At 46.8% G+C, this 574,924-nt stretch overlaps 11 protein-coding genes, 3 long non-coding RNA genes, 1 other non-coding gene and 1 pseudogene across 58 annotated transcripts in view; 9 read left to right on the plus strand and 7 right to left on the minus strand.

Moving 5' to 3' along the window:
- LOC143436757 (uncharacterized) overlaps positions 1–2,575 on the plus strand; it is a 3,737-nt gene extending 1,162 nt beyond the window's left edge. Inside the window, exons 1-3 of one of the 2 annotated variants that reach the window (XM_076921114.1) lie at positions 1–688; positions 770–902; positions 1,489–2,575. The exon at positions 1–688 is cut by the window's left edge and continues 1,162 nt beyond it. In XM_076921114.1, the coding sequence (XP_076777229.1) occupies positions 627–688; positions 770–902; positions 1,489–1,608 (315 nt within the window). In that variant the 5' untranslated portion in view covers positions 1–626 and the 3' untranslated portion in view covers positions 1,609–2,575. Of the gene's footprint in view, positions 689–769; positions 903–1,441 lie in introns of both variants that reach the window. The other variant, XR_013106563.1, reaches the window with a different exon arrangement.
- Positions 2,576–16,715: 14,140 nt separating this feature from the next.
- Positions 16,716–22,119, minus strand: LOC143436758 (uncharacterized). The gene is made up of 3 exons (XR_013106564.1): positions 21,853–22,119; positions 19,195–19,307; positions 16,716–16,792 (listed from the first exon to the last, which is right to left on the minus strand). It is a non-coding gene; the product is annotated as an uncharacterized LOC143436758 (long non-coding RNA).
- A 5,714-nt stretch (positions 22,120–27,833) lies between these two features.
- Ankrd9 (ankyrin repeat domain 9) lies at positions 27,834–30,478 on the plus strand. Of its 6 annotated transcripts, none has more exons than XM_076921130.1 (4): positions 27,834–28,056; positions 28,772–29,013; positions 29,124–29,248; positions 29,346–30,478. In XM_076921130.1, the coding sequence occupies exon 4, from the start codon at positions 29,403–29,405 to the stop codon at positions 30,387–30,389; it is 987 nt and encodes a 328-aa protein (XP_076777245.1). In that variant the 5' UTR covers positions 27,834–28,056; positions 28,772–29,013; positions 29,124–29,248; positions 29,346–29,402; the 3' UTR covers positions 30,390–30,478. The 6 variants fall into 6 exon arrangements, with proteins under 6 accessions (XP_076777245.1, XP_076777244.1, XP_076777242.1 ...); XM_076921128.1 differs by having other exon boundaries at positions 27,873–28,056; positions 28,772–28,954; XM_076921132.1 differs by lacking the exon at positions 27,834–28,056 and adding an exon at positions 28,088–28,470.
- Positions 30,479–34,374: 3,896 nt separating this feature from the next.
- On the minus strand, positions 34,375–138,278 carry Tecpr2 (tectonin beta-propeller repeat containing 2). Of its 4 annotated transcripts, none has more exons than XM_076921115.1 (20): positions 138,144–138,278; positions 128,017–128,304; positions 94,228–94,356; positions 93,251–93,382; positions 87,594–87,751; positions 82,483–82,795; positions 79,771–79,903; positions 77,413–77,745; positions 75,395–76,326; positions 72,530–72,713; positions 70,645–70,818; positions 68,892–69,072; positions 66,952–67,093; positions 63,279–63,519; positions 61,730–61,819; positions 60,172–60,405; positions 51,588–51,736; positions 39,099–39,240; positions 38,513–38,662; positions 34,375–37,998 (listed from the first exon to the last, which is right to left on the minus strand). In XM_076921115.1, the coding sequence occupies exons 2-20, from the start codon at positions 128,233–128,235 to the stop codon at positions 37,847–37,849; spliced, it is 4,188 nt and encodes a 1,395-aa protein (XP_076777230.1). In that variant the 5' UTR covers positions 128,236–128,304; positions 138,144–138,278; the 3' UTR covers positions 34,375–37,846. The 4 variants fall into 4 exon arrangements, with proteins under 4 accessions (XP_076777230.1, XP_076777232.1, XP_076777231.1 ...); XM_076921117.1 differs by lacking the exon at positions 138,144–138,278 and adding an exon at positions 137,734–138,053; XM_076921116.1 differs by lacking the exon at positions 138,144–138,278 and adding an exon at positions 137,475–137,706.
- On the plus strand, positions 138,269–151,504 carry Cinp (cyclin dependent kinase 2 interacting protein). The gene is made up of 5 exons (XM_076921134.1): positions 138,269–138,401; positions 140,316–140,484; positions 145,452–145,578; positions 148,036–148,165; positions 150,463–151,504. The coding sequence occupies exons 1-5, from the start codon at positions 138,395–138,397 to the stop codon at positions 150,663–150,665; spliced, it is 636 nt and encodes a 211-aa protein (XP_076777249.1). The 5' UTR covers positions 138,269–138,394; the 3' UTR covers positions 150,666–151,504.
- Positions 151,505–154,529: 3,025 nt separating this feature from the next.
- On the minus strand, positions 154,530–173,181 carry Znf839 (zinc finger protein 839). 8 transcript variants are annotated; one of them, XM_076921119.1, is made up of 8 exons: positions 172,613–173,177; positions 167,589–168,437; positions 162,878–163,105; positions 159,867–159,959; positions 159,226–159,375; positions 157,894–158,022; positions 157,643–157,760; positions 154,530–156,165 (listed from the first exon to the last, which is right to left on the minus strand). In XM_076921119.1, exons 1-8 carry the CDS (start codon positions 172,862–172,864, stop codon positions 155,237–155,239), a joined length of 2,748 nt encoding a protein of 915 aa, XP_076777234.1. In that variant the 5' UTR covers positions 172,865–173,177; the 3' UTR covers positions 154,530–155,236. The 8 variants fall into 8 exon arrangements, with proteins under 8 accessions (XP_076777234.1, XP_076777235.1, XP_076777237.1 ...); XM_076921120.1 differs by lacking the exon at positions 157,894–158,022 and having other exon boundaries at positions 172,613–173,180; XM_076921122.1 differs by lacking the exon at positions 162,878–163,105 and having other exon boundaries at positions 172,613–173,179.
- A 4,284-nt stretch (positions 173,182–177,465) lies between these two features.
- Positions 177,466–179,269, plus strand: LOC143436763 (uncharacterized). The gene is made up of 2 exons (XR_013106565.1): positions 177,466–178,856; positions 179,004–179,269. It is a non-coding gene; the product is annotated as an uncharacterized LOC143436763 (long non-coding RNA).
- Positions 177,657–177,730, minus strand: Trnai-aau (transfer RNA isoleucine (anticodon AAU)). The gene has a single exon. It is a non-coding gene; the product is annotated as a tRNA-Ile (tRNA).
- Positions 179,270–182,554: 3,285 nt separating the features above from the next.
- Positions 182,555–215,845, plus strand: Mok (MOK protein kinase). 13 transcript variants are annotated; one of them, XM_076921146.1, is made up of 12 exons: positions 182,601–182,782; positions 189,357–189,471; positions 194,848–194,982; positions 196,653–196,723; positions 208,646–208,724; positions 208,839–208,887; positions 209,914–210,092; positions 211,644–211,745; positions 212,866–213,039; positions 213,611–213,725; positions 215,232–215,432; positions 215,515–215,845. In XM_076921146.1, exons 4-12 carry the CDS (start codon positions 196,693–196,695, stop codon positions 215,593–215,595), a joined length of 1,011 nt encoding a protein of 336 aa, XP_076777261.1. In that variant the 5' UTR covers positions 182,601–182,782; positions 189,357–189,471; positions 194,848–194,982; positions 196,653–196,692; the 3' UTR covers positions 215,596–215,845. The 13 variants fall into 13 exon arrangements, with proteins under 13 accessions (XP_076777256.1, XP_076777255.1, XP_076777263.1 ...); XM_076921138.1 differs by having other exon boundaries at positions 194,893–194,982; XM_076921139.1 differs by having other exon boundaries at positions 182,646–182,782; positions 194,893–194,982; positions 215,235–215,432.
- Positions 215,846–219,283: 3,438 nt separating this feature from the next.
- Wdr20 (WD repeat domain 20) lies at positions 219,284–285,456 on the minus strand. Of its 3 annotated transcripts, XM_076921135.1 has the most exons (5): positions 284,994–285,456; positions 245,129–245,311; positions 230,293–231,552; positions 227,668–227,732; positions 219,284–220,098 (listed from the first exon to the last, which is right to left on the minus strand). In XM_076921135.1, exons 1-4 carry the CDS (start codon positions 285,240–285,242, stop codon positions 227,670–227,672), a joined length of 1,755 nt encoding a protein of 584 aa, XP_076777250.1. In that variant the 5' UTR covers positions 285,243–285,456; the 3' UTR covers positions 219,284–220,098; positions 227,668–227,669. The 3 variants fall into 3 exon arrangements, with proteins under 3 accessions (XP_076777250.1, XP_076777251.1, XP_076777252.1); XM_076921136.1 differs by lacking the exon at positions 227,668–227,732; XM_076921137.1 differs by lacking the exons at positions 227,668–227,732; positions 230,293–231,552 and having other exon boundaries at positions 284,994–285,325.
- A 49,188-nt stretch (positions 285,457–334,644) lies between these two features.
- Hsp90aa1 (heat shock protein 90 alpha family class A member 1) lies at positions 334,645–340,166 on the plus strand. Its single transcript, XM_076921151.1, has 11 exons — positions 334,645–334,836; positions 335,470–335,631; positions 335,739–336,105; positions 336,303–336,436; positions 336,682–337,002; positions 337,142–337,307; positions 337,523–337,713; positions 337,945–338,092; positions 338,233–338,501; positions 338,690–339,023; positions 339,545–340,166. The coding sequence occupies exons 2-11, from the start codon at positions 335,470–335,472 to the stop codon at positions 339,652–339,654; spliced, it is 2,202 nt and encodes a 733-aa protein (XP_076777266.1). The 5' UTR covers positions 334,645–334,836; the 3' UTR covers positions 339,655–340,166.
- A 5,791-nt stretch (positions 340,167–345,957) lies between these two features.
- LOC143436768 (uncharacterized) lies at positions 345,958–363,311 on the plus strand. 7 transcript variants are annotated; one of them, XM_076921159.1, is made up of 7 exons: positions 347,497–348,058; positions 350,733–350,831; positions 359,009–359,066; positions 360,122–360,253; positions 360,724–360,774; positions 362,013–362,533; positions 363,141–363,311. In XM_076921159.1, exons 4-7 carry the CDS (start codon positions 360,155–360,157, stop codon positions 363,142–363,144), a joined length of 675 nt encoding a protein of 224 aa, XP_076777274.1. In that variant the 5' UTR covers positions 347,497–348,058; positions 350,733–350,831; positions 359,009–359,066; positions 360,122–360,154; the 3' UTR covers positions 363,145–363,311. The 7 variants fall into 7 exon arrangements, with proteins under 7 accessions (XP_076777272.1, XP_076777275.1, XP_076777274.1 ...); XM_076921153.1 differs by having other exon boundaries at positions 347,498–348,058; positions 350,733–350,805; XM_076921154.1 differs by lacking the exon at positions 347,497–348,058 and adding an exon at positions 349,885–350,000 and having other exon boundaries at positions 350,733–350,805.
- A 796-nt stretch (positions 363,312–364,107) lies between these two features.
- On the minus strand, positions 364,108–429,845 carry Dync1h1 (dynein cytoplasmic 1 heavy chain 1). The gene is made up of 78 exons (XM_076921152.1): positions 429,323–429,845; positions 420,094–420,181; positions 418,453–418,626; positions 418,067–418,322; positions 417,606–417,792; positions 415,307–415,578; positions 414,995–415,222; positions 413,162–414,238; positions 412,500–412,679; positions 411,239–411,388; positions 410,034–410,180; positions 406,994–407,134; positions 406,110–406,286; positions 405,875–405,985; positions 405,650–405,769; positions 404,618–404,857; positions 403,536–403,691; positions 403,256–403,369; positions 402,799–402,909; positions 402,512–402,721; positions 402,201–402,347; positions 401,907–402,073; positions 401,649–401,822; positions 400,966–401,131; positions 400,697–400,885; positions 399,840–400,034; positions 398,590–398,872; positions 398,264–398,364; positions 397,045–397,204; positions 395,664–395,907; positions 395,339–395,522; positions 394,846–395,058; positions 393,988–394,226; positions 393,672–393,828; positions 392,545–392,772; positions 391,633–391,863; positions 391,267–391,407; positions 390,797–391,030; positions 390,501–390,707; positions 390,297–390,418; positions 389,275–389,440; positions 387,965–388,128; positions 385,288–385,417; positions 383,459–383,592; positions 382,890–383,004; positions 382,630–382,791; positions 382,325–382,539; positions 382,019–382,223; positions 380,298–380,471; positions 380,099–380,218; positions 379,773–379,893; positions 377,910–378,105; positions 377,308–377,425; positions 376,080–376,295; positions 375,257–375,469; positions 375,022–375,149; positions 374,548–374,701; positions 373,685–373,831; positions 373,446–373,596; positions 373,080–373,333; positions 372,867–373,001; positions 372,687–372,781; positions 372,375–372,549; positions 372,092–372,167; positions 370,340–370,500; positions 370,044–370,155; positions 369,894–369,954; positions 369,685–369,808; positions 369,351–369,464; positions 368,559–368,729; positions 368,133–368,350; positions 367,931–368,034; positions 366,244–366,455; positions 365,932–366,085; positions 365,356–365,498; positions 364,905–365,073; positions 364,611–364,738; positions 364,108–364,470 (listed from the first exon to the last, which is right to left on the minus strand). The coding sequence occupies exons 1-78, from the start codon at positions 429,570–429,572 to the stop codon at positions 364,342–364,344; spliced, it is 13,935 nt and encodes a 4,644-aa protein (XP_076777267.1). The 5' UTR covers positions 429,573–429,845; the 3' UTR covers positions 364,108–364,341.
- On the plus strand, positions 385,856–386,302 carry LOC143436609 (ATP synthase F(0) complex subunit g, mitochondrial pseudogene; annotated as a pseudogene).
- A 16,246-nt stretch (positions 429,846–446,091) lies between the features above and the next one.
- The window catches only part of Ppp2r5c (protein phosphatase 2 regulatory subunit B'gamma), a 131,378-nt gene continuing 2,545 nt past the window's right edge, over positions 446,092–574,924 (minus strand). Inside the window, exons 3-17 of one of the 8 annotated variants that reach the window (XM_076921162.1) lie at positions 558,490–558,664; positions 495,330–495,529; positions 478,012–478,122; positions 476,589–476,681; positions 476,375–476,505; positions 471,245–471,304; positions 469,519–469,627; positions 467,411–467,464; positions 464,599–464,769; positions 462,009–462,136; positions 460,698–460,799; positions 459,021–459,093; positions 454,792–454,908; positions 451,301–451,368; positions 446,092–448,784 (exon numbers count right to left, since the gene is read on the minus strand). In XM_076921162.1, the coding sequence (XP_076777277.1) occupies positions 451,321–451,368; positions 454,792–454,908; positions 459,021–459,093; positions 460,698–460,799; positions 462,009–462,136; positions 464,599–464,769; positions 467,411–467,464; positions 469,519–469,627; positions 471,245–471,304; positions 476,375–476,505; positions 476,589–476,681; positions 478,012–478,122; positions 495,330–495,529; positions 558,490–558,664 (1,572 nt within the window). In that variant the 3' untranslated portion in view covers positions 446,092–448,784; positions 451,301–451,320. Of the gene's footprint in view, positions 448,785–451,300; positions 451,369–454,784; positions 454,909–459,020; positions 459,094–460,697; positions 460,800–462,008; positions 462,137–464,598; positions 464,770–467,410; positions 467,465–469,518; positions 469,628–471,244; positions 471,305–476,374; positions 476,506–476,588; positions 476,682–478,011; positions 478,123–495,329; positions 495,530–536,507; positions 536,653–537,079; positions 537,309–558,489; positions 558,665–574,924 lie in introns of those variants that run through there. The other 7 variants (XM_076921168.1, XM_076921165.1, XM_076921161.1 and 4 more) reach the window with 7 other exon arrangements.
- On the plus strand, positions 536,815–542,427 carry LOC143436770 (uncharacterized). The gene is made up of 2 exons (XR_013106566.1): positions 536,815–536,898; positions 538,874–542,427. It is a non-coding gene; the product is annotated as an uncharacterized LOC143436770 (long non-coding RNA).

The raw sequence follows: 574,924 nt of genomic DNA on the forward strand, positions 1-574,924 counted from the left end.
GGCAGACCATCTGGCTGGGTCTGGATTCAAATCTCAGGAATCCTGCCTAGCTCTCAGCATCCAGGGTACCTGTGGGACTGCAGTCCCCTTGGGATTCGCCCCCCCAGCCCCCACTGCCCACCTGTCTCTTCCTGGTGCCTCAGCAGAGCAGGGGGGGGTCCCTTTGCTTCAAGTTAATGGTCAAGGAAATGAGGCCAGAGAGCGTTCACTTTCTCAAGCTCAGCAGGTCAGCAGGTTTTGAGCCTGAGAGGACTTGAAGGACAGGAAAGATCTAGTCATGTGGAGAAGGGAGAGGAAGGCAGGTTAGGCGAGGGAACAATCTGGATACAGTATACTGGGCCCTTCAGCACTGGCCTTGCCCATGTTCAGCCTCCCCTCCAGCTCTCCCAGTGAACACGTTCAGTGGTTAGCTTCTTGGGATCTGCACAGAGGCAATCAAGGGAACAAGGAGGAGGTGTCCTGTGTTTGCTGGAGAGAATCTCTTCTTTGATTGTGGTGCCGGGTACTGGACAATAGACTGTGTTCTCAGCAAGAGTCCTACCATCTAGCCCCAGCCCAGCCCTGGCCCAGCCCAGCCTCAGTCCCAGCCCAGCCCTGGCCCAGCCCAGCCAGTGGAGCTACTGAAGATGATCCACCCTGTGTCAGAGAGGCGTGAGGAGGACAGGACTTTCCAGACCTGTGGTACCAGGTGAGTGTTGGAAGTTAACTCTGTAGAGAAACCAAATGTCTACCCTTGGGGAGCTGCTGGTTTCTTACATCCCTCTCACAGCTTCACACCTATCTTCAAGAAATCTGGGAAGAATGCAGAGGCCTGTGGGCTTCCTGGAGGAGGAAACAGCGTGCCAGCCAGGCCCGAGAGCGCTGTGAAGGATGTTCTCGGGCAGGAACGACTGTGGGCAGTGGTATGGTGATGCTGTAGGGCAAACAGGTTGAACCCGCTGGGGCAGGAGTTCCACTTCTGGTTGGGACACGTGACTCCACCTGGGAGGGAACATCTGGGTATGTTCAACTTGGTGAACCTGGGCCCTTAGGGACCCACTGAGCCTGGGCCAGGCAGCCCACCCTTTATCTACCCATCCCAAACAGAAACTTTTACCTACTTTAACCCTTGACCCCATTCTGCCTCAACAGCCAGCTCACCTTGTGCTGGCCTACAGGGAGTCCACACGTCTGCAGGGCTTCCTTCTCCTCTTGTCCTGTCCCTGTGACCCTCTGCTCTGTCACCTTCTCAGCTGTCTGCTGCTCTGAAGCTGCAGCGCTCCAGGGCCCTGGCCCCAGCTGTCTGCTGTACTCTACAAGGCTCGGTGGTCTGGGATGACTTTTGCCTTCCCATTTCTCCCCTTCTACCTCTAACCCCAACTTAAAGCACCCCAAATCTTCTCAGCTTCAGACCCAACCTGGCCAGTTCCTGTGTCATACATGGCCTGTGTCTGTCCTGCAGGCTCCTCAGGCACAGCCTGTTCACTCAGCTTCCTCCTCTGGTTCCAGACCTGCCTGAACTGTGACACAGTGAGTGGGAGACACGTGTACACATACCCCCTACACACACCCATCAGGAGACAAGAAAGCAGGAGGATGAAGAATGCAAGGACATCCTTGGCTAACTAGTGAGTTACTGGACTACAGAGGACCCTGTCTCAAAACCACAACAACAACAACAATAACAAATCAAAATGTCACTAGAACCATGGTGGCTTGCATCAGCAATCCCAGCACTCAGGAGGCAAGTGAATTTGAAGCCAGCCTGGGATACAATTTTGTCTCAGAGCAAAACAAAGAAAAAAGATCCACTTAGGGACTAGCAAGTAACGGCTCACCTCATGATCGAAAGGCTGGCTCATCGTGCTTTTTTTTTTAACATGTGTGTTCCCTGGTAACCTCTGCATGTGCAGGAGCCACGTGTCCCACATGCCAGGGGGCCATTGCCACTTCCGTTGTCAACATAGAACTCAGCAACACAAAGGCAGCAACCTACCCTGAGGAGCCTTCATTCCCCACCCCCTCTTCACAATGGTCTCACTACCCCCCAATCCACGGCCATCTGAAGGTTAAATTGCTCAAAGCATCATTGCAAAACATCAACCTTGGGTGACTGTTACTGTTTGGGGCATTATCTCCACATCCTGTGTAGCTGAGGATGACCTTGAACTACCGAACCTCAAATGACTGATCCTCCTGGTCCCCTGCTTCACAGCACCATGATCACAGGCATGCCAGGCCCAGCTTCGAGAATAGTGTTCCTAAGCCCTGCAGCTACTAGCTGTCTGCATTCACCTCTGCCGCTGGGCTGCTAACAGGCATCCAGAGGTTGGGAACAGAGCATGTGGTTCTCAAGTGGTGAGTGAGCACAGGTCGAGGCAGACTTGATACAGTGCAGCCCTAGTTGGAAATTGTTGGGACTGGAGAGTTGGCTCAGCAGTTAAGAGCGCTGGTTGCTGCTGTAGCAGAGAATACTGCTTCAGTTCCCAGCACCCGTGTGGTGGCTGACAACCACCCGTAACTCTGGTTCCAGAGGATCTAATATCTCCTTCTGACCTCTTTGGCCACCAGGCATGCAAGCCAAACACTCATACACATAAAAATTAAATAAAGCCTTTTTTAAAGGTTTTTTTTTTTTTTGTTCTTGAGACAGAGTCTTACTAAGTAGCCCTGGCTGGTTTGGAATTTGCTGCTTTCCCTAGGCTGACCTTGAACTCAAGAGTTCTACCTGCCTTTGCTTTTCGAGGGCTGGGATTAAAAGTGTGTGCCATCATGTCGGGTGGAGGGATGGGCCTTAGAGATCCCAGAAGCCCCTGGAAAGAGAGCCTATCTTCTAAATCTGAGGAGCACAGTGCCTCTCGGATTAAACCTGTGTGCTTTGTGGATGCTGTGGAGCACTCAGTGAGATGAGCAGGTAAGAAGCAGCAGCGTGTTTAATTACCTGCTGGTGTGATGGACCAGCCAGCTCCTGGGACCTTGGGAAGCTTTACGCTCCTTGTTAAGCCCCTCTCCACTTGTCACTGTATGCCCTTCATCACCCAAGCATGGCCTGGAACTCAGGATCTCAGCATGGCCCTGAGTGCCCAGAGAACATCCCGACTCTATCTCCTGAGCGCTAGCTTGCATCGGAAGGCGGGTGCCACACACGGCCCACTGTCGATTTTCTGGGCATCTTTGTCTCTTTCTCTAGGTCCTTTTATATCTTCTTCTCCAGCTCAGAACATAAGCCACTGAAATCATTCAATTATGTGTCAAGTCAGAAGAAAAAGATGAATTTGGGGGAGAAGTAAATGTTGTATAAATGCCTGGGAAGTGGTGGCGCATGCCTATAATCCCAGCACTTGGGAGGCAGAGGCAGGCGGATTTCTGAGTTCGAGGCCAGCCTGGTCTACAGAGTGAGTTCCAGGACAGCCAGGACTACACAAAGTAGTCTTGAAAAACCAAAAAAAAAAAAAAAAAAAAAAAAAAAAAAAAAAAAAAATTGTTGTATAAACATCAGTGTGCTCACCTTCACACCACTGAAGCTACATGTGATGCAAATACTTTTTAGAAGGGGAGAAGGGTTAGGGTCTCATGAGAGGAAGCTTGGCTGAGCCTCAGCTTCTCCTTCTAGCAATGCGTGTGGATACCTGGCCCATCCTGGCTTGGTTAAGTGACACGGTTGGCTGTTGGCTGTGGTTCTTCATCCTCCCAGTGAGCAGAGATCTCAGAATCTTGAGTTAGCTGGATAGAGGAGCTTTGGGGGTCCTTTTTCACTGGCCCCTGCTGGAGAGGGCACCCTAGTAACAGGTGCCTCTAGCCAAGAGCAAAGGAGGACAGGCCTCTCCCTCTAGAAGCTGTGTGTTATCCTGGTTTACCCAAGGGTGGCTGAGGCTTTGCTAAACAACTGTGTATGAGACACACAACTCAACAGGGTACACTTGACATCCAGGTGTGAGAGGTCAGGGACAGTCAGGACCATCCTTTGTCCAGGTCCTCACCTTTGATTGACACTGTGCTTTAGCCTCCAGCCCATGTTTGGCTGCAGCCTCACAATCTTAGGAACATGTCGTTGAGGGGTCAAAACATCAAACAAGCCTGTATATGTGTATGTGTGTGTGTCCAAGTATTTGTGTGTGCATGACGGAGATTTATAATTTCAAGGCACATCCCTAGTCCATCCCCTGATGCCTTGGCACCAAGTATGACTAGTCACTCAATGCACTTGTCCAAGGCACAGGTATTCATTGAGACATTGTAATGGTCACATGCACAACCAGTCTGTAAGTCTACAGCAGGAAGAACAAGAAATGCTTGTGCCTTGTGGCCACTTTTCTTTGGACTCAGGCACAGGGAACCCTCCCTCCCTTCTAAGGAGGTAGAATGGTAGAGCAGAGCTTACCTGTCTCAGGAGACCAGCCTACTCCTGCTGTGGCCTGAGGATATTTGCTGTGATACACACACAGTCCTGACAAACATCTGGGGCCTCAGCAAGGAACATCCTGCTGAGAGAACCAAAGCGTGGACAAGAGACAGAGGCGAGCCTGAGGAGACTACACAGGTAGGGCTCTCCTGTCAGGACTTTGCCCCACCTATGGCTCCAGGCCTAGCAACCTCCTTTCTCAGTTGAACGTGATCCCAAATCTCACAGAAGCATACCTCTATGGATGTGAACCTGGGAGCCTGCATCCCTCTGGGCCTCAGTTTCTCCCAGGAAGCATCCTCAGAATCTCAAACAATCTGAGAGGAAGAAAATGAAGTCCTAGCTGCCAGAAACTCACTCTATAGACCAGGATGGCCTCAAATTCAGAGATCCCCCTGCCTCTGCTTCTTAGAGCGGAGATGATGTGCCACAATGCCAGGCTTACTTTTACTGTTTTGAGATAGGGTCTCACTCTGTAGCTCAAGTTTACCTGGAACTCTATAGCTCAGAACAACTCTCCTGGAAGTCTTTTTTTTTTTTTTTTTCCCCTCGAGACAGGGTTTCTCTGTGTAGCCCTGGCTGGTCTGTAGACCGTAGACCAGGCTGGCCTTGAACTCAAGAGATTCACCCACCTCTGTGTCCAGAGTAATGGGATTAAAGGTGTATGTCACCAGCACCCGGCACTGCCAAATGGCTGCCCTTGAACCTTTGATCCCTCTGGGAAAACACTCATGTTCAGCTGTGAACAGCCGATTTCACTGGGCCTGCTCGAAGGTTCACCCTTGTCAAAGCATATGGTGGAACTGCCCTCCCTTCTAAGACTGAACAGTGTTCAATGTTTATCCAAGTATCCTCCGTGGATGAGTGAGTGTCCTCTGCCTTCTGGACTCGGTGAATAGTGGGGCTGTGGATGTGTGTTCACCAATGGAGGGACGGGCCTTAGACGATGGTGAATTCGGTTCAACAAATAGTGACGCTTGAATGGTTAGGGTATGTCTGAAGTGAGACAGATGGCTTAAACCAGCATTTAACACTGATGGTGGTTGGGTTAAAGTCACCCAGGCTGTGGGCAGCCCTGGCTCCAGTCCTCTCTTCATGTCCAAGGTGTGTGACTTCATCTCTCCATGCAGCTGACCCAGACTAAAGTCTGCAAGAGACCAGGTCCTCCTCACTCATCTGCTAAGATCCAGGAGAGCATCTGATTGGCTATGCTATCACCAGGCCACCTCCAATAGGTTGTGGTCAGTCTATGAATGGGCTCCCCTCTATGACTGGTTCAGCTCTGATGGGGCCCCAGGTAGCCCGAACTGTGAGAGTCAAGGTCTGAAGATAGCTTGACTCCTGCCCCTTGAACTGCAAGCTTGAGGAAAACCAAAGATGAGAACCCCAACACTTTCTAACACAACACCTGGGGCTTGGTGTTGGGAGGGGGAGCCCCCACTGCTCTGTACCCCTAAGCACAGAGTCCCCTCACCAGGCCATCTCTTACCACTTGATTTGATCCCTAACCTTGCCTTGTCCTAGGTGGCCTGCTGCAAGCCCCCCCCCCCCCGCCCATCTTTGGTTGCTGGATGGAGGGAGAGGACTGCTCGTAGCTGTTTGTGGGTAGCCCCTTGTGCTCTTCCCGCCAGATCTGCCCCGATGGGGTCCCACCAAATGAGGATCGTCCCTAATTGCCTTGTGCTAATTGCTTACCTCACCTGTGCAGCTGGGCTGAACTCCCAGGAGGCAGAGTTTGTTGTTGGAAGTTAAGTGAATTCCCCGGGTTAGAAGGATTCAGCTTAGGGAACGGATGCACTTGTCCCTTGGAAGATTTCCTCAGAATGGGTCTCAATTCCTTAGCAACTCACCAGGTCTTTCCCAGCTCAGCTGGGGGTGCTGACCTATCAGAAATGGCTGACACCAAACTCTGACACTGGGAAGGCACAGGGCTGTCCAAGCCCGGACTTTTTTCCTTTTAAGAATCGTATCGATGTGTATTTAGATACTACATTTTACACTTACGTTTGTAATACATCTAGAGTTGCACAAACTAATGTTCTCATCCATCCTTACATCATCCCTTGTCACCTCACCAAGGCCCTGTAAGCCTGCTGGTAGCTAGTCCTGCAGGCACGTCTCCGCTGGCTTTCTGTCTCTCTGTCTCTGTCTCTGTCTCTCTCTGTCTCTGTCTCTGTCTCTCTGTCTCTGTCTCTCTCTGTCTCTCTCTCTCTCTCTGTCTCTCTGTCTCTCTGTCTCTGTCTCTCTGTCTCTCTGTAGATCATCCCTGTTCATTATATTACTTACATCTGTGTGGTCTCACTGTGTAGCTCATCAAGCTGCCACCAACTGACAATCCTCCTGCCTCAGCTTTCTGTATGGTGGGTCTACAGGAATGAGCCTGGCTTACTCTTTTTATATTCTCCCCTTTAGAATACTTTTAATTTTTAGTTTTAATTTGTGTGTGTGTGTTTAAGGGTTTGATTTACGTGTGTGTATGTGTGTGCACATGCTTATGGGTGTGTGTCAAAGGAGACCAGAAGACAGCACTGGATTCTCTGGAGTTGGAGTTACAGATAATCAGTGCTGGGAACCAACCTGAGTTTGGGACGCCCCAACAGCAAGTGTTCTTAACCACTGGACCATCTCCTACAACGGTGAACTTTTCCACCCACACTCTAGTTCCTGAAATAACGACTCTGAGACTTATTATTTGTGATTAAATGACTAGGCCACAAACTTTAGCTTAATTAATTAATCTGTTTATTTTATTCTAAGAGTGCCACATGGCTGGTTACCTCTCCTCAGTTTCATGTGTCTTCTCAGAGTTTGGTGCCAGTCTGTTCCTGCACTTGACTCTATCCCAGAGTTCCTCTCTCCCTACTGGAACTCCCACCTCCTATTTCCTGCCTCAGCTAATAGGCCATAAGCCTTTTATTGACAGGTAATACTTCCATACAGTTCATGAGAGATTTCTCTACAATCTCCAGCTTTCATTTTTGGTGGTTGTTCCTGCCTGTGAAAGCTGGAAAGCCTGCCAAAACTGGCTGCCACTGGCTCTAATCCCCTTAGCCCTGTAAAATGTTTTCCTTTTACAACTCCAGAGGCTTGTAATCTACCAGCTAGATTTATAACAGTAAAATGGCCACACAAAGAACTCAAAACTCAAATGATATAAATACAAGCTGCACACCTAGATTGGACAGATGTGCCATACATTATTCAATCATCTATCTAAGAAATACCAGCTACTTATGACTCCTAGGACCACGTGGTTCTGGCTCATCCTTTTCTCCCTCAGGGACCATCTTGTCTCTTCTCTCTCTCTCTGTGTCCCTCTCTCTGTGTCCCCTCTCTAAAACTTTCAGCTCCACCTTCTTCTTTCACTGCCCATCACAGGCTCTAGCCTTATCTGAGATTTCACCTGACCTCACTTGAATACAGGCACTCTTGAGGGAGCAGAACAGACAGACAGCAATCCACAACATGTTCTGTTAAAGCAAGTATGTGAATGGACACGCGATGAAGGACTTTTCGACAAAGACATGCATGTATTGGTCTGCCTTACATTGCATCGTTGAGCTGCTTCTGGTGCTGTGCTGCAGTTTCTTGCTGCTTCCTTAGACTCTGGCTGATTGGCAGAGTGATGTCAGCTGAGACGGACACCCGTGATGAGGCAAGACCCGTGGAGGGCACATGATGTTTGGAGAGAGTATAAAAGACACAGACAGTAACAGGGCCTGAACTTGGCTTGCTTATGGAGCCAGCTGTGCAGCGCTTGTGGGTCTTGTGTCTCTGCCGATCTTCGCTTCCCTGAGAGAGGCACAGTGGAGAACTTTTCTTGTCATTCTTCTTGGTGTCTCTTGCTGACTTGTATCAAGGCTGGGGCCTGGCTGTCTCTGCTAGGTTGTGCCACCACTGCTGCTGATTTGTGTTTGTTATCCAGACTCTACCGAACTGGACTGCTGATTTTTCTGTGAAGTGTTTGCGAGTGGATTGAGCTGCTGCTGCTGACCTGTGAACTGAACTGCCGATTTCCAGACAACATAGACAGGGGTTACTCCAAAGAACCTTTCTAAACAGATCCATTTCTTCTGTGTCCTTTCTTTCCTACTATCTCTGGTAGATGATGGGCTAGCAGGTAGGTTAACGCATTTAAGAATCATCATTAAAAAATAGGTTTTGAAAAAATCAAACATATTCTTGTTTGTAGTTTTTTGAGAAAGGGTTTCATTATATAGCCTGGGCTACACTTTAACTCACAATCTTCCTAACTTAGCCCCTCAAAGTGCTGAGATTAAAGAGTGTACAACTGACCTGGGTGGTGGTGGCGCATGCCTTTAATGCCAGCACTTGAGTGACAGAGGCAGGTGGATCCCTCTTAGTTCAAGGCCAGCCTGGCCTACATAGTGTGCTCCAGGACAGCCAGGGCTACACAGAGAAAACCAGGTCTAGCATAGTTTTGAAGTTCATCTTTGTGCTACAGCGTGCTCTTTCCATTGTAGGGGTATATTGCAATTTCTATTAATTTATTAATTATTTCTATCAATCTATTAATCAGTTAATGGACACGAGGCTAGGCATGCACTGTAGTGTTCACCGTATCATGAATACAAATATTCGTGCCTTGTTTCTTCTTGAGAAAATGTTTTTGTTTCTCTTGAGCAGTAATAGTGAGGGGTAGAATTCCTGGGTCGCACGGCTGGTGTAAAGCAAAGTCAAATATTTTTCTGAAGTCCTTCAGTTATATTCCAACCAGCAATGAATGAGAGTTTCCCTTGTTTTGTGTCCTTGTCAGAAGTGGTTCAATGTTCAATGCATTTTAGATGTTCTTTTTTGTTGGTTTGTTTGAGACAGGGTCTTGTCTCTCTATGTAGCCCTGGGTGTCCTGGAACTTGCTTTGTAGACCAGGCTGGCCTTGTATTCACAGAGATCCTCCTGTCTCTGCCTCCCAACGCTTGGATGAAAGGCGTGCGCATCACTGCCCAGACTTAGTTTTAGATAATCTGATACCTGTCTATGAGTACCTCACTGTGACTTTAGTTTCTGTCTGATGATTGATGACATGTTGAATATGCTTTTTTTTTGACCCTTTAAAAATTGACACATTGGGCCTGCAGAGGTAGCTCTTCCAGTGGACCCAGGTTCAGTTCCCAGTACCCACATGGAGGCTCACAACTGTCTGTACTCAAGTTCCAGGGGATCTGACGCCCTCTTCTGGCCTTTATAGTCATTGTGTGTGCGCAGACATATGGTATAGGCAAAATAACCATAAACATACAATAAAAATAAAAGCATCTTTAAAAAAATGACACATTAAGGCTGGGTGTGGTAGCATATACACACACAGATGATATATATCATATATATATGATATGTATATGGGGAGAGAGAGAGAGAGAGAGAGAGAGAGAGAGAGAGAGAGAGAGAGAGTCAGTCTGTAATGTAATTCTTAAGGCTTGCCCAGTGGTGGTTGCACACACTTTTAACCACAGCACTTGGGAAGCAGAGGCAGGCAGATCTCTGAGTTGGAGGCCAGCCTGGTCTACAGAGTGAGTTCCTAGGTCAGCTGGGGCTACACAAAGAAACCCTGTCTCAAAAAAAAAAAATTCTTCAGGCTGGAGAAAGGGCTCAGCAGAAGACCAGGGTTCAAGTCCCCATACCCATCAGAGGGCTCATAGCCACCTGTAGCTCAGTTCAGGAGGTCCAATGTCCCCTACTGACATCTCTGAGTGCCAGACATGCACTTGGTGTAGTGCTGTACATATATACACACAGGCTAAGCATTCATACACAAAAATAAAAATAGATACAATCTAAGAATTCTTGCTATAGGGCATGTAGCCCAGTGGGAGAGTGCCTGCTTCCTAGTATGCTCAAGGCCCTGAATTCAATCCAGTAAAACACACACACACACACACACACACACACACACACACATTCTTGACATATATATTTTTTTAATTAAAAAAATTTTTTGAGCCAGGCGGTGGTGGCGCATGCCTTTAATCCCAGCACTTGGGAGGCAGAAGCAGGCGGATTTCTGAGTTCGAGGCCAGCCTGGTCTACAGAGTGAGTTCCAGGACAGCCAGGACTACACAGAGAAACCCTGTCTCGAAAAACAAAACAAAAAAATTTTTGAGACAGTGGTCTCACCCACTAAGATATCCTGAAATTTGCTATGTAGATCAGGCTGGCCTCGAACTCATAGAAAACCACCTGCTTGTGTCTCCTGAGTGCTGGGATTCATAGTGTACCACAACGCCTAGCCTTGCTGTGTTTTTAATATATGATTTGCAAAGATATTTCCTCAATCTGTATCTTATTTTTTACTCTGTTGATGGCATTTTGGTTTCCATTATTATTATTATTATTTTGGTTTTTCAAGACATTAGCCCTGACTGTCCTGGAACTCACTCTGTAGACCAGGCTGGCTTTAAACTCATAGGATCCACCGGCCTCTGCCTCCCAAGTGCTGGAATCAAAGGCATGAGCCACTACTGCCCGGCTGTTTCTTCTATTTGACTTTTTAAAAAAAAGATGTAATTTACTTTTATTGTATGTCCATTGGTATTTTGTATGCATGTGTCTGTGTGAGGGTGTTAGAAGCCCTGGCACTGGAGTTACAGACAGTTATGAACTGCTGTGTGGGTGCTGGGAATTGAACTCGGGACCTCTGGAAGAATAAATAGCCAGTGCTCTTAACCACTGAGCCATCTCTCCAGCCTTCTATTTCTTTTATTTTTAAAAATTATTTTGTTTTTGTGATAGAGTCTGACTTAGAGGTCTAATCTGCCTTCAACCCAAGGTAATCCTCCTGCCTCAGCTTCCTTATTTCTGGGCTACTGTGTCTGCGTCCTGCCTGGCTATTCACCGTCATTCTTGACTTGCTTGGCCTTCTCGATTGTCCATCTTCTCCCTCCGCCCTAGCAATTCTGCCTTATCAAGTCTTTTCTTCCTTGTACTTAGAAAGTCTTTCTCTCACTTTGTATCTTTTTTTAAGAATTTATTTTAAAGTGTGTGTGTGTGTGTGTGTGTGTGTGTGTGTGTGTCTCAGAGCAGGTGCATCTGAGGCCACAGGCATAGGAATCTCGAGGCTGGAGTTAAAGTAGGTAGGAAGCCACTTGATGTGGGTGCTGAGATTACGGGCATGTGCCACAGAGCTTGGCTCTTAGGGATGTATTTTTTGAAGGTTTATTTTTATTTTCAGTGATTTCTCTTTCTTTTTAAAATTTCTTTTTGAACTTATTTATTATAAACTATATTTATATGTATTCTATGCTTTCATGCATGTGCTGTGCTGTATTGTGCATGCCTGGTGCCTGCCCACAGGGGCCGAAGGGTGTTAGATTCCCTGGAACTGAGTTACACATAGTTCACAAATAATTGTAAGCCATCATGTAGGTTCTAGGAATTGAACTGGGGTCCTCTGCAAGAGCAACAGTGCTCTAACCACTGAGCTATCTCTCTAGTCTGCACCCCCACCCCCTTTTGTGTGTGTGTGAGACAGGGTCTCACTGTATAGCTCTGGAGACCTAGAACTTTCTATATAGACCAAGCTGGCCTTGAACTCACGGAGATCCACTTGCTTCTGTCTCCCAAGTGTGCTGCTAGAAGTAAAATCTGTGTCGCCAGCCCAGCATCGTGATGTTTTCCTTCATTTTCCCAAGTCACGTGACAGTCCAGGCGGGCAGAATGTTTGTCTCTGCCTATCATCTAAGGACGTGGCGTCTTGGCACCTAGCTGGCACACCCACCACATACAATGTTGTATCACATTACACCTGGCAAAAGTTCATCTTTAATGTTCAGGCCACAAGGCCCACAGACCGGGCACTGCCCACCGACCCCACTTGCTTGCCCCGCCCCCTGTCTCGCTGCCCCGCCCCTTCCCACACCGCCCCGCCCTATTCTCCACTGCCCGGCCCCTTTCTCTCACTCCTGCTTTTCTGTCAGGTCTTCTCAATTGAGACTGTTTGCAGTAGCTGCTTCCTCTCTCTTGGATTCACTCTGCACATTTCCTCCAGCTCAGCCTGAACATCACCACAGTCATTGCTGAGAGGCCCTTCATCCATCACCCACAGACGTGATCAATGAAACCGGACTGCCATGCTGTAAGGAAGCCCAGGTTAGCATGCTAAGAAGCCTTGCAGAGGGGAGCCAAAGGCCCTGCTTAGGGCAAGGGCCCCAGCAGAATTTGGAACAGCCAGCTGAGCCCAGAATCATTATCTGGAATCAGCCAAACAGGTGAAGCCTCTCGGGACATTTTACCCATTGTGCCTCTGGATGACTGCAGCTGTGTAAGCGCAGGAAGCAGGCCCGGGCAATCCAGGAACAATCAGAAGCGACAGAGACTGGTGTTCTAAGCCACCCTGCAGGACTGGTTCTTACCCAGCAGTGACAGGTACCCTGCTGCCTCCTTGGGGTCACCAGCTTAGTGACATGCGAACCTTTCTCCCATAACCTCCTTCCCCTCCCAGACCAGTACTTTTGTTGTGTTTTTTTAAAAAGCTTTATTTATTTTATGTATATGAGCACACTATAGCTGTGTTCAGACCCACCAGAAGAGGGCATTGTATTCCCATTACAGATGGTTGTGAGCTACCATGTGGTTGCTGGGAATTGAACTCAGGACCTCTGTGTCTTAGTTAGGGTTTTACTGTTGTGAACAGATACCATGACCAGGATAACTCTTCTAAGGACAACATTTAATTAGGGCTGGCTTACAGGTGCAGAGTTAAGTCCATTATCATCAAGGCAGGAGCAGGGCAGAGTCCAGGCAGGAGCTGAGAGTTCCACATCTTGTTCTGAAAGCAAACATAGGAAGACTGACTTCCGGGCAGCTAGGATGAGGGTCTTAAAGCCCACATCCACAGTGACACGCCTACTCCAACAAGACCACACCTACTATAACAGGGCCACACCTTCTAATAGTACCACTCCCTGGGTCAAACATATGCAAACCATCACACTCTGGGAGAGCAGTGAGTTCTCTTAACCCCTGAGTTATCTCTTCAGCCCTGTTTTTGTTTTTTGAGAACTGTAGAAGGTTGACCTTGAACTCATGGCAATTCCCCTGCTTCAGCTTCCTGAGTTTGGGAATTATAGGTGTGAGCCACCAGACCTGGTTCGGCCCATTGGTTTGTTTGCTTTTGAGACATGGTGTTACTATGTTCTAGAACTCTCTATGTAAACCAGGTCTGTCTCTGGCTCCCCAGTGTTGCAATTAAAGGCCAGAAAGGATGACAGTTTGCCCAAATACCCTTTTCCAGCTGGGGAGCCACTCCCAGACTGTTTCTTCCTGATCTGCCTGGGAGGTAGCTTTCTGAAGAACCTAGACATTTTATCTAGACCTTCTGGACTGCATTGGTGTGTCATGGGGTTCCTTGCTGCCTCCCAAGTGCCAGGCGGATGTTAGGAAGGCCCTCTTCTTAGGTCTTTCCGTGTTCAGTTCCTCTTCCTGTGTTCCGCCCTCAGCCCTGCAGGCATCCAGGAGCCTCATAAATGTGCACCTGGGGAAGGCCAGGCCAGAGCCTGAGGGGACCAGGGAAGCTCCCTGGAGGCATAGTTATAACGCTTGGTGAGCAAGCAAGGCTGGGAGGACAGCATTCCATATGGAGAACTTGGCTGGCTCTGACTGGAGCTGGAGGTACAGAGGGCTGGACTTGGGCCACGTCTGCCTGCAGGCAGAGGGCACTGTGCAGACACAAGCCAGTATGTTTCTAGGTCGGTAGGGTGAAATGGTGTGTCGCCATGTTGACACAGCCGTCGCCTGCACCTTGAAACATTGTAATCTTGGGTGTCGCACAACTCAAAGCCTGGGACCCTGTAGGAACCCAAAGAGATCGGCAGGACGCACCTCGTTACGAGAGGAGAGGGTCATGGAGGAAAGGAAGGGCAGCGTCTAAAGGAAGGCCAGCGTCCAGCAGGATGTGGAGGGGCCCCCGGAGAGGTCACAAGGTGAGGTGGCCAAGACAGAGGCTGGTCGAGTGCAGGCTGCAAATTTCCTTAGGAAGGGACCTTCAGAGGGCACATAGCTGGAATAGGGAGCAGTGTCAGCGGTGGGTCCTGAACTCGCAGACCCAGTGGAGTCCTGGAGCCCGGGCAGCCCAGGGCCTGGCCCCCTCCCAGGAGACGCGTCCTGGAGGCTTCGCGGTTCCTTTCTTTACCGCTAGGGGGCAGTGCTGGCCGTCGCTCGCTGCACAGACAGGGCTACCATGCCTTGTCCTCTCTTAGCCAGAGCTACGGGACAATACGACAATACGGCCCCCTGCACGCTCTCCAGGCCCCGCGGGTCGGGTGGGCGGGCTGGACGCCCCTCCCTGCCCTGCGCCCTTGCCGCACATCTTCTTGGATCACGCGAGAGAGCGAGGACGCAAGGATGCCGGCCGCTTAGTTTTTGGGCGACTGCAGAACAGTGCTGCTCTCGACTCCAGCCTGACATGCAGGGGCCGCTGTATCCTTAGGACTAGTCTGAATTGTGTGACCCGGGTTAGGCCTGACCCCACCCCGGCTCAGCTTATCCTGCTTTACTTCACTCCTCGAGGTGGCAGCTGGAATAGCACTATGTAAGTAAGATAGGTCGCACCAAAGACGCGGAGGCCATACGTGCAAAGCCGGCTCTGAGCATTGGCTGCCGGTCACAGGTCACAGTTCGGAGGGGTGGGGCTGACTCCTGGGGAAAGCTGAGCTCTTAAGCCAGCAATACTGTCAAAGTCCCGGAGCCCCCGCAGGAATCTAGGGCCAGGTGCAGAGAAGAAGGTCAAGGGGTGAACTGGCTTTCTCCTCCCAGCCTTCCTGGTCCTACCAACTTCCCGGCCCTTAGGGCGGTTAGTCTCTTCTGGAAGGAGCCTGGTAGGTCCAGACTGGGCCACTGCTGTTTCTGTTCCCAGAAGCCAGACTGCGCCCTCTGTCGGCCTTTCTAACACAGCCTATGAGGGAGGAACATCACAACCGGCTTCCAGCTCTGCTCTCGCACCCCCTATCCATTTCCTGTTCTCTCTCCACCTGGTCCTAGCACCTCAAAGTCAGCCCCACCCACCTCCATGATTGACTCTCTACTTAGTCATCCTCGGTTATGGTGCAATTTCTACCCTCTTGGCTGGACAGGGAGGCCCCACCTTCTGGGTTGACCTCCTAGGCAGGGTGCTTGGGATTAAGGGCAGTGGTGTGCCAGGGTGGGGGGTAGGGTGGGGGTTGGGAGGGTGTAATGTACTCCTTTTGCCAAGCCTCTTCAGAAGTGAAGCCTTGCTCACTTCTGAGGAAGAGAACCGCAGGCAGAGGGAATAGCCTTTTCAGGTCTTTTCAGGACTTGAAGCCGGAAGGCTAAGGTTCCAGGGAGATGGGGTGGAGGTTTTTGTTTGAAAAGTGGGGTGGGGACAGCTTGGAGCAAAAGAGGGGTGACATCTGACATTGGTTGTGGCAGATATATTGGGGTCTCTAGAAGAACAGGACCAGTAGAACGTGTTATATTTAGTATTTAATATATTATATCCAATTGTATTTCTATCCAATTGTATATTACATGCATAATTACAAGAGGGGACTCAGTACATTGACAGGATTGAAGGTAGTCTGAGCACCATCTCCACCTGCGTGCTGGAGAGCCAGAGAACGCAGTCTCTGAGGGGCTCAGTCTAAGCAGCAGGGACCTCCCATTGCGTTCGCACAGCCCGGGATGAAGGCCTGCTCACTTCCTGGGTCACCTGTTGAATGGACACTGACCTAATGAAGTGACTGGTGCTATGTTCCTGTCTGTCATCCCAGTGTTCAGAGAGGCTGAGACAGGAGGATAATCAGATTACGAGGTTAAGACCAGTTGGACTATAATGTGAGACCTTCTCAAAACCAAACAACAAACCAATCAAACAAGCTTGCTGAAGAAACCGGGCGGGGTGGGGTGGGGGTTGGGAATCAGAAGAGCAGAACTTGCACATGCTGGCTGGCTTTCTCCCATGTTTTTTGTTTTTTGTTTTTTTCTCTCTCTCTCCCTCACCCCCAATACAGGGTCTCTCTATGTAATTCTAGCTGGCCTAGAACTCCTTGTGTAGATCAAGATGGTCTGGAACTCACTGAGATCTGCCTGGCGCTGTCTCCAAAGTGCTGAGATTAAAGACACGTGCCACCACACCTGTCATCTCCCATTTTATTCCACCTAGGCCCCCAGCCTATCACATACTGTTGCACACATTCAGTTGTTGACCCACAAGTCAGTTGGCATTGGGAATGGCCTCACTGACAGACCCCGACGTTTGCCTTACCAGCTCTTAGCATTTTCGGGCTGCTGGAGCTGTGGGCTGGCCCTGGAAGGGTACAGGCAGAGCATTCAGCATTGGTACCTTTGGCTTTATAAAAAGGCTCCTTCGGAGGGTCCTCATCCTCCAGGAAGTCTCCATGCTCACACAGCTAGAGTCCTCAGTACAGATCCAAGGGCCTGTTTCAGGGAAAACCAGTGACGTTACTGGGTGTTTTGCCTGACAACCCAACTCCCTGGCCAGGGATGGAAGAGTCTTTCTGCCTACCTTGTGTCTCATGGTGGACGTTTGTGAAGGGAGGAGCTACATCTTTGACAGTGTCCAGACCCCAGTGGGGTTATTCAGAACTTACATAGGTAAAGCCATTCCTTTCTGGGAGGGAGTGAAGCTTCCAGCCTGCTTGTGTGATACCATCCCTGGGGAGATGTGAACACGGATCTACTCACTCCAGAAAGGGAAGTGATGACAGACCAAAGCAATGATGCCACCCACTTGGTGAGCCAGTGAGGTTATTGGGACACTTACAGGATTGTGAGGGACCCAAAGGCAGCTGCACCGTCAAGGCCCACCCCAACGCTGGTGACGGCTCACCAGAGCTGGAAACCTGGAGCTCTCTGAGCAAGATGCAGGCAGCTCCACAGGTCTGAGAGTCTCTCCTCCTTGGCAGTCCTCACTACTTATATAATAACAGGGAGAGGGAGCTTTGTGAATCTGGTATGTTTCAGGACAACCTAAAGCTTCTGAGTTGTTTGCTTCTTGAACCTATTGTTTTGTTTTTTCAAGATGGTTTCTCTGTATAGTCCTGGCTGTCCTGGGACTCACTCTGTAGACCAGGCTAGCCTCAAACTCAGAGATCTGCTCACCTCTGCCTCCCAAGTGCTGGGATTAAAGGTATGCGCCACCACTGCCTGGCCGACTTGTTGACTCTTAAGGGGCCCCCTCCTGGATGGAATGTTTCTGCTCACCGGAAATTGCAGACCAACAATGTTGCCCTGTCCTTCCTCTCAGTCTTGGTCTCTCCTTGTAAAGTGACCTGACTATCATGACCTAGCACACAGGTAGTCATGAGATAAGGTTAATGAGACAGCGTTTTGTCAGCAGGCCCTGCCTCTTAATCATAGCAATAACTGCTGACTCCTGGTTCTTTCAAAGGACTTCGATGCCATTAGGTATATACCCAGAAGTGACACAGCCGTGTCAGATGGTACTGTATTTAGTCCCCCAAGGAACCTCCTTACTGATACTGAAGTAGCCACACCAGTTTATAGTCCCATTAGCTGTGACTTAAGAGGTTCTCCTGGCTCCAGTCCTTGCTGGCATCTACTGTACTTGTTTCCTTGAGGGTGGCGATTCTGACAGGGTGAGATGATCTCAAAGCAGTTTTAATTTTCATGTTCCTGATGGGTAAAGATGTTGAATACTTTTCAAATATTTGTTAAAACGTGTTTATATTTCCTTTTTTTTTTTTAGAATTGAACATTTCATTCTCAAATATTTATTGGAATGGATTTATATTTAATGTTGAGAATTAGCTATTTGAGTCTATCAATTGGGTGATTTTTTTGTTTGTTTGTTTTTTGGTTTTTTTTGGTTTTTTGAGACAGTGTTTCTCTGTGTAGTCCTGGCTGTCCTGGAACTCACTCTGTATCTGTAGACCAGGCTGGCCTCGAACTCAGAAATCCACCTGCCTCTGCCTCCCAAGTGCTGGGATTAAAGGCGTGCGCCACCACTGCCTGGCTTTGTTTAGTTTTTATAGTTCTTTATAGATTCTTGATATTAATCCATTATTGGAAGTATTGGCTATATAGCATTTGGTTGCCAAAGACATCATTCCCTGACTGTAGGCTTGATTGATTGATTGACTTTTATCTTGTAGATAGAATGTGGCCATATGTATGTTACTAAAGCACTCTTCCATTGAGGGGTGTGACAGCCCAGCCATGTAGGCTGACTCTGGGCTTGTTTTTCTTTCAACAGTGTCTTGTTTGTTTATGGAAATATAAAGGCGCCCTGGGGCTGGAGCAACGGCCCAGAGCATTGGCTGCTCTTACAGAGGATCTGGGTTCATTTCCCTGCACACACATGGTGACTCCCAAACATCTGTACTCCAGCTTCAGAAGAACTTGGTGCCCTATTCTGGCCTTTACAGTCTGGCACACATATGGTGCACATACATACATGCAGGCAAATACTCATGCACATAGAGATAAATGTTAAAATAAGAATGAGGTCGGGCTGGAGAGATGGCTCAGTGGTTAAGAGCACTGACTGCGCTTCCAGAGGTCCTGAGTTCAATTCCCAGCAACGTGGTGGCTCACAACCATCTATAATGGGATCCGATGCCCTCTTCTGGTGTGTCTGAAGACAGCAGCAGTGCACTTACATATATATTAATTAATTAATTAATTAATTAATTAATTAAAAAAGAATGATAGTGACTCAGTTACTGGGATAGTCTCTGTGCCCAGCATGGCTGTGCCCACAGGGACCCAGTAGACTCTCACAATGTCCTCTGGATGTCTCTATTGGGCAGATGAGGGGATTCGTGCAGGTTCTGTTCTTGCCTGTGGCTGTGCCATACCTGGATGTAATGAGCCACCTGTTGAGAACACAGGACACCGTCATCATTATGCTGGGAGAGCAGGGATGCCACAGCCATTCCCCTTGTGACCAAAGAGTGCTTCTCCAACTGGTCTAAGCAAAAGAGATAAGTAACCAGTTCATTAAATGGAAAAGGCAGGGTGATCAGGCACAGCTGAACCCGTGATCAAGCACAGCTGGATCCTGGAGTCCTACAAAGACACAAAAGAGAGAGGCCACAGGGCCTGGCTCACACTAAGGTAGGAATACAGGCTAAACAGAAAAAAAAAAAAATCCATCTCCTGGGAACTTGCATTCCTGACACCTGCATTCTATTTAACTATGTAATAGAAGTGAAACATGAAATTCCAGCTCAAGTGGTTTTTTGAGGATTTATTTTTGACTATGTGTCTGTGTGGTTGTGTGCATATGTGCGTGTGTAGATGTGTGCACATGTGAGTGCAAATGTCTGCAGAATTCAGCAGAGGCCGTCAGATCCCCTGAACTTACAGTTTCCAGCATGGGTGCTGGGAACCAAATTTGGGTTCTCAGCAAAAGCATCAAGTGACCTTAACTGATAAGTCATCTCTCTACTCTAGGACTCAATTCTTTTAGGAAACATTAGTGAATACCACATATGTAACTTGGCATGAGAGCCAGCATTTAACTGGGATAGGATGCCTACCTACAAAAGGAATGGTGACATGTGAGACTCTGGGATCAGTCCCCAGCACTATAAAGAAATATCAGCCTTTCTGGACACTGTCAGGGCCTTCCAAGGAGCCCCCCCTCCCCTTTAGCTTCCTCGATGATGACACAAGACTTCCCACTTGGCCTGTCTATAGTCCCCACCTGGCTGGTACAAGCTGGCCAAACTCTGCTCAGTTTTGGCCTGGCCACCAGGCAAAACAAGAGGTTGCCCATTTATAGACTCCTGGCACCACTGCATATCTTTATTGGCTAGTATGTGAACTGCCTGCTCATACTGGAGCACTGTCCTGGGTTGGTCCTCCCAGCTGGGTTATGGCAGCTTTTTCTATACCTTTGCTATGTGTATCAGATGTTTCTCGTTCTAGTAAGTTACATTCCTTGTGTTGAGCCTTGAGAGAGCAGTAGGATACCTCCAGAGGAGGCTGGGAGAGCTGGAGACCTCTGAGCAGAGGAAGGCCAGAGGAGAACAGAGCTCATCCTTAAAGACCAGGTAAGTTTTGGTTCAGCCAGGTAACAGAAAGATAGGACCTGGGTGGGGTGGGGACAACCATGGGAGGGCCCACACATACTGACTCACAGGCTCCTGGCCACTTTAAACCCTGGTTCTGCCATTGGGAACACTTCCTTCTTGATCTCGGAGAATCTCTCTGACTCATTACAGATACGTGGTCAGCATTCAGACATGTCACCTAGGCCAGGTCACTAGCTGATGAGTGGCTGGCCATGTAGAACCCAGAAAGTGCGGCAGCAGCTGCTCCATGGGGCTGCCATTGCCTGAACCTCTGAGCCTACACTTAGCTCTCATAGGCTGTCCTCCTATCCCAGTGTCAGCCTCCGTGGGCCCGACTGGTGTTCAGGTAACACTTCTAGGTGGTCAGTGAATGAAGTCTTCCAGCCCCATCCCTTCTCACTGAGAAGATGGCCATGAAAACTGAAACCATGGCTGCAGATGTAGCCAGTGGTGAAGTGCTTTCCTAGATGCTGGAGGCCCTAGCTCAGTCCTCAGTGTTATATAAACAGCCATGTCTGCTGTAATCACAGCACTTGGGAAGTGAAGGCAGTGGGACAACCATAAGTTCCAGGTCATACTACTCAATACACAGAAAGAGACCAGCCTAGGATATGTAAGACCATGTCTCATAACTAAGAGAGTGAGTGGCCCATAGCACACCCCCCTCCCAGAGGGTTTGTGTGCAATTAGCTCTTGATAGGGAAGGGAGAGCAGCCAGCCACTGGTAAGGGTGCTCATGGTCCTGGAAACAATGTGGTAAAACTCAGTCACACACACACACACACACTCACACACACACACACACACACTCACGGTGCGGAGGCTGGGGAGATGGCTCTGCCATTAAGAGCACTGTCTACTTTTCCAGAGGACTCAGGTTTGATTTCCAGCATCCACATCGTGGCTCACAAACATCTGGAACTCCTGTTCCAGAGGGTATAATACTCTCTCCCTGGCTTCCTCAGACACTGCACACATGTGCACACACACACACACACACACCACACACACACCACACACACACCACACACACATGCATGCACGCACGCACACACAGAGGCAAACACCCACATATAAGTAAAAATCAAAGGAAAAAATAGACAGGAAAGTCGAAGAGCGTGAGGTGGGAAGGGGAGGCCAAGGGCGGGCTTGGGTGGATGTGATTGAAATCCATTATGTACGTCTATGAAGATGTCACAATGCCCCTATTGTGATGTGCAAAGTATACTAATAAAATATTAAAAAATAAACTATCAGAGTAGATGCACACACCATCACCTGTACCTGTGCCCTCCTGAGCATCCATGCCCAACCCCCACAAGAAGAAGTGCCTGTGTCCCTGGCTGAGCCTCCTTCTCTCCAGGCAAGCACCATCCCTGCTAGTCATCCCAAGGTGTCATTCTGAAAGGTTTCCACACCAGGACCGGCTACACTCACCCTCCAGTGATGGTAGCTTCACAGCCGTCCTTCAAGGCTGCCTGGGGATGGCTGTGAAGGGGGTTTCTCAGAGGGAAGGACAGACATTGTGTGCAGGGCAGAGAGGATAATCTTTCAGTGCAGTGCACGTGACGCTCACACCGGGGCATGGTTGGGTTGGCTCGTGTGCCTGTGTGCATGGCCACCTACACTCTGGGGCACATTCACACACCTACTCAAGCCCTCCCTCCGTACCCTCTGACTTTTTCTCTACTTCCTCAGAAATGTCTCCAGTCCTCTACTTGGCTGGTGCCTGAACCCTGTTCAAATAAAGTTCTTACTTCACCTAACCTTGGGGAAGGACATTGTGACCTGTGTGGCAATGATCCTGTCTTGGTTGCCTGGCACCACTGGTCCCCACTGACCACACTTCCTCCTTAGGCCACGTTAGCATCCGCCCAGGCCCCCTGCACCTGTTTTGGCTTCTGAGGTCTCCTTTCCCCTTTGCTAGAAGCACTAGGTTCCAACCTTGGACTTTCTCACTTCTCTCTGATGTCCCCTTTGTGTGGTATGTGTGCATGTGCATACCACAGCATGATCGGAGGTCAGAGGATATCCCCAGGGAGTCAGTTCTCTTCCTTCACCATGTCCTGGGGTCCTGGGGATGACTGGGATTGGCACCAAGCATGTTTCCTGACTGAACTAGCCGTCTTCCTAGTCTTTGAGCAGGAAGTACTCATAATCCCAGCTGCCCCTCAGCCAGATCTCCCCAACTTCCTGTTGCTCTGGACATACCTCTTCCAGTTCCATACTGACTCCTCTCCAGCCTCCAGATACCCCGAGACTCTGGAACCTTGGGCTCTCCCCTCACACACCGAGTAAGATCTAGGCAATGTGTGACCCCTCAGCTGTCACCCGCAGCAGCTGCAGCAGCTGCTCCTGCTCTTTATCCTCTGCAGCCACAGGGAGCTGAGAGGGTAGGCCACATGGCTCCTCTGTTGGGAGCTCTCCTAGCTTCTGAGTCCTGATTCCTGCTTGCCTGCAGTGGCCCTCAGTTTCTAGTCCCTTCTCCACACACCCCCCAACCCCCAACCCCCGCCCTCACTGAGCAGCTCAGCTGCCTAGGTATACACAGAAGCTTTGACCCAGGCAGTGGACAAGGTCTCCATGAGAGAGGAAAATGTGCCTGGGGTCAGGTCTCAGCAAACACATAGCAAGGTCAAAGGTTATGCCCAGTTAGTAAGATTTCCCGCTTCATCACCCCCAACCCCTCCAACCTTGGGGTCTCCTCAGCCTCTCTGGGAATCATGGTGTCCTGTCTGTCTTCCATGTCTCACATCCATTTGACCTTCCAAAGAAGAAGATGCCCCTTCATGACTGTCTACATGGTAACCTGGGCACCCTTGAAGGACAACAATGACATGCCTGAGGCAGGTTGGGGCATGGGTTACGGTTGATCTTGGCACAATCATAGGCCTGTCTGTGGTGCCTGCAGTTTGGGCAGGGTTGTTCACAGCACTGGAATCCTTCATGCCAGGCCATGGGGCACAGCTTATCCAGCAAGCCTGTGACCCAGCGCAGCAGGCAGGCAGGATGAGTCGTTTCTGCCATCTCTGCCTGCTCAGCACAGCAATGAGGCCGGACAACCTTGAAGGAATATCGGTATACTCTGGACTGGGAGGAGAGGAGGAGAGAGGGAGGGAGGCAGAGTAGTGGGATTTTATCACATCCTCTCCAGAGAAAGCATTAACCCATTGCTGAGGTCAGGAGTCCTGACTCTCAATACAATCGCACTGGGGACTTGGTTTCCAACACGAAAGCCTCAAGGGACATATTCAAGCCGCAGCAGTGACCTTGGGGACATGGCAAACTGCCGAGGGTAGGGCTGTTTGGTGCCATAATGGAGAGAGCCGCCTGCCACCAGAGAGCCACAGGACAGGGAACAAGGTTCAGAACAGCTGGAGCTTTTAAATCTATCAGCCTGCTGTCTTGTCTCTCTCCTCCCCAGGGGCTCAGGATGGCCTTGAACTCATAGCAACCTACCTACCTCAGCTGGTTGAATGGTGGTCGTTTGTCACCACATTGCTACCTGCTGTTTCTCTCAGGGAGCCAGTATTATTTTGTGTATATATGTCTGACTAACTCACAAGTAAATTAACTTCCTCCCCTCCACCTGCACCTCAGGTCTGCAGCACACATCCACGCTCCTGCCTCAGCAGGTATGGCCCAGTGGACTCGCTGTGGCCCGCTGACCTCTGAGCCTCTCCCACGGCTCGCTCGCACAGGTTCCCCCTGAGCGCTCTCCAGCAACTTGTCTGGGCTTTTTGGCTAAGTGCCTGAGCGCACACTGCTTCTGAGCAGGTGAGGGATGGGATCAGGTGGCTGTAGAGCCCTCTGAGAAGCACAGCTAGGAGACGAAGCCAGAGACTTGGCTTCAGAGACTCCAAGTGCCTTCCTGGCCTTGTGACCTGTGCCCTTTCACCCTCATGACACAATGGACTGTAGAAAGAGCTACGTCTCACCTAAGCTGTGCAAAAGTAGAATTGTGTAAGGAGCCACAAGACGAGCTGCAGGAAGCCTTCTCTCCACATCTCCCTAGGGTGGAGGAGGAGCTCCTGGAGGCACACTTACCACCATAATAGACATCCAGAAGACAACAGTTGAAGAACCCAGAGAAGGCTTGTTGAAAGCTGAGGCCCAGGAAGGTGGGGCTTGGAGCCCTAGCTAGCACAGTGCTCTTTAGCCCCCTTACTCGTGACCATGACAGGCAGTTGCTCGCCATGGATCTCCCAGGAGCTGGTTACGTTTACAAGGTAACGCTGCCTCGAGCTGGTATAGGCGTGTTGGGGTCTCGGCTGACAGACTGATGTAAACACATTTTGTATAGGTAGGTTACAAATACGCCTGCATGCCCTGGGTGTTTGTCCCCTCTCTCTGGACTTGAGAGCCTTATGTATCTCTTGGGACTTCTTAGCTGGCCTAGGGTACTGTGGTGGTCATTCCTGACTGTCAACTTGATTGCGTCTAGGATGAACTACAATCCAGAAATGGAGGGCACACCTGTAATACAGATCTTGAGGCTGGAAGACACAGGCTTCTGACCTAGGTCTTGATAAGTAGATATTGAGGCATAGTGGCCATGAAAAAGCTTAGGCCCGGGCAAGGTAGTACACGCCTTTAATCCTAAGAAACTGAGGAAAGCAGATCTCTGAGTTCAAGGTCAGCCTGGGACAAAGCAAATTCCAGATCCAGGTGTGGTGCTACAACCTTCTGCTGGAGGCCAACATAAGGACATTGGAAGAAGGAAAGCTCACTCTGTTTCGCCTGCTTGCACTTACTTGCAGGCACATCTGTTGGAAACCACTTCTTCAGGATTCCAGCTCATACAGAAGCCCAGTTGTAACTTTAATTTTTTCAAACCTTATTTATTTATTTATTTATTTGGTTTTTTCGAGACAGGGTTTCTCTGTATAGCACTGGCTGTCCTGGAACTCACTCTAGACCAGGCTGGCCTCGAACTCAGAAATCCACCTGCCTCTGCCTCCCAAGTGCTGGGATTAAAGGAGTGCGCCACCACTGCCCGGCACTCAAACCTTATTTTTAATAATGGTTCGTAAATGCTTTAACCTCCCTTGTAGCCCACCACCCGCTAGAGGTAGAGAAAAAGAAAGAATATGGGGGAAGTGGACATGTTTAGAAAGGTTCTTTGGAGCAAAGAGCCTCTGGTTCCATCTGTGTTGTCTGGACATGGGCAGTTCAGTTCATAGGTCAGCAGCAGCAGACCAGATCCACTCGAAAAGACTTTGAGGATACGCCAGCAGTCCAGTTCGGCAGAGTTGGGGTATCAAACAAGAATCAGCAGCAGTGGTACTACCTAGCAGAGACAGCCAGGCCTCAGCCTCAGCTCAAGTCAGCAGGAGGGACCAGGAAGAATTCTAGGAGAAGTTCTCTGCTGTGTCTCTCTCAGGGAATCAAAGATCAGAGAAGACTCGAGACCCACAAGCGTTGCACAGCGAGCTCTATAGGCAAACCTAGCTCAGACTTCATCGCTGTTCTTATACTCTCTCCAAACATCACGTGTCCGCCATGGGTCTTGCCTCAGCACGTGTGTCTGTCTCAGTTGACATCACTCTGCCAATCAGCCCAGGTTCACAGAAGAGGCAACAAACTGCAGCACACCACCAGAAATTCTGTGTGTGTGTGTGTATGTGTGTGTGTTTCTCTATGGAGTCCTGACAAATGCTGCTCAACAACACAGTACAATACATGCATGTCGTTAGTAAAGAATCCTTTATCACATGTCCTTTCATGCGCTGGCTTTAGCAGAACATCCACTCTCTGTGTCTGCTTCGGTGAAACGTTCCTTCACGAGACTGCCTTAGTCTTTCACCTGTGTCTGCTTCAGGAAAACACTCCTTCACCTGTTTGCCACAGCAAAACACCATCCAACACAACTGACTTTCCAAAGAACCCTTAAGTTTCCATTTCAACTAGCCCAGTGAGGCTGAGTGACTACTAGATCCTTGGACTTCCCGTTCACAGCTGCCCATTGCTGGGTTAGTTGAACTACAGACTAAGTCATTACAATAAATTCCCTTAATATACAGAGACATTCCATAAATTCTGTGACTCTGGAGAACCCTGATTAGAGTAACAGGAAGTCTCCATGTGTGTATGTGTGTGTGTGTGGGGGGGGGGGGGTTGTATACCTGCTTGAGTCTGCTCAAAGGACCTAGGGAGAGTCCAGCCTAAAGTCCCTTAGCCCCTGCTGGCACAAAGGAGCCAAGAGGGTTGAAGGCTGTGTACACATTTGCTCTGAGGTAGGGTAGGAGAGGGTGGTTTGAAGGCGCTGGCTGTCTGCTGGACAGAGGCAGGAGGAAGGGCCTGGATGGAGGCTTCATGAACCTTTGGCCCTAACTGAGCTTCTAAGGGCATTCTGGGAAAAGAAGCTAGCTGGGCCTGTGAATGGAGTTTGGAACTATTTCACCAGGGGGATCCTTGCCTCTGATAAGGTGGAGTGAGAGTTCCAAGGCCCAGGCGTGGCCCCGTTAAGTAGTGCATTTGGAATGGACTTAGCTCTCCCATACCCTCAAAGTCAGGACCTCAAGCTCCCTTAAGCTCTAGGATTTTCTGTGGGAAGGCTAGATGGAGTTCCCAGTTCCTCCTGAGAAACAGCGGAAATGCCAGCTTCCCGAAGAGTGTACCTTTCTTGGGATAACTTACTCTGTGTGTGTGTGTTTTGAGACAGGGTTTCTCTGAAGTCCCAGCTGTCCTGGAACTCACTTTGTAGACCAGACTGGCCTTCAGTTCAGAGATCCACCTGCCTCTGCCTCCTGAGTGCTGGGATTAAAGGCGTGCTGGCGCCATATCATAACCGACTTAAATAACTATATATGTCTTAGCAGGGCTCATAATTCTGCCCCTCTACTTTTTCTCCTGTGTTGGTGAAGTCAAAGTGAAAGAAAGTGTTTAGCCCAGGAGAAGACACAATAAGGCGCCATAAACAGCTCTTACCCACGCACCCATCCATGTCTCCCTTTTGAGGTTGGAACTGAGGCTAGCCATGCCAGAGCGCTGGCAGGGCAGAGTAAGGTGCAAACCTTTAAGGACTCAGTCCTATTCTAGGCCTTCCCACATGCAGATGGCATAACAGCTGGATGTTTCCCCAAGGTCACTGAGGGTCAGAGTAACGGAGGCCCAGAACAGGACTCTTGCTCCATTCGCAAGCCAGGGAACCTATTCTTGTGTGTAATCCTTGGAGCGCACCGACCCAGCTCCAGGAGGCGGCCCGGACTCGCCCCGCCTCTGTCATGCCCCGCCCTCCAAGCTCCGCCCCGTCCCCGGCTTCTCTCACTCCCCCCATCCCGGGCCCTCAAGTTTCTCCGAAGTTTTCCGCGGGTCTCGCTGAGAGTCCCGCCCCCTGGCCCATGACGCAACAATGGTGCAGCGCGGCGACCAATGGGTAGCGGCGGGGGCCGGCGGCCTGAGCCAATGGCGACGGCGGCCCGTCCCGCGGTCCTGCCCGGCCCCGGCCGCACTGCGCCGCCCGCCGCCCGCCCCTTGGCGGCACCGGCACCGGGAGACCGGGTCGCGGCGGCTCAGATTGCGGCGGGCGCAGGCGACGGCGGTCGCTTCCGCTCCCGGCGCCGTGGGATCTCTGTCTGCTTGCCCGTGCATGGACGGCGCGCTCTCCGGCCCGCCGCAGGGACAGGGTCGCGCGGCTTGGTGAGTCGCCTGCCCGGAGCGCCCCCGTGCGCAGGTGCAGCCCCTGATCCTGGCCACCGGCCCGCAGACACTTGGGCGCGCCCCGGGAGGGGTCAGGGAGGATCTGGCCGGCGGCCCAAGCTCCAGTCACAGAGCTGCGGCCGTGACTCTGCCCAGTGACGTGGGGCGACCGAACTTTACGTAACCCGCCCGGCACCCCACGCGTGCCCACACAGTGCACCTGGGGCGCAGGGGGCCCAGGCTCGGGAAGGAGCTGCAGTCTTGCTAATCCCTCCAGAGGGGCGGCTGCCGCAGCCCACTCCATAGTGCCCACCTTTGTAACCCAGTTACCGCTAATGGTCATGACACTGTGGACGAGGCCCTCTAGTTGTCCCAGGTCCCTTGTAACCTAGAGCTTACCCTTGCTGGAGGCAGGTAGGGCTCTTGGGCAGGGAGGCCAAGGGTGAACGGCCAGGGCTCAGTTGAGGCTTGGAGCCCAAGGTTGAGGTAGGGTTTAAACTGGGGTCTGTAATGTCAGGACCGGGCCTCAGAATGTAGGAGACCTAGGCTCTTGTCCTGGCTCAGCCTGACTTGATGATTGACCTTGGACTAGCTTGTCCCCCGTTGAAAAATGGGATGGCCGAGCACATCGGCCTCATGTGGATGGACTTGGAGTGGGCTGCAGGTGGTGTACACTCCAATCCCTCCGTTGACTTTACCTTTTCCCTCCTCCCAGGAGCTCATTCCCGATGGGCAGCAAAATTGTTTGCAGATAAAAGAGCCAGAGCCACTCCCCAACTCGGGCTGCCGGCCCTGGGCCACCACTTTCTTATTGATGAGGAGCTGGGGTTTGGTGTGTTTGAGTGAATTTCCGCATCTATAGAACCCAGGGCAGCCTGCAGGAACCGGCTAAGTCTAAGTGAGTTATGTCCATGACCCTCCTGGAGAGATGCCTGAGTACTCTCTGTCGGGGTCAAGGTAGAAGTGGAGTTGGGGCTGGATTTGGGGCTGCGAGGATGATTTGGGCTCAATTTGTGCTGTGAGCCTGAGTCTTCTGGAGTGTCCGACGGGTTCCTCTTTATTTGCAGTTGGAAGGACCTGGCTCAGGTGTGAAAGGAGCTTTCTTTGAAGGTTCCAGGGCTGCAAAGGGTTGGCAGACGGAAGGCCCCAGCAGATCCAGCCTTCTCTAGCACAAGCGAGAGAGGGAGTGCAGGTGCAGAAATTCAAGCATGGTTCTGGGCCTAAGAGAGAATAGAGCAGGGGTCAGTGACTAGCAGAGTCAATTCACTTGACCCCACTTCGTCTCGCAGGTTGGTCTGGGTGGTGTGAACCCATGCTTTGAGGCCAAGACACTCCCGGAGGCCAGCATGCCGTGGGACGCCAGGCCTGGACGAAGCGCCAACGGAGGGCCCGAGGGTCCGGGCGCAGCTCGCTTGCGCGTGCAGAAGCAGTGCCGGAAGTCATCCTTCGCCTTCTACCTAGCAGTACGAGATCTGCTACCAGTGTGGCTACTCGAGGACATGCGCGCCAGCGAAGCCTTCCACTGGGACGAGCGCGGGCGCGCTGCTGCATATTCGCCGTCCGAGGCCCTGCTCTACGCACTCGTGCACGACCACCAAGCCTATGCTCACTACCTGCTGGCTACCTTCCCACGGCGAGCACTCGCCCCTCCTAGCGCGGGCTTCCGCTGCTGCACCGCGCCAGGACCGCACGTGGCGCTGGCGGTGCGCTACAACCGCGTGGGCATCCTGCGCCGCATCCTGCGAACCGTGCAGGACTTCCCAGTGGAAGAGCGTGTGCGCCTCCTGGACCGGCGTGGCTGCAGCCGGGTAGAAGGCGGTGGCACATCTCTGCACGTGGCCTGTGAGCTCGCACGCCCTGAGTGCCTCTTTCTGCTGCTTGGCCACGGAGCTTCTCCGGGCCTTCGAGACGGCAGTGGCTTTACACCGTTGGAGCTGCTGCTGCGCCAACTGAACCAGGACGCCAGCTCAGCCCCTACTGCTGCAGAGGCCGCCTCTGCCACCGTCAACGCTGCGGCTGCCGCCAACACCACTTCGTCTGTGGAGGTGTGTCAGCGTCGCCTGCTGCTGCTTGACCTGCTAGCACTCTACACCCCGGGGGGCGGGGTCGTAGGTTCAGCTCGATGTGAACTGCTAGGAGACCGGCTACGCTGGCAGAGGTTGCTGGGTGAGGACAAGTTCCAGTGGCTAGCAGGGCTGGCGCCACCCTCCCTCTTTGTCCGTGCCATGCAGGTGTTGGTCACCACTATCTCACCTGGCCGCTTCCCGGAGGCCTTGGATGAACTGCCTCTGCCACCCTTTTTGCAGCCCTTGGACCTCACGGGCAAGGGCTAGATTCAGGGGACCCTGACACAGTATTTGGGGACAGAAGTATTTTTGAGAGCATTGTACTGGCACTTCACATATATGGATCTCTGACTGTACAGAGGAATCTGCCTGGTCTGTCGCATGTACTTGGGGTAGGGCTGCCAGGTTGCTCAAGTGTAAGAGCTGCCTGCTCAGCCAAGGATGAGGGTGAGGACCTAGAGTCCCGGGGGAGGTGACAGCTGAGCCAAGCAGGAGAGGAACAGAGGGTGGGGACTCTAATGACCAAGCAACAGGACAGAATGTGCTGAGGCCAAGGGGACAAGCTTGTGTGGCTCCCTCCTGTGCTGTCAGCCTCAGAAATGGCCCATGAATTGGACTTGATCCTATGTCCAGGAGGACAAGCAGAGCTGAGCAGGCAGCTATAGCAGGGGTTGAGTGGGAGCCAGGCTGGCTGTTTGTATTCTCATCTCACACTGAGTCATTGCTTCTCCACCCAGGCCTGGAATTGGCCATTTTGCCCTCAGTCAGGACTGGCAGGTACTAGCCCTGGTCTTCCACACCTGCTTCACCACAGGCTTTGGGCCCCCTGTATCATGTGTCCTCATCAGAACCAGGTGTGCCTTCCAGGTTCCCAACCTAGGGATGGGCTTCCCTACTCACAATGGATGTTAGGTGGTGCTTATGGGGCTGTTATCACCCTGGGTAGGCTTCTTCCCCATCCTGGAGAGCTGCTTTCTGCTGGACACTTCAGAAGGTTGGAGGCTTGTTAATGAATGCACAATCATCCTTCAGGATAAAGGGACCTTGGCTGCAAAACTGGGTTCGCACCCCGAGGAACTTCGAGACTGGGTAGGGCCCTTCCCTATCCAGGGATTTTGCTAGGCAGTGAAATTCAACCTTTGTGGCACAGGCTTGTGGGCCATGATGTGCTGCCAGGAGCCGAGGCTAGCAGTCTGCTGAAGTGGCCAGCCTGACTGGGGGCACCTGCTGCTGAGTGCAGCATGCCTGGGGGTGGGAATGTCCCACAGGAGGGAAAGCCTGGAGAATAGGAAGGGCCCTAGACTTTGCTGCCTCTGTCCTGGGCCCGTGTTACCGTCAAGGGACTTTAGGCCATTTCCCAGGCCTGAAAATGAGAGGTTTCTTGCTGCTATAGATCCTACATCTAGACTGGAGGCTCTGCTTCCCTCTGACTGAGTACCTTCTCTGAGTCCTGGCAGTTGTGGGTGATGGGTGTTAGTGTCTTCCTATGCCCTAAGTTTGGCTCATTCACAATCAGTCCCCTTGGGCTTCTAGGAGGTCCCAGGTCCAGATGCCATTGGAGGTGGCATTTCCTTATTTGTAGGACATGATCGATGGTTTGCTGTAGCTCCTGGGGAGCCTGTTGGGAATCTTGGCTTCCCCTCTCCTGTCTCTAGATCAGTGCCCTTTGGGCTCTGCTGGTGCAGAGCTGGGTGCTTTTCTGGTGCCTTTTAGGTAGACAGACTGCTGCCTTCCTAACCTCCCCAGAGCTGCTTGGTCTGGAGGAGCGTCAGTGTGCTATGTAGGCCCTGTGGTCATCAGGGAGACCTTGTGGGAGGAAATGGCACCACAGAGGAAGGACCTAGCCCGGGAAAGGTACAGGGGAACATCAAGCCCAAGAGGAGTGGCTTGGCTCATGGTGACAAGCACTTAAGTGTCGTGGTTAGTCACCATGGATGCGGATTGTTTTACTACTGAGTGGCCCCCAGGCCTCTGTGCAAAGGCAGACTCACCAAGGGCACAGATGTGGGAGGTGAAAGAAGGCAGCCCCAGAGGGGTGGAGAATCCTTGCCAACTACCTCAGAGGAAGGCCTGATTTCTGCCACAGCTGTTTATTGTCATGGGATGCCTAGTGCTGGCCTGCGCTTCAGGAAGCAAGAGGGCCTGGAAAGGTGGTTCAGGCTGATAAACAAGGCCTCATTTATCGTTGGGATGGCTGTTTCTGAGAGGAAAGTGGGTGGCCTCAGTGTGTGTCTTATCTGTCCCCTCTGCCCTCCAGCCCCAGGAAGGGCTGTGGTACCACCTGACACATTACCACCCTGGCCATGAGCTTGCAGGACTGACTAGAGCTTGCCAAGCTCTGTGCCGGCATGGCATCCACTATCAGCTAGTGGTAGGTGACCTTGTTGTCTCCAAAACAGACAAGCAAGCTGTGTTCTCTTGGTGAATTCTTCACTTGCCCCCATCAAATGTATGTGTCCCTAGGAGATCTGTACTGTAGTCCAGTTAGAGTTCAGGAGCCAGAACTCTGGACCCTGATGTCTATCAGGGAAGACAGCGAACTGAGCCACTGAGACTTGTTACTGAGGGACTCACCTGCCTTCGAAGGTCAGTCTGCACTGGTGGTGTAGCCTGCTGCTGCTCCCATCCTCTGCTTATGTCTGCTGTCTACACGGACTCCATCTGCTCCAGCCTCGGCTCCATTTCTCTACTAGCCTCAGTGGACAGCAGTTCTGTACATTACCTCATATCCTATGCAGACAAGGTGGTTCCCTAGGAGGCAGGAAGAACAGCAGCTCTTCAAGGCTTGTTTCCAGTAACTGCAGACTATCAGAGTGGTACTGTGATCCTAACACACAGTGGGGGATCAAGAGATCATGGTTAGGGGCTGGAGAGGTGTCTCACTGCTTAAGAGCACTGGCTGCTCTTCCAGACTTAGACTTAGCTCCCAGCGTCCTCACCATAGCTTAAAACTCCATTTTCAGGGGAGCGGATGCCCTCTTCTGACCACATTGGCCACCAAGCATGTACATGGTACACAGACTAACATGTAGGCAAAACACTCATGAAATAAATCGTAGGAAAAGAGCTAATGCAGAGCTCAGAATATAGTTCACAGGGTTGAGTGCCTAGCAGCTAAGAAGCCATGGTTTTGATCAGCAGCACCAAATAGAATTGGGCGTGGTAGTGTCTTCTAATCCCAGCACTCATGGTAGAGCCAAACAATGATCTTGGCCATGTAGTCAGCTTTAAGTCAGCTTGGGCTATGTAAGACTGTCTTAAAAAAATTTATCGAGGTTAGCCTAGGCTACATGAGTTCTAGGCTACTCCTGTCCCTGTCTCAAAAAAACCAAACATCAGTACTTCATACTGGTGTCTCCCCACACCCTCCTTGATGACTGGCTGACTATAAAAGCCTGATCTACATGCTAAAATACAAAGGCAGCAATTTGTGGCTCAATGAGTTATGACTAATGTCTATATGGGTGTGGCTGTTGTCCCAGCACAAGGAGAAGTATAAAGCTCTACTGCCACTGCTATCTAGACATTTATTTATTTATTTATTTATTTTCATTTCTAAAGCATAGGGCTGGCAAGATGGCTCAGTGGGTAAAGGTGCTTGCCACCCAAGCCTGGAGTCCTGAGTTCAATCCCTGGAACCCATGTAAAGGGGAAAGAAAAGGACAAAGCTGTTCTCTTACCTCCACACTTGTGCTATGGCATACACACCCACACACGTGCATATAAACATACAAATGAATAAATAGTGTCCAGCATGGCACACTGGGACTGTGGGGAGAAGTCCAGTCCTCCAGGGGAGGCTAGGGCCATACTGCTCACCAGTGAGCTGCTGGCTGCCTGCATGGTCATGTCATCTTGGTGTATTCTTACAGATTTTTCTCTTGGCAGTGCTGGGCGATGGAACCACACTGAGTGAGTGTGCTACTCTAACCCCACCCCCACCCCACCCCAGCGCCAAGATAAAGATCACAGAGATAGGGACTAGAGAAATGGTTTAGTGATTAAGAGTACGGGCTGCTCTTCCAGAGGACCCGGGTTCAATTCCCAGCATCCACATGCCAGCTCACCACTGTTTAACTCCAGTTCCAAAGGACTTAACACTCTCACACAGATACACGTGTAGGCAAAACACCAATGCACATGGTATAAACACTTACAACTGTTTTATGAAAAGGATTTTTAAAATGCTTTTGGTGTTGATTTTGTGATTTGACTCAAATACTGTTAATACTGCAAAATTAAGAGAATTGAGTTTCTACATGTACATTTTATTTAGTTTTGAAATAAATAATACATTTACATGGCTCAACATTCAAAGGGTAAAAAAGACACAGGCTTGGAAACAATCACTGGCCAGCTGTTTGTCCCAAGTGAGAACTAGTCTCTCTCTGCCCCTCCTAAAGAGTGAAGCGCACACAGTGCCCCAGCCATGCAGTGTTCTCTCTGTAAACCGTGCTGTACTGACAGGTCAGAAGAATTTCACACCACCCTAAGACCACCTGTGGGACCCCACAGCACGCTCTGCTGACACGTCCTGTGGCATTACAGGCATGTGTTCAAGCTCACAGACACTGGCACCCTCCCTCTGCTTAGTTGTATTTGTTGCCATTCTGGGAATTGAAGCCAGGGACTGCACGCTAGGCAAGGGCTAGATACGCAGCTCTTGTTTCGTTCTTGACCAGTTTTTAGAGATGGCATTTTTAGTGTTAGGCTTTGGACTGAGCGCTCATCAGAGGCTTTCTCAGAGACTGTGCCTTTAGAGTCTCCCACTGGAGGATGTTTCTGTGAGCTGCCTCTTTACCTCCTTTGTCCATCTTTGTGTTGTGTTTGTTCCTACTGGTTTGGAGAAGTTCAACATGGATGCCAACGTCTTGGCAATCATGACTCCTTTTCAGTTTGTTTACTTTTGTTTGTTTGTTTGTTTGTTTTGTTTTTCGAGACAGGGTCTCTCTGTAGCCCTGGCTGTCCTGGAACTCACTCTGTAGACCAGGCTGGCCTCGAACTCAGAAATCCGCCTGCCTCTGCCTCCCAAGTGCTGGGATTAAAGGTGTGCGCCACCACTGCCTGGCCAGTTTGTTTACTCTTAAATTCAGGTTTTTTTTGAGACAGAATCTTGTGGTCCAGACTGGTCTGGAACTCGTGACAATTCTGCCTCAGCTTCTTGAGTGCTGGGATTGCAGGCCTACTGAGTTCATGGAGGTCGGGATTTTGATCTGTCTTCTGTTGCTAAGCCATATCCCAGCCCCACACAGGATTTCTAATTTACAGGCCCTACATTTTGAATAAGTAAAACCTCCATATAGGTTTTCTGTGGCTGTCCCATTATCTCAATATAGAAAGCAAAGACAGGTTTTCTGTGCTAAGTGGAGACTGGGCACAGCAGCTGTTGGCTCCTCCTCCTGTGATGCCTATGGAATGGTGTGAGACTGACTACTGGGTGCTGCCTGGCTGCTGTGGGTGAAGTCCCTGCCATGGTCTGGGCCGTACCTGGCATGCTGGCCCTTGCTGGAGCAACTGCAGGAGTTTATGGCATCAGCACAGGGCAGCAGATTTGCCAAGCTGGGTCCTGGTGCATGTTCACTGTGACTGTGCCCAACCTCTCTGAGACTCACAGATTAACCACATTCTCCTTCCTGGGCTCTAGAGAAGAGCATGAAGCTAAGAGACCTGAGCAGTAACATGGGATTTCTGTGGGTACTGTCATGATTTTAAGAATTCCCCTGTCTCTCCAAGAGAAATATTCCAATAGGGATTCTGAAAGAGCTATACTCATAGACTTCTTTGCATGGAATCTGATGTCTTTAGCAGGACACGGTGGTGCACACCCATAATCCCAGAAATTAAAAGGTGGAGGCAGGAAGATCAGCAAAGGCCATCCTTGGCTAAGTACATGGTGAACTGGAGGCCAACCTGGGCTATATAAGACTGACTCAAAATAACAAAAGAGAATGTCTTGGGACTGCCCTTCATTCTGCCTTCTTTGGGGCGTTCTTCCTAGGCCTGCCGGAATGGCAGTGCCCACTGTACCGGCTGCACAAGCTGCTTCAAACTACCCAGGCAGTGGTGCTTTGCTGCAGCATGCTGGGCTTCCTGCAGGCCTCCCAGCTCACTCATCTGACTCAACAGTTGAAAAAAGTAATATTTTGCATGATCTCAAAGCACAACTAAAATTTAAAACCAAAGAGAAAACCGTCCAAAGCACTGAAGCTAAAACTAGTCTACAAGTGTCCACTTAACTCGGGTTTAATTGCACTGCTGTCCCATGGGCTTAGGGAGTGCTGCCATTAGGAGGAGCCAGGCAAGGCACACCATTCACAGAAGAGGATCAGCCCACTCAGGGCTGCCTCTGCTGTCACTGAACTCTTACAAAGGAGTCTATAAAATGAAGTAAGTCAAGGCTCCCAGCAGCTCATCACTGCTGAGACCTGGAAGCCTCTGTCTGCATCATCACTGCTGGGGCCCTGACACATGCTGGGTAGAAAACAGACACCAAGTAACTGCTTGGACCAGGTGGACAAAAAAAAAAAAAAAAAAAAAGCAGCCAGTCTGGAGCAGTGACAGGGACCTGGTTGGCAGGGTGGACAGCAGGCTCAGGGAAGGAGGCGCGGTGGGTGGTCTGCCCTTGAAGCTCAGATGCTTTGTCCCAACCACTGTGATGGGACACAGCACTGTAAGCAGAGGCACCGTGTCCCCCGGCTCCTGGGGAGTCAGTGCTGTACCCACTGCAGACACTGGCTGCTCGTGCTGAGGACATGGTAGGGAGCGACCACCTCTACAAAGCTATAGCCAAGACAAGGCGGCTTAGGGTAAACCTCATGAAGGAACAAAAGACCTTCACTGTTTTCAGAAGATAAATTTATCTTCTAAATTGGTGAGACTTGATTTTAAGTGAGGTATCTTATTCAGGTTTGTAACATAACAAACAAAAAGGCAACTACTAGATCCATCTTCTGAGGAAGAGCCTGGCTTTAGGATGCCTACCAGCATACTAGTCAAATGTCATTCCAAAGATGTTTCTAGGTTAGCTCAGCACCCCTGTGCTGGGCAACGTGGGCATCTGTGTTCTGTCTGCACCCATTGGCTGTTGTGTTGGCTGAGGTGGGCAGCTACCCTGAGTGTGGGCAACATGACGAGGCTGGGGTGTGTGCATGTTTACCCTGCACAGCCCCGCCCCCATCCTGCATGGGTACTTTCCCACCTGGAATGTCCGGTGTGGGATGTGCACTGTGGCCTGTATCTCTAGGAGAAAAATGTGGGACCCCTGTGGTAAAGTCGACACTATCACCAAACACACCCAGTGACTGCAGGCTCTGACCTGCAGGCCATCTGGTCTGGGGTTCTGGAATGGACATGTGCACAACTCTTCCTGGCTTTGAGTCACCTGCCTCTGGCGGTGACCCCCTTGGCTCACACACCAGGACCCATAGTTGCTGATAAGAATTTACTGTGGTGCACAGGGAACTAGTGCATGCAACTGAGCAGCAGCCTCTGTTCCCACTTGGAGGTGACCTTGGCAAGATGTCAAAGGTGCTGCGCCTACAGCGACAGCTCCCAGCACATGGCTAAGGCTGTGAGTTCTGTAATGAGACCAAAACAAATACAGATGAAAGCAAGTGTGAGCTGTCCAGCCTCATGGATGAGGCATGTCCGTACAGGAGCCACCGGGAGATGGCGGCCTCCATCACAGAACCCGGCTTCCTCCATCTCTGGCTGCCTGGGCTGCTTCAGATGACCTCCCACTCATCCTCCAGCTCCTCGGGGTGTGAGGTGGCTGCCTGGCTGTTCTGAGTGTTGTGTGAATGGCTGAACGTCTTTGTCAGTCGCCGAAGGAGACAGCCAGAGGAGCCCACTGCCCACAGCTCGTCTGATGAGGTCACTGTAAAGATGACAGCCAGTCAGTCTTATAAACCGCATAGACAAGGGGCATGGGAGGTGATCAGCCCTGGGTCTGGTCAGGATGCAATAACATTATGGCTCAGGAATGAGGAAGAGCCTGCTCTTCATCTCTCCAACCTATGCTGTGTTCACTCAATGTAATTTCTTAGGATTTTTTTTTTTTTTTTTTTTTTTGGAGACAAGAGTCTCACACTATAGCCCAGATTGGCTTGGAACTCACTATGTAACTCAGGATAGAACTCACAAACTACCTCCTCAGCCTTTCAAGGGTTTGGATTACAAGTGTGTGTAGCTGTGCAAGCAGTTTGTTCCAAGCTGTGGAACAAAGCTCCTGTCCTGCAGAATCTGTGTCTGGATCCCTCCCACAGGTGGGCCTTGTCCTTGGCTCTGGCTGTGGGGATGTGGAGCAGAGTTGGAGCAGCCTCTTCATAACCCCTCACCCACCCTCCACCTTCCCCCAGGAGATACCAAGTCTACCATGCCCAAGCACCTACCTGTGAAACAGGATACACTTCCCGGAATTTTCTTCCAGTAGTCCCCAGCAGGATTTTTGTCTGTGATGCCATAGCGGCGGGCAAGGTCACCATTTGGACAGCGGGCCCACACAGTTCTGGTGCTCAGTGCCAGCTGGCAGGCCTGCAATCCTGTGGGCAAACTTGGCATCAGCTCACCTCTGGAACACACATCTAGAGCACCATTCCCAGTGCTGCTCTCTCCAGACACTGTTGGCCACCAGGGCTTGTGGTGACACTGTACAGTGCTGGGCACCAAGGCAGAGAGTGCCCAGGAGGCTGGCCCAGCCACACAGGCGTTGGGGCACTGAGAAAGCTGTATTCCCCGAATTCCCACGGGAGGCTGGCCTGGGTTCTCCCAGCAAGGAATGCCCTTCAGCTCTTTACCTGGCTCCTGCTTCAGAACATCTCAGACCCAACCGAGTACCCAGGACCTCTATATGGCCACTGTGTGGGCGACAGTCTGTTTTACAGACAGTGGAGCTGGGAGACCTCAAGTTAAACTGACTTCAGTTCTTGTCTTATGTGCTGGCGGGGGACACTAGGGTAGCCGTTAGAGTGTTCCTACCTGGCACATGCTCCCAGTCTGTCCCCACGGGCATCTCCTCGGTGATTCCAGTTCGAACGTGCACATTCCATCTGCTATCCAGGGCCCACAGCATCTGGTCATTGGGGCTAGAATGGACGCTGACCAAAGTGACCCCAGCAAGCTGGAAATAGGAAGGGGCAGTCCTCAGAGAAGACAAGAGGTTTAGGGAGCTGGGTGGAATAGCAGTCATGAGCAGAAGGGGCAAGGCTGGCATGTGCTCCTTGCTGGTTCTGCACCTGGCAGCAGTCTCACAGGAAAGAAAGACATTTACAAGGCCACCATCACAATGTCACACTATAAGGCATCCCAGCAGACAACCAGACAACTTCATCTGGCAAGGTAGAGAAGCAGAAGAGGTCTGGATAAGGGAGTGAGACAATGTGAGAAGAAATGGACTGCAGCCACAGGGCAGACAAGGCCCCACAGCTTGCTTGCATGCAGCCTGCCCTGGCCTCCCTCACACTCACTAAGCACGGGGCAGCCTCCAGCATGGCCAGCTTACCAGGCCCTGACATCTACTTGAAGACTTCCTCTTAGCTCTATTACTACTCCTGTCTGTGCCGTTGTGTCAGGAGACATTTCCTGCAGTGTGGACCATGGGAGATGGAGACAGAGAAAGCTAGCAGGAGCTAGCACTTGGCTGGCACCAGGCTGGTTGCTCCTGTGTCCAGGTCAACATGCTATGGAGTGTTGTCAACATTTTATAGGCAAGAACAAATCCCTCCAAAGCTGCTTGCTGTCCTAGAGCAGGCACTTCACAGAGTAACAAAGTCCTCATGTTTTTGTAGGGCAGAGTGATCTAGAGACCTTGTTAGAGGAAGTGTCACTGTGGGTGTAGACTTTGAGGACCCTCTTCAGACCCCAGCAAAAACAGCACTTGTAGTTGTAGGGTAGATACTGCAGAAAGAATGTTCAGGAATAGGTCTCCTCGACAACTCTGACATCTTTTTTCCTGATCAGGTAGGTAATGACAACTGGGACCACTATCTGTCCACTAGATAGTGAGTTCATGGCTAGCCTGGTCTACAGAGTTGATTCTAGGATAGCCAATGCCACACAAAGAAACCCTGTCTCAAAAAAACAAAACAAAAAATTCTAACAACAACTCCCACCCAAACAACAAAGAACAAAGAGAAACATTAAAGCTGTGCCTGAAGGCACACACAAGTCAGTAATCCCAGCAACTCGGAGGTTAGAAGGTTGAGGCAGGAGATCACAAACCCTGGCAATTTACTAAGATCCTGTCTCAAAGTGACAAAAACATGAAATTAGTGATGGTGAACACCTTTAATCCCTCCCAGTTCTCCTAGGCAGAGGTAGGTGTATCTCTGCATTCAAGGGTAGCCTGATCTAGGGTGAGTTCCAGGACAGCTAGGGCTATACAGAGAGACCCTGTTTAAACAACACCACCACCATAAAATGAGACCTGGAGATATAGTTCAGCGGCCAGCACTCGCCTGCCACGTGTGAGCTCCTAGCACTATCGAATCATCCCCAACACTACCAAAACCACCAACAGAAATAAAGATGGAGGCAGGGAAGTGTGAGTCCAAAGCATCCCCGACCCCAGGGCAGTGGTGTTGGCATTGTCCTAAACAGAAGGGTTGTTATGGAGAAACTGAGGCCTAAAAGGGCTCTCTGTATACCAAGCACCTCCCTTAAACCATCAGGAACCTACCACATCTGAAGGAACTCACTTAAGCTGCCCCAAAGATCAGCTATGTCAGGCAAGGGCATCTTGTTAACTGGGACAGCCTGTATCAGCTCAGAGACTGAACTCTGCTCATTGCCATATACAACTTGCTTTTCTGACATTTTTCTCCCCACCACAAGATGTTGGCAGTTTGATCCCCAGCAAACCTTTCTGTATACCCATGAGTTGGTACAGGAAGGAGGAAAAGAAAAGTTAGCATATAAACAGGCAAGCTGGGGCACAAAAAACACACACAGGGACCATGAAGACAGAAGACACTTCAGAAAGACCCGTTGGGCCCTACAAAGACAGCGCATGGGTAAGAATGCTTGTGTGTATGCATGTGGACCTGAGCCTGGAACCCCAGTACCCAGGTAAGAAGCATGGCTGTGCATTCTATAAACGCAGTGTTAAGGGGGTAGACACAGGAGATTGCTGGGGCTTTCTGGTTGGTAGGATAGCTGAAAAATGATGAGCTCCAGGTCTAGTGAGAGACCCTGTAGCTACTGTCTTCTGGTCCCTATATGTGTGCACAAGGTTGTGTGTGTGCGCACACACACACATGCATGCATGCGGGGTGGGGTCAAAAAGAGGTTAGGTTTGGAACTACCAAAGTAAGAATTTCAGCAAGTGAAGAAGAGAGAGGAAGATATTGACATCTAGGGAATCACCATGTGGCAACAGGACACCTCGTAGACCAAGGATAAGATGGTAGAGTGTCCTCTATACTACACTGAGCAGAAGCAGACATTCACAAAGTATGCCTCTCTGGTCTGCCCTCAGCACACCAGGGAAAGAGATCCAACAAGCGTCTAGAGAGAAATCAGTGCAAACATGTAGGATCCGGTGTCACCACCTGAGCATCCAGACTTGTTCTGAGCTAGATTCTAGCAGCACACATAAAGGTGGAAGGAAAGAATTGACTCCAATACTGACTCTAAGGTCCTCTGACCTTCACAAATGCACCTTGGCACATATGTATGCACATACAAACATCACACACACACACACACACACACACACACACACAACTATAGTAAAATAGAAATCTTTGAAAATCAATGAAACAAAGAGTTGTTTCTTTGAAAAGTTAATTAAGTACAATCCATAGACACTTAGCTAATTAGAAGAAAAAGAGAAGACAAATTAATAAAGTTAGAGATGAAAAAGGGAAAGTTGCAAAAGATACCAATGAAATCCAGAGGGTCATTAGGGAATGCTTCCAAAAATCTGTATTCAAAAACTCTACAGGAATTCTTAGACACAAGGATGAATCTTTAGACATATATGACCCACAAACCTACCTCAAGAACACACAGAAAGCAAATGCTTTGATAAGAAATGAGATAGAAACAGCAACCGCCTCCCCAGACAGAAAAGCCCAGAGCAGAGAGCTTCACAGTTTCTTTGAAAGACCTTAAAAAAGGAACAAACTGCAAGTTCTTGAAGCCAATCCACAGGGCAGAGAGGACCTGAATGTTATCAAACACATTCTATGGAGCTAGCGAGCATCAGACTCCTGCCAAAACCAGAAAAGGACAAAGTAAAAAGAGAAACTACAGACTGATCTCCCTGATGAACGCAGATACGAAAATCCTCAGTAAAATACTTGCAAAGTGAATTCAACAACATAAAAAAAAATCACGTATTATAATCAAATGTATTTCAATCTAAAGATTCGAGAGTGGGTCATCATATGCAAACCAATATGTTATAGCACTTAGATAGGACAGAAGTCACATCTCTGAAGGTGTAGATAAGGCCTCTAGCAAAGCTCAACATCACTTCATAATAAAAGCTCCAAAGAAACTGGAAATAGAAGGAATACACCTCAACATAATAAAAGCCATATTCAACAAACCTGTAGCCAATATTGTATAAATAGAGAAAAACTGAAAGCACTTCCTCTGAAATTATGAATGAGACAGGATGTGGATTCTTCAATCTTGTTCAATACAGTGCTTGAACTCGTAGCTAGACTGCAGTAGGGTAAGATAAGCAGGTAAGGTGGGTATGGATAGGAAAGGAAGATGCTGAGTTACCCCAGTTTGCAAATGGTAAAGCTCAACCAAAAACCTGAACCCCAATATACTCTATATACAGAGCAGTAGGATGGATAGAAAACTGACATCACAAAAATGAGGAGCTGGAGAGATGACGCAGCCATTAAGAGCACTGAGAGCGGAAGACCTGAGCTCAGTTCCCAGCACCAATATGGGGGAGCTCATGCTGACTGTAACCCAGTTCCAGGGGGTCTGATGCTGTCTGGCCTCTGCAGGCACCGGAAGGAAAGTGGTGAATATAAACTCAGGCAGGCATGAACACACACAAAATCTTTAAAAAAAAAAACTAGGAGCTTTTCTATAAGCTAATAACCAACTTGCTGAGAAAGAAATCACAGAAGCTGAGCACGGTGACACGCACCCATAATCCCAGCCTTTGAGAGATGGAGGCAGGAGGATCATCACTTCAAGGTCACCCTGGGTACACGAAACCTCGTCTCCAAACTATTAAAGGAGCTAGAGCGATGGCTTGTCAGTCATGAGCTCTTGCCTGGTTCAGTTCCCCTAGCACCCATGTGCTGGCTCATACTGGCTATAGTTCAGGGATCCAATGCCTTTTTCTGAATTCCACTGGTACTGCATGAATGTAATGCACATACATACATGCAGGCAAACACTTTCATGAATAAACAACAACAAACCTCTAAAAACTATCAGGAGGAATGGGTAGACGGCTCAGTTAGTGAAGCACTTTCCATGTAGTGTGAAGACCTGAGTTCAGATCCCTAGCACCAGGTGAAAGCTGGCCAAGGCAGCACACATCCATAACCATAGAGACAAGCACATCAATCCTGAGGCTTCACTTGTTAGCCAGTCTAGCTTCCGTGTCGGCACCAGGTCAGAGATGCTGTCTCGAGCAAGCAAGCAAGCAAACAAAGTGATAACAACAACAACAAAGCCGAGGGTTATGGAGAGGCACATGATGCTGACCTCTGGTTTCCACATGTGCATGCACAGGCAATTGCACCCACATGTACACATACATATGCATACACCATATACACAACAGCATCAACAAACCAACCAGTGGGAGCTGGAGAGATGGCTCCGAGGTTGAGAGACCATACTGTACTTCCAGAGGACTCAGGTTCAAACCCCAGCACCCACACACACACACCATACACACAGCTTACAACTGTCTGTAACTCCAAGAACTGACACCTTCATATAGACATACACAGAGACAAAACACCAATGTACATAAAAATAAATAAATAAATTAAAAAATCAAACAAACAAGCAAAAAGCAACAACAGAAGATATAAAAACCATAATGATTTAAACTAACCAGGGAGGTGGGAAAGCACTAGAATGAACAGTTTACAACACTAAAGAAACAGTGGAAGACCCTTAGAAGATGGAGAGACCTCTCACACTCATGGACCAGCACAGCACAATAAAACTTCATAGGACCATAGTACATTGATGGCAGTGGAATTTAAATGACACTTTACATGCTTTGGCTACTTGCCAGCTGTCAGCCTTGGTGATATAATGTGTGCTTTGCCAGGCCAAGTCTTCAGTGTGGGCAGAGCATACAACTCAGGATGGCCAATAATGCCACCGCGCAGAGGAGATGGCTGGGGAAGGTGGCTCCCACACAGCTGAGCAGAGACGACGGATCAGGAAGAAGCTGAGCCTGCCCAGGGTGGGGTCAAGCGAGGGTAGGTCCCCGAGGACTCCTTTAGTTCAGCCACTGAGCTAGTCACTTGCTCTAGCTTTAGAGGCACCCCAAATACAGACATAAATCTCTGCAAACTCCAACTCTAAACCTGCTAAATACAACTAAAAATATCTCTCCCAAGTCCTCCCAAGCACTAGCAAGTCTGAAAACTGAGTCATTTGTTTTGAGTACTTTGTTGAAACTTCACCCCAAAACTACTATCAGAGGGAGGTTTTAACAGAGACCAGGAAACAAAAATAGAGGCTTCTGCTCCCTTCATGTGCCCATGGTATCCTCTGTGCTCCACCTCTGCTCAGCTTGGAGAGTGTCCCAAATGAGACACGAAGCCTGAGCAGAGGTGCAGAGGACCCAGGGCACATAGGTCACTCACAGTCTGCTATGGAGCCACCGCACACTTCCTAAACCTCAGACTCAGAAAATCCTCCTGACTGTTGGATCTTTTAATGGACTCCTCACCATTCCTCATTCCTGAACTTACTTTTTCATTTGCAGGAAAGTCCCTGTTGGTCTAGTCCTTTACCTGTGAGTGGTGTCAGTGAGCTCAGGATGGACCTGTTGGTCTCATCCTTCACCTGTGGGTGGTGTCAGTGAGCTCAGGATGGACATGTTGGTCTCATCCTTCACCTGTGAGTGGTGTCAGTGAGCTCAGGATGGACATGTTGGTCTCATCCTTCACCTGTGGGTGGTGTCAGTGAGCTCAGGATGGACGTGAGCCCCCTCATGGCTGCTGGAGTCAGTGTCCCCGCAGAGGCCTGGGACTGTAGCGCCAGCGGAGGGAGGCAGATCAGGTTATCTCACAGCCATGTCTGCATTTGGCTTTGCCGCCTATGTGGCAGGTCACCAGAGCTTTGCCGCCTATGTGGCAGGTCACCAGAGCTTGCTGGGGCCAAAAGGCAAAGCTTTACTCAGGGTCAGAACTGCCAGGCTGTCCCCAAGACAAGAAAAAGCAGTACCACCAAGGAGTGAGTTTTATAGGGTGTTAAGTTGAGCAGGAGTGTGATGGGAGAGCAGTGTGTGTATGTGTGTGTGTGTGTGTGTGTGTGTGTGTGTTGTGGGGGGTCTGGCTGAATAGCAGGAGACTGTGGTTAAGCTGTTCTGCCGAGACAAGGGGTCGGCAGACTTCTGAGAAATGCTGAACATTCAGTTTTCATTTTCCCAAAGGGGCTGGATGGGTCATCCCTCTTGGTGTTTTAGGTAACTATCTTGGGCCAAAGCTCTGGGTCAACTCTATACCACCTACTAGACATAAGGCCTCAGGCAACTTCCTGAAACACTCTGATCTGAAGTCTTCTCTGTCACCTGGAGACAGAAATCTGGGTATTATGGCGATGCCTAGAGTCTTAGCACTTGGGAGGCTGGTGCAGGAGGATCACTACAAATTCAAGGTCAACCTTGGCTTCACATAGAGACTGTGTGTCAACAAAACAAAGAGCCAGGCATGGTGGCACAGGCACTCACTCAACACTCAGGGCAAAGAGGCTGGAGGATCAGGAGTTCAAACTTATCTTTGGCTACATAGTAAATTTGAGATCAGCCTATAGACAGGAGACCCCCATCTTTGAAAAAAACCAACAATGAACCAAACATAAAGGAAGATGGGCAGGGCTGGAGGGATGGCTCAATGGTTAAGAGCACTGACTGCTCTTCCAGAGGTCCTGAGTTCAATTCCCAGCAACCACAGCATGGCTCACAACCATCTGTAATGGGATCTTATGCCCTCTTCTGGTGTGTCTGAAGTGACAGTGTACTCACATACATAAAATAAATAAATCTGTAGGAAAAGGGGAAAGGAGTGGCTGCTTTCTGTGTTGCCACAAAGGCAGATGTGCTTAGAGCACTCAGGCTGCCTCAGTGGATCATCTGTGATAGCTCAGTGTCACCCCTAACCTTAGAAATGACAGTCAGGCTGGAGATATGGCTAGGCAGGTAAGAGCACTGATTTCTCTTCCAGAAGACAAGGGTTCAATTCTCAGCACCCACAATAGCAGCTCACAATGTCTGTAACTCCAAGATCTGACACTCTCACATAGACATACATGCAGTCACAAAACAATCAATGAACATAAGAAAGGAAGGAAGGAAGGAAGGAAGGAAGGAAGGAAGGAAGGAAGCAATGACACTCAGTCCTACACTGTTAAGGACTCTACTAGGAGCCTTAGCAGGGGTGGCTAGGAGAAGCAGTTGTGGGTCTCAGTAAGGCTCTGCCTCATAGTAGGGTTGTGTGCTGAACAGGCCGCTTAAACTGTTCTAAATGAAGCAGCAAAGCCACTTGCTGGTGAAGTAGGGAGAATGTCCTCTGGCTTCTACTTTTTGGGTGCAAAAACTAGAATGAAGGAAAGGGTACTTCCTGGAAAAGTGCTCTTCCCCCAGGATCCAATGTGAACAGCATCTGGATTTATACACGCCAGGCAAAGCGAATTCCTTCTGTAACACGCTGTAGTATACAAAGTGCGTAAACAGCTCTGTTCAGCAGCACTGCTGAAGGAGTCCATGTTTAGCAGCCACTTGGAGCCACTGCCTCACTCATAGCACAGCTTTGAGGTCCTTTCACAGGACATAATAAGTAAAGAGACTGGGTCAGTAACAACAGGACTGGGGAGAGGGCTCGGCGGGTAACAGTGTTCTGCAAAAGCCTGATGACCTGTGCTCTGCAGCTGGAGCCCACAGTGGCAGGAGAGTCCAACAGCTGAAGGCTGTCTCTGATCTGCATACGTCCACTGAGCTCACCCTAGCATGCAATGTCCACTTACAATAGTAATAATAAAAAATAGATGAAGAAAATAAAAATTGAACAACTACAACAACTCTCATAAAGACATGCTCAGAACTTGAGTTTGGACTTCAACACCATCTGTAACTGAAGCACTGAGAGATCTAACACCTCCTTCTGACCTCTTTGGGCACATACATGGTACATACCCACACAGAAACATAAACAAAAAAAAACTTGTCTTAAAGAGACAAGTTGAATTCCAAAGGCAGAGGCAGGCAGATCTTTGAGTTTGAGGCTAGTTTGGTCTGCATCCTATGCCAGTCAGGGCTACATAGTCTGACTCTTTCCCAAACTTCCAAACAAACAAACAAACACAAAAACATACAAAAGACAAGCCCCAGCTAATATTACTACCTGATAAATTCTGACAAATGCTTAAAAACTCTGTAACACCAATCCTCCATAAGTCCTTTCAAAACAGAAGAGAAGTATTTCAACAATGTCGTTCTTTAAAGCAGTGACGGGACAGTGCAGGGCCTGCTGCATGCCTGGCAGAAGCTCTACTACTAAGCTACGCCTCCAGTTACCTATACCACATGCATCAGAGGTCAGCATTATCCTGCACCAAACTACAGACACTCATGCCGAGAACAGGAAGTCCAAGATCACTGTTCCTCAAGAATGTGAAGATGAAATCCTCAACAGTAGCAGCAAAGCAAACCCGACAGTGTACACAACACAAAGGGTTACATAGCACCATGGCATAGGATCTACCACAGGAATCAAAGTGCAGAAGTTGTGTTCAGTGGACTTGTTTTGGTGCTGTGACAAAATATCCCAGGAACCAAAAGAGGGAAGGGGCAGGTGTGGTGGCACATGCCTGTTCTCCTGGTGGTGCAAGTTCAGTGCAAGTCTGGTTTACATAGAGAGTGCCAGACCAGCCAGTGAGACCCATCACAAGCAAACAAACCCCATTTGACATGCACTAAAAATAGAAAAGTTTAGGAAAAAATTTTAGAAGCCAGTATGTAGTGAAACTGAAACCCTCACATTCTGCTGGCAGAATGCAAAATAAAAGATTCACTGCAGAAAACAGGAAGTTCCTGTTCCTCAAAGAAGAAGGAAGTGTCTCCCTAAGATTTGTATGCAAATACTGGTAGGAGCTTTCACAGCAGCTAGGAAGCAGAAACAAACCAAATACCCATCAACTGAGGTATGAATGTGTTGGGAGCCGACTTTAAGCAGAAAGCGGCTAGAAAGCAGCTATCAACTTTGCAGCCATCTGGAACCATATACCCTGATAGAGACTTGTTTTTCAATAGCCTACAACAGCTGAAGCACACTCTGATAAATATCTTGTTTATCCCACATATCTTGTTTTACTGTTTAGTGACCCCAGCTGCATGGTGCACGTGGTAAAATGTCTTCACCTGTGTTCTCCTGCTTGTGCTTATAAATACCCAGGATTTCCTTGTAATAGAAGTCAATAGGGGAAATAAAGGAGTAACCAGACTTGACTACACACTCTGGTTTGTCTCCATTCTTCGAATCTCTTGCCCCTCCAGCCCCACTCTCTCTCTTGACCAGAGCACTTAGCCCCAAAGCGTGGGGCAGTGTGGACAGCAACATAGTAGCCCCAAAGCGTGGGGCAGTGTGGACAGCAACATAGTAGCCCCAAAGCGTGGGGCAGTGTGGACAGCAACATAGTAGCCCTAAAGTGTGGGGCAGTGTGGTCATCAACATGAATGAACAGTGGTCTCCATTGATGGAGTTATTACGTCAATGAAGTGAATGAAGAACTTAGGGGTGTTAAGACATGGAAGACCTCTGAGCACATAACACCCAGAGAAAGATGTCTGATGAGAAGGCAGGTTCGTAGCAGGATTCCATTTGTTATATGCAATGTACAGACTATGAAAATAAGTGATCAGTGGCAGCAACAGGCTTTGGGCTTGAGGTTTCTGAGAGCAACGGAGTCTAATTGGTAGGATCTGCTCTTGGGAGGATGATGAGAATGTTCCAGGACTGTACAGTGGGGAGTACAACTTGTGAACACACTAAAAACAACTTGCAGTATCACATACAGTATACTATAGAAGGGTAAGTTTATGCTATGTGGATTGTCATTCCTTTTTTTCCTTTATGTTTTATTGAGACAGGTTTATGTAGGCCTGGCCATCCTTCAGCTATGTAGACCAGGGTAGCCCGGTCATTGGAGGCCAGCCTGCCTCTGTAAAGCGTGCACTAGTGCACCAAGCATTTCTTTATTCCTTTTTGATTTCTTGATACAGGGTCCCATTTATCCCAGGCTGGCCTTGAACTCACTACATACTAGCTGAGGATGACTACTCACTCTGTACCATGGCAATCCTTGAATTTGAGATCCTTCTGCCTCAGTCTCCTAAGCAGCTAAGCAGAGAGAGTTACAAACAGATACTATCAGGCCTGTCTGAATAATAACTCTGAAATAATATAAAGTCATCAGTAAAAGAAAGACGAGAAGGACTGTGTTGACAAGATGTGGAGGAAGACTCCTGCATGCAGGTGTTGGGGACTTCACCAACAGTGAAGCTGAAGCCTGTACTCAGGGCCGAGTACTCGAGGTGATGAGTGTTCCTCTGTCAGGATGGCTCCAACTGATATGCTGTCCTGTGTTCAGTGTGCTACTGCATGCGGAGGCAATGCAGAGCACCTGTTAGAATTCATTCTGTTTAACTTTGTGGCTGCAGGACATGCAGAATGTAGACAATCATAATTTCTGTGGGCTCCTTCCTGCCCCCTGCCCTGCCCCTTCTATATAAGACAGCCTCACATCTTTCCCGACAAAACTACAGAGCAGATGAGCAGGAGCCTGAGCAAATTACTCTGGAGGTGTCACAGCCTCCACGTAAGTTCTGTTTGTTTGTTTTGTTCTTCCAGACAGGGTTTCTCTGTGTAGCCATTGTTCTCCTGGAACTTGCTCTGTAGACCAGGCTGGCCTCGAACTCACAGAGATCTGCCACCTGTCTCTGACTCCCAAGTGCTGAGATTAAAGGCATAGGTCATCATGTCCCAGCCTAAGGTTTTTTGTTTTCTTTTATATGTTCTGTAAACTGCCTGTGTGCCTGTTGCCCAAGGAGACCAGAAGAGGACACTGGATCCCATTAAACTAGAGCTAAGGATGGGTAATGAGTCACCATGAGGATGCTGGGAATTGAGCCCTGGTCTTCTAGCAAAGCAGCTAGTGGGTTTTTTTTTTTTTTGTTTGTTTGTTTGTTTGGTTTGGTTTTTTTTGGGTTTTTGTTGTTGTTGTTTTTTTTTTTTTTTTTTTGGAGACAGGGTTTCTCTGTGTAGCCCTGGCTGTCCTGGAACTCACTCTGTAAACCAGGCTGGTCTCGAACTCAGAAATCCGCCTGCCTCTGCCTCCCAAGTGCTGGGATTAAAGGCGTGCGCCACCACCGCCCGGCCACAGCTAGTGGTCTTAACCATTGCATTCTCTCCTCACGTAAGGTATATACTTAGTACATGAACCACACCTATTTCTATCTTCCAGAGGAACTAGCCAAAATAAAACAAAATGAAAAAGACAAAACAAACAAATAGCCCAAAAACATGTCAGAGACCTTATAAACTGAAAGCCAGGAAGTAGATTTCAGGATAGGGCAGTGCTGGAACTGAATCCCACACAAAAGAGACAAACATTTCAGTAATCTCTTAAGTCTAGGAAAGGCACTCACAGAACACTAGTACCAGGGCAGCGCCCTCAGCTCAGTGGTGCAGTGTTTGCTTGGCATTTGTGAGGTTCAATCTTCAGCATTGCCATGGGAAACAGCAAACTCACTAATAACAGACACCTCCATGGCAACACTTTATGCAAATTTTAGGTTCTTTGTAATTTTGAAGTGTTTAAAATTTTTTTTTAGGGCTGGAGAGGTGGCTCAGCGATTAGGAGCACTGACTGCTCTTCCAGAGGTCCTGAGTGCAATTCCCAGCAACCACATGGTGGCTCACAACCATCTGTAATGGGATCTGATGCCCTCTGCTGGTATGTCTCAAGAAAGCTACAGTGTATTCATATATATTAAGTAAGTAAATAATTTCAAAAAAAATTTTTTAAAGATAATGTTCATTTGGTGACAAGTCAAAATGTTTTTAAGAGGGGAAAAGCTTGTGTTGGCTCAGATAATCTCAAATAACCTGTTCAGCTCTAACCTTCCCAAATACCAAATTCCAAGCTTTGAGTGTCAAGTGAGGGTGCCCCTCCATGCACCCCGGGAGTTGTCCTAAGAGCTTCCTCTTACTACCAGGCAAGTTCTTTCAGGCTGGATTTGCTTACTTGGACAGGTGGCTCAATCATGATCCAGGCTGGAAGCATCAGGCTGGGATTCAGAGGCTGGGTCCCAACACGGAAGTAAACCCCACCCCTCGAGTCACAGGCCCAGATATGCTGATTTCCACATGCCAAGCTGGTCAGTCTCACAGTTCCTGCAGAGACAGGAAACACACACTGTAATTAGTTTGACAAATGACAGATCTTTCGGTTAGTGTATAAACTCTACTTCAAAGAAAGACAGGAGGCTATGTCTGCAGTTGGATGCAGGTGTGTGTCATCTGGCTGTCCCTCCACACCAGGTGCCTCAGAGCATCCTGTGTAGGCTGCTGGCTAAGTTGCTATGATGCCATCGAGCACAGTACATCTCTCAATAACTTCATCCACCATGTGACCACTGGTAGTAAATTCTCGGTATGGAAAGGGGGCTGATATTTACTAGAATGACGAGTAAAGAATCTCTGCTTTTATTTCTGCCCTTTCTCTGTGCTAGTTAAGCTGCCACCATAAGAGGGTCCGGAATGGAGGGAGTCAAAAAGACAAGAAGCTGGGCCGGAAGGGTGTGGCCTAGACCAGAGCACCCAATAAAGCACCTCAAGGGAAAAAAAAATGAAGAGATTACATTTGATAATAGTTGAGCAACTAAAAACTGCAACAGCCAAGTTACTAAACATCTACTGTAAGATAGGCTCCAGCCAGGCCTCTTACCGCTTCACTTCAAACCTTACAGCAACAGTAAATGATTCACAGGGGAGAATGACAGGATGGTGGCCAACCCAGGAAGCAAGGAGGGATAGCAGGTTTGAACCCAGGCCAGCTACCTCTGACCTCTAAGTCTTTATAAACAACAAATGTACAGGTAAATATTCAGGTTCAAGTCCAGATTTGACAATTAATCTATAAAAGCAACCCACACCTTATCAAGATACAGAACATCTTGTCTGCCTAGGAATTTCCTCAGGTCCCTCCTTGCCTGCCATGGCTTCTGCTTGAGGTCAGGGTCTCATGCATCCCAGGCTGCCCTAACTGACTCTACCACCAGAGCTTAGTTCAGTCCTTTCTAGGGGTTCACACAGGCAGAATCAAAGTCCACAGTGCTACAGCATGAGGCAGTGGTCACTCCCTTTGTGGCTAAGTATCATTCCATTGCATACAAACGCCCCAGATCGTTTCTGTATTTACCTACGGATGGACATTTGGATCATTTTCATGTTTTGCTGTTAGACCTGTTATGACCATTCTTGCATACATTTTGTGTGTGTGGCAAGCCTCACAGTGCACATCTGAAATCCCAGTCCTTGAAGGCTGAAGGGGTAGGATTATTTTTAAAGCTACCCTGGACTTCATAATGAGACCATGTCTCAAAGGGAGAATGGGGGGAGCAGAAACATGTATTATTTTTATTTCAAAGATTTTTTTAATTTTTATTTTATGTGTATGAATGTTTTGCCTGCATGTATGTAAGCACACCATGTGTGTGCAGTGCCTGAAGAGGGTAGAGGAAGCAGATCCTTGTAACTAGAGTGACAGATGGTTGTGAGTCACCATGTGGGTGTAGGAAGCTAAACCCAGGTCCTCTGGAAATGTAGCCAGTGCTTTTGGACACTAAGCCATATCTCCAGCCCCTATTTTTTCCAATAATAATAATAATAATAATAATAATAAAAATAAAGCACATAGTAGAATTGTCAGGTCATAGGTTATATGTCTCACTTTAATTTTTTTCTCAAATTTACTTATTGTCATTGTATGAGAGAGAGAGAGAAAAAGAGAGAGAGAAAGAGAGAGAGAGAGAGAGAGACAGAGAGACAGAGAGCGAGAGAACGCAAGTTGTATGAGTGCTGGCAGAAGCTAGAGGCATCAGATTCCCGGAGCTGGAGTTACAAGTGTTTATGAGACGCCTGACAAAGATGCTAGAAACTGAAGTTGGGCCCTCCCCAAGAGCAACACACTCTTAGACACTGAACCATCTCTCCAGCCCCTACATTCACATGTATGTAAGTCAGAGGACAACTTATAAGAGTTGATTCTTTCCTTTTACCACATGGTTCCAGGGATAGGATCAGGCCATGGGGATTGACAGTACCACTTTTAAAGAGAATGCTAGTCTCTCCAAGTTGTACCATTTTACATGCCTACTAGCATACATGCTTATGCCCTTATTAACATAGAGAGGTTTTTGTTTGTTTGTCTGTTTTTTTCAAGACAAGGTTTCTCTATGTAGCCCTGGCTGTCCTGGAACTTACTCTGTAGGCTAGCCTGGAACTCACAGAGGTCTATCTGCTTCTGCCTCCCGAGTAGTGGGATTAAAGAAGTGTGCTACCATGGCCCAGTGTCTGTTGTTTGTTTATTTACTTTATTTGTATGAGTACACTGTAGTTGTCTTTAGACACACCAGAAGAGGGCATCGGATCCCATTACAGATGGTTGTGGTTGCTGGGAATTGAACTCATGACCTTTGGAAGCGCAGTCAGGGCTCTTAACTGCTTAGCCATCTCTCCAGCCCGCCTTTATTTATTTATTTATTTAAGACGGTGTCTCATGTATCCTGTATCTCAGGCTGGTCTCAATTGCTATGTAGCCAAGAATGACCCCGAACTTCTAATGTCCCTGCTTCTATCCTCAGTGCTCCCAGTCTGTGCAGTGCTGGGGACTGAATGCAGGGCTACTAGACAGACACTTACTGAGCTTCCCTACCAGATGTTTAAGACTGGGAAAAGCTTGTTTTATTCTACTGACTTATCTGTACAACTACTATAGCCATATATGGAAAGGAAAGGGCTGTCTTTTTTCTTATTCTTCCCTAAACAAAGCCTTTCCCTTTGTTTTGAGACAGGGTCTTGTGTAACCAAAGCTGGTCTCCAGTTTACTGTGTAGCCAAGAGACAGCTTCAGCCTTCTGATCCTGCTTCCACCTCTCCACAGGGCTGGGATCACAGGTGTGACCTCTGCTCTTAGACAGACAGCCCTGATCTCCTTCCTAGTCCTAAGGCACTCCTCATGTGTGCTGCATTATCTGAGTATGGCCAAGAGCTTCTGGCAGGCTTTGTCTAGCTTCAGTGGTGGGTCTAATTTGGAACCTGTTTTGAGGTATGGGCTGGGATACCTGTGGCAATCAACTTTCACAGATTCACAGCAGTATCTCCCGAGCAGCCTGAGCATGGTCCACCTCCTCTTTACCCAGTGGACCCTGGACATCAAGCACTGACTGTACTCCTTCACATACCTATCCCAGACACCTACCTAACTAGCAAACCATGGTGGTTTGTAGCATCGGTCATGGAATGAAGTCATAGGCCATGTCTGATCAGGCTGTGGATCTGCTGACATCAACAGTATGGTCCTATTGGACCTTAGCCGACCTTTTTGGTACAGTGGAGGATACTGGGGGCCGCCCACTTGTGGTTGGAGCATCCTCATGACAACAGTAAAAGAAAAAACTCTCGGGGCTGGAGAGATGGCTCAGAGGTTAAGAGCACTGACTGCTATTCCAGAGGTCCTGAGTTCAATTCCCAGCAACCACATGGTGGCTCACAACCATCTGTAATGGGGTCTGATGTCCTCTTCTGGTGTGTGTGTGAAGACAGCTGCAGTGTACTCATACAAATAAAAATAAATACTCTCTCTGGCCAGGCTTTTCCCATCGCTGGGCGCTTTTTAATGCCAGTCATTTAAACCATAGCTTGTCATGGCTTTAATTTACAATTAAAGCTAAGGAATGACATTGAGAAGCTTGTACTGTGCTTATGGGCCATCTGTATGCCTTCTTTGAACAAGCATTCACAAATGAACGCATGCATGTCAGGTGTGGTGATGTCTTACTAAGGACTTAAGATGGATTTCCTAGAATTCTGACATTACATGAGAAGTCCATGATAAAGCAACTTCTGCAATAATATACAGCAAAAAAGGCTGGGACTCAAATTCTAACTACAAAACAATTTTATTAGGAATCTATAGCCTGCCAGTTGAGAACTTGAGACAGTAGCTGAACATGATAAAGTCACATAGGGACAAAACCACACTGGGCTGGCATCTCAGAGTTGACAAATAGTGATAACATTGGTGACAGGACAGGATCTCATGTAAGACAAGTGGATCTGGGTTCAGAGTAAGTAGAGCCTACGGAATGCATACCCCAGAGGGCATTCTGGATTCAAGAATTAGGTCAAAGACAAAAACACTTAGTTGGGGCTTACTTTTTTGAAGTTTTACTTCAGATGTTGTATGTATGTCTACAGGGAGGGGTGGCAGAACCTCCTCCTTCCGTGAGCTTGCTGTGCTCCTCACATTCCTTCAGGGTTAGCAGACATGAAAGGTTCTTGTGATTGAAAGTGCTGTGCCACCTCTGAACTAAAGTCTAAGTTAGTAGACTTTCTCCTCAGTTCTTCCCTCCGGTAGCAGTAAGGTATGCAGCTCCAGAGCAAAGCACCTAGAGCAATGCAGCCTCACTAGTGCACCGTGGGGACAGCGAGCTGCTGGGGCTGGGGCTGGGGCTGGGGCTGGGGCTGGGGCTGGGGCTAAGGGGGAGCCCAGCCTGACAGCTTCCATTTTATTTGCTTCATCAAGGAGAAAAACTTTTTCTTTACTCCCCACAACAGACACTTTCCTCTTAAAACTGCTTTTTTTTTTTTTTAAAAAAAAAAAAGGTGTGTGTGTGATTAATAGCCCAACCTATCCTCAACCTTGTGCAACCTTGGGATTACAGTTGGGATTACAGGAGTGCACCACTATACCCTACTGTAGAATCTTTTAACTGTGTGGTATAGAACAACAATAATAGCATTTGCTTGTTGTTTCCTATAATATAGAATTCTTCTCCACATAAATCATTGCATGATATAATCTAGTTTGTTACCTAAAGGCACAAACTGACAATGATACGTCCTCATCACATGCTGTGACTAGGTGAATTAAACCACAAATTGCATTAGTTTGCTAAATGGTCTAGTGCCTGACATGCATCTTAAATATTTGCTAAATGATGCACATTTTCCTCCAAAAGCAAGGATTATAATAGATCACCGTAAAATTCTTCTATCTCTTCAGCTGGGTTTAGCTAACAGCCATTTAATAAATGTCTTAATTTAATCCTTTTCCTGACTGCTATAGTTGTTTTGACATCTGTGTAGCCTAGGCTGGCCTTGAACTGGTGACCCTAGGGCCTCAGCTTCCTTAATCACAGGTGCAGCCACTATTCTGGCAATCAGAGCAGCATTTGCTTGGTAAGGGTAAAAAGGGGAAGGATGTGATGGATGGTTGTAGGCTGACAATACTCAGCTAAGCTCAAAGTCAGAAATCCCTTTTGTAGCAAAAAGGAGAAGGGGGCATGGGATAGGGGTTTTCTAGGGAGGGGAAATGGGGAAAGGGGATGGCATCTGAAATGCAAATAAAATATCCAATAAAAAAAAAAAAAGAAATCCCTTTTTTGTGGTAGTTCATGTGTAGAGGTCAAAGGACAGTTAGAGGACTTGGCTTTCTCCTTCCACACGTGGATTCCAGGGATCAAACTCAGGTCACTGGGTTTGCTGTCAAGAACCTTCACCTTCTGAGCCATCTTGCTGGCCTTAATCATCAATTTAAAAATATTATTTTTTTGTGCCTGGAGAGGTAGCTCAGTGATTAAAAGCACTGGTTGCTTTTCCAGAGGTTCAATTCCCAGTACCCATACCCATCTGTAACTCTTGCTGAGCCCATGCGTGCATGTGGTATACAGACATACATGCATGTGGTATACAGACATACATGACATACATGCATGTGGTATACAGACATACATGCAGGCAAAACATCCACACACAAAAATAATCATCTTTACAAAGAAATAAAATCCCAATCTCTCTCTCCTCTCTCTTCTCTCCCTCTCCTTCCCTCTCTCTGACTCCGATTTGAGAGGTGTGTGTTGGGATTAATGGCACAAGCCACAATGCCAAGCTAAAGTCCTGAGCCACCTGCTTTCCTCACTGGATACAGACCAGACCTGGAGAGATGCTTGGTGTTCCTGGCCGCAGTTCAGTGCCCTGGATGGCACAAGTGGAGGCTTCTGGCACAGCAAGGCCAACCTCCTTTCCACCGAGCCCTGTCCAGTTCCCTTACACCGACACCAAGCCTGCTGGCTGGACCGTAGGCATTGTTCAGTATGCTGAGAAAACTGGTGCCGAGAGTCTATTTTACCATCAGTCACGTAAAGCAACAAGTGAGAACACAGAGCAGGACACAGATGTGAGAGAGGCGGGGGTTCAGTATACAACATGGTGGTGGAAATCAGGTGGTCCTAGTGCATACTCAACTGGCCCAAAGTCCAGTGCTATAAACAAAGGTCCAGGGGTCTTCCACAACAGGATGAAAGACATTTGCTGAGGTCATTGGGATGGGGTGACAGCTGATGGGGTAACCGTATGGAGGGACCAGTTTGGGGAAAAACAGCTTCACTTCCAGCTGAATGAGCATAGACTTCTCTAGTTTTTCAAGGTTTGGTCGTAAGAATAAACACTAGCTCTGGCTTTTCTCAGAGATACCAGCAGCCTTCCTTCCTTCATGGTCTGGTGGAGACTGCTGGAGAAAGGCTCAGGGCCATTGAGTCTCTGGACAGAGGAAGGAACTCTTTAGGCCAGGTAGCAGGCTCAACTGGCACCCCTGTCCAGGCCATACCCAGCTGCAGCCTTGTCTGGCTGGCATGGCCCTTGGGAAGCCAGATGACCAGCAGATCTGAAAGACCAGTGTGAAGCCCAAGGCAGACATAATCACAGTTTCTCTGGGAGCCTCTAGCTGTGGCACAGCTTGTTTCCACGGCAGACTGGGTTATGGTCAGGCCTTATCTCTTCTAGCAGCTTGCAGAAACCCCATTGCCAAGAGTCACTGGCCTGGCCCAGGCCCATCAGGGCAAAGCATGCTTTACAGGGGTGGTGGTCAGTGTAGGAGGCAGCTCTTCCTGCTCTCTCCCCCCACCCCTTCTCTCACATGGTTGAGTTATTATACATTAAACACTTAGTTAGGTCTACAAAATAGTGGTTGTCAGTGCACAACTGTGGTACCCTGAAAGGATAGCTTGGTTCCTGGTCGAGCACAGGCCTCGAACCAGGACCCTAATGGGACAAGGGTCGGTGTTTGGCCACACCCCCAGACTCCAGGCTCCTGACATTCGACCAAGACCTCCAATTGATCTGGGCCTTTCAGTCTCATAGGGCAACGCCCCTACCAGCCCCTCCACAGGTAGAGGGCATGACTACAGGCCTCAGGGCCTCAAGAGATCTACATACTAATGAGATACCTAAAAGCCAGAAGGCATAGCCAATTAAGTATTCTTCTCCAGACCCTTCTCTCTCCCTATTTAACTCAGGTCTGCCCTGAGAATGGGGTGTGTGTGTGTGTGGGGGGGGGGGTGCAGCCAGTTTCATCCGCTTTCCTTTCCACCATGACAATAAACCTTTTAAGCCATGGACTTCCTGTCTTTGGCGCCTGCCATGGAGAACCCTGGAGGGGGCCTTAGGCTATCAAGCCGCTATTTAATCTCCAGCTAAGTTCCATTGCTGTGGAGGCTGCCCATCCAAGCAAGCCAGTCTTGATCCAGCCAAGCAAGTGCTGAAACCAAAAGTCTCAACCAGCAGGGCGCTGCCAGAGTTTCCCTCCCCCTTGTTCCTCTCTGTTGCAGGCGGGTCCAGCCAGCAGCTCTGGGGGCCCAAAGATAGAGACCACCGGCCTCCAGGTCAGCTGTCTGCCCAGAGACCCTCTCTCAGAAGTCCTGCCCCCGCAGAACCTCAGACTGAGATCTCTCACACTTGGGCAGTGTCTGCCCAGCACTGCGAGGCTTAACTCAGTTAACTGATTCCCGTGCTTCTGCTCCCGGGATCCACAACTCCGCCCAACAGGGCCCATGCCTGCTCCCACATGTGAGCTAACCGTCCCCCAACAGCAGCGTCTACTTCCTAGACTGTACTGTTGAAGCTCAAGCTTACTCTGACCCCAGGAGCTCCTGCTATCGTCTCTGCCTCCACCATCAGACATATCACACTTGAGTTGCTGAGTCAACTAAGAATATAATACTCTGAGCTCACTTGATCACTTCTTAGAGTATGAAACATTTCCATGTCACCACACGCTGTGTCACTCTCACTCTTGGGACGGTCCATAGCAAGTGGCTAGCAGCACAGTCCCTCTTTCAGTGGCTGCAAGAGAAACTAGAGCTCACAACTGTGTGTGCAGCACCCACGGTGTGCACTCTTCCAGAGGCCAAGACACAGCTCAGCATACACTGATCCAGTCACACGACACAGCCGCCACTTTAGATTTAAAGGTCAGAAGAGGACCGTGCAGCTGTTCTAGTGCTGTCATTTTAAGCAGATCCTGGTGGCACCTTCTGCCACCACATAGCTCCTTTGGTTCTGAACAGTGTAAACTGCACACAGGGAGAGAGGTGAAGCTCCCTACAAAATTAAGAGGCTCATTTATTCTGGGGAAGTGGCCAGTTAAGTTCAACAGCTGACAAACATAATTACCAAAGAACCCACCTTCCCCATACACAGAGTGAATGTGGAGACGACGTGTTTTAGTCAGTTACATTCTGAGTGAAGCACTCACACTCTGCACCATACCTAGCTGGGAAAGGTCCAGTTTCGTCCAATGCATGCCTGTGGGGCAGCTCTTGGAAAGTGTCCTGATGAACACCTGTCCAAGGCTGTCCAAGGCCCATAGCGCATCCTGGCAGGCACCATAAGTCCTCATTTCTGCATCGGGGGGCAGCTGCACTGTGGAGGGGCGGCACTGTACATTCTGGGCACTGATGATACACAGGTCCTTGCTGCTCTGGCATAGCCATAAGGAGCTTCCTGCAGAAAAGGTTCACATTTGTCACCAAACACCGTCTCACAGAGCCACCCACCCTAAGAGCACCACATAGCCTTTATCCTCGGGCAGAACCCTGACACCTGGCCACAGATTGCCTGGTCACTCACCATAACCTTACAGGTATGCTTGTTATACCTCTGAAGTTAGAAAGAAACACTACCATCAGACATTAAAATGGTCAAGCCTGAGACATTTCAAAAACTGGAAAGAAAGCAGGGCCTATGAAATACCACTATAAAAGAAGTTTCCCTGCCCATAGCAGCCGGCAGTAGCATGAATCATGGACCTCTTGCTGTCCGGCAGCAGCACAGATCAGGGACATCAGCATGCCCTCTGGTGTCAGCAGTCTATATTTTTAACATAGATTATTAGGGCTGTCTACTCTTCAGTCCCCAGGAAGGAGAGGGCAGGCAGTATCTCGGGAGGTGTTTCTCTTGTTCTGCTAATGGGTGGGCAGCAGGCAGTTGAAGGAGGAGGAACTCCTTTTCCTCTGACCCTGGTCTTCGGGTTTTGCTTGCAGTCCTCTGATGTCCTGAGACTTTCAGGGTTAACAGTTTCTATTTAGAATGCCAGTCATCCTTGGGAATTAAAACCCCGCCATGCTGTATAATGTAGAGTATTAGCTAAAACTTGTGGTCATATGTTTTAGAATACTTTTATTTCTATTTTAATTGACTAATTAATTAAACCAATTGGTTTGTTTGAGGCTGAGTTTCTCTGTAACAGCCCTGGCTGTCCTAGAACTCCCTCTGTAAACCAGGCTGGCTTCGAACTCACAGACATCCTCAGTGCTGGGAATAAAGGTATGCACCACCACACCCAGCTATTTTTATTTTTTAGAGGTTTTTTTTTTTAGATTTTTTTATTTTATGTGTATGAATGTTTTCTCTGCATGTGTGTCTGCACTGTGTGTGTGTTTGGTACCCATGTCATGGCAGGCAGAAGGTACTGTATGGATCTCTTGGAGCTGGAATTTCAGATGGTTGCAAGCAGCCGTATGAGTACTAGGAATCCAACTAGGTCCTCCGGAAGAAGTGGGAAGAACCTCAGCGAGTCATCTGCTGCCAGCTCCTACCACACTGCATGGTGACCTTCCATGCTCTGTCACCCTTACCCACACTTAGTAGCTCTCTCGAGTAACGCCTAACCAGCACTGCTGGTTCACAGCACTGCCATGTCCCCTCTCTCAGGGTCTGTAAGCCACACCTCCACACCCACAGGGCCACAGGCAGATGGAGGTCTGAACTTTTTATCCACTGACTAAACTTGCAACCACGTTTCTCAGCTGGGCTAAGACTGACTCACCATCCTGGGTGGGAGCAGGAGAAGCCAACACAAAGGCCCATTTTGTGGCAGAAGCTGTTCCCCGGGGAACAACGTTATTCCAGTAAGTTCCTGGAGACAATAAGTATAAAAATGGGTTAAGGAAAGAAAACAAAAAAACAACAAGCAAAAATCTCTAACACTTCAGTTCTTGTTTTAGTCTATAGTTGTCCTTCAGAGCTCTTACGGTGATTTCTAGTGTCCTTAAACACAGTGGCATGAGCTACTTATCTCTCTAAGCACCATCAAGAAGAGCCATACCTTGTTCACTTAAGCCAAAGAGGCTACACAGCGGACAGAGCTGAAGGAGACTCATCGAGGGGAGTCATTCAGAAGTGAATACCAGCTCATCTACGGATGTGGGCAGCATGCTGCATGTCCCACAGTGGCCATAATTCCCCCTGTAAATGGACTATTTTCTCTCAGTAGACTGTAGATTTCCTTAATTGTCCATGAGTCTGTGTGGGAGTGTGTGTGTGCCTCAGCATGCTCGTCCAGTCCAGGGGGTCCTGAGTGCTCTCTCCTACCATGCCCCACACAGGACAGGCGACAGTTCTCCCTGATCCTGAGGACTGTGGTCTCTTTGCCAGCTTAGAAGCCAAAAGATTCCAAAAGTTGCCCTAAAGATTCTCCTGCCTCTGCCCACCCTGTTGCTAGTCACAGGCATGCATAGGATATCTGGCTTGTTATGTGAGTACTGGGATCTGAACTCCTACCCTCATATTCTTAACTGCTGAGCCATCTCTACCCAACCACATACCCCACTTTAAACAAGATTCTTTGTGTGAGTGTGTCCACAAGTGTGTCATGGCATGTGTGTGGTGATCAGAGGGACAACTTTTGGAGTAATGTTTTCTCTTTTCCTCTTGTTTTGGGGGCAAGGTCTCCTGTTCTGCCAGTGGGCCGTGTATGTGACCATCTGCCTACTTCTGTCACTGCCTCCCCATTTCCTCAGAGGCATGCTCTCCTGAGCCTCTACTGTATCTGGCTATTTGTTTGTTTTGAGACAGGATTTCTCTACATAGCCCTGGCTGTCCTTGAACTCAGCTCTGCCTGCCTACCTTTGCTTCCCGTATGCTGGAATTAAAGGCATGTGCCACCATGCCTGGCTGTATCTGGATTCTCACATGACTTCTAGGGATTGAACAGAGGCCTGCAGGTTGGTGTGGCATATGCTTTTATTTGCAGAGCCAATTCCCTGCCAGCCCTGAGTGGACTGTGAAACTGAGCTAGTCTTCCTATGTCTTTATTATAGCATACTAGGTTTTCATAGGAAAGGGATGCCACACTGTCCAGACGCCATGATTTAGGAATGACAGAATGAAAAAGAAAACAGGAAGGAAAGAGACCAGGAAGCCTGGGTGCCTCTGTCACAGGGCGCTTTCCCACTGGCACTGTATTATCTCAAGAGGAGACCTCACAGCCACTCATTAAATGTTCTGTGAGTCCCTAGGTTAGATTCCCAATACCACAAAAAAAAAAAAAGATAAACAAAGTAAAAATAATGTGAAAACTAGAGTAATTGACTCACCTATGAGACTTCCTTTAGCAACATGGAATTCATTCTTCCCTGAGGAGATCCACACACCAGTTTTGTTAACCCCTAGTAGGCTGGGCTGGCACTGAAGCTGCTGAGACCAAAACGCCATGCGCAGTTTATCTGCGACCTTTTCCACAGGGGCTTGGGCTGCTGTCGCTACTGAATGTGTGGCATGCATAATGGTCTGGAACAAGCTGCACTGGTCAAACACCACATAGTCTGTGATGCTCACCTGCAGGAAGGGAACCAGAAGAGCCTTGCTGTCGATGCAGGTCCCGAAGTCCACCTGCCTCCAAAGGCAACACCCACATACAAGTACCCACAGCAAGACCACCATGTGCCTGAGACCATACACACACCTCTGCATAGGACTGGAGCTAAGTGCCCGAGACCATACACACACCTCTGCACAGGACTGGAGCTAAGTGCCCGAGACCATACACACACCTCTGCACAGGACTGGAGCTAATAAACAGCTGTATTATGTCCTCGGCGGGCTCATAGGCAAGGAAGAAAATGTTCTCACCTTATTTTACTTTTATATCACTTGGCTCTGTCTTAAGTATTATCATTTTTGTGATTAAACAGCACCCGCCTCACCTAAGAAACCTTTTACTCTAGTTAAAATAATAAAAGAATAATTTTAGTTTTAAATTCAGGTGTTTCCAATGACAATAATGTTTAATACTTAGAATCATAACATGAGCACTAAAAAAACTCTACCAAGTGTGTGAAGCAATTACTTCAGCTATAAGCATGAATACTGCAACTTATATCAGATATCAGCCTAAGCAAGAAGACTCCAAGATTCTAGAAGCCATCTGATGTGCGACTCACCTCAACACATTCCTGAAAAGCTTCTGTACAGACACTGCTAGAGACACTTTGGGACAACTATCTCCCAGAGGGAAGCTTCTTGATTGCTGGGCAGCCAATTCTGACAGAGTTCTTTTTAAAAATATTTATTGATATTTATATTTTGTGTGTGAGTATTTTGCCTGCATGTACGTATGTACAACAGGAGCTTACAGAGGCTAGAAGAGGATATCAGAACACCTAGAACTGGAATTACAGAAGTTTGTGAGCTCCCAGTTGGGAACCGAACCAGGTCCTCTGCAAGAGCAGAAAGTGCTCTTAACCTCTGAGCCATCTCTCTAGCTCTGTGCCAAAGCAAAGTAGGTGGAAGCCTGGCTCAGCAGAACTCTCTTTAGTATTTAAAATTACATTCCATTTATTTCTATCTGTGTATTATATATGTGTGCAGGCATGCAAGCTCCAGCACACACACAGAGGACAACTTTTGGGAGTCACTCCCTCCTCTACCATGCTGGTCCGAGGGCTCAGCCGCAGGCTGTCAGGCTTAGCAGGCACTCTGACATGCTGAGCAATCTCACCATCCTCTCTAGGATTTTTGCCCATTAGGTTTATTACAGAGATTGGCACAAAACCCTATTCCTAGGATCCATTCCCAGGTCACACAATGAAATAATAAGTGAAAGTATTACAGGGAACTTAAATATATAAAAACAAAACAAACACGAAAGAAATGATTGCAAGTTAGTATATCACACATGAATGCTGCCCTTCTATCTGTGAAGGAGCACAGCCCCACTCACTACAGAGCTGCGGCCACAGTCAGCATCCTGAGCTCTGTGTCCAGACTGCCTGTGGGACTCCTGGGTGCTGTGCAACTCAGGATCAGTGCTGCTCACTGGAGACCTGGCAGTCACTACGCCAAAGCCACACACTAAGTCTGTGATACCCAAGAGTGACAGGAAGCAGGTCTCCCACTGAAAGAGAAAGGAAAGACCTAGTAGCCAAATATAATTGCTTCTGGAGCCATAAAGAAAGTAAAGAATGGAGCTAGAGAGATGGCTCGGTGGTTAAAAGCACCGGTTGCTCTTCCAGAGGTCCTGGGCTCAGTTCCCAGCAACCACATGGCAGCTCACATTGGTCTGTAACTCTAGTTCCAGGGCTTCTGACAGCCTCACAGACACACATGCTGGCAAAACATTAAATAAACATTAGAAGAAGAAGGAGGAAGAGGAGGAAGAGGAAGAAGAAGAGGAGGAAAAGGAGGAAGAAGAGGAGGAAGAGGAAGAAGAAGAGGAAGAGGAGAAGGAAAAGGAGGAAGAAGAAGAGGAAGAGGAGAAGGAAAAGGAGGAAGAAGAAGAGGAAGAAGAGGAGGAAAAGGAGGAAGAGGAAGAAAAAGAGGAAGAGGAGAAGGAAAAGGAGGAAGAGGAAGAAAAAGAGGAAGAGGAAGAAAAAGAGGAAGAGGAAGAAAAAGAGGAAGAGGAAGAAAAAGAGGAAGAGGAGGAGGAGAAGAAGAAGGTAAGCACAGAACTATTTCACTCTGCCTCTGTGCCTGTCTGTGAAAGTGTGTGTATTATGAAAAAAAAACAACAGCTTTCTTTGTGTTGACTCTAACGACTGGAGGATGCAGCACCCAGCACCCCAACAGGCAAAACCCAACCAAACAAGGGCTCAGTGGATGAAGTGCTGAGCACACAGTGTGAGGACTGGAGTCTGGATCCCCAGCAGCCATCTAAGTATTGGAAGGCAGAGTGGCTTGCTTGTAAACTCAGGGCTTGAAAATTGGTTCAAGCTGGCTAGCTAAGGAATGTGAGCTTCAGGTTCAGCCAGAGACCCTTCCTCAGCAGATAAAGTGGAAAGTAATCAAGTAGGATTCCCAACATCAACTCTGGCTGCTATAAGAATAGACACATACACACCCATGCCCTCACATACACATATATGCATGCTTATTATACATATACAAAACATGCATGCTTATTATACATATACAAAAAATTCCACCAGAATTTAACACATACAGATATGTATATATACTTATATGCTGTTTACATGTGCATGTTCATATATGACAGTTACTTCTGAATCATGTAAACCTCAAATATTAGAATATAAAATTTTATATACGTGTGTGTGTGTAATATACATGTTCATTTTCATGGGAAAGACTAAGGAGAGCAGCACGCTCAAGACAAGCCTCACTAGGCAGACCAAGGAGACACAGAGGTGAGGAATCACACTGCACATCTGTCAGAACCACCTTGGGCACAATGTGTGTATGAGACAGCTAAAAGCTTAGCTCTGGATGGTGCCAAGACAGGAAAGTGGATGCTCCTTGCAAAATCCACCCAAGGCTGGGCTAGGACCACCCCCTACTCCTCACAGTACTCTCTTCACCGGCAGCATGTGGGGAAATGCTCAGTTCTTTGTTGAAATATCATTTACTTAAAGGCCTTTCAAGCAAGTAGAGATAGATGAGTTTTAATTGTGGGTTGGGTTTCCAAACCTATTGTTTGGTCTCTTTTCTTAGCATGTTAGTTCAGAATTAAACATCATTATTACCCGGATCTTCAAATGGATGTCACTGGATTTATTTAGCCTATAATGGTGAATGCCTAAATAACATTTAAATAAATAAATAAATTCCAGCCTGTATTAAAGTGAAGAAAGCTTTTACAAGTCATTTCCTATGAGGGAAAGTTTCTGTGCATTTTTAAATATACCCAACCATAGGAAAGTCGCATCTACTACATGGAAAAAGTAAACACTACTAATTTAATCCAGTCTCTTAAGGAAAAGAGATACGGCAGAAAGTGTGGGTCTGTAAGTCAGAGAAAGTCCCATCAGTTACCTGCCACCAATGATCATCATCTCCTTGGGGCTTCTTGGGAATCACGCCAGTTCTGAACCACAGCTTCCCATGAATGTCCAGGGCCCAGAGTGTGTGCTGATCTCCAAGAGTTATGCAGACAGGCTCCAGAGTTTGCCTTTCACTGGTAGTGAGAGAACACAGCGTCAGCCCCACCTAGGAGGCACAGTATGCAGAAGGCTGCGTCACTGAGTGTCTCTGAACAGGCTAAACAGGAGTGGATGACCGAGCCACAAGGAAGGAGCTGGGCCTAAGGTACACTGCTGGGCAGTACTTACTGTCCAGACACGGCTGCTTTGGAAAGACGCGGTAGTAGAAGAAAGCTACAGGTCACAAGTGAGCAGGCACTTAGGCCAAGAGCACCTGCACTTCTTCCCACCTTCCCCCATGTCAGCTGTGGTGTATCGCTGTCTCTGGCAGATACTATCATCTCTGATGAGTCTGCCGTTCCATTCTTCCTCTGGGGATACCCTTGGCAGCTTTGGGGCTCAGTTGAGGCTAGCCTTGGCATGCTGCCTACCCAACCACTAAGGGCAATCAACAGCTCCCCACTGCTTTGTGCTCTCTGTCTTGACATCAACTGTCACCCAGCTGGCTGAGGCACAGCTCCCCTCTAAGTTGAAGGGGTTGAGTTTTGGCTATCTTGTACACCTAGGCCCCAGAGCATCCTGCTTCCCAGCAGGAAGATTTGCTGGCTAGCTGAACCTAAATCAACATCATTCTGACCTGGAATGTATAAGCAAATTTTTTTCCCCTCTAGACAGCTATGTATCCCTGGCTATCCTGTAACTTGCTCTGTAGAACAAGCTGTCCTCGGACTCAGAAATTAGTCTGCCTCTGCTTCCCAAGTGTTGAGACTAAAGGTGTGTGCCACCACCACCAGTCCCAAATCTTATATGTTAAAAAGATATAGTCCAGAACAAATTTCAACTAACTAGGATAAAAATACCAATAAGCATTTTTATCTAACCATCACAGACTCACAACAGAACCGTGACAGCAAGAAACTCCACACAGAGAACATGTGACCTAGTGACTCTCTGATACTCCAGAACATTTTTTTATTGGACTTTCTTTCTTCCTTCCTTCCTTTCTTTCTTTCTTTTTCTTTCCTTCTTTCCTTTCTGTCTTTCCTTCCTTCCTTCTCTCTCTCTCTTTCATTTTTATTAGACTTTCTTCTTTCCTTCCTGCCTTCCTTCCTTCCTTTCTTTCTTTCTTTTTTTTTTTTTTTTTTTTTTTTTTTTTTGGTTTTTTGAGACAGGGTCTCTCTGTGTAGTCCTGGCTGTCCTGGAACTCACTCTGTAGACCAGGCTGGCCTCGAACTCAGAAATCCGCCTGCCTCTGCCTCCTGAGTCTGGGATTAAGCTGCCTTCCTTTCTTTCTCTCTATTATTATACATATGTAATGTTCTGCCTGAATGCCAGAAGAGGACACCAGATCCCATTACAGATGGTTGTGAGCCACCATGTGGTTGCTGGGAACTGAACTCAGGACCTCTGGAAGAGCAGCCAATGTTCTTAACTTCTTAGCCATCTCTCTATCCTACACTTTTTTTGGAGACAAGTATCCAAGGCTGAGGATGACTCTAAGCTGATGCAATCACTGGTTGCCTCTATCTCCTAAGTGATCACGTAATAGTCATGTGTTACTCCGCTGAGTGTATGTACTGCTGAGGATGGAGCTCAGGGTCTTGTGCACGCTAGGCAAACACTACCAGCTGAGCCCTATACCGAAATCCCAACACAAACTGTAATGTGCCCTTTGCAGTCTGCCAGCAGAGGAGCACAGGCCAGTCTGCTGAGGCCAACTCTGACAAATAGCAAAAACTCCACCACCATGAAACCTGTAGTTGTTGGTTTTGCCAGAAAAGGCTCACCTAGGTGGCTGGTCAGGAATAAATGTAACAGTGCTGGGGCCCATACCTGACAATATCACACTTCCACTGTTCCCCTTCAGGACAGAAACTGCTCACGCCCTCCCGATACAGGAGGGCCCTCTGCTCTGTCAGTGCCCACACCACACTGTTCCGGGCTGCAATCTGGGACAGGGGGTAGGGACAATCGACCTTCACGGCTCGGGCGCAGGGCCGATCCACGCTGAGACCTGTAGTGAGAGAGGAGGAGCCCCGCAGACTCAGTAGCAGCATGGCATACTCTATTTTAATCTGTGGTTTTCTTTTTTGGTACTTTTGCTATCTGTGGTCTTTCATAATAGATACCTTTTCAAGTACAACTTCTCAGGTAAAACCCCAGACTTATACTGCAAGGCTTGTGCACAGACAGAGTTCCCAGGAGCTTCCCTCACCTCTTGGTGGCTGTCAGTGATGTGTGTCATGTATCTAAATGATATCAAAGGTAACTACTAAGGGAGCAGGCTGGACAGATAATATGTACATCTCATGTTCTATAGCTTTGGTCTGAAGTAGGTCCTAGTAGTATAATCACAAGGGTACCAGCAGAGTTTGCAACAACGAGGACTTGCCCACAGGACATCTTTGTGCAAATGGTGTCAACTGCAGATTCTAATTCAGTAGGACAGGAAGGCACAGGGTGCTATGAAAACTACTCTGGGGCTAGAGAGATGGCTCAGTGGTTAAGAGCACTGACTGCTCTTCCAGAGGTCCTGAGTTCAGTTCCCAGCAACCACATGGTGGTTCACAACCATCTGTAATGGGATCTGATGCCCTCTTCTAGTGTGTCTGAAGACAGTGACAGTGTACTCACATATGTAAAATAAATATTAAAAAAGTGTTAAAAACAACTGCTCTGACACCATGGTTGGAGGTCACCTGCTCCTTCCTTACATGTAGGTCCAAAGCATCCCCTTTCCTGCCATGACCAGAGTCAAATACCTTGAAAGCTAGATGTGCACGTGTGTATCAGAGTGGCCTGTTCCCACTGAAATACATAAGAATTAACTAAGCTGAAGGCTAGAGCCCCACACATGTCCATGAAGTTGGCAGTGCTGATGACCAGGTGATGACTTCCACACCAGAGACATTCCACACCTGGAGAACCATTCCTGGCTGATAACTCACTCCAAAGATGAAGCCATGTTCACAGAATCAGTATTAAATGACTAGATCAATCTTCATGTAACTCCAACATGGCCTCATGACAGCCCCTGCTCCCAAGGACATTTCCCCCTGACAGTACACAGTCCCCCTGCTGACAGTACGCAGACACTGACTCATTACAGTGTATTTTAAAGAAATGAGTCCCACTGTGCCAGGTCTAGCAGCTAAAGGTTTCCCTGAGGGCAGTTTCCTAGGGCGAGTCAACCTGCTATTTACAGTGAATTACTTCTAGTTATTTCCCCCCAATCCACATGTAAGTATGTGTCCAGGCTTTGACCCAGCTGAGAAAAGAGGGAGATGTCAAGTCATGGCTATTTCTGCTTTCCTCTCGTCCTGGATACTCCAGGATACGCACAGGGCATGGGCAGAAGGAGCATCGGGCTTGGCCCACACAGCATCCTGGCCTGCACTCAGTCATTTATTCATTCCTGTCCAGACTAGTCTGTGTCAGGGGAATTGCTCTTCCATGGCAAACAGTGCTTCTAGAAATGTTCTCACTTAACTTGGTTTTTGGTCTCTGCATCCTGTGACTGCTCTCAGGATGTGACTAGCTGCAGAATCAGCAAATGACAAGGACAAGGTATATGGCCTTCGACTACCTGTCTGAAGGTACAGATCTCCGTTGGTCCTGATGATCCAGGCTGTGTCATCACTCAGGGCCACAAACACAGCCTGGGGCAGAGCCTCGTACCAGTGCCGCTTCCCTTTGATGGTGACTTTGCCACAAGCAAACGCACGGTTAGATTTCTGTTCAATCTTCCAGAGAAGAGCCCCTAGGAGAAAAAAATTCTACTCACTGATCAACACACATGAGATTCACCTGTACAAATGCTCCATTCTTGGCACTGCAAGGGATAGCTTTCTAAAATACATCTTGTTGCTTCCAACTCAGGAAAAGCCCACCATGCCAGAGTTTAAACCCACCAGCTCTATGTTGTCCGACAACATATGAATGTGTCCAAGTCTCACTTTTCTCAACTGAAAAGTGGGTCATTTCCACCTTCTGGGACTGATCTAAAGGCTGGATGAAAGGAGAAATCCACCACATAGCATGGGGGTGGGCAAGACTCATGTCGGGGGAGAGAAGTGACATTTCATTAGGTACCTGTCCACTGACACATGAGGCACAATTAGTGCCCAACACTAACCTTGAGAAAGGGCCTTTTCTAGATCACTTATGTGTATGTGAGTTGGGTCAGCATGTTTTCATTCAAAAGAATTCTAGGGAACAGATAAATGAGGCACTATGGGAGAAGGCTACGGCATTAGGCCAGGTAAGGAATACCAAGGAATGCATGAACTGACCTGCCAAGGTCTCTCCCCGAGCCCAGCCCTGCATCACTACAGAGCCTGAAGCATCCAAAGAGGATGGGCTCAGCTGAGAAAAATGATCTCACAGAGACAGACAGCTCCAACCACTGCAATCAAGGAATGGTTGGGAAAATAAAAAATAATTAATACAATTAGCAGAGAACCAACACTTCTAAATGGCTAGGAGGAGGAGCTTAAAGGTATAGGAAAAAAATGAAGATATACAATTATACAACACCAGCTAATGGAGTGGGCTATTATCTCACTCAGTCTCCAGGGAAAATCGGTGCCAAGCAAACAGTGAGTGAAAGTGAACAAACAACTAATAAACTAACACTTTAACAAGAATGCCCCTTCTTTTGCTTCTCCTCCATGGCACCCACTGCTTCAGAAGCACAAATGAAGCATAGTGGGGTCATGCCTATAACCCCAGCTCTTGGGAGGCTGAGGGAGGAGGACCCAGCCTGAGGCCAGCCAGAACTCCACAGTGAATTCAAGGTCAGCCTTGCTGTATAGCATGGCCATGTCTAAAAACAAAACAAAGAAAGAAAACCACTAATGAGTAGATGAGTCTCCATAGCTAAGGGAGTTATCTCAGCCTCAGAACTGTACTCAAAAAGTCTGCATGTGCTCACGCAACACTGAAATGCTAACCAATGCACACAGTGTGAGGACTCCTGCTACTGCAGTCAGGGAAACATTTCCTAGCACATCCAGCACACAGTCAGCCTGTCTTCACAAGTTCAGTTGCTTTAGAGCAACCCTGACAAACCGAAATACATGGTATTTTTATGAGGATTTAGTGTTTCAACATGAGGAGAGAAAAAAAAAAGAACCTCAAAACTCAAATTATTAGTATAACTTACAAAAATATGTCCTTGTGTTATCACTGCAATTACTAAGTAAAAAACAAAAAACAAAACAAAACAAAAAAACCAAAAACCAAAAACCAAAAAAAACAAAAACAAAAACAAAAAACCCAAAAAACCCAAGCAAGTATGCTGAACACCTATCACCCTAACCGGTGTCAAAGGAAGCATTCATGATCTTTACAGTACCCAGCTAAGCTGGCAGGAAGGTCAATCTGTTGACACTTTGCTGTTGCCAGAGGAGAGCTGCCTTGTGAGCTGGGAGCTGTGTTGGGGGTTGGGAAGTGGGAGCTGGGAGGCGAACCTGAGGGAGAGACTGCCATCTGCTGGACAGCATCTTCAAACCTCTGCCAGCGCAGCCCTGCACCAGGCAGGGCACTGCAGAACAGGCCACCTTTGTAGTCCAGGCACCAGATAAACTTTTCCGAGACCGCCAAGCTGAGGATGCCATAGCCAGGACCCGAGTAGCCCATCCAGCTCTCTGCAAACTAATAAGGACAGAGGCCAGTGAGTTCTGTGGCAGGGGACACTGCTGCCTTCATAATACTGTCACCAAGAAGACAAGTGGGCAGGATACTGAAGTCAAAGAATCATTGAGAAGCCTTGCCTACCCCTGCTCTCCTTGGATCCAGTCTCAGGAACATTCTGGAATAGGAGTTGTGGTCCTTATGGAAGGCCCCATAACATCCTTGGATAATACTTTCTCATGGCACAGTACCCTTCCTAAGTAATGCTTGAAGGTATATACAACCACTTGTCAAAACAAGACATTGTCACGTTGCAAGTCCACACTCAAGAACCACACAACTGAGTCACACACCTCCCACAAAAAAGTTTGCATAAGAAAACATAACACTTAAAGTAAGTTTACAATTTGACATTGGGCTATGCTTATAGCTATCCTGATACATATGCCTTGTACAGGATACAGGCCACGCATGCTGGTAGAGTGTGACATCATATCAAAAGAGACCAGGCTTTATTCTATACAAACCTTACTTTATACAAGGAGGTATGTTCATCAATACATATATGTAAATCAACTTTCTGTACACTTAACTTATGACAGATACATCATGGGAACAGCATTACCACTGTTTGCATTACAGTTTTTCAAACCCTGTTCTAGCCTTTGGACTCTTGGCCTTCTGTATGGGAACAGCTGGGGGAAGTGTGGATGAAATACCATCTGAATTTTGCATACTAAAGCTTTGTTGCTGTTTTTATCATTTGTATTACTTATTTAATGTAACATGTGTATGCACACACATGAGTGTGCTATATACATAGCACATGTGGTAGTCAGAGACAATTGTGAGAGCTGGTTCTCTCTTTCCACCATATGGGTCCTAGAGATGGCACTCAAGTCCTCAGTCTTAGTGTCAGCCCTAACCCACTGACTTGTCATGCTGGTCCCATGGTGCTAGGATTTGTTCAAAAGTCAAAGCTAAATAAAGGTTTACTTTAGACATACTTGTACAGATACCTGATATGAAAGCTAGTGTTATGAAAGAGAATGGTTTTTACCTTTTTCCACCTGGCTTTGTTCACCACAGCAAAATATTCTCTTAGCCCTTGCCTTAACAAACAAACAAACAAACAAACAAACAACCCAAACATTTCTCAACTTTTCTGCTATTTGGAGCAAGACCAGGTATGACAAAGCTTAGTAGAGAAACTTAAGAGCTCCGGGGTCCTTTTCCATGGGTGAGGGCTTTCTTAAGCTGGAGTCCTAAGATCCACTGACAGATGTGCTCTGCCAGCTAACGCTCTGTCAGCTGATCACACTGCTGTGGCTTCCCGTAGCTCTGCACTTGACTCAACACCCTTATCCCCGTCCCACTTAACTGATGCTCTGAGCATGCACCTGGCTTCCCAGAGACATGGAGTCCACAGCTAGCTGCCACTTGCTCTGAGCTCCCAGCATGAACACAGGCACTGTCAGAGCACTCAGGAAGCAGTGCACTGAAAAGATGAAGGCAGGATGCTGAACAAGCCACCCAGGTTCTGAGATAGAAGACAAAGAACAGGGCAGAGTCCTGAGCCGTTCTGATCTTCACTTGTAACGTGACCTGGTGCAGACACTACTTTACTCTTCTGAGGCTCAACTTCCTCCTCCATATAATGGGAATGACTGCACCCACATCCTAGTTTGTTTGTTTGTTGTTCTAAAGATTTATTTATTTAATTTATGAGTACACTGTAGCTGTCTTCAGACACATCAGTAGAGGGCATCAGATCCAATTACAGATGGTTGTGAGCCATGAGTGCTGGGAATTGAACTCAGGAAGGACCTCTAGTCAGAACTGCTGAGCCATGTCTCCAGTCCCCCTAGTTTGTTTTTTAAAAATGACTTAAGTGTGTGAAGTGCTCAGCCCAGAGCTGCACATGGTGTGAGCTGGTAAGCATCACATGCTCTCAGCATGGATGATGCAGTGGTGGGCCTCACATCAGCTCCTAGGGGATATGCTGGTATGGCTAGCTAGCTCTGAAGCCAAACATATTTGTGAAGACTTACACACCAAAGAAAGTAAATACTTAAACATAATTTTTAGGGCTGGGGTGGTGGCACGAGACTTTGATGCCAGCACTCAGAAGGCAGAGGCAGGTGGTCCACAAATGAGTTAAGAGACCCTGTTTTTAAAAGTAATTTTAAACATAAAACTCCCAAGAACAATAAATTGTACTGGCTGAGAGGCCTCACAGCAGATTGGAGCTTTACTCTGCAGTGTGTCCTGGGGCACTATAAAGATACTGCAGCAACAGCATTTGTGGAGAGGCCTCTAATTCAGACTGATGTTCCTAAGAGTGAATGGACTGAGGGGAAGGCAGGAACTACCCACCTCATCTGTGCTCAGAGCAAACAGTCCTCTGCACAGTGGTGCTCCAATGGCCCCAGGCTACCTTAAGGGCCTACATTGGTGTGGCCTTGAAAGATTCCACTTATGTTGGTAGGAGGTTAATTGAGTGGGATCAGAAATAATATAGTTCAAATGATTCAGAATCCCTGCATTGGAAATTCCCCCAAACCTAGACTTCAAGGCTACAGGTTTTGCAGTACTACGATTTCCATAAGAAGGAAAATGATTGAGTCTGCCATGATGCTCTTTGAAGGAAAAGCAGCAGCTCCCACACACACTAGTTATGTTTCCTGCATCAGCACACAGACCTGATCTGCCTTGAGCAGTGTGGTTTCCTCAGCACCTGGCTGGCTCAGCTCCTGCAGAGAGCGACCAGCTCCAAGCTCTGTGACACTTGTCTCCGAGGATGAAGATGGGAGTCCATGGGCATAAATGTCTTCCTCATCACTGGATGTCACTGCCTGATCCTGGCAAGGTTGGTCCAGCCAATGGGCATGGGTGTTGGCCACCGAGGCAGAGGTAAGAGGAGCCACCTGTCCTTCCACATTTCCCATGTGACATTCAGAAGTGGGTGCTTCCTTTTGACCTGTGTCACTATCAGTTAGTAAATGCCAAGGATTTGAGCTCAGGTGGCTAGGGACCTCCACCTGGGTCAGGATGTCTGCTTCAGGGCTGGCCTCCCCAGTGCTGACCTCATAACCTTCAATCCCAGGTAGCCACTGCTCAGCACCTGGGGGCCAGCTGAGGCTGGAAGGCAGCATGCTTGAGTCCAGAAGAGGGGCTTCAGAAAAAGTGCTCTGGGCATCACTCAACTCCATGGTGTCCACCTCCTGCTCCTCAGTAGAGCTGTTCTGTTCCCGCAGGCATACCTCTGTATGCACTGCTGCATCATCAGCAGGACCAAGCTCCTCTTCAAGCCCTGAGATGATGTCAGCACCTCCCACATCCTCCTCTGGCTGCAAGGATAAAGTCAACACTCCACTGAGCAGGTCTATGTCCACTGGGTGAGGGGCAGGTCCAGGTACCTCCAGGACATGGAATGCTTCCGAGCCATTGTTCTCCTGTAGGATCCCATTCACCTCAGCACTGGGGTTGCCCTCCTGGTCTGGAGACTCTGTGCTCAACTGATCCACACTGCTGCCCAGAACACTTGAGGTCAAGGACTGGGGGCTGTCGGCAGGGAGCTCAGAGCAGGGAGTAGACTCCAGGGAACTGTGGCAGGTACTCTTGCTTCCTCCTTCTGATTTAAAATGAGAACATCCAAAGTAAGGCATGAATCTACATAAACAACCAGAGCACTGAAAAAGCACTTGGCTCAAGAAAAAATATTTCAAATGAAGGATATTTCATTGGGTATAAATTAATCTTTATAGTCCCAGAATTTGGGAAGCAGAAACAGGAGGCTCATGAGTTTAGAGCTGGTCTGAGCTACATAGCAAGTTCCAGGCTGGCCTTAGCTATTTGGTGAGACTCTGCTCTAACACCCCCCATAAAAAGAAGAGGAGGAAAAAGAAGAAACCTGCTAAGTAGAAATGATCTTGGCACAGCAGTGTCCGGTGAAATGGACATCCAAAGTAAGGCATGGATCTATATAAACAACCAGAGCACTGAAAAAGCACTGAATTTCATTAGTGAAAGGCTGAGAAAGTGGAACAGGAATGAAGCATATGGATTACAGGCCAACTGTTAAACTTGTCAAAATGCAGAAGTGCTCACTAACGCTCCTTTCAACACTGCAGCAGCCTTTAGCTGCAAGCCTCAATAAGCACCCAGGAGCGAAGCGCATAAAAAGTTTTATGTGGCCTGGGTGGTGGCAAACGCCCTCTATCCCAGCACTCGGGAGCCAGAGGCAGGAAAGATTACATAGATCTCTACCTCAGAAGAAGAAAAAACAGTTCTATGTTAAGACCCATATCTGGTAACATGTCAAGACAAAATGTAAGATGTCCAACAAATCCCTGTTTCAATGACTGTCCCACATGTTTGTAATGCCTCTGGTCTGATGAATGGTACACATGGTAAGCCAACATCTTATATTAAGTATTATCTTAAATATTAAAGAGCAAAATCCAGATCCTTCAATCAGAGCCTGAGCACATGGATTAATGTCTGACTCACATAGGCCCTGCAGAGATGCATATGTGTATATGTACACACTGTTAACGTGTAGGGAGGTTCAGTGTGAAGTTCTCTGTCTGCCAGGAGCAGCAAGAGCCTTCAGTAAAAAGCATCATCCCTTCCCAGTTGATGTGCACATCCCCAAAGGTTCTGGCCAGGCTACCCTAGATGCCACTCGAGTAAGTGTACACTTGCCCAAGGACAGTACCTGTCTTTCTCTTCCTCCTCTTCTTCTTCACTTTGATAGGTTTCACAATAAGCTCCTGGTCAAAGTCTTCAGAGCTGATGACACTGAATCTCTGTGAGGATGGCTGACCACTCTGGCCCAGCTCAGGGGCAGCCTGAGATCCAGGCACCAGCAGTGCAGAGCCACTGTCTGTGGAGTTGAGTGAACTGCTCCTGCTCCTCTGCTCACTGGCTGCAGAACTGGCCACAGAAGAGCCTCGAAGCCTTGTCTCACAAACAGTGGCCCCCAGTGACTTCTCCAGATGCTGTCCATGGACCTGCTCAGAACATCTTGTCATCTCTGGACCGTCTCTCACTGAGAAAGAAGAAATTGGTTTACTGCTGGCTCTTTGGAAGATGGTAAGGTGCAGCACTCAGCCTGCCAGCCTGGGCACCAGCAGCCACGAAACACCCAACTTCATCCTGCTAAAAAAAATCAAGCAATTCCAAATTCTCCAAACCCAGAGAAACTCAAAGGATTCTACAGGAAATTCCAGGGGACTTTGTGTTCAAGGAAGCTCATATAGTAAGATCAGTAAGACAATTCACTATAGTTGTCTTTTGCAAACACTACCAGTAACAGAATACCACTAAATACAAAACACTTCTCATTTCCATTTTATAAACTTTTTAAAACGTTTCTATGTCAGGAAGGGTATAGTTAAATTCCCTACTTATAAGATGATTTCATTATACCTTGATAGTATCAGAGACATTCTTGAAATTTTCATTCCTTGAAATTCAAAGAAGAGAAGTAATTTCCCACTAGAGTGGGTTCCCAGCAGAGGACATATGGAGGTCAGTGTCAGTGCAAGCATGGAGCAGGGTGAAGGCCCTGTGTGGGACATGAGTTCTGTGTTAAAGAGCAGTAAATGTCCCACTGTAGTGGAACTCCCTCCATTCAACAAAGCACTGAGTTCTCCAGGGCTAGAGCTTCCAGTTTCAACACCTCACCACGAAAGTGCTGTGCACTTTGACAGATCATCTACTGGGTGCTATGCACTGTACAAGGTGCCAGGTAACAGTCATCAAGAAAATTTATGGACTCTTATGCTTGAGGTACAAACCTTCTCCTGAGGGTTGTCACTGGGCTGACTGTGGGTGCCTGAGTACACACTGGCAAGGAGAGAGACTCAACTCTGTTCTGCAGTGACTTGCCAAAGATCACACAAAGTAATGGGAGTGCTAGGTCTAGAACTGTATGTGTTATGTGGAACCACTAGCAAAACGTGACTTCCAAAATTCAAATTAATTGAAATTAAGCAACATTTAAAATTCGAATTATTAGTAGCACTCGCCACCTGAAGCGCTCACCACAGATGGCCAGTGATGTGCTACCAGACAGAGCACATCTGAAGCAGTCAGCTCCACAGATAAAGTTCTCCTGTGCAGCACTGTGGGCCACACTGGACCTTCTTATACAGCTCATAAATCTTACATGCACTTCTTATAGGGATCCTGGGTTTAGAATATTCACCCCAAACCACTCTCTACTTTGGGAAAGATAAATGGCGATAGTAAGGCAAGGCTAGCATGCTGGCATCACCCCCAAAAGCAAGTTCAGCATCGAGCCCCAGCTACATCAAGCTACCTGAAAACACTGTTACGCTTCTTTGCTCATTAGCAGTTATAGAGCGCGTACTTAACATGTGCAAGGGCTGGAGCTGAATCCCAGCCCTGCAAAACCAACCAAACAAGACAAGAGCCTGCTTCTGTGGCAGAAACCTGTGATCCTAGTATTTGAGAGGCTAAGGCAGAAGGAATGCAACTTTGGGTCAACCTGGGCTATAAGATCCAGTCTAAATCAAAACAAATAAACAAAAACCATTATGGTTTGCATAAACCGTAAAATAAGATCCAAAGCACAGGAGAAAATAACAATCCCAAAGGACAGTCTGTGTCTAGGGCAAGAGATGTACAGGAAATTACAAATGTCATTGTTTTAAAATTACACAACCCTGTGCCTTGGAGACATTAATCACACACAGAGTCTCAGATAGGGCACCTGGATGAGGTAAGTGGTTTCTGATTTTCTCTTCACACCTGGAGGAAGCTCTACCGCCATCAAACTGCCTAACACACCTTAAAGTAGGTTCACCTCCATGACAAGCCTCTAAATACCTCCTTGCTTAAGCAAACCCCAATGACGGAACTTTTTTTGGTTCTTCAGGACAGGGCCTCTCTGGGTAGCCTTGGCTGTCCTGGAGCTGCCTCCCTGAGTGCTGGGGTTAAAGGTGTACACCTGACTTTAAGCGCACTCTTCCTACCCTAAGCAGGACAGACACTCTAGATCAGAGGACTGACAGCACACACAGCAGCACACTTGGCAGTTAATACAAACCTATGGATGCGCGTCCTTCAGGTCTGCTTGAAATCCTTATAATGTTCCTATCTCCCTTTAGGAAAAATATTTCATTTTCTGTGCAGGAAACAGACACAATATCACCCAGTCCTTCCAAACCAGCAACTGTGGCCTGTCAAAACAAACAAACATGCAACCAGGCAATAAACAAGCAGGTGTGATAATTCAAATAATTGTGAGTAATTATTGGATTTTGTCATGGCAGTTCCTGGAAAACTCATAGAAGCAATCCAAGCCTCAGCTGGATAGTATTTGATATGTGGAACCTACAGTTGCACACATAACTCAGCAGTGAGACACCATGATGGCTAGTGCAGCCTCTCTCACCTCTTAGCCACTGTCTCCTGATCCCTCTAACTCTCTCCCTTCTTATGACGGGAAGCTCATATTCTGTTAGGGCAGAGGCTCTGGACAATCTGAGCCACCTGTCATCCTGCCTGTTCTATGCCTCACTGAAATGGAGTGTGTCAGGCCAAAGCCCCGCCCAGCTCCTCAGCCTTTGCATATAATGCAGGCTTTTCTCTATGCTGTGCTCCCTTCCTACCCTAATCCCTCGCCTTAGGAAGCGCTGCTTGAACACTGCCATCCTGAGTGGTTAACAGTGTATGCTACAAACCTGTGTCCCATGTCTCCTGTGCTACAAACCTGGAGGGACTAGGAATGATACTCTACCCAACAAGTGCCCCTACTGTGTGCTTTCCTACAAACTAGGAAAGTCTTGAAACCCAAGGCTCTTGAATTGAAAGAAGGGAGGGAAATGGACCCTGGCTAAAAGTAGATGGTACTACATAGGACTATCCTGGGTCCACAGTAGTCTAAAACAGTTCTTGCTTTGTAGTTGACAGTGTGCACAAGAGATTAGTTAACTGCAGAAGACACGGAGCTTAGGTTCTCTGCTAATTTTCAGGTAGCCCTGACAGAAAGCTGGAAACATGACATTAGGTTCCAAAAGCTGCCAATCATGGTCCTCGGCAGAGGTGCAGACAGCGTCTGTTCACAGACACACTGTCTCCATTTTCCTGCCGAGGAGGTTAATCACACCTGCACTGAGAGGCACAGGGGAAACGCTCAGATGAAAAGCTGATGCAGTTACAACACGTCTTAAAGCCAATAATTAACAAGTTCCACGGAAACCCAGGAGAAAAGTAAAGTCATCCACAATGGGAGAAACCAAAGAAACAAATGCAGGGCTAGAAGGTGACCCCCTGATCCAGAGGCCCTGGGCCCCACTCAGAGACTTCCAGGGCCAAGTATCTCTGCACCAAAAGCGTCACCAAGCATGGCCGGTAACTAGAGAGGTGTCAGTGGGTGCAGATGCGTGTGATTCTCTGGGGACACTCTCTAGAGATGTGTGCCACAGGCCCACAGAGCTCCTGTGGAGGAAAGAGAGCCTGGCCTGGATTCTGGAGGAGAGCTGGGAGTAGGGTAGGCCAGCAGCTCGGACCTTAGGATAAGCAGTAACTGAAACCAAACAGCTTGTTTAAAGTTCTAAATCAGCTTCTGAGAGTGATCTGTTATCACCTGATTTAGGCAGAAACGGTTTCTACCATGAGTTAATGGTACTGGAAAGTTGCCATGATATGCCAGTTAGTTTCTAAAAAGAAAGGGGCAGGGGAGGCAAAATAACATGCTTGTCTTTGGATAAAACACAAAGGGGAAAAAACAAAACAAACCAAACCAAAAAACAGGGGAGAGCACACTGGACAGGGAACCCGCTCCTGGGCAGCAGCACCACCAACTTGGACTGGGCGACAGTCCTCAGAGTTACTGTGTCTGCTGTCAAGTCTGTCTTCACTGGATGGGATTAGATAGTAGTTTGGTAGTCAGCAAACACATGATCTATAAAGACTTCGTAGCACAGTATGATCCCAGGTACTCAATAGGTTGAGGCAAGGCAATCAAAAGTTCAAGGCCTACCTGGGTTACAGAAAGGGTTCAAGACCAGCCTGGGTAGCTGAGTGAGTCCCTGCCTCAAAAATAAAATGTAAAAACAACAAAAACAGAGCTCCATAGCTCTGTAGCAGAGCATTTGCTCAGCATTCACAAGTAAAACACAAGACTGAACCAGAACACACAAACTACAAGTGAGGGGTATCGCTCAGAGGAGGCAGAGCATGTGCGTAACATGCTCAGACACCCTGAATCCAACACAAGAAAAATACATGCATGCATGCATGCATACATACATACATACATTCGGACATGGAAAGAAGAGAAAAGGAAGAGAAGGCTGACCAGTACGAGGCTTGGCAGACAGAGGTAAAGGTACTTCAGATCAAATCAGACACCTGAGTTCAATCTCTGGGACTCAAGGTAGATGGAGAGAAACAACTCCCACAAGTCGTCCTCTGACAATATAGGTGCCAGGACATGTAGGCATGATCACAAGTAGGCACATGTGAGTTTGCATACACACACAAATAAGTGGAATTTTTAAAAAATGAATCAAATATTATAATGAACAAGTTTAATTGGAGCTTTAAAAAAAACCCAAAATATCACATTCCTTAGCAGAGTAGGACCATGAATATCAAAAACAAGTTTTTTTTTTTAAACTAAAAATTACAGAATTCCACTTGATTTCCTTGGTTGTCTCAAAGGGAAGAGTAAACACCAGAGTTAACACTGCTCCTTCCATCTTCCCAGGAGCCCAGTGGCTGAACACAAAGACAGGTGCAGTTCTCCACATACCTGATTGACGGTGTCCAGAAGATAGATACTGTACTCATTCCAGCTCAACACCCAGCCTTCTCGGAAGAAGCAGGAAACAAGCCCCAGGTGTTTCTCAGGCGAGCTACAGCTTCCCCCATCAGAGGGCTCCAGACGAGGGTAGAGCTCAAAAGGTGTGACTCCTCCAGCAAAGACATCCTTGAGGATAAATGTGGCTTGAACAGTCCCATGGACGTCAGCCTTCCACAGCCGGAGCCCAGGCCGGGCTGCATACAGAGTTAGATCGCTTTGCTTACACAGTCCTGGTATAAAACAAGCACCAAATTTCCCAGTACTAAAGTCGGAAGAAAAAAATGAAAAGAAAGGAAAAAAATACAGGCATGGACTAACTGGAAGTGATTCCTTGTCAATTCCTCATATCAACTCTAAGAATCTGCTGAATAACAAATGATTGCTTTTCCTATCCTCTCTACTGCTTGTTGGTCACTAAGTCACACTGGCATCCGTGTACCCAGGCTCCACCATGCCTTCACAAGTACACACCACCTGTATCAACAGTTCCCACCACAGCTCACACAGGTCACTCGTGTCTCATACTTTATACTTTATGTCCATTCTCCCTTTAACCCTGACGGCCACCCCACGAGGCCGCTATTACAACTTCTGTTACAGAACAAAAGCTGACACGTCCAGGGCTGCCCCTCTGTCCCTGCTTTCCATGCTGCTCCTTCTAGAGTCTGACGGCTACCATCACACCCTAGCTCCTTGAATGACAAGCTTTACTCACATCTGGAGTAGCTCATCTATGTCTCAGAAATTCTCCAAACCCACCAAGGGTACCAGTTTCCCTTCCCATCCTCAAGCTTGGTATTATTTTCTTATAAAACTATAAAATACCCAACACACACACACACGAGCATGTGTGGGAGCTGGAGAGACTGCTCAGTGTGGTTAAGAGCACTGTTGCTCTTGTAGACAACCCAGGCTTGGTCCCCAGCGCCCCACATGGCGGTTCACAACCAGCTGTATCCCGTGCCCAAGGGGTCTGATACCCGTTTCTGACCTACTTTGGCTTTAGGCACTCATGTGCTGTATATATTTCCTTTTCCTGCTCAAGCTGAAGATGTGTGTGTGTATCCAGACACAACACTCATACACATAAAATAAATAAATCCTTAAAAAATAAAGATGGGCCGGGCGGTGGTGGCGCACGCCTTTAATCCCAGCACTCAGGAGGCAGAGGCAGGTGGATTTCTGAGTTTGAGACCAGCCTGGTCTACAGAGTGAGTTCCAGCACAGCCAGGGCTACAGAGAGAAACCCTGTCTCCAAAAAAAAAAAAAAAAAAAAAAAAAAAAAAGATGGTTTAGTTGTTAAGAGCATCTGTTGCCCTTGCAGAGATCCAGGTTTGATTCCTGGCAACCCTGTGGTGTTCACAACCATCTACTAACTGCAGGGATCCAACACCCTCTTCTGCCCTCCATGGGCACCAAGCACACACATACAAAAATGCAAGCAAAACACACAGAAAATTAATAAATCTAGGCAGTCATGGTGGTGCACACCTTTAATCCCAGCATTTAGGAGGCAGAGGCAGGAGAATTTCTGAGTTTAAGGCCCAGCTGGTCTACAAAACAAGTTCTAGGACCAACTTACGACCTATAACCAGGGAAACAATGCTCCCTACTGCCCTCGGATACCTGCACTCACTTTGACAGACATGCACACACTTAAAATTAAAAGTAAGTACACAAAATATTTTTCTTTTCTTTTTCTTTCCTAAACAAAGCTTCTCTGTGAAATAGCTCTAGCTAGCCTGGAACTCACAGAGATACACCTGCCTCAGTCGCTTGAGTGCTGAGATTAAAGGAGTGCATTATTAAGCCCAGCTCTAAATAAAATCTTAAAAACAACTAATTTATTCAATCTTATTACTGGATTGTTACTGTTATTGATTTGTTTGCAGACAGGATTTTATGAAGCCAAGGCTATCTGGAATCTGCTATACAGGATAAATATCAGGATGGCATTGAACTTCTGACCTTCCTGTCCCTACCTCCCAAGAGCTGGGATTACAGGTGTGTACCACTGAGTCCATCTAAGACATTTTGTTCCTTTTCTTTTTCTTTCCCTTGAGGCTGGAGATTGAACTCAGGGTCTCATCCATGTTAGGCAAGCACTCTGCCACTGGGCTGGTAATTGAATTATTATTTTGTTTGGTACAGAACTAGAAGTGGAACCCAAGCTTCACCCATTAGGTAAAATCCTTGACCTGGGCTGGAGAGATGGCTCAGAGGTTCTTCCAGAGGTCCTGAGTTCAATTCCTAGCAACCACATGGTGGCTCACCACCATCTGTAATGGGATCCGATGCCCTCTTCTCGTGTGTCTGAAGACAGCTACAGTGTACTCACATACATTAAATAAATAATAATTAAAAGAAAAAACCTTGACCTGTGCTACATCCCAGCCTTTTCCTTAAACTATTTTTTGTTTGTTTGGTTGGTTTTCTGAGACAGGATCTCAATATGCGACCCTGAATGGCCTGTAACTCACTGGGTAGAGCAGGCCTGCCTCTGTGGGATTACAGACCTGTACAGTCACGCCTGGCCTTCTTACACTATTTTGAAAGATGGTGCCATGTGCCACGAGCTTTTTTTTGCACACTCTTCCTAGCATACAGGCCTGAGAGTTTGTCCAAGTTGTTTCCAGAGTAGGACTGCTGAGTTGCCACACTCAGGTTTACAGCCAATGTGCTTACCCCAATCTACCCACCTGGCTCCCGCCCCTGCCCCAAACTGAATTCTCAGAGCTCCCACTGTTTGACATCAATGGTCCGATTTCTACCAGAGTTCAAATGAAGAGGTTTAGCTCAACTGTGCCTTGCTGATTCTTTCTTTAAACAGACTTTAGCCAATCTGGACAGTAGAATGGCACTGGCGTGACATTATTAGCCTTTGGAGATCTTCGTGTGCTAATCTTTAGGAAGCGTACCTTTCATACCCCAGGTGGAGTGAGACTGAACGAGAAAACCAAGTGTGTGGCATTCCCAGTCTCCTGCCTGAGGGGCTGCCATGTGCCATCCCCTCACAGTCCATAGCTTCTCGCTCCCCATTACCCCTAGGGTGATACATGTCTGTGGGTGGAGCACTCCTCTGCATAAGGGGATCCCACTAGGCCCCGCTGGCACCTTAGTAAATTAAATCCCTCTGGATAGGACCCAGGGAGGAGATCATATGTCAGATTCGGCTTTAGAACAAAGATCATTAAACTAATCAAGTGTTTTGAGCCACAGAGTTTTCATAGACAACTATGTAATAGGACCGTTTCTGAGTCTTGCCTTTGGGGGGTTTGTGCTGGAAAGGTCCCCTAAAGAGAAAAGCCCAAAGGAATCCTAGTTAAGCAACCAGTGCCTCTCCCTCCTGCCTTTCCTGTCAAATAATCTGTTTGGGGACCCAATTTTAAGTTTGCTTTCTTTCTACTTCTGGGACCTCTTTCTTCTTGTTGCTTCTGTTTTGTTCACTGTATGTACCAGAGCATGTGATTTATCCTGCACTCAGTGACCTGAAACCTATCAAACCGGGTTGTGTATTTGTGAAAGTTCAACACCAGGAGCCACCCGCCACAGGCATTTGTACATAAGGATGGGTCCTAGACAGAGCTGGTTTGGAGGACATTTGTGTGTTCTGGAGATTCTGTGAGGGAGCAGACAGAAGGCAGCTAGCTGGAAAGAACCAGCCCATGAAGCAGCCTTTCCTGAACACTTGCTTGATGAAGCACATGGACTGGCATGGCCTCATCCTTGTAATCAACACCTATGGCAGCACATGACAAAAAGATACTAAGACACAAGGTAAAAATAAAATCATTGTCCCCCGAGAAAGAGGACTCATTCCTTTGTTTCTCAAGGTGGGACCAGTCCCTGGCATAGAGTATACTTTATATGGAGACTAGGAGGCAGACCCACAGGTTTTAGCTCACTGAGTGCATGCCAGACTACTGATAGCATTAAGAAAGGAGCCAAAGAGGGGTATGAAAGAACTTCCAATATGAAGGCTGCCGGGCAGAGAAGAGAACAAATCTAGTGTTGTTGCAGAGCACAGAGCACGGGACAGACCATGAATACATCAGAAACTGGCCGTATCTTGTCTGACCTCATCCTCCTCTCCCTTGACACTTGTCACCAATGGCACCACCAGCCCCAGGGAGACCCTCCCATGCCTCTTAATCTCATTCTCCAATCTGCCTCAAATCCTTTCAACATCCATTAACTCCCTGTCATCCTGTCCCAAACCTGTGCAGGCAATGTCCCTTTACTGAAAGGAGGACACAAGGTAGGGGCCCACAGCTTCTCAAAAGCAAGTTCCCATCACCCACTTGGCTCCTGGCCTCCTCAGCTAAAGTCCTCCACTGTTCTGCCTCCCTGTTCTCTCCACACAAAGTGGTTATGAAAGTTCATTTTCTTGCTGGAGAACAGTAAAGTGCAGGATGTGTATGTTTCTTCTGTCACATGTCTAGTTTGTGGGGAACCCTAAGTTCTCACCCTTCTCTTCATTGCCCTTCTTCCAGCAGGTGATTAAAGGAGAGATTCTCTTTTAGCCCAGAACCCTTCTCATTTTAGCCTCTCCTAGTCAGCACGTAGTCTTCACACTGAAAAAAAACTCTTCTCTGACCCTAGGCTGAGTGGAAGCCTGCTTACATTTCTATAGCACCCTGTAGCCATTTCCATGTCTGTCAGTAAGACCTGAGTCTGCCTTTTGATCTCTATGACAGGAGAGGCCCACATATGCTAGGCTACCCAGTCTCATTTGGCCACAACCTACCAGTGTGGAGCACAGCAGCATCCTGGGGCACAAAGGTGTTGAATTCTCAGGGTTCTAGAGATAAACCATGTCTAGAATAGACACACACTACTACCCTCTACATTCCTCAGACCAAGCCCTGGGGTGCACTGGCTATGCTCTCAGTGCACTACTGCATTTCCTCAAACTAGAGGACTTCTTCATCCCATCAGACTCCATAAAGTGTCTTTGGCAGGCACAGGCTACCAGGAACCCCAGGCTGGTGTGGCTAACAGGAAACCTCAGTGAACTTAAGGGTCAATTCTGAGAGCCATGTGACATGCCTAAAGCTTACCTTTTCCTTGGTTGGGATCCAATCTGCTTGACAGCCTTCTCCTCTGTGTAAAAGAGCAGGCTTCTCTGCAAAGTGGACACAAGCAGCACTTTCTGGCTGTAGTCCAGCTGCACAATGGAGGACGGCTCTTCCAACACAAGGTGTGAGTTGCAGATACCCTGTGAGAGAGCCAGGTCAACAATGGCACAAGATTGTTCAGCTCCCTCACAGTGATTAAACATACCTCTTACTAGCTGTAATGAATTAAAAACGATTCTGTGGTACCAGGCACAGTGGTGCATACCTATAATCTCAGCACTGGGAGACGGAGGCAAGTAGATCAAGAGTTCAAGGTCATTCTTGTCATATAGTGAGTTTGAGGTCAGCCTGAGCTATGTGAGACCTTGTCTCAACAAAACAAAACAAAACAAAAAGTATGTTTTAATTTTCTTCAGATTCATTGTTAACCTACTGCAAATGAGATTTGAAAATTTTCTTACTAATAAGACAGTAAAATTGACATTAATCTCATATACACCAAGCTTGAAAAGAAACATCAAAAACCTACCTATTTCTCTAATAATATTCTAAGTAAATAGTTCAAAGAAGGATGCATAAAAACATCCCACAGCACATGTATTATGTGTCTTATATAATATCACAGAGCATGGCTGCCTATGACATCTTGTGACAATGATATACTCTCACGGTTTCTCTACAAGGAATGGCTTGTGGGATGGCTCCACAGATCAAAAAGGGCTTGCCACATAAGCCTGATGACTTGAGTTCAATCCCAGGAACCCATTACTAAAGTAGAGAACTGACTCCTGAAAGTTGTTCTCTGACATTGGCAAGTGCACTCTGGCATATAAGCTTGCATTCTCCACACGCCTCACAAATAAAAAAGGGTTTCTGTTAAAACAAAACATATTCATGTATCAAAACTCTGATTTTACCCAGATATGGTGGTATGATTGCTGTGAGTTCAAAGACAGCTGGAGCTATATTATGTGTCAAGACCCAGTTTCAAACCGGTTTCTACAGCCACTGCCGCCTGAGTGTCCTTCTATTCGGTCAGCAGCCTGCTCACAGAGGAGAGAGGGAGCAGCAACTGCAGCAGCGTTGTTTAAGTCTGATCAACTATTCAGGAAGAATGCTGCAAAATCGGCATGGGGCACACCGCTTTAATTCCAGCACACAGGACGCAGAGGCAAGCAGATCTCTAAATTTGAAACCAGCCTGGTCAAATATCAAGTTCCAGGACAACCAGGGATACATACAGAGACTGCCTTTTCAGGATGTTTCTGAATTTTTTTCCCCCAAATTTTATTTCCCTTCAATTTGCTGAATAGTGAGATCCGAGTGGGCTTCTCTCGGTTTCCTTAGCAACCTGCTCACAGGGGTAAGAGTAGATGACAAGGAGCAACAACTCCTGAGCAGCACCAGAGAAAAGCAGATCTAAGCCCCTTGGTAAGCTTGACAAGCAATGTTCCCACATAGCAGCAGTTCTAAGTGGGTTCCACTCACCCTAGCATCCCTAAGACTAAGACTCTTTTATAGCATATACCAGGCCAAATTCATTTTCATAGAATACCGAGATGTTAAATGTCCTCTTATCTTAAGCTTTTTCAATTTTCCTTTATGTGTATAGGTGTTTAACCTCTGAACTATTGATAAACCTGCCTCCATTTTAGGCTTAAAAGCCATCTTGTAGTACAGATAAACTAGGTTCACTCCTGTTTATGATTGAATCTCTTGTTAGTCAAGGACTTAGCTATGCCCTACCTGTGACCTTAACTACAAGTGGTGCTGTACTGCCTATTCCAGAAAATGGCAACCATGCCTTTGTTTCAAAGTTGCCATAACCATCTTCCAACCCTACCTTTGTTTCAAAGGCTTATTATGCCCACAGTGTTATGCTGCTCCTGTAACCCTGATATTCGCTTGCCAAATCCCCCATTTGGACACCCCCTAACCCTGAGCTCTAATCAATCTTATTTTGCCCATGTCCAATGCTGATCTCTTGAACCCTTCCTTTAGGGGAGACACCTCATGTTCAGGAATAAAGAAGCTTTAATTAATCTGGCCATGATGATTGGGGTTGCTGGTCTTTCTCCTCAAATCTTTGGGATCAATACCATCTTCCCATCTGCATGCCTTTTTTCATTAAAACTATTGTTTTGCTAAATATATGTGTCATGCCCAACAAGACACCGTCTAAATGCTTCCACTGAGAGCATAGGAAGCAGTGTGTACAGACCACTTGGAATTTCATCATGAGCCATGACCACAGCACCAAACTTTACAAAAGTCATTGTCCCTCCACCACACATTCACACTGAAAGTATAAATTCCACTGGAGAATATCTTGATGCAGAAAAATGGTAATTTCAGCTCTAAGGAATAGAGGTTTTGCTTTTGATGTGATCAAATGGAATGTGTGCACACAGACCTGCAGGATGAAACCCTGGGTCCCGAGGGAAGACGCCATGCCTGCCATGGTAGAAGCGGAACCAAACCACACGCCGTTTTCACTCGCCGTTTAACCTGGGAGTTAACTGTAGGGAGTGAGGCTCTGGAAGGGATTTTCTTTGTAAAAAGGAAAAAAAGAGCCTGTTCTTTCAGTATTTGTTACCTTCAAATGAATATGAGAATCTTGAAAACTTGTGTTTGTATAAATTAGACAAGATTCCAAAAGCTGAAGAACTTTGTGCTCAACATGATGGAGTTATAATAACAAAGGTACTTTTCTTTCTTTTCAAAAAATTTTTATTTACTTATCTTATACAATATGGGTGGGTTTTTAAAAAAAGATTTAGTTATTGTTTATTTTATGTATGTGAGTACACTGTAGCTATCTTTAGACATACCAGAAGAAGGCATCGGATCCCATTACAGATGGTTGTGAGCTACTGTGTAGTTGCTAGGAATTGAACTCTGGACCTCTGGAAGAGCAGCCAGTGCTCTTAACCAATGAGCTATCCTTCCAGCCCCAATATTGGTGTTTTACCTGCAGAAATGTCTACAAACTAAGCACATTCTTGAAGCCCCAGAGGCCAGAGAAGGTCTTAGATGACATAGAACTAAGTTAGACAGTTGTGAGCTTCCATGTCCTCTCTCCAGCCCCAGCCTTCTAATATCATATAATATACGTGTCAGCATCTGAAGATCTGTACCTTCTGAGATGCCTATTCTACTAAGCGGCCAACACATGATACTGAAACCATTCAAAAGTTAAAAATCCACTCAAAAGCATAAGATAAACTGACAGGTTTTCATGTAACAAGGTAAGAAAACCCATCAAGGGTTTTAGATGTCACATGACTATCAGTTTTTGAGAAAAACCACGTGCTAAAGCAGCTCACAGAAGCCACAGGGTAGGCCACCTCTTTATGAGTTGTTTTCCAAGCAGTCCTCAGAAGCCTTAGGAACAATATAGGCTGCTGCCATTGCTTCTAAAAGACTTGTTTATTTTATATATATGAGTGTTTTGCCTGCATGAGTTACTATGCACCACTTGGGTGCCTAGTTCCCACAGAGATCATAGAGTGGGGCTTGATACCCTAGGACTGAGTTACACACAGTTGTCAACTGCCATGTTCTGAGGATCAAATCCAGCTCCTTCAATAGAGCAGCCAGTACTCTTAGTCTCTAAGACATCTACAGTGGTTTGAATAAGAATGGCTTCCTTAGGCTCATATAGATGTGGCCTTGTTGGAGGAAGTATGTCACCATGGTGGGGGGTGGGCTCTGAGGTTTCAAAAGCCTCTCCCTCTCTCCCTTCTCTCTCCCCTCTCTCTCTCTCTCTCTCTCTCTCTCTCTCTCTCTCTCTCTCTCTCTCTCTTTCTCTCTCTTTCCCTCCCTCCCTCCCTCCCTCCCTCCCTCCCTCCCTCCCTCTCCCCCTCTCTCCCTCCCCTCCCACCCCTGCTTCCTGCAGATCAGAACATAAAGCTCTCAGCTACTGTTGCAGAGCGGTGGCTGTCTGCTTCCCAGCACAATGATAATGGACTAACCTCTGAAACTGTAAGCAAGCCCTCAGACAAATGTTTCCTCTTATAAGAGTTCCCTTGGTAAGGGCTGGAGAGATGGCTCAGTGGTTAAGGGTACTGGCTGTTCCAGAGGTCCTGAGTTCCACCACATGGTGGCTCACATCATCTCTGATGCGATCTGATGCCATCTTCTGGCAAGCAGGTGTCCATGCAGCTAGAGCATTCATGCACATAAAAATAAGTAAATAAATCTTAAAAAAAAAAAAAAAAAAAAAAAAAAAAGGTCCCTTGGTCATGGTGTGGTCATGGTGTCTCTCACACGTGGATGCAGGGCACAGAGAAATCAAACAAGAACTGAGCTGGACACTTACTTGTGCCACTTAGTTTTCAGAGTGCCAGGAGGCGGTGCTATGCAGGGTGTTAGAGGGGAACACCATCAGTCTTCCCCGCTGTGGACCCTGTGCTATACTACTCACTTGTCAGTGTAACAGTGCTGTGTCTGTTTCTGCTGAGGTATGAGGCCCGTGCCCCTGGAGGGAATTCATGTCTGTTATTATAAATCTGATTAAAAGCCCAAAGCTGGAGAGGTTGCAGGCACTAGTGGAGAAACTACTACTGTTTTGCTAAATGGGTATATCAGGCTGCCTTCTAAATACTTAGGTTTATGCCCTTAAATTGGTGCTTCTTTCGTTGTTAGTCAGAGAAGCTTCTTTTTGCAGTGGGAAGAACTTAACTGCAAAGCCTCAAAACTGGTCCAAGTGCTGAGAATGTGTAACGATTGAATGCTAAGCCCTAAAAAGGACATCTGCATCATCCCTTCCAAGGCCCAGGGAACAGCTCTGAGGAGAGGGCAGAAAGGATAGAAGAGCCCAAGACAGGAAAAAGTACTGTAGAATATTACCTGGTCATGAAGTCAGCAGCTATGACTACACACAGAAGACCACTGTAAGACTGGGCCCATTGACATTCCAAAATGAATAGGGGAGGGCTGCCAAGACCCTGTCTCCCTGTAAGGAACTACTGACAGTCAATGGTCGCTTGGGGAGAAGGAGAGACCTTCTTCAGCTGTGAGGCTCCTGGTCATCGCCATCCTCTTGTACATAACGAGCCACAGTCATGCTCAGGACAGCAACCCTAAGTAAGCTCATTGGGTCACACACATACTGATTCGGTCACAGACATGACTAGAGAATTGTTTGCATCCTTCCTGACAGTATTTCAAGGAATCAGGAAGGGTCACCAGCTCTTTGCTTAACAGCAGCCAGGAGAACAGCAAACATGTTTGAGGAGCTGAATTGAACACTGCACACAGCACATACATATCAAAATACCATGAGACATCCTGAAAACTTGCCCAACTTGTTCCTTTGTTTTGACATAGACTTTTACTATGTAGTTGGCTTGGCACTTTCTATGTAGCTGGCCTCAAACTCATAAAGATTTTCAGTCTCCAAGTGCTGGAATTATAGGGCACCACCATGCCTGCCTCAAACATGTATAGTTTTTACTGTTGATTCTGCAGGACAATTATTTAGTCACAGAAGTAGGAGCTTATAGAACACTGAAAAACTTCATGAAAGAAAATGTTGGCAGCTTAAGGGCATGGTGCTGGAGATCACATGGAGCCAAGACTGCTGCCTACTACAGATAAAAGCTGGTGATGGCCAACATCTCTGAAAATCACCTTACCTGGTCTAGATCTAGAGAGGAGTAGACGATCTTCCCTTTGTCATCTCCAGAGAACAGCTTCATCCCATTGGGGCTCCAAGCCAGAGCTGTAATGCTGGTTTTGTGGACACCACTAACATCAAATCTCCGAAGCTACAGGTGACAAGAGATCCCAGGAAAGGAGAGCTGTGTGACTGTGCACCTACTTTGGGGGTGGGGGGAGCTGTTTTCCAAACAGAACTGTACAGATTCCATGTCTGTCCACATTCGAAACTCACAGGTAGGCCAACAAGGTGGATAACAGCACTCTGCCAAACCTGAGGGTGTCAGTTCAATCCCTGGACCTATATGGTGGAAGGAGAGAGCAAGCACACGCACGTGTACACACTCTCTCTCAATCTCTCTCTCTCTCTCTCTCTGCATTCTTTTTTATTGATTGATTGTATTTTTTTATTGGATATCTTCTTTATTTACATTTCCATTGTTTTCCCCTTTCCAGATCTCCCCTTCAGAAACCTCCTAACCCATCCTCCCTGCCCCTGCCTCTATGAGGGTACTTCCCCACCCATCCACCTACTCCTGTCTTCCCGAATATCTCTTCTCTCTCTCTCTCTCTCTCTCTCTCTCTCTCTCTCTCTCTCTCTCTCTCTCTCTCTAAAAAAAAAAAAAAAAAAAAAAAAACTTAGAAAAAACAGAAAAGGGGAAAAGGGCATTAAGTAAAAAGAAGAGCTCTGATTTGTGCTTTATGCCAAATGTTCCAAGCAGGGACAAAGATGTCACCCAATCATAAAAAGCACAATGTCAGACTGACTATAAACTTTCTAGGCAAATGAAGACTCCCTGCCACCCACACACTTTACAGAGATCCTCCAACCTCTGCCTCTGGAGTGCTGGATCACAGGCTGGCGCCACCACACCCAGCTCTGAGGATTTCTCATCTTAAACATGCCTGAGGAACTGGCCAGGAGGAGAGACAGGGACAGAGCCTGGGCACTCACCTGCTTGTTCCTCCCTGGCAGTGAAGACACGAGCTGGAAGACTGCAACCCTCCCGGAGGCAGTGCCTGCTGCAACAAGGTCATCAAAGCAGCTCAGCAGCTTCACCACAGTGATGGACTCTGTCTTCCCCTAAATGAAGACACATCAGAAACAAAGACTATGACCAGAGAGATACTTAAAATGAAGAAAATAAAAAGCAGCTGTAAAGCTGGAACCATGAAAGAAGGTTCTTGAGCTACAGCATATAAATTTCTGATTTAAAATGTGTACAAAGTCAGAGAGACAAATCATTCTAAGATTTCTGCACTTTAAAAATTATTATTCCAGTAGAGATGGCTCTGCAGTTAAGAGCATTGACTGCTCTTCCAGCGTTCCCAAGTTTAATTCCCAGCAACCATATGGTTGCTCACAACCATCTGTAATGGGATCCAATGCCCTCTTCTGGTGTGTCTGAAGAGAGCAACAGTGTACTCTCATATATAAAATAAATAAAACAATTCTTTAAAAAGTTATTATTATAATAAAATCTGGAGAACCCCAAATTACCATTTGTGTACATTTCAGTATCCAGTGTATCTATAATGTACGCCATCACCCTCCACTTCCAGAATTATTCTCATCTTGCAAAACGGGAGCTTTACACCCATCAAACAATAAGCCCCATTCTCTCACTGAACCCCTCCCCACCCGGCTCCTGGCTACATCTTTCTACTTAGCCCTTTATGATGGTCAAGGCCTCATGCTTGTCTTTTTCTGACTGCCATATGTTACCTAACACAATGTCTGTAAGGTCCATGAAGCATCAGACTCTCCTTCATGTCATCCCTTTATATAGACACACAGTTTACTCATTAACCTACTCTGTGCCATGCATGGTTTTGAGACAGTCTCTCTATGACCTAGGATGACCTTGAACAAACTGCCTACCCTCCTGCTTCAGCTTCCCACATGCTGGGATTATTGTACATTTGCCACCATGCCTGACTTTACCCACTCCTGGGGTTGTTTGTTTGTTTAATTATTAAAGTAAGCACATAAAGCCAAGGGTTTGCTTACAGCATTCTGACATCTACATATCATTGTACTGTGTTCTTGTTGGAGTTTTAATTTGTGCTTACATGGGAATTTGCATGGCTGCTGTAGGTCCCTGCCAACAGTTGGTTTCTTGACTGATCAATAAAGAGCCAACAGCCAATGGCTGAGCAGAGGGATAGAAGTAGGACTTTGAGGATTCCTGAGAGGAAACACAGGACAGGGTAAGGGCAGAATCGCCATGACTGCTTCAGGGAAGCAGAGAGATCAGACTTAAAGGCCTGCCGACATGTAAGAATCAGGGAGATTGGGTCTGAGGTAGCAGAGAAGAAATATAGATTTAGCAAATATTAACTCAGGAATATCGGAGGACAGTGTGTTAGCCACGTGAGTAGCCCAACCATCAAGCTAGAAAGGATCTTAAAAATTAGGCTGCATACTTGTGTCTTTTCATTCCTGAATCCAGAGCTGCTGGGTGGGTGTAGAGCCATGTGCACCCACTGGGAGCAGAGAGCAATGATAAAAAATTCACTATGTGGACCATGCTGGCTTGAAACTCACAGAGATCCACCTGCCTCCACATCTAGCTATCATGATGATCTCCATATCCACTCATCTTTTATAAAGACTTCTCACTTTAGTTATCATAAATAATGCTATGAAGAAGGTACAACTATCTCTTGAACCCTGCTTTCCAGACAGGTGTTGACAGGGGATGTCTATAATTCCAGGACATGAAGTACCTTACTTACATATTTGTAATGTTTTCTTTGAGACAGTTATATGTAGCCTAGGGTAGCTTCAAACTTGAGGATCACTTTGAACTTCTTGATCCTCTTACATCTACTTCCAAGAACTGGGATTACATTACTGGGATGCCACTGTGTAGGGTTTTTTTACAGGGCTGGGGATCAAACCTAAAGTTCCACATATGTTAGGCAAGCACTGTACCAACTATCTCCCACACTGAACATCCTTACTTTCCAGGATCAATTTGACTTTGATCGTAATATATAATTCCTTGAACCTGCTGCTAAAACCAGTTTACTACTATTTTTTGTACTGATGTTAATAGTGAATACTGCTATATACTTTTTATCTGGTATCTATCTCTCAGACTTTGTTATCAAAGTAAAATTAGTGTCATTGTTTTGAGGTTTATTTTTATTATTTTTAATTACGTGTGTGTTTGCTCACCCATGTCTATATACACATGAATACAGTATCCACGGAGGACAGAGGTATCAGATCCCCCTGAAGCTGGAGTTGCAGGTGCTTGTGAACAGACCAACATGGGTTCTGAGAACAGAACTCAGGTCTTCTGCAACAAAAGTACGTGGTAGTAACCACTGAGCAATCTCTCCTGACCAATTTATTCATTCTTTACAGTGATTTTTGTTGTTAGTTGTACTAAAAATTCACTTGTGTTTTGTATTTTCTGTACTGAACCCATGATCTTGTGTGTGCTAGGTAAAGGCTCTACCACTAAGCTACAATCCAGTCCCTTACTTGTTAATTAAATATTACTTTTTACATGTGTGTATTCTGTATGTGAGGGAGGTGTGCCACAGCATGAGTGGAGATCAGAGGACAACTTATGGAGTTGTGTCTCTTGGTCCACCACATGGGCTCCAGAGACTGAACCTATGTCAGCAGGCTTAGACGACCGCTTCCTCATGGAGCCGTCTGCTGATCTTATTTGTTGATTTCACTGGTCAGGCTCTCGTGTCATATTAGCTTTACCAGCTTTTACTATAATCATTGTTATCATTTGAGATTCTTACTAAGAGGTTTACTAAGAGTTTTTTTGGTTTTGTTTGTTTGTTTTGTTTTTTCCCTGAGACAAGGTTTCTCTGTGTAGCCCTGGCTGACCTGGAACTCAGAGATCTTCCTGCCTCTGCCTCCCAAGTGCTGGGACTAACAGTGTGTCCCACCACCATCCCACAGGATTTTTTGTGGGTTTCCCATTAGGCACCCTAGTCCTGCTCCGATCCCCTTCCTTTCATATCTTCCCTTTACCCTTGCAGCCTGCCCCCACGCTATCCCCAAACACCCAAACACCCCCCCAGACCCACCCCCCCACCCCTCCAAACACACCCACCCCCACCACCAAAGCATAGCAACCATCTCATCATGGAAGCTGTAGTGTGTCAGTGTGCCGCACAGTATATCCCTTTGTTCATACATCATCATTTGCAAAGTGTTCATTACAATGAGTCACTGGTCTGGTTTGAGATCTCTGGCTTCTGCAATACCATCCATATTGGATCCTTATTGAGATTCCTAGGCATCCCCCTGCTGCCCTGTCATGGAGATCCTGCAGCTTTAAAACAGTAGGACTGGCCCTTTCACACCTCTCAACCATTTGCAGATGATAGATTCTGGGGTAGGACAACTTAGAGCCCTGGATTTGGGCTCTTTCCCTTATCCTAATTCCCAGGGTGAGCTCTCTCCATCACAGCTTCAGCTAGGCCACCTAATACTGCCATTAGCAGCTCTTACTCTACTGCCTTTGGAGCCAGCTCATCTGCACCCAGGCTTCCAGAGCCAGCTCCACTATACTGCCCAGTAAGATGCCCACTCTTCCAAATACTGCAGCCTGTGAAGGGCTGGGTCAGCTCTCCTGCTCTCACACCCTAAGGTCTGGCTCAAACTGCCCCCTCAACCAGGGCCAGCCCTGACTTGTATAAATGTTGCAGCCAAGGAGAGTCAAAGCCAGCTCACCCACTCTCACGACCCCAGGGTCAGCTCTCCCAACCCTCTCAGGTGGTCAGGGAAGAGGAGGTGGAGGACATCGACCCCCAGGCCAGCTCTCCTTCATTCACCCCTTCAGGGCCGGTTCATCTGTGTCCCCACTACCAGGACAAGCTCTGCTGTGTTGCTCAGACAAGAAGCAGGGCCCACTGTCCTGAGTGCTGCGGCCTATGAGGGGCAGGGCCAGCTCATCTGCTATTGCAGGTGGTGAGGGACAAGGAAGGACAGCATCTCATCTGTACTCATACCGCCTCTTGGCAGACAAGTGGTGGAGTCAAATCTCCAGTACTCTTGCTCTTCGGGGTGGCTCACCTGAGGCCCTGCCATCTGGGTCAGCTCTGCTGTGCTGTCGAGGTAAGAAGTAGGGCCCACTCCCCCAACTGTTCTCCTGAGCTTATGACATTGTGGGGCAGGTTTCCTGGCTGCCAGAGGTAGGGAGTTGTGGAAACAGGGGGCAGGGAGAGGTATCACCTCTGCAACCATGCCACCCCACAGCAGATGAATGGCAGGGTGAGTCGAAGACATCAACCCTACACCCTGCTGTCAGATAGCCACTGACTCAGACATGGCCCTCAGTGGCAGTTCCGGCTGGGACCTCACCATGCCCCCAGGTAGCAGGGCTGGCTACTCACAACAGGTTCCTCCTCCGCCCCTCCAGTCTCCAGTCCCTCTGTCTTCATAATGCTCAAACTGCTCCACTTCTTTCTCTCCCAGCTGAACACCGCAGACTCACACATTATGGTGGCTCCAGCTGTAGGGATGCTGGGTGACATCCTCCATCTGTGCCCTGTGGTATGGCAGCAAGCAGGTATCTATGGCCAACCTGTGTCATGAGCTGGAGGGAAAGTCTGTGGGTGACAAGCCAGTCTGATGGTCTCTGCCTGTCTTCCTCTTCCCATGATATGCTACATGGGTTTGGTTTGATTTGATTTGATTTGATTTGATTTGATTTGATTTGATTTTCATGAGTCCTAGGCATAAGACAGCTTTGGCCACCAAGCCAGGCATCAAGCTAGGATGAACAAAGGACATAAGAACACTAACACAAACAAGGTGCCTTTGTCCATTGCTGGGGGGGGGGGGGAGACACTTATTTTACTTTACTTTTAGATTGTGTGTGTGTGTGGGGGGGGTGTAAGGCTCTATTGCTGAAGACAAAACTTCCCATCTCATTGAACAGAGAGAAGCTGCGCTGGTTCCTAACTAGAGCCTTCGCCAATACCGACTAACTTTCATTGTACCGAGAGGTCCCCTGCACACCACCAAACGAGCACAGTAAAGACCAACCTAGCCGTCTTAGTTAGGTTTACTATTGCCTAAATAGTCACAAGGAGCATGCCTAAGTTTATTTTAATCTTCTTAGATAGGTAGAAGAATGCTTTCCCAGCATTCAGGGGACTGTAACAAGAATATTGCTGTAAGTTCAGACTTAGCCTGGGCTACACAGTTCCAGGTCAGCCTGGGCTACAGCGAAAACACTCTCAAAACAAAAGAAAACAATCTCAAGCTTTTCCTAATACATTCTAGCTCTGCTTCAAAACCATTGACCACCACCCCTCCCCCAACCAGAAGAAGGGCTAGAAGAGAGTCTACCAAAAGCATCCAGTGATATAGTTGACCTATCTGACTAAGACACAGGAAAAAGCCTATATTAGAACAATAAGCCCACCTGGTGGGAGCCATTCAGGAAAATGCTATGGCAAGCAAGTGAGCTTTCTGGAGACAGCCCACCATTCTGTATGGCTGCAATGGGTGTGCCCTGAAGAGGCAAGGACCCCAGGGACTTTGTCTCAAGAATGCTTCTTGCTGCTATGCCTGTCAGTGGTGTACTCCTCACCTGTCTGACACGGCCTACTGTTCGCTGGTTTAACCCACTCTGTTGGGCAGCTTTCCTGCAGAATCAATATGAAGATGGACTTTCAGCCGGGCGGTGGTGGTGCACGCCTTTAATCCCAGCACTTGGGAGGCAGAGGCAGGTGGATTTCTGAGTTCGAGGCCAGCCTGGTCTACAGAGTGAGTTCCAGGACAGCCAGGGCTACACAGAGAAACCCTGTCTCGAAAAACCAAAAAAAAAAAAGAAGATGGACTTTCATGTAATGATGCTGTTTAGATGAATTGATGATTTTATAATTCCTGATAATGATTTTATAAAACTCTGAATTGATTCAAGTAATTTTAAGCCCCCCTCTCCACCCCCGCAGAATAAGAAAATTACAAAAAGAGTTCTGTGAATCTCCACGTGTCACAAAGCATGTACTTTGTACTAGGAAAAGAAATAGGCTTGGAATAGATTTATGATCAAGGGGAAACACTCACTGTAGGCTAGGAATGAGGCCACTAATCTCAGCAACTAAGGTCATAAACTAGAGCAGGTGATTTATTATAGGCGTAGGAACAGAAAATAAATGATTAACTAGTTTATCTATCTAAGACTTCAGAATAATAAGACACAAGACAAATGACCTGTCTCTTCATAAAAACCTTGCTAACTTATGCCATAAAAATTATTGCTTTAAACTTAAGGAATTATTAGTCAGGTATGAGTCTTAATAGAAAGACATGTAAACAATTCTGCTGTAACTCCTTAAGCCATACAAACCTATAATATGAACTATTGCTTTGAACTTACTATGAACTTATGGAATGAAAATGTTTTAAAAATCATGTAATCAGTAACACTGCTATAACTCCCTTTTCTGTGATATCTTATTTGTTTTTGAATGAGGTAATCTTTCTTCTTATGTAGAATGCTATGTCCTAGAAGATATAAAAAGGCAAAGAGAAAAAAATAAATGTGTGAGTAATTAGAATCAGCTCCTTGGAGTTTGTTTCATCCATCAAATATGTGTGTGTATGTATGCATGCATGCATGCATGTATGTATGTATGCATGCATGCATGCATGTATGTGTGCATGCATGTATGCATGTATGTATGTGTGTGTATATGTGAAATTGTTGGAGCTTGCTTGCTGAAATGTGCTTCATCTACTGAATGTGTGTTTGAGTGTGTGAATTTTTCTTTTGCTCTTTCTTTCTCATCAACCCAAGTAATTAAGTTTCTTTTTCTAATCCCCTGCAGCTTTCAGCGGGAGTCAACCACGAGAGGCCATCACATCAGCTTTGGCACAGAAGAGCAAAGAGAGCCCAATTGTCAGGAGCACCCAGCTTCTGAACCACCACCAACTCTATGGGCCACCTCAGTTTAACCCTGGTCTCAAAGCCGGGCTTTGACACCCACTCTAAGAAATAAGCTTCCCTGTTAATGTCTGGTGAAAAAGCAGGTCCCCATAGCCACCTCAGTGTTTGGGACCCTGTCACCCGCAGCTCCCACCTGCCTCTCCATGAATTAAATCAAGATACCCTACCCTCACCAGCACCTCATGCTTAACAAAGTTCACTCACTCATTAAGCCTTACTCTGCCCTAGCACGTGGGTGGCCTCTTCCCCAACTTTCAGAAGAAAGCACTGAAGTGAGACATAGTGGGACCACAGAGCTGAGCTTTGAACATAGCTCTGATACAACCAACAGGTACATGTTGACAGTCTGTCTGACTCAACCTGGAGGCATAGTTTACACCTTCAGGTGCTGTATTGGCTGATTTTATGTGTCAACTAGACATAAGCTAGAGTCATCAGAGAGGAAGGAGACTCAGTTGAGAAAATGCCTCCTTGAGATCCAGCTGTAAGGCATTGTCTCAATTAGTGATCAGTGAGAGAGAGACCAGTCCATGGTGGGTGGTACCGCCCCTGGGCTGGTGGTCTTGGGTTATATGAACAAGCCATAATGAGCACTCCAGTAAGTAGCACCCCTCCATGGCCTGCCTCTGCATCAGCTCCTGCCTCCAGGATCCTACCTGCTTGGGTTCCTGTCATGACTTCCTCAAACAATGAATAGTATAAGCTGAATAAACCTTTCCTCTCCAACCTGTCCTAATTAGGGTTTCTCTTGCTGCAGTGAAACACCATGACCAGAGACTTGGGGAGGAAAGAGCACTATTTAAAACAATTAGGAGGTGTGGCATTGTTGAGGAGGTGTGGCCTTGGAGGAAGTGTGTCACTGAGGGTGGACTTTGGGGCTTCAGAAATCTAAATCAAGTCCAGTCTCTTCCTGTTGCTGCTGATACAGAGGCAGAGCTCTGGGCTACTTCTCCAGCACATGAGCTCCCTGTGCTCCCTGCCATCATAATAAAGGACTAAACCTCTGAACCTGTAAGTGTTCAGAGCCAGCTAAGTGTTTTCCTGTATAAGGGCTGCTGTCATCATGGGGTCTCTTCAGAGCAATAGAAAGCCTAAGACACTTGCTATACCCATAGAACAGTCGCACACAGCCATCACCAAAGATGCTTCCTCCTGAAGAAGGGAACAAATGCACAGAGAGCTTGAAACATTCAGCCCTATCAAACCCCTTCCCTCAGGACTCAGAACTCTACAGAAGAGGAAGTGGAAGGATGATAAAAGCCAGAAGGGATGGAAGATACCAAGGAAACAATGCCTTGTAGATACAATAGGACTGACACATACAAACTCACAAAAACTGTGGTAGCGTATACAGGCCTTCAGAGGTCCAAGGCAGACGAAGTGTCAACCCTGAGAAGAAGAAATAAACACAAGCATCCAACCCTAACCAAGAAGCTACCTCCAACTGAAAATGCTTGTAAACAAAAAATTCATTTTCTCCAACTGAGTGTCACTGGAGATACAAGTCACATTTTTTAAAAGATTTATTCATTTATTTTTATGTATGTGAGTACATTGTCACTGTCTTCAGACACACCAGAATAGGGCATTGGATCGTATTAGAGATGGTCAGGAACCACCATGTGGTTGCTGGGAATTGAACTCAAGACCTCTGGAAGAGCAGTCAGTGCTCTTAACCACTGAGCCATCTTTCCAGCCCCTACAAATCACATTTGAAGGTAGACCCCATGCACAGCAGCACATGGCCAACAGAAAACTAACTTAATGCTACATTTGGAGGTTTTGGGGGCTGGGGAGGTGAGGCAGGATGTCTTTGTGTAACAGCCCCATCTGTCCTGGAAACCACTCTGTGGGCCAGAGTGCCTTGAACTCAGACATCCGACTTCCTCTGTGCCCCAAATGCTGGGATTAAAGATATGTTCCACCACTGCCTGGCTTGTTTGGGCACATTTACCTTATATACAAACATACTGTGTTTGTATTTTATAGTTTCCAATTTTGTGTTTTTATGGTATGTGGGTATATGTATCTGTTCATGTATTGTTTTCTGTGCTTTTTCTTTGTTTTATTCTATTTTTTAAATTCTATTTTATTTGTTTTCTAAAGAGAGAGAGGAGGAAAGTGTGGAGTTGGATGGGTAGGAGAGTGAGTGGGATTTGGGAGATGAAGGAGAAATCACGATCAGAATACATCATATGAAAAGAAATATATTTTCAAAAACTAAAAAAAAAATAGTTTACTTTAAAATTATTCGTGTATGTTTGTGTGGGCATGTGTATGTGAGTGCAGGTGACTTTGAAGACCAGAAGAAGGTCTGGATGCCCTGAAGCTGGAGTGACAGGTGGTTGCGTGCAGCCTGATGCACTGCTGAGAACCAGACACGGGCCATCTGCAACAGCAGTACACGATCTTAAACACTGAGTTCAACCCTAAATTAAATAATGGTTCTTAAATGCTTTAACCCCCCTTCTAGCCTATTGCCACTAGAGGTAGTGGAAAAGAAAGGTTATTAGGACACGAGGGAAGTCGACCTGTTTAGAAATTGTTCTTTGGAGAAAATCCCATCTGCTTTGATAGGAAATCAGCAGTTCAGCTCACAGGAATCATTAGTGAGAGCCTGATCCACCGACAAACACTTCACAAATATACCAGCAATCCAGTTAGGTAGTGTTGGGATAGCAAATTAGCAGTGGTGGCATGGCCTAGCAGAGACAACTAAACCTCTGCCAAATCGGCACGCATCAGCAGGAGGAACCAGGACCACCAGGGACACCAGGAGAAGTTCTTTGCTGTGCCTCTCTCAACTAAGCAGAGATCAGCTAAGACCAAGAAGTGTTGCAAAGCTAGCTGTACAAGTAAGCCAAGCCCCGTCACTGTCCACTGAGTCCTATTTATACTCTCTCCAAACATCATGTGTCTTGTCTCAGCACGTGAGTCTGTATCACCATCACTCTGCCAATTGGCCCAAATGTACAGAAGCAGCAAGAAGCTGTAGAAACCTCTTAAGAAGTTTTTAGTGTATTTTTCGAATGGAGTTCAACTATGCATGTAAGGTGAACCAATACATATGTGTGAAGAATCCTTCATTATTCATGGTCCTTTCCCGTGCTTGCTTTAGCAAAACATCCTTTCACCTGTGTCTGCTTCAGGAAAACACCATCCAACACAATTGACTTTCCAAAGAAACCAGAAGTTTCCACTTCACTGAGACAATTCTTAAATACCCTGGAAGTCATTTCAAGTGGAGAGGGAGGACCAATAACAATGAGGGAAAGTTCAAAATGCCCACCTACTTTACTGACATCTGGGATCAGAAGCAAGTATCAGCTGTAAGAACCTACCTCCCAGTATTTAGAGGACAGAGTACTTTTTACTATCCTGGATCCTGAAACATGAGGTGCCAGGTACATAACTGCTTTTCACAGGCAAGGGGTGAGACATAGGTATCTGCTAATGTGCTAAGGACTACAACTGACCAAAATCTACCACATTTAACCATCAATCTGCCTCTAGAGGTCACAAGCTAATAGACCTGAGTTCCAAATAGATTTCGTTAGACAAATTCTGTACAACTAACTTCTATAGCAAAGAGAGGAAGCAGATGTCTAGTGGGTTCCCACTCCATCATCTTCCCAGAAACCCCACTTTCCATTCTAAATTCCTAATCTTCAAAATAACAAAAATTTAAAGAACTCTTTTCTAATGAAAGAAATGCTGGTTAATCATGAGTAGACTAAACTATTATTAACAGAGAACTAAAGGCCAGAAGTAGTGGTGTATGACTTTAATCCCAGCACTTAGAGGCAAACTGTAAGTTTGAGGCCAGCCTGGTCTCCATAGTGAGTTCTAGGAACAGTCAGAACTATAGAGAGAGATCATGTCTTAAAAACCTAAGAGAGTGAGAATAAATATAATGAAGGAGCTTTGACAAGAGGATATTTCTCAAGCAATTAAAAAAAAAAAAGTCTGAAGTCAAAGACTCCAACCCAGAACCAAGGCCAACTTGATTCTCAGCGTGGACAAGTACAGAGCCACTGAGAGGTGACGCTTGTCCTGTCTTTCCCAGGTTTGCCCAGTTGATTAAACAATATACCCAAAAAGGATTTATAAACTGATTCCCAGCATCTTTGGTTCTTAAATCAATAATACTACTAACACTGACTCAAGCTTCATGTAAGTTTATTAAAACCATGGCATAGCATACAAATATTCAAGCTTGAAGTTTTCCCTTCTGGTAAACCCCTTTAATTTCTGATGCAGTAATTTCTACAGCAATCAGACTGCCAGATATGTAAGAACAAGCTCTATATCCTAGGTACCAAGTGAAGCCTCAGTTTATCAAAATAGGTCATAGTCCTGGCCCTCTTGTAGATTAGCTATGAGACATGCACATAAAAAAAAGGTGCCTACAGCAACTGGGGGTGGTATCGTCAGCTCACTTTCATATGGTACTTTACAGCTTTCGGAATATTTTCATGGGCTATAAATAAATCCAATGCCAGATGGAGATACAGGTTAACAAATCTGGATCTTAAGTAATAAGGAACAGAGTGATCCTTTGAAGATTCTTACTGTAGCTAGTATTACTAGTCAGGTCTTTCTTGACTATGGGTAGATGTAGATGGAAGGAACAAGGGAGTGGGGCTAGGAAGGAAGACCAGCTCTGGCCTGCTGCATTAGTTCAGGCCAAAGTTAGTAACAGCCAAGTCTAGCAAACCATTAATGAAATGGGTCCCTAAGGCAGTAAATCCACAATGAAGACAAACTCCATCAAGATCTTGTTGGGCTGGTGAGGGCAATATAACAACAGTGCAATAGCTTTTTTGTTTGCTTCTTTGTTTTTCTAGACAGGGTTTCTCTGCATAGCCTTGACTCTCCTTGAACTCACTGTGTAGCCTAGGCTGGCCTTAAAGTCAAAGATTGGCTGGCTTGTATATCCCGAGTGCAGAGAGGCATGTGTCATTGCCACTGCTGCTGCCACCACCACCCAGCTTGTTTCTTTTTTCCTTTCTTTTCTTTTTTTCTTTTTCTTTTTTTTTTTCTTTTAAGGCAGCATCTCTGTATGTGGTCCTGACAGCCTGGTACTCATGCTCACTATGTAGGCCAGGTCAGTCCAAACTCAAAGAGCTCTGCCTGCCTGCCTCCTGAGCGCCGGGTTTAAAGGAATGCACCACCATGCCCAACTACCGCCACCTTCTTTATTGTTCTATTGTGTTAGGCAACTTGTTAGGCACTGTATCTGCATTGCTGAAGCTACAAGCTACCTGTGAGGAGAGAAGCTATATCTATCTTCATGTTATAAAAGAAGGGCTAAACTCCAAGAAGCTCAATGATGTACCTCAGGGAGTTATAATCAAGTCAGGGTCCACAAGTCAGGGTCCATAAGCAGGTAGGACTGTCTCTAGGCCTGCTTTGACTTGGATCTAGGCTTTCTCTGAGAGAATTCAAACATCTTGCTGACAGATAGTTTGCTAGGGGTGTGAAAAGGAAGGAGGATACAAGGGATTTTATTCTCTGGAGATATGTTACATCAGAATAATGATGGTGACAGAAGAGTTCACTGACATGGGTCTAAGGGAGAAGGTGGCAGAATAGGTTCTGGACACACAAAGCTGTAACGTGGTTACAAGACACTGAAAGAGCATTTCCCCTAAGGATATGTAACTACAAAACCACATTACAGAAGGAAGCAAAATAGCTTACTAGAGAGCTTGCCATGCCACAGCACAAATTTAAAACTGTGTAATTTTCCTGCATAATCTCAAAATAATCATTCAGTATCCACTGCAGTGTATGTACATATGTATGTATGTATGTGTGAATGTATATATGTAAGTATGTATGTATATGTTTTCTAATAAGCCTATGTGCTAACCTTGAGTTAGTATTATTTACAGTTTATAAGAACCAAATTACCCCAGGAAACAGACTACCAGCACTTAAACACAATTCAGATAGAAACAGACTATAAGATATACAGAGAATCTCTTGTGTTCTATATGGAAACATCACCTGTCAATGAAAAAACTGTTAGCCTATTAGCATAGGCAGGAAATAGGAGGTGGGAGTTCTGGCAGGGAGAGAGGATTCTGGGATAGTCAGGCGTGGGAGAGATTTGCCCTGAAAGCTGATGGAGACAGTTACACGAACCATGTGGCGGGATTTAGAATAGAATAAACAGGTTAAATTATGAGCTAGTCTGGGAACAAGCCCAAGCTTATAGCCTAGGCAATTATTCATAAAATCTCAGAGTCATTATTTTGGTAACTTGGGCTCTAGTGGAAAAGTCTACAGTTACAATGAGGCTTCAACCTCAGACAGTACAAACACCTGGAAATGCTAAGACAGGGAAAAAAAAGGCTTTGAAATGTATTGTTGAGTTTTCACAAAAGTGTAGGTTATTGCCTACACTCAGTCAGGCTGTTTGGGTCTGGAAAGAACTTAGGGGGACCTTTAGCCAATGTCAGGGAGTTGCCCGGACTGAGAGGCTTTAGTTGTAAAGACAATGCAGCCCAAACAGCGCAGAAAGTGGTGTTGAAGCCACAAACTACCCTGTAACTTCCTTTCCTGCTCTTATCTGCCAACCACACAAAGCCTTGGCTCCCCAGCCCAAGGAGAGCTGAGGAGAATGAACTCCAAGTGTTGGAAGACCCTGCTACTTTAGTAACAGTCTACAGTGTCCGCATAAGACCTCCAAGCTTGGTGCACAATGGAGGAGTCCACTTCTCAGTGGGACTCCCACTCTCCACTGACTGACCTTATCTGGAGGATGACCCTGTGTGAGCTTCCTGCAAGTGCTGCATGATTTGCACATTAGCCCTACTCAGTCATATGATAATTAGGTATTATCTTATGACCAATCAGCTCTTTCTGCCTGTAACCCCTAAAGCCCTAATATACCCTAGCCCTGAAACAATAAAGCTGTCTCATTGAAGGGTAGCTGGAAGTCTTTCCATTATTCTCATGGTCATCTGAACCCTGCTCCTGCTCCTGCTCCCTCCACCTCATGGGCCAGTGGCCAACAACCTCTATGAGAAGGGAGATCCATAGCTGGTGCTGTGAGTCCTGCTCCCCAAGACGGTTATGGCATTTTCCCTGACCATCCAGCTTGAGGATCAGTCATCTCTGTTCTGTCCTTTGCTTTACTTTTGTTTGCACCTTAGTTTGAGGAACAACTAAAGCCTCTCAGTCTGGGCGACTCCCTGACATTGGCTAAAAGTCCCCCTAAGTTCTTTCCAGACCCAAACAGCCTGACTGAGTGTAGGCAATAACCTTTACATCCCTCATAAAAACCTGGTCACACAACAATCAGTTTTAAAAAGTCACTAGAATGGTTGCTAGTCTCTTAATCTGCTTGTGCTTATTGGGGCATTTTCAATCTTCTTCCCCCACCCCACCCCCACCCCACTCCCCACCTCCCAGCAGAATTGCCTCAGGAATATTGAGCAACACCCAGTGGCACTTCCTGTCTTTTCTATAATGACAAACTCAACATCACATCAGAGGGAATTCTTAATTAATTCCCTAGGGCTTCACTTAAATGGAGAGGACTTAAACACTCCAAACAGAAGAGCCTGAACTTCTGGACGGAGATGCTCACACCATGGGTCATGTCAACAGCTATTTCTGACCCTGACTTCTGGATGTGTGTTGCCTAGATGGTTCAGAAAACGGAAGCCCAGGAAGGCTATGTTTTGCCCCATGATAGCACATCAGGCCATGCATAGGGAAAACACAAAACCTAAGGATGACCTGTTAGAAGACAAAACACAGGAGGATACAGGGGAAGACTCAAATGAGGAAGAAGACCCTGAGAATTGTCTAGTGGCTGATTTAGACACTTTAGAAAAGGCAACTGATTTAAACAGAAGTTATTCCCTAGTCAACAACACCCCTTCCCCTTTACCCTCCTTTTCCATTCTATGAGCCCTCATTGGCTACAGAGGACAAAGACCTAGAAATTAAGACTAAGGCTCCATAAGACACCCAGGTAAACTCTCTTCTATCCTTGCCATTCTCCACATGGCCATTGAGCAGCTCAGTAATCTCAAGAGACACTGGGAACAATTATCCTCAGACCCCTCAGCCACAATAGCCCAAGGATACTGAACCTTCACCCACAGAGACTTTTCTGGTCAACCTGTATGTATCCAGACAATTCATGCCCCATAAACCAAATCTATTTTACAAAGGTTCACTAACAACCTTTTAACCACCCAGGACTAGAGAGATAAATACTGATCCACTCTCCCTAGTCCTCCGTACAGTGGGAAGCTCTTAGAGAGGATGCCAAATTCAGGTTAGAAAAAATAAAATACATAATCAACAAATAGGACCACAACAAGGACAACCCCCCTCAATTAATAAATTGTTACTTACTATGACCAATTGTTTGGCCAAGGTAATTTCTCCACAGGGATTTAGCCCTGCTAGCTGCTTTGTGCAAGTCCCCTTATGTCTACACCATGCCTGGGACCATTTAATCCCCTGTGCATGGGGCCTGGAGAGGCCTTTTCACTGGCTTTCCTAAAACAAAAACCAACTGAGACCTCCCTGATTTCATATTAAGAGTACAAGCTAGTTTAGACAGAAAAACAATAGACCCTGCAGCCAAAGCAATGCTTGTAAACAATCTTGTTTAGGAAAGAATGACCTCAGAATATAGGCAGGAATGCCAGGGACTAAGAAACAAACGTGACAATAAATGGATTGTAGCTACCTATGGCACCGGGACTGGCTCATACCCTCTCCTCTCTTTCCCAAGTCTTTGCAGCCGCAACATCATCTAATGCAAGATGCTTTAATTGTGTAGAGACTGGACATTGGAAAAGAGATTGCCCAAAAAATGGCTCAGCTGCCCCCAAACTTCCCAAATCCGTCTGTCCCTGCTGCAGGAAAGGCATTCATTGGGAAAAGGTTGACAAATCCAAACATTACAAAGATGGCAAGCCCTCCATCACCTTTAAACTCCTCGTGGGGCAACCCTCAGCCCCACCAGTAAGAGGGAAGAACCTACAAGCCCACTGGTCACTAACATACTGGAAAACATCATTCTAAACTTTCAATAAAATTGACAATGAAAGTTTGAAATGCCTAGTAGACACAGGGGCAGAAAAGACCATCCTAAGATGAGCCAAGGTTCCCCCACATTGGACTCTCCTAGCAGGGTCTCAACTAATGAGAGTAGGTGGTCTCTCCCAAGCATTTATTAGCCAAGACTTTTATAAAAGACCATTAGTCCCCTAGTGGCTGATGTGGCCACTAACCTGCTGGGTAGAGGTATCTTAGAATCTTATGAATTAAATGTGGTCCTTGCTAGTGGAGAAGGGGAGAATGCCTCCAAATAGAAAATTACCAAAAATATCAAGATCAAAAGAACTCCCAATTCTAAGGGTCACAGCTGAATGACTTACTCCCTGCCTAGACTAGATCACAGAAGATCCTGTCTGGGTGAAACAATGGCCATTAAACAGGGAGAAATTAACGATTTTACAGTTATAAGCACCAATTAGACATGGGGCACATTTGTCCTTCTAGAAGCCCCTGGAATACCCTGGTTTTTGTAATGAAAGAGAAAACCAGGACCTGGAGGCTTCTCAACATGGCCGCCTCTTTGCCTCTGTTATACCTATAAATACCCTGCTACTAATTTTAGACATTAGAGATTGCTTCTTTTCAATACCACTGCATGAACAAGACTGCAAGAACGTTGCCTTCTCAGTCCCAAAGGCAATAGTTCAGGACCAGCTGACAGGGTTGAGTGGAGGGCACTTCCTCAAGGCATAACTAACAGTCCCACAATTTGCCAGGAACCTGTAACTCACACACTAAAACCTATTATTACACCAGGTCTCTGTATATATCATTACATGGATGGCTTATTAATATGGCAAGATAAAAGGCAAGATCAAAAACTAACCCTAGAGAATCTTAACAAGAGGCCTGAAGAGCCCTAACAGAATAAGGCTTTACAATAACAAAAGATAAGATCCCACTCATTCCTCCCATCACATTCCAGGGACAGAAATCACCCTAGCCTCATCCCAGCCAGCTAAACCTGTCATTGACTTTCCCGACCCATTAACTCTAAATACTCGTCAAAGCTTTTTAAGCTTTAAGCAATATTAATTGGCTTAGACCTTGGCTCCCCATACTGACCAGCCAATTACAGCCTTTATTTGATTTGCTTAAGGGTGACAAAGCCCATTCTCGATTCCTGACAGCAGCAGCCAAGGAGACCCTTTGTTCTATTAACAACCACATTAAAAACACCTCTCTGGCTCACTATGATCCAGAACAATTAATCCAGATTCTTATATTCAGTTCTTGCCCCACAGTAGTTGGAGCCTTATATCAACCTCAGGGGATCCTAGAACAGCTCCATACACCAATGGGGGGAGCATCTCGACTACTAACTGAGGTCAACCCTTTATCCACTATGATAAGGACAGGAAGAGAGTGCACTTTATGGATTATAAGTAAAGAATCTAATGTAATTATTTTACCTTTTGCTCTTTCAGACATAAAATGGCTCCTAAGAAACCATGCCTCTTTTGCTAATAATAACTTCATTGGCTTCCCAGGACAGACAGACAACCACTACCCCAAGGATAAATTGTTGGCAGCTATACCACTCTTTAGATGGCTCCCTCCTTGACTATTCTCTTGGGGCTCTGAGTCATATTTTTTCCCTCTCACAGATAAGTCTCTCCAATTTAAAGAACCATATGGTACCTTCCTGATCCTAACATACTAAAAGGACCATTTAATCTGTATTCAGACAGCACTTGTGCAGTCAACATCCTCCTTAGCTAGCTTAATCCTTTGTCAGACTTGGTGGTAACCCTCTTTCCCTACTTTCTCAACAATACCTCAAACTAGAACACATCCCATAATTATCGGTCATACAGAGTCAGTCATCCCTCCCCATATCCCTCTCTGATGACACCTTAGCTGATAAGATTGCCACAACTGAGGCCTTTATTATATCACCTCTCACCACTAAAGAAATCCATCAGCTGACCCATATTAATTTGAAAGGGCTGCAGCTCAAATTCCCCAATACTCCCACAAAACACCTTAAACACATTCTTAAAACTTACTCTGCCTGTGACTCCCTAATTGGTACTCCTGTTATACAACAATTGGGTACCAATCCCAGAGGCCTTAAGGCCAATGCCCTCCAGCAGCTTGGCATCGCCCCATATTCAATCATTTGGTAGAAAAAAAATTGTATTAATTATTGTAACAGATACCTATTCCCATTTCACTTGGGCCGCAGCACAGACAAATAAAAACTCAAAGAAACTAATTAATCACATGCTGTTCATTTTTGCTATTATGGGGGGGGGGGTCCCTCTCCAAATCAAAACTGATAATGGACCAGCTTTCAAGAGCCACAATTTCCGAATAGAGTTGAAAATTGTCTACCATATTGATATCCCTCACAACCGTCAGAGCCAAGCCATCATTGAAAGAACACATCAAATACTTAAACAATTAAACAAACACAAGGCTCCTTGCCACAAAACACTCAAATACACCTGGCATTATTCACATTCAATGGTTTAAATGTCTATGCTACCCAGGAGGAACCTCCCCCTGTCCTTCACTGGAGTCAGCCACCACATAGACCACCCATACTGGTCAGGTGGAAGGACCTAGTTGAGGGGCCCAACACCCTGTTAACAGTAGGACGGGGATCTGTTTGTGTCTTCCCACAGGACCAACCTCATGCCTTGTTTGGATACCAGCCTGAAATGTCCAGCACATCCCCTACAGGCAAAACGACAGCACATCAGGTGATCACAGAAAAGACAAAGAAGAAATGATGCAGGCACCCGAGGACACACAACCAGATCAAATGGAAGGACATTTCTGCCCTCAATGACACAGCTCTACATAGCTGCCTCCCACAGGCCTCCTTCTCTGTCGTTCTAAGGACTTTTTACCCCGTTTAACAACAACGCCTCAGCTAGCCCCAGCCCCACCCTCAACACGATGCTCTGGCAAATTTATGTCAGGAAAACATATCAAGGTAGAAATCAAATTATTGGGACCAGAGACTGCCCACTAATGGGATATCAAGAATTCACAGAGGTTGTGATATACCCAAATGCCAGTAGGTTATGTTCCAGATGAATACGCTTACTCTTCTTTCTGACAAGGAGATCCCTCATGTCTCAGAAATGTTGATACCTATGGGAGCTGCCACTACTTCAATCTCTGCAGGATGAGCAGTGACTGATTGCAGGATCAGATGGCACCAAACAGGAGAGAGGAGGCCCATTTATTTGATGGGTAGTGACGGTAACTATACCATAATATATATTGCAGATCCTTGGCATGATCACTGGCGTGTTGGGGTGACAGGTAAGTTCTACCCAAGCAGATTTGTGAGATCCCCTAATGCTGATTTTCATATCTCTCAACAGCTTGTACCTGCAGCTAAGTCTGTGTTGATTCATCATCATATTGTCTTCCAGGAAAAACAAGTGGAGGAACAAATGAAATCAGCAGCATCCTAGAGTCCATACAATCAATATACTGTTGACTTCCTCTTGTCCACCACACACCCAAAAATGCCTCTCACCCCCATCCCCTGCTTGTTGCAGTGCCCACAAATGCTTCTTTGAGTTCACCGGCTGTCTTAGTGAGGGTTTTACTGCCCTGAACAGATACCACGACTTAGGCAACTCTTATAATGACAACATTTAATTGGGGCTGGCTTACAGGTTCAGAGGTTCAGTCCATTATCATCAAGGTGGGAACATGGCAGTGTCCAGGCAGGCATGGTGGGGGAGGAACTAAGAGTTCTACATTTTCATCTGAATGCCACTAGTGACTCTCCTAGCTTCCAGGCAGCTAGGATGAGGGTCTTAAAGCCCATGCCCACACTACCATGCTTTTCCAACAAAGCCACACCTACTCCAACAAGGCCACACCTCCAAACAGTGCCACCCCCAGGGCCAAGCATATTCAAACCACCACACTGACCAAAAGAAATAACAATTGTCTAGACCTCTATGACATTGCTCTGTTTGATCAAACATCTACCGTACCCCTCTGCTTCTTCTCTAGGCCTGCATCAATGGACCACCAATGTACTGCCAATCAGACCATCACCAGATCGACTTATGCTCCTTGCCCCTTTCTTCTTTTAGTGTAGGGAAAAGATAACCTTCTGCATAGACAGCTCAGCCCTTCCCACCCATGTGATAATTAGGTACTATTATGACCAACCATACTTTCCTGACCATAACCCCCCCCAAAATCTTATATACCCTAGCCCTGAAACAATAAAATAGAGCTGTCCCACTGCAGGGTATCCAGAAGACCTCCCATCATAATCACAGACATCCAAACCCTGCTCGCTGTTTTTGCTCCCTCCACCCTTGTGGGCCAATGGCTAGCGACCCCCAAGGTAAAGGCACATCTAACCAATAGCCAATGACCTGAGGAGAACCCTTGATGCCACTTCTAGGATATTGGCAAGAATATTTACACTGGGCTAGGAGGACAAGGGAGTGGGCTCAGATAAGAATATTTACATTTGGGCTAATACAAAGCTCAAGGTAAACATAGCCGAGGAATGTATGGTATTGCTTTTATCTTAGTTATCCTGATAAGCCCCTAGACACAATGACTATGGGACTTTGTTTATTGCCTTGTTTGACTACTTTGTCTTTGATCTAAGAACTGATCCTATTCTTTTTATGTACCTAGAATGGTATAAAAGCTGACTAGGAAAAAATAAACCTGTTTCAGCCTCAGCACTGGCTGGAGTCATGTCATAATGTTGTCTGTCTTTTCTTTCTTTAATCCTCACTCTATCCCTCGAGACCCTGTTGGCTGACTGAACTGGCTTGGCCATAGACCCCACATCCAAGGCAGACACAGTGAGAAGCTGGGATATGAATCTGTAGCAAAAGCTGTAACTTCCAAGGATCTAACTCTAAGTAAGAGTAAGCTAGGAGATGATGACTCTGCTGGCAAATGAATTCAAAAGACATCTGTCTTCTCCCAGGCACTACCAGAATGAACAAAATGAAAGGCTCTTGCTCAGTAGAAGACAGAACACATGCATACGGTAGAATACATGTATAGCTCGCACAAGTATAAGGGAGAGGGAGACAAGAAATAATACCAATAATAATCTGCTCCATTCCGCATCAATCTTCAATGATGCTACAGCCAGCTCATCTGAAGACTTGATGCTGGGGCACTATAAGCTACTAGCAGAGGCAAACCATCTGTGGAGCGTTGTTCTCACACACTGCAATCAAATAGCTCAAGTATTGCTGGGTCATAGGAGGACACAGTCAGGCCTGTGCAGAAAGACAGGTAGGTGAAGTTGCTGTCCATGGATGAGAGCCAGACAAACACAAAGTGATCTGTTATGATATCCTTCTTGCCTGTCACAGAGACAGGGTTGCCTACATTGCGCAGGCTGGTTTCCAATTCTGAAGCTTCGTTAACCCTCACTTCCGCTTCTCGAGTGTAGGCCATCACACTCAGTTCAAATTTCTCTGTTTTCATGCCTGAACTCAAAAGGTGATCTTGAATATGTGATGACATGTCAGACATACACTGCTTGGAAAAGGGACTGAAATCAGCACCTCTGAAGCTCTGGTGCACCTCTGACTACATACCAGCTTCACGGGAACCTTGCTTTGAATCAGAATCAAGTTGACTGTTGTTCATATCACCTTGTTAATTCTAACTTTTTCTCAAGTTTATGCACCCTTGAGGACTGAAGTGAACAGTTTCTACCTTCAACCTTCCTGACCCCGATACTCAATCTTTCTGGTGTCTGCTGTTCATCAGCCTCGGAGACTAACTGATAACCATACTTGACAGATTGAAGATTAAGCCCAAAAGCTACCTTGCTATTTTACAATAAATGAATGGCTATTCAAACAAGAATGCCCAGTGGGGTGACCTACACAGTCTACCCCACAGTCAATCAACTTGGGTTGATTGACAAACAGGGAAACAAACAAACTTGGCAAACAGGGAACAATCTCTGATCAAATACTCATGAGACCAGAACAGTCCCACAACAAGAGCTGCTTGCAGCAGAGGCCTATAACAGAGCAGTCCATTCGTGGACACAGCACATAGTCTCCCTACCACCCAAGTGACACAGCAAATGATTCCCCTCCTTCTGTCACATTCTCTTTTCTGGTATAAAAGAAGTCCTTTCTCAGTCTGGCCTGGGAAACATTCTGCTTGTTTTATTTTGCATTGTTTATTTATCTGGGATGTGTGTGCATACACACTGTACACACTGTGTGCAAGTCAGAGGATAACAAGCAGGAGTAAGATCTTTCCTTCCATTATGTGGGACCTCCAGAAAGAACTCAGGTTGGCAGCCTTTAATCATCAAGCAGACTTGCCATTTCTTGTTCCGTTTGCTTTTGTTTAGAGACAAGGTTTCTCTGTGTAGCCCCGGCTGTCCTGGAACTCAATCTGTAGACCAGGCTGGCCTCAAACACACAGAGATCTACCTGTCTCTGTCTCTTGAATGTTGGGATTAAATGCCTGCGCTAACTATTGCCCAACTCACTGTTTCTTTAAGATGACTCTGGCCATCTGTGACCTAACCTATTGTTAACTCTCTCTCATTCCTAACTTCCTGCATCACATATTGGCTGTCCTCTGGCTAGCAATAATACCTCCTGAAACAGCAATCTAGTATCAAAGTGCTAAGAAAGCCTGGTAAGAATGTTCAAATTGGTAATCCCAGTACTCAGGAGGCTGAGCCAAGACAGCCATAAATTCAAAGCCAGCCTGAACAACAGAATGAGACCTTGTCTCAAAAACAAAAACAAACCTGTTAAGGAAGATTCTATTCAAAGGGTACCTGGACTGGTTTTTCTTGACCTACAGCAAAGCATTAGGCTGGCACCATCTACCTTCTTGGGCACCTTGGCAGGCTGCTTTTCCTTTATACATAGACAAAACCACATCAGGAGAAAGTGCTCTTTGTGAGCTGGCTCTTGGCAACCATGATTCAGACAAAGCTTTCATTATAAGCTTCTTGTGATGATCCAAAGCTCAACAAACTTCAGTAGTAAATGAAAAATATTCTGAAACTGTTAAGAAGGCTAAATAAGATAAGAATCACTTCTTTTCCTTCTATACTAACACAGAACAACTGTTAGTTTTCAATATGACTTTTAATGAACTGGAGGTACAAAGGTTTCTGCTTCCTCTGAAAACTCCCTTAACTCTCAATGCAAAATGGAACAAGGTACGATGCCTGGGCTGAAGGAGGGAACACAGGCCTAAACAGAACTGGGTAAGGCAAATGACTCAGGAAGATGGACACCCAGACTGCCAGCATTAACATCAGCTGTCAAGTGACAGGAGACAATCCCCCTACCCTGCTAGGGGCTAATTCTAACAAGCCAGGCAAGTGCTCCAAACCCAGTCACCCCACAACCCTAAAACTTAAAGTGGTGACAAAACCAAACCACCACATGTGGTGAAGCAGGATCCCACTTCATTTCCTGTCTATGTCCTTACCAATTGTCACAGGCCATTTATTGGAAAATTCTGTGTAGTACAGCTTGACTAGCCCCTCCCCCACCCTAATCCAAAGGCCAACATGATGTCCAACAGGTTTTAGAGTATTTCAGGTTTGGGATTTTTAGACTGAGGACATTTAAACAGTAAAATCTATGCAAATAGTCCAAAATCCAAAAACTCAAAAAGTGGAACCAATTCTGGTCTCAAATATTCCACACAAGTGGTTGTCAGACTATATATCTCTACAACAACTCCAGCATCCAAATACATTATAGCTGTCTCCCCACTTGGTCCTGTGTAAGTCATCTGTGTGTCCGCCCTTGTTTGTGCTGATGCCACATGATTTAATTACTGAAGCTTTGTGAGTTTCTTTCCCAGGAGATCACTGTCTCCTAGCTGGCTCTTTTGCACTAATATACTGACTATTTTAGTCATTATAATTTCATCTATATTTTAAAATCAATTTGTTAATTTACATGAAAAACAAATGTAGGGCTGGGTAGTGCATGCCTTTAATCCCAGCACTCAGGAGGCAGAGGCAAGCAGATCTCTGAGTTCAAGGCCAGCCTGGTCTATATAGAGTGAGTTCCAGGACAGCCAGGGCTACACAGAGAAACCCTGTCTGGAAAAACCAAATGTGGGGAGGGAGACTGGGGCTGGGAATGTAGCTCAGTAGTAGAGTGCTGGCTTGGCACACATGAGGCCTGCGCTCGATCCCCAGCACCACATAAACCAGGAGCAGTGGCTGCACCTGTGATCCCAGGACTTGGGCGGCACAGGAAGAAGGAGAACAAGTTAAAAGATATCCTTGACTATGCAGAGGATCCACAGAAGACCCTCTCTGAAAAAGAAAAAATAAATCTCACATGTGCACTCATACACAAACTTAGAATTAAACTGAACTACGGGAATGGAGAGATAGTTCAGAGGTTAAGAGTACTGGCTGTTCTTCCCACGAAACTGGGTTCAGTTCTCAGTACCCACAAGACAGCTCACAACCATCTGTAGCTCCAGTTCTAGGGAATCCAATGAGAATGAAGCAAGACAGATAACACAGGCTGGCCTGGAACTTGGAGACACACTTTATGACTCATAAACTTGGTGAATGTCCCAGGTGTATTCGCAAATGTGTGTCCAGTTGGAATGGCAGTGCTCCCTTAATCCAGGCTCTGGGAGACAGAGGTAGGTCTAAACAGCGAGTGCCAGACTAGCCAAGGCAACAGAGTGAGATTGTTGGGTTTTGTTTGGTTGCTTGTTTTTTGTTTTTCAATGGGTATTCAACACTATAAATGTCAGCTGGATGAAGCTGGCTAACAGTGAGTACTCAGTTCTTCTATATTCTCATTTTTCTAGCTCCTACTTTTAATACCAAGAGACTCCAAGTCTCTTGTAAATACCAATTTGTTCTATTTTTTTCTTCCCATATGGTGATGCTCTGCTATTAGAGAAAGACTCCTGTCTCTCTGTGAACCAACCGTTATTATGTAACATTATTATCTTTTTACCTGCTATCTCTTGCTTAGAAAACAATCTTGATATTCATGCATCTACTTTCTACTGATTAGTATTTACATATATGGTGTATCTTTTTACTATGTTTTCTTGTTGATGGAAGGTCTCACACAGCTCAGGCAAGCCTGGAACTTGCTATGTAGTCAAAGCTGGCCTTGAGTTCTGATCCTTCTGTTTCCCTCTGTTTCTGCCCCAGTGCTGACATTACAGTCATGTACCACCATCACAGCATCACACCATCTTTTCCCCTATTCTTTTTCTAAAAATCAGGTTGTTCCTATATAACCCTGGCTGGACTGAACTCACTCTATCCTCTCCCATTGTCCTCTGTCTTAATGCTTCTATTGCTGTGATAGAAAGCCATGACCAAAAGCAACTTAGGGAAGGAAAGATTTATTTCAGTTTACATGTCTCTATTATTATTATTATGTCCATCATGAAGAGAAGTCAGGTAGGTAAACAAGGCAGAAACCGGGAGACAGGAAGTGGTGCAGAAGTCATGGAGGATCACTGCTTACTGGCTTGCTCCTCAAGATGGCTTGCTTGGTCTACTTTTTCATAGCACTTAGGACTACTGGTCAACTGGTGGCACTGCACACAGTGAGCCAGGACATCAATCCTCAATTTAGAAATGCACTAAAGCTTACCCACAAGCCAAACCAGTGTGCATCTGCTCAGTTGAGGCTCCTTCTTCCAGAACGACTCTAACTTGTATGAAACTGCTGTGGAACAGCCAGCACATGTTAACTAAGACAGGGTCTCCAGCTGAACCTGGAGCTCACCTTTTCAGCTAGATTGGCTGGCCAGCAAGCCCCCAGATCCCTCTATCTCTGCCTCTCAGAGCTGGAGTTAGAGCTTGTGTGTGTAGTGCTGTGGACCTGAACTCAGATTTTTCGAGACAGGGTTTCTCTGTGTAGCCCTGGCTGTCCTGGAACTCACTCTGTAGACCAGGCTGGCCTCAGAAATCCACCTGCTGGGATTAAAGGCGTGCGCCACCACCGCCCGGCTTAATTGAATTTCTAACTAATGCCATATTTATTTCACCCTTTTTGTTGGCTCACCTTTTTGTTTGGTATATATGTGTTGTTTTGTGTGCAGTGTACGTACCTGTTAGTGTAGATGCATACATATGGGTATACATACATATGTGTATGTGTGTGTAATTGTTTTTCATTTACTTACTTATTTTGTGTGTGCGCATGAGCACATCCCATGGTGCACACATGGAGGTCCAGTGACCACTGTGGAAACTGGTTCTCTCCTCCCACTATTCTGCCAGCTCATCATCTTTATTTTCAGTGGAGATTCTCACTGAAACTGAACCTCATCAGTTAGCTAGCTGCTGGCCAATGAACTTCAGGGATCTCTCTCTTTCACTCTCTCTCTCTCTCTCTCTCTCTCTCTCACACACACACACACACACACACACACACACACACACACACACACTGAGGTAACACACATACTTCTGTACCTGGTTTTCTTTTCTTTTTTAAAAAAAAAGATTTATTTTATTTATGAGTCCACTGTAGCTGTCCTCAGACACACCAGAAGAGGGCAGCAGATCCCATTACAGATGGCTGTGAGCCACCATGTGGTTGCTGGGAATTGAACTCAGGACCTCTGGAAGAACAGTCAGTGTTCTTAACTGCTGCGCCATCTCTCCAGCCCTCATCTTTTTTAAAAATATGATTTGATAATTTCTGTCTTTTAGATATGTTTAAATCATTTGCACTTAATATAACTACTAGTATATGCAAAATTTTTTAAACTGTTAATAATACATACATATTTACCTGTGAGAGAAAAAAATGTGCATGCACTGCACACTGAACCCAGGGTCTTGTACATGCTAAGCACATGCTCTCCACCACTAAACTTCTCCCTAACCCACATATACTTTTCAGCGCTCACCTCTGCATATAGACTGCATGAACCTTAGCACCATATAGCACCCTACTCATGCTTTAGCTGTCTTTCATATGACTATATCTACAACACTGAAAACTCAACAGATATGCTTCCTGCTTTCAACTGTTAAATATATCTTAAAGAACTACAGAGGACAAGTCATCTATTGTATTTCCCTAAACACTTACTATAACTATATTATTTTATATTTTAATAATATAAAACTATATTATTTTCTCTCATTCCTGATGCTGTGTTCCCTCCATCTGAAGAACTTCCTTAAACAAAAATTCCTGAGCAGGTTTTGACAACCAGTGTTCTGTTTTCCTTCATCTAAGAATACTTCGTTTCTCATCCCTCCTTCCCCTCCTCTTCTATTTATTTAATTATTTATTTTAGAAAAGGTCTTGCTATGAAGGCCTGGCTGGCCTAGAACTTGCTATGTAGACCTGGTTGGCCTCAAATTCACAATCCTCCTACCTCAGCCTGCCGAGAGCCTAGGATCACAGGCTTTTAACCACCTAGATTTACCTTGGGTTGTTTTTTTGTTTTTTGTTTGAGAGAGCGTCTCACTCTGTAGCCCAGGTTAACCTTAAAATCACAGCAGTCTGCCTGTCTAGCTCCTCAAATGCTGGCATTCCAGGTGTGAGCCTTACTTATAATAGACATCTCAAGGGGAGCAATTCTTAGAAATTTTGTTTGTTTTGAGAAAGGACTTGTTGTGTTGGTTGGTCTTGAACTTTGGAACTTTCAAACAAAATATATTAATATAGATCAGATAGTCCAATTACAAATGCTAGTCCTGCTGTTTATTAAATGCCCAACTCAGGTGAATTACATGCTCTGTGCTTCAGTGTCTCCCTGACAAATGGAGATGATAATTGCATCTATCTCACAGGGTTTGTGACGCTAAAATAAGTTCATATATGTAAAGGTTTCCAATAGTGCCTGCTGTGGCATAGGCTACATGAATGCTAATCTTCTTTGTTTTTTTTTTTTTTTTAATAAACATAGAAATCTGGAGATATAGCTCAGTGGTAGAATGCTTGCCCAGCATGAATAAGGCCCTGGGTTTACTCTCAGGACCTCAGAAAAAGGGGGTGTGTAGGAAGCCGCGGTTAGCGGTGAAACATCCGCCATTCCAAGATGGCGCAGGCATCGTGTCCTCCACAAGTAAACAACTAACTGAGCAGGTGCAAAAGGCAAAAAGCGCGCCAAATCACTGCCCATCCCGGGGCGTATTATGGGTAATGAGTGAACAGCCAATCAGAAGTGAATACGTCACTCTAGGGTGTATTTAAGCAGCGCCTCTTCCTGTCTTTTCCATCTTTCCGCTTCTGCTTATACAAGAGTAAAGCCTCGTTGTAGTATTACCCGATCACTGCCTCACATGTCCTTTTTCGAGGGCGAAGGGGACTCGGGAGGCGCGCGGAACATCTGGTGCCGAAACCCGGGAATTTCAAGGCGCCGCGGAAGACTACCCAAGTTTTGGGGCAGGTTAAAAGACTACAGGATCGAGGTACGTCTTTGGAAGATATGCCTGGGGTGGAAGCATTTATGGCAAGCGGACTTAAACTCACCACTGCCGCTCCACTAGCTAGCCTCTTGCTTGCATTGCTTTTGTTTTTAGCTTATTTGTGTTGTGAGAAAGAGGGCCACTCTAGCATACCAGAACCAGGGCGTGTTAGCCGGCATCAGGCCAAAGAGCCTGGAGAAAAAGATCAGGCCAAAGAGCCTGGGGATCAGGCCAAAGAGCCTGGAGAAAGGAAAGAGTACTCAAAAGGAACAGGGGCTACTGCAGAGCCTGTTAAGGTTAAGGACTCTCCACCGGTTGGTGGAGAGAGAGTGGAGGACGAAAGGACCCTCCTCTATGGCAGAATAGCCATATTCATAGCCCAGGTGCTTTGGGGAACCAGAGCAAACAATGCCAGTGATAGAACAGATGATCTTTGAAAATGCCACAGCTGAATGCCGTGCAGCCATTGTCCCTCGTAAGAACAAGAGGCTACAAGATTGGCTGAGAGCCTGTTGTGGCCCCGGGAAGGGGAGCTGTTTGTGCTTATTCCACAGGTGAAAACAATTCAATTTGGGTCCCTACACGGCTGGTTTAGATCGTGAAAAAGGAAGCCAGATTGCAAGATGACGACCCTGATTCTTCTGATACTGACGTTCGATTTGGCGATAAGTATACCACTATGGGACATAGTTAGATCTTGGCCTGTTCCCATGCCAGTACATTCAAATTCTGCAGTGCTGCCTTTGTTTACAGCTATTGAGTGTTACTTGGATGCCCCATGCTCAGGCGCATCCGCCAACAGCCTGGGTCATAAATGCTACAAGTTTTCCATTAAATTTTACACTTTGTTTTGTGGTAGCAAAACTTTACAGCATAAAGGTAATCTACTTGGTATTGATTTTAGAAAAAATAGATTGCTTACATGGTTAAAGATTGGTTTTGTTTCTCAAAATTATGGTTATACTCTAATATTACAAAAGAGGCTTAAAAACATAGTTAAACTGCCAATATTCCATTGGCTACAGTTGGTAGTTCAACCGAGAGTTTGAAAATTTTTGATTTGCCTATGTTTATAGAGGAAAAGATATAACACGTGTCTTTTAAAGTTTACAGTTTAAATTTAAGGTTCAAAGTTAAAGTCAAAACCTAGCCAAGCCTCAGAGAACAGGCCGGAGGGAGGTTACATTTACATTTGAATTAAGACAGACTGAGCTGCAGAAGCCCAGGTGCTAAGCATCCCTTTTGTTCTGGGTCTTCAGACCAGGTCCTAGAAATGTGCTTACCGGAATTCGTCCCTTGTCTTCATTGTTTCTTGTGAGAAGAGGGATAAATCTAAGACCCAAAGACTTTACAACAGTCTGTGGGCTAAAAGTTATGATTATGCTGGAGAAATTAAAATTATGTCTACTTCCCTCCATGAGTATAACTGTACCTGCTGATAAAATATGGTTCAAATTGTTTTAATTCCTTTATATTCAAAGTTGTTAAAAATGAGATGCTTTGGATTCCTCTAATGTATATAACAATTATTAGAGAATAAGGTTGGCTTTTATCCGATATTCTCATTGGACAAAAAAGATTGGTTATTAAATTAATCCAAAATAAAGTTCAAATTTAAGATTTATACAGCCTAACTTGCCTACTCCAGCTGCCATTTCAGTAAATGCTTATATAAAAGATGTTTTATACCTTCCCTTTACATTTCTGGTAAAGGTGAGAGATTTACATTTAGTAAATTTATTCATAATTTTTAAGAGCCCATGAAGCGATATTTGTTAAAAATAATTGCTTCAGAAAATGGTTAATCATTTTACATTTTATATATATAAATATTGTTGTTGCTTTAATACAAAAAATTAAGAGGTTAAATCTTTTAGTGTATATTATTCATTGTGTGATACTTTATTAGTGGATTTCTCTAAAGAAGTTTTCTACAAGCCATTGCTCCAATATAACGAGCTTTAAAAATTTCTTGGACTACTTGTTGCTCCAGAAAGGATTCAAAGACAGTGTCTTTTCAATATTTGAGACAAGTTGGGGCTAGAGAGATGGCTCAGCCGTTAAAGGCTAGATTTACAATTTAAAATATAAAGGCTGAATTCCCAGCAACCACATGGTGGCTCACAACCATTTGTGGTGGGGATCTAATGCCATCTTCTGACTTTTAATCTTGATTTGCTCTTAGTGATTTTTAAAAGTTGTTTAGAGATATTAATTGGCTAAAACCTCATCTTAAGCTTACCATAGAAGGATTTAAACCTCTGATATTTTCAAAGGGATGCAAGTCCTAATTCCCCTTGACAATTAACTATAAAGGAGAGATAGCTTTGCTGAAAATAAAATAAACTGTTAGTTATCAACAGATAATTCCACTGTTTAGAATGTTTAAAAAAGGTGTATCTGTCTTTGCCTTGTTGAATGGTATATTTCATGAAGTACAAAATGTTTCAACTACATGATCTAATATCTCTAACCATTTGAATAACATTAAAATTAATAAGGTGTTTAGGAATGCATCTGCACAACCGGTGTTGGTGTGTGTGGACCCTCGATTTTTCTTTATGTTATCCAACTTTCAGAATAATTCTGATATCTTGGATTGTAAGACTGTTACATGCTTTTTAGCACAATGCTGGAATGGATCACTAGACCTAGCCTTGGTTGTGCACGTGCCTACCTTTGTGCCCATCCCAGTAGAAGCTGATCCTGAAACTCTCCCTACTACATCATTATTGAGACATAAAAGAGACTTTGGCATTACTGCAGCCATTGTCGCTGCTACTGCCATCTCTGCAGCTGTGACAGTCGACATAGCCTTGGTTAATAAAGTTACAGCAGCTGCTGTTGTTAATCAGATTTCAGAAAAGACCTCTAAGGCTTTGACCATTTTACAGAAAGTGGATGCATATCAGGCATCCTGTTGGTCAATCAGAGAGTTGATTTGCTCCAAGCCCATGTGGAGCAGCTCACGGATGTGGTTCAAATGAGCTGCGTGTCAGCAACCCCACATCTAGGTATTACACCTCTGAGATTTGTGAATGATACATTTATTCAAAGCCATAATCTTTCTGCTTATTTAAAAGGGAATTAGATTGGGGAGTTGGACCAGGTGCAGCAGCAATTGCAGATCCAGATCTTGAGCCTTGACGGAACACGAGTGGACCCTGTTACCCCTGGCGATTTTACTTCTTGAATTTCTTCTGCTTTTTCCTTCTTTCTTAAAGGGTGGAGATAGGCCTGTTTGATGCAGCCCTATGTTGTGGATTAGTGTTCATGATGGTTGGTCTGTAAGCTCAGAGCCCAACAAAAACGTGACAAGGCCGCTATCGCCCAAGCACTCGAAGCCTTGGAACAAGGATCTCCCCCTGAAATTTGGCTATCTAGGCTGAGAAAGTAGCCGATGACTGAGACCCTCAGTCGATGCACCCCAAGGGTTCAGCCCATTGTACTGGGTCGATGAGAGGTCTAAGTCCAGCCAGCCCTTGCCTAAATAGCTGTGGTACCTGAATAGTAGGTTGACAGCCCTTGCACTCCTGGGAACTATACTCTATTGCACAGGGACGGGTGTCAATTCCTCTTTACATCCCCTTAGCCCTTGCACCCAGAGGACTTGTTTCCATTGCACCTGGTAGGGTAAGGGAGAATCTTCAGGCTGTAAGCTCTTGATCGCTTATTCCCCCAAGATGGAGTTTGCTTGATCGGGCTTGAGTTCAAATCTTGATTGGTGCTGCGCATGATAGGCAAAAGGCTGTTCCATATTAATAATTTAAACAGGGGGAGATGTAGGAAGCCGCGGTTAGCGGTGAAACATCCGCCATTCCAAGATGGCGCGGGCATCGTGTCCTCCACAAGTAAACAACTAACTGAGCAGGTGCAAAAGGCAAAAAGCGCGCCAAATCACTGCCCATCCCGGGGCGTATTATGGGTAATGAGTGAACAGCCAATCAGAAGTGAATACGTCACTCTAGGGTGTATTTAAGCAGCGCCTCTTCCTGTCTTTTCCGTCTTTCCGCTTCTGCTTATACAAGAGTAAAGCCTTGTTGTAGTATTACCCGATCACTGCCTCACGTGTCCTTTTTTGCGGGCGAAGGGGACTCGGGAGGTGCGCGGAACACGGGTGCTGGTGAGGTAGCACACTAGGTCACGGGACTTTTCACCAAGCCTGGTAGCATGAGTTCAATCCTCTAGACGGATATGGGAGAAGGAGAGGATGGACCCCTGGATTGTTCTCTGACCTCTACTCACTCATAAATATATACACATGAAAATAAACAAATAAATGTAATTTAAAATATAAAAATTATATAAGCGGAGATTTATTTAAGTTAGTTTTAAAAACCCAATTTTAAATCAAAATTGTAATACTTAGGTTGATTAAAACAAGAGTTTTATACTTTAAACACAAAAGCCTTGCCTTAGTCCTCAAACGCCCACCAAACACAGACACAACAGAGTGCCATAAGGTTGCATGGTAGAAACCAAACCCAGTCTCATAAAAACAACATACTCGCCGGGCGGTGGTGGCGCACGCCTTTAATCCCAGCACTTGGGAGGCAGAGGCAGGGGGATTTCTGAGTTCGAGACCAGCCTGGTCTACCGAGTGAGTTCCAGGACAGCCAAAGGCTATACAGAGAAACCCTGTCTCGAAAAACCAAAAAAAAAAAAAAAAAAAAAAAAACCCAACATACTCACCAGGCAAAGTTTCAAGTGCTTGAAACATTAATGCTTGCGAGACTAAGTCATAAGGATTATGAGTTCCAGGCTAGCCTGGGCTACATACCACTGAGCCATTTCTGTTACCCCAGTTTATTTTATTTTCACTTTAATTAATCACTGAGCCATTTCTGTCACCCCAATTTATTTTATTTTCACTTTCATGTGTATGCCGGTGTCTGGATGAGAATATGTGCATGTGGGGATTTTTGGTTTTGTTTTTTGGTTTTGTTTTTAAGGTTAAAGCTATGGCCTGGTGTGGTGGTACACGTTTATAATCCCAGCATTCAAGAAGCAGAGGCAAATGGATCTCTGTGAGTTTGAGGCTAGCCTGATCTACAAAGCGAGTTCCAGGCCAGCCAAGACGGTTATACAGAAAAAAACCTGTCTCAAAAAAAAAAAAATCAACAAAGATTAGAGCTATATACTTAGTAAGATACAGATGCGGATTATATTATATTTAGCTGGAAATGATAGTCATGTATTGTTTGAGTGAAGTGCGATGCTGGAGTCTAGCAAGACAAGGGTAAAGTATGCCATGTTGAACAGTTAGAACCCTAGCAGTAGAAATAGCAGCTACAGCTGGTACATCCTCAGACACAAAGAAAAGCAGACTTACTTCAAAGTTGTACTTCTTCATCTGGTTGAGGTGTCGGCAGTACAGGTAGAGCATGCCAATGCTGCTGCCCACAGCAATGTAGTCCCCGTTGGTATCCAGGGCTGTGAGGTAGACCACAATAGAACGAAAGCCTCTCTGGATCTTTGTGGGAATGGCATTGAGGAGATAGTACAAAGGGCAGAATTCTCGGAATGTTACAGGCTCTGATACCGAGGCCATGGTCAAGGTTTCCACAGATGTTCTTCAGACAGTAATGATGTTTATCTGTCATCTAGGGAAACCTGCAGGCTACAGAATACAGCATTGTAACTCTTTCAGGCCTAGTCATGCCGAAAAATAATAATGTTTAATAGTGGGAACATGATATTTTCAGGCAGATAAAAATCATAGCTGGAGGGGCTGAGGAGACAGCTTAATGGTTAGAAGCATGTAATGACGCTCTTGCAGAATACTCCTCATGTCAGACAGCCCACAAACTCCTGACCTCCAGCTCCCAGGGAGCTCCCGCCCTCTTCTGGCCACAACCCACATTGCACTCACATGCACATATTCTCATCCAGACACGGGCATACACATGAAAGTGAAAATAAAATAAATTGGGGTGACAGAAATGGCTCAGTGGTTAAGAGCACTGACTGCTCTTCCAGAGGGCCCAGATTCAATCCCCAGCACCCTCATTATGGCTCACAATCATCAGTGACTAGTTCCAGCCTTCTTTTGGCCTCTTTTGGACTCCGCGGGCAAAGCATGTGCAGATCTACATACAAGCAAAACCCATGCACACAAAATAATAATTGTAAACTAAGAATTAAAAATAAAAATTAACCTTTGAAAGAGGAATTCTGGCTGGAGCTTAAGCAGAGAAAGTTAAGTGAGAAGTGAGGTAGTTTCAGCATTTGAATTTCAATTGCACTTCAGCTGGGACTAGCTCCCACAACACTGGGGTAAAATAGAAGAGCAGAAAGCACAATTCTTGCAAGGAGTTTATGATCTAGCCAGAGAGGTCAATGCAAGAACAACAACAAGAGAGAGAGAGAGAGAGTTGGAGAGAGAGAGAGAGAGAGAGAGAGAGAGAGAGAGAGAGAGAGACAGACAGAGACAGAGACAGAGACAGAGACAGGAATTAACCCTGGGTTTCCTTGAGAAAATGCAGGATTAGTGTGAATTGAAGTGAGCCAAGAACAGGTCTCTCCTGAGAAGACTACCACTGTACTGTCCTTTTCCAAAGCACTTGTCTCTCCTGCCTAAATAGTCACAAGAATCGTAGCTAAATTCATTTTAATCTTCTTAGATAGGTAAAAGAATGCTTGTAATCCCAACACTCATGGGAATGCAGCAAGAATGTTGCTCCAAGTTCAAATTTAGCCTGGGCTACACAGTGAGTTCCAGGTCAGCCTGGGCTACAGTGAAAACACTCTCTCAAAAACAAAATAATCTCCAACTTTTCTTAATAAAGAAAAAAACACAGCTTTAAAATCATTTACAACCCCTGCCTAGCCAAAAGAAGTCTGGAAAAGACCCTACTGAAAACATCCAACAATACAGCCCACCTGTCTGAGCAAGACACAGGAGAAAGCCTGTATTAGAACAATAAGCCCAGCCGGGCGGTGGTGGCGCACGCCTTTAATCCCAGCACTTGGGAAGCAGAGGCAGGCGGATTTCTGAGTTCGAGGCCAGCCTGGTCTACAGAGTGAGTTCCAGGACAGCCAGGGATACACAGAGAAACCCTGTCTCGAGAAACAAACAAACAAAAACAAACAAACAAACAAAAAGAATAAGCCCAGGCTAGAGAAATGAACTCCCCCTGTTAATGTCTGCTGAAAAAGCAGGTCCCCATAGCCACCTCAGTGTTTGGAACCCTGTCACCCGCAGCTCCCACCTGTCCCTCCATGAATTAAATCAAGATGTTCTACCCTCACCAGCACCTCGTGCTTAACAAGGTTCACTTACTCATTAAGCCTTACTCTGCCCTAGCACGTGGGTGGCCTCTTCCCCAACTTTCAGAAGAAAGCACTGAAGTGAGACATAGTAGGACCACAGAACTGAGCTTTGAACATAGCTCTGATATAACCAACAGGTACACATTGACAATCTGTCTGACTCAACCTGGAGGCAGAGTTTACACCTTCAGATTTTGTCCTAGTTAGTAGGGTTACTACTTCTGTAACAAAACACTATGACCAAACACAAACTGGAGAGGAAAAGGCCTACTTTACACTTCCACACTGCTGCCCATCACTTGAGGAAGTCAAGACAGGAACTCAAGCAGGCCAGGAACCTGGAGGCAGGAGCTGATGCAGAAGCAAACACAGAATGATGCTTACTGACTTCCTCTTCATGGCTTGCTCCGACTGCCTTATAGAGCCCAGGACTACCAGCCCAGGGATGGCCCTGCCCACAACAGGCAAAGCTCTCTCCTATCAATCACTAAGAAAATAAGTGCCTTACCAGCCCATGTACAGCCAGATCTGATGGAGGCATTTTCTCAATTGAGACTCTCTCCTCTGCGGTAACTAGCTGTGTCAAGCTGATATAAAATTGGCCAGCACAGGCTCTACGAGGCCTTCTGAGCCTTGCTTAGTAACTTCTTGGAATGCTCAATTCACTATCCCTTTGAACTGTGAGTTCTCTATTACTCTGCGCTTGAGTGACCGAGTCCTTAGTCTTCTTCTGATTAGGTTCATCAAACTCATTCTCACCTGAGCGCCTTGAATGATCTCTCTAAGTACCATTCAGCTTTTGCTACAAAGAAGGGCCTCAACAAATAGGCTTCTGCTAAAATGCCCGTCCTACACGAGATCTCGCCTAACCACCCAACCCCAGCATAGCACTGCTATCGTGCCACCTGCTTTGCTTTGCCTACATGTTCTCTAGATTTTCTGAACTTGGAAGCATGTGCATGCATGTGTACATACACAGACACACAGGTCTATAAGCCCCATGAGAGAGAGCAGAAGCCACAATGCCTCACTTGCTTCCCTAGAGCATCTAGAAAAGGGCTTGGGATGTCAGAGGCACTGGGCAGGTATGTACCAAGCACATGAATGAATGATGAGAAAGGATAACAGAGAAGCAAAGAGTGAGTGACAGAAATGGAGCTGCATCAAATAGCTTTTGAAAGCTCAAGGCTGGGAAAACACAGATATAATTATCCAGTTTCCACACATGGTAACAGCCAATACAGTAAAGATCCACTGTAGAGAAACATCCTGAAAGTAACTAATAATGACAATAATAATTGTAACTCTATCCTTGTTAGGGATCTAACTGAAGCATATTCTTTAATAGAAGCCAAAGCTCTAAAAGGTTCAGAAATCTGTCCAAGCCACAGAACTAATACAACAGAAATCTAAACTATGAGAACTGAATTGTCTAAACACCAGCACATCACAAATGTATAGCCTTACAAGGACCACACAGCTCTGACTAGATGCCTGTTCTCTGAGTCAGACTACACAAGCACCCTAGAAAAGTGGACAAACCCACAGGATCCAATCAAATGCAAATGGCACGGCTGGCAGACAAAGCCAGCTAGCCACTGGCTATCACCTTTCAAAGCAGGTAGCACAGGGCTCTGAAAATAAGGAGGAGTAAAAAGAATGCTGCAGGGTATGATAGCGCCTCGCCTGAGAGGCTCCCCAGTTAGAGGCCAGTGAGGACTACAAAGAGAGCTGTAGACCAGCCTGGGCTACTTGTGGGCACTGGCTCAAAAACACAAATAACAACAACAAAGCCAAGAATGCTTTATATTGATCACTAAAATTCTACCATTATAAACAACACAGAAATATATCAAATCATACTCTTGGAAACAGTTTTTATTTTTTAAAATTCATCATCATCATCATCATCATTACCACCACCACCACCACCACCACCACCACCACTATAGGTATGGGTGTTATACCTGCATGTATGCCTGTGTACCATGTGTATACCTTGGGCCTGCAGAAGCCAGAAGAAGATATTAGATTCCCTGGAACTGAAATAACGAAGACAGTAATGAGCCACCATATGCTGGGACTCAAACTCAGGTCCTCTGCAAGAGCAACAAGTATGTTACTGCTGAGCCATCTCTCCAGCCCCTATTTTTAATTCTTAATTATACTGCAAGTGGCACTGAAGCCCAGAAGAGGGCATCAGTGCCTCTGGACTCAGTTACAAGTGATTATGAACCACTTGAGATGGATGCTGGGAACCTAACTCAAGTCTCCTGTAAGAGCAGCAAGCACTCTTAACCACTAAGCTCTTTCCCCAGACCCTTTGAAACATTTAAAAGGCAGAAAAAGGCTAGTCCACTGGATGTATGAATTAGCAATACTAACAAGGATTTCAAGAAGTGAAAATATTAAAATGCATGGTCAAATTGTTTTCCATAGCTGTCATAATGATTTTTGCTTTAAACATGTTTTCCTAAAGGACACAGAGAGGTTAGTAAGTCACAGTATTAGGTGTGGTTCTGGGTTACTCAGAACCAGGTCTGTGCCTTCCACCCAGTGGTCACACAGGGAAAGGGCTAAAGCTGACTGTAACAAAGCTTGCCCACAGAAGGCTGAGAAAAAATGAAGAGCAGCTGCCTCCCTATCTTGTGATACATTTGAGGAAAACTATTTAGATTCAATGACCACACCTGACCAGTGTTTTTGCATCCCTAGCCTGGCCAATTTTTGCACAAGTTTGAAGGTTGCATTTGCCCTACCTCAGGTTTAGACCCACTGTCATGAACTAATCAGAGGCTCTCTGCTGTAGAAGAGCAGCACAGCCAGTGGCTAATGACGTCAGAGGGAAAAGGCCGGGAGCTAAATCCCAGTGCCATCCTAAGAGTAGCTGTGGGACCCTGGGGAAATTATGTAATGGCTCTAGGTTGCCATTTACCCATCTAACAATGGTTACGGTAATAAGCCACATATGGTGACACACACCTGTAATTGTGGTGATGTAATAATTCTACCAAAATTAACTTATGAATGCTAAGGAGAGCACAGTTCTAAAGTAGCCCCAAAGCCAGACTCTGAGTCAAGCGCTGTTCAGGCTGAAACCCTGGTGCTTACCAGTCCACAGCTCCTCCCTCTTGCTCACCACGTACGCTCCACATACTGATGCCAAGGACCTCTTCTTCACACTCAGGCTTCACAATTCACCTTCCCTCTACTCAGAAGGATCTCCTTCTACAGATGTGGCTTCTTTTCATTCTGGGGCCTCAGCAGGAACATTATCACTGCAGAGCCTCTCCAGGCCCAATCAGCATGAGTGTCCAAGCTTCCCTTTCTATCATGCCCGTCATGACTCTCACCACAACCCGAGTCTTCACTTGCTAATAACCTTCCATGAGAAGGGATGCCAATCCTCACTTAGCATAGAGTACATGTCCATAAATATTGATTGAATGAATAAATAAAATGTTAACTTCTAGTCTTACTGCAAAAGAATAATCTCAATACAATCCCCTTCCCTCTGCCCTCCCTGCTTCTGTTTTTCTCTCTGCTCTTATCTTGCTAGAAAAGAGGTCTACTATATACCTCAGTCCTTTTGTTCCAGTCTCTCTCTCTCTCTCTCTCTCTCTCTCTCTCTCTCTCTCTCTCTCTCTCTCTCTCTCTCTCTCTCTCTCTTTGGTTTTTTGAGACAGGGTTTCTCTATGTAGTCCTGGCTGTCCTGGAACTCACTCTGTAGACCAGGCTGGCCTTAAACTCAGAAATCCACCTGCCTCTGCCTCCCATGTTCCAGTCTTTAAGATAAATAATGCTAGGGTCGAAGAGATGGCTCAGCAGTTGAGACACTTACTGCTCTTCCACAGCACATGGATTTGGTTCTCAGCACCCACCCACAGAGCAGCTCACAACTGCCTGTTAACTCCAGTGCCAAGGGATCTGATGCTTTCTTCTGGCCTCTGCAGGCATTGAATGTACATGGTATACATACAGGCAAGGCACATATATGCATATAAATAAAATTTAAAAACATATAAGCAATGACTCCTTGGCTGTAGTATTTCAGTTAAAAATGCAAAAGTTGAGTTAAAAATAGAAGATGTGGGCTAGAGAGACAGATCAAGGGGCTGGAGAGATAGCTCAGCGGTGAAGATCACTGACTGCTATTAGTTCAATTCCCAGGAACCACATGGTGGCTCACAACCATCTGTAATGGGATCTGATGCCCTCTTTGGGTGTGTCTGAAGACAGCTACAGTGTCACTGTAATTTTGGCTGTCCTAGAACTCCCAGGGATCTTCTTGCTCAGTTTCATGAGTGCTGGGAGTACAGGCATACAACACCATGCCCAGTAGATGAAGTGTTGTTACAGTAGAATGCAAAGGGACAGGGAATGAATAAATAAATAAATAAATCTTAAAAAAAAAAAAAATGAGGTGAGAGAGAAATAGATCAATGTTTAAAAGTGCTTGCTACTCTTTCCAGAGGACCTGAGTTCAAGTACCCACTTCTAGAGGCTCACAATTTCTTGTAACTCTAGCTCTAGGGCTCCGACACCCACTTCTGGCCTCCGTAGGTACCCACATACAGGTGACAAACACAAAACCAGTACATGAAAGGTAGCCTATGCCTATGTTCAACCATCATGGTAATGAGCACTTCCCAAAACTAGACCTAGGAGTAACCTGGAACCCAAATCACATGTCACCACAGGCTCTGATAACATTTATGTCCCAAGGACCTTCTCCAAACTCAATACAAAATAACAATTAGTATTCCTGCACAGTTTTTATTTAAGACAGTCTCAGTCTAGCCCATGGTCCTCAAGCTTCAAAGTGCTGGGATTATAGGCACAGACTCTCATGCCTGCCACACCTCCATCCTCCTTTCTTACTATTTAATTAGAACTATCACTTATATGTGTAAGTTCATACATACAGTCTGCTGAAATTATTTAGTGTAAGCACATCTGGCTCTTACAATCTATCTTTATTTGGGCTTTTAAGTATTTATTCATTTGAGGAACCCTCACACTGTAATTTTGGCTGTCCTAGAACTCCCAGGGATCTTCTTGCTCAGTTTCATGAGTGCTGGGAGTACACGAATACAACACCACACCCAGTAGATGAAGTGTTGTTATAGTAGAATGCAAAGGAACAGGGAATAATTTACCTTACTGATGAAATGCTGTCACTTCCCTGCTCTCATTCCTGCTGGCTAGCCAAATGTTCACAGGTTAAGCCCAACCCAAGCACTGAAACCAGACATTTGAGCCTTGCAGCGGTAACTCATGCCTTGAATCCTAGCATTCAGGAAGCAGAGGCAGGGGGATCTCTAAGCTCAAGGCCAGCCTGGTGTACAGAGCAAGTTCCAGGATGACCAAGGCACAAAGAAACCCTGTCTTGCACAACAAAACAAAAGGGAAAAAAAAAAAAAAAAAAAAAAAAAGAAACCAGACATTTGAACAAAGCTCTGTATCTAACTTCATCTCCATCTTTATTCTCTGCTCCAGTTGCAAATTTTAAATTTTTATTTTTTTATTACTAATGTGTGTGTGTGTGTGGTAGATGTACAAGTGTATTTGTGCCACGACACTTGTGGCAGTCAGAGGACAACACTGCGGAGTCAGTCCTCTCTGCTCATCTTTACATGGGTTCCAGGACTACACTGAAGTTACCAGGTTTGCCAGGCAAGTGCCCTTACCTAATAAGGCATCATGCTGGTCTCCTAAATGAGTCCTAGGATATGGAAGCATTGGAAGGATGAAGGGTGAATGCCATAATTTCAAGGCCAGCTTGCCCTACACTGACAATTTACAAGCTAATCAAAGTCTACACAGCAAGATTCTGCCACCTCTAACTGACAAACTACTAACACAAACAACTAATAGGCTACAGTAAATCAATACTCAACACATACTTGTTGGATTAATCTCTCTCAAAACCCCTGTGCTGAGCCAGGTATGGTGATGCATGCCTATAATTCAAGCACTAAGGAGGCTGAGGCAGGAGGATCTTAGCAAGTCTGTGGACAGTCTGGGCTTTATAGTGAGATCCTGTCCCCAAAAGAAAACAAACAAAATACTATGCCACATTGCCCCAAAACCACAGCAAAGATTCACTGGAACTCTCATGACCAGATCTAAAGGGTTCACTCATGGGAAACATACATTCTGAACTTGCTTCTGCCTCAACAATTCAGAAAACACACCACCAAGCCAGGTGTTCCAGCCAGGGTCGAACAGGATCTTTGAATTCAAGGCCAGCCTGAGTTCCAGGACTCAACCACTCAGAGAAACCCTGTCTTAGAAAACGAAAATGACAACAACACAAAACAAACAATAAAAAACCCACCACCTAATTTCTGCCTGTTGATTCTACCACGCTCCCTGTGCCAATCCCAGTGGAAACGTCTCCATACTTGACCTTAATGCCCATTCTATTAGCACAACCATCTCCCGATCTGCTCTTCACCTCTCTAAATTCAAAAGGCTGTTGTTATCGTCTGCTTTCTTCCTTTTCCCCACTAAGTACCAGCAGCCATTTTGTTTAAATTATATAGAAGCTACTATGAATCGAGATCCTCTTCAACCCCAAAAGATAACTTCCCTAAGGAAAACTAAAAACCAACCCAATAAGAACCAGTCTTCCATTGATAAAGACAATGTGGCTACATCAAAACAACTACTTAGGGCTAGAGAGGCAGCTCAGCCCTTAACAGCAAGGGCTGCCCTTCTAGAGGACCAGAGTTCAATTCCTAGCACCCACATGGCAGCTAACCACTTCCAGGGGATCTGATACCCTCTTCTGACCTCTGTAGGTACTGCACACATGTGGGTATACAAAATACAGGTAGGCAAGACAACCATTCACATAAAATACGATTTTTAAAACTTAAAGGGGCGGGAATAAACCCCTGGAGGACTTTATTTCATCTTCCCCATCCTTGGGTCCCGAACTGAACAGGAGTCTCAGGTTTGAAATCTCAAGAGCTAAACTACAACCTTCCTGAGTGAGAGTGACTGGGTATGAAGGGTAAGCATACACCCCTAGGGCACGGCCGCTGGCATAGGGAAAGCCTAGTAAACACTCGATAAATGAACAAACATAGCCTGTAAGTCAGGTTACAAAACAAACAAAATGGTCACAGGTATATCAGCATTACAGCCGGGTGGGAGTAAGTACAAAAAGTGTTACAGCTTCAAAGACAAGGACTCTCTGTCGATAAGGGACTAGAGCTACTTACCTAGGACCTGGGTTTCCCACAACTCCCAGCTCCAAAAGTTTTTAAAACCTCGCCTGCAAATGATCATTCCAGTCAATGACAAAAAGATACACCTCACATGCTGCCAACAAATGGAACAGAAAACTCCTGAATATCAGTGAGAAAGAAAGGAAGCACAGAGGGCAGGAAAGAGAAGTAAAGTTGAGTTGAGAAGGGAAACGAAAGCAATGGGAAGCCAGAGACTTGAGGGACTAGAGGGAAAAGCAGCGAAGCCCACAGAGCCGTGTGGGTGACAGCAGGGACTAACCTTTATTGGGAACATTCAGCCAGACCCTGGACGATCCATTTAATCTCCACTATCCCAAGATAAAAAACTTATCATTTTACGGATGACGAAACTGAGGCTAGAAGTTGACACTTGCTCCAGTCAACGGGTAAGAAGGGGAAGCACAGGGACCTGACCTCGAGTCTGACCCCAGGGTCACCCCATTCTTTAACCCTTACTGTCCATGCCGCCTCGGAGGCCACACTGGGAGGCATTCGGTATCCATTTAACCAACACTTACTGAACTCCTACTGGGTGCCCAAGCCAGCTGCTTGGTGCTGGCAGGCGAACGTAAGGGATCCAGCTGAGGATCCGGGGACAGAACAGAACCCAATGTCAATCTCAAGGCTGAGGAGGCTGGAGCCCGCCGGGAGAGGGATGCAGGGTGGGGCAGGAGGGGAGGAGCGAGGGGAGCTGGGGTGCCCGGGCGGCCCGGGGCAGTGTGCGAACGCTGCGACGCCCGGTGCTCTGCACAGACTCGGGCTGACAGACGCGCCGCCTGCGGTGGCTGCCAGGGGGACGGCAAGACGGCTGTGGAGACTCTGAGGGGCTGAGACAGGGAAAGGCGGCCCTGCCAGGGGGAGGAAAGGCGAGGGGAGCGTCGGGGATGTCGGAGGTGTCCAGCACCCGCCCGCGCGCTACCGAACTCACCTCCCGCGGCAGCCCCTCAGGACTCCTCAGCCCCGCCAACCCGGAGGAGGCGGGATGGACTCCGAGCCGCAGGGGCTGCCGGGAGCCTGTTGCCTAGGCAACGGGTTAGGCCTCAGAGAGTAGCAGTGACTCCGCAGAGAGCTAGAGCGGCAGAGCCACCAGTGTCGGAGGACCCGAGGAGCGGAAGTGACATCACTTCCTCAGTCCGTGGGCGGGGCTTCGGGTCTCCTCGGGATCTACCTGTGGACCGCATGGAAGGTGCGTGAGAGGGCTGTGCTTCCGTAGCTGTGGCGGCTGCAGGTAGGGGCTTTGGGGTGGAAGGTCATGAGCCCGTGGCGTGACATGCAGGGCGCGTCTGGACCTCGCGGGCTGCCGGGAGCCTTGTTCATTCCCGTGTGAGTGTCGTCTGAGTGTGGTGATGTACGTGAAGTGTCAACGGTGTGGCGGTCAGAGCATCCCGGAACACATTGGAGCCAAGCCTGACCTGCCAGCCCCTCGGGAAACCCTTCCCTATACTCCCGCAGTCAGTAAGACCGGCCGTGGGGCTTGCAGTTTGTAATAAAGGCTGTCTCTGTGTCGAGTAGTGTCAGATGGGTCAGTGCGTTAGCGTATGACAGTGGTCTAGTGGAGTCTCAGTTTGGATTGGTAGCTTACCAGAGATAAGCAGCTAAACCTCTGCAGTGCCTCTCTCCGAGCTGGCCTGTGACTCACATTACTGATATTTCCCTATTTGTCTCTGAGTGTCTAGAAGTCAGAGCTGTGCTTTTGGTTCCTAAGTGGATCCGGCAAACTAAGTCAGATGTGACTTAGGAACACTCACCGAAGGACGAATGTAATACAGGAAGTAAGAGCAGTTCCTCCATGTAGCCCGTTTGATTCTAAATCTACTATGTGTGCAAGATATGGGAGGGGACGAGACATAACTCCTACTCTGGTTAAACTAAGTCCTTTATTAAGAACTAAGTCAATTAAGAAATTGACTCACTAGTGAATTGGAGGTAACATGTCTACTGCAGTGACTGGGGGAATCTGGACATGGTTGAACAGGCTGCAGCCCAGGCTACCTGGGAGGCTGAGGCAGGAAGAAAGTTCAGAGTCTGTCTGCACCATAAAATAGGTTCTGCCTGCCAGAGCAACGTAATGAGAGCATCTCACAGTAATATGGGCTGGGGATATACCCCAGTGGAGCATGCACAGGGCCCTGGGCTCAATCCCCAATACCATCAAAGCAAACCAAAAAAGAACAGAGCCCTAAACAAAACTGTTAACAGGGTGAGTGAGTACACACACGAACCGTCAACACGACCCACACTGGAACAGTAGAGCAGCAGAGGCAGAGAATGAGTAAGAGGCCATGGTGGAGAAGGGAGGACAGACTCGGGGCCAGTAGTGTGCCTCGTTAACTGGTTGTTATGTGTCCGGCCCGTGCAGCTTCACATATTGTTTATATATTTGTTTTACTGTCTTAGACAGTCTCACTGTGTAGACCAGGCTCTTTGAACGCATATATCCACTTTGGAACAGAAACTAATTTATCACCATTTTGCAGATGAGAATATTGAGGCTCCAAGAGATTGACAACTATGCCTACACTCACAGCTGGCAGAGCTAGGACTCACACCCAGGAAGCATGGTCTTCAAGGTGTAGCCCCAGAGCATACAGCTCATGTGTCCTGGATTCCTCTCAGTTGCACGATGACTTATGCAGGGTTTTAAATCTAGAAGGCAGTACAGACCGTTCTTGGTCTCGCTTTCCTCCGGCCTTGGGTTGGGTAAATCTCAGATGGACAGCACTACTTAAGGAAGGAGCTTCCCAGCAGAGAGAACTGTGTGCTCCCTGCGCTTTTGGTAGTGAGGGTACCTCACTAGGAGCTATGCCTGGCTCTGCAGGGTTGGAGGTGGGGCTTAAGATAGGGGCTGGAGCAGAGATGCAGGCGGGACTTTGGACATCTAAGTCATAGGCAGAGCCAGAGCTACATTTGAGACCCTGTCTCCAAAAAGAAAAGTAGACAGAGTGTGTGAGACAAGTGTTTGTGGAGCCATGAGCTGTGAAGAGCCTCTTAGTTTCTGGGACATTGATTTATCCAGTTGGTGTGGCATATCAGACCATTTTACTATGGAGGCCTGTGATCATGTGTTCCTTAACTGTCATGTTTCTCTTGCTCCTATTAGCAAAGACTCTTGGGATTGCAACACCAAGAAAACCTGTCTTATCTGTCAGTGCAAGAAAACTTAAGGACAATGCAGCTGACTGGCATAACTTAATCCTTAAATGGGACAGCCTGAGTGACAAGGGTTTCACCACGGCGAGCAGTATTGCCAACCTGAAAGTCAGCTTGCTGTAAGTACATGCTTAGTTCCCATGCTAGGTACTGTCACCTCTACCCACTGAGAGAACGGTCAAGAAAGTAAGAATTTCCAGGTGTAAATAAAGCCAAAAGACTGGCAAAGTAATGCCTGCACATATGCAGAGGTATGCTGACTGTTAATACCTGCACATATGCAGAGGTGTGCTGACTGTTAATACCCGCACATATGCAGAGGTGTGCTGACTGTTAATCCCTGCACATATGCAGAGGTGTGCTGACTGTTAATCCCTGCACATATGCAGAGGTGTGCTGACTGTTAATACCCGCACATATGCAGAGGTGTGCTGACTGTTAATCCCTGCACATATGCAGAGCTGTGCTGACTGTTAATACCTGCATATATGCAGAGGTGTGCTGACTGTTAGTCCCTGCACATATGCAGAGGTGTGCTGACTGTTAATACCCGCACATATGCAGAGGTGTGCTGACTGTTAATACCCGCACATATGCAGAGCTGTGCTGACTGTTAATACCCGCACATATGCAGAGCTGTGCTGACTGTTAATCCCTGCACATATGCAGAGCTGTGCTGACTGTTAATACCTGCATATATGCAGAGGTGTGCTGACTGTTAGTCCCTGCACATATGCAGAGGTGTGCTGACTGTTAATACCCGCACATATGCAGAGGTGTGCTGACTGTTAATACCCGCACATATGCAGAGCTGTGCTGACTGTTAGTCCCTGCACATATGCAGAGGTGTGCTGACTGTTAATACCCGCACATATGCAGAGGTGTGCTGACTGTTAATACCCGCACATATTCAGAGGTGTGCTGACTGTTAATACCCGCACATATGCAGAGCTGTGCTGACTGTTAATACCCGCACATATGCAGAGGTGTGCTGACTGTTAATCCCTGCACATATGCAGAGGTGTGCTGACTGTTAGTCCCTGCACATATGCAGAGGTGTGCTGACTGTTAGTCCCTGCACATATGCAGAGGTGTGCTGACTGTTAATACCCGCACATATGCAGAGATGTGCTGACTGTTAATACCTGCACATATGCAGAGGTGTGCTGACTGTTAATACCCGCACATATGCAGAGGTGTGCTGACTGTTAATACCCGCACATATGCAGAGCTGTGCTGACTGTTAATTCCTGCACATATGCAGAGGTGTGCTGACTGTTAATCCCTGCACATATGCAGAGGTGTGCTGACTGTTAATTCCTGCACATATGCAGAGGTGTGCTGACTGTTAATACCCGCACATATGCAGAGGTGTGCTGACTGTTAATACCCGCACATATGATATGCAGAGGTGTGCTGACAGTTAATACCTGCACATATGCAGAGGTGTGCTGACTGTTAATCCCTGCACATATGCAGAGGTGTGCTGACTGTTAATACCCGCACATATGCAGAGATGTGCTGTTAATACCCGCACATATGCAGAGGTGTGCTGACTGTTAATCCCTGCACATATGCAGAGGTGTGCTGACTGTTAATATCCGCACATATGCAGAGGTGTGCTGACTGTTAATACCCGCACATATGCAGAGCTGTGCTGACTGTTAATCCCTGCACATATGCAGAGGTGTGCTGACTGTTAGTCCCTGCACATATGCAGAGGTGTGCTGACTGTTAATCCCTGCACATATGCAGAGGTGTGCTGACTGTTAATATCCGCACATATGCAGAGGTGTGCTGACTGTTAATACCCGCACATATGCAGAGCTGTGCTGACTGTTAATACCTGCACATATGCAGAGGTGTGCTGACTGTTAATCCCTGCACATATGCAGAGCTGTGCTGACTGTTAATCCCTGCACATATGCAGAGGTGTGCTGACTGTTAATACCCGCACATATGCAGAGGTGTGCTGACTGTTGATACCTGCATATATGCAGAGGTGTGCTGACTGTTAATACCTGCACATATTGCAGAGGTGTGCTGACTGTTAATACCTGCACATATGCAGAGCTGTGCTGACTGTTAATACCCGCACATATTGCAGAGGTGTGCTGACTGTTAATACCTGCACATATGCAGAGCTGTGCTGTTAATCCCTGCACATATGCAGAGCTGTGCTGACAGTTGCAGTACACATTGGGAGGACCCGCTGAAAAGGCAGCAACTGGGGGATTACAAGTTGGACACCTTGAGCTAGAGAGATGGCTCAGTGGGTAAAGGTGCTTGCCACCAAGCCTCATGACTGAGTTTGGTCCCCGAAACCTACATGGTAGAAGGAGACAACCAGACTGCTGCAAGTTGTCCTTCATGGACACAATCATGACATAAATGTGCTCATTCTTATTTACACACAAATAAGTGTAAACATAAATACAAACTTATGCTACATGTTTTGGCTCTGTATATAAAGTTATAAAGAGATTGACAGAGGAGAAAGGAGTCCGTGATACTGTTACCTTTCAGGCGTGTGGGGTGGCAGGTAAGTGGGGCCTCGGGTGCACGAGGCTGCTGGCCATCCCTCCCGCGCTCCATTTCATTCATTTTGTTTGGTTGCTATTTTGAGATAGTTTTACTAGCCCAGGCTGACCTTGAACACCCTGCGCTCCTCCTGCCTCCATCTCCTGTGTGCACACCACCACACCTGGCTTATTCCCATTTTGTGGCAGGAGCCATCTGTGTTGCCCAGGCTGATTTTCCTGCCTCAGTCTCCCTGAGGAGTTGGAGCTACAGATGACTACCATTGCACCCACTTCCTTTTCTGTCCTTTTCTTTGTATACGTGGCTGTTTTGCCTGCAGATTTATCTGTGTAGCACTTGCGTGTCTGTTGTTTACAGAAGTCAGTAGTGGGTATTACCCTGGAGCTGGAATTACAGATGATTATGAACTGCCATGGGGGTGCTTGGAAACAAGCCTGGGTCTTCTGGAAGAGCAGCCACTGCTCTTAACAGCTAAGCTTTCTTTCTCCAGACTGTATTTGGTGTTGTCTTTTAGACTTATTAATTTAGGTGTATGCGTGTTTTGTATGCATGTACGCATGCGTGTCACATAGCTGCACCACCTAAAGAGACTAGAAAAGGGATCTGCTGAACAAAAGCTACAGACAGTTGTGAGCCTCCATGGGAGTGCTCTGAAAGAGCGGCACTGCTGGTAACCACTCAGCCACCTCTCCAGCCTCTATTCATTTTGAGACAGGGACTTATACTGGCCCCGCTGACCTCAGACTCTCTATGTAGGGAGGTGACCTTCAGTTTCTTACTCTGCCTTCACTTCTGAGCCACCCCCTCTAGCTTCTTTTTTATTTCTAAAAAAGACAAAGTGGGGGTGGGAAGACTTGAGAAATGACTCAGTGGAGTGCTTTCCACTGGTCGGCAGCGCAGCGCACACCTTTAGTTCCAGCACCTGGAAAGCAGAGGCAGGTGGATCTACAGCCAGGGCTACACAGAGAAACCCTGCCTCGGGAAAAAAAAAACAAACAATACTTTCTATTACGAAAGAAATGGGTTCAGTTCCCAGCACCCACATGGCAGCTCATAGTTGTGTATAAGTACAGCTCTACAGGATCTGATGCTTTCATCTGGTCTCTGGGCACTGCATACACATAGCACACATATACACAGACAGATAGACAGGCAAATATTCATTCACACAAATTAAAAACAAATATTAAAAAGAGAAAAGAAACAAGTGTAGTGGCTCATGCGCTCTGTCCCAGCACTTGGGAGGCAGAGGCAGTGGATTGCTGTGAGTTCAAGGCTGGCCTACACAATAAAGCATGTTCAAGCTATCTAGGACTATATATCGTTTTAAAAAGATCCTATCTTTAAAGAAAAAAAGAAAGAAGACAAAGGAGGAGAGAGAGCTCACAGGTACTCAGCATGCAGACATGAGGACCCGAGTTCAAACCTCAGCATACAAATAAAAAGCTGGGCATTTTGGTGTTTGTAATCCTAGCACTGAGGACAAGGAAACAGGCCACCACCCGAGCCCACTCTGTTTTCCTAGATCCCAGTGATGAGAAACCATGTCTTCCAAAAGGTAGGTGGCTCCTGAGGAATGCCACCACAGGCTAACCACTGGTTTCTGTGCGCACCTGTGGCATACATGGCTAGATGGCATACAGCATAGTGGATGACCACACTCGGCCTCATGGTCAGGCCAGAGAGAAGATCCAAAGTTCTTTGAAGGGACCCCTTTCCCTACATGGATAGAAGCCTTCCCACTAGGCCTAACCTTAATAGTTGCACCTCCTTCTAACAGCACCATAGGCCGATCAAGCTTTTACTGGCTACACTGTATGGATCACAGACTTCAGTCTAAAAATTACTCACAGACTCTTGACCCTTTGGGAAATGACCCATGTCACATGCATTTCATACAACCAGCCCTAAGCCCTACACCAAGGATTCCACATGGCCAGACTTCACTTCCCCTAGGACAAACTCGAGTGGGCAGGGCTGGGGGTATAGCTTAGCAGTGGAGCATCTGCAGTGCACGGAGGCCCTTGGCTCCATCCAAGCACAGCAAAGTTGTGTAACTAGTGAATGTGCTCACTATGTAAATGTAATCCTGGTTTAGGAGAGCCCTGTTAGAAACCTGTTAGCTCTGGAGCTAGAGAGACGGCTAAGTGTTAGGAGCACTTGCTCGTCTTTCAAAGGACTGGAGTCTGGTTCCCGGCATCTCACAGCTGTCTCTAACTCCAGCTCCAGGGAATCCAGTACCCAGTTCTGGCCTTAACTGTATAAATTAGCATCTACTATAATGACTTTTGCAATATTTAAACAATATATCTAACGTGATTATGTAGATGATGGCTTTTATAGGATTATTATAGCAAAATGAGGTGAAGGCTTTTTCCTTGTTTTTCTTTGAGGCCAGGGCTACTGTGGAGCCAGGCTCCTCCTCCTCTTCCTCTTCTTCCTCCTCTTCCTCCTCCTCAAGCACTGGGATTAGAGATGTGCAGTCTCCTAGCATGAGGTAAGTATAATGAGTGTGATTTGTACCCCTATCTTCTGCTTTGTCCAGGAGTAAAGAGAAGGTTGAACTGGAGAGTGGCCCAGCGTCCAGGGAAGAGGAAGACAAGACAAACCGGGACTACGATGAGGGACTTGAAGCACTATGTGAGGAGCTGCAGACCATCTTGGATGGCTTGGTAAGACCTAAAGATGCTGGCCATCAACATCATTGTTTAGGGTTTGTTTGACTGTGGGGTCATTCAAGACTGTTGGAGACCTTTCCTTCCAAGCCTTTCCTTCCACCTACCTAACAAGTCCTGATTCTCCCCAGTCACTGCTGAGTGCACCGTCCTGGGCAGTTTCAGCCACTTTAGGGTCCAGAGTGAATACGCAGATTTTGTGGGCCAGAGCATTTCTGTCACCGAGACTTCTTGGTCCTGCCATATAACACTAAAGCAGCCACAGTCTTTGTTATCAATGTGGACCTAGCAGTTCCTACTTCAGGTTGTAGTCCAAATCAACTGTATATCTTGTTCAGATTGTTTGCATTTAAGCATTAGTTCTTCTACCTGAAATACCGTCTTCATAGTAAAGCTGTTTGGGGAAGTTTTTGACATTTCCTTACTTACTAGCACTGAAAGATGTCCCAGACTTACTTTGATGCATATTTCCTGCCTCTGTCTAAGAGTCAGCATTTTTTCCCAAGAAGCCTAGATCCTTATATAGGAGAGTCCTGTTAGAAAGTGGATAGCTGGGCTGGAGAGATGGCTCAGCGGTTAAGAGCACTGACTGCTCTTCCAGAGGTCCTGAGTTCAATTCCTAGCAACCACATGGTGGCTCATAACCATCTGTAATGGGATCTGATGCCCTCTTCTCACCAGAAGAAGCTGGTGACAAGAATCAGAAGAATCTGGTGACAGCTACAATGTACTCATACACATAAAATAAATCTTTATAAAGAAAAAAAAAAGAATGTGGTTAGCTAGCTATAGGGCTAGAATAGATGGCTCAAGTGTTAGGAACACTTGCTGCTCTTTCCAAGGACTGGAGTTTGCTTCCCAGCATCCATATCGAGGGGCTCACAACTGTCTCTAACTCCGGCTCCAGGGAATCTAGTATCCAATTCTGGCTTCCATGTGCATCCATACACATAAATAATAAGTCATCTTATTAGAGAAAGCAAGCTCTACATGCTAGCCGTCATGTTAGAAATTCTCTGCTCCGATGAACTTGGAAATGTATTCTCACTCAGTGTTCAATCCTCACTCAGTGTTCAATCCTCACTCAGTGTTCAATTCTCACTCAGTGTTCACACCCAAAAGTGGGGTTGGAGGCCATGAGCACTGCTCTTCTTCTCTCCCCAGCCATCAAAGAGTTAAGTGTCTGGAGTTAAGCATCTTGCTTTGGGGGATGGGCATACTCTCTGCCCTGAGATGTATCCCCATTTCCATGTGATGTGTTACTGTGGGAGACGCTACAGCTGCTCTGTGGTGTAGGCTATTTCATTGTGAGCTCAGCAAAGCACACACAGATGGGACTTTGTCCCTTTTGGTGGCTAAGCTACAGATCTGGGTCAGGGCCTCCAGATTTCCCTGCCCTCTGAATCCTCCCAAGCTTTTCTAGAATTAGGAGGTGTCTGGAAGCTGCTGTGGGGTGCAGACTTCTTTGCAGAGTGCGGTTCAAAAGCCCAGATCCCATCGTGGCTCCACCTCCTCGTCTCAACCTTGATCACCTTCCCAGCTGCAATCGGAAACCACGGAGCCTGTCTGGAGGTTAAGCCAAGGGAAATATCGAACCTAAAATGATTTGAGAAGGAAGGAGAGACTTTTAAGATTAACGTTTGCTAAATTTAGTGTGTGCCACTTTAGATAAAACCAGGGGATAGATGGTTGAGAGAACCAAGTACAAAGAATTATGACTTTGATGCTGTATCTCTTTTATCTCCAGATACATAATAGTTAACCACACAGAGGAGTTGGAGATTTAGTTTTAATAAACCTTTGCTACTTTCCTAGTTAGTTCTGTCTGTTGTATTTAATGATCACTGTGTAACCAGGCATTCCACGACCCACGTCACTGCCCTTCATCTGTCATGCTTTGGTCACTGTGGAGAAGGTGCTGCTGTCTCCTGCTGGGAGCTGGCAGAGGACACAGCAGCAGAGGGGGGAGGTCTGTAGAGGCCCAGGTTTCAGGTTCTCAGTGCTTTCTCCTGTGTGCATATGAGGCTCCCTTTCATTCTCGTCGCCATATGAGTAAGAAAATCCAGGCTCACGGATTCTCCATAAGAGAGTCAGAAACCCGCTTCCTGGGTGCCTTTCTCCCTATTCATGCTATAACAGCAGACCACTGGGATTCTGCCAGGTCTCTGGAGCTAAAACACTACTGCTGCATGGAAATCTATGAGGTGGGACACAGCAGGCTTTCCTTTCTCTGAGGCTGTGAAAACCCAGGGCTTAGTACCAAAGTAATGAAACCACAACTCCCACCTGTCTCCATGCTGCTGGAAATCTGCTGTCTGTGGAGTTCATGGGGGAATACTGGAACTTTAGCCCCACCAGGACTACACATCATAGCCTTCAAGTCTTTATAGTTACTAAATCTGAGATGAGAAATTCTCAGCAGTGTTCTCATATTCCAGATTAATATCTTTTCAGACTAAAATACAAACGAAAATGGAAAAGCTGTCTTCAACCACCAAGGGAATTTGTGAACTAGAAAATTACCACTCCAGAGAAGCAAGCAGCCAGCCCCCTCTGTTTCACACGTGGCCCACAGCCTTCTTCTGTAAGTAGCTCTTCTGAAGGTGGTTCTAAGGGGAGCATCAGCAGTGCTTAGATTTGGTCCTTAGGGAAGGATACAGGGCCTCTGCCTTTTGAAAGAAAGAAGGAAGGGTGGAAGGAAGGAAGGGCAGACAGATGAATGTAAAAGTTAAGTAAGTTGAAGACAGGTTTGGTAACATACATTCCTATAATGCTAGTTAGTAATGAGCAAGCAAGAGCAGGAAAATTGTCAGTTTAAAGCCAATCTGGGCTATAAACTGAGAGCTTGTCTTTAAAAAAATAAATCAACCATCAGTTGGGGACACTTCAGCCAACCTCATAGAAGATCATTGAGAAAAGTGAAATTCAGTATGGTAGTCTCCCTAGTAGGGATGCTATTGCTATGATGAAACACCATGACTAAAATCAACTCCGGGAGGAAAGCGTTTATCTGGCTTATGCTTCCACATCATTTTCATCATCAATGGAAGTCAGGACAGGAACTCGGACAGGACAGGAATGGCCATGGAGAGGTGCTGCTTACTGGCTTGCTTCCCCATGGCTTACTCAACCTGCTTTCTCATCAAACCCAGGACCACCTGCCCAGAGTTCACCCACCCACATCAATTACTACTTAAGAAAATGCCTAACAGCCAGACCTTATGAAGGCATTTTCACAATCGAGGCTTCCTCTTCTCCAGTGACTCTAGCTTGTGTCAAGTTGACATAAACTAACCAGCATATGACACAAGTTTATAATCCCAGTACTTGGGAGACCGCAGCAGAAGGATCACAGTTGAGTGTAAGAGCAGCCTGGGCTCAAGTGAGGAGCTAAATGGGCTGGTAAGATGGTTCAGCATGTTGCAGGATATTTATCATAATGTGAACCCAGAGATTGTGTTGTTTACTGAAAAACAAACCCAAACCTGTTTCTAGTCACTGTGTGGCTCAGCCTTAACACGCACCTCTAATCCCAAACACTGAAGGGGAAGTTAGTTTGTACAGGTAAGCAGCCATGTTTGAAAGTGAAGTCTGATTGAGTGGCAGATAAGTGACGAGTCAGAGAAAGAGTTGACAGAATAGGATCTGCCCAACTCTCACGAGAAGAGAGAGGAAAGGGGAGCTACTTAAGGGCCAGTGCAAAGAGAAAGAGGGGGCAGCTTTACCAGCAGAGTTTTACAAACAGATTGGAAAACACACTAGACACAGGTAAAGGCAGGCTGAGCCAGAGAATGAGAAGGAACTAGAAGATTAGAACTTTTTACCAGAGTTAGTTTGAAGCCAAGTGGGGCAATGCAGTCAGAGGCTGAGAGAGAAGCCAGGTTGAATCAGTCAGCTGGGAGAGGAGTTTGAGCCAGAATGGCTGAGTTGAACCAGTGAGCCAGAGTAAAAGAATGTTTTCAGCCTTCTAAGCCTAAATAGAAGCTTCCAGGACCAGTCCTAGGTTAGCAGATAGCAGGTAAAGGCTCTTGCCACCAAGTCTGACAACATGACTCTGCTATCTAGGACCCACATTAATAATAGAACAATTATTAATAATTAATAATAGAGCAAACCAGTGACTGAAAGTTGCTGCTGACCTATACATTGTGTACACCATGGGTTATACATACATACAGACAGAATAAAATGCAAGGAAAACTTTGTAGAGGTTAAACCACTTGATATTGGAGTTTGGGGGTTTTTTAAAGACTGACTTTATTTGTAATTATTTGTATGTGTGTGGGTATGTGCATATACATGAAGACAGGGTTCCTTGAAGACCAGAGGTGCTGTGTCCCCCTGGAGCTGGAGTCATGGATTTGTGAGCCCCTGATGTGTGCTGGAAATTGAACCCAGCTCCTCTGGAAGAGCATCAGTGCTCCTCACCGCTAGACCATCTTTCCAGTTCCCTATTTCCTTTTAAACAGTCTTAGTATGTATCCTAGGCTGAACTGGCCCAAGCAGGCCTCAAACTTGTAGCAGTCCCCCTGCTTCAGTCCTCCAAGACTCCTGAGTCTGGATGAAGTGGCTCACCATTACAGTTATGCAACGGTTGTGTGGCCTTGTGCTTCCTACCATCTAACCGTGCAACTGGATTGGCTTAGTCCTTCTTTATCTCCATGCTCTTCTGATCTTCTGATCTGCTCCCATCCTCCTGCTTCAGCTTCCAGTGCTGCACTGTAAGTACTTACCACCCCACTGTGGGCACTGAGGGTTAGATAGACCTAGGGCTTCGTGCATGCTGGGCAAGTACCAGCTGCGTCACATTGCCAGCACTGATTCTGGCTTGAAGTTGGGACAGTGCGTTCTCATGCAGCCATGGTGTGTGCTCTGTTGCAGATGAGGTCTCCCACCGGCTCTCCGAAGCATACAAGAAGGAGCTCCTTTTGAAGCGCACCATTGGTGCAGAGCTGGCCCATACTGCAGACCGCAACCTCAGCCTGACCTACCTGTCCATGTGGCTGCACCAGCCCTACATAGAGAATGACAGCAAACTACAGCTGGAGAGCATGCTGCTCGAAACAGGGCACCGGGCCCTGTGACTCCCTGGCCACCTTGCCTGTGACCACGGTTTGGAGCTCCAGACCACTAGCTGGACAGTCACTTGGGTGGAACCTGTTGTGCCTCAAGGCCAGATCCTTTTAGGGTCCTGAGATCAGTCTCCCGATGCTGCAGCCTCTCCAGACACAGGCACTGCTACTCCTGAGACTCTGTCCCGGGTATCTTGATGCTCCACTGAGTAACACAAACAAGAATGGCTGAGGGGCCGAGTTTTGTAAACCAGTGGACTTTATGGTTTCGTCTGTGGTGACAACCTGAGTTTCCTATTTCTACCTTGTTCCTATCTCCTTTTTTGCTGTTGTTTTGTGCTGGAAATCAAATCCAGACTTCACATGAACAAGCTGCATATTCAACCACTGGTCCACACTCCAACCCTGTGCTTAAAATTAGAAGAGAATGTTTTAGTTCTGAAACTATCCCAGAAATATTAGACATTTAAAGTTTCACAAGTGGGGACTGAGAAATGGCTTAGCAGTTGAGAGCACAGGTGGACCTCTGGCCTCCCCTGGCAGTCACACAGATTTGCACGTGTGCACACGCACATACACACACACTCTTGGTAAATTTTATTTGTACTTTGGTATCTGTGTACAGGCCACATGTACAGATGACCAGGGCAACTATGCATGGGAGTGGGACCCTTGGAGCTAGAGTTACAGGACGTTGTCAGCTGCCTGATCCCAGTGTCAGAAACCAAACTGCAGTCAGTCTCAGGAAGAACGATTCACGCTTTTAACTGCTGAGCCATCTCTCCTGGGGCTGGAGATACATATATTTAATACATTGTATAAAATATATTAATAAAACATATTGAAATATATCTTTTTTAATCCTGTAGAGTTAACTGAGTATAGAGTTTAGTGTCACAGAAATGAAAACCACTTACCAAAAATTGCTGCTGTTTGCATGAAAAGACGGACAAACCAATAATAAGACCAATAATTGAATACTGTTTATATCTGGGGCCTGGATTGCTGTATCTGTTTAGCTTTCTCACTGTTAGCCAAGAACTAGCATCACTGAGAACTGCCTGAGTCACCGGCCCTCAGGACGACCACTGCACTTCCTTTCACTCTTCCTGATGAGGGGCACACTAAGACCACTGTTCTCATCGGGGTGGGCACCCTTGGACTACTGCTCCCAACTGTTTGGGAAGGAATACTCAGACCACATTGCTCTCTTCTCTGTGTCTGTATGTGTATGTATGGGCACACCTGAGCTACACTGCATGTGTGCAGGTCAGAGGACAGCTTTGGTTGTAGGTCTTTGCCTTCTGCCTTGACACCAGGCCTCTTGTTCACTGCTGTAAACACCAGGATGCCTGGCCTACAAGCTTCTGGATACTCTGTCTCCTTGTAGATACCACAGGAGTTACATACACTTGTGCTGGTACTACGCTGGCTTTTCTTGTTTCTAGGGATCTGCACTCAGATCATCAGGTTTGCATAGTGAATGCTATGCCCTCTGCTGCTCCCTTTTCCCAGAGGACAAAAAAGGCCCAGCATTAAACATGCAGCTTGTCAAGGTTTATGCTAGTAACTGGCAACTCCCAAGCTGTATTTACACATACACACACACAACCTCATTTTTTGTTGTTTTTTTAACCCAAGCAGTTGCCTACAAAGTGCTTGGCTCAGAACACAGCTCAAACATAAGCCAGACATGTTGTCAGATTTTTCAGGCCAGTAGAAGTTGTATCTAACGTCACATTTGGAACCTGGCTTCTTGCACAAATACCTGAGATAGTTTACTATAGATTACTTAGCAAGGCATTGGTGTCATGCACTGTAGATCTCAGCACTCAGAGGCAGAGGCAAGCAGATCTCTGTGGGTTGGAGGGCCTGGTCTACAGAACTAGTTCCAGGACAACTAAGGCTACACAGAAAAATTCATGTCTCAAAAAAAAAAAAAAAAAAAAAAAAAAAAGGAAGGAGGTTCCTTTGAACCAGGCAAAGTAACAAGTACCTATAATCTCTGCACAGGAAGCTGAAGCAGGGGGATTTTGATTGTGATGGGCCTTGTAGGCTATTTCATGAGTTTTGTTTATGACCTCACTCCATAGCCCAGGTTGATCTGAACATACTACAGTCTGACCAAGCAGTATGTGGCGTACTTTTACTTTTTGTATAACCTTCTATTTCCTGGAGTTACAGATTTTTAATATTTTATCTTTATGTAAGTGTGCCTGAGTGTCTGTGTACTTGGCTACAGGTACCCAGAGTCCAAAGGCAGGTGTTGGATCCTTTGGAGTTAGAACTACAGGCTGGCAGTTGTGAACTGTCCACAAAGTGCGTGGCTCAGAGCACAGCTCAAACACAAGTCAGACAAATCGTCAGTAATCAAAGTCAGTCCTTTTCGAGACTAGTATGCACTCTTAAGGATTTCCTTAGGTTTTCTGAGACGGGCTTGCTAGGTATCTCATGCTTACTTCAGAATCACTACATTCCCACCTCGGGCCCCCAAGTGCTGAGATTACAGACACACCTCTAGCTTCTGTGTCTTCTTGGTGATTTGTTCCCAAGCCAGTCATCACACGAGAGTGCTGATGGAAAGATCAATACTGCCAAGGACAGGCGGAAACACACAAACTAAAGATAAATACTGATTCTGCAGAGGACTTCCTATCTGAACAGTATGGACGTCATCAGAGGTCAATATGGCACTTGAGGGTGGGCACAGGGGTGAATCACACGCGTCTTCCACAATCCCCAAACCTGCCAAGTTAACAGAAGGAAACAAAGCTCAGATCCACCCTGCCCTGGACTGAGAAGGTCCGAGGATGGTTCCATAGTGAAGATTTTGGGAAAGGGGGTGGTTGCTGGTGTCTTTTGTAAAGCATCTCAGGCAAATCAGGAAGTACTGAAGACTATGTAATAAATGTCCACATAGCCCAAAGGCAGACTTTAGGCAATGGGAAGCTCTAGGCTTCTGAGAAGTGGCCTGGTCCACAGGACACAATCCTGCCTAGGTCAGTCTGATGTCCCCGAGTTCCAGGCACTCCTGTTCTGCTAAGACACGCACCTGTTTGTCCCTGTAACCCCTGCTCTGAGAGTGAGAGCACAGGAAGTGCAAGGGCTGTGGGGAACAGTTCATCTTGATTCAGCAAAGCACCAGGATGCCCTGCGTCTCAGGTGCTCAGGGTCTTCCAAAGACTGCAGGAGTGAGCCAAGAACAGCTGAGGTCCAATGTTCTTCTCTGATGAGGACAAATGGCCTTCCCCTTTGTCCCACAGTATTGGCATGGAACCCCTCACAAAGGAATCCTGAGAAGGTATTTTACAGCTGGAACATCCAGAGTGCTGGGTTTCCCTGTGAGTTCCAGGCTCCTGTAGAGCCTTTTATCCAAGTACTGGAGAAGCAGAGGCAAGAGGAACCAACCTCAACCATAGCAAGACCCAATCTTAGGGGGAAAAGTGAACATAAAATCCAAGTGGATAGCTGGTAAGAAGGCTCCGTGGTTATAGGCACTCTGTGCAAGTCTGGCAACCTGAGCGCCATCCCTGGAATCAGATAAGAAAGCTGGACACCATGGCACACACCTTTAATCCTAGCACTCAGGAAGTAGATAGATCTCTTAAGTTGGAGGCCGACCTGGTCTATATAGTGAGTTCCAGAACAGGCAAAGCTACATAGTGACACTGTGTCTCAAAACTACAACAAAAAACCCACCTGATTGTACAGCCTGTCACTGAAGCTACTGCAGAGGCTAACACAGGAGGATCACAGATTAGAGGCCTGCTTGGGCCACTTTACATGAGACTGTCTTAAAGATGAAACTCAATGATTGAGACTGCCTGGTAAATTCAAGACTCTGTTTTCAATCTCCACACATATCAAGAAAGCAAATACAAATGACTTCCTTTTTTACTTTTCAATAGAACACTGCCAGAACAGCTAGCTTTCTAAGTTTTCTACCTGAATCCAGAAGTACAGAGGACATCTGTTGACATCGAGAGAGAAGGAAGTGGTACAATATGGGATGGCCGCAAGGCTGGTAAGTGATGATGGAGTGAACTTGACTGTAACAGCCACCAAACTCTATCTCTATGTACGAGGGTCTGCATCTGCCACAGAACACGGCTGTTAACTCCAGCATTGGGCTGAGGCAGAAGGATCACAAATTCAAGACCAGTCTGGGCTGTGCCAAACCCTGCTTCCAAAACCAGACAAAAGTATGTATTACCATAATTGTGAAGAAGTCCTTAGAAAAAAAGCAATAGAACAGACATTAGTCTTTATAAATAAATGGCTAATCTGTGTCAATATTCACACTGCCTAAAATTGACTTTCTGTGAATAAAATCCATACAAATATAGGTTCAAAGGCCTGCCCTGCATGGTGAGTCATCCTGTCATGCTACCATTCAGTAGATAGAGGCAGGAAGACTGGGAGTTCAAGGCCAATTGAGGCTACATAGGACCAAGCCTCAAAAAACAGCACCCCTCCCCACATATTCTCTCTCTCTCTCTCTCTCTCTCTCTCTCTCTCTCTCTCTCTCTCTCTCTCTCTCTCTCTGTCTCTCTCTCTCTCACACACACACACTTGACTCCTGGTCACTGAGAGTACTCTGCCTCCACAGTGAGGAAGGCTTCCATGGCTTCAAGAGCAACACCTTCTGGCTGGCCAAACCTCAGAATAGAACCCCTTGCATTAGTCACTATGACGTTGTTGTCCTCCTGAGATACTATGGTACTTGGATAGGACAAAATAAACCCATTGGAAGTCCGAATAAAAATCTGCTCCTGTCCCTGAGACAATACTTCCTGGCACACATTGGAAATATCAAAAGCCAGGGCTTCCCCCACTGCAGCCGCAGTCTCTGGCGCTCTCTGGTCATGTGTCTCCATCCTAGATAGGAGCTGGCTTATGTCTCCAGCTTCACTTCCAACACTGGGACCCCCATTAGTCGACAGTGATCCACCTGGATCAGGATGAAGTACTGGCTCTGGCACAGTCTTGGAAACACGGGCAGCTGGCAGGATATTCACAGGCAAAATGTTATGGAGTGGAAAGGCTGCAGACTCTGCAAGAAGGACATGGCTGGGACTGGCCTGCAGGCCACTGAGGTGGGGTTGATTTGTCTCCCTGAGGTCTCCTGCCTCTGCATTTTCAGATTCTCTAAGCAACAGAGACTCAGTTCTTCTACCTGATGATGGTGTACCACAAACACTGTTGCTCTTCCAGATGGCTCCAGAATCCTGATCTATACTGTGTTCTGGAATATTCTCTTCAGAAAACACAGACTCCTGGGCTAGGGGCATCCCTCTGGGCTCTGCTGCTTGGGAATAAAGAGCTGCTGACCCACTGACATCCTGACACAGAAGAGTAGGGTCTGCAGAGCCACTCCCGGCTTCAAAGTCATCAGATGCCATCAATGCAAGCCGCTGGCCCACAGGTGGTACATTCCCATCACTAGCAGGAACCATCTCCCGACAGCTTCCTTCAGAGCAAAGAGAGTTCTCAATGGCTGCAGGATCAGAACCTGAATAGTTCAGAAAAACAACAGTCACACACTCATCACCATGATGGGCTGTTTTAAATGGACTTCCTTGAAGAAGCAGTAATGCAGATTCTCTTTGCTACTTAAGCTGGGCAGCAGTTTTTTATTGGTTACTGTATCTATTCACAAAGATAGGTTTAGTATTAGAAACATGTTCCAAGAGACTTTAGCAGGGTAACTTGACTGAATGGACAGTGGACCCTTTCCTGAGGGGAGCCCAAGGTCAAAGTAGGCTTTCAAAACAGATCCACAACCAACTCCCAACCCAACCCCACCCTTGGAAAACCTGGAAGCTTAAACATAACCTTTTCAGATACCCAGCCAAGAGTCCTGGTCTTGAGGCCAAGGACCCTGTCACTCAACCCTAGAATGTAGGACTTATGCAGATACTGAAGGACCATTTGTGGAGAGGAAGTGGATGTGGGATGATCACTTACTTCAAAGTACAAACGAAACTAAGAGAAAACAATGTGTAAGCCAGGGGCTGTGCTCCAAACTGATGCTGGAGGGCCCTGTTTCCACTGAAGATCTGGGGCAGAGCTGCATAGACGTTCTAAAGTGGGCGTGCATGGCCCTGGTAAGTCTTTACAAAGGCATATGAATACAGTCAATGCCATGTGTTCAGAGTCCCTAATGACATGATTTGGTTACAACCAGAACTAAAGCCAGAATGTCTTCCTTTCAAGTGTTAAGTCTCACATGTTCAGTGCAGCAAAGTCGCACAAAGATGCTAAGCCACAGTACATGCGTGCTTGGGACCCAACACTGCCCAACCTCTCAGACAGCCTGAGTCTGCTACCCAGAGACACCTATGAAGTGATGTTTAATAAGAGACTCTAGGAGACCCCGAAGGCCTCATGATTCATGGGGCATGAACATGGAATCAGAGAGTGTTGGGAGGTTGGGATAAACTTAAGACACTGGGGCTAGAGGGGCGGCTCAGTAGTTACAAGCACTGGCTCTTCTTTTAGAGGACCTGGGTTCAATTCCCAGCACCCACATGGCAGCTCACACCTACCTGTAACCCCAGTTCCAGGAGATATGACACTCACACAGACACACATGCAGGCAAAATACTAATGTACATAAAATAAGTATGAATCATTTTTTAAAAGAAAACAACAATTAATAACAAAAACTCAAAGATGCTGGGCGGTGGTGGCGCACGCCTTTAATCCCAGCACTTGGGAGGCAGAGGCAGGCGGATTTCTAAGTTCAAGGCCAGCCTGGTCTACAGAGTGAGTTCCAGGACAGCCAGGGCTACACAGAGAAACCCTGTCTTGGGAAAAAAAAAAAAAAAAAAAAAAAAAAAAAAAAAAAAAAAAAACCCTCAAAAGACCAGAGAGTTATCTCATCAGGTCAAAGGGCACCCAACCCCTAAAAGGGATGGTTCTGGGTGCATTTGTGCCTGCTAGTAGGATCTCTAAACATAGGGCAAACCACAAAATATGTGACTTACCCTTGCTGAAGGCTGGAGCACGTGAGGGCCTAGGCTTCTGCTGGCATCCATTGGCAGAGGGAAGATATTCAAGGACATGTGTGGGTAAAGCCATTGTTCGGGGTTTTTTCACTGTGGCCTACGGAGAAAAAACTCCTTTATCTGAGGCCAAAAGAACAGCCTGCACCTTCCTGAAGAGGCCTAGAGGGGTGAGCTGTGAACTGACAAGGCCAAGTCATGAATCCAACATCTACACAGTTAACGCCACTTACCAGCACACCCAGCTCCCTCTCCCTCTTCCGTCCACTGCCTTCCTCCAACTTCCCCTCCATCTCCTGGCTAGAGCACTTAGGTGTCTCTTTCTTCCTCAGGAATTCTGTGATTCCTAATGACCTGGCAACCTGAAGGGAAACAGTAAAACTAAGCTTTGCCTAAAGCAGAGAGAGTGTGCCAAGTGTGTCAATTCCTACGTGTATGACTGAAGACAGACGCACTGCTTTGTACAATGAGGCAGGGCTTAACAGGAGGAAGAAGAGAGCTCCAGAGTCATGGGCCAGCTACGGTGGAGGCCGCAATGACCGAAGCCAGCCAGTCTGCGGGGCAGGAGTGGAGCTGAGCCTGCCCCTCAATGCCTCCACTGCTTCTAATGCCAGCTCAGCCAAGTCCCTTCCTGCCATCTGTTCCTCATCTTTCTTTTTCAATTCTTTCTGGTCTTTTTAGAAACATATCTTGCCCAGGCTAAAAGCAGTCTCCCTTCTTGTGCTCCCTCATCTGCTTCCTGAGCTGCAGCTGCCTGACACAGCGTTTGTGATGCCCAGAAGGCTGTGAGAGCCAGAAAGCACCACTTTCCAGGGTTAAGGGACCCAGGGCTAAGAGACCCAGGGCGGGCACAGGGCATTCAGGGTTGGTGAGGGCCTGGTGTGCACACAATGGTGCCAGAGCTGAGGACCAATAGAAGCCAAACCACATTAACACCAAACTTATGCTTGAAAAGAGCTCAGCATAGCCACAAGCATCTGAGTGATGAACTCAGAAGCATGTCAGAACAACCACAATATGACCCCTGGCCTCGTGCAACATACAGAAGTCTGGCCGATGGCAAGGGGGTTGGTAGCTAAGTGAACTGGCTACTCTGCCAGAGGCCCTGGGTTCTGTTCATAGCACCCACGTGGTGGTGGCTCACACCCACCTAATTCTAGTCTTAAGGGACCCAACATCCTCTTCTGGGACCAGGTACAAACCTATAGCACAGACATTCATGTAGGCAAGACACTGAAACACATAAAATAAGTAAAATAAAACAAAATCTAATAAAATTTTTTTAAAAAGAAAAGAGAATTAACCCTGAACATCAGCATTCAGAAGACTGTGCTGTTCTGGGGTGAGCCCCGTGTGCAGGGGACGGTGGTGCTCACAATTGTCTTTGGGCTATTCCACTTTTCCATTTCTGAAACAAGGGTTACCACCCTTCTATAAATGAAACATAACCTTTCCTTGGCAGGACAAAGCTACAGTGGCTAAACTAAAGGTGTCTCACCAGCACCCCTGCTCACTCACTGCTTCCTCTGACTAAGAGCAAAATGCTTGGCCCCTTGTGACATCACCTCGTCATTGTTTATCTCCAGGGGCTCCTGAGCGCGCGCACCAGCGCTGCTGAGGTAATCCTGACACATTCTCTTCACCACATCATACAACTCTTCAAACTCCTTGTACACAGCAGGAAAGAAAGGCTTCGCCCTGGGACTTTTCTCAACCTTAGTGACAGGAAGGATAGGCAGAGTTTAAATTCAAGGCAATGACACAGAAAACAGAAAACAAATTTGAAAGACAGAGCGAGCCAAGGTCCTCGACCCCTAGAACTGGTCAATGGCCACCGTTGTCTTAGCTTCCTATTGGTGCCTATGTGTGCCATACCATGCCCAACTCTGAGAGGGCAGTCAGGGGCAGGGGGATCAGAAAAAAAGCCTTAGGGTGAAGGCCACAAACCCTGGGACTAGCATGACCCCACAGGGGAAAAAAAAGTTGGCAAAAAAGGCACCTTCAGCACTTCAGGGGCGTGTCTCCACCTCCTAAGGGGCAGAGCTCCACAGAGGGGCTCAAGGTGCCACAGCTCTCTTCAGCTCTGTCCTAGTGAAGAAAAGGAAATGGTTCTGGATGGCCTGGTGCATTCTAAAGGAAAAAGGAAGACCAGCTTGCAATATACTCAAGCTAACCCTCTCTCTGCAGACATGCTGAGGAGACTCACCTTCACCAGAAGAAGTTCATACAGGGTCACTGCCTGAGCCAGCTGAGGTAGCACCAGTTCCACCAGCTCCTCCCGGCCACACTGCTTGAGCGCCTGCCAAAAGAAGAGCGTTGGCCACCTTTAACTGGAGACAGGCAACAAGCTGGTGTGACTCAGAACATAAAAGGCAGAAAGATTCCCAGCAGCCAGCTGTACATAGCTTCACACTACTGTCCAACAATAAAGCATCATGGTCAATTCTAGGTTCAAACACCGGTGCCACATGACACAGCATCTAGGTGCTGCATGTGACTGCCAGGCGCTTAGATGCAGAGGAGCCACAGAGCTGCAGATAGCACCCAGGGATGGCATGTAGGAGGGTGGAAAGCAGCCCAGGCTAGGCTGGGAGAAGCCCAGAAGCGTGGATATCCACCCTACGGTGACATAAGGAAGGAGGTTAGTTCTGTTAGAGGTGAGGAGCTGCTATCCTGCCGAGGTCCTAGGCTCAGGTGGGCCTCTGGCCTCAGTCCTGTAGGAATCATCAGAACGCATCAGAGTGCCTGGGTCTGGAGGGAGGCTTTAGGCAAGTGGCAGTATAATGAGCAGAGGGTATGGGCCTCGGCATACAAGAGGCAACGCCAGAAAGCAGACACAGAGAAGGTGAGGACTCACAAGGGAGGTGCAGCAGAAGGGCAGGGAGGGCCCATCAGGTCCCAGATGGGGAGGTGGATGGACTGGGGGATGAGGCAGGCAGGCGGAAGAGCCAGAGCTGCGGTTGGTCGGAGCTTAACCTCTAATCTCAGCACCTCGACGACTTGAGGAAGAAAGACCACGACAGACAGGGCCACCCTAAGCTACAGAGTGAACAATGTCTCAAAAACTAAATAAAAACAAGAAAGAGGGAGGGAGGGGAGAGGCGGGGAAGAAAGAAGACAAGGACCTGGGCTTCCATCCTATGCACCTAGTGGCCTACATATCACAGGACCAGACAGGAGACCACTCGTGCCCTCCTCACCACATGGAAGATGGACGTAGTCCACAGACTGCCCAGGGAAAGTAGTCTTTTTTTTTTTTTTTTTTTTTTTTTTTTTTTAGGGAATTGATTTGGGGTGGGTTTTGTTGTTGTTGTTGTTATTGGAGACAGAATCTCACTATTTGCCCTGGCTGACTTTGAATACCCAGAGATCTACCTGCCTTTGCCTCCCAAGTACTGAGATTAAGGGAGTGTGCTACCATACCCAGCCACTGCTGAGTGTTCAGAGAGACGTGAGGCTCCAGAGAGGTCTAACCAAGACACTATGGGAATCTGCAGAGGAAGCAAGGCAGGAAGAGGAACCTACAACCGCCTTGGAAACGCCGTATGTGTGAGGTGCAGGGAAGCCATGCAGCCTAGGCTTAGAGAAGAATCAGAGAATATTAGAGAATAATGCCAAGACCTAGGGGACCAAAGAAGCTAAAGAAAAGCCTTATTGGCAGGATGGCTCAGCGGTGCAAGCCTGGTACATGAGTTCCATCTCCAGAAGCCAGGTGAAGAAGGAAAGCCAAGGCTACAACCCTGACCTCCGCATACCCACCGTAACATGTAAACGAGTGAGGTGCAGGGTCATGGGCATGCCCGCGCACACGCACATGCACACACACTAAACAAGTAAGTTTTGGTTATTTTTTTGTTTGTTTGTTTGTTTGTTTTGGTTTTTCGAGATAGGGTTTCTCTGTGTAGCCCTGGCTGTCCTGGAACTCACTCTGTAGACCAGGCTGGCCTCGCCTGCCTTTGCCTCCCAAGTGCTGGGATTAAAGGCGTGCGCCACCACCGCCCGGCTAAACAAGTAAGTTTTACTTCAACTTTTAAGAGCTCATAGGGAAGGCCGACCTGTGGTTTCAGCTCTGTGGAAGCATAGGAGGGCCAGTTGATAAGAAGTCACCTTGCCAAGACTTAACTCTGGACAAGCTTTCGATAGAATCCATCTCCTTATTGTTAACTCAGTGAGAACATCCACCTGGCAGTTTTGTCAACCAACAGGTTTGGTCATCACTCCTCATCCTACTTCCTGCCAGAGTGGCAGCTGTGTCTAGTTTGTGCACGCTTCCCCTCAATAGCCAGAGCTGGGCCTGCCCTGTTATCAGCACACAGTTCATGTTTAAATAAGTGTCATCTTCTGGGGCATTCTCCTAAGGGAGTCAAAGTGGTCCTGCTCACAGCTGCCGCTCAACTGTAGGACACTGAGGTGTTGTCAAGACGACAGAGTCACTGCAGCCATTATACAAAGCCTGGGACAGCCTCCCGACTCTGACACCATAAAACATGGATTTAAGCTCTGGCCCTGCCTCCTGCCCAAAGCCACCCTGACTGACTTGATCTCCCTGAGTTTCAGCTGCTCATCTGCTCAGGCTGAAGGCCACTGTGGCTGATACTGAGGAGGCTGAGGGAGAAGATGCAATGCTGATGAAGTTCTTCAGATGGCACGAATGGGGCTGAGCTGCCTCCCATTTGCACACTCTGCAGATGGTGCTGATTCTACTGCAACTGCTAATTCCAAAGGGTCTACCTCGAGTCTCAACAGCCAACCATCCAAGGCTGCCATGACACAGGGGACGGGAGCAAAGCTAGCCCTCCTGAGTTTAAACTTGCTGTCACAACTTGTAATACCACATTGTGCCTGAGACATGTTTTAGAAAAACCACTTTCTAGAAACTCAAATCTTAACCACTAAGTCATCTCTCCAGCCCCATGGCCTAGAACTCCCCACCCTCCTGCTCTGCCTCCAGAGAGCTGTAATTTCTGGTGTGCACCACTACCTCACACTGGGATGTTGGTGGTTTAAGCTCAGAAACCAGACAGTGCCCGGAATGGTGGCCCAGACCTGAAATATCAGCTCTCAGGACACTGAAGCCAGTCCACTGTGAGATCAAGGCTAGCAGAGCTACACATGCGACCCTGCCTCAAAACAAACAAAAAGGAAGAAGGGAGGGAGGGAACAGTTAGATGCTGCACCAGACAAGCACACTGAGCACACTGAGTCAGACCAAGTTACCTCCCGGAGCTGGGCTCCCCTGGACACGCCCAACCCTGAAGGAACAGCAGGGCTGCTGTCTGGCTGGACTGTTCTGCTCTCCCGGAGGCTGGCTGTGCTCAAGTCTGCCTGGCTTTCCCAATCTCCATTTTTAGGTTCTAGGTATTTCTCTGGTCTCAGAAGAGCTGAGGGACTTCTATTTTGTGGTTCAGGTACCAGTGTTTCTTCAACTTCGACAGGCTGACCGTTCTAGATAGCGTGGCACACCCAGCAATAAAACAAAATAAAAAATCATGCATCACATGCCATCATGATCATCTCAAGGCAGAGAAATGTCAAGTCAATGCACAGGGCTTTCTGCATTCTCTGTCTTTAGCAAACGCCCTTTAGCTACCTTCACACATTTTACTCTCCCACCCAGGACTCTTAAGAGCATCAAATGCTTATCAGCCATTCAGGAAGGCTGGGCTGACAAACAGAGACCCTGGGATGTCACTATAACAGAAAAAGGAACTTCTCTGATATTAATTATCATCTTAGAACTTAGCCTGGGGCTGGGCTGAAGCTCAGCCACAGAACTTGTGCTTAGTGTGAGTCAGACCTCCGACACCCAACAATAACACTCTCCATTTCATGTCTAACTTAGAACTTAAGCACAACTTTGAATATGTTGTTATTAGTTATATTTCAAGAACCATAAGATCATCCTTTTTTGGATTCACTTTTTAGTTATATGCATGTGCACATCTGTGTGGGAGATGTGTGTGTGAGAGTGCAAATGTCTGCAGAGAACCTGAAGCTGGACTTACAGGTGGTTGTTAGCTACGTCACACAGGTGCGGGTAACCAACCTCAGGTCCTCTGCAGAAGCAATGTGTGCCCTTAGCCAGGGAGTCATCTCTCCAGCCTCAAATCCATCCTTTGAAAGCATATCATTCAGTGAATCTGAGTAATTAACAGAATGTTCTCAGTACAGGAGAAACGTGTACCTCAACGCCTCCCGCCTCTTTACCCTCCTCACTCCCAGTACTCGTCCCCAGGTAGGTGGGCCTAACCGAGGTCCATCTCCAAGGCTTCCAGAGGCTTGCTGGAAGAGACCAAGTGATAGTCTAGCCATTTCCTCATCGCCAATGCCCTCTGACAACACCTCTAGGATGGCTGTAGGGTCAAAGAGTTGACCTAAGGACAGCACAGGCTGTGACAACCAACACCAAGTACTATGGGTCCCTTACATCTTTTTTGTTTGTCCTGTTTTTGTTCTGAGGTGGGTAGAAAAGTATTGCCCAGGCTAGTTCCTATTCCTGTCCTCAACTGATCCTCCTGCTTCTGCCTCCTGAGTAACCAGGACTATTGGCATCCTACACCCAGCTGTCCTAACTCTTGAGATTCTCCCACCAAATCTTCACTGCAAGAGTTTTAGGAGACACACTGGGTGTGTCTGAGGGCTGAAGTACCATGAGATCCCTTAGTAAGAAATAGGAGATCACAGCTGAGGGTGTTCCTGCCCACTCTAGCAAGACAAAGACAATTAATAGAGCCTACAGCTATTCCCAAGGTCAGGCACCTAGACCGATGGCCCAAGAGCTGTCAGCTGTTTCTACTACTGAAGAGGTGGCCAGGACTCGGGAGCCTGCTTGTCCTGTTTGTCTAGGACAGTCTGAGTGTACCTGTTGACTGTGAATTAGCATAGTCCTTATACTATCAATGCTCAGGTTGGTGACACCCACAGGCTGGAGGGTGAAAGGAGAAAGCCTAAATATTCTCAGTTGAAACAGACCCCATGACAGAAGACTAACAATCACGCAGTTCCTATGTGCATGGGCAATCCCAGAGAAAGAGGAGGTCAGAGAGGTGGTTCCCAATTTCAGACTCCAGAGTATCTTCCAGGAAGGACAGCCATTCCTAGAGAACTGGCAGGACCGAGGAAAGAAGCTTGTAAACACCTCAGGCAGTATCAAGAGTGGAATCCATGGAGCTGGAGGGATGGCTCAGGAGTCAAGACTGCTTCTGCTCCTCCACAGGCCAGGTTCTAGTCCCAGCTCCCACATGGTGGCTCACAACCTATCTATAATTCCCGTTCCAGGGATCCAATGCCTCTTCTAGTATCAAAAGGCAAAACACATGTACATAGTACACAGAAATACATGCAAGCAAAACACCCAACATAACACAAAATTAATTAAAAAGAGGAAGGAAGGAAGCCAGGGTACCACTTAGAACTGAATAATTCTTGTTGTTTGTTTTTTGAAACAGGGTTTCTCTGTGTAGCCCTGGCTGTCCTTGAACTCACTCTGTAGACCAGGCTGGCCTTGAATTTAGAAATCCACCTGTCTCTGCCTCCCAAGCGCTAGGATTAAAGGCGTGTGCCACCACTGCCCACTAGAACTGAATAGTTCTTAAGCCCCCTAAATAACACTTTGGGCTTCCTTTCCTTTTCCTAAAGCTCTCCTGTCCCCACTGTGTAGCTGTCCCTGAGGCTGCCTCATCTCAACCAGCATGGCTTTGCTTCTCTTCTCCACTCTCTAGCTCCCTCATGGGAGGCTGTGGGCATTAGTCTCTCAGCCCTAGGCTTTTCCTTTAACTCCAGTAGACTGTCCTCAAGCCTTGTTTGTATCAGTTCTTAAAGTCTTTTATTAATGAAACTAAGAATCTGAAGAGTGGACTCCAATTTCCCAGATATTGTATGATGGCTCTGCTGGGACTCCACAAGATTCCACAAATACTTCTTTCTTTTAATTTTTTAATTGGCAGAGAAAATGAACCCATGCCCACCCACATCCCTAGATAGTATCAATAGGACTTGTCTCAAAAAATAAAACCAGGTCAGGCCTAGTGGCATATGCCTTTAATCCTAGCACCCCAAAGGTCAAAGAGATCAGACAGATCTCTGTGGGCTCTGGGCCAGCCTGGTCTACATAGTGAGTTAGTTCCAGGCCAGCCAGGTCTACATAATGAGACCCTGACTCAGATACAAAAACAATAACAACAAAAAAAAAAAAAAAAAAAAAGAGCAGAGGGACAAATAACTGGCAGCTTCTGATTGGTTGTTACAATGGACACCTCTGCTTCAGGTCCTCCAGGCTGACAAGCCATCTACAGCTGTCTTCAGGGGTTAGCCTCTATTCTCCATGGCAGAGAAAAGGCAGGATGCTTTTGTTATCATAAACCTATGTCCTACTTTTAGGCAAATAGCAGGAGATCAGAGAAACCCAACACTGCTCCATCCTGATCTAAATAATCCTTCATATTTAGGGGAGCCAGCTTCTCTCCAACACCACCCTGACCCTGGTACAACTGGAGAAACAGAGCAGCTTTTCAAAAGTTGAAGCTTTCCAGGGCTGGAGAGATGGCCCAGTGATTAAGAGCATACGTGGCCACAAGACCTGGGTTTGGTTCCTAAGACCCATATCAGGTGGCACGTGAACACACACATTATATATATATATATATATATATATATATATATATATATATATATATATATATATATTGAGGTTAGAGTTTTTCATGAACTTCTATGAAAGGTACAGAAACTGGCATCCTGGTCTACACACAGTACACATTTTGAATCAGAAGACTTTAGCCTGAGACCTAGAAGCACTGCACCCTGGCCTTGACCAGTCACCCTCCAAGTCTCACTGTAGTACTTCAGGTAGGAATGATCATTAAGAAAATGTACAGGGCCAGGCGCAGTGCACACACCTTTAATCCCGGCACTCAGGAGGCAGAGGCAGGCAGATTTCTGTGAGTTTGAAGGCAGCCTGGTCTACACGTTAAATTCAAGGACAACCAGGGCTATGTAGAGAGACCCTGTCTCAAACAAACAAACAAAACACAAAATAATAAATAAATACATAAATAAGGAAAAGAAAAGGCACAGGGCTAGGGAACGGCCTGGTGGCAGAGCACCTGCCTAGAAGCACAAGTCCTTGAGAGCTGTCCTTGTCACTCAGAGTAACTGGAGGAGGAGGGAGACCGATGCCCTTGGCACAGGGAGTGCCTGATGCCAGACTACAATAAACAGTAGCTTACTGTTGACACCACTGCTAAAAGCAAGATGATGGTTTTAGTCCGATCACAAGGCTGATCCCCGGCTCTACCTCCAGGCCTCAATATAGAGCTCCTGGGCCCAGGTGACCTCTGTCCAGACACCAAGGTACTAATTTTAAACAGTTACCAGCTTCACTCCACCTTAGAAGCCCCTGATCTACTGCAGGTAAGGAAGGGACCATAGTAGGCAGACAGTTCTTCCCACTGTGGATTATGTCCCAAATCTGACCTTTCCCACACTCCTCTGCCACATGAGTACCAGTCAAGGGTACTCAATAGTCACAGAGACCAGCTCTAGACAGCTGTGGCCATGTCCCACCAATTGTGCTTACCCAGGAGGCCATGGGCAAAAGACACACGCCTCCCGCCTGTTCGGCATCAGTGTGACAACTGTGGGTCTGGGGCCCTCACTGTGATGATTTGTGTCCTGACCCCCCATCTGACACTGTAAGATGTAACTGAAGGCCGGGCAGCGGTGGCGCACGTCTTTAATCCCAGCACTCGGGAGGCAGAGGCAGGCGGGTTTCTGAGTTTGAGGCCAGCCTGGTCTACAGAGTGAGTTCCAGGACAGCCAGGGCTACACAGAGAAACCCTGTCTCAAGGGAAAAAAAAAAAAGATGTAACTGAAGGAGGATGGGGAAGGGAGCAGAGATAACGGTCCTGTCACCAGACAGAAGTGTTACCTGTAGGGTAGGCCAAGCTGACTCTGCTTCTTCCACACTGAGAGTAGCTGGTGTGGATGGTTTCGGGGAAGCCAGGCCTCTGGTCTTTGAGTCCGAGAAGCCCAGGGTCAGGCTCCCATTAGCTTTCTCCGACAGCAGTATCTCAGGCTGCAGCTGGCTGTGGCCTGGGTTGAGTTTACAGTGCCTCACCAGCCCCCCTTTTCCTATGTATGACTTTTCACAGGTCTGACACTTAAAGGCCTTGGGCTTCAGGGCAGAGACCTCAAAGTCAAAGAAAGCCGGCTTCTCCCTCGGCTCTTCCTCCTCCTCCACACTCAGCTCTGAATAGTCATCAGAATCTGACAGATGCCCTTCTGCTAAGTCCTCAGTTTTGATGAATTTGTAGTCTCTGGCTTTATACCTGGGGGGCCGGGATACCCGTCCAGACCGAGTTCTCACACTTAACGACTTCTTCGACTTCTCAGTACGTGCTGTGTGCACGCTGGAAACCAACAGTTGTGCTGAGCCAGATGATCCAGGGCTCAGAGTGATACCATGTCCGTTCACAGTTTCCCGAGTCTTGACTCTCTTCAAAGGGACTGGATGAAGGTCTAGCAGCATCTTTTGTACAAACATCTGAGGAGCAGGAGGCTGACGAGAGCCTCTAAGGACATGTAGCTGTGACTCAGTCCTCCCCAGGGCCTGCACCCTGAGCAGCTGAGGACTGGAGACACACAAATCCATGCTGGAGCGTCTTCCAAGTAGCTGACTTTGTTTTACTGTTTTGGGTTGGATGGTGGCCATAGGGGGCATTGTTCTTTCCTTAAGTCTTGTGTCACCAGATACCTTGATACAAATGGCTTCAAGTTCCTTAAACACACACACATACACACATACACACACACACAAAAAAAAAAAAAAAAAAAAAAAAAAAACAGAAGAAGCATTATAATTCACAAACATCTATGCTGCCTTCCCCCCAAACACACAACATTCTGAGCCACATGAAGTAGGTACTGAGAACCAAACTTGGATCCTCTGAAAGAGCAATACTCTTAACCACTGAGCCACCGCTATGGACCCGTGTGTGAGTGAGTGAGTGAGTGAGTGAGTGTGTGTGTGTGTGTGTGTGTGTGTGTGTGTGAGAGAGAGAGAGAGAGAGAGAGAGAGAGAGAGAGAGAGAGGGAGAACAAACACGCTAGCATGGGCGCTTGGAACAGAACTAGGTCCTCAGGAAGAACATACAACATTCTTAACTAAGCCATCTCTCCAGCCTTCTGGCTTTCTACATGATGCACAGACATACAAGCATGCAAAACACCCAAACACATTTAAAAAGATTGTTTAAGAAGAAAAAATATTACAGCCAGGTATGGTGATACACATCTTTAATCCCAGAATTCTGGAAGCAGAGGCAAGTACAGACAGATCTCTGCAAATTCCAGGTCAGCTAGGGGTATGTAGTAAAAGCTTGTCTCAAAAAATAAAAAACAGTATCATCACAATCTGGGATTGGTGACACGTACTCGTCACCTCTGCATTTAGGACAGTGCAAGAGAATTGCTACAAGTCACAGGTCGGCCTGTGCTATCATTTATCTACCTCAATGTCAATCATCATCTGAGCCAATCAACCGTCAGGTAAGTTAGGTCATCTCTGCAGCCTGACTCATTCTCAAGACTGTTCTGCTGCATGTAACTCCAATGGGATCATTTTCTCTGAAACTGAGTTAGTTCACCGTTCTCCTACTTCTGACCCTCTGTTCTCAGCATTTGCTCAGAACATCACTGGTGTGTACTTACATACACATGTGAGTTTCTCCAGGAACACACACCTAGAAATTTGCACTTGTAATGGTTTTCTTTTAATCTAACAAAAACTTAACTGTGTATGTTCTTTGACCCAGTAGTTCACTTTCTGGACTCTATTTTTTTTTTTTAAATAATCTGTACAAAAAGATATGTGTCCTACATTTGACACAGCACTGTCTGTAACAGCCAGACACCTTCCGAAGGGCTCCCTTCAGTAGCATCCCACAAATGTTTACTACGCACTGTCTATGCGAGACAGCCATGTGCATCAGGAATGAGCTGTCTGGGAAGAGGTTGGGGACAGCAGGAGAGAAGAGGCCCTGTACTTACAGAACAGAGATGACTAGCATTTCTTCAGAGAGAGGCGGGGGGCTGTTACCATCAGGCACAGGTTTGTGCCCTCAATACAGATTAATACCCCGGCTGGTCATCCCCTGGTGTATGTGTTTGGGGTCAGGGAAGGCAGCAGTCCTGTGCACTGAGGAATACTGGCTTCACCCACCAGATACCAGTAGCACCCCCAAGTTGTAACAAAGTCTGTTTCTCTAGGGGTGTAGCTCCACTGATTTGAGACCACCAGCAAACCCTCTGTAGAGCCAATCCTCTACCAGTGAGAGGTTAATAACAGTCACACAGGAAAGTCACTACAGTCAAGCTGGAACACACCTTGTCTGCACTCCTGGTACACTATTACAGACGGCAGCCTCTCTTTGAAATTATGGAATATGAAGAAGTGTATAGATTAGGTGTCCTGTGAGCCCCTAATTCCTGGGCTACGTGTGACTCAATGACAGCTAGTTTTACTGTGCACATCCTCAAGAACCATTATTTTTTAACTTTACTATAAGTCACCCAGAATATCTAAGATCTTGGAATATACCAGATATCATATGAATGAACACACACACACCTTGCTTCAGGAAAACTGGTCTGATTATTGATCTTATGTCCTGACTGGCTTATAGTGTGAGTATACTACTTGATACTTTGTTTTGTGTTTATTTCATTCAGCAGAAGTTCCTAAGTCCCTCTGACACCCATTTATAAACATCTGCCGATCTGTAGGATTGCCTCTCCTGGGACAGGAACCTCCCAGACTTCAAAAGTTTCACTGATGATTCTGAAAGGAGACAAGAGTCCCCAGAGACAGGTCAGGCAGATAACACTGCCACGGTGACACAATAGAGGCCTTAGAGAATGTTCCAGAAGAGACTTCCTCAGGGATCTTGAAGGTCACAATGAATTTGGCTATGCATTACGGGGCACTTCTGTCTAAGGGAAAACAAGAGGCTTCTGGGAAGCATAGGAATGTGCACAGCTGTTGGTGCAATCGAAGTGTGTCTATAACTTAGGAACGGTGAAGATGGATCAGAGGCCCACACTACCCCGGAATGTGGTCACTGGCTTGTACTTCTGGTCTGCTGTCCCCACAGGCAGCCGGAGCTTGCTGTCCTGGTTGTATCAATGAACCCCAACTGTACCCTGGAATGTTGCTTCTCCTCTCCTGCGTTTCCAGCTGGAACCCAGCCCGGCAAATCTAGCTCAGACACTAGCTTTCCAGCATCAGCTCTGTGCTCCCAGAGACTGAAACTATTTCCTTTTTCTGAATGTATTCAGTTGGTTACATCTCTAGGTTTTTGGCCTTGATTAGCTATCATCTGGGTCTTGTGTCACTTCCTCCTAGTTCTCAGACTCCTTAGGGGCAAAGTCCCTATCTGCAGACCAGGGCACAAAGGTCCATTATTTCAAGTCTGGCTTTCACCACCCCCATCACACCAGCTGCCAACCACAATCCTATCAAGCTAACTCTGATTAAGCTTGCTTTCTTTCATTTGATGGAAATTATATCATTGCCTCTTTCCAAAGCTGTCATATCAAATTCAAGGTTGTGGCCATATTTAGCAATGTCAGACACTGAACCTCTCTTGAGTGGTTTCCCCGAGGCCAGAGATGTGGTTTGGGTGATAGAGAGTTAAACCACAGAGGAACCACCGAGTTCAGCCCCCAGCACTGTATAAACCTCTAGAGGTGGGGAAGGAAGGATTAGAGGTTTAAAGTCATGTTCACCTGTGCAGCCTGTTTGAAGCCACACTGGGAAGGCCTAATCTCAGAAAGGAAACAAACACCCACCCCACCCCACCCCACCCCCCCAAAAAAAAACACTGTCACGAGGCTGTGCCACTCAGGCCATGTGACAAAAGTAGAGGCACTCCAAGCAAGAGCTGTCACTTCATGGAGGCTGCACCAACAGTGTGTCATGCCTGATTCAGACCTGCTGTCCAGAGCAGCAGCCCACCAGTGAGGAACCTTAGTGAACCATCCTTCCTGCAGACAGGGAAACCAACGCCCAAAGTGGGTCAGTCACCACCGAGGGTCACTCTTCTAGAAAGTGCTGCTGGGAAGATTCATACTGACTTACAAAACTAGCAACACAGGCCTCCAGTCTTGTTAGTTTTTAAAATTTAGTGTGTGTAGGTCAGTAGAATTCTACTCTCTGCCCTGTTTTAGAATCTGGTGGAAGCAGCTGTCTTCCCTTTGGCAATTCTGAGGTGAGGTGTGTTTTGTCCTTTCCAAAGCCAACAGGGTCTTTTTACTCCAGTGTCAGGAGCTACTTGGACCCTCCCAGGAGGGGAAGCCAGATTTTAGTGGCTACTCTCCAAACAGCCAAAAATCTTCTGTGTGAGCAGGGGAGTAAACCCGCCGGGAGGACGTTCTGCAGTACCGTGTGTGTGTCCGTTTGCTACTGTATTGGACACTGAAGTTTGCCAAAGTCTACAGCAAAGTTCTAAAGGAAGGGCTCAACTCCCGCCCAGTTCTGTGTTAGTGGCTGCTGCGTGCCGGCATGGCTCGGCTCGTTATGGTGTTTCCTCTTAATTTACTCAGCTCTGGATTCCAGTGTCAGGGCTCCAGAACCGCCCAGGGGGAAGTTCACCCTTGTCACCCCCAAAACGTGACTTATGTTATCCGCTGGGCGTTGAAAGATACGCTTGGCCTTAGCGTAGAACCTGGCATACTGCTAGTGCTCCGTAAATACTGAAGGGAAGACAAGGAGCTGTAGGGAGGGCCGGGCGCGGGGCAGGGCTGTGAGCGCAGAGGAGGATGTCCCGGGGAGAGCCGGGCGCGGGGAGGGGACGTCACTGCGCGGCTTCCAGGGAGCCGGGCGCGGACGACCTAGGCTCCGAACGCCGGTCTCACCGGCCAGCTCCGGCCTCTCCATCCCGCGCGGCGCCTCACCTGGGGTGTCAGCAGGCGCGGGGCCGCGGCGCCCGGTCCCCGCTGCTGGGCGGCCTGCTGGGCCCCGTCCCGGAGCCGGGGCGCCGCGTCCGGCAGCACGCTGGGCGGTGGCTGCGCCCGAGTCACCTGCTCCAGGACACGCCGCAGCTGCTCGGGGTCCAGCGGAGCCAAGCGCACGGCGCCGTGGCTCCGGCCGGGAAGAGTCGAGCCACTACCGCCGACATCCCCGGGCACCGGTTCCGCGCCCGCCATGGCCGCCTAAGGGGGACTCGAACCCGTGTCGCCTGTAGCGGCGGGGCGGAAGTGCGTCACCGGTAAAGGGCGGGACCTACGAGTGCTCGGCAAGCCAAAACATTTCAGGCCCTGAAGTGGGTCTTATACTTAATTGCCGCCACCTGGCGGACGCCGCCGCCGCCTCGTCTCCCTTAATGTTTTGATCCCCAGGTGTCACTTGCTCCATGCTGATGTTCCGGATCCTCAGTGGAGGTCTTCGGGGTTCCCGAGACCCGGGCTTAACACTAATCTCTAATCCGAAAGTTCAAAATCTTCCTAACCCAACTCGAGAAATTTGGGGTTACAGTCACAGACCACTACTTCTAGTTTTATGCGGTGCTGGGGCCCGAACCATGGTTTTACGAATGCTAGGACAAATACTCAACCAAGTTAAGATTTAAAAAGGGGACTTCTCAAGAGGGAGCCTGTTGCCGTGCAGTGGTGGCGCACGCCTTTAATCCCAGCACTTGGGGGGCAGAGGCAGGTGGATTTCTGAGTTCGAGGCTAGCCTGGTCTACAGAGTGAGTTCCAGGACAGCCAGGACTACACAGAGAAACCCTGTCTCGAAAAACAAAACAAAAAGAGTGAGCCTGTTTAAATGTCTGAGCAGTCATACATAGATTTTAGTGGCTTTCCAGTTACAAAGGGTTGCTCAAAGAAATCTTTTCCCCTCTGCAGTAAATGAGTTTAGAGGGTGTCTCAGGGTGACTCTAGAGGGTCCTTTCACGGGCTGCGGTCTGATGAAATAAAACCATAGGTCACAAGGAATGTACAAAGGGGTTAAGATATATTTATACATATATATATATATATATATATATATATATATATAAATATATAATTTCATATATATATGTACAGCACATATATATTGTGTAGTCTCTTGTGAGGTTCCTAGAAAATTGCAAGTTCATACTTGAGAAAGGAACTAAAATATATATATGTATATATGATTTATTGTTGTCTTAAAATTATTATTTGGGGGGAGGGGTTATGGAGTTTAGAGCTCCCTCTGAAGATCTCCTGGGTGCTGGAATTAAAGGTGGGTGCCATCATGGCCAATTTTTAACATTATTATTTTAAGCATTTCTATACATAAGAATTTTTGTTGGTTTTGGTTTTGGTTTTTACGTGCGCCACCACTGCCTGGCAGGAATATTCTTTGTATGTTAGCAACCTTCTCAGTGATTGTCAGTCATGCTGGAGTCCTTGACTGCCAGCTGGCACGAGGCTTCCGTCAGACTCCAGGGCAATCAGCACTTTTCCCTTCCCATGTCCACTCAATTTTACCCTGCCTCACAATAGGATTACAAAGTTTGCATTGGATTTTTCTTGTTTTGTTTTATGTGTATGGGTGTTTTGCCTGGGTATATGTACACAACTCCTGTTCCTGCTGCCTTCAGAGGCCGGAAGAAGGTGTGGGAATCACCCGGAACAGGTAGAGATGGCTGTGATCCACCGTGTAGGTGCTGGGAATGGAACACAGGACCTCTGGAAGAGCGGCCAATGCTTGTAATCATAACCACCGAGCCATCTCTCCAGGCCCAAAATGTTTGCATAGTTGACATCAGTGCTCTGAAACCTCCCCAGGTATTCCCAGAGTGACCCATCCCATAGCTACCTGGCATCTAGAGTGAACATCTCGAGGGCAGGAATGACATATTACTCATTGGGTACCCAACACAAGCTCTGGCCTAGAATACACACTCAGGGAATGATGGATGGATGGATGGATGGATGGATGGATGGATGGATGGATAGATGGATGGACAGACGGATGGATGGATGGTCAGATGGATGGATGGATGGATGGATGGGTGGATGGTCAGATAGATGATGAGTGGGTAGATGGGCGGGCAGATACGGTGTCAGTTCTTTCCTGAGTAGTGCAGTAGGGCCACTGGTCAACACATCCTTATTAAGCCCCTGTTGGGTGGATGAGGGTCCCTGCCCTGGAAGGTCTGAAGTTTAAGTAGGAAGAGTGAGACTAGCAATCACTAGTCAGCGTGAGGAGATGAGGGAGACACATAGGAGAGGAACTGAGGACAGCTTGTTGTCAGGGAAGACTCTGATCATTGCATTTCACCAAAGGATTATCTTTTTGTTTTTAAACTCGCTATGTAATTATGTGCCTGTGTACGCTGTGCGTGTGCAGCACACGAGAGCAGGAACCAAAGGAGGTCATAAGAGAGCATTAGATCACCTGCAAGTAGAGGTATCAGTGGTTGTAAGCCACCTACCGTGCGTGCATGCGTGCCTGCGTGCCTGCACACGTGTGTATGTGCGCGCATGCGTGATGGGATTCAACCAGGACTGATTATTTTATCATTGCTGTACCCAGTTTCCACCCTGTAGTGTCCTGAGTTACTCCACTGGCATCTTCACTAAGGTGGTCCAGGAGGTCTTTGTCTTAGTGGAACAGCTTCCGGTTACATGCCAGGCTGGAGCTCACCATCTATCTGCCCGCCTCAGCCTCCTTAGTGCTGGCATCACAGGTCCGTGTTACCATGCCCACTTGTTTCTTTACCATTTTCTCCCTTTTCTCTTCCCTTCAACCGCCAGTCTAGAATTTCACCCATTTTCCAGAATATCGACTCTACTTTAACGTCCTCTTGAACATGTTGGAGAGGGAAAAAAAACTTATCGTTTGAATGTGAGGATGTGTGTGTGTGTGTGTGTGTGTGTGTGTGTGTGTGTGTGTGTGTTTCAAATTAACAGACAAAAGACGGATTACCAGAAGACAGGATTAAATCATGAATGCTGAACAGTGTCTGTAAAGGAACCCGGAGAGCCAGGCGTGGTGCCGCGCACCTCTGATTCCAGCACAGAGGTCCTTCTGCCTCCAGTGCTGGGGTTAAAGACGTTCACCGCTGCAACTAGCTCCAAAATAAATTTAAAAAAAAATTTTTTTTATTTATGTTGTTTCTTGAGACAGGGTTTCTCTGTGTAGCCCTGGCTATCTTGGAACTCCCTCTGTAGACCAGGCTGGCCTCACTGCCTGCCTCTCTACCTCCAGAATGCTGGAATTAGAGATGTGTGCACCAGTGGCTGCCCCGCTTCCAGTGGTAATTTCTGAATTTCTGCAAATGTATGCATTGAAGGCAGCAGTCTGCGATTCCTCCTGTCTCATAGTGCTTCACCCAACAGAACCCACCTACTAGACAGTCAAGGCTATAAGAGAGAGACTGCTGCTTTCTTTGCTCTCTCATCAAAAGAGCCAGTCCTGTCACCATCTGCCAGTCCTTTTCCATGTTCACTGATACAGAAAAATCATACCAAAAAACACAATCCAAAGAGCTGGGCCCCAGCTTGGTGGTAGAGGGCCCCCCCAGCACTAGCAGGGCATGGCTTCATCCCTAGCTCTGAAAATGAAAAACAAACAGAAACATCTCCTTGGACTGACTGCTTCCCGCTTAGTTCCTGCACTACCATGTTCAAAACGGATAAGCTGGAGGAACCCAACCCAAGGCCCGGAGCAGATGGCTAAGCTCACAACAGTAGAGGTAAACATGCCCGCTCCATAGTGGAAAGCAACAGTAAAGTCAGGGAAAATAGGAAAGCGAGCTTGAGATCTAGTCTCAGTGCCCAGCTCCACTCCCTACTGTGTCCCTGGGTCTAACCAAGTACCAGGAGCTCACATCCAAGACATGACATGTGCAGGCCCCTATCCTGTGGCCGGCAGTCCATTTCTTTTAATTTTGTATGTGATCACAACAGTCCCACCCACTAGCATGAAATCCATAGCTCTCACTACATCGCAGGCACTTATCAAGACCTTAAACTCTAGGGACTTGAGCTGCTGTTATCTAATCCAGAGTCCAACCACATCGGAGCAAATCATAGAGCCTCCAGGTGTGGAGGTCCATTCTGTAATCTCAGCTGTCAGCGGTGGAGGCAGGAGAATCCTGTGAGCCTGGGCTACAAAACGCAGCGCCCTGTACCCACGAAGGAGCAAAAAGGTGATGCGCTTAGAAAGCTGGGTTGGTTTTTCTGTTTTGTTTTTTGTTCTCTCTCTCTCTCTCTCTCTCTCTCTCTCTCTCTCTCTCCCTCCCTCCCTCCCTCCCTCCCTCCCCCCCTCTTCTCTCCTCTCTCCTCCCCTCTCCCCTCTCTCCTCCCCCTCCCCTCTCTCCCCCTCCCCCTCCCCCTCCCCTCCCCCCTCTCCCTCCCCTCCCCCTGCCCCCTCTCTCCCTCCCCTTCCCCTTCCCCTTCCCCCTCCCCCCTCCTCTCCCCTCCTCTCTCCCCTCCTCTCCCCTCTCCTCTCCTCTCTCCCCTCTCCCCTCCTCTCTCCCATCTCCCCTCCTCTCCCCTCTCCTCCCCCCTCTCTCTCTCTCTCCCTCCAAACGCAAAACTAAGAGGACGAAGTGCGGAGTAGAAAATCATCGACTGCAGGCAGAGGCAGAAACACGCGAAGTCTTCTACACGGGTTGTCAAGTCTCTGAAAACACGCAGCGTGCAGGCGCTGCTGCGGGGACCGCCCAGCGCGTGCAGTCGGCTTGCGGTAAATCCCCGCGGAACGCGCTGTCTTGACCTGCATTCTCAGCATTAATAACTCAATCAACACCGAGGTCCACCTGAGGCCATTCGTCTTTACGGACTCGCAAGGAAACTGGAGTCTTGGAAAATGTCTCGGATGAAGGATTTAAAATCCATGGCTTTTGAACGAGTAATCTAAGATTCAAGCGGCTGGAGGGGCCGGCGATAAGGAGCAGCAGGAACTTTAGAAAGGTAGTCGCTTACAAAGTTCGAAATTTCTTCTAAAAGTTAACACTCCTGGCCCGTACGGGGATCGAACCCGCGACCTTGGCGTTATTAGCACCACGCTCTAACCAACTGAGCTAACCGGCCAGACGGGGAAAGGCTCTTCTCAGACAGCCTACAAGGTTTCTTAGCGTCCTGTGCGCCAAGCTGCCTGGCTCCTCCTCTTCTCCCCAGAGTTCCAAGCACCCGCCTCTCTCCCAAGCGCTCCCCGCCGCACCCGAGCCCTTGCTCCGCGTACTCCTCCTTAACCAGAAGGAAAACTGACCCCGACGGGCTCCAAGGGGCGGTGTCCTACAGGGAACCCAGGCCAGAGCCTGACTCCGCAGTGAGGAAGCGTTCAAACCATTCCAGGTCAGAGCTCCGAGAATATTTGCAGCGAGAAAACTAAACTAGTGAGCTAACGCCATTGACTTCACCAAACTTAGAATACCGAAATCCAGACAAAAAGCAAAAAAAAAAAAAAAGCAAAAAAAAAACCCAAACAAACCCGAATTTCACAGCATCAAGTCACCAGCAGCTGCTAGGACCTTAGTTTCCTTCCTGCGAACCGGAATCCTGTGCTAAAACCCCCCACCCCCCGGTCTGATTATTTATTTGTTATTCTTAAAGACTATTTTTGACTGGACTCAAGAGTAGAAGCTCTCGGCGAAAACAGCCCCGCATCACTTGGCGATCTGTTCCTGGAGTTTTTCTTTGGCTTCCTTCATTTTCTCGGCCAGAAGTTTAGCATATTCTACAGCCTCCTCCTGGTTTCCGTAGTGCCCGTGCGAAGCTTGCCTTCATCGTCCGCCTCGGTGAGATACCGACAACCGGCGGCCGGGAAGGGGATTTTCAGCCTCATCTTGACATGGCCAGGAATTCACTTCCAGTTTTCTTTCAACACAGGCACCTCTCCCGCCTCAGCCTTCCGAATACTGAGATTACAGGCACGCGCCACCACGCCTGGCTCAAAAATGTCATTATAAATCGTTGCTAAGTACAATAATACATGGGGTGAACAAACAAACGAAAGACAGCCACCACCCAGGCATTTTAGTGTTAAGTTCGGACAACATCACGGACTTACACTAAAGTACGAACTGCTTTGTATCTGGCAATCTCATGGCCAGAGTATCACTGCTTTGCAGATTCCTCTGAAACCACACTCAGAAAGGTGTCGGGCAGAGGCAGGAGGCTGGAAGCATTTCCAGATAGACCCCGACTCTTTAAACCAGTAAGTAACTTAGCTGAGCGAGGTGGCACTTGCCCACTTGTAACCCTAGCATTTGGGAAGTGGGGAGTGGGGGTGGGGGTAAGATCAAGAGTTCAAGGTGGTGCAATCGAGTTCGAGGCTGCCCCTATTTGCAATCTGTTTACCCAGCTCCCACCAACACGTCGTGCACTCCGGAAGGCCGCAGCCAAGTGGACCTCAGCAGACGCTGGGAGTTTGGGGCCACTTTCCCAGAATTTGCAGGGGAAGCAGCTTAGTGCTCACCCGGCTTCCCGACACCTGGTCGCGGCTCGGCGCAGTGACTAAGACTGAACGCTAGGAGGCACCCGAGATCCACGGAACTCAGAAGCCAGGAGGCTAAATAAAATCCTGCCTTCCTTCCTTCCTTTTTAAATAAATTTTCTTAATGGAGTGGATGTGTATCTTTATATACAGCATTTTAATAGACTACTTTTATTTTTCATCTGTTCGCTTTTTTGAGCTACAGTATCATTTAGCCCAGGCTAGCCTCATAGCTGAGAATGGCTTTGAACTGCTCCTCTTGTTTCTGTCCCTCAGTGGCTAGGAATATAGGTACTCACTGCCAAGGCTGATTTTTATGCCATGCTGGGGAATCGAACCCTAGGCTTCATACAAGCTAAACAAACTACCAAATTAGCGCACGCCCAGCCGTTTGTTTCTTTCTAGTAGAACTTTTTGTGTTGTCCCGTGTTTCGCTGTTTGGCTTTCTGTAGGAGAGTCGTTGATCTGACTGGATTGTTGAATTCCCTTTTTAAACAGTCAAATGCAGGAGACCGGAGGGCAGTTGTGCTGTTTTTTTGTTTGTTTGTTGCTCTTAGCCTGAGATGCCTTCTAGGGCTTCTTGCTACAGTCTGGGTTGGCTTTTCTCCATGCCTGCTGCCCCACTCATCTTCCCAGTCTTCCCCATCCCGTTTTTGGATCTCTTCCCTCCTTGTCTGTGCTGGATCTCTTTCCTCCCAGCCCCAGGGGATTGTCTCCCTCACTTACCTTTCATTTGGATTCTGGACATCCTCATCCATTGGTGACCCCTGAAGAGTGTTGAATCCTCCTTGCCTGTGTGTGATCCCATTTTGCTTTTGCCCTACCAGACCAATAGCTGGAGAATTCTACAAGAGAATTAGAAGCCATTGGAAGGCCACACTCCTGTGTTTTTATGGCCAGTGAAATATTCACTGTCATGCCAGAACCAGATCTTTGGGATATGACCAACTTCTCTCCTTAACATTTTCGGAACTTGTCGCCATCCCTACCTACATTCTGTGCTGCTCTTCATGTCGCTGGCTGTGAGGCTTCTGGTGTGAGAGCCCAAGTGCATGCAGTTGGTAGCAGGCACTGAGCAGGCGTTCATCGGGTATCTGGAAGGCTAAAGCCCCTGTTGACCTCCTGAGATTCTGGGTCTAAGAACATGCTGCGCATTCTAATGAAGGCTGTGTGAGAGGCTGGAGAGAAGTCAGAGATTAAGACACTGCTCTCAGTGGTTAAGAGCACTGACTGCTCTTCCAGAGGTCATGAGTTCAAATCCCAGCAACCACATGGAGATCTGATGGGTGTCTGAAGACAACTACAGTGTACTTACACAAAATAAATAAATAAATTCTAAAAAAAAAAAAAAAAAAAAAAAAACAGACACTGCTCTCAGCCTGGCAGTGGTGGCACACGCCTTTAATCCCAGCACTTGGGAGGCAGAGGCAGGCAGATTTAAGACACTGCTCTTGCAAAGGACAGGAGCAAAGGACAGGAGATCCATCCCAAGCAATCACCTGCGGCTCTGGATCCAGGAGATCTGATGCTCTGGCCTCCTTAGGCTTCTGCACTCATGTCTGCAGACAAAGGCGTACACATAGCCAAGACTAAAACAAACATTTAAAAGATGTTGGTGATAGAGATGATATGGCAGCTCTGACTTGAGCTCCACAATTTGATGACTGCCCAGGTCTGTGCTTCTGAAGGTCTATCTCAACATTGGGAGCTAGAGGTCCAGCCTACGGATTTAAGAAAGAAAGTTTACAGCAGGGACAGTGGTGGTGTCTCCTGCTTCTGTATCAGGAAGGTCTGGTGGAAAAAGTCACATGACAGGAAAACTGGAGTGGCCAAGGATAAAAGCATTTTCCAAAGTCTATGTAGCTGGAACTATGTAGACCAGGCTGGCCTTGAACTATGGTCTACTACTATGTAGACCAGGCTGGCCTTGAACTCCTAGTGATCTGCCTGCCCCCACCCCCACCCCAGACCCCCAGTCCTCGGACTAAGAGCTCAAATGTGTGACAACACCCTTTCCTCTGTATCTTTTGCTTTTTTTTTGGAACTCTAGTCCTCAGAGTAGCCAAACAACCTGAGTTGATTCTCTTGGCCTTCTCTCTTTGAGGCTCCTTGCCTGCCCCTAAGCTGGTTCTTCCCCCTCTGTAGTGGCTAGTAATCGAACTCAGGGTTTTGCACACACAAAGCCCGAGTTCAATCACTGAGTTTTAGCCTGCTCCATGCCTTTGTCTTTTATCTTTATTTTTACATGCTTAAATTTTGACTTAAGACCTTGCCCCAGTCACAAGGAGGGCAGAACATTTTCCATATAGAAACTGAAGTCCTGCTTATGGATTCTGGGCTTGGGGGAGAAATGGAAAAATGGGAAACAAACAGGAACATCAGAACTAAAATGTTTCATTGCACAACACGTGCATATCAAAACTGTTAAGTCAATAAAAAAGGAAAACAGACAAACAGAAGGGCTTTTCAGATGTTGCTTCTAATATGCTAAATTTGAAGCCAATTTGAAACACACCCCTCCATAAAGTATGTACATGTTGAAACCCTTTGTGCCCACCAATTTCTTCTGGGTGTAGCAGAACCGCAGGAAGTTGGAAGCTATGGACTGGTGTCTGAGTTCAGGGGCCCACCAGTAGGTGACCTTGACAAAGTCCTTCACCACCCTGGGACTCCAACAACAGGACATATGGCTTCTACTGCCCAAGTCAACAAAAAACACTTCTCCCATCTACCTGTTTAATTGGATCAAAGGGTAAAGTTTGTCCTGAATCCGAAATACTTAAAATCAGGCTTGCCCCTAGACAGATGGGTATGATACAGAGGTGACAGGTGCTGATATCCCCTGGCTTTTGGACAAACATTTATTAAGCACTTGCAGTGTGACAGACCTTGTCAGACCTCGGGCAAAAGCCCCGAGGAATTGGGTGGAGCACCAGAGACATCTTATTTAGTCTTCACTGTGACCCCTTTGGGGTGAGGATTTTTCAACTTCACTTTACAGTAAAAAGAATTTAGGGATCTTATCTAGGCTGCTTTTCATATCTCCAACGCCTGCAACACTGCCTGTAGCAAACTAAATGTTTGTTGAATTAAAAAGTAAAATTTACAAATTACACAGCAGTCGCTGTCTAGCAGGCTGCGTTGATGCTCAACTGTAGGTGTTGGTAACAACAGGCTCCAACTAGTTTTTACAGTCAGTTAAAGCTCAAGGAAATTGTTCTCAAATCAGGTTCAACATCGTTACATTCTCAGGAGAGCTGGGAAGAGCCAGTCCCGCCAAGGTTGCCTACTCACTAAGGTAAGAAATTATACTTAAATTTAAAGCAGCGAGAGGTTGCTTAGCGACCAAACCGAGTCGGCAGGCCGCACCGCGCATGCGTGAATGAGCAGCGCTCCCTCCACTTTGCGCATGCGTGTATGCCTGTCTCTGGGAAACCCCTCCCTCCGAAGGGTCTGGCGGTTGCTAGGGCGACAGGAACACAATATGGCGGCCGGATCCTAACGCTCCCTAGTCAGGGACCACCGCGAAGGTCCTCGAGCCGGAAGCCACCTCTGGAAAGGAGAAGGCCGGTACCACAGTCTCCTCTTTTCTTTTCGGCCCGGGCCCGACCAGGGGCTGACGGCGTCATCCGCGTCCAGGATGAAGAGTGAGTGGGGCCGGGGAAGGGCTGAGGGTCCCCGGGGCCTGTGGGGCGGCGCAGCCTGAGGCCGCTCGGGATACCTCGGGGCAAGGCAACCGGTTATGCTGGAGTTTGAGGAGCTGAGAGTCATTTCATTCATTCTCTCACTCGTTCGTTCGTTCGTTCGTTTGTTTGTTGGATCGCACCTAAAATTCTCAAACATTGGCTGTCGGCTCTGAGCGCTCACACTGTGGCTCCCGGCACCTTCGGGACAGCGGCTTAAGACGCTGGGAAGCTGGGCGGTTTATCTGACTTTCTGAGTTAAGCAGTAGTGCTTTTGAAAGCAGCCTTTCAGCGGAATTAAAAACGGTTGCTTAGACGTTAGGAGATCAGGCAGTCTTTCTAGAAAATAGAAGGACTGAAAAAACTGGACTTACTGCCCGGTTTGTGGGTCACCTGGAATCCATGTGCGACTACCGGACAAGTCGGTTTTGTTGGGTGGGACAGCTGTTTGATTTTCATACCTACACGGTTATGATTGCCTTTTATAGTTGTAGCCAGAAGTGCAGTCTCTTGCCGTGAAGATTAGATTGTGTTCCCTGTAGTTATAATATTAAATTTACACTACATTTTAATTGCTGTGCAGTAATTTCTATGTGCTATAAATTACATAACATTTTAAAAATAAGTCATCTCATTCACCCTTTAGTCTTGTGTCACTATGTCCCTCCCTTTAAGAAAGATTAATGTGGTTTTGAGTGACACATACATTCATAGCCAGCACTCAGAGGCAGAGCCAGTGGAATCTCTGTGAGTTTGAGGCCAGCCTGATCAAAAGTTTCAGGACAGCCAAGGCTACTACACGGAAACTGCCTCAAAAAAAATTTTTTGTAAAATTTTTAGTAGTGTGCACCTGTAATCCCAGCATGTCTACAGTGGGATGGGAGCTGAGATAAGAAATTACCCAAAAGCCTGCAAGTCAGACATATGCAGTGCTAAACACAAGGGACCCTGCAACAGACAAGGTAGAGGGGGAGAAGCAGCACTACGTTCCTCTCACCCCAGCTATGGTTTCTTCTCTCTCCCTCCACCCCCTTCTCTTTAGTATTTTCTCCCTCACCACAGACCCCATAGACACACTTAAAGAAAAAAAAGAACAAAAATTAAGAAAAGTTTAAAAACAGACACATCATAAGATGCAAATTACATGCAAATATTAATTTAAAATTTTCTTAAATTATATATATGAGTGCTTGCCTACATGTATATTTGTGTAGCATGTGGGTACAATACCTGGAGGGCCAGAACAGGGATCCCTTAGAACTGGAGTTACAGTCATTCAAGGGCCACCATGGTCTTGGGACCAAATCCTAGTCCTCTTCAAAAGCAACAAGTGCTCTTAAACACTGAGCCATTCCTCCAGCTCTACTTAGTTTATTTCATTTTGGTTTTTCAAGACAGGGTTTCTCTGTGTAGCCCTGGCTGCCCTGGAACTAGCTCTGTAGACCAGGCTGGCCTAGAACTCAGAGATGTCTGCATGCTTCTGCCTCCCGACTGCTGGAGGAGTGCACTGCCTGGCTAACAAATCTTTTCAAGTGAAACTCAAGTCAGTTACTTAAACAACAGTTTGACCTTCTAATTCTTAGGAGGCAATTCAATCTAAAAATATGCAGAGAAATGATGGTAGGAAAATATTAAGTCTTTGTTTCCTGTAGCTAACCCATCCTATCCTGTATGAACAGAAATCTTTGTCGTTTAGTAAGGACACAGTGATTGAACATACGGGGTGTTTGAGGTGGCATTCACTGGCAGCGCGAGTTATGTTGGCGTTCGCTAAGCTGTGTGCATATATGTTTAACACAAGGCTCAGTGAAGTGGTGTGATGAAACATGGCAGGTGTCCAGAAGTACCTCAGATTTCTGAATTATTTGTGCTCATTGTGTGTTCAGAAACCTTAAACCTTATTTTCCTCCTCATGGCTTTTTTTTTTTTTTTTTTTTTTTTTTTATGTTTTTTTTTTTTTGTATGTGTATGCTTGGCTGTCCTGAAACCCACTCTGTAGATCAGGCTACCTCTCAAGTGCTAGAATTAAAGGCATGTGCCACCACCACCCTAGGCCCCCAGAAACTTTTAATTGTGGCCAAATTTTTGGTGACACCCATATTGAGCCAGTTTTCCTGTCCTCCTTCTCTGCCTTATATGTCATTTGCATAGTGAGTAGCAAGGTGTCCCAGGGCACAGTTGAGGGCATCCACGCTGGAGCTTAGGCGGACACACAGCTTCATCACTCGCCTTTCTCATGCTGGTTTACATCACGGCTCTGGTTTCCATATCAGAATAAATGACTCCATTGTGCTAGGACTCATACCACTCACACCGGGTGCTGTCGTTTCTCACCATCCGCTCTCATCTTCAAACAGGTGTAGTAACAACTTCCAGGGATGGTAACAGCTATCTCAGGATTGTTGAGGGGTCGGGTGAGGTGTGTGTGTCAGGCCTCTGTGTCATGCCGCTGTGTCTGGCGTGCAGACTGGGAGTGGATGCCTTGCTGGCCCACTGGATGGAAGAGCAACATGAGAGAGGACAGAGTGACCGCGACCAACCCTTACTTGAGGACCTTTGTCCTTGTCGGGTCTAAGCAGAGTCCTTGTGTTTTTCTCTCTGGACTGTTTGTTGTTTTGGTTTGGTTTTTGGTTTTTCGAGACAGGGTTTCTCTATGTAGCCCCAGTTGCCCTGGAACTCACTCTGTAGATTAGGCTGGCTTTGAACTCACAAGAGATTCACCTGCCTCTGCCTCCCAAGTGCTGGAGTAAAGGTGTGTGCCACCACGGCCCAGCCTGTTTGAAATTTTTAATGGATTATTTAGTTGTACCTACAAAAACAAAAGCAAAATTATACATACTAAAGGGTGCTTTGCTATCCTATCAGAGATTTTTTTTTTTTTTTTAGAAGAGAACAAGTTTAGTCAGTGTCCTCTGAAAGGAGCAGCTGGCCTAGCAGTACTGCAGCAGTACTGAGCAGAACTCCGGCTCAGGGAGAAGTACAGACTTTACTGTTACTGCAGTGAGGCTAGGGCCATCTGGCCTAAATGCCAGTGCTCCCATCCAGGCTGTAGGATACCTCAAGTGCTCTATCTTATCTTCGTGTGCACGTCGCCATCTGTGTTTATAAACAGATCCACCAGTGTCAACATGTGAAAGAAAAACCAATGAAAGCGACACTGGCTTTGTAATAAATCCAACCAGTACATTTTCAGTTGGCTCTAGGATCCTCCCTCCATACCTGACACAACTGGTCCTGTTGAACGTTCTTACAGCGTGTGGGTTTTCTGTGTGTGTGTGTGTGTGTGTGTGTGCACATTTGTAATATATATTCTCACGGCTGCTGCAGATTTGTCAGTGCCACCCATTTCTAGTAGATGTGATTGAAATGTAAATGGTTGTCAGCTTTTGAATAATTTTGTGTCTTTTTTTTCCCACCATGTTTGGTAATTCAGGTCGCTGTTGCTCACTACATGAAATAACACGCTGCAGCCCTCTTTGTTGAAAGTCTTGGTCTGGTTTTAGTAGTGTGGTTTGAAACACTTACTCTCCCAAAGAGATTCAAATGGATTGAATTCCTTTTTCCTGTAAATTCCAGTACCCACAGCAAACGTTCTTCAGTCCTTCTCACCGACTGGAGCTGGGCTGCACTGGTGGTGTGGCCTGCCCTACCACATGGGAAAGACAACGTTCACACTTGCACACCACAGGTTCCACAAAAGCAAATCTGACCTCTACTTTTCAAGTGTTAATAGGTTTAAATTCCACAGACACAGATTTGATTTAACAAGAATGATTAGAATTATAATTAGTGCAAATGGACCCCTCTATTTTCCATGGTCCACTTCTCTCTGGCGCTTGTGTTTTCCCTAGGTGGCTGATTATTCTCATTGGTGTGGGGTGGGAGTTTTATTACAAGTAGCACCGCTCTGTTCCCTCCTTCCTAGCCCTGCCTTGTGCCTTCCATGCAGGCTATGCTTTGGGGTGACTGTGCAGGTCTGTGGAACAGCAGGTTCCCTTGAGGAGAAAGGTGCTTTCCTGGGTGTTTTTCATAGCTTCTGCTTTTTCTCCTCGTACCTCTCATTCTTGTTTGATACCCAGACTTCATGGCTGCCAACAGAGCCAGGGAGAAACAAGTGACCCTTTATTTGCCTCAGCCATCAGTAGGGGATTCAGTTCAATTTGTTGCTGGTTCAGTGGTCTGGAGCCAGCTAGGCGCTGCCTCACTCTGAGTTTGTGTACTTAACCATCTTAAAGTTCACAGCCGACTTTTTTTGTTTCCTGTTCAAAGCAAGCCTGCTTACCTTACTTGTGATGAAATGTACTTTGGGATTGATTGTGTCAGGTCTGTCCTCTTGAAGTTGAGTGCTCCTCCACAGCTGCCCCCAGACAGCCTTTGTTCACTGACCTCATCTTTAAGAATGCTCACTTTGAGTTTATTCTCTGTTGGTGCTTAGCTAGGAGGTTCCTTGATTTCTTAAAGGTCTTGAAATGCAATCTTTACATATATTTGAGATAAATTCATTCATTGCGAACATTAAGCAGCATAGAAAAGGGTAAGAAACAACATTAAATCCCAGCACTTCGGAGGCAGAGGCAGGTGGATTTCTGAGTTCGAGGCCAGCCTGGTCTACAGAGTGAGTTCCAGGACAGCCAGGGCTACACAGAGAAACCCTGTCTGGAAAAACCAAAAAAAAAAAAAAAAAAAGAAAAAAAGAAAAAAAAAAGAAAAACCAAACCAAAAAAAAAAGAAAAAAGAAAAAAAAGAAACAACGTTAAATTGCCTTTATTCCTACCTAGATAGAAATGTAAAACATTAGCATTTTGCATTCAGTTTCCTCCTGTGCATACATGTGTGTGTTCTTCCTCCTGTGCAAATGTGTGTGTTTTCCTCTTGTGCACATGTGTGTGTGTTCATTGTGTTCCTTTGTTTCACTTGGCATCATGTCTGCACATTTTCCTATATTTCTAATTATTAGTTGAAACTAAAGTTAGTGAAATAGAATGTTTCATAATATTTCCTTAATATTAGGAAATGACTTTGATATAAGTTTCTAGTTTAGCCTTGCTATTGTGACATGTGACAGATGTATTTGTCTCTAAACGTTCATCTGTGGGGATGTCTCCTGGGAGTGGAAACCAGTAATTTCAGAGTGTAGACTCCTTTTAGAACCTTTCTCCTACCTGTGTAAGTACTGTGTGCTTACTGTGGAATGTTTGCACAGAAATGAGTCAGCAGAATGCAAAAGCTGGTTGCACCTCCCTTTTTGCTTTTATTTAAACAAAGCAAAAAGCAACAACAATCAGAATTTCAAGCTAGGCCTGATGGTGCACATCTTATTTATTTATTTAAATGTTTAAATAATAATTATTTATTTTATATATATGAGTACACAGTCACTGTCTTCAGACACACTAGAAGAGGGCATTGAATCCCATTACAGATGGTTGTGAGCCACCATGTGGTTGCCAGGAATTGAATTCAGGACCTCAGAAAGAGCAGCCAGTGCTGTAAACTGCTGAGCCATCTCTCTAGCCCAGATGGCAGAGAGCTTTCTTTAATCCCAGAACTTGGGAGGTAGAAGCAGGCAGATCTCTGAGTTTGAGGCCAGCCTGGTCTACGGAGTGAGTTCCTGGACAGCCAGTGTTACATAAAGAGACCTTGTCTTTGAAAACAAACAGAAGTTTGACCAAGGATGCAAGCTTGCATGCTGCAGGAGTGAAAAGCAGGTCTTCTTCAGGGTTGCCCCAGGTCAAGGCTGTTTTGTGTGGATGCAGCCTGGTCTGATTGTCAAGGAGGCGTACTTCTCTGTGGCTGTTTTCCATAGTGCTGCTGCCTCCATCCATGTTCTCTCCTCCTGGCTTCTTCCTCTGTTTCTCATTCACAGGAGCTTCCTTGAAGCTCTGCCACCACTAGTAACTTTTCTCCTTCCATACTTGCTCTCGCGTGGCTTGGTTTTGTCTTTTGTGTTACTCAGCACTTTCCACCGAGCCCTTCCCAGTTATATCCGGCCTGACTCTCCCTGCCACCATCTCTGTGCCAGTGGGCTATGGACACTTGGTCCAGGACAGGCAGCAGTCACTGTCACTGCAGTCAGCCCTTCACCGCCTGCTTGCTACGTCCAAAGCAGTGGTGGTTGCCACAACACCAGGGGCAGCTGCTGACAGCTTTCAGAGAATTAGGCCAATGAAAAGCTTAGGACACTGCTGCAGATGGGCTGGAGGCTCTGTAGGAGCGAGGAGGGTGAATTTCAGAAGACTGCTCAGACACTGTGACATCTGCCCAGGGCCACAGCCCTTGTCCTGTCCCTCCCACTCCATCTAGAGCCATTTAGAGGCCTCTCAACTCTGGTAGGGATGAGGTGATGCCACTGCTCCTGTCCAGGGAGGCAGGCACTGCAGGAGCGGGATGTAGTGCCTTGCTGCCACAGTCCAGCTCTGGGGACTGAGAGGAGCAAGGAGAACTGAGCCACAGTTATGAAATTATGCAGGGATAAAGTCTGTTATGGGGAAGTAAATAAAAGAGATATTCATAAATTAAACTTTATTTTTACCTATAGACTACAAAGCAATTGGCAAGATAGGAGAGGGGACGTTTTCTGAAGTTATGAAGATGCAGAGTCTGAGAGATGGAAACTACTATGCATGTAAACAAATGAAGCAGCACTTTGAAAGGTATGTGACCAGGCATGTTCTAGACTGAGCAGACACAGGCTAGAATCAGTGAGGCGTCCTAATGTTAGTGAGAAGACTGTATCTATTTAATAGTGTGCAAGGTATAACCAGATGTCCCTGGACAGCTAATGAGCCACCGTGTTTAGTACACTGGGATTTTCTCCTGTCCAAGTTCCCAGTAGTATCAGTGACGAACATGTACAATGTGCCTTGTTCAAGTGTGTTATACGTCACACAGTATGTGTATGGTGGGTTTTTATAAGTCAAACCTCAATGAAATGTTAGAGTTCCTTGAAATTTATTTACATGAATTGATTAATGTATTGCTATATTGGAAAAATAATCTCCAGATAGGAATAGAGAAATGTATTCCCGGGAGTGATCAGCTGCTGTTTGTAGAAAATGGAATTATATTCTAGAATAACAAATAATATTATCCTATATAAATATATATTTATTTGAATATATTAGAAAATTTGGTAACTCCCCCATAGTTTCTTATGGGTGATGCTTCATTTTTATATAATTTTTATATTATTTATTTTTGTTTTGTGTGTGTTGCCTGCATGTATGTCTCTGTACCATTTGCATGCAGTGCCCATAGAGGCCAGAAGAGGACGTCAGGTCCCCTTGGAACTGGAGTCAGAGACAGTTGTTAGCTGCCGTGTGGGTGCTGGGAACATGGCTTCTCTGAAAAGGACAGTTGGTTCTCTTAACTGCTAAGACGTCTCTCCAGGTCCTGGGTGAAAGGTCTTATGCTGTGACTTGGTCCACATAGCAGTCTCTTATAGTCTTGGAGTTAGTCAGCTTGTCGGGAGTGTCACACCAAGGAGGCTGAAACTGTTGTGTGATGTGATGTTTGCAGACCTCATTGTAACTAAGAAATCTTGCATTAAGAGAGGGTTTAAGCCCAATGGGTTTGTTTTTATATCAAAGAAATTAGTATTTTGAACATCCAAAGAAATTACGAAGAAAGTTTGGTAACTCTCCCATAGTGAAACGGAATCTTTTCTTCTTTTGGTTATTTTATTGTTATTATCTTTTTAGATTTATTCTATGAGTGTTTGCCTGTGTGCATGTATATGTACCAAATGCTCACCTGCACCTGCAGAGGTCAGAAGAGACCATCAGATCCCCTGGAACTGGAGTTATGGATAACTGTGAACCACCACAGGGTGCTGGAAACTGAACCCCAGTCCTCTGCAAGAGTAGCAAGTGCTCATAGCCATTTTTCCAGCCCCTACTATTATTGTTGTGTTGTTGTTGTTGCTATTTTGTTTATGTTTGGGAGTTTTTTGCTTACATGTATGTCTCCATTCATGTGTGTCTGATGCCTATGGGGGCCAGAAGAGGGCATCAGGTGTCCTGGAAATGGAGTTACAGATCGTTGTTAACCTCCTAAATAACCATCATTCCCCACCTTGTCACTTGACAAGCATCCCTTTTCCTATTAGGAAAATTCCGTTTTGGAATAAACTAAAAGGCCACTAGCTTCCACCAACCCAAGTAAGTATGTCCGCAGAGAGCAGCCGCTGCAGAGAGCCTCTGCTTTGCGTAGCTGCCCACCTGATGCTCGCATCAGGGTGTTTTTCTTATGTGTATTTATGTGGGCCTGAGTGTGTGTGTGTGTGTGTGTGTGTGTGTGTGTGTGTATCACGTGGGGAAGTGCTCTTGGAGGCCAGAAGAGGGTGTCAGATGCTCCGGAGCTGGAGTTACAGCTGGCTGTGAACTGGGTGCTGGGAACTGAACCCAGGTCCCCTGCAAGAACAGCAAGTGCTCTTAACTGTTGAGCCGTCTCTCCACTAATGTATTTTTAAATTGACTTAAAATCTTTTTTGTTCTGTTGCTGTAAGAACTTCAGGAAAATGTTACTACATTGGAAGATGGTATTTGAGCCAAACTGTCTCCATGTTCTTGGGCCATGCTCACTCACACTTGATACCAGAATTGACCGTCTCATGCTCTCTTTGAGGGGAGAGCTGTTTTTGCATTGACAACCTTTACATGCTTGGGATAAGCAGAAAAACAAAGAAAAGGAAAATAATAATTCTGTAAATTGAATGTGTTCAGGTAGTGGTGGGTACTGAGCCTGGGTCTCATGCTTGCTAGGCAGGCAGTCTACCAACTGAACAGCATCTCCCAAACCCAAGAATTCATGTCTTAGGAATTTGTGAACATAGTGTATTTGAGAGAAAAACAAAGAACCAAAAGTCTTCTTCAGTTAGGCATGGTAGCACTTGCCTTAATCCCAGCACTCTGGAGGCAGAGGCAGAAAGATCTCTGTGAGTTCTAGGCCAGCCTGGTCTACATACTGAATTCCAGGCCATCCAGGGATACTACATAAGACCTGACCTGTCTCGAATGAATGAATGAGTGAATGAAAGAAATAATGAGATATATATGCCGGTGAGGATGCAGACAAAAGTGAGCGCTCATACATTGTTGGTGTGTTGGTGGGAATTTGTCTGGTTACTATGGAAATCAGTATGGAGGTTCCTCAAAAAATAAATAAATAAATAAATAAATAAATAAATAATGAGCTGGGTGTGGTGCACACCTTTAGTCCTAGCACTCAGGAGGCAGAGGCACGTGGATTTCTGTGAGTTCGAGGCCGGCCTGGTCTACAAGTTCCAGAATGGTCAGGGCTCCCCAGGGCAGGTGGGAGTAATAGCTAGAAGAGCCTAGTTGCTTCTTCCCCTGTGACATGGGAAAGATGAAGGTGCACATCCATCAGGAGCAGGGATGTGACCGAGAAAGCTTCCATACAGTTCTTTTGTTCCTTCCTTCCTTCCTTCCTTCCTCCTTAGTTCATTTACCTTCCCTTCCCCACCAAAAATATATCCCATGTGTCCCTTGGAGGATGGTCTGAAGGGGTGTTCTGTGGAAGCACACAGTTATTTTGTTTTGGTTTGGTTTTAAGACGGGGTCTCACTTTGCAGCCTTGGTTGGCCTTGAATGCGCTGTGTAGACCAGGCTGCCCTGGAACTCAGACATCTGCCTGCCTCTGCCTCCTGAGTGCTGGGATTAAAAGCATGCACCACCATCCCTGGCTGGAGCCCCAACAGGATAGAATCTAGATTGTGTATAAGGCTTATGAGAGCTAAAACTGTTCGGAACATGTTGAAGGTAAGCTATTTCCTTTCTTCTTCCTCCTCTTCTTCTTCTTCCTCCTTCTCCTCCCCACATTCCTCCTCCTCCCCCGCCTCCCTACCTCTTCTGACAGGGCCTTATACCCCATACAGAGCTCACTCTATAGCTGAGGTTCCCCATGAACTCCTGATCTTTCTGCCCCTGCATTCCAAGTGCTAGGATTTAAGGTACATATCACCACACCAGCTGTTTCCTTTATTCTGTGAGGTTTGGGCAACTTTTAATATCACCATTAAATTATGTCCTTTAGGAGGGATGACTGTGGGCCTCTTAAGCGTTTTGGACATGGGATTTCCTTACAAAGCATTTTTCAGGGCCAGTGAAATGGCTCAGAATGTAAAGGTGCTTGCTGCAAGCCCGATGACCAGAGTTCTCACTGGAAATCAAATGGTGGAAGGACAGACCTGATTCCTCCAAATTGACCTGTGACATAACAGAGGTACATGTACATGTGCTTACATGTACATGCACGTGCGTGTGTACACACACACACGCTGAATAAAATAACAATAAGACACTTCTCTGATAAACCATGCTCTATAGACTACATTATGGAAGGCATGTTTTAAAAGCGTTTATTGTGGTTCCTTTGCTGTGACAGACAGTGTTAGCAGGGCAGGAGGTACCAGCTGGGGACCCACGAGCAGATGTAAACACAGAAATCCTGAACACATGCTGAAAGCTGCCATTCAGGTTGTGAATGGCTGCTGCCCTGGGACTCCTGTGTACAGCCCTCTCAGCACATTCAGACCTCTCTGAGGGCTATGCCAGTGTAGCCTGGCTCCAGATTGTGGCCTCTGCTCTTTCTGGTTGTTGTTGGGGAACATGTTACTAACACTTTGAATACTATGGTGGGCTGAGGAAGGAAACATGGAAAGGCAGTCAAAACTACGCTTAGACTATAGCAGGCTTCCACTTCTGGTCCATGGGAGAGCAACTTACCACTCAGCCTTCTAGCTGATACCTAGCTCTGAGATGCTGCTAGCTGTGGGACTTTGTCCTGGGTCCTGGGCCTTTTTCTGGGTAACATTTTTCATGGCTCAGTAAACTCATCTCAGAGGAAAATGCAGACCTGTACTAATGTGCTGTTAGATATAACTTCTCAGATAACTAGGCAGCATGTTGAATTTTCCACAAGGGAAGAGTTGGTAGAACAGAACTCAGCCAGCTAACAGGAAGATAGATACCATATTTTCTTTTGGCATCTCAGCAATGGAAGTCTCTGGAACATTGGGTCATTTGACTAGGTGTGACCCATGGCTCACCATGGGGTGGTCTCTTGAAAGAACTCTTCTGCAGAGGGTAGCAGTGGCCAGCCCCTCACCCTTGCGCTGGTTTTGCTGGGCTTTGAGATATGAGCAGTGTCAAGCACAGTGGCCTTCATTAAGGAGAACCTGCTGTAGACTCAGCTGTCCAGAGAACACCTGCTACCAGCTAAGTGGGATCCTGGGAAAGCACAGCCTTTCTCCCTCAGAAGGAGAGTGGTGTGTCCCAAGGCTTTAAGATGCTGACTTTCAGCTAGTGTGCACCTTGTCTAGTTGGTTAGTTTTCATAAATGAATTAGCAAATTTTATTTATTAACATTAATAATCTTTTCAACACATTTAATTAGAATTAAGTAATGTTTCTGTATTTTTACTATGTAAAAAAAACAACCAAAAAAATCCTTTTATGATGCTAGATGACAGGCATTTTCATCCTACTGAACAAGGCTCCTCTGGTGGGAATCTCACGAATGCTCATAATGCCGAGTTCCAGGTACCACAGGAATACCAGATGACTATTTTTCACAATCTCTCCAAGTTTCATCTAATTCTAACCACTGTTATGCATGTCATGAACAGTTTTCTAACATACCTACGTTTTTTCAAAATTTTGTTCAGGAGGCCAGGCGGGGGTTCATTATGCTCGGGCTTGGAACTGGATTCATGTATTCCTGAGTGATAAACACCTTGGTGTGAGGACTGGGATGTCTCTCACGTGTGTCTCATGACTGGTGCATGTTTCATTTCCAGTACCAGAAAAAACAAAATCAAACAAACAAACAAACAAAAAAACCCAAACCTTGAATTTTGTAAAATAATGAAGGTGTATGTCAAATTTATACTTAATTTCAATTTCTGAGGGGAAAAGTAAAACTTGATTAACTGCCTGAAATATAAGCGAACGAGGTTTTACATGTTGATGATGGAAAATAAATATGATTTCATAACTCTAATTTTACAGTTGACCTAATTGTAAATTAGTTGTGCATTTTTGCCTACATCATAGTATTGAGCAAGTGAACAATCTCCGAGAGATACAAGCACTGAGGCGTCTGAATCCACACCCAAACATTCTTACGTTGCATGAAGTGGTTTTGTAAGTATATTTGAGCTTGGGAAGTTATCTAATACAACCTGATACTAAAGATTACATTTCTTTTTATCATGGTTATTTGCTTTGTAGCTGAGAGGATGACAGTTACACTTCGTCTTATGTAGATTTTTATTTGGGCAAATTGTGTTTCATTCCTAAGATGAAAATACTTTCATTTCAGTGTGCTTGCATTTGGGAAGCCTGTGTCTTTCCAGGCTTGGCTCCTACAGTTCAGTCAGGTCTCCATGCCTTACTGTGAATGACTTTCTCATGAAAGCACAGCCCCTTCTGATCATAATTGATGTAGTTTCATGGCATTTTTCATTCATGTTCATAGAATAGTTTATACAAACTATATACAAACTGTATAAAGTTTACCTATCAGTCAAGAAGGCAGAGAGAGTGTGGTCACAGCCCTGGGCCCAACCCTGCTGCTTTAAAAAAAAAAAAAAACAAACAAAAAACCCACCTATTTACACTGTGCTTGTAACCTCTCTGGGCTGGGAGGTCAGGCTGCAGGACCAGCCATTCTGTGGGCCGGTGCAAACCTACCTATTTACACTGTGCTTGTAACCTCTCTGGGCTGGGAGGTCAGGCTGCAGGGCAGGACCAGCCATTCTGTGGGCCGCTGCAGCTTTGCTGCTCTGAGAAAGTGTCCCAGGTGTAGAAGTCATGCTACAGCTCTCAGGGAGCCTGGCCTATCAAATTCTTGGAGGAACTCATCTGCCAACCAAAGTGAGGTAGATGTCGATCATGAGAGAGCAGAGCTGAAAATCAAAATGACAGGTCTGGTCATAGCTGTGTGGCCTCTTGGCCTGCAGTGTTCTCGGAAGTCAACTTAGCATTCATTTGTGATATGCACGGCACCAGGGTCTCTGAGCCTAGGACAGGCTGCCTTGGCAGGGGGAGCCGGCAAGACAGACTGGAGGTGCACAGAACAGCACAGAGCAATGTAGTTCCTGTGCCTAGGGTCCAAGTAAGATCAGGAGAAGCTTGTGGTCCAGGGCCTCTGACCCACTCAGTGTCAGACCTGGACATCATGTGAATGAAGACACTTGTCTCTCTTTTCTCCTCTGTTTTTTTTTTTTGGGGGGGGGAGGGACTTGTCCCCCCTATTGTAAGTTATCGCAATGACACTGAAGTAGCATAAGTCATTCAAAACTAAACATGGAGCTGGGTGTGACAGCGCATGCCCTTGATCCCAGCACTTGGGAGGCAGAGGCAGGTAGCTCTCCATGAGTTCAAGGCTCTGTGAGTTCCAGGCTAGCCAGAGCTACATAGTGGAGAGACCCTGTCCCAAAAAGCAAAACTGACAGAGGAAGTGAGTGTGCAGCCACAACGCATGACCTCAACTTGTTTCCCTGTCGTCTTGCTTAGCCAGCTCCCAAGCTCTCTTCTTGTTTCTGCTGGGAATTAATGTTCTGTTTTCATGAGATACCCTTTTCAAGGCGTTTTTAGAGCTCTTCTTTAGAATTTTAATAGTATTTTGGATTAATTTTAACCTAAATATTAAAGTTAAAACCTATATGCTGTTTTAATAATTTCATGGCCAAAATGGTCTCTCGTAGGAATGCCTTATTTACCAGAAATGTGTACAAATGCATATTAAGAGCTTTGATTATGTTTTCTGATTAAGACAAGAAAAAGTATTTAAAACCTGCTTTCTTCTGCAGTGACAGAAAATCTGGTTCTCTTGCACTAATATGTGAACTTATGGACATGAATATTTATGAGCTAATACGAGGTAGGTGAGTGGTTTGAAAGGTAACCTGAGATGATCTTGTAACAAATGTTTGTGGTTGCATGTGTCTTGTAGTCACTGCAGTGCGGAGTGACTCCAGACCTCTAGGGACAGGGAAGTGTGCAGTACAAGCTGCTCCACTTGGGCCCAGAAGGCAGGCATTACCTCACAATATCTTAGGGATGATGGAACCACAAGCCTTTTAGGAGGTCCCGTGGTTTAGATGAGGCTAGTGCTAAAGGCAAGCCCTCCTCACAAGGCTGCTGCACTCAGAGTGCTTCATTCCACAGCTCCCCGCCTTCCTCAGCATCTTCCTCTGTGCATCCAAGAAGCCTAAGCTCTCCCCTGGACTCGCTCTCATGGGGAGGATCCTCCCTCTTCCCATTTGGAGCCTGAACTATCTCATATTTCAGGATGTTCTTCTATTCCTTTCCTCTGAACGTGAAGCACTGCTTAGGAAAGCTCGCTTGCCTGAGGTGACCTGTCATGGCCTTAGATGCTTGTAGAGGGGCCCGAGGATGTCAGGAGGCAGAGCTTTGGGTCTTTATTGAGCAGATGTCCCCGAGAGTCTGACTTCAAGGTTCTGTTAGATGTAATTGATGGACTGCAGCTAAGAAAGCAATAGAGGGGATAGTCTATCTCCGATCACATGATACCAGAAGACACATGAAAAACAGAACCAAGCAGAACAGCTTGGTGAAACACCTGTAATCCCGGCTTCTTGAGAGACTGATGAAGATTGCCAAGACCTAAGACCAGGGCTAAGTTGCAAGACTCTGTCTCAAAGTGCTAAAGACAAAAGGCCTGAAGATGTTAGCTCAGTGGTAGAATGCTGGCCTGGCATGTGAAAAGCCTGTGAACAATCCCCAGTACTGAAAAATTTAAATTAGAGAGAAGTAGAAAAGAAAGAAACAATTGCTGTAGTCATGTGGACACCATCTTACTTGTGGTGGCACTGGTGAAACCATCTGAGGTATGTAAATCATCACCTCACACAACTGAGTCCAGACTAAAGATTCTGGCCAGTGCTTTGACGCCTTGCAACACCCACCCTCAGCAGTTTTCATTTCAATGAATTTTTAGGCCAGATGTGGCAGCTCACATCTGCAGTCCCAGAATACAGGGGGCTGAGGCAGGGCTGGAATCTAGAGGTCGGCATAGACCACAGAGCAAGTCCTTAGTTACGTAATGAGACTCTCTCAAAACCAAACACAACCAAAAGGAGCCTACACAGTCACTTCCTTTGGTTGTTTAGCAGGAATTCTCTCTGTATCTGAAGGGTACACACTTAATGTTAGAAATCTTATTTTGTTTCCCAGGGTGTGATAAATATTTATACTTTTATACTCGAGAGAAGGAGAAATGTCTGTGTTGCTATGTATTTAGACATTTGAGAAAGCTTGGTTTAGAAAATAGTATCTTTAATTTCCAATAGCTAAGGAGTGTATAATTGAAGGAACTGAAGCGTTTCTTTCTGTATCTCCATACAGAGACTGTAAAAGACACTGTTAGCTCAGCAGTCATTGTTGACAGCTCCCCAGGCACATCTTATCTGCCTGTTCTGCACGGTGTAGAAGGCAGTTAACTCTCAAGGTTGCCAAGGATGACGGACACCTAAGTCCTCAGACCTGCCGATAGGGCTGTTTTGGGGACAGAGGTGGGTGGAATGAAGTGTTGGGGTAGAGCAGTCAGAGGTCTGTGCACAGGTAATTAGACATCATGGCTTTTTCTGGGACCCAGGTTCAGAAATGAGGTCAACATATGACTTGAAGGTGACGTTTTCACCCCCAGACACTGTGTCAAGCCCAAGTGAAGAGGCAGGGATTTTAACAAAGTGGCCTTCCGGTCTCCAAAAAAGTAAAGTAGGCAACTGTTATTATCATGATCCACTTGTCAAAGGAGTTATGTACAGCAAAATCGTAAGGGAAAATACTATTTCATTTGTCTGCAGGACCTCCAAAGTGGGTAATTTTTGAAGCCAACCAAAAGCAGGTAATCAAGAGGTAGCTGAGGTTCAGAAGGGAGGGAGGGCAGGCAAGGGTGTTACTAAGTGTGCGTGAAAGAGCCCAGTGGTGTTCACAGGCTGGTCGTGCCTAGAGTTGGGGTTTTGGATGCTGCTGGTAGTTCTAGTCTCCCTCTCTCTCCCCCTCCTCTCTCCCTGTCCCTCTCCCTCCCCCCTCTCTCCCTCTCCCCCTCTCTCACATTTTTTTAAGACAGGGTTTCTCTGTATAGCCCTGGCTGTCCTAGAACTCACTCTGTAGACTAGACTTGTCTTGAACTCACAGAGATTTAACTGCCTCTGCCTCCCAAATGCTGATTGCTGGGATTAAAGGCCTGTGGCAGCACACTGTGTCCTTGCTGGTTGCTTCTGAATGTTGGGGGATACAGATTTGCAATGAGGAGCCCTTGTCTGTAGATGCCCAATAGAAGACTGTGTGGCTTTAACCTGAGTGCTGAGGATTTCTCACAGGCTAGGGCTCTTTTGTATGCACTGAATCCAAGTGTTGCCAGCCACAGCAGGCACTCCAGATGTTAAATCCAGGACAAAACATCTGCCAGCATATACAAGGCATTTATTATTGAAGTACATCCCATGATCCCAGAGTTAGTAACACTTGTAGACAGATGTCTTAGGATTGATGAACTGCAGGCCGCTACTGCAGCTGACCAGTCAGTCACCCACGGCTGTTCACACTGCTCAGGTGCTGGTCTTTTTTTTTTTTTTTTAAGATTTATTTATTTTATGTATATGACTGCCATAGCTACATTTATACTTGTGTGCTAGAAGAGGGCATCAGTCCCCATTACAGATGGCTGTGAGCCACCATGTGGGTGCTAGAATTGAACTCAGGACCTCTGGAATAGCAGCCAGTGATCCCAACTTCTGTGCCATCTCTTCAGCCCTCAGGTGCTGTTTTTAATATTTATAGAAATGCATTAATCTACGCAATGTACCCCACACCCAGGGGGAACTCAAAAACCAAAGAAAGAAGCAACTTGCCCAGGGCTATCCACCTGAAGTGGTAGAACTCACTGGAACTAGACCCGGTCCAGAGAGTTCTCAGGCACGTGTCACGCTGCTGAGGAACAAACTGCCACTGGCCCTGTCCTCTTCACAGATGAGCTAGCCAAGGACTGAAGGATAGGTGGTAATCCAGGGCAAAGTTCTTCAGGTAAGACAGAGCTGCACTGACCTCAAGTCTGTAAATCCTGTACACCCTGGCATGGCTGGGGCGCTCAGTAAGTACCTCTCTCCAGACTGTTTGTTCTTGGATGGTGCTGCAGACTTACTAAGAGTTCTCAGTAAGTAAAGCTTTTGCTTCGAATAGCAGGTCACATGACTTCAATAACTGCTTCCCTGGCCATTAGAGCATGCGGTAGCCCTGTCACACACTAAAGAACAAACACGGAGTTAAGGGCTTTAGTTGTCACTTACATGTACCTTGTCTGGGATGGGCAAGAATTTGAGAAGGTGGAGACTCAGCATCGTAGGTATGGTTTTTGACATTCAAGATGCATGTAGTCTCTTACAGAAATAGCTAGAAGTATCCTGTGGCTGTTTTTCCTTTGTCCAGCAGGTGTCAGGGGTGGCAGGGCTGGTGAGAACTGAAGACTCCAGGCTTCCCTGGACCTGTGGCAGAGTCAGATAAAGGCATCCTAAGTCCTACCATGGCTGTTGTAGAGGTGCTAATACAGAGAACACAGGATTGCTCTGAGTGGAGATTGCATCCTGATGATGATTGGCAGCCTCTAGGAGGAAGTCCAGTCAGGTCTCTGGGAAGCAGAACCAAGGGCGCTGGTTGCTGGGGCTGCACCCCTGGCTGCACACAGTCTTTGCTCCTAGCCTGTCCCCTCCCTCCTTATGAATGCTTGGTCTCCTAAACCATGAGACCTTCCAGTGGCAACAGCCTGTGTCTACCTTACTTAAGAAGAAGAGGCTGGCTCAGAACACCATTTAGAAGACCAGCTGCCCTTGGTTAGTGGCAGAGCTGTGTCATTTGAGGGTTGTAGCTTTCAGGATCAGGCATCCTAAAAGGAAGGAGTCCATGATACTGGGAGAATGAAACAAGGTAAGAGAAACCAAACAGAGTTGGCCTAACAGAGGTCATACTGCACCGTTCTCATGAATAGCTGGTCAGTCGTGGTTCACCAGCATGGAGCAGAGCTGTAGTGCACACACACACACCAGCGTGGAGCAGAGCTGTAGTGCACACACACACACCAGCGTGGAGCAGAGCTGTAGTGCACACACACACACCAGCGTGGAGCAGAGCTGTAGTGCACACACACACACACCAGCATGGAGCAGAGCTGTAGTGCACACACACCAGCATGGAGCAGAGCTGTAGTGCACACACACACACCAGCATGGAGCAGAGCTGTAGTGCACACACACACACACCAGCGTGGAGCAGAGCTGTAGTGCACACACACACACCAGCGTGGAGCAGAGCTGTAGTGCACACACACACACACACCAGCATGGAGCAGAGCTGTAGTGCACACACACCAGTGTGGAGCAGAGCTGTAGTGCACACACACACCAGTGTGGAGCAGAGCTGTAGTGCACACACACACACCAGCGTGGAGCAGAGCTGTAGTGCACACATACACACCAGCATGGAGCAGAGCTGTAGTGCACACACACACACCAGCATGGAGCAGAGCTGTAGTGCACACACACCAGCATGGAGCAGAGCTGTAGTGCACACACACCAGCATGGAACAGAGCTGTAGTGCACACATACACACCAGCATGGAGCAGAGCTGTAGTGCACACACACACACACCAGCGTGGAGCAGAGCTGTAGTGCACACACACACACCAGCGTGGAGCAGAGCTGTAGTGCACACACACCAGCATGGAGCAGAGCTGTAGTGCACACACACACACCAGTGTGGAGCAGAGCTGTAGTGCACACATACACACCAGCGTGGAGCAAAGCTGTAGTGCACACATACACACCAGCATGGAGCAGAGCTGTAGTGCACACACACACACCAGCATGGAGCAGAGCTGTAGTGCACACACACCAGCATGGAGCAGAGCTGTAGTGCACACACACCAGCATGGAACAGAGCTGTAGTGCACACATACACACCAGCATGGAGCAGAGCTGTAGTGCACACACACACACACCAGCGTGGAGCAGAGCTGTAGTGCACACACACACACCAGCGTGGAGCAGAGCTGTAGTGCACACACACACACCAGCGTGGAGCAGAGCTGTAGTGCACACACACACACCAGCGTGGAGCAGAGCTGTAGTGCACACACACACACCAGCGTGGAGCAGAGCTGTAGTGCACACACACACACCAGCGTGGAGCAGAGCTGTAGTGCACACACACACACCAGCATGGAGCAGAGCTGTAGTGCACACACACCAGCATGGAACAGAGCTGTAGTGCACACATACACACCAGCATGGAGCAGAGCTGTAGTGCACACACACACACCAGCGTGGAGCAGAGCTGTAGTGCACACACACCAGTTCAGATCCAGCATTTAGCACGTTTAATTCTACCTTTATTTAGAGGATCTTTCAGTTTTCCTGTATTACATCTGTACGTATGTAAGAAGGAAAACATGTTAGCTGTGTTTTTTATTTATCACTTTTTATGTGCTAGGTAGTGGTGGCGCACGCCTTTGGTCCCAGCACTGGGGAGGCAGAGGCAGGCAGAACTCTGAGTTTGAGGCCAGCCTGTTCTACAGAGCTAGTTCTAGGACAGCCAAGGCTACACAGAGAAACCTTGTATCAACCACCACCCACACACACAACCATTTTACATTTTAAATTCTCTCTCTCTCTCTCTCTCTCTGTCTCTCTCTCTCTGTGTGTGTGTGCGTGCGTGCGTGCGTGTATACACATGAGCCATGTGTATGCAGGTTGGTTAGAAGAGGGCATCTGATCCCCTGGAGTGGAGCTGAAGTTTCAGACTGTTGTGAGCACGTGACCTGGGTGCTGGGAACTGAACTCTGGTGTTTGCTAGAGTGGTATCTAGCTTAACCACTGCCCCATTTCCCCAGCCCCGCTGGCTGTCCTTGTCACAGCATTCCTAGTATGTTTTGAATGTCTGACTCAGAATGACTGACATCTTTGTTTCCCTGACTATCGGGGTCTGCCATTCAGAATGTGTATGAGGTGACACTTGTCACTGGAATATTTCTTTCTGAAATGATGACACCGTCTTACTAGGGGTGTTGCAGTTGTTTTTTATGGACCTGTGTTAATTACACAGAACGATGGGTTTCATCTGACATTTTCATCCATGTTTATAATGTGTTTTGATCATATTTGCCCTCTCTGCCATCTTTGTTCCTCTCCCAGTCCTGCTGAGCCCATTCCTGTTCCCAACTGGCCCTCTTTCTCTTTCACATCTTTTAAGAAAAGATTTGGTTTTGCCCCATGTATATGTGTGTTTGCTTGCACGCAAGTATGTATATCATGCTTACTCTTTTCCGTGTGGGAGACTCTGTGAGCTTAGGGTTGCTTACAGGAGCACGAGTGAGGGTTATCTACAAGAGCCTGGGCCCTTACCAGAAGATCCGCCACTGAGGAAAATGTCTCCAGTAGCTGCTGAGGGAGGGGTGGGGCCCCGTGTGGTCATTTCCCTGTTATAGCATGTTGGGGTTCAGGTTCTCCTCCCCGCTGGTCACTGGCTCTGGTCTCAAGGCTCTCCGGCTTTTCTTTCAGAGCCTTCTGTGAGATACAGTGTGTTCTTTGGGTCACACAGGGGCATGCTTGCATACACACATGCAGTGGGCATGACCTTTGCGGAGGTCCTCCAATGTGGAGGACCATTTGGCCGTGCTATGCTAAGACCAGCATGCGACTTCCAAGCCTGACCAGAAAACCAATTTTGCTGGAAGACAGGGCCTTGATGGGAGTGTGTGCTGGATGTCCTGTCATAATGCAGGTCCCTGACTCACAGTGTAAGTCTATCACTGCTTGCTTATGATGTTTTACATTAGTGAGGTTGTATGTGACATTCTATTGAGCTTTCCAAGTGACTGTGCTCATGAAAACTTACTTGCAGAAGACTCCAGTTATACATACAATGAGGGAAGTAGCTTTGGCTTTGTCGCTCACCCAGCAGACAGGAGGCTCTTCAGTGGTTACTAGTCGCCCTTCTTTTCTTTTTGTTTGTTCTAGACTGTTTGAAAAGAAGAAACTGGTAGGAACCAGACATACACAGGGCCTGGAGGACTGGGATCTGTTGGGGATGACTTGGCTAGTAAGCCCATTCCTTTTCCAGGGTGTTGATTCTCACTGTCTAGATCACTAGTTTTGTACTGTTCTTCTGGTGCCTGACGCTCATGAGGACACCCTCTTAGGGATAGACAGAGAAGAGAGCTGACCACAGTCACCTGGGCTTGGGTGAAGGAGACCAAGGAGGAGAAGAGGGGTGGGTAGCTGATCAGAACTCATGCTGGGGCCCAGGACAGCTAAGAAATCAGATTCCTAGACCCTGTGTCCATGCTTGGGACTTACTAGACCTGAGTGTGGGACTTCCTAACAGATCACCAGATGTTATGGTGCAGAGCAGAGACCTTCCTAACAGATTACTCCTGAGGGCAAGTTGAGGTGATAATGCCGAGATCTGGAGGTGAGGCTGGTGAGATGGCTAAACACGTTTGTTTGGTTTTGTTTGTTTGTTTTCAAGACAGGGTTTCTCTGTGTCCTGGCTGTCCTGGAACTCACTCTGTAGACCAGGCTGGCCTCGAACTCAGAAATCCGCCTGTCTCTGCCTCCCAAGTGCTGGGATTAAAGGCGTGCGCCACCACTGCACGGCGAGATGGCTAAACACGTAAAGATGCTTGCTGTCAAACCTGTGAACCTACCTGGTGGGAGTTTTTCAAGTTGTCCTCTGACCTCCACAGGCACTTGTGGCATATGTGTATACACACACACACACACACATACACACACACACTAGTAAATAAATGTGAATTAAAAAAAAGAATTGGCAGATGTGGTGGCCCAAGCCTTTATTCCAAGCACACGGGAGGTAGAGACCTGGCCTACGTGTTGAGTTCTAGGCCAGCCAGGGGTAGTACATAGAAGGATCCTATCTCAAAAAATACCCCAAACAAACACACACACATAAAAGATCTGGCAATATGGACACGATGGCAGAGTGCACTTCTGTAAATGAACAGTGTGAACACAGGTGTGAACCAGGGACTCCAGAGATGCACAGGATGGAGGGGATTGTGAGGAGGGGTGAGGACCAATGCTCGATCCCTGGCAAGCCTGAGGAGAGTCCAATGCCAGGGGCTGTGAGGGAGATGGAAGTTACTTGCCCAGGCCATCCTGAAACATGGAGTTGTCTGCCTCAGACCTCAGTGCTGGGACTGTACATTTGTGTCATACTTGGCTCTCCATTTAAGAGGGGGCAGACAGGAACAAGACAGTCGTCCATGTAGTGGTTGTCAGTGTGCCCTCTGCTATTGCCCTTCCTGTGACTATGAAAACAGAAGCGCTAGTGACGAGAGATAAGCAAGCTCCGGGGACTGCAGACTGTTAGTGTTGTACTGACAGACATTTACAAGGAAGTCATCAAGAGAAGTCAGAGGAGGACTTTTATATAAGAAAAGCATATACGAAAGCCGTCAGATATACTGGAAATAAATTACCTATCCACGTTTCAGTGGGAAGTGAACTACACATTGAGATGCTGACAGAAAACTGCCTTTTAGAGTAAGAACAACTGAACCCTCAATAAGAAAAAAGACTGAAAGGGACCAAGCAGCTCACTACAATATCACGTTACACTAACAGTTGGAACACTAACATCTGTAAGAGGTTACATGGTTCTCAGTGGGGCGGGGTTGGGATAGGTGATGTCATTGTTACAAATGGCATTTTCTGATGCATCTTATATGCACACCAGCAGTTAGCACCGTGCTTCCGCAGTGCTCACTTAAGTGGTGCTGTGTGAAGACTCTGCTAATACAGGTATTCTAGAATGTGAGCTGCGTGGATCCAGAAGCTTCACAGAGAGAGAAAGAGCAAGATCTAGCACGCTTTTGTTTCTTTTGTTTTTTGATTTTGAATGTATATATCGTAGCTTAAACTGTTTTAAAACAAAGGCCTTAGGCTAATTTTCGGTTCCCTTTCTTGAAATAAGCTAATGGCTTGTTTGTGTAAAGCTTTTTTATTAAAAGAAAAATTTTAAAAATCTTAAAAAAAAAAAAAAAAGGAAGAAAAAGTTTTTGACACAGGGTCTGATTTTGTAGTCTGAGCTGGTGGCAGACTAATGGGGATCCTCTTGCCTTAGCCCCCCAAGTACTGCAGTTAAAGACGTAAGACACTGTTATGCCTGGCGCACCTCTCCCCCCCCCCCCCCCCGTGTGTGTGTGTGTGTGTGTGTGTGTGTGTGTGTGTTTAAGGACTGTGCCTTTTTTAATGAACCTAGGCCCTTGGGTTCAAGCACCCCGGGCAAGTGACGCCCAACTGAGCAGCTACATCTCTGGCTCCACATATAGTAGGCTATCAAATCCTTCAGGCCTGGGAAAGTTAACAGAATCTTAGTTTTAATTAACTTTTAAAATTTGTTAGCTGGGCAGTTGTGGCACATGCCTTTAATCCCAGCACTTGGGAGGCAGAGGCAGGCGGATTTCTGAGTTCGAGGCCAGCCTGGTCTACAGAGAAAAACCCTGTCTCGAAAAAAAAATGTAAGTGTTTTGCCTGCTTGTATATCTGTGTACCATGTGTGAGCTAGATGCAAATGGAAGGCAGAAGAGGGGGCGGGGTACTTGGAGCAGGCATTAGGGATGGTTGTGAATAGCCGTGTGGGTGCAGACCGAGTCCTGGTACTCTGCAAGACCAGCAGAGCCTTCAGCCACTAAGATAGCTGTCACCCCCTGATAGTTTTAAATGTCTTTTATTTGTGTGTGTGTGCCTGAATGAATGTATTTGGCCTGCAGAGCCCAGAAGAGGGTGTTGATTCCCCAGAACAGGTGCCCAGTTCAGTGCAAGAGCAGGAAGCCCTCTCAGCTGCTGAGCCATCTCTCTGGCCCCTGGTTGCTTTGTTATTCTAGGAAATGAGGATGTCATGTGAAACAATATAATAAAGGATTGTGGTATTGAATGAAAAGTTAATTGCACTTAGAGATCTTAAAACTCAATTATTTTCTGCTCTTTTTCTGAGACAGTGCTGCTATATCGTTTAGGCTGGCTTGGAGCTAATTGGATAGTGGAGGCTGTCCTGGAACTTGTGGCAATCTTGTCTCTACCTCCTGAGCTCTGCAATCACAGGCTTCCATCTTCAGCTGACTTAAATCATTTTCTGATTTGTTTGTTTGGCATTGTTTTTGAGACAGGGTTTTATTTAGCTTAGGCTTGCCTCAATTCATTGTATAGCCCAGGCTGGGCCTGGAATCTGGTTTTATGCCTCTATCTCGTGAGTACTGGGTTACACAGTCCTGTGATTGACTGTAACTGCTTTCTTTCTTTCCTTTTTCTTTTAGTTTGTTTGTTTTTTGTTGTTTGCTTTTTCAAGACAGGGTTTCTCTGTGTAGCCCTGGCTGTCCTGGAACTTGCTCTGTAGACTAGGCTGGCCTTGAACTCAGAGACCTGCCTGCCTCTGCCTCCAAAGCACCGAGTCTAAAGGCGTGTGCCACCACCACCCTGCTAACTATTTTCTATTTACATATCATAAATATCCTTGTTTAGTAGCTCAAAGAAAAAGAATACATTTATTTACACACTTTGAACTAACAGTGTCAAATAGGGAGAGAGAGAATGAACCATGGTCATTTTAGAGTTGAAACCTAGAGTAAAACATTGACCTTCTAAACAGAGATCAAGGGAAATGGGACACTTTTGAAAAACAGTAGACTGTAATACTGGCAGTTGAGTGCTGTGAACTGCGAATTTGGACTGGAGAGAGTCTCTCAGGTTGAGAGCTTGTGCTGTTCTTCCTGAGGACCTGAGTTCAATTCTTAGTATTCAAATTGGGCAGCTCACAGCTGCCCATAATTCCAACTCTAGGCTATCCAGTGCCCACTCATGTGCACATGCCATGTGCGCACACACACACACATATACACACATATATACCCACATGTGTATGTATATATGTACAAACACATATATATGTATGTATGTATGTATGTATGTATGTATGTATGTGTGTGTGTGTGTCTTGTGGTGCATGCCTGTCATCTCAGCTGAGGCAGGAGGATTGCTTGAGTCCAGAAGCTAGAGATTAACCTGGGCAACATAGAGACATTTCATTTCAAAATATATAATGACTCCCATGTAAACACAAAGCCTAGGAATATAGGAGGGTTTCAAATGAGTCCTCATAGTTTCAAGAGCAACACAGATCTTAGGAGAAGTCGGACTATGGTACCTTGACTGGCACTATTCTCACTAGAGTGAAAATGAATGCTTTGTGTGACATTGGCTTAAATTGTGCCAGTGTATAAGATTTTAAATGGTGGGCTGGTGAAGGTTCTTACCATCAAACCCAACAACCTGAAACCAAGTGCTAGGACCCACGTGATGGAAGGAGAGAGCTGGACTGTGCCATGCCTGTGCCCTCCCCTAACTAACTAAATAAAGGTTTAAAAATTAAATGGTGTGTTCACACCATATTTCCTAAAAGTACTTCAGGTTATTTTTCACTGGGGAACCTAAGTTGTCACATACTTACTTTTTGTTTTTAGAGAGGACAGAGTCTTTTTGAGCTAAGGTCTTGTGTAATTTAGGCTAGCATTAAATTCATCATGTAATGAAGAATGACCTTGAACTTCTGATCCTCCGGCTTCTGTCTTCTAAATGCTGGCTTTACAGGAGTGTGCTGCTACCCGAAGCCAGCTTTCACACACTGTTACAGGCTTTGTGCTTACTTTATAAAGGTGCACGTGTGTGGCATTGGTAAACATATTGGCCCATTTCCTTGACTGCACAGGGAGAAGACATCCATTATCAGAGAAAAAGATCATGCATTACATGTATCAATTGTGCAAATCGCTGGACCACATGCACAGGTAGCTGGGAGGGGGCGGCTCCCCAGCCAGCGTGCAGGGACATGGCTCTAGGCGGAGACTTTGGAGCAGGAGATGCAAGTCATTCTCTTCATTGTGTCTTTAATACTCATGCAGAAACGGGATATTTCACAGAGATGTAAAACCAGAAAATATACTAGTAAAGGTAAAAACTTTTATATAGAAAAGTTTTATTTTGATATCAAAATAAAGGTAGACTATACAATTTTAAATGTTTTATTTTTTCTAGGTTTATATTTTATTTTTAATTAAATGTATGTGTTTGTCTGAGTGTGGGTAGGTGCCATAGAAGAGGGTAGACTTGTGAGAGTTTTGGAGCTGGAGTTGAAGGGTTGTGAGCTGCTGTGGGTGCTGGGAACTGAACCTGAGTCCTCGGCCAGATCAGTGGACTCTCTTAAACAATGAGCCATCTCTCCAGACTCGCAATATAAAATTTGATTCACTGGATACGTCTTCTGTAATAGCTGGAAAATATGGTTTTTGGGTCTGAGGGTCTGAGTTTTGTGAACTGGAGTAGAACCCAGGGGCTGGTTTGTGCCAGGCAGACATTGTGCCCTGGCCTAAGCTATAGGGCTTTGTTCTCCACATTTGTAAAAGAAGGCTCGCATTAGCAAACACTGTCAACACCCTTGACTTCTCTCCTGAAGGATGCAATGTAAGGAGTCCGTGCTCAGCAGATAGATGCCTACTCCCTGCAAAGAGCCATTCTCCTTGCTGATTGTCAGTGTGGGGGAAGGAGAGTTGGAAGGCCAAACTTGTGATTTCTTAAACTTGTGGTCTCTTCAGAAGTCTCCTGTGCTTAAAGTGTACCACGTACAGATTCTCTATTTGACTTGCAATCATAAGAGTCCCCTTGAGCCACATGGCCATAGGAAAGGAAGCCTGTGTGCAGAGAGGCTAGAACTGAACCACCTGGACCACAAGGCCTTGGGTGCTGCCATAGAGGCTGGCTGTGATTGGTGCACTGAGCCACCTTCCGAATATAGGGAAGTTTGTGAGTGTTTTCTATTCCTCTACTAGAGACCCTTTGAAGTGCTTACCAAGCCTGAACTTTGTATATTTTGAGTTGCTTGGCTGCTGGGATTTTCTCATCGTTTGTACATTTGCAATGATCTGTGTGACAGTGGCTACAGATTGAGGCAGAGCCAATCCTACTCTCTTCCCTTTGCAGCAGGATGTCCTGAAACTAGGGGACTTCGGGTCGTGCCGGAGCGTCTACTCTAAGCAGCCATACACAGAGTACATCTCTACCCGGTGGTACCGGGCCCCCGAGTGTCTCCTCACCGACGGGTTCTACACATACAAGATGGACCTGTGGAGCGCTGGCTGTGTGTTCTACGAGATTGCCAGGTAGAGCTGGGCCAGCACCGGAGCCTGATGTACCTCGCAGGATGACGTGGGCAGGTCACATAGTGAGGCTGGGTGAGGCACTTGGCAGCTCCCTCCTTTAAGCTCGAAGGCTACGGTCATTCTGGTTTCTGCTTGGTTTCTGGTTCCTGGCTTTCCTTCAGCAGGCAGTTGACTAGGATTTCATGTCCCATCTTTCCAAGTGCTTGCCCTTGCTTGCATTAGCTGGGCAGCAGCAGCAGCAGGTCCCATGGCAGGGTGGGGCTAGGGGTGGGGCTTGATCATGCAGTGACTACAGACAAGAGCTCAAGATCAGAGAGGCCAGGCACCACCACCTTTGATCCGACCATGGGGAAGTGAAAGCAAGTGGTCTGCCACAGTGCCAGCACGAGGCACCTTCTGGCATAATTGGACTTTTCTCGAAAGCCCCAGCCCATTCTTCCTCTGATCTTTTGATATCATTCCTGGGAATAACAGTGGCTGAGAGCAGCCTGAGGGTTTCTTGCACTCAGAGGTGAATGCTGTCCCCCTTAAACAGGCCAAGGGAGGGGAGAGGATGACAGCCATTGCTCATAGTGGATCTTCAATGGAAGTAATAGCACAGGTGGGGACCTAGGGGTCACCCATTCCCACCTGCCCTAATGACCACTGTAGAATCATGGTGTGACCATGTACTTCAGGCCATCTTTGCCACTAGTGCTTGGGTACTAGTGATGTCGTTTGGAAAGCCCAATGGTGACTTTACTGAGGCCATGACAATGGAAAGTTCTGTCCCATGCTGAGATTCATGAGTTAGTATGGAAGCATATTAAAGGTCGTGCAGGTGAGAGACAACAGCCAATAATGTCTGAGTGCAGTGCCAGCCAGCTTCAGGCCAGCCTCTGGTAAACCGGCTGGGCTCTGCACACTGTCCTCCTCTGCAGGGCTGCTCCTGCTCTCTCCCTCAGCATCCCCTTTGGTCAGGAAGCTAAGGAGTCAGGCCGACAGCCAGAGTTGTATGTAGAGTTTTTGTTGTGGCCCCGAACATAGATTGGGTTATATTCATATAGGTCTAATTTTTCTCCATGACGGGGGTCTCTCTGTGTAGCTCTGACTGTTCTGGAACAGTCTGTTGACTGTCTCCTAAGAAATACTTAGGAGGCTAGGGAGATGGCTCAGAGGTTAAGAACACTGACTACCCTCCCAAAGGACCTGTGTTCAGTTTCTAGCACCCACATGATGGCTCACAAACCATCCATAATTCTAGTTCCAAGGGGTTTGATGTTCTCTTCAGGGCTTTCCTGAGCATCTGGAAGGCACATGGTGCACAGGTGGACATGCAGGCAGTATACCCATACATAATTTAAAAAGCAATAGAACATTAAAGTTTAAACACATCTTTAAAAAAAAAAGAGAGAGAGAAAAGAAAAGGAATACTCGGGCCATAGGGGACTCCAGGTCAAATAAAGAGCAACACCGTCTCCAGGCAGAGGCTGCTGGGCTTCAGGCTCATCTCTCTGGACCGAGCCTTTGGGGCCGGCCAGGCCTCACTACAGCACCCCTGTGCCCTTGCAGCCTGCAGCCCCTGTTTCCTGGTGTGAATGAACTGGACCAGATCTCAAAAATCCATGATGTCATCGGCACACCTTGTCAGAAGACCCTCACTAAGTTCAAACAGTAAGTGTAATATGTCCTGGGAGGCTGGGATAGACTCACGGTCTTGGGCCCAGCCTTTCTACAACAGGGCAGATAGGCTAGGTCAGAGAAACTGTTTCCATGACCCCCGTGGCCCCCATGGCCCCCATGGCATTCTTCTGGGCCGCTCACCCACTTGGGCCTCTGTGAAGGGGAGGCAGCCATCACTTTGGGGGAGGGCTTAGAGAGGTGCCCTCATCCTTGAGTCACAAAAAGCTTTCATAGTCCTTGGAAAACCTGGTGCTGGGTTTTTACCCCAGAGCATTTGTATGGGACTTCAGTCTGCTTGGGTCTGAACTGTGACTAGGGTCAGAAAGGCTGTCCGTGATGACTTCCTGGGCTGCCAATCAGAAATCAGAGGCGACAGTGATGTCCAGCCCTTGTAGCCCTATTGCAGTTTTGTTTTGACGATAGATGAAGCTGAGGCCTGCAGGGAGTGGGGGACATGCTGGGGACATCTCCCAGAAGCCCCTGGTCTCAGGAAGGTCAGCAGAGAAGCCCCTGACTTGTTTTCTCTGCTCCACCTTTAGTTCTAGCCACACAGGAAGGCAAGGTTTCTGCTCTCACAGGCAAGGGAGTCTATGTCCACTGGTAGCATACACATCCCTGCTTACTGGAGGGTTTTTTTTTGGTTTTTTTTTTTTTTTTTGGTTTTTTTTTTTTTTTGAGTAGTTTTAGTTTACAGAAAAATGGAACAGGAACTGCAGAGATTCACCCCTTGCTCAGCTTCCCTACTGGCTCACAGCCATGTGTTTTAGCTAGCACTTGGACCTGTGCTGATGACTGGGGTCTCCCAGAGCCATTGGCATTGTAGGGTCCTCTCTAGAGTTCAGGGATTGCACACTCTCTTATCCCTTACCTCCAACCCCCTTTTAAAGTCTAGGTTGCCTCCAACTCTGTGTAGCCTAGGCTGGCCTTGCATCCCTGATTCTTACCTCTCTGTCACAAGTGATGACAGGCTTGCACCACCGCAGCCAGCCTGACTTGCTCCCTTTTCAGGCTGTGAACTCTCACTTTCATTGTGGGTCCCATAGAGTTAGGGGGATGACCACCAGTACTCTTAATGGCATGATGATTTATTGTCATTGGGCTTTCAATACAGGTCGAGAGCTATGAGTTTTGATTTTCCTTTTAAAAAGGGATCAGGAATTCCTCTACTGACAACCAACTTGTCCCCGCAATGCCTCTCCCTGCTGCATGCAATGGTGGCTTATGACCCTGATGAGCGGATCGCGGCTCACCAAGCCCTTCAGCACCCCTACTTCCAGGTGCAGAGGTAGGATTTCTGGTAGATTGCCTAGAATGAGTGGGAAGTCTTGGTTTATGAGACCCATGGGACAAGGAACAGCCTGGCCTGACAGTGACCTCTGTGATGTGGCCACCTCCGCTAATGGTCTTCCCAAATGAGGCAGTTAGCCGATTCCCAGCCCAGGGATGCTGCTCAGTGGTGGGTCTCCAGTAGGTAAGCTCTCTGGAAGAGCCTGTCACAAATCAGGATGGACAGTGTGAGAATACTGGTGTTCAAGTGGCATGTATATCACCTAGCTCTAGAAGTGTCTGAGGTGCTCCGTGGGAGGTGCTTGCCCAGGACATCCAACAGCACACACTCCCGACTTGGACTGTTTGTTGGTCCTAGAAGGCACTTAAAATACTGCATGTTAAGATTCCCATTGCTCCCAGCCTAGACAATGTTGGCTGGTTACAGAAAGGGAAGGAGGAGAAGGCTGCATCTAGCTCGTGTGGGAAGAAGCATGAATGGCTACCCTAACTGCAGACTGCAGATGAAGGGAGCAGCTACACCCTGGAGCCGTTAGTGGAGGTGGTCACATTCCTTTCCTCCCCTGCAGGGCAGCTGAGACACAGATCCTGGCCAAGCACAAAAGAGCTTTCTGCCCCAAGTACTCCACGGTGCCAGAGTCATCCAGTCACAACTGGTCATTCTCAAAGGAGGGCAGGAAGCAGGTATGAGCAGAGGGAGCTGGGTGGAGATTGGAGGCCTTCAGGTACTTGTGTCTGAGAAGGCCACCCACAAGGTTGTGGAGAGTGTTGTCACACTTGTCCCAGAGGGCATCGTGTCAGCTGAGGCCTGAACACCACCATGCTACTATGGTCTTAGCTTAGGAATGTTCTGATTGCCCTGTGGACTTGGACCTAACTGCCCAGGTCCTTTTCTGCCTTACTAGCTATAGACCCATGGCTGACATTACATGTAAGGAGTCCAGAGAGGGGGCCTTTTCATGATATCTGACCTGATGACCCTGTGCAGGTACCTGTTCTGGGCCAAAACCTTTTGTAGTAATAGCTGCCTGTATCCCGAGAATGAGCCTCTCTGGAGGTACTGAGAAGCCACAGTAGCTGCTAGCCATAGTTGGTGAGCATGGTAAACCAAGCAGGGACAGCAAGCAGCATGGCTAACAGGATTGTATATGCTTCCTGGTTAGACATGACAGCTTCACTGTGCATTTTCTCCATCTCTTCGCCTATCCTCTTGCATCCTGACATGTGGTACCCATTAGTGTAGTTCTGCCAGTGTACAGCTTTGGGCTAGCATCCAAACTCTGCCTGTACATTGTTTTTTTTTTTTTTTTTTTTTTTTTAGCTACCTACCAGTCAGTTGCTCTCGCACCTTTACTACAGTCTCTGTAGTGGGATGCAGTGGCTGATCCCACGGACGCACCGCAGCAGGTGCACTTGTGTAGTGCCAGCTCCCTCTCTCCTCCAGGGGGAGGAGCTCCCTCAGCTCCCATTACCAGAGATGCTTCCAGACTGCCCTCTCAGCCACACTACCCTGTGCCCTCAAACTTGTCTGCTGGTCCCCATCCCTGGTGCCCTGCCCCCAAAGTGCAGTCACATCCAAGGTGGGCCTGTCTCCTAGCTGTGTTATGTGCCACACCTTTAATGAAGGCACCTAAGGTGGCAGAGCCTTGTTCCATGGAGTTGCACACGAACTATGTGTTCCACATTCTCTTCACATGCTAGGAATGTGGCAGAAGCAGTTGGGCATGATGGGACACACCTTTAATCCCCCGAACTTGGGAGGCAGAGGCAGGGTCTACATGGCGAGTTGCAAGCCAGCCAGAGCTACATAGTGAGACCTTATCTCAAACACAAACAAATGCAGAAACATTTTTACCCTGAAGCTGAACAGAAAGCCTGCTGGGGTCACTGGGCTGGAAGCCCAGTTAGAGCCGTAGTGGCCGAAAGCCGGCTCTTCCCGACCACCGACCACCACACTGTGAGTTGGCCGGATCTTGGCTGTAAAGCCACATCGAGGCCAGCACTTGGTAGGGTCTGTACAGTACAAGAGGCTTCATGGGAGGCCTGCTTTCGTTTGTGAGTTGTGGGGAGGCTGCCACCACACTTGGGTGACTGTGCACCGTAGTGTCACCCAAGTGTGATCAGGCAAAAGCTTCCTTCCTTTGCTTGACCTAATTCCTGAAGGGTAACTGATCAGTGTTCTGTTTCAAGAAGCAGTCCCTGAAGCAAGAGGAAGGCCATGCCAGGCGACAAGGGCCAACCAGCTTGATGGAGCTTCCCAAACTCAGGCTGTCGGGAATGACCAAACTGTCATCATGTTCCAGCCCTGCACTGCGGTCAGTGTTGGGCACAGGAGCGAATGGAAGAGTCCCTGTGCTGAGACCCCTCAAGTGTGCTGTGGTGAACAAGAAGGTAGTACGTCTCTAGCTTCTCTGGGGCTGCTCTCGGGCCTGGCCTTGGCCTCCACTCAGTGTCTGTGGTTCTTCTTCACTAGACAGACACACAGAAGGACATCAAACCTCACCTGAAACACTATCACCTGCCCACAATCAACAGGAAAGGGGGCGAATACTGAGCAACATGCCACCAGGTCATCCTCTTGGAGAGCAAGGGCTGCCTGGCACCATGGCAGGCTTAGGCCTCTGCAGCTGAGAGTGGATGGGCGGAAGGAGGCCCCATGTGCTGGTGTTCCTCACAGTACTTGATGGCTCAGGACGTGCTGCCTTGCAGCCCGTCTCTGTCCACAGCCTGGAGCCTCATGTGTTTGCAACTCCAAAGCAGCTGTACTGGATGTTTCAGTTTAATATATTTGTAAAACCACCTCAGTCAAGGGCCTTTTCATTTTCTTAATGTAAGGATCTGAGGTGACTTTATATGAGTGAACAGATAAGACGGGGTGTGGTAGCTCAGGCCTGTCATTCTAGCACTGGAGAGGCAGAGGAGGAAGAGCCCAGTCTGGGCTACAGAGTATCATTGCCTCAAAAAAATAAAAGATAGACAGACCAGAATCTGTGCTGAGTATCGTAGGCTTGGTTGAAAGGCGGTTGTGCACGCTGCATGTGACTGTTTTCCTGACAGGACTGGCAGGTGTTGAGGTGTTGCAGCTGTGGCACCTCATAGGAATGCTGGTGGAGACTAAATTCCACTAACTAAGGCACTGTCACAGGATCTCATCAGAACATTCTCCATTTAGATGTGTTTGGAGCCACTCCTTTATGTTCACTTTCCTGAACTGCAGATGGGGGGAGGGGGCTGACCTCCGAGTGCCAGCTTCAAGTGGTGGCCACGTCGTCTTGGCTGCCAGTGCCTAGGCTCCCTTAGAGATCAGCCAGTTGTCTGATTGCCAGTGTTGCTTGGTGCAAGTAGGAAAGCTGGGCACCTTGTGCCGAGGAACGAGGGACTGGCCCAGGGAGCTCGGGCGCGGGGAAGATGCGTGCTGCATAGAAGAGGGTGGGAGTCAGGGCCCACGGAGTCCATGTACAAGCTGGGTACTGTTAGATCCCCATAACCCCACCACTGGGCAGGGAACAGCACAGGATGGGAAAAAGACAGGTCTCTGGGGCTTTCAGGCCCCCAGTGTACCAAAACCCAGCAAGCTCCAGGCTCAGCCAGAGACTCTATCCCATGGGACTCAATGGTGTGGAAAACACTAAGTGGCACACGACGTGTCCTCTTCTGCACACACCAGCACACAGTGCGTGTTCTCTCTCTCTCACTACAGGGAAGGGATGGAAACACTATAAAAGAACAGCACTGAGTGGACTCAGGGTAGCTGGACTTCAGGACAAGATCCTCCTAGCTCCTTAGGGTTTATTTTTGCGTTTGCCGTGTTGACAGTGGGATCTGGGGCCCCATGCACTCTGGGTAAGCACTCTTAGCAGTAACCTAGCCTCTGTTCAGCTCTGGGGAACAAAGGAATTAAGTATGCCTTCTTTTTTTATCTTTTCAAATTTACACCAGTTAAAAAGCAAAACTTAACAGGGAAGGAAGTGTTGAGTGTCAGATCTCTGACCGTCCTTAAGGACTCTACTGACCCGAGTTTCAGGCCACTAGACAGGTGGGTAGGTTGGGGCAGTGATGCCATAGGATGACATGGGACAGCAGAGGGCAGTATGGTCATGGGTCACTGTGAGTATGGGTATCCAGCACAGTCAGGTTAGAGACTGGAGAAGAGGCTTAGAAGGGGCAGAGCCAGGGTCTAGTGGCTGTCTTCTGCATTCATGTGACAGTCTCGTGTACCCTGGCATGGTGGAGAGAGTCTGCAGGGAGGCCTGGCCTGCCTTTGCTGTTGGTTTAGGAGTCTTAGGCCAGTAGGCTTGCAGCCAGGCCAGCACAGAAAGGGCCCAGAGATGAAAGCCAGCAGAGTGGGCTGGACAGGATGGCCCAAAGGAGGACCTGCAACTGGCAAGCTGGGCTGAGCAAGGGTAGCAGCCCTTGAAAAGGTTGCATCAAGGACCCGAGAAGAAGCCTCTCGGCTTTCTCTTCCTCCTATGGGCCTGCCATACCTGCCCAGTACAGCAACTTCTCCCTGTCTGAATTGTTACCACGGCATTCTGCATGGAGAGGCCAAGGGTCTCACCATTCCCTGAATTCGTATCTAACATGTCTGTAGACACTAGGATGCCGTGTTTCCTCTACCTCAGACCCTCCGAGTGGCACCTGTCAAGTCCTACAATACCAGGTGAGTGAGCTGGCTGTCATTTCCTATGGCTCCAGGACCTGTGGCATGCCGGGTGTTGGGGCAGCTATAGAACCATATGGAAGGCATCTCAGACCATGTGGCTAGGGACTGATCATAGAAACAGAGCCAGAAAATTGTTACAGGCAGAGTCCTCTAAGGTAAACTGGGACACAGCAGGTCAAACGAAGACATTGGGCGACACAGACTGGCTGAGGTAGGGACCAAGGCCCCTGAGTGGTGGTCAGCAAGAACTGTGGGGTTCAACTGGAGCATCTCTTCAAATGGTGCTCAAGTTTCACACAAGCTGCCCTGGTGTCCATCTGTCACTTCCTGCAGATGGGAGCATCTAGGACAGAGCTGCCCTAGAAGGTCACTGCTGCTCCGTGCAACAGGCTTGGCTTTCGAGGGCAATTCCTAATCACTTTCTTTTGGGTGTTTGGACTCAAAGCGCTGAGTTTTTCTGTGTGATCAATGCTTCAAGATGACAGGAACACCAAACTGCAAAATGTGCCAATACTTTCCTCTAATATGATCTGAGCATGTGATTTATAAATTGTTTTACTTCCACCATGGGTGGACCCAATGCCACCAAACCTCATGACCTAACTTGATTACCAGAACCCGCATGGTAGAAGGAAAGAAACGACTCCCTTGAGTTTTCTTCTAACTTCCATACACATACACCGAGTCTTCAATGAGGCACAATGGTATATGCCTGCAATCCATATACTGAGACTTGGTAGGCTGAGGGAGAATGACTGCGTCCATTTTGAAGTAATCTAAGCTACACTGTGAGTTCCAGGCTAGCCAAGGCCTGTCAAAACAACACAACAGAACAAACAGGGATGAAGAAAGTGTGAGTCTTAGCGTCCTGTGTTGCACCTTTCCAAGGCTGAGGCAACCCTAGAGGCCTTGCGGTCATCAGCAGAAATAGGTGGCCTCCCCAGCCTGGGAGCCAGGAACCTACAGTGAATGAAGCCAGACTTGGGCTTTGCATTGGTGAACTGCACAGTAGCATCATCTTGTGGCAGCCACAGCGGCTAAAAATTCAGCCAGGTTAGCAAGAGCCCCACACTCTTTCCACACGCCTCTGTTTAATGAGGGCATTTGGAGAAATGTTTCAGATACCTTGTGGCTTAGTCTCCCCCACATGAAGCCTTCAAGGGCCCAGCTGTGCGTGATTCTTTAAAGCTGAGGAAGGCGGTCCTCTTGCTTGGAAATCCGGCAGCTACAGGTGAGCTGCACACCTGCTGATGCCAACCCTCTGGAAGCCCCACGTGACTGATGTCTGCGATAACTCGGTCTCGGTGTTGCTGCTGAAGCTGTGGAAACGTACAGTATGTGATCTCGCTCAGCTTTCAAGGACAGCAGGTGGACTCTCAGCCATAAGGAAAAGGCCATGTGCCTACACCAGAGTCCCCATTCCTGGGCGCAGCCCCAGGGTGTGTGGACTTGGCCCAGACTGACAGGAGGGATCACGGAATGCGCTACACAAAGAATGAAGTACTTCAATGCCAGCCAAGGAATGAGGCCAAAACAAACAAGAACCAAACAGTTTAAGTTAAAAAAGGATAAACAAATAGTATATTCAAGATAATTTTAATATTAATGTTTTGTGAATTAGAAATATCATTCTTAAATGATGAAAATTACTAGTGGGAGTGACTATTTTCCCCCATTTCAGAATTACATTATTTACACATATAATACAGACTTGATTGCATTGGAAACAACAGTACTAAAATAAATGTTAACAGATAAAAAGGAAGTCTCCACTCCATATTGTGGAGGCTGGGAGTCCACTACCCCCATATTCAAAGTCATTTTCTATTAGCATTAAACTATTTTAAGTGCAAACAATTTTTTAGGTCTATGATTGCAGCATCTGTCTGTCTGCAGCACGTGCTTAAGTCAGAAGGTGACAACTGTCTCCATGAGTGCATCCCAGGCTGTCCAGTGACCACCTGAAGTATAAAACACATCAGTGCAATACCAGAGCCAAGTGCTATTTAGAACAGCTTGATTTAAGGTTTCCTGTTCAAGAAACATTTTACTTTACACTATGTATATATGTATGTATATATATATATTATATATATATGGATTTAGTTACATTGAGTTTTGAGTAAAAAGCAAGAAACCTCCATTTCTCAGTTTTTCCTGCAGCCCCAACAGACCGACTTAGAAATGGAACAACTCTTTGGGTTTAGCAGCTCCACGCTGCCCTGCAGGCCGCTGCGCCCGCCGCCCGCCTGTGGCTCCAGCGCAGCTCTTGGCTCCGTTGTCGTCTGTCACTCCCTCAGTCCACTCGTGTCGGGGCAGCCTGGGAGCAGCAGCCAACTGCTACACTACAGTGCCACCTGGAGAACTGGCCTGGTTTGGGGATGACAACAAGCCCTGTGAACAAAGCAGTTTCCATTATTCCAGCAAGACACAGGGCAGCGCAGCGAGCCTGGCGCTCGCCCTCGCCAGCATTCTCGCGTGCCTTTCCCAGGGCTGGAAGGCAGGCTTTAACACACTCCCAGTTCCGCCTACTTCCTCTCAGAGCATTGCACTGCGCCTGGATTGAGATTCTGCCTCAGCAACAGCTGGAAGGAAGGTGGAGGGGTTTACAGAGGACATCAGAGCCTTTAGGAGAGGGTGTGGCTTAGACAGTGTAGCCGAGGACAGGGTCACCAGCTCCACCTCGAGTTTGCCAGGTTCAGAGCAGGCTCTCCTAGCCAGGTGGTCCTCCAAGGACAGTCTAGTGGCACTTTTTAAAAGGCATCTCCTCCTGGGGTGCACGTGCTCTCATTGAGGGTGCTGAGGCAGCACCCCAAGCTTTAGTTTGGCCAGTAGATAGGCGCTGCAGGTGCAGAAAGGGAGATGAGGCCCTGGTGGGAATTCCTGCAGCTGCCACGGTAAAGGGAGAAGGAGCTACCCACACTGGCTACCACAGGAGCCTAACCAAGCTCAGAGCCAAGGGCACTCACTCCCTCTGGGCTGTGTGCAGTTCCGTCAGAGTGTGGGGCTCGTTTTTTTGGGAATGTGAAGGGTACAGTAGTGCAGCATTAGAATTAAAGACTGTGGTCCATGGCACTAAACATCTTTTAGCTGTCCCAGAAGAACCCTTTACTTGTTGAGTAGTATTTACAAAGGCAACATTTAACGCTAAGTAAACACTGCTACATTGTCATAGACGTTTAGTGCAGAAATGAGGGCCGACAGCTGTGAATGGGTCATCAGCTTCAACCCAAGCTGTGTTGGGAGGGGGCTAGGGAAAAGCTGGCCCACTGCAAGCCCTTTGGCCTGTGGCTTCTTACTACCTCAGGCTGGAATCTATTTCTTGGTCTAGACAAAACTGAGGAAAGAACAGATGGAGTGCAGCAACGACCCTCTGCATCTGCATCTGCATCTGTAGGAGCGCTTCTCCTCAGACCCCGTCCAGATAATGCACCAAAGAGCCACGCCTCTCACATCCCCTGCAAACCCACCAAGCCAGTGAGGGAGGGCTGCTTCACAGTGCAGGATATGGCAGCTCTGGCCCACCCAGCCCCAGGGTGAGGACAGCACACATGCAGCAGCTACCTGAGTATGTAACCAATTTTCTGTACCTAGGCAGCACTGCCAACAGAGACGGCCTGCCCTGTCCCTGTGGGGGTTGCCTCTCGCCATGGCCAGCCAATGGGAGTAGTACCAGCCAAATGAGATATGCACAATCTTTAAACAATAATTAATTGTTTAATTAATTATTAAACCAGGTGAAATAAATTTTAACTGAATATACCCTAACTTATTATAGTATATAATCAAAATAAAAAAAATAAAGGCAAGTGTATAAAAGCCTTGGAAGTACACTGCTTGGAAGTTGTACACTGCAACTTGGATAGGCCCCATCTTTGGTATCCAGTGGCCAAGTGACTCCGAATTGCCACAGGAATCAAGAGTCTGACAGTCGCCTGCCTCTCCCCTGTTGAGTGTGCCCACCCTGGTGATCTCTGCAACCCTTTTCATTACAATTCTGAAGACAAGGGGTTTCCAAACATAGGCAAGCAGGACTCCAGGTCTCTGGGTCCCCATGACAGTGGTACATCCTGCTCTTAACAGTCACCCATCTGTGGGCTGTAGAACACAATTCCTAGCCAGAGTCAAGACATGCTCAAGGCCCTAACTGTCTGTGTTGATGGTCAGGAGCCAAGGAGAAGCAGTCCTTATTCTCCACCATATGTGCTGTCCTGGCCACTAAGGCAAGGTGAACGTAAGTCTCCTAAACCAACAGATTTCATGTACCTTCCTTTCATCTTCTAGAATTCCTACTCAAATGTCAGGAATTTGGGTTCTGGTTGGTGGGGGTTCACTTCTGCAATGTCAACCCTGGCCATGGAGCAGGGGTCTAGGACCTGGGACCCTCCACCATAGAGACGAACAAAGTCTTGGTTACTGGGAAGGTGAAACAAGAAACAGACCTGGCCTCCAGTTCCTGGCCCTGTGGTCACAGGTTCCTGAGTACACCGGCCTGCTGGGGCCCGGGGCCGGCAGGGACACAGCATGTTTCAGGTGCTTCATACACCCAGCAGAGTGTGTGAAGATAGCATAGGCCAGAAACTGAAAAATGTGTGGACCAGGGAAAGGTCTCTGTAGGGTCCCTGGGTCGGGTCAGAGGCTGTCGAGCAGCGGCAGCCAGGTGGAAAACTGCCCAGCTTTGTTACTATACATTAGAATAGTGACCACAACACTTGTCTACTTCTTAGAGATGCAGCTTTGCAGGATGAACTGGAGGCACTGGGACATGGGGGTGACATTCAAAAGAAACTGTGAGACTGGGTGTAGTGGTACAGGCCTATAATCCCAGCACTGGGGAGGTGGATAGGGAGGATCAGGAGTCCAAAGTCAGCTGCAGAGATGGCTCAGTGGTTAAGAACACTGACTGTTCTTTCAGAGGTCATGAGTTCAATTGCCAGCAACCACACGGTGGCTCACAACCATCTGTGATGGGATCTGATGCCCTCTTCTGGTGTGTCTGAAGAGAGTGACAGTGAACTCACATTTATTAAAAAAAAAAAAAAAAAAAAAAAAAAAAAGAGTCCACAGTCGTCTTCAGCCATGTAGGAAAGAGCCCATGCTTTAGTGTGAGACAGTCTGGGAGGTGGAGCGGGCAGAAGAACCACTTATCCTGAAGCATGGGGGCTCCACAGCCCTCCTCCACCCACCCTCAGGTTTTATTTCATCATCCTGATTCCTTCGGTTGGGGACAGATGAGTCAAGATTAGGACCTGGGCTCAGAGACCATCAAACAGGAAGAACATCTGTGGGCTTGCGGGTATGTGCACCAGAGCCAATCCAGTACCTACAAGGCCTCGCCAAAAGCAAGCAAAAGGTCTCTAACAAGGACAACCCCTAAACCCAGTGGTTAACAAGCTCTCTGGTCTCACCAAAGCTGCCAACACTGCTGGATAGTTCAGTTCAAAATTATACAACAAAATCCTCTAGGTCTTGGTTTTGGGTTGGATTCTAATTTACAATAAATACAAAGGCAATACAATGAAGCCGATTCCACCAGGCTTTACAAGAAAAGCAGAGACGTATACACCACCAGAGATCATGTCCAGTCTCCTTTCCTGGCGGACACTGCTGAGATGGATCATAACTGACTAGACACTATACTATACTGTGCAGGCTAGAGCTGAAACAGGTGCTGTAGTTCTGTTGGGCCCACATTGGCCTCCAGCTCTGGTTGTAGGAAAGCTGCCCTTTCCCTATCTGACCTCAGCAACCTCTGGCCATAAACCTCTGACAGTACCTCAAGGAAACCGTGTAGGATAAGGTATGGTTGGGGCTGAGTGCTCAGACTCTCACCTACCTAGTTGTTCAAGGCCATTTATTTATCCCCCAGCTCCAAACAAAAATAACACACAGACCAGCCAGGCAGACTGCCCCTGACAGCTTAGGGAAAGGGACCAGCATATTCTATAGTGTCTCAGCTTAGAGGAACAGCTGGCCTTGAGGCCCTCCACGCCAGTAACTGCTCTCAGGTGGAGGCCAGGACCAAAGTAATTAATCAGATGGGGCACAAACAATGAGTACCATGCCAAGTGATGCCACCTGCACATGTTCTTAGCCCTTACTGAGTTCCCCTTATCTGTGTGAGCTTAAGAATCCATTAGTTTATTATATATACTCCAGAACACCAGAGAGAACTTGCACAGAAAGCCACGGTTCTGTGTAAGGCCCATGGAAGAGGGTGGCACGCCCAGACTCAATGAGACTGTTTAGGAAGCTCAGTCTGTGTCCATCCCTGCCTCACAGCCCAGTGACCTGGGACTCTGGCTCTGCTGGCTTCTGGGCCTTGTCCCTTGACCTACCACTGACAGGCCACACTGAAAGTGGCACCTAGGGGCTATACAACCTGGTCTCTGATGAGAAAAGGGTTAATAGCCACTCTTTACAGACATCTAGGGAAAAACAGAGAAAATAAACGGTTCAAGCAGCTGAAGGCTCCTCAGGGGGTGTGCACTTAGAAAAGGTTTGCCAGCTAAGGCCCTACTGGGCCCTGAAGTCTGTCATGGAGGAAAGGTGGGTCCAAAATCCTCCGAAGCTCATCCTTCCAGGGAGCTGCTCAGAGCCCACCCTAAAGAAGAGGCTGGTTTTAGAGGCGCAGCCCCAAGACAGACGTGCTGCTCCAGACTAACGGAAACATACCACAAATGTCCACAGTAGCCCTACATGGGGGGACAAGGATGACCTTTTTCTCCATGCAAACACTAGATGCGTGTGTGTGTGTATGTATGTTTAAAAAATCAAGTGTTATGATTTCCTTTAAACAAAATTGAAAATGCCATTAACCTATCTCTTTTAGGACCTTAAAGCTATTTAGTGCTGAGAAAAAGCCCTGTGCTGCTTCCGTGGTAGGAATTGGGAGGTCACTTTGAACTAAAGGTTTGAACATCTCTCCTGCTTTGCAGTACTTGCAACCAACCCAACCTGCACCCACTGAATCAGGTAGTAAGGGGACACCCTGGAGCTATCTGTGAGGGCTGAGAGGCAGAGCATAGGGTTTGTCAGGCGTTAGCCTGGAGGAGAGGCAGCTAAGCAAAAGCCCAGTGTCTCAGCAAACACTGGTGAGTGGGGCAGCATGGGCCTGAGGAGGAAGTGTCTGGGCAGCTCACTGTCATCTTGTCACCCGGGCAGGGACCTGTGGGTTTACACTGTCCATCTGCAATTCTTGCATGGAAGTGCTTGGAGACAGAGGTAAGTAATAAAGCAGTTCACGGAGGACACTGCTTAGAGCAGGACAAAATGAAGGGCCGATGCTCCCAGCCAGTGGACTCACCCACTGCTCCTGCCGAACTGGGCTCTAGGTGATCACAGCGGCCATCCCTGTACCCTCCCACCCCAGAAGCCCAGCAGGGGTGAGGTGGGAAGTTGGCTGAGAGAGGGAAGAGCTCCTGCAGAGGCCCACTGTGCCCTTGGCTCACTAGGCTGGCTGGGTGGCTGCAGAGCCAGCTGGTGGACAGCCACCTTCGGAGAGTGAACATTAACACGACTTTGAAACCTTTTCACACTCAGAATCCCAGTGCCTCCTTCGGAGCAGCTCACAGAACAGAGTCTTTGATGCTCAAGTCAGCACTTCATCTAGTAAGCTGACTGAGAGAGACAGGGCCTCAGGAAGGTCTTCCATGGTTCATCTAGTAAGCTGACTGAGAGAGACAGGGCCTCAGGAAGGTCTTCCATGGTTGTTGTCTAAACATTAACAAGGCTCTCAATTTTACAGATTTAACAGCTTTTCTTTTTTGGCTCACTGAGATTCCTTTTTGTAAAACTCAGATGTGAAAATGACTTAAACTGTCTCTACATTGACAATGCATCCACACGTTTATTCAATGTCAATACACAGAGGACAGCCTCCAGTACTTCAGAAGTCAAGTATGTGCTGAGTCTTTTGCTGTGACAGGGACAAGGGAACAGCTAAAAGACAAAGCAATGAAACAGAAACATGGTTCTCAGGAAATAAGTAACAATACTGATATTCAAGCTTCGTTAGTTATTGCAGCGTTAGGAGCTCGGTTTCCTGGGAGTTCACAGCACGAGGGCTCTTCATGAAATTTATTCAAGTTGTGTAGAGATCAGATGAAAACGTAAGAAAGGAATACACGTTTTACCTTGACTTTCACTGAAGATAAATATACCCATACAACTTTACACAATGTCACCTAATAACAATCTTTAAACCCAAGTACACAGAAGTTAAAATGCAGGATTTTCATACTTTTAACTCAAGAGTCAGGAATTGAACCATGACACAAAGATAATGTAATAACTGCAGCATGAATGAAAACCTCCACCTCATGGACCAGTTGCTCCGTGAGAAGAGTATTCTTACAACTAAATTTGGGGTCTGAGTGTCAAGGTAACAGATGAATACGGGTGCTTTTCCACAACGAGCCACAGGCTTTACCAGGGCCACACTGACATCTCTCCCTGGGACAGGCACCACATAGCACTTGGGTGAGCACCTTGTTAACCTAAGCCAGCTTGTGGTGGTCCAGTCAGCCCAAGGCAAGCAGCATGCTCTGACATAAACAGGGCATGGTGGGTGTGGTGGCTTCTCCCATGCATTCCCAGGATAGAAACCAAACTCCAGCCAAGGCCATGTCTTCAAGTCAGTAGCAGGCCTACTCAGAAGTGCTTGAAGGCTCCCCGGATAAGGGAAAGGGGACCTCAACATGGACACACATGCCTCAGTGGTGCAACTGGCCCTGAGCCAAGATCCATAAGAGACCACGGAGCCCTTCAGCCTGACTGCCCGCAGCCATAGCCTGCACTCCAAGATCAGCCACTGGAAAAGCCACCACTAAACTCTGCCCCTAGTTTCCCTCAGGTGGCATTGGGTTTTCACAGGATCCTTTCTAGCCCTGTCTGGTTACTCCTCACACTTCTGAGCTTGCTCAACAAAGAAAACATCTCCCTCCAGCAAGAGGCGAGAGGACCTTGCACACAGGTGTGTACATGTGCTAAGGTAGACCCACTTATGTTAGCACAAGTTCAGTAATGCTTAGAATTGATTAAGAATTCAGACTTCGTCACAGGATGAGGAGGAGTGGCTGTTTCAGACAAACACCCAGGGCACAGGTGACTATTGGCTGCCACCTGGGGTGAGCTGTGTGTATCCATCCCCAGAAACTGCAGCTCTGCAGCCTTTGTCCCACCTAACTGAAGAGTGCCTTTGAGACACTGTGGCTGCTCCTCTCCACCTCTGACTTCTCTAACGGCACTCACCCTGCATCCTGATCTCAGGGGCTCCCAGAGCACTTCTAAACTCAACCACCAGGACAAAGTTTTCCACCCTGTGTAGGCTAATTTGGAGGCGAAAGCTGCAGGTATCTCCTAGTCTCTCTGGAGCATTTGCTTTAAAAGAAGGTACACCTTCTAAGCCTCTCCAGAGGGCTGGGGCGTGGCTCAGGAGTGCAGTGCCTGTTTGGCAGGTGTTGAGTCCTTTGGCATAATCCCTGGCACCACATGCACAGAGAAGGAAAACTGGGGAAGCTGATTTACCACAGCTACAGTGCAGCTGGTTTCTGGAGTCACCAGAAAGGTTGCCTGAGGTGGGCAAGCAGGATAGGCAGGAGGTTCCACCTGTACAGAGATGCTCTCACTGAGCCCCACCAGGACTCTAGGCCATGTAGACTGGACTTCTGCCTGTAAGAGCCTCTTGCCAAAAGCTGTTTTATCCCAGGAGCTGGTTACCAAGGACACTCTGCTCATGAAAATGCTCAGGGAAGTTTTGATGAGGAAGCTCAGAGTTTAAGAAAACTAAAGACCTCTCCCCAGATTTCTCTAGGGCTACTGTGCTTCCACATTCTTTGGAGATCAGGAACCACCATGACAATTGTTGTGTCCCCATGACATCCCACACCTCTGTCTGCAGGCACAGGAGGAAGGGCGCCCCGCCCCCTCCAGCACCAGCACCCTCTTCTGGAGCTGCCGCACCTTTAGTTCTGGTCTTGGAGAACACCTTGCACTCTGTCCTCCTGCCTGCAGAACTGCTCTGCCGGCTGTCAAAGAAAGGGGGCAGGAGTCAGTCAGGGGGGCAGAGTGGGCCTGGAGCAGCACCACGCCCTCCATGCAGGGGCCAGCCTGGGCCAGGTCATGCAGCTAAGTCAACCCTTTAGAGCTGGCCTGGGCTCTTACCAAACCCTGAACCTAGCAGGGAGCCCAGGAGGTAAGACACACACACAGCAAAGGACCCAAACAGGGTTCCCAGGTTAATCTCTAAGGACACAACACTTAGCAGCAGAAGTTGGAAGAGACTGTGACTAAACCCCAAATCACAAACTGTGACATTTTTCTGGGGATGCAGAAGAGAATTCATAGGTCTCCAGCCGAAAACATCAGTGGGGCCTGCTTTTTTTTTTTTTTTTTCCTTTAAAGGAAGTAGTATCCACCCTGTTCTGCCTCCCCCGCCCCCTGCTTCCCACCAGCAAGTGACTCGAGTCACTCTGTCAGCACCCTAACAATTTCCCCTTGATACCAGCTCATGGGACTGGGAATGCTACCAGGGCAGGGAATCTGTAAGTGCCCATTGTCTGTGTTGGGTCCACAGATACACATGCAATGGCCCCTGCCAGCAAAGAAACCCTCGAACTGAGGGATCACCAGAAGCTTCACCACAAACGTTACTTACCTATGACTGGCCACTCTCTAGTTAGGCCAAACACAAAGTCTTGGATTTGGAAACTGCATACTCAATGACTCAGAAGCATTTGAAAGTGAGTTTCAGAAACTGCACATGGAGTGTTTCATTTCTAGCCTGCCCACCCAGCAGCTCAAGCTGACCTCTGCCGTCCTGAAAGTCTATATGGCAGCATTCTTTGCCACCTCAGATCAGAACCCTATAAACAAAGGAGTCAATTTTCAGGGCAGATGGGGCATGAGCACCCTTGTGAAGAGTCAGTTGCTTAGGGATATGGAATGCCTTGGCACACAGTGAGAACGCTGGAGACTGCCATGGTCTCAGAGGCAGCACGTTCCGTGGCTATCACAGACAGCAGCCACTCTCAAAGAGGAGGAGGTTAGGGGTGGGGCCCGGATCCACCATGAACATGGAAGAGCAAGCCAAGGGGCCTGGGACATGGCCTGGCTTTCTGGAGAGGGAAGCCCGTAGCTGACCACTGTCTACCAGAGCCTTGACACCTGGGAGACATAAAAGCCAAGTCTTCACTACTGAGTCATGCTGACTATTAGAGCCAATGCAACCGACCACTGCTGCTGTATTTAATTACAAAGATGTACAACACAGAAACATAATCCTAAATGTTCTAAATAAATTAAGAAATAAAATAACTATCATTTTGACACAAAATACCCAGCTCAATGAACTATCTTCCACTGGGAAAACTAGTGTTTGAAAAGAAACTCCTTCAACATCTGAGCAGGACCTAATCAGCTGAGAGCAAACTGCCACTTCTCCTGCCACAGGGGCAGCTGACACAGCACTGCTCCTGAGAGGACACAGGCCAAGGGAGGGATGGCACTCAGGCGGGACCTGAGTCCTACAGCAGAGTCTATCTCCAAGAGTCCTGGACTCACAGCTGCCGTACAAGAACATGAAGGGGGTGTGTGTGTGTGTGCTTCTGTGCTTTCGCCAAATGCCATGTCAGGAGGTGCACCAGGCCTGGACACCTAACAGTCCACACAAGGCAGAACCCAGGAGCCTGTCCTTGACTTCCAGCCAACTTCCTGACCCTCCCCGTCCACACAACAGAACAGACAGAACCTCCTTTCTGCTGTGGGGGAAAACCTAAGCTACGTGCATCTAACATGTGAGTCTTCGCTGATGTGGCAAGAGGCCTTCTGAAAGCCGTGGCTGTTGTCCCTGGCCACAGAACATCTTAACTGCCCAGGCTCTGGAACACATGGAGATTTTAGTGCACAATTTCAATCAGAGTTCTACAAACTGCTTCTTTGAAAAAAGATGTTTATTAAACAATTTTAATTGTCATAAAATGACTAAAATGGGTTTTAAAAATTAAGGCTCTTCTCTTTCTGTGGATTGCCAGACAATGTAAAAATAATATCAATCAACCCTGATGAACGCTTTGTTCCTAAGTTAAATTTCATAAATTCCTAAATAGTTTATAATTTAAGATAAAAACTTGGACTATAAATGATAATTAATACCCATCTGTACTGACAGACACTGACCAGGTATACAACAATCTAGTTGAGTGGTTACGCAAAAAATATCCCAGTTAAAGCATAAATTTCGACTTTAGCATTTTAATGTCATCACTTCTCCGCACTGTCATGATTTCCCTAAAACTGAGATAGCCTGATACAGGAATGCTAACTTTGGGGCTCTATGTACCCAGAGGGACGACTGGCTTGGCTGGCAATTAGTCTGATTATATATTTTTTTAAATGCTCTAAGGTGAATTATCAAATGATTCAGAATTACATGGCATGCAGTATCCAAAATTATGGCTCTGATGCATTTAGATTTACATTAAGACGTGTCATTCACATTCATTGTACATCCCACCCCTCCCACAAGAAATAAAAATCACTACCTAGTCAAGTTCTAGATCTGGTGCAGCATTAAGGATTAAAACTTACCACTTTACCAGGCCTTGCCCATGTGCAAATAAATCCCTCCTGACAAGCAGTGACTATACAGTCTTCAAGAAAAACCAATACCGTCAGTCTTTCATGAGCTATCTTTTTACAGATCAGTGGCTCTAACAAGGGAACATCTTCCATCCGAGGACACAGGGATGTCCCCAGAGTTTTAGCTGGGTCCGTTTTGGCTTTAGTAACTAGGTTCAGTTTGTCACTGCTCTTGCTGGAAATGTGTCCCATACTATGATTTCGTTTATGGTCTTTCTCGTGGTGTCTCTCCTTCCGGTCATGTAGTGACAGAGTTGCAAACTTGCTGACCCCAGAGGCAATGGCCCCGTCCATGACGCTGCTTTTGCTGCCAGCGTTGGAGACTGCTGAGTGTGGAAGGCTATTGGACCGTGGCAATGGCGGGGGCACAGAGTTCGCAGGTGTAGTGACACTGTTCCCATTGCTTCCGGCAGGTGGACTTGTGGCATTCATAACATTTGTATGTGTCCTTGCTCTTGAGAGGGGCTGGTGAGGAAAAAGGATGTCTTCTGTAAGGTCCCATAAACACAGCTGTGTATCCTGGCCCACTGAACCAAACCGATACGTGACACTTACAGGGCGGCTGTCTGTAGAGTTCCGTTTGGATAGCCTAGACTGGGTACTGTTCGCTCGGTCTCTGCCGAAATGAAGAAGGTCCTGGAAGTCCTCGTCACTGCCACTAAACTCCATAGGGTCGCTTTCTTCTACGCTAGTAGTATAGGGATCAAATGCTACAACACTGACCCAGGATTTGTGCCCATGGCCTCTAGCTATTACTCGGCAGTCTAGAAAGGACCAGACTGTCACCAAGTCGTCCTCTCCACCTGTCACAATGTACTTGCCATCTGGGCTCCAGCACACACAAAGCAAGCCCCCAAAGTAGCTTTTCATTGTACCGTGCAGCTCCACTGAGTCAAAGTTGAACACACGCAGAAACCCGTCCTGGCTCACACATGCTAAGAACTTGCCATCTGGGGAGAAAGCAAACTCGTTGAGGGCCCCCTCGCCCACCGTCCACTTAAGGAGAGGGTTCCTCGTGGATTTGCTCTTGCAAGTGTGCACGGCAAAGCTCTCCCCCTGCTTCAGGAGCTGGTAGTGGGGGGCTGTGGTGCCACAAGTGTGCTCCACGTTATACAAGTACATGCTCCCACTCGAGTGGGCTACTAGGAAAAGGCTTTCCGAACCAGGAACCCATTTGACACAGGTTACGCGTGACTTGTCTATTAGTCTCTGTGAAGACAAAGAGAACACATTATCACAATGGAGAAGTTAAGGTCTACTTTTTCAGAAAAAACCTGTCTGCTTCTTAGTAAGAAGGTAATGGTCCATTGGAGCACTCCACACTTACCCTATGTCAGCCAGGCCAGTGAAGCAAGCGCGCGGGGCCCAGCCCAGAACTGCACTTGGGTGTCAGTCATTTGATAACTACCTGCTGAGAGTCTCCTCTGTGCCAGGTATCAGGTCCCAGGCACACCAGGGTGAGACAGCCCCTGATGGCAGGAGTGGCTGACTGTTTTGCTTCAACTACAGCAGCTTCCTTTCAATGAGGACTCACAGGACAAGTTTCAGCCCTCATAGCTGTCTTTGCCTTTGTCACTGCAGGCCAAGCGCTGACTACAGCGTCCCTTTTTGTGGCTGTTCAAGGACAGGGAATCATCTGTAGCCTGTGACCAGCAGAACACGGGATTTGAAAGCATACTTCTTGGGCGGGCAGGATGCAGCTCTGGGCTCACTGTGGCTTTCCTCAATCCAGATGATGGCCTGTATCTTACCCACATCTCCTTATTCTCTCTGGAACAGGATGGAGGCTAGCTCGGAGTCTGCTGGACCACTACCACTGTGTTCCATGCTCACCTCTGCTCCACTGACCTAGTTGCCTCTTTAGCTGCTTATATCAGTGTCTTGTCTTTAAAACCAAACTAAGAAAGCAAGACATAAATGCCACTCAAGATATATGACAGGGGTAGCCTTCTCTGTGCAAACCCTGCTCTAGGGCTCACTAGAACGCAAACCCTCCACAGGCTATAGTCTCAAAATTACATTACCAGAAATCACACAAGTTCCCAATCCTGCCATGGAACTTTCAGGAAGTCTCTGTTAAGCCTACACTCTTGACTGGGTCAGCCCCAAGGGCTTAAGCACTTCCATTTTACCTAACTGGCTGGGGTTCCCCAACATGACTCTCAGAGAGCAGTCAGGGCACACTGGTATGGACTGGAGTTCCCCAACATGACTCTCAGACAGCAGTCAGGGCACACTGGTATGGACTTGATGTCCAATTGGTCTGAAGACCATGTTTCCGCGATGCGTGTTGCTTTTACAAAAAATGATAGAAATGAAATGCTGTGATTTTTAGAACAAAGAACAGAGGCTGGGGAGCCACATGCCTGAGGATCTGGGTCTTGTACACAGCACCAGATGCAACATCAGTAAGAACAATGATAAAGGACAGGACAGAAAGAAATGCAAGCTCATTCAAAAAGGGAAGACCTCACAAGAAATGGACTGCTAACAAATCACTGACAGAGAAACGTGGGACCCTAAGTGTCCATCCATGGCATGGAGGCCGGAACTTCAAGTCTTTAGGTTTAGGCAGAGATTGTCAGCTACCATTGCTAAGTGGCATACAGCATGACTGGCATCTTAGACCAGTAAGTACTGCCTTTGGGGACACTGTCAGCGTTTTTGTTCCCTGACTCCCGTTTCATGCTTGGTGACATGCCTATCAAAGGCACCTGCCTGAACACCTGCACCGCTCCTTGGGATCCCAGACCATCCTCATTTCTTAGCAAGGGGTTAAGTAACTTTCATGGCTAGACCACAGCCTTTAGGGAAAGAGTGTGTCAGGAGGATGCAGAAATGAAGAGACCTCCAGCTCTCCGGAGCCTGAAAGCTCACTGCTGAGACTCTGTGTGTCCACTAGGTCAGGTTGCCCCAGCACTCATCACTCTGAGCCCAGGGACAGGACTATACCAGATGGGCATGTTCTAAGGGTGTCCATGATTCCCTGTGAAGGGCTCTGTCAGGGAGCTCAGGGTTAAAGCCACACTGTTGGCCTGATCCTACCCCACTTTCCCCAATCACTATTACTCCATTACATGTGGAAAATTTTAAGGTCATAAAAGCTTCTAGCAGTATGATTAGGAGTAAATTTTTAACTACAGCCTTAAAGTACAATGGAAAAATTCCACTGTAACTCAGAAAATGTAATCGTGGTAAGAAAGTGTAGCCAAAAGTGTGATGGTGGGGTACAGGCAGCAGTAACAGTGCCTTCAGTGGGAGTGACTGTGGTGAACAGATGCATTACAAAGCAATTTTACTCACAAGCCAAAAGTGTGCACTACAGTCACCCTAAGCCAATCTGTGCATGTAACTGACAGAGAAAGCTGCACTACCACGCGCTGCGCGAGGTATGCCCTCACTGCTACCTTCTGGCCCTGGGAACTGGGCACATCAGTGTGAGCAATGACAGATCAAACCCCAAAGGGGCATGGCATGACAAGAGGCTTTACATTCACACTGTAATGCTCCGAACAACCCCACAACAGTAGAGGCACTCATGATTCATGTGCACGGTTACAGCAGAAAGCCTCTCTTGGACTCCTCCCCTGCACTCAGGACCAACTAACTGCCTCCCCTTCACTGGGATTAGCTCATCTATCCAGAGTGCATGCCCTCAAAACTGGCAGATCCAGCACAACTCTCACCTCTGCCTTTCCTTCAGTGATGCATCCTGTAATTTCAGAAATTCCCATGGACAGGCAGCTGATGCTGGAAGCCCCTGCTGTTCAGTGCTGGCCTTGAGCCCAGGACAGTTTGCGCAAGTATGAGGAGTACACATACCAGGTTGTAAACTTTAGAAGGGCAGCCTAATTGCCTCCCACAAATTATGCTCCCACCAGAGCCCACTTTCCCTATCAAAAGGGAAGGCCCATGGAGAAACAGGTGGTCAGAGGTCAGCAAACTTGTCTGAAGTCACACCCATTCACATACTCACTCAGCACTGTATCTCATGTCAGACATTCATATGCCATCAATTAAAACTGCCCTCCCTTTTCACACAGCAGATGTGGAGTAATGGTGTAAGTGCTGTGCAGAGAACAGCCAAGAGAAGCCTGTTAATCTGGTGGGAGTCAGTGGACAGAACGCAGGCTGGCACAAGGCATGCTGACAGGACCTGGGATAGCTGTGAGGGAAGAGATGCAGGAGCTCAGGAGGCCAGTACAATAGTGGTGTGCTTCTAGAGTGGTCCAACATGGTTAGCTGTCTTCTGTCCCATCGTCAAATGTCAACTGGCCTGAAGCCAGCCTGCCGTGGTCATCAGCAACAGAGTGTTGGCCTAGCTGCCGGCACAGCAGATGGGAAATGCACCCCTTCACCAGAGTCACTAGCCCCAACTGTCCTAGGTTATTATTACGCTGAGTGTAACAAGGAGAACAGGAAGTGCCCTATGCCCAGCTTTCAATAAATAAGCAAAACACCTGGAACAGTTTATTCAATAAACCTAAGAATAAAATTTACACAGACAGAATGCAGGCATGGTGGTTAGGCTCCATAGGGAGTGTCAAGCCAGCTAGGAGGACTTGGCAAGACTGCCTCAAAAACAAAACAAAATAAAAATTTACACAGCCTGGTCTCTACACCAAAAAGGTCATGTTTTCATTTCAGAAAACATCTGCTGAGAAAATGATAGACACCTGTTAGACACCAGGGTTAGGTGTCAGCATCTTGTCGTTGGTTCTGAGCTCTCATGGGAGCAAACCCTCATCTAGATAAGTATTTTGGAAAGATATCCCAGTAAAACCCTATTCCTGTATGTAATTAGTACTGCACAGAGGTGGGCGGGGAGGCAGGGGCAAAAGGGCCCAGGCTCTCACACAGCAGCTGAGAAACCGGAAACGACTGGAGCACCTGGAATAATGATGATGTGGGAAACAAGGCTGTGAGGTGCCGGATGAAACCACACTGTGGCCCTGAGGCCCTACACTGCCCCTTCCATGTTGCTGGCCTCAAAGGAGATGTGTTGTAAAGAGAAAACACACACTGGATTCTGCAGGAGGATGATGGGAAAGGAATGTGAATAATTTTAGTCCTTATTTTTATATTGTATAGTGAAATATTTGGGTGTATAAGATAAAATACAATATATTCTTAAAATGAATTTCACCTAGTTTTCACCCTTTAAAACTGAGCGCACACCTCCAGCTCACTCTGTCTCTTGACAACCCAGGCCACTGCAGACAGGAGCATCAAAGCTCTGAAAGGGTATGGGACAGAACAAAGAGGACTCCCCCAGCAGAAGGGACAAAATGGATGGGCAAGGGAGGATGAAACCGGTCAGGAGGCCATGGACAGAGGTAATACGGCATGTCTATTAACAGTGAGTGTGGGGGTGCGAGTGGGGGAGGGGATGGGGAGGGGTAAAGTGTATAAAGACCCCAAGTTCCGCCTAGGAGATGCTGACAGCTTCAGCCTGGAGCTACTGAGAATGAGCAGGAAAGCCAACAAGGCAGCGTGGGAGCAGCATGAGCCTGTGATACCCTAGGATCTCCGATGAAGCGAGGTGGAGCGGACACTTCTGGAAATCTCTACCAGGAGGGAGCACACTCTCCTCAAACTGGCAGCTTCCAAAAGACTAAGAGCCCGCTCTAAAACCACCTTTGTGAAACAACAAGACTCATGCCCACACCACAGAGCCCTGACATCTGTGTACAGGGCACAGGGCGCAAGTGCAGAGCTACAGGCTCTCCGCTCTGCGTGGGTCCTCACCCTCTTCCTCACTTCCTCAAGCCCACTTTGGACTTGCTCAAGCGACTCAAGGAAAAAAATCACATCAAATAAGAAAGGCACCTGTCCACTGCATCAGCAGGAGAGTCCCTGAGTCACCACACTCGTTAGAAGGGAACAAGAAAACAAATCTGCAGCCACATCAAGTGTCAACAAGAAATTACTGTGAACTGAAGCTTTCTGAAGCATCTCACTTTTATTTTTCTTACTTCTACCAACAAGACAAGCAGAAAAAATATTTGGGGGTGGGTATACATTCTACAACACAGACATTAATTTATAATAAAAATATTAAAACAAAATAATTAAAAACAGCTATTAGAAAAGCTATAATATAAAAATACTCACACATACACACACACAAAAGCAACATAGGTGTGAGTGGGGAGGGCTGAAGCTTTCCAAGGTGAGGACTATATTAGAAAAGGGCATTTTAAAGCCACCACGAAAGGATCAGATGTCATTTTTACCAATGTTAAAACTTTAAGAAGCAGATCGCTGTGTGCCCATTTCCTTCCTTCAGTTAAAAAAAGCAACAAACCCAAAACTGACATAATGCACACCCCATTTTTAAAAGTCACAACTAGCTAGAACACTGCGAAGCAGCTCCTGCTCCCTTCTCCCATCCTGGAGCCCCCATACAGGTGGAACCTGACTGAACTGGGAGACATCACCCCATCCATAACCCATCTCCTCCCCAACACACACACACACACACACACACACACACACACACACACACACTCATTAATCAACCTAGACTTGATCTAAGCACAGGACACGTGTGCCTGCTTTGGCCTCAGAGTTTAGAACAGAGGGTCCTAATACGAATCAGTAATAAAAGCAGCCAAGATAACAAGCTCTTTTTATATTTTATAGCTTACCACAATCAAAACATAACTTAAAATTACCTTGTGACTGTCAAACACAGAGAATAAGTGATGCTGAATGCAATTGTAAGTAGGACATCTCTCTCACCGGTTCCAAGGTTCAGGGAACACAGTACAAGAAGCGGTGGAGGGGTCAAGAGACAGCGGAGTGGTTAAGGACACTGCCTACTCTTCTAGTGGACAGGGGTTCAGTTCCCAGCACACATGGTGGCTCACAGTTCCAGAAGATCTAATGCCTTCTTCTGGACTCTAAAGATATGAGACATTCACATGGCACAGTTTACATGCAAGCAAAACACCTACATACATTAAAATAAGTAAGAGTTGGAGAAGGAGTTGTGGGCTTTTTGTTGTTCTTAAAGACTTACTTTACTTTTAATAACATATGTGTGCGTGTGTGTGTGCGTGTGTGTGTACACGCACGCACACACACACACACGCACGCGCATGAGTCCAGATGCCCCAGCCAGCTCTGAATTTCTACCCGTCAAGCAGTCAGAGGGAGGAAAGCCGTTTTCTGCACAGTGCGGCACCGGCAAGCCGCTCGTGCTCCTCTAAGCCGTGACTAATGAAAGTCACTGGCTCACACACCGCAGACAGCAAACTAGACCTAACTGGGACGTGGGCAGGGATATGGGAGGGTGGAGGGGACAGTACAGTACAGGGGTGAAATGGTCACAACACACCATGCACTGCAACTGTCTGAGCCTTTTCTATGCCCGTCCAGGTCCCCAGATAGGAACGCAGAGGCTTATGTTATTAATGAATGCTTAGGCCTTAAGCCAGGCTTGTTCCCCACTAGCTCAAACTCAGTATCCCATTTATACTAATCTGGAATTCTCTCGTGGCTCCTCACCCCCCTCTCTCTTTCTCTCTCTAATATATCCAACTTCCTCTACATCTCGGTGTCAGATCTCTTGCACCTGACCCTTTCTCAGAGTTCCTCTCTCTGCCAGGTATCCCACCATACTATCCTGCCTTTTGTTATAGGCCACAGGCTTTTTATTTAAACCAATCAGAAGGTGCCTTAGGTAGGCAAAGGACAGAGACACAACTTCACACAGTGCACCAAAACATCACTTCAACAATGAACACATAAGAAAAGGTCATGATGGAGCCAGAGTGAGACCAGGCAGCTAGCAAGCTTCCTTCTGAGAGCCTCTCACAACGCCCACACCCAGAGGCTCACAGCCACCTGTACCATCAGCTCTAAGGGACTCTGTCACGGGGTTCTGACCTCCAAGAGGAGGTATGAACATGTACATACATGTACAGACACATATAAATAAATCTTTAAAAAGAAAATTCCATTATTAATATAATTTTTTAAAAAGATTTATTTATTTGACGTATAGGAGTACACTGTATTAAGACACACCAGAGGAGGGCATCAGATTCCATTACAGATGGTTGTGAGCCACCATGTGGTTCATAGGAATTGAACTTAGGACCTCTGGAAGGGTAGTCAGTGCTCTTAACCACTGAGCCATCTCTCCAACCCCAATATATGATAATTTAAAAAAAAAAAAAAAAAACTTTCAAGTTGGGCAGTGGTGGTACATGCCTTTGATCCCAGCACTGGGGAAGGCAGAGGCCAGCCTGATCTACAGTGAGTTCCAGAACAGCCAGAGCTACACAGATAAACCCTGTCTCAAAAACCTAAAACCAACAAAACAAGCAAGCAAACATACTTTCAATATTCCTTTAAGTCACCATCCTGTGGATATACCCCAAATCAGAACTTTTACAAAGAAAACTTTTGATTATTATAACAAGTGTCCCTTTGTAACACTTCTTTCCCAGTATATAACCAGTCATTACAAAACAAACTCTTTGGTGTTCCAGCAAGTCAGAAACATTGATCACAATGCCTGGGTAGATACCACCATCTTGTTGAACTCTGCGGCAAAATACATACAGAAAATAATAAACAGAAACCTCAGATCTACTTTAAGAAACTAGAAAAGGGAGAGACAGGAAGGAGCTGAGGATTTACTTCCCAGAAGAGTCTAGAAGGACTGGGCATTTCCCCTTCCTTCTGGTCAGAAAAAGGAGAAGTACATGAGTCTCTATAGTGTCTGGGGATAGGCCCAACACTAGAAACAAGACAGTGCCAGGGCTCCCCTCTGTTTAGTCCTGGAGTGGCCAGGGGCAAACTCAAGGTCAGCACGCATCTCTACTGAAAAGTGTGAATCCTCCAGTTATTACCCCATTAAGAAAGGAAGGAAGAAGCCAGGCATGGTACCTCACACCTTTGATCCCAGTACTTGAGAGGTAGAGGCAAGTAGATCTCTATACGTTTGAGGCCAGCCCGGTCTACAAAGTGAGTTCCTGGACAGCCAGGGCTGTTACACAGAGAAATCCTGTCTCAAAAAACAAACAAACAAACAAACAAACAAAACCCCCGCCAAAAAAGGAAAAAAAAGGGAGAGAGAGAGGAGAGGAGAGGAAGGGAGAGGGAGGGAAAAAAGGAGGGAGGGAGACTGTGATGATTAACAGTAAGCACTACGATTTATAGATGATGTTTTCCTGGCTTTTTGTTTTCCAGTTTTTCTATAAACAAGCACTTAAAATTCCTATAGTTTTAATTTGCAGGCAAAAAAAATTACCTTTGAAAATATACTTGGTTTTAGATATAATGTTATCTATTTTTATCTCCAGTACATATGAAGAACTTACAATTCCATTTTCTTCACACATCTGAAAGTTGTATGTACCAGTACCAGACATCAGAACTGGGCGCATGCAACTGCGTGCTCATGCACATAGCAGGTGGCAAGGGAGGATTTAGTGAGGAAGACAGAGAGACCCACGGCTTTGACACACAGGCCCACTCTGCCTTACCAGTGCTGAGTCTCTGTCCTGCAAAATTTAAAAAGTTTATCCTTCAAATTCACCCCATAGCACCTGCTCCAGTACTGTTCTTCCCATCCCACCTGCTCACAAGAGGTGAGGTACAGACCCAAACATGCAGACAAGAGTGCCGTTCTGAACCCGTCTGCAGGTAAGGACCTGTGTTCTTAGGCACTGTGAATTCTGTCGGTGTGGGGGCATTCACTGGTGTCTGGTGTTCTGAGGAACGGCATGCGAGGGCTACAGTTCTGGAATACGGTCAGCTCCGTCCCAGGCTTCTTCTTTGTTCTAGCGCACTCTCCCCACAGACTGTTGAATGGAATCTCAGAGCTGTGATCACATGCTGGCAACTCTCAAATTGTTATCCCTCCTTAAACTTCATTACATTTATGTATCTGTTTGTTGTGTGTGTAAGTGTGCATGTGTGTGTCAGAGTGTGAGCTGGTCCTCCTTTCCCAATGTGTTCTAGGGATGGAATGCAAGTCATCCAACGTGGCCAATTGTTATCTGTACTTTCTGAGTCATCTTGCCTGTCTATTTCCCTACTTAGCAAACCAACCAACCAACCAACCAACCAACCAACCAACCCCCAGCCTTTCAGATCCATACCTGAAGTATCTGCAGGTTTCTTAAACAAATCAGGGACACGGTGCAACTTTACCCTCCCTCCATTACTGACTCCGGCTCCTTTCACAGTCTCAGTGCAGGGACAGCCAGAACCTTAGACTTATCAATACCTCTCCAACTCACGTTCTAAGAAGGAGCCAGAGTGAGTTCCTAACCATCTGGACTGGAGGATAAGCTCAGTGGCTTCCCAGCGCCCCCATCAGGCAGTTCCCAACTTCCTGTGACTTCACCTTCATGGAACTTGATACCCTCTTCAGGCCTCCTCTGGCACTGACTACACAGAGACAAAGGGGAGGGGGGAGGGGGGAGGGGGGAGGGGGAGGGGGGGAGGGGGAGGGGGGAGGGGGAGGGGGGGAGGGGGAGGGGGGAGGGTAAGGAGGATCTTTAAAAATAACCCATGAAAACCTGATTGTCTTTCCATCCCCTTTGATCCAGGCTTCTTTAAGCAACTCTACCTGGACCAGGCCCTGCTCATTCCTCGCCTTACACTGCTCTGCCTAAAAGCTGTAGTCTTGTTTCCCTGATTCTGTATTCTTTTCTATCCCAAATGGTTTACCTGCCACCTCTGCTGAAGAAATGGCCTGTCTCTAGCTCCTTATGTCTGTGGCCTTCTCCTCCCTCCTCCTCCTCTTCTTCCTCCTCCTCCTCAGAGGCTCACCTTGAAGCACACCACTTCCTCTGACAGAACTTCTCACCTGACAGCTTAAAGCAGTCTGCACTTCCTCCTATACCACAATGGGTCACCGTCTGTAGCCAGCACTATGTGTGGGTGCTACTGCTATTTATACCTTTTCTCCAAGAGGAACAACAGAGGGCAGGTTTGATCTGCTGCTGCAGGCCCAGTGCTGCAGGTGGTCAAGGTCTGCTGAATGAGTAAGAGAACAGTCAAAAGGCTAGTTCAAGGCCCCTGCTCTCCCCTGGACACTCACTAGAACCTTCTCACTGGTCTTACTATCTTCATGGTCGTTTCCTTCACTCCGATCTACCTTCTAGAAGTGACAAGAGATCTAAAAAACTACATTTGATCCTTGATTAAAAGCTAGTCCCCTAATCCAAGTTAAGTCCAAATCTCCCAGCAGGACATGAATAATTTGGCTGTAATTCCTCTTTCTGATGACCACTGCTACAACTCCAAGTGGCTTCACTCTGTTGTCATTTGATGTTCTAGTAAATGACAATGACAATTGTTTTTGTTCTGATTTGTTTGTTTTTTGGACAGGGCCTCATTCTGAAGACCAGGCTGGGATTACAGGCACACAACACCATGCCTGGCTCTATTTCTTCAGTTTGCAGGGTACCCTTGCCTTCCTCCTGCCCTCATAAGTGCCCCAAGGCCCAGTATTATATTCTGGAAGAACTTCTCAGACCCCTTTACAAAATCTAACTGTTTTCTTCCTCCATCCCTACTGTTCTCTAGAGACAGGATCTATGTGCAGCCAAGACTGGCTTCAAATTAGTGATCCTTCTACCTCAGCCCTCAGCCTCACAACAAGCTACTCCATGCCACCAGCCAAATTCCGGGGGTTGGGGGGTGGGGGGCATCTAGAAAAATGCCTCAGTGGCTAAAAGCTTGCAAAGGACCAGTTCAATTCCCACCACCCATATGGTGGCTAATAAATGACTGTAACTTCAGTTCCGGGGGATCTGACACCCTCTTCTGACCTCCTCAGCACCAGGCATGAATGTGGTATACAGATATAAATGTAGGCAAAACACTTATGTACATAAAATAAGTAAGTGTAAAAACAGTCTTTATTTGACACATATTAAAGAATACATGTGTTGAGTGTGGTGGAGCACAGCTTTGATCCCAGCACTTGGGAAGCAGAGGCAGATGGATCTCTGTAAGTTCAAGGCTAGCCTGGTCTACAAAGTGAGTTCTAGGCCAGTCTGATCTCCATGAGGAAACCAGAAGAACAAACACATGCAGTACTTATGCACCAGCACCTCGCTGCTGTGGCGGTGATAACACGCCTACAGTCTCCCTGACCGTCCTTATGAACTGAACTGCTGAGACCAGGCTGAGTCTACAACCAGGGAGAGAGTTTCTGGAATTAATTTCTGGTTCCAGCTCTATCATGATGGCTCTATGAATTTGCTACCTGATGTGGACAAGGCACTCAGCACCTCTTTGAAGATTGCTTCATCTGTAAAGTGAAGACCAACCTTTCCTCTCCTATGGACCAGTCCCAGAACCCCTATCTCACACTGATGCTGAGAAAAGCTGAGCATATAAGCACCTTTTTCCAGCATTCCTGCCACTCTGAGAAACTCGGGCTGCCCTCATACCTGAGAAATGGACTCCTATCGCTAAGACTTGTGAAGACAATTCACTTTCAATTCTGAGCTCCAAATGCCAAGCTGGCATTAAAGCACACACAGTAGTCCTAGCGTTCTGAATAGCCGCTTTCAACTGCAATCAAAGAGTAGGCAGGAACCTGTGCTTCCATCATGAAGAGGGAGGAGCCACCTTCTGTCCTGTAGCTTCATCACTGATGTGGACTCCAGCTCCCGACCCTCCCCCAGCACAACACACAACCCTTTCTTGTTCGCTAAGTGGCATTCTGTGCCATCCTCGGTCAGAACTGCCTCTGGTCTTGTTTACCAACAGCTTGGCACGGGGTTCAATCCAGTCCCAGTCCATCACACGCTCTTCTACCCAAACACAAAGTCCCACAATGGCTCCAACTCCAGCTTCTGTTAACAGTGCAGAGAAGAGCAACTCTGTGCCTCCTACCTCGCCATCTTCCTCAAGTCCCCATAAAAATAAAAAAAATAAAATAAAATAAATAAAAAAATCACTCAGCTACTGACAAATCAGATGATCAGTAAGAATACCTGAGTAAACAGATTCTTTTCTGATTAAGTTTTTTTTTTTTTTTTTTTAAAGGGAAAATGGGGTTAAATAGTTTTTCTCGCCAGGCGGTGGTGGCGCACGCCTTTAATCCCAGCACTTGGGAGGCAGAAGCAGGTGGATTTCTGAGTTCGAGGCCATCCTGGTCTACAGAGTGAGTTCCAGGACAGCCAGGACTACACAGAGAAACCCTGTCTCGAAAAACCAAAAAAACAAACAAACAAAAAAGTTTTTCTCTTCAGATATCGATTCAAAGGGCAAGTTTATTCCCAGTCGGCCCAGAGGCCCCAGGATGATACCGGACATGCAGACAGCATATGCCATAAGGACTACAAAGAATCAGAACTATGACTGCCGTGTATCAAGTCTGAGGTTACTCTTTCCCTTCTGAAAATTACTTCTAATTACAAAGCAGAATTTCGAGCACATCCCTGCTCCATGAACATGATATTGAAACTAAGCAGCAGGGCAAAGCACACATCCTTCTGACATGAAGCCCACATACTACAACCTTTCATAAAAGGCTGAGTAACAAGGTGGAGACTGGAACCCAGAGTGTCCACCTCATCAAGGGCACTGCATCTCTGCTATCTCCTAGGAAAGGCATACTGAAACAGAAGAGGAAAAGTACCAAATACGCAGTAAGACTTGGAACTGAACATCCACTGTCACAGCTTGAATAAATACAATCTATTTGGCAACTTCTGTGTGCTTTGTGAAAGTATTCCTAATGGGTAGGTGAGACAGCTCAAGTCCCCATCTGAACAGAAACGAAGATGTGCCTGAGATCCCAGTGCACAACACTGCAAAACCTGTCTCTTGACTCACTTTCAGGTCTGACCATGTCCAAGGGATTGTATAAGAAATATTTTCAAGAGCATGAAAGCTACCCCTTAGCCAAATGCCTGTCAGACACACACTCAGAAGCTAAGCTGTAGCTTGAGCAGCCTGCGGACCACCACGTCACCACCATGTCATTCCATCTGTATGAAACTGCCCAACAACGTGAACAGTGTCTAGAATTCTGCATTTTCTTGTTTAAAATATACATATCAAGAGCTGGCAGTGGTGGTGCATGCCTTTAATCCCAGAACTTGGAGGGCAATAGCAGAAGGATCTCTGTGAGTTCCAGGCCAGTTAGGGCTACACAACAAGGCCCAGTCTCAAAACAAAACAAAACAACAACAAAAACACAAAAATCATATCTTAAGTTATCAATATGCGTGTCCCCATTGTCTAAGTGATGTGTTATGCATATATGCACAGATGCATATGCCTGTAGAGACCAGAGGTCAACATGCTATAGCTTCCTCTACTATTATACGTCTTCTTAAAAAAGAAAAAAAAAGAAAACCAGGGTCTCTCCCTGAAGCTTGGAGCTCCCTTGACTCATCGAGACTAGCTGAGTATTGACTCCCAGGGATCCTTCAGGCTCCACTTCCTAGGGATGGAATGAAGACACATGTGGCTGTGCCTGACTTTCTACGTGGGTGCTGGAAATCCAAAATAAGACTTTATCCACTGAGCCACCTTCCCCAGCCCATGCAGAGGGTTTTGAAGTACCTGCTGTAGAGAGCGGATCATTCTCTGTACAAATGCACAGAACAGTCACTTCAAGGAAAACCACGGTTAGCACATTCATCTACCACATTTAAAGTTACATAATACTAGGTAAAGACAGCAGAGCTAATGGACAATGGGCTTAGCTCAAACTGTGAAAAGGCCTGCTCCCTCTGAGTGAGAACACAGACACTCTTCCAGGGGTTCTCAATAGCTGAGGGGGAGCGCTACTTACTTCCTCATTAAATAGCTTGCTGGTTTCTTTCTTGATTGGATCTATAAGCTGGACTTGGCCTGCGGAAAAGCCCACTAGGAGAGAGACGCTCTCTGCGGTGGCTGTTAGGTGGTTGAAGTCATGACAAGTGGGCTGTGTTCCTTTGTATATCCTTTTATCTATTGGTTTACTCAAGTCAGCAGCCTGGAGGGAAAGAGAAAAATAATACAATAAACAGCAACTACGGTGAGAGAGCTAAGTTAAACTTTATATCCCATTATGAACTACAATTTTTTAATTTATTTAAAATTGTGACTTAACATTCACTGCATATTTTACAAAAACAATTTCACATATGTAGCCAATTAGATATTTAGACTATACATATACATATACATACATATATATATATATTCATTCGTAACTGTCATTTCCACAACTTTTCCTCCTTCAAATACATGTAACAATGACTTTTGAATTTCAGAAGGAAAACTGATTTGATCCTAAATTTCACATTTCCAAACGCATTCCAGGAATTCTAGCCCAGTAAGTCTATCCACAGTAAGCTCAGGAATGTCTACTGCACCTGAGCACCCACTCCTCCGTTACCTAGCGCTCACTCAAGTGTGGGTCACAGACTGCCAGGTAACTCACAGTGCAGACTCCCAAGCCCCCTGCAGGTCCTGCCCTAGAAATGACTGGAGTAGCCACCGAGCTGTGGTTTGACAAGAGAGCTGGTGCCTCAGGGTCTGAGAAGCACTGCTGGTCACAGCAGTCACAGAAGGCTTCCTTCTCTGCTGCCACCTTTAGGTCACTGTCCTACCTGGCAAATGTCAGAGCTGGATTTGGAAACCAGACCTGCTCTGCTGACCATAAGCAGATGTGGAGAAAACACATCTACTACATTCCAAGGTCAAAAAGCAAACAGTTTCCAACTCAAGTTAAAAGTGACTTTTCAATGGGTCCCCCAATTCCCCCCATTACATTTTTCTTTTTTTCCATTTTACGACAGGTTTTCTGTGTAGCCCTGGCTGTCCCAGAACTCAGTCTGTAGACCAGGCTGGCCTAGGACTCACAGAAGTCCACCTGTCTCTGCCTCCTGAGTGCTGGAATGAATTGTGTGCCATTTTTCGTTTTTTTTTTTTTTTGTTTTTTGTTTTTTTGTTTTTTTCATTTATTGTGTGTACATCCCCGGGAGACATGTGGAGTCCTGGAGGCTGGCAGACAAGTTATACAAGTCAGGGCTGGCTCTGCTTCTGCTTCTGCTTCTACTACCTGGGTCACAGGGATTGAATGCAGATAGACAGGTTTCCTTTCTTTTGCAAAAGCGTATCTTCTTCAAGAAGTGTCCCATGGAAGCACAATATGCTGGGCTGTTTTTGTTGAATCAAATAGCCATACCCCCTTCTATGCTTAAATCACAGGTGGAGGGCCATCGAGATGGCTTGGTAGGTACAGGTGCTTGCTGCCAAGCCTAATGAGTCTTTGCATACCTTTACAGACATTAAAGTAACTAACTAGAAAGGGAAAGGCAAAAGCACAAATGGAGCAGTCTCTTCAGCATGTCCATCTTCTCTCACTTCCTCCTCACCCCAGGCACCACTGCAAACCCACAGACCCCGGTACCCTCTTCCTCCAAAGGGGCCTGTGACACTAGATGACTTTGTGTTTGACTTCCAAGTACAATACTTAGTAGAAAAGAGGACTTCAGAATTATGACTATGAGTATGCTCCAAACTGAGGACTCCATAGTTAGGGACATGTGATCCTGGAAGCCTGGCACAAAGGAGGCAGGCTACCTTCCCAGCTCACCTCTATTAAAGCACAGGTAAGGTGCACACCTTTACTCCCAGCATTTGAGAGGCAAAGGTCAGGCCGGGCGGTGGTGGTGCACACCTTTAATCCCAGCCCTTGGGAGGCAGAGGCAGGTGGATTTCTGAGTTCGAGACCAGCCTGGTCTACAAAGTGAGTTCCAGGACAGCCAGGGCTACACAGAGAAACCCTGTCTCAAAAGAGGCAAAGATCAGCAAGGTTTCAGAATTCAGGCCACACAGTGAGATCTTGCCTCAAAACACAAACCAACCAAAACCAGTGAGACTTTCTATCTATCCCACCAACTGTGGATTCAGAGTGGAGCACGGAACAAGGGGGTGTGCACAGGAGACAGCACTGACGTATGGTCAACTTTTTGAAACAGGGTTTCTCTGTGGATCAGGCTGGCCTGTCTAACAGTTTGGTTTTTTTTTTTTTTAACTAACAATTGGAGTCGGGCAGTAGTGGTACACACCTTTAATCCTAGCAACTGGGAGACAGAAGACAGAAGACAGAAGCAGGCAATCTCTGAATTCCAGGCCAGGCTGGTCTATAGAGCAATTCCAGGATAGCCAGGGGCACAGTTTGAGACCCCTGTCTCAAACCCACAGTCACCCTTACCCAAAAAAATTAGTAAGAAAGATAAATGAGAAAGGTTAAAAAAAAAGATTTATTTAATGTACAGGAGTGTTCTACCTGCATCTACACCAAGAGAGCCACAAGAGGGCATTAGATTCCATTACAGATGGTTGTGAGCCACCATGTTTTACTGGGAATTGACGCAGGACCACACAGCTGGACCCTAGGACACTTGCTTGCTCTCTCCTGCCTCAGGCTACTCTTCTGTGCAAGCTCCTCTCCCCTAATGGCACACCAGGCACTGTGCTACCTACCCAAACTGTAAAGCCTGAAGTGATTCCCCACACATAAAAATTATTTTTCTAATACATCATGGACTCTACTATCAATACTTGAGATATCTTCAATTTAGCCTAGGCAGAAGGAGGCTACCACACAGTCTCAGTTCAAACAGCATGGCTGTCTCCCAGATTGTCTTCTCTCAACAACCAATCATCTAGCTCTGTGTATTTCTTTCCTACTTCCTCCCCACTGTGTGTGACACTACTTGGGGCTCACACCCCCTTCTAATGGCAGCAGTCACTTCCTGAGCCAGCCTCAGCCCTGATTCAAGGGGTCATGACTCCCCGGCTTCCCAGCTCCAGGCCATCTGGCAGAAGGGGAAAGTTTACACTTTCAAGCTTACAAAGTGCAAATTTAGCCTTAAACCCAACCTTCCCTCTTGACAGCTAGCTTTTTCCTGTCACTAATCAAAGCATGAAACCTCCCTGTTTGCCACAACCCACCTTCTTTCACAAAGCAAGAGTTCTCTTTACTACAGAGCAGCCCCACACTAGGAATTTGAGACCATTACCCCATTTCATGTCTGAGAACAGACTATGGGGGCTGCAGGGTCATGGCCCAGTCTTCTCCTCTACCTCCAGTTACTCTCCATGCCAAGCCTCAGTGGACAGAGTCTCTTTCTGCAGCTTTCCTGTGCTGTGCCCTTAGCTACAGTAGTCTCCATGGTCACTTCAGGAATCCTGCCAGTCACTTTTAAGACTCAATGGTTCTCTTGGCTACTACTCTGTGCGCCTCAATTTATCCAAGTTCCCAAGCACTTCAATAACTCCACAGTCTAAATGCTTAAGCACTTGCATGGCTTCAGAAGTTTTAGTTCTTTAAGATTTATTTTTATTTTATGTGTACAGGTGATTTGCATGTATGCACACTTGTGGCCCATGTGTATACAATACCTGTCAAGGCCAGAGGGCCTCAGATCCACTGGGACTAGAGCATACATCACTGTGACTACGAAGAAGTGAGCCAGGTCCTCTGAAAGGCTACACATGCTCTTACCCCCTAAGCCTTATCTCCAGGCCCAGGATCACTTTTATGTTATCATGACCTAGGGTTCAGCTGTGTCTCTATGTGTCCCAAGAGTGATGTAGGACCAACTTTAAAACTTTCTCAACGGGCAGTGGTGGCGCACGCCTTTAATCCCAGCACTTGGGAGGCAGAGACAGGTGGATTTCTGAGTTCAAGGCCAGCCTGGTCTACAGAGTGAGTTCCAGGACGGCCAGGGCTACACAGAGAAACCCTGTCTTGAAAAAAAAAAAAAAAAAAACACAAAAAACTTTCTCATCCAGGGCTAGAGAGACTGCTCAGAGGATAAGAGCACTGTCTGTTCTTCCAGAGGTTCTGAGTTCAATCCCCAGCAACAACATGGTGGCTCACAAGCATCTGTAATGGGATCTGATCCCCTCTTCTGGCATTCAGGGGTACATGCATGTACAATAACAGCTCCCTTAAGGAGTAGAATTTCTGTATTAAAGGTTCTACAAATTCAGCTTTTGGCTTTCAGCTTCCTAGTGGCTTCTACGTGCTTTGCATCAGAATTGTCAATCAGCTCTTCTAAACATGAATTTGTAACAGAGCCAGCTTCTTTAGACTTCTTACAGTTTAAAGACATCAAGTCATATTTGGTTTCTAGCCTCAATAGAAATCCACCTTACCACACACACTATTTACTGAAAAAATACTGAAGAAATTACATTTATTATTCTTGACTGTTTTCAATGTTAAAAGTATGTATGAGTCCAGAGTTATGCATATGAAGTTATTAATCTCATCATATTCATCAGTCCTCAACTTAGTGAACATTTTAAGTAATGCTTTAAAAATATATACTTGCCAGGCATGCCAGACCAGAGACCCTAGCACTTGAGAGTGGAGGCAAGACCAAAGAGTCAAGGTTATCCTCAGTTATAAAATGAGTTGGAGGTCAGCCTGGGTAAAATGAGATCCTGCCACAAAACAATAAAATTCAAAGCTAGAGGCTAATTTATGCCATATGGGGCCTGGCCTGTCTCAAACTACAGAAAACCCAAATCCAAACCAACATCTTTTAACCCAGGCTGAGGCAAGAAATTGACAAATTCCAGGCCAGCCTGATCTATAGTGTGAAACCCGTTTCAAAAAGAAACAAATGCAAAATAGACCCCACAACCTGGGTATACACACTTGCAAGCATTTGGGAGGCTTCAACAATCAAACAAAACCACAAAGAGCTAAACAGTGAGACCCAATCCTTTAAAAACTCAATAGGACTGGAGAGGTGGCTCTGGGGTCAAGAGCACTAGCTGCTCTAGCAGAGGACTGGGTTATGGGTTAGTCCACATGGTGGCTAACAAGCATCTCCAACTTCAGTTTCTGTAGTGAGCCGCTGTTTCAGTGGCTACACGTTTGCATTTCCAAGATTGGCCCTGGCCGCATGTTTCTCCAGATGTAAACATTTAGCTGCGCAGTTGCTAGGCAGATAGGCGTGCCTTAGCCACTGCCAATCCCGAGACATATTGGGTGGTGAGCGAACAGCCAATCAAAAGTGAATACGTCACTCTGGACTGTACTTAAGCGGGACCCCTTCCTCAGCTCGACCCTTCTGCGTCTCTCCATGTTTCTCCACGTGGGTGATAAAGATTAAAAAGCCTCGTTTACAGTAACTACCTGATCTCTGCGTCTCGTGATTTCTCCGCGGATGCAAAGCTCTAGGGGGGCGCGTTAGAAGTTTCAGGGAATCCAACACTCTCTTCTGGCATCCTCAGGCACCAGCCAGCCATACGGGGCACAAAATAAAACATTCTTTTTCTGTGTCCACCATGCTCAACTAAGTCAAATCCTCTTACAGATAAATAAAAACTTTAATGAACTAAGGCAATTCCACTAGGCAATCAGAGCCAACGACCAAAGTTCTAGTCTGTCACACACAATTCTTTAATAATCCTGATTTCTCTTCCTTGGGTCACAGATTCTCTTGTGGATTCTCTTCCTGAAGAACGATAGGTGAGAAGTTGTTCTTTCCAGCTCACACTTCTACCCTGCCTGGATCCCTGGGGAATACTGCTAAGCTAACAGAGGACTGGTCAGGGGCAGCCTGGCTCCCACAGCTCAGTGGGTACCCCTGACTTGGGCCTGTGTGTAGTGAGCACAACCACACCACATCACGAGCTTGCTTTGAGGAACTCGCTAGTCGATCCTCCAGGGTGTCCAGAGCATTTGATATGACATGAGAAACATCTGACTCCTTTTGAAAAAAAAAAGTGTTAAATGACAGATCCTAAATGTGTTATGGGAGCAGCGCAAATGATAAAGGCGAATTCATTCTCCTTCCTATCCATATTTGAGAGACACTTCAGGACAAACCAGTCTTTTTCCAAGAAAAGACTAAAATGTCCTTTTACTGCCAAGTTTAACAATTAAAATGCCCACACGGAGAGGGTGGGCTTTGTGTTCTTTCTTTGCTCACGATCACTTTTCTCACACCTAATCCCACACCTTCCCTCTGAAATGCTTTGCTCTAGCACTCCCTGCTCAAATAACAGTTTCAGGGTTCACCTAAGGCCTGCCCATCCCATTTTGGCCCAGCATGGCTCAGCCTCTGTGATGGATTTGGGCCCCATACACTCACATGTGTGAATGCTTAGCCTATAGGGAGTGGCACTATTAGGAGGTGTGGCCTTATTGGAGGAAGTGTCATTGTGGAGGTAGGGCTTTGAGGTCTGAAATGCTCGATTATGCCCGGTGTGAAAAACATCCAGTCTCTCCTTGCTGCCTTCGATCAAAATGTAGACCTCTCAGCTCCTTCACCAGCACTGCTTGGACACTACCATGTTTCCCGCCATGATGATAATGGACTGCAGCCCTGAAACTGTAAGACAGCCTCAATTAAATGTTTTCCTTTATAAGAGTTGCTGTGGTCATGTTGTCTGTTCACAGCAATGGAAACCCTAGCTAAGACAGCATCCCTGGGTCTGTACCAGTTTCCTTCCACCCTCCCCTATCCTGTAATCTCATACAAACTGGCAGATTCATCTTAAGGAATCTCTAGGTCAATCTCATACAAAACTTCCAGGGCTCTTTTTGCAAGACAGAGCAGTGCAGCCATCCCAGCCTCCCAGTGGGCTTTTTGCCTGTGTGTGTGTGCCAGCCTGGCCTTCTATCCCAACTTTTGCCTAGAAACCTTTCCCCACTGCAGTTTCTACACACTCCGTTGTCCTGCACAGTGCTGCTTCCTCTCATCGAGGTGGTCTTTCCCGACCTTCAAAGTGTACTAACTATGGCCACATTATTAGTGATTTAACAATACTCCATAAATTGTCAAAGTCCAACTCCTTTTTTAAAAAGTTCAACGAAATGGTCAGAAGGCTACTGAAGCAAGCCTGAGCTTATCTCTTAAAAAAAAAAAATAGTAGCAGTAAGTCGGGTGGAACCAAAGGTCACCATTAAGCCATTCTTAAACTCCTTACAACTGTAAAACTGGTATTTTACATTACCACTCCCCATGAATCCTCTGGGGTTCCGAGGATTCCTCACAGGTTGTAGACTTGCACTGCATGCACTGTTACCCCCTGAGCCATCTCACTGGCCTCTACTATCATTCTTCTTGATCACATTTCAGATAAAAAGGATAAAAATGTTCTTTCCGAGCTCACAAAAAAATACCGACTTCAGGGGAAAAAAAGAGCTACAGGCATATTATCTTAAAACATGAAAGCCAAAATAAACTGCCACAGAAAAACTGTTCCACAGTTTTAACTTAGACTTGAGGCTTCTAGTACCTATTAAGAATTGGTACACACTCTAATGCCGGGGTTGGCCCACTCATGTTCTGGAACTGGAGAAAAACTAAAGCTTTCTGTCATAGTCAGGGCTTATGGCTGTAAGAGTTATCATGACCAAGGCAACTCATATAAAAGGAAAGCATTTACTTGGGGCTGACTTGCAGTTTCAAAGATTTAGTCCATGATCATCACAGTGGACAGCACGGCAGTGTGCAGGCAGACATGGTGCCGGAAGAGCCGAGAATTCTGTCTTGATCTGAAGGCAGCTAGGAGGAGACTGGCTTCTACATGTAGTCAGGAGGGAACTCTCTTTCATACTGGGCAAAGCTTGAGCACTAGGACACCACGAAGCCTGCCTACACAGTGACAGACTTCCTCCAACAAGGCCACATCTCCTAACAGTGCCACTTTGCATGGGCCAAGCATTTTCAAACCACCACACTTTGTAAATTACAGGAGACACTAAGCATTCAGAGCTGAGTGACACAACTGCCTAGTGACAAAAATACCACACAGAGATTCTCAGATATGTTCACGACCTCCATTATAATATATAGAGGCAAATGGGTAACACACAAATGATAGTCGTACAACATGTGCAGATGTCAGCAGTCAAGCCTCCTCCTACCTATCCTTGAGGCAGTTTAATCTTGTAAAGTACCCACACAATTCACCTTTCTCTCGGTCCTTTCAGTTCAAGTCACATCCAAATATCTGCACAATTAGCATTAATACTATGTAAAGAACTTGGGAATCAGAGGCAGGCGAATGATCTGTGAGAGTTCAAAGTCAGCTTGATCTACAAAGTGAGTGCCAGACCCAAGGCCACATAGTCAAACACTATTTCCAAAAACAAACAACAAAAAAGCCACTATGTAAAGAGCCAAGTACTTGTATGAGACACACACACACACACACACACACACACACACACACACACACACACACAGCATCCATGGATGTATGTACCTACATATATATCAGTAAACTAAGAAATCAGTAGGCTTGGACTCACTTACCTCAGCAGGAATAATAATCTATATGGTCTCAGTGTTTCAAGAGTCAGCATCTGGTCTACATCACTGACCACTCTATCTCCTAATAGTGGGCCTGGCACAAAGAAAGTGTTACTGAATATTTGTAACAGAAAAGAATAAAGGGAAAAGAGCCAAGAGATCCAGAAGAGACTCAGATACAAACACAATCCTTTGCTGACTAAAATGCTACAACTAACTACCTTCTATAAAAACGGAAAACCATCTATCCAACTATAAAAACAGAAAACCAACCTAACAAAACCCAAACCAAATCAAACAAGCCTTCAAACCCCACACAAACTCCACCATCAAATACTGGTAGGGCCTTTATAGTCTGCAGTACTGTATACACATCAGTTCTTAACCCCGTACACTACGCCTGTGTAACAGCTACTACTGCAGTTCCTATGCCATAACCAGGGAAACACCATTAGGTATAGAGGAACCAAGTGAGAGACACGGCAGGCTCAACTGTCCCGCTAAAGGTGATGTTTACTTCTAAGCTTCCATCTCTGTGTGGCTGTGTCTTGTGGTAATCAGCTGTTCCATTCTTGCTCAGTTTAGCCCAGATGCCAGACCTACCTTTTAATGCACTCGTCTCACTAGAGAGGGGTGATAATGGTGTGGTTCCCAACGTCATTCCTGGCACTTAAAAGGCATGCGAGTAATGTTAATTCCCCTTGTGAACACATAAAGACTAACTGTCTTACTGGCTTGTGGACAAAATATAAATGGAGAAAACCAGGCTAATTCTTACTGACCTACATTTTTGGCATGCTTCTTTTCCGGTGTGACTTTCCAGAACATAACAGTGCTTTCCCTCCTTAGTTTTAGTTGTTCCTTTGCTCTTGTACATACTAGCACACAGCCCACATTGCCTGGCATTCCAGATCCATTCACTTCCCCAAAACAAACTTTTGGCAAGGTGCCTGCTAGCATGCTTCTGATGAGCTGACCTGGGATGAGTGCCTACCACCAATGCCAGAGAAGTTTCAAATGTACAGCAGCAGCAAGGCCATGGGAGGTAGGGCAGGGAACCAGGTGGAAACAGAAGCAAACCAATGAGCTAAAGAGCAAGCTACTAAGAACACAGGCAATCACTGCAATGCCAGATGTGAGCAAGCACATCACCTTTCTGTCAGTCTCTAATGGGCAAAGGCGAGTGCTCACTAAAGACACAACAGTTTGAAGCAACAGTCTCCAGAATGGCTCCTTAGGGAGGACAGGTGACAGCAGGAGAAGAGGCTGAGAGCCAGGAGAGCATCTTCTCCCAGGCCTTGCACTGTTAGCAACTGTCTGCTAAGATGACAAGCTTCTGTTGTTATCATATGCCATTTTTCCCAAGGCAGCTTTACACTAAAAAACCCAAACTGTTAACAATATAAAAATCTACTCCTTTTTTTTCTCAGAATAGTTTTTCTTCTAAGTTCTTTTGTTCACACCCTCAACCCTCCTTATTTTTGTTTGACAAATCTCTTTATGTAGCCCAAGCCAATTTGAAACTCAAGAGTGTTCTGCCTCTGCCTCCCAGACACTGGAATATTCTAGGTATGTGCCACCTTGCCCAGGTACAGAGTAGGTTTTTTTAATGACTGTAATAAGCCGGGAAACTGCATCTCTACCATCTCCTCAGACTATGGCACTTTGTGTACAGCTTCCTGCTCATCACAAAAAGAGTCACTCACTATAAATTGCTGTCCTGGTATCTCACTTAGGCTAATGAAATACTAATTTCTTCATTAAAGAAAAACTATGAATAAACATTAGATAAAGTCAATTTGCACACATTCTAACACCAGATCTCATCACATTAAAATGCTGTCATATTCAAATGACCTATTTTTAATAGACCCTTCTGTTAAATATGCATAGAAGTATGTAGTTCTATTCCAAACAGGACTGGCAATATCTCAAATGAAAGGAAAGAAAATGATTTTATTTTTGCAAAAGACACCCATTTTAAACTCTAAGAAAATAACTATTTTGTAGGATATGATGAAGGTTGAAGCACAAAGACTGCCACAAATTCAAGGCCACCCTGAACTACACAGAGTTCCAGGCTAGCCTGGGCTACAGTATGAGACTGTTTTATACCAACCAACCAGACAACCTATCAACCAAACAAGGTGAAGATAGAGCACAATCAATAGAATGTTTGTCCAGCAAGCACAAAACTCAGGTTTGACTCCAACATAAAGAAGAATTTAAATTAAACATGAAAAATTAAAATCCTAGCACTTGGAAGGCAAGAGAATCAAAAGTTCAAGGTCATCCTTATCTCTAAGACTGTATTGGGGAGTGGGGAAGCATTAAGGCACTCTCTGAAGAAGCTGGGCATGCTAGCACACACCTATAACCAATCCCAGGTACAACCCCAGCACCCAGGAAGCAAAGACAGGTTAGGTGTGCTGTAGCAAGTCCAGGCCAGCCAGGACTTCACAGTGAAACTCTGTCTCAAACAAGTCACAGAACAACAACAGTTCACAATAAATCAATAATAAAGTTCTCCTTGAAAGAGGCATGAAGAAGAAAGCCTGCGCCTTTGTAAAACTGCTAAGATTGCACTGGTCAATTAAAGACACCAATAATCAGGGAGTGGTCAGGCATGGAGGCACATGCCTTTAATCTCAGCACTGGGGAGGTAGAGGCAGGTAAATCTGTGAGTTCTAGGATAGCCTGGTCTACAGAGAGAGACTCTATCAACACACAAACAGTCAATCACTGGGTAATATTTCCTTCAGGTTGCGTAAGTCTCACGTTATTGTTTTCCTGACCTTAGACAGACCTTAGGGTTATTATACATGGTAAAGCACATAGATGAGTTTCCTACATTTTCCAATTCAAGTTGCTGAGTAGCACAAAGCAACTTTCAAATCCCGTTATACAGCAGCCTTTCAATCTCCTTCCAACTCTCACCCTACAGGAAAGGGGGGCCCAGGGTGGTGGCCAGCCTGTTTCACAGTGCTCTCACAATCATACTCTGTCTACAGGACGTGAGCCTTGTGCGATGGTGCACCTGTGAAGTCAGGGGGAAATCTGGGGAGGTAGGTTTCTCCTTCCACCATGTAGTACCTAAAAGGCTTGGTGCCAGAGCTTTACCTACGGTGCCATCTCCCAGAAGCACACTTTTAATCTTTGCCTATGGGCTAACTTCATCTGTTTTCTTTTTGTCTTTCTTCAGGATTTTATTTTATTTTTTTGAGACAGGGTCTGTCTAGGTGAAGCTCGCTCTGTATAGCCCTGGCTGGCTGCCCTCCAACTCATCTACCTGTCTCTGCAATGTGAGTGCAGAGATGAAAGCACATGCCATAATAGTTGGCCTTCTCTTTCAGTTTTCTGAGACAGTGTCCTGCTACATAGGCCAGACTTGAGGTCTTACACTCATAGGAATCCTCATGCCTCAGACTCCTGAAAACTGGTCCCTGTTTTTTGTTGTTGCTGCTGTTTTTTTTTTTTTTTTTTTTTTTCAAGACAGAGTTTCTTTGTATAGCCCTGGCTGTCCTAGAACTAACTAGCTCTGTAGACCACCAGGCTGGCTTCAAACTCACAGAGATCGCCTGCCTCTCCTTCCAAATGCTGGGATTAAAAGAATATGGCACCACCACTAGCTCAGCTAGACTCTCTACCACGAGCAATCCTAGACTTAACTCTGAAGCATATATATAATATATGCATACTGGAAAGCAGTTGGTGTGCTTTTTCCTGGGGAAGGCTAGGTCTCCTATCTCAGCAGTCTCAGCTGCCTGTAGTTCTTGGCAGAGCTGAGTGAGGCCTCATGAGCTCTCCCTTTCCATATGAGCATGTCTACTTACTGATGACCTCCTGTTTGGCTCCTACTCAGGCACTATGTTGGTGTGGCTTTATGACTGGAACTTCTGACATTCCCAGGAGACACACCCTCACAGCAAACCCCTGCTCCTCTGGCTCTTCCACTCTGTCCACCCACTCTTCTGCAGTGACTTCTGAGCCTTAGATTCAGGAGCTATGGTTTCGGTGTGTCTACTGGGACTAGGTTCCACAACTCTACATTTTCATTGGTTGCATATTTCTGTTTGTTGCAAAGACAGATTTCCTTGCTGCAGGTTGAGGAGTACACTTAGCAGGCTAGAGCCCAGAGGAGAACATGCAGGACCTAGGTAACTCATGCCTTTTTCAAAAAAATCAGGTTTGAATATGCTGCAAGGAGCACTGCATTAAGAAATAGAGGAGTCCTGTCTGTCTTGTGTTCAAGGACCCAAATACGGACAGAACAAGAAACTGCAGAGTAAATTAATATGGACTTCAAAAACATAATACAGAAATCAGGCATGGTGGTGCTATGAGGTTTTATTTAATCCAGTTCTCAGAAAGGAGAGGAGAAGAGGCAGGTTCTAGTGCAGTCAAAGCTACATCAATGAGATATCATCTCATTGATAAATAAATAAATTTGCATGAATAATTTTATATTAAATGATGGCATTTTTGAACTTACTATATTGCTGTGTTGTCAAAGAAGCAGCAAGAGATTAGTAGGGAAGGTCACTGAATATACTATATATATTAATGGAGACCTGCTATGGAAACAACTGGCCAAAGACACTAGGTGGCTGCAGCCTGGGCAGGAGAGCTGTGCTCTCTGCCATCTCAACACAGACAGCTCCCTTGGCACCAGTGTGGTCCATCATCTCTGTCCACACCTCACAACTTCTCTCCCCAGCTACTCTCACCTGGGAAGGAGACACAACTTTCATAAGCCATGTCAGCAGGAGCCGCTCACACACTTCTCTTTTCCTACCACATTAAAAAATAAAGACAAGTACATAAAATAGTAGGTTTTTATACAGTCCTAGTAACCCAACGGTGGGCAGTGCAGACTGCAGCCTAGAAGAAGCACCCATGGTGGCCTCAGCTGGCTCCTGAGAATTTCACAAAGAGCAGCTTGTCAGCACAGAGTCATCTTTCCTTCCATACAAATCCAACTCCTATAAATTTATTCTTAGAAAATATTTTTCAAGCTGAGCAGAGTGGCCTTAGGAAGCTAGAGGAAGAACACTGTCGTGCATTCAAGGCCAAGCTGAACAGCATAGTGAGTTCTAGGCCAGGGTAACCTCCAAAAAAAGAAGAAGAAGAAAGAAGAGAGGGAGGAGGAAGAGAAGGAAGAAGAGAGGGAGGAGGAAGAGAAAAAAGAAAACAAAAAGGGAAGGATGAAAGAAGGGAAGGAGAAAGAGAGGGAGAGAAAGACAAGGTCTGAAGAGGAGCAATAGGTAGGGCAGAAGCACTTGCCACCATTCCTGATGACCAGTTTGAGTTCAGTAACCCACAACTCAAACAAGTTGCCCCCTGACCTCCACACATAACCATCCCCAAATAAATACATTGACAAGAAAGAAAGAAAAGAGAGAAAGAGAGAGAGAGAGAGACAGACAGACAGACAGACAGACAGACACTAACTACCTGTCAAAAGGCCTCTAGTAGCATCACACATACTCCCTTTCATTCTACACTGGCATCTACAACTGGTCCTGACTGACCTTATGGCTGTCTTAGTTTATGTAAACTAAATTCTACCAATATTTACATAGCAACTAAATTCCCACGGACTCATTCCTCAAAACCAATCCTTGCCATTAAGTAATGCAGAGCTTAAAAGCAAGCTGTGGGGCTGGAGAGACAGCTCAGCAGTTAAAAGCACCTGAAGCTCTTGCAGAGGACCTAGGTTCGGTTCCCAACACCCACATGGTGGTAGCTCACAAACACACATATAGACACTTACACATGACATAAAATAAACTTGTTTTAAAGGTATATTATGACCTCGCATAGGGTCACAGAAAATATGTGCTTTGAAAAATAGTAAAACTGATCTTAGAGCAGAGCTGCCTGTCAGTTCAGCCAAATGCATGAGTGGTGGTGGCTATGACCAACAGCTGAGGGCTGTTGCTTCCCTATATGCACGACACGTGGGTGAACATTATAAACGTCTGAAGTCACCAAAGCAACAAAGAAAGAGGCAGAGGCCAGTCTCTCATGAGAGTATGGCTGGATCAGTGTACTCTTTTCTGGCCACAAGACAAACGGAGGTAGCTGTTCCCAAAGAACTCTTCTGGAGCCCAGCTGTTCCAAGTTTGTTTCTTGATTTCTTTCCTCTAATGCTGATATAAACTATGAACCCAAATCTTTCTCAAAAGGGCTGAACATTGAACATTAAAAAAATTTTTTTGGTGGATATTCCTAGGAAACCTTCTCCTTTCTGAAGGGAGATGGAGGAGGACCTGGGAGAGAGGGGAAGAGGGTGGGAACAAATGAGAGAGATGGAGGGAGGGGAAACTTCAGTCAGGATGCACTAGAAACAAACATTTTTTTTGTTGTTGTTGTATTTGGTGGTATCTGAAGCTGAACCCACAGGCTGCCACTCTACATTAACTACATACTCTTCTAGAGGGTTTAGAAAAGCCAAAGCAGCTGAGAAGTGGAGCTCAGGCCTTTAGTCCCAGCATTCGGGAGGCAGAAGTAGGTGGATCTCCGTGAGTTTGAGGCCAGCTTGGTCTACAGAGTGAGTTCCAGGATAACCAGGGCTACACAGAGAAACCCTGTCTCAAAAAAAAAAAAAAAAAATAACAACAACAACAAAAATAAAAGAATTAAAAAAAAAAAAAAAAAAAAAAAAAAAAAAAAAAAAAAGGAGGAGGAGAGGAAGAGGAAGAAGAAGAGAAAGAGGAGCCAAACTTTTAAGTTATCCTTCATTTGGAAGAAATAGCCTATAGTTCATCCTACATACAACTGTTTTTAAACGCTCAGCATTTAAACACGTTAACACTGAAAAGTTAAAAGACACCTGGAAGAGAGGGAGTAGACTGAGCAGAGAGAATGGTATGTGTAGTGATGGACCACAAAGACTGGGCTGCATTAAATGAAGATTAACAGGCCAAGCCACTTGGAAACTACAGGTGGATGCAATTGAGCACACCTGAATCCCAACTGTCATTAAGATCAAGGCAGGGGTCACAAGTTCAAGTACTTCCTAGAAAGCAGGGAGAGCTTTCTTTGGGGGGAGGGGAGCACAAACTCCACACTGAAGGTGCAAATCAACCAAAATCCAAGCATGAAGACATGCCAGCAATTGCATGTCTATACAGCTATTCATAACAAAGCACTCAGGAGCTGGAGGTGAGGCCCAGTTGGCAGAGTACCTGCCAGTATGAACCAGGTATGAGGGCCCACACCTGTAATCCCAGCACTCACGACACAGATGCAGGAGAATCAGAGTTCAAAGTTATCCTTGCCTAGATGTATGACTTTAGGGCCAACCTAGGCTACATATTGGGGCGGGAGGAGAATTCACTGAACAGTGTGACTAATGCATGTAAGCCTGACATCAAAAAATTAGAGAAAGGTACTCAGGAAGCGAGGCCTTTCAAATAAACTTAGCTTTTGCTCTCAAGATAACAACTTCGTAGAGACCACATCCAGTGGATACACACGGCCCCTGGTTGGGGGATGGGGCCACCTACTCACCTCAAAAATAATAATCCAGAATTCCTCCTGTCAAAAGGAAATGCAGGGAGACAAAGAGTGGAGCAGAGACCAAAGGAAAGGCCATCCAGAGACTGCCCCACCTGGGGATCCATCCCATCTGCAGACACCAAACCCAGACACTATTGTGGATGCCAAGAAGTGCTACTGACAGGATCCTGATATAGCTGTCCCCTGAGAGGCTCTGCCAGAGCCTGACATATACAGATGTGGATACACTTAGCCAAACATCAGACTGAGCATGGGAACCCCAATGAAGGAATTAGGGGAAGGACTGAAGGAGCTGAAGGGGATTGCAACCCCATAGGAAGAACAACAATATCAACCAACCAGACCCCCAAAGCTCCCAGGGACTAAACCACCAACCAAAGAGTACACAGGGAGGGGAAACCATGGCTCCAGCTGCATATGTAGCAGAGGCTGGCCTTATCTGGCATCAAAGAGAGGGGAGGCCTTTGGTCCTGCAGAAACTTGATGACCTAGGGTAGAGGAATACCAGGGAGCTGAGGCAGGAGTGGGGGGGTGGGGGGGCGGGGAGAGCACCCTCACAGAGGCAGGAGGATGGGGGAGGGGATGGGGGTTGTGGAGGAGAAACTGAGAACATAAACATATGTTTAACATTTGAGATACAGATAAATAAAATAACCAATAAAAAAGATACAGCAATTTCAACCAAGAAATAAACTGCCAAACAACCATTTCATACTGAGTGTAACAGAACTCTGATCATGTTCACTGTAAATGTACTAAACCCAGAAACCTAACACTTTCTCTCTCATTCTCCCTCCCTCTATCCCCACTCCCCTACTCCCCATCCCAACCAGCTCCCATGCCCAGCAGGTTACAGCAGGAGAAACAAGCCTAGGTGACATTAAGACCTATCTCAAGAAACAAACAAAACAAAAGCCTTCACTTCTCAATGTCTTTGCCTTTTATTGTGATTTTCTTGTTACTACATCAGAGAGCCACACTGGGTTGTCAGAACCAGCAAGTGCACTGTGTATAACACAAAGTAAAGCAATACAGATGCTCTGCAAACTTCATGAAGTCTAGGTTATGCAACTATCCTCATTTATGTAGCGCAAGGCTCACAGGGGTGCTCTGACCATAGCCCCCCTTCATTAGGAGACAGCAACTAAGTAGGTAGAAGTGAGTCTGACAGTTCTCATGATGGCTGTGTCTGATCCATTGTGGCCAAAGCCTCCTCCTACAGCTCTTTCCAAAGCTCCACAAATGCCTTCTGCAGCTTCCCACCTCAACAACTCAGGCACAAGTTCACTAATCAGATTCTGGCCAACAGGAATATATGCGAAATTCTAAATTCTGTATGCAAATATATGAAGGATGACAGAAATAGGTACCTTTTTATCCTTTGTTTTTCTTTTCTTTTTTTTTTTTTTTTTTTTGAGACAGGGTCTTACCATGTAACTCTGACTATTATGGAACTTACTATGTAGACCAGGTGGCCTCAAAGCCACAGTGATCTACCTGCCTCTGCCTCCTTAGTGCTGGGCTCAAAGGTGTGTTCGAGTACAACCTGCTAGTAGGTAAGGCTGCACACTTATGAAAAGCTAAGCAGCTCAGCTTGGTGGTGGTACACATACCTGCTTACAGCAAAGGCTAATACAGCCATAGGCAACCGCTTACTACCTTCAATGCTCTGGGAAGATCTACTCTGTCCCTCCACAGGATGCTGCAACAGATTCAGCCTTCAATGTGAAGGCTCCTAGCACAATACCCTCTGGTTTTCTGGTGAACAGCAAGTCCAAGTGCATGTGCTGTTTTCACAATGTTCTAAGACCTCACACTGTGTGAATAACGATGAAAGCAAACCAGGACAAAAGCCCCAGTCAGCCAGGCCTTCTGGGTGCACATCAGACAGAGAAGGGCAGAGGAGACCGCCCCTCACACTCAGGAACTGTCCCATTCCAGAAACCACCTGCCTTCACTGTGACCACATACACTGCTGTGTCTGAAGCCCTGGCAAACAACATGATAGTAACACTTTAAAAGGAACTGATCCATTCCTCCTTGTGAATTCAGATGAATTCTCCACACAGACCCTAACTTGAGAAAACTCCAAAAATGAACAACACTGTATGTCAGAGTCTCTATTACAGTAACATCTGAAGAAAAGACCCTGACTGAAACCCAACAGTACACCAAAGAGTGATTAACAGAGGTGGCACCAGGACACACAGATTTAACTCGTCAGCCCTGTGAGCTCAGACAAGCTACCTACCTTCCAAATCACTACTGCACAAAATAGAAAAGTAGAGATAACACAGGTCCTCACAGCCACAGCCTGGGGAGTCTGCAGGAGTCAGAGCCTGTAGAATGACCAGCTGCCTGGCCTGAACCAAGTGCTATGCCGGTTATTAGCTAGCTAGTCCAATGACAATCACAATCTTATCTCAAATGCCCCAGGTTCAGCATCATCTAAATTTGAGTTTTTTCAAAGTTGAGGATATTCGCATAAACTTTACTAGTCAAACATCCCTAACCCAAAAATCCAAAATCTGAAACACTCCAAAACTTGACAACTCTCGACATCACTGTTTGGGAGGACATTCAACTTCAGTAAAATCCAGGTATGGCAGACCATTAGATAATCAGAAGCCCCAAACCTATATACCACTTTAAGTAAGTAACACACATTTGCATTTCTTAAATGCATTCAACCAAGAACTACATCATAGTCAGCATAGAAACAAATATTTAATCTCTTGTATTTTGAAAATATTTCCTATTTAGTTGCCTGTTGAAAATGTGTATGTGTGAGGCCAGCCTGGTCTACAGAGTGAGTTCCAGGACAGCCAGGGCTACACAGAGAAACCCTGTCTCAAAAAAAAAAAAAAAAAAAAAAAAAAAAAAAAAAAAAAAAAAGTGTATGTGATTTTTAAAAAGTAAGATTTGAAACTAAGAAGCAAAGTAAGCAAAATTGCATTTTCTAGTCAGTTATAATTTACTGAATTTTATATGGTATAATTTTTTTAAAGATATAAAATAAACTCAGAAGTCAGAGCTGTATAATACAGCAACTTAACCATCAGTGAAAGTGCAAGTTAATTTATAAGCTGAAAATACTGAGTACTTATATATGTGTCTCTGTCCACCCCACTCCCACCCTCCAGGGAGGTCATAACCTTAATTCCATGACCCACCTTGCCTGACAGCAGATGATAAGACCCCCATTTCTGTTTTGTTTCTGTGTTTGAGATAGGGTCTCATAGTCAGGCTGGTGTTAGTATATGGCTGAGGATGACCCTGAACGTCTGATCTTCCTGCCTCCAACTCCCAAGTGTTGGGATTATGATGTGCCACCCATATTCTGGAGGAAGGACTGATGAAGAATATCATCAGACAGACTCAGTGGGTTTCCTTACCTAGTCTACTAAAAGCCTCCATGCCTAATACAATATATAATCTCCACAGAAGCCCCAAAGGAGCCAAATAGAGAGGTATATATACATTTATAGGCCCAGCTGCTTGGGAGGGCGAAACGACAGGACCGTGAGTTCATAAGGTCAAAGCCAATCTGGAAAACAGTGAAAATAAAATCCAGGTATGGCAGGCCATGTACTAGCCCACCACTAGGGAGACTGAAACAGGAGAACTAGAAGGACCGGGTAACCTGGGCTACACAGTAAGACCCTGTCTCAAAAACTGTAAGTATTTAACACAGTGGCGCACACCTGTGAGCCCAGGATAACTGAGGGCTGAAGGCCAGCCTGAGGTACACATTAAATTCCCAACCAGTGAGACGCTAGCTCAAAAACAGCAGCAGGAGCAGCCACAGCAACGGCAACAAAATCAGTAAGCAGTGACAATAACAAGTACTGAAGACAAGACAAAGCAAAACAAAACCCACAACAGGGTTCAGAGGGCACCTGGACAACTGAACACACAGACGCTTACAGGTGAACAACTGGCCCATGGCAGGGAAAGTGCTGCCCCAACTCCACTGACACAGAAAGCCGGCTGAGCCCTTTCAGACTCAGCCCTATGTACTTCCTCATCTCCCTGCTGATCTGTGTTCCTTAAAGTATGTACTGTTTACAGAGCCAGGGAGATGGCGGCTCAGCAGGTAAGGGCACTTGCTGCCAAGCCTGACAACCTGAGTTCAATCCCCATACACCAACTCTACAAGTTGTCTGACCTCCACATGCTTGTCAATGGCATACACACACCTACAAAACAAATAAATGTAAATAAAAATTTTTAATCCTTGACAATTGGCAAATATTGAGAACAGTGTTTTCATAAGTTCTGTGAGCCACTTAAGGAAAACCAACCTGGGAGACAGTTATGGAAATCTCAATTTGTAGCCAACCCATCAGAAGTTCTGGCTCACTTGAACTAGGTCTGAAGTAGGATAAGTCTTCAAAGGGCTGACTGAGTCTTCACACCCTGGGAGCTGATGCTAGTACCACTCAGACAATATGAAAACAACTAGATTAAAGGACACCCAACAGCTGAGCGTCCACTCCTCAGAACTGTTTGTTGATAGAGAAATATACTTTTTGCAGTTACAGAAGTCTTCTGTGTTGACTACTGTGGTTTGAGGATAGGAAATATACTTTGTTCTCCCATACAGCAGCCTGTACTATGTGATGTCATAAATGTGAAAATGCAGCTGGCACTATGACTTCAAAGGTCTGTCTCACCTCCCAACTCTGACACAATCTAAGTGAGTGACTAGTAAGAAAAGGAGTGTCTGTTTCTGATCTTTAAGAAAAGCTACAAGCAAGTCTGGTGCATAGACCTGGAATCCCAGATACCCAGGAGGCTCCAGGGGGAGGGCTGCTAGTTAGCAACTTAGTAAGACCCTATCTCAAACTAAAAAGCCAAAGGGTTAGGGGTTTGCCTGGCATACATGAGGGCCTTGGGTTCAAGCTCCAGTACATACAACACACACACACACACACACACACACACACAGAGAGAGAGAGAGAGAGAGAGAGAGAGAGAGAGAGAGGGGGGGGGGGGAGAGGGGCAGAGGCTGTGGTAGGAGGAAGCTAATTGTGTGTGAAGAAGCTAAAAGCTGTAGTTATGCGAAAATCTAGAACATGGGTATTACAATAATTTGTCACATGAGCATATGACAGCCACATACTCTGAAGCAAAGGTTAATGTGAAAAGCAGCATAGTATACTAGAACCAACTCTAGCTCTAAAGAAACAGACCTCAGTAAAATTTCACACTGGCACTTGCCAAATATGTAGTACTGTCAAAATATCACACATTCTCTCAGACTCCCCTTCTCTCCTCTCCATATAATGAGGTAATGAATCCTGTAAAGTGCTGTGAGGTGCTATGAGACAAGACATGAAATCATTTAGTGCAGTGACTAGTCAAAGTAGGCATTAAAAAATGGGGCCTAGAAAAACATACAAATTAAACAGTAGATATTAGTATCTACGATTTAAATAGCCACTGAGGAGCCATGGCACGGTGGACCATGCCTGTACTATCAGCAGGCACCCCAAGGACTGCCGTTAGTCCAGGCCAGCCTGGACTACATAGTTCCAAGCCAAGTTGGGACACAGTGTGAGCCCTTCTCTTTTAAAAAGATACACAGATGGTCAGCTTTTACTGAGACTGTGTGGGGAGCCGCCCTGGACTCAATCTTGTAAGACAGTGGCTCTTAGACTATACTATCCCTTCAGAAAATGAGGACCCAGACTCTTCATTTCACAAGTTCTAACAAGATGCTGATACTGACAGTCAGGAACTACACTGAGAGAAAGATTACCTTAAATACAACCATTTCTACAACATAAGAACTCATGGAAGAGCTGTCAGACATACAATCAAACAATTTAAGGTCAAAAAAACAATTTTAGGTCGAAAGCCTGTCAAACTTAAAAAAAAAAAAGTACAATTTTTTTTCATTTCTTTTCTTTGAGATAAGGCCTAACTGTGTAGTCCTGGCTGACCTTGAACTCAAAGATAGCTGCCTACCTTTGCCTCCCAATTACAGAGATTAAAGGTACATGCCTCCATAGCTAATGTTGCTGTTTTGATTTTTTGAGGCAGGGTCTTACAATGCAACCCAGGCTCTCTTAGAATGTATACAGCCTCTGGTGACTTTGAATTCTTGATCCTTCTACTTCAGCCTCCCAGTGCTGGTTACAGGTGTGCGCTACCAACACAGGCTACAAAGTCTTATTAAAAACTGGGTGCCAGAGTGCAAAGCTACTGATGTGCTTTAAAGTTTTTGCAGTCTGGCAGTTTTTTAAACAAATGTGTATAAAGCCAGGCATGATGGCACACCTTTAATCTGAGCACTGAAGAGGCAGAGGCAGGTGGATCTCTGTGATTTTGAGACCAGCCTGGTCTACATAGTTCTAGGGTAACAAGAGCTAGACCACGAGACCCTGTCTCAAAACAAACAAAATATGTGTATGAGGTTTGCCTGCATATATGTGTGTGCATCATATGCATGCCTGGTGCCCTCAGAGGAAAGAAGGAGGGTATTGTATCCCCTAGAACTGGAGTGTGGTGGGTACTGGGAACCAAACTTGGATCTTCTGCAAGAGCAGAAAGTGCTCTTAATGGCTGAGCCATCACTCTATACTGACTGGAAGTTTCTGTATGTGTAAGAAGTAACTATTTAGACAGTATTATAGGCAAGCAGAAAGCTATGGTGAGACACCTCAGAGAAAACTGAGACAAGCATACAAAAGCGGCAGTGATTTTAGCACAACTGCCCAATCTTTGTGACAGTCATCTTCCTAACTACACCAGCTAACCTATGTAACCAGGCATTAGCAAAGAGATCTCAAACGGTAGCTCTCAATGCAGAAAGAAGAAAAAAATGGCTTATTTCTTCAATTTTTATATATGAGCCTTAAATGTGCTGTACAATGCTATTCAGCCATTACTATACTTACTTCTGATCTTTGCATCTTCGTTTACAAACTAAAAATCCACAAAATTTGTTTTCACACAATGTTTTAACCATAAACATACAGATACTAAAATTTGCATTTTGGTGGCAACTGAATATACCTAGAATTTTGTGTCTTATAGGTGGGGGGGGGGGGGCGCGAAAAACTACATATTGTGTGAATTTAATGTTGATTATTTCTGATTTTCTTTTGGCCAGAACCTGGGACCTTGTATTTGATAAGCAATGAATTGTTCTACCCACTGAGTCACAAAGCCACATGCTAACCTCCAATACTGGTCATTTGAGAGGAGAACATGGTGCCTGGGGCCAGGATGTGGGAGACTTTTTATTGCATATCCTTTAAATTTTGAAGCAGGTTGAAGTCAAAGTTTCTGGTTGTGTCATGTGATACAGACTCACATGGTATTTTGATGAGGCAAGACCCATGGAAGAACAGGTAATGTTTGGAGAAAGTATAAGTGCGATTCAACAGACAGTGACTAGGCCCTTGCATAGTTAGCTGTGCAACTCTCTGTTGGTCTCTCATCTTCACTGATCTTCACTTCACTGAGAGGCACAGCAGAGAACTCCTGGCATTCTGGCTGGTCCTGATCACTTCTGCTGACTTGTGCCAATTAAGCAGAGGCCTGGAGGTTTCTGCTGGATCCTTCCATTGATGATTTGTGTTGGGTGACACTTCTGACCTGCCTCAAAGAACGACTTCTACACAGGTCCACATCCCCTTGTCCTATTTACCATCTTTTCTCCCCTGCCTTTGGACAGTGGGCTGGAGGGGGGAGGAGGGTCAAAGCAATTGAGGACCCTACACCATGTAAATGTACTGACTTTTTAAACAACGAAACAGGCCTAAGAAGCAATCACTAACAGTTATGTCCCACATAAAGAATTTCTTACTAAGTCACCTTAGATAAGCTCTGTCACCGTTCACTCAGCCAGTATTCTCTAAATTCTACTCTAAGTGCCAGGTACTGCTTTAGATGCTAAGGTCTCAAGAATAAAGATGATAACACCTCTTTGTGTATGATCAGGAGGCATAAACAAGTTGGATGAGATTCAGAAAGTAATAAGGACTAGGAAGAAATGTCAGCTAAACTATGCATGGTGCTCATGTCCATAATCTCAGCTGATAGAGAAGGATTACCATGAGTTCAACACCAACTTGAGCTATAGAATGAGTTCTAGGACAACCATGACTTTGTACAGAATGAAACCCTCTTGAAGGAAAAAGCTATTCCCACTCCACACCCCCAAAAGGGACTGAGGTAAGATGGCAGTCCCTGTCTGGAAAGGAGTAGCAGAATCACCTATCCACACCACCTTAGTTACTTTTCTATTACTGTGATAAAACAACTGAGCAAGGTCATTTTAACAGAAATCATTCGTTTCTGGCTTATGGTTCCAGAGGGTTAAAGCCCATAATGGCAGAGCAAAGGCACGGTGCTAGGAACAACTTAGAGCTCACATCTTGATCCACAAGCTGGAGGCGAAGGCTGGAAATGTTGTAAGTGTTGAAACTTCAAAACACACCCCCAGTGACACACCTCCTCCAACAATGTCACATCTGCCAATCCTTCCAGAACAGTTCCATCAACTGGGAACATATACTCAAACATCTGAGCGTATGGAGGCCGTTCTCATTCCAACCACCACAGTGAGAAATCAGAAGAGGTCAGGGAGCGAGCCTGGGAGCTACACAGGCAAACATTCTAGTCAAGGGGAACACAAACCATGGCACTGCTCTGATAATAAAGAGTAGGTAAGTACCTCTTTAGAGAACAGGACCAAAGGGACCAAAGGGCAAGAAACCAGCACATAAGACTGTCAAGAAGATTAATGCTTATCAGGGGGACTAAGCAGAAACCAGTGAGTTAAAAAAGAACAGAAGAACTGCAAATAGGAAGGCAAGGGCTCACTCGGGTAGCGGAGTGAGTCATGGTTTGGGGTTGTCTGTTCATCTGCAATGGTGCAGAGGAAACCACTTATGCCAGGCATGCTAGGTAGGCATGGAGCCTACATTCCCGGCAAAGTACTTTGGGGGTTTGCCTGGTAGAATCAACAAGAATCAATACTCTAAGCATGGTAGACTTTGTATATAATCTCAGTAGTTGGCAGATAAAAGGAAAAGGATCATAAGTTCAAGGTCATGTTTGGCTACATAGCCAGTGTGAAGCCAGCCTGGGCCACATGAGACCTTGCTTCAATAAAACAAACAAACAAGTAAATAAATATCATTGAAATACTTTAAGCCTGGGAATGACATCACATTCACATTTTTAAAGATCACTCGTTCTAATAAGTGGCAAGAGTCAGGATAGGAGGGAACAGGAGAGACACGAGGCAGAGGCTATAGCTGTCCAGGGGTGACGAGCAAGAGCAGTGCGCACACGAGTCAACAGTCAAGACATGCTAAAAAAAAAAAAAAAAAAAAAAAAAAAAAAAAAACAAACCCACAAGAGACTGAGTGGACCTAGGAGAAAGGGAGAAAAGCACAATGACAATGGAACCAAGAGGATTCAGTAAAGGACATAGATGAGGGTCAGTGAGATGGCTCAGCAGCTAATGGGGCTTGCCACTAGTCCTTTTCTTGAGCCCATATGATGGAAAGAGAAAGCCAACTCCCAAAAGTTGTCCTCAGACCTCCACTACTGTGCCATGTGTGTGTCCTTTCTCACCCCTTACCAAGTAAATAAATGTAATTTTTGAAAACTTTAATAATAATATAAAAAAGTCTGGACTGGAAGATGGTTCTATGAGTAGAACTGCCTGCCTGTTCTACAATTCTGGTGACCTGAGTCCAAGTTCTAGAACCCACAGTAGAAGGGAATCAACCCCACAGAGCTGTCCTCTGACCTCTGTACACACCCTAGCATGCACACATGCTCACCCAATAATTTTAAAAGGAACTAAAGCTGCTTGCTTAGAATCAAGAGTTAAAGAAGGATAAAAACTGAAGTAACAAACTACTCAGGTCCCACATACTTGCTACAACTTAGTATCTATCAGGAGCTTTGAGTGTATCATTTAAAAACAAGAAAAGATTACCCCTGTGGTTAAATAAGGTTAAAGCTAGAAGCTGAGGAGGAGGGTGACCCTGTAGGAGGACCAGCAGTCTTAATTAACCTGGACCCCAATATCTCTCAGACACTAGACCAACAACCACACAGCATACACCAGCTGATATGAGGCCCCCAACACATACAGCAGAGGACTGCCGGGTTTGGGTTCAGTCAGAGAAGATGCACCTAACCCTCAAGAAACTGGAGGCCCCAGGGATTTTAAGAGGTCTGGTGGGGTGGGGACATCCTCGTGGAGACATGGGCAGGAAGGAGGTATGGGATATGGGACAGTCAGAGAGTGGACTGGGAGAGGAAAATAAAATCTAAAGTGTAAAGAAAAAAAGATTAAATAAAACATTAAAAAAAATAAATTTCTGGTAGAGTTGTATAGATGCTGTGTTCATATATAGAATTCTCAGGAAAAAATAAAACCCTTTTTTGTTTAAAAATATAAAAGATTAAACATGTTTTTATTCAATAAGGTAGAAAAAGAACAGAGAGTAAACCTACAGAAAACTAAAGGAAGGCTGGAGAGATGGCTCAGCAGTTAAGAGCACTGGCTGCTCTTCCAGAGGTCCTGGGCTCAATTCCCAGCACCCATGTGGCAGCTCATATCTGTCTGTAACCCTCACACAGACATCCACACAGGAAATGAACACAAAAGAAAAAGAAAACCAAAGGAATAAAGAGAACAAACTAAAAAACAGAAAACCGACCTGAGCATTGGGAGTAAGAGGTAGGGAAGGGAGAGACAGGATCTTCCTATGTGGCCCAATCTGGAATTTAACATGCAACAATCCTCCTGCCTCAGCCTCCTAGGTATTGAGACTGTAAGCATTAGTCACCACACTGAACTTGGAAAACATTTTTTCTGGTTTCTCTGTATAGCCTTGGCTGTTCTGAAACTCACTTTACAGACCAGGCTGGCCTTGAATTCAAACTCACAGATATCCACCTGCCTCTCTCTGCCTCTGCCTCCTAAGCACTACCAACCACCACTGAAAAGAACATTTAATGGGCAAGTCTTGTAAATCTATTTGGGAGGGAAAAAAATCTCAATGAGGAAGGTAAAGCTCAAGCCAGTGACAGGGCCTAACAGCCACCTGAGGCAAAGCAGAGATCTGGAGCAGGTCGGATGGGATGCTGCCGGCCAGGAGGGAAGCCACTTTTACAGAGACGGCTCCGTTTAGGGCCCGGGAAGCAGATGGCATCAGGACCTGGAGAAGGAACTGCCAAAGCTGCTCCCTATCAAGAAAGAAGATCTACAGCTGAAGGTGAGTGAGGCCGGTCTTGGCCGGAGCATATGTTAGTTCAAGTTTTAATTGCCCTAACTGATTTGTGCTCTCACAGAAATACCCACTAGGTTCATTTATACTGTAATAGATACATTTTCCCAGGGAAAAAGGCATAAAACAAACTATTTTAGGAACAAAAAGGAAATATGATTTCACATGCAGCTGAGAAATGGAATTGAGAAAGAAATGAAGAAGGCTAAGGCACTGAGGAAACAACAGCTAAACCCAGGCAGTAGAAAATGAACCACGACAAGAAGCCAGAGAGACACGTGGACCAGAAAGGTCAAATGTCAGGACAGGGTGGGTGAGGTGAACCGACAGGTTAAAGTGCTTGCTGCACAGGCTTGAGGTCCTGAGTGCTATCCCTGATATGAAACCCACAGGACAGAAAAGAGAGAACCAATTCCTGAAAGTTACCCTCTGACCTCCAAACACACACCACTGCACATATCACACACACACACACACAGACACACGGGGGGGGGGGGAGAGAGAGAGAGAGAGAGAGAGAGAGAGAGAGAGAGAGAGAGAGAGAGAGAAAGAGCGAGAGAGCCAATAATAGAAACAAAGTCAGAATTTAAAGTGTTAAGACAAACCAAAGTGAAATACACCTGTTATCCCAGGACACAGGCAGCTGAGGCAGGCAAGAGGACAGAGTTCAGGAACAGCTTGGAATACATACAAGGTTCAAGGCTAGCCTGAGGGATATATAGCAAGTGCCTGGCTTAAAAGTAATAAATACATAAACACACAGGTAAGACAGCTCAACAGCTAAGGGGGACGTTTAAGGCCCAGCCTAATGACCTAAGTTCAGTCTCCAGAAACCACCTGGTGGAAAGAAAGTATCAACTCTCACAAATTGTTCTCTAACAAGCATGCATGCTGTGTGGCATGTCCATGTCCCACTAAACACAAACTAAAATACATAAAAATGTAAAATTAATAAGTGAACAATGGCAACAAACGTTGCTGAGAAGCTGAGTGAACTGGGTGGATTGGATGACAAGTTGAACACCAGGGCCATGTTGAGTGTGACCCCGAGGGCCTAAGCCACACTAGAGGAAACAGGTAATGGCTTATGAATTCACTGCAGCTGAAATACTCCAGCTGATGGTGAGACCCTGAATGTCACTGTAATGGGCCATGCCAGAGGTAGACTGGGACTACAGGGTGGCTACAGAAACCACAGAACCAAGCAGCCACCGTGCTTGACAGCCAGGCAGGAAAAATGAAACCACAGAGGCTGGCTGAGACAGGCAAAGAAGTTTATAACAAGCAGAGGCAACCAAGAAATCAGAGCAAACCCAAGAGAAAGAAAAGTGAGCTGGAAGTGGTGGCCATGCCTTTAATCCCAACACTCAGAAGGCAGAGGCAGGTGGGTGCTTCTGAGTTCCAGGCCAGGCAGAGCTACACAGAGAACCCTGTCTCAAAAACCAAGAAGAGGAAAGAAGGGAGGGAGGGAGGGAGGGAGGGAGGGAGGGAGGGAGGGAGGGAGGGTCGGTCTAAAAAGACAAGTTCTAAATGTCCATCAAGAGGGTGACAGGACTGAGCTTCAGGCTCTGAGAAGCTGCTCCACCTCTGCCCTGAGCTCATGGAAACACACACTGTTGGGTATGTCAAGGAAGCCCAGAGGACAACAGCGACTGTTTAGTTAGGTGAGATAATACTGCCTTCAATCTTGCTAGCTACATGTACACCTACATCAGAATTTGAGGAGGGGGAACAAAAGCAGTTGTATAATCCTATAATTAACAGGAAAGAAGTATTTTTTCTGGAAGGTCAAGTATGGACTTCTCCACCTCCTATCCCACCCAAGACTCCCAGATGAGGAACACAAAATGACAAAGAGAGCTTCAGGCATTCAGAACACTAAACGAAATACTGACTGCTTTCTACTGGGTTAGCCCAGAAGATGCTGAATAGTACAAGAAGCCAGACCACTGACTGACTTCTAAAAGTCTCTCAACCCATGCAAAAGGGGCTGGTAAGCGTACCTCCACAATGACAGGTAACACAGCACACACAGCTGATGAAGAGAGCAGACAGATTACCTGGGTCATTCAAGAGGGTCCTCAGAGGACTATAACTTAAACCAATTCTTTTCTTTCTTTCCTTCTTTCTTTGTTCATTTATTGAGACCAGGGTCTCTGTGTCCCTGTCTGGCCTCAAATTCACAGAGATCACCCTGCCTCTACCTCCTGAGTGCTAGAATTAAAGGTGTGAGCCTGCAGAATTGTCTCAAATCTGAGCCAGCCTAGGGTACATACTGAGATCCTATCTCAAAGGACATAGATGGGTAAGTAAATAAAAATTTAACAATAAAAGTAAAAACAATGTGTTTACTATGTACTAGCAGTGTAATGGATATGGACAAATAAAATATGGTTTCTGCCCTTGAGGTCAGGCTTAAGGGGACAAGGCAAAAACGAAACCGTGCAGGTTATGTGAAGCGGCAGAAGAGTCATAGAAGCTGAAGAGGGAGAGGAGTGCAGGGTGGGCCTGCAGAGCAGATAGGACCAAGTGTGCCAGACCCAGGGCACTGGGTTCACCACAAGACCCTCAGTGTAGCTCAAGTCTCCCCTGGTTGCCTCATCAGTATCTGTCTGCAGACCATTTTCCTACCTGGTATGGCATTTCCCAGTTCCAGAGTGATCTCCAGAGCAATCAGGGAAATATCTAATTTAAAGGAGTGGCTTAGCCAAGACTGGAATGATGTGCATTTCCAGACTCATCAGAAATGGGTCAGTAATCCAAGTTGGGACAGTAAATCAAAGAGGCTTCTAAGAAATAATCTCATTCTTCTGAGAATACTGGTCTCACTCTAACGGGTGTGATCCAGAGAGCCTCACCATGTGGCTACAGCAGATTGGCCTTGGAAAGCAGAACCAAGTGAATCTTAGCAAATAGACCTAGTCCCTAGTCAGTTTTCTCAATAGACTCCAATCCATCCCTTTAAGTGAGTTTCCTGTCACGTATTACAAAACACTCAGGTATCTAACCCATAAAGCACCAATGAATCAACCCAGCAACTCTTTTTTGTAGCACACTTCAATTTTCTTCTTTTATTTCCAAAAAAGTCCATTAAATTTCATCACTATTAAAATACAAGTAATTACTCTCTTATATAAACCTTGGAGAATCACAACTAGTTAAACTGGTTAACTGTGGCTCAAAACTCTACAAAAACAAGGACTGTAAAAATGGCTCAGTTACAACCTAGTCTACAGAGAAGTTCCAGGACAGCCAGGGCTACAAAGAGAAACCCTGACTCAAAAAAGCAAGCAAGTAAGACCCAGTTAGTAAGTTAGGGAACTCACTCAGTCAGTAAGCACAGCTGCTCACTATGCAAGCAGTCTGAGTTCAGACAAGCAGCACTTGGTAAAAGACTGGGTGTAGCAGCTGCACCTGTTATCCAGCACCAGGAAGGTAGAGACAGAAGGATCCCCGGTGTTGCCAACCATCTAGCACAACCAGCAAACTCCAGGTTCAGTGAAAGAAACACCTCAAAAAATAAGATAAAAGCTGGACATGGTAACACATGCATTTCTTCCCAGTACTTGAGAGGCAGGGGCAGGCAGATCTTTGAACTCAAGGCCAGCCTAGACTACAGAGTTCCAGAACAGGGTTGTTAAAAAGGGAGACCCTGTCTTGAAAAAAATCAAAATAAGTAAATAAAAATGAACAAAATAATGAATTAAGACACCCAATGCTGACCTCTGGTCCAAACAGATGCACACTCAGATGAACACATAAATACACACATATATTAACACAAAATTATAAAAATGTATTTGACCATAAAGCCATCTCTCCAGCCCACTGTATGCTTTTTATTGCTGCTCAAATCTCCCCATAGATCATTAATTGCTAGCCTCCTATTTGAGTTCAAAAGATTCAAGAGTTCAATCTACTAGAGAGATTAAGTACTCTCTACTCTAAATAATAACTAAGGTGCTTTCCACTCAGGATGCAAGATACCTAATCACTAGCTCAGAAGTCAGTACGTAGTTCTTAATGGAGACAGAGGTCCTCTGCCACTCAGCTAGGCCAACTCATGCCCTACTAGCTTATGTACACAATTTCTGAAAAGAAGCCAGGTGTGATGGTACATACCTATCATCCCAGCACCCAGGAAGTTAAGGTGGAAGGATAGCCAGGAGCTCTAGGCCAGCCTGGGCTACACAGCACACTTCTTGTCCCTCTCCCATCTTCCCCCTTTACTGCCTTAAACAACAACCATAAAATTTAATTTTTTTAAAATACTTAATCCCAGCACTTGGGAGGCAGAAGCATTGGGTCTCTGAGTTCAAGGCACCAGCCTGGTCTACAGATCAAGTTCTAGGACAGCCAGGGCTACACACACACACACACACACACACACACACACACACACACACAAAATCCTGAAACAAACAACCTAGACAAATTACTAAGACCTTGACTCAAAAATTATTTGTTGCCCTAAAAGAGGACCAAGTTTCAATTCTCAGCACCCACATGATTGTTCACAACCATCTGTGACTCCAGTTCCAGAGGATCTGACAGCCTCCACGGGTACCAGGCACACACATGGTGCACACACACATATGCTGGCAAACTTCTCAATACACTTGAATAAATCTAAAAAGCAGTTTTTGAACCCAGAACTTTAAAAGGGCAGGAATACAGTTCAGTGGTAGAATGCTTGCCCAGTGTGCTTGAGGCCTTACATTCAATTCCCTATAGAAAAAGAAAACCACTGAGGGGAGAGAAGGCAGGGAAAGGAGGGAGGGAGAAAGGGTTTGAGCATGGTGTCTGACGTCTAGCTCACTGACATGTTCTCTCCCAATGTCACCAGCAGGCACAGGCAGTCCTGCAGCTTTTGACACTATACGACAAAATGTTCATCTTCTTCCAATCGGCCTATCCTCCCCCCATCTTCCTCTGATAAAATTAAGTGGTCATAACTGGCTCTTTTGGCCCCAACTTCTATGAAGCATGTTAAGTATAAACCTCAGCCAGCATAAAGACCTACAAATCATGGTATTTTCAGCTTGCTTTTGCAAATACCCCACCAAATTTAAATTTAAGAAACTACAAAAGCTGGGCAAAGAAACTACAAAAGTAGTCACACACACCTTTAATCCCAGCGCTCAAGAGGCAGAGGCAGGAAGATCTCTAAGTTCGAGGCCAGCCTAGTCTATAAAGCAAGTTCCAGGACAGCCAGGGCTACACAGAGAAACTCTTGTCTTGGGAAAATTTAAAAAAAAAAAAAAAAAAAGAAAGAAAGAAAGAAAGAAAGAAAGAAAGAAAGAAAGAAAAAGAATTTATTTATTTTCACTTTTAAATTTGAGTATGGAGGGCTGGAGTAATGGCTCCATTGTTGAGGCACTGGCTGCTCTTCCAGAAGACTTGGGTTCAATTCCCAGCACCCACATGGCAGCTCACAGCTATCTGTAACTCCTACTCCAGTTCCAGAGCATCTAGCAACCTTCCACAGACATACATGTATGCAAAATATGGACACACATAAAAATAAATATTTATTTATTTATTTGAGAATGCAGAGATTGAGGGAATAGACAATCACTGGCCCAACTTGAGCCCCATCCCATGGGAGAGAGCCAACCCCTGACACTATTAATGATACTCTGCTGTGCTTGCAGACAGGAACCTAACATAACTGTCTCCTGAGAGGTGTCATCCAGCAGCTGATAGAAACAGATGCAGAGACCCACAGCCAAACAAGAGGCGGAGCTTAGAGCTCAGAGAATCTTGTGGAAGAGTCAGGGGAAGGACTGAAGGAGTTGGAGAGTTCAAGGACACCACAAGAAGACTTTCAGAATTAACTAACCTGGGCCCAAGGAGTCTCACAGAGACTGAACCACCAACTAAAGACCATGCATGGGCCAGACCTAGGTCGCCTACACATTTGTAGATGTGTAGCTAGGGTTTCATGTAGGTCCCCTAACAATTGGAGTGGGGACTGTCTCTGACTCTGTTGCCTGCCTTTGGACCCCTTTTCCCTAGCTGGGCTGCCTTGTCTGGCCTCAGTGGTAAAGGATGCATTTAGTCCTGCTGCAACTTGATGTGCTGGGGGGTAGTACCCATGGGGGAATGGTACCCATGGGGGCCTCCCCTTCTAAAAAAAAAAAAAAAAAAAAAAAAAAAAAAAAAAGGGTTGGGGTTGAGGGAAGTATGAGGGTGGGACTAGAAGAGGGGGCTGGAATGGATGGATGGATGAATGGATAAAAGATTGAGTCCAGAATCATACAACCTTAAGAGCTAACAAGCCTTAGAGCCATCTAATATATACCGCCCCATAGGAATCACATCAGTAATATCCCTAAGCAGCGTGGAGTCTGAGATGGTGGAGAAAGGAGCAAGGATGTTTAGTCTGCATGCTCAGTCATTCTGACTACAGCTGATTTGGTTTGGTTTGGCTTTTTAAGACAGTCTTATGTATCCAAGGTGGCTATGAAATCCTGATCCTCTTGTCTCCCCTTCCGATTGCTGCTATTCCAGGAGTGCAAGACCATGCCCCACTGACCACAATTTTAACATAACTGTTCCTGAGTATTATAGGTGGTGTGGTTTGATAGCAATAGATCAAAAGCAGTCTGCAAGCCAGGTGTGGTGACATGCCTCTTTCAGCTCAGCACTGGGGAGGCAGATCTCTGAGTTCCAGGCCATCCTGATCTACTGAATAAGCCTGGAGGCCTGCCTGGGCTACAAAGTAAAACTCTGTCTCAAAAACAACAAAGTAATTTGTAGCAACGGTTTACTCTCTAATACTCACTGTCTCTTACTTGCAATTTTAGGAAAGTTAAAACTTCAAATCTGGAGAGATGGCTCAGTGATAAAAGAGCACTGAGTGCTCTTCTAGAGGTGGAGTTCAGTTCCCGGCAGCCACATGGTGGCTCACAACAACCATCTGTAATGGGATCTGATACCCTGTTTTGGTGTGTCTGAAGAAAGAGATCAACAGTATACTCACATACATAAAATAAATAAATCTTTTAAAAAAAAGAAAAAAGAAAGTTAATACTTTATTACCAATTAGTAATACTAAAATACTTTTTGTAAAGAATCTGGGCATGGTGGTGCACACCTTTGATCCCAGCGCTTGGGAGGCAAAGGCAGGGAGATCTCTGAGGCCAGCCTGGTCTACAAAGCAAGTTCCAGGATAGCCAGGACTACACAGAGAAACCATGTCTCAAAAAACAACAAAATAAAATGTAAAGGTATGAACTACTAAAAACGACCCGTGTTACTTTTAGACTCAAACTTGGACATTTCTTAGCTTCTTGGGAATCTTTATAGAGGTGCAGCCTGTTAGACAAACAAAGCTTCTTGAGTCATTCACCTCAATAGAAAAGACAGCAAGGTCCTTAGTGATGAACTAACTGCCCGGTCAATGAGAAGGCAGCAGGAAAAGTCACATCTCTGTTGTAAGGAAGCTCTCTCTATAGAGACATTATCACAGGCAATTAAAAACTGAGAAAATGTCAGGAAGGCAAAGAACAGGGTGCCCCGAGAACACCTGGAGGGCAGCTGGGGGAACTTATCTAACCAGTGAGTTCACAGAAGGATTTGCGGAGGAAATGATGGCTAAACTGAGATCTGAATGGAGACCAATCACATTTATGTAAAATTATCTGCATAAAAGAGCAGGTCCAAGCAGAAACAGCCACCTGGGCATTGTTTTCCTAAAACAATCTTTTTAAATGATAATAAATGTCATAATGTTTTAAAGCTAGAAATTCAAGTTTTGGGTGCCTTTCTAATCTTCATAGCATCCTGCTCAATATTACTAGTATTACGGTAGTCACTCAAATTTTTGTTGAAATGATTAGTGCAATATAATACTGATGTTCATACTGTCTTTAGTAAGCAAAACATATCACAAACTTACATAAGAAATCTCCCTCGTTATGACAGACATAGATTTCAGTGAAGCTGGGCATGGTGGTTCACATTTTAAACCCAACACTTTCATGTGGGGAGGCAGAGGCAAGAGGATTGCTGTGTGTTCCAGGCCAGTCAGAGATAGAGAGTGAGACAATGAGTAACCCAACACTGGGCAAGTTCTTAGTGCCTAGAGTATGTACACTGGTGTCCTTAGACTGAAAAGCCTGATTAGTCTAAAACAAATATTTTATGCTCAGATGGGCTTCATTTTCCTTATAATGAAGAATACTAATAAACATTTGCATCTTTTCTCTAGCCTTGGTTTTCTGAGGGAGATGAAATTACATATACTCTCAGTCCCATCAAATGCTCTGACCACTATGCATTTGAAAGAGTCAATATTATACTCCTCAATATTAGACTACCTCCCCAACGCTCCATTCCCTCAGGGCCCCATGCTGCTTTCTCTGAGGAAAGAGTACACATACACAAAGTTCAAGAATCCCTATAAGCCCAGAATTTATAGAGGCAAAACACAAACTCAAGGTCAGCCTGGGCTATATGGGAAAACCTTGTCTCAAATAATAACTTGGGGAACGAAGGCAACAGATGACTAGCTCAGTGGCAGAGTTTGCTCAGTACCATTTTAAGGCCCTGGGTTCAATTCTTAGCAGTACCAAACAAAAACAAACAATACCACTCACTTTACACAAGTGTTTAATCTGGTTTTAAATCTCACCCACATTAGGGCTTCTAGGTGATCCCAATAATTGAAAACTTTATATGCCTTGGGCTGGGGATACGACTCAGTGGAAGAGTGCTTGCTTAGCATGTATTATGAGGCCCTTGGGTTTTATCCCCTGCACATGCATGCATGCATGCACACATGCACACCATATTCCTTGAAGAAAAAAGTAGAACACAAAAATATATCAAAATAGCCAACTGTGAAAAATGTAAAAGACCTACTTGCTACTTACCCCTAAAAGTAAATTCTGGTTTCCTAGAATAATGACTAACGATACCTATTTTGTTTGTCTGCTTTGTTGATACAAATTCTCAACCCTCCCAAGCCAGCATACAGGGCAAGTTATTAGCTCTATTTTAAAATCAGAAACACAAAAAGTTACTATTATTAGGCCATCCTGGTGACACATACTTATAATCCTAGAAACTGAAAGGGTCAGGCAAGGAAAATCAGGAGTTTAAAATCATCCTCTGCTTCGCCAAGTTTAAGGCTAGCCTGGTCTATATGAGCCCTTATCAAATAAACAAAAAGTCACACATTCAGAATGACAACAAATACAAACTCACTTATAGAAGGAAAACCTTTCCTTCACCAGCTAGAAGAGTTTAAATGTCTGCCACAGTACAAATGTATCCTACAAGATACGTAAGATTTCACACACCCCTCCCAAAGTTCACAGCACTCAAATCACCAGAGAAAGAAATATATATGCATTTCTGACTTGGTTTTAGTTTGTTTTGGGTTTTTAGGGAGGTGGGCTTTTTGGCTTTTTATTTTGTTTTGGAGATAAGCTTTCTCTGTATAGTTCTGGCTATCCTGGAACTCTGTAGACAAGGCTGGCCTCGAGATCCACCTGCCTCTGAGCCCAAATGCTAGAATTAAGCATGCCGCCACCACCTGGAAGTATATCAGACTTGTTTTAAAGAATGTTTGGTGTCGTTTTTATGTTTATTTGTTTGTTTGTGGTTTTTCGAGACAGGGTTTCTCTGTGTAGCCCTGGCTGTCCTGAAACTCGCTCTGTAAACCAGGCTGGCCTCAAACTCAGAAATCTGCCTGCCTCTGCCTACCAAGTGCTGGGATTAAAGGCGTGCACCACCACTGCCTGGCTTTGTGTAGTTTTTAAAGCTCTTAGAACATCATTATAAAGATACTTCTAAGCAAATACTTTTTTCTATGCAAACCAGAGCTACCAGATCCAGATGAAGTGTGTCATGAGAATGGGCCAAAATGGCTGGACGTGTAGCACAGTGAGGGAGCCAAGGCCCTGGTGTTCTGTCCATACCCAAGGGGGTTGGGAGTCGGGGTGGCAAGATACAAAAATGGGGGAAAGGAATCGATGCCTCAACTAGTAATCACTAGCAGTAAATTTAACTTTTTAAACATTTTTTATTTATTTATACACATGTGAATGCCACATATGTGCAAGTACTCAAAGGTTTGAAGAGGGCTTTGAAGGTGCTACTGCTGTAACCACAGGTGTTTGTGAGCTGCCTGAAGAGAGAGCTGCGATCTAGGCTCAGAAGAACACCAGGTACTCTAACTACTGAGCCATCTTCCAGACCCCATGAATTTAACTTCTAAGCACGCTGTATTTTTACATCATCATCATTTTTGTTTGGTTGGTTTCGGATTGAAGGAGTTGTTTTCTGAGATAAGTTCTTACTACGTAGTCCTGGCTGTCCTGAAACTCTATGTAGGGCAGGCTGGTCTTGAACTCACAGAGATCCCACCTGTCAATGCGTATGCTATCACACCCATCTGGTTTTGTTTTGTTTCTTGAGAGAGGGCCCCACCATATAGCCCATGCTTGCCTCAAATGTGCTAATTGTAGCACAGGTTGGCCCTAAACTTGCCAACTATAGTCCTGGCTGGTCACAAAAAATCACAATTTGAATGCTAGGATTGCAGGATGTACAACTATGGTAGGGTCTAACTATAAGTTTTCTTAAGAGTTGTTTCATTTTTTAAACTTATTTGTGTGAACTGTAAGTGGATACCCAGAACCCAGAAAAGGACATCCAATTCCCTGGAGCTGGAGTTACATGTAGTTGTAAGTAGTCTTACAACTACATGTAACTCCAGGGTTACATGGGTTTTAGGAACTGAACTGGAGTCCTCTGGAACAGTACAAGTTCTTTTTTTTTTTTTTTTTTTTTTTTTTTTTTTTTTTTTTTTGGTTTTTCGAGAAAGGGTTTCTGTGTGTAGCCCTGGCTGTCCTAGAACTCACTCTGTAGACCAGGCTGGCCTCGAACTCAGAAATCCGCCCACCTCTGCCTCCCAAGTGCTGGGATTAAAGGCGTGCGCCGCCACCACCCCCCAGCTCAGTACAAGTTCTTAGCCACTAAGCCTTTGTTCAAGTCCCCAAATGTAGGTATTGATAACATAAGCTTAAATTTATTGCCAGAGAAAAATCTGGTATTTCAGTGAGAGCAGGAATGTTGAGATGGCAGTTACTCTTAATGCTTGCTTTAACTATAATTTACCTCTCCTGAGTGTGTCAGGACTCTAATGGCCATTACAGCTTTTACGAATTATAACGTGCGCTGCAACCCTCCCTTTTTAAAGCGTAAAGTTTCCCATGTATCCAAGGTCACCAATGTCAACAAGAGTTGAGAGCAGCACTAAAACTTCAATTCCTACACTTCAAACCACTGGATACTTTCCCAATCCCAAGAGAGAGGAGAGTTAACCAGCTTTTTTCAAACACTTCGGTAATACACTGAGAAGTATAAAGACAAGTCAGAAGATTCACCTTGGGCCAAAGAAACAAGCTACGTTTGCATACCACTATCCCTTTCCCTGTTCTCCTAGCCATACAGTGCAACATCAAACAGCAGCTGACTTTGGATATATTCATCCCTGGTAACATGTCCTCTTCAATATGAACAACTTACTTTCCCACTAACTGAACATTTATAAGTGAATCTTCCATCACCTTGCCACATTCCATCGGAGGTGCTATGAAATGCATTCGTCTCCTCACTCTCTCAATGGTCAAAAGTTAAAATAAGCAATTCTTGGGACACAGTTACTTTGCCAATGACAAAAAAAAGTAAGCGCCAATAAATTGCTGCTTTTAACGAGACATTTTAAAACACGATGGCATGCGTCACAGAATTACTGTTAAGTTCTTGGCTGGTTACTTTAAAGTAGCATTTAAGGCCTATCCCTCCTTGTTTGGGACATAGCCTGACTCGTTAGACAAGATAAATCTAGGCACGCTCACACAGAACACCTCTGAAGCAACTTAGCTTATTGAAAACACTATCCCAACCTCCCTACTCTGAGTACTCAGCCCTCTTACACTGCAAGGGACAGAATGACCCTCTTCAAAAATCTTTCCGGAGAAGGTTCCCTCCGCAGAGACAATGACAGCCGTCCTCCCGGGAAGGTTTTTGGAAACAGTGCTGACACCAGGAGAAGTGTCAGTGCGGCAGCAGGTGGAGTAGCCCTGCGTGCCGAGCAGGTCCTTTCTGACCTAGTCTCCAAGTCCTCCGCCTCCCTGTCCCGGTTCCGCCTTACGGACCTTTTCCAAGCCGCCTCGCGTCCCGGTTCTCTCACCCGGGGCAGGACTCCCGAGCCTCCCGGGAAGCGAGGCCACCTAACACGGCCACCGCACCTCTTCCGGAGACTCGCAGGCCCGCTCCCTGGCAGTATCCGAACCTGACGGACCCCGCCGTGGGAGGCAACCGGCTACTCCCGGGGCATCTCCGCTACCTGGTTAACCCGGTTCCAGAGCCCCCTCCCCTTCGAGGCAGCGCTGCCGCCAGCGCCTCACTCCTGAACCCCCTCTCCTCCGGAGTACCTCAGCGGAGTTACCGGCCCACTCAAAAGTACAAGTGCCGGCTGCCCCCACCGGTCACCCCGGCCTCGCTGTCACCGCCCAGCTCCCGGCCTCGGCCGGCGCCGCCGGCGTGCCCCCGGTGACGCCCGGGTCGGTACCTTGCGGACCCCCTTGTAGATATAGAAGTAGAGCTCCCGGCCCACATTGAAGCAGAGGCGGTCGCCGTTGCCAGACTGGTCGTTGAGGTTTACGAAGGAGACGCGGACAGGGTTGGATCCCTGCGAGTTGAAGGGCACCCGGTTGGGCCGGCTGTACTCCGAGTGCGGCAGCAGCTTGTACAGACCTTCCCGGGTGGTGAATTGGGTCTTAATCTCGTTCATCTCCTTCCCTCCTCCCTCCGTCGCCATCTTGGAAAGCAGCGTTCATCCTGCCCTAAGTGCCCGGATCACGCCCACCGCGCAGGCGCCGTCCTCGGCCGCTCGCTCTCCACTCCCCACCCCCTTCTCCGCGGCCCCGCCCATTGGCGAGCCAGCCCCCACGAAGGCGGGCCGAAGCGAAGGGGGCGGACTTAGTTTACTGTGCAACTACGCACGCGCGCTCACCTGGCGCGCTCCACCCCGAGGGGCGTGCGCAAACTCCTCCCCTGGGTGCCGCCCTCCCGGTGCGGGTCAGAGCGAGCGCACGGAGCATAGGTGCTGGTTTCCCGTCTATTACACTGTGACCCTCGCTCTGGAGCTTCGCAGCGGGACCCTATCCCTAAGGGAGGACGCCGCCTTGGCCTCGGCCGGCTGGTGGTCCCGGCGGAGCCTGAGGCGAGCAGTGGAATCCGATGTTTGGACGTGTGCGTCCCAGCCGCACGCGATCCTCCCTCGGAGGCTGGGGAGGACTCAGACGGTCCGGTTGGGTGCCGGGTGCCAAGCCCCTCTACGCCCCCCAGAAGCAGTCTCACAAAAGATGTCAAAGGATTGGGCTTTATTACAGCTCAGGGTTTGGACTGGTTTGGTTTGGTTTGGTTTGGTTTGGTTTGGTTTGGTTTGGTTTGGTTTGGTTTTGAAGGTGAAGTGAGAACCACATAAATGTGCAGGACTTGTGCTTTCAAGTCTCATCTGAAACCTTACTGGTGAGCATTGCAAGTAGGTTGTGTTGGAACTTATGTCTCCTGTGCCGCTTAATAAAGGTAAAGCTAATTGATTTTTTTAAAGCCTCAAACGAAACCTGAAGCCGTTTTCTAGGAGAACCATAGAGTTAGTTGTAATGACTATTCTGTACAAAGTCAAAATATTAAGTAAGGACAAGCATACACATCACATGGGACTTAACAGTCACCATTTGATGCATTGATTTCAGGGTATATGCACTGGAATTCCTTCATAGGAAGGTATTCGTGGAAGCCTTCGTAGACTTCTAAAGTAATAAACGTTATAATAGAATTCTAGAATGGGGAAAATGTTACCCGAAGAATGAACTAACACTGAGAAGTCATGTCTGTAGAGCAGGAGCGAGCCCAGGACAGTGGTGTGCATCTGTGCTTCCAGACAAACAGAATGCCTGAGTCCGGAGATGGGAGGCTGATACCGGAGCCCACAGAGCAAGACTCCAACCTCACAAAAATTAATTGCACACAAGGGGGGAGTGTTCTAAAGACGTGTATGTAAATCATAACCATTTTATGTAGTGGGAAGCAAGTACATAAACAGTAGAAACTGCCCATGATGTAATAATGCATTTGACACATACATGCTTTAAAAAAAAAAAAAAAAAAAAAAAAAAAAAAAAAAAAGCACTACAGTAAAAAAAATTTTTGAGACTGTATTTCACTAAATAGCCCTGGCTTCCAATAGGAAGGAACTCAATAGGAGACCAGGCTCCACCTCAGAAATTCACCTGTATCTAACTTGCAAGTGCTGGGGATAAAGGCATGAACCACACATCCAGCTTAAAATCCATTTTCTTTCTTTCCTTCCTTCCTTCCTTTCTTTCTTTCTTTTTGAGGGTGAGGGTTTTTTTTTTTTTTGGGGTGGTTTTTTGTGCTTTTGAGTTCTGAGATAAAAGGTATGGGCCACCATCACTTGGCTTTAAAAGTCTTACTACAGCCCTAGAATGCACTTTAAATTTCATTTTGTTATTTATCTTTTCCTAAAATGCAAGTATGGATCAGAACTCTTTAAAATATTATGGTATGTTCAGTGGATAATCCCAGTCTCCTATAGCTATGCTGTTTTGTACCAAAAACATGTTTATACTGGTCATCTCAAGGGACAAGTAACAGCCTGAATTATCTAAAAAGAATTTAGTTTGGATTTCTAGTTAATAGGGGAAAATATGCTTTGGGAAGGGAAACCTCAGCAAGCAAACACTGAAACAAAAAAAAAAAGTGCTGTTGACCTTCAACCATAATATTCAATTTCCATAAGACCAATATACCACTGGGTGTGATGACATATGCTTTAATCTCAGCATTTAGGAGGGAGAGACAGACGTTAAAACCATCCTGGTCTACCCAGAGTTCCAGGCCACGCTGGGCCACATAGTGAAACTGTCTTTAAAAAAAAATAAAGAAAAGACAGGCGGCAATGGTGACAGTGGTGGCGCACGCCTTTAATCCCAGTGCTTGGGAGGCAGAGGCAGGCGGATTTCTGAGTTCGAGGCCAACCTGGTCTACAGAGTGAGTTCCAGGACAGCCAGGGCTACATAGAGAAACCCTGAATCCAAAAAAAAAAAAAAAAAAAAAAAAAAAGAAAGAAAAAGAAAAGAAAGAAAGAAAAAAAAAAGGCCACTCTGCCCTAAGATTTATATTAGGGTTTTATCCTGTACAAGTTGAACATTTTGCTTTGCCAGACACAGTAGCAAAGTCCTCTAATGCTGTCATTCCCACAGACTGAGAAAGGAGGACAAAAAACTCAAAACCAGCCAAGCATGGTGGTGCATACCTGTGATAGCTTTGCTTAGGAAGTGGGGACAGGAGGGTGGAGTTGGGAGTTCAGAAACATCCTCACTCTTGTAGTTTGATGGTTTGTATATGCTCGACCCAGGGAGTGGCACTATTAGAAGGTGTGACCCCATTGGAGTAGGTGTGTCACTGTGGGTATGGGCTTTGAGACCCTCATCCTAGCTGCCTGGAAGTCAGTCTTCTCCTAGCAGCCTTCAGATGTAGAACTCTCAGCTCCTCCTGCACCATGCCTGCCTGGATGCTGCCATGCTCCCACCTTGATGATATGGACTGACCCTCTGAACCTGTAAGCCAGCCCCAATTAAATATTGTCCTTGTAAGAGTTGCCTTGGTCATGGTATCTGTTCACAGCAGTAAAACCCTAACTAAAACAGGTAGTCACTTGAGAAACCAGCCTGGGCTACTTTAGACCCTCTCAAAATAATGAGGAATTCAATGCCAACCTGTACTACATAGCAGGACACTATCTTAAAACTACAAGCAGGGCTGGGAAGATGGCTCCGTGGGGAAATGGCCACATGGCATCCAGCAACCTTCTGTAACTCCAGTTCCAAGGAATCTTATGTCCTCTTCTGGCCTCCACAGGCACTGCATGCATAAAATACACAGACACACATGCTGGCAAAATACCCATACACATATAAAATGAGAATCATCTGGGCATAGTGGCACACTCCTTTAATTCCAGCACTCAGGAGGCAGAGGCACATGGATCTCTGTGAGTTCAAGACCAGCCTGGTCTATAGAACCAGGACAGCCAGAGTGATTAATTTTCAGAAAATGATAAAATTTTGTAAAAAAAAAAAAAAAAAAAAAAAAAAAAAGTTAAAAAATTACATTTAGTCCAATAGAACTGTGGTGTCGTTACCAGAGGGTAAGAGGGCAGAAACTGACAGATGCTGGTCAAAAGACTCAAAACTCAGTGAGTACAAGTATGTCCCAGAACTTTTTTGAGCAGCTGTGTTTTGTATTCATAACTATAACAAGATAGCACATTCTGGAAGTTGATAAGAAAGATTTTAAGTGTTTCACCACAGAAAGTCAATATTTAATCTTGCATGGTTGCCCACATCTGTATTCTCAACAATAGAGGTAGAAGTTCAAGGTTAAAGAAGAATTACCTGCTTTTTTTCTCCTTGGCCATCGGAAGGCAAGATGAGTCACCAGAAGCTCTCACTGGGGTTACCCACTGAAGTTATCAGGGTTAGCAAGTTAGGAAGTTAGCCTCTTGCTGTCTGTGCTCTAACCCATGGTCTGATCCTGAAGTACAAACTGAATATGTATCATCAGTGAGGGATGTAGGCTTCATTGAGTTAGACTAAGCGACCCTGAATGGATTGCTCGAGGCTGTCTACCTAGTGAGACTGTGCATGCTAATCCTTCTACAGAAAGACTACAAGTTAAGACTTTTCAAAAAAGAAAGAGTGATACCTGAGAAAATGAGTGTTAACTAAGCCAATTCCACAGTATATATGTATAGTAAACAATATGCTGTCCATGATACATATATATAATTTACATATGTCAGTTAAAAATGGTATTGATCAGCTAGAGAAAGGCATCAGCAGTTTTGAGTACTGGCTGCTCTTCAGAGGACCTGGGTACAGTTTCCAACCCATATGATAACTCACAGCCAGTTTACAACTCCAGTTCCAGGGGATTGATGCCCTCTTCTGGCCTCTGTGGGCATTGGACTGGTGTGTTGCACAGACATACATGCAGTTAAAACACTATTACACATAAAAGTAATAATTAAAACGTTTTGAAAATGTGCTAATATTAAAGCTTTTCTGTATGTTCTATATTTTTGGGATAGAGTCTCACATTGTATTACTAGCTCTGAGAACTCATTATGTAGGCCTGACCAGCCCTGAATATCTGACAATCCTCCTCTGTCTGCCACCATTCCTGCTAGGATTACAAGTATGTGCCATCACACCCAGCAAAAACTAGAACTCTTTTTTTTTTTTTTTTTTTTTTTTTGGTTTTTCGAGACAGGGTTTCTCTTTGTAGCCCTGGCTGTCCTGGAACTCACTCTGTAGACCAGGCTGGTCTCGAACTCAGAAATCCACCTGCCTCTGCCTCCCAAGTGCTGGGATTAAAGGCATGCACCACCACTGCCCGGCTGGAACTCATTTTTAAAGATTTATTTTTGCTGCATCTGTGAGTGTGTGTGTGTGTGTGTGTGTGTGTGTTATATTGTCTTCTGCATGTATGGACCCAGATCCTCTGGAATTGGAGTTATACACCTGTGGTTTTCAACCTTCCTGATTTTGTGACCCTTTAATACAATTCTATGTTGTGGTGACCCCCAACCGTAAAGGTATTTTCATTGCTACTATATAACTGTAATTATCTAATATGCAGTTGGTTTTAGTTGTTCCCTGTGAAAGGGTCATGACCCACAGGTTGAAAAACACTGTTAAAAGATGTTTGTGAACCACCATGTGGGGGCTGGGAATTGAACCCAGGTCCTTTGGAAGATCAGCCAGTTCTCTTAACCCTAAGCCATCTCTCCAGCCCCAGCTAGAACTGTAACTTTTTGAGTTATTTTTCAGAGATCTATTTAAGTTTTTTGAGAGTCTACTATGTAGCCCTCACTAGTTAGATCTCTCTGGCCTCAAACTTCCAGCAGCGTTCCTGTCTCAACATGGAGAAAGCTAGGTTTACAGACTTGTACCACCACACCCAACATAAAGTTACTTTTTAAGATTTATTTTTATTTTTTATGTATATATTTGTGTGCCTGTGTGAGAGAGTGTATATATGACTTGTATAGAAATGCCCACGGAGACCAGGAAAGGGTGTTGGATCAATTAAGTATATAAACAGTTAAAAAAAAAAAAAAGAAAGAAAAGAAAGAAAAACACCAAAGGGTAAAACCATGTTAAAGATTTATGGCCAATCCACCTTTAATAAAGCTCTCTGATGTTCCTTTACTTATAATGGTCCTATTAAAAGCAGGTTCTAAAATTATATGTTAGGAGTCCTTAGTTGATATTTAGAATGAACTATCGTTTGTGTGTTTGTTCATTTTCAGTCTGTCATGTACCTAGATTGCACCAAATATATAATGGTTCTTCTTAACCTGTTCAGTGATTTAAAAAAAAATCACCGATAATACTTAATAAAAACAAACCGAACTGCACAGGTCCCTAAGTCAGTACTGTGCCTAAGATGGTCAGGCATCAGTAGAAAGATGGTGTGGTTAGAGTTAGCACAGAAGACATTTAAGAATCCATTTAGTGGCTAGGGATATAGCTCAGCCCATAAAAGCAGCATACAAGTTTTATGACCTACCTGAGTTCAGACTCCCTAGAACCCATGGGAAAAGCGGAGCGTGCCGTGTATCTCTGTAATACCAGCATTCCTGTGGTAAGGTGGGAGGCTGAGGTGGGAGAATCCTCTGGAAGTTTATGAGCCAGCTAGTCTGGATTATGTAACACAGGAACAAAACATGAGAGACCCTACCTCAAAAACAAGGTGGAAGTTATGACTGACACCCAAGGTTGTCCTCTGACTACAGATGCACAGTGGCACCAATGTATCTCATACATACATCACACACATAAAACATGTAAAAGAATCCATTTGATGATTTGAGAATAGATTAAGGAAAGGAGAAATGGGATAGGGGAAGCTACTTACGAGGCCCACTGAAGCCCCATGCTTCTGTTAACTTTCATGTGGTGTATATGTGTGTGTTCGTATGTACATGTGGTCAAGGGTACACTTGTTCATTTTTCCCTTGAATTCATTTATTAACTTTATATCCCTCCCTCCTTTCCTCCCAGCCCCACCCCTGCAAATCCCTCCCCATTACCCTCTCCCCAGAGATGGGGTCGCCCCCTATGGGTACCACCCTGCCCCAGGACACCAAGTCCCAGCAGGACCAAGTGACTGCTCTCCTGCTGAGCCCCAACCAAGCAGTCCAGCTAGGGAAGGGGGTCCAATGGCAGGCAACAGTCAGATACAGCCTCTGCCCCAATTGTCATGGACCTACATAAAAACCAAGCAGCGCATGCTCCTTGGTTGGTGGTTCAGTCTCTGTGACCCCCAAGGGCCCAGGTTAGTTGATTCTGTAGGACTTCTTGTGTCCTTGACCCCTCCAGCTCCCTCAATCCTATCCCCACTCTTGCACAAGACTCCCTGAGCTCCACCTGATGTTTGGCTATGGGTCTCTGCTCTCTGCATCTGCCTCCATCATCTGCTAGATGAAGCCTCTCAGGAGACAGTTATGCCAGGCTCTTGTCTGCAAGCATTGCAAATTATCATTAATAGTGTCAGGAGTTGCCTCTTCCCATGCAGTGATGGGGTCTCATGCTGATGAGAATGTGGAGCAAGAGGAACACGCCTCCATTGCTGGTGGGAGTGCAAACTTGTACAACCACACTGGAAATCAATTTGGCAGTTTCTCACAAAATTGGGAATAGTTCTACCCCAATTCCCAGCTATAATACTCCTGGACATATACCCAAAAGATGCCCCACAATACCACAAAGACACTTGCCTAACTATATCCATAGCAGTTTGACTCATAATGGGCAGAAACTGGAAACACCTAGATGTCCCTCAACTGAAAAATGGATAAAGAAAATGTGGTTCATTTACACAATGGAGTTCTAGTCAGCTATTAAAGACAAAAGGCATCACGAAATTTGCAAGCAAATGGATGAAACTAGTGAATATCATCCTGAGTGAGGGTAACCCAGACCCAGAAAGACATGCAAGATATGTATGTACTCACTTATAAGAGGACATTAGCCTCAAAATACAGGATAACCATGCTACACTCCACAGACCCAAAGAAACTGGGTAATCAGGAGAGCCCAAGGTAGGATGCTTGAATCTCACTCAGAAGGGGAGGCGGAATGGGCATCAGAGGAGATGGAGGTGGGGAAATGGATAAGGGGGGAGTGGAGAGGGGAGCAGGGACAGGGATCGGATGTGGTGGGGGAGAAGGCTGGGAGAGAACAGAAATTGGAAATCCATGAGGGCACCTTTGGAACTAGCTGAAGACCTGGGATGGGAGAGGCTTCTGGGAGTCTCTGGGGGTGACCTTGACTGAGATTCTAAGCAGCTGGGGATGTGGAGACTGAGGTGGCCACCTCTTGTGGCCAGTCAGGACTTCCATTAGATGGAGGGGAACATCAACCCACCCACAAAACCTTTCACCCAAAATTTGTCCTGCCTACAGGATGTGCAGGAAAAAAGATGGAGCAGAGCTGCTCCTCCTCTTCCTCCTCCTCTTCTTCTTCTTCTTCTTTCTTCTTCTTTTCTTCTTCTCCTTCTCCTTCTATTCTTCTTTTATTTCTTCTTCTGTTTCTTCTTCTCCTCCTCCTCCTCCTCTTCCTCCTTTTCCTTCTCTTCCTCCTCCTCCTTCTTTTCCTCCTCCTCCTCCTCTTCTTCTTTTCTTTAGTTTTTTTTTTTTTTTTTGAGACAGGGCTTCTTTGTGTAGCTTTGGCAGTTCTAGAACTTGCTGTACACCAAGCTGGCCTCAAACTCACAGAGATCTGCCTGCCTCTTTCTGGGACTAAAGGTGTGAGCCATCACCACCCAGCCAGGTTTGCACTTGTATTTGAGTGTAAGAAGACTAGAGGGCAACAATATCAGGCATTATTCCTCAGGACATTCCATCTGCTTTAACTGTTGGACCACTGTGTAGACCAGGCTGGCCTCCAACTCACAGAAGTACCTTTGCCATCATTCAGAGGGAGACAGAGCTTCTATCATCTGCACCCCAAAACCACATCCTCCTCAAAACTCACCCCCTACAGGCCACTCTCTGAGGGACCTTAGGAACTTTATATTCCCCTATCCCAAGCTGGCAGCCTTGGACCAGCCCCATCCTGTAGTGAGAATTTTGGTTTCTTTAAAAACCCAGTTATCTTATCTGGTTATGTTTTCATTTTAATCCCAGGTGTGGGATGTGGGCCTGCTTCAGATTGTCCACAACGGCTAACTATGATTTGTCTTATGCTTTAGGAGGGAGTGTGATTTTTGCCAGCTTCAGACTGTTATGTTTAGAATTCTGGGGACTCCTGAGAGGGTATAAATGTGGGAGCTCCAGGAGGCTCTGTGGTGGCTGCTGCTGGTTCCTGCTGTTGCATTGGGTGCTTTTGCTACAGCTGGGTTGCTGCATTGCTGCATTGCTGGATTTCTGTTTGCAGGATTGCTGGATTGCTGATTGGAAATATCCTGACTACAAAGATTGGACTTGCCCCAAGGAACTCAACTCCATAATCAGCAGGAAGTAGTCTAAAGAGACCTCTGCCCCTTTCCTGTCTAACCTTCTTTCTCTCCTACCTAGTGTTGAGGGTTAGATGAGATTAGTGTGGAATATGAGTGGAGAAGGGTGGTAGGAAAAGGAACCCAGTAAAGTAGCACACACACAAAAAAAGCGACCTGCTCCAGCCCCACACGGAGCCGAACTTGGAGCCCACCTCACAGGAAGCACACACACTGATCATCCTCAACTTCCATGCTGGACTCTCAGCCTGAAGTCACAGTGGTCTTTTCCCTAAAGGGCATCGCAAATCAGGAAATTCCAGAGGCCCTCAGCCAGCCCTGTGGTGACTCCCACTGCCAGCTATGCCCCGCAAATCTTCTTCATAGTGGGCAACATCACACACGTCTCAAAACAAATGCCAGCTCCTCGCATGCCTGTGTTCTTTCCTCTCTGGTTCCATGGTGACCCTACACCAAGGAAAGAGTAGCACCAAGTTACACGTGGCCTTGGGATACCTCCCAGGGACTGAGAAGAGAGAGCCATTGTCCCACTTTAACCCGAGAACAGTGTTGAGGAGATGCCCCAAAGCCATCTGAGCGTCTACCTGTCACCAGCTCCATTGTGTGTTACTAAGCTGATAACCCCATGTTGAACTCGGACAAGGAGCTGGAACTTTCTACTTCTTTCATGGACTTCAGGGTAGTGATGGAATTCAGCAAACTGATAAGCAGAGGCCTCGGTTTCTGACATAAGAGACACGTCACACAGCAAATCAAGCTGGGAGTGGATGGAGCTGGGGGAGGCCAGACCCTGAGGATGGACACCAGAGTTGGCAGCCCAGAGAGTCAGAGAGTGAGCTGGTGGCGGGCTAGTAGACATCTGCAGAGGCTTCAGGGAGGGCTGGATGCAAAGGCTGTGGTGTAGGAATGAACTGTATGGTCTGACAGATCAAACCCCAGAGAAGAGTTATTATCAGAGGATTACCCAGGATGGTGTCACAGGACCAGCAGGGCCGGGTAGAGAGTGATGGGGCCAGCTAAAGAAGGGACAGATGAGAGTCAACAAAAGACATCAGCCAGGCAACCTCTGGCCTCCCAACCAGACTACTGGGACTTCAGTAGATGGAGGGGAACATCAACCCACCCACAAAACCTTCCACCCAAAATTTGTCCTGCCTACAGGATGTGCAGGAAAAAAGATGGAGCAGAGTTTCTTCTTCTTCTTCTTCTTCTTCTTCTTCTTCTTCTTCTTCTTCTTCTTCTTCTTCTTCTTCTTCTTCTTCTTCTTCTTCTTCTTCCTCTTCTTCTTCTTCTTCTCCTTCTCCTTCTCCTCCTCTTCCTCCTCCTCCTCCTCCTCTTCTTCCTTCTTTTCTCCTTCTTCTCCTCCTCCTTCCTCCTCCTCCTCCTCTTCCTTCTTTTCTCCTTCTTCTCCTCCTCTTTTTTCCTCCTCCTACTCTTCCTCCTTCTCCTCCTCTTCTTCTTTTCTTTAGGTTTTTTTTTTTTTTTAGACAGGGCTTCTTTGTGTAGCTTTGGCAGTTCTAGAACTTGCTGTACACCAAGCTGGCCTCAAACAAACTCACAGAGATCTGCCTGCCTCTGCCTCTGCCTTGCCTCCCAAGTCTGGGACTAAAGGTGTGAGCCACCACCACCCAGCCAGGTTTGCACTTGTATTTGAGTGTAAGAAGACTAGAGGGCAACAATATCAGGCATCATTCCTCAGGACATTCCATCTGCTTTATCTGTTGGTCCACTGTGTAGACCAGGCTGGCCTTTAACTGTTGGTCCACTGTGTAGACCAGGCTGGCCTTTAGCTCACAGGGGTCCCTTTGCCTTTGCTTTTTGAATGCTGAAATTAAACTTACACAACACATTATCTTTCTTATACATCAAAATGCAAGCAAAATGCAAGTCTATTTTTTGTTTTTGTTTTTAATTTTTTTTCTTAAGAAAAAGTCTCACTTCATAGCCTAGACTAACCTGAACCTCATGGCAATCCTCCTGCCTCAGACACCTGAGTGCTGAGATTACAGGTGTGAGTCACCATACTTAAGGGGTGGAGGGTTTCGAGACAAGGTTTCTCTTTGTAGTCCTGGCTGTCCTGGAACTCTCTCCCTAAACCAGGCTGGCCTCGAACTCAGAGATCTACCTGCCTCTGCCTCCCAAGTGCTGGGATTAAAAGTGTATACTACCACCACCCAGCTCACCCCTGGCTTTTTTTTTTCTATTTGAAGATTTCATTTTATTTTAAATGTAATAATGCTTGCTTTTAATCCTAGCACTCAGCAGGAAAAAGCATGTGCTTGTGTGTGTGTGTGTGTGTGTGTGTGTACACGCACACTCGCGTGTCCATAATGAGGGAGCACGAGTACAATGTGGCCATTCAGGGAAGTCAGAGGACAACCTTGAGAAATCAGTTCTCTCCTCCCACCTGTACATGGCTTCTAAAATTGAGCTCAGTTTGTCAAGCTCATGCAGCGAGAACCTTAACCACTGAGCCATCCCTCCAGTCCTCACTTTTCCAGTTTACATGGTGCCAGGGATTGAATCCAGGGCCTTGTGCGTCCCAGACAATCACCTCCACTGGGCTGTATTTCCTGCTGTCCTCTTATTTTATTTTGAGACAATCTCAGTTTCCCAATCCTGCTTCTCCCTCCCAAATAACTGGGGTTAGTGTTTTATGCTGCCAGTTAATATTAGCACATATGATGCAGGCACTATGCTCTGTGTGTGTGTGTGTGTGTGTGTGTGTATATATATATATATATATATATATATATGCCTTTTAAAAATGTACACGAGTCTTTAGCCTGTATGTATGAACGTGCACTACACGCCTGAAGTTTCCAAACAGGGCAGAAGAGGGTGTTAGAACCTCTGGAGTTAACAGATAGTTGTGAGCTGCCATTTGGTTGCTGGGAACCTCTGCAAGAGAAGCCAATGTGCTCTTAAACATGGTAAAAGACTTAATGGGGGCTGGAGAGATGGCTCAGCAGTTAAGAGCACTGACTGTTCTTCCTGAGGTCCTGAGTTCAATTCCCAGCAACCACATGGTGGCTCATAACCATCTGTAATAGGATCTGCTGCCCTCTTGTGGGGAGTCTGAAGATAGCTATTTTGTACATATGAATAATATAAATAAATATGAATAATACAAATAAATAAATCTTAACAAAAAAGAGACTTCATAATGTATGTAACATTTTCTCCTCCTACAAATAAAAAGACAATCATACTGCTGAAATGTCTTGTTCATGTTACTACCCTAGAGTTAGATACTAGTAGAAAAATTTGAGTTTTTGTTCTTAAAAGAGAAATATCAACCAGGGTGGATGCTTACCTTCAATCCCAGCACTGGGGAGGCAGAGACAGGCAAATCTCTATTGAGTTAGAGGCCAACCTAGTTTACATTGGAAGGTTTAGCTGAAGTGAACACAGGTGAAAGACTAAGACTCTTGAAGGGATGATTAGATGAAGCAGACACAGGAGAGAGGATGTTCTGCTAAAGCAAGCACGTGAAAGGACACACGATGAAGGATTCTTTGCTAACAACATGCATGCATTGAGCCAACTTACATGGCATAGTTGAGCTGCATTTGTCAGGACTCCATAGAGAGAAACCAAAAACTTCTGGTGCTGTGCTGCAGTTTCTTGCCACTTCTGTAAACTTGGGCTGACTGGCAGAATGATGTCATCTGAGACAGACTCACGTGCTGAGGCGAGATGTTTGGAGGGTATAAATAGGACTCGACAGACAGTGGGTCTGGCGTCTTCTCTGATGTTTGCTTCCCTGAGAGAAGCTGAGAGCTTCTCCTGGATTTCCTCCTGGTCCCTCCTGCTGGCTCAAGTTGAAGCTGAGGCTTGGCTGTCTCTGCTAGGTCCTATCACTGCTGTTGTTAACCCGACTCTACTGAACTGGGCTGCTGGCATATCTGTGAGGTGTTTATGAGTGAATGGAGCTGCCGCTGCTGACCTGTGACCTGAACTGCTGGTTTCCAGACAACACAGACGGGAGTTGCTCCAAAGAACCTTTCTAAACAGGTCCTCTTTTCTGTAACCTTTCTTTCCCATTACCTCTGGTGGGTGGTGAGCTAGAAGGGAGGTTAAAGTGTTTAAGAACCATCATTAAAATAGGTTTTGAAAAAAATTAAAGTTACAAGTACCTTCATGTCTTTTTTCCTCTTGGAGAGGCTTATCCCTGTGCTCTGTCATCAGTTTTCCCTAAGTCCCTGACCATCCACCCAAGTCATTGGCTACATGTGATGAATCTGACCTGGCCACTTTTCCTTCTAAGTAAAATGTACAACCAGATTTACTGCCCAAAGTTCTGGCCACTGTGAGGATTTTCCTCACTGCTGTCCTTTAGGAATGCTCTAGAGCCGGGCAGTGGTGGCGCACACCTTTAATTCCAGCACTTGGGAGGCAGAGGCAGGCAGATTTCTGAGTTCGAGGCCAGCCTGGTCTACAAAGTGAGTTCCAGAACAGCCAGGACTACACAGAGAAACCCTGTCTCAAAAAAACAAAAACAAAAACAAAAAAAAAAGGAATGCTCTAGAGATGGATACAATACTGGGATTGCTTCCGTCCTAGCGGCGCTCACAAAACATGCAAATGACCTACAAATCAAGCACTAGCCTTCTCCCTCGTCAGCTGATCAGGACACACTCCTTAAGGCATCGACGCAGGAGTAAGAACTGTGAGCATTTGAGCCACTTTAAGAAACTTACTTGGGCTTACTTAGGCCTCGGGCCTTTCTTGAGCTCAGTTTACACACACACACACACACACACACACACACACACACACACACACACACTTACTTTTGATGATGGCTTGCTCCTGTACATGTCTAACATTATGGTTTTGTGGATCAGATAACAGCCAACTCACGATGGGCAGCTTTGGTCACATATATGTTAATGGCCCATGGTTAAGCATTCAGTTTGTACTAAGGGCCCAATAGCCAGCCAAGAACTCCCTTCTAACGGGAGAGTGGTTATCTTCAGGAAACGGCAGAGCTTTACTCAAAAGTTGCCAGGGGGAACCAGTGAAAAGAGTATGAAAAGAGTACCAGCAGGTATAGGTGCAAGGGGGCAGGCTTGATGTCCTGACTTTGACCCCCAAATTCCACAAGCTGGAGGAGAATCTGCTCTCAAGAGTTGTCCTTTGACCTCCATGCACACTTTACGGCACAAGAGTGCCTGGACTCACACACAATAAAATAAATAATGAGGAGATTTCAAAACTAGCAGCATTCTTAAAAGTTACCTGGTATGTGGGCAGAAGTGACATACCCTAGTGAGGAATCTGCTGCCTTTAAAGTTTAAATAGACCAACTAGCTGTTGGGCTTCTTTCTTGCTTGAAGTAAGGGCCAGTTGCAACAACTTATCAGCAGACACTACACCACTGGACTCCTAGGAATTTCACTGAGAGGGGACCCTTGAAACATAGTTGAATTTCTTTCCCATCTGACCAAGCCAGCTCAGTCAACAGGTTCTCCAGTGCAGGAGCAAGGATTAAAAAGAAAAAGACAATTAGACAACATTGTAGCATGACCCCAACCAGTTCTGAGGCTGACGTGGGTTTATTTTTTCCCAATTTGCTTTTATACCATTTTAATTACATGCAAGTATTAAGGTCAGTTCTAGGTTGAGGAACTAGCAATACAATAGATGCAAATAGTCAAGGAATAAGCAGGACAATAAACACAAATAGTCAAAGAACAAGCAAGGCATTAAACAAAGTGCCCATGATCACTCCTGTGATCACTGTTTCTAAGGGCATATCAGGATGACCAAAATATCTGAGCCTACTGCCCTGTCCTAGCCCAAAGTCATATTCATGCCTAAAGCCTACTTCTTTGTTTCAGCCTAAGATTTAGATTCCTGCCTGAAATTACTTTCTTGTCATGGCCCAATGTCAGATTCCTGCCTGAAGCCCATTTCCTTTTTCTTGGCCAATGTCAGATTCCTGCCAGGCGGCCCCAAAAGCTCTCCACCCCCATCCTCCTACACACACCAGTGCTTTACCAAAAAGTCTGGAGTGGTTGCTCACTGGCCCGTGTGGTCCAATTAGCATGATGTCATCAGTGTAATGGACCAGCATGATAATTTGTGGAAGAGGAAGGTGACCAAGATTCCTGAAAACCTCATTAACACACAGAGATAGGTGTCCCTGTGGTTGTGTGTCTCTGAGGTTGGTCAGTGAAAGTATACTGTTGACATTGGCCAGCTGAAAGCAGAGCACCTCTTGTAAGCTTTATGTACAAGTATGTAAAAAATGTCATTTTCCAGATCAATATCTGCATACCAGGTTAATCAACTCAGGCAAGGAAACCACATCTGGTGCAGTAGTTGAAATTGGGGTCACCACCTGATTAAGCTTACAACATGGAGTAACATCCTCCAAGATCTTCTCAGTCCAAATAGGAAAGTCAAGGATTACATGTTTAATCCTGAATGGTAGTACTGATCACTCTGGTCCTACCAGAGATACAAGTGTGTCTAGAGGAGTCACAATTTTTCCAAGTAAAGGCAGCCCTAATGGCTTTGATTTGACTTTTCTACCATAAATAGCTTTTCCCTCCATAGGTTAGATAATAAAGCAATTTTGCCACATGTTAAGTATAGCTATTCCCATTATGCATTCTGGGACTGAGAAAATAACCACAGGATGAGGCCACAGTCCCCCTGGACACGCTGAATTTTGATGACCTGACATCTGTAAGTCTCTAATTTTGAGGGCTACAGTGCTTAGATTCACCTCAGTCAGCATCAACTCGGAGCTAGTGTTCGGTAGGCCCCCAAAAGTTTAATTCTGGCAGGGGACATCAAGAAGAAGCTAAAAACTTGTAGAAGAGTAGTTCTGATGCTTGGATTTAATGATCCCCTATTGGATTTTGATCTATCAATAAAGATGCCAGTGGCCAATGGCTGGGTGGAAAGAAAGAGGCGGGACTTCCAGGTCCCCACAGACTAGGAGAGAGAAGAGGGCAAGAGGAGTTCAAGATACTTGGGGGAGAGAGACAGCACAGGCTCAGAACTCTAGGGGAGATCGTCCAAAAATGTAGGCGGAAAAGGAAAGCAGCCATGGGAGAGCAGGCCAAAAGTGTCTTGGGCATCAAGACCAATGGGCTTCACAGAAGGTAACAAGGCAACTAAGTTGATGGCAGATTTAAGGATGTGGAGGTAGGAGAAAAGGTAAGGTCACACTAGCTGCCCACGGACGGCTTCGAAGAGTCCAGCCACAGAACCAAAGCCAGTTTAAAAATGAGCTCGTGTGTGTGTGTGTGTGTGTGTGTGTGTGTGTCTGTCTGTCTGTCAGTCTGTCTGTCATCTTCGGATCTGAGATAGCTCCTGGGCAGGGGTGTATGTGTGACTGGCCAGGAGCACAAAGCGGTGTAGACAAAACTACCCACAACAAAAACTAGCAGGTGATCTTCCTGAGATGGTTCTGCCATGGACTGTTAATGACAGAATTACTTCTTTTTAGGCAAGGCCAAGGAGTATTTCATTTTAGGAAAGATTCCTGCTCTTAATAGGCTTTTCCTGTTATTATTAAATATATATAACAATCACTAGGAATTAGCTCACCCTCTTGAGAAGATATCTACAGAACAATGAAGATGTACTGTCTTGTAATGATGCAATATAGATACATAGATGATTTCTTAATTCTTAATGATGATTTTATAATAATTCCTAAAATTATACTTGTTGGGAGCCAACTCCTAGCAGAAAGCAGCTATCATCTTTGCAGCCATCTCAGGCCATATACCCTGACAAGAGACTTGTTTTCAACAGCCTACAACAGCTGAGCACACTCTGATAAACATCTTGTTTTTCTCACATATATTGTTTTGTTGTTTAATGTCCCCAGCTGCAAGGTGCACGTGGTAAAGTGTCTTCAGCTGTGGTCTCCTGCTTGTGCTTATAAATACCCAGGATTTTCTTTCAATAAGAGAGACTAGAGAGTGCCAGGCAGTGGTGGCGCACACCTTTAATCCCAGCACTTGGGAGGCAGAGACTGGTGGATTTCTGAGTTCGAGGCCAGCCTGGTCTACAGAGTGAGTTCCAGGACAGCCAAGGCTATACAGAGAAACCCTGTCTCAAAAAAGAAAAAAAAAAAAAAAACCAAAAACAAAAGAGAGAGAGAGAGAGAGAGAGAGAGAGAGAGAGAGAGAGACTAGAGAGTAGAGACTTGAGACTTGATCACACACCCTGTCTTGTTTCCATTCTTCACATCTCTTGGCCCTCCATTCTGTCTCTCTCTCTGTCTCTCTCTCTCTCTCTCTCTCTCTCTCTCTCTCTCTCTCTCTCTCTCTCGCTAGACCCTGACCCTCGGACCAGAGCAGGAGCCGGGCCGGGACACAGTGGCCCCCAAGCTGGGCAGTGTGGGCCTCAATAATACTAGTAATTATTAAGATCTTTATAATAAGGCCGGGCAGTGGTGGCGCATGCCTTTAATCCCAGCAGTTGGGAGGCAAAGGGAGGCAGATTTCTGAGTTTGAAACCAGCCTGGTATACAGAGTGAGTTTCAGGATAGCCAGGGCTACACAGAGAAACCCTGTCTCGAAAAAAAAAAAAAAAAAAAGATCTTTATAATAGGACTGCTATTATGTCCTTCCTGATGTCAAAACTGCAATGAGAACGCTGCCAGTCTTCAAGTGTCACAAGTTAGTTGCTTCTGAGATAAAAAGCAGGCATCTACAACTTAGAGCACATTCCAAGAGGTTGTAAAACCACTAACCAAAGGTCATAAAAAGGTAACTAATGATTTACTATAGGTGCAAGGACAGAAGATAAAATATTGACTGAATTTATCTATACAAAACTTCACACTAATAACTTAGTCACAAAAGTTACGGTTTTTAACTTTCTATGAACTTGTTGAGCTAATGACAGATGATGAATGTTTAGCTAGATAATTACTCTTAATGGATATGTTACCAGTAATATTTAATAAATGGGGCCATGCAGGCTGACCATCTAAGTGGTGGCGGCTCTACCTAGCTCAAGCCACCATGCTCAGAGACCTGAAGCCAAGAGCTCCACAGCTGGAAGCGGCCAGAAGCCACGGGCGTGCCACAGCTAGAAATGACCAGCCAGAAACACCAGCCCTGGCACCCACGAGACACCAGCGTGGGAGATGGCTCTGCCAATCTCCCACGCTGTCTCCACAAGGCTGGGCTGAGCCCAGACCATCCCACCATCCACACCGTACCCGGTAGAAATGAGACTCTAATGTTTAGATTATCTAAAGGCTTTATATGTTTGGTAATGCTCAATAACAAGATGCCCACGCAATTAGAGGTGTTACCTGATACTTAACCTAGATATTACAACTACCTTAGACTGCTGAGACATGCATACATGTGCCGCCATTTTCCCCTCTCTCTCCTCTTCCTTTTTCCTAGCTCCTCCTCTTCCTTCTCCTTGCACCTCCCACATTAGCTCCTCCCAAAATACCAAGTTTAATATAGTGGGAAATATACAGCTACAGCTATGCATGCAAACATTCTCTATTGTAAACTTCTTATTCAATTTATGATTTGAATTTATGCTTGAACTTCTGGTGAACTTTTGTTTTTAAAAGGGATACTTGGACAAACCATGTGATCTATTCTCCTAAACACACCAGAAGAGGACGTCAGATCCCATTACAGATGGTTGTGAGCCACCATGTGGTTGCTGGGACTTGAACTCTGGAAGAGCAGCCAGTGCTCTTAACTGCTGAGCCATCTCTCCAGCCCCCAAATCACTTTTCAAAGTGTCCCTTTTCTTTCTGGGACTTCAAACTAGCAGGCTGGGAGTTAGAGCCGCACAGTTCCTGCAGAGATAGAAGAGAGGCCACATTACTTAATTCCCCCTCTGTTTTTGCAGAGACTGCAGTTTCTGGCTACCTCAGCAAAGTGAGTTAGACTTAAGATAGGTAAACATTTTATTATTAAAAAGCAACTGACGCTCTTCCCCCTTGTCTGTCCTTCAAGAGAGAACAGAGAAAGAACAGCCGTGGCATGGCACCCTGGCATTCCTCATAAAGTCTCCCTGGTAAAAGACCACAAGTCCCTTTAGGGAGGGATAGGCCATGAGATGCCCTTGGTAGGACCTGGCATCACCTTTACACATAGGGTTCGGGATCCATGATTCTCCACTCTAGAATTTCTGTGTACCCAGCCCAGATAGTTCAGTGGGGGCTCCTGTCTGTTTTACTTGTGAGAACACTTAGACTAATCAGCCAACACAACTCATGGAGGGCAAATCATTTGATCACTGTCTAACCTTTGCTGTCCATTACAGTGAACACACCCCCTTGTCCTTGGTGACTGAATACTGCCACTGGGTCCTACCACCCCAGTTTCAGCAAACCCATTGCATTCAACGTAGTACGAAGCTCCCTCTGTGAGATCTGCAGAAATGAGAACAGTGACGGCTCTTCAAAGTTCCTGGTGCTCCCTCACAGGTCTGTTTGTTAGAGCATTGGGGAAGCATACATCTGTACCCTCCCCTGTGGAGATTTTATACACCATGTCCACCCCACCATTCCAGTTTGGGGAATCCCTCCATCAGTGGTAAAACAAGTAATATCCTGCATGTTTAGGTCATTCACGGTGGCCCATCTTTTGACCACCAGATATATACTTTAGTCAATCAGAAAAGCTGCTAGCACTTTTCCCTCCCTCCCTCCCTCCCTCCCTCCCTCTCTCCCTTCCTTCCTTCCTTTTCTTCTTTCTCCCTCCCTTCCTTCCTTCCCTCCTTCCTTCCTTCCTTTCTTTCCTTCTTCCTTTCTTTCTTTCTTTCTTTCTTTCTTTCTTTCTTTCTTTCTTTCTTTTTTGTTGTTGTTCTTGGTGGTGGTAGTGGTGGTTTTTCAGGACAGGGTTTTTCTTTGTAGCCCTGGCTATCCTGGAACTCTGTCTTGGCACCAACCACTGCCGAGATGTTACCCTTCTTAACTTTGGAAATTGCAACCAGAATCTGTTCAGTGGATGGATCCAATCCTGTCTAATTTTATGTCTCTTATACCACTATCACTATCATACAACCTAAAATATGTTTCATGTGAACACGTGTTCCCTAGACCCCTACATGTATGAATTAGAAATTGAAGAAGTTCTTTAGGAACAGGCGTGTAATGCACACTCCTGGATCACAATGGAAGCCACAGCTTTAACTACAGATACTCTTAGAGGCCAAGAGTTAAGCCTGCATCGTAGCCCAGCCAGTCACATGAAGGCTTGTGCCTAGGTTTTGGTTTGGTTCGATTTGTTTTGTTTTGAGACAGGCTATCACTGTAGCCCAGCTGGCTTCCAACTCATGGCAACTCAAATGCCTCAGCCTCCAAACTGCTAGAAATAGAAGCATGAGCCATTGTATACAGCTTTGTGCCATCACTGTTTTTTGATGACTTCTTATCTATGACTACAGGCCAAAAGATTCTCCTTCTGGGCGTGCTTAGAATAATTAGGTTGTTTCTGCACACCAGGAACTAGGATAGTGAATGCCTATCCCAGTCTTGTTACTTTATTCAGAGATGCCAGAGCAACCAGTTAACAACACTGTGGTACTTAGCTTTCCAGAAATACTTGAAAGTGTCATGTACAGTCGCTAAATTCCTTGCTTTTCCTGCATGGTGAATTATGAATATAAAATGTATTTACTCTCCATGTTTCTTTAAACAGTTAGAGCCAGGGATTATCAGCACGCTCTCTGCTATCAGGAGGAAGCCTACCCACTTCAGTTGTGATCACAGTAGAGCATTGGCTCCAGAAACCACAGATCCAATTAAGGAAATTCATCCTTACTCTTCTGTTTCTCTAGACCCACTCCAAGTACCAAAATCCACATTAGGGTTTTCTATGACCACAGAACTAAACTAGTAAAATACATCCTTGTAGGCCGGGTGTGCTGGGGCAGGCCTTTAATCCAAGTACTTGGGAAGTGGAGGCAGGCAAAACCCTACAAGTTCAACACTAGCTTGGTCTAGCCTGATCTAGCCTAGTCTAGTCTGGTCTACATAGGTAGTTCTAGGCCAGCCATAATGAGTCCCTTCCTCAAAATGTGTGCATGCATGTGCATGTGTATACACACACACACACACACACACACACACACACCACAATTACCAGAGATTTAGGCTGGCTTATATGGTTGGAAGTTGGATAGTCCAACAGTAACCATCACCCAAAGAACCTGATAGCTACTGTTCAATACAAGAAACTGAAATCCTCAAAACAAGAGGAAACAATGAACCAGGTTCTGGACCAGCTGAGGTCTGAATGCTGTGGGAGCCAGACAGGAGTGTCCTTTCCAAGGCTGAAGAGGCTGGACTGATGTTCTATGAGGACAGCAGCTGTGACAGAGGCACTTGTTCAAACAGAGTGAGGCTTTCATGCTTGGCCTTCTCATCTTCTTCCTGTTCTTTTTTTTTTTTCTTTTTTTCCAACAGGATTTGATGCAGCTCAGACTAGCCTCTAACTTACTATGTGGCCGAATGATGCCTTTGAACTTGAACCCTGAACTTGATTCTCCTGTTGCCACCCTGTGTGTGCGGGGATTATAGCTGTGTACAATCATGCTGGAAAACATGTGTGTGTGTGTGTGTGTGTGTGTGTGTGTGTGTGTGTGTGTGATGCTAGGGACCAAACCTAAAGTTGTCTGTATGCTAGGCAAGTGCTCTAACACTGAGCTACAGCCCAGTCCTCTCTTCTTCCTCTTCTATCCCATCTGGACCCCTAGCCTACTGCTAAAGCTTCCTATATTCAAGGGGTTGCTTACCCATCTCCTCTGGAAATGTTCTGTAGGCACTTTTTTTTTTTTTTTTTTTTGCAGCCTACTTTTAATAAGGGTTCGACCTCTCTTCTAGCCCACCACCCAGGAGAGGTAGTGGAAGAGAAAAGTTATTTGGATATGGGGGAAGAGGACCTGTCCTGCAATAGTTCTTTGGGGGCGAGCTCGATCTTCTTTCTCAGCAATTCAATCCTGTAACAAACACCAAATATGACTCCGCAGCTGCAGACCAGTCCTCTAGGCAGGCAGACACCACACATGAACCAACAGCTGTAGTTTAATCTTGAAGAAACTGCAAAGCTCATCAACCACCAATCAACCTGAGGCAAGGCCACCGAAGTTGCAAACTGCCACAGGGACCTCAAGAACAATTCTTGGGCAAGTTTGTCTCATGATGGTGTTATCACAAATTGAGCTCAAGAATGCTCTGTATAGGTGAACCAACACATGAGTGTCCTTAGTGAAGAACAGCAAGGCAGAGCAAAACGGTGCTCAGTGCTTGATTCCCACCGTCTGTGGGGTCATGTTTATACTTCCTTTATGGTGTGTCCTTTCACGTGTCTGCTATGTAAAAACGTCCTTTCACCTGTGTCTGCTTCAGGAAAACATCCTTTCACCTGTGTGCCCCAGCAAAACATCATCTGACATAACTAACTTTCCAAAGAAACTGGAAGTTTCCACTTCATGTTCTGGCAGACAAACCAGGAAGTCTGCTTCACCAATCCTCTAAGTTTCTCTTAATCCAGTCAAAATGAATATTAAAAGTAACCATCACTGCCGGGCAGTGGTGGTACATGCCTTTAGGCCCAGCACTTGGGAGGCAGAGGCAGGTGGATTTTTGAGTTCAAGGCCAGCCTGGTCTACAGCGTGAGTTCCAGGACAGCCAGGGCTACACAGAGAAACTCTGTCTCAAAAAAACAAAACAAAAAAAAGTAACCATCACAATGACACATGACTGTAATCCCAGCATTTGGGAGACCGAGGCAGAAGCATTTTGAGTTTAAGATCAGCCTGGACCAAATTAGCTGATTCAAATTTTTTTTTTTTTTCTTTTTGAGACAAGGTTTCTCTGTGTAGCCCTGGCTGTCCTGGAACTCACTCTGTAGACCAGACTGGCCTCGAACTCAGAAATCTGCCTGCCTCTGCCTCCCAAGTGCTGGGATTAAAGGCATGCAATAATTTTTTAATTTACTTGTGTGTGTGTGTGTGTTGTATGTTTCTTTGTGTGCACACACTTGTGCATATGAAGGCCAGAGGTAGACATTAGGCGTCTTCCTAATTTCTTCACCTTATTTTTTTGTATTATCCTTAATTACATGTGTGTCTACGTGGGAGTATGTCCACAAACCGTATTTATAGTTTGCCTCTGCCTCCCAAGTGCTAGGATTAAAGATGTGCATCACGATGCCCAGCCAAAAGATTATTTTATTTTAAATTATGTGTATGCGAGCCAGGCACACCATATAAACCCAGCACTCAGGAGACAGAGGCAGCCGGGTCTCTGAGTTCAAGGCCAACCTGGTCTACATATCGAGTTTCAGGACAGTGAGGGCTACACAGAGAAACCCTGTCTCATAAAACCACATAAATAAATTAGGCATATGTCGTTGTGGGTATGTGTGTACAGGTCGTAGGTGCCCTCAGAGACCAGAGATGTTGGATTCCCTTGGAGTTGCAGACCAGTGATCCTCCCAGTGTGGCTACGGAGGACTGAACTCTGGTCCTCAGCAAGAGCAGCAGCACTCTTAACTGCTGAGCCATCTCCCCAGCCCCTTCACCTTACTTTTTAAAAGCCGGATCTCTCAGAGAGCCTGGAGCTCAGGAACTCATCTAGATTGGCTGGTGGGCAAGCCCTGGAGAGCTTTCTGTCTCTGCTTCCTTAGCCACGAGATTACAGGCAATATCAACTCTGCCTGACTTTTCTGTGGCCCTGGCAATTGAACTGTGATCTACTTGTTTACACTGCTGGCATGTTATCACCGAGCCGTCTCCTCATCCCCTCACCTGTTGTGCGTGGAGAGGTGTGTGAGTGCCAGCACGCACAGCCACGGCACTCATGTGGAGGTCAAAGGACAACTTGGAGCTGTCCACCCGATGAGGCTGGGGGTCTCTTGGCTTGTCACAGCACAGCATAGTCCAGGCTGCCAGATGTGGGAAGCCATGGCAAGGCCTTATTCTTGGCAAACACTCACCCTTGACTCTCCTATCTACTATTCTTTCTGCTTACCTTCCATGATTCACTTGTCAGTTCTCAGACCTTCAAACAAGGCCTCATAGCAACCCACCTTAGTAACCCTTCCTCCTGATCTCTAGATTTAGCCAACATCCTGATAGATAGATGTTTTTAGAACCCCTGGTAATGGAAAGGCTTTGTGAGAATAACTTAGTTAGACCCCACAGCTGCAGCTAGCTTCCTCTACCTGCAAAGCCCTCTTTCCTTTCCTACCCCTCCCCATATCCTGTTTTCAGAGTATATAACCTGTGTGAACAATAAAAATTTTGCCAGCTTGATCAGACTTCTTGACTTGCTGTGCCTCCTTATTTTCTCACACATCTCAGTCCTCTCCACAGGGTCTAAGGGTCCCACTTGATTGTCCAGCTGGCCTGGACAGCCTGACCCATGAGCTTATTGTTCTGTCTGAGCCTTCTTCTCACAGTAGGTCCTGAGATTACAGGTGCCACACACATACCACCACCTCTTCCTTTAGTGTGTATGAGCTGTAGGATGGAGCTTGGATGTCAGGCTTGGGTGCAGGTTCTCTTACACTGAGCCATGGCCTCAGCTTAACCAGTTCCTTTTTTTTTTTAAAGTATAGAATAGAGTTGATTTGGGGGCATGGGAAGGGGAGTTGAGAATAAAGTAGAGGCAGAGGAAAAGGGGACAGTGAAGGACAGAGAGAGAGAGAGAGAGAGAGAGACTAGCCAAAAGCCAGCCGGGAACATGATGGGGGGGGGAGAAGGAGAGAGGGAGAGAGGGGTCTGAGGGAGAAGAAGAGTCAGAGAAGTAACCAATTTCTTTTTTTAAAAAATATTTATTTATTTATTTTATCTATATGAATATACCATCTATGTCTTCAGACACACCAGAAGAGGGCATGGGATTCCATTACGGATGGTTGTGAGCCACCATGTGGTTGCTGGGAATTGAACTCAGGATCTCTGGAAGAACAGTCAGTGCTCTTAACTGCTGAGCCATCTCTCCAGCCTCAACCAATTTCTTTTCTTCTTTTTCTAATTCTTCTTGTCATTCTTCTAATTCTTAGAGTAGTAGTAGTAATTCTTATTCTCACAGAAGAACACACTTGAGCATAGGAGCCTATCCTGTAATCCATAAGCAAGAATAACATAACAAATTCAGGAAAAAAAATAAAATAAAAAATTTCAGGAAAAATAGAAAGATACAATAAATGGATGTATAAAAGTTTCCTCACATAACACAATACCATGTAAAATTAAAATAACAATTTACTTCACATAAAAACCTTAAAAGTTAAAATATGAGGAAAACAGAAAACAAAACAGGGTATGATAGTTCATACCTGGAATCTCAGCATTCATAAGCTGAAACCCAAGGATCACTGTGAGTTAAAGCCAGCCTGGGCCACATAGCAAGTTATTTGTTTGGTTGTTTTGGTTTGGAATTTTTATTGTTGTTGTTTATTTCGACACACAGCAGGCATTTTGTTTGTTTTTTCAAGAATATATAGCTGTCCCTGACTGTCCTGGAACTCATTCTGTAAACCAAGCTGACCTCAAACTCACAGAGATCCACCTGCCTCCGCCTCTGCAGGCTGGGATTAAAGGTGTACACCAACACTGTCAGGCTGTTTTATGGTGTTCGGGTTTTTTTTTTTTTTTCTCAGCTATAATTGTTGTTTTAAGAATACAGAAAGGTAGGTGACAGCACACTAGATTTCCACAGGTATGGATACTTCTACCACTGAGGACGAGAGGCCCTGTGGCCAATATGCGGGGTACCCTCAAAACTATAGCATGCAGTTTAATGCAAAATAGAGATTTCTAGACAGTAGGCCATGTTTTCCTGTGTTCCACCCCCATAAACATTTATCACAGATTGAAGACACTGAGAAAATGAGGAAGTTGTCTTGAAGTTGGGGGATGGGAGATAAGAACACACATGTACACACAAGCACAGAAATAAACAAATGGAAATTTTAAAAGAACTGGTGAAAATGACTTGGTGGTTAAAAGTACTTGTTCTACAAGCCCAAGGACATGAGTTCAAGCCCATGTAATCCAGAACTGACTTCCACAAGTTGTCCTCTGACTTTCACATGTGCCCCACGGGCATATGTACCTACGCTTGCACACACAATAATAAATAAGAGTTCAAAACAACCCAGCCATTTCAGTCAGACAAAAACCTCAAAACTAGGGCTGTAGAGATTGTTCATTGGTTAAAAACACTGGTTGCTCCTCCAGAGGATCTGCATTCAATTACCAGAACTCAAATGGCAGTTCGAGTAAAACACCAGTCCCCGTGGACTGATGCCCTCTTCTGGTCACTGCAGGCACTGCACACATGCGGCACACAGGTAAAACACACACATAAGTCTTTTTAAAATTTTTAAGAAGTCATCATGACTAAGTTGTATCCATCCCAGAGATGTAAGATTGGTTCAAAATGCAAAACAGTATATGTAACTCATATAAATATTTGCTGGGACTGAATGATCACATGGTCATTTGAATAGATGCAAAAAGGGCATTTGGCAGGCCTGAAGAAAGGCGGGTGAGAGGGTTCCATGGGACAGAGCCCTTGCTGCCTAGGTTCAATCTCCAGAACATACATGGGGGGAGGAAAGTGCAGACTCAATCTCCAGAATGTACATGGGGGAGGAGAACACGGACGCCCGTAAGCTGTTCTCTGTTCTCCACAAACATGCCAGGCACACGTGCCACATGCACACTAAATAAACATAATTTTTTAAGTCATAGGAGCTGGAGAGATGGCTCAAAAGTAAAGAACACACACTGCTCTTGCAGAGGGCTTGGCTTTGCTTCCCAGCACCCACATCAAATTAAAAGTGAAAATTCTTTTTTTAAAAATGTGTTGCCGAGCAGTGATGACACAAGCCTTTAATCCCAGAACTTGGGAGGCAGAGGCAGGTGGGTTTCTGAGTTCGAGGCCAGCCTGGTCTACAGAGTAAGTTCCAGGACAGCCAGGGCTACACAGAGAAACCCTGTCTCGAAAAACAAAAAAACAAAAAACAAAACAACAACAACAGAAAAATGTGTTGGTTTTGGTTTTCTGAGACAACATTTCTCTGTGTGGCTCTGGCTATCCTGGAACTCATTTTGTAGACCAGGCTGACTGAGTGTTAAGATTAAAGGTGTGCACCCCCACCCCCACCTGGCAGAAACTCTAAACTTTTAAGACTGGAAGAAATTAGGGCTGGGAGGTGATGGTTAAAAAGACTTGTTCTGCAAGCCCAGTGACATTCTTCACAGACTTAGAAAAGAAATAATCTTATCAGAGACACAAAAGACTGCAAAGGACCAAGGCAATTCTAAACAGAGCACTGCTAGAGGCATCACCACAAGGGTGGACTTCAAATTCTACCGTAGAGCCAAAGTGACAGAAACAACGAAGTGGGTGGAGAGATGGCTCAGTGGTTAACAGCATTGACTTCTCTGCCAGAGGACACAGGTTCAATCCCCAGCACCCATATGAAGGCAGACAACTGTAACTCCAGTTCCTAATGATCCAGCACATCTGGTCTCTGCAAGCACGGGGCATGCATATGATACAGACCTACATGCAGGCAAAGCATCCATACATGTAAAATAATGCATTTTTAAAGCAAGAAACTGGCATAAAAGCAGGCATTTAGACCAGTGAAACAACATAGAGGATTCGGAGATACAACAACAGAGATAGAGCCACCTAAGTTTTGCAAATGTGTCAAAAACATGAATGAAAGAAAACTTAAGCTGTGCTGGCAGACCATGATGTCTACCTGAGAAAGACTGAAGTTAAGTGTATTTCTCACGCACAAAACTCAATCCAGACTGGATCAACGGCTTTCATAAGATTGAAAACACTAAAACTGGGGCTGGAGAGATGGCTCAGTGGTTAAGGACAGACCTCTTCCAGAGGTTCTGAGTTCAATTCCCAGCAACTACATGGTGGTTCACAACCGTCTGTAGTGAGATCTGATGCCCAGACCTCTTCCAGAGGTTCTGAGTTCAATTCCCAGCAACTACATGGTGGTTCACAACCGTCTGTAGTGAGATCTGATGCCCTCTTCTGGTGTGTCTGAAGAGAGTGACAGTGTACTCATATACATGAAATAAGTAATATAAATACAAAGAACTTCAAGGGATAGGACAGGACAGTTGTGGTGACGCATGCCTTGATCTCTGGGAAGGTAGAAGCAGGAGGAACTCTTGAGTTCAAGGACGTCTTGGTCTACACAGTGAGCTGTAAACCAGCCAGCAGTACACGGACCCTATCTCAAAAAAAAAAGGGGGGGCGGGGTGAGAATAGGCATGGGCAGAAACTTTCTGAGTGGCATTCCAAGAGCGCAGGAAATAGCCCCAGAGTTGACAAGGAAAATTGTCCAAACTCGAAAGCTTCAGCACAGCAAAGGAAACAAAATGAGCAGACAGCCTCCAGAACAGGGAAAAATGCTGTCAGTTGTGCTTCAGAAATTAATATCTATAATCACGGAGACTCAGCTGCAGGGTGGGAGGCAGGAGGTCAGCAGGGGTGGGTAAGAAAGTTCCCCAAAGTCATAGTTGGGACTCAAGGGACACTGTCCAATGGCCAGTAAATTGGCCCAAGGAATTAAAAGACAATCCCTTCAAAGCAAGGAAAGAAGTTATACACCAGGAAATGGGGAGACCAAGGCAGGAGGAGCTGGAGAGACAATTTCCCTGCTTATACTCATGCCTCCCCCAGGACAGGAAGAGCACAGGAAGAGCTCACGAGGAGTAGTCTCCAGGCCCCACCGCTTACCAGGGGCTTCTCTTCCCAAGGGGATACAGGACCCCCCCTTCCCGTTCCTCAGTGGTTTTTAAGAACAGCGATTCTAGCCCACCCATAGAGACTCTCAGGACCAACCATGAGCAGTTCTCGTCTCAATAGCTGGTGTTCACCCTCTCACATGATTCAGTTCTCCCTCCAATGCTGGAGGAGCAACGCTCAAGCCTGTCCCACTCTCGGGAGATCCTCCCAGGACCAGTGCTCAGCAGGCACGCACCCCAAATTTGCTGAGCAAATGTCCGGAAAGGGTGCAACGAGATGGACAATGCACAAAAGGTCGAGGTGAGACTCCGTGATTACAGGTGATTGAACTGCAGAGTCCTCTCTGCCTCTGTTACCTGCCAGCAACAGCCCCACAGCGACTCCCAGGAGACCCTTCTGCCCTCTGTGCAGCTCAGCTCCTCCGCCTCTCAGGAAGACTTGAGCAGGTTTGGGGGAAAACTCCACTCCTACCCCATCGCTCCTTATATTAAGCTGAGAGTTGGGGAAAACTAAAGCTTCTGTTTGGCTCCCCGAGGCCCCCTGATCCACGGGGCTGCCTGCACCTGAGGCCCCCATCCACGGGGCTGCCTGCACCTCTGGATTCTGGATTCACAGACCAAGTCTAAGCCCGTTCTTAAGTCGCCGTCAAGGCCCCTGAACGGTATTCTCGGTACTTCTGTTTGTTTTTTGTACAGTTTATTAGAAAGGACTGTAAAATAGCCACTCAGACACTTTACCTCTCCAGTATGCAAATGTAAATATGTTGTAATATAGGAAATTTTTGTTTTAATATAAGAATGAGCCTGTCCAGTTTCTGCTGTACATTATTAAAGTTTTATTCACAGGGAAAAAAAGAAATTAATATCTAGCTAGGAACAAAAAACATCTACAAAGAACTGTAAAAATTTAAACACAAAACTGCCAGCGGATAAATGGGCTAACAAACACTTCCTGAAGAAATACAGAGGCCAATAAATATTTTTACTAACCTGCTCTGTTTCCGACCTGGGCCAGTTCACCCCTTGTAAAGCAACCTCATGGTCCCCCAGGTTCAGTATCATATTGATACTGAACTTAGTGTGAGTACCCAATCAACATGGCACACTACAGCCCAGAACACCTGGACTCAATGTGATCCCCCTGCCTCAGCCTCCCCTGTAGCTGGAACTACAAGCAACTGTCACCATGCCTGTACCAATAAATATTTTTAAAAGCCTTCAACATCTTTTGCCTTGAGGAAAATGCAAGTGAAGACTACTTTGGGATTCCAGCTCATTGCAGTCAAAATGACTGTCGGAAAAAGCAGTGCTGGAGAAACGGCTCAGTGAGTAAGAGTGCTCATTGCTCCTGCCGAGGACCAGGGTTCAATTCCCAGCATTCACACAGTGACTCACAACTATTTGTAACTCTGGCTCTGATTCCTCTTCAGACCTCTGCAGGCTCATGCACACGATGCTCACACACACACACACACACACACACACACACACACACACGTGTACACATACAGTTGGTTTATTTTTTTTTTTTTTTTTTGAAACAAGATCTCTCTGCAGCCCTGGATGTCCTGGAACTCACTATGTAGACCTCCACTATCTCTGGCTTTAAAATGAAATATATAAATAATAATAAAATTAATAATAATAATAATAATAATAATAATAATAATAATAATAAAGCTTGTAAGGTAGAGAGATGGCTCAGTGGTTAGGAGCACTGGCTGTTTTCCAGAGGATCCAGATTAGAGTCCTATAACCCATATGACAGCTTACAACTCTAACCCCAGCTCTTAGTGATCTGACCTCTTCTGCTCTTCTGGCTTCTTCTGGCCTCTGAGCACCAGGAATGTATGAGGTGCACAGACTTAAAAGTAGGCAAAAACACATAAAAACTTAAAAAAAAAATAGATTGATTGATGATAGCTATCTTTTCTTTTTTAATGATTTATTTATTTTATTTATATAAGTTTTATTTTATGTATATAAGCTCACCTTCAGACATACCAGAAGAGGGCATCAGACCCCATTCCAGATGGTTGTGAGCCACTATGTGGTTGCTGGGAATTGAACTCAGGACCTCTGGAAGAGCAGTCAGTGCTCTTAACCACTGAGCCATCTCTCCAGCCCTCTTTTTTTCTTTTTTCTTTTTTTTTTTCCCCCACGAGACGTGGGAGGAGGCGGGCAGGAGCGAGTGGGATTTGAACAGGCGCAGAGAAAGAGAGGGCGCGTGTCCATCCGCGCCCTCTGCAGGCGGACGCCTTACGGGCTGTGCTACCGCAGCTCTCTTTTAACCTGAAATAAGTTTCTTTCTTTCTTTCTTTCTTTCTTTCTTTCTTTCTTTCTTTCTTTCTTTCTTTCTTTCTTTCTTTCTTTCTTTCTTTTTTTTTTTTTCAGAGACAGAGTTTCTCTGTATATTTCTGGCTGTCCTGGAACGGGAACTCACTCTGTAGACCAGGCTGGCCTCAAATTCAGGAATTCACCTGCCTCTGCCTTCCAAGTGCTGGGATTAAAGGTGTGCGCCACCACTGCCCGGCCTGGCTTCAGATAAGATTTCACAACCATCATGGGATGGGGGATGGGGTTGGTGGAGGGGGTAACCAGGAAGTGGGATATCATTTGAGATGTAAACAAATAGAAAGATTAATAACAACAAAAAGAAAATCTTAAAAAAAAATAAAAGAACTCAGTAAAAACATTTTTTAAAAAAATAAGATTTTGCAATCATGAGGATTGGAGTTCAGATCCCAGCACCCATGTAACAAGGTGTCCAGTTTCAAGTGGAGTCTGACATCTTCTTCTGGCTTTCACATGTACACCATCATACACAGGCACACCATCATATACATGTACACATGCATGCACATGTACACGTGCATGCACATGTACACATTCATGTACATACACATAAAGAAAGGGAGAGCAAATGACAAGGAATGCTGGAGTATGGGAAAAGATGAATCCTAGACACTGCTGTTGGTAATGTAAACTGGTGCAGCCATTATGAACAGCCGTATAGAGGCTTCCAAAAAACAGCCCTAAAAACAGAACTCTCAGATGACCCCACTATACTACTGGGTACACCCAAAGGACTCCTATCGGACCACAGAGCTCTTTGTGTATGTGTGTTCATACTGCTTTATTCACAATAGTAGTGAAATGGAATCAGCGTATGTGTCCGTCAGATACATGAGCTAAGAAAAGCATAGGAATCTCAATACACATACACAGATGTATTTTATTTAGCTGTAAGAAAAATGAAATTTGCAGATAAATTAATGGATCCAGAAATGACCATATTTGACCCAGACTTGGAAAGACAAGCAGCTCACATTCTTCTCCATGTGGATCTTGGTTTTTTTTTTTTAATTATTGTGTGTGTGTGTGTGTGTGTGTGTGTGTGTGTACGCGCGCGCACAGACACCCATGCTTGCACAAGCAGGCCTACACATCTGAGTGTGTGTACATGCCGTGGCACACTCGTAGAAGTCAAGGACAGTTACTGAGAATCAAGTGTCACCTTCCACCTTGCTGAGGCAGTCTCTCATGGGTTCTACTGCCGTGCTGTGCACTTTAGGGTAGCTGGCCTCTGGGCTTCCAGGCAATTCTGTGGTTACAGATGAACACCAAATCTAGGAATCAGAAGCAGGTCACCAAAGTCACACGGCAGTGCTTTACCTCTGTGAGCATCTCCCAGAGATCCGCCTGCCTCTACCTCCCTCATGCTGGGACTAAAGGTGTGCACCACCACCAGCCAGCCAGTTTTACATTTTTATGTACATGTATTTATGTGCACCAATGAATTTGAGTATTGGTCATGAGGTTAGAGAGGGCAGAAAAGGTGTTGTGGGAATAGGAGGGTATAACAGAATACAGGTCACATGTGACTGGAGGGAGAACTCCCGGTGGACGGTATAGAGGAGGGAGGGTGGGCAAGGGGGATAGAAGAAAGGAGTAAGAAAATAGAACTTCCAAAAAATATATATCTGAAAATTCCTCAGTGAAGCCTATTACCTTGTGTGCTAATTAAACAAATTTTCTAAATTAAAATAACTTACATACCAATGCTAGCACCCACCCCAACAGTAGACTTGAAGGTCACTGGACCTTTTTCTTTGTTTCTGTTCCCAATGAATAAGTTTTCTTTGTTTCTGTCTACATTAAATTAATTTCTTTAAAAGAAAGAAAAGAAATCAAGGCAGAGAGTAAGCGCCTGTAATACCAGCACTTAGCAGACAGAGGTTAAGAGGTCATTGTGTGTTTGAGACCAGTCATTGAGCTATGTAGTGAATTCCAGTCAGCCTGGGCTTTGATTTAAAACACTGTCAGAGGATAGTTGGAAAGGAAGAGAGAGAGAAACACACACACACACCCCTCTAATTTACTGTAAGCACTCAGTAAATACACAACGTATACTGATGGAAAACTCCTACTTGGCTCGGCCTCCCTCTGGCTCTGGTTTTTGCCGGACTCTCATGGTGTTTCATCTCCATGTGCTCTCTTACCCAACATCCCAACATCGGCAGCCGCAGTTCCTCATACCTGTCATGCCTGTGCCTTCAGCCTCTGCACAAATCAGATTCCCTTCCCTTCTGTTCACCAGAGGCGATAGCATGCCACTCAGCCTTGAAGACAAAGCTCCAAAGCCCACCTCAGCTGCTCTGTTCTTCACTCTGTCATTCATTTGCTCAGTTTGGGGGATTTGTGTGTGTGTGTGTGTGTGTGTGTGTGTGTGTGTGTGTGTGTGTTGGGGGAGGAAAGATGGTATGATTTATTTTGTTTTGAAATGGGGGTTCACGGAACTGAGGCTGGCCTTGAACTGCCTTGAACTCCTGATCCTCCTGCCTCCACCTCCCAAGTGTTAAGATTACAGGTGTCAGATACTAAGTTCATTCAGCTCACCATCTCTCAGGTTACAGCTTAATGGCTGCTTTCTCTGAGGTTTGCCCTCATACCCTAAGTCTCAATTTTGTTACATTGATTTCTTATTAAACTTTGTGCACACACACAGACACCTAAGTAGACCAGAGGAAGGCATTGGATCCCCTGGTGCTAGAGTTATAAGCAGTTGTAGGCCGCCTGACGTGGGTGCTGGGAATGAAGCCTGGGTCCTTTGGAAGAACAGTAATTTCTCTTAGCCACAGATCCACACCAACTTGCCATGATTTCTACGAGGAGATACTTTATATGTGTATCTACTAAAAACGACATCCACTTCCCCCAGTCAATTGTAAGCTTTTGAGGAACAAGAATCTGAGCAGGGCAGTGGTGATGTACACCTTTAACGCCAGCACTGAGGAGGCAGAGGCAGGTGGATCTCTGAGTTCGAGGCCAGTCTGGTCTACAGAGTGAGTTCCAGGACAGCCAGGGCTACAGAGAGATCCTGTCTCAAAAACAAAACAAAACACAGAACCCAGGAATCCCATTGTTCTTATCTGGCCTCTTGTGTGTAGACTGGAGCCTGACATGCAGTGGTCGTGTGTGTTTGCCAAACCTTACCTCCTATGGGAAACAGTCACTGACACTTGGTACCTTCCGCTAACATTTTGCATTATTCCGGCTGTGGTTACCTGTCACATCTCACGTAGAATGCTGGCTACGCATGAGTGCAGGTCACATATTTGTGAACGTGTTTGTTCTTGCTTTCTTTTCTCAGTCCTTCCTCCTGAGAGTATGCTCTGCCTAAGGGTTATAACCTGTGCTCAGACAGTTCTGCTCTGGTTTGGGGAAGGGAATTTTGCTCCCCCCGTGGATCGTTAAGAAAGCTGATTTCAAGGACCTGTCTGTTTAGCATGTCCACTGTTCTCTTTCTTCCACAGTGGTCCCGGCTCATCCCATCTCCCTCTTCTCAAAAAAAAAAAAATAATAATAATAAATAAAGCAGAACACTGTCTGGGGCTGGAGAGCTGGCTCAGTAGCTAAGAGCACTTGTTGCTCTTGAAGAGGACCTGAGTTCAATTCCTAACATCCACATGGTGGCTTGCAGAGGTCTGTAGCTCCAGTCCCAAGGGATCTGAAGCCCTTGTCTGACCTTCCAGGGCACCAGACACGCATGTGGTGCACATAAGGCAATAAAATCTTTTGTAAAAGTTAAAAATAAACACTGGCTTTGGGGAAAGACCTCTGTTTAGGGTTGAATTTCTTCCATTTAGTAGGGTAGGGTAATACATTTGCTGGAAAGACTTGAATGATGAGAAATTCGTAGAGCCAGCTGGGTACAGTGGCCACACCTTTAATCCTGGTACCCAAAAGGCAGAGGTGGGGAAAACCCAACAACCCACCTGGCAGCTCCAAACTGCCTGTCACTGCTGCTCCAGCAGATGTGATACATCCCCTCACAAGACATAGACACAAACACAGACACAGATCACACACACACACACACACAGCCATCCTCATGAATAAAAAATAAAATCTTGGACAGCCAAGGCTATACAGAGAAACCCTGTCTCAAAAAACCAATAAATGAATAAATAAATAAATAAAATCTTTAGAAATAAATAAATTAAATATAATCCAAATCTAAATCAACAGAATTTTCTTCCAAACTGCTTTAAATTGTCTTAAATGTCATATGGAAGAATAAGTTATTTAAGAATCACTGTAAGCTGGGCATGGAAACATATACCCATCATAGGATACCAGCTCTCAGGAGACTGAGGCAGGAGAATTACTGAAAATGCTGGCCTACATAGTGACCCTGCCTCCAAAAAGAAACAAACAAAAAAATAAACAAACAAGCCCTTGTTTGAGACAACAAAACCACACGGAAAACTCAAACGCTCTAAGGAGTGCTGGTGTGGCGACACCTCAGTGCTTGGAATACACAGATGAGAAGACCTGGACCTGGCCATCCTTAACTACTTAGTAAACCAGATGTTAGCCTGAACTCAAAACAAACAAATAAATAAACAACGCTAAGGGCAGGGACTTGGATCCCATGAGTTGCTATGTGTTTTAAAGCGCTGCTTAGTGAAAGCAGGTGAATGGAGTATCATGGTGAGAGAGACTTTTAATAGAGTGTGGGAGGCTGGAGCCATGGCTCAGTAATTAAAGACACTTGTTGAGCAGGGCATTGTGACACACACCTTTAACCCTGGAGGGAAAGGCAAACAGATATCTGTGAGGCTGAGGCTACCCGGTGATTTTCAGGCCAGCTAAGGCTACATAGGCAGTTGAGACACTGTCTTTAAAAACAAAACAAAACAAAACAAAAAAACGCAAAATTTAAATTAAAAAAGAAAAAGAAAAAACCCTTGCTATCTTCAGCTATATAAACAAGTTTAAGGCTAGGCTGTGCTATGTGATGGTGGGATCGGGTTTCAGGTTTCTCTGGGGCTGCAGAGGTGGCTTAGCAGTTAAGAACTTGCACTGCTCTTGCAGAGGGCTCCAGTTCTATTCCTAGCACCCACGTAGTCGTCGTAAGGGTCACACCTGCCTATAATCCTAGTTCCAGAGGTCTGCCCCTGTGGCCTGAGAGGGCACTGTCCTCACATGCACAAGTACACACACACACACACACACACACACACACACGCCACATACCACACAGATCTAATTGACAAAGGATGTGAACAAACACTTAATCGGGGGAAGGAAGGATAGAAACACACCTGTCTCAATCATAAATGCAGTCATCTCAAGTTTAACAATACAGATTCACATAATATATAAGATCTTTTCACAGTCAAAAAGTCTGGGAACTATTTGTAAGTTACAAGGTAATGGATTTCCTCCGCTTGCTGCTGGAGGTATAACTGGGCACAAGCTCGGGAGAGAACAGTCTGGCAATAGGTAATGAAACGGCGTGCCCTCCTTGGTCCAGCATGCACAGTCCTTGCTGTTTGTAATTACCTGCTGAGCCATCCTGCCAGCCCCCACTTATATTGACACCTTTCCTTGGAAACAAGATGTCTGCATTTGCCTCTTGCTGTAGCTGGCCAGCTGTTCTGTTTCTCAGTATCTGTACTAAGCATCACGGTGTCAAAAAGCCTAAGACCACCTCTCTCCAGACTCTGTCAACTGCTATGACATATAGGCCCCAGCACAGTTATTGTCCAGCTGAGACAGCCCAGTAGCCCGGCCAGCGGAGAGAAGAGGCAATGAGGTGACGATACAGGAAGCCAAGGCCAAATCAGTTGTCCTGTCCCCTAGGAATCAAACAGGAAATGCTTAGTTCTTCCTGCAGATGGAAGCAGGATGGGTGCCTGTGGCAAATGTCTGTATTTCCAGCGTTTAGGAAGCAGAGACAGGAGGATCAGCACTTTAAGGTCATCCTAGGCTGCACAGTGAGTTCAAGGCTAACCCAGTCTTCAAAATGAAACAGGGCTGGGAGACAGCTTAGTAGTATAGCACTTAACATGTGCAAGATCTGGGTTCAATTCCCAGCACTACAAAAAAAAAAAAAAATCAGAAATTATAAAAACCAACAACCAGGGGTTAATCTGAGGAAAAGTGGTGAGCAGAGCCCCCAAAATGTTGGCAGGCCTGCATGGACTCCATGCATGAAGACTCTCCCTCCCCAGGCCCTAAGAAGCTGCAGTGTATCAGCCACTAGTCATGTGCTTCCAGAATGTTCTGCCTTCTCTCAGCATTGCTGTATATGGTACCCTGCACACTAAATCTATCCTTTTTCTTCATGCCCTCAGAATAACTTTAAGTTCTTCTCGAACATTCTCTTGCATGTACACACACACATATGCAGGTGTGAGTGTGTGTGCATGCCGCAGCACCAGTGTGAAACCAGAGTAACCTGTGGGTCAGTTCTTCCCTTCCCAGTGTGGGTCCCAGGCATCAGCTCAGGTCATCGGGCTTGTAGCAAGCACCTTTACCTGCCGAGCCACCACAGGTGACCTGAGAGTAGTTTTCAATATTTCTCCAAATCCATTTCTGATTCATTTTTTTCTTCTGTTTAGTTTTGTCTGTTCCCTCAATAAAATAGCTCAGTGGGGAGCTGGGGCTGGCACTTAGCTTCCACTAAGACTTCTCTTTTCCGATGTTAACATATCATTGTATAACCAGAATTTACTTTCTTAACCTCCCTGCCCCATCACCGTGGGCTAGAGAGATGACTCACCAGGTAGGAGTACTTGCTACTCTTCCAGAGGACCCAGGTTCAAGTCCGAGCTCCTACATCAGGTGGCTCAGAACTGCCTGTAATTACAACTCCATAGGCTTCAACCTGTCTTCTGGACACACACACACACACACACACACACACACACACACAATCATTACAAACCCACCTCAAATTAACTAACAGAACAAAAGGATCTTTATAGTTCTCTGCTGAGAACTAATGTCAAAGCCAGTATTTTGGTCACAAACAGAGTTTTTTTCTAAACAGTGTATTATCAGTGTATTTTCTAAACAGTCTATTATCTAAACAGTTGAGATCGTTCCACAGCTTGAGGCCCTGGGTTCAACCCATCGCACCACCAGAAAAACAAAACAAAACAAAATTCTCCCAGGAGCAAGCCCATAATCACAGATGGATGCTTTAGAAGTCAGTATGTGTTGGAGAGATGGCGCGTCAGTTAAGAGCACTGACTGCTCTTCCAAAGGTCCTGAGTTCAATTCCCAGCAACCACAACCATCTGTAATTGAATCTGATGCCATCTTCTGGTATGTTTTAAAACAGCTACAGTGTACTCAGTACTCATAATAAATCTTTAAAAAAGAAAAATGGAAGTCAGTATGTGTAAGTTTGGAGAACTGTTTTTAAACAAAGACCCAGAGATGCCAGGTTCTACTGATACCAACGAAGCAGGGCAGAGGCAAAGAGCCTGCTGGCACTACATTCACAGAACTCCCCCAAGTGCTGCTTGGATGGCTGCAACAGCTCGCTGTCTCCTTATGAGTAGACTTGTGTCTCTTAAATACAAAATTCACCTGCCAGCAAAATCTACCTAAAATAGCAAGATGGTGGTACATGCCTACAGTGTCAGCTCTCAGGAAGTGGAGGTAGGAGGATTACCAGTGCAAGGTCCTCTAGTGAGTTTGAAGCCAGCCTGGGATGGCTTTCCCACTATCTTCTACCAGACAGAGGCCATGCTCACACACTGCATACCACCTTTCCCCTGGGCTCCCTGTGAGGTAGCCACAATGGAACCCATCACTCGGCTTCCCACCTTTGCCTGTGTCTCTCCCTCCATCTGGTACCCTTCTGATGCCACCAAGTGCAGCCTGGCTTGGGTGTTATTTACCCTCAGGAAACCTTCCTGGGTCCTCACTGTGCCCCATAACACCTTAAGCCAGTTTTAGCACTGCACTTACGTCAGGACTTACATGACCTATTCCTGGGTCTCCTTTCCCACAGTGAACAGCTGAATTGCAACAGAAACTGGCCCTGTGGCTCTCTGACTCCTCACACTCAGAATCCCAGGCATGTGGAAAACTAGGTCAGCCTGGGCTCAGTGGGTTTTGTCTATAATCCCCAGCACTCAGAAGGCCAGAAGTTCCAGGCTAGCCTGGGCTAAATAGTGAGACAGCAATAAAAACAATGAGGGCATCAAACACAATGGCAAGATCTGTAATCCCAACCCTTGAAAGGCTGGGACAGGAGGATCCAGTATTCAAGACTAACTTAAAGTATATAGCAAGTCTTTGCCTCAAAAATAAATTAAATTAAAAACTTGTTATTTTTTCTTTTTCCCCTCTTGCTAAGTAGCCAAGGATGACCTGGAACTCCCTACCCTGCTACCCCTACCTCCCAAGCACCAGGATCACAGGTGTGTTTTATCATGCCCAGCTTTCTTTTTCCATGTATCTTCATATCTCTGTTGTCTTCCAAAAGTTGTGTGAGGTGGATTGGCAAGATGGCTCAGCAGGTGAATGCCCTTGCCCGGGATCCTGGCTTCCTTGAGTTTCATCTCCCACAACACACACACACACACACACACACACACACACACACACACACACACACGGCGAGAGACCGACTACTTCAGGAGGTTGTCCTCTGACCTTGATACTCACGCTATGGTATGAACGAGCACACACCACCAACACACAAACAAATGTAGAAAGAAATCCAGGTAACTTAAAAATTCGTTCAGGGGGCTGAAGAGATGGCTCAGTGGTTAAGAGCACTGACTCTACTTCCAGAGGTCCTGAGTTCAAATCCCAGCAACCACATGGTGGCTCACAACCATCTGTAATGAGATCTGATGCCCTTTTCTGGTGTGTCTGAAGACAGCTACAGTGTTCTCATATATAATAAATAAATAAATAAATAAATAAATCTTTTTAAAAAATCATTCAAACATGTCCCTTCTCTCCCCTCCCAGATAACAAGTATCCAGTTCCCTTCTGTTGCCTGGGACAGGGTCACATGACGCCTCTAGCTCCTGTAACCCCTTGGAGAGCACGTTTTGATGTTCAGCCTTGCAGCTGAACTGTCGGGAGGCACTGTTAGGAAAGACTGAGGAGACAAGCAGAGTGGCTGCCACTGAGTAGAAACAGCACTTAATGCTCATTAACTAGGTTCTGTTTTTATATGACCCAGGAGTCCTGCCTCACTAGCAGATAAGGCTCCCTCTCCGCAGTGTGAGACACAGAGCTCTACTTATGAAAGAAAATTAATTATTCTTTTGCTATTACCGTGCCCAACTAAGTCCCAGGAATGATGAAGGATGTTTACATTCAGAACTCCTACGGTTTCAAGCAGCAGGGGCCTGACTAGCATTATCCTAAATGGGAAAGCGATTATCAGCCTTAAACCAAACTGCAGGCGATGGCGGGAGAGGCTCAACCTCCAGATCGCCATTGCTTGTCTTGTCTCTTGTCCCCATTCTCATTCCCTGGAGGTTCCCCCCCCCCCCCCCAGGACACCAGACTTAGAGCCTGCACAGCTCGACTTCCATCCTCATAACCCTGAATCCAAAGGGCAAGCAAGGGCCTAGAGAGATGACAGTTCACTGGTTAAGAGTGTTAGCTGCTTTTTCAGAGGACCTGAATTTAATTCCTGACATACACATGGCGGCTTGCATCTGGCTGTCACTCCAGTCCCAGGAGAACTGTCCCTCTTCACGTACTGAGTGTAAATGATGTACAAACATACATTTAGGCAAATACCAATACACATAAAATGAAAATAAACGTTTTTAAAATTCTAAAAAAAAATTATTTTTTTTTTTTTTTGAAAAGGAGAGTAACCCTGCCTGACTGGTCCTCTTCCCGTCTGGTGCTGCTCTTGTCAGGGGATAGTTGAAGTGTTAAGACAGGTACTCACTCTGAGTTGGGCTGTAAAGCAAAACAGAAAGTCTTTATTAGCCGGCCAGCTACTATACTGGGATTCTGTGTTGCACTGAGCCTTGCTCAGGGTGAGCTTTTAAGCACAAAACCCGTATCTTGGGTTAACATACTCAGTCAACAAGAACAGTTAACCAGAAGCAGAACTACAGAAGGCGAAAGGCAAGGAAGGTTGTACATTCAGAGATTTTCCCAGAATTTTTATGGATTAGGTCTTTGTTTTCATTTTGGCAGATGGAGCTGTCTATGTGCTGAATTTTACAGCCTGAACAATACTTCTATCATGGAGTCAGTTGTGCTAAGGTCTGGAGTCTGTTATGGGGGTGGTGCATAAGGGCAGAGGGTGGAGTCCGAGATGAGATAGTTTACCCCACCTGAATTAACACAGTAGGGTTTTGGTACACCCAAAGGAACAAAAATACTGACAGCACAGGAAAGGTGGGTATCTCAACAGCCATCCACCAACCTGGGGGAGAGAGACCCCATTCTCCAGGCTGCCTGTCTCCTCCACTACCTCATTACTGGAACCCCAATATATTGTAAAATGGGAGACCCCTGTATCAGAAGCAAGGCAACATGTGGCCTACAACACTCGACCTTCTGATGAGTGGGGCCTGCCCTCAGTTCTAGGATCAAGAAACTCCTCAGGACAGGGAAGGTTCCCCTCCCTCACACTGTGTTCCACAGCTGGTCACTCATCCCTCGGTCTCTCCAGCCCCAACAAAGAGCTCTTAGCCTCTGTCCTTGCCATCTCTTCCCCCAGCTGCTTGCTGTGTCAACAGTCAGCCACTGCCCATGAGTGCCTTGTTGGAATTCCTTTCCTTTCACAGGCTGACCCAGGGAGCTTTGTTCCTTCTGAGAAATTCCCATCTTGTTACAATGGCCTAGTTCAAAGACCACACTCATTCTGAATCCTGAAACGGACTCCTGGAGATATCGCAGGAAGCAGATAGCCTTGCTATCAGACAAACACAGAGGAACTTGGGAAACAAGGTATGGCCATTGGAATGCCAGTCTAGGTCTTTGGACTACAGAGTGCAGGTGTCTGGTACTTCTGTCACTAATGTGTTCAGTTTGCTGGTGTCTACACATGTGTTCACAGCTACTTATCGCAGAATTGCCCTGGTGGGCAGACAAAAAAGGAGGTCATTGTGTGCCAAGCCTCTGTGATTCTCAGAAAAGGAAAAGGCCTGGTTTTTTTTTTTTTTTTTTTTTTTTTTTTTCTTAATACAACTTAATTCTCCCAAATTATAGCATGACTACTTGGGCTTTTGGGGCAGGAAAATTAAAATTTCATGACCTGCCCTGGTTATAGAAAGCTCCAGACAAGCCAGGCATCTAAGTGAAAGCCTGGCTTAAGAGTTAAAAGAATAGAGTCCAGGAATGTAGCTTAGTGGCGGAGGACTTAACTGGTGTCCTCAGGTCCATCCATCCCAGCACCTCATAAACAACAAATACTGGACATAAAAATAGGACAAAAGACTGAGAGGCCAACTCTTTGAAATTCAGACTCCATTTTGGAGAACCTGACCTAAGTTTGAACTCGGGTAAACTAACAGGCTGGTGCCTAGCATTAGTTTCCAAGTTGCCCCTGAACAGGACCCGAGCCTAGCTCCAATCTCTAGGCTAATCCCCAACAAGACCAGCGTCTCCAGGTTACACCCTCAACGAGACCAGCGTCTCCAGGTTATTCCACCAACAAATCTGCATCCCCAGGTTACAAGCCCAACCCTAACGACCACCAATACAGAGGGGAAGAGAAATTAAATATGATATGACTCCCAGCACCAGCCAATTATGTTAAAGGCCGTAGTAGCTTTCCAATTAGATGCTTGCACAGTGCTCCCTGCTTGTTGCTTACTATAAAGCCTTGCCCCAATAGACATTTGGGGGTCCCCCACTAAAACCTTCCTGCATGATGGTGGTGCATGGGGGGGGCGAGCTAGCTTGACTAGAATAAAGACCCTGCTGTGAGTTGCATCAGATTGGCTCCTGTCTGTGTTTTTAGGGATCACTGACATTTCCCTGGCACTACAAGACTACAGCTCAAGAGCAGATTACTTCTTACCATGTAGGAGGTCAGAAAGTCACACACTGTCCTGAACTCACTTTGTCGTCCTGGCAGGTCTTGAACTTGTCATTCTGTCTGAATCAGCTTCCTGCATAGCTGACATTATCGGCCTGCACTACGGAATACATCCAGGCCTTCTGCTCTCAGAACTTTGCAGCAGGTTATCTGTAGTCCTAGCTGAGGCAGGAAGGTTATTGATGGTTCCAGGCTGTCTTACACACACACACACCACCTTATCCTTGCTCAGTGTAATACCTGAAGCTTTGCCTTGAATTCTCTGAGTGAAGACCGCAGTGATGCAGTGATGATCGTCTGCATGGGAGCTCAGTTAACCTCTAATGGTTCTTATTGGAAGGCCTCAAACAGCTGACCGGCAGGTGGCGCTAAACACCCATGCCTCCCCTTAGGAATGAAGGGCTCTGACCACTCTCAGACTAATTCTGTATGATTACCCAGCTGCCTGCCCGTGCTGAGTCCGGAGATAGCCTAGAGGATAAAGAGATAACCTGTAAGTTCAGTTTATCTGGATGAGCTTAGAGCCGTGGAGGAGGCACAGAGAGTAAGCTGAGCTCAATAAAGTGTCTAAAAAAAAAAAAAAAAAAAAAGTTTCCAGGCTCAGGGGGAACCATTCAGGATAGAGAGAGGTCAGAGCCCTTGAGCTACTATTGTAATTTGCATAGAGGAAGGGGTGGGAAAGTGTTGAATAGCCCTGATGGGTCCTTCTGCATTGTACAAGGTCAGAACAAGGTCCAAGACCAGAGTCATAGCAGGAGAATCCTGAGGACTGGTGAAGAAAATTCCAAGAAAGCAAGAGTTTTGTGACCTCAGTTTTTTTTTTTTTTTTTTTTTTTCAAAAACATGGAATTGCTCTCGGAATGTGCTTTTGAGCCCCTCCTAGGTGTGGTGGATAGGAGTGAGGTCGCCTCCGATTTTCTACCACAACTGGCTATTGCTTTGTGTTTATATGACTCCATGGAAAAACGTGGTTTTGCCTGTAGTCTGTCCTTGTGACTGAACACCTTACTCAGGGGATTCTTCTTAGGCTTCCGAGTGTAACTGCCTGATGCTCGGGCTAAAGCTGGCTCTGGCCTGACACTTTAGATCTTCTCACTCTTAGGTTCCATTCTTGAGGCCCCACCTCCTCCTCAAGGACAGTAAACATTACAAGGTCCATCCTACGAGGCTGAGAAAATGAAACTCAGGAGGAAGAACGAGGCTGGAACAAGCCAGAAAGCCAAGCAACAGCATCACCTTATAGACCTTATATCCTTTCTCTCCCTGAATCTGTTTCCTTGCTCTACGTGCATTTGCATGTCCATGTGTGCTGGGGCTGGAGCCTAGTGCCTTGCACACATTAAACATGTCTTTTCCCTTATCGCTGAGCAAAGTCAGCCTTTCTATTCTTTGTAAGGTTGCTGGATGATCTGCTTATGACTGGGAAAGCTGGCCCATCCCTCCTGAGCTGGGCACTCATCTATGGACAGTGCTGTCATGGCCTGGTGACAGGCCTGCAGATAGACACACTGCCATAGGGATGGACATAGGAGGGGGTTCTCCCCAGCCACTGACTGCGTGAACTGGGTCTCAGACAGGGAACTGGAGAGAGGAGCTGGCTAGTGAGGCTCTGGGGCTGACAGCCTAGAAAGAAAGTCAGGGCAGAGTGTCCTGCATGCCCTGAGGGCTTTCTGTTCCTGAAAATGGCAGCTGAGAAAGGCACAAATTAGTCCAGCAAAAGGTGCCTGGCTGTGGGCACCTGAAAGCTTGAATTCAACCAGAGTAGGGCCTGAGCATGGGAGAAAGAGCAGTCAAAAGAAAGTCGGCCAGGTTTGCCAGCCCTCGGATGTGGTAGACAGAGGCCATGGAGTCAGATGACTCAGCAGGTTTGAAGAAAACCACAGTGCTCCAGGAAGGAAGCTCTAGGTCACACACAAGACCTTTGGTCTGACAGACCTGAGACCCTGACAAAACTCATCATACTGGTGGTTCACCTCTTTCTGGTTTGTCCCACGCTCTCAAAGCCTCTAAAAGTGCTTGCTACTCCAGGCTGGACCATGTGCTAGTGTGGAGCTCAGACACCCCTGATCCCTGTCCCATCCCCAATTCCAGATAAGCACTAACGGATTACAAACTGGACTTCTGCAAGGGGGTGGCTTGTGGAGGTGAAGGAGACAGGTTGGTGGAGTGTTTTATAAAAAGATAAGAGAGGGAAGAAATATGTTTGGTGGATGTGTATTCATGTGTGGGGGAAGGGGATGCTTCTGCAGGCCCATACTGAGGCATCCCTTCCCCCTGAGGGACCATCCACAGGAGGGGACAGAGAGAGAGAGAGAGAGAGAGAGAGAGAGAGAGAGAGAGAGAGAGAGAGAGAGGAGAGAGAGAGAGAAAGAAGAAGAAGAAGAAGAAGGAGGAGGAGGAGGAAGAGGAGGAGGAGGAGGAAGAGGAGGAAGAAGAGGAGAGGCTGGCCATGAGCACGTGGAGAGAGAGGGGGAGGAGAATGGGGAGAGAGAAGGAGCAGAAGGGAGAATAGAGAGAGAGAGAGCAAGAAGGCAAGAGAGAGCCTAAGGGGCAAGCAGCCCTTTTTATAGTGAGTTGGACACACCTGGCTGTTGCCAGGTAACTGTGGGGCAGGGTCTAGGCAAAATGCTAACAGGCGTTGGAAGATCCTACCCCTTCTCTCTTACATGCACACCTAGTTTTGGACCCCACTCACATAGACCCCAATCTCTCTCATCTTTCTTTTCCAGGGTCTTCAGTTCCACTGAACTGTTCCTGCACCAGCCATCTGTGTCCCAATACTTGTCAGCCACACTGGGACGTGAACCAGAAACAGTGCCTAAACAATTTCCTTCACACTAGGTGAAACCAGGCTGCTTCTTTGTTGTTGTTGTTTGATAGATTAGTTTGGTTTTAGAGACAGGGTTCTCTGTGTAGCCCTGGCTGTCCTGGAAATGACTCTGTAGAATTCCAGGCTGGCCTCGAACTCAGAAATCTCTGCCTCCCAAGTGTTGAGATTAAAGGCATTGTGCCACCACCACCTGGCGAAAACAGGATTCTTTACTGATGAAAAGATGTTTAAGACAAGCTAGTGTCAAGCAGAGCTAGAATTTAAGAGAAAAATTTAACACATATTTAAGCAGGAGGCTCAATAGGCACTCAGTAAAAGCGAGACACAAGTGTGGGTGTGAACTCAGGAGAATTATACTCCTGTCTGTTCAGTAGCTGTATATAGGACTTCAGTGGCATCTAGAGTTATGTTTCAAAGGGACACTGAAGAACTTGCATGAGATCCTAGGGTGGGTCCTGGGGTGCCCTGGATAAGAGCCATAGGCCACCAAGGTGACAAGCAGGGTTAAAACGTTTTTAATCTTTTTTTTTGGGGGGGGGGGGGGTTCAAGACAGGGTTTCTCTGTGTAGTTCTGGCTGTCCTGGAACTCACTTTGTAGACCAGGCTGGCCTCAAACTCAGAAATCCACCTGTCTTTGCCTCCCAAGTGCTGGGATTAAAGGCATGTGCCACTACTGCCCAGCAAACGTTTTTAATCCTAAGTCAGAGCTTTAGGCTAGTCTCTGAGACTCCCACAACAGTTTGAATTCACATCTAGAAAGGGTGTGAGGGCATAGATGCTTAGGCATTTCAGGTTTTTGCCGTTGTTGTAATGTGCAATTGGTGTTTTGCCTGCATGTATGTGGGTGTGAGGACGTAAGATCCCCTAAAACGGGGGTTACAGATAGCTGCAAGCTGTCACATGGGAGCTGAGAATTGAACTCTCCAGTGTGATGCTTAGGTCTTAAGCATGATTTATTTTAGCTTTTTTTTTTTTTTTTTTTTCAGATTTTGTGTGTGTGTGTGTGTCTATGAGTTGTTTGCCTGAATGAATATCTGTACCATGCACCATGCACCATGCACATGCAGTGTGGTTGGAGTCAGATCCCCTGGGACTTCCAGATAATGAGCTGTAATGTGGTTGCTGGGAGTTGAACCCTGGTCCTCTGGAAGAGCAGCCAGTGTTCTTAACTGCTGAGCCATCTCTTCAGCCTTTTGTTTTTAGCATTCTTATTTTTAATATCTCTATACACAAGGTGCTGCGTCTTATAAAAAGGAGAGGGGGGATATGTTTGGTGAAGGTGTAGTCAGGTATGGGGGAAGGGGGTGCCTGGGGGGGCCCATGCTGAGGCATCTCCTCCCCCCCCCCAGGGAAGAGAAAGGCAGAGGGAGAGAGGGAGAGAAAGAGAGAACAGAGAAGTAGAGGACTAGAGGCAGGCCATGAGCACGTGGAGAGAAAGGGGGAGGGGAATGAGGCGAGGGGGAAGGGGAGAGAGAGGACAGGGCTGGAGCAAGAGAGCCCGGAGGGCGAAAGCAACCCCTTTTATAGGGAGTGAGTCAGGCATACCTAGCCGTTGCCAGGTAACTGTGGGGCGGAGCTTAGACAAAATGCTAACACAAGGAATATAGTCTTTACAGGCAACCTTGACAAGCAAATGCTATTAATTGTTCTGAAGTTTGTGACTCTCAGTTGGTGAGAAACTTCGGTTAGACTCCAGAGTGACTGCTTTCTTTCTCTTACTATTGTCCCTTTACTTTTCTCTGTTTTATGCTGCCTCATGATGACCACGCCCTGCCCTCCAGAACCCTTTAAACTCTTTTATCCTTTTTAGATTTTAGTTGGTTGGCTGCTTGCTTGCCTGCTTGATAACAAATCTTGGCCTTTAGTCCCAGCCACTTGGAAGGCTGAGCTAGGAAGATGGAAGTTCACAGTCTGCCTAGCTAAAGTTCCCTTACAGGAAGTATTGGCAACTGAGACCCTAGTATGGCTCAGTGGGAGGGCCTAGCATGCCTAGTGTGGCACGTAGGAGGCCTTGGGTTCATTCTCAGTGTGGAGATCGAAAGACCAAAAATGAAAAGCAAAATTACCCTCCTAGGAGAGAGATCCCAACAGCTTGGAGCATGATTTGTGGGTTTTATGCAAACAATTAAAAAATCAACACCTAATAGTCCTGGCACCCAACACAAAATGGCCACTCTTAGGGAAAACAAGTGGCACTGGAGCAGTACAGATTGGGACAATGTCATACACCTCAACAGAAGCAGGGCCAGCCTGGTCTACATAGGAAGGGCTGCAAAGTGAGATCCTGTCTTTAAAAAAAAAAATTACTACCTCAAAATAGAAAACTGTTTCTACTTAACACCCCCACTCAAATGGCCCGGAGATCAAGGTCAGAGAAATTTCCTCAACTGCTATTAAAGGGCCTCATTCCATGGGGGAAGGGTAGGAGGGTAATGTTCTTCCTCGCCCAGGGAGGTTGCCTGCTGTGTTTTTGTCCTTAAAGGACATTCTTCTTCTTTTAATTATTTATTATTTTATGTGCACTGGTATTTTGCCTGCATGTATGTCAGTGTGAGGGGGTCAGATCTTGGAGTTACACACAGTTGAGAGCTGTCATGTGGGTGCTGGGAATTGAATGTGGGTCCCCTGGAAGTCAATGCTCTTAACCACTGAGCTGTCTCTCCAGCCCTTTTCCTTCTAATCTTAATGAGTAATAGTTTTGCCAGCAGAAAAAGATGCAGAAACCGGGGGTGTGAGTAACCCAGGGGAAAGGTACACGGAAGGCCTAACCGAATCCTATTGAAGATAAACAAGAAAACCTTTTGGTTTTGGAAATCTTTTGGGTCACGTTAATCGCCCCAAGTAACTTCATATGTACCATACGAAGGTGCTTCAAAAATCAGGATAAAGTGTTTCGTACGAGCGTTTTTTTTTTGAGTGCATGTGTCTGTGCACCATGTGTGTTCCTGGTGCCCGCAGAGGCCAGAGAGGATATTGTATTTCATAGCACTGTAGTTACTGGTTGTTGTGAGCTGCCTTAACGTGTGTGTTTGCTACCACTAACTGCTCCTACCCGTCTCTCTAGCTCCTTACACTTATGTGCGTGTGGATGGGCACGTGGGTGTCACAGGGCTGAAGGTTAACTCTTTTTCCGCTATCTGCGTGGCAGGTATCAAACCCAAGCACCTTTACTGGACGAGCTATCTTTCCGGCCCCAAAATTACAATAAATGAAGGTAGCTTAAAATTGACACAAAATCCTTAACAACGCCCAGGGCCGGACCCTGCAATAGCTGAACCTCAGACCCGGAGGAGCCCCACCCATCAGGTGGAAACCAGGGGCCGGACTCGCCTTCCGCCAGGGGTCTGCGTCCCTAAGGGGAGCCCGAAGACAGGGGGACCTTTTCACCTAACGCGCCGCAGAGGGCCCTGAGGTTCAGACAGCACACGCGCGCTCACGTGGGAACGTCCCTTTTGCAGACCCCGGGGGGAAAAGGAGCCCTAGACCAGAATGCGCACATGGCGGTCTCCTGCGCATGCGCCAGACGGCTCGTCCGCGCTCCACGAGCCGCGGCGCGCGGCCCGGGAAGGCGCCAGGCCAGCTAAGAATTCCGCACTGCGCATGTCCAGAGCACCTGGCTGTGGAGGAGGGGCCTGCGTTCGTTCTCCGCGCGGGCTCTGCGCGCTCCTGGGGGAGGGGCGGGGCCCGTCCAGTGCGCAGGCGCAGGCGCGCGGCCGAGGCGACGGTTGGGGAGGGTTCTTCCGGAAGGTTCGGGAGGCTTCTGGAAAAAGCGCCGCGCGCTGGGCGGGCCCGCGTCTATATAAGGCGGGCGCGGGGGGCGGCGCGCCAGTTGCTTCAGTGTCCTGGTGCAGGTAGTCACGTTTCGTGCGTGCTCGTTCAGCCAAGGTGAGTGTTCTAGCCGAGGGCCGGAGCGGGGCCTGGGGAGCGGGGCCTGGGGAAGGAGGCAGTGGGATGCAGGCGCGGCGGCGGTGTCGGGGCCGCCATGCGAGCCTCCCTCAGCTCGCGGAGGTGGGCGGCCATGGCTTCAGACCCTAGGCCCCAGGCGGCCTCTACGCCCCAGGCCCAGGATGCAGTGATGGCCGCTGAGGAGGAGCTGCGGCAGAGAGTCGGGCGCGAGGCGAGCGGTCGCTTTGCCTTGGCGTAGGCCGCCCCGGCTCTCGCCGGGGCCCCTGAGGCGCGGGCGGAGGAGGGAGGAGGGAGGCGCCATGGCGGCGGCGGCGGGTTGAGGGGGGAGGGTGGCCGTTAGGAACGGCGTGCGTGGAGCCGCTTGGGTCCGAACGTCCTCCCGGAGGCGCGCACATGCGCCTCGTAATTACCGCATTCTGAAATGAGGTCATCCCTTTGTCATCCACCCCCCCCACCCCCCGCTTGTCGCCCTTTCCTATTTATTTCGTCGCTTTCTTAGACCAAGAGAGAGTTCGTAAAAAAAAAAAAAATTTAATATTTACAGAAAAGGGGTAGTCGCTAGCACGGTTGCAGACATTCTGTGAGGCTTTCAAGTGTTCCTCTGTTCCCCAGATGCCTGAGGAAACCCAGACCCAAGACCAACCAATGGAGGAGGAGGAGGTCGAGACCTTTGCCTTTCAGGCAGAAATTGCCCAGTTGATGTCCTTGATCATCAATACTTTTTACTCGAACAAAGAGATCTTTCTGAGGGAGCTCATTTCCAATTCGTCAGATGTGAGTATATCACTTAGAGAATTGGATGTTGGTTTCTATAAAAAAAATTCGCCTTGGGATTTGCATGTGTGCTTGACTTTTTTTTTTTTTTTTTTTAATCTTAATAGGCTCTGGATAAAATCAGATACGAGAGCTTGACGGACCCTAGTAAACTCGACTCGGGGAAGGAGCTGCACATTAATCTCATTCCCAACAAACAGGATCGAACCCTCACTATTGTGGATACTGGGATTGGAATGACCAAGGCTGACTTGATCAATAACCTTGGCACTATTGCCAAGTCGGGCACCAAAGCCTTCATGGAGGCTCTGCAGGCTGGTGCAGACATCTCTATGATTGGCCAGTTTGGTGTTGGTTTTTACTCTGCATATTTGGTTGCTGAGAAAGTGACTGTCATCACGAAGCATAATGATGATGAACAGTACGCCTGGGAATCCTCAGCTGGGGGGTCCTTCACAGTGAGGACTGACACAGGTAGGCAGAGGCCAAAAACAGTGTATTAGAGTGTAGTCAAATGCTTGAGAGGGTTAAGTGGGAGAATTGAAGGGTTCAAAGAGCCTTAGTGCTAAGTCCTGAGCCCTTCAACAAAATTGTTAATCTAAAGGGAGCTTTGGGAACTTAGGCTAGGAAATTTGAAAAACGTATGGCTGATGTTCACTCTTTTTTTCCAGGTGAACCAATGGGTCGTGGAACAAAGGTTATTTTGCATCTGAAAGAAGACCAAACTGAGTATTTGGAGGAAAGGAGAATAAAGGAGATTGTGAAGAAGCATTCTCAATTTATTGGCTATCCCATTACTCTGTTTGTAAGTTCACTACAGGGTACATTTCTATGCTAGTTGATAACTGAGGATGGTCTTACAGAATTCTGTAAACCTGGTGTTTACTAGACTAATAAGCCTGTTTGGAATAAGTTGGGGTCTCTACTCTGAAGAGGACTGTTGAGAAATTATTAGAGAGAAAACTGATGAGAAGCTTTTTGGTTGTGTACATTTCTTAGATCTGTCCTAGTTATATAATTCAGATAATGAAGTGACTTGTCTTTTTTAAGGTGGAGAAGGAACGAGATAAGGAAGTCAGTGATGATGAGGCAGAAGAAAAGGAAGAGAAAGAGGAAGAGAAAGAAAAAGAAGAAAAGGAATCTGATGACAAGCCTGAAATAGAAGATGTTGGTTCTGATGAAGAAGAAGAAGAGAAGAAGGATGGTGACAAGAAGAAAAAGAAGAAGATAAAGGAAAAGTACATTGATCAAGAAGAACTCAACAAAACAAAGCCAATTTGGACCAGGAATCCTGATGACATTACTAATGAAGAATATGGAGAGTTCTACAAGAGCTTAACCAACGATTGGGAAGAACATTTGGCAGTAAAGGTGAGTGACTTAAAGCAGGTTTTCAGGTTAACTTTTATACCCACTCCCCTATAAAAATGCTTTTAAGTGTAACCTATCTCAGTGGAAAACTCAGTTCATTTTGTCCATGTCAGTTAAAGGTGTTTTCATTTTATTTCAGCATTTTTCTGTTGAAGGACAATTAGAATTCCGGGCCCTTCTTTTTGTCCCAAGACGTGCTCCTTTTGATCTGTTTGAAAACAGAAAGAAAAAGAACAACATCAAGTTGTATGTTCGCAGAGTTTTTATCATGGATAACTGTGAGGAGTTAATCCCTGAGTATCTGAGTAAGTATGAATAGGAAGAATAAGCACTGTTGGCAGACAAGAAAATCCCATCACCTCTCTTGGGTCTGTATTAGTTTGGGGATTGAGGATGTAACCTAGTGGGAGGGGTCTTGTCTTAACTCATTTGAGACCCTGGGCTCAGTCCCCTCGAAAAGAGCATAACCGGATTTCTTAGTTTTGAGAATGATTAAATAGGTGTTTTTGTTCTTCCCCAGATTTCATTAGAGGGGTGGTGGATTCTGAGGATCTCCCTCTAAATATCTCCCGTGAGATGCTACAACAAAGCAAAATTCTGAAAGTTATCAGAAAGAATTTGGTCAAGAAATGCTTAGAACTATTTACTGAATTGGCAGAAGATAAAGAGAACTACAAAAAGTTTTATGAGCAGTTCTCAAAAAACATAAAGGTTGGTGTTGACACATTTTCTTGGCAGTTTTTAAACTAGCTTGATTTGTGGGGGCAGTGGGGGTGTTGGCAAGTTCTCAATTGTGGATGTCTGGCTGCCCTGTAATTTGGCTGTATATATGAGGCAGACCCTCACACTTAGGCCCATGTGCTTCTGCTTTCCTAGTGTTGGGATTAAAGGCCGATCATTTATATAAATAATGTGAGACATTTACCTGTGCTTATGTTTCAGCTTGGAATTCATGAAGACTCTCAAAATCGGAAGAAGCTTTCAGAGCTGCTTCGATACTACACATCTGCTTCTGGGGATGAGATGGTGTCTCTGAAGGACTACTGCACCAGAATGAAGGAAAACCAGAAGCACATCTATTTTATCACAGGTGATGGTCAAATAAATAGGTGTTTTCTCTTACTGTGTACGGCAGCGAATGTCCAGTTTGGTTATACTTAAGCCTGTACCTGAGGAAAAGTTAAAGACATGAAACCATTTCTGAAAGTAACTTTATGATATATATCTCAGGTGAGACCAAGGACCAGGTTGCTAACTCAGCCTTTGTGGAACGTCTCCGAAAGCATGGCTTAGAAGTAATCTATATGATTGAGCCCATTGATGAGTATTGTGTACAACAGCTGAAGGAATTTGAGGGCAAGACCTTGGTGTCTGTTACCAAAGAGGGACTGGAACTTCCAGAAGATGAAGAGGAAAAGAAGAAACAGGAAGAGAAAAAGACAAAATTTGAGAACCTCTGCAAAATTATGAAAGATATTTTGGAGAAAAAGGTTGAAAAGGTATGTGAATGTTTACATCACTGGTAATTTACAGTTTGGTCCTTTAATCTTACAAGTAAAATGTATATATACTTAGTTTTGGTTAAGTCACTGCTAATGCCTACAGTTTCAAATCATTTCTGGTAAGTTCTATGGCCTAAGTCATCACTTAATTTTTTGTTTTTGTGTTTTTGCTTTTTTAATTTTAGGTGGTTGTATCAAACCGACTGGTGACATCCCCATGCTGTATTGTCACAAGCACGTATGGGTGGACAGCAAACATGGAGAGAATCATGAAAGCTCAAGCCCTCAGAGACAACTCAACAATGGGTTACATGGCAGCAAAGAAACACCTGGAGATAAACCCTGATCACTCCATTATTGAAACCTTAAGGCAAAAGGCAGAGGCTGACAAGAATGATAAGTCTGTAAAAGATCTGGTCATCTTGCTGTATGAAACTGCACTCCTGTCTTCTGGCTTCAGTCTGGAAGATCCTCAGACCCATGCTAACAGGATCTACAGGATGATCAAGCTTGGTCTAGGTAAATTAATTGCAGACTACATGTTAAAAGAAATATGTTGCAACACCATGGTGACTCACCTTTAATCCTAGTGGGGTCAGGGGTATAGGGGCACAGAGGGACAGACAGACTCTTGAGTTTGAGGCCAGCCTGGTCTAAATGAGTTCCAGGAAAGCCAAGGCTATACAAACCCTGACTTTAAAAAAAATAAAAGGAATTTTTAGCTATTGAGACAATTGTATTGCTGTTGTGGGAACCTCAACTCAGGGGTATGAGTGTGTAAAGAATATGTGAACAGTGTCCTTTGTGTTTGAGATTTAGCTTGGACTAGCCTCACATTATATATATATATATAGCTGAAGATGGCATTGGACTGATTCTGCCTCTACTTCCCAGTGCTGGGATTTATAGGCATATACTTGCCCTGTATGAATGAAGTTTCCTTTGGGGAATAGGGGGTGGGGTGTTAATGCCTCAGTCTAAAGCCAGTCTTTGCCTCACTTAGCTGGCATTAACTGTAACACTTATTTCCAAAACACAAGGTATTGATGAGGATGATCCTACTGTGGATGAGACCAGTGCTGCTGTAACCGAAGAAATGCCACCCCTGGAAGGAGATGACGACACATCACGCATGGAAGAAGTAGACTAAGCTTCACCAAAAGTGTTTGATGCTTACCTTCATTCCTTCTGATAATATATTTTCCTCGATTTTTGTTTATTTTTGTTAACATTTAAAACATCTGTGTGGCATGACAACTAAGGGGAAGATAAAATTTCTACATGTGATACTGTGATACTATAGGTTTGACTCAAGAGGTTGATAGAACGTTTGTAAGACATAACCTGTTAATGTTAACTGTGTGGTCTGAAGTGTTTAGCTGTTGAGCTGGATTCCTTAGTAGACCAAATTAAGATGGCTTAAGTTACATCTTAAAGTTTTCATTCCCTGTAGTTAATTCTGCATGTACTAGTCTTAGAAGTAAACACAAGTTAAAACAACTTGACAGGAATTCCCCAAGTGGCTTGTTTTCCAAAGTACCAAGAACAAACCCCTGATTTCCCTAGGTCTTGTAACTCTCGGCAAGGCTTGTGAATGGAAATAATAGTGCCCAGTCACATTCTGCTTTAAGAGAAAAATACAGATGCGATTAAAAACAAAAAGTGCACAGTGTGTCTTTTTCCCTCCCTTTTTTAAAAGGGTGAGGATTTGGGGATTTTTATGGCTGGTCATTTGGTTCATAAGTATACATGAGTCCAGTGATTTTAATATTGGCTGTCCTCTTCCCCAGTACACTCAGAAGAACCTGCTTCTTGCTAGACTGAGACTAAAATACTTAGTATGTGGAATTCCTGGGGTTTTGTCTTAGCACATCATAGATAGGTAGGTTTGATCCATTCTCATGGAGGCAAGAGGATTAAGGGTCATACTTGGCTGTATATAGTTTGAGTCTGGGATCCATGAAATCCTGTCTTAAAATTGATAGAGGTTGATAGAACGTTTGGGTACTTAGGCTGTAAGTTAAAATAATGGGCATAAGAAAACAAAGGGTGCCTGGCGGTGGTGGCCCACACCTTTAATCTCAGCACTTGGGAGGCAAAGGCAGGTGGATTTCTGAGTTCCAGGACAGCCAGGACTACACAGAGAAACCCTGTGTCGTCTCCCCCCCCCCCCCAAAAAAAGGGGAGCTGGTTAAGAGGGATAGCAAAGTAGTCAAGGAATTGTCTTGGGGTTTTTGTTTCCATAATGAAACATGACCAAAGCAACTTGGGTTGGGGGGGGCAGTTTATTTACTGGACATCTCCACAGGCCCTAGTTAGGACAGGAACCCCAAACAGGTTAGTAATGGAAGGTGTGAAAGGTGTGTCTTGTTCAGCCTGGACCACCAGCCCAGGGATGGCACCACCCAAAGTGGGCCAGGCCCTCCACATCAGTTACTGATTAAGAAAATGTCTTAGAGCTGCCTACAATCCTTTTTTTTTTTTTTTTTTTTTAAGATTTATGGGAGTATATTGTTGGCTGTCTGCAGACTCATAAGAGGAGGGCATCAGAACCCATTACAGGTGGTTGCTGGGAATTGAACTCAGCCTCAGTGCTCTTAACCTGAACCATCTCTCCAGCCTACAATTGGGAATTTTTTGTTTTGGTTTTTTGAGACAGGGTTTCTCTGTAAGCCTGGCTGGCCTCAACTCAGAAATCCGTCTGCCTCCCACGTGCTGGGATTAAAGGCATGCGCCACCACTGCCCGGCCTACAATCAAATCTTAAGGAGCTGTTTTCTTGAGATTGCCTCCTCTCATGACTTTAGCTTGTGTCAAGGTGACACAATTGTAAGCCTGGGGACTCATCTATTTCAGTTTGACACAGGGTCTTACAGTCATAAGGCTAGCTAACTTTTCAGCTAAAAATGTCCTCGAGGTCTTGTCCTTCCGAGTGGCATTAAAGGTGTACACCGTCATGTCCCACTCTTGCTGTGTGTTCAGTCCTGTGATTGAATGGATGTTAGGCAGGTGCTCTATCACTGAGCTGACATCTCAAGCTTATTTTTTCTTGTGAGACTCATGTAGCCCAGGCTGTCTGGGAATTTCCTATTTTGTAGCTAGTCTTCCCCACTTAGATCTTTGCCACAATACTGGGATTACAGGTATAAGCCACGACGCCCGATTCATGCAACTGGTTTCAAAACATTTGATTATCCCCAAATGGCAGCCCTGATTGAGAGAGCAATGATGTGGCTGGCACGATCTCTCTGCCTTTGTGCAGCAGATGAACACATTCCGTCATCGGCCTCCGTTTAGATGCCACTCTTAAGAAAGTCTTCGACAATTGCCCCTAATACTCCTTGCATCCTCTACTTCCCTCCCTCCCTTTGCTGGAAGTGTAAGCCAATACCTCTTAGATTGAAGGTGAGGTCCCGCCCTGAACCTCCCATAGTAGCATTGTGCACTAAGTAATGAACGAAGAGAAGACTGGTCGAGAAGACTGGTCGCAATCAGCCTGCCTCTCCTGGCAGCTGCAAAGAAGGGTGTGGATAGAAACTGTTAACTCCTGGCTTGGTGCCCAAGGCACGTGTCTGATTCATATTTGTGGAATGAATAACTGGTAAGTACAGCTTTACCTAGGAGGGCAATTCATTTACATTTGTATCATTTAGGAAGCTTTGTTGGGTTTCGTGTCCTGTCCTGTCCTGTCCTCCACCTCATTGTAGTGTTGTGGGTGTGTTCAGACCTTTAAAGAATGATTTGCTGAGTTGTCTTCCATGGGAAGGAACATCACCTCCCTGGGAAGAACATTCCAGAAAGCTGCACTTCTGGTGAGTCACTGTATATTAATAGCACCACCAAAATCCAAACAAAGATTAGTACATCACTGCAGAGCCAAGGAACTGAGCAGACTGCCAAGTGTTGGCCTACAGCGTGCCCTCACCTTCCCAGGAAAGCAAAGCTTTGACACATGACCAATGGCAATTCTAGGACTGGCAGTGTCAAAGCACTTGTTTTGGGTGGGTTTTTTTTTTTTTTTAAGTTTTTGTTTTAATTGGTGAATGTGTGTCTTGTGTGAGAGTTTGAGTGTGGAGCACAATGAGAAAAGGGGTTCCCCGATGTTGGTGCTGGGAAGCAAAGCCAAATTCTCTGCGAAAGGGTATCATGTATTTTTTTTTTCTTTAAGATTTATCTTACTTAATGAGTACACTGTCACTGTCTTCAGACACACCAGAAAAGAGCATCCATTACAGATGGTTGTGAGCTACCATGTGGTTGCTAGGAATTGAACTCAAGGACCTTGGGAAGAGCAGTCAGTGCTCTTAACCACTGAGCCATCTCTCCAGCCCCAAGCACTTTCTGTAGATTCCAGATTAAAAAGAACCCCAGCTGGGCATGGTGGCACACTCGGGAGCTAGAAGTGGATGGGTCTCTGAGTTCAAGGCCAGCCTGGTGTAGAGTGAGCTCTGAGAGCCAGGGCTACACAGAGAAACCCTGTCTCAAAAAAAACCAAACGACAACAAAACATTAACAAAAGTTGGTGTTCGCCAGTTGTTGAACAGTTGAATGGTTGAAATGAACCCTGATCACATTGACTACCTGAATATCATTCCATACTCCTCCGCTAGTAAACCCAAATGTAGTCTTTTAGCAGCTACTCCTGTGACAAAACCTCTTGTGTGGAGACAACACATAAACACACAAGTCTGCTCACCTCAGACAGGGAGCCCATAACAGACCAAAGTACAGATACCACCAAAGTCCAGCTTGGTGAGCTGTGAGTTTTATTGGGGTTACTTAACAGGAGCAGAAATGACAAGACAGCTGCATCACCAAAGCCTACCCCAGCATGGGTGACAGACAGCTCACAAAAGCTGGAAACCTGCAGCATAGTGCACAGGCTGCAGGCAGCTCGACCTGTTGGAAAGTGTCCTGCCCAGGTGCCTCAGCTGGCCTTCCGGGTAGCCTGCCTATCTGGTCTCAGGCCTCTCTAGCTTTTAGTACTTACTCTGGTGGGGGCGGGGCCTAGTGGAGCTGGTCAGTTTCAGGGACCATCTGAAGCTATTTTAAGTTGATAACCTCTTGTATGAAGAGCGTCCTTGCAGGATGGGATGTTTCAATCTTAGAAGACTTTTATACAACAGGTACAAAGTCCTGGAACTTCTGTTGTTTCCATCTCCTTCCCCTTCATGAGTGTCAGGAAATAGACCAGCCGCCCAAGGGCCCTGTAGATCAGGAGAGAGCACAGCAGGTATACATTTTTATTTTTGAAAATTTTTCTGTGTGTGTGTGTGTGTATGTGTGTGTATGTATGCATGCATGCACGTGCACCAGACGTTTGCAAGTACCCAAGTTGGTCAGAAGAGGACACTGAACCTCCTGGAACTGGAGTTTCGGATGGTCCTGAGCCACCATGTGGGTGCCGAGAATGAACGCGGGCCGTCTGCAAGAGGACCCGGCCGTCTCTCCAACCCCTACTTTCTGTTTTTTTGTTTAGTTGTTTTGCTGCCTTTACCTGTTGAGCCGTCTCAACCAGCCCCAGGATGTGGCTTTTCAGCTGAAGTCTGATGGCTGGGTTTACAGGGGGTGTGCCATTAATCCCAGCATTCAGGAACCAGGGTCAGGCAGATCTCTGAGTTCAAGACCAGCCTGGTCTATATAATGAGTTCCTGGGTGGCCTACCACCCGAGTTACAGGCAGGACTACATGTGAGACCCTGTCTCAAATACAAAAGAAACCAACAAACAAAACAATCTAGGGCTGACCATACTGTATAGTCGCTGACCCTTCACCTTGGACAGAAGTTTGGCATAGCTGAGAAGTTACAACACTTCTCCTGAGTGAGAACTGGCTTGAACTGGAGACTGCCTGCTTGATCTTTTTTTTTTCTTTTCTTTTTTAATTGATCGACAGAAGGGTTTATCTTTTCTTTTTTTTTTTTTTCTTTCTTTCTTTTTTTTTTTTTTTCGAGACAGGGTTTCTCTGTGTAGCCCAGGCTGGCTTGGAACTCAGAAATCCGCCTGCCTCTGCCTCCCAAGTGCTGGGATTAAAGGTGTGTGCCACCACCGCCCGGCCCCAGGTTTATCTTTTTTTTTTAATTGGATATTTTATTTATTTACATCTCAGATGTTATCCCCTTTCCCCATTGCCTGCTTGATCTTAGAAGAAATATATATAAACGCCCTGTGTGGGCAGCATGGAAAATTCAAGAAAGCCTAACTGTCCTGGAACTAGACACCCCTGGTAATTCTAGTTGGTAGCAATTAAACATGCTGAGCACACAGGAGAAGCATCCAGACAAAACTGAGGGATGCACAGAGTATTTGTTTTTTGCTGTTCTACTTAAACCCTTTGGAGACTGAGGCCTGTCTAGGATGTACAGTGAGAACCTGACTCAAAGTAAAATGGAATCGAATAAAGCGACTGCCCCAAATCCAAAGAACTAGAAGGTTGTAACTCGGCAGAGTGCTAACCTAGTGTGCACAAAGCCCTGTAATGTGTCCCCAGCACTGTCAGAACACTGGCCATGAATGGAGTCTCGTAGTGGGGATTCTGGGCGCTTGTTAGAAAACAAGGGTCTTGTGATCTCGGCTTCTTCAAAACCACCTTGTTCATTGGGATTCGCTGGCCGCCCCTCCCAGGTGTAGCACACATAGGGGTGAGTTTACTTCAGAGCATTCACCTCAGCTGGTCATTATTTGTTTATAGGCCTCCATGGAAAACCTTTTGCCCACATGGGGCTTGTCCTTGTGATTATATACAACTTGCACTCCTGAGAACACTCAGGTGACCACTCTTAACACTCAGTATAAACTGCCAGATGCTCTGAGTAAAGTTGGCTATTGCATGAGACTTTAATCCTCATTTTTAGGCTCCACTTTCCCAGGTCCCACAGTCAACCAGAGCAGTAAACAGCGCCTTGTACAATGGCTGACTGGACATGCCTACGATCCCAGCACTCAGGAGTGGAGATAGGAGAGTCAGAAATGCATGGTCATCTTGGGCTACATGGTGAATGCAAGGCCAACCTGAGCTACATGGTGATTGCAAGGCCAACCTGAGCTACATGAGACTGGAAACCCTGTTTCAGAAAAACAAATTATTGGAGACTAAAGTGATAACTCAGAGGTTAAGAGCACTGGCTGTTCTTTCAGAGGACCCGGGTTCAATTCCCAGCACCCACTTAGTGCCTCACAAGTGTCTGTAACTTCACTTCTAGGGGATCTGATGTCTTCTTCTGGCCTCCACAAAAACCACTGGTGGTTTTTCCAGCACAGTAAGCCAGCATGGTGACTGGACCCTTGTGTGCTCCAATACCAACTTCAGGCAACAAGTGCCCTCTGGAGCAACAGTTTTGTGAAGGTTCCAGAGGCAACCAATCATTCTCTGATTGCATCTGGGGGTGTGCTCCACAGGAGAAAAGTCATCCCTGGTACTGTAAACCTGTTAATCCTGAGGCTTAGGAAGCCATAGGCCTCAGGAAGAGACTACGACTGTTCCACTAAACGAAGGTATAAGCAGAAACCTTATAAACCTCTGCTTTCAACCTTAGCCAGACCCTTTGTGCTGTGGGCAGCAATGCATGCTCACAACTGTCAAAGCGCTGACAACAGGTGACTGCTGAGGCACAAGCCCTAAGTAGGACGGCTGTCAGCAGCCAAGAAGGCCAGCTAATGTTCCAGCCGGCAATACTAGGTAAACATGGTGGGCTGCCAAGGAAGAGGGCACGAGTGGGCAGTGGGGATGTTGAGGGGTGTCAGAAGTAGGAGGGAAGAGTCGAAGTGGTTAAGATCAAAATATGTTGTATACACAGATGCAATTGTCAAATAATAAATAGAAGATGCAGAAGGGAGAGAAGGGACATGTAAGGCGGCCAGATGTGTCGCTCAACGGTACAGCTTGCGTTTGGCCTACGTAAGGTGCTAGTTGGACCTCTGCTGTCCAGTGTCTGCTTCTCCCACTCTGGGAAAGTCAGGCCCCTTGCTCACCTGCCTGGACTGGAGAGAGAGATTATCTGGTGGTGCGGGTGAGTAAGGGCAGGATCTTGGTCAGCCGTGAGTTCAAGGACAAGGGACACACATAACACAGGAACAGCTTCGGGGAGTTTATTGGTGGGGGGAGAGGGGTATTTATGCTCCTGGGGAGGTGCCAGGGTCACTGGGGCAAGGTTTGTGTGGCTGTGTATCGTTGGCCAGGGCAGGAGTGTTGGAAGATGGCTTTATCTGCATACTCAAGGGTAGAAGGGGGACCTTATTAGGTCAAACAAGAGTAATAAATTCTTACTAGGTTCGCCGGGCGGTGGTGGCGCACACCTTTAATCCCAGCACTTGGGAGGCAGAGGCAGGCCGATTTCTGAGTTCGAGGCCAGCCTGGTCTACAGAGTGAGTTCCAGGACAGCCAGGGCTATACAGAGAAACCCTGTCTCGGAAAACCAAAAAAAAAAAAAAAAAAAAAAAAAAAAAAAAAATATTTTAATAAAAAGGATAAAAGAAAAACAGAGTAAACAGTACCAGTAGGTTGTAGCCTCCAAGCTTGTCGGCATGTAGCTCAAGCGTGCTGGGCTACAGCTACCCTGCAGCTGGTCTTGGCTCCCACACTGGGCATGATTGGCTGGGCTGTAGGTGCCCCAGCTTCTTGCCTAGAGATCAGTTCCTCAAAGGTTCTTTTATGGCTCTTAGTAGTCCACACTTAACTTCCTTAGATGTTTGTTATTGAGACAGGGTCTCATGTAGCTCCATGAATGCCCGATTTCACTGTGTGGTTTTCCATTGTGTATTTCAGAGGTGCCCAAGGGTTGGTGAGACAAGAAACTCCCCCAGGCCCCCAACCCTTTGCCTGTTAACTGAATTATTCCCTCATCTGTCCTCATGTGTACGCAGGGAACTGGGAACCAAGGCACAGGCGACCAAGGGATGTCCTTTCTCATCCATAGCTTAAGTGCCCTGGGAGTTTAAGTTGGCTCAGGAATTGGGATTTAAAGTCCCCAGTGCAGCTGGGGGATGGCAGTACAGGACCCAGATAATAACATTCGAACAGCTTCTGCACAGACAGCAGAGGAGGGACCTTGTCTCCTTTAACCTGAGTGTTTCACAGAAGGAAGAGCTGTGGGCAGCTGGGAGGGGAGGCCCAGGTGTGTAGCCAGAAGGAGAATTTGGAAGCTGTCCTAGGGCACAGGACAGTCCCTGAAGTCTTGGTGGCCTCTCTGGTCTTAAGTGCACCCCAGAAGAGTGCCTTGTATCCAAGGAAGGGGAGGCTTTGAGGAGCCCTGTGGCTATGAGAGTCAGGCCTGTCAGCACAGGGGAGGTATGATTACACATGCCCTGTACAGCAGGCAGGCAGCAGAACTTGGGGTACCAGGAACTGAGGGAGGGGATCTGGGAGCTGCGATTTAGGGCCTATGGTCCTGAGTGGACACATGTAGCCTTCCCAGTCACGGCTCCAGGAACATGCACACTGGGTTGCCATGGAGATACCTGTGACATCACGCAGGCCTAAAGCACAGGATACCTGCCTCCTCCCTTCTTGACTCATGAGTGACTCCCTGGGGACCAAAATGAACATGCCATCCAGGAGGTAAGTCTAGAATGATGGTCCTTGCCCTCCAACCCAGGAGCTTGGAGCTAATGAACTCTGCTTTAAATAACCATCAGGTTCACAGAGCCCTAACTAGGTGGCCCCTGTCCAGCTACTGTTAGGGACTCCTTTTCCTCTATACCACCTAAATTTGGGCCGACTTTCTTGGGGACAGAGTCTGAACAGATGTGGCCCTCCACTGAAGCCACTGTCCCCACAGGGCACTTGTAAAGGGCAGGATAGGATGGGTGTGTGGAAGGAAGGTCCCTGATAATGGGAGGCTCCGCCCAGATTTCACATAGGGCTCCCTATCCTTTGAAAATGAAGATGTGACCCCTCAGGGTAGGTATCCCTGCCCTCCTGCTTTTTCCAAGCCTTTATTATTTCAGGGAATCTTGTTGTGAGGTAGGTAGATGGCGTGTGTGTGTGTGTGTGTATGTGTGTGTGTGTATGTGTGTGTGTCCGTCTGTCCGTCCCTTCCTTTGCCCTGGGCATGAAGAGCAGGGTTTGGGAAGGGCCAGGCGATGCATGGGGTTGAGCTGCTTTCAGAGAGCAGGGACTCTGCCCAGAGCTGAACACCCCTCTCCTCCCCCTTGAACCCCTAAGAGAATTCTGGGGCATCTTGGAATTAACCTGCCGGATTAGGATCTTACATGTAAAGCCATGGCAGGGTGGGGGAGGGGCACCTAAAATAAAATACTATTTTTACTTGAAGTTTCCTCTAGACAAAACTGACTTGGAATCAGAACCAAAACCCCTGGTGTGGTTCCACTGTGGACAGGCCTCCGTCTGAGAGGTTCTGCTAAAACCCAGGCTCCTCAGGAGAGGCCGACTTTCACACACAAACACAGTGACCTTCCCTGTGGGGAAGAGGCTTTCAGGGGTGTTTGTCTCTTTAGAGGTTGGTCAACTTGTCTGGAACTTGGACTGCAAGTTTGCCACCCCCTCTCCCCTTACCTTTACCCTGTGTTGCAGGCTAAACCCCGAGTCATACGGGTGCTAGGCGACCATGTCACCTCTGCTGAACCCCAAGCCTGGTTTTGACATTTTATCAGGGGACATCAGGGATGGGAAATTGCAAACTTGAAAAAAAAAAAATACTCCTTTTCAGCTTATTAATGTCAGAACAGAGCGGTCAGGGAGAGGTTCGGATGTGTCAGTGTTCTGAGCTGCAAGGGTCGATCAAAGAAAGGGGGTCCTTCCAGAGTGTGATCAGGCTTTGAGGCAGCAGGGGGGGTTCAGCACTGAACCTCCAACAGCTGTGCAGACGCTTATCGATTGGTTGTTACATAAAGGTTTATTTTTTTTGGGGGGGGGAAGTTCCTCATACCAAAGCCCCTAGTCTGATCTATAGGTCTCCTGACAGGGACCATCGCTGATGTGTTTATAAAAAGATAAAGAGATAAAGAATTGGGTGGAGAGGTATGGGGGAAGGGGATGTCTCAGTGAGCCCACACTGAGGCATCTCTTCCCTCTGAGGGACCAGCCACACACTGGTATAGTATAGAATAGAGTTTATTCAGGGTGTGGGGAGGAGAGCTGGAGGGTAGGAGAGAGAGAGAGAGAGAGAGAGAGAGAGAGAGAGAGAGAGAGAGAGAGAGAGGAGAAGAGAAGAGAAGAGGAGAGGGGAGAAGGGAGGGGAGAAGAGAGGGGAGAAGAGAAGTAGAGGCCAGCCATGACCACGTGGGGGGGGGGGAGGGGAGGGGACAGAGAGAAGCTAGAGGCAAGAGATAGAGAGAGGAGGGGGCAAGCAGCCCCTTTTATAGTGAGTCAGGCCTACCTAGCTGTTGCCAGGTAACTGTGGAGGTGGAGTTTAGACAGAATACTAACATTAGTCCCTGCCACTTTATCCTCACTGGGCACTGTTTGTTTGCAGTACCCAAGAAAGTAAGACATTCCAGGGATGGCAGAACCTTCCTGTGACCAAGGTCCTGCAAAGGCTGTAAGCTCCTTCAGAAAACAACTTTATAGATAACAGAAAACAATCGGTTTTCTACAGTGATTTCTTCAGGGTCAACAACATACTTCTAGAAAACGATTTCATTTTGACGTATCATTCTAGATACTATGAAAAGCAATTATTTCATTCTAATGTTTACCCTGATATAAAATGATTCTACTAGAATTCCACTACAAAAGTGGCTTCTCCAGTTTAGATACTTGCTGTCAGCACTGACAAAAAGGAGCTCGTTCCCAAAGCCTTCACAGTGGAAGGAGGGAACCAGTTCTTGGAAGTTGTCCTCTGACCCACACAGGGTCACTGTGGCACGGGTGTGCGTGTGCAGTCACACATATATGTGCAAAGTGTCTGCTCTGGCCAGGACTATGGCTCGGTGGTGCTCACTTGCTTAGCAGTTCAAAAGTCTGGGTGTAAGCGACATTTCAAAAAGAAAATTAATGATTTATGCACCAAATATAAAGCCTGGCATCCTCTCGGAAGGTTCGGAAAGGATACTTTATTATCTGTGTGCCCCTGCTGTAACTTGCTGTCTCCTAATTGCCTTGACAAAGTGTGTATTTCCCAAGCATTGATCCCAACTGGGGACTTGGAGATGATGCAGCTGTCCCCAGAAGGTAGGGGGTGTGTGTGAGCGAGAGCATATGAGTGCACGTGTGCTTTCGCACCTCTCTGTGGGTGGATAGATGCAAATAAAATGTGTTTGTTCTTTCACAGCTGAACATCCTGAGACAGTGTGACTACATCAGTCTCTAGGAGAATCCATCTCTGATTTGCAGTTGACACCCAGGTTAATCCCCTTGGCACTGGGGGAAGGTGATTAGGGGGCACGTACACTGGGCAGTTTTTGTTCTTGGTTTGTATGGATAGTGACCGCTAAGGCAGCTCACAGCATCCCCCGTGTTCTCCACTTAAGTCTTTCCTGCAGTTGCCAAGTTCCTCTGTGAGGAAGCCATTTTATATCGCTCTAGGAGAAAGGCTAAGCCCACCTTTCTCCTAGGAGATTGTTCCCAGAGATTCACTCTCACTTTCTGGGACTTCAGCTAGGATCCATCTTGTCTTTCTGGACCCCAGGGGTTGTGACGGGGTGGGGGTGGGGCGATGGGGGTGGGGCTGTAGGGTGTAGGTGAAAGGTGACAGCATTAGGTTAAGCAAGGCTCAGCTGCCCTCTGCCCTCCTCAGGAAGGGGCTTCTAGGAATACTCCCAGCCTGTTCCTGTGGCTACCTTGTTGACAGACATTTCATTTTTATCATTTGCATTGAGTTTGTTTGCTAATTAGTAACTCTACTGAGGTTTGGGGCTTTTTTTGTTTTGTTTTGTTTTTTACTTTGTGTCTGTCTGTCTGTCTGTCATGTGAGTACAGTACCTGCTGAGGCTAGAAGAGTATCAGATTCCTGGGGACTGGACAGATGGACAGATGTTTGCGAGTTGCCATGTGGGTGCTGGGAATCAAACCTGGGTCCTGTGGAAGAACAGCCTCTCTCTTCTCTTCTCTTCTCTTCTCTCTCTCTCTCTCTCTCTCTCTCTCTCTCTCTCTCTTTTTTTTAAGGTTTATTTATTATGTATACAGCATTCTGCCTGCATGTATGTCTGCGGGCCAGAAGAGGGCACCAGATCTCACTATAGATGGTTATGAGCCACCATGTGGTTGCTGGGAATTGAACTCAGGACCCCTGGAAGACAGACCAGCCAGTGCTCTTAACCTCTGAGCCATCTCTCCAGCCCAGAACAGCCTCTCTTAACCCCTGGGCTATCCCTCCAACGACTCTCCCTCCCTCCCTCCCTCCCTCCCTCCTTCAGGAAGGTGTTCAGTGCTTAAACAAATATCCAGTGACTGAGGTAACCCACCCATCCTGCAGCTGTAGGGCTAAACCCAAGATTCTTTCTTTCTTTCTTTTTTTTTAAAGCATTGTTTTTCCCTGCTAGGTGATGATAGCACACACCTTTAATCCCAGCACAGGCACTACAGATCTCTCAGTTTGAGGCCAGCCTAGCCTGTAGAGTGTAGTTATATAAAACAATCCATGCTAAGGCATGCTAACTGCTGGCAGCTCTCCCCACCTCCATGGGGAGTCTCTTGGTTTGTTCCCAAGGCCTGCTGCCTGCCCAGGTCTTCCCATGACATCTGCCCCCTGCGGCTAGCCTGCACTCTCTCTGGTCCCCTCGCCCCTAAAATGAAATTACAGAGGCTTGTAATTTACCAGCCAGATTTATAACAGTAAATCTTCAGTTCCCAAAATGGCCACACAAAGAACTCAAAACTCAGTTGATATAGATACAAGCTGCACACCTAGATAGGACAGATGTGCCATACATTATTCAATCATCTATCTAAGAAATACCAGCTACTTATGACTCCTAGGACCATGTGGTTCTGGCTCACCCTTCTCTCCCTCAGGTACCATCTTGTCTATCCCATGTCTGTCTGTCTGTCTCTCTCTCTCTCTCTCTCTTCCTCCCCACCCCCCCCTAAAACTTTCGGCTCCGCCTTTTCTTTTTCCACTGCCCAGTCACAGGCTCTAGCCTTACTTAGCTTTCACCTGACCTCCCCTGAGTACAAGTACCTCTTTGAGGAGGCAGAAAAAACGGACAACAATCCACAACACTGGTCTACAGAGTGAATTCAGGACAGCCAGGTCTACACAGAGAAGCCCTGTCTTAAAAAGACAAATACAGGAGGCAGAGGCAGGAGGATTTCTGAGTTCAAGGCCAGCCTGGTCTATAGAGTGAGTTCCAGGACAGCCAGGGCTACACAGAGAAATCCTGTCTCGAAAAACCAAAAACCAACCCCCCCCAAAAAAAACAAAAACAAAACAAAAAACCATTTTTTTTTAAAATTTGAGATAATATAATACATAATTTTACCTTCCCATTCCTCCTTTCAAACTCTCCCTTTACCCCTTCTTGCTCTTAAATTCATGGCTCTGTTTCATTAATGATTGTTACACACATATACATAAATATTCCTAAATATGACCGGCTCAGTCTGTACAATGTTACTTGTATGTATTAGCCCCTGTCTGAAAGCGTTCTATGTTTCTCTCCCTCCTTCTCTCACCCTTTTCCTCTCTCACCCTTTCCCTTCTTCCTCCTCTCTCCTCTTCTTTGTTTGATTTTTTTTTTTTAAAGACAGGGTCTCATGTCGTCTGGGCTAGCCTTTACTCACTATGAAGCCAGGGATTCTCTTGAACAACCCTCCTCCTGTCTCTACCTCTCGGGTGCTGGGATTCCGGGCACCCGCCACCTCCCTGGTGTGAGGGAGCACTCTAGCTGTAGCATGCTGCGTGCGAAGGGAGATGCACATTTGAGAGACAACACACGTGACTTGGGACATACTGGGTTTGAGTTCTCTGTGGCGCCCATGGCAGTCACAACCGGCAAACACGATATTGCACACTGACTGTTCATCAGAGCTGTGACTGGCTTTGAGGACAGGGCTGTGGACAACGCTGTCAAAAATCCAGGAAATCAAGAGACTGACTGACCATAAGCATGAAGGAGGATGCTGCGTGTGTCAGACTGATGGATGTGAACGCCTGTGTGAGTGAGTGGCAGGGGTCGAAACCTGAGGCCCTGAGAGAATGTAGCTCGGCTGCTGGGGCACCTCCTGCCATGCATGGGGGCCTGAGTTTGATCTCTAGCACCTCACAAGCTGGGTCTGGTGGCATATGCCATAATCCAGAACCTGGAAGACGGAGGCATCTTTGGCTACATAGTTTGAGAGTTTGAGGCCAGCCTGGGCTATGGGAGATCATGTTTAAAAAAATAAATACAAAAACAGCTGCTGGGAGTTTGTAGCTCAGTGGTGGATACAGTGCTTGGGCAGCATGCGTGGGGTCCCCTGTTCAGTCACAAACAAAACAGTTTTGAAGATTCCCCTGAGGGACAGGGCAGCCCTGAGAAAGGCGGGGTCTAATTCTGCAGGGAGGCAGATAAGAGGCTGGCAGGACTGGGCCGGAGTGTGGAGGAGCAGCTGACTGCTGGCTGGCTGGCTGGAAGTGTCAACATTTCCTGATAGCTAGGTTTGGAGGTGAGAGGGGTCAGGTGACATGCTACTTTAGGCAGAGTAAACAGAGCTCAGAGCTGTCCGCACAAGTAACATTTCACAGCAGGATGATCTCAGTTGGATCCCCGCTGGAGACAGCAGCGAAAAGGTTGGCAGTGGGCCTCGCTATGCAATTGGAGACAAAATCAGGGTAATATGGCCATCTTGGGCCACGTGACCTGTCAGAGGTAGGTAGAGACAGATGTTTAGTGAACAGCATGTACTGTGCCCAGCGTTGGAGATTAATAAATGGAATTTTCCTGGAGGCAAAGACTTAGTAACTTCAGGTGGATGTATTGCCTTCTAGAATTTTCTTTAGGTAGTTTTCAAACATACGGCGAGAGTGAATATTTTATGATCCTCCCAGCTTTAAGGATTGTAAAGGCGTGGTTCAACCTGTCCCACCAGCCCACCTACACCTCAGAGTGTCCCTAGATAAGGCCTCTGAGACACAGATAGCCTCATCAGTCCTGGAGCTACGGGGCTACCCTGGAGCTGGACTGAGGCCTGAAGCAGCTGCATGCAGGGACAAAGGGACCTAGGGGTAAAAGGGGTAGAGAGGCTTAGGAGATGGCTAACTGTAACATTGCAGGGGTGCTGTTACCCTGTGCAGGCCTGAGGCCAACCCTCAGTACTACAGTAGGAAGAGCCAACCGACAAAAGGTTGCCCTCTGATGCCAACATGAACGCCACCGCCACGGCTCATGTGCACCACGGTGAGCGTGCCCCGGCACATACAATTTTGTTTTCCTTTTCTGTGCATTGGTGTGAGGGTGTCAGATCCCCTGGAACTGAAGTTACAGTTGTGAGCTGCCATGCGGGTGCTGGGAATTGAACCTGAGTCCTCTGGAAGAGCGGCCAGAGCTCTTAACAGCTGAGCCATCGCTCCAGCCCCCATCATATAACTTTTAAAAGAAAAAATTGCAGGCGTGTGTGTATGACATGGTAGCTTTGCCAAAAATAGACTTGACTTCAAATCATTCGCCAGTTTAAAAGCTAAGGGTGGAAGGCAGGGTTGAGAGGGAGGTGGACACAGGCTGTGTTCTTGGTCTGTTTCTGTCCTCTGAGGTTAGAGGTGTGGCAAGCAGCTTGTGCCTCGGAGCTGGGAGGTCCTCAGGACTGTGCCTTCACAAGGAGGGGATTGGTGCACTGGTCTCATATTAAGAAAAAAGTTGGGCTGGAGAGATGGCTCAGCGGTTAAGAGCAGTCTGCTCTTTCAGAAGACCTGGGTTCAGTTCCCAGCCCCCTTACGACAACTCACATGTGTAACTCCAGTTCCAAGGGGTCTGTTGCCCTCACACAGAGACACATGCAGGCAAAACACCAACAAACATGAAAATCTTAAGAAAAAAAATCTTTCAGCTGTCCTGGTGTCTGTGGTTTGTCTGTCCTTAGTGAAGGGCTTTGCTTTGTATTTCTTGAATAGAAAACATGGTATGTGAAAGTAATGAAGATGCTCTTGTCTTAGACTTTTTTTTAAAAAAGATTTTTATTTATTTTATGTATATGAGCACACCGTTGCTGACACACCAGAAGATGGCATCAGATCTAATTATAGATGGTTGTGAGTCACCACCTATATGTTTCAATTCCCAGATGGTTGCTGGGAATTGAACTCATGACCTCTGAAAGAGTAGCCAGTGCTCTTAACTGCTGAGCCATCTCTCCAGCCTAGACTTTTAGCCAGAGTTTACAAAGGTAGATGTTGTTTTTCTGACCCCAGCTGACCCTGAACAGCACTCAAACCTGGAGTCATGTTATTATGCACCCCTCTATGTTACATCTAACATTAATGAGATATTTGGTTTTTAAATTTAAATGTAACCCTGGCAGGTCTGGAATTTATGATGTAGACTTGGTTAGCCTTGAACTCAGAGATCCACCTGCCTCTGCCTCCTGAGTGCTAGGATTGAGGTGCGCCACCATGCTCTGCAAATAGGCGGGTTTTTTTTTTTGTTTTTTGTTTGTTTTTTTTTGTTTTGTTTTTGTTTTGTTTTTTTGAGGTTGGTTTCCACCTGCTGTCTGATTTTAAAAGATTACCATACATGTTATTCTGGGCCAGGGCATGGAAGAGTACATAATTTAAGATTAAAGCTATTTATTTGCTTAGTGTAAAAGCTGATTACAAGGGACATTCAAGGTACAGCAGGGTCAGTTACATCGATTTCAAAGGCAGGTTAAACTAAACAGGCTGAGTACATAGTAGGGAAATAGACTGAGTGTGTGATTCTATTATTATTATTATTATTATTATTATTATTATTATTATTATTATTATTTTGAGACAGGGATTCTCTGTATAGCCTTGGCTGTCCTGGAACTCATTCGGTAGACCAGGCTGGCCTTGAACTCAGAAATCCACCTGCCTCTGCCTCCCAAGTGCTGGGATTAAAGGTGTGTGCCACCACTGCCCAGCATTTAAAATTTTTTTAAAGTCAGTTTTTCTGTATAGTCCTGACTATCTTGGTACTCACTCTGCACTGGGTTAGCCTCAGTCACAGTGCTCTGATGCCTGCCTCTGGCTCCTGAGTGCTGGGATTAAAGGCATGTGCCACCACCTACCTAAGATTGTATTTATTCTTATTTTATGTGTATGAGTGTTTGTTTAAATATCTATGGACCATGTGTGTGCATGCTGTGCCCTCTGAGGCTGGAAGAAGGCGTCAGATTCCCCCTGGCATTGGAACTACAGACCACTGTGTGTCATGACATACGCTCTAGGAAGCAAACCCTGTTCCTCTGGATGGAAAAGCAGCCAAGAGCCCTAACCACTGAGCAGCTGCTTCAGCTCCTCCCTCAAGAGCATCATTTTAAATGATCTCAAGATATATCATTAACTTGGTTGCAAGGTCCAGCAAAAGTTCAGTTTCTGAAGGCAAGATGTAGTTTTAGAAAAGGCTATCACAGCTAGACGTGTTGCATACACCCTTTATCCCAGCACTTGGGAGGCAGAGGCAGGTGGATCTCTTTGAGTTCCAGGCCAGCCTGGTCATCTTTGGCCCTCACTCTGTGCTGCTAAATAAGTCCACTTTTCTCAGCCTCAGTTTCCCCAGCCAGAAGCTAGGCGTCCTTCTCTCAATGAATTGTGTCCTGCAGGTGGAGAGCCCATGCTACAGATGTGTTACCCACCTGTCCCCCTAACCTCAGGACAGAGGCACCTGAAAGTTTGTCTGTGCACCGGGTGCATGTAGTACCTGAAGAGTCCAGAAGAGGGCACTGAACTCTTTGAAACTGAAGTTGCAGCTAAGAGCCACCATGTGAATACCTGGAATTGTAAATGGGACCTCTGGTAGTCCAGCCAGTGTGCTTAACTGCTGAGCCACTTCTCATTTGTAGACTTTGTAGCCAAGGGAATTTTGTGCACGTGCATTTTTCTTTTACATTTATTTATGGTGTATGCATGTGTGGCGTACAAAGGACCTGGCATATATCTGGTGCACAGAAATACATGTAGATACAATATCTTATACATGAAACTGAAGAGCCCAGCAGTGATGGTGCACACCTTTAATCCCAGCACGCAGGAGGCAGATCTCTGAGTTTGAGGCCAGTCCAGTCTACAGAGAGAGTTCCAGGACAACCAGGGCCACACAGAGACATCCTGCCTTGAAAATCAAATAATAATTATAGTAAACACTTTTGTGAGTGTCACATAATGTGGGGCCAGGAAGGGGCTGAGAAGTCTTCTGGATTGTGCTAGGATCACTCTCCATACTGTTACCCAAACCAGTCTCTTAGCACCACTGGGAAGCTCAGGGCATATGGTTATGTGGATCCTTGCTCTCTGTAGATGGCCCTCACCCCTCAAATGTGACTGTGATGCTCACTTCCAAAGAGGAGAGCATAGGGGTGGACTTCATAATGGAGGCCCTGCAAGACACAGCCAGGGACCCAGTCACTGTAGGCTGTAGTACCTAAGTCATGTTGATGATGTGACACACAGACACTTGGCTTCTGGAGTCCTCCTCTTCAACCCACGACTCCAGCTTGCTCACAAAGAAAGTCCCAGGCCATTCCAGATGAGAGCTTTGGGGGGACACAGCCCAGAGTGTACCCCCAAACCAGTAAGGTTTTCTAAGAAGCTGCAATAGCATCAAATCTGAAGACAACAGGACTTAAATGTTTTTAAGTGTCACTTGGGGTTGTGGGGCAGGAAAAGGCCATTAGATGCAAAGGAATCTGGTTAATGCACACATAGTTATTTCCTTCCTTTAAAATAAATTAGGTGTATGGGTGTTTTGCCTGCATGTATATATGTACCCCATGTACATGCATGTGGAGGCCAGAGGGCATCAGAGCCCATAGGACTAGAGTCACGAACGGTTATGAGTCACTATGTGGGTGCTGGGAATTGAACCCAGGTCCTCTGGAAGAGCAGTGCTCTTAACCACTGAGCCATCTCTCCAGACCCCGTCTTGTCTCTTTTTTAACGTATTATTTTAAAGTGTGTGTGTGTACATGAGTGCAGATGCCGAAGACCAAGGTGTCTGATCCCCTGGAGCTGGAGTAGGGTGGTTGTGAGCCCCTGAATGTGCATGTGAATGTGCATGGTGGGAAGTGAACTCAGGTTCTCTGCAAGGGCTTCACCTGCGAGCCCTCTCCAGCCTCCTCTTCCATTTTCGTTTTTTCTGAGACAGGGTCTCTCAAAGCCCAGGTTGGCCCAACTCACTTTGTAAATGAGAAAGATATTGAACTCCCGACCCTCCCCCTCCCAGTGCTGGGATTCGAGGCAGAGGCATGCACCGCCAGGCTGGGCTTTTCTCTGTTAGGCCTTTCTAACCTTTAAGATGCCCACAAGTCCTGTGTTCATGCGGGTGTGGTAGGGCCAGGTTTTGCTTACTTTCCTAGGTTTCAGAATGGGGCTCCCAGGATCCCAGTTTGGGAAGGCAGGATTTATTGCTGAAAAGCAGCCAGTGTGCCATGTATAACCGAGGAACTTTCCAACAGGGCATAGCAGCTGCACCAAGGATTCCGGAGAAGTTGAATGACATGAAACTTCACGGAGGTTTGTAGTGTTTGTTTTTGTGGTACTTATGTTTTATGTGTGTGAGCGGGTCTCCTGATCTAATGTCTGTGCAACAGAAGAGGGGGTCAGACCCTCAGGAGCTGGAGTTACATCCAGGTGGTTGAGAGACACCAGGCAGGTGCTGGGAGCCGAACCTGGGTCCTCTGAAAGAGCAGCAGGTGCTCTTAACCACTGAGCCAGCTCCCCACACCCATCTTTAGCACTTTTATATTTACTTTTAAACTTAAAAATAAAGATATTTATTTAAGTATATGTACAGAACACTGTTGCTGTCTTCAGACACACCAGAAGAGGGCGTCAGAGCACATTCTAGATGGTTGTGAGCCACCATGTGGTTGCTGGGAATTGAACTCAGGACCTCTGGAAGAGCAGTGCTCTTAACCACTGAGCCATCTCTCCAGCTCTTATTTTTAATCTTTTAAAAGAGAAGATCTCAGATATCCAGGATGGCTTTCTCTGTAGAGCACAGTCTCTTGTGCTCTCCTGTGGTCCCCAACCTGAAGTTTCCCACAGTGCAGAGCTAGGCAAGTGCTCTATCCTGAGCTGTTATATACCCACAATCCTAGGGGCTTTTTATTGTTTTGTTTTTTGAGGAAGAGTCTCATGTAGCCCAGGCTGGTCCCTTAACAAGAATGACTTTGAACTTCTGATGCTCCTGCCTCCAAATCTGAGTGCTGGGTTTTCAAACCCTGCCACCACTTTTGTTTTGTAGGTGCTGGGGCTGAGTCCAGGGTCCAGCATGTGCTAAGAAAGTGCTGGATGGACTGAGCTATATCCACAACCCTTGCTTCCGTTTTTGACATCGGGTCTTGCTATATCCTGACACCTTCTATGTAGCCCAGGCTAGCCTTGAGCTCATGTTCCACCTACCTTAGCTGCCTCATATTCCCAGAGAATCTGGAAGAAGGCCAGCCTGAACTACAGGGTGGGATCAGATGTTTAAAAAAAAAAAATTCTTCTCCCTGTGGCCTACCCTTCCTTCTGTGTGCTCTAGAACCTGATAGGGGTTTTGTCCTTTAACTTGATCTCCTTAGTTAAGTGACAGTCTACGTGCCTGGCCTCGAGGGATGGCCAGCCAGAGGCCCAGCCGACCTACCTGCATCAGGGCAGCATTCAGTGCAGCTGGCTTTCGGAAGTGGCAGAGACACGCGCGCCATCGCCTTCAGGTGCCCGGCAAGCGTGGGGGTGTGTGGAAGATGCCCATCTCTGTAACTTTTGGATCCCTCCCTCCCTTTACCAAAGCTAAAAGTATTCAGATACCAGCATTCTTTTATTAAGAAAATGAAGACTACCTTCCTCAGTGGCCTGGGGCTAGTGGGAAAGTGCTGGACCACCAGAGGCCAGGCCAGCTCCTTTGTGAGCTTTTAAAGCCTCGCTTCTGCATGCATGGGTGACCAGCTGAGAAGGAAAGTTCAGTGCCCTCCACCTCCTTCTGGATTTGGGCCCAGAAGCAGTGCCGAGGTGCAGTGTGCCCACTGTGCCTAGGACGGGCTCCCTCCCTGCTAGGCTTTTGGAAGACTTCGCTCCCTCTCACCAGGCTGTGTGTTAGCATGCCCTGTGGTGTGGCCAGCAAGCAACCCAAGTGCTCTCTGTTAAGCTGCCATGGCAGAATCGGCATCCAGCTTTTTCCCCACAGGTCAACTCCAGAAGGAACCTCATGGACTTTGCTGAAGGCATCTGGAGAGAGGTATGCCACAGACATAGCTGCAACCCCCTAGGGTCCAGAGGCCTGAGGGAGCCCTCAAAGCCAAGGCTAGCCCAGTGAGTGGGCTGAGGGTCAGAATCCAAGCAGGAGAGATGTTTCTGTGTATGTAATCCTGTACACAGTCTGGTACTGGTAACTAAAGGAGGGTTGATGCCTCACTACATAGCTCAGGCTGGCCTCAAACTCCTGGTCTCTGCCTTTTGAGTGCTGGGATGACAGATAATGCCACCACAAGACAGGAACAGATTGGATCAAATTGACAAAATCTGACCACAGAAAGCAAGAAAAGACAGGAAGTTCTGATCCCTACAGCAGAGGTCAGGGGACTCCCCAAAGGCCCCGCCAAGCACCCTTAAGAGGAGTTTGTGTAGCAGGCGGTAGTGGTACACATTTGTAATCCCAGCACTGTGGAGTCTGAGGCAGGAGGATACAAAGTTGAAGGGCAGTCAGGGCTACATGAGACCCCGCCTTTTAATGTTTTGTCATGATCTACTTCTATATGTCTCTGTGAGACATGTGCAGATACAAGGAGGCCAGAAGAGGGCGACAATGGCCTGGAGCCGGCCTTCCAGATAGTTGTGAGCTATCATGTGACTGTTAGGCTAGCAGTTCAGTTTCCAGATTCAGTTCCTATCTCTCCAGCCCTGAGGCCTTGTCTTAAAAAGCAAAACAGGCCAGGTGTGGTGGTGCAGACTTTTGATCCCAGCGCTTGGGAGGCAGAGGCAGGTGGATTTCTAGGAGTTTGAGGCCAGCCAAGGTTATGTAGTGAGACCATCTCAAAACAAACCCCAAAACTAAACAAAAGCCATCAATACCACCAGCTGGGGAGGTGGCTCAGTGGGCAGAATGCTTGCCTAGCATTTTTGAGTGTCTGGGTTTGACCCTCAGAATTGTCTCTTGATGGGAAGTGAAGGCAGAGGGGAGGGTCGGGAGTTTCAGGGTCATCCTGGGTACACAGATGTGTGCAGATACAAGGTGTATCCAGGCTAGTCTTGGGTATGAGACCCTGTCCTTTAAAGAGAGTTTTGATGCAAGGCAAAGCACACAAATTTGCCATTTGCCGTCATAGTGATGGAGACACGTTGTTTTGTGCACTTCTGTGTTATATACTACGCTGCTGCTAGGATTTACCCACCAGCTCAGAAACTTCTCTATTTTGTGGTGATGGGAATTTTCAGGCCCTCCCATATAGCCAAAATCTCAAAAACTTTTGTCGCCAGTTTTTAGATCCTTATGACGGTGACTCGGAAGACACCCCAGGCCATTCCAACTACCGCAGCTACCGCCAGCGTGCCTACCGCCTCCTGGGTGACAGGAACCGCAACTCACCTTCCTACACACTGAGGTTCAGGACTACAGAGGAGGCCAGCGTGGAAGACTCGCTCCCAAAGGCTCCAGACCTCACCATGAAAGCTTCTGGCTGGGCCCCTATAACCCTGGAAGCTGACGACGTTGACATGCAGCCTGAGGGTGAACTAAAGACACTGAGCCCCCCAGAGACCAATGGACGTCCTGGCAGGCTGTCCCCGGCACCAGAGGACTGGAGGATGACAAGGGCTGCTAGCCCCCTCATTCCTGTGGAGACCCCAGAGATAGGCAGACACCTGCTGAGCAGAGCCAGAGCCAACCGGACACCACCCAGACTTGGGAGTGACAGAGATAAGGGGCCCAGGCTGTCGCTTTCCAAGAGAAAACTGGAGCTCCTACTTGGAGAGCCTGAGAGAGTTAAGAGAAAGAAGAAGTACGTGGGCAGCCCAAGGGCCCCAGTCAGCTCAGGGCAGGGGTATGGGGCTGGCACCAAGCCAGGGACTCAAGCCAAACTCAGTAATGAGTGGTAAATCAGTCCCTAGCATCTAGCATAAAAATGGGTGTGCAGGGGTTCTGAGATAGCTCGGAGGGTCAGGGCGCTTGCTGCGAAGCCTGGTGATCGGAGTTCAATCCCCAGGACTCACATGGTGGAAGGAGACACCGCCCACAGGAACACAGAATGGTGTATGTGTGTGTATGAGTATGCGTGTGCACACACAATGTAAAAACATTTAAATATAGGTTGCAATTCAGGGATGGGTCCAAGTGACCTTCACTGGGCCTCCTACCCCCTCAGGATCTTGTCCTATCCCTGGCAGTCTGCCTGCCCGTCTCCTGAGTGCTGGGTCAAAGGCTGAGGTAGGGGCAGATGCCTCTCTGATGCTCCTGATGGGCAAGCCCTCCGTGTCACCTGAGAGCAGGCTTCCTAGTGGTCAGCTTGGGCTCAAGCCTGCTGAGTGCTGGGCTCTCCACGGGAGCTCTTTTTCCCCAGTTCCGATTTTGTCAGCTTGTCTACTGAACTTTAATTTTCTTTCTGGTAGGTAAGGAAGCTGAGTGCAAGTCTGCTGCTGCTGCTGCTGCTGCTGCTGCTGCTGCTGCTGCTGCTGCTGAGGTCTGGGTCTCCTCTCCAAGACATGTTCTCCCATGGTGGCAGGACATGGTTTCCAAGTGCAAATAAAAATGGCACCAGGAGGAGGTGCCCGTTCTTGGCAGGGCATGTCCACCTCTGGGTGCTGTTGGGGCCATTCTGGGACTGGTTAGGGGTACTCATCAGTGCCCCAGGTGGCTCTGCCAGGGAAGACAATAGGGCTGGTGGCCACTGTCCAGTAAGACCCCTCTGATTGTAGGAGGGGGTAGGGATGGGGATGGCACTCTTGGAGCAGAAGTCTAGTTATGGGGCTGGGGCAAGCCTGTGTTCCCAGTGATCCTCACAGACTCAGGCAATATCTTCTGAGGTGTTTGGATGCAGCAAGGAAAAAACCCAGGGGTGCTGTGTCACCTGCACCCACCCCCTATGTGTTCTTGGTGGAGAATGTTGGCTTGGGGCTCTTCTGTTTACTGCCCGAGGGCTGGGTCACTTCTGCAGAGGAACCTGCTGTGTCTTCTCCTGAGAAGGGAGTTAGCACGGTGCCTCTGCTCAGGAGTCCTTACAGCTATGACAACACCCTGTCATACCACACAGTCACAGGGTTTAGACTCGGATGCTAGGACCAGCCTAATTGTCACCTTTCCTGTAGGGCAAGGCCACTCTCTCACCACAGGATGGTGTGGAAATGATTGGTGGCAGGGCTTGTGTCTGAGAGACAGAAAAGGTCCCCAGGGGGATGGGGGTGTCAAGAACAGCATTGCTGCTGGGCCTCAGAGTTCAAGTGCAGCTTTCCTGGCTTCTCCTCGCTGCTTGTGCATCTGTGACCACAGTGACAAAGGTGAGGTGGGCTGGGTGCAGCTGGCAAGAGCTGCCCCGTGGGGATTTCCACACCAGACTGAGCAGAGCGGCAAGAGGTGGGAGCCTGTCATGCTTAGTGTTTTATTTAATAAAACCAGCCATTCGTCAGCCCTCGGAACCCACGCACCTCACCTTTCCCACCCACCGTTTCCCACCGCAGCACCTTTCATCCGGCCAACGCTAACCAACCACTTGCTTTTCACATGTCCGTCAAACCTTCCAAATGTTTAAGGATGAATGAATGTTAAATATTGGATTTTACTATTCCAAAAAGAGGATTTGAGAAAAGTTTAGCTTTACTCAGTGCACAGAACTGCAACTCCACGCTCATAGAAGCTTCGAGGGTCTTCCTTTGTAGCAATTTCAAAGTCCACGGTGAAGATGAGGTCTGCCCGGGTGAAGTTCAGGTAGACGGGTAAAGTCACCTGTGGGACAGACAGGGATTTACTGTTCAGCTCTCGGGACAAGCTCCCGTGGGGGTCAGGGGCTGTGGTAGAGTTGTTTCCATACAAGCGGAGTCCCAGCATGGCACAGGCAGAGCCGAGGTGGAGGCAATGACACTTACCACACTGGCCTTCTTCTCGGCGCTTGTCTGCTTCACCCAGCGTAGCTGTGTGAGGGGCAGGACTGTGGAGATGGCGTTGGAGAGCGACAGCTTGTTGTTGCTGCATGTGGCCCCTTGGAGCTTCAGACCTGTGAGGAGATGTGGAGATGGGGCTGAGGTCGCACAGAGCCACGCAGCCCGACTTCCAGGACACCCACAGGCTCACTGGGCCGCTCTGCCCACACACTTGCCGCACATTCATTTGGAAACAGGTCTCACAGGAAAGCCAGGCTGAGAGCTCAGACTCCAGCTCACCTGTGACCCCAAAGCTGCAGGCATCAAGGGTGGCACTCTGGGAGGCGGTGACATTGACTTCGAGGCAGAGTTCCTCCAGGGACCAGCTGTTGGCTTGTGCCACATACTGTCTAGTGGCAGTGATATAGGCCTCGGGCACAAACAGGCCACCCAGGCACACGTGGATGTTCTGTAGAAACAGCCCGTGGAAAGGAGAGGAGGTCAGGCCTTGGCTGTCCTGTCCCTAGTGCCATCTTTTTTTTGTTTTTTTTGAGACAGGGTTTCTCTGTGTAGTCCTGGCTGTCCTGGAACTCACTCTGTAGATCAGGCTGACCTCGTGTAGACCAGGCTGGCCTCGACCTCCCTAGTGCCATCTTAAAGGACACTTTTCCACCCAAGTCCAGGACAACCAGTGCCACTCCTGACCCCCACGCCACCTGCCCACAACCCGCCCCCCGCCATGCATGCCCACCTTCAGTTCCTTGGCACCACCAGATGCAGCTGCTTGTGAGATGTTCTGCAGCTGTTTGATCCTCTCGCTGAAATCTGACACCCACTGGATCACAGTCATGCCTGCAGGTACTGTGTAATGGGACCAGCTTCGAGGCAAGATCCCTGCAGGAAGGGAGAGACCCGGGCCTCAGCATCAGTTTCACTAACTCCCTTTCAGCAGAAGTGGCTCAGGCTGCCAGCACCTGCACACTACAACCCTCTTTCCTGGCCGTGCCTGGTGTTCTGTCCACAGCCCGGAAGGCCCAGGGCACAGCTGTCCCAGTAGTGTGGGTGCATGTTTACAACACGCTGTTGCAAGCGCACTGCGTCTCTGGTCTGGGCCCCTGTCCCCGCCCTCTGTCCTCCTCACTGCACTAACACTAAAGTGACAGAAAACCACAGGCATGTCTAAGACCCTCCCACTACTGAGGAAGCCTGAAAGAGACCCGTGGCCTGAGGCCTGTAGATAGGGTGTGGACAGGCCAAACAGCGGCACAGACAACGGTCAGAGCTTCTGCGCCAAGCTCCCAGCCGCACACCCGACCCATCTCGGCACCTTTCACCAGCTCGTTGATGAGCGTGCGCAGGTAGTTCGTCTGCTTCTTTTTCCCCTCGCACACTTGGACGACGTCCGCGAGATCCTGGCGCACATCTTGGAGTAACTTGGCCCCCATCTTCACCTCTCTCTCGAAGAACCGAAACAGAGGATCCTAGAACCAAGGACGAGGCTGAGGACACTCGGAAGCATCACCGGAGCCTCTGGCCAGATACAAAGAATAACTCCCTCTGGCCCTAGCTCTCGGATCATAGTTTTAAAACAATCTTTTGCTCAAGATTGGGGATTAGCATGCTGACCCAGCCTAGCTACCTTGATGTTCTCCACGGTGCGCTTCAGTGGGCTCAGTGTCTGTGGGATGAGGTGCAGCCAGTTGGATGCCGTGGTGTGCAGCGTCCTCATCCAGGCTGGACGCCCATCAGAGGTGGAGTCCGTCCTCGTCTTCTTCTCCGTCTCTGCGTAGGCCAGGTCATCCTCATCCTCCAGCATCTGCATCTTCAGCATCTTGCTGATCATGTCCACGCCTAGGCCAGTCACAGGGGTGGGGAGGTAGGGAAGGAGTAAGAAGACTTCAATGTAAAGGCAAATGGCACATGACCATTAGCTCACGCAGCAGTCTGCAGGCTGCACTCGGCACCACACATGATCTAAAGCAGACCAGAGCCCAGTGAGGAGGGAAGCAAGAAAGAGCTGGCCCAAATCTATCACAGGGTGATTAAGACAGAACCAGAACCAATGGCCTGGTCGTGTGCTGTGAGGCTGTTCCCAACCCACCCACACAACTGTGGGCTCAGAAGCCTCACTCAATCTGAATGCAGAACTGCCAGGGAACAATTGTGATGGCGGCTGGGAGTCCTCTGAACTATGCTCACACAAATGCTATGTCCAGTTGTTACCAAAAGCACACGGTGCTTGGCCTGCCCCTCACACTTGGATACTGACGGCCAGACTGCTGAGCCTTGCTGCCCCCTGGACTGTGGCAAGCTGCAGAAGCTGGACAATGACTCCGGTTCGTGACAGACAGTGTTGATGGGATACAGGGCTTAGGAAACTGCTGGGCACATGACAGCCGTGTGCTGGAGAGGCTGCATCCAACCCGACCCGAACTGCCTCCAGGCCTCAAACACGCGTTTCCATACTACATACACGAGACAGCTGCTCACCTCCCACTGTCCGTGGACAACACCCCCACCTCCTTGCGTCACTACTTCTGAATGCCTGCACTAGCCCTTGCCTGTATTCTCAGCCTTCCCATTTAAGTCGGATTAGAGCACCAGGAGGCTGAGGACAAGGGGAAACAGACTGGGACTATGTTGCTGCTGCTGCTGAGTCCCAGGTTATCCAGCTTAGCCTAGAACTCTCAACCCCATTGCCTCTAGCAAGTGGATGCTGGGATCCCGGGTATGAGTTACAAAGCCTGGCTCTAAATGGTTGTAGAGCCTGTGGGGCTCACGCCGAGCTTGGTCAGGCTCTGGATTCTTGCTCCAGTGTTGTGAGAAGTAAACAAGACAATAACTGACTTATACGCCGGGCGGTGGTGGCGCACGCCTTTAATCCCAGCACTTGGGGGGCAGAGGCAGGAGGATTTCTGAGTTCGAGGCCAGCCTGGTCTACAGAGTGAGTTCCAGGATAGCCAGGGATACATAGAGAAACCCTGTCTTGAAAAAACAAAACAAAACAAAAACAAAAAAAAAAACCTGACTTATACAAGGTGTGTTGTATTGTTTGAGGCACAGCCTCATGTAGCCTAAGACATGCTGTGTAGACCAGATGTTGAACTCCATGATTTCTCTGCCTTTGCCTCCAGGCTAGGGACAGGCCTACATGCCACCAAGCCCCAATCAGTGCTTTCAACCCTTGAACTAAAGCTAGCCCTTAAACAACCTCCTCAGGACTCCCTGGTGCAGAACCGTAAGAGGCCACACCATGGAGGTGAACAAGCCCTCCCAGCAGTCTCAGAGTGGGCAGGGCTCCAGGAGTGAAGAGACTCACTACCCACCTTGGGTGGTAAGCAGGACCCTCTCGGCATTGTTGGGTAGACCCAGCCATGAGGGCGTCTGGGCATCAGGAAGCAGCTCTACCCACTGCACAAACTCCTCTCGCCTGAGAAGACATTTGGAATCAGTCAGGGGAGGATGAGGGCTCCAAACATTCTCTTACCCCCACCCAAGCCTGACTTCTGTCCCCACAGGCAGCCACACCTGATACCATCAGGCATCTGAATGTCCTTGTGCCCATCAACCTTGCATGCCAGCTTGAATTCACTATCGAAACTCCGGGTGGTAAACAGGCGCTCCAGGAAGGTATTGAGCAGACGCTGGTCAAACTCATTGTCCACCCGTCCACCGTAGATGGACTGGGCCATCAAGGTCTTCAGGGCAGACCATGGGATCTTATCTGGTGAGATGTTCTGCCGGCCCTGGGGAGGACAGAGGCTGGGTTACATGTGTACACTGGAGGGCCCAGCTTTGTGCTGCACTGTCAAGTTCTGGCTGCTACAGAGTCTCAGTGCTCCCTTGAGTTCAGATCCACCGTCTTCCTCTATCACATGATGTGTGTAAGCATATTGTGTAAGCATGACTCTCCTAAGTGTACCGGCATCTTTGGTGTGGTGTAGCCTAACTTGCCTTGGCTGTGTCATCCAGCCATGTGTCCACTGTGTCACAAGCCGATCGAAGGTCAGATTCTCCAAATTCGTATTTCTTTGACCACCCCAGTGGAGCATAGCGCAGGCGCTCTTGGATGATGGCATGGAACCAAGCCAGCAGGAAATACAAGCGGGCACGCTCATTCGGAGACTAGATGAAGAAAACGACCAGACAGATTCGTCAGACAGCATGTGTTTGTCTAAGGAAATAGACCCTACCTCAGAAGCAAAGAACTGCCACACCCCCACCCTTCAGCCACCTGACCTGCAGCGCAGAAGCAGCACCAGAATCAAGCAGTATGGCTGACCAAAGTACCCAGCTTTCTAAAGATCAGGATCCACACATCGGCCCTTGAATTTAGACAGGTTTCTACAAGATTTCCCCCACTCCCGCCTTCCTTTCTCCCTCTTGCTCCTATTTCCCACTCACTCCAGCCCAAAGGTTCTTTATTTAGATCTCATTACAAATGGTTGTGAGCCACCATGTGGTTGCTGGGATTTGAACTCATGACCTCCGGAAGAGCAGTCAGTGCTCTTAACCGCTGAGCCATTTCTCCAGTCCCCGGAAGATAGGCTTTCTTAAAATGTAGATTCAGTGGATTTCAGCACCAAACAAAATAGAACTGAAAACCTAAAGAGCTGAAAGCACCCTGTCCTCACAAGGCACAGGGACAGTGCGTGCTATGGGTTCTGGAGTGGACTGAGGTTCACAGCTCACTTGGGAACACTCGTCCCTCTGTGTGCACAGGCAGGCGTGGTCTCGGGTCTTTACCTTGCAGATCCTGGAGACGGGGATGCTGCTGAACGTCCTCAGCATGTTGGCCTTCACTCCAGGTGGTGGCTCAAACACAAAGATGCGACCCGCACGGAGCAGGTTCACTGGCACCTGAGGGAGAAGGTGGCTTCTGTGATGTCTGCTTTTATTTTGGAGGGACAAGGTATGGCTGACCTCAACCTTGCAGCAATCCTCCTGTCCCAGCATCATAAGTTCTGGGGTTGCAGACATGTGACCACAACCAGCTGAGCCACTGGTTCTGATCTAGACTTGACTATGTGCACACACTTACACCAGAGGCCCCAGACCCAGAGGCCCCCAGCCTGGTTACCTTGGGGTTGATCTCCATGGTGAGGAAAAGCCGGAAGCAGGCGTGTGGCTGCAGGGAGTGCAGCTTCTTCTCCAGCTGCATCAGCCACCCCGGGGCCAGGTGCACGTTCTTCAGCATCACCCACCTGCACAGACAAAGTCACAGTGACTCGGTGGCTTTCACTGGAGTCCTGGGGACACAGGTCTTAGGATGAAAGCAATTGCACCCACCTGCCTGACTTCACAGCGGTGTTGATTGCCTTATCTGCTTGGTTAAAGCCTTCTGCTGAGCCTGAGACAAGGAAGCTGAGTGTGAACAACGGCAGGCCGCCTTCTGCTTCTAGGCTGCCACACGTCCACGAGCCCAGCACACATCCTTACCGATGGCAATGGAAGTTATCTGCGTGTTCTGCTCTGCTGCGAGGTCCTCGACATGTCCACTGGCATCATACCCAGGCACAGAGCACATCAGGACAGGTGTGTTTGGCTTCACCTGTAAATGAAAAGGCAGACCGGAGATGACCAGTTGTAAGATAGGACCTGTCAGGAGAAAGGCCTGAGGTAGCGTTGGCTTTGGGAAGACTGCAGCCAAGAAGCAGTGTGCCTGGGCTGTGGCCAGTGCTGATGTTAGCGTACACGGTGCCATGGGGAGCCAGGATGGGGCACTAGAACATTACCTCTGTTCCCACAATGTGGGTGAGGTCAAGCGGCTGCTCCATGATGGACATGAAGGACTCTCCAAGGTTTGTGGAAACAAACATGTGGGCCATGGCCAACAGGCGGTCAGGTCGGAAGGCTTGAATTAGGAGTAGGCGGTGGATGGCCTGCCCGATGGGAGCTGAAACGAGGTGTGGCAAGGGTGGGTATAAGCGCCTGACATCTGACATCTCTACCCAGAGCACTGGCTCAGCCAGGCACAAAGCACCTGAGATCCAGCTCGGACCTCAGCCTACAAAGCCCACAGCCTACTGGTTTTCCTGCACCCAGGGAGCATCCGTCTTTCTGTTCCACTGTCACGTTAGAGATCTGGTGACGAGATCTTACCACTAGGTGTGGGGTATTGATGATACTGCCCGTTCAGAGACTATTCTCAGGCTAGCCTTGCTCATGATCCTTCAGCCCCTCCGTCCCTGGTGTTGGATTCCAGGTGTGTGGGTGTGTGTGGGAGTATGTGCACTCACATGGCATGGCAAGTGTGGAGGTCAGAGGTCAACCTTGTGGTGTCCATGCCCACTCTTCACCTTACGACAGGACTAGCTGGCCTGTGACTTTTCTTCATTCCTGTCTGCCTCTGTCTTCTCATGGGTTGCACTACTGTGTGTAGGTTTGAGATCCACACTCAGGTTGTCTGTCTAGGAGGCAAGCACTCTTACCCACTGAGCACTCTCCCTGGCTCTGTCATATTTATTAAAAACTGTTTTTTGAGACAAGATCTCCCTCTGTGCCCTGGGCAGCCTTGAAGTCACACTCAATCAGGCTTGAACTTGGAGATCTGCACGCCTCTGCCTCCTCAGGGCTGGGATTAAAGGCATGCGCCATCATGCCTGGCATTATTTTTTTGAGACAAAGTCTCTTTACAGGGAGTGGGGGTATACTGGCTGCCCCAGGGGAGGTTTTTATTTTGTATGTGTATGTGTGTTGTTTGTGCGTACGTATGTGTGGCTGCCCCATGCAGCTCACTTGTGGATGCAGCCTATGAGAATGTGGAGGTCAGGATAGGTAGTGGGGTTGCTTCTCTCAGCACACAGGTCACAGGGATGGAACTCAGGTCTTTACTCCCTGAACCATCTTGCTGGTCTTCATCTATTAATCCTGAACCACACCACAAATACCTGTTGGCTGCATGCCAGCCAAGTGCAGTGGTGCCCTCTGCCCTGGGGTCCCTGAGATCACAAGCTGCCGCCTGACCCTTCCTGTGTGGTCTATTAGGTGCACTCATGAGTCTTTATGGCACAATTAAAGATAATCCCCCTTCATGTTTGTTAAGCGACCCTTATACCTCTATAAGATGAATCGAATCCCCTCATGCCTGCTAGGTAAGTATTGTGGTTGAGTAAGTCCCTGGCCTGCTCCAGCCTCGGATGGTCACTAGTGATGACTTGAGGAATCAGGACCCTCTTCTCAGCTGTCTACTAACCCCTACTTAGGAGCCATCTCCCTAAATGGTTCCTAAAATAGAGATTTTGTTGTTTGAGACAAGAGGTCATTATTTAGTGTAGGCGGGCCTTCAGCTGTCAACCTTCCTGCCTCGGTCTCCTGAGTAGCTGGCATTCAGAGGACATCAACTTTCCAGACTGGCTTCATAACAAGCCTGATGGATGCTCGAGTACTCCTCTAGGGAGTCAGTGCCTTTTTCTTTTGAGGAACAATATACCCAACTTTCTACTTAGGCCCAGATAGAGGACAACAGGGGCCTGGCTCTGACTCACTTGCAGGTGTTTCCTCGCTCCAGAGGTATGGCACGGTCTGCTCTGGTGAACTGCTATCCAGCCAAATGCCAAACTGCTGTAGAGACAACAGGGAAAGTGTCACCATGGTACAGGGATAACCTGCTGTGTGATCCTGGGTGGGCAGCTTAGGGTCTTGCTCTATCAGGTGAACAGACCTTTAAGGGCAGGTGTCACCCCAGCTTGGACACAGGCACAGGCAGTCAGACACGCAGTAAGCTGCTCACTGACAGGTCTCACTCCAAACACTTGAAAGGACAATTACCTCATCTGCCTGAACCTTGGCAATTAGATCTTTAAAGGCAGGCAGACAGCTCAACCTCACGACAGCTTCTGCCTGCTCCACAGTCAGGCCCTGGATTTTGGGGGTGGAGCCAGCACTCAGCACAATCTCCTTCCCTCTGAGGAAGTGCTGGAACTCTGCATCATAGGTGGGCTCCCTGTGAAGTGGGGGACAGGTCAGGCAGGTGTCTTTACACAGCACCTAAGACAACAGTTGTGACTCAAAGATGAAGGCAGGCAGAATGCATGCTAGGGTGGCCTGCAGAGCCACATCAGCTCTGAGCAGCCAGCTCACCCCATGGTGCCTTTCAGCTTGATCCTCGCTAGCAGCATGGCGAAGGTGATGTGGTCCTGGTGCAGCATGCCTCGAGCCACTCGGTTAAAGGCCACCTGGGAAGCGAGAGGGAAATGTTGGTGCTCTGGAGGCCATGCTTCTATGCCTTTGCACCAGACGGATGCACGCTCTGCACTCTACCTGGAAGAGGTCCTTGGTTATGACGGAGAGGCGCTGTGTGTGATCGGTGGCACCCTTCAGGTTGGGGTTCTCATACAGCACGTTGTGGTAGATGTCGAGGAAGAACTGCAGTGAGTACTGATACAGGAAGTGAACCTGGAAGGAAGCCATGTGGCCGTCAAAGTATGCCTTGGTCACAGCTGGGAGCCAGAGGTGCTGCGCCAATGGCCTCACCTGCTTCAGGGACTCCATAGTAAAGTAGATGCTGCTGCAGGCGGTGGACAGCGGTAGGTACTGCTGGGACACGGTCTCCACTTCCTGCATGACAATGTCCGTCTCCTCCACCTTTCTGGTGACCTCGGCGGCTTCCCGCTTCAGATTCTCCAGGGTGGTAATGATGGTGTCGTCATCCAGAATGCGGCCTTTTACCTCGTTCAGAGCTTGGAGCAGAGACTTCTCGAGCTGCCGTAAACGGAGCTGGAACTCCCCTGTGATAAGACAGATTTGGGCCACTGGTGCCACTGGGGAGCAGGTCCCCCTCGCCCTTCAGAGCTCAGCCTGCCGCCACAACCCCTGGGAAGCTGAGGACCAGAAGCACACCTTGCAGCTTCAAGAGGTCAGAACGCTTCTCATCCACGTCCGGCCTTTCCGCTTTAAGCACTTCATTGAGACACTGGCTCTGTAGACTGCTGCGGGTGACTGTGAAGTTCACGAAAGTCACCCGGGAACAGAGATCCGGTGGGAACTCCACCTGTCAGAACAGGAAACAGACTGGTTTCTTCACTCAGCTCCAAACCTAACAGCATCATGCTGATCCGTGGAAGTGTCCCACTGCTTACAGTTGGGTCTCGGGTAGACAGAAAGATGACAAAGGATGGTGACAGGTCTATGTCTTGGTCACCGAGGGTAATCAGCACTCTCCCTCCTGTTCGCCGAACTTCACGGTTCAGTACTGGATTCAAAACTGGATCGTAGCTTTCCACATCCTGATTGCACACACAGAAGGCAGCCATCAGCTGCCTATCTGGGCCAGTGTACCACCCATAAGCCCTGGGACCTGCCTGTGATTATGCCTTTGAGGAAACTAAAATGGAAGTTTCCCTTTCTAAAGACATTGTTGGGTGGGGCATGCATGTGCCTGAGAGGCAGAACACTTGAAGTGTGAGCCTGGGTTCCACCCCAGCAGCAAACAAAAACCCAGTTCAGAGACACACCAACCACAGAGCTTAACAACCACTTTCAACACCTCGGATCCACCCCGCACCCCAACTCCAGGTTTTTCCAAGACAGAATTTCTCTGTGTGGTCCTGGCTGGCCTGGAACTCGCTCTGTAGGCCTGGCCTTGAACTCAAGAGATCTACCTACCTCTGCCTCCCTACGAGTGTGCATTCCCACTGCCTGGTCATTGGTTTTGAGACAGGCTCTTTCTATGGCTATTCTGAAGCACTCTGGGTAGACCTAACTTTAGAGATCTTTCTGCCTCTGCCTCTGCCTCCTGAGCATTGGAATTAAAGGTGTATGTACCATCATGCCCATCTGGAGACTTGTATTTCTGAAACATAATCTCAAAGCTTATTTTTGTTTTAGTATCAAACCATGTTCAAATACTACTGGTGTTTGTGCTATGGAATTTACACTGACTTCCCATCAACCACAGAGAAGGATAAGCCTAGGAGCGACAAATTCACACACAGACACAAACCTGGACAAGAAGGGGATTGCCAAATCTCAGAGCACTCTCCAAATTCTTCCGGAAGGCGTCATCTAAGAAGCTGGTCCTTGTGATCTTCCGGTCCTTATACTCATTCATGATGAATTCTGTGGCCTGTCCGGAGGGGTCGATGATCAGCGGGTACCTGAGGGTAAAGGGACATGTGATTAGGTTAAGTTCCTTCAGGAAAAGGAGCCTCCTGATTAGAAGGGAAGAAACCATCACTCCACACAGGCAATCTCTACACACTGCCAGATTTCTAATCAGATGTAACTTAAATCAAGTTATCTCCCGGAAAAACTGTGGTAAGCAGAATTCACTAAAGATGTAGACATGAATGCTGACCTCTCAGCACTGCCTCCCCACAGCCACTTTCCTTCCATCTCTTCAAACAAGCTGTGTGACTACAATAAACAGGATGCCCACACCCATCTCTAGCTGCACCTTTGGCCTAAAAGCACATACCTATTGAATCGCTTTAGCATGATGGCATTCTCTGTGCACAGGTCGTCGGCAGGTAGGGAGCTGGCTTGCCAGCGGAGGCGCTCGTCGGCATTGGAGAGGTACTCTGTCCTTGCAATGTCTGTGCGGAACTGAAGGGGGAGGCGGGTTATCTCTCCTGTGACTGTGGGCCACAGGGATGTCAGAGTGTGCCAGCGCCGCTGTGCCCACAGCTGACTCATCTCTGAGTGCCTGTTACCTGGATGTTGGCTTGCTGTAAGTGATGAGACCAGGTGGTGAACAAGTTCTGGCGCATCTGCTGGTCAAAGTAACCTGCGTAAGCAATGAAGGCGGCTGACAGGAGGCAGTCCCCGGCAATGGTAGACATCTGGTTTTTGAAAGTTTCACTTGTCTTTTCCCAACGCTCCCTTTCAGCAGATAAACTCTTTAGAAGGGCAGTGCTCCGGTTAACCTAAGAGAGGAAAAAAAAAAAAAAAATCAAGTGACATGTTTAAGAATACTACAAAGGAACTCGTCCACTGGATCACTGAGATGCTATCCAGCCTGATGACCCGAGTTCCATCCCTGAGACCTACACAGCGGGAGAAGAGAACCAACTTCACAAAAGTGTCCTCTGGTTTCCACACATGTGGCATGGCATGCACATACCTGACCCCTAAGTTAATGAGAAAACAAAAGTATCTATGTTGTGTGCAGGGCCTGGAGAGGACTACAAACACTCAGACTGTCCAGAGCCCTGGAGAGGTGAGAGTGTGTTACAGACACTAAACAGCACTGTGCCGGCATCTCCTTAGGGCACAAGGGCAGAGGGTTAATGCCCAGCCTTGAGAGATCTGCATGCTCTGGGATTTGCCTGAGGAGAGAACAGCTGGGTGTGGCCAGAGGGGAAGACAGGCTGGCAGTAAGGGAGTTGAGTGCAAGTGAATGTACTCAGTGCAACACAGGCACAGACAGACAAGTTCACTGCCTCAACAAGACCAATGATGTGTAAGTCAATCTTGGCTTCCCCCAGGGATGCCCTGAGGACTTCCAGGTAACTATGGGGTGGCAGGAAGGCTTACTTTCGCTTCGACAGCTGCCAGGTCTGCCTTGATGGCTTGGGCCTCTGAGATGAGGACAGCATACTCTTCCTTGTAGCGGGCGATGCTGGCCTCCAGATCCCGGATCATCTGCTCCACCTCATTGGCTTTCTGCTGGTTGTCCTTGGCGTCATCTTCCAGCTTTTGTAGCTCGTTCCTCAGGGGCTCCACTCGCTTTAACATGTCTGCATAATTGAGCTGGGAAGGGCAAAGCACAGGGTGCTGTGCTAAGTGACAGGAGCAACGCAGGATGACAGGAGTGTGTGACATGCCATACTGACACCCATTCCTTAGTGCAGCCAAGTGAAGATCAGCTAGGATGGTAGTCTGCTTGTAACCGTGGCATGCGGGAGGCTCAAGCAGCCTGGGTTCTAAAGTAGCTTCTCTCGCAGACCTAATGATGGCTAGAGGACAGGCTCAGCAGTTAAGAGCGGGCAGAGGTGTTTCCCAGCGCTCATTTCAGGGACTTCCCAACTTCCTGTACCTCCAGCTTCAGGAAATCTGAGTCCTTCTCTGGACTCCTCAGTTAGCTGCACCCATGTGTACACACCCACAACATAAGACACACACAGACATGCTAAGAAAAATAATGAAAATGAACCTTAAAGACAAAAAATACAAACTAAATTAAACCAAAACCCAAACCATATGGCTAGCAAGAAGGAAAGCAGGTCACGGTGCCTGTCACACACGCCTGGAGAGCAGAGTTGGGTCCTCAGAACCATGTAAAGACAGAACGGACTGTGGGACGCACAGCCCACGTATCCCCACCTCCCCTTAACGTGACAACTGGCTTCTTGGCCTCTTCTCAGGCCGCCAGCCCACCTCCACTCTTGGGATGCGTTCTCCTTTCTGAGAAGCTGTCTATATCCAGACTTCATCTTTTCCTCCTGGCAGCCATGGACATCTCACCCAATCTGTATAATGTTTTTCCTTCAGACTTGTAAGAAAATTGCCCTTCAAGTCAGGTGGCGGAGGCACATGACTTTAATCCCAGCACTTGGGTGGGGATAGACAGGGGTGATACACATGGGAGTGGGGTGTGGGGGGGAACCCTGTCTTAAAAAAATGGAAAAAAAATTTGCCCTTGAACTTTGAAGACAAACAATAAATGAAAAACCAGAAAATCACCACAGCAGCAACACTGGGCAAATGTAAACAAAGTGACAGTCTGTCCCTCCTCACCTGCAGCACTGGCTTAGAGACCTACCTGTGCAATCGCCCACTTCACCATAGGACCGCAAGCCAGGGAAGCCCGGTTGACGATTTCATAGTTGTAACTGGGGTTGGACATGTAGTTTTTCTTCATCTTCTCTCGTATGGCATCACTGAGAGAGGAAATTATTTCTAAGCATGCACAGAATAAGAATGCATTTTCACACAAGACAAATGTAAAGGGCTAGCACATAAGATGCTGCTGGCTGCACCCTGGTTCTCAGGGGACACTGACAGGGCTGAGGAGGACAGGCATACTGGCTCTGCCCTCCTCACTACAGCAATTCCAGCCTGTTCTGGTGCAACAGATGGAAGAGCCCTGCTCCGCTGGGGCAAGCACTCACAGCCTGGAGGGACGAAACTGATTGCTGGCAGAGGTGATATCAAAAACATACTCAGAGGAGAAGGCTAGCTTTCTCTCTATCTCTCAGGAATCCTCAAAAGCACCTGTGGGATGAGTATGACCCGCGCTCCCTTCTGTGGATGACATGCCAGAGTACAGCAAGCAGAGCCTCTGGAAAATGCCAACTGCTCCAGAAAACAGGAAGCCTCCCAGACGGGATCAAACCTTCTCAACTGCTACAGTGATGGCCTCACCTGATCTCCTCGGCTGAGAAGTTGACGATGGTGGGGATGAAGTTCTCTCTCATGATGATGGAGCGGATCTGCTTCCAGTCCGTGGTGCTCTCACCAAGTAGCAGGCAGATGGACTCCAGAGCCAGCTTCACAGCAGCAGGGGGGTTGGCCATGGACCTCACCTCTACCAGGTGCTGCTTCTTGATGGACTTCACAGCTGGTCAGCAGGTGGGGGTGGGGGAGAGAGATAGCACCCAAGTTAGGACCAGCCATCACCACCAAGGGCTCCCGCTCCACTCAGAGAAAGGCTAGAGAAAGGTCGAGTCTCCCTCAAAACCTCAAACAGCATCCCTCACCTCACTTAGCCTAAAGGCAAGCTGTTCCTTGGACAACACAGTGTACAATTTCAAGAATTACATGTCCAACCAGCTACAGTAATTTTCTCAGTAATTTATTTTATTTTTAGTCTTTTTGAGACAAGGTCCTTCTTATGTAGCTCTGGCTGTCCTGGAACTCACTCTGTAGACCAGGTTGGCCTTGAACTCACAGAGATCCACTTGCCTTTGCTTCCCAAGTGCTGGGATTAAAAGCCGAGTCCCCACACCAGGCTATTTTCTCTTTGAACATATATAGGAGAGGAAAACTTTTCAGAGAAGATGACTTGCTCTCCGAGAAGATATAACCTCCTTTTTTGCTTTCTGAGGCAGATAGCAACCCCAAGCCACAGACAGGCTAAGGCCTGCGCAAGCCTCACTAATCTGCTACAGTCTACAGCTGCTCTAAAATAAGCAATATCTTTACAAACGGAAATGCAGTCTTTTAGACTCAAGATATTAGTAAAATACTTTTAATTACTCAACAGAGAACTTATCCTTCATGCCCACCTGCATGGAGAACCACAAACCAACATGGGCACTATGTACAGCACCCTGCAGGCCTTTAGGGAGCAGAGGAAGAATCACTAGTGACCATCAAGTTCCAGTTGCCACTGGCCATGGCCAGTACACTCAAATCACTATGAGACAGTGACACTTCAAGAATTCAAGACAGGAAGGACCAAAGTGTTGAAAATGTACAGTACAAGATTGTAACCCCAGCATTCGGGAAGCTGAGGAAGGAAGACCCCAAGTTCAAGGCCAGCCTGGGAGGCTGAGTGACCCTGTCTTAATACTCCTATCTCCAGGGAAAAAAACCCCACCACTACCACCAAAAAGCCCTACAACACAAAGCCCTACAACAAAAACAAAAAGCAGCATTAACACTTTTTCCCAGTGCTGAGGATGAAACCCAGGGCCTCTAGCCAGCTAGGTAAGTGATCTACCCCTAAACATCATGGACTGTTTTTATTTAAAAAAAAAAAAATTATTTATAAACAAGGTCTTATTAATGTAGACTAGGCTGGCCTCAAAGTCAGAGAACTGCCTGCCTGTGTCATTTGAGTGCTGGGATTAAAGGTATGCAGCACACTGTGTATTTTGCCTGCACATATATATGTGCACCATGTGTTTACACAACCCAAGTTACAGGTAGTTAAGCACTGCTCAGCCAACTTTCCAGCCTCCATGTTTTACTTTTTTTTGAGAGTGGGTTTCAATATTCTCCTGCCTTGGCTACTAGTACTTGTGATCACAGGCTTGTGGCATGAGGCTCATTATGGCATATTTTTGCTAGTTTTCTTTTAAGAGAAGGGCTTTATTACAGTGAATTCAGAGAGTGTCATGTGAGCTCTATAAGGAGACAGGCTGAAGTACTTAAAAAGGTTCAGATGTTTGTTTTCAACACTTCCAGAAATGAACACCCCAGGGCCTCACAGGAAGCCCAAGCACAATCCTGCCGCACAGTGTCTCCAGCGAAGCAGAGTGCAAGCGGACAGCAGTTATGTACCATTCTGGGCCTCGATGACAGCAGGCTCTACTTTATCGAGATCCTCCTTGACACTCATCTGCTTGTCTGCGATTACTTCCTGCTGTTTGTGCAGCTGCTCCTGAATTTCTTGGCTCATGACCTACAAAGCAAAGATGGCTTAGTTGTTTATGGCTACAGCACCGATGAGCTTGCTAAGTGAACCTGAAGCAGTTCTTCGCATCTGCTGACACACACATCTGCTAACCCGTTAAACTTTCGTTTCCACCCCAGCCTCCTACTGGCATTAGAGACTGCACATGTCAGTCAGCAGGTTATAGTTCCTGGGAAGAAAGGGATGCACACACCTTTTTCTTCTCAGCCTCTTGCTGGTCTTTCACCATTTTCTTCAGCTTGTCATTGGCTGCTGCGTTCTTGACCTCCAGCTCTTGGCTCTTGATCCTCAGGTCACGGCGCAGTTCTTCCACCTAAGGAACAAGACCACACTCAGAGACGCACTAAGTCCTCTGTGGGTCCTACGGGGCAGGGCTGCTGCTCCTGCTCTACCTGGTCCACGGTCTCTTTGATTTTTCGGAGCCCAACATTCAGGTGCATCTGCTGCTCCTCCAGCTCGCTGCGCTTCTCATGGAAGAGGTTGGCATAGTGGTTGATGAAGTCCAGGTAGTGGCGGGGCGTGATGGCCATCGTTCTGCCGCCTCGCTTCGCCAGGCGTGCGTTAGCCTTTTAGAGGACAAAGTTCAACTCTTAACCCCCCAGCCAACTCTCTTACTAGATTGCAGTGACAAGGGGGAGTGGGCCTAGCCCTCATGAGTCACAGTACACATGCCAGCCTCAGCTCACAAGACGAAAGTCCTTAAATCCTGATGAGTGACAGACAGCCCATCCTGGAGACCGTTCTTTGGGTTTTATTTTTTATTTTTAGATAGAGGTCAGCCCTACAGTGAGGTAGGGCTACAGGAAACACTAACTATGTAGCAAGGGCTTAACTTCAATTCCTCCTGGTCCTCTTGCCGTTATCTCCCAAGCACTGGGATTACTGGTGTGGGCCACCCCACTTGGCTTCATCTTTTACATGAAAAGATCCACGAACAATTGATTTACTATGTCAATATTGGCCATGTGTGTTTTCTGTTCATTTGAGATGGGGTCTCACTATGTAACACAGGATGGAATAAACAAATACACGTTCTCCTGGGTTTTGTTGTTGCTCTTGTTTGTTTGTTTTAGTTTGAAGAATGTGAATGGGTGTTTTGCCTACATGTGTGTCTGCGGACCATGTGCATGCCAGGTACCCAAGAAGGCCAGAAGGGGGCGCTGGATCCCCCGTCTGGAGTTACAGAGTTGTGAGCTGCCGTATGGGTGCTGGGACGAGAACCCATGCCCCCTGAAAGAGCAGCCAGTGCTTAAACACTGAGCCACCTTGAGTCCTAACCCTGTTTAGTGTCTCAAGTAAGTGTTGGGACTGTAAGCATGCTCACCAAAGGTAGAGTCTAGGCTCCATCTGCTCATTTTCAGCAGACACAAAAACGTAAAACATGTTTTTTCCCGAGTCAGGGTTTTCTGTGTAGCCCTGGCTGTCCTGGAACTTGCTCTGTAGACCAGGCTGCTCCTGAACTCAGATCTCCTTGCCTCTGCCTCCCGGGTGCTAGGATTAAAGGCATGACTTACATGTATGTGATAGACAGCTTTGGTTACTGGCTGGAAGGGAGAGTGGACACAGTGCAGCAGGGACGGCTGTGGGAACACCACGTGACAGGCTACATCCAGCTCTGAGTGGGTTTTACAAAGCTTTCTCAACAGACGGGAGACTCCCTAAAGTGTCCTGACCACTAAGGACACTTCTGAAGTGCAGGGGAAGATCCACTGCAAAAAGCCGTTCCTATGTTTCTACACAGGGCTCTGCACTACAGCAGCAGCGCTGAAGCCCACACAGGCATTCACTTAGTTTTACTATTGTGTGCACACAGCATCTATGTGCGGGCATGTGGGCCATGGTTTGTGTGAGAAGGTCAGAGGACCATTTTCAGGAGCAGGTCCTCTCCTTCCACATTACCCGCTGAGTCATCTCACTGGTCCCCGTCTGACCAGTTAAGGAGACAGAGTGCCTCCTGCTCTAGCAGGAACAAGCCTGGACGGAGAAGGTGGTGTGAAAGGAAGAAAAGATGAGAATGGGTGTCAAGAAGAGGTGTGGAAGAGTATCTGCTTTGTTGTGATCGTACAGGATCTTAATCCACTCAGCTCTGTGTTGGGCCCCAAATTGCACACACCTGGTGAAGAGTCTGATGAACAAACACACAGCTGTTCACAATGGCTTCCCGGTGTGTTGGGGGCTGTGGTAGTTTATCATACACAACTGGCATGTAGTCAGGTACTATATAGTTTGGCTTCTCCAGGTCCATTTTACTGGTGAATTCTTTGCCAACTTGATACAGTGCTTCAGTGGACCAGTCACCAAACCAGTTCAGCACACACCTGAAAAAGATGCTCACATCTCAACCAAAGTTCCTAACAGTGGGTGACCTTCGGATGGAAGTCCAGTCCTCAGACCTGGAGCCAGCAAAGGGCAGCATTACCTGTTGAAAAGGGCTGGTGAAGTGGCCGCCCTGTCCTTGAGCCCCTCCGAGGATGGGTTCATGGTGAACACCACGTGCAGGTTGCGGATCACCTGGCTGGTGAACCACTTGTAGAGTTCCTCGTGGGAGTCCAGCATGAGGCCTTCCTTCTGGGCCCCCTCTTTGCACTGAGTCATCAGCGTGGCATACTCATCCCCTTCAAAGAGCCCAGGAACCTGGGGATGGAACGGCCAACCTCACTGTGGATTCCTCACCCCGTGAAGAGGGGCCACGCAACACATTACAACACACGCACGCTCACTTGCCTCGCCATTGGCCAGAAGGGTGTTCATTCGTTCCAGGAATCCAGAGTCTAAGACATTGGACTCATCCATTATGAATGCTATCTTTTCATTTTTACAGCCAGAACGTCTCAGCACTGTCCTAAGATCTTCATCAAAGTCTTCCCCAGTGTACTTCCTGTGGACCTACAGAACCAGCCACGAGTTACAGCTTTTCTCATTCAACAGCTGCATGCAGAATCAAGACCCCTATCTCTGGGACTAAGGCCACCTAACAGACCCACCTTAATCTGGTATACACTCAAGCCATTCATCCAGGCGACAAAACGAGACAGGGTGGTTTTTCCAGCTCCACTAACACCAATGAGAAGCAAATGACCTTGAGGTTGCCGGAATATTCTGAAACATTATTAGAGGTGATAAATTTTCAGGCCTATATGCCTCACTTCCCATCTGCACTCATGTGCTTGACTTTTCTAGATTGGTGCTTTCAACATTTTCACCACATCTTAACTTGAATTTGTATATCAAAGAATTTGGTGAGCAGTAGCTGCATGCCATGGCTACTGGACAAAGACCAGGAAGACAACCTTGCCCTCTAGATGCCAGTGACAGGAGAGCTGAGCCCAGTTCTAGCTGGAGGCTGAAGGGTGCTAACCGGTGGCAAGCCTACAGAGGTGGGGAGGAAAAGGTTCTTCCTGGACTCACAGCTCAGGACAGTGAGGTTGGACTGAGAGATAAGGGAAAGGAGCTCAGGAGCAGGGCTGAGGTGGAGGTGTGGGGAAACACAGCACGAGGTCATCGTGAACCTGCACTCGCCCAAGAGACCTCGGCAGTAACGACAGTAGCCTACCTGTCGATCCTGAGCACATGGTCCAGTACTTCATTGAATAAGACCAAGGGAACATCAAGTTCTTCTTCATAGAAGACCTTCAGCCTAGCCTTGACATAATCTCTTAGCTCTTCTTGGTCAACTGGGATATAATCCTATTGGGGGGAAAGGCAGCACACATTAATCAGTGTGAGACACTGAAGAACTGCTGAAAAAACACAGCATGGGAACAGTCGTCAGACACTTCAGAATGTCCACATGCTCAGATCCTTCTGTAGACCTCACTATAGAAAGCACACACACATCAGGAGGCTGAAGCAGGTGGATCTCTGTGAGTTCCAAACAAGCCTGATCTATGGAGGGAGTTCCAGGACAGCCAGGGCTGCCCAGACAAGCCCCATCTTGAGGGGAAAAAAAAAAGCACACACTACACTGGTCAGCTCATCCAAACCCTGACCTCAAAGATGGCTTATGGTGCTTTTCAGAGAAGCTGAGAAGGCAATTCTAAGTTGCATTTGAACAGTAGATATTCATGAAAAAGAATGAGGCGTTTGAGGCTGTACGACTATAATAAGGACAGAAACCAGAGACCAGATCAGCAGAGGATGGCAGAGCTGGAAGACACGTCCATGAACACAGGGAGCCTAGCAGGACAGTGACACCGCAGCATAAGAGATTACTTCACACAGCACCTGTGCAGACCACCCACAGCTCACACCACACCTACAACTAGTTAGTAACTCAGCGGCTCTTAACCTATGGGTCTTGACCCCCACTTTGGCGGGACATCAAATGACTGTTTCCCAGGGGTCACCTAAGATCATCCTGCATATCAGATATTTACATTGATTCATAACAATAGCAAAATTACAGTTATCAATTAGCAATGAAAATAATGTTATGGTTTGGGATCACTAAAACACAGGAGCTACATTAAAGGGTTGCAGCATTAGGAGGGTTTGGGAACCATCACTGTAAAGAGTAAGAAGAAAAAACACTGGGGTTCCCTGAAAATGGTAAAGATGGGCTACAGTATGGAATCCAGACAGTCCCAGTGATACCGAGCCCACTCTGCTGCCTTCTGCGGTCGGTCTCCTGCCAGGTAGGTGCCCCTGCTGTGTGTAGTGCAGCCGCTTTCTTCAATTATGCTTTCTTTTTGGGGATGGGGACTCATTACATTATCCAGGGCTCAGATGATCACCTTGCTGTTGCCTCCTAAGTAGCTGGACCACAGATGTGTGTTTAGGACTTCTGGTTTTGGGTATGGAAGTCAGGATGGGCTGCATTAGGCAAGCATTCTACCACTGAGCTACAAGCCCGGTCCAGCTTATGACTCTCTTCAAACCCAATACACAGTTCACCTGTCAGACCTCCCAGATTGTGAGATTCCCTCTGTCCTCTCTTTGCTATATTAGAGTGTGGCCTCCCACAGAAGTTTGGACTCACCTGATGTCAGTAGTGATCTGTGCATGAAATATACATCAACACTAACTGGGAAGTGCCCTTCTCTTCTTTATAGGACGACTCACAGCTATGCTCATGTCACCACCACTTAGCATCTGTCAGTAAGAAGCTTTCAAACAAACTGCTCCCACCCGCCCCATTTTCAGTGTGGTGGAGACTGAAGCCCATCCCATGTGATGTACAGGGGACTGTACACATCCTGCTGTGGGTTATCACACACAGAAGAATACAGTGAGAGTCTAGGCCAGCGAGGTGTCTCGGGCTCAGTGCCTCTGCTGAAAGCACAGCCCAGACATGCAGGACAAGAGCTTAGCTACAGACGTGAGGATTGCTCTAAGCATGAAGGCAGGAGGTGGAAGAGCCTCTCAAGACCGGGCGCCTGTTACCTTTGACAGCCAGTTACTGTACAGGATAGGCCGGCTCATGGCTTTCTCTTTGTCTATGTTAGGGAAGTGCTTCAAAGCAACCATGTCGATGTTTTCGTCAGTCCAGCGCCGCTCCTCATCCTCCACAAGCCTGTTTTAAGGAAAGCAGTACAAATGTCAGAATCGCTGAAGTCTGGGGACAGCAGCAACATGACAGGGGTGGGGACTGAGACTTAAGCAATCTGATTGTTTTGATGCTAACACAGAACCCTGGCACCTAACATCATACATGACTGATTTTTTAAAAAAGATTTATTTATTTATTTTATGTATAGGAGTACACTGTAACTGTCTTTAGACACACCAGAAGAGGGCATCAGATCCCATTATAGATGATTGTGAGCCACCATGTGATTGCTGGGAACACTCAGGAGGCAGAGGCAAGAGAATCTCTACAAGGCAAAGGCCAGCCTGGTCTACATATTAAGTTTCAATAGCCAGAACTACATACGTGGACCCTGTCTCAAAACAAACAAAGAAGTACTGCTGTTTAGAAACCCAATCTCACTTCCGGGGGTGACATTCAGCCGGTGGTTCGGGGAGACCTTCCACCTTAGATCATGGCCAAGTTCATCCGCAACTTTGCGGAGAAGGCACCGTTGATGGTGGCCGCTGCCGTGACTTACTCAAAGCCTCGATTGGCCACATTTTGGCACTATACCAAGGTTGAGCTGGTTCCCCCAACCCCTGGTGAAATCCCTACAGCTAATTCAGAGCATGAAAAAAATAATTCAAAGTGCTGAAACTGGTAGCTTCAAACACCTTACAGTTAAGGAAGCTGTGCTGAATGGTCTGGTGGCCACTGAGGTGTGGATGTGGTTTTATATCGGCGAGATCATAGGCAAACGTGGCATTGTTGGCTATGATGTGTGAAGACTGATCTTAACTTCTGATTTGTGTTCGTATTTGAATGTTCTTGGACCATGTATAACGGGACTGCTATCTGAATAAAATACTAGCTGTCGAGTTAAAAAAAAAAAAAAAAAAAAAAAAAAAAAGAAACCCAATCTCATAAACGTAAAAATCAGTCTAAAATACAGTACACTAAAAACGGGTGGTTGTGAGCAGTTTGTATGAAAGCTTCTTACTGACAGATGTGAGTTGTCCTATAAAAAGAGAAGGGCGCTTCCCAGTTAGTGTGTGTGTGCATGTGGGGATTTGTGTGTGCATATGGGGGTCTGTGTGTGTACATGTGAAAACACACATTTCTAGGCAGTCTCAGTCTATAGCCAATTTTGCCTTGAATTCCAAATCCTGCCCCATTTTCCCAAGTGCTAGTATTTTACAGGTAAGTATAATCATGTTAGGTTTCTAAAACAGAATTTATTTGCATAATTATTTTGGTTTCAGTCTACATAAATTTTTTCTGTGGTACTCTGTAATAATTACAATTTTGTTGTCAGCAACAGAGAAGACAGTTCCTGTAATGACAACAGCCATCTCCAAAACAGCAGCTGATAAAACGCAGGCTGCACACGTGTGGCCCTCACTTTGTCTATTTTGATGGCTCCTTGGTTTGTTTGTTTTTAAAAAGACAAAGTCTCATGCAGTCAGGTTGGTTTCCAACTCATATACTGCCAAGGATCCTCCTGTGTGGTGGGACGGATGACAGGCCTGTGCCAGCTCTGCATGGCTCACCCTCATTTTCTAACCCTCCCTCAGGCCTCACTTAGAACATCTTACTGAAGCTCAACTTAGTAGAAAGTAAGACTCTGCCCTCAGCCTGAGGACTGCACTCAAAGACTCTCGTACACACAGATAAGAAAAGTGGCCAGTGAGCTAAGCATGGTGGCACATGCTTTCAATCTGAACACTCAGGAGGCAGAGGCAGTAGAATCTCTGCGAGTTAAAGGCCAGCCTGGTCTACATATTAAGTTTCAATAGACAGAGCTGCATGCGTGGACCCTGTCTCAAAACAAACAAAAAAGTACTGCTGTTTAGAAACCCAATCTCACAAACATAAAAATCAGTCTAAAATACAACTATTATACTCAAATATTTCAGATTAAAACCATGGGAGGGAAAAAAGGGACTGGCCAGGGTGAGGAGGGAAAAATAAGTGTTTATTATAAAATGGAAACTATACTGAACTATAAAGATAGCATTTTAAACAAAGTTCAGATAACAAAAGTATGAGTAATTTCCAGACACCCTGAAAGAGGAGAGAAGCAACACTCTGCCTGTGACTCCAACTAGAGGATGTGCCGCCCACAGCACTCGGCCACTTAGTGTCACAGCAAAAGCCCTGGTGCCAGCAGAGCACCTCAGCTCAGAGGACAGGCTGAGACAGGGAGTGGCGGGAAGGAGTGGAGTGGCGCCCTGCGGATGACTGGGAGTCCATCCTGCCAGTGGGCCGTGCTGTGTAAAGCCCCCATCAGCACTGTGTGGGGTGCTGGTGTTGGTTTAAAAAGTTCCCAGAAATGCCTTGTCCAATCACACAGCAGCAGCAAAGACTGAGGAACCCCATGAAATCAAAAACTGGGGGTGGCTATGATCCACATCAAAACATGCCAGGCGGCCTCCACTCTGTCTACCCACCTGATTCCTGCATGGGTGGGCCAGCCTTGCACAGATGCTGACAGGACCTCAGAATGCAAAGACACAAGGATGTCATCAGAGGATCCTTGGCCTTCCTTACCTGTCTTGGAAGAGACGGAGGGCTTCATGTGCCCAAATGCGAATGAGACCTTCAACAGGCAATGTCTCCAGGGGCCTCAGTGCTTCAAAGATTCCTCTTACCCACCGAGTCATCTCACGGGGTGAATAGATGTAGTGTGGCTGTGTGTCCTGAGTGAATCTCTCCTGGAAGAAAAATGGAAGCCTATGTAAATGTTTGCCAATGTGAAGAGGTTAAACGGTAAAATGCTATAAACATTCTGTAGTAGAGACCTAAAGTATTCAAGAACAAACTAGCAAGCAGTTCAGGTTGAACAGCTAGGCCACTGTCGCTAGAGCACTTGTCCAGGATGTCAGAGGCCCCGGGTTCCATCCCAGAGATTGATAAAATGAATAAACTCCCATAAAGATCAGAGGACAAAGACAGCCTTCCCCTCCAAAAAACCCCAACAAGGCACGATGCCACAAACTGAAATGACATCCATCCTTCTCACTTTACAAGGAAACAAGCACTATTGTCAGGTGTAGCCCACACCCTGGACCCAGCCTGTGGGAGGCAGAGTTCAGTGTTACCCTTTGCTAAGTAATGCATTCCAAGTCAGCCCACGATCCATAAGACACTATCTTAAAAAAAAAAAAAAAAAAAAAAAAAAGGTGGGGCGGTGGGTGGTGGGTGGTGATGCACACCTTTGATCCCAGGCAGATCTCTGAGTTAGAGGCCAGCCTGCTCTATAGCGTGAGACTCAAGGCTACACAGTGAAACCCTGTCTTGAAAAACAAAGCATAAAAGAAAAAAACAAAAAAGCCAGGCATATATATTTAATCACAACACTCAGAAGGCATTAACTTTGTGTGTATGTGGAGAGTAGATATGTGTGTACTGGAGTAGATCTATCAGAGGGAAACTTGAATGAGTTGTTTCTCTCCTCTGATCATGTGGTTTCTTGAGTCATCAGGCTTGGTGGCAAGCACAACCTGCATCATTTCACTACCACCCTTAATGTGATCTTTAAATGTCCAATGACTGGGCAGTGGTGGCGTACGCCTTTAATCCCAGCATTTGGGAGGCAGAGGCAGGCAGACTTCTGAGTTTGAGGCCAGCCTGGTCTACACAGAGAAACCAGGCCTGTCTCGAAAAACCAAAATTATAACAAAAACATGTCCAATAAATATGAATATCAGATGATGGGCTTGCAATCGTCCTGCCTCAACCTCCTAGGCATCTGAGATGACAAACCTGTGCCACCAGACCTATGGGATCCTAGTTGTTCAGCAAGTCTTTCCCACCCCCTACAAAGGGAAGTGGCTGTGAAGAGCAGAGCTGTCACGTACCTGTGACATGGTATAGAACTCCACCATGGCGGCAGTCAGGGGCTCTGCGTAGGTGCGGAGCGAGGGAATGAGCCTCAGCATGGCGCGGTTGAAGGTGCCATAGATTTGTGTCAGGGAGGCTGGTCCGGGGTAGTCCACATATACAACAGGCACGTGGCGCAAGAACCTGCACCGGGACAGCAGAGTTTGGCACCTCACCATGGACTCAGCCACCAGCACCCCAAATCCACACAACAGGACTGATGTCAAAGCTAACCCCCGGATACTTCTGGTAACTACGCAACATTGGATAACCTAGCAAAGAATTCAGGCTTATTCTAGCCCTACTCTGGCCTTACAGACATGTGTGACTAGTTCATTAGTCCCATCAAGTCAATGTGGCCCTCCTTCCCTCTCCTTTTTTCCTTCCTTTCCTAGTTATTCTTTGTGGTATCGCAGGGACTGAACCTAGCACACACCTGCTGCATGTCAGGCGCTGGAGAACTGCCTTTGGCTTAACAATTGCTTTTTTTTTTTTTTTTTTTTTAAACATCTTGAGATGGTCTTACCATGAGCTCAGATGGCCCAGCCTCTTTCCCAACTGTTAATGATTTTATTTTTAACCTACCTTCTTGGTTACAGTACAGGATAATTAGCCCAGGAGGAATCATTTCATATGCAGTGTTTCAACCAATTAGTGGAGACACACACACATGAACATACGTGTACGTACCACTTCCCCCCGCCCCCATCACACTGTGCTGTGGAAGTCAGAAGACAACTTGTATATGTTGTTTTTCTCTTTCTATCCTTTGAGTCTCAGGAATTGAATGCAGGTTGTCAGGTTTGGCAGAAACCGCCTTTACTCACCAACACACCTGCCAGTCCATCTTCTCTTTTTTGTTATCTTTGTAATTCAAATCAGATTGCTGCTGTACTGTGCTCACAGCAGTCCTAGACACCACGTGTGTCTGTGTGGTGTGTGTGTGATATGCATGCACATACAAGTGATACAGTAGGCAGCAGTCCACGGAGCTGCTTACCTGTGAGAGAGGGGCTTTCTCCCAGGGTCAGTGGGTGGATTGCAAGCCCCAACAAACTGGATTCTCTCTAGCTTCACCCAGGTTTGGTCTGAGGTACGATAGAAGCCTCCATGCTCCACCATCTGAAGGAAAAGAGCGAGTACCAGTTAGGAGCAAGATGTGGATGACCAACACGGTGGGGACAAGAGGCCCTGGCACACACACCTGTCTGATGAAGGAGATGACTCTCTGTGTACCGTACTTATCCATATCGGGCAAGTTGATTTCATCACAGAACAAGACCAGCCACTTTCCAAGCTGGACAGGAGCCAAGACAACGCCGTTAGGTGTGCGCCTGTACTCGCAGTAGTGATCAAACGTCTTCAGCAGAAGCTCTGGTGTAGTGGCACTGGAGAAGTTGAGGCCCACAACCTTTGGTAAGCAGACACAAAATGAGCTTCAATGTTCAAGACCCCATTTCCCATTTCACTTGTTTATACTATATTATCTCCTGGTCTTACCTCCATGTCAGGCAAGGCCCGGAGGGCGCTGAAGAGTGTCATGGTCTTGCCAGACCCAGGAGGGCCACATAAGACCAGGGGTTTGTGTTCAGCCAGCCAAGTGTACAAGAGAGCTTCATGGCGGACTGTATCTAGTGTTGGCACGACGACATCTGGGGCTGCTACCTTGTGTGTCTCCACTTCAATCTGAGGCACCTTGGCCTGCCATGGCGACCACTCTCCACTGATGGACACCTACATACAAGATGGGGATACGTCACTCTGTGGTTACTGCGTCCCCTGTCCTCCAGGACTACCTCGTTTGAACAGTTTAAATCTCCAAAACACGGACAGGACAAGCTCAACCACACTTCCTGCTGTCTTGCAAACCAAAGACACTACAAGATAATGCCAAGTTCAGGAAAGGCTGCTGTTCTACGACGACAAATCACATTCAGATCTTCTGAAAGGCCATGTCACACCATGCTTACCTCATAGTCAATGATGGGTATGTTGGGTGCAGTGGGCAGTGGCACAGTGGTGATCCTTCTGATGTACTCGCCCAGCTCTGCTCTCATTTTTAGCCGGCTGTCTCCAGATAACGACCAGAGGATGGCATAAACCAGATAACGCTATGGAAAAATTAAATTCAGTTGAATTTTTATGAAATCTGAACCAAATGAAAGACACTGATAGCAGAGTTAGGTCTGAAGCCTCCTGGACGTGGATCCCCTCTGTGACTCTCTTAGCCCCTGCCTCCCCATGACAGCTTGACCTTTACCCAGGAAACAACATGCGCAACATGGCACAGTGTTTCAGAGCTTCTCAGGCCCCAAGCTGCCAGGACCAGCCCTGACCTGAATGTAGCGTTCCAGCTGCTCAATCTGCATGGGGAAATCAGGATGGTTGGCATTGTACTGTGCCACGTTGCGGCAGGCCTGGTGCAGCATGGAGAAGAGTGAGCCCAGGCAGCGCAGACGTGTCAGGTCCATGATGTGCTCCAGCTTGAAGGCGTGCTCCAGGGCCTTGGTGACCAGCCCGTTGGACGTGAAGTATGGCTGCATGATTGTCGCTGCATCTCTTTGAATCTAAAAGAAAGAACAAAATGTACAACAACCATTTCAAAATACCAGAGGCAGACACCATCAGGGAGGCTGAGGCAGGAGGATTGTGACTTCCAGGCTAGCCTGAGCTACATGAGACCCTGTCTTTAAAAATAGTGAGGGGGTTTCCATCTATGCTAACCTAAGTCTGTGGGAGGGTCATGTGACCTGGAAATAAGTAAATTTTGGTTAACAATGTAACAGCCAAGCTTCATTCCTCATTTCTTCACCTTAATGGTTCCACAGGGACACTACATTTCACCATCACACAGACAAGGGCAGACATTCGTGAATTGTAAAGACTAATAAAGTAAATGGAAACGCACTTTACATTTTAAAATTATCACGTATGGTGAGAGAGAGAGAGAGAGAGAGAGAGAGAGAGAGAGAGAAAGAGAGAGAATGAGAATGTGTATATGTATGTCATAATAATCAAAGGACAATTTGTGGGATCCAGAGATCAGACTCAGATAAAGCAGAGGCAAGTGTCTTTACCACTGAGTCATGTGACTTCCTCACTTTTAAGTTTTCTAATAACCATTTAACATTTGCAAGCTGCTCCAGTGAGTCTCCCCAGGAGCTATTTACTCTCTGCTAAATGCTGGTTTCTCACTCCATCCTCCTGGACGCAGGCCTGTGGCCCCAGAGGAAGGGCAGCCTTCACACCTGTAGCATTGGAGAAGCTGCCTCTTCCCCCTCATCTTCTTTGCCTTTGCGCCTGCGCTGGGCCTCGTCCTCCCCTTCATCCAGGGGGATGCTGCGTAGCCTGGCCAGGAAGTTGTTGAAGATCATGTCTGTGCTCAGCACGTCCTCACTGAACCACACCATGCCACAGCGAGATACTGTGGCCAGGGTTGCGTACTTCAAGTCCTGCACTTCAAACATTATTCGCACCTTGAAGGAAGATTTAGGCAAGTTAAAATGTGAATATTAAAATTTCTTTACCTATAATGTATACTGAAAGAATATTCTATTTTTTTTTTTTTTTTTGCACTTTAAAAAAAATATACAGCTCATATGGCTACAATACTAATACGTTCTCTTGGTAAGAATTTGGGTAAGAAACTATGCCCTGTGGAAAGTTCCTGTTGGCATGGGGGCCCAGCTACCTCACTGGTGCTGTCATGGCAAACCTCAGTGGGTGGGTTTCTCCTATAAATACGGCTCTCACGTTGCACACCGAACTCATCCACCTGAACCACAGGCCCATTCTATCTCCACTTACATCCAGAGTTAGGCCACCCGCCCAGATCTCTCATCTGATCAACAGTGGGGCTAAGATTCTAAGGAGGTCAGAATCAGAACCTTAACTGCAGAGTCATCAATCTTACAAAAACCAAGTTATCAGACCAGAGTCAGAATCTATGGGGCAATCAGTCACAAAGGGACCTGATGAGATGAATGAAGGGCTGGTAAGAAGTACACACTTCAAGACTAGGCTCAGCTTGTTTCTGAGCTGTAACCATCAGTGCTGACACAAACATCAGCCAACAGACCCCAGCATCTCTCTCTCACACTGCTTCTCTTCACACCCTGTGTACACCAGGTGTCCTACACACGCACCTTTGATAAAGTTCAATTTACAAAGCAGGCACTGTAACTGACTGACAGACTTTAGAAGTTACCTAAAACTTGTCAGCTGCTTAACTCTGGGATGCTCTACTTAGTACTTCCTGGCTGAAGATGACGTGGCTAGCTGAAGTCTTGGACTGTGAAACTGGGAATAGTGGGGCAGGGAGGGGGAGAGGACACCTAAGGAGCCTCTGCAGAGCCACAGACCGGCGGTCACTCACATTGGGTGGCAGGCTCAGGCGCTCTCCGTTAGGCAGGGTCAAGAGCTTGTTGTCATCTAGCACGGAGTTCAGGTTCTCCACCCACTCAGGGTCCACATCGCCATCAAAGACAATCCACTGGCGTTTCTGCAGCTCACCTCTCACGTTGTCTATGATCCTAATTTGAAAAAAATTTCAAAGGCTTACTCAACCCAGGATTCCTGGATTTAAAATGCTTACCCTCCCAATGGATTCTGTTATTTGTGTGAACAGGGTGACTGCAAGCGCTTGGACCCTACAGTCCCAGAAATCCAACCATCAAACAGAGGAAACATACTTTCTCAGCACATGTGTGAAGAGTCCATCTGTCCACTCCCTGGTGTTGGGATCCAAGGTTCCGTAGAGATGGTCTTTGCTGATGGCCTTGGGGTCAATGATGTGGGCCACACCCTCCACACCCTCAAGCCTCTCAAGAGCCTTCAGCAGCACACGCCAGGCCATGCTCTTCCCACTTCCTGAAGGCCCAACCATCATCAGGCCATGGTTAATCTGGGTGATCTGATAAAGCTGGAGAACCTGCAAGGCCAGAGATCAGCACCAAGACCATCAGGGGAGAGAGACAGATGGGCTCTGTGGCATTTCTGGGGACACTGAGCAAGAAACAGATCTTCTGAATTCCTAAAGCCAGGAAACCCCAAGAGTGTGTAGAAACCACATCTCTAAGACATTTCTACACCAGGGAGGAAGTCTGAGCCAGTGGAATAGATATCTTCTGTGTCTCTGTATATGGAAACATCCAAAGATTCTCCAAGGATGAGAGAAGATCAAAAGGAAAGGATTATTCCAATATAGAGTACTCAGGTCAATACACACAGTGGGTAGAAATAACAGAGCAGAGGAAGGAAAGAAACTGGTTCAGAAAGGAACCCACAGCTGACTGTCAACCAAAACTTAACTGAGGGGACTGGGAAATCCTTAAAGGCACAAACCAATTTTCATTATTATACTTTTAGTCAGCATTTTTAGAGTTAGTGCTACATGTAAGAGAAATGTTTTGCTATCTGTGTGTTAGTAAAGGTACAATCAAGCAAGCGTTGGGCAAATCTAAGTCACACTATGCCCACACTGGCCTTGGTAAACCAGTGTCCACAGATGGCCAGGAGCCTGTGGTCTTGGGAGCAGCAAGTTACAGTACCTTTTCCACCCACATCCCGCCAACTTCTTCTCCATCGCCGTATGTCAAATACATCTCCTGACACACTTTCTTCAGCTCTTCTCGAAGAGCTGTCATCTCCCCACGGTGGTACTGGACTCCAGGGAACACGTCTGACAGGAGACTGAAGAGCAGTGGGATATCTTCTGCCACCAGTTTGGGCACCATTGTCTCACAGACACTCTGGATCAGAATCTATGGGGTAGAAGGAAGAACCCCAGGCAGGAGGATCACACTGAGAACTCAGGGTCTTGACCTAAGTGTCCTAAGGTGAATTTCAGAGCATGAATGTTTTCAACAGAACACTTTGTAAGCCGTGTGTGGTGGTGGGTACCTGTGATCTCAGCACTTGGGAGGATGAGGATAGCCATGAGGTTAAGACTAGCCTAGGCTACACAGTACATAGTGGGTTTAATTCCCAAGCCACACTGGTCTACAGAGTGCAGGGGAAACAATGAAAGCACTGTGCACAAACCTCCTGCTCAGGCAGGTTCTCAGCAATCTCTCCTTCATCAACGGCTTCCCCTCGCTCTTCTTTCTCCCTCTTTATCTTCTGGATCCTCTCCCTCTTAACATTGCCCGCACTTACGAGCACACTCTTCAAAGCCCGAAGCCCAAAATCATAATGGCTTTGAGAAGACAGCTGCTCATCACACAGTCTGAAAGAGAAAAGGCCCTTTAAGCAAACAGCATTTACAGTGAAGAGGTGAGACAGGCACCTGAGAGATGTGGGGTTGGACAGCAACAATAACCATCAGACCAGCTAGACACATGCCCGCAACTGGCTCTCAGCTACTCACTTAAAGAACGGGACGATTTTGTTGGCAAGGACCTCAGCAGTCCGGAAGCCCTGTGAGTACAGCATGACCTGGGCGATCAGCTGCCGGTCAGGCTTAGTCATTGCCAGGCTCCGGAAGAGCTTCTTGAGGTTGTCGGGGAGGTTTGAACGACCTGCATAGCCTGGGTTCATGGTGATGAAGATAGCCATGTCTGGGCTAACCTTGACTTGTTTGTTCAGCAGCTCACAAGTAATGGGGGCTGAGGCTGAAATGAGATGACATAAACTTACTAAAGACACAGAAAATATTCAGAGTCTCTAAGATGACAAAACGCTACTCATTCGACCTCAAGACTCCTGGGCTACTCTCTCCAGCCAGGCCAACTCCTCTATGACTACTGCCACAGTCAGGCACAGAGAAGGCATCTATCAAGTCACCAGAGGCTCACTGAATGTGCAAGCAATGCTGAATGTCAGAAGGGCAAGAGGGGACCAAACCTGTCAGTGAATCCAAGTGACAACCAAGAATCATGAGAACCACCTCATCTTAGCATCAGCTCAACTTACAAAGCAAAGCCTCCAGCCGTCTACCTAAGAGTGTGTGTGTTCACTCTGTGAGACTACAGGATTGCCCTGATAGTCCTCTTTTCTTCAGGTCTGGAAGATTCTAACGCAAGTTGTTATTACTATAGAGTAAAAGTAAACAAGAAAGCCATTCGGTGGTGGTGCATGCCTTTGGCACTTGGGAGATAGAGGCAGACAGATCTCTGAGTTCAAGGCCAGCCTGGTCTACAGAGCTAATGCCAGGACATTAGGTCTACAGAGCTACACAGAAAAACCCTGTGAAAAACCAAGTGACCAAGAAAAGGTTGAAGTAGGTGCAGACAGGAAGAGTGTCTCGCCTACCTAGCTTCACAGCAAGGGTATCTTCTAGCACCAAGCCTACCTCTATCACATGTGCCTGGGCTCTGTTAGGTGCAGAGAGCAAGGACACCCTGGAGCCTTCCAGAACAGCTACTCCTATGCTGACAGAGGACTCCACAGGCCACACGGTGGGAGCACTGAGGTCAAACAGGTGCTAAGAAGGCTGGCTTTCCAGTGATGTTGAAAGGAAAAGCCTCCCAAGGGCCACTGTGGGGTTCACGTGTAGAAGGGAATGTGCTGTGGCCTTGGCCTTGCAAAGGACGCTCTGCTCCAGGACCCATAGGAACTGGTACTGCTGCTGCCACCACAGGAAGCAAAACTAATCCCAAACCACCCAGCCTGCATACCAGTCTTCAACCAGGATTCACGGTAGTGCTTGCTTGTGGGAGTAAGTAAATGAGCTCACATCAGATTTCCTCCCAGCTCCTTAGTAATAACAAACAAACCAGAACAAAACAAAAACCACAGAGAAGTCTTACTCTTGTCGTAGTTGGGGTTGGAATGTTCCCGCAGTGCCTCTTGTATGCACTGCACCTGCTGGGATACAGCTGAGAGCATCCGCTCCTCCAGGCGGTTAAACTCATCAAAGCAGCCCCACGCGCCCACTTGGCACAGCCCCACAAAGATACGTCCCATCGCCTAGAGTAAAAAGAACCAAAGAGCTTAGATCATTTGTTATGGACTGCCACACGTCCCTTCTCAGCGTCATTCCTCCGTGCCCTAACCCTAATGCTACAGCACTTGGACATAGGCCCACAGGAGGGAACATGGAGGGAGACAATGACCAGAGAGGACTGGCGTTCTTGCAAGAGTAAGTTACCAGAGTCCATCCTTCTGACTATCGCTCTCTTCCTCTCTGCACGTGCTTAGAAGGTGGGTAAACAGCCTACACACAAGGCAGAGAGGCCTCACTGGGAGACAGACCTATCAAAACCACGGTGGGTTTCTGGCCTCCAGGACTGTGGGCAGACATCTTTGTAGTGTGAGCTGTGCAGTCTGTGCTAACTATGGCTGACTTGTCCAAGTCCGAGCAAGTCACATCTTCTGAAACGTACAACTCCCTTCAAAATGAGAATACCATCTACATCCCAATATGGACATTCAGTTATTCATTCCTCATTCACATAAAAAACATCACCACTACAAAGATGCACTGAGAAATGTGTTTGCCATCCTGTGCCAATAAAATCCTTCTGACAAAACTATAGTTTTTATTCTAACACTTTTTGGTTAGCGTGGAAAACATTTTCCATGATATTTATTTCTTTCAGCTATAGACATTATATCAAAAAGTTTTTTCCTTTTCTAGAGCTGAAGGTAGAGCACAATGGTAGAGCAATAGCATGCTTAAAGTTCTCGGTTTGTCCCCTGGTTTGGGAAGGGAGGGTAATTTCTGCTAGAGGTGACGTGATGCCTGCTAGCCCTGAGATAGGAGGAGTGTGAGTTCTAGGCCAGCTTGGGCTATACAAGGAAACCCAGTCTCAGACACACAGATGCAGGCAGGCAGGCAGGCAGGCAGCAGCCAGTCTAGACAAACATTAACAGTTAACTTTGAGACTGAAAGTCAAGCAGGCTTCAGTGTGTGCTGGGCAGGCTCTGCTGCAGGGGGAACAGGACCCGCCCCAGAGAAGGCCTGCTTGCACTGGGGCTGGGAGAGGCGAAGCCTAATGATTTCAGATGCTACAAAAAAGTTCTCACCTGGAAATCAAAGGTTTCGTCACAATTGAAAACTAAGACAAACCGCCCCAGTTGATGGCCGAGGGCTTTGACGGACTCTGTCTTTCCGGTTCCAGCAGGTCCTATTATTTGGGGAGAGAAATATTTTAGTACTCAAGTACATCACCTTGTAAATCCTTGGCTTGAAAAAAGCCATGAAATTTAAAAGTTGCTATAACAAATGCAAGGAAATTAAAGACTTTAGAACATAAAAACATGGAGTAGAGAAACACATCCAAACCATCAGCTTAATGTGTAAAAACAAGATCTGCACGATTCCGCCTGTCCAGGTCTGTGAAGTAACTCACCAAATGGGGAGCCTCCAAGCCTGGCCTCCAAAGCCTGTGTCATTGTCAGATAGCAACGGTCAGTGAGGGGTGTCTGAACCAGCTTGTCTTGAACGCCCAGGTACTCAAAGCCATAGTTAAACTTGGCATTGGCCATCTGAATGGACAGTTGCTGTAACACGTCCGTTTGCTTAGGGTCAAAGTAAAATCTCATCTGGCTGAGCCATTCGAAAGATTTGGCATTGTCAATCTTGCTTTTGATCAAGGACCTGGTAACATCTCTTTGGTGAACCAACTCTGTGATCTGAGGAAGTAAAAATTTGCCATAAGCCAAAGAAACATTGTGCTGTTTGGGTCTGCAGATTATCTGTAAAATTTAACTTAGGCTTCAGGCCCAGTTACAGTGACTAGCAGCAAATATTCCAAACTGCAAACAGAACTTCACCAGAAGGGACACTGGAAATGTTATCCATACAATAGTATCACTGAGTTGCAGAAAACACAAAAGCCCAAGCCCTCCTAAGTAAAATCCCTGTGCAGCTGAATGTGACAGAGCAGCATCCTCATGTGCACCCTAGGCTGCCCACCCTGTGCACCCATGCTGCCGCCCCTCTGGGAGGAAGATGCAAAGAGCTGGTCATGGCTGGTGGTATTGGCGCATACCTTTAATACCAGCACTTGGGGGGCAGAGGCAGGCAAACATCTGTGAGTTCAAGGCCAGCCTGGTCTACAGAGTGGGTTCCAGGATAGCCAGGGATACACAGAGAAACCCTGTTTCAAAAAAACTTAAAACCAAAAGAACAAAACCAAAGCTGGTCACACTCTTTCTTTCATATTGTCCTGACTCGTCCACAGCATGCTTTTGAGGGTCTATGAGTACACGTTTGTGTGTGTGTGTGTGCAGAGGCCAGGGGCATTCCCTTTGTTCTATGAACAGTTCTCATCAGGACTGGGGACTGGGGCTCAGGCCCTCGTGCTTGTGCAGCACACTTTATCAGCCTGGCCTTCACTGAGATTAAAGAGGAATAGAACAAAACCCCACCCAGGTGCACATAGAATACCTGTGTCCATGCACTGCCATGGTCAAAAGCCTCATGTAAGCCAGGCTGGCCTAGAACTCCCGGCCCCCTTCCCAAAGCTAAGGTTACAGGTGCGGACCCCCCCCAACTCTCAGCTTATTTTTCTTTTGATACAAGAGGCACATTTTGAAGCATCTCTTAATTTCACTGCTCGGGCTAAGAGGTGAAGTGGGGTTCAGGCGTGAGGCTCACCAAGTGCTCCAGCTTCCTCCTTCGGAGAGGGGGCTGCTCCATGAGGACAGAGTCTGCTAAGACGTTGAGTGTGACCTCCACATTGCTCAGCACGGACTGCAAGGGTCCTACATCACCACCTCCCCCAACGTTGCTTAGCGCATTCTCCACGTTCTCAGACCAGGCTATTTGGGCTGACAATACCACTAGCTGGGCCTAGGGAAAAAGACAGGAGACACACAAGGTTATTGGTTGTTTTGTTTTTTGAGATAAAGTATCACTGCTGCTTGGACTGGCTCTGAATTCACCACTCAACTGGCCTTCGTGTCTCAATACCCCTCCCCAAAGAGCCTGACTACAGGTGCTATTGCCTGGTTCCCAAGGGGTCATTTGTAGGGATAATTTTGGAATGTTGGTTTTTTTTAAATCACAGAAATATTACAGGAACGTGCAATCCCAGGTGTGGGGTGTGCGGCTGCTTCGGACTGTCTGCAGTAGCTATGATTTGCCTTGTGCTCTAGCAGAGTTATGGTTTTGCCAGATGCAGACAGTCTCTATGATTGTGTGACATTTGGAATTCTGGGAACTTTTCAGAGGGTATATAAATGTAAGGGCCCCAAGAGGTTGTTGGTCATTTAAGGAGATTGGCTGTGGTTTGTTAGTAGTCATGCTTTAAGAAACAAAAGGAAAGAAAGTAGATTCAGAGATCTCTCTCCCTCCCCTCTATCCTTTCTCTTGTATCTAATGATAGGGGGTGGAAGCAGGAGAATAATGGGTAGAAACAAGAACCACCCACAAAGTAGCCAAGACCAACTACCATCATCTTCAAGTCCACGAGAGCTAAGATCTTCAGCCTGCTTGCTTTTATTAAATATTACCTGGTATTTATCAATCCAAGTAATGTAGGTATTTGGGTCAATAGAAGTTGCTTTTCCAAAAATCTCCACTTCTGTAACAGACTCTGCCAGAAGTTTAGCCAAGGTGACTCTCATCTCCTTTTCCACCAGAGTGAGCCATTCATTGATTTTGGGGTGTTCAGTGATGGACACCGGAGTTTTAAACATAACCTGGAGATAAAAAGTCAAGTCAACAATTAAAGGAGTTCGAGTGTGAAGAAGTTTCTAAGCCACAAACATGCCGTGCTTACCTCCTCCCCTTCTCGGGAGGAAATGCCGAGGACCACGGAGTTGTCCTCATTTAAGATGATGCTGGAAACACCAGCAAACATTTTCTTGAAGTGCTTCTGCAACTTGGCCACATTCTTGCTATTTCCAATGATTTCAAGCAAGTCCTCATCACCCACAAAGTAGAACCTGAAACCAAAACAACCCAGCTGCTACTGCCTGGTGCACAGAGGGTGACTGAACAAAATGTCTAAGTACAGGAGGAAGCAGCTACAAGAGAGACCTCAGGCCTGAACTCAGATCTCACACAAACATCTGTCAGGCCATGGTGAGACACGTTTACAGTAAGACTTGGGAGGATTCAGTGTCACTCACTTAAGTCATCTTGACAGCATCTGCTGTCAAGACAAACATTGCCCTACACAAACTCCTTGGAAAGGAGGAGAGAGCACTGGGAGACAGCAGAGCTAGAGCCTGGGGTGATTCAAGTGGCTTACAGAGAAAACGAGCTCGGTGACGCTTATTAGTAAGATTAAGGTGGAAAGCTGGGAGTTCAGGTAGCAGCAGAGCTGAGCTCGGAAAGGCAGAGGGCTCAGTCACTGAGTTGGCCATCAAAATCCTTCACATCAAAACGGAGCAGCACCAGGCAAAGGGAAGAGGACGGACGGAGCACAGCACAGCTCAACTCCATCTGTCTCAGGCTCACCTGGGGAAAGACGAGCGCTCCCGTTCCAGGTACTCTCCCAGTGCTTTCTGGATCTTCCCGAGCAGGTCGGCCAACCTTTCCAGAGACCTCTGGACTCCCTGTATGTTCAGAACATCCATCACAAGTGGAGACTTGGAGACTTTTTTCATCAGAGCCAGAAACTCCGTGCTGATACTAGAAAACAAAGGAGAGTGGGGTTAGACTCTGCAGAGGGCTCACCGGCCCTGCCAGCGCCCGACCAACCCACTAAAGCTGTACCTCTGGAAGCGCTGGGTTTCCACAGGCAGCAGGTGTTTGATGTCCGCACTGCCTGTGAAGATGCCTTCCAAGTAGACCCAGCGCCTCTGCACATCAATCCACACATCAAAGAGAGCCATGATTCGGTTCAGCTTGTCCTCCCAGCTCAGGGCATCTTCTTCAAAAACCTAGTGGGTGCACAGGAGGACAGAGCTCAGCCGCTAACCTTTTCACTCAGATATGCTAGAGCTCACTGCAAATTACAAATTAGGACTACAGTTTAAATAACTCGCAGCCGAGGTATAGCTGGAGTACCTTGTAATACGGAGAGAGCTTCATGGCAGAGACGCTGTTGATGTGCTCCTTGACCTTGTTGAAGAGGTCGTCCCAGCCTCGGATCAGGCGGCACTTGTTCTGATAGTTGACCAAGTCTAGTTCGTATGTGTTCCACACTTCCCGTATCTGGGTGGAACCAGGAAGAAGCTGTTAGCTGTACAAATCAACACTCAAACATTTGCAGGGGCAGCAAACATTAGGGGACAGAGACGACTGTGGACGATAAAATAAAGCTTCATTTTACGTGGCTGAATCCACACCACAGCCTGATACCCACTCCCATCACTTGCCTGCTTCAAAAATTCTTCCAAAGCCATCTCCCCTTGAGCCACTAGCAGCACGTCCTTGACCACAGCTTCGTTCTTCTGAAGGTCAACATCCCAGATCTGGCCCAGGGTCAGCTCAGAAACAACCCAATTAACATGAAGCCTCTTCATCAGCTGTTTCCAGTGCCGGTCTTTAAGTGCTTCTGATTTCAATTCAATCACCAACATGTTGATCTGTTCCGGGGCAAACAGTTACATGAGCAGGTGCCTTTTGATAAGACATCCAACACCCACGTGTGCCAGTCACCTACCTTCATGTAGCCTTTCAGTAGCCTCTGAACAAACTCATAGGAGGCATACTGCCGAAGCCTTGCAGGGAAGTTCTTTAGTTGGTTCAAGAGGCCGTCTAGGTTTTGTCGAAGCTGTCAGGAAACACAGGAGAATGGAGTCGGAGTCACAGACACACACTCCACCCCCACCCCACCACCAAATGTGGGTTTTTACTTTTTCTTCTAAGACATGGTCTCATGAATTTATCCAAGGCTAGCCTTGAGGTTACAAAGGCCCACCTGCTTCCATCACCCAGAGTCCGGGGACTGAACCTAAGGTTTTGTGCATGCTGGGCAAGCACTCTACGTACTGAGCTACAAACCTACTGAATGGCTCTAAAACAAGTTTTCAGTTCGTGTGAACCACATAAACAATACATAGGGTATAAGTGACAGTGAACACGCAGACAGAATCGCAGACAGCCACTTCAACAAGTACCTTACGAGGCTGCACTGAGACCCACGGCTGCTCCTTCATTTGATCAATTTGTTCCCAGACCTTAGAAAGCTCTGACCACACTCCTTTGAGGTCTTGTAACTCCTCCAAGGCCACCTGTGATGGAGAAGGCAAGGCAGTTAACCTGGAACATAAAAGCAGCTCAGGAATTAGAAACAAGAGAAAAACCACCTTAGCATCTAGCAGGGTCCTTAGGCTGCCCCAGGACAGCAGCAGTGTCTGGTAGAGCCGTTCTCCAGACTTTCCACTCACAGGTCCATACCTGAACACGCTCTTCACTGCCACTCAGGAGGCCTGTGTCTGTGAGTTCCAATGCTTCCTTGGCCTTTGCACACTTCTCTCTGTCATCCTTCAGCCGGCCAAACTTCCCTTCATATATGGTGAGGGCCTGAAGAGCCTCTTCAGGACGCAGGTTGCCCTGAAATAGCCAGACCATAGAGAGTGGCAGGACTGTCTCAGGAGAGGGGAGCACTGGGGCTCAGAGGTACTGGAGCCAATAGTGACAAAGCAGAGACTATACCTAGCAGCCTAGCTAGCAGCAGCTGCCTTGAGATGTGCTTAGAAAAATCAAATTCTAAACCTGAGCACGCCTAAGAGCACTTTAAAAACAATAAATCTTTTTTAAAAAACTTATTATTTCCTATGCATTGGTGCTTTGCGTACATATGTATCTACATGAGGGTTGATGAGCCCCAGAGCTGGAGTTGGACACAGCAGTGAGCTGCCATGTGCGCACTTGGAGTTGAGCCTCAGTTCTCTAGAGGAGCAGCCAGTGCACTTAACCTCCGAGCTGTCACTCCAACCCCGAGGAAAACTATCTTATTCATTTAAAAACACCTCCTGGGGACTGGAGGGATAGCTCAGTGCTTCAAATCCTAGCACCAAAATGGCAGCTCACAACTGTCTGACTCTAATTCCAGGGGATCTGATACCCTCTTCTGGCCTCTAGAGGCACTATATGCACTTGGGATACAGACATAAACAAACAAGTATTTAAAACCTCCTCCTACTAAATGACTGTCACTCTGGGTAAATAAATGGTGACACGGCTTTCACATTTACTATGATAAACATCAGAGTACCCACACACTGGGTAAGGTCCCTACCGGTTCTGTTTCCAACTCCTCATTGTCACTTTGACAGTACCTCGCTATGCTGCCTTAAACTCACATACTCAATTGACCCTTCTGCCTTAGCCTAGTGACTGGCTACCAGCAAAGCCTTTTAGTTGCTGCAGGGCAAACACATCTTTAGCCTTGAAAAGCTATGCCTCAGCATGGCCTCCTGTGTCTGGCAGAAAGGACCCAGGCTGTGCTGCTGGCTGGCAGGCTTAGTGAAACTCACAGTGACAGGTTTGGTCTTCTCCCAGTCTGTCAACAGATCGGTGGTCCGGCTTTCCACAGCTCGGTCCTCCTGTACGATCTTCATTTGCAGGTTTGCCACCTGTTGCTGAATGGCAGAGTCCTTCCGACGCATGATGTCATTGAAGGCCCCCCACTCACCCTCGATGTTGTCAATGTAAAGCCAAGAAGGTGGGAACTGGAACCTTTGTTTTTCCAGCAGACGCTGACCATTGCGGTAGAGCTTTGAAAGTTAAAAGGATTATTTTTTTTTCTATGTCAATAGGAGAAACTACTGCCAACATCCCAACAAGAAGCAAGACCCCTGGGACCCAAGAACACACAGATCAAAGTACCTGCTCTTCTACAGTCGTCTACCTCAAGATTATTACAGGTGAAGGGCACTGTGTAGAGCCTCAAGTGGCCTGCCAGTTTCTCTAACACTACCAACTGGGCATAGAGAATACCCTGCACTGTGTCTCATCTCTTTATCCTGAATTATAACAGTCCACTCAAATCCTTAGCACTTGAAAACAGCAACAGATTTAAAGAGACAGTGACTCTCAAACCTAACTCTGCTTAACAATCACACACAGAGCTTTTAAAGTGCAGATTCCTGGACTCCCATGATACTACGTTTACTTATTATATGCATGTATGTGTGTGGACACGAGTCATAGCATGTGTGCATAAGGCAGAGGACAACTTGTAGAAATTGGTTCTCTCCTTTACCATGTGGTTCTAGGGAAGAATCAGGTCATCAGGCTGGAGAGCATGTGCCTTTACCCACTCAGTCACGTCTCTGTTCCCCACCAGCCTCTTTTGTGAGACAAGATCTTGCTATGAAAACCAATCTGGCCTCAAATTCACAATTCCCCTGCCTTAGCCTCCCAAGTGTGGGGTTAGACATGTTGCCACCAGAGCGGGACTCCACGGTGCACTCTAATGACACATGACACACAGTGGCTATGGCAGCTGATGACTGCTCTGTAAGAAACGTTCCATTAGAACACATGAGTCTCATGTAAGAACTCACTTCAACTTGCTTCTCAAACTGTTTGATCTTGCGTTTCAGAGACTGCACATAGGTAATGAAGGTCACCGCGTCAGAGGTACTGGCTGTGTCGACAGAGTGCTGTTCCAGCTCTTGGCGAGACTGTTGGAGAGAGGGGTTGATTTACCATGGTGTCAGGCTTACCCTGAAGCCACCAGTGCTTACCCTGAAGCCGCCAGTGCCTGGGCAACATCCCAGTCTTCTCACCTTTGAGATCTGGGAATGGAATTCTGTCATGTTTGAGCCGAGCATCTGCCCAAATTTGCTGAGAACCTCCTTATGCCAGGAGTCGTACTTCAAGTTCACCTTGGACTGGACCTGCAGGTGCAGTGGACAGCAGCAGTCCATCAGTTCTTTCCTGGAGTGTCCAAGCTCCCACCCAGAGATAAGCACCAATACTGCTCTTATCACTGCCTGGTGCCTTCTGACAAGCCGAGCTCACCTTGCCATAATCTATCACCACTGGTCCAAACTCTTTCTTGGTTTCCGCATTGTCGAAGGTTCCTCTGGCTTTCCTTATTTGAACCAGGAGAGCTTGCCACTTGTTGAGATCTTCCCCTAGCCTGTTGTAAATGTTTTCTGCCTGCATATCCCACAAACACTGGTACTGAAGCCAAACCTGCAAACAAGAAACAGCTCAATTCTAGTTTGCAGTTCTGTAGACGGTTAATATGCTAGTACCCACTGTGCCAACAGTCCAGAGTCATGTTTTCACACCATTAGAGAACCTCACTTCAAAGTCTTAGAATTTATACAGCAAGAAGGAAAATTTTACTTTTCTTGAAAACCACAGTTAAGACAATACAAGATTTATCCTACTCTTGGCTTAAATATTTCCGGGTGTGGTGGAACACACCTTAGTCCTAACACTGCAAGGCAGATCTCTGTGAGTTCAAAGCAAATCTGGTCCACACAGTTCCAGGCCAGCCAAAGCTACATAGTAAGACCCAGTCAGGTGTGGTGACACATACGTGTAATCCCAGTTCTCAGGAGACTGGGAATTCCAGGTTCTGGTCAGCCTGGTGTACAAATCGAGTAACTCCAGGCCAGGTAGGGCTGGAATAAGGAATCAGACCTTGCCTCAACGTAAATAAAGAGAAGGTGGATAAATAGGTAAAAGTTTAAGTAAATAAAGCAAACATTGCCTGCTGAGTCTTACTGTCTATCAGGACCCATGAGCTTCCTAGTTTTTCTTTCTCCCTCCTTTGGTGGTGCTGGTGGTGATTAAACCTACTGGGCACTGAGCTACACCCTGGCCCTGTTCTCACACTCTTCATGTCTAGGAGAGTGTAGCCATGGCATTGGATGGAACCGAGAGTGTCTTACCTTAACATACTGCTCAACTTCAGTCACAATGCCCATGACTGCAGAGTAGGACTCTTCCAGGGCGACAGGGCCATCGGGCATGCGTGTCAGTGCATTCCGATAGAACTTCTCTTCCTCGGTCAACTCATAATGCACTCCCACCTGACCAATCAGAGCCAGACACAACTGTTCCAACAGTGCACACAGTGGCAATCCCAATCACCTTTTACTTAGTAAAACGACTAAAAAAATGTCACCATCAAAAGCATTAAGAAATAAGGCCCATTTTCCTTAGCTATAAGTAGTAACAAGAGATCTGATTATATTTAACTCATTAACCAATAAGAGTAACCCCAAACTGGAAAACATGGAGTCACTAGAGGCACAAGGTAAGAGAAGCTGAAGAACACAAGGAACCCTTGGTTGATCTGAACTGCCTGAGCACCCACTACACACCCAATCTAAGTACAGTAAGCAGGCACTCCCACTCACCCATCTGAAGTCACATTCTATAGACGAGAGACAAAGGACATGTATATACATATTGTCATAGGGATGGAAGTCTATGTAGAACAAGTAGGAAAGAGGGAGGGAGTGCAGGGGTGGGACAGGAAATGGCTGTATTCTAATTAATTCTTTATATTAGAGGGGACTGAACCGAGGGGGCCTGGGCATGCTAGATAAGCACCCTACCACTGAGCTACACGCCTGTCACTGGTTGTCCCTTCAACAGAAAGCCAGAAAAGACTTTATCAGAAGGTGATATGTGAACTAAGATTGGAAAGGGTAGAAGGGATATTTGCTCTGGGGACTGTGAGCAGAGAATGTCTTCTGCAAAAGTGCAGTGAGGTCTGAGCAGGGCCAGGAGGGAAAGCAGGGATTAGGGTCAGAGAGGCAACCAGGTGACAACAGGCCGACAAGCTACAGCAGGACTCCAGCAGGACTACGGCTTTCCTGCAGGAGAGATGGCAGGCTGTTAGAGGAGCACAGGCAGTCACCCTACAATGAAGACTGACTGTAGGGGGCAGAGAAAACAGTAGGAGGCCTCATTAGTAAGGCAATGGTGGCTCCTTGGATAGAGTGGGAATATTGACTGTGGCAAACAGACCAATGTTGCAGGGCATCTGATCACATTGTGAACCCAAGATTGTGAGCTCAGAAAAAATTCTGTTGTGGTGTGGCTCTGCCCTAGCACAAAGAGCTAGCTCCAAAGAGCTCTCTGTAAACAGTATTAAATAGAGTCAGATCAGGAGGCAGGAGAAGCAACCAGTTGACAGGGAATGAACATAAGGAAGGAGCAAGGAGGGGATTGAGATGAGACATGGAGATGGAGGCGGAGACGTCAGTGGACAGGAAGGTCAGCTGGGTGCTTCCTCTGTCTCTGAGCTAGCAGGCTTTCACCCCAACAGTTGGTTCCTGAGTTTTCATATGGTAAATGGAGCGTTGGAATTTTGTTTTAAAAACACAAACCAGGATGAGCTTCAAACATGGCAATGAAAGACACCAGGGTGACAATGAAAGACATTAGGGTGATACATGGCTTCTGGGTTGGGTGGAAAGGATGAGAGAAGGAGCAGGAGATGAAGATCAACCCACGGGAGCAAACACAGTACCAGGTCCTGACTATGGGACAGGAGCAGATGGGAAGCAGCAGCTCCAGAGCCAGGCCTGGGTCAGGTAAGGTCAGGCTACATGTGTGAGAGTGGAGATGGCTGTGTCAGAGCAGAGCTCGGTCAACAGCGCTGGTGTCCACAAGCAGGGCAGCTCTCATCTGTCCAGTGTGGAGAGGAACTAGATAATGCAAAGCCTTATACACAGAACTAGACCAGAGAGGATCCCAAAGACTATATGGAGATGCCTGGGACTCAGCAGGCATTTGCCACCATGCCTGATGTCTTGAGTTCAATTCCCAGAACGAACTTACAAAGTGAAGAGAGACTGGTACCTAACCTGCAGGGTGTGCCCTGAGCTCCACTTTCTCACTGTGGTATATGAAAGACAGTACGTGTGCACAAACACACCGCAAATAAATATAATTAAAACAACAACAGCAAACAAACCCTTCAAGAGTGACATTTATGTTCAAAGTCATAAGGGAAAAAAAGTGTGTTTTGGGGCTGCAGAGATGGTCCAGTGGTTCTAAGCACTGGCTGCTCTTGCAGAGGACCCAGCTTCAATTCCTAGCACCTAGGGAATCCAATTATTTCTTCTAGCCTACATAGAAATAAGCTCACACCTGATAAACAGATATATATTCAGGCAAATATGTAAAATAAAAACAATTTTATTTTACTTTTTTAATTTGAAAGGGTGTGTTTCTAGCAGAATTACTGAATTCTAGGACACTCTGCATGGCAGGTCTATGGAATCTTTTTATTCGAAAGCCACTGATCCTACTTAAAAGTGACATCAGCCAACATTGTGGATTAAATGGTCTTTCAGGTTTTCCTCTGACTCTAGAAGGGTGCCCGTGAGACTAGAATCTAGGATTTCCTTAACCTTGTCAGTGGGGATCTATAAATTAAGTAAGAACAGCTCCACACTGATAAATAAGGCTGCGGGCAGGAGCTCATGACTCTCACTTCCAAGAGTGCTTGAAAATGTCTCTACCAGTAGGAGCTGGAGTGGCCATCCCAGTGTTCAGGAGGCTGAGGCTGGAGGTCAGCTGGGACCATACAGTAAGACCCTATATCCAAAATCTAACACAGCGATGGAGTAGGAACTGAGATTATCAAAGTTCATAGGCCGGGCACAGTGGCAGACACCTTTAATACAGGTGTTCAGAAGGCAGAGGCAAGAGAATCTGAGTTTGAGGCAAACTTGGTCTACACAGTGAGGGCTACATAAAGATTCGCAGTCTGAAAACCAAAGAAGCTTACGGAGGAACTTTGAAAAGATGAGGGATGCTACAAATGCCAAGCTTTCCTTCAGGACAAGCAACCTGGGAGCCCTCGAGTTTAAAGAGACGTGTTCCAGGTTTACTAAATGACTCATCCTGAGAAGTGGCATCAGAGTCCCAAATAAGACCTGGTCTGAGGGCCTGGAGCCCCTGGAAGCTTACCTGGTACCTCTGACTCTGGATCCTGGGCAGGGACAGCACAATCATCTTCCAGGCAAACATCTCCTGGTATAGCTTGTACCTGCATTCTTCAATGGGTGGATTCAAATAGATCACCTGGTTTGTTATTCTTAGCTCATGAACAACATTCTGAAAAAGAAAGGTTTTGTTTTTACTCAGTAACATATTTTAATAAAATAAATAATTCTTTACAACCTTCTTTATCTAAATTATGACCTCTCTAGGTAGAACCACAAAGTCTGTCATATCAGATGCACTCCTGAGCTATTTCACATTTGTCCCTCTAAGATCACAAGAGGCTGGGGGCAAGCATCACTTTATCTACTCCAGGTGCCCTGGGGCCTAGATCAGAATACACAGTAGATACTCATGGAAATCTGAAGCAGTGGGTGGTGGTGGAGCACATCTTTAATCCCAGCACTCAGGAGGCAGAGGCAGGCAGATCTTTGTGGTTTGAGGCTAGCCTGGTCTACAGAGTGAGTTCCAGGTCTGCCAAGGCTACACAGAGAAACCCTGTCTCATAGTTCGTCACACAGACAGCAAGCAAGTAAGAGTTCGCACTGTGTACATCTCCTGAACAGACTTTAGTGTTTATGGTTTCCTGTCTTGAAATGATTTTAAGTTGACAGAAGATGTACAAAGAACGCACAAGGTGCCTCAGCAACTTCGCTGACACCTGCCTCACCCTGCACTCAATCTCCTCAACCCATTCCAGACTCTGGCATTTTCTGCTCTTGTCAGATGCTACATAGATTGACTTTCCATGTGAGCCTGTATTTTTCTCGTAAGTTTTCTGGAGAAAAGGCAGATGTGAAATGCCCTTTGTCATCACGAGACGTTACAAATGCATGGAGTCACACACACCACTAGTGGTGCTAACATTCATCAACTGCTTAAATGGTGTCTGTCAGGCTCTTCCACAGTAAGGTGACTTCTTCACAGGCACTCCTTACCCAGTGCCAGCCCCAGTGCCAGGGATCTAGTCTAGGCCTCCTGCATTCTAAGCAAGTGCTCCATCACCTAGCTACACCTCAGAGCCTCCCGACAGGCACTTTTTTTGAGATAAGATTTTACTACTTAGGCTAAGCTACCTTGAGCTTGTGACCCCCTGCCTCAGTTTCCACCAACCCTTCAGAGGGGAGGAGCTTGTTCTGCTCTACCCAGGGGAGTGCCATGGAGATACTCACTTTGATCTTGGGCTCTCCACCAGGCTTGTGACTGACTTGTGGAGCGTCTGTATCCATGTCAACTTCTGCTTTATCTTCAGCTTGTCCAAGAAGAACCTGGGTCCAAGCTCGAAGGCCAGCTTGCAGGCGAACACCCAGAATCCTTTCAATCTACAGAGAAGGCAGGGTCACTGAGTGGCTGCTTTTGAAGGTCAGCTCACAAAGTACAGAATAAGAAGGTGGCAGGTATACGGAAGTCAAGTGTCCAACTCCAACCCTATCTCACTCTGTGACATGTGCAGCCTTGTTAGGACTGTGTTCTGCACCTTTGGGACTTGTGAATTGCCAGTCTCCTCAGCTCCTAAGTGACAAGGAGACTTAACACCATACTGCAGATGCAGTTAAGCTCTTGGTAGCCATTCCTTATGATGTAAAACCCACTTCAAGGGCTGTTTTGTGGAGCTTGAAGGCAGCTCTAGAAGTGAAACTAGGAACACTGAGCTTGAAGATAAAGACATTTTTCTTCAACAAGTGGAAGAAAGCCTTCTCTAAGTTCCTCTATGTGACAGACAGGACCTCTGCATGTCTTTGCCACCAGTGTGCCCTACGCCATAGAACTGCCTAGGAGTGGGCTGAGGGCTGCGGGAGATCCACAGCATCTGCAGGCTGGTAACCTTCCTTCCTACCGTATCCTTGGTGTGGATGCCATTTTAAATTTAAGGGGAGAAGCAGCCAAGGTCAATCTGGACCCTCTGCTATAAAAGATGTCCTTGCCGACGCCTCTCTAGCCACATGTTCTCTCCAAATGAGTAAGAAATGCTAACCTGGCCCTGGCCTCATCCTTCAACAGCCTTAGGTGTGGAGGGGCAGATGTCAGAGAAGGGTGCCTGGAGGGCTAGTACATGAGGAAGGGATCCATGCTGAGCAAGACCCTAGATTCCACCAGGGCCACCACCACTGCCACCAAACAGGAAAATCAACAAACCAAACCGAACCTTAAATCATAGAACAGGAGGGAAAGAGTTAACAGGAAGTTGTCAAGTATCCAGAAAAAGGAGGAACTCTCCTCTGCGGCCAACACCTTGTTCCCAGCTGAGAACTGCTAGGACAGGGACCACAGCATTTGGCTGTGGCATTAGCTGATGGGTGCTAGCTAGAGGAGCTGGACAGCCAAGTAAATACCTAGGGAAAACGCCTTCCAAACAAACTAAAGGCCGTCCCTAACAGGGCCCACGCCCACAGGGACAGCAGAGCAGTGTCTGTCCAACCCAGCCGCCCGTACCTCCATGTCCAGCTTGTTGACCCAGATGGGCAGGTTGGAGTAGGAGTGCAGGTTTAGGTCGTCCACTGCTTTCTGCACTCTGTTCAAGATTTCAGAGAACGTCTTGTGATCGTACATGCAGGTTTCCAAAGAACGGACTTCCAGATCTATTTTTTCCTCAATGATTAGTAGGTCGTCCACCTAGAGGAGAGTGCACTTAGGATGAAAACACTCACTCACTCTATGGTTTATCTGTGTTCCTTTCCTGAAGGACTCTGCTCAGCGTAGAGAAGTCCCTCCATTAACAGCCAGCCTAGCTGCTGAAGTGAGGATGCTGCTCCCCTGCATGGACCACAGAGGAAACGGAGGGAGGGGCCAGGAACAGCATCGTTCTTCCCTCTGCCTGCCCATGGGAACAAGCAGTCCTACTACAGGTCTGAGATACCTCTCCCCCTAGCTGTATCACACGCCTATCTGCCTCCAATGTCCTCTAACTAGGTGTCTCAGGGTGTCACTCGGCAGCATTCCCAAAGCCCCACTCCATCAGTCAACAGCCAGAAAACTTCTCTCCTCCTGCAGCTCCAGGGGCTTAGCTTCACTCTTACAGACTACTGTGGAGAACTAGTGTGTTCCCTGACTCAGCAACTAAATCAACCATCAACGCTGAAGGTACGTCAACTTACCTTCTCTTGGAAGTTGAAAACCGTCTCTGCCAGGCGCTGCACATAGGGGTCGAGTTTGTAGGACTCCCATACCAACGCGATGCCTTCTGCGATCAAGGCCTGTACCTCCTTCTTCAGGCCAGCCACCAACAGGGAAATGGTGTTGCGTTCCTCCACCTTCTCACAGGTACGCTCGTAAGTCCGCACGCTTTCAATCAGTGAGATGGCAAATGGGTAGAGCTGGTTGGCTTGGTGAGCCTTGTTCACAATTGCAAGAGGGACTCGGAAGCCAAGCCACTTGAGGTTCCGGACTTCTTTGGAGAGTGTTATGATCTCGGGAAGGAAGTTCACCTTTAGCTTGAGGACGTTCCCAGTTCGGCCCCGCACACGAGCACTCTCGATGGTGAAGATGCGCCCTGAGACACCAAGGTTGCGTTGCTGAACCTTCCTGGCCCAGTCATCGAAGATCTCCTGGGTGTTGAGCTTCATCCGGAAGCTGTCCCCGTCCTGCTTCAGCTTCTGCCCTTCCACGTGGTTCTCCCAACCCTTGCCCAGGACGTCTTCCACTCGCTTCATGTAGGCAGTGAGCTGTCTGTCAATCTGTTTAGCCCAGATGATAGACCCTGACACAGGGGGCAGGTCACGGACATGACTCATTTTACAAGCTTGGCTTTGTGGGTACTGGACCTTGAACTTGTCGTGCAGAGATTCGATGTCATCTTTTACACGCTGGATCAGCTGGGTCTGGTATTCACGAATGGCCCCTCGGATGTGTGGGCGGACGAACAGTGCATTGAACCTGGAGAAAATTCTGAACATCTCATTGGCGTTCTTGGCTGTGCCGAGCTGGTCTCGGAGGCGGGCGGTGATGCGCGTCTCCACACGGTCGATCCTCTCATCGTATCTCTTCATCGCAGCCTCCCAAGCCTCTGTCCCTTCTTTGGAAACATCCAGCCCATCGACTTCCTTGACATTCTCATAGGCCAGGTTCACCTCCTCGATGGCATTGGCATCTGCAGCATCAAAGAGGACCTCTGCCACTTTCATGTCTTGGGGTTCAGGTGCCTCTCCTTGGTTCTGTTGTGCAACTGCTGTGACCTAAAAAAAGATTTGGAACAAAAAATATTTGCAAATGAGGTTTTTCTGTCATAGGCACAGCACGGGATTCTTGTGCATCAATACCGACTTTTAACCCTTCAGTAATTTATAATCACAATTCAACCATGAGCACACTATAAAGATCTCCCCGCACATTTCTGTCTTACCGTATTTTTTTAAAGGAAAGAACTAGTGAAAAGGAAGAGGGAATGAAACAAGAGCGAGACTGCACACAGAACTAGGACAGAGCTCAGCCACACGGCACTTGACTACAGGCACAGGACTTTAGATTCAATCCCCCAGAATGGAACAAAAAAAAAAAAATTAAAACAAAATACCCTCCCCCAAAGACACACAAAGAAAAATGGAACCACTGGATTGTTTCAATAAAGCTTAGAGATTCCCTATAATTTATTATGGTGCATTGTCGAATGACTCTGTTGATGTCACGAACTACAACCTAATGCCCAGGCGTCTGCTCTGAGCTGCCCCCATGTGAGCACACATAACAAGACTCAGACACTCACAACAACACAATGCACATATAACAAGACTCGGACACTCATAACAACACAATGCACACATAACAAGACTCGGACACTTATAACAACATAATGCAGCCTCGGGATCGAGGATGACAAGTGACAAAAGGAAACTAAAGAAAAAAAGAGTACGTACAAAGTGGTCAGTTCTTTCAAAGAATTAATTAAAGAGGCAGCAAAACAAGGATTGTGTGCGCTTCTATGACAGACATACCTGTGGCCTCAGGACTCTGACAATGACAGCTCTCAGCTGTTCATGCTGGCGGCGGAACTTCCTCATCTGGTCGAGGCGGGCCTGAAGCTTCCTGTGCGCGGGGTTGATGCGCCACACCATCTTCAGGTTCTCCTCCCTCTTCCTCTTGACAATGTCTCTCAGCAGCACCTGGAGCTTCTCGTACTCGTCATCCCATGTCTGGAAGACTTCGAAGCAAGCCACCATGACCTGTGGTACAATTGGGAGATAGCTTGTCATTAAGTCACACTGATCTAACTGGCTCAGGGTAGTTTTCTAAAGACCCCGACTTACTTTTTCAAACTCTTCATAAGCTACATGCATCAACTTCCTAGTGCCCAAGACTTTGAGCAACTGAGAACTCAAGTCTCTGGAAATTGCCTCCACAAGACGCAAGGCCCGCTGAATGGGGTATTTTGTGTTTCGGATCTTTCTCAGATGTGTGAAAATTGCAACAAGTGCCTGCCTTATCTTGTCCAGCTCAGTGGCAGATAGCAAGTCATTCAGAGGGAAGTCTTTCATCAGAGGATTGTAGTCATTCACCGTTTCCAACGCCTGCTTAAGACCTAGATTGACAAAGAGGGATAATGGCTTTCATGTCAAGTAATAAAATCAAGTAAATTCTGTCATAACTATGGAATGCATTTTGATGCTGAAAATATTTTAGTTATAAAAAATCATTCACAGTATTTCAAATAAACAAACAAACAACATCTCTAGTGGACTCAGTTTGGTTTTCTTAGGGGTGTAGTTGAAGCCAGGTAGAGTGGTATAAATGCCTTTCATCCCAGCACTTGGGAGGCAGAGACAGGTGTAGCTCTGTGAGTTCAAGGCCAGCCTGGTCCACAATGCAAGTTCCAGGAAAGCCAGGACTACACAGAGAAAGCCTGCCTGGATGGTGGGATGGGGGAGGAGAGCTGGGCTGTAAAAGGATCAGCAGTTAAGAGCACTGGCTGGCCGCAGAGGACCTGGGGTTGTTTCCCAGCACCCACATGGCAACTTAGAACCATTGTAAGTTTTCAAGTCCAGAGAATTCAGTATCTTCTTCTGGCCTCAGTTGGCACGATGCACACACATGGTGCACATACACACGTAGGCAAACATTTATATACATTAAAAATAAACAAACAACTCTCCCACATCCTAACTTAGTGATAAGCCCATCTCCCAAGGAGCTTCCCTCACGGGGCTAACATTTTATATTTTGAATTTAGTACTGTCTACATGTTTTACTTTAATAATTAAGTTTAGAGAAACTTCAGTGTCGTCAGCTTTGAGAACACTCACTCATGGCTAAGTTTAAATATGTCATTATGAACATGGAATCACAGGAAAAAGTGGCTTTTGGTCTGTTTCTTCCTTTGACATAAAATTTCTAACAGTATTAGGGAAGAAAGACTTCAGAGCATGCTGGTGATGTACACTGTCGTTCTAGTACTGGCAGGAACAGACAGTATGATCAGGAGCTGATGGTCATCTTTGGCTATATAGGAAGCTTGAGGCCAGCCTGGACCATATGACAACTACATAAAAACCCATCTCAAAAAAACAAAACAAACAAAAAAAAAGAATCAAATGTCCACATCAGCGCTGGTGAATGCCCAGTCAACATTTTTAAGGTGGTCACGACAGCCTGAGGAGGTCTACTGAAAATTTACTTACTTAAAACCTTGAGTACCACACTTTGTGGGGAGGAGATAAATGGGCCTAGTCACTTGATTTCTTGGAGCCTATAGAAATGTGTCACAGATATATATCTGGCCAAACATTTCTGTGTTTAGTGCACACCAGTGCAACTCCACTGCCACTGCTCCTACTAAGAGACCTGGGGACTGGACCCAAGACCTGTGTTAGCTAGGTAGGCACTGTAGCATCAAGCTACATCATATCCCTTGGGCTTTTTAAACAAGGGTCTTACTATGTAGAGCAGGCTGCCCTGACTTAGAATCCTACCCCTACCTCCCAAGCTCTGTGACTAGGTTGGGGCATAGCTCAGTACGAGGACATTTACTCAATACCTGAGAGACACTGGGTCAATTCTCCACACTGGGGACAGGGAGAGGGAGTGGGGAGACTGAGGTGTGGACAGCGTGCCCAGCCTGCATTAACTGACCACATGGGATAAGGAGGAGGGGAGCAGAGAAGGGAAAGGGGCAGGAGAGAAGAGGGAAAGCAACAGGGCTGCTTCCTCCTTCCTCAGCAGGGGGCAATGGCTGTCTCCTGGCTGACCAGAATGCTCACAACCACACAGTGAAGAGACAGGAGGGCAAGTCCCAGGGCTCACTAGCCTCAGGCCTAGAAACTGTCTTAGTTTCTCAAAAGCCATAAGGGGAAGGAAATTTATATGTGAGAAGGACAGCCTAGACTTTTATTCTGTAGAACTGAGGGCAAGAGGAGAAAAGATGCAGGAGAGAAAAAGAGCTAAGGGAACAGTAGTGTTTAGGGTGTGTCCCTGGTGCAGTACTTGTCTGACACATAAAAGGCTGGGCCTGGGTCTAATCCCAAACTGCATCTACTAATTCTCATCTAAATCAAAGACCTTAAAAAGGAAGGTCAGTAACTTATGCATCCGGTTATTGGTTCTGGGTTTTACCTGTGTCAGTATCAAAACTGACAGTGGCGTGGAAACGTTTGCCATGCTTCAGGATGTCCAGAGTTAGAAGCACCTCTGGGCTCTCCCGCTTCTCTTGGATGCGGTACAAAGCACGTTCCAAGTTTAGCCAAAAGCTGATTTCCTGCAAGGCAGTTCCTGATGCTGGATCTCGGTCAAGCTTTGTCACCTTTGAAGACAAGATGACATTGACTTGATGGTAAATCTTAAGTTGATCCCTCCCGGATACAAGTGAAGGGTTTGGTGTAAAGCTTGGCAAGATGGCTGTGTCAAGTGCTCTCTCAGTTCACAGTATACTTACTACTCTGCCGAGACTCTGGTGCTGCCTGAAGCAGCAGGGGTTCCTACTGTCATATTATCACAACAGAAGAATGTGGGGCAGCTTCCCATACACATTAAAGGACAACCCATCTCACACCAGCTGTCAATTACAGTGCCCTTACCTTTTGAATTTCTCGGATCCACCGATTAACTCCAGACTGTAATTGGTTAAGAAAAGTTGGGTCTTCAACCTTATCACCAAAATCTGTAACTTTGGGTTTTTCTCCACGCTCATAGCACTGCTTTGCAACGTTCGTGATGATGGGATGAATTGGCAAGCTGATCTCTGGGATCTCAATATTCTGCTGCAGGTGAAGGAGTCCCATCTCAAGCTCTGCAATCTTTTTTTCAACTGAAGGAGCCATCTTATCACCATCCCTACAAAGACGGAAGCATCTCAAAATTAGAGCAATATGGCCTTCGGTGCGCATTACTTAAGGTCTGTTAAGTATCAGTGAGATACTTTTGACTCAATGCAGCCACGCTGTGGTGAGAAAGCAGTGCTTACCTGTCTGCTTTGCCAGACTCTCTGATGTAGGACTTAAAGAAAGGAGCCACTGCATTGCTGATGAAAGAGTGCAGTGTCTCGTACGGCGAGTCTTCACTCAGAGTGAGGACACGGAGCTGGGAAGACACCGGCTTATCTGCGTCAATCACAGGAGCTCGCTTGATGAATGCCAAGCTGAAGAGCAAACGAAGAGAGCGAAGCAGACAAGTCACAGTTTAAACCAGTTTTAACAATTATAGCTTTTGTGCTGAAAGCAAATTAAAATTTTTGAGTGTTTAACTTAAAATTACATTAAGAACAGACTGAGCTGGGTGTGGTGGTGCATGTCTTTAATCTTAGCGAGTTTCAGGCCAGCCAGCAATACAGAGTGAGACCCTGTCTCAAACCAACCAAAACCAGACTGAGTGGGTGCTTTTCTAGCTGTGGTTGTCCTTTCCCACTGTGGGAGAATGACCTGTCAGGACACGGTTATAGCGTGTCCTCACGACAAAGGTAGCAACGGGCTGGCAGAAGTTACAGTTCTGGCTGAAAACCAACCTATTCAAGCCACTGTAAGCTGCACATCCATCCTATCTAAGGTGCACTTGGACCTGGGAACTGTCATGTCAAGTCCATAATAAAATCTGCGCCTGCTGAACTGGCCACTTCTTCCAGCTCCACAGTTCTTTGTTTCTGAACTCTCTTCTCCATCTCTAGACACCACTTCAACTAGATTTCCTATTTCCCTAAATATATTACAAGGGTCAATGAGATGGTTTCAGGAGTTAAGGGCCCCTGATGCCAAGCCAACCAACCTGAGTTCGATCCCACCCCCCACCCCAGTCCTCCACCACGGAACACACAGGGTGGAAGTAGAGGGAAAATTCCTGTAGGCTACACTGTGACCTACCTAGTCACAGTGCTTTCAGTACTGCAAAAGATGGGAAACGGAAGGAAGGTTTAGGTCTTTTGCAGTGCTGGTCGGGAAGTGTTCTATCACACAATCCCATGCATGGCAGACAAGGACAGAGCCTGTCTAGGAGTCTGTCCACAGCCACACAGCAGCCACACAAGTCGGCTACACCCTTTGTTTGTTTTCCTTTTTCTTCTGAGACAGTTGTTTCCTCCTATGGAGACCAGGCTAGCTCCAAGCATTAGATCCCCTGGTTCCAGCCTCCTAAATGCTGAGACTGCAGTGTGTCCCACTCTACCCTGCAGCTCCTTTATAGTCTTGACACTGCTTAAGAAGTTCTGACTGCTAATGCAGAATAATGAGTTTTCACACATGGAAATTTCAAAGTTCCTACTGGATTCAAAAGTTGATATAAACTTCCTGGAAGGGGGACAATCTGGCAACATGCATTAAACATTTTAATGATGCCTTTCCTATGAACGGGTAATACTCTCTTGAAGGGTTTACCCTGAAAAGAATCAGGCCTATGCACAGGAATGCTCACTATTCATTTATAATGACAAAATAAGATAAAAGCAGAAATTATTAAATCAAATAATACAATCAGATTGAAACCTAAAACAACTAGTAAGTACAGAGCAGCTCAAACATAAGATCAGTACCACGTAGAGCAACTTTACATCAGTGCAGACATCTTGTTCGAGGCGTGCTCATGTGCACGGTCTCACAGTGGCGCTCACACTGCTTACCTGTTGGACTTCACCCCGTAATGAATGTCTATGTTGATGTTATAGGAAATGAATTCTTTCTCCTCTTCTCCTTCATCACCAACGTCCTCTATAAATCATAATAATAGTGTTATCAAATTCACATTGACATTTCTAATCTTTCAAGTCTTAAAGACTGATCCTCACCCCAGCCCACCTCACTTCTGAAGTCCCAGGGTGCTGGCTCTAACTGCTTTTCCTGACTTAAGTTGGGCATTTGTTTGCTGTGTGATCTTGGGGACAAGGAGCTGACTCTGTATCTTCCAGGCAGTAGCAAATGCCTGGGTTGTTGGAAGAGTAATAAGAGAACACAATAAAGTCTCAGAGATGTGGGCAGTTCCAGTAGCTTCTGTAAAATTCTCACTTTCTCTGGCCCCAAAATACAAGTCTCTTTCCATGCCAAGTGCAGTCTGCTCAGCTGTATATTCAGCGCTTACTATATGATGTGACAAGCATTTCCATGCCACCCAGTCAGACCTAGGCTGGCAGGGCTATTAGCCCTTTTTTCCAGGTACAGAGTAAGTAAATGATCCCTAAGATACTCAGCCATAAGGCATGGGAATGGAGAGGCCTACAGTTCCACACCAGCTTTCCACCAGCACACAGCAGGGCCAGGCCAAGGGTGACGCCCACCCTGGAAGACTGCTGACAAGAAATATGCCAAAAGCCAGTCACCCAGCTTTTCCATTGCTCTCTTAAGCACCTGTCCGTCTATTGTGGGCTGCATACGGAAGTGTCTCTTCTACCCAAGCTAACCAAAGGCATGGACCATGCAGGGTCTACACAGTACACGAGCCATAGACAAGCTTACTGGAACTTAGCATACAACAGCCTCAAGAGGCATGTAGGACAGACTTCTAAACTAGAAATCAAAATTACAGAAAACATTTGTAAAAAGAATACGGGCGTGGTGCCGCAGGAAGGTGGATCTCTGTGAGTTCAAAACCAACATGTCTACATAGTTAGGTTCAAGCCAGCAGGGCCATACAGTGAGACTCTGCCTCAAAATAATAAGACTATAAGATAATGCAAACTTTTCTATCATAACCTCCAAGACATTTGAACATTCTAGCTGAATTATGTTCACAGTGACTCACAGTGAACCCAAATCTTCATTCTGTCTCCCTCCCCTCTCCCCGAGGTAGGGTTTCACTGTATAGCTCTGGCTGGCCTAGAACTCACTATGGAAAGCAGCCCGGCTTTGGACTCACAGACACCTGCTGGCCTCTTCTTTGACTCATCTGCATTCAAGAGCCAAGAAGCAACACAAACCCAACAGAAGACCCAAGAATGGCTGAGGAGTACGGACTTCAGATTCATGGGCAGAGAAGGGCATGGGACACTGAACTGGGTGCTCTCCGAGGCTTCTTTTAGCAACTAAACTTTGAAATTCAAGTATAAAATACAAAGCCTGAGCAAACACTGTCTGCTTTGTTGGTTTTAGGATGAGAAAAAAAGCAAAATTCAAAACCATGACATCTGCACAAAATGGATGGGCTGGAGATCACTGTACTAAGTGAATAAACTGGCCTCTCTTATGTGGGCTTTGGATTTAAGAGGGAGGGAGTAGAAAGGAGACAGAAGGAGGAAGCCATCTTAAGTGGGGAGGAGGAAAAGGGGTGATGGAGACGTTTGGGGAGCAGGGGAGAACACTGGGGAATGGGCTCAGTGATGACGAGTACAATGACATCTGTGCACACAAATGCTGGGGTGAAAATCATTTCTCTGTAAACTGACTTTAAAAACAACGTTCACACCTAAAGGCATGATATGTAATGTCTCCATCAAGAGATATTTTTTCCGGACAACTGTTTTTGATATAATTTTAGAAAGGGGAGGAAGAAGTGGGAAGAACTTTCCAGTATGCCTAGTACTACCTCTTGTCTTTTAAAATAACTACTGTCATCATGCATAAGTTGGCATCTTCAGACAGTACCCGGAAGGCCTCGGGCACACTGAGAATATTATATAGGCCAGTGCCCACCTCTCCTAGGCCTAGGAGTCCTGCTCTTGACTGTGTAAGTACTCTCCATCTCAGCTGAGGAAAGAGATGGCGAAGTGTGGGTGAATGTTGAAAAGCAGCCCTGTAGGTACTGAATGCTGGCATCTTGCCACTGTGTGGCTGCTCCAGCAGTAGTCAGTCAGTTGTCTAAGCCTGGAGCATGACCACCAAGAGCTGTCACCCAGTGCTACAGAGGAGCGAATGCCCCGAACTGAGCCTGGGCCATTCATCCAGATTATAAAGTTATACTTTGCCAAGAGATCCAATGTGTTCTTCTTGTGCAGAGCCCACCCTGGCCTGCCAAGTAAACAGCTTTAACATGCCTAAGGCGGTTTTTAATTTAACTTATAACAAACAAACGAACAACAAAACAAACTATTCAAAAAAAACCCTTTATAAATCAACTGACTTTCCAACCACTCAAATGTGGCTACATTATAAGATAACCCTGCTGTCTCAAAGTAGTCACACCTATGCCTGCAATCTCAATTGCAAGCATAAGACAAACACATAAAGACATGCCCTAAACTATAGCTGTCAAGGCAGTGGATTAACAAATATTGCCTCGATGGGCTTGCTGAATTCCAGCAGAGGCAGGAACATCTCTGAGTTCGAGGCCAGCCTGCTCTGTACAGTGAGTTCCAGGACAGCCAGGCTGCGTACACAGGGAAACTCTGTCTGAAACAAACAAACAAACAAACAAAAACTACAAAAAAAGAGAAACAAACAAACAAAAACAAAAAACAGAACAAAACAACCTGTCTCCTTCAGTTTTCTAAACTTTCCACAATCATATAAAGTGCATCACCAAATACCATTCAAGTAACATGGACAATAAAAGAAGATTCTGTAACCACCTCAAAGATGTTTGACATACTGAAAACATATTGACATATTGAAAGTAATTCCTCCCCAGCCCACCATTCCACAAGTGCAATCAGAGAGGAGAGTAGACACAGGGTCTCAGCCTGCTGCCTGTGCTCCCTGATCCAACAGGCTCCCTGCCCACGCAGGTATGAGTCAGGGCTCTGTGGCAAACGCTGCAGTCTAACACTAGGAGCACTGCAGTGCGGCTCAGGAAGGCACGCCCAGTGACATAATCCCCAGACAGGAAGAACTCGGAAGACAGACCTGCAGCTTTGGTGAAATTCCAGCAGCCCTAAGAGTAACTTGGGAAGTCATTACCAGTTGGTCAGGGAAACACATCTAGATCAGTCTTGTTATACAAATTCCTGGTAAATACAGAAATCAAAACCCCACTTACAGAATATTATGATGGTTGATAAATTATCAAATATGCTTTTTGCAGAAGGTCAAGCTGTGATCTCAGCACTGGGAAGGAAGAGGCAGGAGGATCACCACAACTTCTAGTCAGCCTGGTCTACAAAGTAAGTTCCAGGGGAGCCAGAGTTACAGGTCACCTCCAGAACTGTGTGTGTTTGTGGTGGCTCTCCCTTTTTGTCACTCTGTAATTTATTAATCTTCTAAATAGTAAAAAGAAGGCTTTCTACTTCTATAAAAATGTTTAAAGTTGAGGAAGGACACTTGATTATTTGTTGCTAATAAATGCGAAGGCTGTGACCTACATGTTTTGTCAGGTTGGCACATTTCACTATATCTCAAATCAGATTCCTGGTGTCTGTGAACTGCTGGTTAACACAGTTAACACAGGTGAAAAAAATGCAAAAAAAAAAAAAAATATGAAAAAAAGCGCTGACCCCACCCAGGTCCTGGGCTGCATGCTGTACTGGGTCACACTGGTGGACACTGCCCAACTGGCAGCAGCATCTGGATGTGCATGCCTCTGCAGACAGACCAACACATCTCAAACTACTAGAGCATGTTAGGAGCACACTGTGTCTTAAGGAGTGTATCTGCGGTAAGACCCGCACTGCCCTCACCTGAGCAGCCATTTCTTCAAGTGTACTGTCTGGGCAGCAGGAAAGGAATGAACCTTGGTCGCTCCCTCCAACCTTCTGCTAACCAGAGCAAGTGAAGGCATTCATTCACCCTACACCCCACACCAAATAACTCTTTACAAGTTTCGGGGTTTTCTTTCATCTTCTTTCCCCTTTAAAATCTAAAACAGACCAACACTGTATCATGATGATCACCATCGACACACAGTCCCTCTTACGTGATGGCTTTAGCTTTATCCCTTTCTCATGTCGGGTGCTGAGGACCATGATTTCTCTGCCCCCCCCCCCATGCTGGCACTGGGATAAGAACTCAGAGAAAGGCAGGTTTTCTCAACCTGCGAGTTTGCGTAGAAGCATCCTTTCAGGCGCATTAAGGAAGCATTACATCCCCACCTACTTCTCGCAATGAACTTTCCAATGAACTGAAGTTTGTTGAAAAAGACAGTCACTAATGCCCAAGGAACTCAGTCCTCAGTACTTCTCTTCTGGAGCCAAGGTCCCATACAGTCTGGGCTGGCCTTGGATTCAGCCTTGAACTGATCCTCCTGGTTCTACCTCCCCAGTGCTGGGACTATGGGTGTGCACTACTAGGTGCTGGAGATCAAACCAAAGACTACATAAGCACCCTGCCAACTCAGATACATCCCAGTCCTAATTTCCCAGCACTTGGGAGGCAGAGGCAGGCGGATTTCTGAGTTCTCAGCCAGCTTGGTCTACAGAGTGAGTTCCAGGACAACCAGGGCTACTCAGACTTAGTACTTTTTCAGGTAATATTAAGGCTCCACTCCTGATCAAGGAGCTGTGTGCAGTCAGTACTGGCTGGCAAAGTGAAAAATAGTTTTCTCCAATGACATCTCACTGGGAATCAACCCCACTTCAGGACAGGCCTATGCCTAGAAGCAGCTGGCCAACAAAACAAAAATCAGTGGTATTTTTTGTGGACTTTGTTTCATTTTACCATGTTTTGATATTTTCTGTCTTACTCTTTTGTGGGGGTTTTGTGATTTCTTTTGTTTTTGTTTTGAACGAGAAAAAACCATAAAGCTGGAAGGGTAGGAAGGTGGGAGGATCTGGTGAAATTGGGGGGAAGGAAAATATAATCAAAATTATGGAAAATGTCCTAAATTTAAAAAACAGAAAAAGAAACAACAACGATATCCTCTTTCTAAGCAGGTTTAATCAGCTACATCCCAGCCTCCCTCTGCAGTAATGGACAGGGTATGCTGGTTCTCTCCCTCACACAGTAAGTACCCACAGCACTGAGCACTCCCAGGTATCTTGCTGCAGACCACGTTGTCCTACCCACACAGAGACAGCTTGCCAGTGAGCCCAGGCTGACAGATTCCTGCTAGCACTGAGATTATGGGAATGTTACAGAAAGCTTTTCTTGTTGATTTGTCCATTATTGTATTAACCGCTTGACATGGTTATTAGTCTAGAAACGAATGCAGGCTGAACATCCGTAGTCTGAAAACTGATTTCAGGTTAGAGAGGCAAACGTCACACTGGAAGGACCTCTGGCCCCAGCATTCTGTAGCACCTCAGGGATCCTCAGCTGTATTGTTGTAAAGCCATCAGTTACTAAATTTCATAATTCCTCTTGAATATTAAGTCCTTAGAAAAACAACTTTTGAAAGCACACAGAAACAATTTTCCTAAGTTTCCACACAACTATGTTTCTATGAAACTGGGAACTATAAAAGGCTCTATGTGAAATGCAAAAAATATAAAAAACTCTTTTTTTTTAATTTTTAAGATTTATTTTATTTCCATGAGTACATGACCCCATCAAAGATGGCTGTGAGCCACCATATGGTTGCTGGGAATTGAACTCAGGACCTCTGGAAGAGCAGTCAGTGCTCTTAACTGCTGAGCCACCTCTCCAGCCCCAAAAATTCTTTTATACTTCAGTTCCCGGCCAACTCTGCAGTTGACTCCCCTCAATTACCTGCCCTAGAAACACTGGACTACTAGTTCAAGACACGCATACTAAGAACATTTCCAGTAATGAAGAGCAACTCCCAAGCCTAAGGATGCAGGGAAATGAGAATACCCTCTATACACACTCACCCTCCACACACACTCACACACTCACCCTCCACACACACACACACACACTCACCCTACACACACACACACACACACACACACACACTCAGTACCACATCATCCCTGCTGAGCACTCGCACCAGTCACAGAGGCACAGCGGTTACGTCCCACAGATACCACAGATACCACTGGGGACAAAGCACAAGAAAAGGGTAGGAAAAAGTGCTACAAAAACATCTTTACTGGGTAAACCATCCAGTTCAGGATCAAACACCTTTTTATCTAGAAGCAAACAATCTCCCTCTGACCAGGAATTTCAGAAAGGAGATTTCTCAGTGAAAAGCTGTCTCACCTGCTGCTGCTGCTGCACTATCAGAAGAAGCTGCTAAACCACCATCTTTATTTTATACTTTGAGGAATTCGGTACCTTAAATGCAAAGTGTCTAAGTAACTGGGGTAGTTTTAAAAAAAGAACTCATTTTTAAAAAATGCTTCTATATATTTGGTACAAGTATTTAGAAATGTTTTTAAAGTAGAGTAGTAAAGAGAGGCTGGAGACACAGCTTAGCTGTTGGGGTGCTTGCCTGGTATGCATGGAATCCTGCATGCTCTCCCCAGCACTAAGGTAAAAACTGACCATGGTAGTGAATGTCCTTAGCACTTGAGAGGCGGAGGCAGGAAGATCAGAAGTTCAAGGTCATCCTTGGCTACACACAAGTTTAAAGTTCATCTACCTGAGAATTTGGTTTAACAAAAAGAGAGAAAAGGGAGGGGTGGCTCAGATTAAAAACTAATTTCCCAGCACTTGGGAGGCAGAGGCAGGCGGATTTCTGAGTTCTCAGCCAGCTTGGTCTACAGAGTGAGTTCCAGGACAGCCAGGGCTACTCAGAGAAACCCTGTCTCGAAAAAACAACAACAACAACAACAAAACCAACCAACCAACCAACCAACCAACCAACCAAAACCCCCAAATTTCCCAGTTCAGGAAATCAGCCATGTATCAATCACAGTTGGTGCTATTTATTCACCTTTCACTGCAATCGACTATACATATTGCCTGTACATATCTGACCAAGTGTGCAGAAGCCAACGTGAACTAAGAACTACCAAAGCAAAGCCCTCCTACCAAGGGCCCAGAGACTGTACAGGCCTAGGCTGCAGTTCAATGTTAAAGGAAGAGATTAGGTAAACTCTGTGAGCTGAGAGGTCAGCCTGGTCTACAAAGCTTCAGGCCAACATTAGCTACACAGTGAGACTTCTCAAACAAACAAACAAACAACAACAAAAAGGGTGTGCTTAGCACATGCCACATCCTAGACTTAATCTCCAGCACAGATAACACACATGCTAACAAGAAGGAGACCTTAAGGCACCAACTTGCATTTAAAAGGATAGGATGGGGGGGGGGATGCTGAGGGGAGACCGGGAAGGAGGACAACATTTAAAATGTAAATAAATAAAATAACCAATTAAAAAAATTAAATAAATAAAAAATAAAAATATTTCCCTATGTTTCTGTAAGTGAACAAGAAATTAATGATATGCTTAATTGCTAGGAATGCAAACAGGATTTTTATAAACACAGAAGAGTTATTTCAGTCTCAGACAGTCAAATTCCTTAGTCAACTTTCAAAAGTGCAAGTCATTATGGAACCTCTCTGGGATGCTGGATCATCCCTTTGCTGAAAGAAATGTGTACTGTGTAGACACCTGATCCATTCTACCCTTGATATAAGATGGACAGATATGAGAAAAACAAATCACTAATGACAGAGCAAAAGAAAACCTTGGGAAATTTTTTTTTTTTTGTAAAGAGAAAGCATGACTCATGGTTTTTGTGTGTTTTTATATTGAAATTTCTAATTTTAATACACAAACTGTGCAACAAAGAATATAAAAAGGATTAGTTAGGGCCAAACTACTCAAAATCTATAAAAGCATAGGTTAAATTTTATTTTAATGAAATGTATTTGCACACACCCCACAAAAGAGCAAAAAAGTAGGGGGTCAAAGGGCTCACAGGGGCTCTGCTGAGGCATGAGGATTCCAGATGACTTTCATTTCAGGTAGGTTTCAAATTTTCTATAGTTACATGGTCTTTTGAACAAAAATAGGTTAATGCAGGAATAAATACAAACTCCAAATGTAAAGGAAATAACCTTGAGCCATACTAAAACTAAACAGGCACCAACAGCACGCTGCTTTAAACCTTCTATGTGGATTGAAGAGAAATATTTTTCCTATCTTCTAACTGCAGGCCCAAACCAAGGCCAGGTTGAACATTTTGTAATTAAGAATAACCTTTAAGGGATACAAAGTATCTGAAAGATACAAACTATCGAAAGGGCAGCAACACTGACTTTCTAACGGAACCACACAGCCTTTGGAACGCTAAACAAATATCCTCAGACCACCTTCATTCAATCCCTAAGGACTATTTCACTTAGACTGCACACCTGGATCCCTAGGGAAATGCCACACCCATTCACCAGCATGTCATACATGCTCCCCAGATGCCACAAAGTGGCTTTAAAGACTCAAGAAGGGAGGAATCCTGCAAGCAAGCTCCAGATTCCAGGTGAATCTAGGGATGTTGTGAGCGTCTCTACTGGAGGACACGACTGGAGCATGTCAGCTTTTTTTGCCTCCTTCCCCAACTAGTTCTGAAGTCTTTGAAATCAGAATTAAACGTTACAGGGCTGTCAATAGGATCATCTAATCAATTTCAAGCCACGATTAGCAAAACAAGTAAATGGATTGGAAACTGGTATGTTTAGTCTAAGGTCCGGGACTAGCTGGTGACCTTGGACCAGCCACGGGACTCGGTTTCCTGGTTTGTAAAATAGAGAGATACACCCACTCAACAACGATGCTGTGAGACCAATGGAGGCCTACGCGTAGGCAGCCACAGATAGCAGAGATGCTGGATGCCCAGGGCCTGCCCACTCCGGCTCCCACCAACCCACCGGTACCCGAGCCCACCCAGGGGCCAGCACCCAGGCTGCCCTAGACACATCCTTCCCAAAGCGAGCTAAGCTTGGACATGAATCGAAACCAAAAAAGCTCATGTGACTTTGGAGGCAGGGATGCGGCCCTGCGCCCAGCCGGGACCGGGAGACGCCGTCTCCACCCAACTCGGCCATCTTGAGAAGCCGCGGAGACAAAGCGACCCCACTGTGCGGGCGCTGGCGGTCCGGACACCCTAGCTGCTCCACGCGACCAGGGAGGGGGCGCCGCGCACCTTTGAGGGTGGAGCGCTCCACCAGGACGGTGTGGACCTGCGGGTCTGACAGGAACTTGCGCATCTGCTCCAGGGCGCTCTTCTCCTCCAGCGCCGCCTCCAGCGCAGCCGGCGCGTCGCCGCCGTCCTCCAGCAGCAGCGGCACCAGCTTACGCAGGTGCTTCTGCAGCACCGCCACGTCCGCCACATTCTGCACCGCCGACACCTCCAGGCCGGCCGAGCCGTCCTCGCCGCCGCCCGGCTCCGACATGGCGGATCCGCGGAAGGGAGAGAGATAGAAAGAGAGACACAGAGAGCCGAGAAGAGCGGCCTCCGGCACGAGGAAGCAGCGAGCGAGCGAGGGGAACCGGCGACAGAAAACGCTGTGTCCGCTAGCCCGCGGCCGACTGCGGACAGCGGAGCCGGCTCCGCCCTAAAGGCCGCCGCTCCCGCCGGCCCCGCCCCGCCCGCTGGCTGCAGCCACCGGCGCCCGCTCGCGGTCGGCGTCGCGACGTTACGCATGCGACTGGAGGCGGGGCTAGGTGAGGCGCCGCGTGGCCTTTTGGGAATTGTAGTCGGAGTGCAGGGCGGGACCCACTTCTCTGTCCGGAGTGGTCCAGGAACAGTGTCTGACTCCATTGCCAGGTGGCAGAGACTATCACAGAGCCAGGCCCTCAGACTCCATAAATAGTGTATGAAGGATGCATTGACGAGAGTTGACATTTAGTGAGAGCTCATCCTCTGCCCGACATTGTTCTTAATAGTTTATCTGCGTTCTCCCATTGAACGTATGAACGAATCTGGAGTGCCAACATCAACCTCTGCCCTAGTTATTAGATAAACATGAGAAGATGAAGACGTTTTTTCAGAAGAGATGAGGGGCGTGCCCACAGTGACCTCGCTAAACTGGCAAGAGAGAGGGTGGAAAGGAAGATGGTCTTAGCTGAGGAACTGGCGTCTAAGGAAGAGAAGGTTATGTATGCGCAGAGCAGCAACTGCAGTGCGGTCTAAGGTTAGGTTAAAAGAAACCTGTATGGTAAATAGCACCAAGCTGTGATGGGACCTGGCTTCTGAACACAGCGTCATTTACCAAGCAAGGGTGACGTGACTGTAAGGACTCATACGAGTCAATCTCCTGACAACAGTGTGCTCCTCCCCAATCCCTGAACCTGCACCACCACTCTGTGGGTTCAAGAATCTGGGTCGGCAGGAGGCAGGGGCTTGGCTGCCTCCCAACTAAGTTTCCCTGCGTCTGACCCATCACCCCTCCTCCCATACATGGAGGACCAAAAGGCCAGAATCTGATTACTTTCTTAGGGATCGGAAGTGGTCTTTGAAAGTTCAGGTCATAACTTGCCTGTTCAGTTGGGTAGAGGGAAGTAAGCCAAAGTGATTTTTAAAAATATAATAATGCCGAGTTAGAAAGCTGAGTCCTGATTGGTGGGACGATGATGGTATGATTTGATTCTCCCAAATCATCTTTGGAAAACGGGAGCCTACAATGTGCTTACTCCTTGCACAATTGCCCAGTGCCAGGTCCCAGAGGCTGCCGATGGAGCCCAGAAACTACTCAGATGATTCTTCTAGAAGCCTGAGAGAGGGAGAGAGAACAGATAAATATCCCCATCCTCCCTCCATCTGCCCACCCCGGTATAATATGTTCAAGAAGTCGTAAATAATCTTGCAGAAGTGAGAGGACAGACCTAAATCTACTGTGGTGAGTTGTTACTGTGAGAATGCTGACGTATCAGCAGTGACCAACACTGAATGTCCACCTGACACTAGGTGCTGTGTCACTGTTCCCCTCTGCATAACCTGCAGAGATAGGAGCAAGGACAAAAGATCTGAGCTTCAGAAACCTGCGGGGACTTGATGGGGGTGGGGCTGATAGCACACTGGCTGCACCGTGAATCAGCATCTGGGAAACGCAGTCATTCAGTTGTCCAAGGGACTCACTCATCTGCAACCTGGCTCCAAGTCAAGAAGCAGATAACAGGCCCAGACTTTGGATTATTATTATTATTTCAAAGAAGACAGAAATGATCTGTTTACAAGGATTTACAAGTAAACTAAACCTGCTTGCTTTTATTTAAATTGTAAATTTTTTTTAAATATAGTGAGAATAAATTTCCAAGGGCAGCATCCCAGAGGCTGGCCAGGCTGAGACAAAGCTAATGAGGAAGCAGAACTTGCCTGGGGGTGCCCTTCTGCCTCATGGCATAGGACTCAGCTGATCTTGGGTGGGGATGGGACCCTCCCCTGGCCTTTCCATGGTCTCCTGTCCATGAAAGCATCTGCTTTCAAGTGTTGGAGGAGCTAGGAAGAGCATTTCTTTCCTGATGTGGGACCCTGGTGGCGGCCAGAGTACATTCAATTTTGTCATGAATTTGTGACACACTGTTCACAGTGTGTACAGATCTTGCCTGTTCCCAACATCTCTTTAATATCCCACATGAAGTACTGTTGAGATACTTGGTATCAGGGCCATTCTCCGTATTCTGCTCCCTCTGTCAAGCCCTGTCAAGGAAGAGCACACAATCCCTCAGCAGGACTGCCATCAAACCAGCACCGTCAGGCTATGTTTCCATATACCCCTTCTCTGAATTCCATACTGGATTTTTTTTTAAGGTCTTGTCATATAGCCCAGGTTGCCTGGTACTCACTATATACATAGTTTTTGGGAGCCAACTCCTAGCAGAAAGCGGCTATCGTCTTTGCAGCCATCTCAGGCCATATACTTTGGCAAGAGACTTGTTTTTCAACAGCCTACAACAGCTGAGCGCACACTGATAAACATCTTGTTTTTTCTCATATATCTTGTTTTGTTGTTTAGTCCACCCAGCTGCAAGGCACATGGTAAAGTGTCTCCGGCTGTGTTCCCCTGCTTGTCCACGGCTGCAAGGCACATGGAAAAGCGTATAAATACCCAGGATTTCCTTTCAATAAATGAGACCTGATCGGACCCTCTGTCTTGTCTCCATTCTTTGTGTTTCTTGCCCCTCCATCCCCACTCTCTCTCTTGCTAGACCCTGTTGACTGACCCGTGGACCGGAGCCGCAGCGCGGGTCAGGACATCTGGTGTCCCAATGTGGGGAACGGACCGGGTCACTCTGGTGTCCCAATGTGGGGAATGGGCCAGATCACATAGTACATGCTGACTTCAAACTTGAGCAATCACCCTATCTTGGCCTGTAATTCCAGCCCTAGAAGTGTGGCGTGCCCTACCATACCTGGTTCGTGTTGGGCCATTCATTCATAATCAACTCCACTTCTGACAGTACTATTAGGCCTGAAGAACACCCAATACTTGCTTAATGTGTGTTTCCAGTCCTGGAATGGCAGCAATGGGAGCAGTGGGAGCAGTGGGGCACATAAATGTTTCATTGAGTCCACAAAGGTTTGGACCTTCTCTGCCGCACCTTCAGACAGACTACACACCATTTGGGCTGCTAGGCACTGCTGGAGGACCAGCTGGCATTTCACTTCACTTCAGGAGGCTTTTGATGAAGCTTGTTCCAGAATTTCATCCTCTTTCTGTCTTGGTTCAGGGTTAAATGGGCCTCAGGGTGAGGATTGAACTGGATCTGGGTCTTAGAAGTTTCAAGACCTGCAGGTTGGAGTTGAAGACCAAGGAAGCCTGCACCATCTGGAACAGAACAGTGCATTTGCGCCCTCTGGTGGACATGAATTTTCTCACTTTCAGGGGGCCTTCTTTCCACCTCCCCATCCATCTGCGTGGCATCACATGGTCACCTATCAAATGCCAGCCTGTGGGTCAGCCCATATTCCACTACCCACAGGGAAGATTTATGAAGACTGTCTTCCTGGGTAGAAAATTTACCCAAGCCCTAGATGTGCTTGATACTGCCCAGCTCCTCCCCTCTCTCCTCTAGTAGAACCAACCATATCTCTTACCAAAACTGTGTCCCCAGCTAAGATTATTGCTTCCTGGGTACCCATCCCCCTTTCACCTTATGCCTTCCAGCAAAATCCTTGGGAATAAACACAAAATGAGCCCTGCCCTGAACACTTCCAGCTCTCCTATTGTCGTGGTTTGAATATGCTTGGCGCAGGGTGTGGCAATATTAGGAGGAGTGGCAATGTTGGAATGGGTGTGGCCTTACTGGAGGATGTGTGTCACTATGGGGATGGGCTTTGAGGTCCTATGCTCAAGCTCCGTGTGGAAGAGAACCTTCTCTTAGCTGCTTGCAGAAGCCAGTCTTCTCCATGTTGCCTCCAGCACCATGTCTGCCTACACACTGCTTCCTGCCATGATGATAATGGACTGAACTCTGAACCTGCAAGCCAGCCACAGTGAAATGTTTTCCTTTATAAGAGTTGCCTTGGTCATGGTGTTTCTTCACAGCAATGGAAACCCTAAGACACCTACTCAGTCCTTATGTTCCCAGTAAGTGTCTTGGTCAATATCACTAGCCCTCCACACCTGGACAAAGCCAGTGACTTTTGGTCTCCTCTTGCTTGACACACTGAGATACTTGGCACAACCGACTTCAGAGCCAGGCTCTGCTGACCTTTTCCCACCCTTCTCTTAAGGAGGCTGTGGCCCAAGGCTTACCAATATCCCCCACCGTCCTTACTAATTGTCTATACTCTTGCTCTGTTGATTACTGAGAAAAGTATTGAAATCTTTGGTGGTAACTGTGGCTTTCTCTCTGCTTGCAATTTCATCTCTTAGCTGTGATCTCTGGAATTATTTTCCTATCTGCTGTCATCAGCCAGTTCTGATTTGTACCCTCTTCATCAGTTGCTCCTTTTCTTCCTTCTGGCTTATATGGGGGAGCTCTGGGAACATTGCAAGTATAGTGGGTAATGGGAGGGCTGAGGGGCTGTGTCTTCAGATCATGCCTTGTCTTTTTGTGTGAGCCTGGCAGTGCACCATTGCCACAGTCCCTCCCCCTAGAGGGTTTGGTCTGTTTTTAAATTTCTTTCCCCCTTAGGTAAGCAGTCTCCTTTCTCAATATCTTTCACCTTTAAAGCTGTTGTAGACTTTGGCTCCCATCAGTAAAAAGTCCCATATCTGAATTGGGAAGTGGTTCATTCTTTAAGTCTGATAGTGAGGAGAAAATCCTTTATAATAAAAGCTCTCCACAATCAAGGAGGGGCTCTCCCTCCTCTTTAGGCAAATACGTGGTTGGATGACATAGTTGCCATGTTTTCAGATGAGGGAGTGGCTTGGCATTACCCTTGGATGGTCAGGATCAGGTGGTCTTGTAACTGCTTTGTAGTGCCAGATTTCATCCTTTGTGTACGTTAACAGGGGTGCTTCCTTGGTGTCTTTACAGGACTGAGAAGGTCTCACGTAAGGGCAGTGCAGACCCCAAGATCAGAGTGTTATAAACAGGAGTTGTGTGTACCTCACCTGTGTGGTACATAGGTGGTGTGGCATATGTGTGCATATATATATGCAAAACACTAATGCACATAAAATAAGAATAAATTATTCTAAAAAATTCCTAGTCTTTCTATTTCTCTGGAGGCCAATACGAATGCCTCAGGATCCTTTTGAGGCTTTTATTTGGAGACTAGTGTCATGTCCTCAGTATCCCATAGAGGCTCTGGAATGGATGCAATCTCCTGCAGAGTGGTCAAGCCCACAACTGGTGCTTCTTGTCTATCCCTAGGTGTCCTTACCTGGTCTGGACATCCAGCCTAGTCTCGTCCTCTTCCAGTTAGAGACTCTGGTCCTGCATTTCACAGTCCCCTTGGTCACTGAGAGAGGTCCCTGGAATCCAGTCCAGGTTGTGTACTTCCCATTTCCAGAGACTATCAGTGGGCTCAGAGGCCCAGGAACAGCAGCCTCTTTGGGACAACTGGGGTTGTAATGAGATCTCACTGGGCCTCCAAAAATGTTGCCGGATTTTCTTCCTAAAATAAGCACTTGAAGACCAGTGACAGTGAAAGATGTCCCCAGTGGACTGAAACCAGGGTGGCTTCTGACTGTGAAAAGCTTCCTTCTGGGTGCAGTTTATATTCTCATTTCATACTCTAAAACCACAAGGCGGGGCACTCGGGCAAGTGAGATTTTTACAGTTATGTGTCAGTCAGCAGGTTGCTAAGGGCAACAACCCATCATTTCAGGTATTTCTCCAGGGCTTTTCTGTTGCAGGGAGCAAGTGAAGTCACTCTTGGCAAATAGGTAGTACAAGCAGTAAATCATCAAATACACCAATAAATCGGTGTCTGGTAATTGCTTTTATCTTATTTTACATCATATAATTATGCAATTTAATTCAGTTTCCTATAAGTACATGAACTTTTCAGTTTCAACTCCAGCATAAACCTGCATGTTTCTAAGCCCAGCAGCACTGGGAAGGTGGGTACAGGAGGATCATGACCCTGGCTGCACTCCTTCGAGGTCACTCCTAGCTGAATTACCCAGCTTTGCCTACAAGAGACTGCCCTTGCCTCCCCCAAAAGAACAACAGGGAAAAAAATCGATGAAACAAAAACAACAAGCTGACCCTATTGCTGAACACACCACACACTCCACAAACAGGGTCCAGAAGCCCCTGAGCTGGAACAGACCTGAAAGCTCCCTCCCTGTGGACTAGCTTTCATGGTACCAGAAGGTACCACACAAGCTTCCAAAGGAGGGTGGCAACCCACAGTCTGACCCAGCTCTGATGCCTGTGAACCACAACAATGACCAGCATGGCATGATAACCCTAAGGGTGCAGTAGTGACACCCATACCTTGGCAATTACTAATAGCTCTCTAACTGGATCTAAGATCCATTCAACAAGATAGAGAATGTGCCACGTACTGGAAACCTACCTATTAAGTGCTATTGAATTCATGGATCTTAGAGAAACTACAACCACTACTTTACTAAAACAATATAGTCCCTAACAATCTAAACATTCATCCTTATACCCACATATAAGTGAGGTCCTCACCTTTCTCAAGGAACCTTTTGCAAGAGATGGGGCCCATTACAAAAAAAATCACAACCAATCAAAATTCTTAATTGTGGAGCCCAGTGCCAATGGATACAGCAACATAATAACATCCTGTACCTAAGGCTCAGGAAACATTATAGAAGGTGGAGAACCTGTAAGAGCCAGGGGAACAGGATTTTCTGTGAGACTGTGTCTCCTAGCAATGCCAGAAACTACACCCATAAAGTCTCACCAACGTAAGTGCCTAGACATGAGGTCACTAATAGACATGCCCAGGTGAGTGGCCTTAATCCTACACAAGGAACTACAGGCAACTAGGGAATGCTAGGAGTGGGAGACATAGTCTTCCTTAGGTGACAGTTCTTATCAGAAAACAAATTGTTATCCAAAGCCCTGAACATACGTATGGCTAACATACAGATTGAGTGGGTCATATTCAGGAATGTGTATATTTATACATATATGCATGTCATAACAATTAATGAAATAAGGGGCCATGGGATATTTTTTTGGTGGGGTGATGCAACTTTATCATAAAGTGAAACCCAACACTTTGAGGTTGATTTCCAGGACACACAAGCTGTCTGCCCCCCCTCCACATGTATGATATGCACACACTTATGCATGCACATGTACACACATACACAAATAACTGAAAATTTAAAACTAAGCAAGAGTACTCACAATGTGACTCCAAGTTACAAGCAGGACTTAACTCCAGGTGGAGTGCAAACACAGAGGCAGGATGACCCTGACCTTGACATGCACCTAGAGACCACTTCCTATCCAGTACCACCTAATAATACCATAGGCATAAACTAAAACCAGCCTTATTCCTAAAGGTAAAATGTCACCAGTCTCCAGACTTATCGAAGCAGAAAATGAAATGAAAAAATGAGCATATGAATAAAACCAGCAGAAAAACCAGGTTTCAAACTACTCAGTCAAATGCACTAGACCAATGAAGGGTCCCCATGAAGGGCACAGAACCCTAACATGGACCCTGTAATAAGGGTGCCTGACATCATGATGACCACCCGCTGAAGCAGAGACCTCAGAACTTTACCTAGGGCTTCAGGCCAGGCCATCAAATAGGTGGCTATTTGAACTGCTGTCAATCCATCCATCCACTCATGCAGTTACACCAGTCCTACACCTGAGGCCTAGACCCCTGCTCTCCCAGGTTCTGAGTGCCATGTCTCCAACCTGGACTCCTTAAGCCCTAAACACTGGATTTGTGGCAGGTGGTGATGGTACAGTCCCCTAACCCCAACACTTGGGAAGCAGAGGCAGATGGGGCTAGCCTGGTGTAGAGTGAGTTCTAGGACAGCCAGAGCTACACAGAAACCCTGTCTTGGAAAAACTAACTAACTAACTAACTAACCAACCCACCCAAGCAAACCAACCCAACAAACGTTGTGTTGGTAGCAGCTATCTGCCTCTGCCTCCAGGAAGGCCTCTGTGAACTCACTGAACTCTAACCTTGTATAGCCATTCTGTAATATGCATTGCAGTGTGAGGTGTAAAGTGTGATCCGAGAGGTATTAGTTATTCAAAGTGAAAACAGGACGACTCAACAAATCAAGTCAATAAAAGGGATGTAGACTACCAATTTATTATTCAGGAAATTCTAACACCATGGAGAGAGAATCGTGTCCATGTTTCTGACAGAGCACTCCCAGCACCAGGGCTACCTTCCAGGGTTACCAGTATCTTGGGCAGGAAGCAGTGGGCAATAGACATCATTAGGGTTTCCTCAGAAGACGCATGACTACGAGCCTGGAGGGAACCAGCATATATTTCCTACTGTTCTTGAGTCAGGGGCAGAGTCAAAGACAGGAAGGAAGGAAGGAAGGAAGAAAGAAAAGTCAAGCTAGGAGTTGCACGACAGTAGTCTTAAGAGGGCAGATGCAGGGAAATCTCCGAGTTCAAGGTCCACAGTGAGTTCCAGGCCAGCCAAAGAGAGGCCCTGTTTTATAAACAAACAGGCTAGCCAAGGAGAAACCCTGTCTCATAAAAAAATGAAAGGCAGGCAGGCAGGCAGGCAGGCAGGGACACCCAGTAAATGGAAGTGGGAAAAGCGGGTGTTCAAAATCCTTATCTATGTGAGTTCTGGTCCTCCATGATTATTTACATAGCAAGCCCCTCTACTATTTATGTTACCGTGTGTCCGTTACACGCCACCTAGGTGGGAAGTGTTTGCAGTCCCTGCTTACTGGTTTCTTTCCTGTGTTAATCCGGATGCCGTTATCTTCTCCGCATCCCCAGCCTCCCAGCTACTTCAGTTCTCAGAGCTGCTGCAGAGCACAGGCTTGTTTTGTCCCACCCACGCTACGGCCACGTCTCGGGGTTCCTGGACAGGGGTAATATGGGACCCTGATCACCAACCCCGTTCTTCGAGTGGAAAGTGACTGCGCTGTAACCCAGTTCCAGGAGCACCACTGTCTCGGTCCTAAAGCTTCTTCTGCAGAGTGCTAGGTCGGTCACGTGTGGCCAGGGGCGCGGTCACGTGCGGCCTCGTACTATCATGTGAGTCCTCTAGCCAATCACCGCGGCCTAGAAGAAGGGACATTCCGATTGGGTCACTCTCCTTCCGTGAACCTCGCGAGATTCAGAGCGCATCAGCTCCCGATTGGCTGACGCCTTGCGTCATTTCCCTGCGCCAGCATTTAGATTAAGGTTCTTGTACAAAATCGCTCCGGGGTCTCCCTGTCCCGTGGGCTGCAGGGCAAGTTTCTAAACGTGGGTCCGGGCTGTCTACGGTCATCACTCCCCTCCCGCCAAGGGACGCGGCCCCCTGTGCCTGTTTCCTCTATACGCCGCTGCCTTGTCCTAAGTCTGATCGCGTTCGAGATGCTGAACCGAGGTTTCGTGTGGCTTCCTGGCGCTGTGACTCATCAGTCACGTGCGTTGTGGAGGCTGCGCCGCGCTTCTCCCTGCGGAGATGGCGGGTATCCTCACAGGGCCAACCTTTCCCTGCTTTTTCTGGTGCAGCTGGGCTGGGCGAATACCCTATTTACTCTGAACTCTTCTCTGCTTTCTGCATACACGTCATCTCATTCCTACAGGCCCCCTTGCTGTTATCCGCTTGCTTTGGGGTTTTGATACAGGGTAGTTCTGTTGAGTCTCAACTGATGCGTCTGTCTCCGCCTTTCAAGTGCTAGGATGAAAGGCGTATGTCAACACGTCCGTCTTACACACATACCCACTTGGATTTTGCTGTTCTCACTGACCCCATATTTATCTATACATGCGTCCATCAGACTTTGAGCCAGTGAGGGCTGGAGTGGAAGTGCCCCACACGGTGCCAGACTGAAGGTACAGCGATGAGTAGGGTACTGGGGACATTGATTGTACAGGGCTCATGGGCTAGCCTGGGGTGACTGGTGGGAGAGATGGTTTTGCAGGGTCCCTCCTGGCTGCAGTATGGATTGTTTGAGAAGAAGGAGTTGGGCCGATAGGAAAAGGGTAGACCTGAGGTGAGGATGAATTCGAATTTTGAGTGTGTGCCAGAATCCTTCTAGTTTCAATTTGCCCTTCTTTTGTGAAAAAGAATTGGGAGCTAGGGAGACCGCTCGGCAGTTAAGTGCATGCACAACTCTTCCAGAAGATCTAAGTTTAGATTCCCAGCATCATGACAGGCTGTCTGTAACCTAGTCCCAGGGGATCCAACACCCTCTTATCTCCGTGGGAACTTGCACTCATATGTATGTACAAATCCACACATAGAAACAAACACATTAAAAAAAAATAAAATCTTAAAGTGTGCTCTGGGGTTTTCTCACTACTCGGCTCACATTGCATCTAGCAACACTTCAGGCAGGTGAGGATAATTCCTCGTTTCTGTTTCTCAACACAGAGAACAGTGCTACTGTGAGTAGCTCTGTGAGCAGCTTACAGCTCAGTCTGTGAATTTTGCTGATGGCTAAATTTCTAGAAGCAGAATTGCAGAGTCAAAATACCTGACACCCTGTAGGCATGGTGGAGTGTGTTTATAATGCCAGCATTCAGGAGGCTGGGGTAGTAGGATTTTGAGTTTTAGGTCAGACTTTCTACATGGTAAGACTGTCTCAAAATGTTTTCAACACTTAACCTTTTAAAACTCATTCAGTTGCATTTTTAAGGGTCCTACAAATCTGCAAGCCACCAACAGAAAACTGAAATGACCCACCCTTCCTCACCTGGCACTGGGATTTCTTCTTGTCCTTCCAGGAGCATTAACTTCTGGCCCTGAGATCTGGATAACATGGTTATACTGCCAGCGGGAGCCCCCTGCGTAGCTGCCTCTGCTGGCTTTGCGCTCTCCTCTCTGTAATCTTCCCCACACCTACATGGGAAGCCTGTGCCTCTGGCTTGTGCTTCTGGCATGTAGCTGGAGCTGGAATTGCTTCTATGGGTGTCTGCCTTCAACCAGCTCCTTGCCCTCCAGCTACCTGCAGAGGGCTAGCTGGAAAGCAGTGGACTGCCATTGCCCAAGCCCGTGGTGCTTCCTGCAGCCACAGTTCTGGAGAGCAAACCAATCAGCCAGCCAGCCAGCCAGCCAACCAACCAAACTTCCTATTTAAATGGATCAACTACCCATGCTCCTGCTTAAGACCAACTCTTCTACTGATAATTCTGATTTTAAATCCTGTATTCCATTCATGAAGGGAAGTCAGAGCAGAAACCTGGAGAGAGAAATCATAGAAGACACTGCTTCGTGGGTCACTAACTTGCTTTTAAATTTTTTAGTTTTTTTTTTTTTTTTTTTTTTGGGGGGGGAGGAGCTGGGCAGGGCAGAAAGGCAGGTCCTAGAACTTCCTGGAAACCAGGGCAGCCTTGAACTAACTCACTGTTAAAAATGCATCCCAGGCTGGAGAGATGGCTCAGTGGTTAAGAGCACTGACTGTTCTTCTAGAGGTCATGAGTTCAATTCCCAGCAACCACATGGTGGCTCACAACCATCTGTAATGGGATCCACTGCTCTCTTCTGATATGTCTGAAGACAGCTGCAGTGTACTCATACAAATAAAAATAAATCTTTAAAAAAAAAAAAAAAAAACAGATACATCCCAGAACCACCTGGCTGGCCGTTGGTTGGTGCTATCTTTCACCTTCAGTTACCAGTCAAGACAACTCTTCAACTCTTCACAGACAGAAATACAGAAAAACCTGATAATGACAGTTACCCAGTGGCAGCTCCTTTCTCAGGTAACTGAGATATGCTGAGTTGACAGTTAATGATAACTAGGTGCCAGCCAGAGGAGGAGCTTGCCTCTTAGGAAGAGATTTTACACAGTTCTATCAACTTGAGACCACCTACCTTGCAGAACACGCTGGAGTCTTGCCAATGGTGGGTGGGACCACACTTAACCAGGACTGCTTAGTTATACATACCTCTTGTCTTCTCCTTAAACCTTGGCCTCCTATTAGCACTCCAGAGATAGACTTGAGGGTTGGGAGTCAGCAGAGCTCGTGTTTCCTTCCTAATGTGACCACATTGAATCGAATCTCCTCTGTGTCTCTTTACTAGTTCCCAGCTAGTCTCTTAAATCGGCATACTGAAAATCAGTGGGCAAGCCTAGCTTTTTAGGGCCGCTAGGGCATAGGCATTGGCATTGGCCTCTCTGGTAACATCCACAAACAACACATAGACCGTTTTCTGCTAAACACAAAGGCATCTCTAGTAAGATGCGAGACACCCCTCCCCCCCCCCCCACGCTGCTTCTCCCATTCCCGTGTTGCCTGGGTCCTCACTTTCTTGGTTTTCAAGCACTTGCTGCTGGCCTCTGTGATGCTACAGCGCCCTGGGTCACCCTGCTTCACAGCCGCACACTCTTGGCCCTATATCTGCATGTGGAATTTGTCACCTTAGCTTCTCATGCAGATGCACGAACAGGTTGCCCTTTTCCCAACATAATTCCACAGTGCCCACAAATCCGCTGATGTACATCCTAACTCAGACACTCCGTCCACTGTCTCAAGAGCCTCCAGTAGGAACCAGCTCTGTCAATAGCACTTGGGGTAGCTTTGCCAACTGTGCCAGTTTCTTTAATATTTGTCTCTGAGGAGAGTGCCCATTCTTCCTGTGGAGCAGCTCCTCAGCCCCTCCCTGACCAGTCTGTCTCAGTCCATAGTAACAAAATACCACGACTGTGTAATTTTAACATCCTACTTTTATGTGTATGGGTGTTTTGCCTCCCCCCGCCCCCTGTGTGTGTTTGTGTGTTCCACATGCATATGTTGGGGACAGAAGGCAATTTGCAGGGGTTGGTTCTCTCCAGCCACAGTGTAGGATGTAGGGACTGAAGTAGGTCATCAGCCCTGTTCACAAGGACATCTGCCCAGTCGGGTGCCTGTTTCCTCCTGGGCTAGGACAGCGCTGTCTCAGACTGTGCCCTTCCCCTCTCCTCAGTGGGCTCTTCAGTTTCATTTCCAGAAGTTTCCATGTTCTCAGGCTGCAAAGCAGACCACAAGCTCTGGACCCTTCTTGTTTGCCTGGGGCTGTATGGTGAGAAGAGCTTCAAGTCAGGACGGTGTGCGCATGGATGAGGAGACCTGTGCACTGCTTTATCTGTCACTGTCATAGGCCAAGCTCACAGACATCCCTGTGCTCTATTCCTCTTGTGAGGCAAGCTGCTGGAAGACGGCTAACTTTCCCCCACAGGGGGACTGTCCTTTGTCTCCGGCTCTCAAAGGTAGCAGCTATGCCATGATTATTCCTGATAAGAATGCTTTTGGTTCTTTTGGGGACCATGGCCATGATGGGTATACCATGCTGATAATATGGTCTGGGTGGCAGCATGGGTATACCATGCTGATAATATGGTCTGGGTGGTGAGATGGCGGGGGGGGGGTAGTGTCAGCTTTACTCCTGGAGGGAATGGATGCTAAGACCAGGCTGTATGTGCAGCTAGCTCTCAAGACACAAATGAGCCTCCTCACACCACTGCCAGGCAAAGCTAGTGCTGAAGGCCAGATGTGAGCAGAAGGCAGCTCACAACTATGAGCCAAACCCACTTCCTCAGGCCTGGGCATCTGCCTGTTGATTGTACCATGTCTCCTCAGCTGCTGTCCTAAACCCTAATACAGATAATATCCAATTGCCTCATCTTGCTAAGGCTTTCTAGGAGCATCTTATGCCTGAGTGTGCACGGGGACTTCCAGAACATGCAAGTCTTTTTAGCCCAACTCCTAAAGCCCTGGGTTGCAGATAAGGAGGGTGCTGGTGAGCGTAGGCCCTACTGGCTTCAAGATGCCTCTGAAGTCATCATTAGTGTAAGGGATACATCTTCCTACAAGATCCATTCTGAAGACAGATAGGAAGATGACTTAGTAATGTCAAGGTTGGGAATGTGCTTCCACACAGCATGGTGACAGTTCTCAACCTGTGGGTTGTGACCTCTTTGGGGGTTGAATGACAGGGGTTGCCTAAGCCATTGAAAAACACGTATCTTTATAATTCATAACAGTAGCAAAATTACAGTTATGAAGTAGCAACAAAAGTAATTTTATGGTGGGGGGTCACCACACCATGAGGACCCATATTAAAGGGTCACAGCATTGGGAAGGTTGAGAACCACTTATGCATGGGGAGCTGTTCCCAGTGGAAGGGGCAAAGATCCCAGGCTCCCCTGGTCCTCTGCGGGGCTCCTGGGTTCCCTGTGCCTTTACACTTTTCCCCCCATCACACTGTCTGAAGGAATAGCAGAAACATCTGTTCCCACCTGCTTTTATTACAGAATTGAGAAGATGGGTCAGGATTGGTCTAATAACTGGTTTGTTAGATATCAGTTTCTAAAATTACACACTGGGAAGCGCTAGCTCAGTTCAGCTTGTGTGTGGCATGTTTCTCACAAGCATAACACAGACTGACTTGGTCTTGAACTGGATATGACCAGGAAGACATTAGGGAGAGAAAAGGATGTATTCTAAGTTTTTATTTTTTATTATTATTTTTTATTTTGAGACAGTCTCATATAGTCCAGTCTGGCCTTGAACTTCTGACCCTCCTTGCCTCAGCCTCCCATGTGCCGAAATTCCAAGTGGGGGGCCATAATGCCCAGCAAATTTTAGTTTTCAACCTACCACCATTCACAAAGTTCTTCAGAACTCATGTTTTGTTAAACTGGACATGTTAACCCAGGAGGCTAAGGCAAGAGGATTGTTTCATTTTTGAAGCTAGTCTGGGCTATGTAGTCAGTTCAGAACAGCCTAAGCCACAGACCAGGACCCTGCCTCAAAAAACAAAACCCATAAAAACATAATGCTGTGGTTTGTAAAAAGACATGAAGCGGACGGTGGGCTGAGTCAGGGAAGGATACGTAGCTTCCACGGGTGTAGGCCAACCTCTACTTACACTGCTTTCTTCTTAAACCAAATCCCAAAACAAACAACCCCTGCTCCCCTTCCCCACAAAGATGCCCATGTTAACTTAAGGGTGGACTTCAGATTTCTGGTATTGGAAACCATTCCTCCCCAGCCGAATCATCTATAACATACATTTAGCTGTGAGTGGACTTTCTGGTGATTTTTATGTTCTGTGTTAGTAACACAGAGTCAACGAGAACAGAGGCTACTGTGTTGGTTTGCAGGGGCTGAGGTTTGGCACAGCATGCTTGAAGACTTTGCTAAAGTTTACACCACATCATCCCTGAAGCACTGTGAGGCAAGAACGGATGTCTGAGGTGCTGAGTCTAGCCATAACCTCCTGTGCCCATGCCCCTCCTGGATCCTCACTGAGAGTTCACCGAGAGTTCATTACCACCCTACACTCTGCCCAGAGTGTTCATGCACCAACCCACAATTTAGTGGGTGCTTCCACAGCTCGTCATCCTTGTGATGCCCTCACTTGAAGGTGGTGTTGCGTACTCTTGGCCACCACTGCTGACTTAGCGACACCAGTTCTCAGGGATGGAGATGCAGAGTTTCTGGAAGCACTGTAGTGGCGCCAATGGCTCTAAGGGCCGTCAACCACAGAACACTTCTGGCCAAGAATTCCTGTACTGTGGGGTGTTACCAAACATGCTGTCCTTCTCCATTTTCAAGAGGCGAGACAGAGGCATCTCAGAGAGTTTCCACCCAGCCTGAGGAAGCAGTCATCCTAGTCACTACCCCAGACCTGATGTCTTCTAACCAGTGAGCTGTTTCGGGTAGAGGTACTTCCCTCAAACACTTGTAACCAGCAAGTCTCAGACCCAAGGTTTCCACTGCATAGCTCCTACCAGAAGGGCTGGAAATGCGTGTGATAGAGCCAAGGTCACTGACGCAGAGGGTACCCTTCCCCGACTGCAGAAACATGGATCAAGCTGCAGCTACAATCTTCTGTCTGTTTTCACAGGCTTCCAGAACAATGTGAGCGATCGGCCAGCAAGCACCTCAGCTCACCCCACCTCCCAGTATGTCTACCTACTCTGTTCTCTTAGTTGGGCATCAAGGTAGAACTCAATTCAGTTTCTGATCACTGGATTTGTATCCACTCTGACTCGATGAAAAGCAAGCGCTGTGTGTCAAAAGCTGCTTTCACTTTTCCTTCTCTCTCTTTTTGAGACAGGCTCTCTCTCTATAGCCCTGGCTGTCCTGGAGCTCGCTCTGTAGACCAGATTTGCCTTGAACTCAGAGAGATCTGCCTGCCTCTGCCTCCTGGGTTCTGAGATCAAAAGTGTGCATCTCCACGCCTGGCATCTGCCTTCTCAACCAACAAGGGAGTATGCCGGCTTGCAGGATCAGCTTCTAAGGACAGCTGACACTCATTAGGGGGACACAGGGCAGACACCTGCTTCCCACCTCAAGACAGTGTCCCTGGAGTGGCTGGTCCCTGAACTGACAGTAACTGTGTGTGGGAACCAGACTGCCCAATGCCACGGCTAAATTTAGTTCCATGATGAGCGATACAATTCACATGTTCTTTATTTAGTCCATATAATACACCGTTTTAAAGAGACCTTTAAAATTAGATAAAAGAGCGTATTAAATGGCAAGTGCATGAAGTCTTTCTTCATAAACAATGTCAAAACAAAAAAAGTCTTGAATTACAAAATGTTAAAAAATATGTTGGTACTTAACATTTCACTAAAGCATAAAGTTACAGATATTCTCTAAAGAAAAATAACTGTGCCACTTAACCTATTTTTGCTGTTTCTATGAACTTTTTTTTTTATTCTGTACATAGGACATTTTGTACAAAATACGAAGTCTACATTTGTATTACTTATTACCATAAAACAAAGATACAATGTATGTACAATGCTCAAAGGAAGCCATACAGAGCCACACTGGAAAGACACTTGAACTGTGACATCTCTGGCACACAGACACACTGTGGAAAGACTGGAGGTGCCAAACTAGAGCCATGGGAAGAAACACACTCACCCGTTTATTCTCCACGTGATACTTTTTTTTTTTTTTTTTGAAACCAGTTTGGTACAGAATCAACAGTGTGTCTTAACAATATACAAGTTGAACAATTAGCACAGGAAATCCGAGTACTAACTAGGGGAACCTTAATAGGCCAAAAAAATTAAGTAATACTCTTGTCAAAGAAAATTAGTTTCTCTCAAAACATTTTTTTCTTTTCTTTATTGGCGAATGTTTGTCTTCAATAAAGAGCAGAAATAAAACCTAGACCAGAAGCTGTTCTGCCGAGCTGAGCTCTGCACAATCACCCGCACACTGATAGCTTGCTTTTCACGCAGGGCAAAGGAGCCTCTTGGGACCTCTCACCACATACATGGAATGCCCCACGTCAGGGATATCTGAGACTCTACCAGCTAAAGACGAGAGTTCAAACAGTGGGGTATCAAAACACAGAGACGCTGCTTTATACAATAAAAGCACCCTTTTTCCCTCAAAAGGAGAAGGCATCTCAACTTTTTTTTTTTAATTATAGATTTCATAATGGTAAAGTGGATAGATACTTGTCAAGTTTCTCAGGAAGTGTTCTCACCCAAGCGGCCAACCTGTCCATCCTCAGCTGGGGCCGCCCTCTGGTTAGCCATGCTTGTGGCTCTCCCTCCCTGCACATGCCCTTCTTCCTGGCCATGTGGCATGAGCATCAGCAGCCGTCTAAGGGGACCCAGAAGCAGGCTCCGTGGCCGCACGAGAGCAATGTCTGATTTCACAACTTTTCATGGATACCCGAGAGCACGATTAAAAATCAGGTTTTAAAAGAAGCCACATTTTTACCATATCTTATGCATCAAGACATGTAACACTAAGTTATATATATGCTGGAGACAAAAGAAACTAGCCACTGTTCAGAATAGCAGTACACATCTCAAGCAGGATAAATAAGTCAAAATACTGGCCACCCTGAGAGAAAACAAGGACTAGACAAAGCACTAAGTTTAAGGATTTTTCTCCTCGTGCTATTCCATCTAAAACAGAAGCTTAATCCATGCAAGAATTCTGTGAAGCCTGTAGCAGCATATGAAGACCAGTGGAAATGCAGACACTGCACTATTCCTTGGGAGCTTGGTAGCATGTGCTTTTTCCAACAGAAAGGCTCACTGAGGGCGCCCACACAGCTCGGCCTGCAGTACGGCCACAGGCAGGCTGCAGTGTGCATTAGGCCAAGTGGCTTAATTTACTGTAACTTTCTACAAACGTGGAATTCTTAGATCCTGTCATCTTTATCAACCCAAGAGCCTTGTTGAAGGATCATGTGTAAGTAGGTGAAAAACTGATTCTGCAAATAAAAATATGAACACATAATTTCAACATTGCGGTTCTACTCAAGGTGGACTGAGGAAACATGGTTCAGAGCTCTCTTCCTTGTGCTTAGGTGGAACCCTGGCCTCTACCACAGACTATAAAATATGGCTTTCGGTAGACATTAAGGGAAGAGGGACATGGTGAGCGTGCCATTAATCAAAGGAAAATAAGACCTTGCACGGTCCCAGCGCTGAGGACGGCTGGCCTCTTTCCTGGCAGACAGCTAGAATGTGAAAGCAAAGAGCCATCTCTGTGAGACCTACCCAACAACCACGAGCTGCTGGCACAGCAAGCGTGGGAACAACATCAAGGGTTGTAAAGTCTTAAAAAGGAGGAGATACCTTTTACCATGTGCCTTTGATTTGAAACATCATCAGTATTACCACAGAAGACCTATTTCAGAGGAACACGGGGGCCACTGCCCACAAGATGACAGCCGGGGTGCTTTCCTACAGCTGACTTTGGATCTCACTCAGGGCTGTGCTGGGGTGGTGACAACATGGTGATGACGCTGTCACCAACTCCCCCAGCCCCCTGCTTGGCCAGGAGGGCCAGAGAAGCCACCATTGTTTGAACTCCTAATCTCGAGCTGAGGCAGACGTGCATTATTGCCTACAGAACGGGGTCGGAGGAAGCTTTGACTTTTGAGTGTAACTGACTGGTATGGCACAAACAGTATGTCTTTTCTACAGCATCCAGAAGAGAACTGACAGGCCCAGCTCGGCGTGCTGCTCCAGATGCTAGCGCCCGTCCTGGGAGAGCAGCTCACTGGCTCTGCAGTGAGCTTCCAAGGCTTTCTCGGTGTGGGGGTCCTGAGGCAGCTCAGACTTGCGGCGCACAAGGGGACGGTCCTTCTTCAGATCCTTCTGTGCCTGGAATCAGAAATGCAATGCAGTTGGCTATGCACCACGCTAACTGAGGAGGGAGTTCACTTCTGGGTTAGAAATCAGACGAAACTCTAAGGCAAACAAGGATCACAGATGTGCTACAGCCTCAGCCGGCCACAAGGATGGAACCCATTTCTTATTCATTCACCCAAAATACCCTAAGCACTGTGTAATGACGAGGGTGCAGCTTGGTGTGCAGGGGGAGCTTTGGGCTTCTACAACGTTAGTGTTTGCAGAATTCTCGAGGTGTTGCAACTTCTCTCCTCTCTCAAAAACATCGCCAATATCACTTCATGACCCCGTGTCTGTTACACATTTCAGAAAGGAGATAGTTTTTTTTTTTTTTTAAAAAGGGAAAACAATGAATGAGAAACAAACTAGATTTAAAATCATTAAGAGAGCTAAAATGTCTACAAAAAAAATTCTAAAAGTTTTTTGTAATATAAGGTGTTAAATGTGTCACACAGCTGGAAAAAAATTGTACCCAGAAAAGTCATTTCACATGGGAGTTTCTTTTCTTTTTCTCTTTTCTTCTCTCTCTCTCTCTCTCTCTCTCTCTCTCTCTCTCTCTCTCTCTCTCTCTCTTTTTTTTTTTTTTTGAGACAGGGTTTCTCTGTATAGCCCTGGATATCCTGGAACTCACTCTGTAGACTAGGCTGGCCTTGAACTCAGAAATCCACCTGCCTCTGCCTCCCAAGTGCTGGGACTAAAGGCATGTGCCACCACTGACACGTGGGAGTTTCTAATATCGAGTCTAAGAAATAAAACATTCCTTTTCTTTTCCACTCTCTTTCTCAAGTTTAGGAACCCCACTTTAGCAGAATTTAGACTGTGTGCCCGAATGTGCACATATGTACATGTTTTGAGACAGGATCTCATTATGTAGCCCAGGTTGGCTTTAAATGTACTATGAAGTCCAGGCTGGCCTTGACCTCATGGCAAGCCTCACTGACCTTGACCTTCCGCTTTAGCCTCCCAGGTGCTGGGGTCAAGGGCAGCCTGGGGATATAACTAACTGCATCTGTAAAGAATGGGCCACTCAGCTCCCAGGCAGGCTGCCGTGCAAGCACCAGCACTTGCAAACAACAAAACTCCACCTCAGCTGTACAAAGGCAACAAGCTGAGAGACGTCCATGGGTGGCCAGCGGTGCTTTCAGAGCCATGCTGCTTGGCCCTAACTGTTTTCCTTTCCACTCAGCATCTCTGATCAAAAGAGAGTAAACCTTTGTGGTGTAACCTAGGAAACCCCCCACAGTTTGAAGCCCATCATGTGACAACAGAAAAAAACATGTGTGGACGGCTGCTCCGTGTGCAGATGTCTGGTTACATGTGGTGATAAGACGCACTTTTCTGCTCTGGTGGAAACACAAGCACCTGCTGAGCCAGCCACACGGAAGCCTGCGTTTCAGGGTTCCATGTTTCCTAGGAAGGTTGCCTGTGGAACTGCCTGTAATTATGAACAGCAGCAGTGGGCTCAGTGTCAGACACCACGACTGTGGCTAGAGCTGTCCCTGGAACCTGGACAGTTACCACGGGGAGGGCAAGCTTTTCCATCTCCTGCCTAGAAACCAGTGGGAGATGGCAAATCTCACCAGTCCCCAGACAGGCTGTTACCACTCACCACCCTTGTAAGAGTGCATTTACTGACTTGAAAAGCCCAAGCTGGTTTCACATTCATGATTCCCCTGCCTCAGCTTCCCAAGTGCTGAGATTTGGGGTGTGCACAACCGAAGCTGGCACCCTAAGAGTGCTTTCTCTTTAACCCGTTAGAAACTCAGGTAAAAGTCTACCCTGAATTTTATGTTCATCCTGATGCAAACCAACATTTTAAAATACACGGAATATGTAATATTTCTCTGACATAGCCATGTCAGAAAGAAGAGACCCCTTAACCGAGAGACTATAGGCAAGGCCTTGGAGCTGGAACCAGTGAAGGCAAACTGGGGAACCTGAACTGATGGGAGACTGGACACACATGAGGGGAGGGGTGGCCTCTCTGCTCAGCCCTGCAGACAAATGCAGGAGGCGGAGAGAAGACAAACCACAAGAGGAACAATGAAGGAAACAGGAGGCAGGAAAGAGTGAGACATCATGCAGATGGTGGCCTAGGGTGAGTAAGACCGGGGGACAGGCTGTGCCGGCAGCACGTGGGCAGGGGCGGGTGGACAAGGGAGCAGGGGAGTGTTGGCTGAGACGGCGCTATGTGAGACACAGCAGCCTGGGCACACTGGTGCAAATGGCCAGCGCTAGAGGTCCTGCAGGGGACACAGAGGACATGGGCTGGGACACAGTGGCACGCGCCTCCTTCACTTGGAAAGACGTTGAGTTCAAAGTTTAGAACTTCATTTGAGGTTGAACTGATCAATGTTCCCTTAGCCTTGCCCGTCCCAAGCGGTGATGTCATGGAGAGACGGGAAAATACTTCATGTTTGCCATGGGACGCATCCCACTCTGGTAGACAGAAAGCCTTAAGCATACCCTATGCATGTCCCAAGGAGTACCTGCACTGCCCACTCGGCCTCTACACCTTCCTGACTTGCGTGGTTGACATTGATTTTCTCCCGACCAACTGTTAAAAATGAAAATTGTAAACATTTTAAACGTCTCTGATATCAATGGTGTTCACATGAAACTTACACACTTTTGGGGGGGGGGGTATTCTGTAGAGGGTTATACAAACTCCACAAAATAAATCCAAACAGTGGTTCTAACAGGCAAATACATCACCAAATTTTTCCACCCCCCACCTCTGCCTCATCAACCCCTTTAGTCTCTTGTCTCCAGTTTCCAGCGGGACCTCCCAACCTGTCCTGACCCAACAGTCAAGTCCGTTTAAAGAAATGTGGAATGTCTTTGGAGAAATGGTGAAAAATAAAACTGAGGGCCAAAGAAAGTGCTCACACCGCTGCCCAGACCTTAGTTTTTAGCTATATCGTTATTTGCTGTGTGAGCTGGGGCCCTGGTACACAGCCTGAGCTAGCCTTACATGAGCACAATCCCGCCTCAACACGCCACGTGCCAGGACTAGAGGCCTGGGCCACCACGGCTGGTACTCGGTACGCTCTGCAGGCAATACCTGAGAATTTCAGGAGTCTAATTCCAAATTATACCTTGGAAACACCTTCATCTAGACAGCAGGACTCAACTGTGCACTGGCTCAGTGGCTTAACCACAGACACTTGACGCTCAACAGTGTTGTCTTTTTCAGATGTTTGAACTATTCTAGAGCCTCTGTGTTTCCACAGCAACTGATTTTAGCTTCTTACTCTTTTTCAAAGACAGGCTCTTTACTAGGTAGCCCAGCCAGCTTCAAACTTACAGTCTCCTGCTCTGTCTCTACTCCATAGAGTTTCAGAATCAGTTGGTTTTTGAGCCTGGGTTGACCTCTGAATTTGTTATGTAGCCAGGCATGACCTTGCCATCTTGGCTTTCTTGCCTTCACCTATAACCAGTGCTGAGGTTACAGGAGTGCACCGCCATGCAGGGTTTATGTTGGGCTGGGATTGTCAGGGCTTTCTGCATACAGGCAAGCACTCTACCAACTGAGCTGTATCTCAGGCTTGCCATTTTTTTTTTTTTTTTTTTTTTTTTTTTTTTGCCCAGCACCAGGAAATGTTTAATCTTAAAAAAACAAACAAGAACCAGCTTTCACATCTGCTGTGGCATCACCAACAGGAAGGACAGTGTACGATTGAAACTGTCCTAATTCTTCCCGATTTTAGCATTCTCAGAAAGATCCCATCCTTGGTAATGGCTTGCCATATTCTTAAGGGGATAAAGCCTGTTTGATTCTAATGGATAAGTTACTCTGGGAGAACTGACTTCCCCGTGCGTGGCGTCTCGTGCTTCAGGAGCCCGAGCCAGAGTTTTCAAGGTGGACGGCTAACATTTGTTTTAACAATGTCAATTACAGAAACTTCAACTAGCTGACAGAGAGCAGATGTATCATGGGAGCCTCTCAGGGCAACTCTGCCAAGGCTGCTCAGAAAGGGACCGGTCACCCATGATGGCTGAAGGACAGCTGGGAGGTTCTATGGCTCCAGAGCCCTCCAACACCAGGGCCCACTTTTTGAGGCATTTAAAAGGTGTACAGTGATTTTGCTTTGTGTTCTTGTTCCAACTGCTGACCTTGTAAAGCACAGGGCACAAGTTATAGTGAATCATGACCTAGGCTGAAGGATGTACCAAAGGAAAAATTCCTTTGACCCTTCAAATACTCAATGTGTGGGAAATAGCTCACAAGTCTTCAACTTCTAAATTTTATATGGTCCAAGTATCTTAAAATTGAGGAAAAAGTCACAAATTTCCAGGTGGGATTCCCCACTGTCCAGGAATGTGGGGGTCTTAGACAAGTCACTCAGCTGGGCTGCCATTGGCAAACTTGGGGCTGTAAGGTCTAAGTAGAAATAAAAAAAAGGTGACCTTAATTCCTGTCACAAAGAGATCATGGAGGAAAGCTGCCTTGTTAGAACACAGGAAACACGTGAGTTTTCTTTCTTTTCTATCCTTCCCTTCTACTGGCCTTCTCTGTTTTTCTTCCTTTTTTTGTTTGTTTATTTGTTTTCAGGAGGGTCTCACTGTGTGGCCCAGAATGGCCTTCAACTCATGATTCCCCTGCCTTGGCGTCTGGAGCTCTGGGATCACAGGCCTGAGTAACCATGACCAGACGAGCTCTTGATGAACTCTACTCATTCATTGCTAAGAAAAATCACTATGAGCAAAGCGTGGAGTTCAACTAATTGCTGATGGTCAGTAGGTCAGTAGGTCAGTAGGTCAGTAGGTCAGCAGGTGGCCACTGAGCCTTCTCCATTGCATTTCTAGTGTGCTCTTTTATCCATTTAAACAAAGTTCAATTTAAACCAAGGGGCTGAGGATGGACATAGGGAGTTTAGGGGCCAGGTCCTCCCTCACCACTCTGACAGGAAGCCTAGGACTCCAGATCAGACAACCATGTTGCAATGGGGAAAAGAAACAGCCATGAGCATCTGTTTCTGTTATTTACACATGAGACATGGCCTCCCAGGGCACTGTTAGCAACTCTGAAGCGACGCTGCTGCGGTCTCTCTCACGTGAGGCCTTGGAGCGCTTCTGTGTGCTATACTGGGACCACAGTCCAGTTCAGAAGGCTCCACTTCTGGTTCTGCAGACATGCATGGTTGGGGCTGGGGAGGCTCAGCTGGCTAGAGTGCCCACTCTTGGTAATGCCATGTCCCGTTTGAGTCAGGTGAGGGGTTACCTGAATTAGAGAATCCTTCTGTGTATTTAACTGAGCTCCATGGGATGCCATAGGCAGCAAGGAGCAATGAGGGGTCCCCTTCCACATTCTAGAACTTGAGCATTAATGTCTAGGGACTCTGACATTGGTCAAAGGGGGCTTAAAGTTTCAAGTCAGAATGACCATTGCATCCAGGTCCATTCAGGGCATTGATCACACATCCTGGGCACAGGGAGCATGCCCAGAGGAACAGACTTCTAGGACCCACAGAGGAGCTCAGTGGATCACCCTCTTTAAACCTTTCTGTATATGTTCTCAATTTGGTAGAAAGAGATCTCTGGATTAAAAATGCTCTAAACTACTGCACAGAGTGTAGTGCCGCTGGAATTGTTGCTGGCACAGCCCTAACCTGCTGTTGAGCCCCTGGACCCTGGAGGGAAGCTAAGCTTCCCACCCTGGGTATCCTGGGAGGTGTGGGGTGTAGCACCTGCTATGAAGAACTAAGAGGAAGTGTCTGTGGACCAGAGCAGGAGTGAGAGGCTGCAAGGGGAAGGTGGATGGCAAGATGTTATTGCAAAGCTTTGCTTTTGCTCAAGCTAACATACAACAGTTAGGAGTTGGGATTTTGGTGGCTAAGATAAGTAAAGCAACACACTTAATTGCTAAGAACCTTCCTAGCAGTCTGATCACTCAGATCTATAGCTTAGCAGAACGTGACGGACCCGTCAAGCACATCTGTAGCAGGAATAGCCCTGCTGTGCTCAGTGCACTTTTTACCTGACGAGTCTCGTCGCTCACTGTCTTTTTCAGCATCTGCACATCTTCAAACTGAGGCCCATCTGTCTCCATTGCAACCGGAATGCTCACAGCGCTGGCTTGACTATACACTGCATACTGCAATGCAAAGTATGGAGTCACTGTCTGTTAGGTGATGGGTCTGCACTCAGGTCCTCATCCTGCATGGGCTGCTGGCCCACTGCCCTTCCCTGAGTCCCTCTTCTACAAGCCATGTAGCGGAAGACACACTTGCCTACTTGCCCACTGATGAAGCCTGTGGGCTGCTGCCTGTAAGATACTAGGAAGGGGTTCACCCTCCTGTAGTCTGGGCTATGTGAGTGACCCTCTGCTGACCCCAAGACCACTTCTACATCTTCCTGAGTTCACGTAAAGACAGCCAGCCTATAGCCCTTTCTATCTCTGGGCCAAAACACTGAGGAAGGCGGGGGGTGGGGTGGGTGTGGGGGGACTGTCCATAGCAGAAGCAGAGACTCTCCCTCACATCCTCCCTGGGGCAGCAGATCCCAAATCCTTTCCTTCATTCCATGTCCCTAGTATTTTCCTAAGACCTTAAACCTTTCAACACAGCCCAACATCCTGGACTATTGCTACAACTCCTCTAAACTGGCCCTGGTGTCAGGCCTTCTGTGTCTTGGGCCCCTGTGCTCAGCTTCCTCACCTATCCAATGTGGTCTCAACTTTCTATGCTCTGGGTACATCACGCAGGGTGTAATGACAGGCAGCCTCCCTCCTGCATGTACCACTGACTTCAGGCTTCGTGAACAGAGGGATATAGCCGCAGCTTGTAAGCTGCTGGCAGCTGCCTTCTCTATGTGGTGATGTCAGGGAGGGACTGAGTCGGTGTCTGCTACAGGCTGGGGGTCGTGCTCGGTTCTTCCCTTGTAAAATCAGTGCTGCCAGGAAGCCCCAAGCCTGAAGGGGAAGCTGGGCCTTGTGTTCAGACTTATTTCTGCCCTTGGCTTCCACGTCTTCTGCCCAGCAGTTCTGCTCAGTCCAGTCTGGTTCCTGTTCTTAGTTCTCTAACAAGCTGCCTCCTGGTCACCAACCCTATGTTCTGTTTGCTTTACTCTCCAGGCTGGGTACTTGCTGTAACCTGGCACTCGGTGTCTTCCTACAACCAGTGGCTTCCTTGCCCTTTGCCCCTGCTCAGCTTACCAGCCTTTTTCCAACACACTCTAACAGTGAGCTCCCCCATGGCTGGGCCCTTTCAGCACACCATGGTTATGGTTGATATAACCGAAAAGTTTTCGAAACTCTAAGTCTGCCCGGGTCATTTTGTGCCTTATATACATTTGGAGGGATAAAGGCAGATAGCTTCTGCCCTCTCTAGTGTTATTGCAGCTCACGCAGGGACAGCCCTGGGTTTCTCTGGTGTTTTCTGACTCGCCTGGGTCTTGGGCCTTGACTCAAAGGCAGACTGAGTGACAACTGTCGAATCAGGACTCCCTGCGTACACTCACTGGTCCTCGCCTCATCTCGCTGTCATCTCTTTCTGACCCTCCCTACAGACATGAGCCACACTCTCCTCCGAAACCCACAGCAACCCTCAATTGCGTGCTATAGTTTGGCACTGACCCCCTTATGCACACTATGCTTCTAGATGCCAGGCTGTGTTTGGCTCTCAAACTGGAAATTTCCAGTTTGCTTCAGGACACACAGCACCTTGTCATCCAGGTGCTCAAGGTCACGTGGGAAGGAACTGAGAAGAACATAGGTCTGCTGTGAGACGGCACTGGGGCTAATATCTTAACATGGCGGGATAAACCCAGTGCTTTCCACACAGCCGTACAAGAGTGGAAAGGACTCTATGTCCATGGGCTGTGCTGGCTCATGGCAGATGAAGTCCACTCCCAGTTGGCATGGGCCTTCAACAGGCAGCAGCTCACAGGAGGATGAGAGTGTACAGGCCTCTACATAAGGTTGGACCTGGGCTTCATCCCCACAGCAGCCCAGGTGCACCTGTACCTCAGAGAATTGCTTTTCACTCACATAATACCCCAGGGGGACGGCAGGGTGTGTGTGTGTGAGAGAGAGAGAGAGAGGGATGAATAGATAGATAGAACCTGTGCACACATGCATGCACACAGTAAGATGCCCAAGAGTCCTAGAGTCGATTTGGTGGGTTAGGAGAAACAGTTTCATGTTGGATATGACCAGTATTTTAAAATTCCATGTAAATCACGTGGCATGAAAACCCAGGAGAGTGGCTATAGCTGCCAAAACATGTCTTCTACCAACTTCCTGATCCCTCCTCCACTCGCCTGGCTGGGGCACTTAACATCTCTGAGTAGACGAGACTCTTGCTTGATGAGATTTGCTCTGGGAAGACTCCTCCTCAGAAGCTAGTGAGCACAGTGAATCACTGGTAACTTTCCTTTGGATAGTGATGTGCACGTGCTCTCTCACCAAGGCTGACATGATATGGAGACCCCTTAAGACCTCAGCTAACTACCACCAAACAGAGTCGTGTAATGCCAAGTACTAGGTAGGAATTAGGGAAGGCTTTTTCTCTCAAGAGAATGAGTTCTATCTAAGGCATCCTGCCAGCTCTGAATTCTTATTCAACACATGAAGTATTTTCCATTTTAGAGACAGTGTGTCATGGCGCTGGGGCATGTGGATGAAACTCTTGACTATCACAGATGGTTCACACAGTGATGGGAGTGAGGACAGTGGGAAGGGAGGTCACCAAAGCTCCAGTGCCAAACCCACCACAGGTAGGATATCACCAGACAGTTTAAAAGAGCCACCAAAAGGGATAAACCAGGAAGCTTTGTTGCAAGGCAGTGGCAACCCCAGGTTCCACGTGTCGACACAACAACCCGCTGTTATTTTTAAGTAGGAGCTCTGTGCAGTTTTCAACAGAGTATTTCCATATTCTAGGCAAAGCATGTCTTCCAAGGCTCTCCACCGGTTAGTTTAAACATACAAAAAAACTTCCAAACAAACCAAGACCACCAGTGCAATGCCAGCAAGGCTGAGACACCTAACTCTGCCCACACACGCTTTTGCCGAAGTTTTAAAACAACTACTGGTGATTCCACTCATTTTCAACATCGGCCCTGTCCATACGCGCAGGTCCCTGTAATTAAGCTACAGGCCTTAGAAGAACTTCTCTATAGCATGGAAAGTGCCGTCAGGGAAACGTGAGCTACTTGTTTTAGGTGGAACCGCAGGTCCGCAACAGACTGTCATTAAGTCTCCTTTCATCAAAGGGATGCAGGCCAGAATGCTGTTTCATAGGAAAATACACACTGATATCTTCATGTATCGTTTTTATTAAATGACAAAGATTAAAAAAACCCACATCCAACTTACATAATAATTTATACATACTTCTCACCAAAAAGAAATACACTGTTTAGTAAGATCTTTTCTTCCCTGGAGAGCTGAGAGAAGCCTGAGAGATCTTAGTGTGGAAAAGGTCGGACATTTCATCAAGTGGCTGTTATAATCAGACACACATACAACAGGAGAAAAGGAACACCCAATAACATTGATCATTCAGACCAGCAGAGGCAACACCCCAGTAACTCTGATTATTCAGACCAGCAGAGGCAACACCCCAGTAACTCTGATTATTCAGACCAGCGGAGGCAACACCCCAATAACTGATCATTCAGACCAGCGGAGGCAACACCCCAGCACAATGGCTGCAAAGCTGTCCCAGGCTCTGCCAGCCTAAAAGCTAACACTGGACGGAGGCTGCTGACTCACCAGCAGCTCTGACAGATATGACCATCTGCCTGGCTTCGCCTGCTCAGGCACACTGCATCAGCTAGGGCAGAGGAACAGTTAGTGTGAGCAGGGCAGAATTCGGTTAGTTCTCAGCATCTTTCATCTGCTTCACCCTCATCTGTCTCGTGTATGAGAATAAGAAAGAGGAATATGGTTCAAGTGACAGCATTTATGACATTCGAGCAAGAAAGGACATTACAATCTTAGAGGTTATATCCTGGTTTTCTTTTTACCACATCCATCTTACTTTTAAAAAGGAGAGAAAAAAGTCAATTCTGTGGTAAAAGTTGTGTGGCAAATAAGTACTTATACAGGAGGAAGGTTACAAAGTTGGAAAGTGTTTTTATTGCGGACATTTGCACATACAGTGTTAGTGACACTGGCCTCCTTCCTGGGGTGGAGCCAGGTCCTATCGCATCAAACACTCACGCAAAGCCTCAACACTCCCGAGTTACTCTCTTTTTTAGTACCTGGGGATTCGCTTTGGCTAGATTTTCTATTTTAACCCATGCTTCTTCTCGCTCTTTCATTTTTAGCTTCTCTCTGAAAAACAGGAAAACATCATTTGATTAGGGAAGAGTAGCATTCAGGCAGGTTAGGGGGCAAAAGCAAGGAGACAGCAGCGCCACAGTCACGCTTTCCAGTGTTTTCTGGTCTTACTCCATGTCTTACACTGTGGCTCTCAACATGTGTAACGCAAAAAGAAACCTAAAAGCTGGCCAAGAGTTAGACTAAAGATTCTTAAAAATTAAAAATTTAACAAGACTTTACAACATAGCACCCCTCCCCCATCTCCTTCAAGTCGGTCCAATGTTCCTAGCTTGGCTGACTGCCTGCTTCCATACCCACTGCACTGGCGAGTCTGCGGAGGAGCCAAGGAGGCAAGAGCTGGCACCCTAGCCGTGACAGCATTCCAAGGGAGACCGGGGTTGCTTCTCATTCCACTATTAGACACACCGAGTTTGAGCCACTTTATTTTTGTTTTGTTTTGAACTCTCAAAATGCACCACCACAGGCAACTTCACACCACCACTCTCTAGGAGTGGAGGAGGCACTACTGGAGAGGTGGTTTCCATCCCTGGGGGCTGAGCCCTGGTCTGGCATGGCTCCCTGTGGTTCTGCCACCCTGTGCATTGATGACACGCATTCTATATTTTACCAGGGTGCTCTGCCTCACTCCACCTGCCCTGCTATGGCAAGGACTGTTGTTACAACCTGGTAACCATTTTGGTTACAAGGAACCAAAACAGAGCCCGATTCGCAGCCAAAACTCACATATTATCTAAAAATTGAAGAAATGGTGGTAGGCTGAACAAACATAAACGTCCGGTAGTTCGTCTACCATAACCACTTTTAAGTGGTTAGTTAAAAACAAAATCTGCCAATGGTTCACACTGGGTTAGGAAGAGTGATTGGTCTCTTCTTCTTTTTTTCTCTTTTTCTTTAAATAGATAGGGTTTCACTATATGCCTAAGCCTGGCCTTGAACCTGTAGTAATCCTCTTGCCTCAGCTTCTGGAGTTGAGATTATGGACTTGTGTTGCTATGCCTGGTCTAAAAAGTGGCTTACTTAAGTAAGTAAGTAAGTAAGTAAGTAAGTAAGTAAGTAAGTAAGTAAATGCACTATTGTTGTGTGGGTGTGAGGCAGGTACAGGAGACGTCGTGAGTGTGGAGGGAGAGAACAGCTCTGTGAAATGCACTATTGTGTGGGTGTGAGGCAGGTACAGGAGACAGCGTGAGCATGGAGGGAGAGAACGGCTCTGTGAAGTTTCTTTCCATACAGGGTCTGAGCTCAGGTCTTGTACAGCAAGTGCCTTTACCCACTGAACCATCTTGCCAGCCCCCAGAGTGACCTTTCATAACTCATCAATCACATGACTATGCACCCAGCCTAGGGACAGAGCACAGCTTCTAGGGAGACACGGCCTCTGGAGTCCCCACATGCACAGAAACAGTTCTCTGAAAAAGATGAAGGTAACTCAGGACATAGAAAGGCACATGCCCTTTGGTGACAGGCCACCATCAACCTTTAACCTTCTTCCTAAGCCAGAGCAGAAAAGGATTGCTTCACAAATTCAAAGTTAAGAGTAACTGCAGGACAGGCAGAGGTGGTGGAATACTCAGGAGCCTGTACGAGGAGCCACTTACTTGAGTTTCTCTGCTTTGAACTGCTGGGTGCAGTCATCGAAGAGTTTCTGGTTCATCTCCATGAAGAGTTTCAAAGCATTGTATATCAAGCCGTGTATTGTCCTGCAGAGCAAATGCCAGAGTGAGAGGCCGACACTGGGTCCTCCTCATCCTCTGCCTCCTGTCTCACCTCCCTCCCCTTGAGTCCTCGGTCTCCCTTATCTCTGAGGTCCTGCCTACTCGCAACAAGCTCACTTGGTTCTAATACAAGCTGCTAGTTATGATTTAGTCATTTCCCAACTCAGCGCTTACAGGTGCCTGTCAGGTCAGAAGTTCACCTTCCAACTTACAGCAGGCAAAGCCACTTTGCCTGAAGACTGACTAGAAAATGTGGAGTCCTGAAAAGAACTATGGGTAAGTTATTCAGATGGCAGTAACACAACGACTGGGCTTAGGATGCTCCCGGAGAGGGAAGCGCTGGCGTCCACATCTGGCTAAAGCTGAGTGATAAACTCAGCACCCAACATGTCTGACATGTGGAGTCCTTGCAGGGTGTGAGAGAGCTCTGCATGGGTGAATTGACTTCCTTTTCCTCTGAAGTGAATGAAAAGAGAGGGGACTGAACAGTCCTCATCCTCAGGCCATCTGAGTCACCATTCTTCTCTTTCAGGCTCTAGGTAGTGCCCACAGCAGGGTGGCCACTGAGTTTAACGGTATGTCATGGGATTGAAGGGCCGTCTAAGAACTGGTGTGATCACTGAGTTCCAGCAGGACTGAGTCCTATGAACTCTGCAGTGACCTTTGAACTTCCTTGGAGGCTCTAGGAGAGGCCTGAAAGGTGCTGTTGCTAAAACCAGCAAGGAGAGGGTGCAGACACATAGGCCCTGTGCTGGCATGGCATGGGGTTGAGGAGACAAAACAACAGGCCACGGAGATGTGACCTGCACTGCGGCTTAACTTAAAAACTCACAATGAGCTGGGTAGTGGCAGTTGCACACCTTTAATCCCAGCACTGAGGAGACAGAGGCAGGTGGATCTCTGAGGTTGAGGCCAGCCTGGTCTATAGAGTGAGTTTCCGGACAGCCAGGGCTACACAGAGAAACCGTGTACCAAGCCAAACCAAACCAAACCCAACCCAACCCAACCCAACCCAACCCAACCCAACCCAACCCAACCCAAAACATCCCCCCAAACCAAAACAACAAAAGTCACAGAGAAACTGATGTTCATTTTAAAAGCTGATGGTAAATTGAGAGTTCAGCTGTAACCACAGTGACAGCAAGGCATGCACTATTTAAAAGTGATCAGGAGCTAGCGGCCTCTGGTTCCTACTTGTTCCAGTGGGTCTTTGAGTTGCGGTATAAGGACGGAAACATGATGGGCAGAATCTTCGCTGCATTGTCACTGATTAAACTCATGATGTACTCATTGTTCCAGTAATAGAGTGCCCGCTCTGCCACCTGCAAGACAGGGGTGCAGAAGTGTTGGTGATCTGCACAAATATGAGGCAAATAAATATTCCCACTGTTAGTCTCCTGAGTAGAGGATGTACTGGATCACACAATCACAACCATTTCCATCAACTCTAACAGGCCAGGTTGTGACAGTGAAGAGGCAGAATGAGGACTTACAGATCAAGAGCACACACTTGCATTCACTTCTCCATTTATCCATTAAACATTCATATGAGACCCCAGGCTGGATGCCAACACTAAGTGAAAGAGATATGTGTGTGCGTGAATGCAGTCTGTAGTGTATGCATGTGTACATGGACACACACATGTGGAGGCCAGAGGCTGACCCTGGGTGTCTTCCTAAATTGCTTTCCATCTTAGTTTTCAAGACAGGGTCTCTCACGAAACGTGGCTGGCTGGCAGGGACTCTCCGGTCTGTCTCTGATGCCCCGGTGCTGGCTTACAGGTGTGGCCAGGAGGTGCAAACTAAGTAGATCCAGAATGTGGTGCAGTGGCCACCTGCAGACCCTCAGAGCCAAGCACAGATCTGTCCAGAAGCCTTGAGTGAGTGGGTGGGGCAGGAGGCAGCTGTGGAGGGTTCAGGAGCCAGGCTCAGTTCTTCAGAGAAAGTGACAAGAGGTGAGCTTTGCCAATGGGTAAAAACACATACAGAAATTCAGCGCATGTGTTTGGCTTTGGTTTTTGTTTCTTAAAAAGGGCTAGCGAGATAGCTCGGGGTAAAGGTACTTGTGGCCAAGCCTAATGACCTTAGTGTGATGTCTGGAACCCACATGGTAGAAGACAGCCAACTCCTTCATACACACACACCCTATGGTACACACTTGTCTCCACCTATGCCCAGCACACACACACACACACACACACACACAGTCTCTACCCATGCCCAGCCACACACACACCAATGCCCAGCACACACACACACACACACACACACACACACACACACACACACAAACACACACACACAGAGAGTTTGAGGATGTCTCTCTATTGCTCATGCTGAGCCACTTACCCATAGAGCCTTGCACATACTGGGAATAAGGGTGTACACCACTATGAATGACAGATAATTGTTTAAGAGTTCAAGACCTTCTGTTTTCAATGCACAATTGATAATCTTTCCACTCAGGCCCCCAAGTGTGGGAGCTACAGGTGAATGCCATCGTGCCTGGCCAATACCCTACCTGGTTTTTTTTTTTTTAAATCACATTTATTATGTGTGTATGTGTGTGGTATGGAATACCTTCGCAGCCCCTAGGACAACATGGAGGAGTTGGCTCTCCTTTCACTATGTGGATCCTAGGGGCCAAACTCACTGAGACATGAGTCTCTCGGGACTGTTGGTCCCTTCACGCAGCCCTGGGTGCTCAGCTAGTGTCATGGTGGCTAAGATGTCATAGCTTTCAGGGTCACCAGCTTCCTGGGGCACAAGGTTCTGCTGACCATCACATCAGCTGGACACAGCAGGTGCCCCTGGAAGGGGACACAGCCAAGGCTCAGAGAACTTGAGAGTAGAGAGTGGGTGACGGACACTAGCTTCCCAGACAGGATTTTGGTAGTTTAAAAAAAAAAAAAAAATCAGAAATACTAATTTTTTCTTTTCTTTTTTTGTATTATCCTCTCTCTCCTTTTTTTCCCTCCCTTTCTCCCTTCCTTCCTTTCTTCCTTCCTTCCTTCCTTCCTTTCTTTCTTTCTTTCTTTCTTTTCCTTCCTTCCTTCCCCTCTTTCCTTTCTTTCCTTTCTTTCTTCTTTCTTTCTTTCTTTCTTTCTTTCTTTCTTTCTTTCTTTCTTTCTTTCTTTCTTTCTTTCTTTCTTGAGATAGGGTTTCTCTGTGTACCCTAGGCTGTCTTCGAACTCACAAAGATCTGCCTGCCTCTGCCTCCTGAGTGCTGGAATTAAAGGCATATGCCCCCACTGCCAGGGAGAAGTACTTAATTTTAAAAGATGTAGAGAGATACAAATGTATATGTCAGAAAGGAAGCACTTTAATGAAGAGAGAGATTTTCAGAGTTAAAAGGTTTTTACTGTTACTCAATGAGGTATTCATTGAGTTGGATAATTCAATTAAGAGAAATTAGGGCCCTATGAACCTGGCAGTATATCACCTGAATGCAGAGCTTTATTTACAGAGACAATGCTGTTAATCACAGTTGCTGAGAATTGTGTTTTCAGTGATTAAAATAGGGGCTGGAAGTAAAACTACCCAGAAGTACAGAGTCTCTCAATAGCCTAGGCTGGTCTCAATCTGTAGCAATCCTCCTGCCTTAACTTCCCGAGTCACCCCATCTGGCTACCATTTTAGCATATAATTTTGAAGTATATGTTAAATAAAAAAACTTGAGTGTCACCAGTTGATCACAGCAGAACCAGAGCACAAACAGCCCCACACTGAGAATGTCATTTTGACAGAAGCACCTGACCACAGCCCGTCACCCAAACCCACATACCTGGAAGTGAGGGCTGGAAACACATTTGGCTAACTGTCGGAAAAGAGGCTCCATGATCTTCACAAATTCTGATGGTTCAATTACATCTAAAATTTCTTCTAATTCATTTAAGAACATTACTTCTTTTGGACTGTGAGTCTTTGGCCAGTATTTGAGAAGTGCCATTACCACCTACAAAACAGTAACAGCAAACAGAATGATTTCACAAGATGTCAAGACATTCTAGGGCAATGGTTCTCAACCTGTGGGTCACAACCCCCTTGAGTCTTGGGGAGCCTGTCCTGGTGTATCCAGGAGCAATGCAGTGACTGCCAAGACATGTGGGTCATCCCATTAGCTGAGGGAGACAAGTGGACAGAAGGAGACAGTTGTGTGAAATCTCTCATGAGCCTCTAGCCTGGCAACAAAGAAGACAGTTTCTATGTCTAGTGTGCCCAGGACACTGTGGACATGAGAAATATCAATTACAGGGTCAGCAAATGCCCTTTATATACTGCACACTTTTAAGTGGAACACTAGATGGGCCGTTTGGACTGTCAGCTTGATTGGATTAAGAACTGCCTAAGGCATTAATGACACACGCCCAAGGGCTCATGCTCTGGGCTCTTGCAGAGAGGATTAACTGTAGAGAAGACCTGCCCTGTGTTGGTGGCATCATCCCAGGGTGGAGTCCTAGATGAAGTAATAATGGAGAAAGGCAGCTGCATTCTGGACTTCCCTCTTTCCTGATCTGTCTGGATTCAAAGTGTTTAAGCCATGTGGTCCTGCAGCTGTCAGCTCCGCTGCACTCTCAAACCATGAACTGGACTCAACCTTCCCTGGAAGTCATCTACTGGTGAGAATTTAACTGCAGTAACTGACACGACTTGTAAAGCAATTCCACATGGCAACCGGGAGCCCAGGGCAGCATGTGAGGTTCATGTGTGCTGAGTGTACACACTCCTTTGCAGTTCACACCTCCAACTTAAGTCTTCAGTGCTAGACAGGACACCTTTAGTCCCAGCACTTCTTGGGAGGCAGAGACTGGCAAATCTCTGAGTTTGAGATCAGCCTGGTCTACAGAGAGAGTTCCAGAACAGCCAGAGCGACACAGAGAAACCCTGTCTCAAAAACCAAACTAAACCAAACCAACCAACCAACCAAACAAACAAAAAACACAAAATGAAGTGTTCACTTGTAAACCAGACACAATGGCCTTTATTACATTTTTATAAAATATAAATTTCAATGGAAGAAATGTACCAGGTGAGAGTCCAAATGCTTTGAGTGCACTGAAAATGAGCTCTGCGTTCTGCAGCTGGACAGAGATATCTTTTCATCATCTGTCAACAGGAACTTCTAAACAACAGCTTGGCGTGGACACATCACACTGGGTGTGTGGGACTTTTGGCTTGTTTGTGCAGGGCCCTGCTGGTGGCTGGCATCCTATGTTTACGGTATGACAATCAGTCTCGCCTCCCAAAGGTAAGCTCACCCTCACAAAGCTGCCTATCTGTCATTACGCCGCATTAGTGGGACCGAAACCTTTACAGCTGTCACCTGAGTTCATGTTATGCTCAGACAGATGAGGAAAGACAGTCAATCTGGGTTAAGCAGGCCCGGGGTCAGGCTGGGACAGGCCCAGATGGCAGAGCTGTTTTGGGTGGGAGGATCCTGCCTGAGGCAAATGTGCACTAGCACGTGGTGAGGTCTTCAGTCAGCAGACACACACAAGGAAAAACCACGGGAGAAAACTCAGTGTACCTCCCCCAAACCCCCAAATGCCTCTCTTTCCTTTGACTTCTGAATGTAAAAGGGATGGTGGGAGCAGGCGGTATTTCTTTTCTTTTTAAAAGTAAATTATTATTTGTGGGGTGAGGTGTGGAGGAGAAACCTGAGCGATCATGCCAGCATGCTTGGGCATGTGAATGCCGCAGAGAGGCAGAGGGTGTCTGATCTCTCCGGAGCTAGAGTTATAGCCTGCTGTGAGCCACCACCTGGGTGCTGGGAACCTCTGAAGGACAACAAATGCTCTCAAACACTGCTGTCGCCCTAGCCAGCTTTTCCTCTTCTAAATAGGGTCTTGCTGCATAGCCCAGGCTGACCCCATACTCACAGTCATCTATCTATCTCAGCCTCCTGAGCCACTGGGTCTGGCTTGAACTGTAAGCCATCAACAGATGACCTGCATGGGCTACGGACGGTAGCTTTGGTTCTTTTAAAAGTGAATTCGGATGCTTACATCAGACAGGAATGAACTTGCCAAACATGCCTACGTTTATTGATTGATTTTTTTGTAGAGGTGCTAGGAGGAATTAATTTTTGAAAATTTAATAAAGATAAAACACCAAAAGAAAAATAAATTAGAAATCGAACCCAAAAGACAGTAGTCTAGCCTTCACTTGCTGTTCAGAGATTGTAGAATAACAACTCTAACTTAGAGAAACCTTCCAGAGCATCACCACCCTCTAGAGTGCAAGTGATTTCTACTCTCGCTCAGGCCACACCTACGCCTGAGTCAGGACAATTGCTGTCCAATGTGGAGGGAGAGCTCAACGGGGCCCAGGCTGGTGCCCACAGCCACTCAGGGGCCATGTGCCAAGGACTGTGGGGCAGTATGGGGCAAGGCGGCAAGCCTGTTATACAAAGCCTTCATTGCAGTGAAGGAACTTGTCACCAAACCACCACAGCTGAGCCTCCAACCCAGGAGTGAGATGAGCTTCCGACAGTGTTACCACTGAAGAAAACAGGGCTGACTGTGGTGAAATGCAAGGCATGGTGGCTGCTCAGGGAGGGACACAGCGGACAGTCACGGTCTGGATTGAGCACTTACTGGTTCAGTGAGGGTGCTGTCCTTCTCTAAAAACTGCACGACACAGTACGCCAGCTGAAAGGGAGGGAAGAGAGCATCAGATGGTCACTTCAGCATGGAAACGCCCTTCTAGGATGACCCTCAACCATCTTCTTCTGGGAAAATGGCCTGATGTGACTGAGATGCTCCACGTGCCACCCTCTCTGAGTGACACTTTCAGAAAAATACCTTTGGGACTGATGCCCACTGGATAGTTCTTTCCCTATCTGCGAAAATTTTATAGCTCTGTGTGTGTGTGTCTTTAGAAGATGAGAATGGACAAGTAATATAATATCTGGAAAGTTTTAGTGCAGGGTCCTACCAGAAATCTCTGAAGTATTCCTTCTTTGTCCTTTGAGATAATCTTTATGTGCAGCCCACAGCTGCTGCGGGCCTTCGGTCCGTCTCACAGCACTGAGATTAGATGTTCCTCATGCTCAGCTCCTTTATAAAGCGCTACTACTCAAAGCGAGTGTGATAAAAGACAAGCAGACCCACTACCAGGTGATGGCAGACAGAAAATACGTCAACTGCCTCTCGGGAGGACAGCGCATTGAGTCAAGGAGAAAACACACTTTCTTGTAGTGTATCCGCACCACCCGCTTCCAAGGACCGCTGGAAAATGGAATCTTATTTAATTTTTAGACAACGTTCTGTTATATACAGCCCAAGCTGGCCTCAAACTCATAATTTCCTGCCTCAGACTCCTGAGTGCTGGACTACAATGATGAGCTCTAAGCCTTGATAAAAACCTTTGTTGGGATGGAACCTGAGACCTTGCATGTGACAAGCAAGTGCTGTTCTGTGATGCCCACAGCCCTTCCAGGTGCTTTCTTAAAAAAAAAAAAATCATTGATTTATTTTTATTTTATGTGCAGTGGTGGTTTGCCTGCATGTAAGTCTGTGTGAGGGGGTGAGATCCTGGAGTTATAGACAGTGCTGTGTGGGTGTTGGGAATCAAACCTGGGTCCTCTGGAAGAACAGTCAATGCTCCTAACTGCTGAGTCATCTCTACAGCCCCCCCCCCCATGTGCTTTGTGTGTGTGTGTATGTGTGGGGGAATTAAAGTCTTAAAAATTTATTTTGTTACTTAAAAAATTATTTTGTTACTTTGTTTATGTATGTGAGTAACTCTGTGCTCCATGGCCATGCAGATCTCCAGCAACTAAAAAAGGCTCCACTGGAACAGGGTTACAGTTGGATGAGAGCAGCCTGTGGATGCTGGGAAATGAACATGGATCAGAGCAGCCAGTGCTGAGCCAACTCTCCAGCTCCCTGTCCATGTGCTCTTAATGCATAATGGCACCCTACTCCGTGTCCAGCCGTGCAAAGTTGCTTGTGGGCTGCAACCAACACTGGCCACCTCCTTGAGCCTCAGCATAGTTCAGTTCTGTCCATGGGAGAGCAGATCCAATGCAAACAGGTGGAAACAAGTCAGGGCCAGCAACCAACTAAGGCGGCAGCACAGCTACACCGTGAGCCCTGCAGGTGGCTTCTACAGGGGTCAGAGCACACCACTGGCTGTGGCTATCTGACTTCTGTCTCTAGGGCATTAGGTTTAGATCACACTAAGAAATCTCCTTACAAAGCTGGGTCCCCCGTCTCTGTAAAACCTACGTTCCAGAGAATTCCCCGAATTTCTTTCTTTCTTGTATGCATAAAAGTGTGTGTATGAATACCTGTGGAGGTGAGAAGCTGACACTGGTGTTTTCCTTGATGCCTTCCAGCTTGTACCACTGAGGTAATGCTCTCCCGCTGAACCAGGAGCTAGCTGCAACATTGCTAGTTTAGCTAGCCAGCTTGCTTCTGGGATCCTGCCTCTGCCTTCTAAGGTAGGGAGCACGAAGGCTGCCACATCTCTGCCATTTACATGAGTTCTGGGATCTCAACTCTGGTCCTCATACTTGATAGCAAGCAATTATACAACTAAGCCATCTCCCACCCTCTTCCAAATTTCTTACAAGGACTCTGTCCCGGACTTTGGAATACTGCCAGAAGCCATTTTCACTGAGGTACAGTTATGGGAAGGAGGCACTCTCATAAATGGCTGGCCCGCTGCAGAGGCGGGCAGCTGTGCTTGGCTGCCTTACCTGGGGATGGTAGACACTCAGGGACTTCACTTTGTGCAAGGGCAGCAACACCTTCAACAGGAAAATCTTGTGCTCTTCCTTTAGTGGTAAGGCAAATCCATTAATTATACTGTGAAGAGAGAATTCAGCTTGAGTATGTACGCATCCCAGACTATAATCAGAAACCATGCTTTCTTTTAGCTTCTCTTTTCAGCATGAAAAGCCAATGGGCAAAATATTTACTTCAGAATAAAGAGGATATTAATAGGAACAACCACAAAATGGCCTTCCAGGGAGCATGGCCACTTTTAGTGTTTTTGCTATGGGCCACAAGTCCCAGCACAGGGTGGGGTTGGGTGGGGGTGGGGCAGCTGGGCTGCAGGAGCTCCTGGAGGCAGACTAACACTCCTAAAGCTGCAGTAAACAGCTCAGGGGGGGATCTAGTTCCAGGTCCTCCCACCCAGCACTTTGCTTTAAGACTTCTACATTCCAGACCATTATCCTAGCTTGGACCAGAGTCCCGTCCCTCCCAGTGTGCAGGCTGAGTGTTGTTCACTCTGTAGGAAAGGCACACCGCAGAAGGACCTCCAAACTGAACATCAGCTGGCTTATCCACGAGGTCTCATGATTAGGCAAAGCAAACAAATGTTTCTCAGAGCTAGAGAGAGCCAGAGCTAGTAACTCGGCCCTCTAGGAGTCAAGGGTGGTGTGCACATCTGGACGGAAATCCTGGGTGAACCCTGTGCTGGAGGCAGGATTGAAAAGACAGTGTGGTAAGATTCATACGTAACATGGCTCATATCACTCCTGACACATGGCAGAGGGCAACAGCAGGAGGGAACTGAGCCTTCTTCTATTTACCAGAAGGAGCTTGCCCAAACTCATGGAACTGGGAAGGGAAGCCCTTAGTCACACTAAGTAAGCATGCTACGAGGGGCAGACCCATCCTAAGCCTAGCAATTTTTCAAATCACATCTAAAGCAGCAACCTGGGAGACCAGCTAAACAACAGTGTCTGTGTGTGTGTGTGTGTGTGGTGTGTGTCTGTGTATGTCTGTGTGGTGTGGTGTGTGTGTGTGTATGGTGTGGGAGGGTCCAGGGGAGGGACACAGACTACAGGTTCAGAGGCTAGAGGGAGCCACCACATTCTGTACATAGACGGGACGACTTCAGAGTAATTCAGAATACTCAGCTGCAGATGCACATGGATTCCCTAGAGGCACCGGAGAGAATCATTGTCTAGACCACCTACCTCTTAGCTCCAAGCAAACCTTTCGGGAAACAGTGGGTCAGGGAATCTTATATTAGAGTTACAGGATTTTTAAAAAATTTATGATAGTATGTAAAGACTTTACTTAGATTAAAATGATAAAAACTCAATTATACTATACATATGAAAGGCCAATAAAATGATCTAATTTGAAATATCAGCATTTACTCAACTCCTCAAATATATATTCTTCAAATACACTTGTAATATCAACCTCTTCTCTAACTACTTTTAACACTATTCGAGGGAAAATAAACAGAAATTCCATAGTTTCTGTAGTCATGGACTGAGGTGTATGAGAGGCTTCCGCCTATGGAGCCACAGAAACAGAAATGCGTTATTATTTGGTGCAAGTTCACCAGCCTTCCTTCTTACATCAGACTATTTCCATTCTTTCAGGACCTGGCTGAAATGGCTCTGCTCTGGGGCAGGGGTCAACTCTAGCTTCAGCTGCTCACTGCCAGGTACAGCGACTTACCTTCCCAGGATCTCCAGTAACTCTGCTATGCCATTGTGGTGCTCTGTCTCATAGATAAACCTGCAACATACAAAGCACCATAGTGTTAGACCTGAAAGAAAGGCTGGAGGAGGAGCTGGGGCCAGCAGCTCAGGCACCTTGGAGGATAGCTGCTCAGGTGCTTTCAGATTTCAGAGTCCATGAAATCCTCAAAGGCTGGGATGGAGTACCCTGAGGTTAGATATTAGATAGCCTGTGTAGTGCAAATTTCTTCAATATTTTATTCTGAAAAATTTTAGGTATCCAGGAAGCCAACATCTGTGTTTCAACCAGTAGATTCAGATAATGGCAGTTTGCATTGTTGTCTGCCTGGTCCTGTTTACATCTGTCCAGCCTTCTGTCCTATCCACCTGCTAACCCATCAGCATAAGGTGACTTACTCAGTTTTAGAGCTTTTGATACCTAGCACCGACCCCTGCACCCCGTGGCTAGAAGTTCCTCTTTGAACACCACATTGTCTCTCCCTACCAGTTCTGAGCCTGCTTCCTCAACGGCAGCTTCCCATGTACAGTCCGCTTCTCCTCTGTGCCTCTGTGGCATCTCTGCCCACCATATCCAACACAGGTATCTAGGGAGCTCTTGACGCATGCACCCCACTCTGTGTCAGTTTGTTTCCCTCTAGACAGGGACAAGGACTTCCTATGAACGTGTTCCTGGTGCTAAGACAAAGCCTGCCATCTGTGTGCTACTTAAACATGTCTGGTAAGTGAACTGGGAACAAGAATAGGCAACAGGACAATGTCCACCCCCAGGAGTCCATGGAGACTGAACCCAGCTACTTGACTGCTGGTGGCCTACAGCACAGGGCAGCACATTTAGGACACATGATGGTGAAGGAGGCCCTTGCCCATCAGAGGAAGCACCTCCCACAGAAGCTGCTTACTGGTTTCTGGCCCAAATCCCAGTATCCTGAGACAAATTGGCTAGCAACCTTATAGTGCAGAAGAGGTTAAGTATCCAGACCTGAAGAAGTCTGAGGAGCAGGTTGAGACATCTCTGTATTCTCAGATGGCCAGGCCTCCTTGATGGCTTGCACTAAACCCCAGGAGGCCTCTGACAGACTCATCAAGGTGAGGCATGCAGCAGTGTGTATTTGCGTGTGTGTGTGGGGGGGAGGGGAAAACAGTGTGTGATCCAGGTGAGACAGGCTGGTGGGCCAGACAGCATGTGGGCAGGTTCCGAGGTTCCCGGCAGGCATACCCAGGAGCAGGAGCCTTGAGATGTGCTTGGCTGTAGTCTGAAGGTATGGCTGTGAGGGTTGTGCCAGAGCAATGGCTGTGGCGCACGCCTTTGATCCCATCACTTGGGAGGCAGAGGCAGCTAGGTCTCTGAGTCTGAGGCCAGCCTGGGGTACAGGGAGTTCCAGGATAGCAAAGGCTCCACAGGGAATCCCCCGCCCCATATGTGTCCCACCTGCTTCCTGCTGACCTCTTCCTACCCCTGCCCTAGAGCACAGAGCTGGCGTGTCAGCTGTCTGTGCAGGGCAGTGTAGGAAAGTGATTTACCGTGTAAAACTCAACTTGACAGTCTCCTCCTCTTCACATATTTTACCTCAAGTGTTTAAAAGACAGTTGCCACTCTAGCTGGTGCAGTACCCTTGCACATAGCTCACGGGACAGCCAGGCCTTGCTTCTCGTCCTTCTGGTCTATTACAGGAGGATGGTGGTCACTGTAAGTCACATGGCTTCCCACATTAATGCCACTTATGGAGGTGTCTTCGTTCTAAGCACCTTTAACTGACTATGTAAGAAAGAACGAAAGGAGGATCTACCTCCCTTCCTGTGGAGCTCCACTGTCCTGAGCCTTGCCTAGGATGGAGTATGCGGCACTCGTTTCTAGGTTAATCCCTTGAGGAGACGGGCAGCTTCTCCTGATTCCCTCCTGGAGGCAGTTAGTGCTCACGGAAGTAGCCCTAAAACTGGAAGAGGCAGCCCATGCCTGTAACTACAACAGTGGGAAGTTGGAAGCAGGAGAATTAGTGTCTGTTCAAGGTTAGTTCACACTTTTAAGAAAAAAACAAAACACAAAACCCCAAAACTCACAAGGCTCCAAGCATGAGCAGAGAGGCCATGTGAACAGAGATGCACAGCACTGAGGAGCTACTCAGGACCTTCCACCACAGACAACAGCAGTTCTGCTGAGCCCAGGTCAAGGTCAGAACTGAGAGGAATAACAGGTGCTGATTTAAGCTTCGGCACTGGGTGGGGCAGCAAGGAAAGGCCTGAGTGCTCTCTGGCCTGGCTAGCCTGCTGTTTACCGCTTTGGAAAGGTGGCACCGGAGTCGCTGTTGGCTCACACTAACGAACTGAGCCAATGAGAAACAATAGACAGGAATCTCAGCCTAATGGTTCAGTAAGCAGAACCAAGTGGCTCAAAACTGTGTTTCCTTACAAGATTTGGGTACAGGTTGAGAACTCCTTACCCAGAATGCTTTGGACCAGCAGTTTACAATATCAGAGCTAATCCAGATTCACATCTGCATATGCATGAGCTATAGCTTGGGCTGTCACCCAAGCTGAAACCCAGAATTCAATTACTCTCTATTCATTTACTCTTTACACAGAGCTGGAAGGTAATGCCATGCAACAGTTTTAGGTTAAGCATGACTTAAAAAGAATTTTTTTTTTAAGAAAAAGAAAGAAAGAAAGAAAGAAAGAAAGAAAGAAAGAAAGAAAGAAAGAAAGAAAGAGAGGGAGGGAGGGAGGGAGGGAAAGAGAGAGAAAGAGAGAGAGAGAGAGAGAGAGAGAGAGAGAGAGACAGAGACAGAGAGAGACAGACAGACAGACACAGGTTTCTTTATGCTGCCCAAGCTGGTAACTATTAGGCTCAGACCAGACGATGCTGCTGCCTGAACCTCCTGCATAGTCTGTAGGCATGAGTCCCTGGTCATTCCTGCATTTGAACTATGACCCATCACACAAGGCAAGTGTTTAATTTTCCACGTGGTATCACCTTAGTGCTCAAAATATTCATATGTTAGTGTGTGTAGATCTCTGGGTCAGGGTATTGAACACACACAGTACTGCATCGCTATGATCTGGGAGACGCTCATGTGCTTTCTGACTCTCTTTTACATGAAACAACAATAAAGAGATCCAGGTCAATTTAGGGGTTCTTAGTAATATGTTTGCTTTTGAGTGTATATATCAAGATAACTACTGAAAAGATGACTTAAGGGAGGAAACAGAAATACCACGCTGCAGCACCAGCCCTTTGGACAAAGAGAACGGAACCGAATCATGCGCACTTATTCTGCATAAGCAGCTGAGCCGTCAGCACTTGAGGTAAGACCTGAGGTAGGAGGCCTGTCCACACACTCCCACAGGGCAAGGAGTTCATCACATCTGTGGTTCTGCTGCTGAGCAAGACCACCAGTCCAGAGAAACAACTCTCTGGGCAAGGCCTGGATTTCAGGGCTAAGAGACTGGAATCTAAGTTGTGCCCATTGTGTGTAGAGAATGATGTCAGCTGAGCGATGACCTTGTGAGGAAGCATAGCACCAAGAAGTAAAAGACCAGGAGCGGACGTCATTCTCTGACTCGTCAGCAAGCAAGGATGGGCTGGGCTCCATCAGAGAAACACTATGTATTACAGAGAACCTGGAAAGGCTCAAAGGGAAGCTATACAATGAGGGTCCCAATATTACCATTTGCCATTAGGCAAAAGATCCTAGGAGGGCCAGAGGGCCACTCAAGCTGCCAGTCTCACTCCCAGCTCCCCTTTCTGGGCCACTTTCAGTCAAGCTGGGAGCTGAGGCAAGGATCTGGCAGGCCAGTGCGCTGCCATGAGGGCTGAGGATGCCGGTCTTGTGTCTACACAGAAGCAGGTCTGGCCCACAGCAGACTGTGAAGCTTATTGATTTTATATCAGATGGACATCACATCTCCATCACTGCCAAGATCTGTTACTTCCAGGCTCCTCTAGAGTCAGATATCACAGCAGGAGGCCAGCTGAAGAAGCCAACAATCACCGAGTAATCTGCTTACGTAGTAAGCCTTTTGGGTACTAGTAAGAAAGAGCTACACAGCTTAGGCTGGGCAGGGTGACTCACAACCTCAGTCCTAGCAGAAGCAGGAGCTCTGAGTTTGAGGCCATCCTAGCCCAGTGAATTACAGGCTAGCTAGGGCGACAGTGAGACCTTCCCATGAAAGAGCTGCGCAGATTCTTCCACCAGCACTCACTCTGTATCACTTGGGTGCATACAGAGCTGGTGTCAGTCACCGAGGCTGCCCTTGGGGAGTAGAAACCATGTCAGCTCATGTCACTTCCTGAGGAAGGAGGTCTGAGGGCTCAAGGCAAGGCAGGGCAGCAGGACAACCTGAGATAACACACGGCTGCACAGTCTGGGACAGGCCAGACCCGGGAGGCACAGACATAGCCTAGGCCTGTTGCACCCGTCAGTAACAGCGACATGAACCATGGCTCGCTAGGACCTCGATGTAGACAAAGCTGTGGCAATCCTTCTGCCTCAGCCTCCAGAGCCCTGGATTACAGGTGTATACCTGCATGCTCACCTGGGATTATAGATCTTACGAATCATGAGGCCTGGTCAGAGGTGAGATGGGGTAGGGGAGGGGGGCAGGTGGAGGTAAGACATCTGGGGTCACAGCCATCAGTGGACTTGGAGGCTTTTGGTGTGTCCTTTCTTAGATGGGGGCCCCGGGGGAAGGTCTGTGGTCACTCTCTGGTCCTGAAGGACCAAGTCTGGGCATAGATAGGAAAGCTGTCCTGTCTGCCAGCTGCCAGGCTCTCCTCTCTGTGTTTGGCTGGCCTTCAAACTGTTCACCTAATTCCCAGGTCCTCCCAGGCAAAGGCTGCCCACTTCTGTCCCTCCTCTTCCTTCCTGTCTTCTCTGTGACTGAGCAGGAGTAAGAAGGTAGCAAGCAGAGCATGGGACAGAAGCATCCACATGTGAGCAGCTGGACAACTGCAGGAACCCAGCAAGGGTTCCTATGTGGTAAGACACCAGGGTGGGTGGTGGTGGGTGGGTGGAGAGCATGAGGGGCGAGATCACGAAAACATGACTCAGTTCCCCTCCCCGTCTTTGATGTGACAACATCAAGGCTGGATGACAACCACATGGGGACTTACCTATAAAATATATTATTGATCTGTTTCCTGATGTAAGCGCGCAGGCCTAAGAACTTCCCATAGATCCTGTGCAGGGTTGTTTTTAGAAAATCTCTCTCCCGAGGATCCTCGCTGTCAAAGAGCTCTAGAAGCTTTAAGAAAAATAAAGTCGCACTTAGTGACAGTGGCCACTCTGTCCTTACGGCTGTTGAGGAACACCTCTCTGGGAACTTACCTGCAATACAAACTTCTGATCAATATATTTCTTTGCTATATTGGGTTGGAAATCTGGAGACTCTAAAAATCTTAAGAAAAATTCATAAACAAGCTAGGAGGAAAAAAGATAACAGTGAGTCAAGTTACGTGGTACTTCACCCAGGATTAAGTACACCGCTCTAATTCATTATCTGTTGAAAACACTGGACTTAAGAAAAACCACACATGCATTCAAATTAACGCTGAACTGTGTGGCTTAGCGTAATTATAATTGCAAATGGAATTCTTCTATTTAGTGAGAACCACACACTGTTTCATAAATGGCACACAGTGCTTTTCATGGCTTAGCTGCTACACCTGGACCATGACCAGGCTTGTGGGTGGAGCCTGCAGTCTGCCATCTACATGTCTCACGGAGTTCTAAGTGGACAGGAACTTTTAGGATCGCCTGGGAGAGGAACACAAAAAACACAGCCACTGAGCCACAACCTCTGTGGTTCCCTTGTAAATAAACACAGCACAGCGGGCTAGATAGCACGGACGGTCTATCATGGGCTGTGTAGAAGCCAGACGCCTTGAGGGTGGAACATCTGGCTCCTTCCCAGGTTTCTCACTTTGCTTCCTTTCCTCACCAAGGGCATATGTAAATGGTACCAGTGGCTTTGCATCTTACAGGTGTCAGCAAGGAGCCTAGGACACACAGGGACAAAAGTCAAACCCAGGTACTGAAAGCCAGGAGTACACCTGGGAAATGCTCTAAACCTGCGCTGGGCAGTTTATATCAACTTGGCACATGCGGCAGTCATCTAAGAGGAGAGAATCTTGATGGAGAAAAGGCTGTAAGCGAGCCTGTAGAGCGTTTTCTTATTTACTGATTGATGAGGAAGGGCCAGCCCACCGCAGGTGGTGCCACCTCTGGGCTGGTAGTATTGGGCTCTCTAAGAAAGCAGGCTGAGCAAGCCATGGCAGCAAGCCAGGACAGCACTCCTCCAGGGCCTCTGCATCAGCTCCTGACACCAGGTTCCTGCCCTGTTTTGAGTTCTTGTCCTGACTTCCTTTGACAATGAACAGTAATATGGAAGCAAAAGCCAAATAAACCCTTTTCTCCCCAACTTGCTTTTGTCATCACAGCAACAGCAACCCTAACTAGGACAGAACCTGAACTCAGTGTAAAGTTGGTATCATCATTGAGGGCACACAAATCAGGCTACATAACTCTGTGGCCTGTACAATGGGTCCATAAAATCAACCAATCAATTCCTCACATACTCATTCAATCTTTCTTGTTTCTTCCACTTTTTCTTTCCTTCCCCTTCTCTGCTCTGCTAAAAATTTTTCAGACCAGAGACTCCTTTAGATCAGAAGCTACCAGTTAGAGAGGCCCTGGGCCACCACCCACTCAGCATACACTATCCTATCTGAGTTGCTGCCAAGTCCAGTACCTGCAGATGAGGCCAGGCTGCTTCTAACGTTGGTTCATCTTCTTCTGGGTCGAATTCTGCTCCCGTAGGATTGGAGGAGGGTGGCAAGGTTCGAAACATGTTGACTGCAAACTAAAACCCATATATTCCATGATCACAACCAGGATCCCTCAAGTCCTAACACAAACATTCCAAGGAACATAAATAAGCCTAGTGACAGATGCTTCCCATTCTATGTTGGTTGTTATTTTTTCTGCTTTTCTTAAAACTCATGTTTACATGTGTCATCTTATGACAACTATAAACCCACCAATGCCAATTTCAGTCCTGGGACCTGGTAACTGGTTTACAGGTGATCAAAGTCCTTGTCCCACATTGTCAAAAGCACAAACCCCCAAATCAGACATAAATGCAAGCGGCAGCTCCAGGACAACCTCTTGGGAGGCTAATGAACCTTGCAGTTCAGAGTCCAGTAGCCAAATGAGCAGCTGGGATTTCCCTGGCTCTCTTCCTCCTCCTCCTCCTCCTCTTCCTCTTCCTCCTCCTCCTCCAAGATTTATTTTCATTTTCTAAGTCTGAATATTTCACCCGCATGTCTGTGTACGTATGACTGGTGCCTGTGGAAGCACGAAGAGACCACTGGATGCCCTAGGGCTGAGGTTACAGATGGCTGCAAGCCATTAGGTGGGTGCTGGGAACTGAACCCATGCCCTCTGCCAGAACAGCCTTCTGAGAATCAGGATTAGAGTAATGAATCACCACCAGCAGCTCTTTCTCGTTTCTCTCACCATTACCTAGCTTGCAATCCGGGCATTTCTTAGGATGTTACTAGCGTCAAAGCTAGGAGCAGCTATGCAGCTTCTATGAGGAATGACATGAAGGCAGAGACAGTGGAGGAGAATCACAGGGAGAAAAAGATGGCCAGAGATCCAGAAACAATGTCTGCCCAGTCATTCAAGTTTTGGCGACCACATGAAGTATGAGTATCAATTCTTGGCCTCTGGGGACTGGAGCCCTGTGGGGCCTCGCAAACAATGAATGGCAAGCAATGGTGAGGAGCAGGTGCACAGGACAGAGGGCTTCCTGAGGTAACACTTTCAAAGCCTAAGGATGAGGCAAGGAGATGGGACAAGCCCAGTCGCTCACAGCCTGCTGGGTCACCAGTGCCTCCTTGGGTGGCCCCACTGGCAGAGCTCACCGTCATCACCAGAGACTCCCTGTGCCTTACCAGGCTGTGAATGTATTAGGAGAAGAGAGAGTAGAACTGAGTCCTCTGTCTAGTGCAACTGTCTCCTCTCTCCTCAGATGGAGAAGAGCTAAGGGGCCTTAAAGACAATAGAAGACTGGCTCTCTGCTCTCTGATAAGCTGCAGGCTCAGGCTGTGCCATCTCAGAAGCAGAGTAGGGTATGTGGATACCCAGGAGGGTCAGCATCTGCAGAGGAGGCTGGGGATCCGGAGGAGGATGATCTTCAGTGATGCTGAACACTGCCCCGCAGGCATGGACACACCACGCAGGAAGGACCGACACACTGGTGGTGGCTAGAGGCAGTGATGGAGAAAACAAGCAACTGTTCCCCTGCTCAGAGAGAGTGAGAGGGTAAGCCCTTCAGAGGTTATCCCCAGGAAGAGGAGATGAGAGGACCACGGGGAAAGGCAAGAGCTCAAGAGGGAAATGGCAGCTTCTATCATTGGGCATTGTCATCCCAGGAGTTCTCCTGTAGAAAACCTGACACCTGGAGCTCCCAGGCACACCCTCAGCACATCACCATACACTGCTTCCCCAGAGAAGGTTGGTAAAACGCTGATGCTCCATGGGGGAAGGGACAGAGCTAAACACACAATGTGATACCCAAATTATACTTGGGTTTCTAAACGGGTACCATGTTTAAATATAAAAACTTCAGAAGCCAAATTTGTGGAAGGACACAGGTGGAAGAAGGAGATGGCACTCATGTAACCTCCATGCTCCTGAACCTGTGGTGCTGGAGCAATGGGAACAGGTCTGCCAGCGTGTCACAATCCTGTCAATGGAATGCATGTATTCAGAGCATAAAGGAGACTCAAACACACAACAGGAGTGGGTCACATGTGGGAGGGCAGCACGACACTGGAGCAGCACTTTTCTGTGGCCTTTTCTTATCTAGTCAAGACAGGAATGGGCATTCTGCCCGGGGCCTCAACGTGCCGTTCCTGAAAAGGGCAAGCCCTCTCTTCACACCAGGCTGCTCTGAGGGTCACTGAGAACATCTGCAAAGCATCCTGACAGTTGCCATTGTTCAGCAAGTCCCAAACATCTTTCCTGTAGATAGTAGGGGCGGGCTCACAAGCACGCAAACACGCATGTGTTTGCGTCTGATCCACACCGCTCCACCGGTGCCACAAGGGGGACCGACTGTAATACCAGAAAGAAGCGACACTCCCTCCCATTTTTAGGTCAGCCCCGCAGATCTTTCTCAGAGTGTCTTATTCCCTGACTTAAACATAAGCCAAAGCAGCCTGAAAAACAATTTAAAAAGAAGACTCTTACAGTCCAGCAGCCCTGTCCAGCTTCTCTGTGCCTGTATTAGCCATTACCATGGGTGGATTGATGAACACTTAGCTGTGATGTAAAGGGACAATCTCAAACAGAATGAGGATTCTCATTGCACAGACACTGGGCCAGAGTTTTCATTCTCAGCTCTTTGGTTTGTTTTGACCCACTGCTCCCTCACTTCTGGTTTCCGCAGTCTTAGTGAGCATGATGTCTATCTGGGAGTCCAAGAGCCAAATGATGGCTATCTCCAAACACTTCCTTCTATAGACAGCACTAGGGTACTGGGTTCTAAGAGTCAAACTGGAAAGAGACACATTTCTGAGAAGTCTGTCAAGCCACCATTTGTTTGTATGTGATATACTTGTAAAGCAGAGGCCAGATTGACCAGCAAAGCTGGGTCCCAAGACACAAAAGCCAAAATAAAAACCAAGGGCAGCAACATCAACAACCAGAAGCTGTATGGATGGAACAACACCATAAACACAGACATGAAGACATATAGTGCTGAAAGCTATTCATCTGACTAGGTGGCCTTCAGAGAGAGCACAGAACTGGATAAAAGGCTCTACCAATAGCTGCATCGTGGCAGAACCTTCCTCACCCGAGGTCATCTCCTACAGGGAACCCACAGAGACATTTCACATTGAATTCGATCTGTTTGTTGTGTGCCTGCCATCAGGTGTCCCCTGGAGCTGACTGACTTGGGTACACTGGCTGGTCAGTGAGCACCGAGGATCTACCTACTTCCCAGCTCAGGGGTCACAAGTGCACGCTGCTGGGTTGGGCTTCTTCATGGATGCTGAGGATCAGAACTCGGGTCCTCATGACTGCATGGCAGGCACTTTACCAAAGAGCTACTTCCCTATGCGGTCTTAAACATATGGTGAAACAAATCTTGGATAAACTTGGTACTTAGACGGCCCTTTAGTAGCCACTCAGAAACTTGCACAGAATAGGTCCTCTGAAAAAGTGCATTTTGGTCACCTTACTAACTGAACTAATTACCAAAAGACCAACAAAGGCGGTTAAGCCATTGCCTCTCAGCTGTAATGCAGTTACAGTCCTCACTGGGTCCCTAATCTAAGCTCCTGCACGATGTTTCTCTGGAACGATCATCTCGAATGCACTTGAATAGTAGGGACATGCTAGACTAGTGTCTTTCATCCCCCCACCATACACGGGGTTGTCCGACCCCGAAACATTCACTCAGTAACTCTCTGGGAAGCAAGGCAGAGCCTGGTTTTCTACCACTCCACAACCAAAGCTGCTTTCAAACAATGTCACTTCTCGCCAAATAGATGCCTGCACATGGCATTTAAAAACCCACCCTTAAAATTCTTACATTTGAATAGTTTCTTATTTTTACCATCAATTCAAATATGGTTGAATGTCTCTTATCTGAAGTGCTTGCTACCATAATTGTTTGTGTTATTATTTATGTATATATATGAGGGTAGGAATCAGGTTTAAACACAAAACTCGTGTTTAATTTGTTTCTTAAACACATACCTGGAGGAAAGTTAAAGCATCTTTTCCCCATTAAATACACACAACATTTTTAGTGGGTCTAGGTCAACTGTAAAAATTTCCATTGTGGTATTATGTTGGTACTCAAAAGTTCAGTTTGGATTTTCAGATATTTATTTATCTGATAAGTATTTATTCAGATAAGTATTCTGCGTGTTCTATTTTTTAAAATAAAATTTCGCTTTATGTGTACAAAGAGGTGCCTGGGTATATGTATTGCACAGCAGTGTGCCCTTGCCTGTGGAGGCCAGAGGAGGGCACTGGTTCTCCTAGATCTGCTGTTACAGATAATGGTGAGCCTCCTGGTGTTGGGTATTGATTCTGGGTCCTCTGAAAGAGCAATGAAGGCTCTTACCCATCACTCCAGACACCCAACTTACATGTTCTAACATAATAGTTGAAAATATCAGGGAAATAAAAATTTACAATCTTTATAGGATATTAAATAAAGGGAATGATGTAGCTGCAACTTTTAAAACAACTGTTCTAACGAGTATTTCACAGCTATTGTACAACTAAATGTGCGACACTACATTACATCTGACAATGATGACATAGGACAGCCATTTTAGTGTATGAGTTTATTTAGTATGTTTAAGAGTAAAGAAGTCATACATGATAAGTGGTAGTTTGTAAGTCAGTTCAATTAGTATATGCTTAGGAATAACAGTGAGAGGGCTGAGCTGAGCTCAGCTGGCACAGTGCTCGCTTGGCAGGCAGGAAGGCACGGGTTCCTCCCAGCACATCATAAAACAGAGCACATGCTTGTAACCTAGTCAGGGAAGGTGGAGGCAGGAGTGTCATAAATTCAGGGCCGTTCTTGGCTATGTAGCCAGCCTGGGCTATAAATTCAGGGCTGTTCTTGGCTATGTAGCCAGCCTGGGATATAGGAGACTCTGTTTCAAACAGAACAGAACAGAAAACCAAACCACACCAAGTGTTTGCTGAGTATGTAGCGGCTTGGCAGGGGAACTCCTCTGTCAGGCACAGGCCCTAGATTAATTCCCAGTACTGTAAGAAAGCAGAGCAGAACAAAGGTGGATCAAGAGACGAATCTTAAGTTATTTACCATGGCCAACAGTTAGTTTTAAGGAGATTCTGGATGCTGTATTCCAAAATGTTTTATGCTGACAAATTTCAACATGAAGCTGTAAGTGAGGTCTTGTGATACCTGGATTCCACCGTCAGTGCTCTAACATACTTGCTCTGTCTAGCAGCAGACTGATGTTTTTATTGGGATAAAATGTGAGGGAGTTAGGAAGGCTTCCGAATATCTGCAATACACTCTACTTCCCACACAATGTACGGACATGAGAAAGGCCACGGAACCATCACTTATGCGACTACCTACAATCCTACCACCCTGTGCTCACTGCTGGCTCAGTTGGGGACATAGCTAAGTGTCACAGGGATGGGGTTTATTCTACTGTCCCAGAGACGGAACAGACTAGGTAAAATCAAAATTCTTCTGATCCTGTGAGACGGAAGAGATGAAGGGAGCCCTGGAATGACCACCAGGACACTGGCAGGCTGTACAGTCCAGCAGGAGGGGTAGTGTGAACCTGCAAGACAGAGTCAGCCCCATAGAGAAGGGAGTTCTGTACCCGGAAAACGTCCTGTTGTTGATTAGCACAACGTCACAAGGCTATCTGATGTGAGAAAACTACCAGAGGCCATGGAAACACAAAGAGGATTAGTGAGGACCCAGTATAGTTGGCGCTTTACCAACTATAGGTAAACTATAGGTAGGTTTCATGTCCTGGATTCAGTCAACCAAGGCTCAAAAACATCTGGCAATAAAACACTGCATTCTCTGCTTAACATAGAGGCTTCTCTTTTTAAGTCATGGTCTTCTAAACAATACAGTGTATTGTTACACTGTATTCATTACCCAGCACCTGCAGTGTTCTAGGTATTAAGTCTCTAGAGATGACTTAAAACAGGAGATAACTGAGAGTGGACAGGAAGACGTGGTTCTGCAGACATGCTACCCTTCATATAAAGGTCTTGAGCATCCCCAGATATGCGAATTCCCCTGGACATTGAGAGATAATTGTACTAGGGGAGGCTGGGGAGAGTGGCTACTTCATCAAGCAGACCAGGAAAACTCCCAACCAATGGTGCCTTGAATTCAGCATCAGCTGGGCTTTAGCTTGGCAACGGAGAGTTGTTCGCTCTAGGCTAGTATAGCTCAGGTCCTGTTTAATGCTTAAAAACAAGATCCAAGAAGATCAAACTATCTCCATACTTCTTAGTTACATCTCCAAATATGTCTCAAAAACATTAAGAGGAAAAACCTAAATGTACAGGACTCAACAGGACAAAACTCACAGTTTCACACAGATGAAGACCAGATAGATGAATGTTTTGAACTGACCTGACTGATGGGGGTTATCAGCAGACAAAAAGTGAAGCTATAAAAAAAGATGCAAATCCAACTACCAGGGATGATGGCCACAGGGTGAGATAAGAACTCTGGGGTGGAACTGACAGATGAGACACCAGAGGAGAGACCGGGGAGCCTGAAGACAGACAGGGAGGAAACAGGCAGGAAATCGAGAAACAGCATAGAGCAAAGAATAAGTACCCGTAAGCCTTATCAGCCCCACATGTCTACCATGACACTGGGATCCAGTAGACAGCAGTGTCAGAGAGTCCCAGAGACCAATGGCAGAGCACAGTGAGTACAGAATCAGACTCACTAGTAGAGTCAACTGAGGGACAACTACCATGCAAAGCTGCTCTATGGAGGCTGGTAGCTTCTTCAACGACAGGGCAGCTTAAAAGAGGCTGCAGACAAACCTAAAGACCTAAAAGAGAGCCACGGACCTAAATCAGAATGTAGACCTGCAACAAAACCACGAGGAAAACCTTTCTGGGTTCTTCAGCCATGGCTCCACAGAATTAGCAGTTACAGGAAGGAGTCAGAGCTGACTTCATCTAAATGAAGGACAGAGTTCTTGGGTGCTAACTCGCTGGTCCTGGAAGCCACTGCAACGTGCAAGACGACACTCATGTACACCTGAGTCCAAAGCTCATCTACAAACAACAGCTTGTGGCCAACACTAGAAGCTGCATCACCTGGGGGAAGGGATAAGCAAGCTGGGTACTCAGACAGTGAACAGCACAGCAACAATTATAGAGCAGTACTGACTCACCCAACAAGATGAATCTCAAACACTCACTTAGCAACAGAAACCAGACTCCAACAGTCCCACCAGGACGAGCACACTTCCCAGACATTCTGGCAAGGACCCCAGCACAGGTATGGAGGAAGATTAGTGACTGTCAGACAGTGTGGGAACAATACTCTCCAGACCAGAAGCTCCTCCAAAGTTCCTGGCTCAACCCCACCCTGGTCCTTTGAATCTCTTCCCTGTGCTCCAGGAGCAAAGAAACACCTAGCATGATGGCTTGAGACTTGCTATGCAGAGCAGACCAGCCTCAAACTTGCCACCATCTTCCTTTTTTTCTTTTTCTTTCTTTTTTTTTTTTTTGTTTTTTTTTTTTTGTTTTTTTTGTTTTTTTGAGACAGGGTTTCTCTGTGTAGCCCTGGCTGTCCTAGAACTCACTCTGTAGACCAGGCTGGCCTTGAACTCAGAAATCCGCCTGCCTCTGCCTCCCAAGTGCTGGGATTAAAGGTGTGCGCAGCCACCACTGCCCTGCACCACCATCTTCCTACTTGTGCCTCCTGTAGGGGGATTACAAGTGTGAGCCACCACACCCAGGTTTACCTAACAACTCTGGAGTTTAAACATCTAGCTTTTCTGAGATACACTGAACAAGTGAACTCTGCACAGCTGACACACTGGCCACGATCCTCAGTGCACCTGTGATATCACCTATGACCTGATAATGAACTCACTCATCCTCTCCAAGGCTTCTGAACAGTTTTCTCAAAAAAAAAAAAAAAAAAAAAAAAAAAAAAAAAAAAAAAAAAAAAAAAAAAGGTTAGTAATATGGGGGAAAGTTGAGTTTTCTTTTTAAATTTGTTTCATTTGTTATAAAAATAACCATGCATTTCTTTTACTACTTAAAACCATCAAACAAGGGAAAATTTCAAAGTTGTATGAGCAGATCTCTTTAGAAAATGCAGGTAATCTCAGTTAGCGCGACACTGTTATTCACTCGTCTGTTAACTCAGGTTATAGTAACATTGGTAAAAACAAAGCAAAGAACTACGGAGGGCCATGTGACTCAACCCTCACGCGAAGCAGGTCTGTAAAGCATATGGAAACGTCACTGGTGACTCTCCTCTCCTTCCTAACTCTAAACACCCTTTCCTTTCCAATGCATGTGCACAGCACCTGTACGACACCCTTCCACACGGACGCAGCAGGCACAAAACAGAGACAAGGGTCCAGAATCAACCATCACGGGGTCCATGAGATGCCTGTCCTGGGATGTGGGTGGGGAAACATTGCAGGTTTATTCCAGTATATCCTGAGGAAAACCCATAAACCAATGTGTAATCAAGTATGCAACAGTAACTAAATTAACGGGGTGAGCTCTGAAATTATGGGGTGAACTTGATTTCCTGGAAAACAACAGGAATACTATGTGGGCAGCACTGCCATAATGCTACACAGATTGCTTGACTTTAGTTTAGTTTTTAATTTGTGGATTTTTGATGATAATACACGTGGTATATAATTACTGTAAAAACATTTTAGAATTACCAAAACATAGAACAAAGAGGAATTCCCAAGGTCACACTATCCAAAGGCCGCTATAGCTAAAAGGTGGGACCGTGCTCCTCTACAGTTATTTTTAGAACCTACTTAAATAAGCAACCAACAACTCAGCCTGTTATATGAGTGACACTTCACTGTGTGTTTCATGACTCATTTTCTGTCTGCTATTTTCATTTTATCCTTACGAGTTTATTTCTATGTCACAGATATATAAAACAGCACTTCACACTATGTGTTTTTAATATCCCAGTCACCTAACCTAACCAACTCTCCATGAAACAGTCTTGCAGTTTGATGTCCTACTGCAAAAGACAACACTCACACTAAACCAAGGCCCTAAGGCCACAAAAAAAATACCTAACTTTATGGCATCAAAGTTTGGGAATGAAAATTAGAGGCAAGGGGCTTGAGGGTTGGCTCAGTGCTTAAGAACACTTGTTCTTACAAAGGCCCTGGGTTCGACTCCCAGCACCCACATGCAAGCTCCAAGAGAAGAAAGGGTGTTCAAGAGAATAGCAACATACTAAGCATGGGACATGGGGCAGAGAGAAAGATGTCCCTGAGAGTCTGTGGATCAAGTCTGAGTTATCCTCTGGCGTCCAGCCCTCTGAGCACACAGGACAGTGGTGACTTGGGCATCTGCACCTAGAACTGGAGTTGCCATCTTACTTGAAGTCAGAATCCTGGGCAGTAGCTTCTCTCTCTGCACATCTCACATAAAATTCATACCACATCTTGTTCCTACCCTACCACCACCCACACCTGCCTATTTCTCTCAGCAGCCCCAGCCAAGCAGCTTCCTCCACTGCTTCTCTGCCATGCCCCAACACGTCTGTCAGTCAGCGTGTCCCATAGCACCCTATGTCAAAGCTCTTCCTACATGTTCTCAGCAGGCAGCCAGAGTGAAGCAGAGTGAAGGGGCAGCACACAGACAGACAGACAGACAGACAGACGCACAGACGTATGCACACCGCCCCCGGCACTGCTTCTATCAGTCAGCTTCATTATGCTTCCAGGGTTGGAACTTTAGCCACACTAAACCCAATTCTCTTTTTGCTCCCGAGGTCTTTGGAGCATTGTCCTTGCCGGGCACCACCCTGCTCTACTCTCTGACTCTGGGTGGGTCAGCTCATCTTCCTGACAGTGACAGTGGTCAGGCTAGGCTCTCTGTGCAGCCCTCAGCTCTGATCAGTGAGTGTCTACTGATGTCTGGTCTTGTCCCTCAGACATGTCCAGGCAGGCTCTGAGAGGGCTGAGATCCTGTTACCATTTTCAGTGGAAGCACACTAAGGCATCAGGGTGCTGGAGTTCAGAAGGAACACAATATGTGTTTCCTGATTCAGTGAGTGCACTGAGCTGTGTTCTGGTTAATGATCCAGCACAGGTGGCTGGGTAAACCCAGAGCTCCATGTGCTGAGAAGGGGCCCTGAGCCGGCCAACCTATCCAAACAGTGCCCTAGCCAGAACCCTTTCTGTCCACAAGGCCTCCTTCCCTGTGTCCAGGGCTTTGGAGAAAGTGCTATCCCATGAATTCAGCAATTCAGGATCTCAACTTTCTACTTAGGGAATTGACACGCAGAAGGGTACTGCTCCATTTTTACATAAATTAAGAAACTCAGGGTAGGGATGGGGAAAATGGCAGTGCTTCTAACCGCTCTTCCAACTCCTTCAATCTCTGGGTAGCAGACTTGACTGTGACAGCAGAGGAGATACTGCAGGCCACCTCCAGACACCACTTTTATGCAGGGGCCTGTCTCTTGACCTCGGTCTTCCCAAAGGAAAAGCAGGTGCACTGGGCATGCTGGCTGGTCTCAATTTTCTCTCCTCTTTTCTATCAAAAGGAACCATGGCAGGTCCATGCTTACCAACAACCCTGACCTCCGTGCATTCAGCCATGTCACTGTGACCCAGGCCTGAGCCCAGAAAGGAAGCCATAGTTTCTGCTAAGCCTGTGACGGGTACACCTACCAGCAACCTGGGTGGCAGTGAACATCAAGTGTGGCAGGGCATCCCCGGGGTTCCAGGGAACCTGCTATGGAGAGCTCTTGGGGACACTTCAAGGAAACTGGCAAGAACACCTGACACTGGGCTAAGACAAGAAAGTGAGCGCAAGAAAAATACAGCTGAGCAATGTATTCCTTCTTTTTTTTTGAAGATGAGAAAAAAAAATAAATCTGTCATTTTATTTGACAGTCATTCTGAGTTATGGTTTTATCAATACAATCTGCTTCTAATGAAATCTTAGCATAATCCCAAAAGCATGCATTTATATACAGTAAGATCTACATTCCTAAATAAATCACATACATGATATATATCAAACAATAAATAATACCAATTTGAGAATTCAGGACATTTACTTTTCTGCATGGAAATTTAACTACTGTGTAACACACACAGCAATTATGTTTACGAGGTAGTGAGACATTAAATAAGCATACTCAAAGTGTCTAAAACAGACTTTGTTTTTTAGGTGACAAAATATTTTCAGTTCTTACCATCTCACTCACCTAGCACTAGATGCAAGGACTCAACAGTAAAGACGAACAATCTCATGCTTAAAACCTAAAGCACGCATTCTTTTTATTTTATAAATTTATTTATTTTATGCATATGAGCACACTGTAACTGTCTTCAGACACACCAAAAGAGGGCATCCGATCCATTACAGATGGTTGTGAGCCACCATGTGGTTGCTGGGAATTGAACTCAGAACCTCTGGAAGAGCAGTCAGTGCTCTCAACTGCTGAGCCACCTCTCCAGCCCACACTCCTTGAATATTGATCATCTTGATAAGTCCTCAAATACGGAACCTTTGTTTATGCCTTGTTTGTTCCTTGACTTCTTTGTTTATGCCTTGCTTGTCCTTGACCAAGAACTGACCCTACTCTTTGCATGTACTTAGAATGGTATAAAAGCAGATTGGGAAAAAATAAACTCGCTTTAGTACTGGCTGGAGTCATGTCATAATGTTGTCAAATTATCTTTTCTTTCTTTATCCTCCGTCCCTCCCTTGAGACCCTGTTGACTGACTGAGCTCTGGCTTGGTCAGGTGGTGCCCTCAACATTGAGGCTCAAGTACAAGAGGTTCAGTGAAGGATGTGGCAGAAAAGGAAGCTCGTGCAAAGGAAAATACAGAAAATTTGGGCCAGCAGTGAGTAAACCCTGTGAAAATGTCGCAGGGTAATTGGTAGAAGGCTTTTTGTACATATGCTTAGAGATATGCTGAAGTCAAGAGGAGTTCAGGAGACATCCTGCTTTCCTCTCTGGCTCCCACTGGAGGAATGCCTAGTCCTGGATCTAGGTACCTTTGGTGGGACATCTGGTTCTCTTCCCTCTGTCTACTGTCTGTTCTTGGTGCACCACTGTCTGTCTGTCAGTTTATGTCTGTGGTTTCATTTTGTTGCTTGATTGTTTGCTCTGTGTTTCATATTCAAAAGAAAAAATGGTTAAAACTCTGTCTGCTGGAATACTTGGGTTCAGCAGGTGGCAGGCTGCTCCTCCCTTGAAATTACAGCTAGAAAAAGTAAGAAAATTGTGTTTGTCTAGTCTAAATAAGCAAATGTGTGTAGCCAATTCATGTTTGTTTCTGACTGGTCCTAAATGCATAGATGTGTTCTGCATGTCTTGGTTATAAATTATTGGCTTATAAGTTATTTGGTATGTTTAAAAATTTGTAACATTGGTAACAGAATGTTGGCTTAAAACTGGTAACTCTGGGTTGAAGTCATGGCATGAGTCAACCTAGGGAAACAGGTCTCCAAATTGGGATAATATTTTATGTAACTCTTTGATCTAGAAGCCAGACTTATAAAAGATAGGATTTAAAACAATGTTTCTTTAATGAGGTATTAAAAATTAAAAGCTCCACCGTCGTGCATTCATTTACAAGAACTGGCAACCAAACTTTGTAACATGAAAATGATGCACTTGGTATTGATTTTAGAGAGACTGGATTGTTTAAACTGTTAAAAATTGGTTTTGCCATCCAAAATTATAGTTATACTCTGATATTACAAAAGAAACTTTTAAAAACTATAGTTAAATATATATAAAACTAATGGAACATTGGCAGTTTACAATTCAATCACAAGCTCAAAATTCTAATTCCCCCTGGAACTCACCCATATTTGTAATTAAGAAAACAATTCAGGCAAGTGGAGACTACTGCAAGATTTGCAAAAGGTTAATGAGACTATGGAACTTATGGGACCAGTATAGAGCCTGGCTTTACCTGCCACAGCTGCCATTCCAAAAAAAAAAAAAAAAAAAGGTATAAAATTATTATAGATTTAAAAGATTGTTTCTATGTTATTCCCTTGCATCCTGATGACTGTAAAAGGTTTGCATTTAGTGTGCCTGCTTGTAATTTTAAAGAACCCATGAAGCGATGTCATTGGAAACTTTTGCCTCAAGGAATGGCTAACAGCCCTATATTATGTCAAAAATCTGTTGCTGCTTCAATACAAGAAGTTAGGACTTTGTATCCTTCTGTGTATATTATTCATTATACGGATGATATTTTATTAGCTGATCCCTCTGAAGGGGTTTTACTAAAAGCCTTTGCTCTTACACAACAAGCTTTAAAATCTTGGAGATTACTTGTTGCTCCAGAAAAGGTTCAAAGACAATTTCTTTTTCAGTATTTGGGACATCAGTTATATCCTAAACAAACTGTGGCACAGAAAATCCAAATAAGAAAAGATAATTTACCTACTTTAAATGATTTTCAAAAGAAGCTAGGAGATGTCAGTTGGCTAAGAACTCATCTTAAGCTCACCACAGGAGTGAGCTTTATAGGACATTTAAGAGCTCTGTTTGATTTTCTCAAGGGGGATGCAAATCCTAATCCCCCCCACAATTAACTGATGAGGGACAAACAGCTTTGCAGAAAGTAGAGGAAGCTATTAACCAACATCAGATACATTATATAGACTATGATCAATTATTGGCGGTTTGTGTTCTTGCTACTTCTTATGCACTCACAGCAGTTCTTTGGCAAAAGGGACCATTAATGTGAATTCATCTTTCTTCATCTTCAAAGAAAGTCTAAACTATTATGAAGCTATTGCTATGTCAATAAAGAATTGTACAATAGAATCATGAAAGTATTTTGGGAAAGAACCCGATGAAATATTTATTGCTTATCCAACAGAAATTAAATTGGTTATTGCTGAATACTGATATTTGGCCTATTGCACGTGTAAACTTTTCAGGCAAAATTGATAATCATTATCCAAAAGAAAAGTTGTTACAATTTGCCTCTATGCATGCTTTTGTATTTCCTGTAAATATGTGCATGCAGTCCATACAGAATGTGCTTACTGTATTTACAGACAGCTCACCTAATGGGAAGGCAGCATATGTAAAAGATGCTGAGACAAATGCAAGTCAGAACCACAATGAGTTGCACAGTCTCACTCACGAGGACATTAGAACCAAAGAAACAGGAAACAAGGTTCTGGAGGTGTGGAGAATTCACACACAAGACTACAGACAGGAGTGTGAACTAGTGTAGCCATTCTGAAAACAGCCTGACAATTTTTCACACTGTGAGGCTCACAAGCACTATGCTGTTAGGTACACACCCGAGAGAGAGAGAGAGAGAGAGAGAGAGAGAGAGAGAGAGAGAGAGAGAGAGTGTTTGTGCCAGGGCTGCCTCATGGCAGCTCTATCTGGAAAGGCCCAAATCCAAGTTAGTATGGTGGTACATGCCTGCAGTCCCAGAGGCGGGTGGATGGATCTCTGTGAATTCCAGGCCAGCCTGGTCTGTACAGAGTTCCAGGGCAGCCAGGCCTATCTACTGAAACCTTGTCCCAAAACTGCATCAAACCAAAAGGCCAGAAATAACCTTAATGAATGAGTGGGCAGAGGGGACTCAGTGGTTAAGAATACTGGCTACTCTTCCGGAAGACTCAGGTTTGATTCCCAGCACCCACATGACAGCTAACAACCATTGGTCATTCTAGTCCCAGAGAATGTGGCACTCTCTTCTGGTCTTTGAGGATACTTAACATACACGGCACACAGACATAAAGTCAGGCAAGACACCCATATACATAAAATAAAAATAAAATTAAAAAAATCTCAAAAGAAGAGTGTATCGACATAACAGATTATGATAAAATTATTTGTCCAAAAAAGGAAACTGAAATATAAGCATCGGCTTCGACTGAAGCACACTCTCTGACAATGCTTGTCACGATGTATGAGTCTATTTTATGAAATGCTGTGCACAGTTAAAGGCTGCTCAGTGCAGGCAGTGGGGACTGAGCAGGATAAGATTTCCTTTTGGGAGAAATGTTTACTATTAGAAGTATCAAAAACACCAATCCCTTAGGTAAGGGGGGAATCTTAAGATAAATGATGTCCTAACAGCCATTAAGAAGCCACACAGCAGTCCAGTCAAATAGGCATTGTTTGTACAGCTACACTGCTGTGGGCTCTCCAGTCAGTGGACATTAATGTCTCTAAAAACAGTAGGAACAAAACCACACGTACTCCACACAGAAGAAACAGCAGCAGGTAGTCGTCAAGCATGGGCAAAGTGCTGTGAACGTGGCCACTGGCTGGGGCTGAAGGCTGACAAGCTTCTCATGAGAATGGACCCAATGCAGGACCCACTGGGATGGAGGCCTTAGTAGGGATGGAGGCCTTGGTAGGGATGGAGGCCTTGGTAGGGATGGAGGCCTTGGTAGGGATGGAGGTCTTGGTAGGGATGGAGGCCTTGGTAGGCTTCCTGAGTCCCATGTGTGCTGCTGTGTGTCACTGAAGCCACTTCTGCCCCATCCCACTCAGCCTTCACTGTACTTTTCATTGTTGCTGTCTGTTATTCTGAGTTTGAAATGTCCCCCATGAGCATGTGTCTGAACACCTGTTCCTCAGCATAAGGCACTGTTTTGGAAGGGGTGGAACCTCTGAAGTGAGAGGTGTGGCTGGTACAAATAGGTCACTGGAAGTGGGTCTTGGAAGGGCACAGGGTGGCTGAAGCTCTCTTGATTCTTGATTCACCAAGATGAGCGCAAGTCACGCCATGGAAAGACTGCCAACCACCATTACTTCCCCAGTGTCAGGTAGTGTGAGAAAGTAACTAATATACTACCAGTCCATACATGAATCCAACCGCTCCCTGCTCCTGTTCTCCTCACAGAGCTCCAGACAAACAGGAGGTCAGGGTATACACACAGACGCACACACACATACAAACACACAGAGACACATGCAGATAGTGATGGGGACACACACAGACACACAGACAGATATACACAGATACAGACACACACACACACACACACACACAGAGAGAGACAGAGAGAGAGAGAGAGAGAGAGAGAGAGAGAGAGAGAGAGAGAGATATCTGACAGCATCTTGAGTAGTTTGTGACTCTCCTCTCTGGATCTCCTTGTGCACATGGAGAGGAGCAGAAGTCACACTCTCAGCCCTGTAGTCCCAGCTTGTTTTCGCTCAGTACCAGCATTGTCTGAATCATGCAATTTTCAAGCCAACAAAGTACTGGTTTCATCCTTGTCAGCATCTGTTCTTCCTCCCTTAAAGAGTACCCAGCCCTCACTGGAAATTCAGAGACTGTGTGTGTGTCAAATTCTTCTGGGAGTCACCTGATCACCCCCCAGGGAGGGCATGGTGCTGAGGAGAGGAGACAAGGTTACAACAGAGACAGACTCTAGCTAGGAAACCTCTGCAACAGGAGGAGCAGCGATGACCAAGCCATGAAGTCTCTAGAGCGTCTCCTCAGGTGCTCCAGGGAAGACAAATGAGAAACTGAATCAGCAGCCTAGAGCACACTTGGCTGAGGGTAGGCATTAGACCCAAACAAGGCGGACTCTTCCTTCTTGGGGTAAAGAGTATAAATTAGGCAAGACTGGCTGCCAAGACTGCTTCAAAACAGAAAAATTCCATACTGTAACTGACCTATTAACAAATGTAATAGGTACTGAGAGATAGACTTAATTTTAAAAGAAAGTTAAGTTCAATACATTCATCTTAAATGAGTGGAGGAAATAGATCTTAAATATCTGATGTAAGAACAGATTTAATAATCATAGAAGAAAATGAAGCTCCACTCTTAAACCACTTGGAAGAAGTTCCAGGACGACCGACAATAAAGGCCACACCAAGAACACTCTGTAAAGATACTCAATACAGTTTTGGACCTGGGGTCGACTTCCACAGTGTGTGATCTGGGGTTAAGAAAGGAGAAAGAGCCTGCTGCTACCCTGGGCATCACTACCCTGGGCATCTGCTCTTTGCTGAGGGCACACGGGTGGGCAGGGCACTGACTTCTGAACTACACGAGAGCACCAACACTAGGGATGCATATGCTTAAAAAGTCAAGCCAAAGAATTCAGAGGTGACGTCAGAGCAAACACAAACCAAGCCCTCCCGCTCCCACCCACAGTGGAGTGGTGAGGGTTAAGTGAATGCAAACAGCTCCTCTCCCCGTCAGGATATGTCATTCATTCTTCCTAGGGCACCCCAAATCTTGGGGGAAGAGGAGGGGTTCTTCCCGTGAGGCTGTGATGGACCCTCCTGAAGCTCAGGTGGCGCACCGTGAGCACTCACTCACCATGTGGACGGCCTCGGGGTAAATGGGCTCTGTGATCACGTTCCGGTTGTGGGTGATATACTCCACCATCTCGCTAAGCGCAGCTCGCTTTACTTCCTTCCACTTCAGGTCACTCAGTGGGTCAGAAACAAAGTCAAAGAGGACACAACACTGACGTAGCTTCTGGATAAAAAGCTTCTCTTGATCCGCAGGAGGAACATCTGAAAGGGGAGAGCAGGGGCTGTCAGTCACATGGTGTTTAACCCACAGGGCCGGGAGACAACCTTAGCCTCCGAGTTTTATTGTGAATTAATGGAAGTGCAAGAAAAGGTGAGGTAACAGGGGTTAAATGTCCCTTAAACAGTGAAAAGGGCGTGTGTGCCCCACAGCTGGCCGCTGCTGACATCACAGGCTTGGCACTCAATGGACAAATACTTTCTGGGCAGCAACACTCACATGACAGGCCCTAGGCTGGGGAAAAGGGGGTGAGAAAAAGCAGCAGACAGGGAGGCCAGGTCTGGGTGATGGCGGCCTTGGCAGGTATGGAATGGGGAGAGACTTCTACCTGCCCAAACACAGCAACTGCATCTGCCCAAACACCTGCGGTAAGGGGAGCCTCTTGATTTTTCTCAAAGTCCCTTCTGTTCCTCCCTCTGGGTGACACGTGTACAATGGCTGTGATGTAGCTGCTGTGATCATAACTGGGACTTCTTCAGTGAGCACTTATTAAGATACTGACACCTTTCACTTCATTTTTTTTAAAGATTTATTTTATGTATTCACCCATTGCTCTGTTCAGACACACCAGAAGAGGGCATTGGATCCCATTACATATGGTTGTGAGCCACTATGTAGTTGCTGGGAATTGAACTCAGGACCTCTGGAAGAGCAGTCAGTGCTCTTAACCAGTGAGCCATCTCTCCAGCCCTTTCACTTCATTTTTAATGAGACAAGAGAGATGCAGAGGCACTGTCAGGCTGGCGGGCAATGAAGCTGAGCTGGACTCAAAGACAGCTCCACACGGCTCCAGGGTCCCGAGAAGTTTAGAGAGCTTTAAGCACCAGTGTCAGGCAGATGGCTTCTCTGGGCTGAAGAAGAGGCCAGTGGTGATGACAGTGGGGTTCATGCACATGTACATGGAGCACATCAAAGGCTGACTGAGTATCTCAGGCATGTGTGCACCTCATCCAGCCAGTATTTCCCTAGGATTAGCAAATGGTACTGTGATACTGTCCAAGAGCCAAAGCATCACTTCAGGTGTGCAGGAGACCACCGGATTCTCGTAGAATAAGATGTGCTGCACCTCATCTGTCTCCGAGTCACATGCAGACTAACCCCTTAACAAGCCACTCATTACATTCTGGTAGGGCCTCTTTCGAGACCACACCTTCCCACAACCAACCAAAGAAGGCCACAGACTGGTGTAGAACAGACGCACAGGGGAGAACCCAGTCACCCACTGGTAAACCAGACATTACAGAGATTACTCAAAATACAAAACCATGAATGGTGATTCTTCTCTCTAAAGGGTTACTTTGGAAAACAAATAAATTTCCATAAAATTGTCAAGTTCTCTCAGTATATATTTTATTTTATCATTATTTTACTTTTAAGACTGGTTCTTAGCTGGCTCAGAATATGACACAAATCAGGCTAACCTCAAAATTGCAGTGACCCTGCCTTTGTTTCTCAAGTGCAGAATACACAGGGGTCAGCCTGTAATTCATTACTTTTTAAGATGATTCATAAAAACATCAACTTTTTCTTTTTGAGTCCCCCACCTCTGGCTTAATTTCAAATGTGAACTTGCATAAATTCTTCTTGTGAGTGAGGCCCTGAGAGCACCTTCCCTGGTGACCTCCCCAGCAAGCATCCCTGACTAGGTGCTGTTCTGCTCCTTTCAGCTCATGGCTCTCCTTGGTGCTCCGACTGCAAGCTTTCTGATCCGCTTCTCTACAAGGCCCTTCTTTCCTCACTTCCACACCCAGCACCTACAGCAAACAGGTGGCTGGTTGCTCAGTATCCCCCACTTCCCTGGATGCCATGAAGGCAGGTGTCTTCTGATGACAACTTCTAGTTCTCTCTTTTTTTTTTTTTTTTTTTTTTTTTTTGGTTTTTTCGAGACAGGGTTTCTCTGTGTAGTCCTAGCTATCCTGGAACTCACTCTGTAGACCAGGCTGGCCTCGAACTCAGAAATCCGCCTGCCTCTGCCTCCCAAGTGCTGGGATTAAAGGCGTGCGCCACCACCGCCCGGCCTTAATGGCTAAGCTTAGGGAGAACAGACACTGATGCATGAATTTCATAACCAAGCAGAGACAGCAAACACCGAAGCAGGGTGCGGAGGCTGGGATGGACTGCTGAATGACACCTGAGGTCATGAGAGCCACCACCATATCACACTATCACAACACGCAGAGCCTGTGGCCATCTCAACCCAATGCTTTCCATGGAAAGGGTGTGTTTCCTGAGTTATCCTCTTCCTAGCCTCTGACCCTCAGGAATACTTGTTCACGTTCCATCTTCTCAGGATGCCTTAAATAAACTTAGAGTTGACACAGCCTGCCTATGTAGATTCTGTCTGTGCTTTCTTTATTTTCTCAGCAATATAGAGAACCAAGAAGCCCACAGTAAAGCTGGGTGGTGGTAGCACATGCCTTTCATCCCAGCACTCGGAGGCAGAGGCAGGTGGATCTGAGTTCTAGATCTAGCTTGGTCTACATAATGAGTTCTGGGCAGTGAGGGCTACACAGTGAGCCATGTCTTAAAAATATAAATTAATTAAAATAGGGGCTGAAGGTTTGCTTCAGTGGTTAAGAGCATTTGCTGCTCTTGACTAAGACCAACATTAGACCCCCAGCACACACATGGTAGCTTGCAACCATCTGTTCCCAGTTCCAGAGCATCTGAAGCCCTCTCCTGACCTTTGGAGGACACAAGGCACACATGTGGTGCATGTATACTTATGCAGGCAAAACACCCAAACATATAAAATAACAAAGAAATCTAAAAAACTTTAAAAAATATTTCATGTGGCTATTGAAAATCCAATAGCAACGAACTAGGTTTGCAAAGCTAAAGTCACACACTTCCTGTCAAATGTCTCCACGTCTTAACAACACAAGTTAACTTAAGGTTTCCTGGTCAGGGACAGCACAAGAGGCTAGAAATGCTAGAGGTGCCAGAGGACCCTGCTTCACCCTGGGCGGATGTGCTACTCTCGAACACCTCGTAGTGGATTAGTAATTTCAGCGTGCCCTGCTCTCATCAATTTGTTAGGAACGTGAGGCAGTTCACACATGCTGCAAGCTAAGTCCTTGCTGATGCTAAGGCATGGAGCATACAGACACACTCATACAGTGTCTGTAGGGAAGGAACGGAAGGAAGACACCTGCCCTGGGCCTCAGAAACAAGGGAGCTGGTGGATCACCCTCAGACTCCTGTCAGTGGCTATTCAGGACTCACAGAAGCTTGCAGCGATCTTCACTGCCCAGTGCTCACACTTGCTGACCATCAAGACAGCTGGAGCACACACCTCCACTGTGTGCTGTGTGTTGGAAGGAACGCAGAACACTGAAGCAGTGTTAATTAATAACACTGTGGGCCAGTGAAGAACACTGCAGGCTTTTCTGAGTCCCAAATAGTCACTAATACAATAGCCAACAGCACAGACGAACTTACAATGTATGCCTCAATTACAGAATTGACTGACAACGCCAGGTACAGATTTTAAACCAAATCATGGGATGTGTGATGTAATAGGCCAAGTGACTCAATTGCCTCACTGTGCCAAGAGGCATTATGTGAACTCTAACTTGAAAAAAAAAAAAAAAAAAAAAAAAAAGGTGCCGGGCGGTGGTGGTGCATGCCTTTAATACAAGCACTTGGGAGGCAGAGGCAGGCGGATTTCTGAGTTCGAGGCCAGCCTGGTCTACAGAGTGAGTTCCAGGACAGTCAGGCAGGACTACACAGAGAAACCCTGTCTCGAAAAACCAAAAAAAAAAAAAAAAAAACAAAAAACAAACAAACAAAAAAAAAAAACAAGGGCAAGGAAGCCAGCCTAATTGGTAAAGTACTCACACACATACACACACAAAACAAACAACAAACCCCAAAGCCAAGCCTTTCTCTATATGGCAAGTTTAGTTAAAAGGATCTCTGGTCAGGTGTGGTCTTACAATATAACTCCAGTTGGCTTGGAACTTGCCATGTAGACCAGGTTAGTCTTGAACTCAGAGATCCTCCTGCCTTTGCCTACTGAGTGCTGATATTAAAGGTATATGCCACCATGCCTAGTACTTAGTGGGGTTTTTCTCTTTGAAGACTTCTTATTTTATGTTGCCTAGGTGTTTTTCTTGCACATATGCCTGTTCATCACGTGTGTCCTGTCCCCTCAGAGGTCAGAAGAGGATGCTTAATTCTCTGGAACTGGAGTTACAGATGGCTGTGGATCACTGGAGGATACCATGCAGCAGAGCTGCAGTGGGCAAGTGAGCTCCCTGGAGACAGCCCACTGACCTGCTCAGCTGCAATGGGGGAAGCTCTGGGGTGGCAGAGTCCCAGAGACGTCATCCCAGGATTGATGTCTTGCTACTGATGCTTTCTCCTGTTTGTCATTGCCACACTCCTCATTTATGTGGCTTGGTGTGAGTGGACACCGGGAGACCCTCACTGCCTAGAGCCTGGTGTGATCACTTTCTCAGAGGTAGCCCACCCTATTGAGCAAATTTCCTGCAGATCAACTTAAGGTGTTGATTTATGCTGTTTAGATGAATTAATAACTTTATAGAATTCCTGATTTGATTAAAATAATTTTAGGAAGCAAGTTTAAGGAGATGGTTTTAGTTATTTTGCAAGAAAGATGTAATAAAGATAGAATCAAGAATAGAATGTGCCCTCTCCTCATAGAATAGTAAGTAAAGGCTGCATAATAAGGAATACAAGGTGGTTTCGTAAATTGCACTAAGAAGAGAAATAGGCTTGGGACAGATCTGTGATCAAAGAAAAACACTCATTCCAGGTCAGGTCCAAGGATGAGACCACAGGTGTGCACTCTGATAAAGCAAGGCCATGTGAAACTGTGGCTCTGAACTTATAATGAGCTTAGAGAATGAAACACTGCTTTGAACTTACTATCAGCACCCTTCATCCTTCTGTAATTCCCCTTTGTGTAACATTTTATTTGTGACGTAAATTTTTTTGTTTTGTTTCTTTTTTTGTTTTGTTTTTCAAGACAGGGTTTCTCTGTGTAAGTTCTGGCTGTCTTGGAACTCACTCTGTAGACCAGGCTGTCCTCAAACTCAGAAATCCACCTGCCTCTGCCTCCCAAGTGCTGGGATTAAAGGCATGTGCCACCACTGTCCAGCCTTGTGAGGTAATTTTATAAAGAACTTTTTTGTCTAAGAAGGTATAAAAAGGCTGAAAGAAAAAATAAAGTTTGAGCTCTGTTCCATTCACCAAATGTGTGTGTGTGTGTCTGCCTGCCTGTGGGCCTTTTTTTTTTTTTTTTTTTTCTTTCTCTGTGAAATTGCCAGAAGCTATTAGCTTTTGGCCCCAGAACAATGAAAGTTAAATTGCCAGAAGTCATCAGCTTGTGGCCCTCAGAACAGTAAGAGAGTTAAAGGCCAGAGGTCGTCAGCCTTTGTCCTTTGTCCAATGCTGTGCCTCATCTCAGTACTTGACCCTGTTAGGGCTGGCCCATGGCAGGTCACTGCATGGGTACTAGTTGAACCCAGGTCCTCTGCAAGAACAGCAAGTGGTCTTAACTGGCCCGTCTCTCTAGCTCTGTTTTGTTTTTGAAAGAACAACGGATGAATCGTTTTAATGATTATTTCTACCTAGCAAGGTAGTACACACCTGCAATCTCAGCACCCAGAAGGCAGAGGCAGAAGGACCGAGAGTCTGAGGCCATCCTGGGCTACACAGGGCATTCCAGGCCCTGGTGTCTGTACAGCTCAGGCTATCTCCTTCGAGCACTGCCCTTCACTGTTCCGCTGCTGTAGGTAAGAATCCTTCATCGTGTTTTCCCTCGTGGCTGGACGATTCATGAACCTTTACTTGCACCACACAGGTTTGAGGAATGTGAGTTTTTCTATATGGAGCAGCCCAACACAGAAAAACAAACCATTCCTCTAATTACCCACAGTCTCCTTTCAACAAAGTTGGATATTTTTTAGTTAAAATATGTTAAACATTATTGGGGGCAGTTTTCTTGGGATAGGCTATCTGATGTTACTGTGAGATGATATTCCTCCAAAAGATTAATTTTAGATTGCTGTTGCAATACAGAAAAGAGCAACCTGTGGCTGGCTACCCTGTTTGGCTGGTGGATTCTGACCCTGTTCCTGTAGACTCCTTTCAATGTGCGAGCCCTGGCACACTGTTCCTCCGTCCTGTCTGTGCTAGCCAGGACCTCCAAGTGGCACTGAAATCAAGTGGGAGAGCCTCCTCCTCCACAGCTTGGAGATCACCACTGGAATCCAGTTGTTCTAGGAGGCTGCATGAGAAACTCACCTGTGTATTCAAAGATCTCCAATCTGCTACCTAGCAGCTACCCCTGTGGGCCTGGGACAGCAGGATCAGCATGTGTGGAGGGCCAAGGGCGGGAGTGGGAACCCAGCAACCCGACAAGAACCACAGTGGGAGGAGCTGCTGCTCCAGCAGCAGGACTGTTTGTGAGGCTTCATTCGGCAACTGAACTGTGGGGGCAGGGGGCTGGACCTGGATTCACAGCAGCACTGGACTGCAGGACAGACAGGATGTCAGCCTTTCAACACAGGACACTAGGTCGGCTAGGGCCCAGGGCCCAGGAAATAGAGACAGAAAGAAAGTTAGATCAAGTTACACATAAAGCTCAAATAAACCAGAGCATCATAAACTTGATCTAAAAGGCAATAGCTAACACAGTTTTTTTTTTTTTTTTTTTTTTTTTTTTTTTTTTTTTTTTGGTGTGGGTTTTTCCGAGACAGGGTTTTTCTGTGTAGTCCTGGCTGTCCTGGAACTCACTCTGTAGACCAGGCTGGCCTCGAACTCAGAAATCCGCCTGCCTCTGCCTCCCAAGTGCTGGGATTAAAGGCCTGCGCCACCACCGCCCAGCACTAACACAGTTAACAAACAGTATTAGGCTGGATATTTTTTGTCGGCTTGATTTAAGCTTAGGTCATCTAAAAGGGAACTTCAACTGAGAAAAACAGTTCCGTTGGATTGATTGGACTGTAGGCAAGTCTGTGGGGCGTTTTCTTCATTAGTGACGAGAGGAGGGCTCAGCCTGCTGTGTGGGTACCATCCCTGGGGCAGTGGTCCTGAGTTGCTCAGCAAGCCAGGGGAGCAAGACACTAGAGCAGCATTCCTCCATGACTTCTGCTTCGGTTCCTGCCCTGAATTCTCCTCCTCAAGGACTGAGATGAGGACATGTCAACAAATTAACCCTTTCTTCCTCTCCTCAACTTGGTCATGGTTTTTATCATAGCAATAGATAGAAAACTAAGACAGTTATAGAAGAATATCTTAGAAGACCTGCCAGGCACAATCCTTAATCCCAGCACTAGGGAAGCAGGGGCAGGTAGACAGACCTCTGGGAGTTCAAGGCTAGCCTGGTCTACTTAGTAAGTTCCTCATGAGACAGTGAGACTCTATCTCAAAAATACACAAATAGCCGGGCGGTGGTGGCGCGCGCCTTTAATCCCAGCACTTGGGAGGCAGAGGCAGGCGGATTTCTGAGTTCGAGGCTAGCCTGGTCTACAGAGTGAGTTCCAGGACAGCCAGGACTACACAGAGAAACCCTGTCTTGAAAAACAAACAAACAAACAAACAAACAAAACCACAAAAAACAAAAACAAAAAAACAAACAAAAAACCACCCACAAATAAATAAAACAGAAGGGAAAGAACAGAGGACTTTAGACACAGAACCTAGCAATCACTAAAAACTCATCAAGAAAACTACAATAAAGGCAAAAACTTTATCATCACCAGGAAGCCAGGTCTGTGGTTACATGTTTGTAATCCCAGTACCCTGGAGACCTAGACAGGAGCATCACAAATTCAAGGGCAGCTTGGGCTCTATGGCAAGTCTGTGGATCAGTGTAGGGAACATAGCAAGACTGTGTGAAAAAAACAAAACAAACAAAAATACAACCAGACACTAGCAGCTACCCGAGAGTTGGCACATCCTCAAGAACAGAGGAGGAGAAGGACTGCAGCCAGTGCTCACACCCCAGCACTGGACTGTGCAGCTCTGGGTACAGACAGCTGCTCTGGAAGACATCTGTGCCCAGGAGCTGGACCTGTACACTAGCACATTACCCTGTGATACCAGAATCTGCATACCACACACACATAAGAGTGTCCATCGGAGCCGCCCATGTCCACCACAGAGGATCAGACAGGCACCGGGGAGCGCTTGTACCATTCTGTAACAAGGGAGTGCATGACATACAGACAGGCAGATGCGGATGCATCTTAACGGAACACTGCCACGGAAGCAGCAATGGGAAGGACTTTTTAGCTTCACTTGGCAGACCTGAGACTGAAGGACCTAGAGGCCTTTGGATGAGCTGCTTCTGGATGTGAATCATTTTAAGTGAAAATACTAAGTAAACATGTATTTGGAAAAAATTAAAAGCACATCAGGAACAGTGGGGGCCACCGCAACAGCTCAGTAACTGAGAGCTGTATTGCTCCTGCAGAGGACTTAAGTCTGGCTTCCAGAACCCATATCTGGCTGATCACAACTGGCTGTAACTCCAGCTCCAGAGGTCCAATGCCCTAGTCTGGCCTCCATGGGGTGCTCTGTGTGGTTTTATAGGCTTATCTTTACTTTAAAAAATTTTACAATCAAGATAAAGACCTGAATGACTTCTAAATTTTTTCTCTATTTACATAATGATCTTTTCTCTCACTGTCTTATTTCTAAGGGTTGAGAACTAGGATATGTGGTGGTTTAAATATGGTTGGCTCATAGGGAATGGTACTGTCAGGAGGTGTGGCCTTGTTGGAGGAAGTGTGTCACGTGGGGGTGGGCTTTGGAGGTCTCCTCCTATGCTCAGGCTCCACTCACTGCAGAAGAGAACTTCCTAGCTGCCTGAGGATTCCAGTTTTCTCTCTTTTGGATCAAGATGTAGAACTCTTGGCTCCTTCTCCAGCACCATGCCTGCCTGGACATTGCCATGTTTCTCATCATGGTGACAATGGACTGAACCTCTGATCCTGTAAGCCAGCCCCAATTAAATGTTATGCTTTATCAGAGTTGCCTTAGTCATGGTGTCTTCTCAGCAACAGAAACCTTAACTAAGACAAACATTCAATCTAAAAGAAAAACAACTAAAACCACAAGGGAGGTGAGGCTACAACTGTGGAGACCTGAGGCGGTGCCATGGGGCCCCGGTGGAAAGGTGATCCACTACAGACTGAAGGTGGCATGGCCCCATCGGGTTCCAGGAGGAGATAATCCATTAGAAATGGAAGGCAGAAGGTGATCTTTTATAGTTTGGATATGAAGTAGCCCTCCCAAAAACTCACAAGTTGGGGTTTGGTCCTTTAGCTATTTGGGGAGGTTCTGGAAACTTTAGGAGGTGGGACCCAGATGGAAGAGCATCTCACTGGTCCTTGTGGCGTTACCTTGCCCTGGCTCATTTGTGTCTGCCCCTTTCAGATTCCTATGTGCTGTGAGGCCACAAGCGTCCTCCGTGCATTCCCACCATCAGGATATTCTGATATTCTCCCCACACTCCTGAAGCTAAGCAACACAGCACTGAATCTGTACAAGATAAAACAACTCCCCCTCCCTGGAGTGGTCAGGTTTGGCCACAGTGAGGAGCAGCAATTTGTACATGAGCTACTCTGCTGGAAGCAAAGAGGAAAACAGTTCAGGAGGAGCAGGAGCCACAGCTGGGGAGCTGCCACAACTGCGGGGTGCTTCAGCTACACCAGATGGAGAAGACCACCCAAGGTAAGCACTGTGCGAAGCGCGGGACTTAGAACTACGGACAGACGGCTGAGTTCACTTAGGAACCAACAGTCCTCAACAAGTCACCGTCATGACTGCAGATGGTGCCTACTTTAGGCCATGTTTCCTGTGTTGTCCACACAGGTATGCAGTAGAAGTCCTCACAGAGCAGGGACTCCGCCCTAGTCACCATCTTACCCCTAGCATCCACTCCGGTCACCCACATATCCACTGGAACACATCTGTCTGAGTGGAACAGACTAAGGTCATTTAACTGAGACACACCATACTTTCAAGTGAGTTTGTATCACTGTAACACTACATGCTTCGGAGTGGAGCACAATGTCCACGTGAACCGTAAGAAAGCCGAGGGTCTCCTCAGGTTCCACACTCCTAATGTATCGAGTCACAGCTAAGGTCACCCCCATTGATTCTTGACACCTCCCTTATCCCAGGTCTCTGTCTTGTCCTGGAGATGGCCCCCCACCTCCTCACCCGTCAGCTGCAGATTTCCATTTATTTTCATGGCTATCTAGCCCTCTCTCCTGTCCTTCCCCACACCTGATCCTGAACCTTTCATTCTCCTCCCCATCCCCCTTCCTTCCCAGTTTCCTCCCTCCATCTGCTCTTATGACTATTTTATTCCCTCTTCTGAGTGAAATTCAAGCTTCCTCACTTGGGCCTTTCTTCTTGTTTACCTCCTGTAGCCAGGCAGGAACCAGAGTGGAGCGACAGAGATGCCAACCCACCCACAAAACATCCAACCCAAAATTTATCCAGTCTACAGGAAATGCAAGCAGGAATGATGGAGCAGAGACCGAGGGAATGCCCAACCAACAACTGGCCAAACTTGAGACCCATCCCATGGGCAAGCACCAATCCCTGACACTATTAAGGATACCCTGTTATACTTGCAAACAGGAGCACCTTGTCCTCTGAGAGGCTCCACCCAGCAGCTGACTCAGACAGATACAGATACCCACAGCCAATCAGTGGATGGAATTGGGGACTCTTCAGAAAGAATAGGAGGACTGCGTGCCCTGAAGGGGATAGGAACTCCATAGGAAGATCAACACTGCCAACTAACCTAGATGCTTGGGGCTCTCAGAGTCTGAATCACCAACCAAAGAGCATACACAGGCTGGACCTAGGCCTCCTCACACCTATGTAGGAAATGTGCAGCTCAGCCTTCATGTAGGTCCCGAACAATTAAATAGGGACTATCCCAAAAGCAGTTGACCGTATGTGGGATATGTTCTACTTGCTGGGCTGCCTTGTCTGCCCTCAGTGGGAGAGGAAATGCCTAACCTGCCAGAGACTTTAAGTCTGGGTGGTAGAGATATTTGGGGGAGGGGGGGATGACCCACCTGCTCAGAGGAGAAGGGGAGTGAGAATTGTGGGAGGGGGTGGCCAGGAGGGCGGCAGCAAGTAGGATGTAAAGTGAATAAGCAGAGAATAAAATTAATAAAAAGGAAGGAAGGAAAAAAGGAAGGAAGGAAGCAAGCTAGCTAGCTAGTTAGCTGAGGGCCTTAGACCACCATTCTGACATGTGGGTCCTCCCCTGGGCTCTATGTAGGAGCCAGACTTGAGCCACAGAGGCTCTGTGAGCATATGGGTGCTGTAATTTGACATGATCTCCTTGGAAGAGACATTGAAGTAGGAGGCCACAGCAGGAAAATCTACTTTACCAGAGAGAAGGCCAAAACACAGCCTGTGCCCCTTGCCTTAGGACAATCACCATGCCTTAGCTCTCTGTTCCTGGGGAGTAGGGGGTGGGGGTGGGGTGGGGACTGGCAGGCCCATCTGTGGTGACAATGATCTCTTTTGTTATTATTTTTTGAGGTGCTAGCGATAGAACTGGAGGTCTCATGAATGCTAGGCAAGCACTGGACCCCCAGTCATACCCCACTCTGTGAATGTAACCGTCATCCTATGAAAGCATCATGAGGTAACATAATCCATGTGCATGAAGTGACATGACTAATGAACTTCTGACATGACCTCTTGAAAGAGGTACTGAGAAGCTATGTTTGCTAAAAAGCATTGGTGGCTCACTTGGGCCCACACACAGAATCAAAGCCTGGTATTTCTGCCTTCGCTTGGTGTCTGTCTGTCTGTCTTCTTTATTTTAGCTAAAGGTACACAGTCACTGTCCTTAACCTCACTAGAGAGGGTCTTGACTCCTGGAAGAATACAACCTCAAGGGCAGGCCAGCCCCACCTGCACCACAGCTGAGGGTGACCCCACGAGGGAGAAGACACATCCTGGAGCACAAGTGACAGTCTTGCAGAAACTGAACTGACCCACCTTCAAGTAATGACAGGGTCTACCTTGCAGAACCAGAACCAGACCTAGGCCAGGACTGCCAGACTATACAGACTTCTTGCCACTTGCTCTAATTCTTTTCCTGTCTAAGCCTGGATTTCAGGTCAGTACCTCTAAGGATACATACAGAGATCACGGCATCTCTTTGTTTGTTCCCCTTTCCGCTGTGGCCAATTGACTAAATCTCTCTGCCTTCTTTCACCACTACTCATGGTGGAGCAAGCAGCGAGGCCAAGCTGGCTGGGGCTACTGGAGCGAGGCTTTTGCTGTAAAAATACTGCTCGTACGTAACTTCAGTTTAGTACTAAAGAACAACGTTAGGACTCAAAACCACCAGATGACGATGATGACAACGACAACGACATATTCTGGTTTTGTTTCTCTTGCCATGATAAGATAGCAAAAAGCAGCTTAGGGGGAAAGGGTTTATTTGGTTTGTAATTCCGGGTTATAATCGTGTAGAAGTCAGAGCAAGAAGTTGAGCGGTGAGCCACATGCACATCAAGAGCAGAGCTCGTGCTCCTCCTAAGTCCTCTTCCTACACGCGTAGTCCAGGATGCCCTGGGGAAACAATGGTGCTGCCCATCATGAGCTGCGGACTCTTAGGTTCCATTAACACTGTGACCTGGACCACCCACACCACGGGCTCACCTAGAGGCCAATCTGATCTGAACAGGCCCGTGCTCACTCTCTTCTCACATGATTCTATGCTGTGTCGAGTTGACAGTAAAAATAACAGTCACATCATTATTTTTGCTGGTGTTGGGGATAGACCCCAGGGCCTTGCACACGGTAGGAAAATGCTCAACCACTGAGCTATACCCTCAGCCTCTGTGATGGTCTGTATATGCTTGGACCAGGAAGTGGCACTATTAGGAGGTGTGGCCTTGCTGGAGTAGGTGGGCCCCTGACTCGGCCAAGCTCCCCACGACATTCCTTCCTGACTTCCCATCCCAAGGCCTCCGTGCTGTGCTCATCCCTCGGCCACAGGAAGAGAGGCTGGTTCCCTGAGTTTGAGGTTACTCATTTCCCCAAAGCTACTCCTGCCCCAAGCCTCCCTCAAGAAGGGCCCTAGGGTGCCTGCTTTCCTTGCGGATGAAACTGGGGCACACTCCTTCCTTACACCTGCACTACTGGTTCTCCTGAAATCACAGTGCTGTTTATTTAATGAGCCAGTCATTACATTTGAAAAAGCAGGAGCTGAAGCCAAGTTCAAGTTCATTCACGTTCTTTCCTCCACAACTGGGTGGGGCAGGGCGGAGGAGGTCAGGTGGTGATAAGGTGGAGACCAGGAGAGACTGGTCTCCTTGGAAACTAATTTAGCTAAGTGAATTTTCTAGTGAAGACATGAAGACATACAGAGGGGACAATCTGCTTTCCAGTCTCGACTCTGCCAAGGTAAGAAGCAGAAGATAGGAAGTTCTCTAAGTCTCCACAGACTGAAGCTTGAAACTGCCCATGGATGTGTACATATAGGATGGGATCCCTCCTCTAGGTGCGGGTACAAGCCAGGGGGAGAGCTAGCGACAAGACAGGGTCAGTCTTTCCTTTTCTATCTCTTTGTTTCAGATGCTGGCCAGAGCCTAAGTCTGCCTTTTGCTTTAAGGTGCTCTGGCTTCCTTCCTCCTTCCCTCAGGCTCCCCTCCTGAGTGAGGCTCACCTCCATGCTGGTCTGTTTCCCTCTCCCATTCTCCTGACAACTGCAGTGATTTATTGGTTTCCTGCCCTGAGACTTTTCTTAAATTCTAATAAAGTTGTCCTCTTCAAGGAAGGAAGGAAGGAAGGAAGGAAGGAAGGAAGGGAGGGAGGGAGGGAGGGAGGGAGGGAAAGAAATGTAGCTTTTCCTGCAAATCACGAATTCACAATGCTCACCAATACACGTCTCAAGGAGAAGGATTCAAACACTTAACCCAAGAGAAGACACGGCTTTTTAAATAGGAAGATACTAAGGCAGGGTAAACAAACTCCAAAGGTAAGCATGGGGCTGAGAAGGCCGTGGTCTGCTGATGCAGGCCACATTCCCTACCCCAGAACCCAGCTCTAAATGCCCGTGGGGAACAGAGGTGGACACCGTAATTACTGCCAATTAGCAAGTGCTCATCACCTGCGGTAGAGCCCTGTCACTTCACCTTCCACTCATTAAACACTAAACCACACTGCCACACCTGGTAGCCAAGCTCAGCAACAGGCAGCTCGATTATCTAAGGAACAAGGTCAGACAATGAATATGACTGGCACAGAAAGATTCCAGAACTTCCAACAGCCAAACAGCGTAGATGGTCACCAGGATCCTGTTAGGGGGAAAACAGGCAGCTCTGCTCGGCGTCTACTGTCTCCTGCTTCTGCTCTCGGCAGCTCGAACGCACAGGCGCTTCCTTCTGGACTCTCGCTCTGTTACAGATCCTGGGCTCTTTTTGTCCATGACGGCCACCACAGGGCTGAGAACAGGGTCAATGAGGGAAATCAAGCACTGGTGTGCGCTGTCACCCTTGGGAGCTACAACAGACACAAGTGGCACTAGGGCGTTTTAGTCTTCCATAAGATGCCTCTCTGAGCCCACCACATTTCCACTGATAAAAGTCAAGTCCTCCTATGGCTTGAACACCCTCAAGGATTCGTGTACCAAAACTCAATCCGCTATGCAGTACCCAGCGACTTAGGCAGGGCCTCTGGGAGATGGCCAGGTGGTGAAGCAAGCTTGGGGTATGAGCTAAAGAAACTCCTTCTCTTTATATTACCTCACCTCACGGATCTCAGTAAGTCAAAGAAACCTGAGAACAACCAAGCCCAACCTGCCCGGCCATCAGCTAACTCACTGCTGCTGGGATGCTCGCTAGCAGCAGGGAAGCCAGCCAGTGAAGATACACAGCTGCCCTTCCTGTCTGAGCACGCTTCCTGGGTAGAGCAGGCTGCCTGAAAAGATGAGGCCATGCAGGCTGTGCCCTCCTCCTGCAGACGCCCAGCTTGCAGCTTGGCATGTACAAAGAAAAGGCTCCTGACAGCTGTGCCATGTGACTACTGATGCCAACATGGCCGGTGCAGTGTCAACGACCCATGCATGACTGCTGCTCTGTTCCTGTCAGCTGTGGAGATCTCTGTTACAGCCTGGCTGCTAGCTAATGGGCTTTGGGAAGTGACTGATCCTGAGGGTTTTGAGATCATCAATGGACGAATCCCTAGAAGGATTCACAGTATGATATTATTACTGGAAAGTGGTAAAAGGGAGGGGTGGCTGAGGCCCAGATGAAGGAAGTAGATTCTGGGGGTATGGCCCAGCATTCCTTTCTCCGTCCTGGCTCCTTCCTGTATCTCTTTTCTTAGCTTCTTCTCTGCCATGAGGTCACCAGCCTCTGCCACGCACTCCCTGCAACACAGTTTTCCCTCACCATGGCCCTAGAATCACACAGCTAAGGTCTCCAGACGGAAATCTCTGAAACTATGAGCTCAGATGCATCTCCTCCCCTAACTAAGTTATGCCAAGTACTCTGTCACAGCATGTATGCCCACTGGGAGCTGACTGGGAGTGGCAGGGGCATTCCTCAAGGAACAGGTACCCTTCTCTCACTGGGTACTCTTGATCATACAGAAGGGGGTCATCACTGGGCCAGGATGTCCAGTTGGGAGAGAGGGAAATGCATGCATCCTGAAGTATAAATGGAAAAACCTACATTTCTTTCTTTTTCTTCTTTTTAAAAATGTGTTTGTTTTCCTCTTTTTTTTTAATTTCAAGAGGACAACTTTATTAGAATTTAAGAAAAGTCTCAGGGCAGGAAACCGATAAATCACAGCAGTTGTCAGGAGAAAGGGAGAGGGAAACAGACCTGCCATTGGAGCTAAGCCAGCATGGAGGTGAGCCGCACTCAGGAGGGGAGCCTGAGGGAAGGAGGAAGGAAGCCAGAGCACCTTAAAGCAAAAGGCAGACTTAGGCTCTGGCCAGCATCTGAAACAAAGAGTTAGAAAAGGAAAGGAAAGGAAAGAAAAAGAAGGGAAAGAAATAGTATACCTATCCAACTCAAGTCTCTGAAAGGCAGCCAGAACGTACGTCATGGGGGCTCGCAGGACAGCTGAACCTGCATTTTTAAGCCTGTTAGTTACTGCCTCTAACAATTGCTTTAACGCAGTGAAGTGCTGAGAAAAGCCCATTTTCCCTGTACCACCGCTCCCATAGGCTGAGGGACCCAGGCCCATGGGAGGTCTGCTACACAGCTGTCACGGCATCCTGGGCCCTGTAACTTTCCTGGTAGGCCAAACAGAGAACAAGTGCCTGCTGCTGCCCAAGTTGAGTGTTCCTGGAGAGCCCTCAGATGCCAAGGTAGCAGGGGAATCAGCAGTGACACAGCTTCTTAGTATCTCCTCCTACTGTCTGTCACCAGCAAGCCAGGGGGGAGCCACTGACAACAGTGTCCTCACTGGAGCCCAAACCCAGCTCAATGCTCACTCTGCTTTCTTAGGAACCTCTGGTGGCAGCTTACCAAGCCAAGAAAATCAACCAACCAGCAGCAAGTGGCCAACCTTGAACTACTTAGCAACCATGTCCTTCCCTTTTAATGGGGACCTGAAGGGAGGCACTCTAGCCTCTGACGTACTGCTCCCTGAATTACACACCTATACAGTTTAGTAAAAAAAATATGTGCATGTGTAAACATGCATACTCACAGGTTCAAGTACATATTTCAGTTTTTTGAGACAGGGTCTGGCTATATAGCCCAGGCTAGCCCTGAATTTCCACTCCTGCTTCGGCCTCCAGAATGCTGCTGTGCTTACATGCTCGTGAGCACCTGGTTCCTCAGCAGGACGCTCAAGGCTGAGCAGCAGGTGCTGTTCCTTTGAAGAAGTCAGCTGCATGCTATCATCTCTCCTCTGGTGACTAGGTTCTGTGCTGCTGGCCATTCACAACTCCCACCTCCCGTCGTTTTTTATTTCTTTTTAGACAGAGGTAAAGATGGAACCCAGGGCCTTGTGCATGGCAGGCAAGAGCCCCACTTCCAACCCATAAATATCTAAGCTGTCTTACATATTTGCACAAATGATAAGCCTGTGTCCCAGATCATGAACACACTCCTCATGCCTTCCACTTGATGTCTGTCTGTGCAGCCAGCCAGAGCTAGAGTGGGGCTGGCTATCCAGCTGTGGAGAAGGCAGTAACCTGAGGGCTTCGATGCCTTCATGTCAGTGTCTCTTAGAAAGGACGGGAAGCCTGAGAGGCAGAGTGTGCTCCTCTCCAGACGCAGCCCCGTGCGACACCAGCCTCCTGTGGCTCTGCCTCAAAGCCTGTTCCCCGACTGGCCCCTGACCCAACAGCAGACACTTCCTTCTCTCCAGTTTCTAGGACCATGGCAGCCTGGTGCCTCTGCTCTCTGCACATCTGAAACGGGGTGGCTTTACTGCAGAATGTATACTTATTCCTTGTGGCTACCCATCCCCTCTTGACCCTCTGTAACTGACGAATCCTGTGCAGAGGCCTCCAGCCCTGTGAGCAGAATCCTTTGGGAGCCTCCTGACCACTGCTCTCAGCTCCACACTCTCATGTGGGGCTCGTAAGATGCCCTCTTTATGGCCCAGCTCTTATGGCAGAAGCAGCTTATGTTCCTGACACTTCAGAGCCATACCAAGGCACAGCTTTATATCCCTGACTCTGAGTCCTTAATTCAACTGGTATTTGTTAGTCTCTCATACTGAAAGCATGAGGGCCGAGAGCTGAGTAGCAGTGCACACCTACAACCCCAGCACCCAGGAGTCAGAGAAGACCAGGGATGAGGTCAGCCTGGGCTACACAGTAATCTTTTCACAAAACCAAAACAACACAACAACCCGGGCCACAGTAGGATGACCTTAGCTGGAAGCCCAGTGTCTTTCTGAAGACATTGGTGACCCTGGGCAAGAATCCTTCCTTCTTTGGGCCTCAGTTTCCTCATGTAGAAAACAGGACTAGCTGTCACACTGGGTGGCGAGCTCGATGATGTAACCTGTTTAGAGCAGCCTCCCCAACACAGCAGTTTCAGGGAAGGTCCGTTGTTTTGGTTTGTGATGCCAAGTGACTTGCTAGTACTGACTGCTGGATCCTGTCACTCACTAACCCTCCAGGGGCATCTGCAAGGGAAGAGACACTTCCCATCCACTCCAGGCGTTTCCAAGGAGGCCACTGATGTACTGGACTTAGCAAGGAAATCTGTATCTACCTCGAGGCAGAGTTTCTCCTGAGCAGTGTCTGGTCCTGCATAACTCAATTAGGCTCCTGCCGTACAGAACCCAGAGCAGTGCCTGGACATTCCTGCTGTCAGGGCTCAAGGGGGCCGGCTGAACCTGAGTGCACTTATCATAATGCTCTACTGGTCACGGGCCGTGTTCTCTGCTACGTCTATGCACATCTTAGTATTATCAACAAATGGATAATTGGATTTGGGCGGAAAACTATCCTGGAGGTTTTTATGTTTATGAAGGGTTATAGTAGGTTCTTCTTCTTTTCTGTAGTGTGTGTGTGTGTGTGTGTGCGCGCGCGTGCACGCGTGCACACACAATTGCAGGCAAGTAACTTACAAGTAGGTACTGCACAGGAAAGCTTGCTGGCAAACGGGATGTGGATGACTGACTCACGCTGTAATTTTGGCACTTGTGATGCTGTAGCAGGAAGATCATGAGCTCAACGCCAGCCTGAGCTACACAGTGAGACCTGGCCTCCAAATGCAACAACAGACTTAGAAATGAAATTCCCCATGGTGAACTTCTAAGCCACAGTTTTTAGAAACTACATTTCAGTAGCTGACTGCTAACACCATATAACAAATATTGCATATTTTCAAAGAATTTTGTCTCTAGAAAAATACATGCTCACAGTAAAAACAAGAAACCAAACAATACAAGAAGGGAGCACTGAGATTAGCACTGTTGGCATGTGGATGCTACTCCAAGGGGTCCCCTGAAAGCAGATATGCAGATTGAATGAGCACATCACTGGGGACTGTGGTGGCTTGAATATGCTTGGCTCATGGGAAGTGTTACCATTAAGAGGTGTGGCCTTGTTGGAAGAAGTGCATCACTGTGGGGGTGGGCTTTGAGGTCCTAGGCTTAAACCCTGCCTAGAGCGGAACTGACATTTCTTCCTGGCTGCCTTCAGATCATGATGCAGAACTCTCAGCTCCTCCTCCAGCGCCATGTCTACCCGGATGCTGCCATGCTTCCTGCCATGATGACAATGGACTGAACCTCTGAACTTGTAAGCCAGCCCCAATTAAATGTCCCTTATAAACGTTCTTTTGGTCATGGTGTCTGTTCAAAACAATGGAACCCCAACCAAGACAGGGATCAAACATGACATCATCTTCTGCTCTCACCTCCACAGCATCTAGTGTGCACCTGTCCTACCAGGCCAGCACTGCCTTCAAATGCTGCATGAACACGTACAGTGTACACAGATTGGTAAAATGACGGGGGCATCGCACCACACATACCTCAGGATTACCACACTTCCCTGACTCTACCTGGGCCTCACTGACAGTGAACTCTGTAAAGGGCTGACAACTCCTACCCCATAGTCTTTAACGCCCACAATAAGCCTACATCCACCATGTGACCTGCTGCCTCCCACCCTGCAGTGGGGATCAAGTGGGGACCGTCACACCCTGTGGTTCTCCTTCTGTCCACCTCAGCACCAGCCAGCCACACAGGCTCGTGGTGGGTCTACCGTCTACAGACTGTGTGCGTGATGAAATAACCCGGACTCAAAACCTTTCTGCCTTGAATTCAACTGTGCCCAAATATTAACACTGTGGGTCAATATTTCTTCTGTGTCTAACAGGTTTTTACTCTATTTTTAATTTTTTATATTATCCATCTTATTTTACAATTTAAAACTACAGTTAACAGAACAATTCTTGTTTAAGTTTATAAACATAAAAGCTAAAATTTTAAATTATGGGAATAATCTTTAAGTGTCAGTAGGCTAGAAAAAAATTCATGTATTATATCTAATGTTTAAAATGGAGGTATTATACTTAAAATTGTTATTTAAAGAGCATATAAACAACTGTCCTCAAACCCCCGGCACGAGGCAGACTCATTTCTAACAGCCGCCTGACAGTGTCACAGACTCTGGCTGTTAGAGAGCTCCATTCCAATAGCTGTGGTTTCAGTTTAAGGCTGGCAGGTAGGGTGCACAGGGAGGAAGAGTGCCATCCAGATGTGAGAGGTGCCTAGGGACTGGCTTGCCCTCACCCTTTAATGACCATGGGATATCTAGACTTGGCCCTCGGCTGAAGCCCTGTGGCCTGTGCTGACTTTGGCTCTACAATGCATTTCAGCTCCCGGGAGGTCCACAGCTGTTCCGCACCATTCACTGTCTCCTGTACCTGCCAGAGCCAGTCAGTCATCCCTCCTTAGATGGTCTTGGCCAATATGTCCACACTCCCCAAGGCCAGGAATGGTCCAATATTCAGTTTCCTGGTTCTAGGTGATCAGAGGAACTGGAATCAGAGGTTCCAAGTCCCCAAAGATGGTACCTTTCCTCACTGGGAATGTACTGAATACACCCCCAGACTTGGAAACAGAGCAGCGTCCCACCAGACCTTCACTCAAGCCCCTTCCTTCCCTGAGGGTCCAGAGTCACAAGTGAACAGAACCTCTCTGGACTGAGAGAAAGTTGTGAGGTTTGAGGATCCCTCGAAGCTTCTAGAAAGTCACTTTTGGATAGAACAATGATCCCTAACAGGATGGTTCCAATTTCATCCAAGGTTCCCAGAGGACCAGACCTGCATCTTACTGCCTATGGCATGAAGATGCCGGACTGTCTCCAGCCTCTAGCCAGCCCTGTGGCAGAGGTTCATACTTCATGCCTTTGTTGGTTTGGGGGCTGACATTGGGCCTCTAAGGTCATCCCCTCTCATCCAATTTCAGGTCTAACAGCCTGTACTGTTACACTCAATGCCAAACTGTTGCAGTGTCATACAGTTTCTTTTCTTTTTCTCCTGGGCCTCTCTGGCAAGCCAGACAAATACTCCACTTGAGCTGTATGCCCAGTCTGGTGTGCTTTCTGTGACTTCAGTTTTGAGGAAGATTTCTTTTTCTTTCTTTCTTTTTTTTTTTTGGTTTTTCGAGACAGGGTTTCTCTGTTGAGGAAGATTTCTAAGTAGCCTGGCAGATGACTTGTTTTGGAAATACTGCTGTCAAATGTAGCTTCACACAAGGTCTCTGCTGCCGCCAAATGAGAGTCGATGGTCCAGATACAACATAGCACCTGCTCAAGTCCTCAGGTGGATGCTACACTCAGGATACATCTGTCCTGACTGGACTACCTTTGGTCAGAGTACAGACCACTGAAAACTTTCAACAGTACAAACAGCTGGAACTGAACTCCCAGACACAGTGAAGAGAGAACTGGAGACAAACACTTTCATGCAAGTTTGACCTTTAAGTCTGTGCTGTATAAACATCGTCTTGTCAGACAACCCTAACAATCTCCCAGGAGAAAGAGCAGACTATTACCTAACTCAGCTGCACAGGGAGGGGCACTGCAAAGGGAGGGGCGCTGCAAAGGGAGGGGCGGAACTGACTTGTGCACATTGTGGCTTTTCCAAAGGAGCCTACACAATCTCCAGCCACATGATCAGACCAGACATTCTCAGTAACTCAGTGACCCTGTAAGTCTTTTGCCAAACTTAGAAGCAGGAATCTCAGCCCTACTTTCTTACAGCCTCTGCTTCAGAGCTGGCTTCCTCACTCTCAGGCAGTCTGGGAAGCCTCACCTGGTGCTTCTCGGTGAAAAGCACATGCTGATGGGACTATCAGAGCCTGCAGTGGGGCTGCGAGGGCACAGGAGGGCAGCTAGGCTTGTTAACATCTGACTTCATGCCTCAGCAGCCTGAACAACAGAACAAGTTGGGGGCAATGTTGAGGTGGAGACAAAGTCATCCTGAAATGGAAGCCACCAGCAGTCAGGCTTCATTACCTGCAGTCGGTGACGTCAGCATGTTCTAGACCCAGGCAAGCATTCTCATCTCTCACCTTGTTCAAGACCCACAGCACTTCTGCAGGGAGACACTTACTGTGGTCACTTTATGGAGCACCAACATGCTAGGTTAACTTGTTCCAGGTCACACTAGTTAAGGGTCCATGCCATGAGCAAAAGCTGAAAGACCGCCACAGAATGCACCAGCAGACAAAGGTGAAGGCAGGGCCAGCTGTGCTCTGCAGTGTGACCCTGCAGACCAAGGTGAGTCCTGGGACAGCACACCTGCGAGCCTCCTGTACCTCACAGAAGCTGGAGAGCTGTCCTCAGAGCTGCATTCTCAGGCTGAACCGCACATCTCGCTCTTGGAGGGCCCCGCTCAGCCACTTGTCAACCCCTCCTCTAAGCCTCTCACCACAGCGTTATGGCCATGCCTTTGCTTCAGTCCTGCTCTGAATAGACACACTTTTGACTAAGCCCCGTCCCAAGCAAGAGTAACCCAAGGGATTTAATGCGTTAATTACATATCATCACATTTGTTAGCATATAATTACTAACAAAATAAAATTCAACCATGGATCACTTCAAAATCTTCTCTGGGGTTGCCAAGCGTGGTGCATGCGGACCAAATCTGGAGGCCCTTTGGCCATCCCACAGTACAGAGGGGAGGGTAAAACAGGTCATCCTCTCTTCGGTTAACTACTCAGCAAAGGTGCAGTTAGGGTTTCCAGCTGTCCACTGAACAAGAAAAAAGAACATGACTTTAATGTCCATGGCTATGTTCTTTTTTGCCACTGGGAGGACAGACGGACAAACAGACTGACAGACAGACAGACCGACCGACCAAGCGACACTTTCCTCCTAGCCTTTGCTGACCCTTGCCAGCTGTGATGGCTTGAGAACGAATGGCCAACACAGGCTCATGTATTTGTACGCTCAGTCCCTAGCTGATTAGGATTGTGTCCTTACTGCAATAGGTGTGTCCTTGTTGGAGGAACTGTGTCACTTGGGAGTAGGCTTTGAGGTTTCAAAAGCCCACGCCAGGCCCAGTCTCACTCTGCCTGTGAACCCGGAAGGAAAGCTCTGAGCAACTGCTCCAGCACCCCGCCTTCCTGCCTGCCTCCACACTCCCTGCCACGATGATAATGAACTAACTCTTCAAACTGTAAGCAAACCCCCATTACACGCTTTCCTTTGTAAGAGCTGTGGTGCCTGTAGTGTCTCCTCACAGCAACAGAATACTAAGACAGGGCTTTGGTAGTAAGACGAAGGAGTAGAGAGCACAGTGTCAGACTCTCTTTGTGGGTCCCAGGCCCCCACTGCTTCTATAAAGTTTCGCTTTTGAATTCACACCACATGACTGCAGCTCAAATAAGAACATTTCTGTATGGATGTTGGCAACAGGCAAATTCACTTACTTTAGAAACATACATATGTAGGGGTGTGTGTGTATATATATATATATATATATATATATATATATATATATATTATATATATATATATACACATATGTATGTATATCTGTGTGTATATATATGTGTGTGTGTATATATACACACATATATCTCCCATTTTACAGACAATGGACTCACAGTTGCATCTCCACACCCCCAACACCATAAAACAAAAACAAACAAACAAACAAAACCCAAACAACCAAACTCCACTCAAAAGTTGAATCAGTTCTGTACACTGGATTCTAGTTTCTCCTTTAGGATATTGCTGACGAGCTCAGCGTGGTGGTGCAGGCCTGCAATCTCAGTCCTTGCCAGTGAGGACAGGAGGTCAAGGTCATCTTGGGCATCTCTGAGACTGGCCCAGACCGCCCGAGACTGCTGCTCATCCGTAGATCTGTGCAAATGTTCTCATCACTCATGTCATATCAAACTCTCTTATGGAAGTAGCAAGAAAGTAATAAAATGTGAGCCTTTTATACCTATCAAGGCATTAATACCAACACAGCACAGACAGGCATCAGGTTGTCCACAAAGACAGTATTTCACTTGAGTGAAATACTTTAACAAGTAAAACTAACAAGATGAAGAAGATGAAAACAACAGAAACCTTTCCCAGAGCTCAAGAGCTTCTCCCCTAGGCTGTGAACATCCCGAGTGAGTTCTCACTCTCATGGCATGCTGTGCCACACGGCACTGTCACCCCAGTGCACACAGCTACTTTCATGGCACCATTGCTTTTGCTACTCACTTAAAACTGTCAACACAGGCTCAGCGGCTAAGAGCACTAACTGTTCTCTCTAGAGGTTATGAGTTCAATTCCCAGCAAGCACATGGTGGCTCACAATCATCTGTAATGGGATCTGATGCCCTCTTCTAGTGTGTCTGAAGACAGCTACCATGTACTCATAAATAAACATATTTTTCAAAAAAAACTGTCAACACATACAAAAGTGCTCAGAAATGTCTGACGAGGGAACACTTATAAGAAAGCGCCATGACATCCATACAAACAGCCCCCATATTACACACACACACACACACACACACACACACACACACACACACACTTCTCTGCCAGGCCTCCCACCATGCCCAGCTGCAGAGGCCACCCTGTAAGACTTCTCATCTGTGACTGGGCTGGCACTATGGCCGCAGGAAGGAGGGAGAAAGTGTAACTACAAAAGCCTGACTCAGCTATCAGACAGCCTACCTGCCAATAACATGGGACGTTTTGAAAGTTTATACTCCTCATGTCCTTTCCATGGCAGTGGGAGCTAATGGCTGCGTCTACCATCGATGGTCACCAAAGAACAGGCCGCCTCAACTGAGCCATGAGATGAAGTTCAGTCAGACTTAGCTGAATGGGCCTTCATAATGTCCAGTTGTGTAGTGTGACAGAAAGAAACTGTTTGGGGTCTCAACTTATTATTAAACCAAACTTTGTGGCTTTCCCAAAGCACAGCATGTGTTCTGCTCAGCACCTTCTAGTAATGACAATCCATGACAATCCTCATCAATACACACAATGTCTGCCCATGTGAGCAGAGTGCTCAGGCCTCACCAACAAACACGGTGTCTGCACATGCGAGCAGAGTGCTCCCTGTCCCCCTCCCATGTCTAGATGTGTGAGTAGAATATTCCAAATTCTCACCAACACACACAATATTTACACGTGTGAGAGAATGCTCCCTGAACCCCAGCCCCCAATGTCTACATGTGTGAGTAGAATGCTTCAGATTCTCACCAACATACAGAATATCTATGTGTGAACATGTTCATACGTGTGAGTAGAATGTTCCAGATCCTCACCAACATACATGCTGTCTACACATGTGAGCAGAGTGCTCCCTGGATCCCCCCCCAACCCCCCCAACACACACACAATGTCTACACGTGTTAGTGCTCCAGATCCTCACCAATACACATGTGAGCAGAGTGCTCCTGGATCCTCACCCACACACATTATGTCTATATGTGTGAGCAGAGTGCTCCCCAGGTCATTCCCCTGCCAGACAGTATCTGTACGTGTGAGCAGAGTGCTCCCTAGGTCATTCCCCTGCCAGACAGTATCTGTATGTGTGAGCAGAGTGCTCCCCAGGTCATTTTCCTGCCAGACAGTATCTGTATGTGTGAGCAGAGTGCTCCCCAGGTCATTCCCCTGCCAGACAGTATCTGTACGTGTGAGCAGAGTGCTCCCCAGGTCATTCCCCTGCCAGACAGTATCTGTATGTGTGAGCAGAGTGCTCCCCAGGTCATTTTCCTGCCAGACAGTATCTGTACGTGTGAGCAGAGTGCTCCCCAGGTCATTCCCCTGCCAGACAGTATCTGTATGTGTGAGCAGAGTGCTCCCCAGGTCATTTTCCTGCCAGACAGTATCTGTACGTGTGAGCAGGGTGCTCCCTGGATCCTCAGCATCACCACACTCCCTACACCTTCCAGCCTCTGTGTAAATTATTTGGATTAGCATTCCATTTCATATCGATGGCTGCTCAGAGTCAAACGTTTGATCTTGTTCACTTGTGCCAAACCTGATGTCTAGGAAGCAGGTCATATCATCTTGACTATTCTAATGAACACTTTTCATATTTCATTTATTTGTAATTTTTTTTTTCGAGACAGGATTTCACTGTGTAGCTCTTAGTATCCCAGAACTCACTCTGTAGACCAGGCTGGCCTTGAACTCAAAGAGATCCACCTGCCTCTGCCATCCTTTGAGATTAAAGGCATTCGCCATCATGCCTGGCTAGCAATGGATACTTTTAAAGGGATGTAAAATTCACACAGCACAGAGCACACCATTTCAACATCTTAAAAGCTCTTCATTACGGGAACACCCTATACTGCACGGGTCACACCTTCTACTCCTCTACTATGTGGTCACTCTGAATGCAAACCCTTTTTGGGGGGGTCTATGGGATGGAGTTGGGATTTCACTAGCACATGGCTGGTGAGATTTTTTAAAGAAAGGAAAAAAAAAGGGGGGGGGAGGCCCAGTTTAACACCAAAAGGACATTGTAGGTATAAAGGACAGTCCTTTATACTGGAAACCGAAACATAATGCCCTTGTTCTTCCTTTGGAGCTGCACAGGGGTTGGGACATGACTGAGCCTGGCTCCAGGAGTCTGTGGCCACAAGTCACAGCCCTGATCTCCCAGGGAATAAATGGATTTCATCTTGAAAGAGTCACATCATCTTGATGGGCAAGACTGACGAGAACAGAGTCTACATCAGGATCAACACAAGAGGATGGCAGCTTTGAAGAGGACTTTGGCCTTGTGGATCAGGTTACGCCTTGGCCCCAAGCAGACAGGAGGCTTCAGCTTTCTAGTTGGCCTCCAGTCTAAGGCTAGAGGCAGGCAGAGCAGGACAGCGTTCAGTTCCTCCCGGTCACACGGCGCTCACTTGGAGGAGGGTGTGTGAAACCACAGGCTGATGCTGTCCGCTTCCTAGATGACTAGCTTCCCATGAAGCCCAAAAGTCACAGCTTTTACCCCGACCTGTAACTATTAAGTCCAAAGAGGTCTTCAGGTTTCAGAAGCATAAGCATCTGGGAGGTGGGCTTTCTCCTCAGACTCAGAGGTGCTGCTCCTGGGTCTATAGGTGGCCCTGTCTTCATCACTGACTTGATGGGGGGGTGGGGTGGGAGGTGACAGAACAGAAGAAAGAGATAGGGTGTGCCGACAAGCAGATCCTAAAATTTACCTGGAAATGCAAGAGACCCAAAGTATCAAACCACCTTGGGAAGAAGACGGAAGTGATGAGAGCCACGCTTCCTGTACTTAGAGCTGAGAGCAAAGCCAAACAAAGCATTCAAGACTAAGTGGCTCAGAACTGAGGGTGGAAACCAATGGACCATAGTTGGAGCCCAGGAACCATCTTCCCATTTAGAGTCCACTGACTTTGAGCAAGCCTGTCAAGTCAGTTCAATGGGGCAGGGAACAGTTATCTCAGAAAATGATAATGGGAAAACAGGGTATCCACGAGCAAAAGGCTGAAGGCCACCTTCATCTGACTGGAGATAACAACCAACTGCACACTGATCTAAATGACGTGGAAGGAAACAGGAGCAAACCTTGGGGTTCTGTATGACTCCTTCGAGGTGACTCACGGAGCACAGGGACAAAAGGAAGCAGCCTTTGTGCAGGTCAGAACCACTCTTCAGCAAAACAGTGAGGACACCCAGAGTGGAAAATACCTTGCAAAGCCTAGCAGCAAGGGCTGTGCAGTCACACTGCCACTGGACACACCCTTCCGGCCATTCTGCACTCCACCAGCCCTGGGCTCCTCCCCTCTTTGTTCTAGCTCCTACTAGTTCATTTGTTGTCCTGCCCTGCTGAGGCCGCCTCTCTTCAGCACCAGGAACACCAAAGCCACCAGGGCCGACTTCCTCCCTTACACACCCACCTGCTCTAGAAATGGCAGGCGCTGCCCTCCTCAGGAGGCTGTGAGGGTGAAGCTTCTTCAGAGTTGCTCTTAACCACCTTATCATTTACCATGGGAAAAAAAAAAAAAAAAAAAAAAAAAAACCAACACAAAAGGCACAGGCCTACCAGGAGCATGCACCAAGCCGGCTCATTCAATTAAATGAACACAGAAAGGAGGGGCCAGTGAAACCAGAAGGGCAGGGCAGGAGCCAAGCCTCACCAGGGGTCGACCTGGCCATTCCATCTGCACTGCTGCCTTGGCAGAGCAGGGCAAACGCTGAGAGGACCTGCCTGGCCAGAAGGACTAGGAAAGCTAGGTTCTGGCCAAGTCTCAATCCAAAGCTGGGGTGGTGATACTTCAATTCTGCATTCTAGCCATGAACTGGGTAAAGCATGCATCCACCTCCAGGAGCAGGAGGCAACGCCCTCCCTCTTAATGCTGCTCTTTCTGTATCTGCGGGCTTCGGGTACACCCTCCTACTGCAGGCGGCACTTTCAGTTTCCTCTGAGTGTGCATTTCATCACAGCCACAGCAAGCCCTCGGGAGCTTGGCTCTGGACATCACGGTTCTGTCCCGCCTCTGCTGCTCTGCCATCAGCCTTGTGAAGGACTTCACTACTTACTCAATGCAAACCTCATCCTCTTCTGACCGCCCCCTGCACATCTCCCTTTGCTCTAGTGCCACCAATTAGCTTTATAAAATGTCATCTGGGTAGGACCTCCTGCCCTCTCTCCTCAGAGCCTCTGAAAGCTGGCACACACACTTGCAGCACCTGTAACAGGACCAAGTCTAGTACCAAGTAGGGTGCCCAGCGCCGTGTCAGTGATTTCTAAACACTTGCCTAAAGAAGGACATCAAACTTAAATGGCCATGGGCGGGAACTCAAGCCTCAGTGCTGCTGTCCTTCCATGTAGATTTCTGGGGTTTGAAGTGAGCTCAGCCACCACGTTCCTGCGTGACACTCAAGCTCATCGGGTACAGTAAAGGCTGCCATGTGGTTGCCATGCTACCAACAGTGCACGCAGGGTTCCAGAGCAGGGAGCTTTCCTTCACCTTACGTATCGTGAAACATTTATATCTACAACCGTTTCTCCTTTGACAACTGGGTGAGCTAAGCCAGAGCCCGCTTCCAGGGGAAGGCGCTTCTGTTCTACCAAAGCCCCGTGCAGTTACCAGAGTGCCAGACTGAATCACACTGAGCACCTTAACCAGGAATAACATCAGGTTCAGCGATGAAATACTTGCCAGCTGTGCTTAACAATCCAGCTAGACAGCGGATCTCTCGGGGCAGTGGAAGTCCTTAACTCAAACAGACACAGGTCACCATGAGCACCAGGACTGTGAAGACAGGCTGCAGGTGGCACTAGATACAGCTACACCGCTCATGGCCCTGTTGAGTTAATTCCACCATAACCACAAGCCCTTGGGAAGAGCCTTACCTTCCTGCCCCAGGATCTGCATCTTGTGTTTTTCTAGATGACACCATCAGATTGACCAGCCTGTTTCAGGAGCCTGCACTCCACACTACTGTAAACGCAGCAGACAGCGCTGCCGAGATATCCGTGATAAAGGAGCCTGCAAGAGCAGCTTCCCATGCCTGTCTAGAGCAAGTGAGCCCAGAACCGTGACTCAGAAAGCCCAAGGCCTCTGTCACCAACTGCTCCAGGACCTCAGGCAAGCTGGCGAACTCTCTGCTCTGAATTCCACAACTGTAAAAACGGGGCTAATAACACCTGTTTGCTACCTTCCAGCAAAGGCGGCGGCTGCTAATGAACACCTGCAAGGAGCTTTGAAGATGAAAAAGGTTCCTGGGCACTAATGACAGCAGCGAGGTCACTTTACTCTCCCTGGGAGCCACAGGCAGCACACCCAAGCCGCTTTTCCAAACTTTCTGCATAAACCATAGGAAGAACCCCGGAGAGGATAAAGGAGGGTGATGCCCAGCACACTGGGTAGCAGGAAGAAGCCCAGCACTGAAGGCTCTGCCTTGGGGCCGATGGGTAAGTATTTACCCAGGTGGCCTGTCTAGTTACTATGGATGCCGCAGTTAAGGCTATTAACTTGGCTGATAAGTCCCTGCTTCCTGCCAAAGAACGTTTGTTTTACTGAGAATGCTTCTTGAAGTTTCCTTTATTTTTTTTTAAATATTTAAATGAGAAGTGTGTTGTCAGAAATTACTTTGTGGCTCCAAGTTTAGCCCACGATTCACATATAGGCTCTCTTCTCTTTGTAAAAAATAAGGGTGGAAAGTCTCAAATAAGCCAAAGGCCTCACCCACCTGCTGCACTAAACAAGGCAGACAGAAGGCTGGAGGGGGTTCTTATGTGTATGTGTACACACACACACACACACACACACACACACACACACACACACACACACAGAGGCTAAGTAGTTAGTTTTCCAAACTAAGAGGACAGGACAGTCTGTATTTGTTTAATTGAATATGATAAATTCAGCTCACACAAAAATGAAATACAAAACTTCGTGATTAATATTTTAAAGCTCACATTTAAATATGTATAAAACTTAAAAGTGAAAAACTGCAGAATTCCTATTATGCTATTTAAATAAGTCACGGCCCGCCCTGAAGTTCGCCTGCCCCAGAAAACTTCAGTTTCAATATGTGAAGGCCTCGGCTACATCAGGAAATAAGTCAGAAAAACCAGAGTGGGGGCTGAGCCTGGAAAGGCTAAGGCTAGACTTTGGCAAACTCAAAAGATGGAGCGTTTACCCAGAGAAGGAGGAGGAAATGCAGCTTTAAGAAAAGGTTCCAGTCTAGTTTTTCTTTAGCTTGTTTACTGTTTTCTGCAGCACTAGGAACTAAATCCAAGGCCTCATATACGCCCTAACTTTGCCTATACATTTACTGTTTGTATAATAAAAACATTGTGTGCGTGCATGGGTGTGCATACGTATACACACTTGTATGTAGTGGCCAGGGGTGGGCTATGGGTGCCTAGGACGACACTGGGCATCCTGCTCTGCCACTCTCTAGCTTCCTCTTTTTGGACAGGGTCTCTTACTGACCCTGAAACTAGGTTTGCAGCAAGACAGCCCTGGTGACCCTCTTCTCTCCTGCCCCTCCCCACAGCTCTAGGGTAATTGCCACACGCACATGGCACACCTGGCTTTTTACAGAGCACTGGATCTGAACTCAGTTCTTGTGCCATTGAGATGCAAGTACTCTTACCTACTGAGCCACCTCTCCAGATTCCCACACACTTCTTAGCATACTGTCGTTTGTGATTTTATTATGAAGAAAAAAAAAATATCTGAGTCACATGTGGTGGCACTTGCTCATAATCCTAGCATCCAGAAATTAAAGCTTCGGGCAGTGGTGGTGCACGCCTTTAATCCCAGCACTTGGGAGGCAGAGGCAGGCGGATTTCTGAGTTAGAGGCCAGCCTGGTCTACAGAGTGAGTTCCAGGACAGCCAGGGCTACACAGAGAAAACCTGTCTCGAAAAAAACAAAACAGAAATTGAAGCTGAAGGGTGGTATATTTGAGGGCAGTTGGGACTACATAGTATCCATAGGAACCATACATATAGTTCCAAGAATACCGGAAATAAACAAAAAATTGGATCTAAATGTATTAGCCTCTGAGCAAGGCTACTCTGTGGATGGCCACTGGCATTCTTTCCTGGCAGGCATCCCCAGCAGGACAGAAGGAGAACTTGGCCGAGTCTTACTAAGCTTCTCATCTTCATGGGTGTCATTATGGAATTTCAGAGTTCCTTCCTTTCAGCTTCCCATGAAAATAAGGAATCTGGTCAAATGCATTTCTGGAGAGGACATGCATGCAGACTCAGGAAAGTAGAATTAAGCTAGCCCCTGTAAAGGACAGTCAGGCCTCCCCTGGATCTGACAGCTTTAACTCCTGGAAAATGCCATCTGACAACGCAGGAAGGGCTAGGTCTGAAGGGGAGTGTCACTCAGTGAGTGTGGCCTAACATTTTAAAATGAAAATGTCCTTAAAATGATCAGTGATAGTCACAAGAGTAAAAGGTCCACTTGGGCTCAGGTCTGAAGAACTAAGAAAAGGAAGCCCCCATCTCCAGGCCTTGATAAGGGAGAACACTGGGACTCCACCCTGAAGCTATACCAGGAAGAGATGCTCTGCCTTGTCATCCCTGACACCTGGAAAGTGACTACAGAGCTTGGTGCAGAATGCCCCTAGGGACAGCCCTGGCCAGGTGGCAAATGCTACACACTTGCCTCCTCCTTCCAAATGCTTACCCAGGCCAAAAATTTTAAACCAAAATTACAGAAAGGTTTGGGAGACTGAAGCCAGTGTTTATGCCCTGAATACAGAAACAGCATGAGGTGGGTTACAGAAGTGCCAGCAGCTCAGAGTATCACTTGTTAAAAACTTGCAAAAAGTTTTGTTTTCTCAAATTTCTTTCATTTTACTTGTTCTCCTTAATAACTGAAGAAATATAAATGACTAGACACTTTCTGTGAATAATCGCACATTTACATGATTTGTGTGGGTAAGTGCACACATACACGGGAAAGTGTCTGCAAGCATCCACAGTAGATTGCAAACAAGTGGTAAGCGCTCTGCAGAGCAGGTGGAGGCAGAAGGTAAGGGCCAGGCCAGGGAGGATTTTAGTTTTAGTTCTGATTAAGAAAAAAACCCAATAAGCCAAACAGTGGTGGCACATGCTTTTAATCTGGGAGGCAGAAGCATGAGATCTCTGAGTTTGAGGCTAGCCTGGTCTACACAATGAGCTCCAGGACAGCCAGAGCTACACAGAGAAATCCTATCTTGAAAAACAAAGAAAACGAAACAAACAAAAAGAGCAAAGGTGGCTTACTCATATGTGCATCAAATGAAGACGGTTTCAAAAACATTTTTAAAAAGATAAAAGGAAACTAAGCAAGACGTGCGGGGAGTCACTGAGACCCAGACATTGACCCTGCACAGCCCGAGAGCCCTTTCCACATCCCGAGGTAACTGCTTAGTTCACTGGGCCTATTTTGTCTGGTCTGTTGTATGGATCTGAATGGGAACACACAGACACTGGCTCTGGGAAACACAGGGGTAGGTTCACTTCCGGTTTGAGCTAGAGACTCTGGGATAAGGTTTTCTGATTTTTGTGGTGTCAGGACCCACTTACCCACTTACAGGGTCAGGTTCTATATGAAGACCAAAATGAGCTCCGATTAGGTGAGTTACATCCAGAGATTCAGACCACAGAGAATTTTTAAAATGTCACCTTCTCCTTGAACTGGTTATTAATAGTCCTATCTCATGTCAGACCACACCTTTACTAAAACAAACTTTAAAAAAAAAAATTAGGGAAAATGGCTCTATCCTACACTTTTGTATATATCTTTGACAGCAGACTTAACAGAAGGCAGGCGGGTTTGCATTCAACTCTGTATTCAACTTCCTGTGGTAAGTTGTTTTCGTTGAGGGGTATGGGAAACTGTCTCTGTCTCTCTCTCTCTCTTTCGCACGCACGCACACACGCACATACGCACACAGGCCAACAGAAGCACACTTAGTTGGAAAAGGGGCTACTTCAACAGTCTAAGCATTTCTAATGGTCTTCCATCTGACATTACAACTCGGGAAGCCACAGTTTCAGCTTTATTTACTTTTGTTGTTATTTTTGATTGGCTGATTTTTGACACTGTTACTCTGTAGCCCAAGCTAGCCTGAAGCCAAAAGTAATCCTCCTGCCTCAGCCTCCTACGTGCACCAGCTACTATACTTGGCCAGCAAATGCCACCTTCTTAAATATTGGCTGCAATATGGATCTGAGGTTGTGCTGATGAAGTTTCAGTTACCTGAAACTCCTCTGGTGTGTAGTGCTTACATATTTAAAATGGCAGACACAAACTTTCCAAAAATCTATACTTGGTTTGAAAGCTGAACTTTTACGGGGGGGGGCGGCAACTGTTTCCTTTGCACTGATAAGCTCGCTTCTTGGATATCTGAGGACATGTGCCCAAATGTTCATGTCACAAACACAATATGGCTTTTGGTATTTCAAGTAAAAGTGATGGTCCTAGGAAGGTGGACAGAAAATAAGCCTGCAACTCCATTTACTAGAGGGGGCATTTCCTCTGCAGAGCCAAAGCACTGCGGCCATGCTGAGGCAGCTCTGTGTGAGCTTTGGACTTCACCACCCAGACTTGAGAAACTTGTGTCAGAGGTGGGACTTTCTAAAATGAATGCTTCATGCGTCATCAAGGTAGACAGGCATGTGCGTGTCAGAGTGCACAGTAGACACTAGCTGGCCATTGCTGTCTTGTTCTATGAAGGAGATGCATACCCAACTTGTCTCACTGTCAAGCCAATCCCTACACACTGGTCCTCCTATGAGGACAGCACAGACAATCTGAAAGGGGCACCCGCACAGAGACCCCTTGAAGGTAGCTCTGCAACTCTGGGTTCCTGGTGTGTATGGTTCTGTGTGGAATACAGGGCTGTCACAACCAGAGTTCTGAGTGTGTGGCTCTCGGTGCGTTTGGTCTATGCAGGGCAGTGGGGGACAAAAAGCAGCTACACTACACCCCTCCCCCACCTCTTCTCTGAGCCTACCTAGACCGAAGGGCCAGCAACCTTTGCAAGGGTTATCATTGTTCCCTAAAATGGAATATTACTATTCTCAGGATTTATAAGTTAAAACACCACAGTTTAGAAACAGCACTTATGAAGAACACAACCAGCAGACAAAAAATTCAGCATATGATAAAAGCTGTCATATGCAAATGATAAAATCCTAAAAATCACATCAAGCTCCACTAAAACACCACAATATTAAAAATTAAAACAGTAAGACTCAAGGTCACACCTGAGATCTCACTTAGTTCAAGTGCTGCCTAATCTGACAGGCCAAAGATGAAAGTAGGCTGAAGAAAAAGCAGAGCGTCAGTGCTTCCTAACTGCACTCGGCAGCACTAGCTAGGCACAGTGGCACATGCCTGCAGTCCCAGACACGTGGGAGGCTGAAACAGGAGGGCTTCTTGAGCCCAGAAGTTTGAGACTAGCTTGGGCAACATGAACCCCACCTCAAGAGAAGGGGTAAAAAAATCAACAACAAAAAAGAAATGCATCCCTAATAGCGGTGAGTCCCAGCAAACAACAACATCAGACGGCAGCACGATGCTCAAAGCCCAAACGGTCGACATAGACATCACTGACTCCGAAACTGAACGTGTTAACATTAAGACTCCACTTTGACAGTTAAAATCCTAAGTTGGAGTTTTTAGTTTGGACTTGACAGAATTTTAAAACGCTGCACCAGAGGCTAGGGCATGCTCTACAAAGGCCATGGAGGTTGGCACCTGGGATTACCCAGCAGATAATTTCACCACGCTCTCGTGGTGCTGAGGGTGTGGCTTAGGGGGGCAACACAGTAAAAGATGAAAAGGCTTGGGAAGCCAGAGACAGACAGACCTCAACTGAACTTCAAGGAGAGCAAACATGCAGGTGCCCCGGCTGTAACTGTGGTTAGCTCTTGGGCTCCAGAAAGTACCACAAGTACCCCCACAAAAGGGCCCTCATGGCCACCACTAACACATGGAGAGACTCACAATGTTTCATTTTAAGCTATTGACTTATATTTACTTGTTTATCCTTCTCACAAACTCTGAAGAGGTAAATCAAATTACTATTCCTATTTCTAGGCACAGAGAAGGGCTCACTTGCCTGATATAAGCAGGGTTTTGGATCTAATCGTGTGTCTTCATCCTTATCAAAGGCAGCTAGTTATTGTGTAAGGCCAATAAGAATGCTGCCAACATCAAACCAAGCATAGACCCCAAAATACACGGGGAGCCACGCACCTGCTGTGAGTCAGCAGCCAGGGGGTAAAACAGCCAGCACACAGGGCAGGGCGTAACCCTGTGCTGTGGCAGGTCTGCCACACTCTGCCTAGAGCACAGCTTCTCAAACAGCATGAAAAACTTAGTCTACGTACAAGTGAGTGGATACTGGGGTGTCTCCCTGGATCCTACACGGTTAGTATTAGCATGCTACCTTAGACTTAGTGGCCCCTTTACTATCTGAGTAAGGTGCAGAGACCCTGATGCCTCCCTGATAGATACTTCAGTCTGCACTCCCTGGCAGTAAGTTACAAAATCCCATCTTTACCATACCCAGAAAAACCAAGCAAGTCCACAGCATCAGGGTCCTGCGGCACGCAGTGCTCCCCAACTGCCCCGATCCACAGCTAATAGGTTTCACTATAGGTGTGTGTCACAGTGCAGCCCCAGGTTGGCCTTGAACTTACAAGCATCTCAGGCTAGTCTTGAGGTTTTGATCCTTTTACATCAGTCTCACAGCTCCAGAATTACAGGTGAGTACTACTCCAACTCAGCTTCATTTTGTAGTTATTTTAAAATAACATTTTAAATATATTTCGGTACATATGTGCACAAATGTCAGAGGGCAGAGGACAAGTCTCAGGATTCAGTTCTCTCCTTCGCCACATGGGTTGCTGAGACAGAACTCAATCATCAGCACCTCCCTCTGAGCATCCTGTTGGCCCCTTGGTTTTGTATTTTTCCCAACAAGAAGCTGATCTGCATTTACTCATGGTGTTTAGCCATTGCACTTTAGCCTGCATTCTTAAACCAGAACGATGTCTTGATTTATGAATAATTCACGAACCTAAAATAAAAACCAGTCCTCTATCTCTCAGAGTGTAGTGTCCTTGCTTGCTTCAGGCAATGTCTTGTCAAAATTAAAAAAGAAGGCTTTAAAACCTTTTCAAAATTACATTACAGAAATTTTAGTGTGTGTGTGTGTGTGTGTGTGTGTGTGTACACATGCATGTGGGCACATACAAGTATTCATGCCATGGCCTGTGTATGAAGGTCAGAGGACAACTTATAAGAACTGGCTCTCCCCTTTCACCATGTGAATTCCAGGAATTGAGGTTGAGCTATCAGGCTTGGTGGCAAGCTCCTTTACCTGCAGAGCCACCTTTTGAGCCTGTCTGGCTTTTTGCTCCATAGCCCAGGTTGACCTTAAATTGACTATGCACCTCAGACTGGCCTTGATTCTTAAAAGAATCCTCCCTGAGGACTAGGAGTGTATTCCATCACATGTACTTTAAGAAAAAGCTCGTGGGGGCTGGAGGGATGGCTCTGTCATTAAAAGCACTTCTACTCTTGCAGAGGATCAGAGTCTGGTTCTTAGCACCAGTGTCTAATGGCTCACACTATCTGTAAATCCAGGTGCAGAAGATCCAGTGCCCTCTTGTGGCCTCCTTGGGCTCCTGCACTCAAAGGCATATACACACACAGAGACACAGACACACACTTAAGTTTTAAAAAAAAAACTTCTGAGGAAGTAAGTGGGTGTGTATGACCCACAGCAAGCCATACTTTCTCAGATAAGAAACAATTGCTGCTCACACATCACAGGATGCAAAGTCCTATGTGCAGACAACAGTGAGCATGTAGGGATACAAGACTGCCCCCCTCACCTCGCAATTCTGTGACAGGAGCTGTGCTGGGCTCTTACTGTCTTAGACTCACTGCATTTCTGTGGTCCTGCAGAAGGCACTCCCCTTTCTCTCCAGAAGGAAAAAAAAAAAAAAAAAAAAAAAAAAAAAAAAGGAACAATAATGTCTTTCAGCACTGGAAGGACTCAAAAGGAAAAGTGGGACGCGTGGATGTGGCCCTGGTCCTGAACCTAACAAACATGCAGTCATTGCTGCTTCTGCCTCTGGGACAGACACCAGAGGCAGTACCCACATAGTAGGCCCACAGGCTGGACGGCCTGAGGTTGAGACAAACACACTAGGCTAGCTGCTCACCAGCACACAGGACCACTAGGAGTGAGTAAGCCAGTTCTCCTTGAGCCAGCAAAGTACTGTAGGACAAACACATGACCAGCTGTGCCTCTGACTTGCCACCAATTCTCTTCCTAGGTCCAAACACCCCACCCACCCCTCCTAGGACACCTAACCCAGGTTCTCACAGAGCCTGGGCTGCTGTCCTTAAGCTCACTATATGTAGTCTTCCTGTCTTGGCCTCCAGAGTGCCGAGAGATGCTGGGGATTGAACCCTGGCCTTCATGGATACCAGGCAGTCACTACCAGCTGAGCAACATCCCCAGCCTGTCCTCTCATTCTTCTACACAATTAACATGTCTCAGTGAAAAATAAAATCAGAAATGTCTTTTACTATCAGGCAACAACCACCTGAGTAGCCTTCTCCCCAACTCCGAGGGCAGAACCAACCACCACTGCCTTCACTCACACCCTTCCCGGGAGGCCATAGGGAGGGTGCACTGCTCACTCCTATACCCTACCACTCAGAGGGTGATGACAGACAACTCACCAAGTGAACTGCAGGCAACCAGAGAGGAAATCCTTCCTTTACTCTTTACAAGTCTCACTTGGGCAGCTTCCCTTCCTTGTTTTGAGAATGTGGGTAAACAGTAGATCCTACTCTGACCAGTGTCATACAACACCCGCCTCAGGTGTGTCCTGAGTGTCCCTGCCCACCCATGCTGGAGTCACTGTCAGACTGTTGTGCTGGGAAACAGAGGCTGGGGGTCAGCTGGTTCACTTGCTCCCTGCACGTTTTTTTTCTAAGTTCTGATGGGCAAAGTGAACACCCACCAAACTATGACCCAGTAAGTACTGGGGACAGAGCGGCGTTCCCTTCATTAGACCCACTTCCCAGGAGAAAGAGGCCACTTTAAAAAGCACCACCGCTCCCCTGCTTCCAACGGGGCATCCTCACTGTCACAGGAGATCAATCAGCACAAGGTTATCAGGTGCCAGACTTTCTGATGGCCCTGAATACAGGTCAACAGGAAGAGGTTCTAGGCTGCCCTGCTGCTTTCTCTGGTTACTGGCATCTTTCTGGCTGAGCTGTCTCTGCCTGAAGCCTGGCTCTGAGGTGGGTCAGCTGAGCTTCAGGGGCCAGCCATGGAGGGCAGGAGGCGGTGCTGGAAAGTTCAGGAACCGTGTTCGACTAGTCTTCACAGGCAGCTCAGACATGCAGGAGGCACTAGAACAGGTCAGGGGCCTGTGATCCACAAGCAGACCTAGCCTGTTTCCTGCATGTGAAAATAAAACCGTGGGGCAACAGGCAGGCCTCTACTTTTACCTCTGTAGCTGCTTTTGCTCAGGGCCAAAAATATTTAGTCTGGACTTTACTTGAAAGAGTGCCAGTTCCAGACTAGACCTTTGCTGTCCAATTTGACAACCCTGGCTGACACTTATCTAAAAAAAAAAGAATTTTAAGTGCTTGATGGTCACATGTGGCCACAGGCTAGTAGGGTGGACATCACAGAGTGCGTTCTCATCGCGGTAGACTGTTCTCTTGGACAGCACTGCAAGTGCATAGTCTAAGTCATCAAGCTAAATTTACAGCCATCGCTCTCCCCTGAAGGCAGCCAGGGCTGCACCGGTTAAACCATCTCCCCTTCATACTTGAACTTTAGGAATGGCCAATTCGCCACAATAATCATTTTCAGCATCACCAGTTACTGAACTAATTGGGAGCCGAATCAGGTGAGCAGCAGGTGAGCAGTGGCTTCACTGCGACTTGACTGCCCCCATCCTGTGGCCCCACCCTCGGTGAAAGCAGGCCACAGCAGCTGCTCAAGCTCCAAGTTAGGATCAACCTAGTGTGTGGTATTGTCAAACGTGAGGTATGCAAAATGAATAAGAAATGAGCTGTGGGTGTACAACTGTCATGCAAAACGGGGGGCTATTGAATTGAATAGGTGACCCAGCACTGGGGAGGAAACTGTAATCCTCTTGCAAGATAGTCTGCCAAGAGCCACAATTTCCCTTCAAAAGTGACTTATAAAGATTGCCAACAAGACAAAACAGCTTCCTAGATTTGGACTCTAGTCCTACCATTTAAGGGCTATGCGATCTTAGACAAGTTATATTTCCTTTGGGGTGAAAGACCTCTCTGTCTTAAGGAGGTGGGGGTGGGGGTGGCCCTCTTATGTTCCTTCCTTTCCAGCACCTCCAGTTCCTGTGCTCCCCAAAGGCTTCCTGCCCACAGGTGTTTCTTCCTGTCCTCTGTCCTTCTCCAGCAGGGGGCTTTGGGGGAGGGGCTGCACTTAGTCATCTGAAATGACTTTCAGCGCTTGGTTCACAGAGCTGAAAGTTTAGGGCATGAACATGTCTGCTTGTAAGAAGTCTTTATGAGGAAATCAAGTGTTCCTTGAGACTTAAAACTAGGAGCTATTCCAGCTGTTTTCATTACAAGGAAGTTTTCGGTTGCTACAGGCTTCTTTTTGAAAATCTTGAGTCCCTTTCAGGGTTAGGCACTTCACTTTCCTTGACAATTAGACACTGAAGAGCTAGGGGAGGACACTCCATGACAGGCATGGTATCGGCTGGAACTAACAGGGCTTCCCATAAATTAATGTTCTATTTATAAAATGTAAAACTAAATGCTTCTATTTTTGAACAAATTCCTAATTCCAAGAAGAACTACAGTATCAGGTGTCTAATAAATACAGGAGGCTCACAAACCAAAAAACAAAAAAACAAAACAAACAAACAAAAAAAGGTTGTTGAGGTTGGAGAGATGGCTCAGTGGTTAGGAGCACTTGTTGCTGTTGGAGGAGCTGGGCTCGGTTCCTAGCACCTGTGTGGTGGCTCATTAGCAACCCTAAGTCCAGTTCTGGAGAATATGAAGCCTTCTTCTGACCTCTGAGGGCACCAGGCATGCACGGTACACACACATTCATACAAGCAAAATACACATACACATAAAATAAAAATTTTAAAGTTAAAAAAAGAATCTACCCATAAGGGATCATAGATGTATTAATACTGACTTGTACCTGTAATCCGGTCAAGTCACTGCTCAGTAGCCGATGGTTTAGAATCAACATACATACTGCTGCCGGGGCCTGCAGCTCAGGCCCCTGTGCTCGCCTTTTGCTTCTTCCTGGCCATCTTACATTTAGCCACTGTGGAAGCCAACTTCTACAGCATTTCAAAGAGGATGGAGAAAAAGCTACACATTTGCTTCCAACAGGCCGGGCATTCCCGTGACCTATATACACACTGAAAACTTGTTGCCCTTTTAAATCTTAACAAAGCCTTTGTAAACCCAAAGCATTTGCACTGCTCTAAAGCTAAGAGCTGGCGTTACCAACCAGAAGCCCAGCAGATCTCAGTATCTGAAGCAGGAGCCTAGCTCCTTTAGCCGCACGGTGGAGTGTACACCCTCCAAAATGAAGTTCTCCTCTGATCAATTCTGCACATTCTCTGCCTGCAGTTCATCCTTAATTCAGAGCTGTGTCCGTGGCAAAACCCTTGCAGTATTAACCAACACTAACACCAAGGTAACTCAAACTCTGTGAGCAGACAACTTAGCCAGGCCCGCCGGCCCGCCTCCCTTTCCTTCCCCCACCCAAGACCTTCCCCAGGCAGTGACTTCACATCCTTTGACATCAGCACAGCCTCGGAAGGGGGATGGGAGAGCAGGGAGAAAGCAGAAAAACCAGCTTTGAACTCTGCGTGCAAGGCCTCCTGAGCTCAGGCCCCGTAAGTAATGTGTAAAATGCCCACCGATCGGAGGTGACACCCCTCGCCTGCTCAGGTGCAGTCCCGTCAACATGAAGGGGACTCTGCTGGTTAGACTTCCTGCTTTTCCTACCCAAAGCACAATAGCCATTTATTAACTACCCACAGAAGGTTCCGGTCAGTAGAACACACAATAACTCACCTCGAATGTGGAGAAGGGCCACGGGCTGGAAAGGCCCGTTGGAGCTGGCCGCATCCACCACCATCCCGCTGCCCGCTTTATTACATGTCAACATCTAGGCTCCCGCGGGAAGGGCGCTGTACACCTTAAGGCAAGAAACCAGCCTCCATTTTAGTTTTAAAAAAAAAGACAAACTGAAGCTCTCTGCAGCTGGAGGGAACTGGCTGCTTCGTGATGTCACTAGGCATGGAGCTCGCTGATTGGCCAGAAGCTGCAACTTAAAATGACACTGGGAAAAAAAAAAAAGCCTGCAAACGGAAAGAGCTTTCTGTTTGGCTGTCAGTGTGTGCATTAAAAGCCTGGGCATTTTCCGGCTTTCTACAGTCTTCATCTCTCACTAACTTTTAGGGAAGAACCCCAGCTCTCAGAGGATGGCACCGGGGGCCGCAACCCCCATCAACCAGGAAAAAGGAGCATGTTGGTTCTCCATGATTCTACTGTTTCCCAAACTGGTTCCTCCCAAAACTGTGGTACTGTATACCAGCCTGTCCTGTACCCTCTACCTCCTGGCTCTTATTTGTTCATTTAGAGTTTTTTTTTTTTCTTTTTTCTTCTTTTCTTTTTAACAGTACTAGGGGGTGAGCCTAGGGCCTGGTGTTCCTAGGCAAACCTCTGCCATTAGACTCTGCCTTCACTTACTTTAGGGCCATTCTGTCAACCCAGTTTTCAGAAGTAAGCAGCTATTTAACTGCTACCCAGCTCCAGTGGGTCCATGCTCTGCCCTGTGCGCATCTGCCTTGTGCTCAGCCTCCTTACTATCAATAGGGCAACTGAGGGCTTTATAATCACGACACGGGTTTCGTCCTGAGACCTAGTTTTCACCCCCAACCCAGAAAAATGAGGGTTAAAAATCCATGGAGGAGCTGCTGAATTGTTCCTAGACAGGAAGTGCCACAGGTGAAGTGTGCCTACTCCATGGCCAGGAAAACGCCTCAAAGGCATAAAATAGAGGTGGAGTCATAAGAAAAAAGTGTAATGTCAAGTTTGGTTATTCTACATTTAAATAAATTTATTTATTCATAGTGTTAGTGTGTTTGTGTGTGTGCGCGCACACGCACATGTGTTTCACAGCTCATGTGGAGGTCAAAGGGCAACCTGTGAGAAAACAGTTTTTTGCTTCCAACATGTGGCCCTAGGAATCAAACTTGGGTCTGTAGACTTGGCAGCAAGTGCCTTCACCCACTGGCCCATTCTATTTTTTGTAGTTTAAAAATGTTATTATGTTAGATTCCTTAAGTTATGCTTTCTTTAAATTTAAAATTAAGATTTCCATTCATTTGTTATATTACCATTCATTCTTAAAAACAAAACAAAAAAACAAAAGAACTATCCTCGGAGAAAAGAGCACTCCCAAGTCGTTGTCGGGATGCTGATGAGATAATGTCCCTACAGAAAGAAATGCTCTTGCTGGGTCCGCAGGGAGGCAATGGAGATGTGAGGAGATCACTTTCAGGACTGAAAAATTTTCACTTCAGAGAAACATTTCTGGAATTATGCTGTGCCATTTTATAACACTCAATTCAAGAACAAGACAAGTAAAAGCCTTTAACTCCTAAACACACCTGACGCACTGCTCCATTACTTCTATGGGTCTAGCCCGATATACTGGAGTGAATGAACGAACTCCTACAAACCATTCAGGTGATTATCAGACCCTCGCTCACTAACAAGAACAGACTTCACCTTCTCAGTAGCTGTTAAGTTAATTCAACGGGGAAAGGAAGTCTATGTGAATCCCTCTCCTCTCTCCTTCAGAGTCAGCGATGCTGCAGGATTCTACAGTTCAGCAGAACATGGCGGTGGGATGGGCCTGAGGCCTCAGGCATGCCAGGCAAGTGACCTGCCATGGAGGTACACCTCAGTCCCAGCATACTATAGCTAACAATCCTGGAAAGTGGAAGCCACCTGATGGTGTTCTCTGCACTTGCATTTGTGGGCCACTAGAGTGGCCTGTGCTTTGATAGCTAGCAATGCAAATGAGATTCATCTGCCCATTTGTCTCCAGGAGTTTCTTAACTAACCCCATCCCTATAACCTCCCCACCCCAACTCTGTCTCTCAGACAGGCAGGCAGTGCTGAGGGCAAAGGTCACGCCCCTCACCTCACCGGAGTCAGGGAGTGCTCCAGAGGGACTCAGGCACACATAAACAGCAGTGTGGGAAGGGGCTAAGGGTGCACACGCAGGCACTTCTTGTACCCTGCCTGCCAATCATTTCCTATGTCATCCGCAGTGAGACAGGGATGTGCACACCTCAGGGCTCTGCTCATGAACCGGAACACAGACATAGGGGAGGAGATGCCTAGCAGCTTTATATAACATAGACACATTCAAAGGCAAAAAAGCAAAGATACTTTTTGATCTATTTTTCCTAATGATCTTAGATCAAAGGATATCAAACCTTATTAGTGACTTCTCCAATACTCTTGGAAACCTTATGCATACAAAGTAGTTTTTAAAGAGTTCTGAGACCATAAAACACACTGCAGTTGGATATGAGGCTGGCACACGGCATTCTTAGCATCCAGCTGAGGCAGGAGGAACTCATGACAGACTAGACTACAAAGTCAGTCTATATAAAAAGAGAAAACTATAGACAACAGCCCTAAGACAGGAGGTGTGCTCCTGAACCGGACACACAGGTAACTGTAAAGGTGCTTGGGTCGGTGGGCCTCTTTATTTTTTCAAGATTAATGACAAGATCATTCTAAGATTCACCCGGAAAACAAAATGGCAAGAATGAGGACAATTCTGAAGAGCGGCTAGTGCCACCAACCGAAGTCAACAGACTGATGAGAGTGTGACTGGACATCTATCACAGGAGAGCAGGGGACAGGAGCAGTGACCCAACAGCAACAAATGCTCTCAGACAACGGCGAATAAACCAAGTCAGAGGAATGGAGGGAATCATATGCACAGCTCTGGGAAGACAACAACTATACAATATGCGAAAAGGCCAACTCAAGCCCTTCCTCACACCAGAATACATCTGCTATGAATGAGACAAGCAAACACAAAACAAGTCATGGCTACAACCCCACGGCTTTTACAGAAGAGGTGTCAACCCTGCAGCTAGCTAGACCAGGACACTTACAAGCACCGATGGAGACGGACGCTGAGAAAATCTGAAAACATACTTTGTATGTTTCACAAGAATCAATTCTGTTGGTTTTTGTTCCTCCAGGCAGCGTTTCTTTGTGTAGCGCTGGCTGTCCCAGAACTCATTCTGTAGACCAGGCTGGCCTGTCTCTGCCTCCTGAGTGCTGGGATTAAAGATGTGTGCCACCAATTCCCACTCACAAGAATCAAAACGAAAATAACCCCAAACTTTCTCACATCTTCCCTCAACCAAAGAAAATATAAATATAGATTAATAAAATTTATCATTATTAGAAAAACATTAAGCCCTTAGGATTTAAACAAACTAGTTCATGTAAAAAGAACTATGAACAGTCAGTAACTGCATGACAAAGAGTTTTTAATCTCTTAACAATAATTTTTCTACATATATCTGCCTGTATTTATTTAGTGCACACATGTCAAGGGACAAATGTGAGGACAGCTTAAGAGTCAGTTCTCTCTTCCTGCTATGTTGGTCCCAGGGGACAGAACCCAGCGGTGGCAGCAGCACCTTTACCCACTGAGCCATCTCACCCACCCAAATCTAATGACACAAAGAACAGTAACTGCACTGTGCCAGAGCTTTGACAACAGAGCTATAGACTGTGACCACCGGCTTAGAAAACAGTCTGGCAACAGGCACCAAGGCTTTGGTTAGTAATGTTACTTTAAGAATCCATTCTAGAAATGAATCAAACAGTTCATTCAGAACATATTTTAAAACTGGGCTGAAATATGACATGTAAATCAAAATCCATTATTTATTACATTTACCTGGGTATATGTGCCCACACACACCACGGCATGAATCAGAGGCTCACCTACAGGAACCAGACCTTTCCTTCTACCATGTGGGTCTCCCCAGGACAGAACTCAGATCATCGGTCTCGGCAGCAAGTATTATCATCTCCCAAGCCACCCACCGTGCCAGCCCCATCCTAACCACTCACATGTACACTTCAGTGTTCTAGATTCTCTCAGATGTGTGCCCTGGAGTTACAGTGATTCCACTCTAAATTCTGTGAAGTACCTCCATATGATTTTTATAGTTCTGTACCATTTGATGTTCCTACACAGCACACAAGGGCCCAGTCTTCTACCGTCAGCAACACTGGTGTGTGCGTGATCTCAGGGTAATTCTCATTTGCATCGTTAACGATCAATGATGCTGAGCTTGTATGCTTGGGTTACGGGTCATCAGTATATATTCGAGAAATGGCAACTTGAGTCTTCTATATATTTAAATGAAGTTGTTTGGCTGTTGCGTATGTGTAGGAGTTCATATGGTCTAGATATTAATCTGTTATCAGGCTAGTCATTTGCAAACAGTTCCCTCTCCTCTGTAGGTTGCCCATTCTGCCGACTGTGTGCCCTTGCACACACTGAAGTTTTAAGTTCGATATAGCACAGTTTACCTAGGTTGTCTTTTATTACCCATAATATTTAACAATATGTCCAAAAATTCATTGCTGAATCTACTATCATAAACTCCCCACCACCAATTCCTTCAAAGACCTTCCCACTTTGAACTGGCTTTACTCCTGGCTCTCCACTCTAGTCTAGCCTTGGGTGTTGTTTGGAAACCCACGGTCATCTTTACTGTAACTTTGTTGTTTTAAAATCAAGATGAATAAGTCTTCCAGCCCTGTGCTTTCTAAGATTTGGGATGTCTTGATCTTCCCGGTGGATTTTAAGATAACTTTTTTTATTTCTAGATGAAATACCATTCATCTCTTGGTAGAATGCCTCCATCTGTAGGTCCCTCGGCTGGCACTGATCCCTCAAGCACCCTAGTCTTCCAACCCAAGAGCTTTGACTGCCCCTCTGTGGTGGTTTGACTAGGTTTGGTTCCCACAGACTCAACATGTATTTGAATGCTAGTCCCACAGGGAGTGGCACTATTAGGAGGTGTGGCCTTGTTGGAATAGGTGTGGCCTTGCTGGAGTGCATTACTGTGGAAGTGAGCTTTGACATTCCCTATGCTCAAGTTCCACCCAGTGTGGAATTTCAGTCTCCCTCTGCCGCCTTTGGACTTGGCTCCTCAGCACCAACTCTGCCCACGTGCCACCATGCTTCCCACCGTGATGAGAACGAACTACATCTCTGAAACTGTAAGGCAGCCCCAATTAAATGTTTTCCTTATAAGAGTTGCAATGATCATGGTGTCTCAGAAATAAAACCCTAACTAAGACACCCTCTCTTCAGCGCTGTCTTCTATCTCTGTTCTGAGTGTCTTAAGAGTTCTTAGTAAGGAGTTTCTCAATCCCTTGATAAGTTTATTCCTAAGAAATTTATTCTTTGAGAATATGACATTTTATTATGATTCTAAGACACTGTGAACTACTTTAATGCCAAAGGAACTGAAGGTTGTGAAAGTTTACACAGCCATACATGTGTAAAAATTAGAAATATGAGTGGGAAAGACAACATAATTTCTCAGTGTCCAGGCCACTGAGGGGTGACATGGTTGCACTGGTTGCTCTTTAGAGACCTCACTGTTCTCAGCATTGCTGACGTAGTCTATCATCTGCTCCAGTGGAGCTGAAGGAAGGACACATGGGAAGAGGGAGCCGAGGATGGCTCAGGAAGCTTCTTTCTTTAGCTGGTGACAAAGCAGCATGCCTATAAGGTAAGACTGTGGACCTCTGCATCCATTGCTGTCTGCTGCAGGAGGAAGCTTCTCTGATGATGGCTGAACAAGGCATCGACCCATCAGTACAGCAGAATACTGTTAGGCGTTCCAACATGCCATAATGCTCCCCCTGCTGAGTTCAAACACAAAGTGAGTTCAAACCCAGGCAGGATGCCACTAAGCCCAGTCCCAACAAGGTCAGCAGCAGGCAGGTGCAGCCATTACTCTCCTCAGAACATGCCTCTGTCCACCAACTGAATACTGGAAGGACTCCACATGATGACTGGGACACAGCAGAGCCACTTATAAAACCTACATGGAGACTATCCCTGGAGTGACCACTGGGCTCCAGCCCAGGGGCGTGTCTTTCTCCTGCAGGCTAGCCCTTAGACAGTGTGTAGTACCTGGAGGGTACTCTGTCAGTGTACGGCAAGAAGTGGTTGGGCACACGGCAGGCCCACCTCTGGTCAGAGCCTTGACTATACTTTCCATCGCTTCTTAGCAGTGCCAACTAAGAGGAAGGATATGCCACTGAATCACATCAGTTGGAGCTCCACCCACGGCCGTGAACAAGACCCCCATACCGCTGGTGATGCAGTGGCCTGCGCCTTTAGCCATCACCCGTCCAGTGCTACAACCTTCTACACCGATTCTCAACAGTTTCCAGGCCTCCTGGCTAGGGCTGCACTGTCAGAGGCTGGAACTGTCAGCCCTCCTGTAGAAGCGCCAGTGGAGCTGGGGCTCTCCATGAAGACTCTGGAGTCTTCCAACTGTGGAGGAGACCTGAACGCAGCCTGAATTCTCTGGTCTTCTGCTCTGTTTTGTTCTCTAAAAACCAACCAACCAACCAAACAAACAAACAAAAAACCTACCTGTAAATACATCCCATTGATTTTAATTTTAGGAAGTATTTCTGAACAAAACCTTCAAATCTTGATTTCTAAATTCAGCCAAAGGTTTTATTTGATTTCTCTTTCTCACCCGCCCCAATCTGGCATTTAACCAAGAAGCCTGTGGCACTGCGGTGGCAGTGTGTGGCATCAGGCTGGCCAGTTGAGTACGGCTGTTATGGGTCTTACTGGGTAAGAAGTCTTACCTAAAACCTGTCTTCACTTGTAGTTCAAAATAGACTTTCCTTAGACAGATCAAAGCTCCCTAGTACACAGCTCTGCTCAAAGGCTGCCAGGGAAGTCTGTTGCCAGCATCAAGGACAAAGGGACAGGCTCGGGTGGCCCTGTTGATTCGAGCTGATTCAAGCAAGTCTCCAGTGACTGAGCAGAGCCACCAGAGCTTACCTCACCAGGCTCATCTAACAAAGCTTGCCTGCTCCGTCCAGCTCCTGCATGCAGACCTGGGCTCACTTTAAATCCTTACAGCTGGGCTGGGATGCCTTTCAGACCAGAGCAGGTGCGCACATCTTTTTTTTTTTTTTCTCTGAGAAGACAGGAAACCCATGAACTATATAGAAAGTATTCAAGCATCGCAGAGTTTCCACACCAGCTGGTATGTATGGTCTGCCTCCACCCTTAGCATCCCGCCAGCAGGTCAGCTGGGCAACTGATCTCGGTTTCAAGAACCCCAAGGCAGAGCAAGGAGAAGGAAGCCATGAACCAGCCTGTGCCTGGGCATCCTGGGCACCACAGCAGTCTCTGAGGGGACAGGGATGGACAGGCCAGAGCTGCAGTGCTCTTCCCTCCTCCAGCAAATGCAACAGGAGTCCCACCCTCACAGACACCAGGGACAATGGCCGGCATGTGGGAAGGGGCAGCATGTTTGAGCGTCTTCTACTACTTCAGCTGTCCAGTAAAGAAGTGTCAGTCCAAGCAATTCAATATCACTTAGTCTCAGAAAGGAGTAAAGTGCTGGTGAGCCTTGAGGGCCTCTTGCTAAGTAAACAGAACCAGATGGAGGACAATACAGGAGGATTTCACTTAGGAGACCCCACCAGTCATCCAACCCCAGAGACAGCAGAGTGGGGACTGACCAGAGCTGCAGGAGGAATGGGGATGTTGAGAGCAAGGCTTCTGTAAGGGTGGTTGAGTCTGGGGAAACAGTGAGCCTGGGCCTGGAGGGTTGGGACTGCACATGCTGCTGAAGGCACACCTGTGGTGTGTAGGTCACATGATGAGCACACTATGTACCTCTTACCACAACTCTAAGATGAAGGGAAGGTCTGAGCCAGGGAAGTTCAGAAGACACTGGACAGTAGGAGCAGTGGGCCATGGGATACCTCAAGGGAAAGCAGGTTGCCTGGGAACCAGGTCTTTAGCTGAAGGGAGAGGACAGAGGGTGGATGCCCAAGGCATAATGTACACACACACACACACACACACACACACACACACACGCACAGACATGGACACAGGTAATAAAGATTACACGCACAGGGACACACACACAGGTAATAAAGATCTGAATTCAAGAGGCTTGAAGCAATCTGGGTGAGTGGTGAAGACAGCTCATGCTCAACACAGGAGATGTGAGATGCTGGTCAGGTCTTCCCAGGCTGCTGCTGGAAAGGCCGAGCAGCTCAAAGGACAGGTGTAGGGAGAAAGACAGCCTGCAGGACAGTGAGCGGCTGGCTGCGGGTTCAGCTGTCCGACAAGCTGCTGGCTATTACTTATGACGTTGGCCAGGGGTCACCTGTGGTCATCCATGGTAGTTAGGAACTCACTGTGGTCTGGTACCTGCTCACCAGGGCATACGGGTAATCAGGAGAAGACAGCATCAATGCAGGGAGAAGATAAAGGCCTGGGCAGAGAAGACTGAGGGCACAGAGTTCCCTTCCTGGCCATGTGTGTGCTGCTGCACGGAGGGCAGGCACCCTGGTAACATGCTCACATCCATTTTACTGTTCTTCAACAAGCAGGTAAGAAGCCAGACCTCCCGTCAGCATAAGCAGAAGACACTGTTAAGCAGTAAGAACATGCACTTTACAGAAAAACTTTCAACCATGTTAGAATATAAAGTCTGCGCATGAAGGTAGAGCGCTGCGCTTTCACAAAGAAGGGCAGGATTGACCTCTACTGAAAAGCCAGTCTAAGGAAGTCTATCACCGCCGTCGTGGAAGGAGATCCCACACTTAGCAACTTGCCTGCAGCTACCACACTGGCCTCCTTCTGGATTTTCTGGTTTTTATTTTTATTTTTTTGTTTTGTTTTGTTTTGTTGTTACTGTTTAGAAATAGGGTCTCACTATGTAGCTCAGGCTAGCCTCAAACTCATAGAGATCTGCCTGCCTCTCCCTCCAGACTTCTGGGACTAAAAGTATATATATACCACCATACCCAACAGACTCAAGAAATAAGTCATAATTAACTTATTACTTTCATAAGTTTCTTTAAAAAAACAAACAAAAAACCAACCAACCAAACCAACCTGTGTTTCATTTAACATTTAGCACTTCTATTGTCCAGACCCCAAAACACCAAATGAAGGGACTGACTTGGACTAATGTTTCTCTGAGCAGGCCTGAAGACTTTAATCAATCTCTTGGGTTAAACTATAAAATATGCCTTCACACAGCAAATGACTGAAGCTTCCGTATGACCCAGCAGCGAACAAGCACAGGGGACAGGCATCTCACACACAAGGGGGACACCACCAATCTGCAAGTCCTGTGGACAAAACCTGACCCATGACTTCTTCCCTTAGAAGTCAGCTTAAAGGAATGGTTCCAAGATGAACAAGGACAACATAACATTACAAAGAAGTTCACAGATGAGTCTGTGATGGTTGGAAAGCAAAGGAGACAGACCTGCAAGGGGGTGAGAATGGCCTCAGCAGGCAGAGAGGCGTGGTATCCTCCTGAGTACAAGAATGGACACATCCTGCAAGGCAGCTCTCTCTCCGCTACCTCCTCCCGCCATGTGTGCCGAGGCTGGAACTCAGTCAGGGTCTAGCACTCGGTAAGCAGGCACCTCTCCTCTGAGTTGTATCCGTACCCCATGCACCAGATATTTAGTGGGACCCCAATTCAAATGCCAACAGTTCTATAATAAGATAAACCAACTCAAAGTTCTAGTCTACAGTGTCAGTATTTTTGATGTTGCAATTGTTTTAGTAGAGCACACAGCCACAGTTACATCTGGAACGGGAGGAATCAAGATTTTCCCATTTAATAAGAGATAAAACAGAAAGTCTAAGAAAATAAGACAAAGTATAAAACCTAAACAGAAACCACAAATGAACTGCAACTTAACAGTATACTCTTGACTTCCCTTCCTCGAGAGTACTTAAAAGTACTGTGTTCCAGTACCAATGAGCACCCCTCCCTCACCTCACCAGCAGATTCTGGTTTTCAAAGCGCCCTCCACTGAAAGGAACGAAGACTTTTTGAAAAACCGCAGGGCTGAGAGGAGAAATATAATGAGCTTGGGGGGCATCTCACTATGCCAAAAATCAAGGTATCAAAAATAGGTAGGAGGTAGGGACCTGGCTCAGTGGGTAAAGCGCCTGCCATGCAAGTGTGAGAGACTGAGTTCGAATCGCTGAGATCCATGTAAAGATGTAATTCCAGTGGTTTATGGAGACACAGGAGACAGGCAGGAAGCCCTGGGGCCAGCTAGCTTACCTATGTATCATTAAACAAAAGACTTTCCTTCAAGTAAGGAGGAAGTCGAAGGACCTCCAAACATGTCAGAAATGCATAGGCTGGGCTGGAAAGATCGCTTAGCGGTTGAGAGCACTCCCTGCTCTTCAGGGTTTGATCTTCCCTATTCGCACCGCAGGTCCCTTACCTGACCACTCTTTGTAAAGCTCCTATCAGCTTACCTGTGTAGTTTGGGGACAGCTATGCTGGTTGCCAGCGTTCTGGGTCTGCTTCCTTATACAGTGTCTCCTTCCCTCCAGGTGACAGGGAGCAGCTGCGGCTGAAGGCCATTGTGAGCTACAATGGGGACAGGCAGGCCAACATGGTCTGGAGGCCCCACACAGGTAGGCTCATATCATCTGTAACTCCAATTTTAGGAGATCTGATGTCTTCATCTGACCCCCACAGCCACCAGACACAGACATGGTACACATATATACATTCAGGGAAATCAGCCACGCACATAAAATAAATAACACTAAGCTAAGAAACATTTTTAAAGGCATAGGAAGGGTTGAAGTCCTGCACTTTAACATTAGAAAGAAAGCTGACATCAACGATGATAAAATAGTCACTCATAAAGGTCAGAGGAAACTGGTAACCCAAAGTCAGAATAGTGCTTAACCTAGTTTTCATACATCCATTTGTTAAGAAAAAGAATGTCTGTTAGCTCAATCCACTGACTCTGAAGGGATCAGAAAGGCCAGGATGGCTGGCTGACATGGGATTCATGGACAGGACATCAGAGTGGACCTCATGGTGCTTTTGCATTGCATAGGGGGAACGTGACTGACTGCGTGACAGAGCAGGCTGCCTGTGCCCTCACTTCTGCTAGGCCACCACAGATGATGTAGCCTCCACAATGAGGATGTCATCGCCTGAGTTACACAGCATCACCTTTGATGTACTCCAGCTCAAACAGGCTCCACTTAGAGCATCCACAGCGGTGAGTGGGGCCCTGAGAGGAGCAGCTGGCTCAGCGGACTGTTTATTAGTCAAGTGTCACAGTTTAAGGAATTCCTAAACTGCAAGTATTTGGAAAAAGGATTCTGGCCCAAGAAAAACAAAGTCTGCTGGAGGACTTTCATTCTAAGGCCTCAACTTGTTAAAAATATTTGAGGATGGTGATTAGCACATCATAAAAATAATGAGGCACGCAGAAAGATGACATTATGAGCACGATGTCACAACTACCGGTGTTAGTCTTTCTGACAGAGGCTGGAAAACACCAGCGTTTGCTCTATTTAAAGAAACAAGTTTGACAGTCCATGCAAGAAGATAGCAAAATATTTTAAAGTTGTAAGACATTTCTTTTGGATGTGGGTATTAGAGGTGTAAGCACATGTATATGTGTGTGTCTGTGCAATATATGCATGTGCATACATACACTTGTACAGTGTATGAATGTATACATATGCACAGTATGTGTATGTACACGTGTGGTGTAAGCACATGTGCATGTGTGTACATGTGTGGGGGTCTGTGTATATGTACACATATGTGTTATGTGCATGTGTGTATGTGTGCATGTATATACATGTATGTGTACACATATGTGGGTGTGTGCCTGTGTTTGTGTGTACCTGTACCAAGGCCAGCTGAGACATCAGGTGTACTCCTATATTGTTCTTTGCTTTATTCCCTCAACACAGGGTCTCTCTTTGAACCTAGACCTGGCTGGTTTTTATCTAGGTAGGTTGCCAGGTGCCCAGAGATTCTGTCACATCCCTAGCCACTCCCAACTCTGACCCTGGAGGCTGGTCTTAAGGCAAGCACAGCCACACCTCACATTTTACATGGGCATTGGACCCAATTTGGGTCCCCAAATTGGTGTGTCTTGCATTACAACCTACCAAGCTATCTCCCAAGCCCACAAGGCAAATTTAAAATAAAAAAGTCAACTACAACATCCAGAAATGAAAAAACAACCATGTGAAATTAAAAGGTCAACAGATGGGCTGCAGAGACACACGCCAGGAGAGTCTCAGTGAGACAACAGGGAACAGGCATTCAGAAACGTTTATTGCAAAAATCCAGGATGATTCTGTGCCTGCTAGTGAGAATTAGGGGTGTACTATGTATTTAGTTTCTATAGTAGTGATGACATATTATATAAAATATATTTTATGATAAAATAAAAGGACTTGTCTAATCACACAAAAACCCTACATTTCAATAATGTCAAGTTAAAGACATCTAGAGCTGCCATGAGAGGCTGGGCATGAGTGGGCTTGGTGGCACACACCTTTGATGCCAGCACTTGGGAGGCAGAGGCAGGCAGCTAGCTTGCTCCATTTGAGGTCAGCCTGGTCTCCATAAGCAAGCTCGGGCCAGCTAGGGTTATGTAGTGAGACCTGTCTCAAAAGAAAAGGACAGCTTTGCTGGGACTCAGGTGTAATGTTTGCGAGGTTCATCTGTGCTGAGTGGTTTCTCTCTTTTTAATGCTGGGCAGTATTCTTTTACATGGATAATACTGTGTCTTCTTTTTCCATTCAGCAGCTAACAGACATCTGAGTTGCCTCTTGGCTTTCATGAATAATGTCCCTATGACCATTCATGTACGTCTTTGCATGAACACACATTTTAATTTCTTTTGTGTACACAGAGTGGACTTGCTGTTTTGCATGGTGAGTTTCTGTTTAGCTTTAGAGAGACTGCCAGTGCTTTCCAGAAAGGACACACCACTTTCCCTTCCCACAGAGGGAGCTAGGGATGTCCCTTTTCTCTCTGTGCTGTGACTGGAGATGGGCCCCACCATGGCAGCAGAGCTATTCCTTGGAATGAAGAACTGAAGTCTCCAAGAGAAGCAGACCATTGAGGGAAGTCATCATCACTAGAACACCTTCATAAGGCTTGCTTAAGGAAACATAAAGATAGCTACTAGTGATTTTTTAAAAATGCCTAAGTATAAAATTCATGGGAAAAGCAGTTATTAAAGTATCAGTACTAAAAAGAAAATGTCAAAACATGATGAGTAAGAGACAAAGAAGCAACGCTGCACAAGCAGCTGACCACAGAGTGACAAGACTTCGACCCAGTAACGACCGGGATGAAAATAGGTAATTCCACAGGTCCGGAGAGCAGTACAATAAAGACAAGACCCGCCCACACGACACCTACGAGAAACTCACTTGCACAGTTAAAAGCAAACAGACTGCAGTTCAAGGATCAAAAACGATGTCACACAAAAAGACATCCACACAAAAAGAACCCCAAAGCGGCCGGAACTGCTATACTTATATCAGATAAAATAGAACCGAGGTAAGAAAAATTCTAAAAAGAGATTTAAAGCAACGTTAGGTAATGGGGGTGGATAACTTCAATAAGACTACGTAACAATTAGACATGTCTGTGTGTTCTAAAGCAGAATTCATAAAGACACACAGGAGCTTTCTAGATCTGTAGGGACAGGACACATTCACAATACAACAACATTGAAGGACTTTTGTTTTTAATTTTGGTTTTTCCAAACAGGGTTTCTCTGTGTAACAGCCCTGGTTATCCTGGAGTCACTTTGTACCCCAGGCTAGTCTAGAACTCACAGAGATCCGCCTGCCTCTGCCTCCCAAGTGCTAGGATTAAAGGTGTGCGCCACCACTGCCTAGCTTCACTGAAGGACTTCTAACAGTTCAAATTCAACCAGGAATAAATGAACAAAATAAGCCATGAACAAAGTTTGTGTTAAAAAAAAAATTAAAGCTGGGGGGCAGAAGGCTGGTGAGAGGGCTTAGTGGTAATGAATCCTTGTTGCTCTTGTAGAAGACCTAGGTTTGATTCCTAACTCCCACAGGCACCTCACAACTGCCTGAAACACCAGTGCCAGAGGATCCAACAACTTCTGGCCTCCCCAGGCAATGTACTTAACACACTTAGATACATGCAGGTAAACACTCATACACACAAAATAAAAGTTAATACATCTTAAAAGATGAAAATGGAGGAAGCAAGAGACATGGCTCAGAGGTGAACATCTCTGGCTTCTCTTCCAAAAGTCATGAGTTCAGTTCCCAGCAACCACATGGTGGCTCACAACCATTGGTAATGGGATCCAATGCCCACTTCTGGCACTCAGGTGTACATGCAGACAGCATTCATATAATAAATAAATCTTGAAAGAGAGAGAGACAGAGAGACAGAGAGACAGAGAGAGAGAAAGAGAACGCATGCCAAAATCTATGAGACATAACAACAGAGAGGCAAAAATGACTTGACATTTACAACCATCAACTTATCCATTAACAGAATGAAGGACAGGAAGACTTTATGCTCATCTTGACAACAGATACAGGAAGAATCACTTTCTGTGATGGTGCATGTCTGTGATCCCAGCCCTCAGAAGGCAGAGGCAGGTTGGGTCTCTGTAAGTTTGAGGCCAGCCTCTTCCACATACTTTTAATTTGTAATTTAGTTAGTGGGTTCTGAGAAGGCTAGGCTGATTGTTTGACAGGCTTCAAATTGGCAGCTAAGGAGACTAGGCCTAGCCGGGCGGTGGTGGCGCACGCCTTTAATCCCAGCACTTGGGAGGCAGAGGTAGGTGGATTTCTGAGTTCGAGGCCAGCCTGGTCTACAAAGTGAGTTCCAGGACAGCCAGGACTACACAGAAAAACCCTGTCTCAAAAAAAAAAAAAAAAAAAAAAAAAAAAAAAGGAGACTAGGCCTAAATCCCTGTTTCCAAGAACTGGGCAATTCTAGGCAAGTCCTCAAAAGCTGCCCCACCCCGCCACCTGGCCTGAGGCAAGGACAACGGGTCAGCAGCAGTTTCCAGACCTCCCCAGCAAGTTTCCAGCCCCCACACCCTGGTAATGGAATGTCTGGAGAGATGGACCCAACAGATTAGCATAGAGGTCACCTACCCTGGAATTCCCTAACATGCTTTAAATCAGGCCTGTGAGCTTACTTGGGTGTCTCTCTAGTCTGGTAATGGGAGACCCCAGCAAGGCAGACTTCTGCAGAATAAAACATTCTTTGTGTTTACATACTATTTGAGTCTGGGGTATCATTCTTTGGTGAATCATAGACCCTTACAGGTTCCAGTAAAAAAAAAAAAAGAAGAAGAAGGAAGAAAAGAAAAGAGGGGGAAGGGAGGAAAGAGAAGAGGAGGAGGAAGAAAGAGGACAGGCACAGAACGACACATTTCACAACAAAGGCTATGTGTGTTAAATGGGAAAAGCTGAAAGCAGTTCCTTAAGGTCTGGAGCAACATGAGGATGTCACCTTCACACTCTTACGCATAGCTTCATGTCCTAGACAGGATTCAATAGGAGGAAGAAATCAAGGGCGACCAAACCGAAGCTATGGCAGGCAGAGGGCATGACCTTACCGTGTAGAGAGCTTTTTTGTTTGCTTTGTTTTTTTGAGACAGGGTTTCTCTCTGTGTAGCCCTGGCTGTCCTGGAACTCACTCTGTAGACCAGGCTGGCCTCGAACTCACAGAAATCCATTAGTCTCTGCTTGCCTGAGTGCTAGATCTTAAGGTGTGTGTCACCAGGCTCAGCTGATAGCCTTAACTTCTAAAACCAGGTAATTTCTATTTTTATGCGTATGGGTATTTGGTCTGCTTGTGTTTCTGTGCACCAGAGGTGTGCCTAGTGCCTGTGGAAGCCAGAACGGGGCTGCATCACGCTGTGGTTCGAATGAAAATCCCCCCACTTTACACACACCCTACTTTACACATAGCCCACTTCCCACCCCCACCTGTAGGCTCCTAGGGAGTGGTGGTGGAAAGGATTAGCAGGTGCGGACTTGTCGGAGGAGGCGTGTCCCTGGGGGTGGGCTCTGGGGTGTCACAAGTCCAGGCCAGGGCCGGAGTCTCATTTCTCTCTTCCTGCTGTGGATCTGGATGTAGAATCTTGGCTCCTTCTGCAGCACCCTGTCTGCTATGTGCCGCTATGCTTCCTGTCACGATGATAACGCACGAAGACTCTGAAACTGTAAGCCAGCCCTAATTAAATGGTTTCCTTTCTCAGAGTTGCCTTGGGCATAGTGTCTCTTCACAGCAATAGACCAATGACTCAGGCAGATCCCCTGCCACTAGGGTGAGCTACCATGTGGGTGCTGGGACTTGAACCTGGGCTCTCTGGAAGAGCAGCCAGTGCTTTTAACTACAGAGCCATCTCCAGTCCCTATATAAGAAAGTTTAAAGATTCCACTAATACATAAATGCCTACTAAAACTGATAGAAGAAAAAAAATAATGTAAGAATTTAGTAATGTTGCCAAGCACAAAAATCAACATTTAAAAAAAAAAATGAGTGTAAATCAAGCCCTGGCACTGCAAACCACAATCCCAGCTGTAGGGGGCTAAGGTAGGATGCTAACAAATGCAGGGCCTGTCTGCTCTACAGGGGAAATTTAAGGATAGTGTGGCCAAATTAGGGAGTCTATGCTGCAAAATAATTAGGTCACAAGAAGGATGGGGATATAGCTCAGTGGTTGAGCACTTTCCTATGTTGCATAAGGTCCTTGAGTCAATCAGTGGTACAGTAAAAGAAAAGGCCAGCCAAAGTAAGCCAGGCACCGTGGCGTGTGCCTGCAGACCCAGCTACTTGGAGGCCTCACTTGGGCTCACAAGTTCAAACCTGGGAAACACACTGAGACTATCTCAAAAAAAAAAAAAAAAAAAAAAAAAAAAAAAGCAACCAATTAAGCATAAATTCTAGGATCACTAGAATTAAACTAGTATGTTTTGACAACAAACTTACGGATAATAAAGCCACCCCACCCATAATGGATGTAAGTGATAACGTGTTCAGGGATACACTGAAGGAGGAAGGCGATAGATCTCTGGAAGGGAAATTACAAAGCACCAATGAAACAGATCTGAGGGGACACACTAAGACGGAAGAACATGATCCCACGTCCATGGGCTGACTGAAGAAATATTATATAAACACCTATACTACCTAAAGTAACCTGACCAATTCAATATAATTCTTATCAAAATACTAAACGTCATTCTTCACAGAACTAGAAACAAAAAAGCAAACACCCAAATCCATATGGATCCACAGAATATCCTTGCCATGCTGGGGATCAATGGCGGACCTTCTGTATTCTAGAGGAAATATGCTCTCAGACCCATCCCAGCAACTGTGAGTGGAAGGAACAAAACAGAAAGAATCAAAGAACCCGACCTCAAATATAGTCTACAAAGCTGTAGCACTGGCGTAAAACTGATACAGACTAATGAGACTGAATTGAAAACCGATAAATCAATCCACAGAACTGGACAGCCACATGTAGACGTATGACACTAGACTCCTGTCTTTTACAATGTATAAAAATTAACTTGAAATGGATCAAAGATTTAAATCTAGTTTTTGAAACCAGGAAACTAGCAGAAGAAACTAGCAGGGTGGGCATGATTCTCTCTAATGATTCTCTAGGAGCAGAAGTAATCAAAGAAGAAATATACAAATGGAGTCATAGAGTCTTAGTTAGGGTTCGACTGCTGTGAACCGACACCATGACCACAATAATTCCTATAAGGACAACACTTAGTTGGGGCTGGCTTACAAGTTCAGAGGTTCAGTCCAGTATCATCAAGACAGGAGCATGACAGCATCTAGGCAGGCATGGTGCAGGAGGAGCTGAGAGTTCTACATCTTCATCTGAAGGCTGCTAGCTGAATACTGACTTCCAGGCAACAAGGATGAGGGTCTTAGAGCCACACCCACAGTGACACACCTACTCTAACAATGCCACACCTATTCCATCAGGGCCACACCCGCTAACAGTGACACTCCCTCGGCTGAGCATATACAAATGGTCACACATAGCAAAGTAAGAAGTGCACAGACAAGTAGATAGAACAGTGCAAAACCAAGTCCTCCAATAGGACAGAATCCAGACACACGTGCAACTCAACCCCTAACACCCTGAGGTACCTGACTTTCAAACAAGAAAATGACCCCAAATCTAGGGGATATGAGTCAAATCAGACAGAGGTACCATTCCTCCATGGCCTGTGGTTCAAGGGCAAACCCCAGCAAATGTTCAAAAGATGTGAGAGATGGTTGGGACTATAAATTAGCACAGTCACTGTGGGGTTCCCTCAACAAACTGAAACAGAGCCACCATCTGACCTAGCCAAGTTCACTCTGTGATGTACCCAAAGAAGCCATGCACAAGCCTGCATTTACTGAAACACTGTTTCAACAGGCAAGACAGGATATCAACTGTGGTATCCACTGAAAAAGAATGGACACAGGCGATGTGGTACACACTTATTAGTCTCTATTAGTGACCTATAAAATGTTAAATTCATTTGTGAAAACACAGGGTTACTGAAGAACACTGTGTTAAGTAAACGGAGCACAGGAACACACAAAGGCTGCATGTTTGAGACCAAGAATGTGGTACCCAAACAGCTGCTCTCACAGAACCCAAAGGAAAACGAGTAGTTACGAGAGGATGGAGACGGTAAAGGGGAAGCCCGGCTGGAAGGATAATGGGTGCTCAGACAGTTACAGAAGAGCTAAGTCCCAAAGTTCTGTAGCCTCAGGACGTCCAGTTCACAACTGTTATAGACTTCAAAATACCTACAAAGACAGATGATAAATGTTTAAAGAGATGGAATACTAATTGCTTTGACTGGGTTGCTACACATTGTAGACCTACATCCAACTATCACACTGTACTCAATAAGTGCTATAATTATTATGTGTCAATTAAAAACAAAACAAGGTAAGCAAACAAACCAAAATACTCTTAATCCTTGCGAGGGGCTGAGGCTTCTTATTGCTTTAGAAACTGCCAAATAAAAGGATCACTTTTTTTAAAAAATCCACACGGGGCTGGAGAGTGGCTCGTGAAGGGCACTTGGTTACTCATCCAAAGGCCCTGAGGCAGACTCAGCTCCCACACAGGAGCTCCCAGGCACCTCAAGTCCAGTTCAGGGAATCTGAGTCCCACTTTTGGCCTCCTCAGATACAACACACAAGTTATGTACAGACAACACCCATACACATAAGATAAGATTGTGTGTGTGTGTGTGTGTGTGTGTGTGTGTGTGTGTGAGAGAGAGAGAAAGAGAGAGAGAGAGAGAGAGAGAGAGAGATCATTCACAGTTTCAAATCCAGACAGAACGCACATCAGCAGTCACCTATACATGGGGCGGGAGTAGGGCTTGACAGTAACGGGGCACAAAGTAACTGAAAGATGAAGGAACCATCTTAACACTTGAGCATGAAATGGTTTTATACCTGTACACATTTATTAAACAACTTATTCAAACTTCCACTAATGATAGATGATCTTAGGTATATAACATGTGTCTCAATGAAACTGTAAAAGAGGGAGACCATCTAACTTGAAGTTGGAGACCTAAGAGGAGAGGTAAGGCCATTCTCTTCACAAGAGCACACTGCTTTCTATTAGTGTCACACAAAAATGAACAACATTCAGTATCTGACTTCATAAAAAAAGTATTTAAAAAATCAGATAATTACCTTGAAAGTGGAGATGAAGGGGTAGTGAGCTGAAACAGTCAGAAGAAGAGGATGTAACCCTCAGATACGGGAGAGGAGAAGAGACAGTCAGAGGCCCCACGAGACTGTTACAGAGTGACAGACATTTCATGGGGCCACTATAGGAGGACGACACAGATCATCACAAAGTGCATGGCCCAGCTGAGCCCACTTCATGGGCACAAAGGTCACCCTATTTGATTATTCTGAAATCCAGGCGTAACAATCCTGTCATAGGATGATGGCAGGAAACACCCAAGGCTGCCCAGTGCTCTGGGGAGAGAGCACTGAGGTCTTGCTCCAACACACCTTGGGTCTGCTGAGAGAGAGGATGCTGTAGGAGAAAGCGCTGGTGCAAGGAGAAAGGTGGAGACAGACACGGAGAGCACAGGTGGAGGCAGAGCAGAGACTACGAGGAGCCTGTCACAGACTTCTTCCAATAGGTAAGGATCCCAAGTTAGAAATCACAGTCCAGCCTATGCTGAGCTCTTCCTGGGCTCTGACCTGTGTGAGATGGGCAGGACATCTCTAACATGCCCTATGACATGCACCAGGCTGGGACATTTGGGAAGGCAGGCTCCATGCAGTTATTCTGAGCCTTTCTCAACCGGACACCACACCTCTCCGATTTGGTCTCCTGGAGGCAGTGTAAAAGGGTTCATCTGCATCCCCTCAATGCCCAGATGTTGAGTCTGGAAAAGCAGTGATAGGGATTCAGGCTTGGTTGGTGCCATGCCCCTATAGCTACAACACCTGTATCCAGAGAATGGCTGCCCACCTACTAGAAAATGAAGGACAGAGAGCCCTCACTGGCTCCTCCCCCAAGCACATCCGCATGGAGTTCTGCTATGCCCTGGCCCTGCGGATCAACTTTAAAGAAGACCAACTTCTGACTCTCTACACATTCAGTCAAGATTAATAAAACCATCCATCATTACAAACTTCAGGTATGACAGACTCCGACAGCTACTCTGTGTATCGGTTTTAGATCTCAGAATATGTAAAGACCATCAGAGGCTCACACCTGACCACGGCCTTGAACCATTGTCCTTGTCAAAGTCTTAAGTACCTCAACACAGAAGCCTCCTGGAGGAAACCTAAGAGTTTAAAGGTTCTCTGGCGGAGAGACGGCTGTGCCAAGGGGAACAGTTCCCAGTGAAGAGTCCTAGGCCACGGCTGGTCACAGGTAAGGGGCTGATCTGGCCGGCCATGGTTAAAGGAGCAAGCCCCACCTGGACTCTGGCAATGACCTGGAGTAACCCCTTCTAAAGGCCGGTGTTGGAGACAAGCCAGAGACTCACATGAAAGAGAAACAGCTGCTTCCTTAGAGCTTTCAGGATTTTAAATTTCCCTCATTTTCTTACTGCAGTGTACTTGTAATGTATGTAGCTATTGGACTTTTATCCTCCGAAGCTCTGGAATTAAAACTATTAGTACAGTAAAGCAAGTGGCATTCGATCCAAGGAAAAACCGAAACAGGAGAAAACAAAACCAAACCCGATCATTAAAGTAAGGCGTCAGCAGGGCTCGAGACGGCCTTTCTCCTCAGTCTCAGGTGAGAATTACCTTTTAAAGACGGGAGCTTTTGCAGTTCTCTATTATTGCTGGCATTAAATCGTGAAGAGTTCTGCCGTTTGTCTTTCTTCACAGGGACGACGACGACGGGCTGAGGGATTGGTACTTTTATTTTAGTAGATGTCGAAGACTGGACAGCTGTGAGGCTGTTTTTCCTGCTGGCTATCTGTTTTCAAAAAAGAAAAAGAAATGAACATGTAAAATGTATTATCTAAAATGATTGCTAATAACTGAAATGTAGAAAACACACACATGGCCGGGCGGTGGTGGCGCACGCCTTTAATCCCAGCACTTGGGAGGCAGAGGCAGGCGGATTTCTGAGTTCGAGGCTAGCCTGGTCTACAGAGTGAGTTCCAGGACAGCCAGAGCTACATAGAGAAACCCTGTCTCGAAAAACCAAAAAAAAAAAAAAAAAAAAAAAAAAGAAAAAAAAGAAAAAAGAAAACACACACATGTACACACACACACACACACAGACACACACACACACACTCTCTCTCTCTCTCTGCTCTGGGCAATGTTCTTCTCACCCCTTAACTGGAGCCGCTGGAGGCTGAGGCTTAAGTCCCATCCTCAGCAACCCTGGACTACTACAAGAGTCAGGCACCTGACTACTTATGTCCCCTGAAGACCTTTGAGTTCTTTTGTTTGGCGACAGTCTTACTTGGTAGCTCAGGCTGGCCTTGAATGCACTGCATATCAGAGACTAATCTCCAACTAGTGGTGATCCTTCTGCCTCAGCCTCTTGAGTACTGATTGCAAATGGAAGCCATCTGCCTAGCTGACTTCTAAAATGTTACCATAATGTGGCAGGCTAAGTAATGACTGCCACAAAAATGTCACATCCTAATCCCTGGGACATGTGAACATGTTGCTTGCTTGGCAAAAGAATTTTGCAGATATGAATAAGTCAAGGTCAGCAGAGAGGGGAGGACCCCTCACTATGGAGATAGCCGGTGTCAACAGGGAGAGGAAAGGCTTCCTCACTATGGAGATGGTCGGTGTCAGCAGAGCACTCCTAACAAGGAAAGGAGGACGTTGAAATTCAGAAGACAACAAGATAATGGAACCTCAAGTCCAGAGTCAGGGAGAGATGAAGCTCGCTGTGGCTTAAAAACAGAGGAGGGGCTGTGAGCAGATACAGCACCCTGGGCCTCCCCTTGGGCCCTAATTCCAATCTCTGCCCTGCCCTCCAGAACTGTAAGATGGGAGAGCACATGCTCCTACAACCACTGAACAGAGACAGGAGCGAGAGAGCACCTCCTGTGACAGCCAGTTCTCACTGGTTCACTACTGTCTGCTGCATACAGGTGCCTTCCCTGAGCCTAGGAATTGGTCATCCTGGCTTTTCTTTGCATGCACCTTGGGCTCCCAACTAGCCGGCACATCTCTGATGATATGATAATCATCAGAGCTAGTCACCTTCCTTGTGGCCAGTGAGCTAGTCCTGCCGAGCAGAGGAGACTGAAGGAAGAAACAGCCAAGCCACTGGAGGCCCTTGTCATCCACATAGACTCAGGGATCCTGTGGAGCTCGTATGGGCTCTGGGCCTCCACTTGGTGGGGTTTCTGCATATGACCAGCTGACCTGAGTGGTTTCCAGCTACCACTGTCTAGAAATGACAGCCACCAGTGGCAAGATGGACGGACAGATCATGCTCGCTGCATCCTGTCTGCCCCAAACAGTGGAACTTGTGTCTGTACAGATGTTCTTTCAAATGGCCATCAGTGGGGCTGAAATGGGTAGAAAGTGACAGAGGGGAAGGAAGACACTCCATCAACCTCTGGCCTCCATACACCCACATGCACGTACAAGCACAGCTGTACACACATGTGCACATCCTCACCCCTCAGCACACACATACACACTGAAAGGCCAACAAACTCCAACCTGAAGATACAAAACCCGTAGCCCCTCCCATCATCACACAGGGCCACGGAGACCAGTCACAGCAACACGAGCCCCACGCTTATCGGCTGCCATCCTTGGAATGCATGTTTGTTAAGCAGTAAAGGTCCACTTTGTTTTAATATGTTGCCTAAGAACACTTGGATAGGTTGAAAGCAGCAGCCAGAGTTCTGACCTGAGAGTGGGGGCTGGTGCCCTTCCCACACACTCCGTGGATCTGGACTTTCTGATCTCGATGCCTGGTATGGTCTGATCTTGACCCTAGGATGCTGGAATGGAAGTGGTGGGAACCTGTAACAGCTGGGGCTGAGCAGAAAGTCCCTGTGTACATGGAGCTCTTTCTGTTCCCGGACTGAAATATGGTAAGTTACACACAGTCCCACCACTGCCACCTGCCTTTCTGTCCTTGCCAGAACTGAGTCACCTCCAGAGCTGTGAGCTAAATAACATTTTCTGTTATAAGCAGCTACGCTTGGCATTTATTATTGTGACAGACAACTAATAAAGGATCTCTCATTCTTACTTTGGGCACAATAAATAAATAAATAAATAAATAAATAAATAAATAAATAAATAAATAAATAGCTTGCCCATGGGCTGGTGAGACTGATTAGCATGGGTAAAGATGCTTGCTACCAAGCTTGACCACCTGAGTTTAATCCCTGGGACCCAAATGATGGAAGGAGAAGACTTCCACAAGTTCTCCTCTGAACTCCACGTATGCACCGCCATATCCATGGACATGTGTGTACACACACATACAAATAAATGACTAAAGTAAGAAGTTTAAAAAGAAAGTTCCAAGTATAACTCACCTCTTCCATGAAGCCCTCCTCCCAAATCAAAACTTATGTGTTGGCTTTCCTGGGCTGCTCCTTCAAAAGCTGGAGAGATGGCTCCACAGGTAGACATGGGTTCGGTTTCCAGCACCCACACTGGGCAGGTCACATAGCCTGGAATTCCAGCTCCAGGGGATCCGATGCTTTTGGCCTCCAAGAGCACCTACACTCACGCATGCACAAGTACATGTACATACACGTGCGCGCACACACATCCACACACATAATTTAAAATGATAAAATGTAAAAGTCCTAGAATTTGCTGCACAGCCTCCAGGACAGTCTCACAGAGTGTTCCTGGCTCCTGTGCGTGCACTGCAGACTGCTCCGACCTCCACCTCCCAGGTCTACAATGCCAGCCCAGCACCTCACAGACAAGGACCTTGAGGAACAACAGTAGAAAGACACTCCAAGGCTGCTTCATACCCAGCAGGGAAACAAACTGCATCTTATATAACCAAGGATAAGACTGGAGATGGTCTGGTTAACCCACAGAACAGAATTGAATCAAATCCAGAGGCTAGCCAGCCACCCTGCAGGGAAACAAGCTGAGGTAAGGTTTTCAATGTCTAAGGGAAGGAGGTGGTTATCACCTCTGTGGACACCAAGCCATCAGCTCCCCTCCCTTGGACCCTGCTGAGTTTGCCTCCCCCTGGACCTCTCCAGAGCCTTCACCTACTAGGAGGCAAGGAGGCAGAAAACTTCCAGAGAGAAAATCTGGCCACTGCTCTGTGTTTATCCAATGTGACAGTTTCTTCCAGTTTCACGGTGGTTACATGTCTGCTTCCAGGCCTGGCCCACCACCATGTCTCCTCCTGTAGCTCCTCCAGGTCCTCATCTGCCATGCTGTTTACTCCCCCATAGCACCTCCACAGCCTTCCTACGTCACAGCACGTCATACCACGTCACGGCAGGTTATGCCTGAGCACTTTTGGCCGAATGCTAGGATCCTACACTCTGTCAATGGTAAGGGCACATTACCAGGGCATGTCTAGCCACTTTGTCAATTTTGTGAGGATCTAAGAGCTGCCAGCCAGGAAGAGCTTTTCTGAAGGAAAGTGCTCACCTCCATTCCACACCCTCTACCATGGCCTTGGCATGGCTGTGGGTCATTCACCCAGAGAGGGACAGGGAGACAGAAGACTGGAAAGGCACAGGGGCCTTCCAAAGCAGTGCACAGACCAACAGCCTGGATGAGACATGGACCTTCCACGGAAGGAAGAGCTCCAGATGAGGTGGAGCAGTGTGGCAGTAATGGGGTGGGACTCTCTAAAAGACACTCTGGCTCTGTGGGCTCCAGCCCCGAGAAGGCTGTAGCTTCAACTATAAAGAAGAAGTTCAGAGACTGGCTTGGGCAGGTAGTGCAGCTAAGTGTGGAAACCAGCCAGTGTCAGACTGTCGGCCAAACCACACGGGCTGGAGGATGAGGCAGGTGTGGGGGGTGGGAGTGGAGAAGAGACCAGGGGAGAGTGAACGCCTCCCTTCTGGCTGAGGGGACAGGTGAAGTCAGTGGCAGTCGGCACTGCAGGAAGGCAAAGCAGGAAGTTCAATGTGACTGAAATGTTTGAGGGCCAATGTGGTGATCCCATTACATTCAGAAAGAAGAGGCCAGAGTTCCCTCTCCCTGCTTCTTCCAGAATGTATTTTCTTTTCTTTTCATAAGAATAAGACTCGGGGGTGCTGGAGAGATGGCTCAGTGGTTAAAAGCACAGACTGCTCTTCCAGAGGGCCTGAGTTCAATTCCTAACAACCACCTGGTGGCTCACAACCATCTGTAATGGGTGTGGTGCCCTCTTCTGTCATGCAGGCATACACATACAATGCTCATATACCCTGCCCATGAAACAAACTCTCAGTCACCTTCCTCACTGTGTCTTGATGCTCAGGACAATCCTGCCAGACACCCACTAGACACTTGGGAAGTGCACTGGGACCGGTCATGTGACACTGGAAGTCAACAACATCAAGCCATGTGAATGATCACCTGGCCAATGAAGACAAACAGACAAGGAGGGAGAGGAGGGGACAAGGGGGCTGAGCACAGTGGTGAAGGGGAGTGTGGCCTCACAAAAGGTGTCTTCCAGGACAGACGGACGGCTGTAATGCCAACGGCTGCAGCACAGCAGTCATGGCTAGGTGAGGCTGGTCTTCTTGAGCAGCATGAGAGAAGTAAACCAGAGCTCAGATGGAGCAGGGGACCGTGAGCAGCAGCATGTCAGTATCTGGCTGGAGGGAGAGTAAGGAGAAAGGGCACAGGCGGCAGGGGCAGCTGTTTCCAGTATGGAAGGGCTGACTGTGCCTGGTGCTGCGAGGACAGGGCCCACAGGAAGGAAGCCACAGCTGGACAACAGCTGAGCTGGACCTACACCTGGAGCGGCACAACAGGAGAGATGGGTTGAGGCATGGATGCCAACCAACTATGTGAGTGACTCCATGTGGGTAAACAGTGTGAGGTCTGCCAGGAGCCACTTGGAAATGGAGATGAAGCCAGAATCAAGGTCTAAGGAGATGGAGGAGGCACAAAAGGCAAAAGCAAGGAGCCCTGAGAAATGACTGACTCTGGACAAGTATTCCTCCTTAATGGCCACGCCATCACGCTCACAGTCGGTCCTGGAACGAGTGCTGCCCACACAGAATTTCCCTGCAGCCTCTGGACAGATAGCCCATTCCTCTCCTGCAAGTTCTCTAACAGTCCCTATGTGTGCACTGAGATAGCCCACTCCCCCCTGCAAGTTCTCTAACAGTTCCTATGTGCACTGAGATAGCGCACTCCTCTCCTGAACGTTCTCTAACAGTTCCTATGTGTACTGAGAATAACACAGCTGGGGTCTTTCCTTTGGAGTCCACAGTGAAAGATTCAGATGTGGGCGAACCCAACGTCCCGCACACTAGCCGAGACAGGCTTCAGCCTCACCCAGCCAGCTTCCCCACTCCTGAGTGATACCAACCCTGCCTGGATCCTCCATCCTTGCACTCTACACTGAGCAGTTCTGCCTTCTAGTATCTTCCACAGCTCTGCCGCCCTGCAGTTGTATAGAGGACTGGATAAACTACTGTCAACCAACCGAAGCTAATGACGCTAGCAGCCTGGGTAGCCATCCTCTGCTCACTCTCAAGAGGTACCGACAGCAGTTTGGTTCTGCTTAAAGAGTCTCCAACCACAGGAAACACTCAAGAGCTGGCAAACAGGATTGCATCTGACAGTTTCTACACAGTGAAGGAAACAAAACAGGGAAGAGATACCCATAAACAGAGGCCATGTCTGTCAGCTAGTCATCCAACAGAAGGGTAATGTCCAGAATACACAGGGAATAGGAAATCAAAAGCAGACAATCCAATGAAGAATGGGCAGGTGATCTGAACAGACTCACCTCAAAACACAAAGAGCCAACAAATATGTGAAAATACCTGGCATTATTAACAATCAAAGAAATATTGATCAAAAGTATAAGCTGCTGCTTCACCTCCAAGTTGTGAACAGATGCATGCATATATATATGCATTCACATATATGCACATGTATATATATGTACAACAATATACACATGTATGCAGATATGTGCACACACATGCACATGCGCACATACACGCACATACACGCACATACACATATACACATGTGTGTACACATATACATGCACACATGCACACACATGCACATGAACACATACACATACACACATACACATGTGTGCACACACATACATGCACACACACATGCACACACACGCACACACACACCCATCAAAGCTAGTGAGGATGTGGAGGAAGGGAAAACTGCACACTGCTGGTAGGATGTAAGTTAGCACCATTATGTAGAACAAAATTGCGGTTCCTCACTAAACTAAAAATAGCCCTTCCATATGATTCAGCCATCTCACTTCTGGTTCTGTATCCCAAGGAAGTCAAACCAGCACAGCACAGGTACCCGCACACTCAGGTTTCCTGCAGCCTCTCGACAATCCAGGATCTGCCCAGGTGCTCTGCAACAGATGCACACTGGAATAGCATTCAGCCATTAATAAATAAAATACCACCATTTATGCAACAGCAAGGGAGCTGGGGGACCCCAGACTAAGTAAGCTAAGGCAGGCACAGAGAAGCCTGCACACTCTCTGTTATGTGTGGCCTTGAGTGGAGGAGACTGGTCACCAGAAGTGGAGGAGAGGAAGCAGGGCATCATCTCCACAGTCACTGTATGCACACACTGTGAGCAAGGGGCTGAACCTTGTTAGCATGTTATGCTTATGCGTGTTAGTACAAAGGGTTCTTACTGCAAAACACACATCGGGCTCTGACTGGCTTCGGAAGGGTCTAGGGAGAGGAGGGAGGGCGCCAGATGAACAGACCGGCAGCACTCTGGTGATGTTAAAGCCAAGTCATAGGACTTTCATCAAACTTTCCCCTTCATTCCTGTGTACATGAAAATAATTCATAACAGAATATTTAGATATCTCTCTGGTTTGATCCCAGGACTTCTAGATGACACTGGAGTATAACAGCCCTCTTCTCCCTCTTTGCATCCTGCGACCAGACGTCCCTTTCTGAACCTTAGTCCCAACACACAGTCCTTACTTCAGGCACACCAGGCTACTCCTGGATTCTCAACTGTTCCCAGAAGGGGGTGCTGTGTCAGTGCCTGCTCCCTCTATGTGCAATGCCTTGTCTTCCAATCCCACTTCCACCCCTAACCAAAGCTTTTCTAAGACTTGACCTCGGGAACCGCTCAGGACTGCTTGCCATTTTCTCTCCCTCCTCACTCCTGCGGCCAGGTTGCCACACCCTTGGCATCTCAGGTGCTCCCCTTCACGGACCAGCTGTCTACAGAGATGCTGAGCCTCTGAGCATCTTGCTCTCACCTGTCTCCACTCTACTTGCAGACTCTCGCTATTCAACTTCCATGCCCACCTCCGTGTAACGGCTTGAATGCACACACTGCACATGCCTGCACATACACCCCGCACATGCACAAATGCCAAGCAGTTTGTTTTTCCACACCCAAGCTATTTTTGCATATCTGTTAACATCTTCTAAGACACAATTTTAATCAAGATAGTGTGATCTGACTGACATACTGGTAGGTCAGACAGAACTAATGACCAAGACTACCCCGCAGACAAATGCACACAGACAATGGACAGAGTTGGGACAGACACATGGGAAAGTATGAGGGTGAGTCCTTAACCCTTAGCATATGTAAAAACTTACTTCAAAATGTACCAAAGACCCAAGATACAACAGGAAAAACCATAAAACTCTTAGAAGCACAGAGAAATCTCATTGCCTTGGATTTGACAGCAAGCTGCTAACTATAATGAAAACAACGAAACCAGATAAATTGGATTTCATTAAAAATATATTTTTGTACATAAAAAGCATTATAAAAAGTAAAAGGCAACTGATAAAGACAAAATGTTTGTGAACTGCATATCTGATGGCAGTCTGCTAACAGCCAAAATACAAAAACTTCTCCTAACAACTCAACAGGAGGAAGGCTACACTCAGTGACAACAGGCACACAGAAAGATGGTCTGCCTCACCAGCTACCAGCATCAGCATAGACAATGTTCAAACAAATGAAAGATAGCAATACCTGGCGCCCTCGTGCGTGTGTGTGTTGGGGGCTGGGGAGGAGCTGGAATTCCTCAGTAAGTGAACTGCACAATCACCATGTGATCCAGCAACCCCACCCCCTGGAAGATATCCACAAGGACTCACAATGGGCACACAGAGAAAAGCCTGCTCACACACAGTTGCAGAAGCCCTGTCTACAACAGCCAGAGGTGGAAGCCAGCTGGGCATCCTCAGCTGATGCAGTAACTCATGTTACCGCCTTAGGATGAAGTCTGATCCAGGCACAAGAGGAACGGCATGGATATGAAGCCAGGATGGATCCACTGAGTGCAGGCTAGTGGGAGGGTAACAAACAGTGGCTGCTTGGTGGCTGTGAGCTTCCCTCAGCTGAGGGAATATTCCGGAAGGAGGTGATGAAGCTTCTCTGCTCTCCAGCATCCTTGTCCCTTTCTAGGTCTGCTGCTACAAACATCCATGGTTTGGGGAGCCCCAGCACAGCCTATCACTGACGGGCTAGCTAGTGAGAAGCAGCAGGGGCTTCTGCAGGTCAGGGGCTCGCTCATCAAATCAAAGTGAGACAAGTCTTAAAGCTGCCTGTTGTCTAGGAGTGTGTGCTGTTTCCTGCCTGGCTTGCGGAAGTTCTCAGACTCGGTTCTTCCCCCTGGCCACTGTCCTGGACTGAAGACCATGGCGGACGTGCTTTGGGCTAATTGCTCAGCCACATGAAACAGCCCAGGGTTTCCCTTAGCCTTCTTGCATCTGACAAACCAGTCTCAAACACAATGTTGTTTATCAAACTCAAGACAGATGACTTTCCTCTTGAGAGTTCTGAGTGCAAACTATGGCCCTACTACCTGCATCTCTAGGGAACCTCTGGCAGCTTCAGGGTGATCTAAGGTATCCTAAGGCACAGGGCAGCTATCTTTCTGACCTTTTCAGGGCCCAAGAACTTGGATTCTGGATCCTTCAAGGGGAAGTTCTTGAGAGGAGGGAAAGTAGAATATCAGTCGCCATGAGGAGCAGGGACAATGAACCACCCAGGCAGGACCCTGCTGACTTCTGTTATTACCACAGTGGGTACAGGGCAAATGGCCATGTCTTCCCAACAGCTTCTGGGCATGGTGGCACAGGCTACCACGGAGGGACAACATAGGTATCAAGGAAGGGTGTGTTTCTAATAGGCAATGCCTCATCCAAAGTCCAACTGTCACTTTTATTCCCCACAACCTCCTGTGCAGCAGGCATGCTCCTCCTAAATGTGAAGTGACATAATTCTGGGCAACAGAGACACGGGTGCTTGTTAGTCTCTGTGCTTTACAATTATTCATTCAACCAGCAAAATAAGCAACTGGCTTGGTGACAAAGCCTCACTCCCAAGCGTCTTACCATATAAGGGATTACTACACTGAACAAACAGCACGTTTCCTTCATTCAAACTCTGCAACTCTAAAAATTCACTATGCCATAGAGCAGGGCCAAGCCATTGGGATCACAAGGGGTTCACGATGGTGAACAGAGTCAAACACAAAGGATGCTCCTTGCCCTGAGCTAACCAGGGCTGGTTTCAGATGGGAGTCCAAGACTGCTGACATAACCAAGCATCTCACCAGTTTCTCTACATGGCCAGTTGCATGGATGCGCCCTGGACCAGGGCCAGAAAGTAATGTCCTTGGGCCACACTGCCCTGCCTCCACCTACTCTGTGAGAGGTTTTGTGAGAAGGTAGCACCCGTTTGCTTGCCATTGTCTAAGGCTGCTCTCGCCTACAATAGCACAGCAGGTGGCTGTGACAAACCATACAAATATTTTAGGCCCATAAAGCCTAGGACAGTTATATCTAGCCCTTCAGAGAAAGTTTATTTTTCTAGGCCAACACTTCCTGCTGAGAAGTGGAAACAGAGAGGAAGGAGGGTTTTCTGATCAGTGTTGACCACAAATTTGAGCAAACCTGCCAGCCTGGTTCCCAGGGGTAGGAAAGGAATCACAGCGCTGTGACCTTTAGCAGCAAGAGAACTGAGGATCATAGGAGTCTGGATAGAGCTCTCCACAACACATCAATGGGGAAGCTAAGAGGAGGAGATGTGACCTGGCTCCAGGGACCCACAGAGGTAGGGATCTGGAATCTGTCATACCCCATGCTGTGCACAGCCACCTTCTCCTACTCTGCAAACCTGCCTGCCCAGTCACTTGCCCTCACTCTCCCGCTCCAAATGCCCAACACCTGCCTGGCACCCTTGGGACGAGGGTCCCACCTGAATGTCAAATCCTTGGCAAGACTGTCCCTGACCACCTAAAGCAAGCTGAGTGTGGAGTGAGACCAATATATTTCCATACTGGCTTAATAAAGAGATACTTTTTCCAGTGCTGTCAGTCAAACCCAGGGTCTAATGCCCAGTAGGTGACGCACGCACTCTACACTGACAACGCCCCAGCCTTCATACTGCTTTAACCATGGACCTATAAAAGTGTAAACATACAAGACACTGTCTGCAAGAATGACTATGACGCTGTGTGCCTTCTCTCAGGTCTCTCAAGGTCCCTCGCCTAAGAAAATGAGTCCTCCTCATGTGCAGAACTGGAGGAGGCCTGTCATGAACCAAGACGTAAACGTGGCGCCTTCCCACCTCACCAGGTGCTCTCCCTTGGGTCTTCCTTTCTCTAGGTTTAGCTCGTCTCTCCTCCTGCCCATCTGCCTCTTCCTTTCGTTTAAATTTTCCATCTGAAGTTTGATAGTTTGTGTTATTAAAGAGGGCTAATGAAGCTAAGTCACAGGTGTTCACTCGTTAGAAGTGGACGTGTGACCCTCTGCCTGCCGAGTGCCAGCCTCCCTCCCGAGACTCTTCCAGACACTGTATATACCCTACATCTGGTAGCTACCAGCCACACGGGGCGACTGCGCACTTGAGATGCGACTAGCCCACGGAGGCTGACTTTAAGTTTAAGTTTCATTACTTTAGGTTGAAATGAAATCACTTGATGTGGCCAACTTCTGAGCTCCTCCCTGAGCTCCTCCCTGGACAAAATCAACATTTGTTGCTACACTAACGCCTGTAGGCTGTACCCTATGGGGAACTCATCTATCAACGTCAGGTTTCTCAACAAAAAGATAAAGGACAGTTCTGTGTATCCTGAGTGAAGGCATTTATTCTCTCCCTGGAGTTTAAATTCTAGGCTTGTTCTCTGACTCCCCCAGGTGGAGAAACTCGGATGCTGTGGACTGGGAAGGAGTGCTTCTCAGGAGAGGCTGCTCTCCAACCTGCTAAGTAAGTACTGCTCCCAGCTAGAAAAGTAGGGGGACAGACAATGCTGCTCAGCCTGGCCCGGGTACCCCCACTGTCTGGGAAACACTATATACTCCTACCGTCACTGCACTTCAGGGGAGTTGTCTTGTGCCTCAAGAAGACATCCTGTGACCCATGCCTGCGGCTGGGCAGTTAGTTGGTGACCATGGTGACCAGCTAGCTCTTTTACAAGGACGGGCAAACTTCTGCTCTGTCCTGTGGCTGACCACAAGCCTGTGCTCCCCTGCAGCTTTCAGTGCCTCTGTGTTTTGGTTACTTCCCTCTCCTTTCCCCTATCTGCCTCACAGACCTGGTCCTGTTCACTTAGGTGCTAAAAGCACCTGGTGTCCTTACCCAAAGCAGCAGCCACAGGCAACAGGAGCATACGTAACACCTCAGAGACAATGCTTAAGTTCTAAACAGGTCAGGACTGCATTAGTCTTTTTATCCTACCCAACCTCAGCACCACACTCACTCACACGGGGCCAAAGATGCCCAGGCCAGAAACCCATCCATCCATCCATCCACCCACCCACCTTATCATCTACACATTTATTACCTATGAAGTGTACTACCTTGAAAAATACAGTAAAAATATATTCTACCAAGAAGCAGTCCCCAAATGAATGTAATTAGGAACAAGAAACACATTTCAGTGGGAAAATTCCATTCTGAAATGCTTTAAATAAAAACAGACTAGATAGATACATTTACCATTGACCTTTTTTTAGTAAGATCTGTGAGATATTTATTCTTTTTTCAACTAAAAATTTTCTATTGCTTAGAACTTCCATAAAACAGCAGAGGAAGTCCTATGTCCCAGGTGTGGTGGCACATGACTATAATCTCAACACTAGAGAAGCTGAGGTAAGAGGCTAGCCTAGGCTACATGGCAAGACCCTGTCTCAGATATAAACAAAAAGAAAAGTCCTAACTGTCATATCATCTGAGCTAGTATGACATCATTTACTAAAAATCAATAATATTGAATGAAAACTCTGCACTGAAATTCCTTTCAGGATCAAAAATAATAAAACAAATAACAATTAAAGCTTATTTATAACTTACAACGATGGAAGGGTAAGCAGCCTGATCTGAAGCTCTCCTTGCTCTGGCACTATTTACTAAGTGTGGAGGACTGATCACAAGGCCTTTGCACTCCCTAGGTACACACTCCAGGGCTGGGCAAAATTCCCAACCTTCTAAGCACTTTTTAAATCCATCAACCAAGTATTTCTCCGCTGTAGGGCCTAATTAACACGTGGAGACTGCAAAGATGAATCTAGCTGGCCTCAGAGGACTCGTGGAGCAAGGCAGGCGAGCCACAGGACAGTAAGGTGGCTCAAAGCTCAGCAAATTATTACCCAAGTTTAAAAAACAAAAGCAGTATGGCTTAAGAAAGGGGACCTTGGTCCGACCTGGACAGACGGCTCTGAGTCAAGAGCACCTGCCATCCTGGTACAGGACCTTGAATTTATTCCCAGCACCCACATGGCAACTCACAACCACCTGGAATTCCAGTTCTGGCCACCCTCTTCTGGCCTCTATGGGCACTAGGCACATACAGTACACATAAATACTCATGCATATAAATAAATATAAATCATTTAAAAAATAATCAAACCTATTCTTAAATTTCAATAAATTAACTTCAGTTGATGCCAAGAAAATGTGTAAGCTTCCATCGAATTGAAAGACAGGAAGGGTATTCTTTTAAAAATTGTCTTAGATTCTTGTGTGCATGTGTGTCAGAGGCCAACTTGCAGGAGTCAATTCTCTTCCACCACGTGGGTCCCAGGGGCTGAACCTGGGTTGTCAGCAGTCCTCAGAAGGGTATTCTGAAACAGTTGCCCTTAAAGTATGTCTGGAGCTGCTACCTAGAGACCTTTCAGATGCTCCAAGAGATCCAGTTACTGTCTTAATAGCAACTTAGATGTAACCTAATGAGTTCTTTTAAGTCTCATGTGGTGAAGATGTTTGTGAGTTATACATGTGCTATCAAAAAGGGCTGACTGTAGAGCCAAGCAGCTAAAGAAATCTGAAAAACCTAAAGCAATGGCCCCCTTTTTTCAAAAGTAAGTCAGTCTGTCTGTCTATCTATCTATCTATCTATCTATCTATCTATCTATCTATGTAATGTATATGAGTACACTATTGCTCTCTTCAGAGACACACCAGATCCCATTACAGATGGTTGTGAACCACCATGTGGTTGCTGGGAATTGAACTCAGCACCTCTAGAAGAGCAGTCAGTGCTCTTAACTGCTGAGCCATCTCTCCAGCCCCACTAGCAATGCCTCTCTTTTCAGGGAATTTTTTTAAAAATGTATTTTCACACAAATGCTATTTTTGTTAATATGTAATGAGTATTACTGCTATTATTAGCTGAATTGATGAATACTTAAAACTTTTCAGTTTTAATTTCTAATATGAAAAACATGGGTAAGAGAGCTGTAACCACCTACATAAAATCTGTTCGGGTCCTCGATGCCTTTGAGAAGTGTAAGGGCCCTTCCCTTTTGTCTGAGCACTGCTGTTCAACATGGAAGCACACCCAGCAGAGAACGCCAGACGCACTCTGGAGGCAAATGTGCACTCTGTAGAGCGTCTTTTCAGTGCAGAGCTCAGCAGGGGTGAGTCTGTCCTCTGGAGACACTCAGCAATGCCTGCTACTGGCATTTAGAAGGTAAGGGCAAGGACAAACACAGAGCCCAGAACAGTCTCTAACAAAGCCCCTGGCCCCATATGGCCAGCATAGGCAGCAGGTCTCCCACCTACCAGCGTACATGTGGATGAGTGGGAGCCGGAGGAAAAGCAGCTTACGGAAGACCCAGGTGCTTCTGCGGCCCAAAAGCAGCCATCCCAGGGCAGCCATTTCCCAACCACTCCCAAGCTCTCCCATCTGAGGCTGCACCATCTTCCTATGCACCTGAGCACTGGGCAAGGGCCTAAGGTCTAAGAAGAGGCAGCCAATACTCGGATGGAGGCTTTGGCCCTTCCACAGAGGATGTCAGGTAAGTCACCATGTGGCTGTCTACAAACCACTCCCACAGTCTTCTTCCAACTTATTCAAGAAAGATGTCTGCTCTACAGTGAACGGAAAGCCTCGAATTAATTTTGAAAGATATTTTCATAAAAATTTTACATCTGTTCACATGTAATAGCTGTTATTAATAACTTCTATAAATTTTAGTTTAACTTTCATAAAAACATTACTTTGCCCCCATCTTAACGTGACCCCTGGCAAGCCTCAGCCTTGCTGTCCCTTCCTCCGAGATGCCAGTGGATAGTGGCAATGAAACACAAAGGGACAGAATATTCATCAGGTGAACAGTGTCAACGTGAGAGACCAAGTCTGAGGGAAGACTGCTGTGCTTCCTTCCAAGCACTGGGTGTTACATAAGAGATGCTGAAACGACTTTCAAACAAAACTGAGCCCAGCATACGAAACACACAGACAGAAAACAAGACTCAAACCACCTTTAATGTGCCCAAAACAAATCACTTTATAAAAATCATCAACACATTTAAAAATCTCAACTTTGGACAGAGTACACAGATTTTAAAGACACAACAATACAGCAAAGCCATCCAATGGCCCGACCCTGAAAAATAAATGTCTAGAGCTCAGTGGAATTTAAGGTTTTAAATATTCATAAAAATGTGCCTAGTCATGTTCCTCTGTACCCGAATGATAATTTGTTCTCTCCGTCCATCTCCACGTTTTCCAACATCAAGTGGCCCATGGGTCGGCTGTGGCCTGTCAGCTAAGACACGCTACAAAACAAACCTGTCTCTGGCACTGGACAGAAATGTTTATTTTCAGGACACATGGGAATAAGTAACAAGTTGAACTTTAACATACTCGATTTGACAGAGAAGAAAATGAAAGAGAAATGTACTAACGTCACTGAAGAAACTTCTAGAACAAGGCAGAACTGCCCAGCAGCAGTAACAACCTTGAACAGTACCTGTAACTACACTACCAGATCTGTGGTGCTGTTCATCTTACGGGGCAAAATTTCTTAGGAAAAGCAGGGCCCATCTGTACCACCAGTTAAAACAGCCCCCAACATCTTTAGCTCACTAAGTTGTGGAAACGCGTTTCACGAGGCCAGTGAGTGCGTCACTCCTGGCAGGCAGGAATCCTCGTTTGCCCTCACTCCCAGCCTGGAATGCCTTCCTGTGTTTCATGCTGTCTTTCACTCCAGTACTTTTCCTTCCTATTTAAAAAGCCCATGGGCTAGCCAAAAAGTGTTCTTCGATGTAAACCACCTGATGCCTTGTCTCTCGTGAGGCCAGCCAAATGTCCACTGTAAGGACTCTGCGCGTGGAGTGGACAGTGGACTCTGGACAGTGGTGTGTTAAGTAAATCATAGGCTAACTTCTTGAATCTCACTGGGATTACACCCCAAGCCTGTCAGCAGTTCATCCATGGCTGTGCACCTGCCCTGTTCTCCTCTCCAGCCTGTAAAGTTGGAGTGTGCAAACTGTCTCGGCTCTGAGATGCCTTCACGGGACAGTGTGAGCAACTGCTGCTCGTGACGAACTCAACGAGCAGCCCTGGGAACACCAACCCCGTTTACACTGTTCAGGTGAAAATAGAGTAACAGGAGGAGAGAAGCATGTTCAGTAATGACTTAATGCACTCTCTGAGTCAATCATGCTTGCTAAGTGGGTGGGACTAGCGGGGAAGAGTCAGTGATCAGAAATTAAGAGTAACTCAGAGGTCACAGGAACTACTGTGCCTTCATCTATTCCATTGAATAATCTAAACAGTGATATCTGTCAAGGGCCAAGCTTAGCATGCCATGTTGCCTCGAGC

This window comes from Arvicanthis niloticus, chromosome 23 (genome assembly GCF_011762505.2).
Source record: "Arvicanthis niloticus isolate mArvNil1 chromosome 23, mArvNil1.pat.X, whole genome shotgun sequence".
Taxonomy (NCBI): Eukaryota; Metazoa; Chordata; class Mammalia; order Rodentia; family Muridae; genus Arvicanthis; species Arvicanthis niloticus.

Excerpts from the sequence above, each read along its gene's own strand:
- LOC143436768 (XM_076921157.1), top strand. The coding sequence starts at position 360,155 with ATGGCCAGCCAGAGGCCCAGCCGACCTACCTGCATCAGGGCAGCATTC. Across the intron at positions 360,254-360,723 it reads ACGCGCGCCATCGCCTTCAG|GTCAACTCCAGAAGGAACCT; the intron begins GTGCCCGGCAAG and ends TTTTCCCCACAG. Across the intron at positions 360,775-362,012 it reads CTGAAGGCATCTGGAGAGAG|TTTTTAGATCCTTATGACGG; the intron begins GTATGCCACAGA and ends TTTTGTCGCCAG.
- Cinp (XM_076921134.1), top strand. Across the intron at positions 140,485-145,451 it reads AACCTGAAAGTCAGCTTGCT|GAGTAAAGAGAAGGTTGAAC; the intron begins GTAAGTACATGC and ends TGCTTTGTCCAG. Across the intron at positions 145,579-148,035 it reads AGACCATCTTGGATGGCTTG|ACTAAAATACAAACGAAAAT; the intron begins GTAAGACCTAAA and ends ATATCTTTTCAG.
- Wdr20 (XM_076921135.1), bottom strand. The coding sequence starts at position 285,242 with ATGGCGACGGAGGGAGGAGGGAAGGAGATGAACGAGATTAAGACCCAA. Across the intron at positions 245,312-284,993 it reads TCTACAAGGGGGTCCGCAAG|GCTGCTGACTTGAGTAAACC; the intron begins GTACCGACCCGG and ends CTTTCCCTCCAG. Across the intron at positions 231,553-245,128 it reads GCAAGCTATTTAATGAGGAA|AGACTAATAGACAAGTCACG; the intron begins GTAAGTAGCGCT and ends TTGTCTTCACAG.
- Hsp90aa1 (XM_076921151.1), top strand. The coding sequence starts at position 335,470 with ATGCCTGAGGAAACCCAGACCCAAGACCAACCAATGGAGGAGGAGGAG. Across the intron at positions 337,003-337,141 it reads AAGAACATTTGGCAGTAAAG|CATTTTTCTGTTGAAGGACA; the intron begins GTGAGTGACTTA and ends ATTTTATTTCAG. Across the intron at positions 338,093-338,232 it reads GCACATCTATTTTATCACAG|GTGAGACCAAGGACCAGGTT; the intron begins GTGATGGTCAAA and ends TATATATCTCAG.
- Tecpr2 (XM_076921115.1), bottom strand. The coding sequence starts at position 128,235 with ATGGCCTCGGTATCAGAGCCTGTAACATTCCGAGAATTCTGCCCTTTG. Across the intron at positions 39,241-51,587 it reads TGATTGAGCCACCTGTCCAA|CTTGCTGGGGTCACTTTGGT; the intron begins GTAAGCAAATCC and ends TCCTATTTCCAG. Across the intron at positions 38,663-39,098 it reads AGACTGGGAGCATGTGCCAG|GATTGCAGGCCTGCCAGCTG; the intron begins GTAGGAACACTC and ends GTTTGCCCACAG.
- Znf839 (XM_076921119.1), bottom strand. The coding sequence starts at position 172,864 with ATGGCGGGCGCGGAACCGGTGCCCGGGGATGTCGGCGGTAGTGGCTCG. Across the intron at positions 163,106-167,588 it reads CAGCTTGGCCTACCCTACAG|AACGGTCAGCCTGTCGAAGT; the intron begins GTAACACTTCTG and ends CACGCTATCTAG. Across the intron at positions 158,023-159,225 it reads TGGAGATAAACAATGACGAG|GTTGCCAGGTCATTAGGAAT; the intron begins GTGATGTCACAA and ends GTTTCCCTTCAG.
- Dync1h1 (XM_076921152.1), bottom strand. The coding sequence starts at position 429,572 with ATGTCGGAGCCGGGCGGCGGCGAGGACGGCTCGGCCGGCCTGGAGGTG. Across the intron at positions 402,074-402,200 it reads AGCTCTCTCCGTATTACAAG|GTTTTTGAAGAAGATGCCCT; the intron begins GTACTCCAGCTA and ends TGCACCCACTAG. Across the intron at positions 364,739-364,904 it reads CTGCAGCTTTGGGGTCACAG|GTCTGAAGCTCCAAGGGGCC; the intron begins GTGAGCTGGAGT and ends ATCTCCTCACAG.
- Ankrd9 (XM_076921130.1), top strand. The coding sequence starts at position 29,403 with ATGCCGTGGGACGCCAGGCCTGGACGAAGCGCCAACGGAGGGCCCGAG.
- Mok (XM_076921138.1), top strand. Across the intron at positions 194,983-196,652 it reads ACGTTGCATGAAGTGGTTTT|TGACAGAAAATCTGGTTCTC; the intron begins GTAAGTATATTT and ends TTTCTTCTGCAG. Across the intron at positions 215,433-215,514 it reads GTGCTGTGGTGAACAAGAAG|ACAGACACACAGAAGGACAT; the intron begins GTAGTACGTCTC and ends CTTCTTCACTAG.